Source organism: Lissotriton vulgaris, chromosome 7, assembly GCF_964263255.1.
Source record: "Lissotriton vulgaris chromosome 7, aLisVul1.2, whole genome shotgun sequence".
Lineage (NCBI taxonomy): Eukaryota > Metazoa > Chordata > Amphibia > Caudata > Salamandridae > Lissotriton > Lissotriton vulgaris.
The window spans coordinates 1319113661-1319690376 of NC_141695.1; the positions used below are offsets into that span (position 1 = coordinate 1319113661).

The 576716-nt window shown below is 45.4% G+C and overlaps 2 protein-coding genes across 2 annotated transcripts; both read right to left on the reverse strand.

Moving 5' to 3' along the window:
• Window positions 1-172523: 172523 nt before the first annotated feature.
• On the reverse strand, window positions 172524-437909 carry LOC147703591 (uncharacterized). The gene is made up of 5 exons (XM_086931935.1): window positions 437805-437909; window positions 432786-432948; window positions 326490-326770; window positions 228116-228285; window positions 172524-173952 (listed from the first exon to the last, which is right to left on the reverse strand). The coding sequence occupies exons 1-5, from the start codon at window positions 437848-437850 to the stop codon at window positions 172549-172551; spliced, it is 2064 nt and encodes a 687-aa protein (XP_086788061.1). The 5' UTR covers window positions 437851-437909; the 3' UTR covers window positions 172524-172548.
• An 11526-nt stretch (window positions 437910-449435) lies between these two features.
• Window positions 449436-467513, reverse strand: LOC147703592 (uncharacterized). Its single transcript, XM_086929520.1, has 2 exons — window positions 467166-467513; window positions 449436-450188 (listed from the first exon to the last, which is right to left on the reverse strand). Exons 1-2 carry the CDS (start codon window positions 467511-467513, stop codon window positions 449436-449438), a joined length of 1101 nt encoding a protein of 366 aa, XP_086785646.1.
• Between the last annotated feature and the right edge of the window lie 109203 nt (window positions 467514-576716).

Sequence of the window (576716 nt, forward strand, 5' to 3'; positions counted from 1 at the left end):
TTCAGTTGTTACCCAATGTACCCCCCTCACATCCCTGTTCCGTACATATATCCTGTTGTTCCCGTGAATCCCTACCTCGAGCTCCCCGTATCCCGTATCTTAGTCTTCCTCCCCCTCTTCATCTGATGTCAAGGTGTTATCTTCCTCTAGTAGTTCACACATGTCCCCCCTGAACACGTTCCATGGGGTCCATATCTTGTTCCATTGGCGCGGGCATGCTCTATTTATGTATACCGTCCTCTCTACAATCATGATCCTGTCCATATTTTCGCACCACTGTGTTAGCGTTGGAATGTCTATCGCTCCCCACCTCTGTACTATGTCTCGTTTGGCTAATACCATACCTATCGTGGACCATAGCTGTCTGTGTCTGGAAAGGTCATTGGGCCCCCATATATTAAGCAGACATTTCCGTGGTTCCGGAACTAGGGAGACCTCCAAAACTTGCGAGATGGTATGCATGACTTGTCTCCAGAATTCCTGAATGCGAGGACAATCCCAAATAGTGTGCAAAAAATTTCCCTCATCCCCACACCCACGAAGACAGTATGGATGTTGTGCCCTCTGTATTGTGTGGAGCATCCTCCTCGTATAGTATACCCTATGTAAGATTTTGAGCTGTATGAGTCGGAACTTTGCTGATATGCCCACCTCCTTAGGAGAAGCCAATGCTGCATTCCATTCAAATTCGTCCATTTCTCCTAGTTCCTCAACCCATTTAGCTCTCAGTTTTATTGTCGGGTCCTTTAAATTATTTAACAGTTTACGATAAGTGAGGGATGTTGCTTTTTCCTGCATGTAGTCTGTAAGGAGACGATCCTCGAGCGGTGACAATTCTGGGACTTTCGTACCGTGTGGGATGGCTGCTAGCAAAGCGTGTCGCACCTGTATGTAACGATACAATTCAGTGGGCCCCAGCTCGTATTGCTGCCTCAACTGGTCAAAGGGGATCACAGTGTCTTTGTCCCACAGATCTCCTACTGTGGATAGCCCAATATTATCCCATGTTGTAAACCCCTTACTGCTTCTCAGATTTCCCAGGGCCCGCGTGTCCCACAAAGGGGTAAGTTTGGTAATTTTTTCCCTTCCAGCCCAATTTTGTCTGTGCTGTATGCCATAGCGCTGTGGTAAGTCTTGTGGGCCCCACGAGCTTGCGTACTTTCCTTTGGTCATATAGGGGTGCCAGTATATTATGAGTACCTAATTGCTCCTTGTCAGCCTTGTATGCTGGGTCTTCTTGAGGTGCATGCAGCCACTGGTTTATGGGTTTTAGTTGCGCAGCCATGTAGTAGAGGTGCAGGTTCGGTAAGGCAATACCGCCGTCGTACCATCCCCTATGCAACTTGACCTGGGCTATTCGTGCCGGTCGATTGTTCCACATGAGGCCTGCCATCAGGGCCGATATTTTTCCAAAATATCTTTTGTCTACTGGGTATGGTGTATTTTCCAGTATATACAGAAACCGTGGCAATGACATCATCTTATACAACGCCGCTCTACCTAACAATGTTAGTGGCAACGTCGCCCAGAATTTGACATCATGCTTCAGTCGATCCAACGGGGTTGCCAAGTTCTTTTGAAAGAATTCGGCTGGATCCTTTGTTATATACACCCCTAGGTATTTAAAGGATGATCCTGCCACCCTCAGAGGGCAGTTTTCGCACAGTGCGGGGGTCAGTCCATGCAGTACATATAGTTCCGACTTATTCCAGTTCAGGGTGTATCCAGATATTTTCCCCCACTCGTCGCACAGTGTCAACAGTGCCAGTTACTTCGTTAGGGTTCCGTCAGGTACAACAGCATGTCATCCGCATAAAGCGACAGGCGGTCTTCCCACCCTTCCGACCAAACGATCCCTTTTAGTAGTGGAGTGGAGCGTATTTGGTTTGCTAATGGCTCTAGTGCAAGCGCAAAGAGCAAAGGCTACAGGGGACAACCCTGACGGGTACCCCTTCCCAACTGGAATGGTTGCGAAATATGACCATTTGCCACTACTCGTGCTACTGATTTAGCGTATAGTAGTCGGACCCAGGCCACAAATTTGGGGCCAATCCCCATATGGACCAGGACTTCGAATAAATATTGCCACTCCACCATATCGAACGCCATCTTTGCGTTGAGTGCCAGTATGACCGCCTTGTCCGATAGGGTATCCGCTCTGGCAAGCACACTGTGCACCCTACGCAAATTGAGGGCTGTATTCCTATGCGGCATAAAGCCGGACTGATCTGGGTGTATGATTTGCGGGAGATGGGCCATCAGTCTGGTGGCTAGGATTTTTGCCAGGATTTTTACTTCGGCATTGAGTAGGGAAATTGGGCGATACGATGTGCACAATTCTGGGTCCCTACCGGGTTTGGGGATCGCAACGATTGTCGCCGTCCGTTGGTCACATGGAAGTTCGGCCTTTTCCAAACTGTCTGTATACATATTCAACAAATGCCCACTGAGCCTTTCAGATGCTGCCTGGTACCATTCTATAGGGATACCGTTGGGACCCCACGCCTTTCCTGGCTTTATAGCGTGTATTGCTCGTTGAATCTCCTCCTCTGTAATGTCTGCCTCCAGTTCCGTCACCGCTTCCGGCATCAGTGTCTTATGGGGGGTGTTTTCTAACATTATGCGTGCCCTGTCTGCTGATACTTCAGTTTCTGGCGTGTATACTTCCTCAAAATATTCTGCTAATGCCCCTACAATTTCTTCGGGACTCGTGTGTACCCTGTCTTGTTTATCTCTAATGCGCTGTATACCTCTGGTACTTCCTCCCCTCTTGTCAAACAATGCCAGAATTTTACCTGCCTTGTCCCCTATGTCATAAATCCTGTGTGTTGTCTCTGTTATCTGGGACACTGTCTGTTGCTTTACATGTTCCCTAAACTGCTGTTGTTTAAGGAGTAGTGCATGGGATGTGTCTGTCGTGGGGTTTGCCTCATGCGCTGTGTGCAGCGTGCAGTGCTATCTCCAACTCAGACAATTCTTGCTGTCGCTCTCTCTTATGTCCCGCTATGGATGCTATAGCCTGCCCCCTTAGTACCGCCTTGTACGCCTCCCACAGAATAGCGGGTGACTGTACTGATGCGGTGTTTTCCGTGAAGTAGTGTGATGTTGCTATCTTGAGTGCCTTACGCACTTTGGGGACTCGGAGATAAGAAGCGTGTATTGGGTAGATCCTCCTACGTGACTTCTCCTGTGTGGATAACGTGAGTGTGACGGGGGAGTGATCTGATATGCCCCTCGGATGTATCTCGACAGTGTCTACATGTTGTACACCATCACCCAGCGCAAAAAAATAATCGATACGCGACAAACTGTTATGGACTGTGGAGTGGTAAGTGTACTGTCGCGCTGCAGGGTGGGTATAGCGCCATATATCTATGAGTCCCATTGCGGTTAAAAATCTCTGAATACGTGAAGTGCCCCCCACTTGGGGCATCGCCGGGAATTGATCCACTAGTGAATCTACTGCAGCGTTAAAGTCCCCTCCAATCAGTATGTCTCCCTTGGGCAAATTTAGCAGGAATTCACCCAGTGCTGGTAGCATGACCGCATGAGGTGCTGGGGGGACATATACTGATACCACGTTCATTAGCCTCCCCTCCCACTGCCCTTGGAGTGCTGCAAAACATCCATGTGTGTCTGTCTTGGTGCTCAATGTGATGAATGGCGCTGATTTTTTCACCAGTATGCCTGTGCCCATAGAACCCGCGGTAAACTCTGAGTGTACCGCCATTTTATAGCCTTTCCTATCGAGAGCTTTATTTGCCCCCCCCCCCCCCCGTGAGATGCGTTTCTTGGAGGAGCACCAAGGCCGGTCCCTGCCTTCTCACTGCATTAAACACTAACTCTCTCTTTATCTTATCTCCCAACCCTCGCACATTCCAGGACATGATTCGGAGAGGCACTACTTGTGATCTTCGCAGCCCCTCCACAGGTGCCTTTCCTTGGGCGTCGTGCATTGTTTATCCTACAACTCTGACAGTGCAGATCGGATCTCGATATCGGGGTGTACCCGTCACTGATGTGGCGTAAACCTTAGTTGTGGAACTTCAGTAACTCCTAAACAAACCCCCCCCCCCCTGCCTCCTCTCTCCCTGCCTCCCTGCTTAACGGGCTATCGACCGCCCGCCTCCCCAACATAGCAGAGTGCTTCACCCATCCCTTCAACAGATTACTTGCATGCTGGGGTGGAGTGTCCTCCAGAGCAGGCGACAACCCTGCCCTCCTCCGAGCTTCCCAGGCCAGTGTCCAAGCACGTCCCTTTTCCAAAGTTTCTTAATGTGCATTTGTTGTGGCCGACACCGAGAAATCACGGTGATATGCCTCCTTCCGCTCCCTGGAATTCAGGCGCTGGTGACCCATTCAATCCCCCTCTTCCGGATGTTTGTGATCCCTCTTGCCCATTGTCTCTGTGTCTTTGTGCATTTTTACTTGGCCGGTGTTGACGCCCCGCCGGTCTCCAGCCCTCCAACCAGTCCTGTGCCGCCTCCGGCGTCTCGAAAAACCATACTTTGTCCTCGGCCACAACTCTGAGACGCGCCGGGAATAACATGGAATAGGGCACCTCCTTAGCTCGAAGCGCCCTTTTAGCGTCCAGAAAGGTCCTCCTCCGGCGCGCCACCTTGGCAGTGTAATCTGGGAAGAAGGCTACTGTTGAGTTCTGGATCTGAACAGCCGGGGATATTCTCGCTGCCTGCAAGATGGTATCTCGGTCTCGAAAATTAAAAAGTCTTGCCAGGATCGGTCTCGGGGGAGCCCCCGGTTTTGGTTTCCCACCGGGCACCCTGTGGGCCCTCTCCACGGAGAAAAAGTGCGAGGCCCTTCGGATTCAAGTGTGTCTTAATCAAGTCTTCCACGTAGAGATCCATCGCCGCTTTTCCTTCCGATTCCGGAACCCCCAATATTCGGACGTTGTTCCTCCTAGAGCGCCCTTCCTGGTCGTCCATCTTGTCTCTGAGGGCCTTGTTTTCGGCCGCCATCTTCTCCATTGCCCCTTGTAGCTCCGAGACGTCTTCCACCAAGGATTTTGTCACCACTTCCACCTGTTTCACTCTCTCGCTCATTTTTTGGAGGTCCGCTCTAATCAGGGTGACTTCTGTGGCCGTGGAGCCCAACTTCGTCTGTACCTGTGCTAGGGCCCGTATTGCGTCTTCCAGCGTCGCTTTCTTGGACCCGTCTCCTTCTTGTGTTTCTCCCCCGTAGAGTTCCGAGGTTCCGTCTGTGGAGGGTTGTTCCGGTCGTAGGCGAATTTGTCGAGTTTAGCTTGCGTTAGGCCGTGTTTAGGGCCTCTTCCCGCCATATTGTGCATGCCCGGATCTCCCCCGCCCTTACACCTTGTGTCCACCGTGTCTCTCGGAGTTCCTTGCGAGCTGCCTTGCCTCTTCTTCGACCGCAATCTCCGGGTCGTTTGAGTTTCGTTACTAGCCAGGGCGAGATATGGGACAGGTAGGCACTGTGGGCCGACTACCAGTTTGCGAAAGAGTGTCCTCCGCCAAAATTCCTTCCACAGCCCCCAATGTGTGTTGGGGGGGGAGGAGAGTCTCCAAGGCGCTGCGTGTTCGTGATAAGGCCTACTACAGTTCCGTTGATGGCCTCTTCTCACCCGACTGCGTTATCGGCTATTCTTGCGGGCCTCAGCGCGGCGCGTTTTACTTTTGGGTTAAAGGTGGAGTCTTTCCGATGGTCATAGTTCTGCGACCAATGTTGCTTAGGCCTCTTTCGTGAACAGCGTTCCCCTTGGTCTCCTCTTCAGGGTCCGTTTCCGGCTCCAGGGCCCGGCAACCTCTTCACTTCCGCTCGGATCGCTGCTGAGGGATAGGCCGCTGCTCGCCGTCTTCCACAGGCCGCACCACGCAGTATATTGTTTCGTCGGTTCCCGGTGTCCACCGGCCTTTAAATTTTCCCTGCTGGGTACTGCTCGGTCCTAGACCCGGTTCGCCCCTTCGGAGTGTTTCTTGCGACGGATTAACATGCCGGATTGCCGGGGGAAGTCGCCTCGCTCCCGGAGCTCCTGTGTTAAGCTGCTGCCATGATCGGCTGCTAGCCACGCCCCCTAGAAATTACTTCTGAGGTCTCCAACATTTAATACTATTTTACATTTACAAACGTATTTTACGTTTACAGAGTGCGTTATGTCCCAGGGTCCGGCCTAGTAGCAATATAAGTACACAGGTCACGCTTCCCGTGTACAGGGCAGGACTAACTGCTGTGACTCACTGGTGGCATACAAACACCAGCAGGGGTCACATTCACCCACTGAAGGTTCAGATAGTAAGGCAGTGCATTTCCCTTTGACTGGTTTAACATGCATTTATTTAAGGAATGTTTATCAGTACTAGGCATTCACCTGAAAGACATCACAATGTTGCAGTATATTATTTTTTACCACATGTTTGACCCATCCCCATACTCGATGATCCCGGCCGTGGGCTCAGGGCCACACTTCCCCTAATATGTATGCATTACATAGGCGCTGCTATAGCGTGGATAAATACGTGTACTGCAGCTTATAGGCACCATATGTACCTTTCCGCCAGAGCTTTTTTTGGAAAACAGATTGTGCACACCGGGTTATGTGTACTGGTAATTCATGAGTAACCTAGACATGCATATTTTAATAAATCATTCTCCACCCATAAAGTTCTGATATGTATTATTTATTTTTTGGATTTGATATTTGTTATTTGTTGTTTTTTTTCCTTCAACTTTCTATTTCTCTTTTTTTCACATATATATACACTTTTTGGTTATTTTTTTGGTACAAAAGACATTTTTACATACAAAACATTAAGATGATTTCACATAAAAATATATTTTTTAAAACAATATCATCACAGTTTGAGACTTAATTTATAGACGCAAAGTTAATTCCTTCAACGCGTTTCGGCCGTTCGCCTTCCTCAGGAAATCTGCCTTGTTCTTTGCTACATTGACAGTGGCTTATTTAATTGAACGTTGAGGTTTCTACTAGATGAGGTTCTCAACTTGTAGAAGACTAACTGGGAACCGGTTCTTTGTTTCTTAGGTGATGATTATCTTTAACGGTGCGTGGCTGTTTACCCGTCCTGTTTTCAAAGTGGAAAAATTGCTTCTATTATATAAATCCGCTCGCAAAGATGTAAAGGTTTTGACCTGCAGAGAATATCGGAGGTCTGTTACTTTTAGTTAGAATTGCCGAGTTCAGAAATTTTGTATCTTCATACTGCAAAGTTTAGTTTGCCACTTCGTTCCGTTTAACCGATCCTGAAGTCCGGATGGAAAAAATGCTTCTATTGTAATAAGCTGCTCGCAAAGTAGCAATGATGTTGACCTGCAGTGAATCTTTAGGGTCTTTTACTTTTAGTAGTATTGCCGGTTCAAAGGTTTAACATCTTGATACCGTCATCCCAAAGTTGCCGCCTCATTACGTTTAGCCATATATCTGGTATCTTTATGGCGAGCCCCTCCGTGTGCCACTGGTTCGGGTCTAGAGCACCTCATGTGCACCATATGGGTGATTCATAGATCCTCTGTGCACACATTTATAGGCACCATCTGTACAGCTTATAATAAATAATACACACAAGCACATGCCCGGGGGCACTACTGGGTGCGCTAAGCACACCTTGTAGACATCACTATGTACATTTAACAGCCCTTCCCAGATACAGGCTTGCTCTCTGTGAACATCCCCTGCTGACACTATGCAGGCACCTCACGCACGGGGCGTAGACCATAAGCACTCTCAAATGCCTGACACCTGGATCTCCTAGTGCCTAACAACGAATGTGTCCTTGTGAAATGTAACCGGTGCTCACGTAAAGCCTTCGGGGTGAGTTCCGCTATATTACACTGCAAAAACAAATTACTCTGCGGGAATATACTAAAATTAGTGTGTAAACCCCATGGCAGGATCTAGGCGCTGTAAAGTTGCCTCAAACACCCAGCTGCATCCTCATCTTCCCCCTTTCTCAGGTGGTTGAAAGGCGGAACCAGCCCCACCAGTACCACCGGGCGCTTCCAAGCGGACCTCAGCAACAGGCGGAACCGAGCGAGCTATCTCTCCAGCTCCACGTGTCCAGCGTGAACCTCTGTTTTTCAGCTGCGTGTGCTGGCCCCAAATCGAGTAATTATAATAACTACTTCGAAGCACATCGGGGGGGTCCAACCACACTAGAAAGGGCAATCAAGAGGCAGCGCCCACTCGCACAATAGGAGTCTACCTGTGCCCGGTGAATGGGGACAAGGGGGGGGGGGGGGGTTCCTGGTACACGGTACAAGAATCCCAGAGAGAGGGAAGCAGGCACACTGTGGAGGAGGGGGGCGGGGGGGATGGGGGGGGGAGAGCAGGTGCGACGGAAGGCCCAATAATAATATTTCAATTATTTTTATATTTGATTTGTTTTTTTCTGTCTCTTTGCAAGTACGTCTGTCTGTGTGTGTTTTTACATCTCCTGACTCCATGCGTGAGCATCTGTCTATCTCTCTGAATGTGTGTGGGTCTACCTGTATTTATCTACGTGTCTATCTCTGTGTATTTGCATCTATTTTCTGTCTGTCTGCGTGTATGCCCCTCTATCTCTCTGTCCGCGTGTATGTATGCCTGTCTGCCGGCGCATCTATTTGTCGCTCTGTCTCTCTGTTTGCCTGTGTGTTCCTCTGTCCACCTTTGCGTCTCTCTCTGTCCAGGGCACGCATCTGTCCGCCGGACTGCCGCTTCCACAGGGTGCTGGCTTTACTCCTTCCGTGTTTGTTAATGACAGATACATTTGAAACGTGAGGTGTGTTGTCCATTGGACTCGGTGTCCCCGTCCTCTGGAGCCAGGCGCGGTCTTTGCTGTAACTTTACATTTTAATCATTCTAAAGAGAGTAATGCACATTTAATCGCCAGGTTTCATGACCTGACAGGGTTTGGGGCCCCCATTCTAATGGCAGGGGGCATAAACCCAAGAAGGGGTGCCCTGCTGATGCCAGCTCGGGATGCATCGCTGCGGGTGGGGGCAGATGGGTCCGGTACCCCACCTGTGAATGTTTTGGCCCCCCTTCTGCCCCACCCTGGTGACAGCAGACCTGGCCATGTGTCCCTTTGCACACGCCACCTTTGGGTGACATCAAAAGTCTGCTCAGCAGCCGCATTGGGGAGCAGATTGACACAGTGTTCTCCCAAGGCCGCATCCCTACAGTCATACTTATCATCAATACCGAGCATGAAGGGATGCATTTAACTCATTCAGACACCAGATCTGGACGGCACTAAGGGAGATGTTCCCTGACCGCCCAGACACAGGAGGACTGATGTCGAAGAGTATGAAGCATGAGGAAACTTTGACTGAATTCTTAGACAAATGAGAGAACGATGGGGGCAGGAGACAGGAAATTCCTGGACAGACATGGTTCCCCAGGTTGCATTCTTCTACAACATCCTGAAGTGGGGACTACCCACTGAGATTCAGACCTAATTAGATAGGGTAGTAGGGCTGGATATCAAACCTTGGTGGGAAATGCAGGTCCACATACTGAACTATTACCAAAAGAGACAGGAGAAGGGCAGGGAGAAGCAACAGCAGGCCCAAAGAGACACAGCTAGACTGGTCCAACATAAGCTGAAGAAGACTGCCATTGAGGGGGCCGCATTAGCATTGAACATTCAAATGGCACCTGTCTCAAAGGGAGCTCTGCTTATGGACCCCAGAGGGTATCCACCCAGTCCCAGGGGCCGAGGTCAGGGAGGCTGGGTCCAAACTTGCCTTATAGAATTCCACTATTGTCAATGATTGGACCACATGGCTAACCGGTGCTGTCTAAAAATGTACCACCATCAGAATGAGATAGTATTGGGACAGACTCCACGGAGCATCCACCCTCACAAACAAGACCAGAACTGCGCACTTGCATCACACACTCAGCTTTAAGGAAATCCGACTACAGCCACCCCACCGGGTGGCTGGCAGAGCACAGGGCAATCGCTGCCACAGTCAGGGAGTTCAGTTCCGCAGGGACCAGCCTCACAGGCACGGAAAGGTGGGGTGACTGTCTGGAGTAGCAGGTACTGAGCACAATAACAAGATACAAACACACCAAAAGTCCAATACCATCCCCCAAACTGACCCAGCCCCTTCATACCCCTCCCAGTCACATTTCATTACCTGCCACCACTGCCAGCCTTTGGGACAGCCATGCTTAGTCAACCAGGAGTCCACACTAGAATTTGCCATCTCAGTACCCACAGGGGGCCAAGGGCTCCCGTTGCTGTTTATCCCCCTTGGTGAGGTTGGCTGGCCACGCCCCCGGGGGAGAACAGTCTGACATGGGAGCAGGGCGGGCCCCTTAGCTGGTGCATAAATACAGCACCCAGGACCGCTCACTCAAGTCCAAGTTTTGGGGGGCTATGTATGTCTCAATCGCCTCAGGGTTTACCACCAAATGGAGGCCCTCCTTTAGTTCCAAAAGAGGCAAATGCTCTAGCATTGGCATCGGGAGCCGGGTTCCTCAACACTCAGAGGGCAACGATGGCCACTATGGCAGCAATATCCTTAAAACTCCTAAGAAATTCAGTTCACATGACCCCAGTCCATAAGAAAATCTATAGAATTCATTAATGTCACCCCTATCAGACCGAGCACATAAAGTCCCTGTCGGGGCGTTCGCCCTGGTCCCTAGGTGGATGAAGATAGGAACGAGTCGTTGGGTAGGGTTTGCAGGCTTTATTAGCTCTTTTCTGTTTTACGTGTTTGGTTTGGTGCATGAACAATGCAACAAACCCCTGATAAGCATGAAAAGTCCAGTTATACAGTCACTGGTTGGGATCTTAATGAAAATAAAATAAGGCAACAAAAATAGTCCTTTGTTGAACGGAGGGTCTTGTGTCTTTAGGGCTTCAAAAGTAATTCGAAATGTTCTTGGCTCGGGTCCCTTCTTCCTCTTTGGCACAGCCTCGCGGGTTTGAAGACTTGAACCGCCTCCAGAACAAAGGGGGGGGGTTGAAGAAAGAAAGAAAACAAGCGTCAGGGTCTCTGCATTACTATTTACATTAGGGGGTAGGGGATTGTGCCCATCACACCGTAGTCCCTATCAGTGCGGTGCCTAAGTGAGGGAATCTGGTGTCAAGCAGCGCAATGAGGTGCTCAGGTGGCCCGTCCACCACCCATTGAAGGAATACCCAGTCTCCCCCGTCACTCGCCTGTTACCACGGTCCTCCGTGACCATGGTGTGGTGAGATCCTGCCTCTTCTGGTTCCCTCAGGGGGCCGGTCTCGTTCGCGGTATCTGGGGACTTTTCGGCGTCTTCCTCGGGATCGTTCTCCCTCGCGATGTCCTCGTTGCTCTCTATGCCCGAACAGGTATCCTCCTCTCCGGCAACCTCCGCCGTCCCTGCCTATCCGGCGTTTTGAGTTCCCGGCCCGGATGTGTCACCACCGGGTTGTTCTCGGACATCTAGGACTGCAACCCTACTTCCGGTGTGGTCCAGTCCGGCGGCGATCTTGGGCTGGGTCGCGGCTCTGGATCCATCACAGTCCCCATGAGATCACAGACTCTGGCTGAAAAAAACACTGAAAACATACACAGCCCCAGCCATTTCCCTGCAGGTTCATATGGGGGTCCACACACGACCTTCCAACCACCTCCAGTATCCTTTGGTAAAATTAGCAACGCCCTGAAACTCAGGTAACTGCCCACTGGGACACCCACAAGACAGCCTAAAAATAGCCCAAAGATTCTCGATCTCTCCAGAAGAAGGGCATAACCCAGTAACTCAGCCCATTTAGAGAAAAAACCTCATTCCATGCCACGTGGAGAGAACCAAGGGACGCAAACTTGTTAATGGAAACATTATCATAAAATCTAAACACCCACTTCCCCTCACAATTGCAAGCACCACATGCAGGTCAAAGGGACACCCCTGCCCCGATCAAAGTGACACACCTTTAAATGTGAGACTATAGCGGCAGTATGCACATGTTCAGTTTTCAGAATACATGTAGAACGAGTGCTTGGTACCGTCTAATAACGAATGCATGTATTTTTAAATAATTGTAAGCGTCTATACTCGAACAGGTATTACATAGTTATACCAATGTCTAAGATAATCGTGATGACACAGTAACATTGATTAGCGCCTTGGACGTCATGGCAATGTAACAATAGAATTGCGCTTTTAATATCAGGGCACTGTAAAGGAATGATCTCATGACGCCTAAATACAATTTTGGGATTTATACATCACAATATTCCGCATAGAATTTTGAGAATGAGTAAGTTGACGCTTAATATGAATGTGACTCTGAGTTTAGTATTGCACAACTCGTTTTTAATTATATGTTTTTTAATAATATGCTTCTTAATTCTCAACTGTGTCTCTATGTCATTGTACATTGCTGAAGTGTCTTTTCCCACTTATTCGCTACAAATGTCGTTGCACTATCGCCCTTTTCTTTTATTACAGGTAGAATGTGACCTACTACCACAAAACGAATCAGGTTACAAATTTACCTTTTCCCTTTTTTTCACTTAATCACTTTATGGTCCTGAGGAAAGCCGACTGACCAACAGGCAGATAAGGCTGAAACATGTCGACCACTTTTAACCTCACAAGATTAGTGCGCTAGGATTCCTAAATAATTCCATAGCGACACGCCTTAACCTTTTACCCGAATCCAGAAATATTAAAGTTAAACCTCTGGCTGTCCGGGTATTTTAGAACACCTTTATAGCACTATTTCACTTATTCACCTTCACTACTGTTTTAACCAATGGTACAACCTCCTGGCGGAGGGTGCAAACAAAAACTGACCCAAGGATTACGCACGGACACGTGTTACAAGAAGCGGGGACACATCATATACCGCTACACGACTCTGAAAAAACACGTGTATGAGGGTCTTTTATTTGGGAGACACCTACTGATCCACCTGCAGACCTTGGTTATGCAGGTCCAGTGATCCTTTCCACATTGATTTATAACACCTTTAAATGGAGCAGCCCATAGGAAAAGAGTACTGCCCCCACCGAAGCTAGGAGAGGGTGTTACTCAAAAAACAAAGAGCATTTAAATAGTTTAACATTCACTACTCCCATAAAATTCCTGCACCTTTTAAAAAGTTTAAAACTCACCATCCTCCTAAAACCTTAGCACTTCCTTTTCAATACCCCATGAGGAAAAATTTGCTCACATTGAGTACACTGGGAAAAATGTAAAATGCAGGTATTTTTTAGACAACTACCTAATGATGTTTTTTTTTCCAAACTAACTTACAAACCGCAGCTTATCCTACAGGTCTGCGATGAAGCTGAAAGTACACCAACACGCCGTGGCCCGCCATTCATTCGACCAAGTCTTTCAAAAGGAACTTCTTTCACAAGGTCAATCGCTCAAGTAATACAGGATACATTGACCTTTGCAACAACCACTTTAAAGACATTGTTTGCACTGCACCAACACAAGACAACTTTGGGCGCCCAAAGGGCAAACACTTCACTCGAAGATGACCCTACAGCCTACAAATGCTTTTATAAGTTATGTATTTTTGTATTTCTGTACAGGTTCTATTGAGCTGGGGTGCTGTCAAGCCCCAACATAGCTAGACATGTGCCTAATCTCGTAAATTCTTCTTCTGCATTCTAGCAACACATGCGCAGAGACCTCTCTCACCACACATGCACTTAACAGCACACCCCCATACAACGCCTGATATCAATACATGGCTGACATGGGCAAGCAAACTATAAACAGGCCATATTATATATGTTTACTGATACCCCATGCCTTAGGCACAGACAGGCCTTACCTATCCCATGACATGGCCCCTGAAAGAGCAAAATGCCTTGTCCATCTGTACCTATGTAGGATCAGGGCGAAGATCCACCACGCTAGAGTAAAACCCCGTAGGGCACTAGTGAACATCACCTGGTATGAGATCAACCCCACTGCACTGCATCTTTTCACCAAACCTAGCGACATCCAATCCAAGGTAGACAGGATGCGCAGAAGAAGCACCTTATAAGAGGACACTGTTTGGCCACGGAACTTCGTAGAAAAGAGGTTCCTGTAAGTAACAAGATTACCCCACCAGTGCACAAATGCATCCGCTCCCACTTCCGTCTGTGGTCTCTAGGTGGCCCTTAACATCTGTGGGGCCACCTTCTTTAATGACAAGTGGACCCGGGACATGGGATACCTGTTCAGGGCCACTCATTTCAATCTTGCAAGGGAAATGAGTCCCATGAGAGGGGGTCCAACACATGCATAAACACTCCATGCCAGAAAATCTGGAATACCGAGATAAATGGGTACACATGGTTGTATGGAAACTTACACTGTACTCTTTATGTTTCAGAGACAAAGGAACCATGCTGTTGTGAAATAATGATAACTGCGGCGTGATACTGGTGCACTGGACCTGCAATGGAGCATCTACACGTTGATGAATTTCTCCTGACAATGTGGCGATCTTGCCTACACCCAGCTCGTCCCTGGATGGCAGGGCCACTGCACGTACGTAACCATACACACCCCAATCCTGGTCATCCCTGGAGATGAGATGTCTGAGTTGTCTCAACATTTGTTTCAGACGAAAACAACTCTGTTACTTCAGGCTCCAAATAGAAGAACTGCTGATTCTTTTGGCGGGTCTAAGTACAAGGACATTCAAGAAGAATTTAGATTGTTCACACAGACTCAACTAAATGCCGGAGGGTCAATACTCTTCTTCATCTTGCAAACAAAGGTAAATGCCCGCTGGTTGCAAATAACCAGGGAGTTTCTGAAGATGATTAATGATACTGAGCTCAGCCCAAACGCTATCATGGAAGAACTGAGAGTCATCCACCTTATGGTAATTGTAGGAAGGTGGCTACCTGACTATGGTTACCCCAGATTTTTTGCCTTGTGTTTAGCTGGTTTTCGACTTAGTTGGCCTGGTTCCCTGCTAATCAGGGCCCCAGGCTATCTGCTCTCTCTGTAAAATGGATTCCATGTACCCTAGGTGCATAACCAGATTGGCTTGGATCACCTTATCAGCCCCTGTACAGAGCACTATAGGTGCCCAGGGCATAGGTGCATCCAAGGCCTACCAGGGGCTGCAGCATATCTTTTGCCACCCCTGGCTGGCTATCTAAAATTGACACAACTGGCTGATCACTCAGCTGGGGCAAGGTGGTGTAATCACCCCTTGCTTAGATATAGTATGCCTATATCTAAACCTATCTGGACACATATAAACCTGTGAGCCACTCCTATGGCAGGCCTTAACAATCCTGAAGGCAGAGTGCGTGGTTTAATGTGAGATGGTGCTCTAGCATGAGCTGAGCCTGTCTGCAGCTGTCGGGACCAATTCCCTTAGCTGTTCCGGGATAATGCCAAACCATATACTATTAAGTGCATTATAATCCTCGCGGTTATATGTCAACTTTGGTTTGGCTTCATCAAAACATGTCGTGTAAGGTGTCATACGAATTGGAATACTACCCCCTCGCCAGTCCTGGTGACGGGGGTAGCACTCCACCCCTCTAGAGGGGACGACATGTTACTTTTGCTAAAACGCGGTTGATTTTTAAAAGAGCCTCAGATCCACAAAATGGATGCTTCTGCCACAGACACATGTCTGACCTCCTGCTGCTGACCGAAACTCAGCAGAGGAGGCCTGGACAAAGGATTTCCTGTCACAGGGAGGTGTCACACCACCCCAGACAGGAGATAGTGGATTGTAGCAAGGAGGTTTGAAAGAAACCAGACAGTGCCTGGGGAGCACAAGGCTTCCCCTTGCATAATCCGGTCAAACCGGTTCTGGGGCAGCCCAGCCCCAGCTCCAGTGAGACCTGGACAAAGGAAAGGGGGTGTAACCACCCCCCTTCCTGGTCCCACCCATAGGGGAGGGACCTAGCAGGAGATCCACCCCTCAGATTGGAATAAGAGTGGGAGCAGTGCCAATGCAACTCAGATCATCCTGAAGAAACATAAGAAACGAATTCTGGACCCTTCGACATTCTACTCGACATAGAAGACTGAAGAATCTCCCTTGTGGTCAAGGAGTGACCACCCTGTGCAAACAGGCACCATCCAGCCCTCGACCCTTGCTTTGTTGCAGTTCCCGCCGGAACTCGAGCGACAGAGATCGACGAGATTAAGCTTGCCTGCCTTCTCCCAGCCCGATCCACAGTCCCTGCAGAGCTGAGACCAGTGGAGGCGACCGGAAGCGTGGGGCACGCCATCTTGAAAAGGCCACGAGACGCTGACCGTGCAGCCCACGAGTGATCCTCGAAGCTGTGCACCGGGGTTTGAGAAGCCCCCACCCCGAGCTACACTTGCACCAAAGCTACCCCCTCCACACTTGACGAGTGCTGCGTGGGGCCCTTCTGCTTGTGGCGGCTCGATGCGTTGGCCCGGTCACTTGCCAGCTGGCTTGTGGCCCCTGTGCCGACAAAACTTTGAATACGACTTGCTTTTCTGATTGCTCCAGATCTGCACCAGCTCCTGTGAAAAGGAGCCCCCACTCTGACCCTCCTGGTTTGAGTGATAAGCAATCTCCCGGTTCCGCGTGGATTGCTTTTACCAAGTGCTGTTTGCTGCAATCTTGAAGCTGACGGTGCTGACGGCGAGAGCCTACGTGGCACAGATCGTGACCTGCTCCTGGACGTCGCAGATGCCCCAGAGCCCACGTGACAGCGGAGAGAAGCCTATCAACAACCATCTGATTGTGCCCGACATTGCTTGGTTCCGTCCTGGTTCCACCCTGGTCACTGCTGAGTGACCCTGACTCTGTCCCCTCTGCTTTCAGGTACTTTTCTACTTCGATCCACCCTTGGATCGCACCGGACACTTCTGCTTCACATCGCCTGCAGCTGCAACAGCTTCAAGCACCAAGAGCCTGCGTGTCAAAACCCGATGCCACTTCGACCCTGTGCACCCACGGCCTGGGGGTGAGGTAACATTGCAACGCCGGTGTTCCTACACTGGTACACACCTCTAGGGTCTGTGTCTAAAGTTTTGTTCCTCTAGGTTCAGCGGAAGTATCTTTTAACTCACTTTGTGTAACTTTTACGCACCATAGACATTGCATTGGTGCAAGCCGCACTTTCCGTGCTGCACCCGAGTTCCGTGGGCTACTCCCGACTTCAGCATTGCTAGTCCTGACTGCTCCCAGCGAATCTCTAGGCCCTAGGCCTAACCACTGTTCGATTGGTATCTCTTATACCACTTTTTTAGTATATGGTTTAAGTGGCCACCGGCCCTTATCCAAAATTGTGCAACTTTGTATGTTATACTGTGCTTTTGATTTAACGCTTGTGCCCCTTTCCTCATAAAGAGTACTGGGGATTAATTTAGTAATAAACACATATATTGTTATAATATATACTTGTGTGGTGTCCTTTCATTTGATTACAGGATTGTATGTGGTAAAACAGCTCGCTTAACACGACCTCTTAAGTTAAGCCTTCAAGGCTGCTTAGTCCATGCTACCACTAGGATAGCTTGTCTAACAAGGTTGACTTACAACCAGACATCTTTGGGGTTTGTTTGGACTGATACCAAGTGGTTCCAGAATTGGAAACACTACATATCAGGCCAACTTCTCACATTGGTGCGCAGCGGTGCGGATTTGAGCTTGCTGTTTGTTTTACCATTGCAATCTTTATATCAAATTGAAAGATCACATCAAGTACCTTAGGTACATATAAATCAAAAGCTTAGCATATTAAGTTCTACTGAACTTAGTAGTTGTAGATTAAAGGGATTAGCACACCCTGACTACAACTCACTAGCAAGGTACAGTAGGAAAACACTTAGTGTAGGTAAGTGCACCACTTACACCTCACTAGCAGCCATGTCTGACACAAGAAGAGCTTCAGGCTCTGCCCCTGTGATAGTTGACCCTACCAAGGCAACTTCCAGATATGACAACCTTAGCCACAAAGACTTGTGTGCCTTGTGCACTGCAAGAGGGCTAAAAAGGGGCAGAAGCCCTACCATTCCTTCCCTGATAGCCATCCTGGAAAAGGATGACTTAGATACGGTGAGTCAGGCTCCCTTAGAGTTAGGAGAAGGACAGAACTCCCCTGAGAATGAGGATCTTCCAGAAGATGAGGAGGAGGAAGAGGAAGAGGAAGGCTCAGATGTAGAAGAGCCTGAAGATCAGGATCAGAGGGTGACCCAGGTACAGGTTGGCAGGCTTAACCAGGCCAATCTAGACCTACATGGGGGTGGAGAGGGCCAGCACCTCCCCAGATCCCATAACCTAATTCTCCCAGGCAACAGGAGGGTGAGATCTCCATCAGGGGACTCTCATGTTTCTAGTGTCTCAAGAGAATCTCAAAGGGGAATGACTTCCCCCCAGAGGAAAGAGCATAGGGCCAGGATGAGGGCTGTCCAACTCCAGATAGAGAGGGAAGAGGTAGCCTTGGCTCAAGCTAAACTTGCTTTAGCAAGAGAAAGAAAATTGTGTGGCTTAGATGCCACTGGTGGAAGCAATATTCCTAAAGAGAAAACCAGGTCCTATGATAGTAGAAACCTGACAAAGATTGTGCCCCCCTAAAAGGAAGGGGATGACATCCACAAATGGATGACTGCTCTTGAGAGAGCCTGCATGGTACAGCAGGTTCCTGAGGAACAGTGGGCAGCAATCTTATGGTACTCCTTTTCAGAGAAAGGGAGAGATAGGCTCCTCACTGTCAGACATGAGGATGCCAACAATTACAAAGTCCTGAAGAGTGTTCTGATAGATGGGTTTGGCTTAACCACTGAACAGTACAGGTTAAAGTTCAGAGACACCCAGAAGACACAGACTCAGGACTGGACTGATTTTGTTGATTGTGCAACTAAGGCTCTGGAGGGTTGGCTAAATGGCAGCAAAGTACATGACTTCACAGGATTGTATAATTTGATTATGAGGGAGCAGATCCTAAGTAATTGTCAGAACCAGCTCTTACACCAGCACCTGGTGGACTCAGATTTGACCTCTCCCCAAGAATTGGGAAAGAGGGCAGATAAGTGGGTCAGAACCAGGATTAGGCCTAAGAATCAGGACAATAACCAGAAGAAGGAGTCTACCAAGCCTCAAGATAAGGGTGGGGATAAAAGTAAAGAAAAGTCTTCCCCAGGGCCCCAAAATTCCAAGGAAATGGGTGGGCCCCGCGACACTTCTTCAACAGAGAAAACGCCTTACTGTCATGCCTGTAAACAGGTTGGGCATTACAAAACAGACAGCTGTTGTCCCAAGAATGGCAATAAAGAAAACATACCTCCAAAGCCAGCTCCAACACCTCCTGTTACTGTCAGCAGTAATCCCCCAGGAAGTGGGAGCACACCCAGGAATCTGGGTGGGTTTACTTTTGGAACCCAGGAGGACCCTGGCCTATCCAGGTCACCATCCCCAAATGATCTTGTTTATGAGACTGGCATGGGGTTTGCCAACTTCTCTGTTTGCCCAAATACCTTGAGCAAATATAGACAAGAACCCATCATCAATGGTTTGAAAGTTGAAGCCTTTAGAGACACAGGGGCTAGCATCACCATGGTGGCTGACTGTATAGTCCCCTCTAAGCAACTTTTACCAGGTGCCACATACCAGGTAACAAACATTGATGGTATCCAAACAAATCATCCCATGGCAGTAGTAAGTCTCAGCTGGGAAGGTGTCACTGGCCCAAATAGAGTGGCAGTGTCACCAAACTTGCCTGTAGACTGCCTACTGGGTAATGATTTAGAAATCTCAGCCTGGGCTGAGGTTGAACAGGAAATCCATTCTAGAATGGTAAACTCTAATGGAAAGGTTAGTGGGGCTGTACTGGCTATAGCCCCAACCCAAGATGTCCTTCCTGAAAAGGTTGGTAGGGCTGAGCAACTCTCTGCCCCATCTTTAACAGAAGCTCTTCCAAAGCAGAATAGCAAAGCTGTTATGATAACAGCAGAAACCCAAACTGAGTCTCCTCCTGAAAAGGTTGGTGGGGCTGTGATGGCCACAGCCCAAACTCAAACAGATATGTGTGTTGTGAAGCCTGAAATGATGGATCACTCCACCCAAACTGAGAGCATGGAGGAGGAAGAGAAATCTCCCCCTCACCAGACAGTAGGACAGGATCAGCCTCCTCAGGGAACTGATCTTACCCCTGATGAAGGAACTGCCCCAGAGGTTGTTAGGCCTGGCCTGACAGAGCCTCTGATGGCAGTGGACCCTTCTCAGGTGGGATCCAGTCTGGAGCAGGTAACCTGCCCCTTCTACCTTGCCTTAGTCAGCCCAGGGCTGCAGAGGGCAAGAAGGACAGTGAGACCCAGAGGGCCCCCTGTCAAATAAAGCACCCCCATCCACAGATTAGGGGCACCAAAACTAGTAGGCCTAGTAAGGTGAACACTTTAAAAACTCCTGAGGGAGCCCCCTTAAAAACAGTTAGGGACCTCCCACAGATGGATTCTGTTGGGCACAGCCAAACCTGGGACCCAAAGGGCCCAAACCTGAACTGTCCCTCCAGCAAGCCAAACAGAGGGACCCAGCCTCCAGCTTTAGGTAGCCAGAGGTTGACCCTGAGAGCTCAGTGCAACTCATTTGAAGAAAGAAAGGCACACATGGTGGAAGATAATTGGAGGAAGTTGAGCCCAAAATTAGTGGAGCCTCACTTCAATACTCCACATCCAAACCAGCCTTTAACTTTGCATAAACACACCCAAGGTAGTGATTCCCTATGGTGGAGACCCTCTAATACCCCTAGGGTGAGGGACTGCTTAGTGGACCATGAGACAGAGGGTACCCATGCTAGTGCAGGTACTTCCTTATATGGCCACTCAGGCAATATAGGCTTACCTGGCCAAGGATAGCCTTATCTCCTTTCGTTTGGGGGGAGGGGGGGGGGGGTTATGTAGGAAGGTGGCTACCTGACTATGGTTACCCCAGATTTTTTGCCTTGTGTTTAGCTGGTTTTCGACTTAGTTGGCCTGGTTCCCTGCTAATCAGGGCCCCAGGCTATCTGCTCTCTCTGTAAAATGGATTCCATGTACCCTAGGTGCATAACCAGATTGGCTTGGATCACCTTATCAGCCCCTGTACAGAGCACTATAGGTGCCCAGGGCATAGGTGCATCCAAGGCCTACCAGGGGCTGCAGCATATCTTTTGCCACCCCTGGCTGGCTATCTAAAATTGACACAACTGGCTGATCACTCAGCTGGGGCAAGGTGGTGTAATCACCCCTTGCTTAGATATAGTATGCCTATATCTAAACCTATCTGTCGAAGCGCCAGGACGCCTACGGGTAGCAGTGCGCTATATAAATGCCTACACATTTACACACATCTGGACACATATAAACCTGTGAGCCACTCCTATGGCAGGCCTTAACAATCCTGAAGGCAGAGTGCGTGGTTTAATGTGAGATGGTGCTCTAGCATGAGCTGAGCCTGTCTGCAGCTGTCGGGACCAATTCCCTTAGCTGTTCCGGGATAATGCCAAACCATATACTATTAAGTGCATTATAATCCTCGCGGTTATATGTCAACTTTGGTTTGGCTTTATCAAAACATGTCGTGTAAGGTGTCATACGAATTGGAATACTACCCCCTCGCCAGTCCTGGTGACGGGGGTAGCACTCCACCCCTCTAGAGGGGACGACATGTTACTTTTGCTAAAACGCGGTTGATTTTTAAAAGAGCCTCAGATCCACAAAATGGATGCTTCTGCCACAGACACATGTCTGACCTCCTGCTGCTGACCGAAACTCAGCAGAGGAGGCCTGGACAAAGGATTTCCTGTCACAGGGAGGTGTCACACCACCCAAGACAGGAGATAGTGGATTGTAGCAAGGAGGTTTGAAAGAAACCAGACAGTGCCTGGGGAGCACAAGGCTTCCCCTTGCATAATCCGGTCAAACCGGTTCTGGGGCAGCCCAGCCCCAGCTCCAGTGAGACCTGGACAAAGGAAAGGGGGTGTAACCACCCCCCTTCCTGGTCCCACCCATAGGGGAGGGACCTAGCAGGAGATCCACCCCTCAGATTGGAATAAGAGTGGGAGCAGTGCCAATGCAACTCAGATCATCCTGAAGAAACATAAGAAACGAATTCTGGACCCTTCGACATTCTACTCGACATAGAAGACTGAAGAATCTCCCTTGTGGTCAAGGAGTGACCACCCTGTGCAAACAGGCACCATCCAGCCCTCGACCCTTGCTTTGTTGCAGTTCCCGCCAGAACTCGAGCGACAGAGATCGACGAGATTAAGCTTGCCTGCCTTCTCCCAGCCCGATCCACAGTCCCTGCAGAGCTGAGACCAGTGGAGGCGACCGGAAGCGTGGGGCACGCCATCTTGAAAAGGCCACGAGACGCTGACCGTGCAGCCCACGAGTGATCCTCGAAGCTGTGCACCGGGGTTTAAGAAGCCCCCACCCTGAGCTACACTTGCACCAAAGCTACCCCCTCCACACTCGATGAGTGCTGCGTGGGGCCCTTCTGCTTGTGGCGGCTCGATGCGTTGGCCCGGTCACTTGCCAGCTGGCTTGTGGCCCCTGTGCCGACGAAACTTTGAATACGACTTGCTTTTCTGGTTGCTCCAGATCTGCACAAGCTCCTGTGAAAAGGAGCCCCCACTCTGACCCTCCTGGTTCGAGTGATAAGCAATCTCCCGGTTCCGCGTGGATTGCTTTTGCCAAGTGCTGTTTGCTGCAATCTTGAAGCCGACGGTGCTGACGGCGAGAGCCTATGTGGGACAGATCGTGACCTGCTCTTGGACGTCGCAGATGCCCCAGAGCCCACGTGACAGCGGAGAGAAGCCTATCGACAACCACCTGATTGCGCCCGACATTGCCTGGTTCCGTCCTGGTTCCACCCTGGTCACTGCTGAGTGACCCAGACTCTGTCCCCTCTGCTTTCAGGTACTTTTCTACTTCGATCCACCCTTGGATCGCACCGGACACTTCTGCTTCACATCGCCTGCAGCTGCAACAGCTTCAAGCACCAAGAGCCTGCGTGTCAAAACCCGACGCCACTTCGACCCTGTGCACCCACGGCCTGGGGGTGAGGTAACATTGCAACGCCGGTGTTCCTACACTGGTACACACCTCTAGGGTCTGTGTCTAAAGTTTTGTTCCTCTAGGTTCAGCGGAAGTATCTTTTAACTCACTTTGTGTAACTTTTACGCACCATAGACATTGCATTGGTGCAAGCCGCACTTTCCGTGCTGCACCCGAGTTCCGTGGGCTACTCCTGACTTCAGCATTGCTAGTCCTGACTGCTCCCAGCGAATCTCTAGGCCCTAGGCCTAACCACTGTTCGATTGGTATCTCTTATACCACTTTTTTAGTATATGGTTTAAGTGGCCACCGGCCCTTATCCAAAATTGTGCAACTTTGTATGTTATACTGTGCTTTTGATTTAACGCTTGTGCCCCTTTCCTTATAAAGAGTACTGGGGATTAATTTAGTAATAAACACATATATTTTTATAATATATACTTGTGTGGTGTCCTTTCATTTGATTACAGGATTGTATGTGGTAAAACAGCTCACTTAACACGACCTCTTAAGTTAAGCCTTCAAGGCTGCTTAGTCCATGCTACCACTAGGATAGCTTGTCTAACAAGGTTGACTTACAACCAGACATCTTTGGGGTTTGTTTGGACTGATACCAAGTGGTTCCAGAATTGGAAACACTACATATCAGGCCAACTTCTCACAGTAATGCAACAACGGTATGTGTTGGACTTGATGACCGCAATGGAGGGAGGGGTGTGTACCATGATTGGTGCTTCCTGTTGTACTTTTAGTACCGGAAATTACATGGACGATGGAACATTAGCTCATGCAATCCAAGAACTGCATTGTTTGCAAGCTGACATGAAGTAGGAGGAAGGTGCCCCGGAGCAGGAGTGGTTGCATTGGTTCTTTTCATGGATCCCCTATGGGTATCCAAACTATTCTGGTAAGTGATGCCAGTTCTCATTATTGCACTTCAGTTATGTTGTTTTCAACAACATATTTTCCGGAGTTCCAATGTACTTGTGTTATTGCTGTTGGATTTACTAAAGGTGACCTCCCCATCAACCACGAGTCAGAGATACGTTGTCAGGAAGGTCCTGCAACCCACACCCACGACTAAGTGAATAACAAGTCACAGGTGGGGTATTTTTTAACCGAAAGATAAACCATGGAAAACCCTGATCATTCCCACAGATAGATAGTTGCACCACAAACAGGTCTGGTCCCAATAAAACACGTTTGACCAAAGGCTCCCGTTCCTGAAAACACCACAAAGCTAGATACCACATGTTAGACCTGGCACCTTGGAGTGGGTCTCCCTTCCACTCTTTTCTGATTGCCTCAGGTGTTTTGCTGGTAATAGATGCTTTGGGCACTGTGCCACTGCTGTCCAGTGCCACAGTGCAAGTGCTCCCTATGATAAATTGATTCACAGATTAGTGATTACACGATTGACTGGTTTGGGGTACTTGTCAGACCCTCGCAGAGTGCACCGAGTGTGCCCGGGGCTTGTAATCCAAACGCTGCTGGTGGGCTTGCAGCACCGGTTGTGCCACCCACGGGAGCGGCCTCTTAAAAATGTGTCTCAGGTCTGCCATCGCAGAGTCTATGTGCGGTCTGTGACTGCCATATCGATGGTGTTGGACTTGGCCCTTCTGGCAGGTTCACCCCTGAACTTTTTGCATTTGAACTCTGAAATAATTATAATGATTTCTGGTCTTGGCGCACTTTAGCACTGTGGCGCAGTGTAAAGTGCTTGCGCTCTGAGTGCGTGTGTGAGATTTGCCTGCCCTCCTATAGGAATGCATGGGGAATGTGTGTGTCCCTGGTAGTTCCTGAGGCGTGGGGAGTGCAGGTGCGAGTTTGGTATGTGCGGACTCGTGTGATTAAATGCTGCGTAATGATGTATGCGGCACAATTGTGTCTAGGGTGGAAGTGCCACTTCTAGAAGTTGGCATGGTTGTGTAATTTGTGTCTGGCGTGTGATTGGCTGGAGCTGGCTGGTGAGCCTGGCTCCAGGAGTCAGGATGGGTCTGCCCCGGTGGTGAGTGTTGAGATTAGCATGCTGATGTGAGGGGGGAGTGCACCTGGGACCTGAAGAGGGCTGGGCTTTCCCCACACAATGCTGGCTCCGCCCCCTGTGGTGCGTCTAATGACCCTAGCATGGCCAGTGAATAGTGAGAGGGGCTGAGCCCATCAAGAGTGCTCCCAAACCAGCTGTGCCTGGTTTTGCCCCCACCCTGCACCTTTAGACAAAGGGATTTTTGTGTATAAAAAGAGGCAGTGACCATTCCCGAGGGAATCCCCCTCGTAGGGATTCCCTCCTCCTTTTTGTGCTGGATCACGGGTGCCACCCCGATTATTTTAAAATGCCCCCGAGTGCGCAGGAGCCTACCCTGCGACTTTGACCGCCTTCATTGTTAACCGAGGGTGCCCATCCCTCATTTTCCGATTTTAAAAATCACCGCCGTGGGCCTTTTAGGCCAACACCGGAAGTCAGGCACCTTTGGCCAGGACGGGTGCGGGGCCTGCAATCCGGCAGGAAGTCCCGCCCGCCGCCGCCAGCCAGAGGAGGAAACAGCTGACCTCTCGTGGCCCAGGGCTCCGGTGAATTATGGAGAGCCCCGGGGCCGCCACCAAGGAAAAATGGAGCTGATGCTGACTGGGGAGGCCGGGAGCCCACCCCGCCTCCCTGGGTGGCCAAAGAAAGAGCCCAGAGCCTTGCAGGCTCCATTCCTAAGTCCAGGCCCGAGATGGGGGGCCGTGTGAAGCAGCATAGCTGGCAAGGCGGGGCGCCCATGGCCAGGGAGAGCCCCGCACGCACCGCCGCACCGGGCAAAGGAGGAGACGCCGCAGGAGAGGAGACGCCGCCTCCCAACCAGCAGGTGAGTGCAGGCGTCCACGTGGGTCGTTCCTTGCCGTTCCCTCTGCTTAGAGCCCACAAGGCTCAAGGGCACCATTGTTCTTTAAAGGCCTGTGGGGGCCCGGGCATTTTTGTATCACGAGTCCCCAGAGGGGGGACTCCAACGTTCCGGGGCATTCTGCAGCGAGAGGCTCCTACACCCTACATTGCGGGGGCAGTTTCCAGGGTAGAGCGGCCCTGGTTGGCAGCGGGCCGCTCCCCCAGCGGGCAGCATTTCCAATTAGAGCCCCGAGGCTCCTGGGGGCATTAAGGCATTTGTCTTGAGCCTCAAAGGCTCTATAGTCACAGGGGCATTTCTGATTTAAAGCCCAGAAGGCTCCACCGGGCATTTTGGTTCTCGAGTCAGATGGCTCCAACCTATGGCGCAGTCTTTGTCAAGGGGGCTAGTAAGAGCCCTGTCGCAGTTCTTGATTCCCAGCTGCCCAGCAATTAGTGGGCAGCTGCACCGTTTAGGTTTTTCTTTCTAGGGGACTATGTCTTTGGACTTAGGAGTGAGTTGCACTCCTTCATCCCTACCTTGGCCTTCCACAGCTGCGCAGCCCTTAGTGCCAGCTGCAGCGTTTAGGCCCTGTTCTGTCCCTGTCCTCAGCTGCCCAGCAAGTAGTGGGCAGCTGCTACGTTTAGGTTCTGGTGCAGAGGCGCAACCTGGACTTTGTTGTGAGTTATGTGCTTCTTATGGTGCTAGGAAATGTACTGTGTGTTGTATGTTTTGCGCACCCTGTGTTCTGGTACCTCTGAATGTATTTTTATGCATCATGTACAAAGTTGCTTTCCTTACACCGCTGAATGTGTTTTTATGCATCATGTGTTTTCTTCCCCTACACCTCTGAATGTTGTGATGCATCATGTGTAATGTTCTCATGCTTATACCCCTAAATGTATAGTGATACTTAGGTGGTTGTTCTTACTAGTACAGGTGTTGCTAGTGAGGTCCTGGTTCCCTGCATGATATCTTCCTAAGGTGGTTAGGGTTGCTTAGGTGGTACTTACCTCTTACCAGTGATTACTGGTTGTGTGCTCTATTTTCTATTTTGTGCTAAAGTGATTATTATTCTATGTTCTAACAAGTATTATAAATCTACAAGTGCATATTCCTGACAGTGGTCCATGTGGCCCTGTCCTGTACATATATCCCCTGTAAATTCTGCCTGTGCCTGTTGGCACATTGCAAAGTGTGTGTTTTTATCTAATGTGTTTGGTGTAATACAAAGGCTGTTTTTATACATAACCTTGCGTAGAGTTTCCTTTGTGGTGGGCCTTGGGTGTTGTTGCTGGGGGTGCGTGCGCAAACACTTAACTTACATAGCCTCCGAGTTTAGCCTTACTGCTCGTGTCAAGGGAGTGAACAGGGGTTATCTTGGCGTGTAACTCCCTTGCCCTGGCTTAGAGTGGTTGTCTCTGACTGACTTTGGTGCAAGCCTTGGCCAGCCAGAGATCCCATTTCCAACAGATGTGGTGAGTGCCACCACTCAGCAAGAAAACAAACAGAGTAGTGGAGGGTCCTAGGGGAGTTAGTTTATAGACCGAGAAAGTACCTTGTCCCCCAAGTACCTCTCGTGTTTTTTGAGTGCCACCACTCGCCAGTCCCCGAACCTTCCCTTTTCTGCATATTAATCACCCTTGTGGTAGGCCCACGGGCACGAGGAAATTGTATGTAAAAGGTAGGACATGTCTTGATGTGCGTGGGATGTCCTGGTAGTGAATTACAGCCTCTCCGTTCTTCACTGTTGCAAGGCTACATGTTCCTCATAGACCAGAATGGGCAGTTTGATTATTACATCTTATAATCTTAACTGACTCAAGGAGCGTTGTAGAAAGTCGAGTTTAGTACGCCTGAACTCAGAATGATGAAATGCATCTTTTAGTGAAGTTGATTTTAGCGTTCTGTGTTTGAAAATACCACTTTTAGAAAGTAGGTATTTTCTTGTCTAACCATCCAAGCCTGCCTCTGCTAGGTTGGTTATTCCATGCCTGGAGTTTGAGTGACACGAGCTGGGGGAATTCCCGGAGACAGGGTGAGTCAGCCCAGGGCTGAATAGGAAGATCGACCTGTAGATGGGTGGGAGAAGTTGCACCTGGGACCTGAATAGGGCCGGATCACCCTTCCACAGTGCTGGCTCCACCTCCATTGGGAAAGAAGAAGAAACCTCTGCTGAGGAGAGGAACCAGAGAGACTGAGGCGAGACTATCCCTGATCTGCGTGTGTCCTTTTATCAACTTGTGATGGATCTCCAAGGGCTTGAGAGAGAGCTTGCCCCATGACCGAAGTCTCAGGACCAGTAGACTTCACCACCCCTGTGAACCGCTTCTTGAAACGCTGTTTCAGTCGCTGTAGGGTAAGGGAGCTGTGACCTGCCCCGACGTCCGGCTCTGTGTCCTGATGGCACTGCCCAGAAGCACCGTCCGCATCTCGCAATGCAACCCTGGTCTCACCGACCGCGACGACCTGCGGGCACCGCACTGCGCAACTCCTCACTTCACTGAAATGAACTGGTCTGACCAACGTCAACTCCCGCCAACCGACACCGCCGCTGCAACGCAACTTGCCAGCACCGCATTGAGCAACATCTCACCCTGCAACGCACGGCCTTGGTCTCAATGACGCCATCCTGACTACATCACCGAGCCGCTACCTGCACCGCATCGAGGGACAACGCGCCTTTCAACACTTCCGATTCTGCAACGTAACCACGACGGTTGCCACAACCGGCTTGCATGTCCGTCCTTGCCCCAAAGATACTGTGACCAAGTCTGACATCCCCATACCTGGAAAAGGCTACCGACTCGTAAAGAACTCCTGATGCAAAGATTCCTGAAAGAACTCTATTTTTGATAACAGTATTGTTATGATCTTGTGGTAAATCCTATATTAAAGATACCTATTTTTAATAATCGACCTGTGTGGGGTCCGTCTGTAGTGTTGTCACTTGAGTACTGTATATGCTCACAAATGCTTTACACACTGCCTCTGAGATAAGCCTGTCTTCCCGTGCCAAGCTACCAAGGGGGTGAGCAGGGGTTATTTTAGGAGTGTACCCCCTTACCCTGACTAGACACAAGGGTCCCTATTTGGACAAAGGTATCTACCTCTGCCAACTTGAGACCCCCAAATCTAATATTGGTGGTCAGCGGTGAGGATTCTGCATTTGTGACGCATATACAGTGATTGGTGAACACTACTAGTGAGTGCACACCAAAATGCGACCACATACTATTGGTGAATTGATTTCACCAGGGATCTCTATTTTTGCGAAGAAATACCAGGTTCAACCACCGTGAAGAAAGCAGCGTCCATAGAACTATTGACTGCGACTGGGAAGAAGAGAATCTGGAAAGCTACACCCTCAAGCAACTCAAAAACTTCTGCAAAAAGTTCAAGATTTCCATGATCAGGATCACCAGAAAGGAAGACCTCCAAAAGGGCTGAGGGCCTGGCATGCAGCAAGGAAAGCCCCTGAGATCGAGGACGGAGACGAGAATGCAGATCAGCGATTTGAAGGACCACTGGGTCCAGAGGAGAGGAGAGAATTCTTCCCCACAGGTAGTAGTGTTTCTGCCCGAGGCCTGTCACCAGAAGAGTTGGCCGACAGGAAAGAAAATAGGATGCACGAAATGGAGCTTGTCAAGCTCAAGCTAGTTGGACAACTGGAGTTAGAGAGTAGGAAATTGGTGCTGGAAGAGAAACTAATGCAATTGGAGCAAGAGAAAACTTTGAGGGAGCTGGAGTTAAAAGCCAGGAGCTTAGAAATCACTCCCTCTGGTGGCAGCACACCGTGTACGCCCGTGGAGGGAAGGGTGTATATTCCGAAGGATGTGGTGAGTTAATTCTACAAAAAATATGATACTGGGCAGTGGTTCAAGGCCTGTGAGGTAGCCATGTCTTCTCACAGGGTCCCTGAGAAGGATTGGGGAGCGGGGTTGTGGGGACGGTTCCTTAGTGAGGGACGGGATACCCTGTTAGACCTGCCTTCTGACGTCCATACCTTGTATAGCCACATGAAGGAGGCCTTAATGTCTAGGTATGGGTTGACTCCTGAAATGTATTGATAGAGGTTCAGGGGCAGCAAGAAGATAGAGAACAGTACCTGGGTCGAGTATGTCACCTTTTTCTGCAGAGCATTGGATGGTTGGGTAAAGGGTAGCAAAGTGAATGATTTTGAGGGGCTCCTTGATTTAATGGAATGGGAGCACTTGTCGAGTAATTGTTTTCCGGAGCTACGCCAGCACCTGATCGATAGCAAGCTGACTAACCCTAGGAAGCATGCTGAGGAAGTGGATCGCTGGGTGAGCACCCGGGCCCACAAGGGTCACGTGGGAGACTCAGCCAAGAGTGGGCGGGGTCTCTAGCAGAAGAGTGGGGGGACAAGGGTAAACAGAGGGAGTTCCAGCGAGTGCCCCAAAGTAGTCCCCAAGTGAACCAAGGGAAAGGTTCCCAACCTCCTCCCAAGAACAAGCACAGGGTCCCAACAGCTAGACCTGTTCCACAGGGACCCCTGAAGTGCTACACATGTGGTGAAGTGGGACATAGGTCGCATGATCCCTGGTGTTCACAGTTTGGAAAGGCAGCACCCACTGGTGCAACCCCCAGCAGATGGCTAGTGTAGCCCTGGGTGAGGAGATGGGTGCCCAAGGTGGCAGGGGTCCTGCAGAGATGTCCCTTGTCTCGCTAGGAGACTGTGAGGTGGTCCCCAAAAGCCAGCTGTCAGATAACACTAAGAAATATCAGCAGTGGGTGACCATATATTGCCATAGGGTGGAGGCTCTTAGAGATACAGGAGCCAGTGTGACAGCTGTCAAGTGTCACCTGGTATCTCAAGAGCAGATTGTCCCAAATGCATTCTACCCAGTTGTTGCCGCTGACAACACAGAGAGCCATTGCAAGGTGGCTCAGGTTCCCTTTGAGTGGGGGGAGGGTCTCTGGTACTCTTCAGGTAGCTGTGAGACCTGCCATGCCTGTTGACTGTTATTTAGGGAACGATCTGGAGAGATCACCGTGAGTGAAGGTGTAGCGGAGTGCACGATTAGAAATATTGGTTCTGCCGGGCTGGGTGTGTGTGACCATGCGGTCCATGGCAGCGAGTAAGGCCGCTCAAAAGGACCTGAAGCCTGAGAAGGAGGCCCAGGTACCTGCCGGAGAGAGGAGCGGCCGGGGGCGTGGAAAGCCAGCCCCCGAAGTTCCCACGGTCCAGGAGGAGGTAGATCCTGAGGGAGATGCCCTGGAGCCTACAGGGGAACGGGGAACCGAACTGGGGGACCTGCTTGTGCTGACCCATTGGCAGCAGGAAAGAGGACCCTCCAGGGAGGAGTTCTGTGAGGAACAGAACACATGCCCTTCTCTCATGGGTTTGCGGCAGCAGGCTGCAAACCAGGCAGCAGGTGATCAGTCTGGATCACATTGAATCTACTGGGTGAATGATCTCCTGTATAGTGAGCCTAAGGTTGCTGAGCCTGGGTCAGCCTGTGTGCTGGTGGTACCCCAGCGCTTCAGAGCCTTCCTACTGGGGCTGGCTCATGATGTACCATTAGCCGGACATTTGGGACAGGACAAGACTTTTGAGAGGCTTGTCATCCACTTTTATTGGTCCCAAATGTGCAGGAGTTCAGATGCTTACTGCAGAACATGTCAGACTTGCCCGGCAAGTGGAAAGAGTGGGAGGAAGCAAAAGGCTCCTCTCCAGCCATTCCCTGTGTTCAGCACCCCCTTTGAACGGGTGGTTATTGACATTGTGGGGCCACTGGACCTCAAGACAGCCATGGGCAACAGGTTCATTCTGGTCTTGGTGGACCATGCCACCCCATACCCAGAAGCCGTATTTCTGAGGACAGTGATGGCCCCTGTGGTGGGATGAGCACTGATGGGAATTTTCTCCTGAGTGGGATTCCCTCGAGAGGTAGTGTCTGCACCAACTTCATCTCCAAATATATGAAGTCCCTGAGGCAGGAGTGTGGGGTAACCTATAAGTTTACCACTCCTTACCACCCCCAAGGAAACACGTTGGTTGAGAGATTCATCCGAACCCTAAAAGGCATGATAATGTGTCTCGAGGAACCTATGAGGTGTAAGTGGGACATCCTCTTACCATGCCTGCTGTTTGCATACCGTGACGTGCCACAGAAATCTCTCGGGTTCAGTCCCTTTGAGCTTCTCTATGGTGACCCCATGAGAGGACCTCTGAGTCTGGTCAAGGAAGGCTGGGAGCAATCTCCCCGGAAACCTCCCCAGGATGTATATAGCTACATGCTGGCTTTCAGGAACCAGAATCAGACAACTCAATGAGGTGAATCTGGAAGCCAGCCAGGAGGAGATGAAGCGGTGGTATGACCAGAATGCCACTCTGATAGAGTTTCAGCCTGGTCCGAAGGTCTGGGTCATGGCCCCCGTGGAGCCCTGCGCGCTCCAGGATAAGTGGACCGGACCATTTGAGGTGGTGGAGCGCAAGAGTCCTGTAACCTATTTGGTGGACTTGCAGTCTTCCAGGGACCCCTTGAGGGTCCTCCCTTGAACCGCCTGAAGCCCCTGTCGGAGAGTGGGCATGCTCTTAGTGACGGATGCTGGAATGGAGGAGGAGACCGAGCTTCTTCCGGACCTCCTGTCCGCGACAGAGCACAATAGGTCAATGGATGGTGTCAGCCTCTCTTCCACCCCGACCCCTGACCAACAGGGTGACTGTCACCAGCTGCTGGGACAGTTCTCTGACTTGTTCTCCCTGATTCTCGGTGTCACAGATTGGTGCGTCCATGACGTGGACCCAGGATACAGCCCACATGTGAAGCACAAAACTTACAGGGTAACTGACAGGGTGAGAGGTTGCATTAAGGAGGAGGTCTCCAAAATGCTTGCGTTAGGGGTGATTGAGTCCTTCAACAGTCCTTGGGCAAGCCCAGTGGTCTTGGTCCTTAAGGCTGCCGCACCGGGTGCCATACCAGAACTCCGGTTCTGTGTGGACTACCAAGGGCTCAATTCAGTCACGAGGACCAACGGGCACTCCATCCCCAGAGCTGACGAGCTCATTGATCAGTTAGGGGCTGCACGGTACCTCAGCACGTTTGACCTAACGTCTGGGTACTGGCAGATCGCCTTAACTGATGGGGCAAGGGAGAGGTCCGCATTCTCCACACCAGATGGGCACTACCAGTTCCGGGTTATACCCTGCCACCTTTCAGAGGTTGGTCAACCAGGTGTTGGCTGGACTGGAAGAGTTCAGTGCAGTCCACCAGGATGACATCGCTGTGTTCAGCGCCAGTTGCGCTGCGGAGGGCAGGCCTCATGATCAAGGCGAGTAAGTGCCAGATCTGACAGGGTTCGGTGGTGTACTTGGGACACCAGGTGGGGAGCGGCCAGGTGGCACCCCTACAGCCCAAGATTGAAACCATCCTGGCTTGGGAGCCGCCCAAAACACAAACTGAGTTGTGAGCCTTCCTAGGTCTCATGGTGTATTACAGGAGGTTTGTCAAGGGGTATGGCAACCTCATTGCCCCCTTGACAGCGCTGACTTCCCGGAAGCAGCCCAAGAGAGTGATTTGGACTGACACCTGTCAGAAAGATTTTGAGGACCTGAAAACTGCTATGCCCGTGCTTCTGGCACACAACTTCTCCAGAGAGTTCGTAGTGCAAATAGACGTTTCAGAACATGGGTTGGCGGCTGTTCTGTCACAGATGAATGAGGAGGGCCTAGATCAACCCGTAGCCTTCATCAGCGGGAGGTTACTGCCACGGGAACAGAGGTGGAGTGCGATTGAGCGGGAGGCATTTGCTGTGGTCTGGGGGCTGAAGAAGCTGAGACCATACCTATTTGGGACTCACTTCCAGGTTCAGACGGACCACAGACCCCTCAGATGGTTGATGCAGATGAGGGGTGAGAATCCAAAGCTGTTGAGGTGGTCCATTTCCCTACAGTCAATGGATTTCACGGTGGAACATCGCCCTGGTACAGAACTCACCAACGCTGATGGTCTGTCCAGATTTTGCTGCCTTAGTGATGAGAACTCCCAGTAGGTAGGGTAGTTCCCCCGCATTTCAGCTGGAGGGGACACGCGTTAGACCTGGCACCTTGGCATGGGTCTCCCTTTCACTCTTTTCTGATTGCCTCAGGTGTTTTTGCTGGTTATAGGTGCTTTGGGCACTGTGCCACTGCTGTCCAGTGCCACAGTGAAAGTGCTCCCTATGATAAATTGATGTACGGATTAGTGATTCCACAATCGACTGGTTTGGGGTATTTGTCAGACCCTCATAGAGAGCATCGAGTGTGCCCGGGGCTTGTATTCCAAATGCTGCTGGTGGGCTTGCAGCACCGGTTGTGCCACCCACGGAAGCGGCCTTGTAAAAATGTGTCTCAGGTCTGCCATCGCAGAGCCTGTGTGCGGTCTGTGACTGCCATATCGACGTGGCGAGTGCCACCACTCACCTGGCCCCGAACCTTCCCTTTTCTGCATATTAGTCACCCCTATGGTAGGCCCAAAGGCAGGGTGCATGTACGTAAAAGGTAGGACATGTCTTGATGTGTGTGGCATGTCCTAGTAGTGAATTACAGCCTCTCCATTCTTCACTGTTGCAAGGCTACTTGTTCCTCATAGGCCGGAATGGGCAGTTTGATTATTACATCTTATAATCCTAACGGACTCAAGGAGCATGGTAGAAAGTCGAGTTTAGTACGCCTGAACTCAGAATGATAAAATGCATCTTTTAGTGAAGTTGATTTTAACATTCTGTGTTTGAAAATACAAATTTTAGAAAGTAGGTATTTTCTTGTCTAACCATCCAAACCTGCCTCTGCTAGGTTGTGTACTCCATGTCTGGAGTTTGAGTGACACGGGCTGGGGGTATTCTCGGAGACAGGGTGAGTCAGCCCTGGGCTGAATAGAAAGATCGACGTGTAGATGGGTGGGAGGAATTGCACCTGGGACCTGAATAGGGCCGGATGACCCTTCCACAGTGCTGGCTCCACCTCCTGTGGTGCCTCTGATGTCCTTGGCCTACACTTTGAAATGGAAGCCCGCCTGTTGTCAACAAAGTGCTCCAGAACTGGCCAGAACTGGTTTGGACTAGGCATAGGTCCCTCTGCCATCAGAGAACAATGAAAATGTGTGTGTAAAAGGGGGACGCAAACCCCAAAACTTCATATCATGATCGGATTCCATTGGGAAAGAAGAAGAAATCTCTGCCAAGGAGAGGAACCAGAGAGACTGAGGAGAGACTATCCCTGATCGAGAGGGATTGCCCTGCAGTGGTTGCCTGACTGCCAAGAAGACGAGAACTGCGTGTGCCCTTTTATCAACTTGTGACAGATCTCCAAGGGCTTGAGAGAGAGCTTGCCCCCTGACTGAAGTCTCAGGACCAGCAGACTTCACCACCCCTGTGAACCGCTTCTGGAAACGCTGATGCAGTCGCTGCAGGGGAAGGGAACTGTAACCTACTCCGACGACCGGCTCTGTGTCCTGACGGCACTGTCCAGAAGCACCGTCCGCATCTCGCAACGCAACCCTGGGCTCACCAACCATGACATCCAACGCTGCTGCCGCTGCTTGCACCATGACCTGCGGGCACCGCGCTGCGCAACGCCTCGCTTCACTGAAACGAACTGGCATGACCAATGTCAACTCCCGCCAACCGGCCCTGCCGCTGCAACGCAACTTGCCAGCACCGCATCAAGCACCATCCCACCCTGCAATGCACGGCCTTGGGCCCAACGACGCCGTACTGACAACATCACTGAGCCGCTGCGTGCACCGCATCGAGGGACAAGGCACCCTGCAACGCTTCCACTTCTGCAACGCCACCGCGACGGTTGCCACAACCGGCTTGCAGTTCTGTGCTTGCCCCAAAGGTACTTTGACCGAGTCTGACATCACCATAGCCGGAAGAGGCTGCCGACTCATAAAGAGCTCTTGATGCAAAGATTCCTGAAAGAACTCTATATTTAAAAAAAATATTTTCATTTGCATTTTCAACCAAACAACCAACGTGTTACGGATGGTCACTCTGGCACCGGAGTACCCTCCCCCTCCCCCACCCGCCTCCCATAGCATCTTTTCCATGACATATACCCACCGAAGAATCAGCTCTGCAGCCGGTGATACATTTGGGAGTCTACTCCCCTCTCCATCCATCCTCCCCCGGGTTCTACTACACATGTCCCTGAGCACTCCATACCTGACCGTAGTAAGGTTTGAAGAGGCCTACATTTCGCTATTCGGGGACCAAACCCCTATCCAGACCATGATACTTCCTCCATTTCCCCCATACCTTAACAAACCTCCGGGGACACCCTCTCGCTTTATATGTGATCCTTTCTGCCGCCATGTAAAGGTCCATTCCCCGTCTCCATTCTTCCAGCTGTGGGGGAAGCGCTGCCCCCAATGCACGAGCCACATCCCTTTTCGCCACCACTAGTGCCAATAATGCAAAAATAAGTTGAGGGCGACTCAAGTCAACGTCGTGGGATATTCCCAACAATACGAATTTAGGGTCTAGGGTAAGTGTATTCTCAAGCCCCTCACTCAACTATCCCAATATTTGTGTCCAGTATGTGCGGGTGACGGGGCAATCCCAGATGGTATGGTAGAAGTCCCCCTACGGAAGGCCACATCGCAGACCGTTGGGGTCACTTGCCCGGCCTATTCGGTGAAGACGAGCCATTTCGAAGTATACCCTTTGCAATATTTTGTATTGAATGAGACGGAGGTGTGATGTGATCGCTATTTCCCTATGATGCATCAGGGTAGCCTCCCAGTCCACTGTGTCCATCGCTCCCATGGTGTGCTCCCATGTTTCTCCTAATTTTTCTAGTTTGTCTGGCATATTATTATTCAGGGTTCTATAAGTCAGAGATACCGTCTTGTTGGGTATCCGTTCTTGTAGTAAGCGACCCTCCATTGGAGCACATTCCGGCAGGGGGCCAGAGAGCACGGTCTCCGCCCTCTACGCATGTCGTAGTTGGGCGTTCTTGAAAATTTGGGTGGGGTTTAGCCTGAACTCCCGCGCCAGATGCCAGAAGGCTTTAAGTTCCCCCTTTGCCACCACATCCCCCAGGGTGGAGATTCCAATGTCGTCCCAGCCCCTAAGGCCCTTAAGTTTGTGGAGTTCCTTCAAAGAGGTACAATTCCATATCGGTGTCTGTTTTGTCGGTTTTTGTGCCCATCCTATCGTCTTAGTCGCCCTGTCCCACATCTCAATGGTTATTTGCGTGGCCAGCAGTAGGCGTCTCCTAACCGAGCCCCCATATAGATAAAACAGGCAGGATTGACGTGCCATGGTGTCCCTTTCCAATCTGTAGGTGGGGTGATCCGCCGGGGCATGGAGCCAGTCATTCACTGACGCTAGATGTTCCACCCAAAAGTAGGCCTCAATGTCCGGTAGGGATATCCCCCCCATTGTACTGGTTTTGCTGCAGTTTACTTAATGCAATCCTCAGTTGTTTCCCTAGCTATAGCAGTGAACGTAGTTCTGCTGCTACCGTCTGAAACGTCTATCGAGGGAGAGGGAAGTATTCATTTTGGAGGGCGTATAGGAAGCGAGGGAGCGTTATCATTTTAAACATGGCGACTCGGCCCAGTATCGTAAGGGGGAGCGTTTTCCAGTGTAGAGCATCCAGTGTAAAATTCGTTATGACTCACTGAATGTTTTTTTGGTAGGAGAGATTTCTGTCTGTGGTTATATATATATATACACCCAGGTACGTGAACCCTGTCTGCGTAACCAGGAGACCCCCTGGGAGAGGGGGCCGTATTACTTCAGATCGTGGGCTATACAGAACCGACTTATGCCAATTAATCGTATACCCGAGAAGGTGCCATATCTGCCCAGGAGCCTGAGTAGTGTGGGGATCGTGCTTTCCGGTTAAGTAACATGCAATAGAATTTCGTCCTCGTATAGCGAAATCTTTTCTTCCTCCAGATCCGTCTGCGTGATTTGGACCCCCTGTATCCCCTTTGCCTGTCTGATCTTGCAGGCCGCTATGTCAATGGTGGGGGCAAAAAGTAGGGGGGACACAGGACACCACTGTCTGGTTTCCCTCCTGATGGGGAAGTCCTCAGACAGTAGCCCATTCACTTTCACTTGAACGGGTGGGTCCACATAGAGGAGTTCCACCAGTGTCTGAATTTGGGATCAATGCCTAATTTGACCAGGACCGCCTCTAAAAAGGTCCAGTGGACAGGGTCAGACGCTTTTTCCGCGTCTAAGAAATAAACATATGTGGGTCCTTCCGGTCCCGCACCGCCTTAACCCAGTTGTGGGTCCGCCGCAGGTTCTGTCGGGTCGCCTGATCCGGCAAGAAACCGGTTTGATCTTGGTGCACCAGGCCCGAAATTACTTGGCGTAATCAGAGGGCCAGTATCGTTGCCAGGAGTTTAACCTCTATATTGAAGAGAGAGATTGGGCAATAGGACGCACACTCCTAAGAATTGAGAGAGTTGGCACTTGTGAGCGGTCTGTTATCTTCATCAATACATGCAGTATTTCCAGGACCTTAACGCTACAGGACCCTTCATCATCATCTGTATGGTGAGTCAAGAAGCAAAAGAGGAATTGTTGCTGATGGCAGTTTTCATTCTTGCACTACTGTTATGTGGTTTCCCACAAGTGGGGGTTTCCTGTTGCAAAAATGCAGTCCTCAAATAAGGTAGGATGCACATGGCTAGGGAAAACGTAACAGACATAAACACTTTCGAATAATATAAGTGTCATGACATATGAGGAGAATAAAGTTGTTGAAGATTCAACTAGAGGGGTAAGTGTTGGAATAGGTAAATACAATGTCAATTAATACCATGATATGTGCAGGCCCGACAATGTCAATGCCCATTAATGTAATGTCAATGTAGTACATAGTCTATGCCTGCACAACAGTGACAATACCTGCATAAGTAACGGTAATGTATGCCATAACCCATGCACGAATGACAATGTTGTTACCCATAATAGCAATCTCGATGTATGCCATGATCTAGGAATGCATTACTATGTCAATATCAGTAAAGACAATATCAATGTAATCTATGACAACTGTACACACAATGTTGAGGATGTCGATAAAAATTATACCAGTGACTGCCATAATATCTTCCAGAGTTCCAATGAACTTGTGTCATTGCTGTCGGATTTATCCAAGGTGACTTACCCATCAACCTGAGTCAAAGATATGTGGTCAGGAAGGTCCTGCGACCCACACTCACGACTATCGAATAACAATTCACAGGTGGGATCTTTTTTAACCTAAAGACAAACTTGCGTCCCTGGAAAACCCTGAATGATCCACAGATAGATGGTTGTACCACAAACAGGTCTGGCCCTAATAAAACATGTTTGACCAAAGGTTCACGTTCCCCAAATATACCACTGTTAGAAATGGGGTAGCGTGATGCAGAGCGGGTGGGCCAAACTCCAGAGGAAATGTGTAAAACATCCACGCAGTACACACAGGCGACACACAAGGCACACTCCAAAAAGAGATGCTACACAAGGTTGTGTAAGAATAACTTTTATATTGTGTAAAACACAAGATAATAATCACAGTAATCTCTACACTGCCCCAACTGGCACCACGGCAATATTTACAGAGGGATTATATACATGGCACGGCCAATCGGGCTGCTGCCAGAACCATTGCGAAGGGCAAAGAATAAAGGTGAGTCCATCAGCTTCAATCCTGCAATAAAAACATCAGGGCGTGACATTAGGCATTAGGCCGGAACACCTGCAATGGAAACATCATGGCATCACCATAAGCGTAAACACAGTAACCTCTGAGAGCTCGGGTGTAATCTAAAGCATCCTATTAGGCCTCTCAATATGCATGAACAACATGAATAACCCCTGAGGCAGGAAAGCTTTAAGGGGAAAACATTAGGCCTCCACATGTGGGCATAAACATTGTAGGCATCAAGCATTAGGCATAAACCGAAACGTCATCACATTAGAAGGAGGCATGTAAATACATTAACATGAGGCATCTCAATAGCATCAACCACTAGGCTGGGAAACATCATTGCATGACAGTAGTATTCGGCACAGGAACCTGTGGGCATAATCTCCTTGAACATACACATTAGCACCTTAGCATTGGTATAAACCATAAGCCTTGATGCAACATGAGGCAGAACTCCAACGATGTAGGCCTGTGGGGGAGAACATCATCAATATAACTGTAACAACATTAGCCCCAAAGTATTGCCATAAGCATCAACCTGTGGCTGTAAGAGCATTAGGCCTAAACCTGGGCCAAAAGTATATTATCCACAATAAACCTGTCAGTGTAGGGGCATTACTTTCGGCAGGAATGCAACCTCATTCCGGTGAGGCATGACGCTAGGCCTAAATCATTAGCCATGTAGGCATAAATGGAAGCCTCAACATAAGAACTGGGCGTATCTCATTAGGCAATAAGGCAATAGGCATGAACTCACCAATGCGCATGCTAGGGAAGGCAACAACACATTTGCAGTAAATCACATTAGCAGAAGGCACATTGGGCATAATCATAGTGTGTGCTCTCACTGGGCCTTGACATATGCATGTCAGTAGGCTAAATGGCCGGAACCCCGCTAGGAACCCAATCTAGGGCATAAAACACATTTGGCAAGTGTCAAACTAAGTACCCCCACTTAAAGGCGTGTCCTGTGCCAACTCATCAGCCCAAGAACACCCATGTCGCAACTGCCCGCTGTCCGGTGTGGCGGTTGTGCAAGGCACAGCCAGTACAGTATGGGTGACGTGGGAGCCCCTCTTCTGGGACTCCACCAAATCCGCAATGCCCCCCAAAACGATAGCATCAGCACTCTGCGGGCTGGATCCCCACTCCAGGACTCCTACGGGCAAAGGGTGCCCCCTCCGCTGCAGCTGCCCGCCGTCACGGGGCAGCTGGGAAGGCAGGGACTAGTACCAGCACTCCCTCCCCGTCGGGGGCCTCAGGTACCGACCCTGTACCTCGGCCAGCCCCTGACGGTCTCAAATCCCCAGCCCCCACTCACCGGGGGTTTCCTCGGCCACCTCCCGTCTCCCGCAAGAGGTCTCAGGCTCTCTCCTGGGGTACAGTAGCCCCAAGCCTCTGCTTACTTCCCCCGGGCCCCCCTCCTGGGACCCGGGACCTCGAGGGTGAGCCAGAGAGGCTACGGACGGTGTCTGGGCTGCCGGATCTTCTGCCCATCAGGGCCCGCCTCCCTGTTGCGGGGCGGGACTTTTGCAAGGTGCTCCAGCCACCGCCAATGCCAGCGTGGCTCCCCTGACCTCAGTGGGGAAGCCCGCGCGGCACTCCGGGACTCCCGGGCCGTCAGCGGTGATGCTTTACACGGCAATGAGGGGTAGGCTCCCTCTGATGTGGAAACACTGCGCGAGGTGGGCACTTGCTCCCTGGTGAAGGCAAACGCGGGGTGGGCACCCACGACAGAGTGCACATACGCGGGGTAGGCTCCCGTCAGTTTTAAATAGGCACAAAAGAGCGGCAATACATGGGGGGGGAACCCGTTTACTTCAAAGGCATGCAAAGCGCCACCACAACGCGGGGTGGGCACCTGCGTTTAGAATAACAGCACAGAGGGGGCAGTCACGCGGGGTAGGCTCCCGCTCTGATACCACTGCCCTCAATGCGGGGAGCAGAAATATAGCGCTTTCACAGCCCAGCGCTGCAGCCACCAGGTCCCCTCTTCTCCTGGGCAATACCCCTAAAGCACTCTCCTTGTGCAGGGGTGCAGGCAGGAGACAGTCACTTAAAGTATAGCGCCCACCAGATACAGCGCTCACGCTCCTTACCTCCTTCTTTTTTGGGGGGGTAAGATATAGCGCTCACGAGGCCCAAGGTCCCACCAAAGACTTCGGGGACAACAGGTCGCGCTCCTCACTTCCTTCTGGGCGCCGTCAAAGGTGCTCCTCTTCTTCTGGGCAATGAGTATGGAGCGCCACCCCCACCAAGCGCTAGATAGCAGACAGGGAAGCGCAGACCAGGCCAGTTTAGCGCTCTTCTTCTTCCGGGGCTGGTCAGCAGGCAGAGCACAGTTGTAGTGCTCACGAGGCGCTAGGGCAGGGGAGCAGGCAGGCAGTGCTAGGCCAGGTCCGCGGTCAGTGGGTTCTCATCAGTACAGGACAGCAGCTCCTCAGAACCATCATTCCCTGTAACGTGGCACTCCTCCTGGTACAGCCGCCAGGACTCCAGCAGTGGGCTCTCACTGGCCCTGTGGACAGTGGAGGGGTACAGATGGGCTCAGGGGCCAGCACACAGGCCCATGTGGCGGTGCCTCCTGGCAGCAGGTCCCCTCACGTTCATGTCCATGCTCTGACTGAGCACATGGTGGCACAGCCCCCCTATTTATATGCCCCTCAACCCCTCCTACCAGACAGTGCCAGAAGCTTCTAGAAGCGTCTGGGGAAACTGGTTCTAACTGGTCTAGGGGGAGGAGTAGCGCACCCTGGGTGCCAGGTTTCCCTAAAAAAACCTGGGGCTACTGGGAAACGTTTGACCCCCTCCCCTTCTTTGTGAAGCGCTACTGGGAAACAACAACTAGACTGGTGACCCACCTCAGTCAGGTGGCACAACACACAGCCATGGCATCCATTTTAAAAGTAGTATTTTACCAAGGTGCATTCTTACAAGGGGGGGGGGATTACAGGTGCGTACACCATTGCATCACATTTAACATTTGTATTTCACATTCCTCAAATAACATGTTGATTTCCAAAGAAACAGCAAAAAAATTCTGCGAAGAAAGGGCCAAGTCCAACACCCACAAAGATAGATACCACATGTAGATAAAAGCACTTAGCCAATCATGACATAACATGCACACCACTCATAGTGGTCCACACTAGCTCTCCTCGAGGTCAAGAGCCATCTGTGTCCTTATCTGATGCCTGAGAGTGGCAATTTATGACTGAGCTACTTCTTAGGAATGCAGAAATTACTTTATCATACCTCACTGAAGGACTGGGTTATTTAAGACCCAGCGGTGCCAGGGGACAACACCTGAAACCTTCGTGGGTAACCTGCTCCGGCGTACGAATGACAGAGACACGGGACACTTCCTTCGGCGTCAAAGATTCAAGGTTTATTTACTGCAGGGAAACACAGAAGTCACAGGAAGTACAACGAGTGTAGTTCGGGGAGACTGCTTCAAATTGGTTCTGTAGATCGCTCCTTTTATACATAATTCTCCCATAGGTTTACATGGTACACAAAGGTTTACGACTTGGTTCCCACAATTATCCCCAAGAGTGGTCGCTTTGGTCACTTTGATACATCCAAGGTCCGGAACATAAGTGCGGAAACATTTGGCGATTCCCAACTGTAAAAACCCATCTTCCCACCATTAGTACATTCCATTTAGCAGTAAAACAGATCGAAGAAGGAACAAGAACAGGTGTAGAGGAAGATGGAGACAGTGGGGAGATCGGGGAGGGTGTAAAAGGGGTGGTATCGGGAAACACGAGCTACAGGCATCAAAGGGACGTGCCTAATGAGATGCACGGCTGAGACAATAAACCGGCACGGCGAGATGAGCCTCGAGCGAGGCCATCTGCCTTACAGTATCATCCCCCTCGTCATAAAGACACTTTCAAAGGACATGTGTCTTCCGCAGATATCTTGAGAGTCCCAGGGTCGCGAAGCGGACAACGTCCGTTCGCTGGCTACTTGAGGGCAAGAAACAAAATGGATGCCGTATCTAAGATGGAACCCGTGGGTACAGATGAAAAACCCACGTAACAAACGAACGGCTTAAGTTAGCACAGCGAAACTGCGCACACTTACTAAACTCGTCATTTGCGGTTCATAGATACCAGACTCGACCATATTCGTGCGAGTCGAAAACACCACTTACAATTGTCACGGAACCTCAGACGCTCCTTTTGCCCTCATGTAGGCAAGCACTAGTCGGAATCATACTCGATATTCATCAGACCATCGAGATGTTGCTGTAACATAGCTCTGTCCAACCGAGCCCCCTTGGTAACAGATGGCTGTCTTATACACGTTGTAGCACAGAGGCCACATAAGGCAGGACCACACTGCACACAAAGGCAGCACGTGAACAGGAACGCCACAACGACTCCGATGATCATCAGAATCTTCCAACCCCAAGTCGACATCAGGCCCCAAAACCACCCAAGTAGCGTCCAATCCCCTACATCCACGTGTATGGATTCAGAGATTTTATGCAACTTTGAGATGGCTTGATAGACAGTCGGAGCGTTATCTGGAATGAAAATACAGCAGCTCGAATGGATCACCTTACATACCCCACCTCGATCTGCTAAGATCACGTCTAAAACCATACGGTTTTGTAACGTCATAAGTCTATCCGCCTGAAGTTCTGTGGTGATATTACCAAGGGCACTGGCAGTAATGTTAGCTGTCGATTCTACCACTCGAGTCAACTGTCTCAGGTTCCTACTATTAACCATAGGTCCCCAAAACGGGAGGAAACCCTTGAAAAAGTCTCCTGCCTCTTGACCGGCAGTCTCCTCTTCGCTAAATACGCCTCTCACAACTCTAGTCTTGTGATAGTCTGCGTCTACAGTGAACGTCGGAGGCAACAAATTTGCGATAAAACATGAGCTCACAAAGTCGGAGGGCAACCATGCATACGCACGATCATGACAGACAAAGTATGTACCCTTGGCAGCCAGAAACACAGGGGACGAGACCATCAGCAGAATGTAATTTTCGGTGCAAGCACTCTCTCCAAGTCGGGCTTTCGATCTTCGGCCACGACCCATTAAACAAAAATTACCAATGTGGGGTATGACCCATATCGGAGGCGAGGTTTTAAGCTGTTTATCACTCGTGAGCGCACTGTACTCAACCTTACTCAGGACCCTATAGGCTTGTACCTCTTCCTCTGGGATGAGCGACGGCTCATAGATATCTTTATCTAAGTCTTCTATCGCTATGGACAAAGGCTTATAATACGAGCCAAGGCCAAAGTAGGGAGAACGTGGCTCTCGACTGGGGTGAGAATCTAGTGCGCTTCGAAACATTGTTTGGAATGCTCGAGCTGAACCCTGGGAACTATACGGTAAGACCAGATATGGAATTCCCTTATCTGTGGTATGTGGCATCAACCCACACACCCAACAATTAGTAGTGTTAACCACTAACTGGTGCTGGTGAAGGAGCTGAATAAAGGAATTATTGCGGAATTCTGCACGTCTAGCCTGCTCGTGTTCAGGTAAGATATGGAAAGAATGAGGAGATGCAGTGGAGGTAAGTTTAGGGTCAGAGGTAGGAGTAGGTATGGCAGAAGGTAAGAAGTAAGACATCGTGTAATACACCCCACCCGCCAATAGTGCAGAAACAGTCAAAAGCAATACGAATATTTGAAACATAAAACATTTGGTACGACTAAGTTGTTGTAACTTGAACCTTTGCGCCTGAGCTTCTTCCAAGTCCATCAGCTTCGAAAACGCCATCCCCTATGACCGTCCGCAACGTTTCTTGACGCACTTCGTTCTGTGTAGCAGTAGTCAATCCCCAGGAGTTCCCAGGAACCGACGGTCTTTAACCTAGCGTCAAGACCTGCTAACCAGAAGGAAGTACACGCGCGGCCCTACGGCCTTTATTCACAATGTATATGCAAAATGTCTCTCAGCTGTGGAAGCAAAAATATGTGTGGAACAAAACTCAATATATATACAAAAATAATTACAATGATACGGGGGTTCAGACTGATCGTGGAGAACGGGATAATGCACTTGTCAAAGGGCAGAACGGAATATTTTATGTGTCCTTAGTGCTGGAACGCAAAAAGTATCGAGTTTTCCCAGGACGTGTATGTTCATCAAACAAAGGATCCGATGAGGGAACAGAGTCCTGTTGATCAGTCGAATGTTCTGGTCTCGAATCTTTTGATGACAAATGTTCAACAGTGTCTTTCTGCTGCACTGAGGATTCTCCGACAGGTTGTGCGTCGCTAAAAGGTACAAACGCCGGCAATCCTTCGGATTCAGATGAAGCAATGCCCCTCCTCACCCACGAGTCTGCCGGTAAAGGAATAGGAACTTTCTTCGTATGGGTGGCATGCACCCAATTTTTCCGGCCCTCTAGACGAACAGCAGTCCTCGTGGCAAGGAGGACCTGGTAGGGTCCAGTAAACCGGGGTTCCAAGTTCTTCTTGCGGGCAAAATTTCTGGTTACCACCCAGTCTCCGGGCTGGAGCTGGTGGCCTGGACTCTCCGTCTGCGTCGGCAATGCTTCGTAAACCTGTTGGTGAATTAACCTCAGTTTAGCAGTCAGATCATGAAGATAGTCAATCAACATTGGGTATTCAAGACTGGAGAACACACCCGGTCTAGGGACCCCCTATACATTCGCAGGACGACCGAACACTATTTCATAGGGACTAAGCCCTACTCGGGAGTGTACGGTTGCCCTAGTTGACAATAAAGCTAAGGGTAAAGCATCAGGCCACGAAAGACCAGTCATAGCCTGAATCTTCGCTAGCTTCAGTTTAAGGGTGCCATTATACCCTTCAACCAAACCAGCTGACTGGGGATGATTGGCGCTATGGAATTTTTGATTAATTCCAAGGCCCTTACACACACTCTTCATCACACTCCCCACAAACTCACTTCCGTTATCAGACCATACAATCCGAGGCATTCCATACCGAGGAAAGTATTCCTTCAGTAGGATTTTCGCAGTCGACAGGGCAGTATTGTCTTTAAGAGGGTAGGCTTCGATCCATCGGGAGAACGCGCAAACCACAACTAAAACGTATTTCAGGTTATTGCATCGCTCCATATGGATGAAGTCTAATTGGATCACCTCAAAAGGACATGAAGGGGGAGCAAAACTACCAGGAGGAGTTGGGGTTTCCTTACCAGGATTGTACAACATACATACCATACAATTCTTAACCAATCGTTCAGCACATTTCGTGATACCATCATTCTTCCACACAGGGGACAACAGCTTACAGATACCTTTCACACTAATATGTGCTAACCCATGTGCCATTGTCACAACAGCCAGCACATACGCATCCGGCAACATCCATCTCTTATGTTCCGACAAATCAACCCAACAACCATTCGCATCCAACTTTCCCGTACTTTCTTTCCACTTCGTCTTTTCAGTCTCGGTGGCCTCATTCTGAATTGCTTTCACACTCTCGATAGTGTCCTCACACATACTCGATTCTGTAGGCCACCTAACCGAACTCGCCACATACATTCGAGTGCTAAGGTTCCGGGCAGTCTCCTTAGCAATCTCATCCGCAAAGGCATTACCACGACCAACATCATCCGTCACCTTACGATGCGCACTACATTTAACAATCGCTACCTGCTTAGGCAACGTAAGTGCATCCAAAAGATCATTCACAAGCTGTCCATGCTGAATCTTCGTACCATGCGATGTCATAAAACCTCTCTCTCTCCACAACCGTCCAAAGCTATGGGCGACACCAAACGCATATTGGCTGTCAGTAAACACATTCACACGTTTCCCTTTCGCCAACACACATGCTCTAGTTAGAGCGATCAGCTCTGCAGCCTGGGCAGAGTTCTGATTCAATCTCGCAGTTTCCACAACAGTATTCAAAGTCACAACAGCATACGCAGTAGTCACATCACCATTCGGCAATTTAAAAGATGAACCATCCACATACAACGTTCCATCTGGATCTTCCAAAGGAGTGTTTTTAAGGTCCACTCGACCTTTTGTTTCCTCTTCGGTCCTCAAATAGCAATCATGAGCTGCTATTTCATCTGACTCTGTGCTAATTGGTAACAAAGTCGCCGGGTTCAGAACATTGCAACGTTTTATCTGAATATGACTTGCCAACAGCGTCAACTCGTACCCAGACAACCTCGCACTCGTCAAGTGCTGAGTTTTCGTACGATTCAAAAGAGTATCGACCGCATGCGGAACCATCACCGTAAGCATATTATCCATGACCAATCCTGCTGATTGTCGGATGGACACCGCAGCTGCCGCTGTTGCTCTCAAACAACTCGGCAATGCTCTAGCTACCGGGTCCAAGGTCGAGGAAAAATATGCACATGGACGTTGCTTACCACCAAAAGGTTGCGTCAAGACACTCAAAGCACAACCTTCCATCTCGTGAACATATAGTGTAAACGGCTTGCTATAGTCAGGAGTACCTAACACAGGAGCCGAACACAATGAGTCACGCAATTCAGAAAAACTTTTCTGACATTCTTCCGTCCATGGTAAAGGAGTTGAAACATCCTTGCACGTAAGAGCCACCAATGGTTTCGCTAGCAATGAAAAATTTGGAATCCATTGTCTGCAATACGACGTGATACCTAGAAAGGCACGCACATCTCGTTGGGTTGTTGGCACAGTCATTCGCGCAATCGCTGCAATTCTCTCCGGGGTCAACCGTCTTCCCTCCTTTGACAATAAGTGACCTAGATAGGTTACTTCTTGACAACAATATTGGAGTTTAGAAGGTGACACCTTGTGATGTAAGTCACAGAGATGTTGCAGCAACGACACCGTAGCGATTTTGCAAATGTCCTGAGTATCTGCAGCCACCAATAAGTCATCGACGTATTGGATTAAGGCCGCACCAGCCGGCAACGTGAACGCATCCAGTTGACCCTTCAAGGCTTGACTGTAAATCGATGTACTTTCACAGTAGCCCTGAGGTGCGCGTTTAAACCGGAAACTGCGTCCACCAAGAGAGAAACCGAAAAGGTCTCTGCTTTCTTCTGCGATTGGAATGCTGAAGAACGCATTCTTCAAATCGATCACCGAGAACCAAGATGCAGAAGCTGGAATCAGAGTCAGTAGCGCCGTGATGTCAGGCACAACGGGGAACTGAGGAATCACAATTTTATTTACCTCCCGTAAATCGATAACAAAACGATAAACAGGTGGTTTCGAAGGATCAGTACGTTTTAGAATAGGCAGTACAGGGCTGTTGCACACGTTTCCCCGTGTTTCTTCAATAACGTCTTTCTCGATCAAATCATAGATGATCGCTAACAGTGCTCGTTCACCATCAAGAGAGATACGATACTGGGGAATACGTGGCAACCGTACATTAGATTTCAGCTGAACAACATAAGGGGAGATGTCAAGCAGGCCCACGTCATTGGGACCTGTTGCCCACAAAGATGCAGGAAGAGAACTCAATTCCGGTGGAAGCTTATCGAGAGACAAGTACATAGGAGAGACAACCCTCTCTCCTAACGTAAGCTTTACACCCGCAGGAGAACAATACAAAGTTGCATACAAACGTTTTAGCAAATCCAGGCCCAAAAGATTTTCACCACAACCAGTAGTTAAAATCAGCGGAGCTTGAAGCTCACGAGGCCCAATCGTAAGGGGCAAAGGGCGTGAAACTGGATTGCTAACAGGGGCGCCAGAGAATCCAACGGAAACATTTGTTAAGCCAGACAAAGGTGCGCCAGGGAGTTTCGAATGCATGATGGAACTTTTCGCTGCACCAGTGTCCAACAGAAAAGGCTCAACGACGCCCGATGTAGCAACTGCGACGTAAGGCCCTCTCTGATCAACCGGAACTGATACCACTCCCTCTCCTTGTCTATGGCTGTCCTAGTAATTACTGTCGTCATTTTCCTGATCGACGTAATAATCATCTACATTGTACTGCGCAGATCGTCCTTGCGATGATCCACGTTGATCGAAACAGTTATTAGAATTTGATGAGTTATCTGAACGGTCATTTTGAGCACCACGACCCCTACCGCGTGTTGTCTGCTGAGAACCACCACGACCTTCTCTAGATGAGTTACCACTATTACGATCGTTTAGAACAGGACAATTGAATTTTAAATGACCCTCCTGTCTACAATAAGCACATTGATTGTACCCTAACGAAGATCTTTGGGAAGAGGAGTCATTTCGAGGTTGTGACCTATTTGATTGCGACTGCGGTCTATTTTGCTGCGAAGCATTCTGATTCAAACGCGGAGGATACGCTTGCTGTAACAACACTTTAGTTTTAAGTTCTTTCGTCTTTTTATCAGCGCGGTCGTTCTCCTCTTTTTCTCTGTTCTCATAATACTGCGCCGTAGCCAATATTTGAGCCGAGGTAGAAACGGCCCACGCACTTTCAGAGTTTTTCAATTTATTGCTCAAGTCGGGCAATAAGTTAGAGACAAATTTGTCCACGAACAACCGTTGACCACCCTCAGTGCCCATATCCTGACCACTATGATCGATGAATGCCTCCTCAAATCTCGTAAAGAAATCAGAGACACTCTCGTCCTTTTTCTGTCTACAAGCTGACAATTTGTCCCAGTTCACCCTCATAGCTGGCATAAGAGTTTTCATTAGCGTAATTATTCTCTGAGGGAGAGCAGCAATCAACTGTTCGGGTTTAGCACCACCAGTTTGCAACCCATCCGCCGCTACAATGGCAGCCCAATCACCACCTAATTCGTTTGGATGATTCTCCTGACGAATCTTAGCCCACACCGGTTGAGGTACGACATTGCCGAACAACATGTCGATATCGTCAAGATTCATTATCGTAGCATCTACGAGCTGCGATAATTCTTTATAGTACCCTGCAGGATTTTTGCGAGGGTCAGGCAAAGATTGCTTCACCTGTAACACTTCGGAGCGTTTCCATGGGAGATGTATCCACACTCTCTGGAAGTGTGCCAATACCGGAGGTTGAGCCTGTGGATTAGCCGGCATCCACACTGGTGGAACTTCACGCATAGGAAACTGACCGGACGCATCTAACTGCCTCTCAACATCCTCAACAAACAAAGCTTGAGGTATAGGAGCTGGACGGAAAGATAACAACCGCTCAACAGCACGTCGAACATTAGTATCCACTATCAGTCCGTTCGAAAACTGAAGCTGTAGATCGGACAAAGCGGTCAACACATCATCAGGTGCATCGGCTGATATCTGATCACGCAGTACCTTGCACATTTCTTCGAACACGTATCTTTGTGTCGGTACATTGAATTGGCAGAACGTATCAAGTACAACACTTGGAGGATTTCTAAGAGGGTGCGTCATCCAACCCATCGCTATATTATATAGCGAAGCACGTTCCCTGTTACCGGGAAGCTGACTACGTCTTTGAGGACCGTCCGAACCAGCGGACCCAAGAACAGGACCAAGAGAATGGAAAAAACTAGCCGCAACCGAAGGAGTACGACTTCGAATAGACGGAGAAGTATAGCACAAAGGACTAACAAGAGAAGGAGTAGAGACAGAAGAAGCAACAGGAGTAAGTAAAGCAGGAGCAGTAGCGGGAGCAGGAGTATGTGGAAGCAGAGGAGCAGTAGGAAAAGCAATTGGCAAAGGAGCGGGAACAGTCGGAAGAACGGGTGCAGGTTGAGGAACAGGTTGAGGAACAGGTACAGGGGGGACCACAGGAGCTGCGGTACCCTGCACGTACGGAGGTGGTGACTTCATAAGATAAGACATTAAAGGATCCTCAACTGATTCGTCCTTCTTATCCGACTCCGTAGGCAAAGCAGGATAGCACTTATCTATGGAAATACACTGTAGCCTATCAAGCACTTCCTTTTCCTTAACCTCCTTATCACGCTGAAACTGCTCTGCTTTCTTTACAATGGTAGCAACACCATCTCTCTGATTACGTTTAGTCTGTCTGATCTCTTTCTGTCGGGCTTCTTTACGCCACAACCGAAAGGCATCAAACATGGCCGGCCTTGACTTTTTCTCAAACACTTTAGCCTCAAGATTATCTAAGATCGTTGTCTCAAAACTACCATGAGGTGGCCAACTAAGGGCACCATCTTTTTTGGTATAACAGATCCAGTAATCATTAAAAGTAATCGGGCCTAGCCCGTGTTTGCTGTACAGCTCATAAGTTGGAGTTCCAACCGGAGGTATCGGACACGAGTCCTCCAGTCGGGAATCCGTACCACAACGCCTGAAACAACTAAACAAAGTACTGCGACCAGGCATCTTGCACACTAGCCGAGTTTCACAAACGTCAAGGGTTACGGGATTTACCAAGTCCCTGCAAAGAGCAAAAACCCTCGGTTTTTGGCGACTGCAGACGTCAAATATCACAACAAAGTACCAAGAACCACAAATGCAATGGAACCATGCAACAACTAAGCAACCACAACCAAGAACTCTGGGAGCGACCCACAAATACTTAACTCAAAGATCGATGGCGTCACCAGGAAGGCCCGTCAGTCGTCTCGCTATACCAAGGTCTACGCCAGGCTCCAAAACAGGTCTACAGTCAGGGCAGCAGTCCGTCGTAGCCGTCAGGAGGCGGGAATCTTCGCGGGAAAAGTCTTCGGGCCACTTGTTTCGACAACAGGATCGATGAAGCGGAGTGCACCTTCCCTCGGAGATTTCACACGAAGTTCCTCACGATCGTCGGGCTTGGACCGGTACCACTGATGCAGCCCCACGTTGGGCGCCAACTGAAGGACTGGGTTATTTAAGACCCAGCGGTGCCAGGGGACAACACCTGAAACCTTCGTGGGTAACCTGCTCCGGCGTACGAATGACAGAGACACGGGACACTTCCTTCGGCGTCAAAGATTCAAGGTTTATTTACTGCAGGGAAACACAGACGTCACAGGAAGTACAACAAGTGTAGTTCGGGGAGACTGCTTCAAATTGGTTCTGTAGATCGCTCCTTTTATACATAATTCTCCCATAGGTTTACATGGTACACAAAGGTTTACAACTTGGTTCCCACAATTATCCCCAAGAGGGGTCGCTTTGGTCACTTTGATACATCCAAGGTCCGGAACATAAGTGCGGAAACATTTGGCGATTCCCAACTGTAAAAACCCATCTTCCCACCATTAGTACATTCCATTTAGCAGTAAAACAGATCGAAGAAGGAACAAGAACAGGTGTAGAGGAAGATGGAGACAGTGGGGAGATCGGGAAGGGTGTAAAAGGGGTGGTATCGGGAAACACGAGCTACAGGCATCAAAGGGACGTGCCTAATGAGATGCACGGCTGAGACAATAAACCGGCACGGCGAGATGAGCCTCGAGCGAGGCCATCTGCCTTACAGTATCATCCCCCTCGTCATAAAGACACTTTCAAAGGACATGTGTCTTCCGCAGATATCTTGAGAGTCCCAGGGTCGCGAAGCGGACAACGTCCGTTCGCTGGCTACTTGAGGGCAAGAAACAAAATGGATGCCGTATCTAAGATGGAACCCTTGGGTACAGATGAAAAACCCACGTAACAAACGAACGGCTTAAGTTAGCACAGCGAAACTGCGCACACTTACTAAACTCGTCATTTGCGGTTCATAGATACCAGACTCGACCATATTCGTGCGAGTCGAAAACACCACTTACAATTGTCACGGAACCTCATCACGGAATGTATATATTAGCAGCCAAAACTTTGTACACCGAGACTTTCCTTTGATACATTCTGTCAAAACTCTCCCAGTCAGTGTGTTTAATTAAACCAACTTGTTCCTGTTTTGCCAAATGCCTCTTGTCTTTTCATTTCTTCAAGGTGAATTCATATCCAAGCAACACCCAAAGTTATGGGATGTGGCTAGAAAAGAGACTAGTGAGGAGGCCAAGGGACCATTATAAGGGAAATAAATGGTTAAGTGTCTTAATAAATATGTACAAACTTTCACTAGTCTGGAAAAAGCTTGTTTCTCAATGCAGAGAGGTTTTACAGGGAAGGCTGTGAGGAGAGGGCAACCTTTCAGCCAAGCAAATTATAAGTTCCATATGTCAGGATTGTTGTCAAGGAAGCAGGAAGTGAAGTTGAGAGAGTTGGCACATGTGAGTGGTCTGTTATCCTCATCAATCCATGCAATATTTCTAGGATCTTTATGCTACAGGACCCTTCAGCATCTAAAAACTATATGGTTAGTAAAATGTTTGTGGTACAGGGACAAGATACCCTTGAGTCAAGAAGCAAAAGAGGAATAGTTGCTGATGTCAGTTTTCATTATTGCACTTCTGTTATGTGGTTATCCAACAAGTGGGGGTTTCGTGCTATAAAAGCGCACCCTCAAATTAGGTAAGAAGCACATGGCTAGGGAAAAAATATGAGACACACACACTTTCGTATAATATAACTGTCATGACATATGAGAAGAATAGAGTAGTTGAAGAATTAACTAGAGGGGGAAGTGTATGGAATGGGTAAATACAATGTCAATTAATACCATGATATGTCCCGTAAGCATGGGCGGAAAATCCGTTTCGCTCGCGGATTTTGCGGATTTTCGGTAAATTCGCAATCCTCGAGATTCGCGAATCTCCCGCAAAATCCGCAAATCCGCGAGCAGCGGATTTTATGGCTTGCTCGCACTGTTCGCGTGAGTTCGCGGCTTCCCAGTACAACTTCGCGCCCCGCGAATAAGCGCAAAATTGCAGAAATATGATCTTAGCAAAACTGAAACTACTTACCAGGTTCAAAAGTTCAGGCTCATCATTAGTAGCCATTTCCTGTAGTGCTTCCTGAGGGGCCCCTCCAGAGTTCAGTTGCCAGTTGCAACTATTATGTGACCCTGCTCTGAACCTCAGAATAGTTACACATATGCCACAAAGGTCCTGAATTACAGCTAAGGGAGACAAGCAGGAGCCAGGCTGGAAGTTCAAATCCATTAATCAGCCCCTAATTCATTATTGTCAGTTGGGGCAGGGCAGGTGTTGTAACTAATTTTGCAACAATGAAAGCACTTAGCAAGTGCAAAAGATCACTAATCCGGAAGCACTAAGGAAGCAGGTGCCAGCTAAAAAAATATTCTGTGACACATTAATCAGCCCCAAATTAATTCAGGTCACTTGAGGCAGGGAAGGTGTGCTTGCTTTGCCACAATAATGTACACTGACTGGACAACCAGAGGGTGCTGTGATGAAACAGAGGGTGGCATGGGTGGGCCAGAGGGTGGCATGAGTAGTCAGAGAGTGGCAGTGGTGACAGAGAGTGGCAGTGATGAAGAAGAGTGTCCCAAACAGGCTGGACACGTAGAAACAACAAGTTCGCGAAACTTGCGACCCGACAGGTAAGTTCGCGTGTTGCGAAATTGTACAAAACCCTCGCGAACTGGCAGAAACCCGCGCGAACACAAAAAAAAAATCCGCAAATTCGCGAGAATTCGCGGATTTTGCGGATTGCGAGTTCGCAAATCCGCAAAATTCGCGAACGCGAGATTCGCAAAATTCGCCCATGCTTAATGTCCAGGCCCGACAATGTCAATGCCCCTAAATGTAATGTCAATGTACGCCATGATCTATGCCTGCACAACAGTGACAATAACGTCAGTAGCAATGTTAATGTATGCCATAATCCATGCACAAATGACAATGTTGATACCAGTAAGAGCAACGTCTATTTACGCCATGATCTAGGAATGCATAACTATGTCAATATCAGTAAAGACAATATTGATGTTATCTATGACAACTGTACACACAATTTTGAGAATGTCGATAAAAATGATACCGGTGACTGCCATAATATCTTCTGGAGTTCCAATGAACTTGTGTCATTGCTGTCGGATTTACCCAAGGTGACATCCTCATCAACCCTGAGTCAGAGATACATAGTCAGGAAAGCCCAGCAACCCACAACCATGACTATCGAATAACAGGTCACAGGTGGGGTCTTTTTTAACCCAAAGACAAAAGCGTGCCCATGGAAACCCCGATGGATCCCACAGGTAGATAGTTGCACCACACACAGGTCCCAAGCAATTGGCCCCAATAAAACACGTTTGATCAAAGGCTCGCGTTCCGCAAATATACCACAAAGCTAGATACCACATGCAGATGGAAGCATGCAGCCAAGCAGGACATGACATGCACACCACTCGTAGTGACAATGCACTCCTCATGCCGGACATCTGGACGCATACACACTGGTACACACTAGCTCTCCTCAAGGTCAAGAGCCATCTGTGTCCTTATCTGATGCCCGAGATGGGCAATTTATGACTGAGATACTTCTTAGGAATGCAGAAATTACTTTTATCGTTCTTCATGCGATGTATATAATACCAGCCAAACTTTTTACACCAAGACTTTTCTCAGACGCATTCTCTCGAGACTTTCCCAGCCCCTATGTTTAATTAAACCAACTTGTTCCTGTTTTGCCAAACCCCTCTTGTCTTTTCGTTTCTTTAAGGTGTATTCATATCCAAGCAACACCAAAAATGAGGGGATATGGCTAGATAAGAGTCTACTGAGGATGCCAAGGGACTATTATGTGGGGAAGAAATGGTTAAGTCCCTTAGTAAATATGCACAGATTTTCATTACTTTTCAAAAAGCTAGTTTCTCAATGTACAGAGGTTTTACAGGAAATTGTTTTTATGGGAAGGCTGTGAGGAAAGGGCAACCTTTCAGCCAAGCAAATTGTAAATTTCATATGTCAGGACTATTGTCAAGGAAGCAGGAAGTGAAGTTGGGAGAGTTGGCACATGTGAGCGGTCTGTTATCTTCATCAATACATGCAGTATTTCTAGGACCATTACGCTACAGGACCCTTCAGCATCTAAAAACGGTATGGTTAGCAAAATGTTTGTGATACAGGGACGAGATACCCCTGAGTCAAGAAGCAAAAGAGGAATTGTTGCTGATGGTAGTTTTCATCCTTGCACTACTGTAATGTGGTTTCCTGCTGCAAAAATGCAGTCCTCAAAGTAGGTAGGATGCACATGGCTAGGGAAAACGTAACAGACACAAATACTTTTGAAAAATGTAAGTGTCATGACGTATGTGGAGAATAGAGTTGTTCAATCAATCAATCAATCAATACATTTGTAGAACGCGCTACTCACCCGTAGGGGTCTCAAGGCACTGGGGGAGGGGGGGGGGTTGCCGCTACTGCTCGAAGAGCCAGGTCTTGAGGTATTTCCTGAATGTGAGGTGGTCCTGGGTAAGTCGTAGGTGGGCGGGGAGGGAGTTCTGCGTCTTGGCCGCCAGGTAGGAGATTGATTTTCCTCCGGTGGTGGTTCTGTAGATCTGTGGGACGGTGGCGAGGGTGAGGCTGGCGGAGCGGATTTTGCATGTTGGAGTGTAGAACGTGAGGCGGTTGTTGAGGTATTCAGGACCTATGTCGTGGAGCGCTGTGTGTGTGTGAGTGAGGAGCCTGAACATGATCCTTTTGTTGACTGGGAGCCAGTGCAGGTCTCTAAGGTGGGCTGATATGTGGCGGGGGATGTTGAGGATGAGTCGTGCGGATGCGTTCTGAATGCGTTGGAGTCTTTTCTGAAGTTTGACTGTGGTTCCTGCGTATAGGGCGTTTCCATAGTCTAGTCGGCTGGTGACGAGGGCCTGGGTGACCATCTTTCTGGTTCCGGTAGGGATCCACCGGAAGAACTTGCGGAGCATGCGCAGGGTGTTGAAGCATGAGGATGAGATGGCGTTGACGGATGTACGACGTTACAACGCGTACTTTTATAACGCGTGCCATTACTACGCAACTTTTACAACACAAGTCGTTACAACGACTTGCGTTGGGGGTTGCTGGATAGTAAATATTTAAATTTACTATTCCAACTCCAGTCCCCATGGATAGTAGGGAAGGAGTTGGATAGTAAATTAAACTATTTACTATCCTGGAGCGCCCCCCAGGACTTCCATTTCGGAGTCAAATCCTTCGTGGGGAAGTGTTCCAACCTTAGCATCGTCAGATAATATTTTTTGTGATGTGCAGAGTGTTCTGACAGATATTGTTGTGGTTTCAGTGTCTGATAAGATTGAATCACTGTCCATGCGTGCCTTTTTTTTTTGCAAAGGCGATTTCGGTCATTAACAAAGAAGTTTGTTTGGTTGCAATGTTCACAACGTTTTTGAACACAGAGGAGGAAGTAACTGTGTGCCAGGCGTCTTCAAGGTGTAGATCTGCGAGTGATTCTTTTAATGCAGTGATGATGGAGTTATTTTGCCTTGCTTGCTGTTCAATTTCTGCAAAGCAAGAGTGGGCTAAGGTGTTTACCTCTGCTTGCCTCATCCACCAGTAATATTGGCCATTGCTCCTTGTCTGGCTGGTTTCAGTTTTTTGAGCCCATATTCCAGTCGAATCTAAGACTGGGAGATATGCCTGGGAATAGAGAACACACTCTTAAAGAAACTTGACTGGGCTTGATTTAAGGCGGCTGCATCTTTAGTGTTCATGAATTCTGACCCGTATCATATTGTTGGAATACATTTTGCTGCAATTACCTTTAGCAGGTGACCAGTTTAACAGCCTTTTAACTTCCTCTCTAAAGTTTTGAAGGCATAGAGGAGTTGTTTAGCTTTCGTTTCTCCTTGGTCCAGCTGGAGGTTGAAGTTGAGATTATAGTCAAGTTGGAACACTAGATATTTGTACGAGTTCACCTGTGACATTGGTATGCTATCTAGCTTCCAGATGAATTTGCCTTTTAAGCATAGCACCTTGGTTTTCTTGAGATTTATTGTTAATTGTGCTGTAGTTGTATATGCTCCTAGTTGGGTCATTGATCGCTGCAACCCTATCGGTGTTTGTGATAGAAGAACAATGTCGTTGGCGTATTGGAGGCTGGTGATTGGTGTGTTACCCAGTTTTGGTGGGTCAGTTTGAGCTTGTTGGAGATCTTTCTCAAGGTCGGCAGTGTAGATGTTAAATAGGCAGGGGGCCAACACGCACCCCTGTTTTAATCAGTTTTTAGTTGGAATCTTGCTTGTTATACTACGCCCGTCTCCTATCCTTACTTGTACCCACATGTCTGAGTAGAGGTTGATTATCACCTCCAGAGGTTTGGTTGGTGCCCCCCCAATTTAGCATTTTGGCCCATAGACTTGCTCGTTGTACTTTATCGAAGGCTGCTTTGAGATCAATGAAGCATGCATACAAAGTGCGTGATTTTGCATATGCTTGTTTAGCTAGGAGTTTAACCGCGGAAATGTTGGTAAGGGTACCCATTCCAGCTCGAAATCCGGTTTGCGTATTTGGCATCAGATTTTTATGGCTCAGCCAATCTTCTAGGTCTACCAGCAAATTCAAAGCATAAATCTTGGCCTCAACGTCAATTAGTGCTATCATTCTGTAATTAGCCGGGTCAGCACGTGAACCTGATTTGTATATGAGGTTTAAGATGCTTCCTCGCCAGGAGTCCGGGATTGTGCTTGATGCTACCACATGTGTGAAGAGCAGAGTGAGGATGCCAGACCAAAATGAGGGGTCATGCCGAAATAATGCATTTGGGAGACCGTTAGGCCCTGGAGCTCCCTCAGGCCTTAGGTTTCTTATGATGTTGAGGACCTGCTCTTGTGAAATCTCCAGGGATGAGTTCTGATAGTTCTAACTTTGCTGTATCGTGGGCTATGCCTGCATTTGAGACTCCATAGTTTGCGATGTCAATTGGTGGAATAGCATTGTATATAAGTTCAATGGATGTACGTTGTTACAACGCATGCTTTTACCACGCATGCCTTTACAACGCAGGTTTTTCAACGCAAGTCGTTACAACGACTTGCGTTTGAGATGGAAATTTGAGATGTAAGGGAGAATATCCTGATCTGTAAGTGTGTAATGAATGGTTGATCCTGTTTTTTGCGTGACCCTGGTGTATGCTGGAAGACATCCCGGCAAGACTCGTCTGTTAAGTACGCACATTGACTGTTCTTCCAGCAGGGATGCGCATCTGTTACCATGTGTGTCACTTGGTTTGCTGGGTCGAGTATGACCTAATAATTTCTCTTTGCTGCCATGTAATAGATTCATGTTGAAATCTCCTGACAGTATGATGTTGGCGTGTGGGTGAGCAAGTTTAAGGGTGGCTAATGTATATTTATTAATAATTAAATGGAGGTTCAGGCATTGATCTGAAGTCGATCTTTCCACCCTGAAGCCATATTAGACGTCACTAAAAATATAATTTTTTTCTACCCAATACACAACCTATTTAAAATCACCACCCCCAAGACCTTGACCACAGTGTGCAGTAAGGAAATTGGCAGATAACATTGTGGGTTCTATTTACTCCCCTTCTTAAATATGGGGATGATCAGAGCGGTAGAACAAGAGGAAAGCGACCCCTCCTGTGCAGCCACATTCAAGATTTGCGTTAGTAAAGGGGCCAAATCTTTGAATTAAGTTTAAACAGGTCTGGCGGTATCCTGTCCGGGGTCAGGGTTTGATTGCTTGACAGGGCAAGAATGCCATGTCAGATTTCCTCTAACGTAAAGACCAATCGGTTACCAATTTTAGCAGGAGCAACAGCGGTTTTATCACTGACACCAACCCCCTGATTATAGATAACCTGAAAATGATCCACTCACTGTTGCTCCGGGATGTGATGAACCAGAGCCCTCTCCAAAACAAGGCCTATTTACAACTCTCCAGAAAAGGGATCTGTCCTCCTTTTCACAAGCTTGACCAAGCTCCTACCAGGCTGGCTCATGTAAATTATGTTTACACACCTTTTGAGCCAGTTGACAGTTTCTAATTAGATGCCTGTCCCTTGGGGACTGCAATCCCTATCAAACCATTTAGGGTTTTGTGACACCTGGGTGCTGGTGGCTGAGACTGTCATGAGTTTACAAATCCCCAGAGCTATGCCTTTAAAAGCTTCCAATACCTCCCACTCACAACACAACTTCGGATGGGTGACGGTACAACGCGTACCGTCACAACGCGTGCTGTTACAACGCGTCCCTTACAACGCAAGTCGTTACCACGACTTGCGTTGGGGGCGCGAATATCGAATAGTATAATTTACTATTCTAACACCAGTCCCCGTGGACACTAGGGAAGGTGTTGGAATAGTAAATTTACTATTTTTAATCTTCTAGCGCCCTCCAGCGCAAGTCGTGGTAACGACTTGCGTTGTTACGGACGCGTCGTAACAGCACCGCGTTGAAACATCCGCGTTGTAACGGATGTTTCCCCACAACTTCAGATAAATATTAAAACCAAGCAGGCAGGAAGCTAAGAGAGAAGTTTATAGATGCTGAGGGTCCACCTGGGGCCATTTCAGCCTTCTCCTCTGGTCAACAGAGGATAAGCTCATGAGGGCACACCTTGGCTGTGGTTTTCAGACCAATGCGATTTCCAGGGTTAGGGATAAAGTGTTGTGGTTACTAAAATGGCTGAAAATTATGTTAAAATGAGAGATGAGCATGTACAATGGTGCTGAAAAAAATATAAAACCAATAAGCGATCCACTGCCTCTCCCTTTATTAGACGGTCAAATTGCAGCATTCGGGGAATTCACCAGATTCTCCATGCTGTGAGAATCCAATAGCTCATTTAGCTCCCGCCCATCCCATGAACAAAACGTAATCCTTCATTCAGCCAACAGCAGCCAGTAGAGGCACCATCATCTAGGGCAAGATTACACAAATGACAATTCAAATCACCGGCAAGGACGATTTGTGCTTGGCCATTACCCATATCTGATGTGGAGCTCAATGTGTGATCCAGATGGGAGACTCCAGAGGGCTCAGAGAGTCCTAGGAGATGTAAAAGAACTTTTTCCTAAAAAGGACTATATGAAATACAACAAAACTAAAGAAGAGTTATCAGCTTTTGAATCTATTAGGACCAAAACAGCTATAGTCAGCAAACTAGCAGACATGTGGGGTGTTATTGTCATACAGGATGTTGATGATTATAAAAGGGAGATTCGATCCTAACTAGAGATACAGCAGGACTATACCAAACTAAAAAATAATTCCACAGAAGGTATTAGAGATCTGATCAAAATGATCACTGATAAGGGATTAGAAGAGTTTTACTTGAGCAAGAATTAATGTACTGATTTAAATGAGACATTTCCCCCTATCCCTACGAACCCCACACCCTACCTAAAATACACAAAAGCAAATATAAACCTCCAGAACGTCCAATAGTTTCAAGATGTGGTTCTTTGCTCAAGCCATTTGCAAGTACATTGATACATTAATAAAACTGTTTGTTGACCAAACAAGAGCATGCATCATAGACACTGTGGACGAAATTAGTGACTGATTAGCCAACAGACATTTCCCACGAACCGATACTAGTCAGCAAGGACATACCCTTGCGGTATCTCCCTCAAAAAGAGCCTTTGGAAGTAATAAGATCCATACTTAAAATTGAGAGAGACCTGTACAGGTTCCGACTTACTTTATTATAGCCCTACATGAGATTTCTATGCTAAAAAGTCTTCCTTTTCCAAAATGTATATTAATTTCAATCTAAGGGAGTTGTGATGGGTGCTGGATTCACCCTAGATATGGCAAATCTCTTTATTAACAATTATGAGCATACATACATTATCATTTGCCATGAGTCCAATCCGTATCCGCAAAATATCATGTTATGGGTGGGGTAAATAGACAATGCCCTTGTGATCTTCTTTGGAACGCACATTCCCTACAGACATTCCTGAGTTTGTTAAAAAATAGGTAGACTGACACAGGATTCAGTATGTCCAATAGTAGGGATTAAATACATTTTTGGACAATACTACTCTATGCATGAACGAGAACTTATATGCAACCTTGTACTGCAAGGCTTTGAAAAGAAATATTCTTTGCATGTATTTTAGTCACCACCCTGAAAGCTGAATGATAACCTACCTGATGCACTATTCTTTAGAGTAAGGAGAAATTGTGCCCTGAGTGCCAACTACTTTAGACAATGTAAGTTAAAAAAAAATATGGGGCAGAGGATATCCCAAGGAACTATTGAAGCTAGCTAAGTTTTGGTGGGGAGAAAAAGAAAGATATTGAAGAACAAGTGTTCTGTGAAGGCCTATGGGGGGATAGATATCCCTCAGGACAAGAACCCTCACTCACCGTTAGGTGACATGCTTCGTCTTTTGGGTTCCCTCCTCACACCGTAGTGTGGACTATGACTCTCCTGGGGGAGGAGCTGAGTTTCCCCGTATGCCGGTGTCGCAGAGTCTGGTGGCGAGTGTGCGGTGGGATACTGTGTCAAAGGCAGCGGAAATGTTGAGTAGGATCAAGGCCGTGGTGTGGCCTTGGTTGAGGAGGGTGTGGATATCATCTGTGGCGGCAAGTAGGGTGATAATTTTCAACAAGCTGTGGGTTCCACCAGGGGTGGATACTTGCACCTTTTTTGTTCACCTTGGACGTGAACCAGTTAGAGTCTGCGCTTTTATCAGTTTCACCTGACTGCCCCAAGATTGGGGACAGATTTCTTCCAGTCGGATCCAAACTATGGAGAATAACTTTTAGAGCAAGTTGGTCCACGTCCCGCAGTCTACCCTGGCATTTTCTGTGCATGCGGAGTTCAGGCTTGATTATATCTCAGACCTGATCTCCACAAGCCCGCTCCTGTGCTGGATTAAGATCTGGAGAAGGGCGGAGCTGAAGCTAAGCCGGTTGATCCTTGAGGACTGTCTATCTCTGGAACGGGTAACTAGGACACCCTGGTTTGTTCATGTTAAGGCAGCCTTTTCTTCTATAGGTAGCCACAATATTTTCATGAATCCTATTTCTCTCTATGCCCATGAGTTGGGGAGCATCAAAAGTAACCCGAGGCATAGTGGGCATAGCGGAGCTACGCGGAGGTCCACGGAGTTGCAAACAAATTTTGTACTTCTAGACTGCGGGTTCCCTGGGCTGCTCTCCTTTTCTTCCTCGCCGTTCCGGTAATGCTTGAAAAAACTGCGGATGCGCGTGCGCCCACTCATTTTCTCCCAAGAAATGCGCGTGCGTGCGCATGGGCATGTTTACGGTTATTAATGTTAACTTACTTCTTCATAGGGGAGTGGAGGTGGGGGCTGGCCAACTCCGCTCCGGAGTGTGCAGAGATTTGCCTTCTCCGCAGAACACGGAGAAGACAAATCTCCGCACACTCCGCAGGGGGAGTGGAGGTCTCCGCCGGGGGTTAGTCAAAAGACTGTTTTTAGAATGCTGCCGTTTGAAGAGAGAAGGTTAAGAACTTCAGACGCCATCACTTAAGGGGCCACATGCTTTCAAAAATTGTACAGGGGATGGAGCCGTACCTGGGCTCGGTTTCCACACAGCATGACACGTTTTTATTACGGGTTGGGTTCAGGTTTAATCAATTGCACCATTTCTTGGCTTCCCCTTGTGAGTGGGCTCGGCCCGAGGCAAGGCTACCCTGTGGCTGTGACAATGTTTCTCCTCAGGATAAGCTCTATTTTATAATGTTTTACACTTACTTCAGCTGGCCGAGGAAGCATTTTTTTTAATCCTTTTGCTGTAATTACTGCATTTTAACCAAGTCAGGCCAGCCCTGTTGTACCTTCAGATGCTCCCTACCGAACATGTGACTTTTATTGATTTATCTTTTTTTACAAGCTGTCGGGGTGTCCAGGAAAACGAAATCTGATTAATGGTTTTAATGTTCTCTATTTCGATGAACAATATTATTGTTTGTTTTTATTGTTCATGAAATTGATGTTATTGTGTTTGTCCTGTATTCTTTTATGGTGAATATACTTACTGAATAAAGATTCATATTATTATTGATTCCGTTGAATTCCGCAGAATTACATTAAAATTCAGCAAAATTCCATTGGAATTCAGCGATGAGGCAGAGTGGGCCTTTGGCACTATTTTATCAGTGCAAAATGCACCCTCCCATCCAAAAATGGAAGTGAAGATGCATTTTGCCCTAAGAAAATAGCAAGCCAAACACCACTACGTACTCTGCATTGATTACTGCGGAGTATGTAAGGGCGCAGGTGCCAAATGGTATGCAGTGGTTTCTAAAGTTTAGAAACCATTGCATATCAATCTGCAGTGCATACACCTGGGTACCCTTACATTCACTTCAGTGTATGTAAGGGTACCGAGGAGTATGCACTGCTGTGAGTGATTTTTAAACTAGTGGTGTCTCCCTATGTTTAAATCACACGCAGATTAACGTTTAATCGCGGTGGTTTTTAAACAAAGAGGGACTGCTCCCTCTTCCCGCCCTTTTTAAAAATCACTACAGTGCATTCCCCCCAGTGCCCTTACATATTCTGTAGAAATTGCTGCAGGGTATGTAAGGGTGCTAAGATGTATGCACATGATTTCTAAACAGAACCGCAAGAGAGAGCATTCCTTATGTTTAAAAAACACTGCAGATTAAACTCTGTGTATCTTGTGCAAATAGTCTAAAATCATGTACTGTCTTTTCTAATTTAATTAGGATCTTCTTTGCATTAATCAAGGCTTCATCATCCAGTATATCTTTCTTAAGATCTGATATCTCCTTAGTCGATTTCTGTATGTATTCCAATGCAGTTTCAACCCCAAGTGCCATCCAGTGCCTGAAGCAGTTCTTTGCTACAGAACTACAAATCTGTTCCAGTGATCCCTCAACAGTGGTCATAAGCACTGAATAGCCGTTGTGCAGAGATCCTAAGCACATATATGTCTGTCTAACCTTTTACAAAAGTACACTAGATATGTTTGCAGCCGAAGAACAACATAAAAATGGCCACATTGAATTTCATTTTTATAAAAAAAGCCAATTACATAAATATCAGTCACTGATGATAAACGTGATCATAGAAAATCTTTCACAAACCTTTTAGAAAACATTTTTTTAATTATATTTCTCAGCAACAAAAAAAGGATATAAAACGATACATAGATCAACCAAACCCCCAGGTTGCTGTGGCATACAGATACACAGGCAAAGTCAAGCGACAGTGTCAGCCTCACGTCAGACTTGAATCCTTAAACACTCAGTTAAAAAAAGTCATTGACCCATCCGGGGTCCCACACAGATCACAGACAGTGTCAGGCCTCACATCCCCTAGAGCTCCCACCTTCTTACTCTCAGTCAGCCTCAGACCATCAGACTCAAATCTTTGCAAACTTCTAGGGGCAAACCTGCTCCCAATAAATTGGCTCCTATACCTGCATACACCACTCCATATTGGATTCCCAGTCTCTCAGAGTCGGAAGCTGTGCCCAGCTCCCATATCTCATCACATTCCGCCAGCCATTACTAGTGCAACATTGCAGAAAGACAGTGTGTAACTATCTAGGGTCACCTCCCCCCAGAAACACCGGCAGATCAACCGAGTAGTAAGCTCAAGGACCTCTACCAGCACCACTGAGAGTCTATGCTGCACAAACCTTATTTAAGAGGAAAAGGAATGTGTGACATGTTAGCCAATAGGCTGTAATGTAAAGCATAAGAGAGAACAACTGGAACTGTGCCTGTAAGAACCTCTCAATAAGCCCTGCATCCCATCATGTTTAACAGTTGACAGTTAGGTCAGTCACTCTTTCTGGCTCCTGGAGGATCCTGGGGCACTGATCTCTGTTTGCTTAGCCAAAATCAATTGGACATCCTTCCAAAACTTTATATTTTGAGTCTCACTCAACATTTTTTGACATAGAATAATTTAAAACCTTTTTCTGACAGGGTAAAATTTGTTTTTCTAGTAAAAAATGCCTTCACTTTTTGTTTAATATCTTTCATGTGGAAAAAGCAAGACAGAGACAGGTCTGTATACTTTGTCAACAAAGAGAGGAGTACCACCATAGAGAATCAAGAAAATTCCTAATGGGGTGTGTTACTGACAAAAGGAAAGAATGTATCCTTTTGGTTAAAACCCCTCACTCACCAGCCTAGTGGTGACATGCTTCATCATCGGGGTCCACCCTGGCGGCCTAGTGTCACCAGGGTGTGCTACAACACCTGAAATACAGTGGAGCAGGTTGTGAGTGTAAGTGCAGAAAAAGTGTGTTAAAAATTCTCCTGGTTTACTTAGTGGGGAGATAAATTTTATTTACAAGCAACTGGACAATATTTAAAAAGTGGCGCGATACTATGAGGGTAGTTACGGCCAAAAGTATCTCTGTATGTGTACTGGTCTACATGTTTCAACCTTAGATGGAATATACCAGGTTTTCGTCAGGACCAAAAACAAGGAAATGGACGGTCTGTGCCTCCTAAAAGGCGCACCCAATCCTAATTCCTCGTGACCAAGTTAGCAAAACTCGCTAATGGTGAAAAGCTCTAACCTCAGTGGGCGAGCATGTGAAGTAAAAATCAAAAAGACTCCTATTCTGGTGTCTGTTGCATCAGAGCGCAGGGAGTGGTATCACCACTTGTGAAACGTATTAGTTTGTTCGTGATGGAAGAGGCCGGTTACCTACATCTCTCCTCCGCTGCCCCGCTAGCGGAGGAGAGATGTAGGTAACCGGCCTCTTCCATCATGACCAAACTAATACGTTTCACAAGTGGTGATACCACTCCCTGCCCTCCGATGCAACAGACACCAGAATAGGAGTCTTTTTGATTTTTACTTCACATGCTCGCCCACTGAGGTTAGAGCTTTTCACCGTTAGCGAGTTTTGCTAACTTGGTCACGAGGAATTAGGATTGGGTGCGCCTTTTAGGGGGCACAGACCGTCCATTTCCTTGTTTTTGGTCCTGACGAAAACCTGGTATATTCCATCTAAGGTTGAAACATGTAGACCAGTACACATACAGAGATACTTTTGGCCGTAACTACCCTCATAGTATCTCACCACTTTTTATATTGTCCAGTTGCATGTAAATAAAATTTATCTCCCCACTAAGTTAAACCAGGACAATTTTTAACACACGTTTTCTGCACTTACACTCACAACCTGCTCCACTGTATTTCAGGTGTTGTAGCACACCCTGGTGACGCTAGGCCGCCAGGGTGGACACCGATGATGAAGCATGTCACCACTAGGCTGGTGAGTGAGGATTTTTTAACAAAAAGATACATTCTTTCCTTTTGTCAGTCACACACCCCATTAGGAATTTTCTTGATTCTCTATGATGGTACTCCTCTCTTTGTTTATTTAGTCCTTACTCAGGAGAACAGGAGTACTCTCCGTTCACTTAAGGTGAACACGATCCCTTGCTCTCCCTTTTGTTAGTCTCTGTATACTTTGTCATCATGGTGATCACCTTCCTGACTCCTGCAGTCACTGCCAGACCTTCTCAAGAAGAGCTCTGAAGTAGAGACAGAAGATTAGGTTACATGGATTACACCACAGAAGACAATGCTAGATCCTCCAGAGCTAATGGCAAATGTCTGCCTTCTGCCAGAGCTTCTTCTTGCAGCTCCAAGGGGTAGATCCAAGGAGAGAAGACATCGGAGGCAGAGCTATCGCTCTCAACAACATCGAGAAGTGTGACATTAAAGAATACAACATCAAAAAACTGAAAGTTAGCCTAGATGTTCACTGTGATCAGGTACAACATCGAGTGACCACTCGACATACAAATAGCACTTGAGTGCAAAAGAACCCCAGCGGTCATCATTTAAACGTCCGTAGACATTGAAGTCAACACCTTTGACGTCAAAGCCATCAACGTTGAAACCACCACCATCGACGTCGAAAACTCCACTGTTCACAACACCATCTAAACCTATTTCGATTAGAACAAGATTTCTATCACCATCTATCCATCTTTCACCAAGTTGGCAACAAGACCTTGGGAAAAAGCAAGTACCAGTCTCTCAAATCTCAGAATATTTCCAGGCATACTTGCCTTCTTGCTATACTCCTGAAGTGGTATTGTCTGGTGCCCCATCACCATGAGTAGTGACACTGCCAAGATTCACATCAGGTTTGGTAGCATACCATAGGCTTTCACCTAGAATATTGACTTCACAATCTCTTTTTATTTTCACAAGACCACAGCAATTTACAAGCCCAGGTACTCTGAATTCAACACATAGATCTGAGAAATGACTAGACATTTTACAAGATATAAATCAACTCTGGATCTCAGAGAAGGTCTAGAGGAAGAACCCCATCATCACACTATAGCTAAAGAAGAAACAGTGCAAGACCTAGCAGGAAGTCACGATCTCAACATAGAACACAAACTCCATCTTGGCCAATCACTTTGGGATCATCTATTGGAGATTACTGTCCAACTCTGAGAAACACACCTCCAGGAAGGGAGACTCCAGTTGATAATCGCACCACATTTAACAATATGTTGGTAAAAGGAGCAGTGAAATAAACCTTTGCAATGCCTCCTCCTAGTATTTCAACCTCTTCCATTTTTGAGACACTACATCAGAGGACATGGCCAATACCTCTCCTTCCACTAGCTTCTGGCCTTCTTGAGACTGCAATGCAGTTATAACTATTACCAGCAGCATAGAAATCTACTACATCAAGGCTGTTGAAGAAATATAAACCACCTGATCAAGACCTTCTGTTCCTTAGATCAGACTTTACGCCTGATTCAGTAAGCATAGCAACATCAAGAAATCACCCACAGCAGCACCTTCTTCTTCAATATCACCAGATCAAGAAAGTAAGTAGATAGATTTTCTAGGAAGGAAAATGTGTGGAATATCAGTTTCCACACTGAAAGAGGGTAGTACTAATGTTCTTTGGAGGAGATATTATGGATCCCTCCATAGATTTACTGACAAACTTCTTATAGAGGACATACAAGACTTTCAAGAAGTCCTCAATGAGCTCACGCTGGTCTCATGTCAAATAACCACTCAGCAGCTGATATATCAGATCTGGCTATTTATGGCTACTGCATTGGTAATTTTGCTAGAAGAAACTCATGGCTAAGGCTAACAGGTCTTAAACCTAAAACACACTAAAGAATCCTGAACTTACTATTTTCAGGGAATACACAGTTTTGATCACAAGCAAATTCTCAAATGTTGTGCATGGAAACCGAGTTAGACGCATTGAAAGCTGAGGGCTTAGAAACTAAGAACGAATATAGGAAGAGATACAGGCTTTGTGACAGACGGTGATGCATACAGATGTTTCGCACCCCCGATTAGTCTCATCACCAGCAAAAACAAAGGCAGTCTACCACCAATGAAAGATCAATAGAGAGAGAGAGATAGAGAGAGGAGGACAACATCAGCAACCTTCAAAGTCAGGGAAGCCTCATACAAAACAATTATTCTTTTCTTCCTCTTGCTCCATTTGTCACTCTGGTGAGGGGAAGCATTGTAGCTCACTTTACAGAGTAGCTTCTTATAACTGCGGAGAAATGGGTCTTGAATTTTGTTCAGAAGAGATATTTTATTTGTTTCTTTTCCCCTCCTCCATCTGTCAATAGAATCTTTTGCAAAAAGGAAGTCAACATCTTACTGCAGAAAAATGCAATGGAGGAGATTCATTTTAATAACAAGCATTGGCATAGCCAATAGGTCTCGCCTTTGGGACGAGTATTTAGTTATGCAGCACAATATCCTTACGGTAACAACATTAACTGTTGCATGGCTAAACACTTATAAGATCCCAAATGCGAGACCTATTGGCAATGCCAATGCTTGATATTAATTCCTACCAGCTGGTATCTCTGTAGTAACCACATTTAACTCGTAAAGACCTTTGCAAATACCAATGCACTTTATTTTAATTTTCTTCCCTACCGGTTAAATTAGTGAAACCCCCGGACACCTCCCAGCTGAATGTTTGCTAGGAAAAGAGCAGCCCAGGCCAGCGAAGATTGCTTCTGTTTTTTGCTCTCAATATCAGTTGGAATTTGTGATTCCTCAAGTTAACGGGAAACCTTCCAAGCAGAACAGAGAGATTTCTGGATATGATCGAAAAGATAAACCCCAGCTGAAAAACATTAAATTGCTCATTGCTGAGTCCTTTAACCTATTTTTAGCAATCAAAAATCTCATATTCCTTCAAGACATGTAAATAACTCAGTATTAGAGACTGAGTTTTATTTTTTTCCATTGCCTAGTACTGTTAGTAATTTCAATAATGCGCCTGCAATGCAAAAAGCATCTACGTTGAATGCAATATTGTTCACAAATGTTAGACCTGATGTTGGCGCTGTTGGTACGTGAATTAACTCAGAGTGAAAGAAAAATGCTGCAGTTCTGCAGCACGTTCTATTACCCCGTACAGGCAGAGTTATCAGCAATATCTAAATGTAATAAGACGTTTTTACAAAAGAACACTGTGGTACACAAAAGTGGTACTTTTGATGCGTTTACATGTCTTTTAACTATTGTGAATAACAGACGGGGGTAAAACTATTGGAGGTAATATGAAGAAATATGTTTAACAAACTTGCTTTTGAAATAATTCACGCTGTCCATGATAGAGAAGTGATTTCCGGAAGCAAAAGTCATCGCGATCGCAGTGAAAGCAAAAGTCATTGCGATGACGCGCTCCGTGCTCAGCACGCGAGGTATGTGCGCACAGCAGCGTGGATTGTAGAAGCGGAGCGAGGCGCGCGCGCTTGTGCGCGTAACCGAAAGCTGGTGGCCGGCAACAGCCTTTGGAAGCATTTCCAAAAGCCACTGACTAAATGTCTCGCAGAGCAGCGCATGACTCAGCGAAACCTAAAAAAAGATTGATAATGTATTCCCGGTGTTTGCTGGCTTGAAGTAAAAGGACCAAATTAAAAGAGTTCAGACCTATTCTCGGCCTCTGAATGCCGAACAAGTACATACGAAAAAAAAAATTAAAAATACTTGGATTACACCAGATCTACCCTCAACTACATGTAGGAGGCTGGACGTGTGTAACCGATGTCTACTTCCACATTCCAATAATACCAAAGCATCAAAAGTTCCCCAGATTTATAGTAGGCTCTAGACATTTTCCATCAAAGTTCTACCTTATGGACTTAAGTCATCTCCTTGAATATTTGCCAAAAGAAGAGGTTCCTAAACTGTGTACTGTGGCACCCAGGCAGGTGCGCCATCAAAACTTGCCAGGGGAGATGTGTAATCCCGTTGAAAAGACCAAGTAATGGAATAAAATTATAGTTAAATATGTGACAACCAAAATGCTCAGGAAAACGAAGAACAATATAATACAGTTTGTATTCAGTCTGTATACCTGGAAAGACCCAAATTATTTACTTCACAATAAAGATGTTGGATGAACAGTTTGTTGCTGTTAGTGCACAGTGCTAATTTACCCCAAATCTTTAAATTTTGTGGTGTTTTTTCAAAGGACAGTGCCTTGCCTAAGCTACATAAAGTCTTATAAAAACCTCTAGTGGTGCAATGTCCTTTAGGCAGTGCGCGGTAAATTAAAAGATATCCCGACGGCCTACACTAATGTAAACAAAGTAGTGGCCGAGTTTGGTCCTAAACATTTTGTCTGAAAATGCATGTTTTTTCCCAAAACAATTGTCATCAGCCCCGCAGTATTCCCAGTCTCATTTGCTAAGACAATTCTTTTTAGGTTAAACCTAAAGTACCTTGTTCTCAGAAAAAGGCACACAATTATGGCTTTACATGCGAAGATCAGAAACCTTTCACAGATTTCTGATTTAATGTCTCATTTCTTTGAGGCCAATAGGGGATCAGTTGGGTTTACGCCTTATGGGGATATCAGAATACAGTATTTCTGAGAACCCTGTAAACAGTAATATGGTGGGCAATATTACTGCATGCACTATTACCTTGGAATCGCAGCCACTCATAATGGGCCCATTTGTGTAACCTTAAGTTGCGAACAATAGCTATACGGTCTATAAGAATGTCATAATGTCAACATTTCCATTGATGACGAGACCGAAAGAATCTAATGAAAGGGACCTTATTGCATCAGGATCTTCCAGTACAAACACTGGTAACAGAGGTTGTTTAAAGACCCAAAGATTATGGCTGGGTAAAGAGAAAACTCACCAGATCAACCTGCTAGATCCAGAGCAGTTCATCTGGCTTTGAAATCCTTTCTTCTTTTAATCAAAACAACTTCTCTGCCTGCCCAGGTACAACAATGTAGTATCTGAACAAGCAATGCGTGGGACAAGCTAGACCTCTGTCCCTCGAGTCACAAGCTGTATGGAAATGGCTCATTGCAAGGAACTTTAGAATCCCAGCTGTCCATCTCACAGGGGTTCAAAACATAGATGCAGACACCCTCAGTTAAACTTTTCAAGAAAATCATGACTAAATTCTGAATGACAAAGTCATGAAAAAAAGCGTCCAAGAATGGGGCTATCCTCCAATAGACTGGCTTGCTTATATAAAAATGAAAAAATGACAAGATTACATCAACAGATTCTACCAGCTAGGGTCAAAACTGAGTGCCCTTTTGAAGTATTGTCAAAAACATTTCTTTATACAATTGCTCCAAACCCTTCATACGGACAGATCTGATGGAGTTTTACCAGTACAAGATCAGAATGATAATGATAGCACTGGAATGGCCTCATCAGTGGTGGTTCACAGATCTCATTCACTTCTCCGGGAAACCCCACAAGACACTACCGTTCAGACAGGATGTCCTGTACACGTTTGGGGACCAGATCCTGCCCCCCATCCTTCCAACAATGTAGTTGGAGGCCTGGCTCCTGAATTTCTGCAATATGGCCATTAAAAAAAATTCCACGAGATTGCATTGACATTTTACAAGATGCCAAATGTACTTAAACTAGAAAATCATACGCTTTTGAGTGGAAGAGATTTTGCATAAAACATTTAGCTCATTACAAAATCCGCATTCCATCCACATGCCAAGAAGATGTAGTAATCCCTAACATTCCTAATTTAGCTAGATCTGGTTTACAATTGTTTTCTATTAACACCTTGCATCTTTAACTATCCATAGGATATCTCCTTCACAAACCTCTTACATTAAAATGTATATGGTTCAGGATTTGTTCCATGGTATTAAGTGAGTATTCCCTTCCGTTGGGGTTCTTTCTCCTCCTTGGGAACTTAACACTGTACTATCTAAATTCATGGGAACCCCCCTTTGACCCATTGACATAGTTGCCTAAAAACGTCTTACCAGGAAGATGGCCTTTTTAATTGCTATTACCTCTACCAGCAGAGTAAGTGAAATTCAAGCATTATGTAACGCTGAAGCATACACAGTATTGTGTAGAAAAACACTGGTAATGACAACACCCCCCAGTTTTCTTCCTAAAGTTGTATCAAATTTTCATGGTAACCAAACCATCGCCTTGCCTATATTCTTTCCTAATCCAACAGAAATGGTTCTTCAATCTGCAGACTTATAATGGGTTCTGAAATTCTATCTAGACAAAGCTAAAGATTTAAGACAATCAGATCGTCTTTCATAAATTATCCTCCAGTAAAAACAGGTTAACCTTCATCAAAGCACTCTATTTCTAGAAGGATTCCTGTGTTCTACTTTCATACCAGCTAGCTTAGAAGCCCCTACTTGGTAGATCTAAAGCACAATCCACAGAGGAAAAAAGCTACTACTGTAGCCCTTAGAAATATTCCGATTTCAGAAATCTGTTCAAAGAAATGTAATTTATGCAGAACTATTGTACAGAATTTGATTAGATGTAAATTATGTTGATTACCTCTGATGTTGTACTCTGGTTTGCATTGCTAAAATAATGTTGACATTTTCTGATTGAACTGCGTTTTGTCTATGTGTTGCCTAGCTGAAAGAGTGGGTGCAGAAACTAAAAGGATGAGCCACATATCTTGAGAAATGGCTTCTTTTGGCAAGGCGTGCAGAACCTTTGTGAAGGTTCCAAATTTATAAAAAGAAACTGCAGGAACAAATATTATGATAATGTGAAGTATTACATAGAAAACATCACTTTTAATGGGAGAATTTTCTATCAAAAAGAGGTTTGTAAAATGTTTTTTCTGCAGGAAGCTTTGTGAGGGTGACAATTTTAACAGGTTTATGAAATGAGAAATTTGCCACTTGATGCAGGGGACAAAGGTATGACACTATGTAGATACACGTTTCACTGTCTTCTCTTTTTTTCTGATATTTCAGAGGGACATCGGTGGCCCACTCGTCTGCCAATATAGCAACACCTGGGTGCTGGCTGGAGTTGTGAGTTACAGAGATGGGTGCGGACAGCGCAATCGCCCCGGCGTATACACTCTTGTTCCAGCATACACAGAATGGATCAAGCACATGGTGCCTAATATTGGCAACAACATAGTGAACCCTCAAATCCCAGTTGTCTCGACTACACAGCAAACCTTTCCCACTGGTGCAGCTGGGAAATCTTCCTTTTCACTCCTCTGCATCGTTGGGATAGTGATCCTTATGTTCCTCAATCCAATTAATGGAGGTTAAAAAAAGTCCAAATATACACCAAGCAGAAGGAATGAACCTCCTTGTGTATTCACACCTTCTTTTCTCCAAGCATACCCAAATGTAGTCAATAATTCGAAGATCTAGTCGAAGAATAAACACAACATCACTAGAATAAAGGGTTCAAGGATAGCTATTTCTTTTTTCTCAAGAGATTCTTTTTTTGTACACTCTTTGAATTGTGGCTAATAAAATTGAATCAACATTACTATTATTTTGATAAATATATTCAAGTGCCAGCCCTTAATCTGGCACTTTTCACAAACATCATATCAATACCATTTATTTTCATCTTCAAGCTTTCTGTGAATAGGTATGATTTAGTCCCTAAAATTCAGGAGTGCACCACACTCAGAGAAATAACTTTGCTAATTAGTCACCACTAATCCTTCCTAAGAGTTTACTCACTCACTTAAAATCCTGACGGAGATAAGAGGTAGAGGTTTTCTGAACTGTCATCAATGACGCTTTACATGAGAGGGCTGTCTTAGCAGGGAAGTAATCCATTGAATAGATTCTATGTATATCCTGAGCAGAGCTGAAACTGATATCGCATGTGAGATTTTCATCCTAGTGGTCTCAGGGTCAGACATAAAATGAGGACAAAGGTGCCATGGCCTCAAGGCATGTTACTGCTTTCATTTAAGCGTACATATATCAGAGGTGCACCCTAGCATAACTAATCCATCCCAGTGCTACTTACCATATTATGCCCAAAAAATTACTGCATGCAGAAAAACAAAGATTAACTTTAGGGGTCCCCCATTTCCACAGTGTCTGCTTGTCAAGCATCATTTTAAGCCTATGCACCCTTTCTCCACAGAAAATACACGATTCCAGATTTAGGGCCATATGTATCAAAGAGTTTTACCCATTCTGTGTCTATGGGAAAATGTTTTCATACATATGGCCCTTAGTCTTGCAACACTTACCTGAAACATACATCCCACCATACTTCTGCTACTTTCACTAGGCATTTGAAGATGGTCAATCTTTACTCTCCATCATTTCTGTCACCTTGTTTATTGTGTAGTCAAAAACAAGCATAAGCATTTAATTAACTTTTGCATGTACTGTAAACCATGATTATATTTCATATTTCCACCTTGTAAGTGCTCTTTTTATTTACCACTTTGTTAAAATGCATAATGACTATCTCTACCTGATCAGTGTGAAATAAAACGTCTAAATGAATTAGCAGTCATGATGGTCAAAGTGTTTTCTCTGTTTGTGAATCCATCCAACAAGATGGCTCTCATCCTATAACAATACCTATTGTGATACATGTGTGCTTGGTAATAACAAAGAGAAGTAGTGATAATAGTCTCCTACTTTCTGAGATGGATGTATGACGTTACAACGCATGCTTTTACCACGCATGCCTTTACAACGCGGTTTTTACAACGCATGCCTTTACAACGCATAGTGATTTGGGGCACTGGATAGTGAATTGTTTAATTTACTATTCCAACTCCAGTCCCCGTGGATAGTAGGGATGGTGTTGGATAGTAAATTAAACCTATTCCCTATCCTAGAGCGCCCCCCAGCACAATGCGTTGTAATGGTTTGCGTTGTAAAAGTTGCATCGTAAAGGCACTGCGTGGTAAAAGTTGCGTTGTAAAGGATGTTTCCCTTCTGAGATACAATGACAACCTTCCTGAAAGCGTCTGACTCAGCGTGATAAAGTCAAGTCCATTTTTTTCCACAGAATAAAACTTTCTGAATCTGTGACTTGGTAACCTCCCTAAATGAACTAATTCAAATGTTTGCTATTAAGACATTAGTATCGTTTATAGCTGACATCGTAGTATCCTAAATCACAAAGCCAAAGGTTGAGGGGTCGTTTATAGCTGACATCATAGCATCCTAAATCACAAAGCCAAAGGTTGAGGGGTTTGTAAATGTCACCAGAACCCAGAGATGGCAATATAAGACCATGTTATACACAGTGCCCATTACGTTTTTTTTTTAAATAGACGTTTATTTTGGACAGTTAGTTTGCAAAAGTAGTTATTAGTAGAAAGTAGTGGTTAATAAAACAATGGGCAATGGTGCAAGTCAGTGGATTTAGGTAAGTCTGTGGCTGAACCGTTTACTGCATAATCACAGATTTACTGCAATTGCCACTTTATTGGAAAATGTGCTGATTTCACCAACATTTTTGTTTCTATTTCAAATACAAATAATACCGCCAAAGAATGTGCTTGTTAATTTGCATTATTTGCAGCATGAATATGATACAGACTTCTAGCCGGCGATTTCTTACCTTTGAATATCGCCATGGCATCGAACTGGATCCGGAAGACTTTTGAGCCTAGCCCTGAGAGTCGGTATGTGGTGTCATTTGGCTCCGTGTCAGGGTCCTCCTCTCTGGAAGTGACATGGGCTATAGATATATATCATCACCTTGACCTCAGGGGCGTAACACAGGCCCCCCCAACCCCTGTGGTGGGGGGGAGGGCATGCTCCAGGGGGCCCCCTTGGCACTGCACTCTGGCCAGAGAGCTCCTGATAGAGCCCGGAGGGGGCCTCTCTAAGTACCGTGCAGGGAGGTCTCCACAATCTCCGTTACGCCAGTGCTTGACCTGATGATGTCAGTTCTTTCCTTTCCATGCCAGATAGTGGAAATCGGAATTGAGCAACAAAGCAGTTATTTTTTGACTGGCCTTTTTTGACTTTTTGTCGTCCTTTTTCAGAGATTTCATCTTATGGTATGAAGATGTTACCCAAGAAATCGTCTGGTTTCAAACCAGGACCTGTCACTGGTAAATATTGGTGACAGACCTCCAGTTGGTGTGTTTGTGGGGTCTGGAGCTGGAACACAACTCTAAGGAGTGTGAGGACTGTTGCCCCATCCACCCGCAGCACTGAGGAAGCGATCCATAGAGCTCCTCGCTGCCCGACATTAGTCAACTCTGCGACGCTCGAGATCCCATTTGTGTGGGAGGTCCCTGGACCATTTTTTGAGCTGCTCCTGACGTTTCTCGTTGCAGTCAACCTCATTGGAGAACTTGGGTAGGTCCCACAAGCACAAGAAGTTGAAGTCCAAAGACTGACTTTCCACCGCCTCTCAAAGTCATCTGACAAGACAAGGAAACGTCAACACTCCAGGACCCATGAGTCGATGTTTCCGGGAACCTGGGTATGCTCCGCTTTTCCCCTATTTTCCCAGGACTGGAGCAACCCCTACCCAACTAAAGAGATTTTATGGGGCCATGTGTTTCAGTTTTGGGCAGCCCGGCACCTCTGGAGTGCATTGGGGCCCCATGTGTGTAGGAGGGACTCCCACTTGAACCACACTGAAGGGTTAGCCCATGGCACCAGTCGGGCCCCAAGGATCCCTTGCTGGATCCAGTGCAGAGCTGCTGGCAAGACTGAAACCTTCCTTGGTGCCCAGTCCAGTGACAGCACATCCCTAGGCAGCGCTATCCCCATTGTCATACCCAAAACAGAGCCTGTTGGGCATCGACTGACACAGCATCCAGCACCGACGAGGACCTCTACCCTGGAGCGGAGCCAGTGCCTTCCATCTGATAGGTCCTTCAAGCTGCAGATGTCTTAACTATGAATATATCCAGGTGTCAGACTGATCTGGAAGATTTTCAAGCAGTACCCCTGAATGCTGGTAAGTGGTGTCATTTGGCTACGAGTCATCTGCACTGGAAGTGAGGTGTGTGGTACCTATATACGTGCACCTCAGCGCACTGACGTCAGTTCTTTCCTTTTTTCACCAGATAGTGCTGACCGGATTAAGCTAACCCTCAGACATTTTTTCACTGCCCTTTTTTGACAATTTGTCAACCTTTTTTCAGAGATTTAATCTCCTGGTTGGAGGATGTTACCCAAGAAATCAGCTGTTTCGAAACCATGTGGGGCCTGTCACAGGCAAATGTTGGTGCCAGTCCCCCAGTTGGTGCGTTTGTGGTGCCTGGAGCCTGGAGCCGAGACATGAATCTAAGACATGTGAGGACTGCAGAGAAATACACCCGAATGTGCTGAGGGAGGGCTCCCTCAAGTTCCTCGCTACCTTTTTATCAGTCGACTCTGCGACCATCAAGGTTCCCTTCACCTGGGAGGTCCCAAGACCGTTTGTGGAGACCCTGCCAATGTTCTTAGTCGCTCAAAATCAATCATCAGAAAGCCAGGTAAATTCCACAAGCACAGGAAGTGGGATACTTCCAAACACTCTTTGACATCCTCACATCTGTCGAAGTCATCCGACAAGACAAGGGAGCATCAGCACTCCAGGACCTGCAACACTGGCATAACAAACGTTGAGGTCCCCCCTTCATGAAGGGCCCCCACTCCGTATTTAATATGGAGCTCTCAGGCCTGAGTACAGTGCTGAGGGGGCCTCCTGCAGCTTGGGGGCCCCCACACCACGGGGGCTGCGGGGGCCAGTGTTACGCCCCTAACTGTCGAGTCGACCGCCTGAACCTGGGTTTGCACTTTCCCAATTTTCCCAAAGGCGGAGCGACACTCTCCCAGCTGAAGTAATTTTATGAGTCTATGTACCTAGATTTTGGGTGGCCTGACCCCTTTGGAATGCCTTTGGTCCCCTTGGGTATGGGAAGCCTTCCCACTGGAACCACACCAATGGGTTTAACCTTTGCCCCAGTCAGGCCCCAAGGAGAAGACCGTCAACGCCAAACTACCAAAATTCATCTAAGAGAATGCCATCCTTGACCCCTCCCAATCTGGTTTTCGAAGCAACCACAGCACCAAGACTGCCCTACTTGCAGCCACAGATGACAATCACACCCTCCTCAACCAAAGCCACACCGATGCCTTGATCCTACTTGACCTTTCCGCTACCTTCAACACAGTCTCCCACTGCACACTCACCACCAGCCTGTGCAACACCGGCATACGGGGAACCGCCCTCGAATGGCTCTGCTCCTTCCTCACAGACAGGATCCAAAGAAGCAGACTGCCACCCTTCCTCTCCGAACCCACAGAGATTAACTGCGGAGTGCCTCAGGGATCATCACTCAGCCCTAGGCTCTTCAACATCTACATGGCCCCCCTCACCCCCATCGTCATACAGCACGGACTCAACACAGTCTCATATGCCGAGTTGCAGACGACACCCAACTCCTCCTCTTCCTCACCAAGGACCTCTTCACCACCAGGCTTAGCTTCCGGGAAGGAATAAAGGTCGTCCCAACCTGGATGAGCAACAGCTGCCTGAAGCTCAACTTAGAGAAGACAGAGGTCTTCGTCCTTAGACCCGCCCCCACCGCCTGGGACACTACCTGGTGGCCCAAAGCACTTGGCAGCCCACCCACCCACACCAACCATGCCCGGAACCTCAGCATCGTACTCGACTCCTCCCTATCATGACCTGACAAGTCAACGCCATCGCCTCCACCTGCTTCAACACCCTCTGCATCCTTCGCAAGACTTTCAAATGGATCCCCCAAAATAAAAAAAAACAGTCACCCACACACTCATAAACAGTGAACTAGACTAAAGAAACGCCCTCTATGCCAGAATCAACAAGTTGCTGCTCCGCTAACTTCAGGCCATTCAGAGCACTGCAGACAGACTCGTCCTTGGCGTCCCTCAATAGGAACACATCACCCAACATCTGCAAGACCTTCAATGGCCCCCCATCGAGAAGAGAGTAACCTTCAAGCAACTCATCCACACCTGCAAATACCTCCACAACACCGGACTCTAATAAACCTTCGATCCACCAACCTTGCCCTTGCCGAAACCCCGCTCATCCTCGTTGTCAGAACGAGTGGAAGGGCTTTCTTCTACATCGTGGCCAAGACCTGGTGCGAGCTCCCGATCAACATCAGACGCGCCCCTTCTCTGAACAACTTAAGGAAGACTCTCAAGACTTTTCGCTTTGACTGAATGGGCTACTCATCCCTCCCCCAGCGCTTTGAGACCCTCACGGTTGAGTAGCGCTCTTACAATTCCCTTATTGATTGACTGATTAAGGATCCCTCAGTAGATCTAGAACAGATCCTCCAGCAAGACCATCCTCAGCGCCCACCCCAGTGCTGATGTGCCCTGCGCCGCTGACACCCTTAGGTGGTGATAGCCTCATCGTCATACCCAAATCTGACACAGGGCCTAATGGGTATAGTCCAATGCCGAGTCTGACACCGACAGAAGACCGCCTCCTCCGAGCAGACCAGTGCTTTATTTCATGGATAGGCCTGGAGAGTGAGAAAATTGGGAGAAGTCGATTAACCCTTATGGAGAAGACCCAGTTGAGGAGGACAGCTGGTATGAGTAACTTGATGAGGTCAGTGGGTGTATTCCTCACCTGACACTGACCAGGTTTTGCCTCCTACAGTAGCTATGGAGAAGGGTGCCTCTCTTGCTATAGTGGTGCACAGAGCAGCTGAGGTCCTAGACCTCAACCATGGCAAGCAGGATTCCCTGCCTTTTTGTGGCTGAGGGCGTGGGTCCAGACCTTGTGGGATTGGCGGCCAGTGGTTAGGGCAGTCCAATACCCCAAGCAGTGTCTACCTTCAAACCGCCTTAGTCCGCCCTCAGACCATCACGAGCCCCCAGTGGGAGGCAGAATACTCCACCTTCCCCACTGGCAGTAACATCAGGCCATTGGGTACTGTTGATAGTCCAAAGGGGCTACTTCCTGCCCTTTGTGACACACCCTCCACCCAACCCACTCACTTACAATCTTCTGAAAGAGGATCACCTCTCTTTGCTCCATCAAGAAGTGCAGGCTCTGTTGGCTAAGGGAGCCATTGAGAGAGTGCCGGCATCAAAAGTCTGTTGTGGTTGTCATTCCTGCCACTTTCTTGTGCCAAAGAAGAATAGAGGGCTTCGTCCCATCTTAGATCTGCACCTTCTTAACCTCTTCCTGAAAAAGGAGAGTTCAAAAATGCTCACTCTTGCCCCCAAGTTTCATCTGTGCTGCGATTGTAGCTTTGCACTTACAGGATACTTACCCACATCCCCATCCTGCCAGCTCACAGACGCTATCTGCAGTTTGTTGTGACTTCACTTTGTTATGTTATGTTATAACAATTTATATAGCGCACTAATACCCTTAGCAGTTTAGGCGCTTATGGTCCTCATACTGTGATAGGGAAACTAATTATTAAAAAGCCAGGTTTTAAGGTGTTTCTAAATTCAAACAGGGATGAGATCTTCCTGAGAAAAAGCAGAATAGAGTTCCCTGTCATGACAGTACTATGTCTGAAACTCCTTCCCCCCCAGTTCAAGCCCTTGGATATACTCAAAAAAAGAAGTTGTAGAAAGTTCAGTCCTGTCCTTTCACTGCCCAAGACAGAAGCAGCCACTGCAGGGCAACGCAGCAAAGCACTCAACAAGGTGGTAGTTCCTCCTCACAGCTTCTCCTGCTCTTCTTAGCAGTTTCTTGGTCCAAAAGAGTTCTAAAGTGTAGGGGTCTGGGCCACACTTTTCTACAGCCCAAAATCTTTTGTACTCTCAGGCAGAAAGTGTCTCTGCTTATCCCGAACAAGTTTGGTCCTCGCTGCCCAGCTTCTCAGCAGGAGGCAGAGACAGCATTGTCCAAGGCAAACACAACCTCATCCTCTACTGTGTACACATCTTATGTGCAGCTCTGTTTGTCTCACTGCAACTGTGTACAGTTTATCTAGTAAGCACTAACACAGGCACTCTGGCACAAGAGTGCAAGGGTGTCTGGTTGCAGGGGGGCTTGTTAATGTGTAGGAAGGTTACCCTACGTGCACAGGAGCAATCCTGGGACAGCCCTACTCACACTTTCATCTGTGCTGCATAATGCAGCACACATGTAAACAGGTTGGGTGGCTGAACAGTGACTTGTACATGATGCGCTGTCCCTCTCTCCACCACTACTTCACAATAGGTGACGCATTGCAGCTAGAAAGGGAGAAACATCCTTTCCTCAAATTTGTCACTCATGCATGTCTTGGATCCACTAACATAACTCCATAGTAAAGCCAAATATGCAGCCCTTTACAACGCAAGGTATTACAATGCATTCACCATTGTAACAGCACCCTGTAGTCATGATGCTTATATTGTTGTTATGGGTAATCCTTTCTCACAGATAGTGATAGAGCGCGCAGTTACCCCGGGTCACCCGTGTTACCAATTCTTTACACGCACTGGGCCCTGGCGTGAATACTTCATTAATAATTTGAGTGAAACCAGGAGAGGACTATTTGATTTCTCCTCCTGCACGCTGCTATGAGCAATTAAGGTTTGGTTTACCTCTGCTTACCATGTACCTGACTTACCACAGGTACAATTCTTACACCGGACCTGGAGCTATAAGGGAAAATTGTAGACAGGCCTAACATCAAATACTCTTTATAATCAGTACAATACTTTCCACAATTCTGTAAAATGACCACAGACACCCGAGGATGTTTAAAACTTTATATAAGTTTTAGAGAGAATATGACAAGGCAATAAGTGATAGACAGAATAATGCGTCTAACATCAAAATCAAAACCAAAAAATATAGCTATAGATAAGTGTTAAGACCATTCGAATATACGGGAAGACTAGGGGTAGGAATTTTAGAACAAACTAGTCACTGCAACTTTATACTAGGAACAATAGGACGTGGATGGGACCTAGAACATGTACTTAGTCTATGTGCACTAGGCTATTCTTGCTAAAATCACTGCAACCAACTAAAGGTAAGGGAAAAACTGGAACATACTAATAAATTATGACACTGGGCAAATTCTCTAAAGGTGGGGAGAGAAGTGGAACAATTCTAATAAACAATTGCATATAACTTGTTCTCAAGGTGATAGAGCAATATCACAGGCTAGAGTGCTTTATTAAGAAAAGAATGAGAGGAGAGAGAGAGAGAGAGAGAGACGCAAACCCACAGGTTGATATTTACCTAGGTCTGAGAGTAGACTAACCCTGGCCACGGGTCAGTTGGAAGGACGGGGACAAGGACCCTCAGGACGGAATGCCAGAATGCGAGCAGGTACAGCTCACGGACAGTAAGGACAGGATACCCCTCAGGTTTTTGGGATCAGGACTGGGCTCACCAAGGTACGACCAACACCCACAGCTTCAGAAGCAACGCCAGCGTTACCCTTCTCCGCAAGTAATCCGCCAGTAACCCCGATTGGATTTTCGAATTTCCCAGCAAAGTGCTTCGCCAGCACTTAGGATTATTTCCACCCCTTAGGAGTTTGTGGAAAGTATGGACAGAGTGCTCCGCAGCACTTCAGATTGAGCACCTATAGAGTTCGTAGGGTCAGTGACAGGTCTGCTACTCGGACAAGTCGGACAATTTTCCTAAGCTAAACTAGGGCAGTTATACTGTTTTGGGGTCCCTCAGACCACCCCCTAATGTTGCAAGTGACAGTTTCCCACATTGTGATTGGTCAGGAGAGGTGGTGCGGTCATTACCACCTCCTAGAATTCACTGTTCCCATCATAATTATTCAATTTTGCACACCCGCCCCCCGGGTTCACGTTCCCAGGCATAGGAATACAGAAGACAATGCAAGAGTACAGCATATAGCAACAGTGTATGACAATTCAAGGTGCAATCTTGCATCTTCGGGATGGGTTCCCAGGCGCATCGGGCTTCAGGAGCCAGCTGGCTAGTTTTAGCTTCTGCGCAGTTAGGACTTTCCCCGGTCACCTGACAGGGTTCAGAGGAGCCTCATCATGGCGTCGCTCAAGTATGCCCCAGCCCAAAAAGACGCGGTACATGAAAAGTAAGCGAGAACAAATTAAAATCACATATAACATGATCACACTGTATACCATGATAAAATTCTAACCAACCCTTACTTTATAATGACTAAAGCATTATGTTTTAGTGCAAAAAGACAGATAGGCTAAAGCAGCAGTAGCAAGCGGAGAGCGTGGTGAGAGACAAGCGGCCATGTTTGCAACAGTGCGCATGAGCACAGAATCCCTCCAGAATGCGAGTGCGTCACATCACATGGGTATGACCGACGCATGCGCAGACTGAATTTCGGCGAAGCAGCCATTTCTAGTGCAAGCTTCGTTTAGTACGAGAAAAGACAAACAAGCAAGCATCCTGGGGACACCCGCGTGTTGGAAAAACACCTTATAAATGACGAATAATGATGTTAATATTATTATGCAGTTTAGACAAGGGTTTTGCATACGAGCAAGGCGCTCTACATGCGAATCCCAGCTCCATCAATCCCCTCTTTGATGATATTTACTATCATCACCACATAAAAGGAAACAGATGCCAACTTTTCTCATTCATCCACATCGTTCATTTCAATTTCAATAAACTTATTGTTTAGTTTTCTTTCAGCTTCCCTATGAGAGTGGTGATTTTTCGCCTTTTTGTAAATCGCACTCTTTAGCTCTTCTAATTCTAATTCATCAATGTTTCTTTTCACCCCCCTCTGGTTTACTGTATATTTCTTTTTGCACCTTTGGCATTTGCAGCAGATAAAAATGATCAATACAATTACACCTATTACAACTATTGGCATCAGTATTTTCCACAAAAGATTTCTACCTAGGTTAGTAATCCAACTACCTATAGAGGAGAGACCTCCAGTCAGTCTCGTCCAGGCACTGTCAACCTCCAATGGTTTGAGTTCTTTTTCCAAATTAGTTATGTTTTTCACATATTGTTTCAGTTCGATACTTTTATCAGGAATGTAAGTGCAACAATGTTGCGCTTTCAGCATTCTACAGACTCCGCCCTCTTTTGCTAATAGGGTGTCAAGGGCAAGACGGTTTTGCAAAACCATTGATCTGATCGCAACCATTTCAGTATTGACCATCAGGAATCCAGCAGCAGTGTCCGTTGATAACCGGTCCACTACTGTAGACAATTTGCAGATTCTATGAGTGTTCAGAACTACCCCCATTCCAGGTATCAGTGCACTAAAAATATCACCTATAATTTCACCTACACTTTCACGTTTACTACGCACTAAGCCATTAGTCTCTTCATCGCTTCCAGCTGCATTATTCACATGGTATATTTTCGGGAAAACAATGCCAAAGTAGCAGCTTCCATACCAGTGATCCGGCAATTTGAAATAAGCCTTGTTCCCACATATATAATATATTCCGGGAAACACAGGTTCTGACCCATTTTTGAAACCCCAACCTCCAATTACCTTGTAATTATGTTCACACTCGCTGGAACCGATGAATACATTGTTATAGTACTCTGTCTTTTCCCTATGGATACAAAGTTTCCCCTTTCGTTCAAAATCCAGCAACAAGGCAGGACTGGCTTCGCTTTGCGAGGTGTTATCCAGGTGCTCAGCCCACCTAGGTACTCTATCCTTTTCGTCATTTGCCTTCTTCTGAAACTTTTCTCTCCTTCTGTCTGCCATTTTTATAAACATCTTTTCCTGCTCTTGCAGAGAGCAGGTCAGATTATCTTCTCTTGCTTTATCTAAATCTATGTTACCTATAGTCAGAAAATATTCTCCCATATAACGGGCCACGTCACTTGTAGTATGTACACGGTTCAAGTGTCCTCTAACAGGAAGTTCGGAAAATACTACGTCATCATTTGAATAATAGTACTGCAAAGTGCTTCTATAAAACAAGCTAGCTAGTATACTACAGGAGATTCCATAGGTCAAAGGTAGATGGTGGTATGTCACACCTTCAGCCACTGAAGTTGGTAGCTTCATGCAGACATAACAGTCCTCTATTTCCATAGCTTCTACGTAATGCACTAACAAGTTAGCAAAAACATTTAGATGCGTCCTGTTTCTCATTTTGTGAAAATGTAGTCCATCCTCATCTGGTGCTTCTAAATTAGGTTGTGTGTGTGTCAGTCCTACTCTTTTGTCGCGTCTTTCTAGGCTTCGTGGTGTTTCTGCAGTCTGTACAACCCCTACGTCTACTGCTTCGGGTTCAGTAGGGGACAAGTTAGGATTTTTACTTATCATAAAAGGTAGAAAAACTGTTAGTCCTATCCACATTATTATTAACATGGCTACACTACACAAGCATATTTTACAACAGGTTTTAAGACACCCACACCTGGATCTCCCAGAGACACTCGAATCAGACATTTTTAGCTTACAGGTGGCTTTTGCTACCCCTCTTTGTTTCTTTGCACCAAAGGCTCACTTCGGGGCTCTCTCAAGGAGGGTCTTCGTCCGAACTCCGATCAGCAATGGACTCGTCGTCACTGTTGCCACTGTGATGTGGTTCGTCTATTTCTTCCAACACAAAGTAAGTCCATTCAGGGCTCCGATACAGTCGGTTCTGTTTCTTTATTCTGTCGCTCTTTCTTAGCGATTTGCCTTGGGCTGCATTTCTTTCACTTTGAGCCCTTTTTCTGTCTTTCTGATTTTCTTCGACTGTTTTTAATCTGAGCCTCAATCTCTTGACGTATCTGGGTGCACTTCTGCCTCCGTGCCTCCCAGTTGTCGAGGAAACTTGGCCTTCTTCGTGCACTCTTTTTACTTTTTGATGTGGCACCTCTGTTTCCCTGCCTGTCTGACTAGTTCCAGGTCTTTCATCTATTTCTTCTGCCTGGTCGCTAATCTGTCCCTGCTCAGATTCAAATCGCACCTTCTTTTTATTTCTGGTTACTGTTATTTCCGTTGTCTGAGCACTTTGATCTAGTTCTATCTGTTCCTGTTCATGCCCTTCGATCTCTTCGCTTTCTTCTGCATGAACGTCAGCTCTAATTTCTAACTGTCCCTCTCCAATTTCAGGAGTTTCAGGAGGAGTTTCGATGTCTTGATCTGACCCTACTTGGCCTACGTCCTGATCAGGTGTATTGTGACTTTCGTTGACCTGACCTTCTTCTTCTATTTCTAACTCACCTGGACTATCCCACTCACTGTCTAAATAGGAATATTTCCTGGTTCGTATTGGATCATGAACCGGGTCGTCGGCGGGGTACCATCCAACGTCTCGACTTGTGCTCGGCAGTTCGATGTCAGCTAGCTCCGGACTCTCTTCTTCGGAAGCCTCTTCAGCTGCGCTGCCTTCAGCTCCAGTCGCGTTTTCTCCAGATACCCGCTTTGTGTGGCTGGCGTGGATCCACTTCGGTACACCAGCGCACTTTACAGCAGTAGTAGTGACGAGGATCACTTGTCGTGGCTTTCCCCACCTTGGCTTCAGGCAACTGCTCCGGGTGTGTTTCTTTAACGCCACCCAATCTCCTGGTTGCAGTTTATGCGCTGGAGTCTTTGGCCATTCGTCTTCTGTCTCTCCAATCTGCTGAGAGAGAGAACGCACTTGGTCACCCAACTGCTTGCAGTACTCTAATACCATATCATCAGAAATGCTTAGCAGTTTGTGTCCGGGCACCCATGCCTGTCGCATCACTCTTCCCATCAACACTTCATGGGGACTCAGGCCAGTTTTTCTGTTCGGGATACTTCTCAAACTCATCAGCACAAGGGGTAAAGCCTCTATCCAGTTCATCTTTGTGGAATCACACATTTTTCCCAATCTGGACTTCAGGGTGCCATTTATTTGTTCCACTACCCCAGAAGCCTCTGGGTGGTAGGCACAGTGCAATCTTTGCTTCATTTTGAATGCTTTACAGAGTTCCAATAGGACATCGTTGGCAAAATGCCCACCTTGGTCCGTTTCGATTGTCTCTGGGATTCCGTACCTAGGTATCAACTCCCTGAGCAATAACTTGGCTGTGGTGAGAGCATCATTTTTCTTAGCTGGATATGCTTCCACCCACCTGGAGAATAGACAAACTATGACTAAGATATATCTATATCCTTTGCATTTGGGCATGGTTATGAAGTCTGCCTGCATTCTAACGAAGGGACCTACTGCCTTTCCAATAGTACTCTGCTCCACTACAGTCCTCTTTCCTGCATTGAATTGCTGACACACTAGGCACCTCTGGCAAAGCCTTTCCGCCTGGTTCCTGAACTTTGAATTACAGAACACTTTATCAAACACCCGACACATCGCGTCTCTTCCCATATGTGTTGGCTCATGTATCATTCTGATCATGGGGTCGACCAAGCTATCAGGCAGTACAGGCACCCCAGTCGAGTTTATCACCACACCATCATCCCTCAGTTTGCATCCATTTTCTGCCCACCTTCCTTTTTCTTTCCTGTCTGTTGCCTGTTGTAACTCTTTTAATTCCTCCCACGTTGACACATTCTCAAACAACATAAGTTGGCAGCTGGTTCCATCCCACAGCGCAATTTGTAGGGACATATGGTGTTGGGCACAAAACTGTGCAATTTGGTCAGCATACCTATTACCGGCAGTCACATCATCATTTCCAGATTTGTGAGCCGCACACTTGACCACAGCCAATTCTTTGGGTAATTGGATAGCTTCCAGTAAGTCATGCACCACCTTCCCATTTCGGATAGGTGTGCCTGAGGAAGTCATGAATTCTCTTTGCAGCCACAACTGGCCGAAGTCATGAACGACCCCGAAACAATACTGGCTGTCGGTGTAAACAGTTATTCTCTTGTTCTTACCCCTCTTACAGGCTCTGGTTAACGCGATGAGCTCCGCCACTTGTGCAGATTTCACCTCGCGCATGTAAGATGCTTCGATAGTTCCTGTCAGTGTAACCACAGCATAGGCAGCACTCAGACTCCCACTCTCATGTCTCAAACACGAGCCATCCACGAACATTGTTTTATCCCCATCAAGTAGTGCTATTTCACGGATGTCTGGACGGGGTTTTGTACTAAATTCAGTTAGATCGATGCAATTATGTTCCCCTTCCTCCTCAGCTTCTACATTCAGAGGGATAGGTAACAGCGTCGCAGGGTTTAGGACATTGCACCGGGAAATAGTTACATTTTCAGCACCAATCAAGATTCTCTCATACTTAGTCAGCCGACTAGGTGTGAGGTACTGAGTTTTAGTTCTAGTCAGAAGGATGACAACAGAATGAGGAACATATACAGTGACGTGATGTCCCATGACAATGTTCTCACTCTGTTCCAGACTGACGCAAGTAGCAGCAACGGCTTTCAAGCATCCAGGTAATCCAGCAGCCACCGGATCTAGGGTGGCCGAAAAATAGGCTACTGGTCTTCTAACTAATCCGTGCTCCTGGGTCAGGACTGAAACAGCACAATTCTCTCTTGTGTCACAGAACAGTTCAAAGGGCTTAGTGTAATCAGGCATACCCAATGCAGGAGCGGTACATAGACAGTTTCTCAAAGTTACCCAAGCATTCATGCTTTCACTGTCCCAATGGATGGGGTCTTCTACTCCTTTCTTTGTCATATTTATCAGGGGTCTGGCTAGAGCCGCAAATCCTACAATCCATTGTCGGCAGTAACCCACAACTCCCAGGAACATTCTCACTTCTTTCTGAGTTCTGGGCAGTTCCATTGCTTTAATTATTTTGATTCTTTCGGTAGTAACTTTCCTGATTCCTTTTTCTATCTGGTGCCCCAGATACTTCACTGAGTTTTTACAGAATTGCAACTTGTCAGGTGACACTTTATGTCCTCCTTTTCCTAAGTGAATCAGCAAGGCAATGGTGTCAGTGACACAGTCAGTCTGGGTTTTAGATGCCACTAACAGGTCATCTATGTACTGTACCAAAACAGACTCTCTTGGCAGCACTAGGGATTCAAGGCACTTTTTCAGTATCTGGTTGAAAATCGATGGACTTTCGGTGTACCCCTGAGGGACACGATTCCAGACATAGATATGGCTGTCAAATTCAAAACTGAAAAGGAATTTGCTTTCTGGATGTAATGGGATGGAAAAGAATGCGTGGCACAGGTCAATGACAGTGAACCATTCTGCATTCCAGGGAATCTGATACAGAATCACTGCAGGGTTGGGCACAACAGGACAGCAAGGCACAACAATTTGGTTTACCTTGCGTAAATCTTGCACCACCCGGTACTTTCCACTAGGCTTTTTGATCCCAATGATTGGCGAATTACAGGGACTGCTCATCACTTCCTCTATTATTTCTGCTTCGAGCAGCCGGGTAATCTCAGTCGCTACTCCAGCTTTTACTTCTGCACTCATTTTGTACTGTCTGGTTTTGGGGTATACAGCATTTGTTTTTATTGCTATTTTAACTGGGTCCACATTTGCCATTAAACCTACATCTTTTCCTGTGAAATCCCACACTTCTGGAACTACTCTTAACTGGAGTTCTTCAGGTAGATCCTCAACTGTTAAAGGTTTGATATCAGAATCTTGTCTGACTAACATCAGTTTGTACAACCCATCTTCATCGGGTGTCTGAATTTCGACGCCTTTTGGTGTGCAATAGATGGTACAATGCATCTTGCACAACAAATCACGTCCTAGCAGGTTCACAGGACTGGAATCACAGACCACAAATCTGTGCATTTCTTTGAAATTTCCTATAGAAACTTCCATTGGTTCAGTTACTGGAGTACTTATTATTTGATTTGAGACGCCCACTACTTGGATCGCTTCTCCCGAGAGGGGTAGGTTAGGAACATCCACTGTTCTTACAGTAGATCTGGTAGCACCAGTGTCCAACAGAAAGGTGACGTCTTTTCCCTCAACCTTTCCTTCAATGTATGGTCCAGTCTGGTCTACCGGTAAGGAGGCGCCAAGCACGCACTCCTCATCCCCCCCTCTCAGGCCTCATCAATCTTGATCTTCACAGAGGAAGGTATCATTTAGCAAGTATTGTGGAATGATTGCGTTTCTTTCACTCTCAACTTCCCATACTTCCGCCCTCTCATTCTGCTGGCCCTGATTCTTAAAATTCTGTCTAGGAGCGCGAGGTACTGGAGGTAATTTTACCTGTTGCTGGTTCTTTCTCGTCCCCTCTTTCGGTACCTGTGGATTTAAACCATTTACAGGGGCATTACCGGCCTGTAGGTGTGGACACTCGTCTCGCCAATGCCCTATCTGGCCGCACCCATGGCACGGAAACTTTTTCATGGCTTCTTCACGACTCATTTTAGGTCTGGGCTTTCCTCCTCCCCCTGTAGTGGCTTTCTGAATATCATTATCAGAAGTCAATTTACTTAACTGTTTTTCTTGCTGTTCAGCTAATTTCACCTGTGCCCACATGACTTTCTCCTTGAGGGCCTTCTTTTTATTTTCGATTTCATCTTCGCAGTATTTTGCATATTTCAGGACATCATCTATGGGCTTTCCCTGCAAACTGATTTTGTTATCTCGAATCCATTGTGAGATTTCAGGTCTCAATCCTAGCACAAATCTGTAACTGAAATGGGTCATGTCTTTCATGTCTACATTTTCGATACCACTGTAAGTTTTGAATACCTGTAGTAACCTTTCATAAAATGAGTGCACCGTTTCATCACGTTCCTGGGTGGTTCTATCTATTCGGGTCCAATCTGTCTCCTTTGCTGGCACCTTTTTCTTAAGGTACTGAATGACCTGGTCATATTTCCTCATTACATCAGGTGAAGGGGCTCCCGTTTTCTCATCTCTGGGATATTCATCATTAGGCCAATCAATTTCTATTTTACATTCAGTCCATAGGTCTACAGGGACAACGATGTCGAAAAACCCATCCAGGTCTTTCAAGAGGCATTTCTGAACTTTTATGAAGTGTTCTACCTGCCTGTACCAGTCAACTGGCTTCTCACGTAATTTCGGGAAGTCGTTTGTAAATGACACAATGTCTTGTCTGGACCAAGGGACATGGACATATTTCCCTCCCGGGACCTCTCTCATGGGGCACAAATTTTCTGTTGGTGTTACTTCCTTTAATACGAATTCTGAAGTCAGTGACCCAGCCCTGCTGCTTTCCTTTTTCTTTGCCCACCTGGTTCTCCATTTCCCCACCTCGCCCCACTTCTGCAGGAGTTTCAACAATTCCTTTACTTGGATCTGTTTTCCCATCACATTCAGGCTTTCTAAATCCTTGTCTGAAAAATCCACTCTGTAGGGTTTCTGAAGAATTTTGGAGCGACTAACATCAATTCCCATTTCTGTTGCTGTATCCATTAACTTTTCATGGAGCAACCTAGCACTCCGGGTAAGACTTTTACTAATAAATAGTAACTCTTCTTCATTATATGAGCTTAGGCGCTCAACTCCTACGTTCCCAGCCATCATTTCTTCTATTTCTATTCTTAATTTATATATCTCCAATGCTTTAGGTTGGGGAGTGGTCTCCTTCTCTAGCTCCTTTGTCCATCTGTCCAAATCTTCTGGGGAAACTAAGGTGGCACTCCTAGCCCCAGTTGCACTTTCAATCAACACCTCTTTTGTTCTAGGCTGACTTCTTGCCCCTGCTATACTAGTCCTAGATTCTCTAATGGGCAGATCCATCAGAACCACAGATTCACACTCACTTTCCTGATCCTCATCTATGAAGATTTCCTTTCTCGGGGTCGGGATGCTAGGAGTAGGCAGTATTGGGGTGATAACAGGAGGATGGGGACTAGTCAGGTCATTTCTATACAGTGGGATAGCTGGACCAATAGTTACTGGAATAGTCAGGGAATCAGGATGGGGATGCATTTGAGCAATGGTTCGAACTAAATCCTCTCGCTGTTTAGTCAGGGCTTCTTTCTCTTTTTCCTGCAACCCCCTTTCTGCAGAATTGCCATGCAATACCTGAGGTACTAAGGACGGATAAATACTTGGGGCAGTCGGGGCAATCAATCGAGGTGGACTTTCTCCAAATGGCTGATAATTCGGGACTGTGGATTTAGGTCTGCAAAACCCATCCCTTTCACTGGTTTTACTGCCTGTACCTGTTCCATCTGTGTCACTGTCCCTCCTACATCTGGGATAATTTGTAAAGGGATTTTGAGAATGCACAGGTTCTAATTCTGCAACATAGGGAGGTGGATTTTTCATTAACAAATCTTCCAGGTGTTCATCTTCTATGTCCCCCATAGGCGCTAGGTGATGGGTTTTTTCTTTACATTTTCCTCTCTTTTCTTCAGATACCCCCATCATAGGGAACAGCCCTTCAGTCAACATAGATTGCCTCCACTGTTTCATTTTCTGCTCTTTGGTCTGCGTTTGAAGCCTCGGATACCATTTACTTACTCCCTTATCCATCCGGGGTTTATCTCGCTCTGCAGCCTCAATCTCCCATTCCTCCAGAGCTTCGTACTGGGTCAACCTAGGTCTAGGGTGTAATTCATTCATGCGGGTCCTTAAGTTAAACAGGATCCGACCATTAAACGTACCTTCAACAGGGAATGCTAGGACTCCGTCCTCGGCAGTATACTTTGCCCAATTTTCTAACCATACACAAGTGTGATACCCTTTATCAAACAACATGAAAGAAGCAGGGGTATTTGGCGGGGGAATGAGTACGCCCTCCCTCGTTCTAATGGGCTTGTCAGTTTTGAAAAAATTCTTTATTTTATCAGAGAATGACAGTTTCCTCTTTACTCCATACATCATGTGCGGTCTACCTCGTATAAGCTGATCCTTATGAAATCCTAGGTACTTTGGATTCGGTATGAAATCTGGATACCACATGCAACTCTCCAGACTCGCTTCTAACTCGGCTTGATTAATTTTGTTTACTTTTGTGCTTCCAATGCTAGCGCGACTTATTTTCCGCACTACCCAATCAGGTCAGAGGATACAAATACAGTTAACCAATGGGTGCGCGGCCTTTTCGCAAGACAGAGTCTCACGCTTCGGCACTCACCCCTCCTTTACAAATTCAGCTCCACTACCCACCCGCTGTTTTGACCAATACCAGCGCGGCACGGAGTGACGTCAGAGCAGCTCTCCGACTGACTCCCTCCTTTACAAGGTAACGGAAACTTTTTACTCTCTCTAAAGTGCGAGTGCACGTTTTAGTCAATAACACACAACGTTTGCCACTATGTCTGAGTGTTCTAAAGAGAGAAAAGACTTTTCTTTCGCTACTAGTAAACCACTTCTGTCTACTTTTCATTCACTCTGGATAGACTTCTTTGCCTGTCCCTTCACACTAGTAACATAGAACCCGTTATTCTTCTGACTCATCCCCCTAGTCGGAGATATGTACTGAGCCAGGATTTCACCAGCGAACTATCTTACTTACCAGACAAGCCTCGGAGACCCTACTACTCCTTCCGTATGCGACCCTTACTAGGTGATATCGCAATGAAAGTTTTATAAAGGACTCGTAGCTATCATTCACTCTAGAAACAAAAAGGTCCTAATTAGTGCTTCCAGTTATCCTTAACCCTGCACTAATTTCTCAAACCTAGTGACTTCAACAGCTAACCGGATTCTGCTCACCGTTAGCTAAAATACTTCCCCGGGGATTCGGACTACACTGAACATTCACAAACACTTTTGCGTTAATATAACATTGATAGCAGCAATGCAAAAATCATATACATTTACATATAAATCCTTAAAATATTTCAAAATTTTGAATCAATACAGTAGAAAATCAGCAGTACATTTTATTCACGGTTTGTTTATGAACTATCCTGTCTACCTAATCTAACTAGTCCAAACCATCCTCTGGCTGCCAGAAAATTACTGATAGAGTGCGCAGTTACCCCGGGTCACCCGTGTTACCAATTCTTTACACGCACTGGGCCCTGGCGTGAATACTTCATTAATAATTTGAGTGAAACCAGGAGAGGACTATTTGATTTCTCCTCCTGCACGCTGCTATGAGCAATTAAGGTTTGGTTTACCTCTGCTTACCATGTACCTGACTTACCACAGGTACAATTCTTACACCGGACCTGGAGCTATAAGGGAAAATTGTAGACAGGCCTAACATCAAATACTCTTTATAATCAGTACAATACTTTCCACAATTCTGTAAAATGACCACAGACACCTGAGGATGTTTAAAACTTTATATAAGTTTTAGAGAGAATATGACAAGGCAATAAGTGATAGACAGAATAATGCGTCTAACATCAAAATCAAAACCAAAAAATATAGCTATAGATAAGTGTTAAGACCATTCGAATATACGGGAAGACTAGGGGTAGGAATTTTAGAACAAACTAGTCACTGCAACTTTATACTAGGAACAATAGGACGTGGATGGGACCTAGAACATGTACTTAGTCTATGTGCACTAGGCTATTCTTGCTAAAATCACTGCAACCAACTAAAGGTAAGGGAAAAACTGGAACATACTAATAAATTATGACACTGGGCAAATTCTCTAAAGGTGGGGAGAGAAGTGGAACAATTCTAATAAACAATTGCATATAACTTGTTCTCAAGGTGATAGAGCAATATCACAGGCTAGAGTGCTTTATTAAGAAAAGAATGAGAGGAGAGAGAGAGAGAGAGAGAGAGAGAGACGCAAACCCACAGGTTGATATTTACCTAGGTCTGAGAGTAGACTAACCCTGGCCACGGGTCAGTTGGAAGGACGGGGACAAGGACCCTCAGGACGGAATGCCAGAATGCGAGCAGGTACAGCTCACGGACAGTAAGGACAGGATACCCCTCAGGTTTTTGGGATCAGGACTGGGCTCACCAAGGTACGACCAACACCCACAGCTTCAGAAGCAACGCCAGCGTTACCCTTCTCCGCAAGTAATCCGCCAGTAACCCCGATTGGATTCTCGAATTTTTCAGCAAAGTGCTTCGCCAGCACTTAGGATTATTTCCACCCCTTAGGAGTTTGTGGAAAGTATGGACAGAGTGCTCCGCAGCACTTCAGATTGAGCACCTATAGAGTTCGTAGGGTCAGTGACAGGTCTGCTACTCGGACAAGTCGGACAATTTTCCTAAGCTAAACTAGGGCAGTTATACTGTTTTGGGGTCCCTCAGACCACCCCCTAATGTTGCAAGTGACAGTTTCCCACATTGTGATTGGTCAGGAGAGGTGGTGCGGTCATTACCACCTCCTAGAATTCACTGTTCCCATCATAATTATTCAATTTTGCACACCCGCCCCCCGGGTTCACGTTCCCAGGCATAGGAATACAGAAGACAATGCAAGAGTACAGCATATAGCAACAGTGTATGACAATTCAAGGTGCAATCTTGCATCTTCGGGATGGGTTCCCAGGCGCATCGGGCTTCAGGAGCCAGCTGGCTAGTTTTAGCTTCTGCGCAGTTAGGACTTTCCCCGGTCACCTGACAGGGTTCAGAGGAGCCTCATCATGGCGTCGCTCAAGTATGCCCCAGCCCAAAAAGACGCGGTACATGAAAAGTAAGCGAGAACAAATTAAAATCACATATAACATGATCACACTGTATACCATGATAAAATTCTAACCAACCCTTACTTTATAATGACTAAAGCATTATGTTTTAGTGCAAAAAGACAGATAGGCTAAAGCAGCAGTAGCAAGCGGAGAGCGTGGTGAGAGACAAGCGGCCATGTTTGCAACAGTGCGCATGAGCACAGAATCCCTCCAGAATGCGAGTGCGTCACATCACATGGGTATGACCGACGCATGCGCAGACTGAATTTCGGCGAAGCAGCCATTTCTAGTGCAAGCTTCGTTTAGTACGAGAAAAGACAAACAAGCAAGCATCCTGGGGACACCCGCGTGTTGGGAAAACACCTTATAAATGACGAATAATGATGTTAATATTATTATGCAGTTTAGACAAGGGTTTTGCATACGAGCAAGGCGCTCTACATGCGAATCCCAGCTCCATCAATAGCATCCTTAAGGCCTGCATTTTAATAAATATGGCACAGCTATAAATGCTGAGCTAAAGCCTTTGGGGTAAATGCATGCAGGGTAATATCAACAATTGTGACAGAGGAGCTCTTACACCTGATCCAGAGTTGGTCTGGGAATGACCCCAAGGAGACTGCTTGACAACACCATTGCAGTGGCCAAACATTCCAATGAAATTCATAGGGCCATCTTTGCTCGGTGTTTGTGAGACTTGCCATTGATATGCTTGGCTCATAGTTATGCACTGCCACGTCTGTGAAGCTGGCATGCAGCATACCTGCGAAATTGCAGTGCAGACCTGTATCTGAGCACGCACGGTCTGAAAACCACCACCTCCTTGTGCATGATAGGGCACACTATCCCATTCATCTCAGTCAAGGATATACTTCATTCCATGTCTGATGATACTCATCTGCAACACCACTTACGTGTCTCCTCTCCTATCAATGTGCTCTTTAATCCACATGCATATCCTGTGGTGACAAAATCCATAGATCTTATTTCCATGTGTATCCCTGGCCGGGGATGTGCAAAGGTACAACTGGGAGACAAATGCAGTGCTCCACTTTCACTAACAGATTTGTACACACTTCTGACTTCCACTATACATCATCACACTGTAGTCATGGTACATGTGATACACACCCATATTGCATACTACAACGTAGATCATTTGAGACAGACATTCATCACACCGCACTGTGCCAATATATTTATTTATAAAGTTTTATATAGCGCAAACAAGATTCCAAAGGATATCAGAGCGCTTTACAAAAAGGATGGAAGGAGGGTAACACATACAATATCGACATTAAGTAGGAATAAAAGCAAGAATATTCACATAAATGCAAGATGCATGGGTCAAATGAGAGTAATACAATAAGCAGGTACATAGCGGACTAAACGGGGAGCACACTATGAGATAAAGAAGAGCAGCATCCAATGATATATGAAGTCCAAACTCACCTGTGGCGCGTGGGTCCTTAAATCTGTCAATATCTCCCGTGTGATGGTAAGTCGTGCAGCTGTGAGACAACAAAAGTAATTCGAGTTAGTATCAGACGTTACGTTACACGTGTCATATTCATCATACAAATCTTCACCATAACTGAAAATGCTACGTAACTGTAGTGTTGCGTTTCATGTTGGCTACATGATTGGGTTTACTTTGCCTGCCATTCACACAATACCTGTGAATGCTGAATTGGGCTAACAAGACAATAATGCAAGCAAACATGCACATACTAGTTGTGTGACACATTTTCAAGACCCCATTTCTACACGCAACAGGATGTAGTACATGCTTTGTGTACAAATGCATCGCTGCAGATCGCACACAGCAGTTTCACAGATGTTGATGGTGTAAGTCACTCTGGAGCTCTATTTCATATGAGCATTTGTTCAAATCTCATAGATTGTTACACAGAGTACAGGGGCAACATAGCTAACATAACACAATTTATGAGGGCAGCATTTTTACACTTCATTTTGGCCATCACACAGGTCACAGAAACAATGCTTTGGATTGTTCATGTACAGTCACCCTTCCTGTACACAAACAATATTGATACTGCAACCATTTTTGCACAGGTGTGCCAGCTTTGGCACAACGCTGCTAAGTGTTGCTCCAGGGCAGTGGGTAACACAAACTTGCAACCTATGATTGTCAATGTGATATCGCCTTGAGTCTCTGATGTGCCAACATTATGCGTGAAAGCATTGCGTCTCCCATCTCATGCTGCAACATTTTTGCACTTGGACACCAGTGTGTCCCACACGGCATATTTGGTTTTTCGTCACAGTATTCATGCTTAAATACAAATTTAGAACTTACCACCCTCTAGGCCACCCATGAGTCCCACGTAGTCCAGGAGGTCACCCTTTCCGGGCCAGGCTATCCTGCCAGCGGTGCTTCCACTGGCGCACAGTGCGGTCAACTCCAAATATGGACAGCATCTGCTCAAGCACATGCTCCCACCTCTGCTTGCGCACACTAACTGGGTATCCGGTGAGGATACGGCCTCCCCTCTCCACCATCAAGGGCAGGAAAAACGTTATCAGCCATAGGAAGCCTCCCAAAGCCCTCTCGGACATCCTGCCCTCCCTGCTCACACCCACCATTTTCCTACACACACCTATCCCCACTGCCAAAAGAAGAAGAAACCCTAGAAAATATCCCAAACATCTACAAATGAATTAAACTACCCCAAGACAAACACCCGACAAGATTGAGCACAGGAGACAATAAAACACCTAAAAACAATGATACCACACTTCACAGAGACACTCTCAACAGGACACAGCAACACTCTCAAACTCTCAAATCTGCAGCACACACCACCAAACACCTACAGCGCTCTCCACAATCACCAGCAATGTGCTCAAAAGAGAATGTGAAAGTGCACAGCACTCCTCCAGGAAACAGGAAGAAAGCAGACATCACTTCCTGCGTGTATGTAGCCCGTTTTTTGACTTAGCAATGAAAATCTGCACGCAAAGAGTCTTTGGGGAAACATTTCGTATAGTTCAATGTATCTAGTGATGTATTTTCCATCCTTCCACGCTAAGTGCAATTTATTACATAGATTAACAGTTTTACCTGAAATTTCATTTCTTAGCACACAGAACACCATGAGAAGCTTGCATTGAACCCAAATGACATCCTTAATTCTATATTTGACCCCAAATGACACCGTTAATTCCATATTTGACCCCAAATGACACCCTAAATTTCAATTTTTACCCCAAATGACTTCCTCAATTTTATAATTTACCCCAAATTACAGCCTTAATTTCATAATTTACCCCAAATGACACCCTCAATTTCATAATTTACCCTAAATAATACCCTCAATTTCACAATTTATCCCAAATGATACCTTCAATTTTATAATTGACCCCAAATGACACCTTCAATTTCATAATTTACCCCAAATGACACCCTCAATTTAATAATTCACCCCAAATGACACCCTAACTTTTATAATTCACCCCAAATGACCCCTTCAATTTCAGAATTCACCCAAAATGACACCCTAAGTTTAATAATTTACCCCAAATGACACCCTGATATTCATAATTGACCACTATAGACATCCTATATGTGATTAGAATCCCCATATGACATGCTGAACAATGGATTTCCAAAACACATTTGACACCCTAACATGTCTAGTTTGGAACTAATGTCACACTGAACAGCATCTTTGTTCAGAGGTGACAGATCCACCATATTTTTCTAATTGACATATTGTGACCACTTAATGTTACACTTACACGTGTCAGAGTGAGGTACTCATGCAGATGATAAACATGTACACAGGGTATGTGTGTAGTGTTTATTTTTTACATATACCGTGTTTGGGGTCATTTGGAACAGATATATGATTGGTAAGGACAGTCACGATGTGATGTGCTCATGTGAAGAAATTGGCTAGGATTCTGCGTATTCATGCTTTCCCTGCTGCAGGAGCTGTGGGGTGAGCTCCACCAGCCTCATCGTCCTCATCATCCATAGCATCGCCCGGTGCATCTTGCACTTGGATCCATGGAGCATTGGCGCATACCCTTATATTGTGCAATACACAACATGCTATGATCATCTTGAACACTATTTCTGGGCTGTATAAGAGTCTCCCACCTGTGATGTCATGGCACCGGAAACATGACTTTAGTATGCCAAATGTGCGCTCCACAATGCCCCTGGTGCGTCCATGGGCAGAATTATACTTCCTATGGGCCTTGTTGTTGGTGGCTCACAGGGGTGTCATCATCCATGGGCTGAGCGCATATCCATGGTCACCTGTAACATGTGATGGCAGAGATGTGTCCATTAGTAGTTATGCATGCTGTGCGGGCACTGTTCATAGTTTTGTGTTGTGTGATTGGTGCTACTCTGTGATTAATGTTTGCCATGTGTAGTTTCAGGCCAATTGACCAGCATCAATGCAATTTACATTGCCTCACAGATGCTCGTACCTCCCCAAGCATATTCACTTGTGTGCACTGCGCTGTTGCATTACTAGCACTCCAACAGTGCACAAATGTGAGGCCTGTCTGCACATGTCCACAAGCCTGACACCTACACAAGCTGGGTCCCTTGTTCTCATTACGTCTGATGCTGCCACCCATCCACACTACTCTCAGTCAAAGCCAGGAGAATGTTTAGGTGCCAATGGGCCACACCAGACACGGTTCACATTCTGTTCAGCTGCTGCCGCTGCTGCTAGACATTCCCCAACGCACAACACCTGCAGTTTCCGATCCAGAACTGCCACAAGGCAACAGTCAGTGGCACACTCAGCTGCAGGGCACACAGAGGGCGAGAACACCTTGCATTCACCATCAACGTCATCACACACCAAGTCATCTACTCCATAGGCTACGTACTTAGCTATGAGCAGAGACTCTACCTCACATACCACAAGTACTCGAAATCTGGCAGACGCTTGATAACATCGAACTGAAATAAATCTTCTCGACACTGATCCACAAGGCAGGGTACAACTTTAACCACATCTTCATATGTGGAAACTGCGTCCACTTCAACAACACCACTCAAAGCCATGGTGTGAGCAGCACAGCGTACAGTTCCTCGTCATGAAATCCCATAACACACACACCCACAGCAGGGGCCATACAGACCTACAGGAGCAGAGTCAATGGGGATCTGGTACATTCCACCATAAACAGCAACACCCACACCGCTGCAGGCAATATCAACAGTGCATGCAAGATTTTTAAACCACGTATCTCCAACTGCACATACACACTTGCCCCAATATGCAACTCCAACATGCAGCGTGCTATGAATGCCACCTCATTCACATACAACATCAAAGATGACAGATGCACCTGCAGATGCCTAGAGTTGGACTTGAGCTACATGAAGGGAAACATTGGACATCACCATTTACAAAGACACCTAGCTCATACTCTCCCTCAACAAGCCATCCCCACACACCAGACTGGGGTTACAGGGAGAATTGCAGCAAGTTGCAACATGGATGACTCCTTCTCCATGTACATATAGGTCTACGCATTGGCCAGCAGCTGCTTCGACAGGCTCTGCATCCTACATGCTGCTTTCACATGGTTCCCACCCCACGTCAGGTAGGACAGTCAACAACGCTGTCATTGCCATCAGGCTGGACAACAGAAACGCACTATATGCCCACTTGGACATGTCTGTGCTTTGCACAATCAAGACTGTCCAGCACACCACTGCCACACTCTGCCTTGTGCACATTCTTTCTTTGTAGGTCTAGTGCCTACATTGCACATACTTGGTTGCCCCCTCTCACCACATTTGCTAATGTGTGGCAGAGGGCCTATGCCTTTGGTGATGGTTTGTCTACATGGCTGACCCCAGTTACCTTAGTTACTTGTGTTATCGTGTCTGGTAGGTGAGCATGTAGATCGGCATGTTGTATATGAGTTTGTAACATGTGCATGTTCACAGTTGTGTGTTCTATGATTGTGGAGTTGAGGTGTGTGTTGTGTTTAGTTAGTACTCACCAACAAGCAGTGCATTTCCATATGTGCCATCCTCAAAGGGCTGATTGATGATGGACTGGCGGAAAATGTAATAATCATGCACACTGCCGGGGAACTTGGCTACGACATTGATGAACAGGCCCTGGTGATCCACTATGGCCTGCACATTGATGCAATGTGTGTGCTTTCTGTTGCAGTATATGTGTGCAGTGTCGGCAGGAGGTACAAGTAGGACATGTGTGCAGTCAATTGCCCTCAACACATGCGGGAAGCCAGCTATGGTGTAGAACCCTTGCTTAGACTCCAGCTGTTTCTGCTCAGTATTGAGGAAGTGAAGGTGCTGGGGCATCAGGCTGCTGATGCCATCCAGAATTGTTGTGAGGAACTTTGATAGGGCTGGCTGTGAGACTCCTCCGACTCTAGCAGTTGATAGTTGGAAGGTACCAGAGGCCAATAGGTGCAGCACAGCCAGCAGCTTTTTTTGCGGAGGGATGTTTGTTATCCGCTGTGTTGGTGCTATCAGCCTGTGGGCGAGCTGTGTCAGGATGCAGAGGATGGCTGTCCTTTTGAGTCTTTAGTGGGCAATGACATCCTCTGGCATTAGGTCTGTGAGGGTGATGCGTCGGCGATGGACACGCTGTCATAATCTGTGCAGCCTCAGCAGTGGTCCTGGGGGAGGTGGCAGTGGCTGTGGTTCTTGTGGCATTCTTGGTGCTCCAAGGTGCATGATTAGTACCTCCATGGCATCAGTGGTTGTTCATATGAGGCTCTGGGCTAGTCTCCCTTACATTCAGCTATTTCTCACCATTTTTAAGACCTTCTTTTTTCTGGTCTTAAGTTCCTGCAGCTAACGGCCCTTAGCGGCTGTTTTTTTATCGCATTGCTGGTACCGGCCATCGTGGTGAATAGGGTGATGTGGTGTTGGCGTACGTTTTTGCACGGGAACGCCGACATATCATATCATTAGCGATAAGTATTGCTAACATGATAGGCAATATTGTAAGCGTTTGCTAACGGCGGAAAGCTGTTAGCGACAGTTTGAGAATAGGGCAATAAAAATATCGCTGCTTTGTCCCAAAATCTTTGGATAGCGTTTTTTAAGAAATGCTTACTTTGCCCAGGAGACTAAGGGGGATATTCTCAATGAAGTGGCGGTGAGCGGCATTAGGCTCCTTGGCTTAACTCCTCTCACTGCCACTTCATAAATGCGGGGCTGCACCCTATTCTCAAGAATGTGGTGCGGCCTGGCATTTACCCCTGCAATGGCCTAAACTTTCATGATTTAGCGCCAACGCAGGCACCCTTCCACCAGATTGCAAGGGTGTCTGTGTGTCGGGGAGTGTTGTTCATGTCCAGAAAGGTGTCCCTTCCTGCACATGAACATTCCTGAAATACCATTTTGCTTTTTTTATGTGTGCTGCACAAGGAAGCACACATGGAAAAACCAAAAACGAGGAGAAATGAAGCATTTCTCCTCATTTCCCCAACTTAAGACCAGGATTTTTTTGGTCTTAAGTTCGGCGCTGCTACCTATTATCGCCGCCATTGATAATAGGTGGCAGTGTCGATCACAATGGGTGTTGCGGTGGAACACCCACCGCAACACCCACTGCACGCCCCTTTCAAGCTAAATTTTGTGTGCAAGGGGCCTTATTCTTAAGGCAGCGTTAAGCCACTTAAAGACACGTTAAGTGGGTTAACGCTGCCTTGAAAATAAGGCGCTGATCCTATTGCCATGGGAACGTCAGAAAAAGTGACGTTCCTGTGGCGATAGGGGCTTGAGAATATGCACCTAATTATAAAGATATTCCAACTTACAATTTAATTTTTCCAGGACAAACCTAAGACTTCTAGTAAACGTAAAATTCAAATTAGAATTTACAAAATACTCTTGTTTTAACAAATTTCTAAGTGTACTTTCCGAAGCATGACACAAACAAAAGGCCCAAGGTTTAATGCTAGCCACGACAAATGCGAAAGAACTAATTAATGCTGATTCTAGATGAAAAGTCTGGACTAGAATTGCTTGGCTAGCAGATGTGATTTTACATAGGGCCTTTCCTTCATACAGATGTAGAGGTGTCCATAGCTCAATGTTCTATTGAGTAAGTGCGTGTGGGAGAAAACTTAACTTTACAAAATTCCAATAAAAAATTAAAGTGTCTCCCGTCAGAGGCTATCTATAATTTATTTAAAACACTAATGGGTGCTAGAGCCCCACTATCTAAGCAAGAAAGATCGAGTTTGCAATCCATATTTTGGGAAAACACCCTTCCAAGGTAAGTGTATGCTTTTAGTGTTACAACATTGTTTCCTCTACTCTTCCAAAAATAGGGAGGACATGATTTTCTTCCCTTAAAAACTAGAACTTTCGTTTTAGATATATTAGTATTTAAAGAATTCTGTCTAGCATAGCATTCCAAGGCGCTCAAATTTAGTTGCAAACCAATTGGGGTTAAATAGAAAAAAGCACGTTGTCAGCATACATCAGAACATGAAGATCATAGGTAGCAGAGTGTGGGGGAGGGGGAGGTTTCTAATATCCAAAAATTGGTCTGGTAGTTCGTGTTAGAAGATAGAGAAGAGGAGCCAGAAGATATCTCTGTTTTAATGAACTCCCAGAACAGATTTTAGGGATGAGCCGTTGGTTCCCCTCTATCAGCACTCTACACCATGTCGAGGAGTGGAGTGCTATTATCACTCTCAGCAGGTTTGGTTGAACTGGCAGCTCCAGCAGTTTTTTCCTGACATTAAGCCTCTCTACTTTATCGAAGACCATGGAGTAGTCTAGAAATCCAGTAAACAGAATTTGCGACTTTCCAAATATGTACTTATCGATTAAAGTTTTTATGGTCGCAATATTATATGTAACAGAATGTTTGGGATGAAATCCTGCTTCTTCCCGTGGTATAATCCCTTTGGCAAAAACGCAATCCTGCAGTTGTTCTATGATGTAACCCAGAAAGACCTTTCTTGTTGCATCAGGTAGATGGAATGCCAGAAACCGGTCCTCGGAAGCTTGTTTCCGGTCCAGGGAAGGCATGGCTTGGCAGTTCGGCCTGGACTGTTCCCATGAGGCACAGGATCAGACTGATTTGCATATGGCCTTGTCTGAACTGGGGTGGTGTGGAGTGCAAAAAAACCGATGGATTTAGGCCCAGATCTCCGTACTGGGGTGAATATATGACATTGTTCTGCATTATGTCCATCAACTGTGGTTTTTGCATCAGGTAGAGCAATCTCATGGAAGTGTAGAGGTAATGTACAATGAAATTAAAAAACAGGAATACTTATGCACAGATGGTTTTGAATGTCGCATGTATTAAGGTGCACCAGTTACATTTTCTGAAATGATCTTAATTATACACCTCAATGTTTGTATGAAATGAGGGTAAGGCAAGATGGATAATGTTTTAGGTGTGGGGTTGATGGGGCCCATGGTGTACATATCTTTGCCGCCTGTGCAAGGATACGTGGGTACTGGAATTACTTTTTACAGAAACTGGACAGGATATTGCAAACTAATGTTGTCTGGGATTACAAAACGATCCTACTTGGGCATTCACCGTGAATTCCATGTTTTTTGCTATCTCGCTGGCTAGGCTAGTCTTGGCATAACCCTGGTTGGTAAGCGAGGCGCCGTACCCACGGATTTGGTGGCATGTATTTGTAAATGCATGTGCTCTAGAAATCTCCGTCATAGAAAGTGATTGTCGGCATTCCAGACTGATGGGTATCTGGGATTCGATTAGAGTTTGAATGTTAGAGGTTTTATCTGGCCTTGGCCTATCACTGGATTGAATTGTATCATTTATTTCTTTTTTTGATTGAAATCAATATGCACAGTATGACACAAGTTGCAAATAGTATTTTTAGTATTATCATACAAATAATATTATGTGGTGAGATTTTCCACTTTTAGTTGGAAGTTGCATACTTTGAGGTTCTCACAATCAAATTGCAAAAAACCCTGTACATTTTGCCCAGATACCTGCAGATAACCAAGAGAAAAGCACAATGTTCATCTAAGTGGGACCTGAATTCTTTGTGACACAGAAACTAGCCATCCTTCACTAGAAACAGGTGCCTAGCTACATTATCCTTGGAAAGTACTCAGGGGCATATTTATCACAGTCTTGCATCACCCTGTGCCATGCAAGGGGGGGCAAATGTGGCACAAATCCAAAATAGGATTTCTCAAGTAACGGCAGGCCACAGTGCATGGCCCTGCATGGCTTGAAAAATCAGGAGTAACGCAAGGCAGCGCAAATCGCTGCCTTGCGTTACTCTGCCCCAGGGAAGAGTTCCATGAGTGGAGCAAGGGTGTACCCACACATTTGCCTAAGGATTTTAGTGCATTCCCAGAACCACCATTAGTAGTAGACCTGTGAATGTGCTAAACTGCTATGCCTTCCCAGGGGAGGCATATTGAGGGGAAATATCTTTATTTCTCCTCGTTTTTTCTTTACTCTCTGTGTGTCACACATAGAAAGAGGAGAATGTGCCTCAGGATTGTTGTTGTGCAGTAAAGTGACCATTTCTGCACAAAAACAATTATACTTATAATGCAGACACACTTGCTCCATGGTGCGAGGGTGCATGCGCTGGTGCTAGGCAGCCAAAAGTGCACTAGTGGAAGAAATGGACAGGAATGTGCCATATGATGTTAAATATGGTGCATTCCTCCCCTTTCACGCAGCACAGTGCAGAAACAAGGTCATTGCAGGGCCACCGTCAACACCCCCTGCAGAGCAGTCCCAGCCACTCTTCATTGATGACGAGGAGGACAGCACCAGCATCGACACCCAAACCATCCTAGACATCATTGACCTCATCCGCCAATCACCTCCAGGATCAGGGCAGCCCAGCTACATCGATGAGACCCCACCCACCACCCAAACCATTCAGTAGGAGGCTCCCACTGCCCCGGCACTCTCCCAAGACCCCCAGGAACGACACATGGCCTTCCAACTCCTTGTGCTGGAGGGCCAGAGGGAGACGGCTGAACAGGTGCAGGTGGGCTTAGACCTCATGGCTACCAAACTGGACACCATCCTTGGGTGTCCATGGTCTCCAACGAGCCCTGACTGACATCGCTGGAGTCATGACGCGGAGGGAAGAACACCTGCCTGCTCAGAGTGGCTCCAGCGATGCCAGCCGTGAGCTGGCACACATGCGAAAGCTCATGGAGGCCATGGTGCGGATGGAGGCAGAAAGGATGGCTGCCACCGCTGCACATCATTAAAATGTAGTTGGGATCTATCATGCCCTGCAGGTCCACATCATGGCATTGCCGCCACAAGGCGTGGTGCTGATGAATGCTGCTGCCCCCACACATCCACATCCCCGCCCCCTGGTGTGCCAGTGCCCCCCAGTGGGGCGGGTTATCCACTCAGGCCCCTGATGTGTCAGTGGCACACACTGCTGCCGACAATCCCCCTCCGACCCCTGATGTGTCAGTGACACACAGTGCCGCAGCCGATACTGCAACACCAACAGGTGGGACAGGGCACACACCCGGGGACGAGGACGTAGATGGGACTGTCGTCAGAAGGAGCAGGCACTAGCATTAATTTCCGCAACCTGGCCTGTTTCTGCTTGGTCCCACACATGGCCTCATGACCTTCCACTGACTCCTATACACTCAGATGCACTCATCTTGGACAGCGACAAGGACTGCCACATCCTGTTCGACGACCAATGACATGGCAGACAGACTGCAGACTGTCCCTTTCTCTACTGCAATACATGTCATCTCCGGATGGACTCAGGCTGGCCCTCCACGGGCCCATATCTTGTAGTGTGCTCGGCATTGTTTCGTACTGCTCCAGCTGCATTACTGTACTGGATGTGCAATAAACATCCAGTGACGCACTGCTGTGTCATGTCTTTCATCAGTCATGTATGCATGTGTAGATGAATGTAGGGACAGTGATTTCCCTTGCATCAATGATGCTCATCCTGTGGTTTGCCAGTCAGAGGGTGCTACATTGCATTATGTGTACCGGGTCCCGTGGACACTAAAACAGGGACACACGCATCACACACTTCCTAGTCCGGACATGGACTGAAGCACGCCCAGGGCCCATGGGTCAATGTTGCAAACCCAGTGCTGCTCTGGCGTATTGCAGGCCAGACCACTCTGCTTAAACTCCGAGGGGGGCCCTCATTACTCCCCGTCGCAGGCGAACTCGCTGGTGGTGTGCAGGTCACTGATCTAGTTGTCAGCATGTCACAGCCACTCCCTGAGGGCAGGTTTGCATGCACATCACACCCATCCGGCACAGGCATCACAGGCCATGTGACTCCGCCAACATAAGGGACCGACAACGTCACATTCCCCTCTGCCGGTGGTGACTGGCTGACGGATGCCACTGTTCTTAATCATAACGGGCACAAGAGATAATGCTCACAAGGTTAGGGGCAACCCAGACCTGCCCACAGCATGGGCGGAACATCACGTGGTGCTGACTGGGGTTGCACAGGGTTAGTCGCACCCAGCGCATTGCAGCCGGCATAGGCATCTTGCCATGAGACGGTGACTTTGGGTGCACTGAGTCAGTGGCACCTTAAGCTGCTGAGCAGGTGGGCAGCCTGCGATGATGCTCGTCCCGGCGGGCCGGTCAACTCAGGTTTCGTGTGCCCTGCTGGACCGCAGTGTAGGCCAGATCTAGCAGCCGGCGCGGGCCTACCGCCACGTATCGTCGCTTCCGGGTTCACAGAGTTAGTGGCACCCTTGGGGCTGAGCGGGTGTGCAGCCTGTGATGGTGCCGGGTGCACGGGTATGTCCCATACCATGGTGTAATCGGGACCCAGCACCACATGTGAGACCAGGTGGCTTGTGGAGCGTGGCTGCATGGTGTGAAGGGTGCCATGCTGGTGGGCCCTGAGCTTATGGCTTGCAGCGGCACGTGCTGGGACATCCTATCTACACGCTGGTGGTGGAAGGTGAGCAGTAAGGCCTGGGTGGGCATGGGCGGGCATGCTCCGATGGGCTCTCCTTGACTCTCGCTCTCTGTCCTTTGATGTGCGCAGGACACACCTTCTCATCATGTTTTTTGTCTTGCAGGCTGTGACCTACCGAGTGTCCCGAGGAGAGCCGCCATGTGTCTTCATTTACCTTCAGTGTTCATTTTAATAAAGTTGTATTTGTTGCTTCAAAGTGAATGTGTGGTGCTCATTTCTGTGACGCCACATGTATTTCACTTGTTATGTTTGTGAGACATCAAGCAGATTATTTTGTACATGTTTTGGTGTAGCTGATAAGCCATGACTTTGTTCGGGGGGTGCCAGGGAGGGGTGGTCCAGGGGTGGTGTTGGTGGGTGTTGTGGCCCTCTTGGGTGTCCGGGCCGTATGATGAGTGCCTCCATGGCATCTGTTGCCCTTCTGATGTGGCCCTGGGCTGAGCTCCCTTTTGTGGTGCTGGCTGCTGTCCGACTTTACACCAGGTCAGAGCAGGTGTAGATTTCCTGGTGTTAACGCACCTTATTGCCGGTTTGGCTGGTCATTGAGAATGTTGAGGTATGGTGTTTTCGCAGCTTTTGGCACAGGAACGCCTACTCTGGATCTCATTTGCGATAGTTGCGGGGGTTCTCTGTGGTGATGTTTTTTGCGGCTGCTATCGCAGGTAAACTGGTGCTGTGGGCTGTTAGCACCAGCTTGTGAATAGGGAGGTACATTTATCACAACTTTGATTGTGATAAAGTGCTGTTAATTCGGTGATAGCTCCTGGTGAATATGCAGGGCGGACTGTCAACAGAAACCGGCCCTGGCAAACTGCTCAGCTGACCCCCCTGGTGTGAGGGGGAGTGCAGCCGAGCAGTTTGCGAGGGCCGATTTTGCTACCGGGGGCCGATATTGCTGACCCTGGTAACAAAAACGGCCCCCTAGGGGCCCAAAACCGACCCCCACCCTAGTAGCCTACCGGGGAAACGCCCGGTGCCTGCAATGTCCAGTCAATGTCCCGTGAATATGCCCCCAAATCAGGCCCAATGTCTTTGTGAATTTCTGTATCATGGCAAATTGCTATATTAATGAAAATACCTGTGCCATTACAAAATGTAATTGTGAATCACTATGTCGTAGACAGTTGCTGTCATTACAAATCACTGAAGTATTGCTAATTGCTGTGTCACTTTCAATTACAAAATCACTATAATTGCCACAGTTATTATTACTTTCTGTGTTATTGGAAATTGTTTTCCCACCGCAAATGACTGCGACTTTGTGAACACATTTGCCATTGTGCCATTTCTTCTTTAATGTATGGGAAAAGATGTAATGTATATTTTGTGTAATATACTGTGACTGCATTGTCTAATTCATTACTAGTCACCTCCACCACTGATCAATGTAACCATGTCGCCTTCTATGATGTTTCGTTCTTTTCCCTGACTAGCAGCCACCAATCAGTAATAGAGGGAGGGTTTGGGGAAATGCATAACCGGGCTATTGCCAACCTAGCAGAGACCAACCGTATGGAAGATAGTCGATTGGGTCTATGATTCATTTTCCTAAAACCCATTATAATTTCCATAACCTTGATAGGCGGCTCTAACCTTAACCTCTAAAAGAATACTCAGCCCACCTTTTGCCAGAATGGCTCCAATTCCGGGCATGTTGCAAACATATGCATTATGCTAGCTGCATACATACCACATTTCGGACATTTCGTTTGGCGCTACCCAAACTGTTGGAAGCCCATTTAGTAATTTTTTCTGGCCTATAATACTGCAGGCATGTAGTGCGAAATTGCTGCAGTTGCAGGTTAGAAGAATAGACTGACTTATCTACAATATTTAATGCTTGCGCAATAGTACTAGGCGTAACCGTTGTCCCCTTGACCTTACTCCAGTGTTCCGCCAGTCTTTCATAATCCCCTTGCCTATAGCTACATAAACATTTATACATGTTACTAATAGAAGATTTTATCTTCCCATTATGCAGGCAATCACAGATTTCAGAACGGGAAATACTCATTAAATTTAAATTCTGCACAAGATAATCCTGAATCTGAAAGTATTTAAACAGTATGTTATCAGGTAATTTATACAGTAACTGCAGATTCTCAAAGGAAGAGAATCTATTATGATCATAAAGATCACCAAGGCACGTACTCCTGTAACTAGCACAACATTTACTAACTACATCTTGGAACATGTCTGGAAAGCTCGGATTGCCCCAAAGGGGAAGTTTATCATGGTAGAATAGTACTTTGCATCTAAAAGATATTGCATGCCAAATATATATGGTATCTCGTATAGTCTTAAACTTCAACTCTCTTGTAGTAATTTGGGTCATTAATTCTATGTAGATACATGCTGCTCTCTTCGCTCAGCATAAACTGATGATAAAAAATAGTATGTACCGGGTTGAGGAGGCAACGAAAGCGCCCAGGAAAAGCTGACCAGAAATACATTTTAAAATCAGGAAAGTCCAGTCCTCCCTGCTTGAAAGGAAATTTTAGCAAGTCTATTGCGTGGCGAGCTTTACTATAGCCCCAAATAAAACTACTTAGCAGGCCCACTAACCTCTTAAAAAATAAGTTGGGAACCTGCAATGGGATAGAACAGAACAAATACATTAATTTGGGTAAAATCTTTATTTTTATCATGTTAGATCACCCTATAATACCTATAGGCAACTTATGCCAATTTTTCAAAGATTTACCTGTCTCTTTCATTAGAAATTAAAAATTAAGGGAAAATATCCTATTAATCTGTGCAGAAAGCTTGACCCCCAGATAAGTGACTACAGAACAGCCCCCAAGATTGGTGCTACTGTTTTGAAGTTAAGAAGTATTTGAGCTTTTTTTAATGTTTAACTTATACCTGGATATTGAACCAAGCTTAGCTGCTTTATCCTCAATGGCTTTTACCACCCTGATAGGTTCAGTTGTAAAAACTGTAATATCATCAGCGTAAGCGATAGCCTTAAGTGAATTTACCCCAGAAACTAAACACGAAATTTGGGGGTTACATTGCAGAGCACAAATAAATGGCTCAATATACAGAGCAAAAAGTAGGGGTGAAAGAGGACAGCCCTGCCGGGTACCACACAGAATCGAAAAGGCTACTGACTGTAAACCTAGATATACAAGTTTAGCTTGGGGTATATCATCTAAAGCTTGTATCCATTGTTTTAATTGTCCCTTAATACCAAATTTTAAGAGTATGGCCCGGTGACATTCCACCCCACCCTGTCGTATCCCTTTTTGGCATCCAGAAAGATCATTCCAAGAGGGGTCGACCACTTGTTTGTCATATCAATGGCCCCAACCGCCATATTAACATGGGCAGTAGTATCCTTACTTTGGATATAACCCCATGCTGGTGAAGGGATGCAAGACTGGGCATAACTGGCGCAGGATGGTTTGCTAATATTTGAGCAAAGATTTTTGCGTCCGCATTAATAGGTGATTTTGGCAGATACGAGCCACACTGGTCAGAGGATTTGCCCTTTTTCAGAAAAGAAACAATCTGCGTCACGTTCCATGACTCGGGTACCTTACCATTTAAGCCAATAAACAGTATTACCAAACTAAATAGCATTATCAGAACATCTTTTAAGAGCTTATAAAATTAGAAATAGAATCTTCTCGAAGCCGCCTTTCCAGATGGCAGAGCAGAAATTGACAGTTCTATTTCCTCCCCTGAGATGTCTTTTTCCAATAACTCAGATGTCTCTGTCCCCCCACTTGATAAAGATCTACTCAATATATCTGTGTATGTTTTCATCATTTGGTTCAATTGTGGGGGTATATAGCTCTTGATAATATTTAGAACATTTTTCCAAAATCTTCTGTGGATGTAAATAGAGTATGCCATTTGCCCTTTTAATGGCTTTTATATGAGTTTTAGCCCTATCTACTGCAATCCTAAAAGCCTATACCTGACCTAGTTGTTAGCCATGTTCATATTGCGTAAGACGGTATTTGTTAAATCTTACCGCAATTTTCTCCCTGAATGTCTTTTTTATAGCTGACCTAAGATCTATTAAGATAAACAGCAGTTTTTCTTGATCATTAGTACCCCACAAGACTGCCTCTACGTGTTGTTCTTCCACATTACGTATAGCTTGAATAGCCGCCTTACTTGCCATTCTACGTTCTTTATTCTGTTGCCATACATATTGCTGTGTTATGCCCCTTATAACGCCTTACATGTATCTGAAACCATAATCGGTGAAGCTGACCCAATATTTTCTTTAAAAAATAATTCAAGCTGCTTCCTGATACTAGCCAAATACTCTGCATCTGACAATAAATATCTAGGGAAGGAAAAAGGTCTGAGCATCTTACACTCAGCTTTAGCCCTGAACGAGAGTAGTATAGGGTTATGATCAGAAGTAACTCTCGGGCATATTTCCATATCTGCCAACCACAATCTTTGATCTGACACCCATGCCATATCAATTCGGGAATAAAGTCTATGTGGGGCAGAGTAATACATATACCCTGGTATGGTTGGGTACAGATTTCTCCACATATCTCCAATAGACTGAAGCCGACTCAGTTCCCGTATTGCTACCCGAGTCTTCGGCATCCTATGGGTAGCTCCCTGTCTTGTTGTATCTGTACTGTAATCCAAAACACAGTTAAAATCACCCATTACACCTGCCCCCCCTCCCAATTCCATATTCAGAGTATCCACAACAGTGGGGTCATCAATATTGGGACCATACAGTGAGGAAAAAACATATTTATTTCCGCTTATCTCCATCTGTGCGATTGCCCATCTACCTCTCTGATCGGCCAATGTTTAGCATATCATACATGAAAACCGTTTATGTTTTAATATAGCAACCTCGCGTGGAGGAACCCTATAGTGTACACACCACAATTTCAAACCCCAGTTGTTTTAACCCGTTCCGTGCTGCTGTCGGCCATTGGCTGTCGCGAGCACTCCCTCCCTAGTACTGCGAACGTCCAACGGCTGACGCAGCCCCGCCCACTCATTAGAACGCCCGCACTGCAGAGGAATAACTGGCGTTAAAAGGCCACAATCTTTATATGATAGATGCGTTTCTGTTAGCATAACCACCTGGGGATTATACTTTTTTGCTCTTCACAAACAAGTTGCCACTTAATTCTACTATTTAAACCTGCAACATTCCAAGCAAGACATTTAATCCACTCCATTACAAAGAATATTCCCTCCCGTATTTCTAATACCGGACTTAATTGAACCTGTTCCGTTTTTATTTACTCTGTTCCCAGAGCTGCTTCTTAGTTCCCTGGTGTTGACCTTTTCTTTCTCCTAAAACCCCCACCCCCACCCCTTTTGCCATAGGTGAACTCTTCACCCTCCCTCATCGTGGAGAAGGAATCTTCCCCTTCTAACAGCTGCCGCTGAATTGGCAGCTACTTAAAGCCAGTGCACCCACGGTGGCTCACACCCCCTACAGTTAAACCTTTATCAAATAAAAAAAGCCAATATGAAGAAATGAGAGAGAAAAGAAGAGAGAGAAAAGGCGAGAAAAGGCAAAAAAAAGGGACATAAATGGAGGCAAAAAAAGCAACATAAGAAGTGTAGGAAGGGGGAGGCTCTAGTTGGCGCAGTGAAACACTAGCGACAAGCAGGGACTCTCTCTTCCTCGTCAGGGCTGAGGGGTACCTTCCAGACAACCTCTGCTTACCCTCTAGGTAGTGTGGCTTAAGCAGTCGTAGGCTAATCTTTGGGGCATATAGGGTTAAACACTTGCAATATTACACCGTCACAACCAACCCACCACACAATGAGACCAAACTGTATTCTGTAAAAATATATTTCTTTATATAAATTTCAAGCAGGCTTAGGAATACAGTTATCAGGCTTTCAAATAGCGGTTTCAAGTTACTTAGTTCAAGTTGCCACAGTTCTTTCTAGCAATAAGAGTTCTTTCGGGCCTTCTGGCCAGTTCGACAAAGTTCTTGTAGAGCGGGCGGCTTCCAGGGGAGCTGTCCCACGTCGCGTTGCCTTCCCGGGGTCGCTGTTCGTTGCGGCTCTCAGCCGAGCAGGTCACGGGTCATCCGGGGCAGCGGTGTTCTGTGGCGGCAGGGTCCTTTCCTCGTCGTCCGCTCCAACCCTGGAGGCGGCGGTTGTGGTGGTGGCGGCCAGTGGCAGTACGGTCCCCAAGTGCAGGACGTACCCAGCCAAGGGCCGGTTGCAGCTGTGCTCTCACAGCTGAGCTGTCGGGCAGGATACCGACCAGAGGGGGGTTCTCACAGGGCGACTGCCCGTCTTTGCAGGTGGGCTGACGGCTCGAAGCACAGTCAGCTTGGGAGCTTGGACCGGACGGGTCCTCCTTTGCTTTGCTCTCGGTTCCCGGTGCAGGTGCGGTCACGGTGCTCAGGCCAGCGGCGGCTGGACCTCACTTTGCTCTCGCTGTTGCCTTGGGTCCCGGTCACGGTGTTCGGGAGGATGTCGATACCTTAGATTACGGGGAGCGTGGCAGGCTTGCCCGGCGCTCCCAGACCCCTCTGTCAGTACTGCAGCGATAAGCAGCACACACAGTCGCTTCCTTCAGGGTGTAGCGCCCACTGGTCCTGGGGCGCTGGTCAGGGGGCAAGTTCAGCAGCAAGCCCTTGGAGATCGTTTCAACAGAGTTTGGCACAAAGTCTTGTCAAGTAAAAGTCTTCTCGCAGTCTTTCCTTTTTCCTCTCCTTCGGCAGCAAGGCACCAGACACAGGCAAGAGACAGCACTCTTCCTTGTCCTTCACGGTCCTTCTCGTCGGGAAGAGTTCCTTCTGTAGCCCAAACCGGATCTAATTTTCAAGGAGCAGGGCTCCTTCTTTTATACGGTATTTCTTTTGTTCTCCCAGGCCAGGGGGGCCTTTGCATAGCCACTTTCAGTCCTTGAGTACCCTTGTGGGTGTACTCCGGCTTCTGCTTTCAGTGTGAGGGGCAGGCGCATCAGACGCCCCACAGGAGGTGGAGCCAGCATTGTGCGGACAGGGGCCGCCAGAGTACCTTGTTGATGGGGCTTCGCCCTTCCTGGGCCAGGTGTCGGCTGAGTCATCAGTCGCTCCCCAGGAGGGTGGAGCCAGCATTGTGGTGGCAGAGCACAGCAAGATCCAGAGTCAAGAGCCACTCCTACCTCCCACTAAGGTGTAATCTGCGCATTCACCACCTGTCATCCCCCAGCCCTGTCACTCACACATCCCAGACAGTCAGATACACATACCAGCAGAGGCGGGCTGAAATGGTTAGGCAAGCAAACGCTAACTTTCTAAAAGTAGCGTTTGCAAACACAGGATACTAAAATAAACTTGACTACAAGAAATATTTTATCATCCTGAGTTCAGGCATACTAAACACGACGCACTACCATGCTCCTTGAGCCTGCTGGGATTATAGGGTGTAATAATTCCAGCAGCTCAGTCTGGCCTAATGGAAGCAGGTAGCCTTCAGTAGTGAGATACGATTTTGGTTGTAAGTCACTACTAGGACATGCCACACACATCAGGGCCTGTCCTACCTTACACCTACAACGCACCCTGCCCGCAGGCCTACCATAGGGGTGACTAATATGTAGTCAAGGGAAGGTTCAGGGGCTGGCAAGTGGGTGCACTTGCCCAGCTAGCGTGACAGTACGAGACCGCACGCGGGTTCTGCGGTCGCAGTCCCCAGACACATCTTTACGGCTGCTTCGGTGGGTGGCGCAACCAGCGCTGCAGGCCCACCAGCAGTATTGGCATCTACAAGCCCCGGCACTCCTAGTGCACTTTACTAGGGACTAACAGTAAATCCAATGAACCAATCATGGATACCAATCGCATGTACAATTTACAGTAGGGAGCACTTGCACTGCGGCACGGGTCAGCCGTGGCGCAGTGCCCTGAGTATCGGAAAACCAGCAAAACATCGGAGGCACATCAGCAAAAAAGTGGAAGGGAAACTCACGCCAAGGTGCCAGGTCTAACACGTGTCCCCTCCAGCTGAAATGTGGGGGGAACTACCCTTCCCCAGGGAGTTCCACATCACTAAGGCGGAAAAATCTGGACAGACCGTCAGCGTTGGCGTGATCGGTGCCAGGGCGGTGTTCCACCGTAAAGTCCATACTCTGTAGAGAAATGGACCACCTCAACAGTTTCGGGTTCTCACCCCTCATTTGCATCAACCATCTGAGGGGCCTGTGGTCCGTCTGAACTCGGAAGTGAGACCCAAACAAGTAGGGTCTTAGCTTCTTCAGCGCCCAGACCACAGCAAATGCTTCACACTCTATTGCACTCCACCTACTTTCCCGTGGAAGTAACCTCCTACTTATGAAGGCTACGGGTTGGTCAAAGCCCTCCTCAGTCATCTGTGAAAGAACAGCCCCTACACCATGCTCTGAAGCGTCTGTTTGCACTATGAATTCCTTGGAGAAATCAGGAGCCAGGAGCACGGGCGCCGTGCACATGGCAGTCTTCAGGGTGTCACAAGCCTTCTGACAGGTGTCAGTCCAAATCACATTCCTGGGCTGCTTCTTCGAAGTCAGCTCTGTCAAGGGGGTCACAATCGTGCCATAGCCCTTGACAAACCTCCTGTAATACCCAGTGAGCCCCAGGAAGGCTCTCACTGCAGTCTGGGTCTTGGGGGGTTCCCAAGCCAGGATGGTCTCGATTTTGGGTTGCAAGGGTGCTACCTTGCCACTCCCCACTTGGTGTCCCAAGTACACCACGGAACCCTGCCCAATCTGGCACTTGCTTGCCTTGATTGTGAGGCCTGCTCTGCGCAGGGCCATCAACACTTCCCAGAGGTGTCGCAGGTGTTCTGGCCAGGTGCCACTGAACACCGCGATGTCATCCAGGTAGGCGGCACTGAACTCATCCAGTCCAGCCAACACCTGGTTGACCAATCTCTGAAAGGTGGCAGGGGCATTCTTCATTCCAAATGGCATAACCCGGAACTGGAAATGCCCATCTGGTGTAGAGAATGCCGACCTCTCCTTTGCCCCATCGGTCAAGGCGATCTGCCAGTACCCAGACGTCAAATCAAACGTACTGAGGAACCGGGCAGCCCCTAGCCGATCAATGAGCTCATCAGCTCTGGGGATGGGGTGCGCGTCAGTCTTCGTGACTGAATTGAGTCCTCTGTAGTCCACACAGAACCGGAGTTCGGGTGTGGCTCCCGGCGCAGCAGCCTTTGGGACCAAGACCACGGGGCTGGACCAAGGACTGCTGGAAGACTCAACCACCCCCAGGGCAAGCATCTTGGAGACCTCCTCCTTGATGCAGGCCCGGACCCTGTCAGTCACTCTGTAAGCCTTATGCTTCACAGGTAAGCTGTCTCCAGTGTCCACATCATGGACGCACCAATCTGTGACACTCGGAACCAGGGAGAACAGATCTGGAAACTGCCCCAGCAACTGGCGGCAGTCTTCCTGTTGTTCGGGGGTCAGGGTGGGTGAGAGGTTAACTCCATCCACTGACCCGTCTTTCTCACAGGCCACTAAGAGGTCAGGAAGAGGCTCCGACTCCTCCTCCATTCCATCATCAGTTGCCAACAACATGCCCACTTCGGACCTTCGCAAGTGGGGCTTGAGGCGGTTGACATGTAGGACCCTCAAAGGGTTCCTGGGCGTCTTCATGTCCACCAAGTATGTCACTGGGCTCTTGCGCTCCACAACCTCAAATGGACCTGTCCACTTATCCTGAAGGGCACAGGGCTCCACTGGGGCCAGGACATACACCTCTTGTCCAGGCTGAAGCTCGACCAGAGTGGCATTCTGGTCGTACCACCGCTTCATCTCCTCCTGACTCGCTTCCAGATTTGCCTCGGCAAGTTGTCTGAAGCGTCTGGTCTGGTTTCTGAAGGCCAGCATGTAGCTATATACATTATGGGGAGGTTTCCTGGGAGATTGCTCCCAGCCTTCCTTTACCAAACTCAGTGGTCCTCTCACGGGGTGACCGTACAGCAGTTCAAAGGGGCTGAACCCTAGGGACTTCTGTGGCACCTCGCGATATGCAAAGAGCAGGCATGGTAAGAGGACGTCCCACTTACGCCTCATCGGACCTTCTAGGCCCATGATCATGCCTTTCAGGGTTCGGTTGAATCTCTCAACCAACCCGTTACCTTGGGGATGGTAAGGTGTGGTGAACTTGTACGTTACGCCACACTCTTGCCAAAGGGACTTCATATACTTGGATATGAAGTTGGTCCCCCTGTCGCTCACCACCTCTAGAGGGAATCCTACTCGTGAGAAAATTCCCATCAGTGCACGTCCCACCACGGGGGCCGTCACTGTCCTCAGAGGGATGGCTTCAGGGTACCGGGTGGCGTGATCCACCAAGACCAGGATGAACCTGTTGCCCATGGCTGTCTTGGGGTCCAGAGGCCCAACGATGTCAATACCCACTCGCTGGAATGGCGTACCGACCACAGGGAAGGGTTGGAGGGGAGCCTTGTTCTTCCCTCCGGTCTTCCCACTTGCCTGGCAAGTCGGACAGGTTCTACAATGAGCATCTGAGCTCTTGTGCATTTGGGGCCAGTAAAAGTGGGTGACAAGCTTGTCATAGGTCTTGTCCATCCCCAAATGTCCTGCTAAAGGCACATCGTGAGCCAGCCCCAGTAGGAAGGCTCTGAACTTCTGGGGTACCACCAGCACACGGGCTGACCCAGGTTCAGCAGCCTTAGGCTCTGAATACAGGAGGTCGTTCTCCCAGTACACGTAATGTGTTTTGGCCTGAACACCATTGGCCTGGTCTGCAGCCTGCTGCCGCATACCCACGAGAGAAGGGCATTCTTTCTGCTCCTTGCAGAATTCCTCCCTGGAGGGTCCTCCTTCTTGCTCCCAATGGGTCAGCTCAGGCAGGTCCCCCAGTTCGGCGATCTGTTCCCCTGTAGGCTCCAGGGCATCCCCCTCAAGGTCTGCTTCCTCCTGGACCGTGGGAACTTCAGGGACCGGTTTCCCGCGCCCCCTGTGCCTTCTCCCTAAGGCCGATTCCTGGGCCTCTCCTTCAGGCCCCAGGACCTCTTGATCACCCCTACTGGCTGCCATCGACCGGGTGGTCACGCACGCCCAGTCAGGCAGACCCACCATCCGCAGGTGAGTCGTTTTCTCCACCTTTTCCCAAGGGGAGTGCTCCAAGTCATTCCCTAGCAAACAGTCAACAGGCATGGTTTTTCTTACACAGACCTGCAGAGTACCAGAGACCCCCCCCCCCACTCGAAGGGAACTTGAGCCATCGGACACTGACTCTCCGAATTATCAGCGTTGATAACCCTACAGTAGGCATGGGGTACAACCTGCTCTTGAGACACCAGGTGCTGCCTCACTGCAGTCACACTGGCTCCTGTGTCTCGAAGAGCCTCAGCTTCCTTGCCATTGATGATCACCACCTGCCCATATTTCTTAGTGTTAGAGGGCAGGTAGTTTGTAGGGATCATCTCGCTGTCTCCTAGCAAGACTAGGGTCATGTGAACGGGATCTCCACCCCCCGGGACCATCACTTCTTCTCCTAAGTGAACACTAGTCACTTGACGGGGCGGAGCACCAGTGGGTGCGGGTTTTCCAAACAGGCGACACTTGGGGTCACTGGATATGTGCCCAGGCTCGCCACATTTGTAACAATTGAAGGGCCCCTTTAGAACAGGCTTACCTGTCGGGGCCCCATTCTGCTTTGGCGGTGGGGGAGGCTGAGAACCTTGCTGCTGGTTCCCCTGGGAACTACTTTGGGGGCCTTTTTGGAACCCTTTCTGTTTTCCCCCCTTGTCCCCCCCACTCTTCTGTTGGGGACCCTGCCCACTCTTGGCGGAGTCTCCCACTGGACCCTTGTGGACCCTGGTGCTGAGCCAGCGGTCCGCCTCCTCAGCAAGCTTCCTCGGGTTGGACAGCTTGCTATCGATCAGGTGTTGGCGTAACTCAGGAAAACAGTGATCAGACAAGTGCTCCCATGCAATTAAATCAAAGAGACCTTGAAAATCATTCACTTTGCTACCCTTCACCCAACCATCCAGTGCTCTGCAAAAATAAGTCACATACTCCACATACGTATTCCCAGGCCGCTTAGTACATCCCCTAAACTTCTGTCTATACATTTCAGGGGTAAGCCCGTACCTGTTCATTAAAGCTTCTTTCATGTGGGAATAGGATCTCTGATTTTCTACGGGCAAATCTAGCAAGGTATCTCGCCCTTCGCTAAGGAACCTTCCCCACAACCTCGCTCCCCAATCCTTGTCAGGGACCCGGTGGGAGGACATGGCTACCTCGTATGCCCTAAACCACTGTCCTATGTCATCCCCCTTAAAGAACTCTTTAACTACGTCCTTAGGGATGTGCACTCTTGACTCTACCTGCACTGGCGATGTGCTGCCACCAGAGGGAGGATGATCCAAGCCTCTCTCCTTCAGACTTATCTCCCTCATTTTTACTTCGTAATCCATTTGGTGCTTTCGCTCTTCCAGCGCCATTCTTTTTGTTTCAAGCTCCAGTTGGATTTTCAATTCTGCCAGCTTTCTTTCGTGATTCCTTGTTTCTTTCCTGTCCGCCAGCTCCTCTGGCGACAGGCCTTTATCCAAGCTGTGCACGCTGTCTTGCCTTTCGAGATCCACCAGATCCCCAAGTGCATTCTGCTCCTCCGTTGCATCTTGCTCCGCGAGGGCGTCTTGATCCTCCGGGGCCGTTCTGGACTCTACCCAGGCTTTCAGGGCCTTGTAGAGCTGTGGCTTGTTCTTGCAACCGGTGTGTGGAACCTTGAGTTTCTTGCAAAAAAACTTCAGTTCCGTTCTGGAGTATTTATCCAGCGTTGTGGCGTCCCACTCCACCTCCAGCATCTCAGAGGTCGTGGACTCCGCTCCATCCAGGCTCTTCGTGCCCGGCATGGTTTCCACACTCGGAATCTTCTTTCGGCAAGATTTCAAAAGCAAAGTCTGTGGCTAAGTAACTGGACTGTAATCACTGTGCAATGGTCAGAAGTTAAGGTATAGATACCGCAAGTGTAAATTCGAAAATCCTCACCGCTGCATCCAATGTAGGAAGGGGGAGGCTCTAGTTGGCGCAGTGAAACACTAGCGACAAGCAGGGACTCTCTCTTCCTCGTCAGGGCTGAGGGGTACCTTCCAGACAACCTCTGCTTACCCTCTAGGTAGTGTGGCTTAAGCAGTCGTAGGCTAATCTTTGGGGCATATAGGGTTAAACACTTGCAATATTACACCGTCACAACCAACCCACCACACAATGAGACCAAACTGTATTCTGTAAAAATATATTTCTTTATATAAATTTCAAGCAGGCTTAGGAATACAGTTATCAGGCTTTCAAATAGCGGTTTCAAGTTACTTAGTTCAAGTTGCCACAGTTCTTTCTAGCAATAAGAGTTCTTTCGGGCCTTCTGGCCAGTTCGACAAAGTTCTTGTAGAGCGGGCGGCTTCCAGGGGAGCTGTCCCACGTCGCGTTGCCTTCCCGGGGTCGCTGTTCGTTGCGGCTCTCAGCCGAGCAGGTCACGGGTCATCCGGGGCAGCGGTGTTCTGTGGCGGCAGGGTCCTTTCCTCGTCGTCCGCTCCGACCCTGGAGGCGGCGGCTGTTGTGGTGGCGGCCAGTGGCAGTACGGTCCCCAAGTGCAGGACGTACCCAGCCAAGGGCCGGTTGCAGCTGTGCGCTCACAGCTGAGCTGTCGGGCAGGATACCGACCAGAGGGGGGTTCTCACAGGGCGACTGCCCGTCTTTGCAGGTGGGCTGACGGCTCGAAGCACAGTCAGCTCGGGAGCTTGGACCGGACGGGTCCTCCTTTGCTTTGCTCTCGGTTCCCGGTGCAGGTGCGGTCACGGTGCTCAGGCCAGCGGCGGCTGGACCTCACTTTGCTCTCGCTGTTGCCTTGGGTCCCGGTCACGGTGTTCGGGAGGATGTCGATACCTTAGATTACGGGGAGCGTGGCAGGCTTGCCCGGCGCTCCCAGACCCCTCTGTCAGTACTGCAGCGATAAGCAGCACACACAGTCGCTTCCTTCAGGGTGTAGCGCCCACTGGTCCTGGGGCGCTGGTCAGGGGGCAAGTTCAGCAGCAAGCCCTTGGAGATCGTTTCAACAGAGTTTGGCACAAAGTCTTGTCAAGTAAAAGTCTTCTCGCAGTCTTTCCTTTTTCCTCTCCTTCGGCAGCAAGGCACCAGACACAGGCAAGAGACAGCACTCTTCCTTGTCCTTCACGGTCCTTCTCGTCGGGCAGAGTTCCTTCTGTAGCCCAAACCGGATCTAATTTTCAAGGAGCAGGGCTCCTTCTTTTATACGGTATTTCTTTTGTTCTCCCAGGCCAGGGGGGCCTTTGCATAGCCACTTTCAGTCCTTGAGTACCCTTGTGGGTGTACTCCGGCTTCTGCTTTCAGTGTGAGGGGCAGGCGCATCAGACGCCCCACAGGAGGTGGAGCCAGCATTGTGCGGACAGGGGCCGCCAGAGTACCTTGTTGATGGGGCTTCGCCCTTCCTGGGCCAGGTGTCGGCTGAGTCATCAGTCGCTCCCCAGGAGGGTGGAGCCAGCATTGTGGTGGCAGAGCACAGCAAGATCCAGAGTCAAGAGCCACTCCTACCTCCCACTAAGGTGTAATCTGCGCATTCACCACCTGTCATCCCCCAGCCCTGTCACTCACACATCCCAGACAGTCAGATACACATACCAGCAGAGGCGGGCTGAAATGGTTAGGCAAGCAAACGCTAACTTTCTAAAAGTAGCGTTTGCAAACACAGGATACTAAAATAAACTTGACTACAAGAAATATTTTATCATCCTGAGTTCAGGCATACTAAACACGACGCACTACCATGCTCCTTGAGCCTGCTGGGATTATAGGGTGTAATAATTCCAGCAGCTCAGTCTGGCCTAATGGAAGCAGGTAGCCTTCAGTAGTGAGATACGATTTTGGTTGTAAGTCACTACTAGGACATGCCACACACATCAGGGCCTGTCCTACCTTACACCTACAACGCACCCTGCCCGCAGGCCTACCATAGGGGTGACTAATATGTAGTCAAGGGAAGGTTCAGGGGCTGGCAAGTGGGTGCACTTGCCCAGCTAGCGTGACAGTACGAGACCGCACGCGGGTTCTGCGGTCGCAGTCCCCAGACACATCTTTACGGCTGCTTCGGTGGGTGGCGCAACCAGCGCTGCAGGCCCACCAGCAGTATTGGCATCTACAAGCCCCGGCACTCCTAGTGCACTTTACTAGGGACTAACAGTAAATCCAATGAACCAATCATGGATACCAATCGCATGTACAATTTACAGTAGGGAGCACTTGCACTGCGGCACGGGTCAGCCGTGGCGCAGTGCCCTGAGTATCGGAAAACCAGCAAAACATCGGAGGCACATCAGCAAAAAAGTGGAAGGGAAACTCACACCAAGGTGCCAGGTCTAACAAGAAGCGTAAAACAAAGCATAGATGAGAGGGAAGAAAACCTGAAAGGGAAAAATAGACCTAAAAAAAAGGGACCTAGAAAAAGACAAAAGGAGAGATATATTCCACTACATTTCCTAAAATATATGCCAGGTGAACACAACTCTCCCCTCCCCTCTGTCCTACTCTAAGCAAGAACCTCAGACTTTATCAATACATCTTTTGGCACTCAACGGATAGCTTCTTTCGCTTCTTGTTCTGTTGAGAAAATAAAATATTGCCCAGCCTTCAAGCGTGCTGGCTCCTGAATAAATACTTGTGCCCAGTGCCTTTCAGCAGATCAATCAGCTTCTGTAATTTCCGACGCCTGTCCATTGTCACTTTACAGAGATCTGATCGCACAAAAAAAAGAAAAAGAAATCGACTGTCACCTGGGAGCTAGGGCGGGCCTTCTAGGATACGGCCTGCCGTAACATAAAACTACCAAAGTAAATCAGAAATGGCCTGGGGTAGCAAGAGCGCTGTTTGTGCTGTATTAATAGTAGTCTATGAGCCCTTTGCACTTGGCAATCCCAATCCCAGTCTCCTAGGTACGGAAAAGCCTTCTGTAAAAGCTGTAAAATAAAAGCTCCATAATCTGGCACCTCTTGCCCCTCGGGACTCCAAACAACTTTAAATTATGCTGCAGCTGGCTGTTCTCCAGATCCTCTAATTTGAGTTGCATAGCAGTTATATGGTCATTGTGCTGCTGAAGCGAACTAGCCATTTTAGTAGTAACCTCCTTGGTATTAACCACCCTCTGCTGCATTCTATGACATCGTTTGCCAGTAACCCAACCTTAAGTGTCACTTCCTGCAAGGACAGCTGGATAATATGGTTATCCACCCTAACTTGAGCATAGTGCTCCTGTGACTCTTCTCACTGAGTTTTCAAAATTTGAAGAATCAAAGCAAGTGTTGGAAGATCATCCTGTGACTTTTCAGATTGAGATTCTTCAGTGGCTAGTTGCAACCCTAGAGGACAGCCATATTATTAGCCAGAGGGTATTGCTGAAAGTGTTACTGAACCTGGCTCCGAACAAGCCGCTCCAGTCGCTACAGCCCTCATATTACCACAACCATCATCTGTTGGACTAACACCCAGTAGCCTTGATATCATTGTTTTAACCCCTCCTTTTTCATGAACTCAGCATCACACGGGACTATCGGCTGAAGCATCTTTAGGCCGTGATGGTGGAGCAATACATTGCTGCTGTTCAAGCCCGTTATGGCCTTAATTTGCGCCTTTCGTTATTCTAGATTTTGTATTTTTCTTCATCGCAGACAAATAAGGTACAGGGGAAACCCACTTTTTCCTCATTTTTCACGGCTTTCTCCTGCTTTCACCCCCATTTTTTTTCTTAAAATTTTTTTTTTATTAAGTAAGCTTTGTGACAGAAAAGCAAAACATTATTAACATATGTTGATAACTGTCTACATTTATCATGATACATGATACAGAGGTCAATAAAACAAATACTTTAAGAAGTTACATCCCTGTCCACAGTCCTGCACATTTCTAACTCCACCGTGGGCGACACACAGATATCTCCCCTGTATACATTCCATTTTGTCAATTTTTTGTCTCATTTCTTCGGGCACCCCCTGGTTATGAACACCTGTTTCTCTGCAATCATACGTCTATCTAATTCTGTAAGCCAAACTGATATGGAGGGCAGTGTCACTCCACGCCATCCCCTTGCCAGTTCTCTTTTGACCAACGCGCATCCCAACGTCACCAGCTGCTGTTCAATTTCTGTCAGGTCAATATCTGCCCATATATTAAGCAAGCCTAGTCGGGCCGTCAAGTCCACCGACTTCCCTAACACAGACTGCATATGATTCGTGGCTCTCTCCCAAATACGTTGCGCCATCAGGCACTCCCACAGTGCATGATAAAAGGTAGCCTGCTGTTTGCAACCTTTTAAACAGAGGTCATCTTGTCTCGCTCCTATTTCCGTGAGTATGATACTCGTCATATATGACCGGTGTAGAACCCTTAGTTGTATCAGTCTAAACCGAAGCGTGATGGCCACCTCTCTGGGTGACATGAGGGCCAGCCGCCAATCTTCCTCCTCAATTGGTCTCAGGTCTCTCTCCCACTGCTGCTTGAGCTTGCCATAATTGTCTGGTAAATTATTACTAAGTTTTTTGTTGTTAGAGATATTGCTTTAGAGTGCAGTGGCCTCATCTAGCAAGCGGTCCTCTATTGGAGACGAGTCTAGTAAGTCCTCGCAGCTTGGGAAAGCCACATGTACAGCATGTCGTATTTGCAGGTATCGAAATATCTCCCCTGGAGCCATCTGGTAGATCCTTTGAAGATCTTCAAATTCAAGTATGGCACCCTTTTTAAGTAAGTCTTTCACTGCAGAGATTCCTATCATATGCCATCTATCAAACCCTAGTTGGTAGCATAGCATACCTAGTTTTTGCGTGTACCATAATGGTGTGGCCTTAGTAAGAACGTTGGTCCATCCCAACTGCGAGTTTGCCAGACACCAAATTTGTACCGTGTGCCATGTTGGGCCAATATACCTCTGTCTCTTAGTGCGAGAGTAAAGGGCCCCAAGATAGACGGAGCGATCCATCTGGTATCTATCTAGGGCATAAGCTGGGTCAGTCGGTGGGACATACATCCAATAATTCACGGCCACCAGCTGGGAGGCCCAGTAGTACAGCCTGAGGTCTGGCAACGCTATCCCCCCATTGTACCATCCTTTCGTTTCTGAAATGTCACTCTAGGGGCCCCACCATCCCACAACAACGTTCGTACCTCCCCCTCAACCGCTATAAAGTACCCATCCGGGATTCGGTGCGGGCAGCTCTGGAGAACATATAAAAATCACGGGAGCGCCAACATTTAAAAAGGGCTGCACGGCCAACCAGACATAGGGGCAGCGACCTCCAGTGTTTAACGTCTGCTCGCAGTCTGGCCAACGGGGCTGCTAAATTGTGACTGTAAAAGAGAGCCTGGTCTGAGGTAATAAAGATTCTTAGATATTTAAAGCCTTCTACAGCAACTACCAACAGGTAGTCGTTGGAGAGCCGGGGGGCCTGTACTCGCAGTACAAATAGTAGACTTACCCCAATTGATTGCATATCCCGAGTATTTCCCAAAGTTAGTAAAAATATTAAGAACGGTATGTATGGACTTGTACGGGGTGGCAAGATATAATAATATGTCATCGGCATACAGGGATATTCTATCCTCATATTCCAATGTCCATCGCATCGCCCGCACCATTACATCTCGGCGGATCCAGGCCTCCAGGGGTTCCATTATAAAGGAAAACCGCAACGGGACAGTGAACACCCCTGTCTGTTGCCTCAGCTGAGCGTGAACGTCCTGGACGTGTAGTTGGTGACCTTCACCTTCCCCTTTATTTCCATGTATAACAATTTCACCCACCCAATAAATTTAGGGCCCAGTCCAACCCTCACTAGTACCTCAAACAAATACGGCCATTCAATGGAATCAAATGCCATGGAGGCATTTAAGGACAATATAACTGCATCCTCCCTCAAAAATTCCCTCCGCGGCATCACATTATGTAGTCGACGTATATTAAGGGTCGTATTTCTTCCCGGCATAAACCCGGAGTGATCTGGGTGTACCAGGGAGGAAATCACGGTCCCAAGGCGCGTGGCGAGGACCTTTGCCAAGATCTTCACCTCCACATTTATCAGCGAGATGGGCCTGTATGAGCCACATTCGTCTACAGGTTTCCCGGTCTTGTGGATCACCACAATGCTAGCTATATGCTGGTCAGCTGGCAGGTGTCCCCTCTCGTAGCTTTCCTCGTACATCGCCTGTACGTGCGGGACAACCTGAGAGGCCATGACCTTTAGGAACTCAATGGGGGTTCCATTTGGTCCCATCGTTTTCCCTGACTTGATTTGACCAATGGCTTTCTGGATTTCTTCATTTGTCAAGTCTGCATCCAGCGTGGCTCTATCAGGCTCCGAGAGAGCTGGCACATTACTATCTGCCAGAAGCTGTCGCAAGTCCTCTGCTGTATATGAGGTGGAGGGAGAATATACTCTCTCGGGGTGATCTGCAAATGCCTCCGCAATATCTTTGGGATGCCGAAGGATCTCCTCACTAGGTACCGTTAGTCTCTGCACCCACCACGTACCCTGCTTTCTTTTTTACATCCATGCCAGGGTTTTCCCCGCCCTATCTCCCAGTTCGTACATCCGATGTTGGGTGGCACTATTCGTAGCCATCATGAGTTCGAGTGTTTTGAGTCTGTATTCATCCTTTTTCATGGTCAATCTATGATATGTAGTGCTTGAGGGATTTTGTGCGTGCTCTGCCTCTAGTCTCCGAAGCTCCTCTTCCAGCTGAACCAATATTTGGTGTCTCTTTGCTATATATCTCGCTTTCAATGACAATGGATGCCCCTTCAAAACCACCTTATAGGCCTCCCATATATTTGGTGCCGAATCCACTGATCCCAGATTTTCCTGCAAGTAATTCCCAGTTTGCACACATAATACTTCTTTAATGTTGGGTATTTTTAACAGCCATGGGTTAACCCCTTCCTTGCTGCCGTCGGCTATTGGCCAACGGCAGCACTACCTCCCCAGTGCTGCCGTCGGCCAATGGACGTCGCGGCTGCGCCCGTTTTGCGGAAGTGCCGCACTGCAGGGAAATCGCAGCCGCAAGAAAGGGGTTAATAACTATAGTGGAACGTGCCTGACGCTCCCATGAGGGAAATCAATCCCAACAGGGGAGTGGTCCGAGATACTTCTAGGTAATGTCTGAGGGTGCCTTAAGCTGCCTATTGAGACTGTGTATGTTAGTAAGTTGTCAATACAAGAGAGACTGTTGTACACACTAGATAAATATGTGTAGTTGGAATCCTTTGCTTGCAACTCCAGCCCCACATCTAAAAGTCCCAGTACCGTGGTGAATTCCGCCATAAGGTAATTTGATCTAGCCCCATGTCTCCGTGGGTACCTGTCTGTCGTATCGTTCATGGTCATATTGTAATCCCCACCCATCAACAAGGTACCATCGAGGAGTCCGGTTTATACTGTACCAAGATCTATCAATGCCACCATACCCAGTGCCGATGGGGCAGGTAGACAGATACAACATTAAGAGCTCTTCCGTTCCATTGGGCTTTAGCCACCGCAAATCGCCCCCCGGGTCCGCCCGAGTCTTGTATACAACAAGGGGTGTGCCTTTCCTAACCAGGATATCCGTACCCCTAGAACCTGTGACGTAATCAGCACGTACCAGAAGCTTATATCCCCACCGATTAAGGGTCTTACATTTATTACCCACTAGGTGTGTTTCCAGTAGCAGAACAAAGTCGGGAATGCCTTTTTAGATATTGTTGGACAATACCCCTCTTTATTTTGTCACCCATTCCATTGATGTTCCAAGACAGGACAGAGAACACTGATTCCCTTTCAACCCCATTCCATAACTTGATAGTATCTACAGCTAAGTAGGTCAACAGGAAGGGTGACAGATCATGACGCATCACGTGAATGAGAACAGCTATTCCACACCTACATCCGTCACTTCCAAAGTCAACATGAGAACCATCACATAGCAAAACATTACATTTATAGATCAACTTGTCACTGAAACCCCCCCCTTCCTCCCAGTCCCCGCCTCCCTGCCTCCCTGCCCGTGGATTTAAAACTACCCACTCCCAAACATGGCAGATTGCCTCTTCCCCTCCCCAACATGCTGAAAATTCACAGGCTCACTCAGTTCCTCACCTCGAATACACATCACAACTTATGAGTCTCGCCATCCACAACACACAAACACGTAAGTCGTGGGTGGATCACCCCAGGTAAATCTGCAATACTTTACCAAATCACCAGCGTCCACCGTCAGTGACCTACATGAGGTCATATCTGGAGCTCAGTCCTTTCCCAACCATACTCGCTCTTCCAGCGGCGTTTCAAAGCCGGCAAATGTTCTCAGTGGGCGTCCTATTCTTGCTCCACTGCCGGCCCTTCTCTTTCTGCCGACCCATTGTCATGCGTTTCCGTTCGGTCACTTCTCTGCTGGCCAGATCTTCCATCACAATTCCTTTTCTGGCTGCCAGCTTTGCTCCACCCTTCCATCCAGTCCCACCCTTCGTCCAGGGACTCAAAGAATGACGTTTTGCCATCTGATTCTACTTTTAGCCTCGCTGGAAATAACATCGCATACTTCAATTCCCGGTCACGATGTTCCTTCTTTACAGCCTGAAAGCTGCGTTGGTCCTGAACCTTGACTGTGAAATCCGTAAAGAAGGCGACTTCGTTGTTGTCCACTTTCAGAGGGGGACCAGATCTCGCCGTCTGTAGAATAATGTCTTGGTCTCGATAGTTAAATACTTGGGCTATTAGTGGCCTCGGGGGGCCCCGGGTTTGGGCCTACCACCGGGCACCCTGTGTGCCCTTTCAATCGAGAAATAGCTAGGCAGTGTCTTAGGATTCAGGTGGTTGGTGATTAGGTCCTCCACATAGAGGTCCGCAGTAGGTCCCTCTGTTCTTTCTGGAACTCCCAAAATGCGTATATTGTTACGTCGGGCGCGGCCTTCATAATCATCTAGCTATTGTGCCATTCGATCCTTTTTCTTTTGCAGTTCGACCACTTGCGTTTGGAGCTCCGACGTGTCCGTTTGCAAAGCAGTAGCATCTATTTTGAGTTCATTTACCCTTTTGTCTATCTTCCTGAAGTCTGCCCTGATGAGAGAGACCTCCACGTAACCGAATCCATTGAGGTGCGCATTCCATTAATCGCCGTCATTACATCATGCAGTGTCGACTCCGGTCAGATTTGCATAAGGTTGACGTCTGTCTAGAGCCACATAGTGGTTGAAAAATGATAGGTTGAAATGCTACTCTGTGCGATTGCCAGGAGTTAGATTATTTGCAGGCATTCCTTCCATCACCCGTTGTGTGTTTGTTAGGAGTGTGACCACATGAAACCTCCTGTTTTCCCATTTGGCCAATAATTTCAAGATCCCCGGGGCGCTAAAGAGTCCGACTCTAAGATGGCTGTTCTGTAGCGGGGCTCTGACAGCGGGACCAATCATTTTGCATTTATCCGTTTTCCCAGTCGACATCACAGCTTCACACTGCTACGAACCTGACCGGAGATACTACTGCCTCGATGGATGTGCATCTCGCTGCTGACAGGATTATGGGGAAGTTCCTTTTGGCGCTGTTGTAGAGCAACGGAGCTGCAGACTACCAGAGGGCGGGTGCGGTGACGCAGCTAACGGAGCGCAAAGCAAGAAGTGGCCACCCGAAGCGGGCCTGAGACGCGAGACCTTCCGGGGAGAGACATGGACCCTCTGCGCTCTGCCAGCGGCTGCAGAGATAGATCGGCAGACACCTGCGTCCCAGAACACCTTCAGACACAAGCGCCTGGGGCTCGCTGAAGCGACTGGAACCCTCGCTTAAAAGGCCAACCGGCCGGCCCTGTGCAGACCGCACAGCAGACACGGCACAAGAGGTATTGTCAGCCTAGATCAGGCCGATAATGGGAGCCAGTCTAGGGAGAATCCTTGGGTACACACTCACAAGGAAATTTGTTCAATTTCCGTGTTTCAACCGTCTATGTGTTACACAGACGTATTTCCACCCCCACAGCCCAGTTGGTCACAGAGGAGATAAATGGTCAAATTCCACACTAAAATTGAACGTTCACAATCTTTTTAATAAAAAAACATACAAAAGTTTATACACACATAAGCAAACTAAAATTTCAAAGCAAAGTGTTTGAATCTATATGTTAAAAACAGGTATCCAAAAACAGTTCAGTGTAAACAATAAACAAGCATAAATTCATGTATCACAGTTCATATGTCAAAAAAAATGTTAAAAAACAGATATAACAGACAGAAGTACTATATAATCATGAAAACCCCCCTCTGCACTGTGGCCTTTAGATTTCTCTGCCAATGGTCTTTAATTTGTTAGCACGTGGTATAGTCAATAGTACCCTTGGTAAACTAGTATCTACTGCTTCCCAGACCCTACTTGGATTCTGCACAAAGAAAAAAGAATGCGTCGACGCGTTTCGGTGCTGTGGACACTCGACATAGTAGCACCTTCTTCAGGACTGCCGTTTCTTTGGGGTCACCGGCTTCAGGGATTATTATTTACCACCCTCCCCTATGGGTATTGATTTGATCCCCTGGGAGTTCTCTGGGCTACTGCACTGCTTCGTGCCTTCTCAAATGGGATGAAAGATCCTTCCTCTTTGTTGAAAAAGGGAACTTTTCACTTCTTTGTAGGTTTTATGGGTAATTTTCCAATCCTCTCCTTTGACTGTATATGTCACTTAAAAAATTGATAAAATTGTTTATGGACGGGCATCTATCCGCATTGTTTCATTGGGCAGCTTGATTTGTTCTTGTTAGCTCCACGTTAGTGCTTCTGCCTTGTCTTTCTCCTTTCCTCCGATAACATGAGCCTACTATGGTGGGATTTGGAGCCGATCTCCGAGGGCCTACCATAAAGGTATGTGACACCTTGTGGGGTACTACTCTAGCAGTGGTTTTGCCCCGAGGCAGACTGCTGGCTGCGAATGAGAGACTTGCACACCGCCTAGCAGACTGTGCTTGAAAGTAAAACTGTGGTGAATGAAGGCCCTCATAACAGCGCTGGAAACAGCAGGTAGGAGTGCCTCAGAGTGACCCCTGCTGCATCAAGACCTTATATCTACACCACCAAGTGCATACATTGACCCCACAGAGTAACTGGCTTCAGTATAGCAGTGCTTTAGTGACCACGGACAGGGAGATGCCCTGCTACTTAGGGAGGAGCTGCAGTGAGACTGTACAGTGGTCTCCCTGCCAGTTGACAGACTCAGGTCATTAGGCAGCCGCGCCTCTGAATACATACACTGGGGCAGATTTACAAGCCCCTTGCGCCACTTTTGCGTCACTTTTAACATGGGAAAAGTGACACAAAAGTGGCGCAAGTGGCTTGTAAATCTGCCCCACTGAGTCCAGTGTCGGCTCACTAGCATATCCACCAACATATCACCGCACTGAGTGGGGCAGCGGAGTTCTGAACAACTGAGAGCCACATAACTTGCGTAATTTGGACTAGTGCTATCAGGAACATTGTCCCCGAGTGCAGGAGACATCCAAACTGCCATCGGGTTAAAAATATACGCACCTGCGGAGACCGGCACCAGCGCGACTAGCACAAAACCCTGTGGTGGCGCACAGTGTAACCGAAGAATGGGGAAAACAGAAACCAAACAACAGAAGCTGGTTTTCAAACAGCAGAAACCCACTCAAGGGTCCTTTGCTAAGGAGGACAGCCAGCTACAGGTGGACTCAGCGGGTGCATCACCTCCCGAATCAGATATCTGTGAAATGTTCAGGGATCTCAAGCAATCCCTCACTGTTATTTTTTCCAAAATCGACTCCCTGTCAGACAGATTTGATCGTCTAAAGGAGAAGGTCACAAAACATGGGGAGTGGCTTGAACAGGTGGAACAGCGCCCCTCTGCACTTGAAGACGAATGGACGGACACTCAGGAAAAGCTCCTTAGCATGGAGAAAGTGCTTGAGATGACCAGGACCAAAAACGAAGATTCGGAGGCCAGGTCACGCCGAAACCTTTGAATCATAGTAGTGCCGGAGTCCAAAGCCATGAGACGGGCCTGAAGATTATGTGGAGGAAATGCTGGGGGCCTTTTTTGGAGAATCACTGCTACATTTGTGTATTGTTGAGCAAGCCTATAGATCCTAGGCTGTTTACAGATAGCAACTATTTAAAGTGCCATCCCTTCCCCGGAATTTCCTACCTTTTCCCTGACTGTCAAACCCGCTGCAACAGGTGGCATTGTACACATACAGGCGAACAACCAAGATGGGCAACATGACTACAGTTAAGTGTTTTACTTGGAATGTCTGAGACCTGAATGATGCAGGAAAGACAAAACTGATAGCCGCGCAGCTGGATCGCCATAGAGTACACATATGCTTCCTGCAGGAACTTCGACTCACTGAGACTACACGTGGGCAGCTGCGAGCAAGGTGGGTGGGTAAAAAACGCATGGCATGTTATTCAAACTATACGAGAGGAGTTGCAGTACTTATCAGAAAGGTTCTGCACTGGCGCACACACACAGCGGTCTGCGACAAGATGGACACATACATCATGATAGCTGGCATGCTAGGCAGACACCCAATCAGACTCATCTCTCTACATGGCCCTAACACAGACAATCCTGGCTTCTTTGAGGAAGGCTGGAGAGTGTGCATTCTATTGGCCCAGGCGCTATAATCTGGGGAGGGTACTACAATGAAGTACTTGATGCCCAAAAAGATAGATCAGGAGACTTTAGTCGCCCTCATCCCGGAGTTGCAGCACAATTGCAAGCCATAATTTCAGTGAGTAACCTGATAGACATATTGCGTCACAGGCATCCAGAAGAGAGGGGAGTAACATGTGTGTCATCAGCTGGGCCCTCCTGGTTGCGGAAAGACCACTGGCTGGTCTTCCAAGATGCGGCAATGTGCGCTGCAGAGGTGCAACATTTGCCTAGAGCCCTCTCAGATCACTCCCCGGTGATGCCCGGTTACTTACCGGTAATACACATTACTCCGAGTCCTGGTCTCCCCGTCCCATTCCTGATAAGTGAGCAGCTAGTCTGCTCCACAGAAACCCCTACCTAGCTGAGCTGTTTGCACTTCCCCCTAGGATTACGTCACCATCACGTGACTATAAAGGGGGAAGTGCATCCATTAATCATCCTGAAAATACCAAAGAAAACCAGAACGAAAAAACAAACAATTACCCAAAGAAAAACCCAAACCAGGGAGGGAGGGAAGGGCTCAGGAATGGGACGGGGAGACCAGGACTCGGAGTAATGTGTATTACCGGTAAGTAACCGGGCATTACCTCCTCGTCCTGTCTCCCCGTCCCATTCCTGATAAGTGAGCCCATACCCAAGCACACAGTGATTGTGAGAAAAAAACAGACCAGAAAGTATGAGAAAAAACAGGTCCATTTTAATCAATAGCAAACAGTACAGACTTCAAATCATGTACAGAAGACAGGACACAAGTCCCAAAAGCAGCAGAGGCCGCCAACCCCAACTGAGGACGGATACGTGCAACAAAAGCACGGGGAGAAGCCCATGTGGCAGCATTGCAAAAGCCCCTCAACGAGGCCCCTTAGAACATGGCCCAGGAGGAAGAAACACTCCGAGTCGACCGACCCTGAACCGAAGAAGGCAGGGGTCAGTGGGCAGAACCGCAAGCAGCAACCACAGCGCCCCTGACCCAACGAGACAAGGCGGACAGAGAAGGGCGAAGCCCCAGACCCGACAGGCCATAGGTGACGAACAGGGAATCCACCTTGCGAAAACCAGCCGTACGCTCTAAGTAGATGCTGAGAGCCCTCAGCACATCTAATGAATGGAGGAGCACCTCCTCAGGAGAAGAAGGAACCGGACAAAACACCGGGAGAACAATATCCTCCTGACAGTGAAAGGAAGAAACCACTGTAGGAAGATAGAACTGACTCGGACGAAGAATGACCTTGTCAGCGCAGAATCGTAAGAAGGGGGGAGAAGCCATCAGAGCACCAATCTCACCAACCCACCGCCCAGAAGTAATGGCAACCAGGAAAATAACCTTCGCAGAAAGGAATTTCAGGGCCACAGAGTCCAATGGTCCGAAAGGAGGACCTGTCAAAGCCCGCAGAACCAAGGGAAGATCCCAAGGAGGCACAGGTGAACGGGACACAGGACGCTGAAGCAAGAAACTCCGCAGAAGGCGAGCCACCAACGGGGAGACAGGGGAAACCGAGGAACCCCGAAAGGCAAGAATGGCAGCCCACTGCGGCCGTAGGGAAGACACCGCAAGCCCCAGGACGAAACCATCTCTTAAGAAGTCCAGTATCACAACGGCCACACAGGAGGCAGAAGAGAGACCCTTCCCCAGACACCAAGTGGAAAAACACTTCCAGTGGCGGGCATAAGATTTCATGGTGGAAGGACGCCTGGAAAACAGAAGACATTGGGCAGCCTCCATCGAGCAACCCAAAACCAGTAGATTCAACCTCTCAAGTGCCAAACCCCCAGCCGGAGGCGTCGCAGGGAGGCAAGAGTGAGAAGAGGAGCCCGCAGGGGGGAGGGAGACAGGGGAAACCTCCAATGAGGGCAAACAGAAAAGGCCAGGAGATTGGGGTACTAAGACCGCCGGGACCACTCCGGAACCACCAGGAGAACCTCCGCCCGATCCCAACGAATTTTCCTGAGGACCCTCGGGATCAAGGCAAACGGAGGGAAGGCAAACAGCAGACCCCTCGACCAAGGAAACGAGAAAGCAACGGAAGCCCACGCCAACAGAGAGGAAACCATGCCGCAAAACCTAGGAAGAAGGGCGGACACCTCCGAGGCAAACAGAACCAGCCAAGGAAGGCGGAACCGGAGGACAACATGTTGAACAGAACCGGGGACAGACAAAGGGACACCGAGGAGGGGAACACCCCGCACAAAGAATCCGCAGGCCCTTTCTCCTTCCCCGGAAGACAGATCACCGCCAGAGACAAGAGATGCGACTCAGCCCAAAAGCCGATTACCCGGGACAGGAGAAACGGAGCACGACACATCCCCCCCCCCAGGTGATGCACTTAAGAACGAACCACCTGAATGTCCGTCTGCACAGAGACCGGGACCACCGACCCTGAGCCCAGGAGGCACCCAGAACGGCACCCCACTCCAAAGCACTGGCATCCGTGGACAACACGACCACAGACTGAGGAGGAAGAAGACTGAACCCCTGGGAAAGAGAGAGAGAGAACAACCCCCACAGGAGAACCACCCGAATCCCTGGAGCGACAGGGATCAGAGACTCGCAGTCCAAGGAGGCAGGATCCCAGTGCGACAGAACATGATGCAACAGGGGGTACAGACGCAGCCCGGCCCAAGGAGGGAGATGCAGAGCGGACGCCAACTCCCCCTGACACCGCAACCAGAGAAGGGCAGACACCCGGGTCAGGGAAAGAAGCCGGGTAAGGAGATGAAACAAAGTCAACCGGCGCCCCCGGGAGAGGAACACCATGCCCAGGTCCATCCGGAAGAGAGTCCCCAGGAACATCAGGGACAGAGAGGGCACCAGGGAGGACCACTGGTGGCCGACAAGGAACCCAGCAGAAGACACACCCGGCCAACAACTGATAGTGCCAGAGGGGCCAGGTGCAAGGTGAAAACCCTGGGCGCTGAAGACAGGCCGAAAGGCAGCACACCGAACTGAAAGCGAAGGGTCCCCACAGCAAAACGCAGAAAACGCTGGTCATCCAGATGGACAGGAACGTGCAGACACGCATCCAACAGAAACAGGGATGGCAGGAAGCCACCCGGAAGGACCAGAGGCAGGACGGACTGGAGGGACACCATCCAGACTGGACTACGGAAGACGAAGCGAACGACCCGCTTCAGATCCAGAACAGGAAGAAGAACCGAAGAGTACCTCCTGGAAACCAGAAAGAGGATTGAGTAGCAACCCAAGCCCCACTCCCGCGGAGGAACCCACACAACAGCCCCCAGCACCAACAGGAGTTGCACACCTGCCAACAAACAACTCTACGCAGAGGATGAAGGGGCAGGGGAGTACAAAACCCGGAGTAGAAGGAGAGAAAACACTCTATCCGGCAGTCCTCCGAAACAGTCTGAACCGCCCAGGCATCCGGAACCGACAATCACCGGGCGCGGAAGGACTGGAGGCGACCACCAACCGGCAAAGGCAGACAGTCACCGAGAAGAGTAGGAAGCGGGGGTGGGAACACCGGCAGCGGAGCGGGGCATGGCACTTCCAGGGCCCCTCCCCGGCCACGATCCCTGCCACGATAAGGCAGAGAAGCGCCACGAGCAGGAGGTCCAAAACGCGACAGTAACCAAACCCACGACCCCGAGAAGGAGGGCAGACCGGAGCCAAGAGCCTGCGGTACCCAGCAGACAGCTCGATCATACCCTCCAGCTGAGGACCAAACACCCTGGAGCCCACAAAGGGAAACAAAAGGAGGACCGACTCCTGGGAAGAATCCCCCTACCAGGAATGCATCCAAACATGACGACTGGCAACAACGGAAGCGCCAGAAGCAGTCCGATAGGGAACGCACCCGCAACTCCATCAAAGACAAAAGAGGCGTGGTATCCTCGCCGTTGTCTCAGAAAAACTGACAGGGACAGGAAATCCATAAGGAGCGACCGTATAGGAAGAATACGTATTCGCCCGGATAGAAACTATAGAAGCAGCACAGGAACGCCACGTTGCCCCCTCAACACGCTTATCCACAGCGTCCGCAGGAAGGGCGTACATAGAAACGACCAAACCCTGAGAGGAAAAGCCAGCCATCAAATCCACAACCTGCACAGACTGAGGGAACTCAGTAGCAAAACCCCCAAGAAGGTAACGCCGGGACAGGAAATGAGGAAAAGAAGACATGACCACCTCCTTCCATACACGAGACAGCACATAGCGTACCGCCTCGTGCAAAGGAAAAAAGTCAGGAGCAGGCACAACACACTGCGCAAAAAAGACAGTCTCTGCCGGAGGAGAAAAAGTCCAAATAGGACTGCACATGGGTGAACAGTCCAGCGAGCTCAGCACCCTGAACAAACCACGTACACCCCCCTCATCAACAGGACCAATGACAACCCCAGCAGCAGCCTGCGGAATCAAAGAGACACGAGGCACCCTGGGAGGAGGTCCAGCCGCGTCCCAAGCCAGGAAAGCAGCAGCCACAGCCACAACAAAAAGGATGCGCAGGGCAACAAGAGGGGTAGCAGAGGAAGAAGCCCCTGAATCCATGACAGCAACCAGTTCAGACTCCAACACCAAAAGCAGGCAGAAGCAAGGACTACAATGCAGCCAGGAAGGACCCCATTTAAAGGACAAAAAGTCCTGAGGACCTGGACTCACACGAGTGCAGGAAAAAGGAGGCCAGAATAATAAAAACCCAGCCAAACGCCAAACACGCCCCCCCCCCCCCCAAAGCACAGGAAATCCAGTGCACCTCAACCTCCACTAGCAGAAACCCCCGCCCGCTAAAGCAGGGCCCATCGGGGACTGCCAACACCAAGGAAACAGCCGCTGAAGCAGGCCCAGCAAACAAGGTGAGCGAGGACAGGCAGAAATGGCCGCTAACGTGAGCCGCGCATGAAAAGCACAGACCGCCGGCAATGAAAACCAGGCAGCACCGGGGGGGGGGGGGAGGAAAAGCATAAAAGACACAAAGGGCGGCCGCTAAAGCAGGCCACCGAAATACAACAGAAAAGCCAAAAGAAACTTACCCATAAGAAGGCAAACCTCCAGCACAGCCAGGTAACAGGCAACTGCGTTCGCAGAAAAAAAAGAACAGGATGATTAATGGATGCACTTCCCCCTTTATAGTCACGTGATGGTGACGTCATCCTAGGGGGAAGTGCAAACAGCTCAGCTAGGTAGGGGTTTCTGTGAAGCAGACTAGCTGCTCACTTATCAGGAATGGGACGGGGAGACAGGACGAGGAGGTAATGCTCTTGCTGGAGCTCCCAGACTACCCTACCAGAGCTTTCAACTGGAGACTGCACCTAGACACGCTATGAGACCAGGTGTTCCGTGAAACCATCAGACAGGCCATATCCGAATAGTTCCTTTTCAACGAAGACATGGTTGACTCCCCATCAAAACCTCTGGAAGGCCTTTAAAAGTGTTGTACGGGGTGAATTTATCAGTAAATATGCAGGAGTTTTTCGGTCACTCAGGAGGATCTAAAATGATTAGAAGGGAAAATACAGGCCCTGGAGCAGGAGTTTTTTCCCAGCAAAGATAACAACTTGCTACGCACAAGCAGAGATAAATTAGATGAGTTCCAAGAGACAGCTTAAGGGAAACACACTTTCTAAGCAAGGAAGCCAGAGCCCGGTGGTACAGAGAGGGAGAGCGCGGAGGAAGGATGCTGGGTGGCTCCTTTTGGAGCCTTGGGCCATTGATTATGTACCTGAGTTAAGCACCGCTGATGGCAATCTGTCTGTGGGCCAATCAGCTGTTCATGTTGAAATGCTTTCCCGACACACTGCAGTTCCTATGGCTAGAGGAGGGACATTGGGCCTATCTTGACCAACCTTTTACAGAAGAGGAGGTGATTAAGACCACCCGTGCTCTCCCAGGCGACAAGACCCCTGGCCTTGATGGCCTATCAACTGCCTTTTATAAGGAATATGCTACTTTACTCACCCCACATCTAATAAGCATGAACGAGGAATCGGTGGAGCAGGGGGCCCTTCCTCCATCGCTACAGGAGCTACTCATCATCACAATTTTAAAAGCTTGTTGTGGCACGCCTCCTACCTTTGCTGCCCATGGTATTGCATCTGGACCAATGTGGCTTTGTTCATGGCAGAACCACTGCTTATAATCTCTGCACGCTCTTCGCCACATTGTAGGAGGTGGACCCGCAGCTGCAGGCTGCTCCAATCTTTCTCGATGCCACTAAGCCATTCAATTCACTCGAATGGCCATATTTATTTGCACTACTCAGACGCATAGGACTCAGCCCCAAGTTCATCAGGTTAATTGTGCTTCTATACTTTCTCCTCACGGGGCGAATTAGGGTCAATGGCATAATAAAGCCCCAGTTCCCAGTCTTTTGCGGCACTAGACAAGGGTGCCTCAAGTTGCCCCTGCTATTTGCCATTGCCATGGAGCCCCTGGCGGCCCGGGTGTGACAGCATCATGTGCATAGAGGTCTGGCAAACTCACCTCGGGTAATTCTGGTCTCCCTGTATGCGGACGACATCACGCTATATGTTAAACACCCAGTGGAATTACGAATGCAATTTAAAATTCTGTCTGTTGACCATAGGGCCCTCTATGGCTCAGGTCCACCCTATTTGCAGAAGAGTATTGTTTTTTTCAACCCTCTGAGACAGTTCCGGTCCTCTTCTCAACTTCTGGTACGGACCCCTAGGTTTAAACGTCAAAGGCTCGGGGGTGTTCCTTTGTGCAAAAAGCCTCCCTAGCCTGGAATGCTTTGCCCTTAGTGCTATGCAGCATCCAAGATCCTGCAACTTTTATAAAAAAGCTTAAGACCTTCCTCTTTTAGCATTTCTGGTTTCTGTCTGCTTCCTCCGAACACGCGCCGGGACACTCTTGAGTATCCGCACGTGGTATACATTTATTTAACATAACATAACCTTGACTTCTTGGCTAGAGAGTTTCTTGGATTTGGTTGGCTCTTGGGGATACTAATTAACTGGGCAAAATCAATGATTTTCCCATTGACAGAGTCCACCACTTAGGTTCACTCAGAGTTTCCCCTGCAATGGACACGTGAACCAGTGAAATATTGGGCATATGGATTCGTCGTGACCCTGAGGAGCTATGGCGCTCCAGCTATGGGCAGCTAATGGACAGGCTGGAGCAGCGCATAGCCTGCTGGATTACATTCCCTTTGTCCCTGAATGGTCAGCAGGCCATTGCGAAAATGGTAGTCTTGCCCAAGCTCCTCTACCTCTTAAAGAATATCCCACTTCCCCTCACCCACAGCTTTTTTAAATTTAAAGAAGAATTTTATTAAGCAATAAAAAAGTAAAACAGAATAGGCAAAATATATTACAATGCAAAATGCTGCTAAAACAATAAATTCTATATAAATAATGAGAGGAAAAAGGGAAGAGAAAAGGGAAGAAAGGAAAGAGAAAACAAAAAGAGGTGAAACAAGCAGTCAAATGTAATAATAACAGTTACATGTATAAAGTCTCTTAAAACACTTGCAAAAATGTATATAAGCATAAAAATATATAATACAATAGATGAACGAAATATCCACAGCTTTAGGAAGCGACTATGCTCAAACATGATAACCCTTGCATCGGCAGGTAAACAGCCCAGAATCGCCTGGGAGATTCTCACCTTACCCTTTGAGCAGGGCGGCCTAGGCGCGCCAGAGTTTGACCTGTACTACTGGTGTGCCCAAGAGCAATTTGTTTACCAATGGATACATCCCACACAATGTATGGCGCACACCGCACCCAAGCTCAATCATGTGGCTCCGCTCCTGCTCCCAATGACACTTTACCTACCACAACCCCGTCCTCCAACCTCAATCGATACGGTGGAAAACACACTTAGGGCCTGGCACTGAATGAGTCGGAGAGCGCAATAGGAAGTAATGTATGTCCCATTGGTCCCCCTGCCCAGACACCAGGCATTGCAGCTCTTGACAGATGCGGGCCCCTGTTTTAGTTTATGATCCATGAAGCTCAATAAATTGAGGGAGGTGTTCCCGGAGGGCACCTTTATCGCACCTCATCAGGTAAGGGAGTGGGAAGGCCTAACTACGCTAGAGCAACTGCGTGCCGTGTTGCAGGCCTTTCTCCCCTATTTTTCAGTTGCGCCCCCCACATTCCAGACACTGGCGTGCTTCCTGAAGAATTCCTCTCCGCGCAAGATTATTACACGCTTATACTCTGATATGCAACCCACCGCTCCAGTGCACACACCCCACGCTCAGTGGGACTGGGAAGCCGCATCGGGCATCTCAATCAAGTAGGACAATGCAAGGCGCCACCCCCCTTCGGGGAGTGGCGTCGTTAGTGGCAAGCAAAAGGGCCGACCCGGCAGAGGTTCACTTCCGGGTCAGCCGACCCGGAAGTGGAACTAGGTGTAGGCCAATAGAACCGGGGCTTATTGACGCCCCGGAAGTAATACTTGGGCGCGAGGCTTAAAAGCCTGCGTCCATCTTAGGACTCCCTCTTTTGTCTACTGGCCACCCGAGGAGTCGGACGTCCGTGAGGAAGACATCGCATCGCGGGGACCATCGCGCGGAAAGAAGCAAGCGAGGGTCAATCCGACTTGAGGGCAGGTTGGTAGGCCGTGCAGTGTGTGGCGTTGTTAGGCGACGTAGCACGCAAGTTTATCGTCAAAGTGTGCAAGGTGTTTTTTAAAATTTGAATTTGGGCGGAGGCGCGCGTTGATAAGCGTGCGAGGAGGTTAATTTTTAATTGCGCGAGTGGGCAGAGGCGCGCGCCGAATGTTGACGAAAGGAACGGTTTTTTCAAGGGAGATGTGTAGCGCGCGCACGCGAATGCGGCTGAGGGGGCGTGCGACGCGGTGTGTAGGATCCCCGTAGCGCGCGTTTTAGTCACAGCGCGGTGCATGCTCCAAAGTCCCTGGTTACAAATGTCTGACTCGCCAGCGGTACCGGCAAGAGGTGGGTCTCGGCGAAACTGAATCGCAACTCAATGAACAGAGGACAGTAAGTCTGGAGGCTCTGCTAGCAGGCATATTTAAAATGCGTTGACCGCTTCTGCTCAGTTCTGGAGAGCGGGGATATAATCGAGTGCCTTGCTAACTGTAGGGACAAACTTAGTCACGTGCCCTGATGGCGCTGAGCACAAACTGATTGAATTATTAGCAAATAATCTCTTTGAACCAGCGTAGTAGTTAATTATTGAAGACTAAGTCTCCTTCCAGTTCTAAAAAATGTAATGCACGATATTTACAACCCCCCCTTCTCCAATAATAATTAGTGTCAAAACAGGCTGAACAGGATGCATATTAAGTAGTCCTGCATCAATTTCATCTAATTGTGTGCCCCTCAATCATAAGTTGGGGGCATTGAAGGAAGGCCGGAAAGAGTCTATAAGATGGGTTACACGTAGCAGGGGGTATGGTGAAAGGGCAATAAATGAACAGTCGGGGTCTGGGTCAACATACCCAGGGGACAAGCGCAGGCGCAGGTGGCATAACTTTAGCTATTTAGGAGCAAGCTCAAACCACGTTGGCTTACGCCTGAGAGAACAGGGCCCGGGGAAAGGAGAACGCGGTTTTATGGATGCTTGTAATGTTGCTAAGAAATTAATGCTTGTTCTCTTTAAGTGCAGGATGCCGCCTAAAAGGTCACGGAAGGGTAAAGAGCCTTCTACAAAAAATGATGAATACCTCGGTTTTACGGAGTTGCTGGAGTATACGAGAGAGAAAGGCATGGATTGGGTGCTAAAGAACATGCGAGAAGGGGCTAGAGCTGACGCGAACCCTCAAGAAGAAAGAGGGAGAGGCAAGAGAGCGAAGCGCACGCCGGAGAGGTTTAAAGAGACAACAAAAGGCAAGCGGCCCAGGGCGACTCAGCCCCAACCAGCATCACCAGGTGAGGAGGAGGTGCTAGAGACAATAGATTTGAATTCACCCGCAGAGAAGGACAAGGATGGCATAGAAGGACAGAATATTTCTGCTAAGCCTACACAAATAGGAGGGGTCCCCGTCACTCATGTGGGGGCGCCCTGTTCACAGGGTATGTTACCGCCAGTAGTGGCGCAACCAGGTAGCGGAGTGTCGCAAGTGTGGGTGCAACCCGGGGGGGTCGCACAGCTGCCAGGGATGCAATTATACGGTTCCCATGGGCAAGCAATTGGTAATGGCCCCATAAGCTCGATGATCCCCACCATGACATACCCAACGGGGGCGGGGCCGGTAATGTTGAATGCTTACTCAAACATAGGGTGTCCACCACAAGCATCAATAGATAACATTGCTGCTGATCTTTCTGTGCCCCATATTAGTCAGACCCAGGGGGGGGCAGGGGGGCAACCGACGGCTCATCCACTGTTGGCATTCAGCCCTTTAATGTTTGGCTCATCCTCAATGACCCTATCGCCATCCACGGGGATCACCTGGCACGTGCCTGCAGAGGTAAAGGAAAAAATACTTAGAGGCGAATATATTGACGTGTTTGACCTTATTAATGCAGGAGTGGCGGCAGGGAAGTCAAAAGGTGGGAAAGAGGGCGAATACAGTCAAAGGAAGTCATGGACAGAGTGGTCCATGAAAAACTGGATCAGAGGTTTTGCCATTTATGCCGCAGTTATGCTGGAAAAATATCCTGTTTTAGGTCCTCAAATGATGAGTTATATATCCCTGATTCATGGTGCCGCAGCTGAGTTTCCAGGACTGGGGTGGTTAAAGTATGATAAAATGTTCAGGCAAATGAAAGCAGTCCACCCAGGTATATCATGGGATCAAAGAGAGATCAATTTATGGCACACAGTTTTTTACTCCTCACCCTCAACGTCTAAGACTAGTGCCCCTGCTCAGAGTCAGTCCTTTCGGAGTGACAAGGGAGTCGGTGATAAAAAACAGGCCTGCTGGCAGTTTAACAGAAACGAGTGTACTAGGGGGGCCTCGTGCAGGTTCAAACACTGCTGTTCATACTGCGGTGGCACGTCCCATCCTGAAATCAGATGTTTCAAGAAAAATGGAAATCCTAAAGAACAGCCCACCCATACCACCCCAAAAGGAAAGCCACCCAAAGCATCCGACAAAGCTCCCAACTCCCATTAAACGTCATGTTTTGACACACCTCCTTAGTAAGTATGACAAACTAGAGGAGGCCCAATTCCTGCTTCATGGCTTTACATTTGGTTTTCGGATCCCATCTTCAGCATCCCCTACTAAAGTCCCGCCTCGCAATCAAAGCTCTGTGCTCCAGAACATGGAGGTGGCACGAAACAAGATCATGAAAGAAGTCTCCCTGGGGCGGGTCGCTGGACCCTTTAAGAATCCTCCGAACCCTGAACTGGTCTGTTCACCTTTAGGTTTAGTCCCAAAGAAAGAGGTGGGTAAATTCCGCCTTATACACAATCTATCAAGCCCTCCAGGGTTATCGGTCAATGATAAATTAGACCCGGAACTGTGCACAGTGCGCTATACATCGTTCGATACAGCCATTGAAAAATTGCAGGGACTGGGTGAGGGTGCCCTAATGGCCAAGGCGGATATCGAGTCAGCATTTAGGTTAGTCCCCGTTCACCCAGATGATACTAGGCTGTTGGGTTTACTTTCGATGACAACTACTTCATTGACTTGTGCATGCCCATGGGATGTTCTATCGCCTGTGCGGTTTTCGAGACCTTTGCAAGGTTCCTGGAATGGGCGGTGGAACAATTCCTGACTTCAGACAAATCCTATGCAGTAGTACACTATCTGGATGATTTTTTATTTATGGGCCCTAAGGGTTCCCAGTCCTGCAGGAAGGCCCTGCTGGGCTTCCAACAAGTAGCTGGAGCTCTGGGGGTACCATTGGCGGCTGAGAAAACAGAAGGCCCAACAACATGTCTGACATTTTTGGGAATTGAAATTGACACCAGAGCAGGTGTGTGCAGGTTGCCAAAGTCAAAAGTGGATGCCTTCAAGGCGGCAATTGATAGCTGTTTGGGAGCAAAGAAAGTAACGTTACACCAGTTGCAGGTCCTCTTAGGCCAACTGAACTTTGCCTTGCAGGTCATACCAATGGGGAGGGCCTTTTCCAGGAGTATAGCAAGGGCAATGTCTGGCCTGCGGGCTAAACACCACAGAGTTAGGTTATCATCTGATGTGAGAGAAGACTTGCGGATTTGGAAGGGTTTCTTGCAGGATTTCAATGGCACGGTGTTGTGGCGGTCCGCCAGCACTTCAAATGCTGATCTTGAACTGTTCACTGATGCTGCGGGAAGTATTGGTTTTGGAGCGATTTTGGGATCCAAGTGGTGCATGCGGCACTGGCCTGACGACTGGGTAGAACGAGGTCTGACCCGTAACATTTCTTTTCTAGAGTTGTTCCCCATAGTAGTGGCATTGCACTTGTGGGGGGATATGCTCTCGAACAGGCACATTGTATTTTGGTCAGACAGCATGTCAGTAGTGATGGTGATCAATAACCAGAGCGCAACCTGCACATGGGTGCTTCGTCTCTTAAAGAATTTGATTCTGAATGTCTGAGACACAATGTCCATTTCACTGCTAGGCATGTTCCCGGTGTTGAGAATAAAGCGGCTGATGCATTGTCTCGTTTTAAGTTAACAGAGTTCCGGGCACTTTGGCCGCAAGCAGAGTCGACAATGTCAGCTTTCCCAGCGGAGCTATGGAAGCTTGGTGCCCCACTGCCTCCGAGTTGATAGCAGCATCCGTGGCCCCCAAGACTAAGAGTATGTATCAAAAGTCTTGGGAATGTTATATGTCATACTTAAAGGGAGCGGGACTAGGGGAAGTTTTATGCCGCAGAGTGTGTTAGGATTCATAGTACAACAGAAGGAGAAAGGGAATTCGGTTGCATGTATGAAGAGACAATTATCAGCGCTGGCATTTTATGCAGGGTTGCAGGGAGTCACTGACCCAACGAAGGACCAGAGAGTAAGAAGGGCGGTGAAGGGTTGGGAGCGCTTGGCGCCTGGGGCGAAAGATTCTAGAAGGCCTATAGATGTAGGGAAATTGGTAAAAGTCTTGGACACATTGCCATTGGTTTGCTTTTCATCATATGAGACCCAATTATTTAGGGTGGCCTACGTGTTAGCCTTTTGCGGCGCTCTTCGAATCTCAGAATTACTCCCGGCATCGAAAACAGATAGGGAGGGCGGCCTAAGGTGCTCAGACGTAATAGAGTCAGTAGATGTCCTGAGACTCAGGGTGCGAAGGTCGAAAACGGACCCTCTAGGCAGAGGGTCTTGGATACAATTGGGTAGAGTGGAGGGTGAGTCTTTCTGTCCAGTTAGCCTGATGAGAGAGTTCATGCAAGCCAGGCCCCAAGGGGCCGACGATAGAGTACTGATTCACATGAATGGTCTGCCCCTCACTAGGTTCCAGTTTACAAGGGTGGTTAAGATGACTTTAGCAAAGATTGGGGTTGACCCGTCCGATTTTACATCCCATTCCTTTCGCATCGGGGCAGCAACAACAGCTGCGGGCCTGGGGTTACCCGAGCAGGCGATTAAGAGGTTGGGTCGTTGGAAATCTGCTTGTTATGAGCGTTATGTGCGACCGCAATTACTTTAACAGCTGTATCATTACTTTTCCGCCCCCTCTGCTTTAGATCGTTCTCACCGTGTCTCTTAATGTTTGCTGTAGGTACCTCCCCTAAGAGAGTCCAAATATGTTGGTGCGGCCATTCCTTCATTCGCAGGGCTGGAGTGATCTTCAAGGAGACGCTCGAAAAAAGGGTGCACATGGTGCAAGGATATGATCATCATTGGGTGGGGATAGGCGGGCAGCTCCTAGCCGACGTCCCTAAGGATTTAAAGGCGGCTTTGGCCAGGGGCATGCCTTATCCGGATGTATTCGTGTTGCATTGTGGTGGCAACGATATGATCCCGGCGGGAAGGAGAGGAGTGAAAGAGTTCTTGTTTTCGACTTTAGCAGCGGTCAAAAATATCTTGCCCGAGGCTACGCTACTGTGGTCTGAAGTCATCCCGAGGTTGGTATGGTCGCGGGCCGCACCCATGAAAGCAGTGAATAGATCGATAAAGAGGTTAAATCAGGCGGTGGCGGAGATCTTGCGGAAATCCAGTATCAGAACTATCTGTCACAAGTTGATACAAACGTCCAGGCCGGAATTGTATGCGGAGGATGGAGTGCACCTTTCAGAGGCGGGCACCGAGATATTTATAGAAACAATCTTAGGAGCTATCTCCGAAGCTCTCGAGCGCGGGGGGGGGAGGTCGAGTCCGCCAGTAAGCGCCTCGCCCTGTGGCGGGGTTTCCAGACAAGAATAACACGGGAACTTCTTGTCCAGTGACAGTTTTTACCTCTGAACAGGTTTTTAGAAATCATCATGGACTCCGGGGCTGGCGGGAGAGTTGAGGCTGACCTGCTGGTGGCCTTGGCTTCTCAAGCCCTACCCTGGAAGCCGCTGGTTGCCCAAGTGGGGGCATATAATTCACCTGCGGCTCTGTTGACCGGAAGGGGGTTAACGTAAAGAGAGCAGGCTATCTGGGTTGTGGCCTGCTGGCGCAGCCCTGAAGTTAAACCAAATTCTCATTGGAGAATGGGAGGTAAAAGAGTATATATGTAGATAAGTGTGAATTTTAATGCTGTGATGTGAAAAGTAATTTGGACTTTAAATAAAGAAATGCGGTCAATGAAGTAATTGACCTGTGAAGTTATTTTTAATAAACATACGCACTGCAGAAAATCAAGCAAGACTCCTGAGTTTAATTGTTAAGGGGCCTCTTGTTGTTGCATGCATTGGGGCGGGAGGTGAGTGCACTTGGTTTGCCATCTATGCAAGGCACCACCCCCCTTCGGGGAGTGGCGTCGTTAGTGGCAAGCAAAAGGGCCGACCCGGCAGAGGTTCACTTCCGGGTCAGCCGACCCGGAAGTGGAACTAGGTGTAGGCCAATAGAACCGGGGCTTATTGACGCCCCGGAAGTAATACTTGGGCGCGAGGCTTAAAAGCCTGCGTCCATCTTAGGACTCCCTCTTTTGTCTACTGGCCACCCGAGGAGTCGGACGTCCGTGAGGAAGACACCCACCCACCCAACCCTAAAATTAGGTCTTTTGGCAGGTCAATAGCGGGGTTTCCGGACAAGAATAACACGGGAACTTCTTGTCCAGTGACAGTTTTTACCTCTGAACAGGTTTTTAGAAATCATCATGGACTCCGGGGCTGGCGGGAGAGTTGAGGCTGACCTGCTGGTGGCCTTGGCTTCTCCAGCCCTACCCTGGAAGCCGCTGGTTGCCCAAGTGGGGGCATATAATTCACCTGCGGCTCTGTTGACCGGAAGGGGGTTAACGTAAAGAGAGCAGGCTATCTGGGTTGTGGCCTGCTGGCGCAGCCCTGAAGTTAAACCAAATGCTCATTGGAGAATGGGCGGTAAAAGAGTATATATGTAGATAAGTGTGAATTTTAATGCTGTGATGTGAAAAGTAATTTGGACTTTAAATAACGAAATGCGGTCAATGAAGTAATTGACCTGTGAAGTTATTTTTAATAAACATACGCACTGCAGAAAATCAAGCAAGACTCCTGAGTTTAATTGTTAAGGGGCCTCTTGTTGATGCATGCATTGGGGCGGGAGGTGAGTGCACTTGGTTTGCCATCTATGGATATTTTGCTGGAAGGCAAGCTCGAGCACTCTCCCCAAAATACAGACTGCGCCTCATGCACTTTAAATTCCTCCACCGACTTTATAGGATGCCAGCCTGGCTTAACAAAATCGTACTGATCACTGAGGCACGCTGCCCGAGATGTAGCTCCCTCGACGCGACTTTCCTTCATCCTGCGTGGGGGTGCCCCCAAATACAACACTGCTGGGCGACTATTTTTGATGCTATTGAAGACATCATAGGAATACCATGGAGAGATCCCCCCAGCCCGCGCTGCTTGGCTAAGTTAGGGACATGCCCCGGGACAGCAGAAAGCTGACAGCCATGCTTCTACTACTCGTTATGAGACGTATTGCAATGAGTTGTGGCAGAACACGAGTACCACAAATGCTCAGAGAAAGGCTCCGAGACACACCGTTCTGTCAAGAGCAATTGTCGGCATACTGGGCCCTAATGCCCGCGCAATCTCAACCAAAAGATATATGGGGCCCGCTGTAAATATATATTCGATCGCACAAAGAGAGCGAGGGGCTCTTGCTGCTTTAGGCCCCGGGCGAGCATTAGTAACAAGAAATACCCCAGGCGCATACACTGATGCGGCCGATATTAATCCCCTTGAGGGGATGAGCCTAACAGGTGTAGCCCTTTCCTAGTCTTCCGTGCACCCTTCCTCCCCCCTGCTAGTTTGTGACAATGGCACCTTTTTTTCGTTCCGGAACCACAAAATGAATCCTTGAATCTGTCACTACTTTCTGTAAAGGAGTGCATTGATTATGCGGACAGATAGCGACAGGAACAAGGCCACATGAACAGATGAACGAAACATACGGATTTGTCTCTGGCCCTGAGAGAAGTAGGCCTGTTGCCATTGTACTGGAAGTCCATTCTAGCACTTTGTATAACTGAAAAGTTTCAATCAATCAATCAATCATTTCCATTTATAGAGCGCGGTACTCACCCGTGAGGGTCTCATGGCGCTAGGAGGGGGGGGGGGGGCGGGGGGGCGCTGCTACTGCTCGAAGAGCCAGGTCTTGAGGTGCTTCCTGAAGCTGAGATGGTCCTGGGTCAGTTTAAATAAAGAGAATTAAAAAAATATATATTTCAAGATCCTCAAAATGTGTTCTTTCAATGGAGAACACATATAACATCTGTTTTCCTTGCAGTGTTGAGTTGCAGCAATAACCTAGCCTCATTGTTTCATATGTGGTCTGACTGTAAGTAAAGACTCTGGAGAGAAAAGTTGTCATATATAATGGTTATCAGTGGCCTTGCTGTCCTCTTGCCGATTTGCTTATTAAACAAATGTTACACTTTGTTATTATCCTAAATTCTCTCATATTCAAAGGAAGAAGATGACATCTTCGAAAGTGGCCTAGGAGACCGGGGGCCTCATTTATGAGAAGTGACGCATCACTGCATGAAAGCAGTGATGCGTCAATTCTCAGTGCGACCTACTTGCTACATGATTGATGCGTCATATTTACAGTATGATGCATCATGTCGCAAGGAGTTACAGATACATCAGTATTTCTGACGTATCTGTATGGCGCAAAAGTGACGCATTGCTGGAGTGTGTCACAAAAGTGATGCAACTCCAGCAATGTGTCCTTTCACATGGGGCCTGCCCTATGTGAAAGGGTCTGCGTCAGTCGTACGCCTGCTGTGAGGCTGGCGTAAGACATTGACGCATTTGCACCCTAGAAGTGGCGCAGTGAAATCTGGTAGATTTCACTGCGTCACTTCTACGAGGCTTACATACCTGGGAACCCCCACCCTGCATACATTATACCTGACGCAGGTATAAAGTAGCGCAGGGGTTTACAAAGTGACGCATTTGCTTAGATGCGTCATTTTGTAAATAGGGCACAATAGGCGGGATGTTTTATGCCGCCGATGCGTCACAAAAAGCGACGCAACAAAAGCGCAAAACTATCGCAATGCCTCATAAATAAGGCTCCGTATGTATGAGACATAAGGCCTTTTTAATCTCTAACCCCGGTGGTCCGGACCCTAGCATGAGGGCGAGCAATAGAGAAATGCATGTGCCTACGAAGGAAACTATTGACTTTCCTCCTGCTGCGCGTACATTTGTTTACGTCCTTGCAGGTTTTCCTAGCTTGTGGAGAGGTGACGAATAACCGTGCGACTACCTTTGAAATAAAGTTTTAAACTGACTATGCAAGCACAGGGGTTTTGAGATGTCTGACTGTGTCAGTGATCTAATGGTGAGAAGAGGATAGGACGCTCAAATACAGTCATCCAGGGCAACTACAATATTAGAAACTTATGGTGCTAATTATCCTAGGAATATATTGTCATATCCCAGTAGTTGTGCTCACTCAGCCAGTCAGACTGTTACTGTGCTTCTAGGTTATTTTTATAAACCATGTGACCATTTTGCTCCCCCTGAAAATTGTCAGCCACATGTACCACAGCACACACCTTCATTTGCCCCTAACTCGCACTTTAGCTCTAATTTCCTGGTTGCAACCTCAAACATTTACAGGGCTTTGACAGATCAAAGTGCTATGAATTGACTTTGATCTGACCTCAGTCCATCCAAGGATGCGGCCCACCCGATGCCTAACCTTCTCCCCCAGTATGCAGTTTCTAATTATATTCATAGTTCCTCTTTTTCATTAATAAACTGGAATGTCGCAGGATTGGGACCCAAACTACAGAAGGAAGGTTAGCTATGCTTCAGTAGTAAAGATGATATTAGCCTTTTTCTGGAAACTTGGGCCACAGGGTCTGGGGGCCTGAGAAGACTTAGGGGTATATTCACAAGAACGTACGATAACTACCGCAAGAGTAGCGTAACGCAACTTTCAATATCGCAGCCATCGCGTGAAAATAACCCTGCGTCAACTTGGACTTCACAACAAGATGGTACCATGCGATAGTCACCAGATAACGCGTCAAATGTCAGCGTTAAAATCAACGCCACGCCGCAAAAATGCGAAACACGAATGCCAAAAAACATGAGATGAGGCCAATCGCGGTACAGAAATCAGCAAACACCAGCCATAGGCCTACAAATTCTATGCGTCTGGCAGGAAAATGCACCATAAAAGAAAGGAAAAAAAGACAAAAAACAATTCCAACTGCGTAGCAACATGGATGCTCCCGGACCGAGTGCTGAGGACAAGCCGAACTCCACAAGCCCCACGGAGGTCCTGCCAGGAACCCAGTGTTTGGGGGAGGGCAAGGACAAGAGGAAGAGGAAGACGGGATTCAGTACGCAGGAAGACCGGATCATCGTCACGGAGGTGACAGAACACCATCAACAACTGTTCGGCACCTCCACTGTGGCACTGGCAACCCAAACCGAAATATGGCAGGCCATCGTTAGCAACGTCAATGCAGTCGGAGGGTCGAGGAGGTCACTGGAGGAGGTCAAGAGGCACTGGCATGAAGTGCACAGCCAAACCAAGGAGAAGCTTACCGCCAACAGGAAGGCAGCAAGGGCGAGTGGAGGTGGGAGTCCTGCGACACAGGAGGAGCCAGATGAGCTGGGCGAAATGGTGGCCACAGTCAGCAGTGTGGAAACGGTGGCAGGACTTTGGGGCCTGGACACAGCATGATACGACTTGACCCTACAGCAACAGGGTGAGTAACGACCAGGGACAGGGGACGGGGGGAGATGGGCACAATGGCACACATGCACAATTATGTGTAGCACACTACACACCCACAATGATCATGGGACATATCCCTGATAGCCCTGGCACACTGCAGCACACATAGAAACCCCAAGTAGGTCCCTGTCCACAATGTGCACAGAGGGACCCCCTCCATATCACCAATATCACAACCGACCCATGCACATGTGCTGAATCCAGCAAAGCAGCGGCTCTCTGAGCCACACTGACTATGCAAGTAACACTGCATGCCCGATAGCATGGCAACAGTGGAAAAAAAAATTACAAAGCCCACAAATCGACATGGAGGTGGCCTAGTGCGGATCACATCCGTAAAGGAGCAGGTCACACTCTGACATGTCCACGTGCACCCACAACCCATGCCGTACAATACGCGCAGCACACGAACAATGCACCAGGCCACAAAATCTGTCTGAGAGCACATATGACCCAAGTCCGAAGCAAATCAGACCCCGAAAAGCACACAATTCAATTGCACTCTACCTCAAAGGGAGAAGGCTACACCAAAGCAGAGTTGCAGGGGCAACTCCCCCACAATGCAGCACACACACATAGCAATCACAGAACGTCAGCAATGACGGCAATGTGGTACATAGTGCAACACCAACACCACAGGACAGGGCTCACAACATGTTCAGTACGTGCGTAGTAACTGTCCACTCAAATCTGGCATTGCCTGACACTGTGTGAAGATAATGCACAGGTACTACCACACATCCATCATGGAGACAAAAAACACACTGACTGTCATCAAATAACCAGCTCCACCAAAAAAGTCACATTGCACATTGGCCTGCAGTCCGAATGTAAACATCTGCAATCTACAACATACATGTGAAACTCTGTTAACCTGCATCTTCCCTTTACATTGCAGAGGGACAAACAACACCTCCCGCAGAGCACACCACACTTCTCATCATTGATGATGAAGAGGACAACCTGCACATATGTCAAGACACCCTCCAACGGATGATGGACAGCCTTGCTACCCCAACCCCAGGAGCTGGGTAGGCCAGCTGCCCGGAGGTGAGCCCACCACCTGCACAGACCACAGAGCAGGAAACACACACCACCACAGCTGTCTCCCCAGACCCCCCGGACTAATACATGGAGTACATACAACATGTGTGGTCTTCCCAGGTGGAGTTGGCTGAACAGCTGCGGGTGGGTTTCCAGCTCATGACAGCCATACTTGATGCCATACGTGGGTATCCGAGTCCCATCAGGGACCATGTATAGTCTCTATTGGACACCCCGTGTACGCACCATGCTCTGCCACAGACCTCGGTCGACCTCGCTGGTGCCATGAATGGAATCCAAGAACTGTCTGGTCAGACAGCCACCAGCCATGAAAGCACAGAGTTGGCACAGATGCGGAGGTCAATGGAGACCATGAAGCAGATGCAGGCTGGAAGTATGTCTGCCACGGCTGGACACCAACGAGTAGTAGCTGGGAACTTCAATGCCCTGCAGTACTTCATCTTGCCATTGCTGCCGCTGAGCCGTTCCCAGATGACTGGAGCGGGAACATCGTCACACACAGCTCCGACCCCTGATGTGTCTGTGGCACACAGTGATGCTATACCCCATTACCTTCACAGTCTAATGTGCCAGTGGCACACAGTGATGCAGCCATCACCCCGCCATACAGACCGGACACAGAACCCATATCAGGGGAGTAAGAAGGGGATGGGAACTACTGTGTGAGGAAGGAGGCAGTAGCATCCATCACCGCTGTAGACCTGTCCCTTCCTGGTTATGACCTATGCATCATGCCCTGGGAAACACCTCCTACTGACCCCCGGAACACTCTGCAACATTCACCCGGACCCCAACACGGACTGCCATTTTTTCACTGCTGGCCAATTACACAGCAATCCCGCTGCGAACTGCACTCTCCCTCTTCTTGATCACTGTTCAATCCCCAAAGGACTCTGGTTGGCCCACCACTGGGCTTCCATGTGGTGTGGGCTTCGATGGCCTTGCACAGATTCAGCTCCCTCAATCACCTGAATGTGAATAAAATATTCTAAAGCACACAGATGTGTCATCACTATGTTCACTCATGTATGGAAGTATGGCTGGATGTAGGGAAAATGATTGCACATGAAGGTACACCCTGGTAACTGACATCTATAGGCATGTGTATCCCTGAGACACATGGCCAATTGGATGACTGTGAAGGTGAGTACTAGCTGTGTCCCCATTGCACATAAACAACAATCTCGCAATCCCCCAACGTAGGCACACGTCCATGTGTTGAATAGGGCTGTGTGTAGGAGTGACCAAAATGGAAGCAGGCCAGGAGTGGTGTCCTACACATGTGACAACAGAACTTCACGTTGCATACCTACTTACACACATCTGTGTGGACACATTCTGTTGTAATATATGACATTGCTCCACATGGTCAGAGGTTGGACACCATACTCACATTGCTGAAGTCACGTAAGTGCACAGGTCATCCAGCACCTATCCAAATACAATGTCTGGCTCACAGAGGTGGAGTTTTCCAAAGGGACACACCCCCATTGCACATGCATCAATTAGTTTCTCCCTGATGCTCATTGTGGCACACGAGTGGACAATCTAAACAACACACCTCACAGTTAGACGGATGTATGTCGTTACAACGCATTTTTTACACCGCAACATCCATTACAACGCATTCCATTACAACGCATGCCATTACAACGAAATCTTTAAAAGTACCTTTACAACGCATTCCACTACAACACATACTACATTTACAACGCATACCATTACAACGCATACCATTACATTGCATGTATGGTAAATATTGGATAGTGTAGGGGTAAAAATTACTATTCTAACTCCAGGGGGTGGAACAGTAGGGTAAGTGTTGGATAGTGTAGGGGTTAAAATTACTATTCTAACTCCAGGGGGTGCAACAGTAGGGTAAGTATTGGATAGTGTAGGGGTACAAATTACTATTCTAACTCCAGGGGGTGCAACAGTAGGGTAAGTGTTGGATAGTGTAGGTATGCGTTGTAATGGTATGCATTGTAATGACTGCGTTGTAAAGGTATGCTTTGTAGTGGTATGCATTGTAGTGACATGCGTTGTAATGGCATGCGTTGTAATGGATGTTGCGGTGTAAAAGCTTTGTTGCAAAAGTAGTGCGTTGTAAAAGTTGCGTTGTAAGTATTGTTTCCCCAGTTAGACATCAGTGGAGTGGAATAGACTTTATTGGCATGTGCGTGTTAGTACGGACGAGGCAATGGCCACAACAGGCTTAAGACAATTATACACAGCATAGGTACAAGTCGAGGTTCAGAAAATGTTGGGACTAAAATGGACTACATTCAGCACGGATGGCAACGCTAAAAGCCCACCTTGCATTGCTGGGTGAGTTGTGTTGTTTGGCGTCTGCCCATTGTCCCGTGTGAGGGGGCACAACTCACTGCCCATGGGATCTGCATAGTGCTCTGCCTCCAGAGTGCGCCGATTGTCTGCTCTGCTGACAGTGATCAGATGTAAGGGTCCGACAGGTTCACATATCATGCTACATTGCCATGTGTGTGCTCTCCACCAGCAGTGGGTCCAAATCGGCAACGTTGCCAAACGAAGCTGTGTTGCTCCGACCATGGACCTGCATCACCTTGCACAGGTGTGTTGTGAGAAGTTGGCCTGATATATGATGTCTCCAATTATGGGGGCACCTTGTATCAGTCCAAACAATCCCTTATGGTGTCTGGTTGTAAGTCAACCTTATAGACAAGCTATCCTAAGGGTAGCATGGACTAAGCAGCCTCAAAGGCTTAACTCAAGAGATCGTGTTAAGCAAGCTGTTTTACCAATCACAATCCTGTAATATCAAATGAAAGGACACCACACAAGTTATATATTATAAAAATATATGTATTTATTACTAGAATAATACTCTGTACTCTTTATGAGTGCAGAGGCACAAGCGTTTAAACAAAAGCACAGTTAAACATACAAAAGTTGCACAATTATGGATGAGGGCGGGTGGCCACTCAAACCATATACTAAAAAAGTGGTATAAGTATCACTAATCGAACAGTGGTTAGGACTAGGGCATAGGGAATCGCTGGGACCAATCGGACTAGCAATGCTGAAGTCGGGAAAAGCCCGCGGGAATCGGGTGCAGTGCTCAAAGCACACACATGCACCAATGCAAAGTCAATGGTGCGTAAAAGTTATCAAGTTCCTGTTTTAAGAGTCTTCCGACTGACCTAGAAGGACAAAACTTTAGACATATACACTAGAGGTGTGTACCAGTACAGGAGCACCGGCGTTGCTGAGTTACCTCACCCACAGGAAGCGGGTGCACGGGTGCAAAGTAGTGTCGGGTTTCGTTACGCAGGTCGATGGTGCCTGAAGATGAAGATGCTGCAGGCGTCGAGAAGAGAAGTGTCCGGTGTGATCCAAGGGTGTATCGAAGATGTAGATGACCTGAAAGCAGAGGGGACAGAGTCTGGGTCACTTAGCAGAGACCAGGGTGGAACCAGGAAGGAACCAGGCAATGTCGGGCGCAATCAGGTCGATGCCGAGAAGCTTGTCTCCGCTGCCACGTGGACTCTGGGGCACCGAGGATGTCCAGGAGTGGATCACGAGCTGTCCCACAAAGGCTCTCGCTGTCGGCGGTGTCGGCTTCCGGATTGAAGCAAACAAACCTTGGCAAGCGCAACCCACACAGGATTCGAAGATCGCTTCTTACTCGGACCAGAAAGGTCCGAGCGGGTGCTCCTTTTCAGGGGAGCGAGGGCCAGTCCAGAGCAACCGGACTGGCAGGTCAAATTCAAAGGTTCGTCGGTACTGGGGCCGCTAGCCAACGGGCAAGCGACCGGACCAATGCATTGAGCCAAAAGATGCAGAAGGGCTCCACGCAGCACTCGGTGAGTGTAGAGGGGTGAGCTTCGGTGAAAGAGTGGCTCAGGGCTGGGGCTTCTCAAACCCCAATGCACAACTTTGAGGGAACCTTGGAAGCTGCACGGTCAGCGCCTCGTGGTCTTTCCAAGATGGCCGCCCCACGCTTCAGGTTGCCTCCACGGGTCTCAGCTCTGCAGGGACTGTGGATCGGGCTGTTAAAAGGCAGGAACGCTGGGTCTTGTTGAACTCTGTTGCTCGAGTTCCAGCGGGAACTGCAACAAAGCAAACAATGAGGTGCTGGATGGTGCCTGTTTGCAGAGGGTGGTCACTCCTTGACCACAAGGGAGATTCTTCAGTCTTCTACGTCGAGTAGGATGTCGAAGGGTCCAGAGTTTCATTTCATAAGTTTCAGTCAGGATAATCTGATGTGCGTTGGCACTGCTCCCACTCTTATACCATTCTAGTGGGCTGGATTACCTGCTAGGTCCCTCTTATGGGTGGGACCCAGGAAGGGGTGGTTACACCCCTTTCCCTTTGTCCAGGGTCATGCTGGGACTGGGAATGGTGTGCCCCAGAACCGGTTTGACCGGATTATGCAAGGGGAAGCCTTGTGCTCCCCAGGCAGTGTCTGGTTTCTTTCAAACCTCCCTGCTACAATCCACTATCTTCTGTCTGGGGTGGTGTGACACCTCCCTGTGACAGGAAACCCTTTGTCCAGGCCTCCCCTGCCAAGTTTCGGTCAGCAGTAGGAGGTCAGACTTGTGTCTGTGGCAGAAGCGTCCATTTTGTGATGCTGAGGCTCTTTTAAAATCAACCGCGTTTTAGTAAAGTAACATGTCTTCTCCCTCTAGAGGGGTGGAATGCTATCCCCGTCACCAGGAGTGGCGAGGGGATAGTATTCCAAATCGTATGACACCTTACACAACATGTTTTGATAAAGCCAAACCAAAGTTATCATATAACCGCGATGGATTATAATGCACTTAATAGTATATGGTATGGCATTATCCCGGAACAGCTAAGGGAATTGGTCCCAACAGCTGCAGACAGGCTCAGCTCATGCTAGAGCACCATCTCACATAAAACCACGCACTCTGCCTCCAGGATTGTTAAGGCATGCCATAGGAGTGACTTATAGGTATATATGTGTCCAGATATAGGTTTAGATATAGGTATACTATATCTAAGCAAGGGGTGATTACACCACCTTGTCCCAGCTGAGTGATCAGCCAGTTGTGTCGATTTAAGTACCAGCCAGGGGTGGCAAAGGATATGCTGCAGCCCCTGGTAGGCCTTGTAGGCACCAGGGGCGGTGGGTGACATTTCAAAGTGGTGAGGCGCCAAGTGATTTGCATACAGCACCGTAGCGCGCGAGCGCAGCTAGCGCGCCCGAACCCCAAAAGGGGGTTTTGAGGGGTTACCCCCCCAAGAAAATTTTGAAAAAAAAGAAGAAAAATCGTGCATTTTCAAGCAAATTTGAGAAAGCAGGAAGGTTAATAAAGCAATTGTGAAAATGCAGTTATTACATTAATAGATGGCATAACATAGGTAGCTGCTTATTCAGTATAACCACAGCTTCATGCATTCCGTCCTATTACGCTCAGGTGCTGAATTCAGACTATAAGACTTTCATGAAAATCTCAGCTCTAAGAGTAGAAAAAGTTGCACAGCAGTTGGAAACCAGCCTTCACAAAGCATTAGGAAAATGAGAGGCAATTACTTGAAAGCAAACTGAAAGCAATGCATCCAGCAAAACAGTGCATGCAGTCAACCATATAAAAGTAAACTAAAGCAAGTGTGAACCTGTGATCCTTCACTTTGAAAGCAGGGTGCTAGTCAACAGGCCAGTCACATACATTTAAACTGAAGAAGAGTACACTTCAGCATGCAGGCACCAACATAAAAGCACTAAGCAAGTCAAACAGTTTAATGAAAGAAAAATGAAAGCAATACATCCAGCAAACTAGACAGTGACTCAAAAAGTAAAACTGAAGCAAGTGCACACTGAAAGGAATGCGCAGTCATAAGTCAGACATTCACATAAAAGCAACTTACCAAGAAACCCAATCAATTACATGGGAAAAACTTGAGCCAATGCACCCAGAAAACCAGACCAGCACACCAAAGCATCCCACCCCTGATTGGATGGCAGCTGTGCTCTAAGGGTCACCCCTCAGTTTTTTGGCAGGGTTTAGCACCCCCAGTTTTATGCCCTCTGCGTCTGAAGGGGAGACAGGCAAAAGGGGTCATAATTGTACATCTGGCACAGCCACTTTGTAATCGAGGTCACCCACCCAGCTCAAGACTGAGTTACAGGCTGATCTTAAATCTTTAAACAACCACAAGGGTCTCCAGCTAGTTGGTTCTTGAGCCAGAAGAGTCCTCAGCTCACTGGGAGTCTTTACATCATGCCTGAGATGACATGACAATGTCCCTTAATCCGGAGCAACTGTGGGAACTGGTCTGGGTCTGGATCTGACTTGGTACGGGCAGGATACAAAAAGTAACGGGTAGGTGTTAACCCACTTCAAGTGAAGGAGCTGTAAGGAACCTAAGCGCACTGGTGTTGATACCACTAACAGGGCAGCTCTGGCTTTCTCAGGGTGGGTGTCAGCTGTGTGATGAAACCAGCAAGTGAAACAGTTACCTCAAACAAACTAAAACCAATGCACTCATCAAGACAAGGAGTTACATGAAATCAAATAGAAAACCACCATCAAGCCAGGTAGTCACCTAAAGTCATATTGAAGTGACTGCACACTATGGGAAGTGCACTTCACCAGCCAGCCTATTACACTAAAGGAAAATAAAAGCAATGCTCCCAGTAAACAAGACAACATAAATGGAAAATGTTTCCCCGCAGGACCAACAGTCACAGAAAGTAAAGAAACAGAACGAAGTCAGAGGCACTCCAGGAATCCAGGTAGTCACACAAAATCATAACTGATTGAGCAAACTGTCTACTGAAAACTATTGCAAATAATACAATTATATCAGAACAAACTAGTCACAGGGAAACAAATACATGCACCCATCAAGCCGTGCATCACAAGTCAGCAAACAGAATCGAATTAAACCAGCAATACTGCGTGTCACTCAAAAGCAAGTATAAAGTGCACTTCAGCAAGCAGGTCAGCCACATTAACAGGAAACTTTCGAAGATACACCCCAAAAAGTCATAGAATCAGTTGCAAAAAAAACCAAATGCACTCCAGCAACATAGGAAGCCGAATGATGAACACCACTGTACATAACAGCACTGTACATAACGCGCACATTACAAAGAGAATAGCAATCATAGGTGTGTAAAAAGGGTGTATAGGACATGTTATATAAGACAAACGACACCAAGAGGTGAATTCACATGTCATCCATATTGATAGGCAGTATAGTTAAAGAGTACTTGGTCTGGAGAAGCACAAACTCTGAATTTAAAATGTAACACAATGGATTGATGCTCTCTTTAATAACAAGAACTGATTTGTACCCAAGTGAACCCTTTTCCCAATATTGGAATAATGACAGTCTGGGGGAAAATCCATACACACTAATCTAAACCTTGAAGTCTGCACTCAGTTCTTTGATGATGACAGTTAATAGTTCACTGTAAACTACAACTAACAAAAGGAAGTCTCTGACAAAAGCAGTAACCCACTGACCTGTTTACATTACATTCACTGTTATATGCATGGTACATGTTCTTCGCAGCAAGCATATTAACCCTCTGCTCTGCACTACCTTATCATGAATTAAAACTTTGATGAGTCAAAACGTCTATTAGACAAAACTCCGATCTCGCCTGGAAGAACATTAATCACCGGAGTTTTTTTTTACATTTTAATTGCTGTCTGGACATTGCTAGACATTGCTAGAGCGCGGCAGCAGGTGCATTTAAGCACAATGTAAACAAGCAAACACCAAACAGGCGCCCCCGTTCTAAATCAGCACCCGGTGCGGTGGTACCGGTCTCACCACCCTAGAGCCGGCCCTGTGCATTATATAACGCAACATTATAGGGCCCCTTCTCTATCATCACCATCAATGTGATGAGGAGACCCTGAACCCAACAGCTCACAGCTTGAATAATTTAGCATATTCAGATCAATCGCCATTTCCCTGAGTGTCTAAGGGGAGCTGCATGTGTGTGGGGGGGGGGTCTAGCTGGTCTGCGAGCATCCCCGCCCAAGCCTGCAAGCCATCAGCGAGTTTATTGTCTATTCAGCATTCACCAATACAGCTTTCTCAGCCACTGCCTATTCAATCATGTCTCCAACCCACTTACACATATCTGAGGGTTAGGGAACATCCAACGAATAGCCACTCTGCCACCCCAGCAACAGGAACCTCCAACTAAGTCCCTTCTTCTTGCGCGTCGATACCTGCCTCAACAGGAATTGTCTAGTGTCTCCAGGGACTCCCCACTCTGTGGCTTCATTTAACCTATCACCTATGGACTGCCACTATGCCACCCGCTCGGGGCAATGCTATAGCATAAGCATAAAGTCTGCTCCGTCAACTAAATTACTGAGGGCAGGTAGTCGGTGCACACCTCTCCCTACTGGGCATGAGGCCCAGTGGTGTAACGAAACGTAAGGTCCTCCTTTGCAATGTAAATGGATGGTCCCCCCTCCGGAATCAACCAGGAGCTCTCAGGCCAGGATACTGTGCTGAATGTGGCCCCTGGAGCTTGGGTCCCAACACCGTGGGGGCTGCGGGGGCCTAAGTTACATCACTGATGAGGCCACATGTTGATGGGCTTGTTGGGGGTCCTCAGCAGCTGCCAATTACTAGCGTTGGCTATATGTGATAGGACTATTCGAAGTTGGCATAGAGCTAAACGTGTACTGTGTACAAGTTGACGTGTACAGCTAAGCGACAGTCCTATAATGCTTAACACTGAAAAAAGATTGGTTGAAGATCATTCTTCTGACATGGGTTCAATTAACATTTGGATACATACATAACATGTTTTCAATTAGGAATGGGAAGCGCTATGTAAATTCCAATTTAAAACAAGTCGAACCTTAAAATGCATCCTTTGCAACGAAAATGTGAACTGTGCAATGGATAAAAACCTGCAAGTGTACTCGAGCTTAAACGGGTGCAGTGAGGGGGAACTCACGGTATTTCATGCTTTACATCTATTGGAGTCCCAGGCATGTTCTATTGGGGCAGAGCTTGGGAAGCCTTCATAAATCAAGCAATATAATATGCAGGCTCTTTGCTTTATATTAATTGATAAATTCAAAACTGATTGCGCAAAAAGACCCATTTACTTCTATGACATCTTCTTTCCAAAGGCGTTTTTGCAAACGAAAGAATACTGAATATACAACTCTTGCAAATAGGTTGTTTCCTCAAAACTCAATTGCATGCATATTTTTAATGACCTTTATAACTCTCATTTCCCTAAGGGCAGCAATATAAACTTTAAACTTCTTAAATGGCACTTAATTCAAATGATTTTCCTGTTTACCCTTTTAAAAGTGACAGGTTGTTCAATAGAATATATAATTGTTGGAAAATTAGAGATCACAAATGAGGCACCACAGCTGCTTGCACGTAGTTAATTTTTCTGAATTTACTAATCACTTGACATAAATACAGTGCACAAAATGCTGAACGTGTTGAGAGGATGTTCTTTCCAGGCAAAACTAATTTATGCTAGCTCTAGCCTTGGTGTCAAGTAGTTACAACGTGCTTCTTAAAAGTCACTTCTGTTTTCTTTTATGAGTGGAATGCATCCTTTGCCTCAGATTACTTGTTAAGAGAACTAACACGGCTGAGCATGGCGCCCATGACAAGCAGCGAGAGAGTGCTAACACGCATTGAAATCCACCAAGAAGCGCAGATGTAACCAACAACTAAATTAAAGAACATCTGTGAATTTCTAGAGTGGCCGGGTTATTTATACATTTCTGATATTACGGTCATTTAAAAAATGTTTTGGGTCCTGATTTTTGTTGTTGTTTTATACTTAAATGAATAAGAGATACATCAAAATATTCCTTACCTCAGACCTGCCAGTGCCAACCTATAAACAAATATCACTGCCTTGTGCCCAGAGATACGAAAGAGGCACTCTCCTGGAATCTTCCCTAGTGTGTGCCACCCCCACACGCGGCATCCAATGATGGATGCTGCGTGGTGGACTAGGGGGGCACATTTGCTGCTCGCCCTGTCGCACTTTGAAAACCCGGGCTGTGGCAGGCGAACAAGTACCCCTGGGTCCCGCTGGGGAACTTACAGTGCGCATGCTTGAGATAGTTGCCAACTATCCCAAGCATGCGCACAGTGCACTGTAAGTTCCCCAGCGGGACTGCGCACTGCGGTCTGCTGCAGCCTGAGTGCCACTCAAGCTTCAGGCCACCCCCCGCTGCACAATTCCCGGCGGTGGGCTGAGGCTGATTGTTGTAATGTTATAGATAGGATTGCGGCCGGCGGCCGCGATGCGGGTCCATTGTGGCTGGTGGGGCTACGCCCCTACGCCCCAATGGACGCACCACGGCTGGTTGGCTCCTATGCCCTAAGCACCTATAGTGCATGGTACAGGGGCTGACAAGGTGTCCAGTTCCAATTGGGTTATGTACCTATAGTACATGTATGTGAATTTAGAGAGAGAACAGCAGGCTGTGGGTCGGATTAGCAGGCCCACAGCCACATTAAGTCAAAAACCAGTGAAGCAAAAAGCAAAAATTTGGGGTGACCATAGGATAGCAGACCCTACTCTCCTACATGTGTGTACACATGCGTTGTTCCACGCACATGCATCCAGAGCCCGGACTTAGGCAGATGTGTCCTCTGTTGTGGTGGATATGTGAGCAATCCCCATGATGCAACAAGTTGTTGGGACATGTACTGCGGGTGACAATTGGATGTGGCTGCAGGAACGTAGTTACTTGTCCATGAATGCCTGTGCAGCTTCATGTGCAATGTGTTCCAATAATACATCATTGTTGTGTTCAAGGAACACCAGGGTGAGCCAAATCCATTAAGTGGTTCAGGCAGGTGTGGTCATGCCCACGCTATTTCACCAATCTGCAACACAGCCCAATAGGGGAGCGATTCGATGTGGTCACTGCACACAAGGAACTGTGCAATCTCCAATGCACAACTACCAATTCATGTGCAGTTTGTCATCCCATGCACGGCTGTCTCGGTTACACTCCTGTTCATGACCCAACAGGAGGCGCAGACATAGTCCAATTCATCAACAATTGTGTTGGATAGGCAGACATCCATGGTAAACTCAAATGTGCATGTTCGGCAGTGGAACCAGGGCTTGACGCAGGTGGCATAGGCAATGCGGAACCTGAGCCTGTAACTGATCCACAGCACTGCCAGTGGCACTGCGCCCAGTAAATGCAGCATACATGCATGGTACTGTTCCACTTGACGGGGGTTGTGCATGTGCCCGTTATGGTCGGCCATTGCGTTGGTGCATCTCGTGAACCGGCACTCTTCTGAACTGTGGCAATTGTGTGGAGGATATGCCACAGCTCTGCGCAATGATTCAAATGTGTGTGCAACATTGGGGAGAATGGGTTGCTGTTTCCGGGAGTGCCAAGGGCATCCCATGCGAAGGTACCACAGGCAGGGGCTTCTGTGTGTGGGGTGTGGATGATTTGGATAGTTCATTTGCGAAATGTGTGTTGTGGGAGTCGACCACATCTGCCATGGCATCTCTCTCAGGATGTTCCAGGCGCATTCTAGACCAAGGTCAGAGGTGCAGGTGTCCTCCAGCCTTCTGCATTAGAACAATGGAGCTTTCATTCCTGATGTTTGTCTGACAACTGCTTGTGGACCAAGGTGCTCGAGAGGCCTTGTGCTGCTTGTGCAATCTCACTCCGTCTCTCTCCCTTGCTTTCTAACTCTGGTTCCTTTGTTGGGTGCATGACACACATTCTCTTGGATTTAGTCTTCCAGGCTGTGTGCTACGGATTGTCCAGTGAGGACCCGCTGGGACTCACCGAATGGTTGTTTTGGCTGTCTTTTGTTTGTATGGTATTTTGTGTTGGAGATTGCATTGCTGTACGACTGATTCTTCATTTTCTGGCCACGCATGTATGTTGATTTTCCTGTGTGCGACCGGCAAAATGTTTGTTTTGGGTTTCGTGCTGTTGGTGTGCAGTTTCTGAGTCTGGAGTTGGGGATGGGACCGGGGGGGAGGTGTTGCGGGCCTGGGTGTGGTGTCGGTGGGTGTTGTTGCACTCTTGGGTGTCCGTCCTGCATATTCGGTTGCTCGTGGGCATCTGTTGCTCTTCATGGGTGGCTCTGGGCTGGGCTCCCTTTTGTGGTGCAGGCTCCCGTCCGACTTTACACCAGGTCAGAGCAGGTGTAAATTTCTTGGTGCTAACGAGCCTTATCGCCTGTTTTGAGTTCTTATTGCCGATCTGGCTGGTCATTGGAATGTTGAGGTGTGATGTTGTCGCGGCTTTTGGCACAGGAACACCCACTCTGCATCTCATTAGCGATAGTTGTGGGGGTCCTCTGTGGCGATGTTTTTTGCAGCTGCTATCGCGGGTAAACTGATGCTGTGGGCTGTTACCAACAGCTTGTGAATGGGGAGGTACATTTATCACGGCTTTGGCTGCGATAAAGGTCTGTTAATCTGGCGTAAGCGCCACAAAGAAAAAGTGGTGGGGCGGGGAGTGGACTCAGGGAGGGGGGGCACGGGGGAAGTTTAATAAGAAAAATAGTATGGAAAACTTACATGCAGCTGCCAGCCGCCTCCTGCGTCATGCTTCCGTCTTCCTGGTCCCAGCAGATACTGGGACTAAGTCACAGACTCCTTGATACTATGAGAGCAGCACGGGGATTGGCCTGAGGGTGCTGAAAAGATCAGGGAGTCTGTGGGGTTCTCCAGCACAACTGTTCAATGCAGCCAGGTTGGAGAAACGTAAGTGCACATGTGCGTTTGGCTGGCCTGAGTCGGTCGGCCAAACAAACATGTGCACTTGGAAGTGCACATAGCACTCCTCCTCCTCTCCCCTCCCAATGCCCCGTATGCCCCTCCCTGCTGTATGCTGGCTCAGCCAGCAATTGAAAAACAAAACAATGAAATGATATCATTTTGTTTTGGTGGTGCTGGCTGTAAGCCAGTGGGGCGACGCTCCTCCGACATTGCAGAGGAGGTGCCCTGTCTGCTTCTTGGTTGCAGGTATTCGAGCTCAAGCTAGGTGAGCCACGGCTGGCCTTTCTATCTGGACCAAAACGTCCCTATGTTTAGAGCTGAAGGACAGCCCAGTGCCACATCATGCTTTTCAATGTATGTCTATCAAGGGAATTGGACATTTACATTTCTATTTGATAAAAGTTTCAAGTTTATTTTATTTGATTTAGTTCTCGGCTGAGAACAACAAATATTTAATACATAACATTTTACTTTAAAATTTGGAAATAAGATGATAAAAATTGTCATTCTAATACAAAGTTAAAAAAGAATTTATAAATGTAAATAAAGTGTAACATACAAATTCCTTTGGCGGTACCTTACAAAGCGAAATCATGTTCTGAACAGAATTAATGTTACATTTTGTGCAAATTGGTTGTATAAACCTTTTTCTTGCTTCTACAACTGACACATTAGGGCTAGCAAATAACATGTGATCCAGATTTGCTCCCCGCTGTTACATAAGTTGCAGTAACTACTAGTTTTTTCTTTTGGGAGCCACATGTCGGTAAAAGATATTTCAGGAAGTATCCCGAGCCTTAGTAATATAATCGATCGCCTGACACCGTGCTTTAAGTTAAAATAGATATACTGCTTTATTTTCTTATAAGCAATTGCGGAGGAGCTGCTCTTTCTGCTTCTTGGTTGCAGGTATTTGACTTCAAGCTGGGTGAGCGACGGCTGGCTTTTCTATCTGGACCAAAACTTCCCTGTGTTTAGAGCTGAAGGAAAGCCCAGTGCCACATCACGCTTTTCAATGTATGTAATTGTATGCATTTATTTGATTTTGCAATGAACTTGAAAAACGACAGTTATTCCCCTGTTATCAACTATGTTATTTGTAGTGATTTTAATGCTAAGTACCAATCAAATTCTCTAGAGGAAATATTTAATGTTTTAACTACTCGAGTTACGAGACAAGAACGGATAGGAGCAGAGATAGGGAGGACTCTCGCCATGTATGATCTGTTGAATTTGCTGTACTATTTGGATAATGGCTATGGTGACCCACCTTTGTTACACTGGAGGGAAATGTAAATACAATATACTGCATTTTTGTCACCAGAGATATTTTGTTTTTTGCACTTAGGTTGGGGTGGTATTTGGGAATCCTCAGAGAGCGGCCACAACGCCGTATTTGCGTTTTTCTACCTAGCCTTCTTGAAAATCATCGTCCCATCAATTGCCCAGGGACAACTATTGGTTATGTTTAAGGGCTTAGGTTTGCATTGGCGTTTGCACAATCCCAGGGAGTTTCAAGGCAAAATGCTTCAGCTGCATTTGAGTGTCTTTCTATGCTGTCGCTCAGAATTACTCTACGGCCCCTACATCTTACGACACTCCGAGGGGCTTAGTAGCCTTATCAGAACGTCCCTTCTTAAGCCACTGTGGGGTAATCTTGAAGCAAATGGGCTGTTTGACTTTGCTTGTTCACTTGTTGCGGTGGCGGCTGCTGCCAATCAAACCCGATAGGGAAGCAGGGGGATGGGGAAGGGAACGAAGAGGAGAGGTTGGTAATTAAATATATATTTTTGTATTTGCTTACCTGCTGCTTCACTTCGCTCCTGCGGCCGGCCCCCTTGTTGATCCTGGAAGTGGATGGACCTAGAGGCACAGGCTCCCCACCCAATCCAGACACTGCTCTCAATGCATGCGAGCAGCGTCTGGATTGGCCTGAATGACCTCTTTTGTCACTCAGACCGTACCTGGGACCCTGTGGGGTTTCTCCAACCCTGCTTAAGTGTGCATGTCTGGTTTGCCGTCCTTAGATGGCCGGCCCTATTGACATGTGCACTTATATGTGCACAGTACTCCTCCCTGCCTTGCCCGGCCCTGCCCCTCCTGGATGTAAGCAGCTGAGAAAGAGATAAATAAAACAATAATAACAATGTGTTAATATTGATTTATTTATCATCTGCTGGCAGTGGGCAAACCGTGGAGCTACCCCTGGTTAGTAGGCGGGTTTACTTGCGAACGGGATTCTAGCCCCAGCTTTTAGATTTTGAGCTTTTAGAGACATAGGTCGGCCGGGGCTGTTTCTTTCCCCAAATGGGCCAGTAAGATACCTCTTCATCAATAAAAGGTTGGTATTGGAGGAGAGCTCAGAATGTGATAAAATTACTGTGTACAATTATGTAATCTTAAAAGGAACCTCAGTATGGAGCCCTACCTTACTTGGAAAATGGTTAGATGGGAAAGGTCACTTGTGACCAGTTCTCGGAACAGACCTTGCGCCATTTCACTATTTTATTTCATTTACACTAGGCATATAATGTTGCCATTTCTTTAAAAGTGTGGTTTCGAACAACCTCGGATCGCTGAGATATTTTCGCAAATGTTGAGTACAGAGGAGTCTGCTTTTGGATGGGTACGTTCATGAAGCTCGCTGTTTACTGTAGGAAAAGTATGAGTAACTGGTTCCTCCAATGGGTGAACCTTTACTTTGTTACATGGACTACCTAATTCTCAGTCCCTTCCACTAACAATAGAATACATTGCATTTATTATCTCAGTGTTTGGTTGTTTTTATCTTTGCTTTATGTTCATACTTCTGAAGTTTTTATGTGACAAGTATATATACTATTTTTTACTATGGTATACTGTATTCTGCTTTCATGTACTTATGGTATACAAATAAAGAGGGTCATTAGGATGGCGGGCGGACTTTGCCCGCCCGCCTTCCTCGTGGTAATGGGGACCGCCCGCCATAAGAGCGGGGGTCCCGTGGGGGGTATTAGGATGTGCCCGCCACAATGGCGGGCACATCATGTATTTTTAGCATTTGCATTTACAAAGCGGCAGGCACCGTGCAGTGCCTGCCGCCATGTAAATGCAAATGTACCCCCCCTGTTCACCCCCCTACTCTCCTTCACTATGGGGGCCCGCACGGGGCCCCCACAGTGAAGTCCGCCTGCCTTTCCGTGGCGGCATTGCCGCCACAGAAAAGAATCTGCAGACGCCCATCCAAATATGGCTGGCGGTGTCAGATAGACACCGCCACCATATGAACCCTTTTGCGCCCCGGCCGCAAGGCGACCGGGCGGAAAGGTGGCGGGCGGTGTTTGCCTCCGCTGCGGTCCCCCCCCGCCATTGTAATGTGGCGGGGGGAAAAGGGTGGCGGGTGGGCATTTATGTCGGGCGGATCGCCACCGCCACCATGGCGGTGGCGATCCGCCCGATATCGTAATGGGTCCCAAAGTCTTTGAGCTGAACTAATCATCGAAATCAATAAAATGTCTAATTTTCTACAGGAAGTAGATCAAATCTTTCAGCAATCATCAAAAAAAATACAACTTTAAAAAATATGTAAGCATCTTCTCACCTTTACGGCCATGGTGTCCTACAGTAAGTATATAATGTGCGTTTTTGCCTCTAAAGTAACATCATTGTAACAGTGCATATGATGAGCTTGAATGTTCGTAACATTTTCAACAATTAGAATTCTCAAAGATGGCTTTAATGTAAAGTTACTTAACATTAGCCATTTTGTCCTCATAGTGATCCCTTGTTTAGTGACCCGCACCTCACTATACAGACATCAAAAGTGTCAATAAAGTTTAAGGTATACACATTGAAGTAATAGTATAGCTATTACCTTCTTCCGCCATATATGTCTGAACTCCTACATAAAGTATGGGAAAAACTGTACCACATTGTACGTTGATGTTAAATCTCTTTTTTGTGACTTACTAACATGCAAAATCTCTATGTTAATGATTAATATGACATTGTGAGTTGCTCCTTTACCGAATATCATTATGTTGCTACTAATGTCTCTTTCTTTGTAAACAGCTGTCACTGTGCGTAATTATATTTTTGTGAATTGCTACATAATTGTAACTTTTTATGTCCTTTTAATTTTCCGTGTAATTATGAATCAATATCATCATGAATCACTCTTTTATTTGAATACATGTTATAAATCACAAAAGCTAGCATATCATCACAATTCACTTATTTAAAAGTAGAATTGCGTTCGTGCCCATAAAAAGCTGCATTACAGAGCTAAACGAGTAACTCATCCTCTTTTGTCCATACGTCGGTATTCTGCAATGACTGTAAGATCTGGGACCAAAACTGGTGCACTGTGGCCTTAATTATCTTTACCAGGTCAGTTGTTGTCATAGACAGATTTGTGGTAGAATTCATATTTCTTGTTAAATTAGATGCTGGTATAAGGACCAATGTGGAAGTGGTTACAGGTGTAAAGCTAACAACACCGGTAGAGTTTAGCTCCTTTGTATTGGCTACACTGGGGGTGGATGTAGTGCTGACGTTAAAGGTAGAAGTGCTTACTGTGGCAGTGAAATGGGCAGGAGACACCTGTCCAGTAGAGTTTACGTTGGCATTTGCAGAAAAGACAGGTATTGGGTTTGAGTTAGAGAATGATGTGGTTGATGTAGTGTTCTGCAAGGCGTTTGTGTTGAAATTTGCTTTGGAGATCGCCAGTGAATTTGTTGTGATGGGGGTGCTGAGCACAGAAAAGCTGTGTGTGCTTGTGAAGTTGTTAGTTGCTGTAGTCTTATTGGAAATGGGCACAGATATTTTGTTTTCTGTTGTAGAAATGTTAAGCCCCGATGTGTGGGTTAAGTAAGCGTCGGTTGTGGCGGACACCTTCAGCATTAAAGGTGAAGTAGAGTTTGAGGTACTGTTAAGAATGCTAGACACAGTGAGATTGGGTAATATAAATCTGGTAGTGGAAGCAAGGGGTATGCTGGGTGTAAACAAAGTATTTAAGCTGAGAGGTTTGGTTGAAGAGTTTGTGTTCAGTGGTGTTGTAAAATTGGAGACAACAATTGAAGGTACAATGGATGTATTTTGAGTGACCCACTTAGATGTGGCTGTTATTGTGGTGTTGGGAACAGAGGGTGTGTTTGACCTAAAGGTTGAGTTCACAGTTGGCAGCCAGCCCGCTGTGGTTGAACTTGTGCCTACGGTGACTTTGCCAGAGACTGGCACATTGGTTGTGTTAGTTTCTTTGGAAATTGTAGAGCTGCTGTTTACTTTTGAGGTAGGTGAGTTGCTTGGCTGAGGTACTGTGTTAACAACGGAAACTGCTGCTCGTGGAAGGGAGGAAATGTCCAGCATTCTGGAGTATGACACAGTTGTAGACACATTCAAAGCTTTTGAAGCTATAGTTACTGCGGAAGTGGGTATGGGTGTTTGGACCCCACTAGTTGGAGCAGTAGAGCTGGGTGCTGCTGGGGCAAGCGCTGCAGTAGAAACTGTTTTTGCTGCACTACAGTCCAGAACTGATGCAACCTCTTTGATCCAGTTGACGTAGGAAGTAACTCGCGTGTAGACACCTGGAGCTAATGGCGAAGCGCAGACTTTAGGACCCCAGCTCACCACTCCAGCCAGAAGCCACGTGCCGTTTACACTGCAGACCAAAGGACCTCCAGAGTCTCCCTGGAAAAGAAATGACAATTGCTGAAGTTCTAGTGCTACTCAAGTGACAGTGAATAAATAAATATGATACGCAAAGTAATTTTACGGTCTCAAAAGTAACATTTGACCCTTTATGACTGGAAAATGGATTTTTTAAATGTAGAAACCCCAACTGTGATTCAATGAAATGTTAGCGAAACGCAATTTGTGTTTTCGAATAAATACAGAATCAGTGTATGGAAGGGACGTGTAAAGGGCATTCTTTCCAAATACAGATTTCTCAAAATTGGTGCCAACCATTTGCAAATGGAAAGGGGTCCACAAGGAACCACTTACCCTGTGTGAATGTCGTCAAAAGCATATTTACGACCAAGCAGTAACCCCTCGCACCACTGCATGCTCCCAGGGCCGGACTGGCCGTAGAGGGCACCAGGCGTTTCCCTGGTGGGCCGCCAGATTGGGGGCCGGTTTTGGGCCCCTGGGATGCCGTTTTTGTTGCAGGGCCCTTTTTGCAGTATAGCTGCAATATCGCCCCCTGTAACAAAATAAACTGGCCCAGGCAAACAGCTCGGCCACTCCTCCAAGTCCCAGAGGGTCCGGTCTAGCACTTTGTCTGGGCCACTTTTGATTTCCAGGCCGGCCCTGCATGCTCCTAATAGTTTATCATAAAAGCATTCATTTTTGTTTTTTAAATGTATCCCATTTTCCTATGCATTTAAAAAAAATTGCTTTATTTAAAAGCAATCACAAATGTGGTCTGCTGTCCCCAGCAGGCCACCATGACTGTGACTCCAACCAATCGTAAAGGCCCACAGTTTGCGACCTACCTTATTCATATTAATGAGGTTGGTGGAATTACGACCCACTACGAAGCATTTATTTCTAAACCAACCTCTTAATACATAGATTGGTTACAAAATACCGAAGGATTCAACGGAAGTCAGTGTGCAAATTACACCCACTTCTAGCTCATTCATTTTAGTAGATTCCTAATAAGAAATCACAAAATATTATTCCATACAAGTTATGATTTCTTATTAACAATCTTTGTGCATCAGGCCCTATTCGCCTTAATTTGTGAATGAAAGAGGCATGATGTACCAAGAAAACAAGTCAATCCTTGTTTGTATGCAGTTTAAATGTGCTCTCATTGCATAGAAGTAAAAAAGGAAAATTCTAACACACTAACAAGCACAGTGTGGTGACTCAAGAACTGTGCTTGCTTTGAACACCGAGATTCATTCTAAAAACGTAATTTGCTTCCCTTGGATTTCTGTCTTTCTACTGATCATCTAAATTTCATACTAATATTGAATCATGGCTATTTCCAATCTAATCTATTTTTTCTATTTTTTTCCTACAGCACAAAAACGCCCTCTTTAGAGCACAGCACGCTCTGCAAATATTTTCATTTTACTCGTGTTTTGCGGGGTTGGGCTTTTTAGCATGTTTTTTCTGTGATGTTCTATTGCATCCATATATTGCTGTCTGGTCATGTTTTGTGATTGTGGGTTTATGAAAGTGTTGTGTCATTGTTGGAATTTCTTTTGTATTTATTATCAGTGTGTACACTTGTCTGGGTTTTGGTGTATTGTTGTTTTGCTATGTATATTTCTGTTGTGCAGTTTAAAAAAATATTTGTATTATTATTTGAAAGAACAACAAAATAGTCTGCAGGTATATCTCACATAACATCCATTCATTACAATAAGTAACAGTTGTAACTGGTTAGGATACAGAGTTTACGCCATTGCACTTCTTCTTCATGGCCCCCATGTCACTTTCTTCCCCCGCATTAGGTATGTCTCAAGTCCCTTAAGTGTTCGTGGGTTCTGAAATATTAAACTCTCCGCCGTCATGTCGTCATTGTGTGGATTGTATTGCGTCTGTTTCCTCGTCCTCCATCACACAATTGTAATAGCTCAGCCATGGCTGCCAGATTTTCCGGAACTTTCTCCGGCACCCCCTTGCTTTATGTCCCCTTCGCTGCTCATGACGAGCTCAGCTCGTCATGCAGTACACTGGTCGTGTGCTCATGACGAGCTCAGCTCGTCATGAACAATGGGAAAAATGTAAAATCTGCACATGAGGAAAATCTCCCTAGCAGCCAAGGTGATATACAGTTTTTCTAGCACCCATATACATATCCATACCGTCCCGCCACTTTTAAAGGTGGTGAGTTCTGCTCTCCCCCAGTATCTAGCTATGCCTTGCTTTGCCACTACGAGTCCTAGGTTACTTAGCAAAAGCTTATATCAAGGGATGTCAACGTCTGTATGGATGCCTAGAAGAACATACGTGTGGTCTATTGGGATTTGTGTTTCTTGTATGTAATTCACTTCTTGTATTATCCTTGTCCAGTATCTATGTATTGGTTGGCATGCCTATAAAGTGTGTGTGAAGGTTCCATGCTCTGTTTTACAACGCAGGCACTCTGGCGTCTCTGCTCTTCCCATCGGGTGGAGTCTTGCCCTATCTTAATACACCCTGTGTAATATTTTAAATTTTACCCGTCGCAGCCTAAGCTTGATCGCCACTTTTCTACAGCCGCGGTGCGTCCATTGGGGCGTAGGGGCGTAGCCCTACCAGCCACCAAGGACCCGCATCGCGGCCGCCGGCCGCAATCCTAGTATCTGACTTTTAAATACAGCCGCCGGCGGGAATTGCGCAGAGGGGGTGGCCTGCTGCAGCTTGAGTGACAGTCCACACTCAGGCTGCAGCAGACCGTAGTGCGCAGTGACAGTCCCGCTGGGGAACTTACAGTGCGCTTGCTTGGGAAAGTTGGCAACTTTGGCAAGCATGCGCACTGTAAGTTCCCCAGTGGGACCCAGGGGTGCTTGTTTGGTGCCACAGCCCGGGTTTCCAAAGGGCGACAGGGCGAGCAGCAAATGTGCCCCCCTAGCCAATCCTGGTGCTGCATGCAGCGCCAGGATTGGCTGGTCCACCGGCAGCATCCATCATTGGATGCCGCGCGTGGTGGGGGTGGGACATCCTGTCAAGGAAGAGCTCTGCCTCTGTCGCGGTCGGTGTCTCTTTCGTATACTCCAGAGACGCATGGTATATAAACAGGTAAGTTGCCAACTTCACCACCTCCTCCTGCTTCAGCGTATAGTAAATGACAGGGGTTAATATATTTCCTATTTTTAACCTGCCAGGATGACCAAATGTGTGTCGGAATTGTCTGTTACCTTCTTAGACTCTGGCCGATGATTAACACTTCCATTTCCTGTCGCCGTATCCTTCAAACCTGGACAGATGAGTGCCATAAAATAGTATGCCCCCCCACTACCACCCCCGGCCAGCACTACATGCAAAGATCACAGAAGGCGCTGAGTGCTCAACGGATTTATCCGCATTTTCGTTGGACTTTTGCTAACAATAACTCACCCATCAGCACGTAAAAGGTTCTGCATTACTCGGCTGCGAAGATAAAAATGATTTTGGATAAAAATAAAATAGCTACCTGGAGTGTTTTTTGCTTCATAATATATATGATTCAGAAAAGGGGGTGGTGATGAACAGAGTGTCTGAATTGAGCAGACCACTCTTACCCAGTCGAAAGATCAGGGCTTGATCCATCACCGTTATTTATCTCACTGCACCATCCCAGCTCAGAACCTGGCTATATGCAAATCAGTCTGTCACTGGCCCAGTGCATCATGGGAACAGGGCAGACTAAACTACCAAGCCAATTCTTCACCAGAAAGGAGACAAGCTACCGGGGACCGGTTTCTGGCATTTCAGCCGTCTTCGGCCCGGCTTGCTTGAATCTTGATGGTGCAGTGAGAAAGGGACTCATGTCTGAGTATACCCTGCCACACCTATAGTGGCCAAAAACGATTCAGAAAAGGGGGTGGTGATGAACAGAGTGTCTGAATTGAGCAGACCACTCTTACCCAGTCCAAAGATCAGGGCTTGATCCATCACCGCTATTTATCTCACTGCACCATCCCAGCTCAGAACCTGGCTATATGCAAATCAGTCTGTGCCTGGCCCAGTGCATCATGGGAACAGGGCAGACTAAACTACCAAGCCAATTCTTCATCAGAAAGGAGACAAGCTACCGGGGACCGGTTTCTGGAATTTCAGCCGTCTTCGGCCCGGCTTGCTTGAATCCTGATGGTGCAGTGAGAAAGGGACTCATGTCTGAGTATACCCTGCCACACCTATAGTGGCCAAAAACTATTCAGAAAAGGAGGTGGTGATGAACAGAGTGTCTGAATTGAGCAGACCACTCTTCCCCAGTCCAAAGATCAGGGCTTGATCCATCACCGTTATTTATCTCACTGCACCATCCCAGCTCAGAACCTGGCTATATGCAAATCAGTCTGTCCCTGGCCCAGTGCATCATGGGAACAGGGCAGACTAAACTACCAAGCCAATTCTTCACCAGAAAGGAGACAAGCTACCGGGGACCGGTTTCTGGCATTTCAGCCGTCTTCGGCCCGGCTTGCTTGATGCTGATGGTGCAGTGAGAAAGGGACTCATGTCTGAGTATACCCTGCCACACCTATAGTGGCCAAAAACGATTCAGAAAAGGGGGTGGTGTTGAACAGAGTGTCTGAATTGAGCAAATCACTCTTACCCAGTCCAAAGATCAGGGCTTGATCCATCACCGTTATTTATAAGCATGGGCGAATTTTGCGAATCTCGCGTTCGCGAATTTTTTTTTGTGTTCGCGCGGGTTTCTGCCAGGTCGCGAGGGTTTTTGTACAATTTCGCAAACGCGAACTTACCTGTCGGGTCGCAAGTTTTGCAAACTTGTTGTTTCTACGTGTCCAGCCTGTTTGGGACACTCTTCTTCATCACTGCCACCCTCTGTCACCACTGCCACTCTCTGTTTCATCACAGCACCCTCTGGTTGTCCAGTGTACATTATTGTGGCAAAGCAAAGCACACCTTCCCTGCCTCAAGTGACCTCAATTAATTTGGGGCTGATTAATGTGTCACAGAATATTTTTTTAGCTGGCACCTGCTTCCTTAGTGCTTCCTGATTAGTGGTCTTTTGCACTTGCTAAGTGCTTTCATTGTTGCAAAATTAGTTACAACACCTGCCCTGCCCCAACTGACAATAATGAATTAGGGGCTGATTAATGTGTCACTGGATTTGAACTTCCAGCCTGGCTCCTGCTTGTCTCCCTTAGCTGTAATTCAGGACCTTTGTGGCATATGTGTAACTATTCTGAGGGTCAGAGCAGGGTCACATAATAGTTGCAAGTAGGCAACTGAACTCTGGAGGGGCCCCTCAGGAAGCACTACAGGAAATGGCTACTAATGATGAGCTTGAACTTTTGAACCTGGTAAGTAGTTTCAGTTTTGCTAAGATCGTATTTCTGCAATTTAGCGATTATTCGCGGGGCGCGAAGTTGAACTGGGAAGCCGCGAACTCATGCGAACAGTGCGAGCAAGCCATAAAATCTGCTGCTCGCGGATTTGCGGATTTTGCGGGAAATTCGCGAATCTCGGGGATTGCGAATTTACCGAAAATCCGCAAAATCCGCGAGCGGAACGGATTTTCCGCCCATACTTAGTTATTTATCTCATTGCACCATCCCAGCTCAGAACCTGGCTATATGCAAATCAGTCTGTCCCTGGCCCAGTGCATCATGGGAACAGGGCAGACTAAACTACCAAGCCAATTTTTCACCAGAAAGGAGACAAGCTACCGGGGACCGGTTTCTGGCATTTCAGCCGTCTTCGGCCCGGCTTGCTTGAATCCTGTTCCCATGATGCACTGGGCCAGGGACAGACTAATTTGCATATAGCCAGGTTCTGAGCTGGGATGGTGCAGTGAGCTAAAAAACGGTGATGGATCAAGCCCTGATCTGTTGAATGGGTATGAGTGTTCTGTTTAATTCAGATACTCTGTCCATCACCGCCCCCTTTTCTGAATCGTTTTGTCCACCATAAGCGTGGAAGGGTATACTCAGATGTGAGTCCCTTGCTCATTGCACCATCAGGATTCAAGCAAGCCGGGCCGAAGACGGCTGGAATGCCAGAAACCGGTCCCCGGAAGCTTGTTTCCTTCCCAGTATAAGAATTGGTAGTTTGGTCTGCCCTGTTCCCATGATGCACTGGGCCAGGCACAGACTAATTTGCATATAGCCAGGTTCTGAGCTGGGATGGTGCAGTGAGCTAAAAAACGGTGATGGATCAAGCCCTGATCTGTTGACTGGGTATGAGTGTTCTGTTTAATTCAGATACTCTGTCCATCACCACCCCCTTTTCTGAATCATAATATATATGATCCATGTTGTGTCCCGATATTTATCTAGAAGCAAAGACATGTCAACAGCATTGAGCATTTAGTGTTTGTAAATTCGAATTCAACAGTTTCGAATAACGTTGCTGGTTCTGTCGCTCACATTGCTGTTGTGGTTTGAACTGCCAGCTCTCTTTTGCACAAAGTGTGGCAGCGCGGGGTTTGTGGCATCATCATGGTTTTCAACCGGGTTGTTTTGCTGTGACCTGTGGTGGTAAATGCCATGCCTGGTGCACTGCACTGGCCCAAGGCTGCTCCCTGGGGATGAACCAGAGGCTCTTCCCAGAACTCAGGTCTCTTCGTATAGTCTTTTTTTCTTATCCTCTCCTTCAATATCTGGGGTAAAAACCCACTTGGTAAGATTCTTATTTCACTGCAGTTAAGTTCCATGAGGTTGCGTTTACTGGTTAGGTAGGGGTGCAGAGGAACTTTACATTTTGCTAAAATTAACTGGAGAACGTGACAAAAAGATGCAGAGTGAATAAATAAGCTAAGGATGTTTGCTCCACTGTTTCGAACTGCCAACTTGTATGGTATTTAGTGGTTTCATTTAATTACCAAATCAACGGTGCTTCAATATTGATTTGAATTCAGATGTTACTGCAATTGACTACTTTGTATGATAAAAAAACTATATATAAAGTGTAGTCTTTAGCGCGTCACCAGCATTTGCACCGTCACAGCCTGCACTTGGGCTTTAATGTGCCACCCGCCCTTACACCGTCTCAATCTTTAGGCAGACAGCCCTTCCCCCATCACAACCTTCACGCAGACTTTAACGCGCCACCAGTCCTGCAGCGTGACCTTCACAACCTTCACGCAGTCTTTACCTCGCCACGGCCCTTCCACCATCACAACCTGTACGCAGTCTGAGTCTTTAACGCGCCATCGTGACATTCCCACAGTCTTGAACGCGCCAGGAATCCTTGCACCATCACAACCTGCTCTGACAACTTTTGCTCCTTTTGGCCCTTTATATTCACCCTTTCCTTGAGTGGCGGCACTTCTACACTCAGATAAGTGCGCAGCCGAAGTGCAATGTTGCCTTTTCTTTTCAAAAATCATTTAAAATGCCTTTTTTGCTGTTGTAAATATACATTGTCGAGATGCTGGAAATGTTTAGTGCTGAGCTGCACCTAAAATAAACAGCCCTGAGCTGCACATGTCACTGTTTAGACTGCGCATATCTGGGCAGGGCCACGGAAACTTGCAGGCGCAGCCATGTTCTGAAAGTTGGACGGGAAGGTGCTGCCACGGACAGCCCCGGATTGACGCATCGTCTTGTCTGGGTATTTGTAGCACTCAATCAAGGGCCAAAGGGCTATCAGGGCAGCTCCGGCTGCGCTTCGAAGCCCGACATTCTGTTGTGAGCAGCGCCAGAAGCTGCTTAGCCCTTCTCGGAACGCGCGGTTTTTGCAGATTTGTATCTGCAAACTTGACCCGTAGGTATTGGAACGCATCACACGAGCCCTAGTTACATTGCACAAGGACTGTCTTCCCTCGGAAAAGGATGCGCTGAAAGTGTTCACGTTTAATGCACACTTCAGTGAATGCGTAGCACTGTAGCAGGAAAGATCCACAAGGGCTCACAGAAACACAAGCCACAAAGACACCTTGACCCCAAGCTCTCCTCCCAGCCCCTGGTATGCTCTGTCCCCTGGAGATACAAGCAGGGCTCGAGTCGGGGTACCACGCGGGTGGACGGCGTCCCCCCACTTATTTTACTGCGTGGACGCCGTTCCCCCTGCCAAACAGCTGGACTTCACTCTTTGGCCTCTCAGTGACCAGATTGGATCTCTCCCAGAGAGGCCAAGCGCTTTAAAAGTGATTTCAGAGTAAGCTAACGCAACAGAGAACAGGTAGTGGAATCTGACCCTGTGACCCTAGGGCTGAGAGGTAGCATGAGCCACCGAGCGTGGAACAATCGCATCTAAGGGATGATCGAGGGGAGGCAATGAGCCCGCTGGTGCAAGACACCTTTCGTGACATCACTTCCGGTCGTGGCGTCACGAAAGGTGACAGCATCCTCCAACTTCTATTTTTAGGACTTGTGCCCTGGATACACGTCTGCTCCCGCGGGGGCTCCTGGAGACACAAGCTACTGTGACCCCAGAGCTCTCCTCCAGTCCCTGACATGCTGAGCCACCCCGGAGATACCTTTCCCTCAGAGAGAGACACGCGGAAGGTGTTCGCACTTAATGCACACCCCTTGTGTCAGGCCGCCCTCTGACCTCACTCCCACGGTCACACAAGCCACACAGGCACCACAGGAGGTTTCCTCCCTGCCCCTCACACGCTCAGCGGCCTCACGGAAGGATGCACCGAAGCCCTTTGTGTTCAATGTTAATTATAAGTTCCGTCATACGGCGGGTGGTGATGCTAACGAGGAAGACGGAGCAGTCGTGTCATGGTCAACGAACCACAATCACAGCGTTGTCTGATTACACACAAGGCCTGCAACTGCTGTCTGTCTAACTCCTTATCCTGCTCGTTGTTGCTCCGGTGAGTCAGGCACCTCTCTGCCAGCATGCTCCGGAACCTGTGTCTCTGTTCAACACCCACGCGCGCATGCGCACACAAGCCACGTGTGCTCTCTGGTGTGTCAGGCACCTCTCTGCCAGAGTGCTCCGGTACCTTACACCCACCTGTGTCTCTGTATAACACCCACGCGCGCATGCGCACACACCCCACCGTGTGTCAGGCACCTCTCTGCCAGCGTGTACCGGTACTTCGTGAAAGGCAGAGGCGCGGTGCGTCCATTGGGGTGTGATCTCTCGCTCGTGTGATTTTCTCCTGCCCCCCTTAGTATTTCATTCGCCCATATGTAAATCCTCCCCCCTCCACTTTCTTGCCCATACAACTGTCTCCATGTTGCTTCTGCCCCGCCCTAGGCTCCATGCGGCTTTACACCTGTTATGCTTCATTCTCCAACTGCACCCTTGCTGTTGCTTCTCCCCATGTGAGTTCTCTGTGTTATTACTGCTTAAAAAATGCTTTTGTGCTACACTTTTTTATTTACTAATCCAACTTGAGTAGTAAATAAAAAGAAAAAACAGCAAAGCAATTGTGAGACCGACTGGCTTTGTCAATGCGTGTCCTTCTTGCAGTTGTTTCTGGATGTGAAGGCGGGGGGTGTATAGTGCTTTCCTCACCCTCAAGTTCTCGCGCAAGCAGCTACTCAGTTTGTGGTGCATGGGGGGGGGGGGGCCTGAGAGGCGTGAGTTTGGTGCTGTGCGTGAAGTTAGGAGGTGCCTCACGCCCTAGTGGTTTGAACCAGTAGTTCTGCTGGAGTTTGAGAGAGGGCCTGGTTGTGTTACACCAGGACATCTTGTGTCCAGCGAGAGAGCCACCCTGTGTCAGGAACAGCCAGGGCTCAGTGGTGACGCAGTGGTAGACGGTGCACAGGGCATGGGTGCCATAGAGTGCTGGAGTGCAGAGAGTCCATCATAGCTCAGTGAAAGTGGGAAACGTCTCAGAGTGGGCGTTTTGTTTTGTTCTGCTTTAGAATATGCTGTAGAACCTTGCATCGTCATTCTGTGGTTATACTGAATAAGCAGCTACCTATGTTATGCCATCTATTAATGTAATAACTGCACTTTCACAATTGCTGTATTAACCTTCCTGCTTTCTCAAATTTGCTTGAAAATGCACGATTTTTCTTCTTTTTTTTCAAACTTTTCTTGAGGGGGGTAACCCCCACAAACCATCCTATTGGGGTTCGGGCTCGCTCCCTGCGCTCGCTCGCTACGGTGCTGTATGCCAATCACTTTGCGCCTCACCACTTTGAAATGTCACCCACCGCCCCTGCTTTTCTAGGGTGCATTAGGGCTGTCTCCCAGTCTATGTCTTCCAGTGTACCTACTAGGTCTTCGCATTTACTTCTAAGTGTTAATAAGTTATCAGGCATGTTATTTACCGGGGTTTTATAGGTCCAGGAGACTGCTTTCTCTAGTACCTCTTCCTGTAGCAGCTGGCCTTCTAGTGGGGCATATTCAGGAATGTCTGCGATGTCGGGTTTTTGCGTTGTGTGTTTCTAGTTCGGGTAGTCATTTACCCTCCCATAGTGGTGTGGACCTAGGCGATCTGTTTTTCCCTTTCATCTGACGTTCAGCTTCTCTCTATCGCTCAATCACCCTCTGTGTTGCTGGCAGCAGGCTCGTCACTCCATGGCCCCCATATATGTAGTGTAGGTTGGAGTGTTTTTGGGTCTCGCTGGTGTTAGCAGCGCATAGCGCTGCTCCAGCGAAAGACCTATTGTCGTGGGGTTCCTGGGAATGGCTGAGAGGGGCTGGTTACACGCATTTCCTCGGCGATTTTACCTCGAGGACGCGCTTCTGCTGGCGGGCTGACTCTCCTGGGCGTTCGAGCTCACACACGCGCTCACACACACACACGCGCTTACACACACACTCGCTCACATACACACACACGTGCAGGCACACATACATGCACACACACATGCGCACCTACCCCCACCCCCACCCCCCCACTCACCTGGCTCTTTTGTCGCGACTCCCCTGGTATCTCCGCCGCATCACCTGGCCTGGATTGCATAATTCAAACGGCACCCAACAGCCGTGCGCCGAGACTGAGTGTAAGCATACGCCACGTCCCCAGCGCACCCCTTGCCTGTAGCAGCTCTGCTGACTGCAGCGGGCTCCCCGCCTCCGGTACCCGGATGTATTACATTCTTCTCCTTGGAACGCATCTAATTTTTCAGCTCGCTTTGATGTTCTAATTCTCACTCCCCCCCCCCTGCTTCATGTGTTCCCGCCAGCCTCTTCACTCAGCGCTTCCTCGCCCTACTGTTGCAGCCCACTCTGGTGCATCTCTGTCGTCTAAGACGTCTGTTGGAAAGTAAGGCATAAAAGCACTAATAACAAAGTTTGCCCCCACAATCGCAAAAAGAGGAACAGTTCTTCCTAGATAAAGTGAGGCATACAGTGCAGCAAACTGCAGTAAAATGTTGTTATACTTCAGAGGTAATGACAATGTCCAGATACGCTTCTTATGGGCGCTACTTCCTGTGCCATTATCTCTCAGATGCCATGTTCCCGTAGGCTAGTATGCCCTTTCTTTCATCGGTAAGATTGGCCCTTCTCCCGCCCTTTTGTCTGCATTCGAGAGATAACGAGGATGGCGTCATTCAAAGATCTGCCCGTGGCGGTAGCGCAAGGCCAGTTCTGCTGTTATTTGGCTCAGACAGGGGACACACCAGTAACCTGAAACGAGTTTCCATTCCCTTGCAGGGACCTTTTTTAAATAAAAAAAATGCTGCATTGTCATTTGGGGGTGTTTGGTAGAAATCCTTAAATTATGCACATCTCTCGCCCATACTCAATTGGAAAGGGCTCGCATAAATAGAGGTAAAAGCCGCCCATCTGAAGTCTTATTCAACCGCAGCCAGTGTGTTAGGTGACTGTAAAAGTTTGTAGGCTAACCTTTTCCTGTCATTCATGGTGTATCCCAGATCTTATCCACGTCAGTTTACTTGTGCTCGGAATTTGTCATTTGTTTTATCAATACGGACTCTAAACCTGTCAGTACTGTATTGTAAAATGCATCTGTACCTCATGTTTGTGCATCCCCCTCACTCGATTGCCCTCACTCTATATCTCCATCGCCCTCGCTCTATCTCTCCATCGCCCTCGCTCTATCTATCTCGCCCTCACTCTATGTCTATCTTTCTTTCGCCCTCACTCTCTCTATCGCCCTCACTCTATCTATCGCCCTCACTCTATCTATCTATCGCCCTCGCTCTATCTATCGCCCTCACTCAATCTATCTATCGCCCTCGCTCTATCGCCCTCACCCTATCTCTCCATCGCCCTCACCCTCTCTATCACCCTCACCCTATCTCTCTATCGCCCTCACCCTCTCTATCACCCTCACCCTATCTCTCTATCGCCCTCACCCTATCTGTCTATCGCCCTCATTCTATCTATCGCCCTCGCTCTATCGCCCTCGCTGAATATACGGCAGTGCAATTCCCCCATTCTATTGGCTGCAGTGCACTGTTTGTAGCGCTACTCTGGGATGACCTCCATCCCATAGTAATGTACGCAGTTCGTTGTTTATCGCCTAAAAATGTAGTCCAGTATTTTCCAATGTGTATTGGGAGGATATACCATTACTTAGCGTGACGATCTTAAACATGGCGGCTCTTCCAAGTAATGTCAAAGGATGGCGTCCCCACCTCACTACATCTTCCCGGAATTCCGCTTCGACTTGCTGAATGTTATGGGTGAGGCAGTCTGTCATGCTTGTGGAGATGAAAACTCCTAGATATTTAAAGCCATCTTCCCCTACGGGAAGACGCACCGGTACAGAATGCATTTCGATGTGAGGTATATATTTGACTTCCCCCATGTAATCTTGTATCCTGCCTGTTTACCATGTTCTTCAACTAGGTTGAATGTGATTGGTAGTGACGTGTCAGGGCTGGATATATACAGTAGGATGTCATCTGCATAAAGCGAGATTTGTTCATCCATCAACTGTCCCTTGGATCCTGGAACCCTTTTCTATCTGGATGTGTTCTGATTAAGCAGGCTAGCAGTTCCAGCAAAAGTGCAAAGAGCAAGGGGGGACAGTGGGCAACCTTGCCTGGTTCCTCACCACATAGGAAAATCGGCTGATTTAACTCCATTGACCCTGACTCTGGGATTTGCATATAGTATATCAGCCCATGCCCGGGAGTTGCACTCAAAGCCTAATTTTGCAAGCACTTGTCTCATAAAAGGCAAATGAACCGTATTGAATGCCTTTTCGGCATTGAGTGACAGAAGTATTTGGGGACCTCTCTCTCTCTTTTGCCGTGTCCAGAAAGTTTGCTAGTCTACGAAGGGTAAGGTGTGTGGCCCGTTTGGGCATAAAGCTCGACTGGTCTCTATGCACCAGCAATGTGATGACCTTCAATAACTGTGTGGTGAGTATGGAGGCTAGCACCTTGGTTTCAATATTTAAGATCGAGATTAGGCGGTAGGAGCCATAGTTTTCGGGGGCTTGCCCGGTTTTGGTATGCCCACCACTATGGCCTGACAGAGATCGGAAGTCAACGCCCCTTGGTCTTTTACTAATAAAAACTGATTTAGTAGGCAGAGAGCTACTGTACTATTGTTTTGTTTAAAACATTCCCCTGGTAACCCATTGGGGCCTGGAGTTTTCCTAATTTTTGTTTAGCAATGGCAGCTTGAACTTCTTCTTGGGTGAGTTCTGTCTCCAGGGCCTCCGCATCCTTAAGATGCAGGGTGAGCATGTCTGTTACTCCAAGATAGTCATCTATGCTATTCTCATCCATCAGCTAGGCCTCATAGAGATTAATATAATAACATGCAAATGCTACTGCTATTGCGGTTGCCGTTGTATGTCGTGCGCCCACCTCCACTATCTGGTTTACCCAATTTGCTTCCCTTTCCTTCCAGCTTAACCAAGCTAGAAGTGTCCCTACTCTATCCCCCAGCACATATAGTCTGTGCTGCATGGCCTGAATCTGAGTTTGAACTTTTCTGGCTCAAAGAGCGCAGCATTCCCTACTTGTGACCTATATCTGTCTGTGCATCGTTGCCTCATTGTCCAGGGTTATATTGCTTTCTAATTCTAACAGTTTACCTTCTAGGTTTTCTACTTGTAACCTTTCCTTCCTTCAATTTCGTGCTATTGTATCCTGCAGTCTACTTCTGAGGACCGCTTTGTAGGCTTCCCACACGGTGGCCTCCGAGGATACGGAGCCTTCGTTGTCTTAGGAAAATAATTCAGTCTCAGTGGTGATTGCGTCTGTTACAAAATTTCATCTAGCAGCTCCCACGCATTCAGCCACCAGTCCAATCATTGTCTACGCTCCTTTCCCCCCACTTTTAACTTCAATGGTGAGTGATATGAGATACCTCTTGCTAGGTATTCTGCTTCACCTATAGCCTGAATCTCCCCTGCTAGAGCAAAAATGTAGTCAATCCTGGAAAAAGTCTTGTGTGCCCCTGAGAAATAAGAGTAACTACAATCTAATGGGTGATGTCGGCGCCAGAGGTCTGTCATTCTCAGTGATCTCACGAACTCCGCAAGTGGGGTCGGAGTATGGGTGCTGGTCATTGCATGGGATCTATCTAGGCTTGCGTTCACAATGTTATTAAAGTCTCCCCCTATAAAATGAGTTGAGGAGTCTGAGTGTAATAGTATCTTGGCGACTGTGTTCAGCGCCTGCGGCTGCAGTTGTGGCGGGGCATAGACACTGACAAGAGTAATCTCCTGACGTCCCTATGTACCCTGGATCTCTGCTTAAGTTTTGTTAGAGTCCACCCAAGTCTTAGCTATATTGAACAGCTGGGTTTTTCTAATGAGGATGGCCACTCAACGAGCCCCAGGAATAAATCCAGAGTGCGCCAGCGTGATGTAGGCTCCCCCTATAAACTCATATTGGCACCTCGGAGATGGGTTTCCTGTAGGAGGACCACATTAGGCTTGGTCCTCTTAATGTATCTATTAACTAGTCCCCTCTTAATCTTACTGCCTAATCCGTTGACTTTCCATGTCAATACGGTATATGGTGTGTCATGCATTACGTATGTGATTTATATGATTAACGTGAGCAGTAGTACCTTCCCTGCCAGCCCTCCTCCCCCTGTTCCTGGCTCTGCATCCTGAGACACCCTGCTGCTACTGGAAATGGAAACCCATTTAATCTAGAAACTCCAAACTTCCCCTCGCCCTTCTCTGAACCTCCCCTCCCCACTTCCTCCGGCACCCTATGCCTAACCCTTCAACTGTCAACATGACAACTAAGCTTATGTGTCCTCTGGGAAGTCTGTTGATCTCAACCTTCACCACCCCTGCCCCTAAGAAATAAACAAAACAGTAAAGGATATTGTACTTTCCCAAGAGAGTGGTTCGCACAGTCTCTCTTAGGCACAAGCAAGTCTAGGAGGGGGCCTCATTGCATGTGTTGTGTTGACAATCTGCTCTTTTCTCTCCTCCATATTTCAGTTCTCTTTGCCGCTTTTTTCTTGTTGCAGTTGGTATTCGTTATCAATTGCCATCACCGTAGCTCCCGGCTCCTCTGCATTATTAATAGCCTCAAGAAGCAGATTCTTCATCAGAGTGATCCGTATGAGTACTGTCTCCTTGGTTCGAGTCTCTGCTAGTGGCCTGAGCCCATCCCACCTCCTCCTCTGAACGCAATCTTCCCCTTCGATATGGGGTCCCGGGATGCATGATCTCTATTGGCTTCTTATTTCTCCCAGTGAGTCACCTCTTCATTCCTATTCTCTGCAGTCTAGGCTCACATCCTGACAACGAGCCTCCAGACCATGCCGCGTTGCCACTTGTCTCAGGTCCTGGCCTAGGAAATTCTTCTATCCATGCCTAGGCATCTTCTGGTGTTTGGAAAAACTGGGTTGAGCCTTGAAAGATAACCTTGAGCTTGGCCGGGAAAAGAAGCATGTATTGAATTTGCATAGCTCTGAGTTTAACTTTTACTGAATCAAAGGTTCTCCGCATCTTCTGTATCTCCCTGGAATAGTCAGGGAAAATCATGATTTTGGTGTTGGCCAGTTTGAGTTCTCCCATTCTCTGAAATTGTCTTAGTATTATGTCTTGATCCTATTAATTCAAGAATTTTGCAATTATGGCACGTGGAGGAGCCCCTGGCATTTGGCATTCTGTGTGCCCGCTCAATGAGAAAGCTGGTGGAGAACTTTGCCCCGGGAGAGCTTCTCGCAGCCATGTCATCAGAAAAGCAATTGGGTCAGTGTGCTCCTGTCCTTCTGGTATCCCATTAAAACAGAGATTATTCCTACTAGCTCTGTTTTCCGCATCGTCAACCTTCCAAATCACCTCTCTCATATTGCCTTGGAACTCCTTGATGTCTACTTGGGAATTATGCGCCGTGTCCTCCACTTCCGATATACGAGTTTCTGCCTGAGTTACGCGATTGCACACATCCTGTCGGAAAAGAGATACCTCTGATCATATCTCAGCCATTTTACCATCAATGGCCTCTCGGGAGGCATGGATTGCCTGAAGGATAGCCGCATTGTCCGGTGCGCATGCACTCTCCCCTTCCGATTCTGTCTGTGCTGGAAGCACCTTTGTGTACTTGTCCATCTTCCCTTGTTTTTGTATCTTAGGTTCTTTGTCTCTAGCCATTGTCGAGTATGGCAGCTGCAAGCTGTTGTTGGTGCTTCCAGAAGCTATGGGTTCATGCAGTTAATCTGTGGTCTTGTTTTGGGGAGGCTGTAGTCTTGAGCGGTGATCAAGGGGGAGGGCTGCTCCTTCTCTCTTCATAAGCGAAATTCAATGGAAGGTTGTTAGCTGGTATCTGCTTTCCATGGAGGCAGCACAGCTCTTATCTTGTTAAACACTCTCTGGTGGCTATTTAGCTGTTTGGTGATGCCTTCTGTCTGCCTTGTATATATTACTTCTTTGTCATTACGCACCCCTCTCAAACCCCATTGTGTAGTCCGTATCTGGTGCATTTCTCAGCGCCGCAGTCAGCCCGGAGTTGCCTTAGCTGGGTTCCTACTCTTCTATGCATCAAATGATTCAGTTCCAGACCCCCACTCGGGACCAACTTGCGCTTTCAGCCTGCTTCCTATGTGATCCACCAGTGTCCCCTCTCCTACCGTCATCTAGTGTGCTATATTCCCTTGTCTTCTATTAGCACAGGGAGAGGGCGGCCTGTTAGGTGTACTTGCCTCCACCCTGTCCACTGCAGGGAATCTCCAAGCGATCTGCCAGGGAGCCAGAACAGATAAACCCAGCATGCCCACCATTTTCATCACTTCTCGTGGCTTCTTTACCAGCCGTCTACTTCCACAGGGGTCTGTCACTTCCTATTTGCCACTGGGCAGTCTCTCTCAATTGCGCTGGGATTAGTCACTCTGTTTCGCCCCCACAATTATAAGGAAGTGTTTATTTTGTGGTTCTGCATTCAGCACGGCCACTCGGTGATCCGAGGCATTTCTCCCATGTGGAATGCTCGAGGTGGCCTCTTGGTGCTCTCCCCGCTCTTAGGGGAGGTTCACCCAGGCCAGCCCCTTCATCTGTGGTGGTTTTACTCTACTTCCTCCAATGGGGGCCCTGTGTTCAGCTCACGTCAGGCTGGGGCCAGTTCTCGGCACTTCCTTCTTACTTTGGAGGTGGGAGGATGGAACCGCTCCCACTCACTGCGATCAGCGCCTTTCCTCCACGCCTTTTACTCTTATCATGTCCGCATATGTATCATTGTTGTGGGCCTTCCAAGTCCTCCCCATAGTTCCGTCAGCTCCCCGACATCTACCAACAATGGGTCTCCGCTGATCACAGACCATGGTCAGCCTCCTGTCTGCGGCACACGGGCAACTCTCCAGCAATCACTGGGCGGCTGTCCCGATTCGGGACTATGCCACTAACGGGTCTCGTCAGCCCTCTTGACTGCCGCGGCCCATCTCCATTTCAGTCTCGTTTCTCCCCTCTCTGCGCCAACTCTGCTATGAAAACGGCCTCCGCTGCGGGTCTGGAGTATTAGGTGCTCTTGACATAGAGAATAATTCGTTGACAGTGGCTAGAGAGCAGGATTACCATCAGGACTGGTGTCGTGCGATTGGAGCTCCGGCAAATGTGGCTAGTCAATTATGCTGCTGGCTACAACCCCCCTAGTTGTACAGTTATTGAAATGTTGTGCTGTTATATGTTGATTTGCTGTGCTGTTTGTGTGTTGCATAGTAATATTTTGTGCTATTTTGTGCTGCATTGAATCTTATGTAGTATATTATTTCTTGCTGTGTCGTTATGATGTTATGATGTCTTATTTTCTATCATAATTGCATAGTGCTGTGCTTTTTAACGTGGATGGCTGGGCTGTTGCATTTTTGTGTCGCATTAGTGTAATAGGATGGATTGCAGTATTAAGGTTTTATGTTGTGTTGTAGTGGTATTTTATGTGTTTTGATTTTTAGTTGAATTGTTTTTGTGTATTTTTGGTTTGCAATTTTATGCTATTTTGTGTTGCTTTTTCGTGTAGTTCATTGTGCTCTACATTGTGTTTTCTATTTACCACAAGACTCTGATGTATGTTGTTTGTGTGTTGTTATATAGTTGTATACTGTAATATTTGTGTTATTGCTTTGTTTTTTCTTCGCGGAATTCCATGGAGTTACATAAAAACATTGTGTGGAGTTCCTCAAGAGGCAGAATATCGGAACGTCAATTTGTTTTGTGCTGATTTTTAACGCTGGGAGTGAGGTTGTGAAAATTACGAATTCGTTCGTGCTCAGCCTCCATTTGAGATCGCTGCCATTTTGTGTTGCCTTCACTCAGGCAGCTCGGCGAACGCAATGTTTTTTTTCATTTCTGCTTCACGTGTCAGGTAGCCTCTTCGCCTATGTTTACTAACGAGTGTCAGGGTCTGGCCGAGTACACTAATTCCTGTCTGAGCTGATTAATCCCCGTCCGGACTATATGTCATTTCACACCATTGTTTCCTTTAAGTTATCTTATCTGTTGTCCTTCGCTACACGTCTCATGCATTCTCCTGTTTCTCGACTGTCCTACGACACACAGCTGTGCTTTCTCTGCTAGCAAACTGTGTTTTCTCTACTAGTAAATTGAACTGTGTGGATTCACTTGTGATTTGCTTAAGGGGTCGAGTGACAAACATACTTGGGAACTTGAGTTGTTTTGGACTTAAAGTAGTGTCTGCAACATTTGCCTATAGCTCATGCTTGTGTGCGATTGCATTTTTGCATTGTGTTGTATGATTTATAAACCTGTGCACCACGGAGTTAAGTGGCAGTCTCTTTTGAACCTCGTTGTATTGACGAATTCTAAGACCACTGTACTAGCTGCAGCTAATAAATACCATCTTCTACGCCAGACGAAGAGTCCATGTCTCTGTTTTGACAAGGCAGGTGAATCCCGGGGATTTAGGTGTACCCTGCGCCACCGGGCCTTAAGGCTGCGGTTCTCCAGGAGCTTGACCAGTGCTGTAGAATTAACGCAAATGACACCATGTAGCGCACCAGGGGGCGCTGCTTCTTTTTGCCACTTGATATTTTCCACTCGAACCGCAGCATTCTAAACACAAATTGCAGCGACCTGCTGTGACCACTGCAAAGAGAAATCTCGTTACAACTCGTCCCCGTGCCCAATTTTTCTCGCACTCTCTAACTTAACGGTGTTGAGCCACACTCGAGAAAAACTCTTTGGCAGTTTGTGGAGTTTTTCCAGAACTCTGCGCTCCAGGAGGAGCACGGAGAGAGTAAAACTCTGCGAACACCACCTCTGGTGAAGCCGAGTTTACCGCCCACCCCTGAAGTTTACTCTCAAAAATTGCACAATCCATTTGAGGTACAGTGAAAAACAAACATTTACCTCTGCAAAAGATGGGAACATAACATACTACTGCTCCAGCTTTTCTGGGCACCTAACACCTTCAAATCATGGCATAGATCATGGGCCTCATTTAGACATTATTGGGTGTCATGCCAGCCCTCTAGCAATAGCCAACTACTGTGATAGCCCTGTACTCTGCACTCCTGGTGGTGACCTTCAGTTATGCTTTCAGATCCTCACCTGTCAGGCAGAAAACGCTGTTTCATCAATGCTTCCAGTGGGGCATGGATGTACTGAAAGAATAGTCTGTTGGGTGTGCACCATGATTTTATACCCATTCAGCATTCTTTATTATTTTCCACAGACTAAAACAAAAACACACACAGCCCTGACATGTAGGAAATTTTCTAAGGCAGGGTCATTGTGATTTATCTCTGCTTCTTGCATTTGTTACGCTCTTATGAAGGAACCAGGCAGGGAAAATGAGTTCCTGGTTCCCTGCCTTAGATAGGGCAGGGGATTGTCACTGTGGTGGGGGGCTGTCAGGTCATTGATTTTCTCAAAAAGATCGAGGCTTCCATAAAAAAACAGCTTGTTTTGTGAGTATTGCTTAGTAAATATTTGTGCTTTTGAAAGAAAATGGGCACATGGCCCTCTACCATGGGTGTCTCAGAAAATACGTACTAAGCATCACACCCTTTAAATTCAGATAGCGAGGCGTTCAATAGGTAGATATCACCTATTACAAGCGTTTCCGTTGCACTGTGGAATGCGATGCGGATTTGGGTGAATCCACACATCCTTATTTGGACCTTCTGATATTTAACTGGTGAAAATACATAGGGGTTGGAAAACTCGGGCCTTCTCATAATGGCGAAACCTGTGTTAACAGGATTGTTAACAGGGTCGCAATTTAATGAACCACTCCTAATCGAGGCCATAGAAGGAGACGCAGAAGGCATTAATTGTATCCCCTGTTCACTTGGAGTATAGCCAAACCTCATTTCCACTATGTATGGGACCAAATGTGGAAACGTTAATTTGAAATTTACTGCAGAACAAGTAGCAAATGCTGCTGCTTTGTTCGCGTGAATAAGAGTTCCCCTTTTCGCATGATGCCCACCAAGTACACAACTAATAGTTTACAGGCTTTGTTTGTTTTTGTTCCAAACAAAGATCACTGAAGATACTGTTTAGTTACCATAAAAGTAAAAAAACTCTTTGTTCTGGATTGAAACATCAGGTTCCTCCTGCTATCAGCAGCTGTTGTTAGATTGGACTTTCAGCAGGATCTTAGATAGTATAGTTTGGGGATGATCTAAAAAATCGGATTAATGTAAATTGGCCAATTTTGGGTGAAAAGTAAATCCTCCATGGCGGGATTAGCACTAACAGATTGTTAGCATTAGTCGTACAAATATCCTACAGATGGATAGCTTACTGTATTGTACAAAAAATGATGCATTTTATATTACCGCTCCCTTGAAATCTAGCCATTTGCGTTTGAAACTGTTCAGTGTTTTTTGTACATTACCTATCTAATTTTCACAAGGTGCAACGATGATATCCCCTGGATCCAACTGTGACCCCTCACCAATAGAGTGTAAGTGGCTTTATCATCTGGCATTACTCATATGCCTTCTGAAATATGCCGATGGCTGCCAAATATCTGCCAGGTATAGTACCACTCAGGCGCGTAGGTGCGGGATCCCTGGCTCGTCAGCCGAGAGCCGGCAACCCCAGAACACGGCCTATCCCTGCTGATGAGGGGTGATACCCCGAAACACGTGTCCAGGGATGGTGAAGACAGCGAGGATAGCAGAAGATCGAAAGATGATGCATCGCGAACACGTTACTACATTGACCAGACTCCTTAAGGGGTGACACCGCCGGTGTGTGAGTAGTGTGCGACCCCACCCCCATTTGTAACTTTAAAGCTCCCTTGAGCATCGGGCTGACGAGCCTGGGATCCCGCACCTACGCGCCGGAGTGGTACTATACCTGGCAGATATTGGCAGCCATCGGCAACCCCAGAACACGGCTTATCCCTGCTGACGAGGGGTGATACCCCGAAACACGTGTCCAGGGATGGCGAAGACAGGGAGGATAGCAGAAGATCGAAAGATGATGCATCGTGAACACGTTACTACATTGACCAGAGTCCTTAGGGGTGACACCGCCGGTGTGTGAGTAGTGTGCGACCCCACCCCCATTTGTAACTTTAAAGCTCCCTTGAGCAGCGGGCTGACGAGCCTGGGATCCCGCACCTACGCGCCGGAGTGGTACTATACCTGGCAGATATTGGCAGCCATTGGCAACCCCAGAACACGGCCTATCCCTGCTGACGAGGGGTGATACCCCGAAACACGTGTCCAGGGATGGCGAAGACAGCGAGGATAGCAGAAGATCGAAAGATGATGCATCGCGAACACGTTACTACATTGACCAGAGTCCTTAGGGGCAACACCGCCGGTGTGTGAGTAGTGTGCGACCCCACCCCCATTTGTAGCCTACAGATGTGGCATAGCCTACCTTTGCTGTGGGTCAGTGGCAAGGCACTGTGACTAGCCTTAGCAGCGAAGCAAGGGCTCTTTGTAGCCCAAAAAACAATATCCTTGCGGGGGGGAAAGGCACAAAAGAAAAAGGCCCCAAAACTATCAGGGCAGGTAAAGGAGGTAAAGGTCGGGCGGTGGAGTAAAAACGCAAGTGATTGACGCATTGGGTCAGCTTAAGGAAGCAGCAGTGAGCACTGCAAAGGCCGGCCCTGATGCAAGCCCTTTGTGGAAATGAGTGTCCTCAAAAGGTGAGGTTAAGGCTATCATCTCTAGGTTATCTAATCCTGGCAATATGGTGACTGCTTCAACTGACGATGAACGACCAGCAACTGCAATCAATTTATGGGATGTATCCACTATATATGAGGGCACAGAGGGTCCTGATGTCCAGGGCGGATTGCTGGGTGGATTTAACAGTGGATGTCAAGGTCTCCCTTTGATGTCATCAGCTACACCGTTAGTACAAGTAGAGGAGATTATGCCTGTCACCCTTATATTATCTCCGGTCTTTCCTCCAGGTGCAGTAGATACATCGTTGCCTGCATTAGAAAAAGGAAGTACTAATAATGCTCAGCAAGCTGCTGGCAATGGTGAGGAAACTTCACTCTTCAGAATTATGCCGGCGATAGCTATACAGAGAGCTGAAGCCCAAGACTATTATCAGCAGGCCAAGGCACACAGTAAAGAGATCAAGCAAGCTTTGTCAGATGTAACATCTAAGGTCACTCAGCTTTCTTCTGAGGTTACTGATCTTCAACAATGAGTTGCAGCAGTAAAGGAGGTCAATACCTACACTGTGAACCTGGTAAAAATGCAAGATTCTCAAATTTATGCTCATGCAAGCCAAGATTGAAGACCTCAAAAATCGGCAGCGGCGCCAGAACCTAATGGATTTTTGGTATTCCGGAAGGAAGGGAAGGGTCGGATCCGCTGGCCTTCATCGTCACTCTTTTTCAGAAAGCCTTTCCCGACCTAACAGATTGGGATATGGATACTCAGGTCCAGCATGCGCACAGACTGTCTTTGTTTCTCCCGCAAGGTAATCAAGCCAGATCTAACATTGCACGGCCTATTTTTGTGTTTCTGGGCAATTTTTTGCCACACCAAGCAATTTATTCAAAGGCACGTCCATCGGCTCCTGTCAAGCTGGATACTATGTCCATATTTGTGTGCTCTGACCTGTGTAAACCGACAATGGACAAGCGATGGCAGCTGTGTCAACTAATGGACCCTTTGAAAGCTGTGTGCTCACAGGTTTTTTTGCAAGAGATGGCCCATCTAAAGATTAATAAGGACAGTCGAACACATTTTTTTTCAACTAGCAGGAGGTCAAGCAAGCCCTATCCAAGTGGCAGTCCACCACAAAAGAACAATCTGATGTGTAAAGGAGGCACTTTCCGTGAAAATAGACAATAGTATAACCTGTGACTGCTTCGGATATATGTCTTACGAAGTATTGTTACAACTTATTGTTTTGTTTTTGTCACTACTATATGTATACTTGGGGTGGAACGGTCGGGGTGTGGTAGGTTCTCGGGGCCCGGGGGGGCAGAGGAGGGGGCGTCTTCTGTATGCTGTCAATTTGGGACAGCAAGGAAGGGGTCGATTCCTTTTGGTAGGCACTTGGGGGAAGGGTTGGGGAGGGTCAGAGAATGGTAGCCATCCAACTTTGGTCGATCTTTTGGAACAGCAGGTGGGGAGGATGTCAGGGAGGGTGGGGTATAAATAGCCAAAGTTTAGTAAAAGTAGCACAGATAGAGCACAGGGGTAAGGGGTACATAATGAAGGGGAAGGTTACCAGATCGATTTTACAAGTATTGTTAAATGCCGTATTTTAAGTTCATGTGTTGGAATGTATCTGGGCTCAATCAGGCCGGAAAGCGCTGGTTTGTAATGGAGGAACTCAGCGTATTTAAACCTCAAATACTAGGGCTTTCTGGAACACTCTTGGCTTTTAAGGATAGAGCCCATTTAAAACAGCTTGGGTATGACATACTTGTGTGCACTTCACAATTGGTTTCAATTCGAGGGGTGGCTATATTGAAGTCCAAGTAATGCAGAGTTACTGTGCTTCGAACCATGACCGATTTTAAAGGGAGATGGGCAATTGCCCAACTCCTGATCTATGTGCATAAGGTTACGGTATCCATGGTATATAGCCCTAATACTGATTGCCCTGACTTTAATTGTATTTTAGATTAAAAAAAATGACATCACAAACACTTTAACACATGATAGAATGGGTCAGACCAGGGCAGCTATATTTGAATTATATCACATACAGCAATTGAGGGATGTTTGGAGGAGAGTATTTCCAATAGTACCAGGATATACTTTTTTTTCAAATCCGCATAAACAGTATTCTAGAATATATATGATTTTTAGAAATAATACTATGTTAGAAAATGCATCTATAGAGGTATGTTCAGTTCAGTAAATCTTTATTTCGAAGAATAAAAATTCCTCATAAAAACACATTACATAAGATTTCATTAAATTTCATTACATTTCATTCCTGAACTTTCCATGTTAAAAACAGCAATAAAGAAGAGAGGATATGATTCACGGGGAAGGTATAATTTTACACCACTAATTCATTTCTTGTATTCCTCAATCTTACTGCTACGTTTAAAAAGCTTAAAATGGCACATAGGGTGTGGGAATCAGAGGCTTTCTGTAAAAACAACAATGCAGTTTTTGCTTGGAGGAATTTCTCTTTCTTTAAAATGTCTACCAAAAACAAACGTCTAGGGTTACTATAAAATGGACATAAAAGTACAAAATGAAGGGTGTCCTGCGGAGACCTATTGTCGCAGCCGCAGGCACCCTTCTGCTCAATTGTTACGGTAAAACCAGCAGGGTAAGCTAAAATGTTTGGTAACCAATTGAGCCTAAAACGACACATTAAAAACCGATCATTTTGGCTATACATAAGAAACAGATATGATTCCATTCCCCCTCCATTTCTTACAAGGTCATAGGCTGCTAGTGATTTCTTTGCCAGGCCGCAACTTCTTCTGTCAGCAACAAATTTTTCCAAAAGCGATTTTTTTACCTTCGGTTTACAACTATTTACAATTGAGGAAGGATCATTAAAAAGCTGGCCCTGGTCAATGTTTGTTAAAGAGTCTTTCACATATTTCAACCAAGGGATTTGTAGGGCCTTGTCTCTTTGTAAGCAGTCTGTAATGATTTCCCTGGTCAGGGCTGCCTCCGGGTTAGTCCAAATTCTCATCCATGCCATGATTGGCCTTAGTTTAACAATGTCAGAGATATTGGAGGCCTGGGGAGGCCGGGCGTTTTCACACTTAGCAGCTAAGATGTGGAATTCACTCCCGCCGAATATGCGGGAAATCAGCAATCTGATGGTCTTTAGGAAGACATTAAAAACTTACCTGTTCGCCAAAATGTGTTAACCTTGCTATCTGCTCACCACACTATTCAGTTCAAGCGCTGCGAGGCCTTAGGGTATGTGCGCGCTATATAAATATAATTTTTCATTTCATTTCATTTCATATGGCATCCCCAGTTCATCGTGGGCAATTTCAGCAGGGATGGTTTGCGGGATTTTTAAGATTCTTCTAAAGAACTTATCTTCATGCTGTTGAAGTTGCTTACAGTCCCTGAAGCCCCATATCTCAACACCATACAAGGCCTTAGCTGCACTGATTGAGCCATATAATGCCATTATCTGTTCTGAACACCAACATCCCAATCTACGGGCAAAGCTCGAGATAGCCCCATTTGAGGACACAAGCTTGGTGCAATGGGCCTCAAGCAGGTGATTAAACTGCATGTCCCCGTCCATTAGCAGCCCTAAATAGGGGAAGGTCTTTACTTTGCACAGGGTATGTGACCCAATTCTGAACACGCTCTTGTTAGTGGGTTTTTTACCGGCCACCATGACAAAGGATTTTGTTAGGTTGACAGACAGGTCCAAGTCCCCCATGAACTTAACGAATCCGTCCACCAGGAGTTGCAAAGCCTTTGGGGTCCTGGACAGCAGGACCGCGTCATCCACGTACAATAGTACTGGGATGTGACGCAGTCCTACTTTGGGAGAGTCAGCTTCTAGGGCGATAAGGGCACTCTCTATGGCATTAATGTAAAGGGAGAAAAGAAAAGGGGCTAATATGCACCCTTGTCTTACTCCCCCTTAACATAAAAATTGATCAGTTCGCCCCCCCTCTGGGCTGAAACGGACCTTGGCCGTGGTGTTCCAGTGCAGCTCTTTCAGGATATTGATCAGCCCCTCTTCTATCCCTAGGCTATGCATCAGGGACCGTAGTTTAGACCTATTGACATTGTCAAAGGCCGTGGCTAGGTCCATGAATGCCATGTAGACCGTGCCCCTGCCTGCTTTCGTATACTTGGCTGTCAAAAGATACAAATTTAGACACTGGTCACTAGTCGATCTGCCCTCCCTTAACCCATATTGTATTTTGGCCAAGATATGATGTTCCGCCGTCCACTCCATAAGCCTGTTCAAAATCCCTCGCCCCAAAAGTTTAGCAGAGACATCAATGAGCGAGATCAGCCTATAGCATTTAGGGTCATCCCTGGACCCTTTTTTGAATATGGGTACAATCAGTGCCGTGGACCAAGAGCGTGGTAGGCCAGATTTGATGGCTACATTTAGGACCCTTGTTAGAATTGGTGCCCATAAATCTATATTACTTCTATATAGATCCGGTGGGGTACCATCCGGACCGGGGGCGTTGTTTGGGGTCAACCCACTAATTGCATTTGTTATCTCCCCTAGCGAGAAGGTTATTTTATCACTCCGCGTACCCTGCCATTCGCCCTCCTGAATTGCTAGGTGTGACTTATTGTATAACCCTTGGAAGTGGTTGACCCATTGCTCTGGGAGGATGTTACTACTAATCGCCGGGGCAGAATTCTCGTTAAAACAGGGCCGATTTACAATTCTCCAGAAATCTGCAAAATCCCTGTTTTCTCCCACCTCTCTCAGATCTGCCCACACTTCTGCTTGAAGCAGCTTCTTCCGCTCTTTTACTTTGGTTCTGTAGTTTAATCTACAAGTGGCCACGTCTGTCTTATTCCTTGGTTTAACTTTAAGACAGGCTTTTAGATCCCTTAATGCTTTGGAGCAGCTCTTATCGAACAAGCGTGGGTTCTTCTGCTCTTTTCTCAGGCCTTTGACTTCCAGCATTTTATCCACCTTGCTTGTAAGGGTTATGAAGGATTCCATTAATTCTGGACCTTCCTTTAGGGGGTCCAGACAGTCCTCTATCTCTTTATTTCCCTTTTGGACAAGAGATTTATAAAACTCTTGAGAGTCTACCCTTGCCCACTTAAGTCGCCTTCCATGATCTGTTAGTTGGAGGCTAATTTGCCCCCCCCCTTTGGATTTGCCCACCCCACAGGTATGTCTCATTTCCAAAACGAGAGGGTTATGGTTACTAAAGGGGCTCCATTTAGTTTTGGCCATCGCAATTCTGTTTTTAGCAAAGGAGGATATTAGTATATAGTCTATTAGGGAGAACTCCCTGTGCCTTTGAAGGTTGGTACGTATGTCCCCTCTGCCTCTGGGGTTATTAGGTCCATCGTATGTACTAATGAATGGGCTTCTATCATTGCATTTAATTGTGTGCCCTCCTGGTTATGTTCCCAATGGGGCCCCTCATTAAAGGGGCAAGCGTCCCAATATAGATGGTCCTGAAGCAGAACTGGGCAGAGGTGACAATTAAAATCGCCCAGTAGTATTGTCATTGGTACCCACCCCCCCACCTTCTTTAGCTCAGCCTCATGTGTAAGTTTCTCGTCTAGTTCACTTACTGCGCCATTTTTTCCATTTATGGGTCCAGGATTATAAAAATTGAAAAACTGCACCCTCGACTCTCTACTCTGGAATGTAGCGGATTGCAGGGTATGTGATGTCCAGGATGGTACATTCCATTTACCTTCTAGAGTTAGATCGACATAGAGCGCCAACCCTCCTCTCGCTCTACCCGCCCTACCTTTTTGTGCGGGCACAAAAAAGCACTTGTAGCCCTCTATTTGGTATGAGGCTGCACTGACTGCCCTTGTCTCCTGAAATGCCAGGATATGGAATCCCTGGATCTCATTACTCCATTCAGGGTTATCAAATTTACCTGCTAAACCCGCTACATTCCATGTCAAAATATTCACTTTTCGTGTCTGTGCTTCCCTGCTGTTTGCATCCCCTGTGACAGGATTTAGATCAATTAGCGTTTCGTTGCCAGCCCTCCCTATTTCTGTTGTTTTATTGTTTGGGTTTTCTGCCATGTTTTGGGTGGCTTCATTTTCCTCCACCCCCTCCCCTCTATCCAACATTACAATCTTTTCTCCCTTAACCTTCTCTGCTTCCCTCAGTCATTCAATTTCATCCATGGATTGTAAGGGGCTGTATCTATTTGTCCATTGGGGGCCTCCCTGGTATGCTATTGTTTGCATGCCATACTCCATGGGCCTAGGACGTATCCCTCTGTAAATGTATTCCTTCCCATGAAGTGAAAGTTTGGTTGGCGTGTCACCAATTTCCTCGGGTAAAAATATGCCAAAGGCATGGTCCTTATAGTACTAGTGGTGTTTCTGTTGTCGTTAGTTAATATATACTCCACAAGATTCGGGTCCCTGAAGTTGGCGATGATGCAATTCCCCTCTATTTCTTTCTTTCTAGTTCCCACCCACTGTGCGCTCCTTAAATTTAAACCCCCCCCCCCCTCTTCCTCCCTGTAGGGGTCTATGAATGTTTAGCCAGGTTGAAATCTTTTGTTTTAATTCTGTGAAAGTTTCTCTCTGCCCCCGTCCTAGCCCTGGGACCCCCGTGAAAATAACGACAAAAGGGCTTGCTTCCGGGGGTAGGTTTACACATTGGAGTGGGCCTTGGGCTCTAGCATTTTGCTCGATAAAATGATGTTGATTTTTTTGCCTGATATGAGGTGCCGGTGTTATCTGGCTGCATTGGCCCTCCCACGCCCTGTCTTTGAATGTTATTTCTGTCCGAGTTTCCATGTGTATTAGTACTCCCACCCCGGTCTGCTATTGCCCCATCAGTCGCAGCATGCACCTGAGAAATGGTGCATTGATCATAGCGGTATGTCCTAAAATTATGTTGGATACAAAGAAAGTATTATCCCGGTGCACTCAATGTTTCTAGAATTTTCAACAAAGTTGGTTTAATTCCTAAGACGGTGCTCTGGTCGTCACACGTAGTCTGGAAGTGCCTTAAAATGTCAATGAATGTTGAGGGTAGAACACACTATCCTCGAGGCTGAGCACTCCTTTAACAAAGAAAACAAGTTTCTACTCCAAGTTCATAAGTTTTATTTGTTTAATTCAAATTTTAGCAGTTGATGCGTTGTGAATGTTTAAACGGAAGCTTCTGACAAGCATAATTCCATTCTTATGAAGTCATTACATGATTTTCAAATATTTCGATCCACCCAATGCATTTCGGGTCCATACCAACATGACCCTTCGTCAGGGGTCTGAAAATTAAGCGCAAACAGGACCAAATTAGTGACTCTCTCATTATAGAAACAACACAATATATTGCACTTTGTCACAACACAATGCAAAAGAGAATTCCAAGTGGTGACTCAGTTAAGAATAAAACGACGATAACTCACATGCTTTACCAAAATTAACCATCTAATGCGTTAAACTATTACCAACGGATCTCAAAAGTACATTTTTAACGCTTAAACCAAAAACATTTTCACTTACGAGTAACAGGATGCGGCTGCGTCTTCGCAGTTTAGATTCAAATTCCGCGTCTGTAAACGGAAGTTCTAATAGCCAGATTTTGATCACATGCTCGGGACCGCGGCCAATGGCAGCGCGGATCAGCCGGTCATGTGAAAAAAGATTCTTAGCTTACCGAACAGTCAGCATGGAGTGATTCAGGTTTTGAATCTCAAACTTTATGTGTATCACGTACAAATGGCAATATATTGTGCTAACCGATAACCTGCGTTAATGCTATAACAGACAAACGATTCAAACAACAAGATACTGAATAAATGTACGGGGATCAGACAATGTCGAAAGTCAAAGCTCAAGCTTGATGAGTTCATAAAAAACATGCATGTTCAATCCGATCATTTAGCCCTGCGGGCTGGGTTGAGTTCAGTTTTTTATCCAATAGAATTCTGCCCTTAGTCTCTGTTTCACAGGATCCATGTCTGGGCGTTGCTGGATAGTCTTGATCACCATGAATTTCAATTGAGAAATTTGATGCCCCATGTCTTTCCAATGGCTTGCCAAAGTCGATTTCATGTTACTTAATCTAATATTGCTCTTATGCTCCGTGATGCGGACCTTGATCTTATGCAAACATCTTCATGCAAAAATTCGAGAAAGACTTCATTCTGAGCAATCAAACCTGGACAGATGGCTTGATCATGTTCAAGCGTTTCATCGACGATATCTTTTTAATTTGGCGTGGATCCAAAGAACTACTTGAGTCCAACATCATCAAACTCAATACCCACAATGAAAGGATCAAGTTCACTCACAACATCTCAAATGAAACCATAGCATTTTTGGACGTTCAAATTACTTTAAAGAACAACGTCATCAGCACTACAGTCTTTCACAAATCCACGGACAGAAATGCCAGTCTTTTATTTTAAAGCTTCCATCCCGAAGCTTTAAAGAAACATTTGCCTACCTCGCAATATATCAGATTGAAAAGAATCAATTCCGATGAACAGGATGCAAAGATCTCAATACAAAAACAAACAGAAAAGTACAAGTTGAAAGGTTACCCTGCAGACGTCTTGGAAAAAGCTTTAACCAAAGTTGAGAAAATGAAGAGAAATGATCTATTGGCTACTAAGACAAAACAACAACAACAAAAAACCATTTGTGTTTTAAAATATTCTTCGGATTCTCACAAAATCAAAAATATCATAAACAAACATTGGCATTTGATCCAGACTGAACCGGATCTTAATAACTTGTTCGACAACAAAATCACATTTGCCTTTCAAAGGTCCAAAAACCTTAGTGAACTGTTGAATACTCCGACCAAGCCCAAAATAGCTTGGAAAGGCATGTCCAAATGTCTTAATTGCATCCATTGCAATAATGTGATAATTGGAAAGACAATTATGCACCCCACGAAAGGATTTCCAATCGATTTACATCATTCCAGTACATGTGACACTGCTAACTGCATTTATCTAATCAAATGCCCATGTGGTAAAATCTATATTGGTCAAACTGAGCGTAAGATCAAGGTCCGCATCACGGAGCATAAGAGCAATATTAGATTAAGTAACATGAAATCGACTTTGGAAAGCCATTGGAAAGACATGGGGCATCAAATTTCTCAATTGAAATTCATGGTGATCGAGACTATCCAGCAACGCCCAGACATGGATCCTGTGAAACAGAGACTAAGGGCAGAATTCTATTGGATAAAAAAACTGAACTCAACCCAGCCCGCAGGGCTAAATGATCGGATTGAACATGCATGTTTTTTATGAACTCATCAAGCTTGAGCATTGACTTTCGGCATTGTCTGATCCCCGTACATTTATTCAGTATCTTGTTGTTTGAATCGTTTGTCTGTTATAGCATTAACGCAGGTTATCGGTTAGCACAATATATTGTCATTTGTACGTGATACACATAAAGTTTGAGATTCAAAACCTGAATCACTCCATGCTGACTGTTCGGTAAGCTGAGAATCTTTTTTCACATGACCGGCTGATCCGCGCTGCCATTGGCCGCGGTCCCGAGCATGTGATCAAAATCTGGCTATTAGAACTTCCGTTTACAGACGCGGAATTTGAATCTAAACTGCGAAGACGCAGCCGCGTCCTGTTACTCGTAAGTGAAAATGTTTTTGGTTTAAGCGTTAAAAATGTACTTTTGAGATCCGTTGGTAATAGTTTAACGCATTCAATAGTTAATTTTGGTAAAGCATGTGAGTTATCGCCGTTTTATTCTTAACTGAGCCACCACTTGGAATTCTCTTTTGCATTGTGTTGTGACAAAATGCAATATATTGTGTTGTTTCTATAATGAGAGAGTGACTAATTTGGTCCTGTTTGCGCTTAATTTTCATACCCCTGACGAAGGGTCATGTTGGTATGGACCTGAAATGCATTGGGTGGATCGAAATATTTGAAAATCATGTAATGACTTCATAAGAATGGAATTATGCTTGTCAGAAACTTCCGTTTAAACATTCACAACGCATCAACTGCTAAAATTTGAATTAAACAAATAAAACTTATGAACTTGGAGTAGAAACTTGTTTTCTTTGTTAAAGGAGTGCTCAGCCTCGAGGATAGTGTGTTCTACCCTCAACATTCACTAAAATTATGTTGGACCATAACCCAGTTACGCTAACAGCGCAGCTCCAGCCAGGGGGTAACGAGCTAGTAAGGGAGTTATCTTTTCCTAGACATCTTCTTAACAACCCTTATTATGTGAAATATATGCAAGGAATATTGAGGGACTAAATAGAGAATAATCAGGGCACAGATTCTAGTGCAATAGTCTGGGACTGTTTGAAGGCTAATGGGAGAGGGGCTACATTGCAATATGTTATAACACAGAATCAGCAAAATGTATGCTTGGTGGAGCAGGAACACAGGCTGTATTAAGAATTGGAGCAGCAACACGCTAGCGCCATTGCTTCGAAGGATACTGGTGAGCAGATGATTTATATGCAGGTTATTGAATTAAGAGGTAAGCTTAGGAGAAGGCTAAGGGACAGAGTACCTAACAACTATCATATGTTTAAAACTAAATAATATGAATATAGGGAAAGGGTTGGCTATTTGTTGGCTAATCAGGTAGCCGACCAGAGGGCTAAATCACATATTAAAGTAATCAAAGGGGCAGATGGTCTAGTCTATACTAGATCCACAGATATAGTGGAACAATTTTATAAAAAAGATATACGATGAGACCACACAATAAAAATCCAACATATGCGTATTTGTAAAATTTCACCTTGTGGGTTATTAGGCCAGCATGCCCTTGTAGGATCTTGCAGTATTAATGAGCAATTCTCGAAGATCCAATGCAGTCCTAATGCAATGCTATGCAGTTCGCAATGCAATAATCAGGCACTTCTTAATGTAAAAATAATGAGGTACGTTCAGAAAAATAATGAGGTACGTTTAGAAACAATCAGGCAGTTCGTAATGCCAAAATAATGCACTTCGTAATGCAACATTCAGGCAGTTTGTTATTCAAAAATAATGCAATGCGTAATACAACAATCTGGCAGTTCATAAATCAAAAATAATGCAATGCATAATGAAACAAACAGGCAGTTCATAATGAAAAAATAATGCAATGCGTAATGCAACAATCAAGCAGTTTGTAATGCAAAAATAGTGCAATGTGTAATGCAACAATCAGGCAGTTCGTAATGCCAACAATAATGTACTCCGCCACTGATCACAATGCTCTGGACTGTCTCTATGCCATTCCTACTGACTCGCGGTCAGCTACTGGCAAAATATGCCCCCAACATGCGTATAGTGCAGCTCCACACTCCGGCCCAGGTACAAACTTGATCGTAGGCTCATGCTGCAAAGATGGGAAAGGCCAAGAGGGTTTTTCTCATAGCCCGCACCCCGCCCCAGGCGTGATGCACGCACGCACGCTGAGCGTTACCTGGGGGGTACGATCTCACTTTCCTCTCCTCTCCTCGCGGCTTGGTCCTCCGATGTGACTTCGTTGATCTTGGTCAGTGGAATATGGACCACCAACGTGATGGTTTGAGGTCTCTCCTTGGCAAAGGCACGCTCGGGCCGGCGGCGATAAATCCTCACAGCTCCCTTGGGGATGCCGGTCTGGGCCGATGGCAATGATGATCGCAGCACTTCTGGTCATGCTGTCGATCCACTCAGAGAACACGACTGCTCCGGGACACACCATCACGGAGCAGTTTCTCATGAAGGTCTCAGGCTGCAACAGAGCACACGCACACAGGGCCGCTGAGACTCACTTGACCTCCGGGTGCACATGGTCACAGGACAATCCTCACGAAGGTCTCGGAGTGCACAAAGCGCATGCACACAGCGTCGCTGAGACTCACTTGTAATCCGGGTGCACACGATCACATGGCAATCCTCACAAAGGTCCCAGGCTGCACAAAGCACACGCACACAGCGTCGCTGAGACTCACTTGGACTCCGGGTGCCCACGATCACAGGACAATCCTCACGAAGATATCAGGCTGTACGAAGCACACATGCACAGCGTCGCTGAGACTCACTTGGACTCCTGGTGCACACGATCATAGGGCAATCTTCACAAAGGTCTGAGGCTGCACAGAGCACACACACACAGCGTCGGTGAGACTCACTTGGAAACTTTTAGGTTCCTGAGTTTCCACAACAGGGAGCCAGCTCTTCTCGGGCCCTTGGGGACAAGTTACTTCAGGACACAGCACACAACAAAGTCCTTTCAAGCACGGGGACACAGCACACAGCAAAGTCCCTTAGCCTCTCCTTGGTTAAAACTGCAGGACAGCCCCAGAACACACAGCAAGGGTCAGTCCTTTCCTTCAGTCTCCTCAGCTGTTTCTTCCTTGGCGGAAGTTCCTCTTGACCACAAAGTAATTTCAATCCTTTTCAGTATTGATCAGTTCTATTCCAACGCTCAAGGGTTTCAGCTCTGATAGTTATACCCCAAATGTCTTTGAAGTCTTTGTGTTCAGGGGGCACTGACCCCCGTCCAAACCAGTTTTGGGTGCCTCTCTGCCAGTGACACCTTCTTCCTTTGATAGTGGGGGTACCCAAGACATTCCCCAGAGCCTATCACATCTAAATCCAGACAGTCAATCCACAATCAGGTAGAGACACACAGAAATGTTAGAACAAAAAATCAGCCACTTCTGAAAGAGGGGTTTCTAAACACACAATGCAAAAACCACCTTCACGAAAAGATGTGTTATTAAATTGTGAGTTCAGGCACACTAAACTTCACCTTTCCATCTTAAGCCTATGGGAGGATAGGCTGGAAACTTATTACACAGCCTTTCCCATTCTGTCCTATGATCAAGATGGCCTTGCAAAAGTGAAAAACGAAATGGAGAGAATTTTAATGTCAGGACATGGCACATGCCTTAGTACATGTCCTACCTTTCACATACACTGCACCCTGCCCAGGGGGGGTATTTTGGACCTACCATAGGGGTGTCTGATGTGCATAAAAAGGGAAAGGTAAGACCAGGCAAGTGGGTGCACTTATCAGGACAACATGGAAGTATAACAAACTGCGCGCAGACCCTGCAGTGGCAGTCCTGAGTTCTCTCTTTAGGGCTACTTGTGTGGGTGACACAATTAGTGCTGCAGGCCCACTAGCAGCATTTGCATTACTAGCCCTGCACCGTGTATTATTTTGTGCACTTTATAAGTAATTGAGAGAAAGGTTTTTGCTTACCTAACTGAGAAAGCAACATCTGTGTAGTTACAAGGAAGGTTTTAGATATTTTTATTCACTGGCATCAAGTTCCATCTGTATAGTGGTTCTGAATTTCCTTATGGGTAAAATTGCAATTGAGTGCCAAGCACTGCAATTATCAAGTTAAGTTAAGTGAAATGTTTTAACACGTTCTGAATAAGGTACTTATGAGGCCTGGTTCTCTATAAATACTTCTATGCGCATACCTACCCCTCACAAATATGGTGTTTTAAACTGAGCGGCTGAATAGTTGGGAGATATGCGCTAGTCCAATGATATTGATTTAAGGTTTTATAGTTTTGCAAACTTTTTAAAATATTTGTATTGCTTTATGTATACTATCTCATTATTTATTCCAGTGAATTATTTGAGCCACCCTTATCTGGAAATGACACAGATAACACAGGTCACATGGCGGACCCTTAGAAGTCCACCAATAAGGGTTCTCGCCTTGAGGTTTTTGTCTCCCTGGTTTTGACTGTAGTTATAGGGCAGCATTTTTATAAATTGATGTACTATGTTGGAAATCAATTAATATATGTACACTGGCATGCAATATGATTGGATTGATTATGCTTTGATTATGCTTTTATGTATTTAAAAAATGTATTACCACTATTCACTTTTATGGTTAATTGAACCGAAATGAGTAATATATTGATTGATCGATCAAGTGCTCAATTTATGGTTGCCAAAAGCTAGGGTGTGCGGGTGACTGCTGGGCAGATTGTAACCAATGAGGAAAAAGTTCCTGGGGACAAGCCTACCCACTTTTTCAGCAGTTCCTGTTGGCCCTGCTGCAAATTATCCTACAATGCTCCTCACTCTCAAAATCCAAGATGAGGAAACCCTTCTCTACTTGTCCAGGGTAATGAAAAGTAATCTCCACTTCGGTTGCTCAAAGCCAGTTAAGGGATTAGCTTTCTTCCCACTGGGTTTGGTGTCAGGTTGACAATGGGTACACAGGCTGGATTTTTCCAGGTTGGAGTAACCTAATATTTACTCGTGACAGGGCATATCCCTTTGAAGGTAATGAAGTTCCAGGGTCCACCATAAGTGGTCTGCCTGCAAGGAGAAGATGCACCTCCCCACTCCCAGGCCAACAATTTGTACACCTTATTCAGGCCAGGAACAGATTTGGCAGTGTTTAGAGAGCTAATGAAAAGTAGCATCCAGCAGAATCAGGCAGGCTAAAGGTAACTTTTTAAAAGATGCAATGCCAACATATTTAATAAAAATCATAATATGCCAATAGATTGGATTGCCACTTAATATAAAAATAGGAATTTTAATGAAGCTGGTACTGGTCAAAAGTTATACATTAAAGTATATGATCTATACTTTGACTCTTAGTATGTGCCTGTTACAGACTGATCGTTTTGTGTGTAGTCACTTTCTAATGTCACACATGTACCATTCTTAAATATTATGCAGCAAACCTTGAAGCTATGCTAAGGGGTAATTTTTCTAAAATATTTAAAATAAAGGGATCCTACTGGTCACAATCAGCAGGGTTCAAGCTGCTTTTATCAGGTTACACAGAGTAGGTCTGAGCCATGTTTTCACCGCCACCGTAGTGGATGGCACATTCGGGGCTTCAGTCCATAGGCGGCAGTTACTTTTCATGCCTGGATTGTATTTCTGCACCATTTAATGTGACCTTATAGGAAAGGTAATTGTGCCAATCAGGTTTAAACCAATTTTGACTTATTTTAAAGGGGAGCATAGACGCGTTTCCCTTGGTTAGCACGGGTAAAGTGTGCAGAGTTCTAAAGTCAGCAAAATAAGGTTCAGGAAAAGGCAAGAAATCTGGGCTGCCACAAAGAAAAGGCATGTTTCCTATACTATGATTCCCTCTTCATTTCACCCAACTGTTTTCCATCATTAGAGCCCCTCACATAAAAGACCCTCCATCTTCATCGACTGTGATCTTTGTCATGACACAGGGCGACAAAGCATGTTATAGAGTGGGACATGGCACTCAAGTGCCATAGTGCCTAAAGAAAATTAAAAGACAAATGGCAACAGAAAATTGCAAATGTAAATATGTATGGAAAACGGCATAAAGAAGTTAAGGAAACCCAAATACCCCAATTCTTTAGCACCACACAGCTCACAAAAGACAGAAGCCACTTGAAACTAAGACAGAGCAGCCATTTCTGCTTACCCTCATCTGTCTTGAGCAAACCACGAAAAATAGGACTGAAGTATAACTTAAGTTACCTTTGCCTATCCTTTCTGCTGTCATGTAGGGGCAGCCCTTCTGATAGCCAGATATGGCTCTTTGGCTCATAATTACCTCACCTAATCTTGTGAAAAATACACATTTGGTTATTTGCAGAAATCTAGATTTTCTCCAGTATACCATGGGTTCCTACTTCTGCCATCCTCCAGAGCTTAACCACATGCACAAGCTTCTCTTTTTTTTTACTTTAAATGTGTTTTTTGAGTTTGGAAGATGAGATGAAAAAGCATTACAGCCGCAATGGACAACATTACATTCTGAACAATAGAATAGCACAAAATATATGCCAGATGTACTCAACAAACAATATAATTGATGGCACTAACATGCCCAGGCTATTATGAGAAGATTAAACACAAGTACATTAATTGAAAACGAATGAACAAAACTAACATGCTCATGAGTTGAGGACAATGAATGTGTGAGAAGGTGGGGGGGAAATAAGAAAGGTGGTGCGTGCAGAAGTCGCAGCAACAAATGGCAAATGGGTAACCCCGAGGGCTGCTGTATCTAAACAAGATACAACTGTGCATCCTGTCATATACATGTATATGAGAAATCAAATGAAATTCACTAGAGTGCGGGTTCAAGGAGGACGCATGTCGTTTTTGGCCTCAAGCTTGAGGAGGAAGGTCGCCCAGCACTCACCCCTGGTTTGAGATAACCCACTCATGCAAAGCCAGTGGAAGACCTGTGTTACAGCCCGTGTGCATGTTAAAAGGTTTGAAGCCTGCATTGGATGTCAGGCAGAGTAGGCGCCTTCCACACCATGGCTAACCAACATGTAACACTTTCGGCGCTCTTGACGAGCTGAGCCTGTCATAACCGCCACGGAACGCTAACGCGGGGATAATTCCCCTCCTGTGCGGGGCGGTCCATTGAGTGGGTGGAGTCGTGATGAGCTCAGCTCGTCATGAGCACAGCTACGCTGTGCAGCGTGACGAGCTGAGCTCGTCACGAGCACCGTGGCGCCGTGCGCGGCCCCCCTCCGCCTGCACCACGGGGGAAGTAGCCCAGTGGGAAAAGGGTTAAACAGTACAAATGCCAGGTCAACAAACGAATGTAAGTGTTTATCGCCCTTTGCACAGGGCATAGGCCTGGCAGGCAAGAGGAGGGCATGGGAGTAAATGTGTGCTCTGTCAACTCAGACACCACTTCAGTCACCCTATGCCAGGTCAACTGCAATATCGGGCAATCTTACACCACATGGTAAAGCCTTGCATCCCGGAGCATACAGAGAAGCAAGCAGGGGAGAGTTTTGGGAAAATGTGTTTGATATGCTGGGGGCTAGGTAGGCCTGGCAGACAAAATTAAATTGAGTAAATCAGAACCGAGGATTACGGGATACTTTCTTCGTCAGCTGTACAGCCTGAGACCATGCCTTGTCCGTTAGGGGTTGTGGTAACACTGCTTCCCATCTAGCATGTGAGCTACACACATGGTCTGACGGGAACGCTTGAAGAACTGTGTAAAGAGTTGTAATAGCATGTCGATTTCTGACTCCAGATAGCAGCGCATGCAATACCGCAGATGTAGGAGGCTCTCCTTCTGCCCAGGCCATACCTTATGCAGTGCAGGTTGTATGGCATAGAAGGTGAGAAACTGCCTGGCACACAGACCATAAGTAACAGTGATCTCTGGAAGGGGCTTGGAGTTGCCCTCAAGATATAGTTCCCCTAAGTGCTCAATACCAGTATTCATCCAAAGAGTCCTATCACCATCTTGAATCACACCCCTCAAAGTTGGCAGCTCCTATATGGGGATCTCCACTGAGTACAGGAGGTGGGGACCCTTGTGGTGTACGGACTGGCGCCAACAAGTACGAGCCACAGACATCTGGGCGGTTTCACATCGAGGGCGAACCGAAGAATCAGGCAACCACATGTAAATGCTGACCCCGTCTAGCACCACGCAGATCAGAGGCAATTCGGGACAATAGGCAGACATGGCTAACAAAGTCTGGGTAGTCAGTGCCAAAAAGGTGGTGTAATACTCGACGAGCAGCAGGTCTTATTTCGGACAATCTTAGCCAAACCTGTGTGAACCTCCTTCAGTTGCAAGGGTTTTATCAAGTTTTGAGTGCTGCAAATTGGTTAAGCGGGAGTGCTCTGGCATTCTTCATTAACCAGCCATGCCAAAAGCCGATCAGAGCATTCACCCTGAGCGTGTTGCAAGGCCATCCTCTGCTCATAATCATGTCTACTTAACCGCATCATTGCTACAGCACATTCCCGTGCTGTGCTGCAATTTTAAAAATCCCTTGTTATGTGACACGGTCAACTCGTCATAAGCACAGCGCAGGTAACACCCATGACGAGTTGACCTTGTCACAAGCATCAAAGGGGTTAAAGACCTCTCCCCCTCAGTGCGCTGTGCACGCATACAATGGAGAACATCAGGTGTTACCACCCAATTAGCTACCTGAATTTTCAGTGACCTTAGGTCCCTCTCAAGAGCGGTGAGGTCATCGACCAAAAGTTTGCACATGCCCCAACTGGTTGCCATACTGTTGTCCCGGACCACCACTTTATCAGCATCCCATTCCATGGCACGAGATGAGGCAGAGGCAACATTCTCTGCAAAATACAGAGGGACGCATTGGGTCAGTCCCTTGAGGAATGGGTGATCAGTAAGAGCCTCAACTGATAACCGCCATATGAGTATTGTGGGGCGCTGTATACCCCAAAATAAAGTGATCAGCATAGGGCAATGATCTGATAAAGAGCGTGATAGGTATTCCCATAAAGTGAGTAATGAGGCAAGAGAAGCAGTACACAAAAAGAGGTTGATTCTGGCATGAACATCCTGCACCAGGGAGCAATAAGAGTATTTGCAGTGGTGCGAACGACCTAAGTGCAATACATCATGTAAGCACATGCACCTACACCACTGGTCAAAATAATATGCCGTATGAGAACTAACCTCCGCGTAGAGGGGGGAGTGGAATGACCCAAGTGAACGTTAGCTACACAGTCAAAGTCACCTCCCCAGAGCATGGGAAGCAATGGGTCCTGAAAGAGAGCTGGAGTATGCCCGACCAAAAAACTTGTGTGATTGGCATTGGGGGCATAGAGCACTACCAATGTAAGGGGAGGCCCATCCAAGTTACCCATCCGTCTCCACCTTCTGAGTACCCAAGACAAAGGGGACACCCGGGTGATCCAAATAAGCATGCCCCTCACATAAGCCAACATTGATGTACCAAATACCTGTCCCCTCCATTTAGCCCAGACTTTGAAAAGTTGGGGCAGAGTGAGATGGGTCTCCTGTAGTAGAGCGGTATGAGTGTGCCGGTGCCCGAGGTAGGCGTGTACATGGTAACGTGTGTCAGGAGTAGCCATGCCATGCACATTCCTCGTAAAGATGTGGTATTGGGGGACATAACAGTCAGATAAATAGACAGATAGGATGCTCAGAAACACCAAACAGTTCAAAATGATTGCCAGGACATTTCACTCCTCCCAGCAAAGTCTGACCCCACCCATACAACCACCTCCCAAATCCACACAAACACCCATCCCCTGAGAGTGAAAAAAACATTTGTCAGATTAGGAGCAGACTCAGAGCTAAAGTAACAATAATCATCTAGTATGACTGTACACCCCCCAAGGTAGAAACCAAGGGGCTGCCCAGATCTGCTCAATTCTGATAAAAAAATCATAGTTAAGGAAACAATAACATTAGTCTGCATGGGAGTCACGGAGGGTTGTGGCATAGTGGCCAAAGGAGCAGATCCTAGTTCACAGGTCCTTGCAAATACATAACAGGAGCAGACAGCAGGAGACAGCGTTCATGGTGGCACCACAGACCATCAGTGAGCCAGGAAGGTGAGAAAGCAGATTGAATGGGCAAATCATATGTGATCAGCCGATATTGGAGTGACCATGGGGGCAATCAAGCTGAAGGCAGAGGTGTTATCTGAGGCACAGATATCGGAGCCTAGGCCCTCAGGAGATTTATCCTAGAGAGCTGCAAATGGATTCTCATGGTGATGGAGCGCAGCCACCTGCACAGCACATACCTGTTCCGCTACCATTTGATCCTGATCTGCTCGCGCCCGAGTCAGTCTGTGCTGTCAACACTTAGATTTCAAAACAGATTGCCAATACTGTGCAATGATTTGATTTTTGCCAAGGGGATGAACTATCTGTCGCTAATCCCAAAGACCACTCTTTCTGTCAAGATATTTTTCAACAATAGATGCCTTTATTTTAATTTTTCATTTATGTTTTTCTTTTATTTTTTAAGTAGAAACGTTTTTTGGGTTGTGGTACATCACCACATATATAATTTAACTTGAATCAATTACATTTATCATATACAATCAAGGAGGATGAAAAGGAACTAATGGGCTGAGGATCTGAAGAAACAAAAGAAGGAAAGAAAGGCAAGAATGCCAGGGATTGTACATTTAACACATAACACTAACAGATGACAAATTCACGACAGACAACAAAAATATATTGAAATTAGAAGGGAAAGAGGGAACTTTTCCTCTATCAAAAGATGAATTTTTTATTCATTAGACGCCCTATCAGAGACCTGTTTTAAGTTAAGCAGGTGGGCCTACTCCACTAAATGGTAAAATGCACAGATCTAGATTTAATTCAAAACAATAGACCATCCAACATTATTACATTCAAAACATATTTGAAATTCGATTGGTCTATGTAGATAAATAAATCAGAACAAAGGTCGACGCATTTCGAATCCCTGAGGTTTGAGGGATTCTCTTCAGGACCAAAAAACAATATCTGTAAGACATAAATTAAATAACGTACTGTCAGTTATTCGTGTGAGCAACTCTCAACTTACATCCAGCTCAGCATGTACTCAGTGCATACCTGGATTGTCTCGTGGTGTGTACACTTCTGGAGAGCTGAAGAATCAAAAAAAGAGAAAAAACACTTGTCTACCAGTGTTGGATACAAAGGAGGCTTCAAAAAAGAGTGTTTCGTAGAAGTGTCACTTACTTGTGTAGTCGATCGAGTTCTGTCCTACTTAAATCGTTTTAAATATCCGTGATTCGGTTCTCTGTATAGAGATGTTTTTTTCACTCTGGAAGAAATGTTATATGTGGTGATGTACCACAACCCAAAAAACGTTTCTACTTAAAAAATAAAAGAAAAACATAAATAAAAAATTAAAATAAACGCATCTATTGTTGAAAAATATCTTGACAGAAAGAGTGGTCTTTCGGATGAGCGACAGATAGTTCATCCCCTTGGCAAAAATCAAATCATTGCACAGTATTGGCAATCTGTTTTGTTTATTACGTTACTGGCACAGCCTTACTGTGCTTTAGCAAAAACCCTATTTTGCTATCTGAACACTTAGATTTCAACATCACCCATATCTTATCACCATATTCCCCATTCACAGTGCGAGCAAGACACTTGGCATGGAGCCAGGTCCAAACATCTTCCAGTATAGAGAAGACATGTAAAGTATCACCATCAATGACCTTAAGCTTAGTAGAATCCAGCAAGGCGTACCATAGTTGCTGGTCTCTTAAGGGTTGCTTAATGTTCATGTAGGCACCTCTTTTGCATTTGACCTCAAGAGTGTAGTCAGGATAGGCCACAATGGTCATGTTTGAAAGCACCAAGGACCCTTACTGCGGAATAGTTGGAGGATGAGATCTCCATCTCAGAAGTTAGGAAAATGTGCTATTGGGTATGTGGGGGACCCCAGTTGGGGATGGGCACCCTGGGACCTGATGTGTCCCGTCCACAGAAAACAGCAAAGGGATCTTGCCCTTCAGTACAGTGCCTGTTAGACCTGACATCATTGGCGTGAGTCTCCCTTCCATTTTTGACGGATTGCCTCCTCTGTTTTGACATGTTTTTGCTGGTTATATGTTTTGGGCACTGTGCCACAGTGCAAGTGCTCCATATGTTAAATTGATGTACTAATTAGTGATTCCATAATTGGGTTATTTGATTTACTTGTAAGACCCTAGTACAGTGCACCATGTGTGCCCAGGGCTTGTAAATCAAATGCTGCTGGTGGGCTTGCAGCACTGGTTGCGCCACCCACAGAAGCAGCTTGTAAAGTGTGTCTCAGGCTTGCCATTGCAAGGTCTGTGTGCAATCTGTGACTGCCATGCCAACTTGGCCAGTGCACCCACTTGTCAGTCCCTAAACCTCCCCTTTTCTTCATATTAGACACCCCTATGGTAGGCCCAAGGGCAGGGTGCATTGTAAGTATAAATTGGGACAGGACATGCCCTCATGTGTATAGCATGTCCTAATAGTGAATTACAGCCATTTTCGTTTTTCACTATTGAAGGCTACCTGTTATCCATAGGCCAAAATGGGCAGTTAGATTATTACATTCTCATAATCCTAACTGACTCAGGGAACATGGTAGAAACTCGAATTTAGTATGCCTTAACTCAGAATAATAAAATACATCTTTTAGTAAAGTTGGCTTTAATATTCTGTGTTTGAAAATACCACTTTTAGAAAGTAGGTATTTTCTTGCCTAACGTGTCCAGGCCTGCCTCTGCTAGGTTGTGTATCCTTGTGTGGGTTTGTGAGTGACAGGGCTGGGGGATTCCAGGAGACAGGAAGGGGCAGCCGAGTGGTGAATAAAGAGATCTGCATCTAGATGGGAGGGAGGAGTTGCACCTGAGAGCTGAATAGGGCTGGGCCTTCCCTCTACAATGCTGGCTCCACCTCCTGTGGCTTGTCTGATGTCTCTGCCCTGCACTGTGAAAGGAGAGAAGGAATCTTGGCAACAAAGTGCTCCAGAGCTGTATCTTCCCTCCCCTGTGCTTGCTCCACCTCCTGTGGGGCGGCTGATGTCTCTGCCCTGCACAGTGAAGGACTCTCTGCCTTCAGAGAACAAAGGATTTTGGGGTATAAATATTGGGACCCTGAACCAAAGAAATTAGATCACTTCTGGAACAAGAAACTTTTCTGCCAAGGAGAAGAACCAAGGAAGCTGCAGGAGTTTGGACTACCCCTCTGCCAGTGTGCTGTTTGCTGGGTTGGCCTGCAGTGGTTGCTTCATTGCCAAGGGAAAGGAGAAGGAACTTTTTAAGGACTTTCATCATCTACAGTACAAAGTAAAATTGTCTACAAGGGATTTGTTTAACCCCTATCATTCATATTATTTGTTGAAACCTTAATCAATGAGATTGACATACAAGAACTATCTCACAGGAGTCCACAGAACAACTTTTAAAGATATCTGAAAGCAAAAGTAACACACGGAAGAACCTAGTTATATGAAAAATATATATTCTGTATTTATTTACTGAATTCAAAGTTGATTAAAGGGGATACATAAAATCTTGGATATAATGCAGCAATGTAATGAAAGAATGTATAAATTAATTTAACAAAACAATTCATAACATAACAACCACTCCTATTAGTCAAGTGAGAGCAACTAGAGAGCATAAATTATTATTGCTCTTCCAGACTTGGATGTCTTAGGAGATGGTGTGCAGGTCGCCGTTTCGGTCTTTGTAGCTGTAGTCTCTAAGACCATCATCAGGAAAATTGTTTTTAGCAAAAAGAAGTGCCCCAGGGTTTTTTGGGAAAGAGTGAATCTCCCGGATTGAATAGGAGGACTTGTCTTAAAATCTCTTTTTAGCTTTTATGCTAATTTCAACCAATAAGATCTCGATATCCAAACAGCAGTTTCTGGATAGATTCCAAAAGATTGAAGAACGAGTTCTCAATTTGGTTTGTTCAAAAAGCAGCCAAACCACTCAGCAAGTACCGGTCCATAAACTGGAGTTGCTTTTCCTCTTGTTTGCCACAGTGAGGTGGATTCTTGGTTGCGAGATGTTGCTCATGCTGCGCTGTTCTTCTTGGTCTGCTCCTCTGGTCTGGTCAGCACAGAATGTCGCCAAAATGTTGTAAATAGGTTGTAGTAAGCAGCAGGACACTTCTTTATAGTTTTAAGTTAGGTTTAAGTTTATTAGCCCCTTCGATGCTCATGACGAGCTCAGCTCGTCATGAGGCACAGTGCTCCTGTGCTCATGACGAGCTGAGCTCGTCATGACCACACCCGTTTTCATTATGGCTCAGCACAGGAGAGGGATACCATCAGCAGGGATGTGGTTAAGTTACAGCAGAGCAACACAACTCACCAGACCATCAACTGTCAAGTGTGGAACATTCAAGTGCCACATAGAATGTAGACAGGCATTCTGGGAGGCTAGTAGGTAGGAACATAGAGGAGAGTGTGAATTACGGCAGGTGGCCATGTTGGGAGAAGAACCAGAATACTACAGTGTCCTGCAGGGGACCGAGAACTTGGGCATGGGGGAAATTCCAAGGTATATAACACAATGTCCAGAACACTGCTCTGAATGCGGTGATTAGGACGCAGAGAAGTCCAGCAGAATTCCAGGGCACCAATTGTTGCCACCCACCCTGTGTCAAACACTGCAAGCCTCCACGTGCGGCGACCCCCTGCATCAACAAAAAGCGGGAGTGCCCGGCATACACCATTGTCAAGAGCCCACTATAACAGGCAGGTCCAGTAGGGTGATCAAGGACTCATGTGGATACTGGGCCATACATGGTCAGGCAGGGGGGGTGGGAGCCCACTCAAAGTCACAATAATGTCACAGTTGTCCCCAGAGGCATCGACGGACACCGCCATGCCCCAAAAGTCACCAGGACCAAGAAGAGGCGACCAGGGGAGTGAGAAACCTGGGAGGCCCAGTCAAGGTCGCTACGTTCAGCCGGACAACTCCCTCAGCAGACATAGAAGCACAGTGGTGTGATGCTGTGAAGAGCGCAGCTTAAATCAGAAAAACTCTCGCTTGTGTGTGCTAGGCTGCCAGCATGTGGTTATTAGGGTAATGACAGGCTCAGCAGATGTGGTTGATAAGTAATGGGCCTGGCACAGAGCTCTTAATAAGAATCCGATGCGGCCGCTATTTTGGCCATATCCCCACATGCTTCTACTTAAACGCTCCGCCCTAAAAATATGCCCCTTGGGAGGTCAAGTTTTTTCAAACCATGCTCTCTAAAGTATGAACTTCCTGGCAGGATTATGAACACCCACTCGACTAAGAAAAACCTGCCCCAGCAAGGGCTGGACTTTGGTATTTGTGCAGGGATTGGTCATTGAAGACTGAATTATGTAAAATGGCACATTTTCTTTGTCTATGCCAGATGCACTCTCAATTGGGTGTGGCAGGAACAGACAGGGGCAGTGGAACATAATACACAAAAAGTTCGCTCTCCCAGGAACCAGTATTAAAATATAGACTGATGGTTTGAAGCCTCAGGTCCTCCTTTCAATGTAGAGGAACTGGCAGCATATAGAGGTGGGGGCATGGCAACACTGAACCAAAGGAAGGATCACCAGGTCTTTTTAAGCTTTTTTGTGCAGATTATTTAAGTGAAAACTCGACCTGAAGGTATTGGGGAGCTTTACATGACCACCAGTTACATTACCTAAGGTCACATTCTTTTTCTTTTTAGACACTGGGAGGTTAAGTGATTTGTCTAGAATCACAGGATGTTGAGTCAAAGCGAGAGTCGACTCTGGTTACCTAGCTTCACGGTTGGCAGCTCTGTTTGTAACGCCACATCCTCGCCCCATTTTTTGGGGTTCCACTCTACTGTTACAAGTTGTTTTTAAATAATAACATAAAACACTTCACCTTCTCCTTCTTATGTCAGTTTATGCACAGCACTACTAGGTGTTGCCAAATACTTTGTATTCTCTTTTCGCAGCCATCTTGTTTTCCTTAATTTAAGCTGCAGTTTGGATCCAAAAGGCTCACAAAAGCCCACAGCCCCACAAAAGCTTCTGACATTCCTGCTTCAGGTATACCCCTGCAGGATGTGGGTTGTGTGTGACTGCACATGCTAGCAAGGGATGCCTGAGTGGTCCTTGAGACCCCTGTGCCCAGCTTTCAAGGGTCATCGCAAGGGCACCGTGACTGTGTGCCACTTATTATGTGAATGCAATGTTCCACCTGCCGGCTTGTCTTCCCTGAGCCACTGTTTGTAATCTATCGAGGGCACAGGAGCAAAGGCTGTCCTTTGTTTGCATTCTCAAGATCAATGGGCCATATTATCAAGAAAGGGCAATACATTATCGCCCCTTTTATCGACAGGAAACTGCAGCTAAATCCGCGATAATGGGCTTGATAATATGCCCTTGTGAATTCCCATAGAAGCCCAGGTTAACATCAGAACCTGGGCTTCTATGGGAATTCACAAGGTCATTTTATCAAGCCCATTATCGCTGCTTTAGCGGCAGTTTCCTGCCGATAAAAGCAGCGATAATGTATCGCCCTTTCCTGATAATATGGCCCATTATTTTTCTTTTTCTACTGATTTTTTCCACCAAGTAAAAGATATGAGCATGGGAGCGACCTGTGCTCCGAGCCTAGCTTGTTTATATGTTGTCTCATTTGAGGACAAGCATATTTTTAATGTATCTACCCCGTTCAATGAAAACGTATCAACCTGGTCCCAATACATAGATGATGTTTTGTCTTGTGGAAAGGGACTAGAGAATCCTTATTAGATTTTATAACATGACTAAAATCAGGGGATGAGAATCTGAAATTTACCTCATCTATTAACAAGAATAGTTGAGACTTTTTTGACATCAAAATAAAAAATATATCAAACCAACAGATCGTAACACAATGCTACAATATGATAACAACCATTCTGCATGCCAAAAGGACAACATCCCTTTGGGTCAGTTCCTTAAAGTGAGATGTAATTTCACGAATAGGAGAGACTTTGAAGTGCATGCTGAAAAGCTGATCAAAAAATGCTCAGAGAGGGGTTACCCCAAGAAATTAGTGAAGAGTGCTTATAAAGGAGCACACTACCACAACAGGGATTCCCTGTTCGAACCTAAAGATAAGAACTTAGATATGAATAAATTGCCAATAACATTTGTTACGAATGTCGGTAATATTAGTAACAAAATTAAAAATGTAAATAATAGGAATTGGCATCTGTTGAATGATGAAAATACTGTCAAATTAGCCATACCAATTTTTTCCTTTAGAAGGAATTGCCCCATCAAAAATTTCTTAGTACACACATATAGCAGTGAAGTAGAATGTAAACAATCGACTGACTAATAGATTCATCAAAGTCCTCTTTTGCGAGTCTGTATTAGCGAATATTAAGGAATCGCTATTTCAGACTCGCAAAACGTGATGCATGTAGAAATCGCAATATTTTTTGCGATTTCTACTGCTTCATTATTTGCGATTCGCAAATTGCTAATCGCAAATAAGGATGCAATTTCCCATTCATTCCTATGGGCCTAAAGGCCCATAGGAATGAATGGGGAGTTAATCCTTATTTGCGATTAGCAATTAGCGAATCGCAAATAAGGATGCGATTTCAAGGGTGCCAGGGTGTCCAAAGGACACCCTGTAGCACCCCTGAAATGGAAATGTACACTGATGTTGCGCACACACATGTCCAAAGGACATGTGTGTGTGTAACATGCAACTTAGATAAATGCACTAAAGTGCATTTTTCTAAGTTTTCGCTATTTACCACGTAGTTAGACTTCACGGTAAATAGCGGCCCCGGATTGCAATTTCGCAATTTTAAAATGGTTCATGCATTGCATATAAGGAATCGCAAATTGCGACTCCTTAAATGCAATCGCAATTTGAGAACTTGCAATTATTTGTGAATTCTTAAATTGCGAGAGCATGAACCATTGATGAATCCCAAATGCAATTTTTGCGGGCGCAAACGGCCGATTTTTGCGATTCGCACCGTTTGCGCTCGCAAAAATGTTTGATGAATCTACCTGTATATCCAATGGCCCCCTTCCCGAAGGTAATGTTCCATGCAGTTCATGTACCAGTTGCGGTAATATAATTAAAGGGTGTGTGATCACACACAGTCAGGGCTGGACTGGCCATAGCAGGCACCAGGCAATCCCCCGGTGCGCTGCACGGGTGGGGGCCAGTTTTGGGCCCCTGGGGGCCGTTTTTGTTACCGGGCCGTTTTTGCAGCATAGCTGCAAAATCGGCCCTGTACCAAAATCGGCCGAAAACTGGCCCCGGCAAAGAGCTCGGCGGCACCTCCAACACCCCAGCGACCAAGCACTTTGCCAGGGCCGGTTGTGTTTCCCAGTCCGGCCCGGCACACAGTGGGTTCCCACATACTGAGAAAAACTGAGTCAACTGTCATACAAAAAATGTAGTCTACCTCATAGTGTGTCCTTGCAATGAAGGATATATTGGTGAAACATGTATGTCGAATGAATTTGTAGAATGCAATTATCTGAAACCATCTGTATTGCACAGCAGCTTAAACAGATGAACTGCCATAGTTACTTAAGTTTCATTAGGAAATAATATTTAAAAATAATGTACTTTCTTTATTGGTATTTTTAACATATACAGCACACAACACTTAACATGTACAGTACACATGAATCTTTGCCTAAGCAGGTGAAGCTAAGCCCATAAAATATAGAATTGAGCATTAATCAAGCTTTCTAGTAAGCTCACCTATTTTTCAATAAAATGTATAATGGCTATATGGGAGTTTCGCGGTTTTCTGCATATTGACGCATAAAGCACTGTATTGTATTTTTCCTTAAAACCCTGTGATCTATAGATAACGTATGTCCAAAATCTTGGAAATTCACTATGTTGCTCATGTTGCTGGGATTTTTTAATTGTCACCCGGCTTCAATGCAGGATACCTATTTAAGGTGTGATTTGCAAGTCTTTCTAAGATAAGTGTTTATCGCACTTACGTCATATAATAACTCTTGATCGTTTGGGTCTTTGTTATAATTTATTAGTACGGGTGAAACCCAAAAATGACAAAAATAATAGAATGTCAGATGGTTCTAAGTAAAGTTGTAATCATTAAACGCTTTTTTTTATCATCTAGAAATTAATTTTAAAGTACAAGCGCGAACCCGAATCTCAGCGGGATCGCAGGGCGATTTTCTTCATATTATAAAAAAGGTAAAATCGCACACTAATAATTACGCATGAATTAAAATGGCTTTTCATCCACTCCAAACATATATATTTGCTTATTTTGGCTCAATCAGAGTATCGACAATGTTGAAAAACGCAGAGCTAGTGAAACAAAGCTAATATCTAAGGTGCAGCGCAGCCGACTAGGTTTATCCAATCTAGTTTTAAACGGAAAGCTCTAACCTAGTAAGAGACTTAGCGTTCGAACAAATATACCTTTAGGAAAATTAGATTTACTATGTTTCTCCTAATTAGTGCTTAGGCCCTCATCCTTAAAGGCCGTGCATTTGAACTGCAGGTGGCTCTATCAAAACTATTGTAGGCTGCTGCACTAATATAAAGGTACGTGCCAGCCCCCACATAATCATTATTCCTTAATCAATCCTTGGTTCTTTTTGGTTCCACTATCTTCATTACTTCGTTTCGGATGATTCTTTCCTTCCGATAAAAAGACATCTATTTAAAGCTTGAGACAACTTGAATTCAGGGTCTCCTATAATATTAATAGGTGGGTCTACGTAATATCTTCCCCCCTCCTTTTAATTATGGATCATGTGTTAATTTTTATATTTCATGTATATTTTATATTTCATCGTACTCACATTTACTATGAGTGACTTACGTCAGACTACCAAATTTGTATTAGGATATTAGCCTGTATCAGGTGGTCTCTCTTCACATGTACAGTTAAAATGATATGGTGCAATAAATGCCTTATAGGTTAGATGTGCTGCTAGAGTAATGAGAAATAAATGTGTGTTTCAATAAATATTCTTTGCCATTTAGATTTTCATGAAAACTTTGTCCTGAAGAAGGTGAAGGAATTACTGTTCACCGAAACGCTGCGTCGACCCCTTATAAGTTTTCTTTCTTTTTGATATTTGTAATAAAATGTTTACTGCATGTGTACTGTAACTTCTCCACAAGAAGATGTTTTTAATCTATTGCGATATGAAATGTTCTTCCTCATATCTATTATATGTGTTTTTATAAAATAATGTAAAATAAATATTCATTTACTTGTTGGAATTTTCTCACAGATGTTTGGTTTTAATAACCCACAGCAGACTATTAAGTTTTTTTATGACATTATATTTTTATGATTCTTTTATTATATAAATTGTTGTATGCTTAAATTAGATACACCACATGATCCATACCAAGGCATGCTCTTAGATACAGATAATTTTGCCTTGAACACAGTTCTTTGGAAAGGGATATTATGTGATTTCTAACTTAATTTGAATGGGGCCATGCTTAAATGCACATATAGGACCTCCACCTTGGGATCATGCAGCTGCATAATGTATGCAAGGGCACAAGCATTGCATGGCCTTGTACCAAAATAGAGTACTAAGGGGGGAACATGGTGCAAATGCCTATTGTCTGGGGCACACTTTCTGCAATGTGGCCCCTTGAATGTCTCAAAAGCAGACGTTCCCCGTGTGTAAAAGCAATACAGAGTTAAATTCCAATTAAGGCCCAGATCTACGCAGGGCTTGTGTCGCCTTTGAGTCATGCAAGGCGACGCATGTTGATGCAAGCCCTTAAGTGAAATGTATCATGCCACAATGCCCCTGCCTGGCATAGTAAATATAGAGTAACGCAATGTAGCACAAGTTGATGCCTTATGTTACTCTTTCCTGGAAAGGCGTTGCATGGGTGGAGTGTGGGTGTGCCTACGCATCCACCCATGAGTCAAAATGCTACACCTTCCCAGCTAATGCATAAAGAGGAGAAATATGTTTATTTCTCCTCGGTTTTTTCCTCTTTCTGTATGTGCTGCATTTTGCAGAACTCATAGAAGGAGGAAAAAGTCTTGGAGGGTTGTTTTTGTGCAGGAAGGTGTCCCTTTTTTGCACAACAACGATCCTGCCTGCAACGAAGGCACCCTTACAACATGGTGCAAGGCTGCATGGTGCAAGGGAGCCTGCATTGGCGCTAGTCTGCACTCCCTATGCCAGCACAGGGAGAGTGCAGGAATGTGCTGTATCTTAGTAGATATGGCACATTTCTGCCCTTTCCCAATTGTGCAACGCAGCACAGCAAGGTGTCTTGCTGCGTTGCATGACTTGCTCGTAAATCTGGCCCTATGGTTTCACCTGTAGCGCCCAAAATACTCTTCATGATTCTGAGTGCTGCTGGGAGACTATATTGAAAGTAATGTATGAGGAACAAAATGGGGTATGAATGGTTGGGTATAATAAACGGAGCAGACTTTTTCAGAAATAAATAGAGACGGCGAAGAAGAGAAGCATGCAGCAGGATGAATTTAAAAGGAGGGAAAAGATTAAGGAATTAAACGAAGAACCAGGAGGGAAGAACATGTTCAGAGCTTAGGAACAGGGAGACAGTAGGAAACAGAGAGAAAAAGAGCTGGATGGAGAGTTGTGAATTAGTCGCAGTTCCAATGAGAGTAGTTCACCCAACACTGGTTTTCCTTTGCATTGAGGTATATATTTTTTGCATCTTAGTTATACACACAAAGTTACAAGCACCATGTGGCACAGACAACTGCAGTGGACGAACTTTTATCACCTCACATGGGTCTGCTTAAAATCTATAGTGGAAGGGGAATGGCAGGACGGAATGGAGGAGAGTGATGTTGAGAGAGAAACAGAGAAAGAAAAGGGGGGATTTGAGAGTGAGGCTGAGAGAAAGAGGGCTAGACACACACAGGACAGGCGAGGAATCAAACGAGACAGACAAAGAGAAATAGAGGAAAAATGAGAGAGAAGAGAGACAAGTAATGTGACAAAGGGGAGGGATGTATCAGAGAAAAGGAAGAACTAAGAGGGAGCCAGAGTTAAATGATCAAGTATGGGGAGGAGGGAGGACAGAAATGGAGGACGGGAGTGGACACGGTGACAGCAGTTTGCACTCGTCCCATGTTAGATGCGACTAGCTGATCGAGTCCTGTTGGCGTTTGTAGTTTTGCATGTCAAGTTATAAACATAGGACTATAAATACCAGAATGCAAAGGAACAAAGGAAAAGCAAATGGGCGAGTTACAGACAGTGAGGGTGAATTTTGAAATCTCAGAGGGAAGGAGCAGCGAGGTGGGAGAGAGGGAAGGAGGAATAAAGGAAAAGAAGATGGACCGGGAAGAAGCAGACAGCAAAAAGAAAGCAAAGGGAAGGAAGGCAGAAAATGGCACATAAAGCCACTTCCTGTGTTGTCACTTTCTGCTGTGTTTTACATTGAGCCAGTTTCTGCCACCTCATGTGAATCAAAGGTCCTGATCTATGGCTATGTTCCTCCCAACAAGAAATGTAAAGGGTGTCCCCTGAAACTCTGTACCTATGCGACTGCTGCAAATAAATGGATGTGTAAGTGGTGGGTTTGGGTATTCACTTAAATGTATAATGGATACTACTGCACTGAAACACAACAGGCACACTTTCAAGAGTGCTAACAATACTCACACTGCAAAAACTCTTCTGTCCTGCTGTGTAGCCAGCGCACAGCATGTCATTTTGGATCAGCGTCAAGCCCTGGCTCTGGTTTAGGTACTGCAGAAACATGGAGTTGCAATATGTTGAGTCTATAAGGGGGACTTGCACCTCCTGCAGGGTCTGCGGCGGGGGCAGGCTTGCTGCGGGTAGAAGAAACAATGAATGAACAAAAGGGCATTAGTATTTTTATACAACCCTTCCTGCAGCCCAGTAGAAACTGTCAATACTTGGAGGCCATCTTGTAAAGCCCAGTCCAAGGTGTTCGACTTCTGACCTTTGTTTTGCAATGTTTCCATACTTAAATGCAACCAATGCCTACCTTAAATTCCAATTAAACACCTTAGTTATCAGGGAGATAATAGGCATGGGTGGAGAGTTAAGGTGCTCATCAAATGTAGAAGTGCTACAGTCACCCAATAGGTTTGCGGACTTCTTGCATAAAATGTGCAAACTGAAAAACTGTCATGTGGTCTACCTACTGGCTCTGTAGTCTGGGTCACAAAGAGGTACCGCGGCAGGGTACCACCTATGTTATCACATGCGGACAATTAATTGCCGCTTTTCAATATCAGATTTATATTTACATCCATTTTTTTTCGACGATACTCCTCTACCCTACATGGATTTCTGCATATAATTAACACACTATCCAGCTTATACACAACTAAACGTTGACCTGATCAAAAACTATTCACGTACGGTGGAGGGGGTTGGTGGTGGTATTCACGTGACAGAAAGATGGTTTTGAACAAAATACAACATAAGACTGTTTTCAAAGTTCAAAGTAAAACTGACATATTCTCTACAGTCACATTTGGCCAGTTTTCCAAATACTCCTCTTTCATTAACATATTCATCATCAATTATTTTTAATATTAACCGTCCATGCATGAATATTTATACTGCATATATTAATCCGACACTGAGGCAATTATAATATTTTAACTTCTTTAGTACTCAAACTGAAATTAATTTATTCTAAACGAAAGACATATACTCAAAACTCAAGGGCCTAATTGTAAGAAAATTAATTAGGCTCTTCCACTTTATTTTCAAGGGTTTCTCTAAGGTCGAGAGCTTTTTCCCCCTGAAGGGCTTTTGTTTTATGGGACTTAATACATGGTGGACGGCGCGCCTTCCTAGGGGGTTCCTGACGCTACGGTGGAGTTCCACGCCTCCACGTAGCACCTGAGCACTCTGCCCTGGCTCCTCCCCCCACGAGGATGATGGCGGCAGGTAGCTGGCGTTTTAGCCGCTCCTGCTTTACGTCTCGGCAAATTATCAGTGACCATTCCGGTCTTCTGCAAATAATTCGCGCTTCCCGGAAAAAAAAGCCTCTCGGCGCCCTGGACGGGGGACGGAAGACGTTTTTGGAGGTCCCGCAGGCATTCTTTCAGTAGAGGTCAGCGAGACAGTGGCAAGAGCTTGCCCCCTGAGAATCTTTTTTTCTGGTTTATATGCCTTCCCCTAAACTCTGCAGACTCAGCAGTGGCGGATTGCTTGTAGCTGCGATGATTCTCTGGCCGACGGACCAGCAGGCCAGCGATTTTGATGCTTTGAGACGCCCGCATCTTTTCCAAACCGGGTCTTGCTTCTATGTCGGTGGTGGCAGGTGAGCTTCGTTCCTTCTTGTTTAGAAGGGGAAGGCGCACGGAGTTAAAAACGCGCAGAAGGGGAAGGGGAAGAAACACTTTTACTGAATTGCCACACATTGAAATACACTGAGATACACTGTAAACGCAGAAGGGAAAGGAACTTTCGTTGCACCGCTAAAAACTGAGCTGGTTTTTTGTACCTTTTTTTGCATTTCTGGCGGTTTGAACTTCGACATCCAGAATCCTTGGCTCCTCTCTCTCCTCCTTCTTCTTCTTTTTTTTTTTTTTTTTTTACTGCAGTAAGATTTAATATTATTCCATTTGATATGGGCAAACTTTTTTTTTTTTTTTACTGCAGTAAGATTGAATATTATTCCATTGGATATGGGCAAACTTTTGAATGCTCGTGCTAAAGCAAAGGCCTGCCGACAGCAGGCTAAAGAGGCAGCAGAAGCCGCTAAATTAACGGGTAAGGACGGTGGTAAGATGGAAGGTTCTATACACTCCTCTGAGTGCTCAGATGACTTGGAGTGGTTTCTCATAGAACAACCTGCCCCAATTATTCCGGGTGAGAATGTGGGACCAGCGGAGACCAGAAACACGAATATCACAAATCTTGGTTTGGAGGCTGCTCTGACGGGGCAGTTTACTCAAAACGGATTAAAGGAAGTAAAGAGAGTCAACATGCCGGATGTGCCTAAAGTCTAAAGCAATTTCCTTTGTTTGAGAAGAAGCCAAGTATGATTTTTGCTGGCAGCTCAGTCCAATCTGCTGCTCTACTTGCCGTGCCTCCTGTGCTTTTAGGGCAAAATCCGGCACAAATTCCATCTGAAGTAACAGCTTCTAAGGTATCCTCGGGGAATCTAGGCCCCATGTCAACTGTTTCCACCACTACCTTACTACAAATTAATGAAAGCTTGGCATTGGTAGGCCAAAGGGGCGCTGAATTGGCAGTGTCTCAAGTCGATTTGAGATCTACTGATTCAGTGGCTCTAGTCAGCCCCATTCTTGATATGGACACCAAGACTGTTGGTGAATTGCAGATGTCAGTCAAAGATATGCTAAACTTAATTTTGGACGAGGTGAGGGAAATGAAAAGGTTCCAAAAAGCTGAACTTGCTTTAATTCATCAGCGATTGGATAAAATCGAAGATTTAGTTTCCACTTTCCCTGCTCGGTTGCAAGAGGCTGAGGGCGAAATTTCTAATCTGGAAGATCAAATGACTGAGGTCAAGAAAGATGCTAAAATTATTTCCAAGACTACAAGGGCTTTGGATTTAAAACTGGATGATTTGGAAAACTATATTAGAAGATCGAATCTTCGAATAGTGGGGGTTCTAGAAGGAATAGAGGGGTCCAATATGGTGCACTGGGTCACCTCTTTCTTACAGCAGAAAGTGATCCCAGAATTTAAGGGGGACTTAACAATCACTAGAGCTCATCGCGTTCCAGCCGTTTCCCAATTCTACACTTCCCCGCACAATTCTATTGAACTTTTCAGATGTTCGGATAAAGGAATCAATCCTTTCCAAGGCTATCCAGCAGAGACAATTCGCAGTAAATGCAACTACCAAATGTCGAATTTTCTCAGATATGTCCGCTGTTGCGGCCCGTAGGAGGAAGGAGTTCGTTTAAAATTTTACATCTGTTTAAAGCCAAGGGAGCCCAAGCCATGATTGCTCAGCAATCTAAATTGAAAGTTTTGATTAAGGGCAAATTTTATATTTTGTCAGATGTCGATGAAGCGCAGGAATTGCTTAAGGAGATTTCTTAAGGAGATTTCTTCTGGCTAGAAGGGCAATTGTTTTCTTTTCTGCTTTTTTCTTTGTAATTCTTTGTAATGCTTCAGTTGCCCTTTTCTCAAGATTGTGGGGGCGGAGGGAGGTCAGGTCAGGTGTTCAGGGGTGAAGGGGTGTAATAACACGACACCCCAATGTTGAGGGATAGGGGTTTGAGGCTAGCGTGGAGTAGGAGTAGGAGAAGGGCCACAACAGCTGGGGGGGGTTGGATGGCTGGGGGGAGCACTGGTGGAGTGAGGGGAATCGAGGGAAAAAAACAAAAAATGAAGTCCTTTGTGCTACTGCTCATTTACTCTTCAATTTCTTACCATTTTTGCTTTTCATGATGATTGTAATCGATAAAAGGGGCAGTCAGATAGAGAATGTGCAATGTTCCTTGAGATATTCTTCTTTCAGGTTTTCGATTTTAGTATTTTATTAGAATGGGTATGAAAATTATTTCTTTGAATGTTAATGGCTTAAAATTTAAGAAAAAAATGCGTGCCATAGAGTTATGGGTGAAGACTGAAAATCCCGCTGTCATTATGTTACAAGAGACTCCTATTCCAGCTACAAAAATTGAGCAGTTTTTTATGTTTAATTCATGGTCGTCCTATCGAGGCTTCTCTTCGTTCTCTGAGTGCAAGCATGGGGTTGCGCTCTTTCGAAATAAGAATTTACATGCTGAGATTATACAGACAGAACACGGTGGTTCAGGCCGTTGGTGCTGGGCCAAATGCAAAATTAACAATCGACAAAGACCCATTACTTTTGTCAGTTTTTATGCCCCAGTTCAGGATAAATCTGAGATTCATGAGGATCTATTTCAATCCTTATTGATGGTGGGAGGAGATATTGTTATCGGCGGCAATTTCAATATTGCGATGAATATAAAGTTGGATTCAACTTCCCATATGAAAAAACAGCTTAAATCACTTGGATCCATTATTAACAATATGACGACATTGGATCTTTGCGATCCTTGGCGAACACAAAACCCATCAAAAAAAGAATTTACCTGTTGGTCCGGTAGATTCAAGTCTTCCTCCAGTATCTATTTTTTTCTTGTTTCTCAACTACTTAATTTTTGTTATCAGAAGATTTTGCATAACGGGTTCTCTGATCATGCAATGCTAGTCATTGAACTGGCATTGGCGGACAATATAAGAACCCCTAAGCGATGGTTGTTCAATAAAAAGTATTTGTACGATACAGCATGGGTGACATCACTTAAATTAGAAATTTCAGACTTTGTTGCTCGCAATATTGGAACAGCTCCCCCTAGTTTTGTTTAGGATTCCTTGAAGGCTTTTGTCCGGAGTATAATTATCGGTAAAGATGCAGCAGAATGGCCTGCTTCTAGGAATATAAAGAATTCACTTCAACAAAAAAATACATGTCTTGACTGAACTTGGGCAGCAGAATCCCGCTAGTAGTGTGCAGGAACAATTAAACGAAGCCAAGAGGGAACTTAGTAAACATTTTTTCACTCAAAGCGAAGAGATTTTTCTTAGGCAATTGCAAAAAATGTATGAGGAAAGTCATTTTACCGGTAAATTCTTGGCCTGGCAGGCTAAAGAACAAGCTGCAGCAAATCTGATTCATTCCCTAAAATGCCCCACCACTCATATAGAGACATCTGAGTCGGCTGAGATAGGGAAGATAATGCTTTCTCACTACAATCAGATCTATATTAGACATCTTAATATAGATCAGCAAAAGCTACTTGATTTTTTGAGTAAACACGCACTGCCTACTCTTTCCCCAATAGATCAATTTACAATGGTTAAACCATTCACTAGGGAGGAAATAGAGCTTGTGGTGAAAGACCTTCCAATAGGCAAGGCTTGTAGGCCTGATGGGTTCCCCGCTGAGTTTTTCAAGGTATTTTTTAGTTCTTTTTCTGATCTTTTTTTGCAACTTTTAAATTCTATGTTGAATGGCGGTTCAATTCCAGACTCGTTCCGGGAAGGAACTGTGGTGAGTTTTTTGAAAAGGGGTAAAGAAGCTAAAGATCCGAATTCATACAGACCCATCACATTAATAAATACGGACTATAAAATCACGACAAAATTATTATCCATACGTTTCGATTCCATTTCTGCAGACCTGATTCATCCGGATCAAAATGGCTTTATAGCCGGTCGACAATTGATAACCAATACACATTTTTTGACTGAGGCTTTAGATTATTTTGATACACGAGAGGTACCTGCATTAATTTTGTTAATATATGCGGAAAAGTCTTTTACACAATTTTGGGATTCCTCAGAAAATCACAAACCTGATACAGAAGCTTTACACAGGTGCTCAAGCCAACGTTATTATTAATGCAGCTTCGGTGGGATCAGTGTTAGTTAAGCGAGGTACCAGGCAGGGCTGCCCACTGTCACCCATCCTTTTCGCATTCTTTATTGAACCATTAGCAACCGCAATCGGAAACTGTGTAAATATTTCTCCCCCCGTTACCACCATGGCCAAGATTAAATTATATGCTGACGATATTATGTTGTTAATCAAACCTGATATGCAATCTCAAACACATGCTTTGAAGATTTTTGAAGAATTTGAGGCTCTCAGGGGGTACCGCATTAATAAAAAGACGGAAATTCTGGTTTGTGGGGGTATATACCCAGTAATTCATTCTGATCTACGCAGCTGCATTAATAACAGACCCAAAAGATAGCTAGGGTTTTTTTTTCTCCGTTCGTTAAAGATCTGTATATACTAAATTTGAACCGCTTCTTCAGAAGGTTCGCTCAATGCTTGCACGATGGAATCCATTGCAATTATCCATTCTTGGCCGTGTTGCGCTAATAAAAATGTCTGTTCTTACCTTATTTAATTTTTTGTTTTCCACTATTTCCTGTTTTTTACCCGGGTCTTTATTTCTAAAGCAGAATCTTTGTTTTCAGCATTTATTTGGGCCAAAAAGACACCCCGGATCGCACTAGGCACTCTCTATGAGGATAAGGAGAAAGGTGGCCTTGCTCTACCAAATCTTAAGGATTATTATAATGCATATTTTGCACAATATTTGGCAAGATTTAAAAATCCAATTCATGGTCGGACGATATTTATAAATTTCTTTTTTGATTTAATCTGTCTTGAAATTAAGATACCCTCCCCGCTTCAGGTACTTAAATCACCCAAATTTGTTCGCTATAAGATACTAAACAGTTTTTTTAAGAGACGCTCTGCGATGCTTAAAAGATACTACCTTCCCATTTTTAATTTAACAACCCCCCTGAAAAGTGTATTTTCACTCATAGGGATTGAAATACGCCCCGAAATTCTGGACAACTGGCAATGAGCAGGGTTTAATATGTTAAGGGACTATGTCAGGAATGAATCTTGGATAACCCTGACAGAGATGGCATCTCTAATCCATGGGAATTTTTTATTGATTGGTTCATATAAATTGATTTTATAGAATTCTGGGTCAAATGGACACTACACGAATTAGCTTACCTACTCAATTGACTAACAACCTTTTTGCAAACCCACGGGAGAGGAAACCCGGGGAGTGGAAAAGCTGTTTAATCTTGAGTAGGGAGGGGGATTTAAGCCTAAAAGCCATCAGTAAATGGCAGAGACAAGAAAATCATGTGCTATCCCCAATTACCTGGAAGACCATTAACAAATTGAATTTTACTGTATTAAGGGGAGCCAATTGGCGCAGAATGCTATATTTCAGCAAATGGCTTTTGTATCGCACACCGGCTGTTATCGCAAAAATGTATATTAATCATCCATCTAATTGCTTTAGGTGTATTTATTATGCTCCGGCTAATTGGTCCCACATAATGGCCTTTTGCTTAAAAATAACGGCATTCTGTGATGGGATTTTCTTGTTTTTTCAAAATCACTATAATATTATGATTTTTTTCGAATGTAAAGTAAATTTTGTATGGTTTCGATCCAGACCGTATGCTTTCTGAACAACTGGCAACACTGGTTTATATTGCAATGGTGGTTGCAAGATCGCTGCTATTGCAGAATTGGGGTTCACAGCATTGCCCCATGGTGCAGGAATGGCTCCATAAAATGGAAAGGGTTAGAAAAAGCGAACAAATTTATGCTCAGAGAATTGGAGGGATAAGAGAATTTGAAAAAATATGGGGAGTCCCCAGTCGGCCCAGATGCCGGCTTAGAAGTACCGATGGAGAGAGTGGTGCTTCACTCTACTCCTGAGCCACTGCCAGGTGGGGTGAGGTCTTCACTTCCTACAAGTTCGTGAAATACATGACCTGTAAGAAAAGACAAGACTCAACACCTAGAATCTTCAGGTGATCTCTGTGCTTGTCTCCATACCTGTTTTCTTATTCTTACTTTTCACTGTATATCTTACTTTGTTTTGCAGTAGCAATAGTTGTTGTTGGGTCCTGAAGAAAGCAAGGATGAATACGTCCCTCATTGCTGAAACATGTCGACCTGGTACCATATCTAGACAGCTAATTTTCAAACTGTCTTGACAATTTTTTAATATTGGTAGAGCAAGTATCACCAGAATAAAATCGTTCAGTACTCCCTCGTCCAATTTTAAATGCACTTTTTCATTGTTTTCATTTTCTCCTTTTGCACTGCACTTTTTTGGTCACCTCACTTTTTACAACTCACCCTTGTAGGGAAGTGGTAAGACCATACTGCCTCCTTTCTCAGCTGAGAGGACCACTTACCATCTTGGTTACCTTTTTCCTGAGAACAGTACATCTGGGTGTATGGTCTCAAAGGAATCCCAAATGATGAAGGGCGGTTCCGAGTGGTGCCTGATGAGTATCTTTGACCATCTGCTAAGCTGTCTTAGTTTACCACTATTTTTTAGTCAGTTAGGAAGTTTTTGTGCCATGTGGTGATTTGCACCATTAACTTACACTACCTACAGACCCTCTGGTACTCTTGTGTTGTTGTGTACTGTGGGACTGCCTACTCTGAAAGACAAACAGAGTAGGGGCTATTGGTGTAAGGACATCAGACTACCTACCATGTTTCGAGCGGAAAGTCTGGTGTATTTCTTTCTGTGTGTCACTGTCCGGAAAAACCTGTCAGTACTGGACAAAAACAAAATGGAAACTGGCTCATGCAGTTTGGGAGAAAACTATCTGGTTGTGGGGGCCATTAGTTAGTTTAAAAAAAAAAATAAAACTCCTGCTTTGGAGGTTGTTTTTGAAAAAGAAAAAGGTTTGGTGCACGACTGCCCATAAGAGAGCGATCAGACACAAATTGGCACTGCCATCAGAGGATCTGCTTTGACAGTGGTTACTCTGAAGGCACAGAGATCACTGCTTCAGTAAATTCATCTGGAATTTCCCCAAGGGGAAATACTGATATTACAGGATTTGATTTTTTTTCAGGGAACAAACCCTCTTTATACTTCAAGTTAAAGGTCTCGAAATAAGGAATAACTGCAGAAATCGGTGCTTGTGCAACAATTTTTAAATAGTTTACCCTAACTCTGTGTCATTTCCCTGGACAAATCCCTCCAGGCTGACTCTGGTAATATGTGTACAGAGAAAATGCCCAAATAGTGAATTTTTCAACTGGACTTTATTTCCTGATTGGTCCCCACACCCTTGCTGTCCTTTATAATGAAGCCCGGACTAATGAGGCAGGATCAACTTTACTCACATTGTCATTTTATTCCATACCCTTCTATATCAACCACAAGTCTGCTGTAATGTATCCTCCTTGTTGTGTACAGTCTGTGCCTGACTAATTAGTGCTCTGGACAAAAGTAATTGACTTAATAAACCACTTTTAGCCGGTGGAGCGTGAAACTCAGCGTAACTTTGAGAGGCAATTTTGTTATAATTGAAAATAAACTGTTTGTCCTGAAGCTCGTGCGGCCTAACGTTAAGAAAATCACTTCCTAATTGGATAATTAACAGCGGGTGAAGCCGAGTGTGAAAACAATAACCCTATTAATTAGAGGCTTTACAACCTGCGTAACGAGCGTTAATATGTGAGTACACTTTTGAACTGTTATCAAGACCAAGTGTCGCACTGTTTACTTCACCTTTTCAATTCATGATTTTGGCGCGTTTACCTCGTCGGTGCAATCAAACGTGAAGCGAGTTTCGTTTGAAAATCAAACGCACTCAAGCGTAAAGGGAGTCGTCCTTGACAGCGCTTTCAGCTTTAGCGCATGTGGTTGACTTTGAAGACATTCCGATTGTCAATTGAAAAACAAGCAGCACATGTATTGAACGCACGCATGCAACTGGATCTTAACGTCGAAGTGTCATTGCGACGTCAGTTCTTTCAGCGTCAAGCCATTGTTTGTTTATTCATGGTTCCTGGCAACAGTAATTGGCTGAGCAACGCCGAAGCGTCAGCACTACGTGAGCGTTTAAGAATTGTCTACTGGTTCCCTCACAACTGTGAATTATATGCGTTTCAAGCCTCGTTTTCATCCAGATTCCACAGCGTTTTATCGACAGCTCAATTATCAAGTTCCAGCTGTGTGAAACTATTTATACAACGCATTTATATTATTCAAACATTTTGAGTTTTTTCTGCCTTCTCAACTTTCAGCGCTTTGGATTAATTGGAACAATATACCATTTTTGAAAAGTTCTACGTGCATTTCAGGATGCACACACCTTACTTTTGTGTACATTTTTATTTAAACAGATTTATGATTACTTTATATAATTTTTAGCATGTACTTTTCACAGTATTCTTGATTACATACTATTACTACATAATACTTTACATTGCATATACTGTTATTAAGTGCATTAACTATTTCCCCAACAGGAACTGTATACATTCATTCTCTAGATTTATATTATTTTATCAATTTTATTGTGATTATTAGTAATGCAACAGTCTATTCTACCATCTCCTCCTTTCCTCTCCGCTCCTGGTAACTCTCCCTTAGAATGGGAATTATGGCATCGAGGGTTTTGAGGCTAATCTAGAAGCCATTGAAGCAGATGTTTTTACTCAAAAGAAAAGGTTTGCATTATTACTTCACTCCTTGGGTACAGAAGGGAGAAAAATGTTAAAACATCTTCGTCCTTCTGTCGTCATGGGTGAGGGTGATGCTATTGATGAATATGCATCATCCTTAAAAGTATAGGATATTAGATTTTTTAAAAACGTAACATTAATATGGAGAGACATCAATTTTACATGAGAATACAGTTACCTGGGGAATCTATTGAAATGTTTGTAAGTGATCTACAGATTTTAGCTGCTACATGCAATTATAAAACCTTTTATGATGAAATAAGAGATCAAATAGTTGAAAAAACTAATAGTAAAAAGATACAAGAAAAGTTGTTAATTACTCAAGATCTGACTTTGGATAAAGCTTTGGAATTTGCGAAAAATATAGAATCAACTGCTATGTATATGGATCAAATGGCTTTAGATACTAGGACACATACCTTAGCTATTGATAAAGCTGTAGTCAAGAAGGAAGTTAAGTACGATAAACAACGTAAAGTATTGAATGTTATAGGTGCGGTAGCAGAAATCGAGGGAATGCTCCTTTTTGTCCTGCCATGGACACATTTTGTGCTAAATGCAAGAAGAAATGCCATGTTTCTAAAGTTTGCAAATCAAAACCCGCTTATCCAAATGTCAGTTCGTCCACTAAGGAAGTTCTGGCTATTGAAGCCAATTCTGAGCTCAATCCCAGTTCTGACCGTGAGAGGAGATGCATCGCCCAGGTGGTGACGCCGTGCTGGTTGGAGGCTGACAGGAGGACCACAAGCCCCAGGACGCTGTTGGGCCCTCTGGACCACTCGCCCCTCCCCTATGTTAACCGGAAGGACTTAAATTATCTGGCCTACCCCGCAACGCGGGACGCGCCGGGCGGACGCCGGGCTAAGCACGGGCAAAGGGCGGGCCGTCTGTGGCTGTCAGGGGCCAGAGGATGCCGGGTCGGGCCACCCCCCAAAGTTTCACTAATGGGTAAGAGAAAACAACTGTGTAATGGGGGACAAGGGGGTCAAAAAGCTAAAGTAGCGCGAAAATCGGACTCTATTATTTCTTATTTAACCTCAGTAGTGGGCGTTATTACTAAAGAAATTGCAAATGCAGAGAAGGAACTGGGTCTGAGCTCCTCGGTAACCTCTGCAGATGGGATGGGACTAAATGATATGATTATGATAGGGGCACACCCAGAGACTCAGCCAATACGAAATGATACTTTGTCCGACAACGAGGAAGAAGTCACTATTGTGGAGGTATCTAGAGAGAACACTTTGGCCTCTCAGCCCCACCCAGAAGAGTTACCTAGCTCAAGTGTGCAACAGACTATGGACAAATGAAGTACTAAGAAATGCACGAGAAAGTCAAAACATGTCACTAATTCCAATAGTGACAATGAACACGCTATTCTTAGTAAACTGAGCGACAAGATAGAGGAAATGTTTAACCTGCGCTTAGAGCCTGTTTTAGTTGGAATCGCAAAAGACATTGTGGACACGCTTAATACATGCATCTCAGGATTATTAAAGAGATGTGATGTAATTGATTCTTTTGTAAAAGAATATTGTGTGCAACACGACTCACTGATGCATGCTCAGCAATCACACATATTTGGTATAGGGTATAAGGAAAGTTTTCTACCAATCTCCGGCCAACCAATATCCAGGCTGACACGACTACGATGCCAGCTAACATAGAGCCGAGTTTGATACCCAAGTCACACGTTTTGGGAAACCCACCCTTACTACTGGCACCTGCAGCTGCTAAGTGCATAGGGCAAAAGACCTTAGAAAATCATCAAAATGTTAATAACGCACTATTAAAACCCTGTGAGTTTAATTTGCACCTCCCCCCCCCGAAGCAGTCCCCTTGGTGGCTGTATTTACAGGAGTAGCCCGCTAGAAACTAATAGCAGAGAGTCCACCCAGGAGCTCCTAAGAAAATCTAGGAACTGGTGTGGGCAGTATTCTAGCGGTGTGACAGATATTTCTTTTTGTATTAGCATGGTCAGAAGGGTAGGCTGGGTTGGTTATCGCCCCAAGACCCTGGCAGGGGATTGTATTGTTGTAAACTTTAATTAACATGACGTAGCTGGCAAACTGTTCTGGGATGGATCGGACATAGTAAATACCGGCATCAGGCCTTTGCCTTTGGGTTATTTCTACCCACTACCTAGTACCCAGAGAAATGTCCGTTCCACCCTTTCACCGCCCCCACCATGCAGAAGAAATCTTACCACACAGACTGGGGATACCCCCGCCCTCCCCCAAAATAATACCCACCCCAGAATCCCCATGCGACCCAGAAAGCACACACGGGAACCAAAAGTTCCCAGGGTATGGGTTTAACTCTAATTGTTTTTCCCCTTTTTTGTCAATTGGAGGAGAACGATTAACTAGAAACTACAAACTGTATACCAGTACTAAATGTAATTGAACGGTACCAAGTTACCCCATGTAAAATCCTGAGTTGGAACACCGCGGGATTAAGTAAAAATAGCAGGAATGATAACTGGGTGGGATCTTTAAAGTTGCATGATATAATAGCACTTCAAGAAACCTGGGGTACATCAAATAGTTTCTCTTTAGATGGATATAGCCACTTTTGTATCCCTGCGAAACCTGGCCTGGCCGGTAGAGCTAAGGGGAGGTCTGGTACTCCTCCTTATCCTTAAGCTGAACGGTACTTTAAAGCAGCTAGAGTCAAGTTCTCATAATTGTTTAATAGTAGAGTTGTCAGGGACAAAAACATATAAAGTGCTATTTATCAATTTTTATAATTCAAGCGAGAGCGATTTAACAAATCAGTATTTAGTTTGCTTAGAAGATTTTTTTTTTTCAGGATATAGATCCAAACAAAGTACTTTTGATGTCATCCTTATGGGTGATTTTAACATCCACCTGTGTGGCCTAGATTGTAATATTGAAGCACATGAAGGACCCCGTATTCGGTATGTACACACTTTGAACACACAAAACAAGGGGAGGCCCTGGAGAATCTTTTGGCCCACATGAATCTTTTTGAATCTGGGTGTGTCGAAGGGGGTCCTAGGGTACCTACGTTTAAAGCAAAAGACTCGGGTACAGTCATAGATGATATTTTTTTGTCATCTTTTGTTTTATCTAGGGTTTTATTATACAAGGTGGGAGCTTCTGTTTTTAGTGACCATAACCCTGTGATCTTAGAGGTGGCCCCAGGGGGTGTTCTGGGATTTAAAGAAACACAGGCTATGGGAGTTAGTTACCTGACAACAAGAGACCAGGGCACAAGACTCAAATGGTCAAAGGTGATCGCGGAATCCTTACTGTTGGAAGTTTTATCCAAGTTTCAAACGGAGGTAGCCACTTGCTTGGACTATTCCTTACCGAGAATGCAGATAGTTGGTGCATTTGACGCCATTTGTCACCAAATAAACACAGACCTTTCGGTCACAAATAAACCTAGCAGGTATCAAGGCAAGAGATGGTTCGACAGTAGTTGTTCCAAGGCACACTTGGCTTTGCCTAAAGCCTCGAAAGAATGTCCTAGAAACAGAGAACAAATAGCAAGTCTAAGAAAAATATATTAACAGGGTATCCAAGAATGTAAACAACAGATTAAAGAGGAAGCCTGGAGTAAACGTCTAACAGATGAGGTTTTGTGGGATAGTGAAAAATTGTGGTCGACTATCAACCAGCCTTTTTTCTCTGATGCAGAGAATTCCCCCATGGAATGTAATATTTCTAATGATCGGTGGTTAGCTCAGTTTGGGAAAATTTATGGGCACAACCCCCCTCAACGGTTATATCTTTACCACAATCAGCTGCCCCAGTAGTTTTTGAGGCTCCTGATGTGGAAAGAGCAATCATAGTGACGCTAAAAAACAAGGCACCGGGCCCAGATGGGGTCTCGGCGGACCTATATAAGAGTGCCCCCAAATTTTGGGCCAAGATCCTGACTAATGTTTTTAATGCTTCAGGATCAAACAGTTTTCCTGCATCGTGGGTGAAATCTATTATTATCCCAGTCTTTAAAAAGGGGCAAAGAGGGGATCCCTCTTGTTACAGGCCTATTTCCTTGATAGACTCTGCTGTTAAAATTTTGGGAAGAGTCATTTTGCATAAATTGATGGATTGGTTGGAAGGCAGAGGGGTCCTGTCTAATCCCCAGTATGGTATTAGACCAAAGATAAGCACCCTTGATCAGTGCCTAAATCTTCACCTTTTAATAAGGAAATATACCAAAGCCAAAGAGGGGTCCTTTCATATGGGTTTTATGGACCTCTCGACAGCTTTTGACCTGGTGAACAGGTCAAAGCTGTGGCAACTTTTATTGGATTTGGGCATTGACCCTCCCCTAGTTAACTTTTTAGCCGACCTCCATTGTGGTCTTTTAGCATCAGTCAGGGTCTCTCAGGAGGGGGGGTGTACTAGCCATTTTAGGTCAGAGAAGGGGGTGGGGCAGGGGTACATTATGGCCCCTCTTCTCTTCACGTTATATATCAACGCACTTGAGCCAGCTTTAGGAGAGGCATCTCTGGACGTACCGCGTGTAGGGGAAACTATTATTCCGGTTCTCCTATATGCGGACAATGCCGTCCTTTTAGCTCGCTCTGGTGTTTGATTGAACAAACTACTGGATGCCTTTGGTAATTTTATGGAGTCCCCGGACTTGAAAATAAATACACAAAAATCTCAGGTCATGATTGTAGGGGAATACAGTAGAAAGAAAAAAACAAACTTTTTTGTTGCGGAGAAGAGGTCAAGAGGGTGCCCATTTTTACATACCTAGGGGTCCTCTTTGATAAAAGAGGGACTTGGGGCCCTCAACAGAAGCATAAAAGTAATGTGGTAGCTAGATCCACCTCAGCCCTAGATCCACCTCAGCCCTTATGGGATTTGCAAAGCGATTGGTGGCCAGACCTATGGAGGCAATCTTAAAATTGTATAAAGCCAAATGTTTAGCAATAGCTACTTATGGTTCTGCTATTTGGGGATATACACCCCAAGATAGTATTCAAATGGTTGAAAACAAATTCATAAGATCTTTACTATCAGTGCCACAGTCCACCCCTACTTTTTCTATTCACACAGAGCTAGGGTTGGGGTATGTTACAGACTTATTGTAGTTTGCCCCGTTGATCTGTTGGCTTAAGACCTAGCTTAACCAGGAAATCTCACTGAACCACTTGATTTTGAAAAGATTGCTTAGCCCTGGATAGAGCCAGTAGAATTCCATGGTTGGCTTATATTAAATCAACATTTATTATATTGCGGCATCCTGGGCTTTATTTTTCCCCCGATTGTATAAAGAGAGAAGATGTTGGCTGGACAAAAATCGCTTTTTGAAACTTGTTTACATTAAAGAGGGAGGGGCTAGAAATAAGAATATCTATTTTAAGAACGAACTACGCACTAGTAACCTCCCCCGGGCCTGAGCCCTACCTTAATTTAGTAACAAGACCTTTTCATCGGTACCTTTTTAATTAGATTTTGTTTTAATTTAATTCATTTTACACTGGGTTTCTTCCCACCTGGGGCACCCCAGAAAACTCTAATCCCTGTAAGTGTGATAATTTTTCAGCACAAGACAGTTTACATTTTATCATGTTTTGTGAGCACTTTTCAGAGATTAGTAAAAAATATTTGTTGCCTATTCTGAGGGAGGCAGGATTTACACAGGTTAGGCCTGCCCTTCTTTATTTGCAACTGTTAACTAGCCCCAGTGTTATATTTCACGTTGCAAGCTTTTTAGTAGCTTGAGTGCGGATCAATAAGAAGAGTTTGTGCCCCGAATATCCCTGCCTGAATATAATTGAATTAGAGGGTCATTTTAAGACTTATTATATGAATTAATTGTCTATTTGAAACCTTGTCCTAGACGAATTGCTGTGTTTAAAAAAAAAAAAAAAAAAATTATAATGTGTAATGGTTGTTGTTTATTCGAATTGATGTACCTGTCTTTTTATGATTTTTAATTAATCGAATAAAAGTGTTTTGACTGACTGTGAGGATGGTAATGAAATTATGATGTTGTCTCATGCTCAAGAAATGTGTTACTGAGTCTCAAAACATGTCATATACTTCCACTTTCGAGGATGGTGTTTCGAAGATTTTGAAATTACAATCTTCAAACATCAAGCGTCCTCATTGTCATGGTAATCAAATTTCTATGATGGCTGATTCAGGTTCCTTTTTCACGCTAATTGGTCCTGAAGAGTGTTACAAATTAAAATCATCAGGTATTTCCTTAAGGAAGTCATTTTTCAAACCTTTAGCATATGGTGGCAAACCAGTTCAGGTTTTGGGTGAATTTGATTGTACCTTAACTTTCAAAGAGCGTTCAACTCCAGCTACGGTGTATGTTGCTGATGATGAATCTTCACTGTTGGGTTGGTTGGAACAGAAACATTTGGGTATAATTTTAGATCCCAACTGTGAAGAACAGGTTCTTCTTAGAGATCATTTTATACCAGTGTGCACCATAAACTCTCAGTTTTTCCAACTGTTTTCTGTGAAACTCTGGGCAAGATAAAAGGTTTTTCCCATCAAATCATTCTTAAGCATGATGCCTAACCGGTGGGTCACAAATCCAGAAGGGTTCCATTGGCCATGAGAGGAGAATTATCTCCAGAACTAGATTGTCTCTGCAAACAAGGTACAATTGAACCTATTGAAAGCTCAGAATGGCTTTCTCCAGTTGTTTTAGCTAGAAAACTAAATGGCACACTTAGGATGTGTATTTATTTGAGAGATCTGAACGACAGAATATGGGTAGATAGACATCCCCTTCCGAACATCACAGAAATGTTAAGTTCTCTCGAAGGTGCAAAGGTATTCATTACCCTAGATATGTCATCAGCATATCACCAAATTTCTCTTAAAAAGACAGTTGTCATATTACTTCCTTTGTTACGCCTTCTGGTGCTTATCGCTTTAAAAGAATGCCCTTTGGGCTAGCATCAGCATCAGCTGTATTCCAGAGAGTAATGGAGTCTATGTTTGCTAGTGCACCTAATGTAAAGTGTTTTCTCGACGATATTCTAATTTACGGTAAGTACACAGAATCTCATGATAAGACTCTGGCTACGGTATTGTCCATTCTAGCAGATCGTGGTGCAACTTTAAAAGCTGAGAAGTGCAAATTTGCAGTTGAGGAAGTAAATTACTTTGGTTACAAATTATCAGCAAAGGGAGTAGAACCCAAAGAAGATTTGGTTTCTGCCATAAAGTGTTTCCTACTCCTCAGAATAAAAATCAACTTCGAGAATTTTTTGGTATGTTAGAGTTTTATGCCAGATTTATACCTAACTGTAGCAGCAAAACACATGGGTTGAGATTACTCATGGAGAAAAATCAACACTTTGAATGGTTAACTGATCTTGAGAATGAATTCCAGTCTATAAAATTGGAGTTGAGTAATGCCATTCCTTTACAGCATTTTAACACACATGATCATTCTATTGTGGTCACTGATGCCAGCCAATACGGTCTAGGTGCTGTATTGCTCCAAAAAAGAAGATGGAAAAGAAATAGTTGTAGCCTTCGCCTCACACACTTTGAGGGGTGCTGAGTCAACGTATTCAGTCATTGGAGGGAGAAGCCTTAGCTTGCTGGTGGGGTGTTAACCATTTCAGACAGTACCTATGGGGTTCTAAATTTACGATTCGAATGGACCACTAGTCTCTTGTTAACTTGTTTTCGGCCAAAGGTGCGGGGAACTCTACTCCACGTATTGCTAAGTGGCATTATAGGTTAATGGAATTTAATTTTCAGTTAGAGTACATTCCTGGTGTAAAGAATATTTTTGCTGATTGTCTGTCTAGACTCCCTATAGCCACAGAACAATCTAGTGAGTTAGAAGAGGTGGAATTTTGCATTGTAGCTTCCTTAGTGGATTCAGATTTTACGTGTATCTCAGAGGAAGAGTGGATTTCTGCTGTCCACCAAGATGTGGTGTTTCAAGAAATCATTGCTATGCTGAATAAAGGTTGGTCATCCAAATGAGAGGAGACTATGCTTTTAAACATGTTTTTCCTGAATTGAATTTTGAGTGTGGTATGCTCAGGAGACTAGACTTATTAGTTGTTCCGGTATCTCTTCAGAGTAAAGTTTTGGAGATTGCTCACGAAGGCCACATTGGTATGAGAGCAATGAAAAGGAGACTTAGAGAAATATTTTGGTGGCCCAGCATAAATCGTTTGGTAGAGCATTTTGTGAGAGACTGTATTTCATGTGCCACTAGTGATAAAACCCAAGTGACTGTTCCCAGTCCTGTGGAAGCTATTCCCGTTCCTGACAAACCGTGGGTCAAACTAGCTTTAGATATCATAGGTCCCATGTTTGTTTTGGATGAAAAAGGTAGGTATGGTTAAGTTTTAATAGATTACGGGTCAAAGTGCCAGAGGCAAAATTTGTAAGGGCTGCTACTACTGATGAAGTCCTGATTTTTCTCCAGTCGTTATTTTTAAGGGAAGGTGCTCCTATTGAACTCATAACAGAGAATGGGGTACAATTTGTCTCCAAAGAATTTCAAGAATTTTTGTCTCATTGGGGTGTTGACCATATCACTACTTCTTTATATCACCCTCGCAATAATGGCCTTGTTGAACGTTGTAATAGAATTATAAAGGATAATATTTAATTGTCTATGGTAAATGGTTTGAACTGGAAGAAAGAAATTTCCAATTTACTCTGGGCCTTGCGCACTACTCCAAATACGGTAACTAAAGTTTCTCCTTTTACTTTATTAAAAGGGAGGTCAGCCTCTTCCAAGTTAGTCAGACCTTGGATGTGTGTTTTGAGTGTTCCTAAAATTAATTCTGATTCAGTAAAGGCTAATTGTCTCATAGCTCAGGGTAAGTACATTACTAAGGAACCAATTAAGGGAAGGAAACAAGTTATTTCCAAAGAAGGGGATTGGGTTAGAGTGAGGCTTTCTGGCTACATCACCAAGGGTCATTCCAAGTTCTCATGACTCAAACAAATTGTTTCTGTAAGGGGCAGGTCTGTGATGTCAAAGGATGGAAAATGGTGGAACAAGGAAAGGTCGGCTAAATAAAAAATGTGCATGTTAACTCTGGCAATGAACCTCAAAATGTGCTGGTTTCTGCACAATTTGGACCTGGTACTACACAAGATAAACTTGGTATCAGAGTTCCTGCAAGAGTACGAAAACCTCCTATCAAGTAAAAAGATTATGTATAGTTTTTGGAATGTTTTTTTATATTTGATTTTGATGCAATTTGTTATTTATTAATTTGTTTCAAATGTTAAGGGGGAAGATGTGCTGGGTATTTTTGGAAGTAGAAAAACACAGTAGAAAGAGTTGTCTTTTTGAAGTTTATTCACAAGAAACGTCTTCAAGATGTGCACATAAGAATAGCTGTAATCCAAGTGCCAGTTCAACATTCTGGCTCAGATCGTGAATGTATTAACATTCTTATCGTTAAAGACATGCCACCAGAGATAATGTAACACATCTTCCTTTCTAAAAATTAATTTAAAAAAAACAAAAAAAAATAAAAATAAAAAATATATAACTCAAACAAGAGCATAACATATAATCATAAAATTGATAGTTACAACATATAATCATTGAGCTTGACAGGCTTTACAATAATCCTTCCAGATAATCTCCTTGAACAAGGGGAAGATGTCTCTGTTGACACAGGAGGAATAGTATGAGAATTAGATGACACAACATTAGGATTGGGTTTGGGCGTAGAAATATCGCTGTTTCTGTTTAACCATAACTTTCGTTCCAAGTCATTGCATAAAACAATGTTACACAAATTCCATTTGCGACCATCGTCTAACACTACACAATTTCCCATAACTTCCATCACCTTCTTTGGATGAGACCACTTAGAAGAACCATCCTTTGACAAACCAAAACGAGAAGATCTCACAAGATCACCAATATGAAAGGGTCTTTCCAATTTCTTGATTCTATTGTTGTCTATCCACATATTTCTGTTGGTAAACATGCATTCTATCATTTAGACTCTCTTTATGAATAGGACTTTTAGAAGTTTTGAGCATCCATGCAGGGGTTACTCTATTACCTGCAGAACGCCCCTTAAGAAGATGGAAAGGTGATACCAAAGTTGCAGAATGTGGAGTATTGCGATAACTCCAAATCATATCTTTAACGGCAACTTTACAATCAGCACCTTCAATTATGTCCAATTGTATGCATTCCTTCAGCACACGGTTGAATCTCTCAACCATACCGTTCTCTCTAGGACAATAAACTGCAGTAGTAATGTGTTTCACACCACACAAGCGTAGATATCCTTGAAATTCACTAGCTACAAATTGTGGACCATTGTCTGTAGTGATGGTTTCAGGAAAACCCTCCCTATGGAACAATTTGTCACAAAAATTAACAATATTAGAAGCTTTGATCTCCTTCACAAACGCTACTTCAGGCCATTTACTGTAATAATCCATTAAGACGATGGCGAATTTCCCAGCTATGTTACCAATGCTAAACGGACCGCAAATATCCATAGCTAATCTTTGCCATGGTTTGTCTGGAAACACAACAGGACTAATGTTAGACTCTTGGGAAACATGAGATTTATCACTACAAGTGCATGCTGAACAATTCCTCACATGCCTTTCTACATCTTTATCCATACCAGGCCACCAAAAATCACACCTGCACCTTCTTTTCATGCCGGACATTCCTGAATGCCCCACATGAACAAGGTCTAACAATCTATCACGTAAACTAGATGGTACCACAAGTTTATCTGCTCTTCTGACTATACCCGTTTCTATGTCATAAGATAGTTCTGGCCACACAGTTTTATATTCAGATAGTTCACAATCACTCCATGAGAAATTATTGCATGGTGAGGTTAACCGTACAATTACTTCCTTCAAAATAAGGTCATCTTGAACTGCCTTTTTCCACTCTACCTCATCAATAGCACCATCACAAACTTCTTGAACAGTGGCTATTGACCATTCCTCATCTTGGTCAAATACAGAATCCTCTCCACAGATAGGAAGACGGGATAAGCAATACGCATTAACATTTTTAATGCCTGGTACATATTTCATTAAGAAATCATACTCTTGTAGTTTATAAATCCACTTTGCAATTCTAGGAGTAGCTTTCCCAGCTCCTTTGGTTGAGAATATGTCTACAAGGGGTTTGTGGTCAGTTCTTAATTCAAAATTTGTGCCCCACACATAATTCCTAAAATAATTTACACCCCAGAAACAAGCCAAGGCTTCCTTCTCAATAACAGAATACGATGGTTCAGCACCCTTTAAAGTACGGGAAGCAAAAGCTACAACCCATTCCGATTTGTCCTTACCTTGCATCAAAACTGCTCCTAAACCATATGCACTTGCATCAACAACAATGATGGACTTCTTGTTGGGATCAAAAGGTTTAAGTGCAACAGCATCTATTATCTCTTTTTTCACATCCTGAAAGACTGACTGGCATTCAGAACTCCACACAAATTTAACACCTTTTTTCATTAATGACCTTAAACAAAAAACTTTGGAAGCAAAGTTCGGTACAAATTTAGAATAAAACTCAGCAAGCCCTAAAAAAGAGCGAAGTTGGTCTTTGTCTGACGGAGATGGAGCATTTTTTATAGCATCTAATAAATTTTTCTTCGGCTTAACACCTTGTGCTGATAGGGTGTGCCCCAAATACTCAATTTCATTAGTAGCAAATTTACATTTTTCAGCAGCAACCGTTAAACCAGCATTCTGAAGTTTGTGTAACACACCATTCAAGATTTCGTTGTGCATATTTTTGTTCTCCCCCCACACCAATACATCATCTTGAAAAACTAACATGTTAGGTATACCTTCAAGAACTCTAGTCATAACTCTCTGAAAGACAGCTGATGCAGAGGACAACCCAAAAGGCATTCTTAGAAATTGAAAGGCTCCCTCAGGAGTAATGAAGGACGTTAAATGGCGAGACTCAGGATGTAATTTTATCTGATGATAAGCATTTGACAAATCAATTGACGAAAAATATTTAGCATTTCTGACAGAGGCTACCATCTCGTTGATATTGGGTAAGGGATAGCGATCTACCCAAATATTCTTGTTTAAATCTCTTAAATCAACACACATGCACAATTTTCCGTTGGGTTTTCGTGCCAAAACGACTGGACTAAGCCAATCTGATGCTTCGATAGGTTCAATAATGTTTTGTTGGCATAAACGATCAAGTTCTACCTTAAGCTGAGACCTTAACACTAAGGGAACATTTCGTACCTTGTGGACAATAGGTGTACAGTCTGGTTTGAGAATAATACGATGTTCAAATTTCTTAAGACATCCTAATTTTGTACTAAATAAATCAGGAAATTTCTTGTGCCATTCTGAGCTTGCATCATCTTCAGTTAGTAAAACTACATCAGAATGTTTTTTGTGCCAATTAGGAGATAATACAATTTTATCCGGATGATTGGGATCAAGAGTCATACCTAGATTCCACAATTCTTTCCATCCTAATAAGGCTCTTCCTTTTTCTACAACATAGACAGTACCTGAAGTGTTCCTGTCTTTAAAAATAATTTCAGATTCAAAACATCCAATAACAGGTAGTTTGATACCTAAATAACCTACAGGAGTTCTTTGAGAACAAGTGAGACTAGGTTTGCCACAAGCCTCCCACATGTTTTTTTCAATAATGGTATATAATGAACAGGAATCAGCCCACAGGATTAACATGTGACCATTGATCATGACTTCACATTTGGGGGGTTGAATTTCATCATCAACTTGGTTAACTTCATTCCAAATAGGCATGACTTCAATGTCAGTATCACTATCAGAATAATTATATTGATCAATAAAGTTCACAGAATTTTTCCAAGAACTAGGATTGTCGGATCTACACATTTTCGCAAAATGACCAGTCTTGTTGCATTTGAAACATGTAACATTTGATTCAGGACACCAAGAATTTTCTGAAGTATGTCTCGCGTTACCACATCTGAAACACAATTGCTTGTTAAAACTTTGTGACTTGCTAGAAGATGGTTTATTGTACGACATAGGTTTATTGTACGACATAGTGTTTTTATTACTATTGGAAAATGCTTGAGGTCTAACTCTGAAATCACGTTTCATGTTATGTCTATTGTCGAAAGATTTGGATTTGTTATTCGCTACAGCGCACACATCATTAGATTCTTTGCTAACAGTCAACTTAGAATCTTTGCTATGTGCACAGCTTAACTCTTTAACATATCTAGAATTATTCTCAACTCTACTAGCAATTGAAATAGTTTTATGAAGAGATGGATCTTTTTGAAATCTAATAATTTCTCTTGGATTTTGGTATTGTTGGTTCTATTAATGAATTGATCTCTTATAATTTCTTCATGTAAATCCTTAAATTTACAAGTGACTGCTAGTCTTCTTAAAACAGTAACATATTGTTCCACAGTTTCACCAGGTAACTTTGCCCTTGAAAAGAATTTGTCTTTCTACTACAATACTTGTTTTCTTGCCAACATTTTCTTCTAAAGCCTTCAGAGAATCTAGATATTCATCAGAAGAAAATGCTTCAATTTTTGAAGAGTCAAATACAACTTCTTCATCGCTAAGGTCTTCATCGCCAACATCACATACCTTAGAAATAACTTTGTTAGACTGTATGGGTAAGGTTTTTAACACTTTCCTACCTTCCACATCAAGACTGTGTTTAAGTAGAGCTAATTTGCGTGAAGCTAAAAATACTTCTCCACCAATGGTTTCTAAATATGTTTCAAAAGACTCACGCCAATCCTCCCAGTTCATAGGAGGAATGCCAGGGTCCTGTAAAAATGTTGGTGGAGCTAAGATAGTATTGGTTTCCATAGTGACAAAAACGATGTACAATACAAAATAAAATAGTGTTAACTATATGTTAATATGTAATATTAAGGGAAAGACAGAGAAAAAAAAATAAACTAACAAAATAAAAGTAGTCACCGTAGTCTCTTTCTTCTTGTTGAACGTTGATTGTAGATAAAATAAAGTTAAAACAGAGTTTTAAAAGATTTGTGGTATATAAATAGTTAATTTAAAGTGAAGATCGAAGAGTTGCTAAGCAACGCGCCCCAGAATGCATTGCGCGTCCCAGAATGCATTGCGCGTCATCGGTGTATTTCCTGAAGCTTCCTGGATTTTGCCATTGGGACGGAGCATAGCGCATCCACGAGAAAGGTAAATTACTCAAAAGATGCACATGACAGATCGCGTGCCCGACTTTATAAAATGCAAATAGGATTTAGTTTTCTTCTCCTCGTAACGTTAAAGCGGTGATTATCTGGAAATCACAGTGCGCTCGTTTAAACAGCACGCAGCTTTCACACGCCGCTTTCACACGCCGCCGTACCTTTCATAACGTTGTACTGAAAGCAATGTCCAACGTCTTCTTTAGATCAGCAATGTCCGTCTTCTTTGGATCGTACGCGGCTCTTTTCACAGCATTTCTTTTTCCCAAACGAAATACACAACGAAAGAAGCGCATTAGAAAGAGTCTATTGATAGGAGATTAATTTACTCACAGAATCAAAGTAGATAATCTTTTTTTATTTTATTTATTTATTTTTTTGTTTTTTGGCGAAGACAAAAAAAAAAATACTACAGGGTCAATAACTGGTGGGTTGTTTCTTCCCTCGTCGCCACTTTTGGAAATAGAAAAACACAGTGGAAAGAGTTGTCTTTTTGAAGTTTATTCACAAGAAACGTCTTCAAGATGTGCACATAAGAATAGCTGTAATCCAAGTGCCAGTTCAACATTCTGGCTCAGATCATGAATGTATTAACATTCTAATCTTTAAAGACATACCACCAGAGATAATGTAACAGGTATCATGTTCCCTTAATTACTATGTATTTATCCTTGTGTAGCACATGCCACCATGATCTATGTTCCATCCTGGAATGGTGGCATGTGGAATGGTTAGAGGCAGTTGTAGCTTGCTGTCGCTCTGGCCGGTCGTTATGTTGGATACTTCTTCTTCTTCAATAAAGAAACGTAATTCAATTCAATCAATCAGAGTACTTGTAGAGCGCGCTACTTACCTGTGAGGGTCTCAAGGCACTGAGGGGAGGGGGGTGCTGCTACTTCTTGAAGAGCCAGGCCTTGCGGAGTCTTCTGAAGGTGAGTAGGTCTTAGGTCTGCCGTATGTGGGTAGGGAGGGTATTCCAGGTCTTGGTGGCGAGGTAGGAGAAGGATATGCCGCCGGCGGTCGTTCGTTGGATGCAGGGGACAGCGGCGAGGGGGTGTAGAAGAATTGGATTGTGCATCATCCTTTCAGTATACCCTATTGTTATGTAACAATTAATTGTATTATAGTCAGGTCCGCTACCCTTGATACAAGTCAAACTTGTGTTTTTAAAAATTACTTTCAGAGCCACATTAGCGGTAGTAGAAAGACAGAAGTCTGTGGTAAGATGTAGATTTTAGATTTCAAAGGTCAAGTAGTTCAACCATGGAGTCTTATTTTGAGTAAAGATGACTTGAATTGCTGACTTAAGAGTGTCTGGTTCTGCATTCATAATTTGATGGTAATATTTAATAAAAGATTACTCACATTCCAGGTCCTGTCTTGATAAACCAGTTTTTAGTCAAATCTGTGTTTGTGTTATGTTAGACAAAAGATATGCGCTGGATTTTATCTAGGAACTGAGAAGGTTTGGGAGGAAAGGCCAGATGTCCATAGGAAACTGTTCGAATAAGCTCAGCTATAGTGACTCTTAAGTATTGATTCAGCTGTTGGACTGTATTTCTGTGAGTTAAGCTTGCAGAGGGTAAACTTTAAATTATCGGATTTTTTGGTTATATTATTTCTGTAAATACTTGATGTACCAGTGACTGAGAGCCAAACACCCAGGTAATTATATGCTACAGTATATTATATCTTAAGTTGGCCCAGATACCAATACTGGCTTTGTTTGTTCTTCAATTTGCTAAATACCATCACCTTGGTTTTATCTACTTTCACTTGCAATTTGTCATCCAAGTTATACTTGTGCAGTTTATCCAGGGTTCGTTGCATTTCAATTTTAGTTTGGTCAAGAATGACCTCGTCCTTGGATCTACCCCTTCAGCTTGGGTCACCGCCCTTGGCAACCCCCCCACCCTCATGGACCATGCCCGGAACCTCTGGATCATACTTGACTCCTCCCTTACCATGAACTGCTAGATCAACCCGTCGCCTCCACCTGCTTCAACACCCTCCGCATTCTTCGCAAGACCTTAAAGTGGATCCCCCAAAACCCAAAAAGTCTATCGCCCACACACTCCTTACTAGCAGACTGTACTACGGAAACGCCCTCTATGCTGGAATCAACAAATCCCTGCAACTTAAACTCCAGAACACCGCAGCCACGATTGTCCTGAGCGTCCCATTACATGAGCACATCACCCAACACCTACGAGACCTCCACTGGCTCCCTGTTGAGAAGAGAGTAACCTTCAAGCTACTCACCCATGCCTACAAGTCTCTCCACAACACCGGACCCAAATACCTCAATGAAAGAGTCTCCTTCCACATACCCAAAAGAAATCTCCGCCCGCCGACCTCATCCTAGCCGAAACCGACACATCCGCAGAACCAGATCACGTGGCAGACCCTTCTCCTACATCGCTGCAAAGGTCTGGAATGAGCTCCTGGTCCCATTTCCAAACCTCTTACATTGACTATAGGTCCTTTCACTGTGGATAGGGCGATTTTGTTGCCGTCTAATTTCAGAGAAAATCTGATGGGCCTAGATTTATTTTAGAAGTTGCATGCGAACATTTATTGTTCCTCGGAAGGTGTTTATATGACAATGGGTCCGAATGTGGTCAGCACTAAGCAGCGTCTGTCCAAAGATGCAGCCCTCTCTGCTGAATTTAAGGACGGCAACAGGTGACACAGAGATAGGACTATTGCAGATACCTCTGGTTTCCATTAAAATTAAAGATAATGTCATTTTGCTTCGTATTCCTCAGTAAAAGATAACGTAGGCAGGAGAGCTTTTTTTGCATATTATACAAAAATTGATTAAGTCAGGGGTTGTCTGAGAGACAACTGCTAGTGTGTGTAATAGCCCTATCCTTCCCATTCTTAAGAGGGCACCTTCGGGTTCCTCTGCTGATCATCCAGACATTTATTGTTTTGTCATTGACTTGCCCGAAATTATTAAAATACTGGTTCCTCAGTTCTCGGCGGTCCCTGACATTACTGCCCTTCTCACGATTATGCCTTCCTCTGCTAAATTATTTTCTGTCATTGATCTGAAAAATGGGTTCTTCAGTATTCCGATCCATCCAGACAGCAGACACTTGTTCGGTTTTGCACTAGCTGGCAGAAGCTGTAGATTCTGTTGAGCTTCTCAGGGCTATACGGAGAGCCCGAGTATATATAGCCAAACCTTCAAAACCCAATTGGACTCCCTCACACTTCCCTCAGGGAATGTATTGCTTCAATATGTAGATGACCTTCTCATTGCTTCTGACACTGAAAAGGGTTGCAAAGACTGTACGGTTAAATTGTTGCTGCATTTGGCACATCCCTGTCATAAAGTGTCCCTTTCCAAACTTCAATATTGTCGACAGGAGGTCACCTATTTAGGTCTCCTACGGTCAAAGGAGGGTAGGAGTTTGACCCCTGAGAGCATCAGTGCCATTGTTAAAATGCCTATTCCTAAACCTGACAGGGAGGTGCACGCTTATTTTGGCATTACTATTTATTGTCTCACATGTAACCCTAACTACTAGTTACTAACAAAGCCTTTGCTGGCATTAACCACTAAAGATATGCATAAACCCTTGCCTTGGACGCCTGAATGTCAGCAGTCTTTTGAGCTATAAAAAGTGACGCTTTGCTCTGCACCTGTGCTTGGTACGCCTGACTACACAAAGCCGTTCGTGCTGTACATACACAAGATGGCTGGTTGTGCGCTCTGTTTTAACACAGGTCTTTGGAGTTAAGCAACGGCCGTGAGCTTATTTTTCTGCTCTTGACCCTGTCGAAAGAGCCCTCCCAAGCTACTTAAGAGCAGTGGCCATCTCGATAAGGCAATCGGCTGGGTTCGTACTTGATACTGACCTCACACTGCGGATTACCCTCTTGGCCACGGCGTTTGTGAGGCAGCGGATCTCACCTTCTTTCCCGCATTTTCTTCAGCAACTCGCGGTACCCGCTGCGCGGGTCCCGTGTCGCGTGGGAGGCACCTTGGAAGACCCTTCATTCCACGAGGGGTTTTTGGACAAAGGTTACTTGCAGGGCTGCGAGCAGGCGGAGGCGCAGGACTACCTGTCCCAGGAGCGCCCGCCCGCCCTCATTCAATCCACCTGGGCAGCTCTCCCTGCAGGCTCCTCCCCCCTACACTCTTACTCTATAAACAAAGCAACCCAGCCCTGCTGCGCGGGAGGGCGCCGGGAGAAGCCCGGGACAAGGGTGGGACCGTCTAAGGCAGTCATAGGCCGGATTAGGCTGGGCTGGGCTGGGCCTACCCTCTTTAGCTTGTTTTCTTGAACTTTGGTGTATTTGCCTGTTAATTTTCTCTTTAGTTCTGCAGCCATCACGGTTAGTTATGCCTTCCCCAGCTAGGGAGGGCACTCCTATGAAGTTGGGAGGGGTAAAAAATAGGACCCTAGATAACTATTTCCCCCGGGCTGTGGGAGAAGGGGACAAGGAAAGCACCTTGATCAAGCTCAGGGCGGAGCGCAGACGCTCTATAGAAAATTTGAAAAATAGGCCTCTCGGAGATAATTCAATATCACTTAGTGAGGAGTCAACTTCACTAGATGATGTTCCCCTTCTGCTGAGGGATGGTACTAACAACCCGACTGACCCAACCACTAACTTAACCCCCGCTAATAGCCCAAGTAGTGCGACTATTTATTTAATTTCCCAGCCACCACCGGCCACTAAAGCCAGGAAAGCCAAACCCAAGCTAACCTCTGTGTAAGGGGTATATGGGCCCCCACCGAATAAACGCAGGAGGAAGTCGAGGGGTGGCCAAGTAAAAATTAAAACAAAAATTCCTTACTCTGATTTCGGAAAGACAACAAAACCCCCTCCACCCGCGGAGAGGCTAGTGGAAGAGGCACATTCAACACCTCCTGAAAGGGTCACCACTGTTACCGACTTGGCAGAAGCCACGGTAAACAATGCTACCAATGTCCCTCTTTCTGTTGTCCCGCTAGGAAATCTTGAATTTTTGCTCAGGTCCCTATTATTGCCGATTAGCGAGAGTATCAAAAAGGTTGAGATCAGACTCACCATCCTGGAGGCTACACTAAATAGCATGAAATCCTCGGCTGGCCTCCAGGGCAGATCTCCTGAGACTATTCTCTCTCCCATGGCCCCCCAGAAGCCCTCTAATAGGCCAGTCAGTTTAGCCCCCCCTCCGGGTCACCACTGTTGCTCCCCCTCCACAACCTCTCATGGTTAACTCAGTCCCAGCCCATCCACTAAATCCTAACAGGCCACCTTCACCTGCAGCTCTAGATCCCTCTATACCAACTACTGGTAGTACTGCTCTCCCACCTCCAACAAAGCCTCCTCCTAGGCCCCGTAGGCCCAATCTCCCCCCAGAGGCAAACGATCTTATGGTAGTCATGGCCGGCGTTCCCCCACTTGAAGCGGGCGTAGCTGAGAACTTTTGCTCATTGAAAAGTAAGGTAATCAAGTGGTTGAACATGAACAGACCCCTCCCGGTACACCTCAATAACGAAATCATTATGGTGAGAAGGGTGCCTTGGGTGGGCAAAACAGACAAATCTATAATAGGGGATTGCATCCTGGTGAGTTTTCGGGACGCTGGGACTGTTATTCATATATGTTGAGGGAAGAACAGATCACTGGAATCAACAATTCAGACCCTCTATGTGTCATTCTTTTTTCCCCCTATCCCAATGCACCCCAATCAAGCCTATGACAACTGGAAGAGGGTCGCCCGGAGGGGCAGACACCAGGATTATAACGCTCGGCCAGTCTCATCGCCCGGAGTTATCCTTCCACAGCTTTAATCGATTTAGTTGCCTGAACGGACTTGAGAGGGTCGATTGACACACGGGCAGATATACCAATACAATGGGAACTGTATCTCCAGGAGCTGTAAAAACAGGGGACTCCACACTGGAATCGGAGCAGCAAAGCCCCCTGGTACAACAAACTTCACCTAGCAGGGCTAGGAGGATTGAGGCAGACGTGCCCATGATTACAGCTATTGAACTTACAGGGGGAGGAAACGGGCTGGAAATGGGCCGGGTGGAGACTGTGGAACAAACTGAGCTTAATGAGGGAATAGAGCAGGTTAACGAGGCACTAAGAATCATCTCCTGGAACATAGCAGGTTTGGCAGCCAAATTTACCAACAAAGAGTGGCGCAATTATATTAGTAATTTTCATGTAATTAGCCTCCAGGAGACATGGGCCCTCGATAATAGTAACTTCCATATGCAGGGGTATAAATGTTTTTTTGTTCTGGCGCAAAAAACGAGATCGGGGAGAGCCATGGGAGGATTATCCATATATGTAGATCTAAACCTTCCGGGCAGCTGGTCCACTACAGATTGGAAATCCCATGCCATACAAGCAGTACGGTTTACCGGGAAGGGGCTAAGACTTACTGTTTTCAATATTTACAACAGTGGGGCAGGGGGAGACCATACCTCATTTGTGGGAGAGTTGGATGACAGATTGGGTCAGGAAATTATAGCCCAGAAAAAGGGGCAGGCACCTGCTCTGCTGGTCATGGGATACTTTAACTGTCACCTATGCTCGGCACTGGTCCCAATAGATGCAGAATGGTCCCACTGCCCTGTAGAGAATGGGCCGCATTTCTCCCACACGCTGGATGGGTTAGCTTTTTGGTAAGCTCCGGCTTAATTACGATCTAGAGCACACTATCAATATGATGGGTGTGCAGAGGGATGGCAGCCTCCCACCTACATTCAAGGGCAGAGGATGTTCATCTATCATTGACTATATATTAGTATCTAGATTTTTAATAAATAGAGTCATCACTCAGTGTAGGGATAGAATGGAGTAGCTTTAGTGATCACAATCCCCTTGTATTGGGGTTGTTGTATCGGGCGGGCTCAAAAAGTAGAGACCAAGGTATAAATACTGAGAAGGTAACAGACCAGGGTAGGAGACTAAGGTGGTCCAAAATAGATGGGGAAACTTTTTATAAATCCCTGATGGACTCTGGTAAACCCGCCATTGATGACTGCTTAGATATGGATGTTCAAGGTCCGAGGTTGCTTGAAGCATTTGGCCAGATCGCTGACCTTATAGACGGTCTATTAAAAACTAGCGCACCCACAAGGAACCACTGTAATCCACGTTGGTTCGATAGACTGTTCAAAGGCTTTGAGGGAGCTCAAAAGCAGCCTTAAAAACAAACCAAGGGACACCCTACAAATCATGGTGTGTAGGAATAAATATAAGAGGGAGATCAAGAGGAGGAAATTAGCTCTACAGGGAGAAGCGTGGGCAGACCTAAGAGAAGCGGGGGGAAAAGTGGACATGTCTGGGTTCTGGAGAATTATTAACCAACCCACTTTCCAGGAAAATAACACCCCGGAGATAGGATCCAATATCCTACCAGAACAGTGGGTCTCTCACTACAAGGGGCTGTACAACTACGAGCCAGGAACCACTGAAGAGCATCCTGAGATCTCACATCAGGGCTCTACAGTAGTGTTCACCATTAAGGAGATTACGGCTGGAATAGAGGGTTTGACAAAAAACAAAGCACCTGGCCCTGACGGAATCCCTCCTGATTTGTTCCTGAGCTGTGTAGAACTCTGGGCCCCCATAATGACCAGGGTCATAAATACCGCCATCATTTGTGGCCTGCCGCCGTCCTGGTCTAAGGCCATAATTGTACCCATTTTTAAGAAGGGCAATAGGGATGACCCCAAGTGTTATCGCCTGATTTCTTTTATCGATGTATCTGCCAAACTTTTGGGAAGGGCGATCCTTAATAGACTGTCCGAGTGGACCGAAGAAAATAACATCTTCTCGGACACTCAATATGGATTCAGGACGGGTAGGTCCACCAGTGATCAATGCCTGAACCTCTATATGCTGACAGCCAAATACACCATGGCCAGCAATGAAGCCATCTATATGGGGTTCATGGATTTGGCAGCGGCATTCGATCATGTTAATAGGGAGAAACTTTGGGTCATGATGTCTCTTATGGGGATAGAGGTTGGCCTAATTAATATCTTAAGGGAACTTCACAGCGATACCTCTGCTAAGGTCCGTTTCAACAGGGAGGGGGGACTGACCGATTCATTTTCTTGCAAGAGTGGGGTACGGCAAGGCTGTATTCTTGCCCCATTTTTATTCTCCCTTTATATAAACAATTTGGAGCAGTTTTTGTTAAATTTAAAGACAGATTGCCCAAGGGTGGGGACGCGTCATATCCCCGTTCTGCTTTATGCAGAAGACACGGTCTTGCTCGCACGCACGCCTAGGAGCTTACAGATTCTGATCGATGGATTTGTTAAATTTATGGGCTCCCTAGACCTTTTTGTCAATTTGGGCAAATCATATGTGCTGCTGGCTGGTAACAAACCTTGCACCAAATTTACATACACGATAGGAAACCACAAAATAGAAGAGGTTAAAACATTTCCCTATCTAGGTGTAATTTTTGACGGGGCTTTACAATTTAACTCCCTGGTCGAGGAGCGCTGTAGCAAAATGATCGCTACCAATGGGGCAATAGCAAGTTATGGTAGGAGGGTAGGCAGATGGAGCCCTGAACAGGTGATGAACCTGTATAGCTCCATATGCTGCTCCAAAGTGATTTATGGGGCAGAGGTATGGGGCTTTGTTAATACTGCAAAAATACAGCGGGAGGAAAATAAATACCCAAGATCCATCCTGAGGGTACCCCCAAGCACTGCTGGTTTTATAGCACACAGGGAACTAGGGAGGCCTTACCTAGAAGATCTGGTAAAACTTAGGCCAATAGTGGCCTGGTTAAATATTTGGGTCAACCCTGACGCGTCTCTGAGCAGAGAAATTTTAAATGATTGCTTAGAAAGGGATAAATGTATGAGAATACCATGGGTCAATTATGTAAAGAGTACCTTAGAGGCCCTTGGCTACAGGAACCTTTTCACCAATCCTGTAGTAATTGTATCCCAGCACAAGATGTTAGTAAAAAAAGCTTTTTTTGAGCAAAAACCACAACAGAGAGCTGAGGCTGAAGGACTCAAAAAGACAGTGAGGGCTCACAACTTGGTCAAGGGCGTCGAGGGAATGGAGCCATATTTGTACCTCATGCACAATGCTCAGGACAGATTTCTGATGTGTCGCTTTCGATTAAATTTACTTCCATACTTATTGGCAACACCAGCAGGGTTTTCAACAACAATTGAGCAGAAGGGATCCTGCGGCTGCGACAATAGGTCTCCGCAGGATTCCCTTCACTTTGTACTACTCTGCCCTTTTTTTACTATGCCTAGGCGCAGATTTCTAGTGAAAATTTTAAAACAAGCCAATTTGGAACATGCTAAAGAGGCCCTAATCCACCTACAGAAAGCATCTGACCCTCTGACATTGTGCTGCATAATGAATTTTATTAAAGTGGCGGTTCGTTTAAGGGTAACCAGAGGAGAGGAATGATGTCTAAAAATTGTTATTAATCTTTTTTAAAGTGTCATAATACCCTTTACCTTTTTGTAACATGTAAACATTAATTACCATAATCGGGATCCTGAAAACGATTTAATGAATTTTTTAATTATGTATATATGCATGTGCTTTTATGGTGATTTTTAATCATCGAATAAAGAATCCTTGATTGATACTGACCTCACAGTCATGGTGCCCATGCTCTGGATAACCTTTTGAATAAGACCAAGACGCAGCACCTCATCAGTGCACGCGTCTGATTGGTTATGAGTTGACTCTCTTTGCACCACATGTCACGATTAAAAGATGTGCCATTCTAAACCCAGCCATGTTCCTACCCTTCCCATCTGAGAGTGAGGAAATTGACATACATGATTGTATCTTTTGAACAGAGGAAGAGATGAAAGGACTGGAAGCCCTGAGTGATGTTCCCTTATCTGACCTCCAAGGGGAACTATTTGTTGATGGCTCTTGTTTTAAGTTACCAGATGACACTACAACTACTGCATACGCAATCACAAAACCTTACACTGTAGTCCGCTTGGGACGTTTTTTGCTGACCTTGATTCGGTGCTGGTGGGTCTAGCACTGAGTGCAGAACACTGCTTAGTGGCAGGGGACTTTAACATCCGGATGGATGATCCGTCGGACCCCGCCGCTATTAAGCTTTTGGAGGCTATGACTCCGCTGGGTCTCACCCCGCATTTGCCGGGCCCGACCCATGACAAGGGGCACACTCTAGACCAGGTCTTCTCGACCTCTCCTTTAGTGGTGAAAGAGATTCTCCCGGTCTTGTGGTCGGATCACTGGCTGGCCAAATTTGTAATCAGCGGCAACGTCAGGGCGCCTAACCCTGTCTCACAGCAGCGGGGACGAGCCTCTAGAGCATTTTGCAGGGTGACCCCTGAGATGCTGTCTCAGGCTGCTGCGACTCACCCTTGCCCTCTGTCGGGCGAGCTAGAGAGAGACCTGGAGTCCCTGCAAGAATGGCTGACGGAGAGGCTGAATGACCTGGCCCCAGTCCTGCCCCCCCGCCCGACATCTAAGCGGGTTTCGGCCCCTTGGTTTACCTCTGCTCTGTGGGCTACGCAGCAGCAGTGCAAGGTAGCCGAAAGGGCCTGGCGGGCACATTATGACAGCAAGGACAGGTCTGCCTACAAGGCTGTGGTTAAAGCTTACCACCGAGACATCCGCCTCGAAAAGAAAGCCTATCTTGCGGGGAGAATCGAAGCTGCTTCGAACTCCAGTAAGGAGATCTTTTCCATCGTTCGAGAATTCATCTCCCCTCGGACTACTGCGTCGGAAGAGGGGCCCGTAGAATCTTGGGCGGCGGATCTTGCGGGTTTCTTTACGGGCAAGATCAAACTCATCCAGGACTCCTTTCTATCGAGTGGGCCGGTTACATTGCCGATGCCCGAGGCGGGCACGCCTCCCCCAGTTGCGCAGGGCGCCATATTGGCTGAGTTTCCATCTCTGCCAGCCTCAGCTTCTCTAGCGCTTATGGGCAATTTAAAATCTGGGTCTCCGCTTGACCCCTGCCCTGCTAAGCTCCTGGGTAAACTGGCGGAGGTGGTTAATCCGCTGGCGCACCCTCTTCTCAACCTCTCGTTGAGTCTGGGAGAAGTGCCGCCAGTGTGGAAGCAGGCAATGGTCATCCCGTTGCTTAAAAAGCCGGGACTGGACCCGAAAGCCCCAGCCAATTACAGGCCAATTTCGTTGCTGCCGGCTCTTGTAAAAATTCTGGAGAAGCACGTTCAGTCGGTGCTCTCCAATTTTCTGGAGTCCCATGAGATCTTACATGACTCCCAGTCGGGCTTCCGTTCAAATCGCAGCACCGAGACCGCGCTCCTTGAGGTTTCTGAAACCATTAAAGGGGTGTTGGATACCGGGGGCAAAGTCATGCTGGTGTTGTTGGACTTGTCGGCGGCTCTCGACACCGTCCCCCATGAGGGCCTGCTCGCAAGACTCTTTGAGATTGGTCTGCGGGGGACGGTGCTCAAATGGTTTTCTTCCTTTTTGGCCGGCCGCCGGCAAACGATCTGGACATCATCTGACACCGCCGTAATGCCGCCTCTGGGAGTCGGGGTCCCTCAGGGCTCTATATTGAGCCCGACCCTTTTCAACATCTTTATGACCCCATTGGTGGCAGTGGCGGAGTCATTTGGTGCCCGGATCGTGTCGTATGCCGACGACACCCAGCTCCTCTTCTCTTGCGAGAGAGGGGCTGACTTTGACGGGGAGAGTATCCAGAATTGCCTTGGGGCTGTGTTCGCATGGTTCCAACTGAACAGCCTCAAGTGCAATTCCGACAAATCGGAGGTACTCTTCTTCGGGTGCGATATGGAGCCTAGCTGGCAGGCCTGGTGGCCCATCGACATGTTCCCTCCGTCCGGCTCTTCTCCCATGGCTAAAAACTTGGGGGTCAAGATGGACAAGGGGCTGACGATGAAAGCCCAGATCTTGGGGGTTACCGGCACTTGCTTTGGCCTGTTAAAAATGCTGCGGAGGTTTTTGCCTCTCTTGTCCGAGGAGCACAGGAGGCTGACTGTGCAGGCTTTGATAGGCTCCAGGTTGGATTATGCCAACATTCTTTACCTGGGCCTGCCAGAGTATCTGCTACAAAGGCTTCAAGTTGCACAGAACGCGGCGGCCAGGGCCATCTTTGGCCTAAGTAGACGCGCCAGCGCCGCTGGGTTGTTGGTGACGTTACACTGGCTACCCATTCGCAAACGGATCGCCTTTAAGGCTCTGACCTTGGCCTACAAAGCGCTCCATGCTGTGGGAGCTAAACATATCCAAAAGAGACTGACCTTTTACCATCCGACTCGCTCGTTGAGGTCAGAATCTCTACTTCTGGCGGCTGTTCCGCGCGTGAAGAGGGCTCGTCTCGGGGGCCGCTCTTTCAGTCTGTTGGCCCCACAGATGTGGAATGCATTACCGCTCCCTTTGCGGGGGGCGTCTACTCTCCTTGATTTTAGAAGAGGTCTCAAAACCTGGCTGTTTTCCCAATAGGTCTGCCAGTAGTTTCGCTTTCTTTTGTTTTTCTCTGTAATCTCTTTTAGCTGTGTTGTGTTATTCCGAAATCTGTTCTCCTTACCTAAAAGCGCCGGGACACTCTTTTTGAGTAACCGTTGCGCTATACAAAAGAATAAATAACATAACATAACAGTTGAGGCGTCATGAGTACCCTATCAGTCAGCCCAAGCTGCAGAGCTTGTTGCCCTTATTCGAACCTGTTTGTTGAGTGAGGGATTGGCTGTCACTTACTTACACTGACAGTCAGTATGCCTTTGGAGTCGCCCATAATTCTGGGCGGCTCTGGGCATAGATGTGGTTTCTCACTTCCCATGGGATAAAAACCCAGCATGGCCCTCTTATACATAGGCTTTTGTAGGCTTTGACACTCCCCAAGAAATTAGCAATCATAAGGTGCAGCGCTCACAAGACAATCACTGACAATGTGGGTAAGGGGAATGCCTTTGCAGACCAGGCAGCTAAGGAGACAGTCCGAACGAAGATGAAAAAGATGTTTGTAGCAGGTCCCGCTAGGTGGGTGCCCAAGGTCACCATATTTGCAGATACGCTGGAAAGTGTCAAGGAGATACAAAGTGAGGCAATGATTGAGGAGTTATCAGTATGGCAGGAAAGTACAGCACATTTGCATGAGGAGAGGTGTTGGACTGATAAGTCAGGGAAGCAGAGATGGATGCTGCCAGATGCATATGTTCTTCCTGTAGTTACTATGGCTCACTGGCCAGCTCATGTAGTGCTAAATGTATTTGTAAGCTGTTAGATCCTGTATGGTAAAATTATAACATTCCAAAGACTGCAGCCACTTTGGTCAAATATTGCATAGTGCGTATGATGCACAATCCTGGAAAAGGTACTCCTACGCCACCTGGTAACTTTGCACCTCCCACTTTCCCTTGTGAGCAGTGGCGGTTTGTGGACTTGTAAAATAGTGGGGCGTAAACTGCCACACCAAACTATAAAAAGTGTGCAAGATATAACCTCGTCATGTTATAACTCATTGAAGACTGCTGACAGCCTCCAATGATTAACCAGAGGACCACAGCACTAAAATAAACACTGCCATCACATGCGACACAACACCATAATGTGGGCACTCCTGAGAATACTAGTCCGAGGACATTACGAGTAAAACGTGCAAAACAAGGTTTGGCAAGCACAGGAAAACAGCATTAAACTTGGAAACCCAAAAAATAAGCACAAAGAGAGATACATGAATGCAGCACACACAAACAAGAGAATAAGAGTCGGTGGAACAAAACACTGCCATATACTAGTACATTTGTAGTATCATGTTACAGTATAAACAATGCATCAATGAGCATATGAGCACAATACGTTTGTTCTCCAAATCCCCCGACTAATCATTACACTGCAGCACTTTTAAATCCAGGGATTACTGCTGGCACACCACACTGTAGTGACCCAATCCCAGATCTTCTATTGCAACAGAGATCAGGCAGGCTGAAGCAGGGCTATGCACCGCCTCGGCACTTGTGTGAAACAAACCCAGTCCCCGTGTATGCTGAGCACGCAAGTACACGAGTCATGACGCCTAGTGAAAACATGGCCCGTAGTAGTGCTGCAAGCTCCCCAGCATCCACTATTTTGAGGAGTAGGAGCAATACATAATTGTATTGTAACTACCCTCGAACTTTTCAAACATTTCACTCTGCACTTTTCTACATATAGTAGTGCTGTGAGGCAGTCATAAAGCAAAGGATGGACGGCGCCATAATCATTGCAAGTGGATTCTGGTGAGGAATGTGGTTATTCTCGGTCTGACAGCCCTTCTGGAAATTATGGCTCTCGTGGTGGGATAAAAGCAAGAACCGAATAACTAACTACACGGTATAAAAAAACTACCAGTATGCACACAGCAAGCAAAAGCAATGGCACAGCAGTTCGCTGGCTGATGATGACGAAGCTTTCAGGCAATATGTTTTTACAGGCTTGGAGCTCTTTCAACATCGAAGCAGAGTTTTAATGGCACAACACTGACAACAGAGATTTCATTTTAAAGTATTATGAAAACTACTTACCTTACCTTCGGGCTTCCCGCCTTCAAGTTAGCTCCGACCCCCGCCGCTGTCCTGTTCTTGAATTCGTCATCATGACTCATCAGACTCGTCATGCAGGAAGCCAGGCAGCCTCCCTCCCCTCCGGCTCCACCACAGCACAGCGCTGTGATAGGTTCGGCCGGCTGCCCCAACACCACGTAATTTCTCTGTATGCTGCAGCATACAGAGAACAGGGAGAGTGGGAGGGGTTACCCGAGGGCAGGGGGGAGCGGCTTTCCCCGCTGTTATGAATACAGTTAATACTGTCTGTTTGGACAGCCTCTCAGGCTGCCAAACAGACAGTATTAACAACAGTGGGGAAAACCACTCCCCCCTGCCCTTGAGTAACCCCTCCCAGTGAAAAAAGCTGGAACTTCTGCTTTCTCGTGTGCAAGAAGGCAGAAACAAATGGTAGATCTATACTATTTGTTTATGCCTTCTCTCACGGTGAGAAAGCAGTGGGGCGGCGCCCAACGCCCATATGGAGGATCCGCCTCTGCTTGTGAGGTCCTTCAGATAGAATATATAGAAATGGTACGAATTAACAATTTGAAATACGTGTTAATGGTTATTTGTGCTTTCAGTAAATGGGTTGAGGCTTACCCCATCAAGGAAAATACAGCCATAGCAACTGCAAAAGTACTCCTGAATGAGTTCTTGTCTCGCTTCGGCTTGCCCCGTTTGATTTGGAGTGATAACGGAAGTTACTTCAACGCAAGAGTCATTCAGTTGGTTTGTGAGGGACTGCATATCAGACAAAAATGTCATGCTGCGAATCACCCCCAGTCAGCAGGTTTGGTTGAGAAGTACAATGGTACTCTCAAACTGAAATTGGCAAAGATTCAGGAGAGCATAGAGTTGCAGTGGGCAGATGCTTTACCATTAGCCCTTTTGTTCACAAGAACAACAGCACATTCTAGGACAGGACTGTTACCCTACGAGGTTGTGCTCAGGCACCTGGCATATGTGTGGGACATCCTGCGTCCTCGTCAGTTTTCAGAAATTGAATATCCTCTGTTGGTGAGTTATCTGTATGAGTTAACTAAAAGTCTGTGTTCTATTCACCAACAGATCCAGGATTCTCCACCGCCAGTACCTGAGGGGCCAGGACATGACATTCAACCTGGTGATTATATATTGATCCAGAATTTCTAGAGAAAGAAGAATTTGGAGCTATTGTGGTAAGGGGCTAGCCCAGGTGCTCCTTGCCAGCCGCACGGCAGTCATAGTCACCGGCCGAAAGAACTGGATTAATTGTCAGCATTGCCACGGAGTGCCTCTTTCCTTGCCCTATGATCAGTGGGTCATGGATGGATTAGGGGACTCGGAGTGGAGCAAGCCCCATGATTTGTCCCCTTTTTGGATGCCAAGTTCACGTGGACTCAAACTGAGGCTGAGCACGATGAGATACTAAATGCAGCAGTGCTCCCGGAGATTAAGGCAATTCTACTGGCCCCTCAGTGTCTGACCCCCTTTTTACTGATCCCTCTGTACCTGGAGTAGCTAGGTGCAAATTGCGGCCTGACGGAGGAACAGTACACCAAAGGAGAAGTTAGATTAGTAGGGATGGGCTGCAGAAGTCAGGGTGTAACTTGCCTATGGTACCAACAGTAGTTTAGGGAGAGGTGAAATTGGATGCAGTGTTTGATTTGTGCACAACCTTATCTTTATGGCGAAAATACTGATTTTATTTGAATTACGGGTGCTTCTGAGGTAACTCCTCGTGTCCAGGGCGTCTCATAAAGTTAATTAAACATGTGGTTCCAGCTAACAGTTGGTTCCATCCCTTAGCGCACACCTTCTTTCGCTTGGGTATGCTTCCCAAGAACTCCACAAAAAATGTTATTCCAATTTGATTCACTAAAGTTTTATTTCATCGATTTTTTTTTTTTTTTTTTTTTTAATATTTATTTATTATTATTTATTTTTTAAGTTAAGGTTTTTATGTTCATTTCACATAATTTTAACCATTCAAATACATCTGCGTTAATTCCTCCTAAGCATTTCGGGCATAGTGCCCTTCTTCAGGGAACATTACTGAGAAAGAAGACAAATAAAGTTCTTTTATACTCTCAAAAATGACTCGTAAACGTTATATTCATTTATACATTCTCGTCTATAGCATTATTAACGAGTAATGACCAGCACATTCAGTATGTCAACAAGATTCAGCCCGTGTCCCGGTTAGTGGTGTGTATAGCATAATTAAAGTCACCAAAAGAACAAGAAAATGAAATGCTAAAACTCAAAAACTTACATGCCAGACTCCTAGGTTATATGAGTATGTTGATAGTGGCAAAACTGTAAACAAAGAATAACAAGCGCATCAAACGTTTGTCAAAGCGTGATACTTACACAATTGAAAATGTATATCCAACCAAGCTCTTCTATGATCAAGATGAAAACGTACTCATGAGATGTTCGTGTCTCTTCTATCCTTTCGCTCTCTGAATGCGTGCTGTTTCAGTTCATCTTGATCATAGAAGAGCTTGGTTGGATATACATTTTCAATTGTGTCAACTTTATTTGTCTTCTTTCTCAGTAATGTTCCCTGAAGAAGGGCACTATGCTCGAAATGCATAGGAGAAATTAACGCCAGATGTATTTGAATGGTTACAATTATGTGAAATGAACATAAAAACCTTTAAAAAAAATCGATGAAATAAAACTTTATTGAATCAAATTGGAATAACATTTTTTGTGGAGTTCTTGGGAAGCATACCCAAGCACAAGAAGGTGTGCGCTAAGGGATGGAACCAACTGTTAGCTGGAACCACATGTTTAATTAACTTTGAGACGCCCTGGACACGAGGCGTTACCTCAGTAGCACCAGTAATTCAAATAAAATCAGTATTTTCGCCGTAAAGATAAGGTTGTGCACAAATCAAACACTGCATTTGATATAACCTATCGGTCCAAGGATAGTGTTGCACGCCACTTGAAACTAGCATTATAAAGGATTCAACATGCAATACGAGGAAATAACCAGGAGAACAGAAGCCAAAGCTGATACTTTTGCATTTGGGGAAGAGGAGGCATCAAAAATATACTCTTTAATACAAGAAGAACTAACAAAATCAACAACAACCCGTACTAAGGAACAAAACATTAAACAATTGCTATACCTAACTAAAAGGCAAGTGAATCAGAAACTTCACGCGTCTACACTGATCAAATACCATGAAGCTCAACGAATTCCCAGGGGACTACGAATTGCCTTAAAACCATCATTATGTAAGAACTCAAAAACATTTCAAGATAAATGGTACTCTATCTTGAACAGATAATAGAAGAGTTATCAAACATTTTAGGTGAACTAAACAAAGAAACTGAGGACATTACAGAAGAACTATCAACTATGTTATCAGAGGAGGAATTAACCAAAACACTTGAGGAACTTAAAGAACAAATACAAAAACATACTCAAGAGATTAATGAAAAAAAAATTAGGAAGTTCAAGCGTGACACGCTTGACTACAAGTTAAGAGAGGTGTACACATGGGCTGACATGTATGCCCAACGACGAAGGAACCGGCCCTACACTAGTCATACTGATACATCATCATCAGGAAGTGATCAATTAAGCAGACCACAAATGAGCAAAACTCAAATGCAGCGCAAAACTCCAGCCAGTGATCATCCATCAACTTCCACAGAAATAATTACAACCAATGTGCCTTTTTTAGAAGTAGGAGATCAACCAACAGGAGACCCAGGAGGGGACAAAGAAAAAGAAGGACCCAGCACAAGGAGTGTTACGGGGAAATTGAGAAAGAAAACCCAACTAAGCTAGTCCTCAATATTTCTGATTATGAGTTATCCGACAAAGAACTGGCCTTATACTGCCGTGTGCATGGTCTGACCACTCCCTTATTTCTTTTACCCTCAAAGCCCCTATTTTCCCCAATAGGCCTCTGGAGGCGAACTTCTTGGCCCGGAACTGGAATAGAGCTGACATTAGCCAATTTGTTGACTTACTCAGCACCTCCATTCCCCCCAAATCTGACTCAATAGACACTCAAGCTTCTGACCTAACCTGCTGGCTCGAATCGGCCAGCGACACAGTTGACTCCCTAAAACGGGTCAAAGTTAGGCACCCTCATGACGCCCATAAATGGTTTACCGAGGACCTTAAAGTCCTGAAACTTGAACTTAGACAAGCGGAGCACCGTTGGCGTAGAAATTACGTCCCTGAAGCTAGGCTAGAGTATTCAATTTTACTCAAAGGGTACAAGTCCTCCATTGTGTCAGCTAAATCTCTATACTGTTCCAACAAAATTTTGGAATCAGCTAATAGAGCTAAAGATATTTTCTCGATCGTGGAGGAACTATCCCACCCTGACAGGGTCTCCATTAAACCTCTCCCCTCACAGGGGCTTTGCGATTCTCTCAATCACATCTTTGTCGAAAAGATTGGGAAAATCAAAAACAGCATCTCGGTATCGCCTTTATCTGACTCGCCCGGGTACCTCGCTGACCCTTTAAACCCCCTTTCTCTCACTCAGATCCCCCTCATTTTGGAGGTGGACTTTCCCGCTCTTCTAAGCAAAGTCACCTCAGGGTCTCCCACTGATTGCTGCCCTCCCAAAATCTTACGCGAGGACTTCACTGCTTGTCCAGCCCCCCCCCCCTTAGCACTTCTGAATAACTCACTCTCCCTTGGCCTAGTCCCTAGCTCCTTTAAGACAGCCGAGGTAGTGCCTATTTTAAAGAAACCTACAGCTGACCCCACGATCATGAGCAATTTTCGCCCTATCTCCCTCCTTCCCTATCTTAGCAAGGTGCTCGAATCTCACGTCACTAACATCTTGAGCTCTTTTGTGGAGCAATCTCATTTCCTCGACTCAACAGGCTGGGTTCAGACCCGCTCACTCCACAGAGATGGTCATACTCTCTGTCATGGAAGAACTGTGTAGGGGGGACGACTCTAACATCAGTCAGGCCCTAGTGCTCCTGGACTTGTCGGCCGCCTTTGACACGGTCGACCATGCCGTCCTAGTCGACCGTGCCGGACAGGCTGGCATCAGGGGCACTGCCCTGGGTCCGCTCGTTTCTTACCGGCCGCCAACAGGCGGTCCGGCTATCTCAGTTCTCCGCTGACAGGGTAGGGTTGACCTGTGGCGTGCCGCAGGGCTCCTCTTTATCCCCGCTCCTTTTTAATTTATACCTTACCCCCTTGATCCGGTCTCTCCGAGATAGGAATGTCACTGCGTTCAATTACGCAGACGACATCCAGCTGGTCTTCAACATCGACCCCTCGGACCAGTCGGTTTTAGATTTTCAAACCACCCTCTGTCACATTAGCAACTGGATGGGGGCAAATCACTTTAAGCTTAACCCCGACAAGACCGAATTGGTTCTTGTCGGGGGGCCTTCCAACCCTTGGAACTCCAATTTCTGGCCTACCAGTTTGGGTCCTCCCCCTCTTCCAGCTGACTCAGCCAAAAGTTTGGGGGTTATCATCAGTAAAGATCTCTCGATGAAGCCCCAGATAAACGCCACTGTCTCCTCCTGCTTTTTACAATTGCGGAAAATTCGGAAAATCGCGCGCTTTCTCACCACCGAGGCGCTCACGTTAGCCCTCTTGGCGTTAGTCGTCTCCAGGATTGGCTACGCCAACTCCTTGTACGTAGGCATCCCAGATTATCAACTCAAGTGTTTGCAGCTTGTCCAGAACCAGGCAGCACGCCTCATCTTCCATCAACTGAGGCATCATCACGCCCGCCCCCTACTAAGATCTCTGCACTGGCTCCCTGTTTCTGAACGCTGCAAATTTAAGCTGGGCTGCCTCGTCTTTAAATCTCTGGCGGGCCTAGGTCCCACCTTTATCTCCTCCCTCATTCATCCCTATATCCCCTCCCGCAATCTTCGCTCGGCTCACTAAGACCCATTGTTTCCACAAAAGGAAGTCTACACGTACCCATAGGTCAATTCTTAGATAAATACATGCAACCAACAGTAAAGGAGATGTATACGTATATCAAAGACACCACAGACTTTTTAAACAAACTGCAAACTATCACAGTGAATCCGGAAGAACATCTTATGCTCTGTACAGCTGATGTGAAATCGTTATATACATCTATACCTCATGCAGCAGGCATTGAAGCTACGGAACAAGCTATACTTGGAACACAATTGAGTAGACCTATGAAAACGTTCTTGATGGAACTCTTGATTTTTACTCTTTACCACAGCTATGTCAAGTACAAACTAGACTGGTACCAACAGCTCGTGGGAACTTCTATGTGCAATTCGGCAGCACCCATATACGCCAATATCTTTATGAAGGCATATGAGGAAGAGAACATTCTAAGTAAACCAATTTGGCAATCTAACACCAAAATGATAGTAAGATTTATCGACAATATTTTCATTATTTGGTGCAACACCAAAGAGAAACTAGAAGAAGCACTAAAGGAGCTTAATAAAGTTGATGAACGAATACAACTAACATGGGAGATCTCTGATCGAAACATCACATTTCTAGATGTAGAAATCACACAGACAGAAAAGGGTCTAGAAACTGATATCTACAGAAAAAACACTGATAAAAACAATACACTGCATTATAATAGCTTCCATCAGTTGGCCCTTAAACAACATCTTCCTACATCACAGATGATGAGAGTTAAGAGGATCACTTCTAACCCTGAAAAGACCACAGTAAGAATAGAAGAAATGGCAAAAAAGTTTACTGAAAGAGGATATCCACAAACTATCATCAATAAGGCAAAGGAAAGAGTGAATCCTATTCCCAGAACTGATCTGTTAACCAAAGCTAAGAAACCTGAAGAAAAGAAAATGATACTAGTATCGAAATTTTCAACTTCAAGTACACAATTCAAAAAGATTTAAAAAAAACATTGGCCAATCATAGAAATAGAACTGGATTTTAAAACCTCTTTCATGAAGCCACCACTGTTTGCCTACACGAGAGGAAAAAAACTGGGCGAAATACTAAAAACTACAACGGATGAACCTAGTACCTACAAGGGAACTTGTCCCTGCATGCACTGTGGAAATTGCAACAGTATCATCAGGGGTACTGTGATTACTCGCCCTATGAGAGGCCAAGACATAAAACTGAAAGTGAAGGCCACATGTGAGGTTCCGTGACGATTTGAACCCGTGTTTTCAACATTGTCGTAAACTCATAATTTTGGTATCAGTGAACCGCAAATGATCCATTTAGCATATCCTGGTGTTTGCGCTACGCTACGAGCAAGAGCACTCCTGTTATAATCACATTTCTGATTCACCCATGGCATCCATCTTAGATTACGGCAGCCATTTTGTATTCTTGCCCTCACATAGTCAATGGACACGCAGCGACCTCTTTCACTTAAGGACACGTAAGCTTTAGCCGGCGATTCTCCTTGCTAGTGACACGTGCACCTTAGGACAGAAAACGCTGTGGCCGCATGACTCGGCAGAAGCTACCTCCCCAGCCTGAGGCCAGTCCTGCTATACTGGTTCTCGTGTTCGTTGGCCTGATCATGATTAGGCGGCCGAAGCTGGTAGCCTTGCCCATTTACGACCCACAAACATCTCTTATCCTGCTTTTCTATCTTCTGCACCTGGCTCTGCTCCTTTCCTTCTGGGCCTTTATTAGGGGGAGGTAACGAAATATACGATGAGGCGGTCCGGCTCTTGAATGAAAAGTTGACATGGGATTATGATGGAACAGTGGGAACCCCTCGTTCGTAATGTTTTGACATCAGATATTGTGGACGATTCTTGTGTAACGCCAAATATTTATTGTTTAGGACATTAAGGTTTAGAAATGTACTAGCATGTAAAGAATTTGCCCCAAGCTGAAAATTTAGTATTTAAGGAGCAACCCACTTTGTACAAATCGAACAGGCTCCTAGATTCTGCCCGTGTGTAGTATCTGTGACTTCTGTGTCCCTGCAGTAATAAACCTTTGGTCTTTGACGCCACCATTGAGAAGCCCGTGTTTCTGTTTATTCGTGCACCAAGACAGGTAGAACTCAGGGGTCTTCGGGTGTTGTCCCTGACACCTCTGGACGGTACCAAAAAAGTCCAGAACTCCAATTGGCGCCCAATGTGGGGCGCCGTCATTCGGTACCGGTCCAAAAGCCTGAAGAGTTCGAGAAGCTTCGTGTGAAGATTCCAGAGGGATGCGCCCCACTTCATCGATCCCGGTATATCGCAAAAGTGGCCCGACGTTCTCTTCCACGAGGGTTCCCGTTCCGACGGCTGCAGTGGTCCGCTGCCTTGACTGTCGCCCTGTCTTGGACCCGAGGTGCAGACCTTAGTACGGCGAGACGAGACGGGGTTCTCCTTGGTGACGTCTTCAGTACCTCAGTTAAGTATTAAGTGGTTGCTAGTTGTTTGGTTACTTCGTAAGGGTTGCTCCTGTTTGGATAATCCTTTTAGTTCTTGGTTTGGTTTCGTAAGATTATCACTGGTTGTTCTAGTTACGATAATCTTTTGGTTTAGTTTGGGTATCGATACATTTGTTCGCTTTGGTAGGCCTAAGCTCTTAGTTCGAGCGCGCATCTTTGTTTGCGTTTGTTCTGTGTTCCGGTTTATAAAATGGTAAGTCGGAAAAATTGTATGTTGTCGTGTTTTGGTTGCAACAGGGATTCCCGGTTAGAGGACTCATGTCTGGTTCCTCCGATCGGAACTCCTCTTTATGATTTGTACTGTAAGTTAGGTGTGGGTCCTATATCTTATAATGAGGTTTGGGTCCGATATACACAGAAAGATGGTGTCCTTAGTTGGCCACTGCATGGTAGTTTTGAACCCGAAATTCTTGATAATTTAGAAATGAAATTGTTTAAGAAGAAAGCCCGGCCGGCAATGTTGGATTCTTTCCGTTATTGGCGAAAAGAATCCAAACAGAGAGAAACTAAAAAGTTAAAGAAAGAACAGAAAGAGCAAGAATTGACTTTAGAGCAGTCTGCTAAGCAGCTGCAACTCAATGAATCTGAGAAAGCGATGGAGGTGGCCAATAGAGAGCGTAATTTAGCGATAGACAAGTGCTATCCTGCCTTGCCATCGAGTACAGTTAAGATAGTAGAGGACCCCGAAAAGGATCCTCTGTTGTCTTACTTGTTGAGGTCTCCCCCACCGTATGCACAGGGTGCTATGGCTCCACCTTTACCGAATGTTCAATTACCGGTTGCTGGACAGCCTGGTATACCTGCTCCTGCTCCCCTGAATCAAGCTCCTGTACTTCCTGTGGTCAATATTAATGTTCCTCCGGCACCCCCTCTTCCAGGGTTGCCAGCTCCTCTGCCTATACCGCTTATACCTGTTGTTTCACAAGCTACTTTTCCTGCTACCCCTACTGTTGCTGTTTCTTCTGTTCCGACTACTACTCTTCTCCAAACTTCTGCAAGCTATATGACTCCGCTTTCTGTTCGACGGAGAATCACTGATTCTGTCACTAATATTCTATCTCCCTTTTATAAAACTCTAATTAGGAGTCCTGTTTCTGACTCCGTTCAGAGATTTCCTAGTAGTGAAGAACGTGGAATATTAGACTCCACTGCTCTTAGATGGGTTTCGAAAGTTGGAAGACATAATGTGCGAGATGTATTAGACACATTCATGCAATGGAAGGAACCGACACAGCGCTATGTGTTTGATGTCATGTGTTTTCTTTTGCGTGAAGAATGGGAAGAGAGCGAATCTGAACAGGTACCGGATGAATTAATCCAAGTACAACAGAAATTTGCTGCAGGTATGATAGTTGGTCAGGAGATAAAAGAAGCAATGGAATTAATTTTAGATTTTAGATTTTAGATTTGATCCTTCCCTCCGTTCACCAAGAGAATTAGAAGAAATGCAGTACGAAACAAGGTCGTCAATATCCTATGAGGGAGGTTCCTCCAATTTAACGTGAAGCTGTGCAACCTGATGCGCACCGTGGTATTGCAGCCGCTCCGGCCCAATTCCAGAGAGTGTGGATACACATTCCGTGGAAGCGAGCTGAAGTGTTAGCAGTGAAACAGGTCTTGCCAGATCCACATAAAAATCCAGCCGGATACTACAAGGAGTTAGCACAAACAGTTGAAGCTTGCGTAATGAATTTAGCGGACATTGACATGTTATTTGGCAATGTAGTACCACAACCAATTTGGGCTAAAATTCGTAAAGAAAATCATCCAGTTGCCCTAGGTGGTGATTGGGCAGCTATAATAGCAGCAGATGGTCAACAAATAGGTGGTTCCAAACCCGAACCTCTAATTGCTAATTTGCCCGGTAGAATAATCGATTTGATGAAAACTCTGATGCCAGCATTGCGCGTTAATTGGGACAAGTTGTCCGCATGCATGCAGAAAAAGGACGAAAGTGTCTCCGACTTTTTCACAAGGTTAGAAGAAACTTTCGTAGATCACAGTGATCAGGATATGAGCACGGAAGGAGGACAGAGACTATTTGTTGATAAATTTGTGCACAATCTGTTACCAGAGCTCAGTAATAAATTAAAAGATTCTGAAAGTGCGTGGGCTGTTTCTACGACTGCGCAAATACTTGCAACTGCCCAGTACTATGAAAATAGGGATAAAGAAGAGAAGGAAAAGTCAGATAAGAAAACAAAAGATTTAAAAACTAAAGTTCTTTTGCAGCAGGCATATCCGCCCCGCACGAATCAGACTAACACACAGCAAGGGCCATATCAGAGGACAGACTATGGTTCTCAGAGACCGCAATACCAATGGAATCAGTGTGCTTACTGCAAGAAAGAAGGTCATTATAAAAATGAGTGTCCAGTATTAGCGCAAAATAATGCTGCAGCAGCTCAGAGAGGTCGTGGTGGTTCTATGCAAAATTCTAGAGGTCGAGGACGAGGTGCTATGCCTCCACAAACGAATGATCGCCCTTCTAATTATTTTGATCAGCGAAATGGACAGTCTGCCCAACCGACTAGATCTCAACAGTATCACGTTGAAGACTACTGTGAAGTTAGTGAGGAATTTCAGCAAAATGAGTACTAGGACAGCCATGGACAAAGAGAGGGAGTAGTATCAGTTCCAGTAGATCAGAGTGGGCCTTATGTCGCAGTAGCAACATCAGGTGTAGTCGAACCGTTTCTGTTGGATACTGGTGCAGCAAAAAGTTCTATCATACATGCGAAACTCCCTGGCGCACCTTTGTCTGGCTTAACAAATGTTTCTGTAGGTTTTTCAGGCGCCCCTGTTCACAACCCCGTATCTGGTCCTTTGTCTATTTCTGTTGGACCCCGTCAATTGAAAGCACCCTTGATTTTGACGACTGGTTGTAATGAAAATCTGCTTGGTTTAGACTTGTTAAAACGCCTGTACGCAACTCTGTACTGTTCTCCGGCAGGAGTACAACTTACATTGGGCAAGAGAATCATCTCTCCGATGTACTTGTCAATGGATGCGCTCCCACCAGAGCTGCGTTCTCTCCCTGATACTCTTTGGGCGACTGGTCCTAATGATGTAGGACTTTTAGAAATTCCTCCATATGTAGTCACTCTGAAAGCAAATGTAAAATTTCCACGAATCCCACAATACAAGATCTCTAGTGAAGGTGAACGTGCGCTCTTATTGATCGTGCAAGATTTGATTAAGAAAGACGTAGTAGAAGAAACTAGAGGAAATGTCTGTAACAGTCCTGTACTGCCAATTTTAAAGCGCACTGATCCTTCAAAGCCTCCAGTCTATAGATTTGTAATCGATCTTAGAGAGGTTAACAAAATTGTGATCCCACAGTTTCCTGTGGTTCCAGACATTACTGCATTGTTAACGTTGATTCCTGTTTCAGCCACATGGTTTTCAGTTATCGACTTGAAGAATGCCTTTTTCAGCATTCCAATAGCCGAGGAAAGCAGAGATATTTTCGGCTTCTCTTTAGGAGGCCGAAGCTTCAGGTTTAAACGTGCTCCACAAGGGTATTGTGAAAGTCCATCCATCTACAGCCAGGTATTAAAAAGTCAGTTAGATTCCTTTGTACTTCCTCCTGGTTCTGCTTTAGTGCAATATGTCGATGATCTTCTAGTGGCTGCCGATGACAAGGAAACTTGCAAAGCAGCTACAATTTCCCTATTGCATCATTTGTCTAATTTAAATCACAAGGTGTCACCTTCCAAAATGCAATACTGTTGTCAAGAAGTGACCTACCTAGGTCATCTCTTGTCAAAGGAGGGAAGAAGGTTGACCCCAGAGAGAATAAAAGCAATTAACGCAGATGAATGTTCCTAGCACACAGAGAGAAGTGCGTGCCTTTTTAGGAATTACCTCATACTGTAGGCAATGGATCCCAAATTTTTCTCTTTTGGCAAAACCATTGGTGGCCTTGACTGGGAAAGGTGTTCAGAGTCCGGTGCCATGGTCTGCCGAATGTCAGCAAAGTTTTTCTGAGTTACGAAATGCACTGTGTTCAGCTCCTGTGTTGGGTACACCCGACTACAGCAAGCCATTCACACTCTATGTCCACGAGAGAGAAGGTTGCGCGTTGAGTGTTCTGACGCAACGATTTGGTGAGAAACAATGCCCTTGTGCGTATTTTTCATCAACGTTAGATCCGGTAGCCAGAGCGTTGCCTAGTTGCTTGAGAGCTACAGCAGCAGCTGCAGCGTCCATTCGACAATCTGCTGGTTTGGTTATGAACAACATGCTAGTGGTCATGGTTCCTCATGCTGTGGACACACTCATGAACCGAACCAAGACACAGCACCTTACCAGTGCTAGATTATCAGGCTATGAGCTGACACTGCTAGCGAGTCATATTCAGATCAAAAGATACAATGTATTGAATCCAGCAACATTGTTGCCGACTAGTCAGGAGTCGAGTGATTCGGAACCACATGACTGTTGTTTCAGAACCGAGGAAGAGACAAAAGGACGGATTGATCTTAAAGACACTCCGTTACCAAATCCAGATGGCACGTTGTATGTTGATGGGTCTTGTTTTAAATTGGAGAATGGTGATGTGACAGCTGCTTATGCAGTAACGACTTTGAGTACGATTGTGGAGACTGCAAGAGTGAGTCAGAATTCTGCCCAAGCTGCAGAATTGATCGCATTGACTAGAGCGTGTGTTTTAGCTAAGGGAAAGAGAGTGAATGTGTTCACAGATAGTCAGTACGCGTTCGGCGTGGCCCATAGTTTTGGCCGTTTGTGGAAAGAGAGAGGTTTCATTACGTCCCATGGGACTAAGATTCAACATGGTCAGCTAGTTAATGACTTGTTGGAATCTCTAACCTTGCCGACTGAAGTTGCGATTGTGAAATGCAGTGCTCATCGAGCAATCACGGATGATGTTGGTCGTGGAAATGCCTTTGCTGATGAGACCGTTAAACAGACAGCTAGGAATACGATGAGTAGAATGTATGTTGCAATGTCTGCAAGATGGATTACTGACTCGGGAATGTGTGAGGATACAGTGGAAAGTGTGAAAGCAATTCAAGATGAAGCGACTGAGGAGGAAAAGCTTGCATGGAAAGAGAATACGGGTAAATTGGACTCGAGTGGGTGTTGGATCGATTTGTCGGAACAACAGCGTTGGATGTTGCCTGATGCGTATGTGCTTGCGGTAGTAACAATGGCGCATGGAGCAGCGCACATCAATTCTAAAGGGATTTGTAAGATGTTGGCTCCAGTCTGGAAGAATGATGGAATTAGTAAGTGTGCAGAAAGAGTGGTGAGAAATTGTATGATATGCTTGATGCATAATCCTGGCAAGGGAATCCCCACACCCGCTGGTCACTTCGCTCCTCCTTCTTGCCCCTTTGAAGTGATCCAGTTAGACTTCATCCACATGGATCGTTGCAATAATCTAAAGTACGTCCTAGTGGTAGTCTGTGCTTTTTCAAGGTGGATCGAAGCATATCCACTAAAGGACAATACTGCTTTGTCTACTGCCAAAATCCTTCTCAAAGAATATTTCCCCAGGTTCGGCATGCCACGGATTGTATGGTCAGATAATGGAAGTGAATTTGTAGGGAAAGTTATGCAGAGTGTGTGTGCAGGCTTAGGGATAAAGCAAAAGTGCCACAGTGCGAATCACCCCCAGTCTGCTGGTTTAGTTGAGGGCTACAATGGCACCCTCAAACTGAAACTTGCCAAGATACAGGCCTCTACGGGCTTGTCCTGGCCAGATGCACTACCATTAGCTCTGTTATCCACAAGAGCGACTGTACATTCTCGAGTAGGGCTTAGCCCTTACGAGATTGTGTTTGGTCGACCTGCTAACGTTTGGGGGGTACCTAGACCGAAGGAATTTAAGCAGCTGGAATATCCAATGTTAATTGATTACCTTTTCGACTTGACTGCTAAATTGAGTCTTGTTCACCAACAGGTTTTCGATGCATTGCCAAAGCCACCGGAGAGTCCAGGTCATCAGCTGAAACCCGGTAATCAAGTCGTTATAAGGAACTTTGGACGGACCAGAAATCTCCAACCGAAGTTCGTCGGACCATTCCAGGTCCTGTTGGCGACGAGGACTGCTATACGTGTGGCTGGCAGAAAGAACTGGATCCATGAGACGCACGCAAAGCAAGTACCCCTTCCACTTCCTTATGACAATTGGGTGAAAAAAGGAATCTGTGCTTTTGAAACTGAACCAGTTCCTAAATACATTCCTTTCAGCGATGCAGAACTAATTACTGATTCACCGAACTCTGACCCCCCTTCTGAAACTGCTCCTTTAATTCCTGAACACTTGTCCCCTGCATCAAACGAACATTTGTCATCTGCGAACTCGAACATTGCCACCCCTGCTGAAAATAGACTGTTTCCGGATCAAACAGTTCCAGGAAAATTGAGATACAACTTACGTTCTCACTCAAAGGACTAATAAAGCAGGAAACTGCCTATTTTTCATATCTCAATTTGATACATTGCCTCCAGCCAGGAAGTTTGCTAATATTTTGTATTTTTTTATGCATGTTATGTTGTTTTAATTGCCTTGCCGTCTGGGTAGCCGTAGGGTCGTGGCTGTGTGCCTAGTTGAATCTGCGGGGGCCAGACACAAGGTCGGCCTTTCTGTTAGTTCTGGGAACTCCTAGGGCTGATAGAGGCATTTTCAACTACGTACACATCATCAGTGGTCGCGAGCGGTTGTAGAAGATGGAGCTTCCTGGGCTGCACCGAGAGAATGTAATTTATGTTCGCAGAAATAGACTTTACAAGATTCTTCATAACAAATGTTTTCTGATGCAATGTGCAATTACGTTTTTGATGGTTTTGGTAACGTTGGTGGGTGGAATCGTCTTTGGTGTACATTTAATTTTTACAGCGGTAACAACCACAGTACCTCCCCTTGATCTTGTTTCTTCTACTGTTGCTCCTTATCATTCTTTTCACTCGTTGCATGAGCAAGCTCGACGCTCAGAATTCATAAATAACACTAGGGAAGAGTGAGTGCGTTGAGACTTACGTGTATCCGTCTTAACTCTTCCCCTGCCTTTCTTACTGCTAGGGGTACCTACTTCATCTGTCAGGACAGAGCATATACATGGCTGCCTGCTGACTTTTCAGGTTCATGCTATCTTGCTCGACTGTTGCCTCCAACATACACTGCCTCTCCAGATTATCACAAGACCAGAGTAGCAAGAGGTGTTTTCAGCAAAGAAGATACCGCTGGTCAGGAAGCCGGAGACTTCTTCAAAGGTTTCCTTCCGTTCTGGGGGCCTATGGCCAATAGTAGAAATCTACGTCAGCTAACACGGGTAGTTGAATCTACTATTACAGAAACTGCTGGTACCCTTAGTAATTTAACAGCTGAGCTTCAGGCGGATCGCCTCATGACGTTACAGAATCGTATGGTTCTTGACGTAATACTTGCATATCGAGGTGGGGTATGCAGAATGATCCAATCGAGCTGCTGTGTTTTTATACCCAATAATGCTCCTACAGTATACGAAGCGATCTCTAAGCTACACAAGATTTCTGACTCTATTCACGTAGACAAGGGAAACTGGTCCTTAATGGAGTGGCTTTGGACTCTGCTATCAGCGTGGGGATGGAAGGTTCTGATGGTCGTTGGTATTGTCTTAGTATTCCTGTTCTCGTGCTGCCTTATTATCCAATGTGGTCCCGCTTTGAGTAGTCTCTGTGCTGCAACCTGTTTCAGAAAGCCACCTGTGTTTGGAGACAAAGTACGAGAAAAGATGATGATGCAACAACATATCACTGACCTGATGAACATCGAGAGACTCTGACATAGACTGAGTAATTGCCTATGTAAGGGCAAAAGGAGGGTCTGAGGTTCCGTGACGATTTGAACCCGTGTTTTCAACATTGTCGTAAACTCATAATTTTGGTATCAGTGAACCGCAAATGATCCATTTAGCATATCCTGGTGTTTGCGCTACGCTACGAGCAAGAGCACTCCTGTTATAATCACATTTCTGATTCACCCATGGCATCCATCTTAGATTACGGCAGCCATTTTGTATTCTTGCCCTCACATAGTCAATGGACACGCAGCGACCTCTTTCACTTAAGGACACGTAAGCTTTAGCCGGCGATTCACCTTGCTAGTGACACGTGCACCTTAGGACAGAAAACGCTGTGGCCGCATGACTCAGCAGAAGCTACCTCCCCAGCCTGAGGCCAGTCCTGCTATACTGGTTCTCGTGTTCGTTGGCCTGATCATGATTAGGCGGCCGAAGCTGGTAGCCTTGCCCATTTACGACCCACAAACATCTCTTATCCTGCTTTTCTATCTTCTGCACCTGGCTCTGCTCCTTTCCTTCTGGGCCTTTATTAGGGGGAGGTAACGAAATTTACGATGAGGCGGTCTGGCTCTTGAATGAAAAGTTGACATGGGATTATGATGGAACAGTGGGAACCCCTCGTTCGTAATGTTTTGACATCAGATATTGTGGACGATTCTTGTGTAACGCCAAATAATTATTGTTTAGGACATGAAGGTTTAGAAATGTACTAGCATGTAAAGAATTTGCCCCAAGCTGAAAATTTAGTATTTAAGGAGCAACCCACTTTGTACAAATCGAACAGGCTCCTAGATTCTGCCCGTGTGTAGTATCTGTGACTTCTGTGTCCCTGCAGTAATAAACCTTTGGTCTTTGACGCCACCATCGAGAAGCCCGTGTTTCTGTTTATTCGTGCACCAAGACAGGTAGAACTCAGGGGTCTTCGGGTGTTGTCCCTGACACCTCTGGACGGTACCATAAAAGTCCAGAACTCCACATGTGATTCTACTCTTGTCATATATTTATTGAAATGCCCATGTGGGAAAGTCTATATTGGTAAAACAGAAAGGAAAATTAAAACACGTTTGAATGAACACAAATCCAATATACGAACCCAGAATTAAAAATCCATGGTAGCAGTACATTTCGCAGAAGCTCACCATAATGTCTCCCAATTGAAATTCATCATTTTGGAAACTGCGACTCGAAGGACTGGATATGAATAAACATTTGTTGAGAAGAGAAAACTTTTGGATATCCAAAATGAACTCGATGAAGCCCCATGGGTTAAATGATCGGATTGAATTATCTTGTTATTTATGAATGAACTTATGAAATATGCATTGTAGTATAGCAATATCTAATGTTCGTGTCCCTTGAATCAATGAATATATTCTTTCAGCCCAATTTAGATCATTGAACAATGATTGCAGATATTTTATTCCAGTTACATTAATTAAGTTTCCCAGATTCATTTAGTTTTCACTGGTTGACTGATATTATGTAGTATAGCTTGTGGTTACCGTTTATTTTCAGTGACATGCAATAATCTTCCGTTCAATATTAAGGAGAGTCCGTCATTTATTTTTATTATTAGGAAGTCTAATGTGGACGCCCAATCAGGGCGCCTCACATTACGATGTATACATGAACAGACGAGCTTGTAGCTAGCGAGGTGAACTGAAACAGCACGCATTCAGAGAGCGAAAGGATAGAAGAGATACGAACGTCTCATGAGTAAGTTTTCATCTTGATCATAGAAGAGCTTGGTTGGATATACATTTTCAATTGTGTCAGTATCACGCTTTGACAAACGTTTGATGCGCTCGTTATTCTTTGTTTACAGTTTTGCCACTATCAACATACTCGTATAACCTAGGAGTCTGGCATGTAAGTTTTTGAGTTTTAGCATTTCATTTTCTTGTTCTTTTGGCGACTTTAATTATGCTATACACACCACTAACCGGGATACGGGCTGAATCTTGTTGACATACTGAAAGTGTTGCTCATTACTCATTAATAATGCTATAGACGAGAATGTATAAATGATTATAACGTTTACGAGTCATTTTTGAGAGTATAAAAGAACTTTTCTTTCTCAGTATTGTTCCCTGAAGAAGGGCACTATGCCCGAAATGCATAGGAGGAATTAACGCTGGATGTATATGAATGGTTAAAATTATGTGAAATGAACATAAAAACCTTTAAAAAAAAATCAATGAAATAAAACTTTATTGAATCAAATTGGAATAACATTTTTTGTGGAGTTCTTGGGAAGCATACCCAAGCACAAGAAGGTGTGCGCTAAGAGGAGAAATTGGTGCATTCTTCGGACACTGGATAGGAATGTGCCCCCATGGAGCCGGGTATGGTATCCTAGATGACGTGTGATTTTTCCAAGAGCTAGGATCGAACAGCTCCACCGCCGGTGCTCAAACGCACCAACGTTGATGAATAATCTGAGTCTACCAGTGAGGCTCTAGCAGACACTGGGGCTCTTGCCTTTGTCATTAGTTTTGTTGCATTCCTTATTGTTTCCTTGGTTCAACAATGTACCCGTTTGGCTGGACCATTACTGAAGAGGAACAGCCATTTGTGCCTCTGAGCCCAGAGAAGGGTTGGTCCACAAAAAGTAAAATAGTTTTTGCAGTAATAATTGCAATTGCATTACTATTTGTGTTGGATATGTCTTGGCTTTTGGAGGAAAGGTGTCCTGTACACTCTTGAATTGGGACTGCAGCTGTTCCCCTAAACACATGTTTGTTACTTTGGCCCCTCATAAAGGAGGTCCCGTGCTCACTACGCCACTGGAGTCAACCTATCCTGGCTGAAGACAGCTGATAGCCAGAAACCGGTCCTAGGATGCTTGATTCCAGTCCAGGGAAGACATCGCTTGGCAGTTCGGTCTGGACAGTTCCCATGAGGCACAGGGTCAAGACTGATATGCATATGGCCATGTCTGAACTGGGGTGGCTTGGTGAGCAAAATAACAATGGATTAAACCCAGATCTGTGTCTGGGGGTGAATGTTTTGCCATTGTGCAACATTCCGTCCATCATCTTGTGTGTTTTGCCCCTCATAAAGGAGAACATCGAAAAAGTTATGCAGACAATGTAGTTTTACAATCGTTGCATCAGGTCACTGATACATCCAATTCTACTAATTGTTGGATTTGTGGATTACTCCCCTCAGTTACACATAACCGTGATATTCTATTATCAATGTCATAATCCTATCTCAGAAGTTGTGAAGGGTTGTTTGAACTGTTTACTATGGTGCATTATCACTTTTAATTCTCTGCTATAAATATGACATATGCTGACTCTCGCACTGTGATAAAATACATGTTTCAATCAAGGGTTTACTTCCACTGGTTTAGGAGAACAAGGAACCCCTGTTACATTGTCTCCAGCAGCTTGTATGAATGTATATGAGAAGGTAAAGAACAAAACATGGCTTCAAAATGAAATGTTTGGTTTCCAAGGGTTCAATGCCACTGAATATTTCTGATATTTCCAAATCTGCAATATTACTAAGGACAAAGCAATGCCAGTAGTCAACACAACAGCTGGTTTCTGTGTTCAGGGAATTGGGAAGGTGAAAGTGGGAGAGAGTAATTGCAATTACACATCTACGCTCAGTACAATTAGTAGCCTGCCTTTGCTCCCACCATATAATGTCTATTTTATTTGTAGATCCCTAGGTTATCTTTGGCTTCCTAGGGGATGGTCAGGTATATGTTACCTCTCTTTTCTTCTTTCCCCAGTGTATATGGCACCGTTCAATTACCAAAAGGACCACTGATTGCAGGGTAGGAGTGCATACCTGCCCTGAGTTAGAAGGGTTATTAACACAGAAGATATAGATCAGACAGATAACACTTTGCAACAGTTCACCAATGTCATGAAGGGTATTGTACCCTTTTGGGGCCCCATGCCCAATAGTCTTAATATTCCTCGGCTCACAAGAGTTGTAGAAGGGGTTATTAATTCAACAGCAGGGATACTGATGAATATCACACCTGAACTCCAGGCTACGAGACTTGTTGCCTTACAAAACCGGATGATGTTAGAGGTCATCCTTGCTGACCATGGAGGGGACTGTCACATCATTGGCAGTAGCTGTTGTGTATACATCCCAAACCACGCCCCAATATATATGCTGCCATCCAGAAGTTGCATAGGCCCTCATCCGATATACACCAAGAGAATGGTACTTGGACTCTATCTGGATGGTTCTGGGGTCTATTCACGTCCCGGGGTAGGAAGATTCGTATCTTCCTGTTCGCAATTGGTGGTATTATTTTCACCTGTTGCCTTTGCATACATTGTCTCCCTGCTTGCTGTGCTTATTGTGTAAAGACTCTGACGCCCAAACCAAAGATTCCAGTACTTGACACTAAGACGACGGTCATGATGATGCAGTATATACAAGATCTAATGTCCATAGATGAAGGCATTTTTGAATATTCATAATGCATGTATCAGCTGATAGTAGTAGCCCTTGCATTCTGTAAGAAGTTATTTGCTCTTAGACAGTAGCAAAATGAGTTAACAAATGTTAAAAGGAAGGTCTGTTGGAATAGAAATGTTTTAGCTGAATTCTTTAAGCATTGCATGTCTTAAGTTGGCATTCACTGCACCATTTTGTATTCAGCTGCCATTTTGAGCCATGATCGAAAGTGACTTCTGTCTCACTCAGTTCGCCTCTGCAGAAAGCAGCTGCAATATTTTATTTTCTATTTCTCCAAGGCTGAGCTTCGCTGTACTAATGAGTAGACTGTTTTGTCATCACATACCTTTCTCACTTCTCACATCCTTAGAGGGGCGGGTACAGGCAGAGTAACCTTGATGCTGAGATAGTATGTACCCGGTCCCAGAATTGCAGCTCATCCTTCTGTATCTCCTGGGTTCACCAGTTACCAACTGGAAATTTTCAGTCTGGGCATGTCTTTAGTGGTTCTGAAGATGTACATTATTTGTTACCTTATTAGCAGAGGTCAGTCCCTCTGCAGCAATCTAAGGAGGCTGGTCAGACCAGACTCCACTTTAGCGAACCTTTAATAAATACCTTTGGTTTGTATTCTCTTCTGCCTGACCGACTCTTCATTTGTTACGAGTGACCCTGGTGACCCTATTTGGGTCACTTCCTTCACACCTGTAATGCCCACGTTTGGCACCTCCAATAAAAATCTTAAACACGTGCACCCTCTGTAAGTTTAATTGATTTTAGATCAAGCGGTCCCACTGCTGGTCACGGCATTGAGTTATTGGAGAAGTTAACCAAATATTTGCAGCACTCTGAGGTGGGTGTCCGGTTCAAATTTGGTTTGCAGAGTGGTTCAGTTAAGCACTGGGTTTAATCTATTTTCAGCTCAGCCACAAACATCTGCAATACTGAATTTTTTTCCAATTCAGCTTCTTTTAGAAAATACTTTGGGGTGTTGTTTACGGACTCACAATATGGATTGAAAATTGCATAAGGTTTGATTACAGTTGGTTATGTTTCATAATCCGTTCACGGATGCTGATAAGCATTTTTTAAATTGCAGTTACCCCTGTCGCAGAGTTTGTGGCCCGAAATGCATTGGGTGAATACTTTTTGGTTAGCCCAAGATGAAATGTGAATCTAACGTGCTGTTGGAAAAAAGCCTGGTTGGCTATTCTTTGAGTTCACGTTGCCTCTGTGTGAACTTTAAACTATAGAAGATTACTGGAATAAAACATGGATAAAAGGATTACTTTTATGAACATTGGATTGTTTCTTGTTACTGTTGTCTACATGACTGTATGACTTGAAACTGGTGTGTGACGATGAACTGGGTACTTTTGGAATTTAACATTTGTGCTACCAGGACAAAGCACGTGCCGAGCTTGCGTGCAAAAAATCTCACCATGAGCATCTTTGTAAACTGTTTGATTATGCGTAATGGGAGGTGTGCAGTCTAACCTTGTTTCTGACATTTTCTTCTCACGTTAACCTAATTGCCAGGCACAAACCTTCCTTTTTATTATTACATGTAAGTCACCCGTAAGGTAGGCCCTCCGTAGCCCATGGGCAGGATGCTGTGTATTTAAAAAGTAGGACATGTCCTTTTAAGTTTTAGATGTCCTGCTTGTGAAATACTCCTAAATGGGCTTTTCCCTACTGATGGGCTTACCTCTCCCATGGGTTAATATTGGGATGGCCCTAAACACCTTTTAAGTGTAATTTCCAATTGGCAGTAGTTAGAAAATTGTGTTGGGAACCTATGTAGCAACCGAGGGGTTTTGAATGTCTATAAACGTATACCCTCTGTTGCTTGAAATGTTCTCTCTTCTTTTTTTCCCCGTTGGATGGTAACCCCAGCTTGTTTGTTTGAAAATTGTCTTTGTGGGTTACCGTCTGTTGTTTTTTGACTGGAAACAATTCTAATTTGTGTGTTACTTGTTATTTTGCTTTATTGTTTACATTTTTTTTGTTATATGCCATGTCAGCTGAGTAAATTGAAAAGTGTATTCATTATCTGTCTAGTGAGTCGTAGAAGTGAAATGAAAAAAAGACAAAAATAAGTGAGTATCTAAAAGAAATAGACCATCTTATTGGTGAGTCTGGTCCTAAGTCTTCTAAAATTGGTGGCAGCCTTACAAATGGTCTGTGAGATGTTTTGATTATATTTGTACTTTTAGAAAGTTGGCATTTTCTTACTTTAACCAGTCTGTGCCTCTGCATGTCTCTGAATACACGTCTGGGTAGGGTGACAGCTGCGCTTTTTGCACTAGAAAGTCACATAAAGGGAGAAGAGTTGTGACATTCGCTTCCTGATGACCCAACACTCGGCTGATGGGCCTTCCTGAGGTAGAATGGAAGGGAGGAGCTGACAATTGCACCAGATTAGGGCTGTGCCTGTCCGCACACAAAAGACTGAACACCCCGCTGTAGTGTGCCTGTTAACCAGAGCAGGAAAGGCAGGGACTCTGTAATCTTCAAAGGCCTCTTTGATGTCCCCCCACTTCAAAGGCACATTTGGATAGAAGCACTGGACCCCTGACACACCACCAAGTCAGAACGCTACTGATGCCAAGGACATTCTGCCTAGAAGAAGAGCAGTTGTCCTGTAGAAGTGACTGCCACTTTGCTACCTGCATTGCTGTGTTGTCCTGCTGACTGCTGATTGCTGTGCTACAGGAGAGACTGCCACTATTTAAATGTTTCTGCTGTGTTGGCATGATGCCTGCTGCTGCTTGCCTGGGAGTGAGAGGGACTGGACCTGCTGTCTACATCCTTGCGCCCGAGATTCTCAAAGGGCTTGCTGGCTTTCCTCTTGTTTTCTGAAGTCTCATAGATACTAAATAGTTTTTGCAACTCTGCTGGTAATGCTGGACTCTGCCATCCTTGCCAATGGTCCCCCTTCCAGTTCTGGGTCTCAGAAGTGGGTTCTGCAGGTGTTTTTCTGCAAAAATCGGCACATCGACACAACATCGCTCCCCAACACTGACGCAGTGCCGAATCGGTGAAGACGCGGGTCCCAACTGCAAGGCTCAACAACGACACAACACCATTCCTTCGACAGATCTGCAAAGCCAAATCATCAATGCCATCTGTGAGGCTCATCTCCAATGCCGTAACCCAACTGCGGGGAAAATTCTGATGCATTGTGTGGTCGACGACGACTTTTTGTGCCATACCAGGTACTTTTTCAACAGGCCCTACTTGGGTTCCCCAGTCGACCCACCACAGCTTGCTATTCTGCTTTTCCTTCAGGGCCCTCTCATTCTCATCATCTTGGGCTGTGACTACTGTGTCCTCAGTAGATGGCCACTGCCATTTAACTTCTCCTTGACTTAGATGGATCAAGGGTGTCTCTTGGTCCTCAACATCATTCTCTCTTGCACAACTCTTCTGCCATGTTACTGGATCTCAAGAAGCGCCAGGAATGCCGGGCAGTCAATGTTCTCATGTGGTGTACCTTTTATAGCCACAGCTGACAATAAACCACTCAAGGCATTTTTTAAAGTTATGGGGTTGGATTGTAAGTGGGGAGCTGCAAATGGGTGTCTCATTTGCATTTGCATCCTTTCAAAATGGAGCACTATCTAGTTGTCAGAGACATGACTGCGTATTGCTTATGCTTTCTGTGTAAGTCAAGGTTGAACATGCTGAGGAAGAGGGATTCTTGCTGTATGATACCATTTAAAGAAAGGTTTAATTAGGACAACAGATGCAAATAAGCATTTACCACATACATGGCATATGTAAGATTAGGTTGTACAGGTGCAACGTTATTTGTTATTTGCAGCTCTTATTATAGGGGGCAATGTGTCCTCCCACTGCTACTGTACTGAACTCCCCTTAGTCACCCCTGGCAGGGATCCTCTGTTCCCTGCCGTTGGCATCCCCTCCAGGTCAGTACAGCTGCTACCCACACACAGCTTAAGCTCCACATTCACCGCTCAGGTGCTATCCAGCTGTCTCTTCACAGATGTGTCAAGTAGAGGTGCAATGGGGCCCATATAAATGGCCTGCTAACGGGTGGCGTTAGCAACCAAAACTCTGTAATTTGTTCCTGACAGTGTGCTACATCTGTTATCCAGTCATCAACTTTGGATACAGCTGCCCTGCCCCAGTGTGGTGCTATCCAGCACATCGCCATCAGGAGCAGCATTGCAGTGAGCCTTCGCACCCCAGACTGTATGCACACCACGTAACCTAGCAGAGCCACCAAGGGGGTGGTGAGGGTTGCAGTGCCAGTGAAGTCTTTGGTTTTACCGTAGGCATTTTCCCTGTAGTCCCTGAATTGAGGGCATCTCCACACCAAGTGGAAGAAGTCTGCATCACGCTCCCCACATATAACACATTTCATAACACTGGTGAGCCTCATTTTAAACAATTTGGAGGGGCATGCAGTATAATGTACTTAAGCATTTAACATGAATTAGTCTTTGGGAAGGGGGCCTTTAGTATTACGATTAGCACAAGGAGCCTAGTAGGCTCCTTTGGAAAGGCTGGGTGTGCATTCTGCCACCTGCCACGCAGTCGGTAATATCGAAAGATATCTGGGGGCATGCATTCTGTGGTGTCGTCAGTGTCTATATTTAGGAAGGTCACATTCAGTTAAAAGTCACCTATAGTTGTCAGTCCTAGATGGCATGTCTGCTATTTGCGTTGTCCTTGAGCAAGGGGGTCAAGGTCAGATTTTATGCTCGTGGCAATGCAGGTGAGTATAGGAATGATAGGTGTAACCTTCTGCAGAGTCCTGCCCAGATTATGCAGCCCACCATATATGTGCCACCTCTCGGGCACATCGGGACATGAATATTGCTGTTTTCAGTGCGCAGGAAGCAATGCTATCCCGCTTAATAGCGACATGTTGGACAAAGGGGGCTGGGTGTAGCCACTGGTGTGAAAAGTATGCTTGTGCACAGTTGTAGTAGAGGTCTATATCAGGAGCGTAGATGCCCCTCTGCTCGAATGAAAGGGTCAGCACCCCCATGTCATTTGTGGCTGCCTGTTGCCCAAGGTCAAGATGATTAATGAGGATCTCAAACAATCAAGAAAGACTTGTGTAAGTGACAATGAGAGATTATCAGAGAGATGTAGTAGTTTGGGGAGCAGGGCCACCTTGGCGATTGCTATTTTCCTGGCCATGGAAAACAGAAGGCCGGCCAATTGAAGTACCCCCTCTTCCACCTAAGTGACATCCCGGCCAAAGTTTTCCTACCACAGTTCCCCAGAAACACCCACGCATTTCACTGCGGAGTTAGCCCATTTCAAGTGGAAATAGTTTAAATGGCTGAGTTATTGGTGTTAAAGAAAAGATTACCAATTTAGTCCAGTTAATGGTGACCCTGGTGAGTCCCCCAAATCAGATACATGAATGCAGTATGAGCAGTAGATTCGTATCCGACTCCCTCACATACACTGTCACAACATTTTCGTACATGGATACTATGAGTCACTGCAAAGTGAAGTAGAACTTGTGTACTGCGTGGTGCTGGTAGAGACGGGACACCAGGGGCTCGATAGCAATTGCAAATTGGGAACATCGGGTAGCCCCTGCTTATTGGGTATGCAGGCGAGACAACATCATTTACCTTGAGATGGGCAAATCAGATTAGTTTATAGTAATTCGATCCATCAGAAGAACCCGCCACTGACGCATAGTTGTTTTAGCAGTCAGAACAGATAGGGCCATTCCAGTGAGTCAAAGGCCTTAGCGGCGTCTAGGACAACAGCAAAGGCTCGTTGATCAGGTGACAGAGGATGCATCACAGCAAACAAGACCTGCAGGTTGGGTGCAGTAGATCTGCCTGGCGCAAAGGCTGATTGGTATGGGAGAACAATGCTGAGGAGCAAAGGCAGCAGTCTGTGATGAGACATGCTGTAAAAAAGTAAGAGGCTTCTTCTATAAAAAATGTGCTTTATTAGAAGTATAATGGAAGGAAGCACAGCACATCTAATAAGTAACAGGTACAGGGAGATAATACCGTTGGAAAAGAATCTGGAACCAAGGATGTAAGATGCAGGCACGCATCATACATTCCAGGTTCCAGCACAATGAGGTAAGGCAGAGTATATCAACAAGCAGTGGAAAAGCAAGGATGCAACACATCTTACCCCAATAAAAGAAAAATCAACACAGATGTCTCCTGGGAGTTTTCTTGGGTCTAACATCAGATTTAACCCTAGAAGCAACAGACAAATCTTTAAGAACAGGGGTCTGGAGAGGTACATTAACCTGCACATGAGCAGGAACATTGACAAGTGCAGGAGAAGGTGTGTTGGTCTGTGCACGTGATGGTGATGGAGAAGAATCAGAAGTAGCAGGGCATCTAGCAACCCTACGAACATTCCAAACCCTCCCATCTTGCGTGGCAACACAGTTTTTAGGTTTAAAGTATTTTATTAAGGCATAAAAAAGAAAAAACACGGGGAGGGGATCAGGAAGTCAGGTAAACATACAGTACAAGTAGCAAAACGTTGCAGCGAGTCAGAAGAAAAAGAGGGAGGCAGGATGCCCCAGAGGGTAACAAGGCAAAGACATAAGGCGATAAGGCACTGTGAACGACCCCCCTGTAGGCCCCCACTCCCTAGGCAAGGCCAAGCCAGAATAGGACTCCGCTACACAGTAAAAGAGAAGGATACCGTTCCACCAGCCCCTTGACCCCAGAAAAGAAGGAGAAAGAAAAGCAAAGAAGGAGAGGAAAGAAAACAACACCCCAACATCCCCGTCCGAAAGTCAGCATTAGAAGCATATAACTCCACTTCCCACCCCCGACCCCCGGCCCCCAATCCGCACATTCACTCCGCCGCTGGCGCCGGCGGCGTCAGCCTAAGGAGGCGCAAGTACCGTGGACACGTAAGCTCGCGAAATTCCGTGGACAGCAGTGCCAAAAATGGATGCCAGAGCTCCTCAAACTGGTCAACATTCCCAGCCACCGTTAGCGACATCTTCTCCATGCCCAGTACCTGCCAGAGCCTATGCAACCAACCAGTGAGAGAGGGGGCAGTGGGGGTGCGCCAAAGTACAAGTATGTTCTGAACGGCGGAGCCTAGCGCAATCGCAATCTGCCTGCCCCTGCGGGATTTCAGCGGGTACATCAGGTCATTGGGGAGGCCAAGCAAGACATACGCGGGGAAGCGCGGAAGCTCGATCTCGAAATGCCTATCCACCTCATCTAAGACTTCCTTCCAGTAGGCCGACAGCACCGGGCACTCCCATAGAATGTGCGTGAGAGTTCCCTCCTGTCCGCAGCCGCGCCAGCAACCCTTATCGCCTATTTTGCGCATCTCGTAGAGCCGCTCCGGGGTGTAGTACCAATAGGTGGATACTTTAGTGAAGGTTTCCGTCAGCCCAGTGTGGTACGCAGAGTGCCTCGCCCGATATGCAATCTTGTCCCACTCCTTGTGGCTCAGGGTCCTGCCCAGTTCCCTGTGCCAGCGCTCCCTCCCTGGGTTATGGTAATGAAACGGCGGGGGTTGGAAAAACTTATACAAATCAGTGATGAGTTTGGCGTCCGAGGCCCGGGTTACCAACCATCGCTCATAGGGCGTAATCGAACGGGCGGCGACGTCACGCACTGGGGGTTGAAGAGCCCAGTGGCGGACTTGCATGTAACGCAGTCTGTCCCCTTCCGTCAGGCCAAACTCCTGTCGGAGCTGCTGGAAGGGGAGCTCGCCCTCCGGTCCGTAGATCTGGAAAAGCGCTCTGCATCCCGCACTCACCCAATGGGAAAAGGCCCCCGGCTCCAGACCCGGAGTGAAGTCCGGGTTGCCAGCAATGGGAGTGAACGGCGATGGAAAAGTGGTGAGCTCCCGAAGCTCACACACCGCGTCCCACACTCTTAGCGGGACCCGGGTGATAAAGGAGGCGTAGAGATTAGGCGGGCGATGAATGCGCCGCAGGAACGGGACCTCCCGGAGGGTACGGCCTGCAACTGCCTGGTCTTGAAAGAGCCAGTGTTTGTCCGATTCCCACCGGCTCCACTCCACCAGGTACCGGAGCTGCGCCGCCTGAAAGTACTTCCGGAGGTCCGGGACTCCGAGACCTCCCGCCTCCGGGGCAAGCATGGAGAGGACCCGCTTCATCCGAGGCTTACGTCCCTGCCACACAAAGCGGGAGATGTCTGCCTGCGTCTGCCGTATCCAACCCACGGGGGGCTGAAGAGGTAGAGCGCGAAAAAGATACAGGATCTGGGGCAGTATCGTCATCTTCACCGCTGCGATACGGCCCAGCCACGAGAGTAGGCCCTTGTTCCATCGGCCGAGTTCCTCTTTGATCTTTTTGCCCAGAGAGGAATAGTTAGCTGCGACCATGGCAGGCAGGGAGGGAGCAAGCAAAATGCCCAGGTAAGGCACCGTGGAGGAGGACCACTGCAAAGGGAAGAGACTTTGAAGGTCCCGCCTGGCGTCGGCAGAGAGCGACACATCCAGTGCAGCCGACTTAGCCATGTTCATTTTAAAGCCCGCGACGCGGGCAAAAGCGTTCAGTTCCTGGACGCAGGCAGGGAGTGACCTCCTAGGGTCATCTAGGGTCAGCAAGACATCGTCCGCGTATAAGCTGACAGTATGTGTGTATTGCCCCATCTTCACCCCAATAGCGTCCGGGTTGTCGCGAATCCTCTGCGCAAACGGCTCCATATAAAGGGCAAAGAGGAGCGGTGAGAGGGGGCAACCCTGTCTCGTGCCGCGCTCAATGGCGAAGCTGCTGGAGCTGTGTCCATTAACACGCACGAACGCCGACGGTCTCCTATAGCAGTTAAAGACCATAGTGCGGAACTTCTCGCCGATCCCCAGTTTCCCGAGAACCAGCTCGAGGTAGGGCCAATGAACCCTATCAAAGGCCTTCTCCGCGTCGACCGATAGCAGCATCCGCTCCCCCGGGACGCGTGAGGCCTTTTCCAGCACGTGCGTCACCCTCTTCGTGTTGTCGACCGTCTGCCTACCGGGTACAAAACCGGCCTGATCCGCCTCCATCAAACCTGGTAAGTGTAGACCCAGCCTGGCCGCCAAGATTCCGGTGTAAAGCTTGAGGTCCACATTCAGGAGCGAAATGGGCCGGTAAGAGCAGCACAAGGTCCGGTCCTTCCCCGGCTTAGGGATAACCGACACAGTCGCCGAGAGGAGGTCCGGTGGGATGGCACCCGGTTCGGAGAAGGAATTGAACAAGCGAGCCAGGAGAGGAGCGACAGTGGGACAGAAGGTCTTGTAGAACAAGGCCGTGTAGCCATCCGGGCCCGGGGCTTTACCATGCTTCAGCCGTGCGATCGCGGAGATGACCTCCTCCACGTGAATGTCCCTCTCTAGGTGGTCCGCCTGGGAGGGGTCCAAGGCCGGGAGGGTCACGGATTCCCAATAGGCCTCAGCCTCTCCCGGTGGGGAAGGTTCTGAAGCGTACAGTGCCTCGTAAAAGGAACGAAAGGTATCTGCCACCTCCGCGTCACCGGAAACCGGGATCCCATCCACTCCCACCAGCTCCTTCACCACATTGCGTTGCTGCGCAGCCCTGAGCCTATGGGCCAGGAGCTTACCGCACCTGTCTCCGCCGGTGTAAAAGGCATGTTTCAGGCGCAGCGCTGCGTACTCCGCCCGATCAAGATCCAACGCAGAGAGGAGTTTCCGTGCCGCCTTCAGTTGCTTCCAAACACGAGGAGCCCCCGTTCGGCGGTGGACCTGCTCAAGCTCCCTAACCTGCGCCGTCAGTTCCTCCCTCTTGCGCTGGCGTTCCTTGTTTTCCGCCGAGGAAATGGAGATAAACTCTCCCCTAACGACTGTTTTCAAAGCCGCCCACTGCGTAGCCAGGGACGTGTCAGAGTTGCTATTGTGGGTCAGGTAGTCCTGGATGACTTCCTCCACTCGCTTCACTACCGATTTCTTATGGAGAAGCGTGTCTCGAAGCCGCCACATCCCTCTGGAGGGGGGGGCCGCCGGCCAAGCAAAGACCCCGGAAACCGGCGCATGATCGGACAGGGACAAGACCCCAATGTCCGCCGCCGTGGCGGCCGAGCGGAGCGGGCCGCTCACCAAAAGATAATCCAACCACGAATAAGTGCGGTGTGCGTGGGAAAAATATGAGTAGTCCCTATCGGTGGGATGCATGGTGCGCCAGAGGTCATGCAGGTCCATCTCCGCAATCTGGTCCTGTACCGCCTTAGAAAGCTCCCCTGTCTGCAGAAAGCGCTGGGCAGACCTATCCAGAGTGGAGTCGAAGACCATATTCAGGTCTCCCCCCAAGATAATATGGCGATCGGGCGAGGCAGTAACGTCCACCAACACCGCCTCCAGGAAACGATCCTGGTGGTCGTTGGGGCTGTAAACCGAACCAACCGTAAAGGCAACACCTCCTAAGCGCATGCGATACACCAAAAGCCTCCCCTTCTGCTCAGCATGTTTATACAACACCTCCCCCCTAAAGGAGCTGGCTAGAAGAATGGCCACCCCAGCGGTCTTAGTCGCAGCAGAGGAAAAGAGTTGCGTGGGGAACTTGGCAGAGCGCAACCTATGGCAATCCCTGGGAAGTAAATGGGTCTCCTGCAGGAGGCAGATATCCGCCTGCGACCCCTCCAGCAGGGAGAGGATCGCCCTACGCTTCACGGGGTTATTCAGACCCTTAACATTAAGGGTCACTACTTTCAGGGGCGGCATCGCCTCCAGGGAAACAACGCGCTATGCAGCAGGCGGGGGATCAGCGGAGGGGGCGCGCGGGGCAGGGGCGCAGGGAAGGCCAGTAGTGGCATCGTACACGTTCGGACAGTTTCGGACGGGACCCCCCCACAACAAACCAACAGTGAAACCCCCCCAAAACCCACTTATGGCAATCAGCCAAAACAAAAGTCTCAGTCTAGCCCAAAGGGGCGCGTCTGCAGAAAACAGTCAAGTGGACGTCCAGCCACACACCACCCCCCTCGCCCCCCCAGCCCCAGCCCAGCATCGTTGAAGCTAAGAGCCTCTCCCCCCGGAGAAAAGTTAGGCCGTTAAGGCCACTCCAGTAGATTCAGGCAAGTTCCTGGCCGCAGTCCTCAGGGCCTCCGCCATTTCGGCTCTGATGGTGGGCGAGTCTGGACGACTCGCTGGCGCTGACGATGGGCGCCTTCTCGACCTCCGTCGGCCCCGCCGCTCGGGACGCCGCCATGCGGGTGTAGCCCCTTCCTCCTCCGTGGCAGTAAGGCCCAGCACTCCGCAGACATCTTGTAAGGAGCGCAGCTGGTGCAGCACCCCATTCCATCGAAAGATAAGACGGAAGGGGTGACCCCAGGAATAGGCTGTCTCGTGCTCTCGCAGAAAGTCCGTAGCGATGCGGAAAGACCTGCGCTTCTGCAGTGTGATGGCGGACAGGTCCTGATAGAGCGCCACAGGTCTTTCTCGGAAGGTCAGTGGTTGCTTCCTGCGGGCCTCCGACATGATGCGCTCCTTTAGGGGGAAATCCGGCAAGAAAGCCAGGATATCGTTGGCGGCCCACCCTGTGTGCTCTGTCAATGCGGATTGGGAAATCTGCTCCCTCCTCCAAGATGTCGCGGAACAGGTCCTGCAGATAAGCCACTAGGTCCGTACCTTCATCCGCGGATGGAACACCCCGCACCCGGATGTTGTTCCGCCTGGACCTGTTCTCGAGGTCCTCCGAGTGGGCCTGGAGCTCGACACATTGCTCCCGGAGGCGGAGGACGTCCTGCTGGAGATGAGTTATCTCCTCATCGCGACGTTGAGCTGCCGTCTCCACAGTATCGACCCGCTCGCCCAGGCCCTCGACCTCCCTGCGCACCTCCCGGACCTCTCCAGCCACTTCGGTCTTAAGAGTTTGAAATTCCTCCTTGAGGGAGCTGAATAAGTCCTCCATGAAGGACCGCGTGACCGGCGGCTCGCCCACAGTTGCGTCCGTTGATGCCCGGGAGGCCCCCGGGGACGGCTGCGTCCTGTCGCGTAGTTGCTGGGTCCTGCCGAGCATTTCCGGCAAAGTGCGATCTCCTCGTGCCGCGCCACGTCTTCCAGTCATCTTGGCGCCCGGCAAAGCCCAGGGTCAATTGCTGTAGGCAAGCGCCGCCGCTCGCGGGCACCAGATGTGAGGCCCTCGCCGAGGACAAGGGTAGTGCGTCACAGGCGACAAAATGGCGGTCTGAGCCTGGGCAAGACGGCCCCCGGGCCAGTAGAGCAGGCAGCAACGTCCGAAGTGTAGGCCTCCCGCCTCGTGCTCCCAGGGAGGGCAGCAGATGAGTTGGTGCCAGGACGAGCCAAGGCTCCCGTGCGAGAAGGGCGCGGGTCGGGGTCACTGGGCTCAGCCACACAAAGACAAGATGGCGGGAGGGTGGGACCCAAGAAAGCAGCCCGGGCCAGCAAGTCCGTGGGCGACTCTCAAATGGTAACGAGTCCTGAAAGTATAAAACCGATGCCTCCTTCCACCTCCAGTTGATTTGCCCGGCTCGGGCACTGCTCGAACTCCGCCATCCAGCGCCTCCAGGCACGGAGTTCGCAAGTCGTCACCCTTCGAGACCCCGGGAGGGGGGAGACCGCCGGTGCAGGGCCAAGGTCCGTCGCCCAGCAATGGTGCCCGCCACCAGGGCACCGGCCAGGAAGCCACCTCACTCCGCGGAGTCCGTCTAGTCCGCTCCCTCGGGATCTCCGGCTTTCCGCTTTTCAGCACTCGGGCCAGCCGAGGCGCGCGGACAGCGCCGCACTACGCTCCGCCTCCAGGCTCTTCTCCTAGGGGCGACCCGGGCTCTACTCCTCGGAGCGATCTCCGAATAAACTTTTCGGGAACTTCTCCCGGGGCCACAGAAGTCAAAGTGGCACCAAAATGTGCCCCTCGAGCTCCGGCACAGTCCTCTCACCCGCAGTGCAGCCGCGGGGGGAGAGAAGCGCAGAAATCAGGGCTCAGGCCGAGCTGGGCCGGAGGAGCTACGGGAGGAAGCGCCCGCTCACCCCGCCATCTTGGCCACGCCCCCCCAACACAGTTTTTAAACACCTTGACCACTTTAATAGGAGGAAAGAATTTGGAGGAGCCTTTAATTAAGAAACCAGGTTTCTTTACCCTCACCCACTCACCAACAACAAAATCATGAAGCTTAGCATTCATTCTGGAATCATATGCAAGTTTCATACACTGCTGTTTGTCTTCAACACGCTTGGCAACACTTTCTACATCAACTTTAGAATCATTCCTATTAAGTTTTTTAACCCACCAGGGGCAGATGGCAGAAGAAGGTTCTCTACCCTTTAAGAGTTTGAAAGGGCTCACACCTGTGACCGAATGAGGCGTGATACGGTAGACCCAAAGTCTTTTCCTGACCATCTCCAACCAGGAATCGTCGGAAGAACCAATCCCAGAGATACAATCTTTGAGGACACGATTAAAACGTTCCACTAGACCATTTTCTCTAGGCTCGTACAAAGATACAGTATGATGTTTAATACCACAGCAGTCAAGGAACTGTTTAACTTCGGAGGAAACAAGCTGTGTACCGTTATCAGTGACAAAAGTTTCAGGAAAACCTTCTCTGGCAAAAGTCTCTTTCAAGAAAAACAAAATAACCTGAGAGGAAATACTATTTACAAATTTAACTTCAGGCCATTTAGAATGGTAATCAACCATCACAAGCGCAAAACGGGCATTAGAAGGTAACTGTTTAAAAGGGCCTGAGATGTCAAAAGCCACTTTTTGCCATGGAAATTTGGGTCAAGCCACGGGTTTGAGGGGAGCGGAAGACAAATGGAGCATTTTGTCACTACTAATGCACTGAGAACATTCCCTTACCATCCTATCAATCATTTTGTCAACGCCAGGCCACCAAAAGTTTTCCCTGACCAGGCGCTTCATGGATGACATGCCAATGTGGCCTTGGTGAGCTAACAACAAAACCTTCTCTTGTAAAGAAGTAGGGGGAATTAACTTGCCAGATTTAAACAGAAACCCCCCAAATTCTTCAATCTCTGAAGAGACCTGGGAAAAGAAAGCTACGTCAGAAGGAATGGATCTATTATTAGGCCAACCATCCTTCACAAAGCCAAACATTTGTTGAGAAATGGAATCCTTTGCCAATTCACTAAACCACTCCTCCTCAGACAACGTTAAAAACTCACTCGAAACACAATCCTCAATGGAAGCAATGACATCAACATCCTGGTCAATGGTGGAAACCTTATCAATAGTGCACGGTAGTCTGGATAAAAAATCTGCCGTTACATTACTTTTTCCAGGAACATACATGATTTCGAAATCATATTCCTGGAGGCGTGAGGACAAGCGAGCAATTCTGGCAGTCGAGTTCCAGCCACCACCAGGGGAGAGAATACCTACCAATGGTTTGTGGTCCGTTCTCAAAACAAACCTGTTCCCCCAGACATAGTTTCTAAAGTGTTCAACAGCCCAAATGCATGCAAGTAGCTCCTTTTCAATAACGGAGTATCTCCTTTCAGTGGGAGATAAAGTTCTGGACGCAAAGGCTACACACCACTCATCCTTACCTGCAGTTTGACTCAACACAGCACCAATGCCATACAGACTGGCATCAGCAGTAATGACACATTTCTTACTAATGCAGAAAGATTTGAGTGTAGGGGCATTTAATAATCTCACTCTTAATTTGCTTGAAGGCAACATCTTGTCTGTCAGACCAGACACATTTGGCTGAGCTTCTAGTCAACTCCCTTAAAGGTTCCATCTTGTTGGCAAAATTTTGAATGAATTTACTGTAATATTCGCACAACCCCGCAAAAGAGAGTAACTTCTCTTTACTGTCAGGGGCCGGTGCATTCATAATTGCGTCAACAAGATTCTTCTTTGGCACCACTCCATCACCAGAGAGAGTATGATCCAAATATTCTACAGATTTGCAGAAAAATTTACACTTGCTGGCTTTAATGGTCAAGCCAAATTGCTCTAACTTAGAACAGACATCTTTAAGGTGAGTATGATGTTCACTATTGTTTTTTGAAAAAACCAGAATATCGTCCTGGAAACATTTGACGAATGACAGGTCTTTGAAAATATGGTACATAGCTCTCTGAAACACTGAAGCAGCCGAAGCTAGACCAAATGGCATTCTCTTAAACTGAAATAACCCATGAGGGGTAATGAAAGCAGTAAATTGTTTGGAGTCTTCAGTGAGTTCGATCTGGTGATAGGCAGATCTCAGGTCCAATGTAGAAAACACACTAGCCCCATCCAACATGCAAAGCATTTCGTTAATATTAGGGAGTGGATGACAGTCAGTGACTAAATTCTTGTTAAGTGCCCTTAAATCAATGCATAGCCTAATACTTGTATCAGGTTTAATGGCTAAAACAATGGGGGAAACCCATTCGGACGATTCCACTTCCTCAATTATACCATCTTTTACCATGGTGTCAAGCATATCCCTGAGTTCGTCCCTAATACTAATAGGCACTCCCCTTAACTTCTGTTTGACAGGGACAGAGTTAGGTTTGACTTTAATCCTATGGCTAAACCCATTCAATTTGCCTAACTTGTCAGAAAACACTTTAGGAAAAGCACGAGAAATCTCAGTGAACCCAGATGATTCAGTGGAATCTCCGTCGGATATAGCTAAAACTAACACAGGATCTTTAAGTCTAGGATTTAAAGAAACACCAAGTCTCGCTTGGTCCCTCCACCCCAAGACATTCACACCCTTCCATGCAATGTAGAGTTTCACATTAGCAGAACTATTTTTGATAGTAAGCTCAACTTCCTTAAAGCCAATAATATTGATCTTGGAGCCGTCAAAATTATAGCCACGTATGTCAGGCTTAGATAAGGAATTAATGTCAATCAAATCACCAAAAGACTTAATACAATACTCATGCGTGATTATAGTCCAAGGAGAACAGGAGTCCACCATGAGCTCTAGCACTTTGCCTAAAATGGTAACAGGACTTTTAGGACAGGAAAGGGTATCTGCCAGAGATAAATCAAATGACTCCTGTATAGTAATTACAATACCAAATTCCTTAATATCTGGATCATTGCATGCATCATCATTGACATATGATATTTTACCAGAAGAACGTTTAGATGAAGGAATAGAAGATCTTCTAGTGTCCTGAAAGGACCTTGTGGAGGTTTTGCACATATTTGAAAAATGACCAGAGCGTCCACACTTATTACATTGTCTAGAGATAGCTGGACATTGAGGAAAGGAAGCAATGTGGTCAGGGTTTCCACATCTAAAACAATAGAATTGTCTAGCTTTTCCATCATTCCTGTTGGAAGGCACAACAGCTCTTTGTTCTTGGGGTTTTACAACACTAACTTCGCTAGAAGAAGTGGAACTAGTTGAGGAGGAGGAAGCAGTAGATGCTTTATCTAAAGTTTTTATCCATTTATCGGACTGTTCAAGAGCTTTAGCAGTACTAATCGCTATTTCCAAACTGGGATCACCCAAAATCCACAACTGCTCTTGAACTTTCTTATTTTTTACATGCACAATGATCTGATCCCTGATCATTTCGTCTGTCATAAGACCAAAATTACAATGTAACGACAATGCACGTAAGGCTGTAAGGAAATCATCAAAGCATTCTTTTTCATCCTGAACTCTGGTATAAAACTTAAACCTATTAAGAGCGACACTAGTTACAGGTTTGAACCTCCCTTCAATTCTAGCAACAGCTTCATCATATACACTACTGTCACCTCCAGATCTTACAGGTGGTAAAGTTCTAAAAACTAATTGCCCTTCTGAGCCCAGACAGTGTAGAAATATGTTCTTCTTCCTCTCCGCCGACATACGTTCTCCATCCATGGCCTTGAGGTATGTGAAAAATTCCTCTTTCCATCTTGTCCATGGAATGGGTGGATCACCCTTAGACTGTAAAAACTTAGATGGTGGATCAAATTGCATGATGAAAGTGGAATGAAGCGCAAAGTCAGAATAACTGTCTGAGAATAATGTAAGTAAAAAAAAAAAATATCCAGCAGATGGCAGTCTAACCAAAGAGAACAAAGTTCCACAGAAGGTTTCCACAGCAAGAAACCAGCAAGGTAGAAGCAATTTTGAACCAAGTAAAGATAAATAAGTCACTGAAATGGTGGAATAATGAAATAAAAAAAAACGAGTAGTGTCCAAAATGAAATAAGCTAAATAAATAAATAACAAAACTCCACACGCAATGAAATGGAGCGTGTAACAGTACCATAGATGTTTGTAAAATTGTACCTTTGTCTTTTCTCAGCGCGAAACAGTAAAATTGTACCTTTGTCTTTTCTCAGCGCGAAACAGTAAATTGTATGAGACAGGTGAAAGCGAAGGGATCCTTCGCGTTGCGCGTTAATCCGGTGAAAAGCAAATGGAGATTCGCGCACTCGGTGAGAGTGTTGCTATAGCAACAAACACGGCAGGCCTGCGTGGTGCGCAATAGTCAAGGAACCAGTGCGCAGTGACGCGCGCTGAAGCTGAGAATTCTCGGCAGCCAATAAGGAATTACAAGCCTTCAGATACGCTGATAGGTCCAAGCGTAAAGGTATGCTGACGTGAGGATTCTTCACAGCCAATCAGGAATCACCAGCCCTCGAAGACGTTGATAGGTCTGTAGAGGTTTGCTGACGTAACGCCACAGCCGTTTTGGTACAGAAAACGAAGGAAAAACGAAGAAATTGCTAAATACCTCAATACTTAGCGCAGTTTCGCCGGATTAGAAGAAAAATGCAAAATGGATGTTCCGCTTCATTTCAGTAGTAGGAGAAATGACTTCTGAGGTTGAAAACGCGGATCCTTGTGATTTCTGCTCCTGTGCTCCAACAAAATGTGGCAGAAAACAGAGGAGAGTCCCTCGTCGCCAGTGTAAAAAAGTAAGAGGCTTCTTCTATAAAAAATGTGCTTTATTAGAAGTATAATGGAAGGAAGCACAGCACATCTAATAAGTAACAGGTACAGGGAGATAATACCGTTGGAAAAGAATCTGGAACCAAGGATGTAAGATGCAGGCACGCATCATACATTCCAGGTTCCAGCACAATGAGGTAAGGCAGAGTATATCAACAAGCAGTGGAAAAGCAAGGATGCAACACATGCTAAGGTTTTATTGTCCAGATTGATCATTGGTAGGGCTCCCAGTTTTCCGTTTAAACGGATTTTTACATATAAATACAGACGGAAAACAAGTTTTCCTTTATCTGTATTTATACATAAAAACGGGAAAATACTAGTACATTTTGCAGCGCTTCTCTGGGTCAAGAATGCAGTGCTTTTCCAGGGGCTCCGCTCTGCTCTCCCACTATCTGATTGCCGTGAAAAACATGTGACCAATAAAATACATTTATTTAACCCCGTCCCCTCGGCTCCCTACAGCCATCGAGGTCATGTTATTGTATTGTGGGTGATGTATCAGTGTGAAGACTGTATTCCGACCCGATACTGGGTCAGAGCATGACCTCGGGCGTCAGAGAGTGGTCCATTAAGTAGCGAGCGTGGAATGCATTTGGCCAAAGAACAGCCCCTCCTCCCCTTCCTTCCTCACCTTTTGCAATGACTCACTTCGCAGTTCACTCATCTCCCACAGGCAGGAGGGAGGCCTTCTCTTGAGCACCGGTGAATAGTGAGAAAAGGGAGAAGCATCCAGACACCAACAAGGACAGGATAACACCCTGTACTTCGCATGATCTGCCTTCTCCCAGAACTGCGGCGCCCCTTTTCCCTCCTGTGAACCCCGCCAACATCCGTGGCAACACCTTCCCACACTCCAACCCTTAACCCCTGAGAGAGCGCAATTTGAATAGAAAATATATAGTAGTCATATCTAGACGTATATGTTATAAACGTAGGAATGAAACGCACATCGTAATGTAAAGTTGGCGGCCATAGCATAAAGGCCAATGAATGTGATAACATGGTATAGGAAATGTAAATGTATTCATATATTAAAATGCAATAGATTTAGAAGACCCGTATACATGAAGGGTAAACGTATAGAAATGTGTAGAAATGCATAGGAAATATCGAGCGTGCACAGTAGAATTCGTGTACGTGTGCAACTTTAAATGTGTAACTTTACATTGGGAGAAAATAACGTGGAAAGGCGTAAACGTGGAGAAACGTGGATAAATGTATAAGAGAACTTACATAAAGATGTAACCAAGGAAAATGCATAGGTTATATTCTATACAGTCGTATTCTATGTATTTCATGTATTTGATGTAGAATGTTTAAGTATAACTAGGGCTAAAATACGAATATATAAATGTATGCCAAGGGTTATACTGTGTAGAGGGCTTTTGTAGAAATGCTGGAAGAGTTTAGGTCATTTGTGTTTGTAACCTAACTGGTCAAGAGTTCGAAGGAGCATAGTCACATGAATGTAATTTAGTGGTCTTGTGAAGGTCGTAAATAGCTTGATGTGGACATGAGAGCCGAGAAGTCTAGCACTTGTTAGATTTAAGGTGACAATGCCGGACGGAGCTTATTGCTCGAACGTGAGGAGAGACACTTTGAATGTGGACCATGTTTTGACAAGACCATTCACAGGACCTAGCAGGGTCAAGTTAAGAGACATAAAGTTAAGGCCTTGTCTAAGTTTCATATGTTACATGATCTGGAAGAGTTAATAAATGTCGACGATGAAATGATGAAGATGACATCCAAAGGAGAAGGGTCAACCTAACGGACGACGCGAGGAGTGGACCAATGGAAGGAGCAGGAAGTTGACATCATCGGGGAAAGTCCGTGGTGGGCGTCAAGGGGCGTTCCACCCACACCGTGATTGTGTATTTTAGGGACAGCACCCCGGGGAGGAAGTAGCAATTGGCAAGCAGGAGAGGGCAATCAGAGAAGGGCGAATTGCTCAGAGCAAAGGCAAGGGTAGATGCCTTGAGCAGATGCGCTGAGATATCAGAGCGCAAGGGAGCAGTAGGCCGAGGACCCTTAGAGAGCGGATGGGTAGGCAGATAGGGTACTGCTTCTGAAACTTAAAGATTTCCTTTAGAGGCTAAGAGAGTTTGAACTTCTTTGGGAGTCAAACTGCTGACACCTTTTTAGGGAAGAAACTTGCGAAGTAGGATTGTCACATAGCATAGAGTAGGGACAGTTTTAACTTGATTATTGTTTTATCTTACTGCAGATGACGCAGAAGGAACCACTTCACATCGACGCTTAAGCAGCTGATGTTGTAATTGATTTTGTAATTATTGTATTCTTTTGAGATTTTATCCTGAGTGGATTGTATCGTATTCAAATTAATCTTTATATAAACTCTTGAAACTTTATCAGTTGTAAGTGGTTCTTCAGAGTGGCGTCAGTTAATGGGGTTTGTCTAACCAATGCGGGGGTGGTCCTTTCCTCAATGACAGATAGCAACGATCCAAAACAGCTGAATGGGATTCTTTATTAAATTTATCATAATCATAAATTGATATCACAATCCCGTTCCCCGCAGTTGGTAGCAGAGGATGGTTATCTTCTTGAGGAAGACGACCTAGGCCAGGTTAGTTTACCCCAAGGTCCCTAGTCATCGTCGACCAGAAGAAGAATTGCAGCCGAAGACGGTGCTGATGGTGCGTCGAGAGAAAAGCAGCAGAGTCGGTCGAAAGTGAGTATAAGGGTCATGCGTTGTAAGATTGCGGTGTTTTATGTTGTTCCTGTGTTGTAATGTCAAGCGGAGTTGAATGTCTGTAGTGTGATTGAGGGAAGGTTGTGAGCGCGCGCAACCGGATGAAATCTTATGTCCAGAGGACTTAAGTGGTTCGGGTGTATCGAACACCCAGAGTAATTTGACTACCATTGAAAGGGGGTCATGAGGTACCATTGATTTCCCGACAGACCGATGATAGGGGGAGCGTATGTGTGAGTGAATGAGTAGCGGACGCTGGTCGTACGTTTACTGTGTGTAAGTAACCTATCAGTTAAGGCAAGTGTCCGACCGTAAGAGGAAAGACGCTGTGCCAGTTGAGGTAGCAATTACAGTTAGACTGTGGCCGTACAGTCAGAGAAAAGTGATCGCTTGGACGGAAGTAGTCATTTTTCAATGTATGAATGAAAACGCATGTGAAATCGTGAGACAAGTTGAGAACGGAGGAGAATTGCTGCAAGAGGGAACGAGTGACGTCAGCATAGAACCGCGCTGAGATTGGTTAGTTTGTCAGACGTCAGTGTAGAACCGTGCTGGGATAGGCTGATTAGCGAGAGTCGCACAGGGATTGGTGGTTGTTATCTAGACGCAAATAAGTAAGAAATATCGTACGTTAACAAAATGAAGTGTTTTAAGGGTTTAGGGAAAATCTTTAAAAAGAAAAGGAGAAATTTATATGCCGGAGAAGAAGCTCCACCAGAAGGCACACCAGCATATCACATGGCAGTAAATGTAGGCTTACACTCAATACTGTGGATTTCCGAGTGGCATAGGCTAACAGAAGGGCAAAAAGAACTAGCGTTTCCAAGATTTGGAACGTTTAAATTAGAAGTGTTGAACCAACTGAAGGCGACAATGCTTTCAATGAGACCTCTACCGAGGCCAACACAATTTGAAGCTCTTGGTGTGTGGTTTAGAACAGCACACGAAAGGGGCGTAAAGAGGCGACAAGAAAGAGTGAGAAGATCGGTAAAGGCAGTGCAGGATGCTAAATGGGACGATGAAGCTAAGAAATGGAGGGTACAAAAGATAGAAGCGGACAAACTGTTCACCATGATAGAGGCTACGGGAGAAAGGAAACCTCTAGAACAGGAAGATGAGGAAAGTGAGTCGGAGGAGGATCTAATAGACAGGTTGTTAACAGATAAACCACCTCCATATAGCGGTGAACTTGCGAGTCCCATATTACCGCAAGTAGACGGAACTAGGTGGGGAGAGTATAAGTCGATCCCGGTATCAGAGTGGGACGCTACTAAGACCGTAGAAATACCCCAAGCTAGTCCTGAACAGAGAGTAGTGGGAAGATTTGTGGTCCAGAAGGTGCCGGAGACGCAATGCGCTAGGTCATACCAAATGCCGGACGCTTTGCAGGTCCCGGTCACCATAGGCCCTATTGTGTCAATCTACAACCCGGAAGGGGTCCAGCAGGAGGAACAGGCACGATGGGACAATGAAAGAGCAGAAGAGGAGAATAGGAATGCCACAATGAATTCCCACAGGCAGATACGAGCACCAATAAGTCGGAGTACCCCATTTGATTCCGCAGCAGGTCCCAGGGTAGAACAGGGAGGTCGAAGAGGACCAATGGACTTAAGGGGACCAAAACCGAAAACACATAAGGAATTAAGGGAATACCTGAGAGAATGGGATGCGGCCGAAGAGGCTCGGAATAAAAGTTTAGAAACGGGATCCGAGTGGAGAGAGCAGGATAACAGGATTCTCTCTCATTGTGGAGCTGGCGAAAGCAGCCCCGAGTGGGAGGGAGGAAGCCAAGAGAGCAGAAGAGATACTTATCCTACTGAGAACAGCAATAGGCTAATGTGCGAAGACAGAAGAGCAGGGTGTGGCGAAGTGCCTCGTGTCACCTTCAGTGAAGGGGAACATAGGACACAGGAGTACCGGAATACCTTCAGGTGCACACACCATGCCCCAGGTGAGAATGCGAGACATTGGAGTCACGGAAATATGGAGAGTCGCGAAGCGTCTCGACATACATCCGGGGACAGTGGAAGGAGTCATGAGAATTCAGGGAGTCGCGAAACATCTCGCCATGCATCCGGTGATCACGAAAGAGATCACGGGAACACGGAAGACCGGCGTGGGCCTTTCGTTTTGTTAAGCGACACCAGACAACAAGCAAGTTATAATGGGTTAGAACCGAACGGTGGATCCTATCTCACATCTGGAGAAACCGAGCTTAGAAATCGGAATGTAGGGTTGGGGGACGGAGCCTTATTTCACCACACCCCACGGGACGATGGAAAGGCTTGGGATCTAGAAGGGTGGGAACGAAGAGATGGAAGGAAGACTCCTCATAACTCACCTGTGCTCAGGCGTAGGGCACATAGTGGAGGTGAGAGGGATATGAGAGAAGAACATAGAACCGAAATGTTGAAAGCTGAAATAAAAGCAAAACGGCTTGATGTGATGAGTTTGAAGGCAGATCTGGATGAATTGATTGACGGAACAGTGTCATTAGAGAGATTAAACTCGTATACACCAGATGAGATACTGTTTCTATCCAAAGATATTACTCGAAGAGCGAGGTCAGTTCATGAGAACTTATCTAATTTAGCAAACAGGTACATGGTAGACCTGTCACGAACTAAGGCTTTACAGAGTAACCACAGGCTAACTTGCACAGATCAGGATTTGGATGACCGCAGAACGATCGCGCTGAAAGTACACATAAGGGAATTGATCGTAAGTATCAGAATATGGAGAGATCTAGATAGATGGGAGGAAAGATGGTCCAGAAAGGGCTCCGTTAGACGGAGTGTACTTGAGGGTTCCCAGGACACAGGCTTGATGCGAATGGAAGCCTTCCCTTTGCGAGAAATCGCGAACGGAAGTTACGTTCATGTGCCTTGGACTAGGGGGGATTTGGCGGCATTCACCAATTCCTTCCCAAAGCTTAGAGATAATCCTGTCGAGTGGTATAAGCAGGTAGAAAGATTCGTGAAGATTTCAAAGGTACTGTGGGTCGATTTGAACACACTGTTCGATATCGTAGTACCCGGAGACCTATGGACGGCGTGCAAGCTTAGTGTTGAATGGCCCACTCGTGAGCCATCAAGAGATACCCGGACGAATGGTCCATCTGATAGAGTCATGGAAAAGTACGAGAGAGTAATAACATGGCTAAAAGAGAAAGTGCCGGTACAAGACATAGACTGGGTAAAGATAGATCGGACTACCCAAGAGCCGAAAGAGACAGTGCATGAGTTTTACGAGAGATTGCTGAAAGCATTCAAGCAATACAGCGGGTTAGATGTAATGGATCCCAAGGACATAGGACAGTTTGTTTCAAAGTTTGTCCTCGGATTAAGACCAGAAATATGCCTAATGATCCAACAGCATCTGATCTGTTGGCAGAACAAACCTTTAGACGAGATTCTGAGGTATGCAAGGTATTGTAGTGACGAGATAGACTCTAAAGCAAAGAAGCTTAAAGAAAAGTTAATGCTAGTGCAAATGCAAGCTGCTGGAAAGGATAAACCGCGGCAGCAGGGAACAGGAACGCAGGCAAAGAAACAGAATAATCAGAGCAGAGACGAGGAAGAAAGATCGAGACCGAGAATGGATATCGCGACACTGAAAAAGACGACAAGATGCCATCAGTGTAATGAGGTGGGACACTGGCGACGCGAGTGTCCTTACAATGTTGAGTCAGGGGAATTAGAGCAGGAGGAGGAAGAGGTCCAGAACAACGTGGTTAAGGGAGCCGTAGTCCCGAAGGGCAGGCTTGTCAAAGGGGGGACTCAGACTCCTCGAGCCCCGTTTCCTCAACCACCTCGCATCACGAACGGAGGAAAAACCTACAGACAGATGCCATTGTTTGTAGGAGGAGAGGAATGTTACTACGTTGATCCTCTTACAGGGCAGCGGGCGAGTAGGGACGAAGACTGTACTCTAGGAGCCGCCTTGGAAGTAGATCAGAGAGGACCATACGTAGAGGCTGAAATAGCGGGATGTCCTACAACCTTTTTGGTGGATACAGGGGCCACTCGATCTACGTTGAGATCTGCGGTAGTCCCGGGTCTGCCAATGTCAGGAGAAACGGTACAGGTGGTAGGAGTTGCGAACAAAAGGATGACAAATCCCTTGACCGAACCAGTGTCGGTAAGGATAGGGAATTACAGTGACGAACATCAGTTCGTGATCTGCGATTCTAGTCCGGTGTGCTTATTAGGGAGAGATTTGCTGTGCAAACTGAATTGCACGATACATTGCACACCTGAGGGAGTAGAAGTGCAGACCAATGATGAGGACGCTGATTTCAAGGTTGTAAATTCAAGGGAATGTGTGGAACTTTATCCTACCTTAACAGTGGAGGAGCTTCCGCAAGACTTGAGAGAGAAAGTCTCAGCTGAGGTATGGGATTTTACTGGGGAAGAAATAGGATTGATCAAAGGAGTGGAACCGGTAAAAATCTTGGTAAGACCCCATGCTGAGTATCCAAGAACACCACAGTATAAGCTAACGCCAGAGACGATTGCAGGGATTAAGCCTGTGATCGAATCCATGATTAAGCAAGGGATACTGAAGGAGATCGTGGGCAGTCCATGTAACTCCCCGATCATGGGTTTGCAGAAACCTAGTGGAAAATACAGAATAGTGCAGGATCTTCGAAAGATTAATAACATTGTTGTCTCATGTTGTCCAGTGGTACCGAATCCATCAGTGATATTGTTTCAGATACCGTTCCAAGCTGAATGGTTCACAGTGATAGATTTGTGTCAGGCTTTCTTTTCGATACCGTTAGACGAAGAGAGCCAATATCTTTTCGCTTTCAAGCTGGAAGATCGCGTCTTAACATGGTGTCGTATCCCTCAGGGGTATACAGAAAGCCCATCGATCTTTAACCAGTTATTGAAACGAAATCTCGAGAGTCTAGTACTGCCCAAGAATTCAGTTTTGGTCCAGTACATAGACGACCTCCTTGTTGCGTCAGAAACTGAGGAAGCTTGCAAAGAAGACACCATCACCTTGTTAAATCACTTGGCTGAGAACGGACACAAGGTGTCTCCAAGTAAGTTGCAATATTGTAAGACTGAGGTGCAATACTTGGGCCATAGGATTGAAAAGGGAAAGCGGAAGGTGTCTCCAGACAGAATAGAGGCGATTATGAAAATGAACGCGCCTACAACACAAAGAGAAGTCAGGATGTTTCTAGGCATGGTCGGTTATTGTCGACAGTGGATAGCAAACTTTTCGCTGAAGGCAAAACCGTTATTACAACTGACGCACAAAGGAGTAAGTGATCCGGTACCATGGGACAAAGATTGTTTGATGGCGTTTTTGCAGCTGAGGGAGGACTTATGTCGCGCCCCGGCTTTAGGAATGCCAGATTATAAAAAACCTTTTTTGCTTTACTGCTGCGAGAGAGAGGGATGCGCTTTAGCGGTATTAGCACAGGTCCATGGAGATGCGCGCAGGCCAGTGGCGTACTTTTCGGCTACATTAGATCCAGTAGCCGCAGCGTTGCCCGGATGTCTCAAATCCGTAGCTGCAACGGGTGTCAGCATTGAAAGATCTGAAAGCGTAGTTATGGGTCATCCGTTAGAAGTGTATGTACCACATTCTGTAGAACTGTTAATGACAAGGACGAAGACTCAGCATCTGACGAACAGCAGGCTCACACGCTACGAGCAGGTCATACTGGCTGCCGAGAATGTGACCCTAAAGAGATGCTCTGTCTTGAACCCTGCAACCTTGATGCCACTTCCGAATGAAGTGGACGACGACAATTGTACAGAACATGACTGCCTCGATGTGACTGAACTATGTACCAAACCGAGACCTGATATCGTAGATGAGCCATTGACAGACCCAGACGAAATTTTCTTCGTTGATGGTTCATGCGTAAGAAACGATGTCGGTCAGCTGAGAGCAGCTTATGCAGTATGCACGATTACCAGAGTTATAGAAGCCGCTTGCCTGGAAGGAGTACACTCCGCACAGGTAGCTGAAATTGTGGCTTTGACTCGTGCTTGCTTAGCAAGCGATAGACTTCGAGTCACTATATACACCGATAGTCAGTATGGTTTCGGCGTAGTTCATGATTACGGGCAGTTGTGGTCTCAAAGAGGTTACATGACCTCCTCGGGTTCTCCTATTAGGAATGGAGAATTCGTGAAACTACTGTTAGAGGCTTTGCAAAAACCAATGGCCATAGCTGTGGTCAAATGTGCTCATACCAAAAACACGGATTTTGTATCACTAGGAAATAAATATGCAGATGAGGTAGCGCGTTATTGCGCAGAGCAGGGATATTCTCACACGGATACAAAAGTGGGGGGAATCCAGGAAATGACTGAATTGACCATGCTGTTAGACACTGTAGATACGTGGGATGAATTGAGAGCAGTACAGGAAAATGCACCAGATGATGAGAAAAAGGGCTGGGAAACAGCTGGGTGCAGAAAAAGTGAAATGAATTTCTGGGTGTCTGCCGACGGAAGGGCAGTATTACCAAATGAGTTTGTTAGTCCAATGGCAAGGAAATTGCATGGATCAGCACACATAGGAAGAGATGCTATGGTGAGAGTATTCAGACAAACGTGGTTTAACCCTAAATTTAGAGTAGCGGCAGAAGCAGTGTGTCAGCGATGTACAATCTGTCAGCAACTAAATGTGGGTAAGAGAACACCAGTCACCTTGAGTCACATAGGAAGGTCTGGGGGGCCTTTCAATAGGATGCAGATTGACTTCATAGAAATGCCTCCATGCAACAGACTCAGATACGTGCTAGTGATTGTTTGTATATTTTCTAGATGGGTTGAGGCTTACCCTACACGTAGGTGCGATACACTTACAGTAGCAAAATTGTTACTTAGAGAGTTGATACCGAGGTTTGGGGTGCCATCCTCTTTGGAATCGGACAGAGGAACTCATTTCAATAGCGAAGTGGTGAAGATGTTGTGTTCAGCTTTAAATATCGATCAGAAGTTACACTGCAGCTATCGACCGGAAGCTTCAGGGATCGTAGAGCAAATTAACAGTACTATCAAGTCCAGACTGGCTAAAGTTTGTTCATCGACATCCCTGAGTTGGCCAGACGCACTTCCAGTAGTTCTTATGAGTATACGTAGCACACCTGATAGAAGAACAGGTCTCTCTCCACATGAAGTGCTAATGGGGAGAGCTATGAGATTGCCATCGGTTCCGACTGCAGCGCTAGTGAACATCACAGACGATTTGATCTTGGACTACTGCAAGGGACTATCTGATGCCGTTAATTCTGTGTCCCTCCAGGTCCAGGCTGCAGAGGTTCCATCAGTACAAGACTTGTGCCATGACCTGAGTCCAGGAGACTGGGTCCTGGTGAAGAAGCATGTCAGGAAGAACTGCTTAGACGTGCGTTGGCGAGGGCCATTTCAAGTCATACTTGTAACGAATACTGCAGTGAAGTGTGGAGGTCTGCCAAACTGGATACATGCCTCACACACCCGAAAAGTGCCAACACCTCCAGAAGACACAGCTCCTTTCTCGGATGAGAATCCGGCGGGAAGCGGAGAAGCCATAGAGGGGGAAAGCCAAGCTGTGGAGGTGATCGAAGAAGCTGAAACTGTGTTGGAACAGGGCAACGAAGGTCAGGACACGAGTGGGTCCGAAGTTGCCTCAGGAGAAGAAAGTAATTGGGAATCCGACACAGATATCGAGCAAACTGAAAGTGACCAAGAGACAGTTCCTGGAACAAGGAGCGGAAAGACAAAGAGTGAAGAAGCCAGTTGGCCGGAGAGAAGGAAAAGGCCAAGTTCGGAAAGGAAGAAGGAAAGAACTCTTGCCCCGATCGCTGAAGAATCGGATCAGGAGGAAGAAACAACAGACTCAGGAACTGAGAGTCCACGAAGATCGAGAAGGGTACGCGTGCCCTGCAGAAGGTACGCCACCCCAGAGTGGACTTATCTAGCAGATGTATTGGGGACAGAAATCTGGGAGAGTGAAGAGTGTGAAAGTAACCACTCTCGAACCAGTCGTGACAGTGGAGATATGGATGTTGGAGCCTGGGCTTGAGACTGAGGGGTTACTGACTTTCACACTTCCCCGACCCCCACGTTTGAGTAAAATTCAAGATTTAGTGTTAAAAAGACTACAATTTCCAACAGTTGGTCAGCAAATGACCGAAGAAGAAGAAAAGGTTATTCGTTTTGAACTGTTAATTATTGTTGTGAAAGCTGCAGGTCCGACAATAATTGTTGATGCATAAAAGACTTTTGTACTTATGTTATAAAGAAGAAGATAACCTAGCGCCGAGTGGAAAGAAGAATAAAATTAGGGATTACATTTAGAGGACGGAGAAGGGCTAGGGTTGTCCGCTGCTAAGAAAAGAAAAAGACATTGTTGTAAAAGATACCTGTTGATCAAAAGCACTTTAAAAGACTGTGAAAGCAAACAAGCAACCAAAGACTGGAAAGAGAACTTTCGCTAGAGAACGAGGTACGCTGTTTTGATAACATGGAGAGCGGCAACCCAAACCGAAAAGCTAGATTTATAGTGGGTACACTTATAGCAATAGCGATATTTCTCATAATCATGGTAGTAACGATATCTTACATGACAGGACATGAGAATGATAAAAGAATAACAAATGTAAAAATTGTAACGACTTTGAAACCTGCTCTTGTGGGAAAGAAGGAGGAGAGCACTGTTACACGTGAAAAGGCGTCACTTGCAGATGAAGCTCATAGATTACACATAGACGAGTCACAGGGAAACTTTAGGTCAAATGCATATGCCAAATTATTGTATGAATATATCGATGCCATGGAGGCCAAAGATTGCTACGTTTGTATGCAATTGCCGGCTTCTGTAGACGAAGGCATTAGGTATCACCATCTCCCATTGACTTATGGGATCACATGTAGTTTACTGCTTAGTATTTTTTATGGTAGAGAAGGGTTTGAGTACTACTTTTCAAATTATGATTCGGTACTGCCTGAAGTTCCGAATTATAAGCAAATGAATAAGTGGGACTACTACAAAAAGGAAGATAGACTGGCTAAATTCTTTCTTCCTTGGGATACATTAGATACATCATATGCACGTAGAAATAATCTGACTTGCAAAGTATCGGAAGTAGAGAAAAGGTTTATAGCACAAGTAGATGATCGATGCAGACGGCAGAAAATTCTAAAAATGTCAGGACAATGGAAAATAGACTGGACAGAAGAAGAGAAGGCACATAAAAAGAAAGGTAGTAATGGTCCAATAGCATTGGATAGAACGCAGAAAGGAAAGTTATGTTTAACTCGAAGCAAAACGTATTACGAGAGCGAATTTGTAGGTGAAGTTAGTTGCGAGCACTCTTTTAGACTGGAGTACTACACAAAGGATTTTATGAAAGGGATGCAAGCTATTCCGAATGTATATTTTGTATGTGGGAGAAATGCCTATGTAAAACTTCCAGACAATTGGTATGGTTCGTGTTACTTGGCAATTGTCTTCCCCAAAATATATCATGCAAAGGATTTGGCGATAATAGAAGGAAAGGCTTCGTGGAGAATGAAAAGGGAAGTAGGAGATGCAGAAGTAGTAGGAGATGTATTTGGAGCGATGTTTCCATTGTTAGGTTTGATTCTTAACGATGTTAAGATTAGAAGGTTAGCGACAGTCGTGGATAGATTGTCTGCCAGCACTGCAAGATCTTTAATGTTAGAAGAGGGTGAAATGCAGTCGATTAGAGCAATGGTTTTACAAAACAGACTTGCTTTAGATGTAATATTAGCAAAAGAAGGCGGAGTTTGTAAAGCTTTGAAAGTTCAGGAATGTTGTACTTATATTCCTGATAATTCAAAACCACTTGAGAAAGTCATACAGAACATTACACAGATTCATCAAGAAATTGAAGATTTATCAAAAGTAAATGTTTGGGAAAAAGTAGGAAATGGAGTGGGAAAGGTTGGAAGTTGGTTTGCTAATCTAGGCAAAAGTATAGTTTGGTACATTTTAAAGCCTGTATTAATAGTATTAATTTGTATAATTACACTATTAGGATTAGTAAAATTGTATAAATGGTATAGGTCGAACCAGTTACAAAGATCGATGAGAGACCAAGAAAGGAGACTAGCTGTTCTACAAGATCAACAGTATAAAAGTCTGAGAACACTTGAGTCGATAAAAAGAGGAACTGATGTAACTAGTTCGGTATAAATGATGTATTCAAATTGCTTTTAGTGATGACTCCTAAAAGTCATCAAAGGGGGGAACTGAGAGAGCGCAATTTGAATAGAAAATATATAGTAGTCATATCTAGACGTATATGTTATAAACGTAGGAATGAAACGCACATCGTAATGTAAAGTTGGCGGCCATAGCATAAAGGCCAATGAATGTGATAACATGGTATAGGAAATGTAAATGTATTCATATATTAAAATGCAATAGATTTAGAAGACCCGTATACATGAAGGGTAAACGTATAGAAATGTGTAGAAATGCATAGGAAATATCGAGCGTGCACAGTAGAATTCGTGTACGTGTGCAACTTTAAATGTGTAACTTTACATTGGGAGAAAATAACGTGGAAAGGCGTAAACGTGGAGAAACGTGGATAAATGTATAAGAGAACTTACATAAAGATGTAACCAAGGAAAATGCATAGGTTATATTCTATACAGTCGTATTCTATGTATTTCATGTATTTGATGTAGAATGTTTAAGTATAACTAGGGCTAAAATACGAATATATAAATGTATGCCAAGGGTTATACTGTGTAGAGGGCTTTTGTAGAAATGCTGGAAGAGTTTAGGTCATTTGTGTTTGTAACCTAACTGGTCAAGAGTTCGAAGGAGCATAGTCACATGAATGTAATTTAGTGGTCTTGTGAAGGTCGTAAATAGCTTGATGTGGACATGAGAGCCGAGAAGTCTAGCACTTGTTAGATTTAAGGTGACAATGCCGGACGGAGCTTATTGCTCGAACGTGAGGAGAGACACTTTGAATGTGGACCATGTTTTGACAAGACCATTCACAGGACCTAGCAGGGTCAAGTTAAGAGACATAAAGTTAAGGCCTTGTCTAAGTTTCATATGTTACATGATCTGGAAGAGTTAATAAATGTCGACGATGAAATGATGAAGATGACATCCAAAGGAGAAGGGTCAACCTAACGGACGACGCGAGGAGTGGACCAATGGAAGGAGCAGGAAGTTGACATCATCGGGGAAAGTCCGTGGTGGGCGTCAAGGGGCGTTCCACCCACACCGTGATTGTGTATTTTAGGGACAGCACCCCGGGGAGGAAGTAGCAATTGGCAAGCAGGAGAGGGCAATCAGAGAAGGGCGAATTGCTCAGAGCAAAGGCAAGGGTAGATGCCTTGAGCAGATGCGCTGAGATATCAGAGCGCAAGGGAGCAGTAGGCCGAGGACCCTTAGAGAGCGGATGGGTAGGCAGATAGGGTACTGCTTCTGAAACTTAAAGATTTCCTTTAGAGGCTAAGAGAGTTTGAACTTCTTTGGGAGTCAAACTGCTGACACCTTTTTAGGGAAGAAACTTGCGAAGTAGGATTGTCACATAGCATAGAGTAGGGACAGTTTTAACTTGATTATTGTTTTATCTTACTGCAGATGACGCAGAAGGAACCACTTCACATCGACGCTTAAGCAGCTGATGTTGTAATTGATTTTGTAATTATTGTATTCTTTTGAGATTTTATCCTGAGTGGATTGTATCGTATTCAAATTAATCTTTATATAAACTCTTGAAACTTTATCAGTTGTAAGTGGTTCTTCAGAGTGGCGTCAGTTAATGGGGTTTGTCTAACCAATGCGGGGGTGGTCCTTTCCTCAATGACAGATAGCAACGATCCAAAACAGCTGAATGGGATTCTTTATTAAATTTATCATAATCATAAATTGATATCACAATCCCGTTCCCCGCACCCCTAGCGCCAGGGTTGAAAGGGGGAAACTAAGAATGTCAGCAGGTTTTTTTTTTAAATCGCGCTGTTTGTGAATTCTCACAGGAGAAAGCACACAAACGAAAATGAAGGGGAGAGACCTAGCTTTGCACTCAAAGTCGGACTCCACCTAGGGCTGTCACCTTTCCAAGAGAAACATACCAGTCATTTATTGTTGCTTTAAGAGCCTGCAAAGGACGAGACGTGATACTAAATATGACTCTAAATAAAAACGTATGTATCCAATTGTAACAATCACTTGCCTGCTTTTTTTTACTTACTTATTATTAGTCATGGTTCATTAACACAGCAGTAGAACACATTTAAAATTAAAATAATTTCTATTTCCTGAAGTGTGTACAGATAAATGATAAAAAAATACCGGCTTTTAGTAATTTTACATGTTTCTTTACAGGGCAGGACATCAAAATACTGATGGTGCTGGAAAAAAACTGTCAGGTGTGAGCCCGGGCTGAGACAGCTTCAGGGGCTTCACAGGTCTTTGAAAGACCATTTATGTGCTAATGATGCTTTGTTGTTCTAATTCACCCCTCCAGTAATAGAAAGAAGCAGCCCAGAGGTGCCAGGAGGCTGACGGTCTGACCCCAGACCTGCGTAATTGCAGCATATGCAGCCATTTCAAAACAAATGTAGGTGCCCTCGGGGAAGGGGGTGGGGAGCTGGAGTGACTGGTGTATGCAGTTTTGGGGCGGTAAAAGCAGGAATCGAACGCCAGCACCCCGTGGGGCGTCAAAGCCTATTCAATTAAACACAGTCTGACACTGAGGGGCCACTTGCACCCTCTATTATCTGAAGAGCACGTTTGTTGTGCAGGTAGCAGTAGCCCTACAGGTGAGGGTGGAAAGGTCACTGGTGCCAGAGCAAGCAGGGAGCGGTCTCTACTGTGCCATTGGAGGTTGCATAACTGAGGAGGAGGGCAGCAGCTCGCCACAGGCCATGGGCCGTCAGTGACTGTGTCTGAGTAAAAGTATTTACATAACACCTGCCTGTACCTCGGTCTGTGCCCTCCCCACTGTGGGTACGAACAGTAGCCTCACTCGACTATTACAGGTTTTAAAATACAAACAATAAATACATAACTAAGTAAAGCAAGACAGAGTAGTCGCAAAGTGTCCAGATTGGGTTTATTTACACTAAAACACATTAGCGCTACCTTACAGAGTTTGCCAGTGAAGCGCTACTTTTCTTTTCATGTTGTTAGCTTTTCAAGCAAAAACGCTCATTGATTTCTGAATAATGAGTGTAAAAGCGTTAAGTTGTATTCCCTATGAGTGTTTGCTTTTTTCCAGTATGTTGTTACTTTTTTTCAGGCAGCATATTACTGCAGTCTAGTGCATAATTTGAACTGAACTGAATTGCTTCAAGCGGGCACAATTGGGTTGCAGCTGAAGGCAATGTTAGTTTCCCTCAGTAGGGCAGTATGGTATTCAGTGGGGTAGAGGATGTGGCACTCTGCAGATGACAGAAACTGCAAGGCTCTGAGACAAATGGCTTGTGATTGTACTTTGAAGCATATTTGGGACGTTCTGCAAATGGCAAAGTTTTCAGTTTAATGTATAGTGTTGACCAATAACAACCGAGCGGGCGCATGTGTGCATTGTCAATTTAAATAAAGGTGGAAAAATACTAGCTGTAGCGTTGTCTTTAGCTTGTGGCAAAAATAAATGTGGATAAATACAGAAAAAATGTCCAAAAAATAAATATGGATAAATACAGACGGAAATGGCAAAAAAATAAATACCATAAAACCGGGAGCCCTAATCATTGGCAATCAGGGCTGGCTCTAGCATTGGGCGTGCCCAGTGCGACTATGTTTGTTGGCGCCCCCCAATTACCTCCTTCTCCAGGATTTCACTCACTACCACCCTTTAACAGTGACCCTCACAGCTCCATAACCACTCTCTTTCACATGCATTTCTTTTGGTTTATAGAGCTACTTCTACAAGTAGAGGGTGCCAGAGCACTTTACATCACACACAAGTTCCACAGAGACAATGAATCTCACATGTGTAAATCAGTGTATAGGAAAGGTTGCATTGAAATGAGGACTACAAGGTGTAGGGGTCATATGCCATAAATACTGATAGGCAATATACTTTGAGTGCTTGATCTGGAGAAGCACAAATTCAGAATTTAAATGTTACCACCATAGTTGAGGGTTGGCTTTACTAATAAGAATCGATTTCTACCCAAATGAACCCTTTCTGCAACATTAGGATAATAAAAGACTGGGGGGAAATCATAAGGCTCTAACCTATACTTTGCAGTTTGTATGCAGCTCTCTGATGACAGTTTATAGTTCACAGTTCTATATTAGGATTGTACATTGTAAGTATGAAAATGATCTCTCGACAAAAGCAGAACTATTTACAATATAGTCACTTCTGTGATCTGCATGATACACATGCTTTGATGAAGGCATATTAACCCTCTTGGCTAATTTATGATGAGTCAAAACTACCACTAGACAAAACTCGATCTCTCTCCAGCAGGTATCTCAATCACCATTATTGTATTGACATTTTTATTGTTGCCTGAAAACTGCTGGAAGTAAGAAACACTGCAGCAGGTGATTTTAAATCAACAATATATTTGGCAGCACAGCGTCACCTGAAGTCAGCTCCTGGTGAAGCGGCACCGATCACACCACCCTAGAGCTTGCCCTGGGTCCAGTCAGTGCGGATTGAAACAGCAAGGCTAGAGTTTTGCCAGCTCTGTGTCCCTCAACATAGCACCTGGCAGTAGCCTCCTTCTGAAAGTAGTGTGTTTTCTCTGCAGCATCATCCTGATAGTCAGATAGCTCACTATAGAATCGTGCAAGTGTCTGTGTATACCCATTGGCTATCAAATGGGTGTCCTGCTTCCCCCAGCTCTAAGGCGAATCAGTCGTTCCATCAGGCCTCTCAGCACCCAGGTGTCTGTGTCAGTTATCTGTACTGTGGAGTGGATTAGGCAAATTAATTGGATCCAGGTCATCTGGAAGTTGTGGGTGTTGTATTGCCTTGTATCACTTTAAATGCTCGTGGTGTTAGAACCACGTAATGTTAGTGCATGTATGATTCGAGATTTGTGCAGTTACTGAGCAGCCAGAAGACTTGTTGGATCTTTCCCCAGGCGCTCACCTGTTAATTTTCTTATCCAATAAATCCTATTAATTGATCAATTACTGCGCAATTCCTACTCTACAGTGGGGTTTGTGGAGAATGATTGGCCAGGCAGACATGAGCATGTTGGTTCCTTTTGGATTCTGAAGGGTACATTGAAAGTTGTCAAGAACTTATTTGATAGATTGACAAACCTGTCATACTAATGGGTGTAAAGATGAGTGTTATTATTGTTCATGGAGGACGTAGCACAGCACCAAAACAAAACCAAGATGGCTCAGTGAATCTGTGCATGGATAACATGGTGGGAAGAGTGCTTAGTGGTTGTACAGAATTAAGTCAGAGTGTAAAGGCACCTGAAGGTATTGCACTTTCTATGACACCAATGAATTGTTCGTGCATTGAAAAAGGGCTTATCTTGCCCTTTTGTGCGTCTGTCTTTATGGGGGGTAGGAGCTTGTCGGGGACAATTTCCAATGTCATCTGGAGGTCCACGTCTCTTCTGTATGTAGACTGATTACGTCAATGGAAGCAGTGCTGTTCAGAGAAGTGTTTGTGTCTAAAGGTTTGTGACAGCGGCATGCTGCTCATCTGAGAGAAAATATGTGCCTACACGAAGAAAAAGGATATGGTACCTCACATCCTGTCTCTGTACAACACGGAGACAATGGGATAATAGAATGGCTTGATAATTTATTGTGTGAAGATGGGTGCAGTGATTGGGCGTGATTGGGCACAGTGTGTGTGATGGTCACCTTGAATTTTCGATTGAGTGCCTTGAGACCTTGCGGTGAACTGTGCTTTATATAAGAATCTATGACTATGACTATTGATACACATGCAACTATCACTTAGGTCATTTTACAATTCTACAACGTTGTACACAAAGACGTTTTAAGGTAAGGGCAAAATGGGCTCAGGCCCAGAGCCCCACTCTTTCAGCTCTGTTCTGCAGACTTTTTTGCCCTGATGACCTTGGACAGTTCTTAAACAGAAATACTGTTTCCTTTTAATTTATTTTTAATGTGGGTGATGGGTGAGTCTATTAGAGAGATTTTGCAGAGAAATGTTGTGTTTGTTTCATGCAACATCCATAAAAAAGTTTCTTTTAGTTCAAAACAGGACCTCACATATTAGAAATTGGGGGGGGGGGTGTCACAGAGATTATTTGCAGCTGTATTACAATATTTAAAACACACATCACTATCCCTGAACATTAAATGTAAACTCATTTAGAATTTGGACAAGTGTACCTGTGCACTGTCAGTGACTTGGACTAAAAGGTCATGAAAGTGATGATACTGGATCATAAATTCAAAGCTGTTTCGAACAGAGACTCCCAAAATATGTTTGCCCAGCGCTCCCAAAATCCTTAAGATGTCCCTGATTGTACATCCAGTACACGTGCAAGTAAGGGTTTTTGAATGGTAGGTAGAATTACAGGCTAATGAGGTAGCTTCAGAGACATGCTGAATGTAGAGCTACTGTTATCTATGAGCAGAAGATGGCTGCTGCAGAAAGTTAGTGGGTGCATGTCGGGCTTCCTGAAGACAAGAGTAGTGGTTTCTCATTTTGCTCCAAAGCAGGGTTGAATGCAAATGCCCCTGCTTTTGGGTGGGTTGTGAAAGATAGACAGAGGATGATCCCATTACAACAATAATAGGGAAAAGTGTTGAGCTGGGTGAATCTGTGGACCAATGTATCCACAGCAGATCTTTGGACCTTATAGGGTGGTGGAGTTTAGGTGGAGTGCTGTGAAGCTGCTTCATGGGCAGTTTAGTGTCTCAGCAGATCACTAAGGGCCAAATGCACAACCGTTTTTCGCAGTCACAAACGGGAATTCGGCCCGTTTGCGCCTGCAAAATTGGTCTGCCCTGTGCACAAACCATATTTTGCGAGTCACTAACCTATTAGCGACCCGCAAAATATGGTTTGCAACTCACTATTAATAACGAGTCTAAAACCAATGTATGATTGTTTTGCAATCGCATTTGCGGTCGCAAAATAATCGCAATTTACCCAGGGGACCCCTTCCTCCTTGTGAATGGGTACGAAAATATTTTTTAAGAGCAGGCATTTGTCCCAGGGACCACTGCCTGCTATTAAAAAATGAAACTGAAAAGTTTCATTTTTCTTTTTTAAATGCATCCCGTTTTCCTTTAAGGAAAATGGGCTGCGTTAAAAAAAAAAACTGCTTTATTGAAAAAGCAGTCACAGACATGGTGGTCTGCTGACCCCAGCAGACCACTATCCCTGTGAGCACTAGCCATTTCCAATGGGGTCGCAAATTTTGCTTGCTTCATGAATATTGATGAGGCATGCAATTTGCGACCCTATTGGGTATTGCAAACACTGTCTAAGACACTGTTGTATATGCACTTTAGCGAGTTGCAAATTGTGAGTCGCAATTCAGCGCAATTAGGGACGCAGTTCTTCTGGTTCCCAGTGTGTGTGATCGTGGCAAATAGGGGTATGGCACCAGCATTGTGCAGACCACAATGGATTTAATAGAAGGACAATATGTTTTGTAAACAATGTTTGAGACACAATATTTCTGTCAGAAAATATTTTCGCTAATGATTTTCTGACTCAAAGAGTAGGGTGATTAAGAAGATATTGGGGACTGGTGGCTCATGTATCGTCTTCGGGGATTTGTGTTTCTTCTGTCATCAGCCAATAGCACTAAAATGCCCCTCACAGTGAGCATGAGACCCTCCAATATGAAAGGTGAGTTATGGGAGTCAGCAATCGGGTCATTGAGGAGCCCATATGTCTTTTTTGATTATTTATCATTTTTTGTATTTATATGTGATGTGGTGATGGCCAGTGTGAGATTGTGATTTATGATTGTGTGAGTTTGGGTTTGTCTGTGTGAGCTACTATACAGATGTTTCTAGGATGAACTGTGTGTCATATAGGGTATAATATCCATTCCAGTCTGTTATGGATCTTTTGTGAGAGGTGGCAATTGGAAGATTCTTTGCCTGTAGAAGGACACTTTATATTATCTTGTCATCGGGTGTGGGGGAGTTTATGTAACATACAACCTAAAGAGACCTCTCTGGCAGTGTCTTGTGCTAGGTATCCTGCACCCTGAAATGCTTACCTAGGTACTGAACATTCCCCCATCCAGTCACCCAGCAGTTAATCCCTGGTAGAAACTGTGCGGTGGCAGCAGGCAGGCATACGGGGCGGATGAAGCTGGAGTAGGCCACACTTGTCTGCAGCTCCAGCAGGGCGATGTCTCCACTTGATGTCACAGAGGTTGAGTCATACTTGCTGTTGACTATCACCTGCTTTACCCCTGTGATGATTGTATTTATGTTGGAGGCATTGGACAGTTGGTACACTCCAAGTCTGACGACATACAGCGAGGAATTTATCGGCCTGTAACAAATGAGAGTGAAAGTAACATCAGAATCTGCACTGTCACTCATTTTGACACACGTAGGGTGTTAGGGGGACATGTGTGCCTATCATCATGATGTTCAGAGCACCTGTGATGGAGCTGGTTGCTTTTCTGATTTTCCATTCTAAATCTTTCATCAGAAATGTGTCCCTCCAGACCGGAATTAACCTGTCCAATCTTATTCTCCTGGTTAGCATGGCTAAAATAAATTGCTTTTCTAATTTCAGTATGACTGATGGATCCCAGGTGAGTGAATAACTTTTATTACACGAGCAAAGTTTTACATAGATACAGATTTTTGCCCGACCCCGTCGCTCACGACATTTCCCGCTTTTCTTAAGTCAACTTGTTTGGCTACGTTTTCCACGCACACTAGCAATATTTCCTCACTAGTATTAGTTGGATCAGATGTGGCAATTTGTTTAGATTTAACTTAAAAACTGTTTTACTCATGACTTAAAAATTCACTGGATGTTACCAATCTTTATTTTTTCCTTGAGGCAATCTAAACACTCAGATTTAGGGGCATATTTAACAAAATGTCACGCACCACAGCTTAGCAAGAAACTTTGCTGCGCTGCGTGACAGCAAGAAGGTAGAAAATGAGCCATATTTAACATTATGTGGTGAATTCCTATCCTCTCTTATGCTGGCGCACTATGTACTGCCTAGCACCAATGCAAGCACCCTTGCTCTATGTGTACGGGTGCCTGCATTGCAGGCAGGATTTTTCCTGTGCAGGAAGGGTCACACATAGAAAGAGGACAAAAAGAGGAGTGTCACGATGCTCTGGTGCTCCAACTCTTTGCGGGGGCAGTGGTGATGAATGTCCCAATCACCCCTCCACCGGTACCCTCGCTTCAAGAGCAAGACCACCAGCAGAAGAGAAAGGGGAATTGGACAGAGAAGAGAATACCTTAACTCCGACTGACACCTGTATCTTCGAGAGACTGCTATTACTTCCTGCCGTCTACTCTGGAGGTGCCTAATACACAGAAGAGGGAGAGAAAGAGAATATACCACAAACCTTCCTTCACTACGCAGTCTTTTCTTAAAAGGTAAACAAAACTTGTCCTACCAGTTCTAGCCAAGGTATTTGCCCCTCTTCTATTATGTTGATAAATATCTGGCTGAGCTTCTTGCTGTGAAGAAATACACACACATTAGACTCTCTACCTCGAAGAAGCCCTTCTACTCTCTCTCTTTCTGGCTGGACTAATACCTGTGAAGCCTTCTGCCAGACGTGGTCTTGGGGGTTCTGTTAGAAGGTTGGAATTCTTTAAAGCAGTTTTAGGAGTTATTCCTTTAGCCTTTTCCGAAGCGCGCAAAAAGGAAATAGGAAGGAAGAATGGGGAGGGAAAAAAGAGGGAAAGCGCAAGGGGAATGTCCAGGGACAATCCGTATGAAGTTCAAATTAAGTTTCTTGTACACGAAGGCTTTAGTTAAATGAGCGTTAACACCTTCCTTGTCGAATTCTGCAACCTCTTCTCCTGAGTAGAAGGTTCTACTCCTCCTCGTAGTCAAGTCTTACTGGATTCAGGAATTTCTCTGGAACCTGCTATGACGTGCTCGCTGATCTACTTCTTACCCCTTCCGAATGTAGGGCTGACTGACACAGAACCACTGAGAATTTCTGTCAAAACGCTGTTGCCTCTCTGAACTGTGAGAGCGCACTGCGGGAAATTTACTGTTCACAAATAGTCTCTGAGATATTCTGCTTCTATCTCTAAACTCTCTACCATTCCTCACTTCGACTTCTCCCGTCAGGAATTTCTGACGTGGAGCTGCGGCAAGGAACAGCTACTCGAACGGCATCTTAATTGAAGTGCGCAGTGTGAAGCGCGCGACTTCCCTATACCCACTAGAGGGCGCACCCCCCAGGTTGCTCTTAACGGGACATTGCGCGGCCATCTTAGAGAGGTGAACTATTTACAATCTTAAGCAGTTTTCTGTTTAATATTCCCGATTCCCCCTAGAATTTCTAAACTTCCCAGAGGAGCAAGGGAACCAAACATTGGCCCGTGTAAAACGGGGCATAGCAGGGAAACTAACCAGTGGTCTTGAGGAACTTACAGTGGCTACCCGGTGAATCCTGACAGTACCCCCTCTCAAGGACCGAGTCATCGGTCCTGGTTTGTGTGGAAATCTGGAATGAAAGCGTTTTAGCAGTTGAGGGGCATGGATATTATTAACAGGTTCCCAAGACCTTTCTTTTGGGCCAAACCCCTTCCAATCCACTAAGTATTTCAATTTTCCTTTCTGGTACTTGGAATCTAAAATATCCTTGACCTCATACTCAGTATGACCTTGAATGTTAAGTGGGTCAGGGGGTTTATTTAGACGCATGGGTGATTGGATCTTTTTCAATAAGGACACATGGAAAACTGGATGCACACCTATCTTGGCCGGTAGTTTCAATCGCACTGTAACTGGTCCTAACACCTTGTCTACAGTATATGGACCCACAAATCTCGGTTGGAACTTCCTGTTACCCTTCAAATGTAGATTCTTAGTGGACAACCACACCTGATCTCCTTCCTGGTACTGTGGGGACTTTTGTCTATGTGTATCTGCAAACCTCTTGTAGGAAGATTTAGCTTTTTCCAGATTTTGCTCTGCCGATTTATGCACAGAACTCAGATCTGTGATGGCTCTCTTTGCTGCTGGAACACCTAACTCTTCCTGTGTGACTAAGAAGTTTGGATGCCGGCCAAAGTTTAAATAAAATGGAGAGTAACCAGTAGATGCACTCTTCGCATTATTGCAAGCAAACTCAGCCATCCACAATTTTTCCGACCACTCCCCACCTTGATCTAACAGAAACAGCCGCAGGTACTGTTCTAATTCCTGATTTATCCTTTCTGTCTGCCCGTCTGATTCGGGGTGGTAACTAGTGGACTATCTACTCTCAATCCCCAACCCTTTTAGAAAAGTCCGCCAGAAGTGAGAAATAAATTGGGTCCACGATCTGAAACCACAATCTTGGGGACACCATGAATCTTTACAATATTCTCACTGAAAACTCGAGCCAAATCTACCGCGGTTGGAGTGCCTGACATTGGGATGAAATGACTCATTTTGGTGAAGGTATCTACGATCACCAAAATTGTATCAAAGCCTTTACTTAACGGCAGATCTACTATGAGATCCAAGGAAATAGTATGCCATGGATAAGTTGGAGTGGGCAGAGGCTGCAATAAACCCTGTGGAGCCTGTCTACTAGGTTTACTTCGAGCACAAGACTCACAAGACTGAACATATCTCTTGATCTGATCGGACATCCCAGGCCACCAAAAATAACGCTGCACCATCTCTTGGGTCTTAGCAATTCCTTTGTGACCAGCCAGCGGATGATCATGGCAGCTCAGTAATGCCTTTTCCTGAAGACTGATTGTAGGAAGATATAAATAGGGTAGCTGATTCCGTCTTTCTTCTCCTTGTTGGACCCACTGCTGAATTTCCTCTGTAGTTAAACTCTTTCGAACCTCTTCCTGGAAATTATCTAAAGAAAGTGCACACACTATCTTTGCTTCAGGAATGATTGGTTTAGCTTCTACAGTATGTTCGGATTCTTCAGTATGCAATCGGGACAGTGCGTCCGCTTTCCCATTCTTAGGACCTGGTCGATAGGTAATTACGAAATCAAAATCGGCAAAATAAAGAGACCAACGCAGCTGTCGTGGTGTTAAGGTTTTGGCGGTTTTTAGGAACTGTAAGTTTTTGTGATCTGAAAAGACTGTAACAGTATGCCGAGCTCCTAGCAAGTAATGTCTACAATCCTTGAAGGCATCTTTTACTGCTAATAACTCTTTCTCTGTGATGGTGTAGTTCTCTTCAGCAGAATTCAACTTCCTTGAACGATAAGCCACCGGATGAAGTTGTCCAGTTGCTGGGTGGGGCTGTGAAAGAACTCCCCCAATAGCCTGATCTGAAGCATCAGCTTCCATGTAAAAAGGTTCAGCAGGATCTGCATGCAAGAGAATGGGGGCTGATACAAATTTTTTCTTCAGAACCAAAAAAGCTGTATTAGTCTCGGTAGTCCATTAGAATTTTACTCCTTTCTTCAGAAGACCAGTGATGGGAGTGATCAACTGAGAAAATCCCTGAATAAATCGTCGATAAAAATTGGCAAAGGCCAGAAATCTTTGAATTTCTTTAACATTCTTGGGTGCCGGCCAGTCCTCCACTGCTTTCACCTTTCCAGGATCCATAGTAACTCCCTGAGGAGAGATAACAAATCCCCAAAACTCCACCTTGGAAGCATGAAATACACACTTCTCCAGTTTTACAAAGAGATGATTAGCTTGCAATCGCTCCAAGACCATCCGCACATGCCGAGTGTGTTCCTGAGTGTTTTGAGAGTAAATTAAAACATCATCCAAATAGATGATCGAAATCTTATCAATCAAACCACTCATGATGTCATTGATGAAATGTTGGAACACCGCAGGAGCATTACAAAGACCGAATGGCATGACACAGTATTCAAAAAGACCGAACTTGGTTCGAAAAGCGGTCTTCCATTCATGCCCTTCCTTCGGACCAGGTGATAAGCTCCTCGCAAATCAAGTTTGGTGAAAATTTGAGCTTCTTTTATTTGATCCAGCAAGACAGAAATCAACGGTAACGGGTATCTATTTTTAATGGTGATCTGATTTAGTGCTCGATAATCTATAAAAGTTCTCAAACTTCCTTCTTGCTTCTTCGGAATAAAGAACAGCGGTGAAGAGACTGGAGACTGGGAAGGTCTAATAAAGCCGTTTGCAAGATATCGATCCAGGTATTCCTTTAGATGCTCGTTTTTGGCTTCCGTAAGGGCATAAATCCGGCTACAAGGGAGAACTGCTCCGGGTTCCAAATCAATAGTGCAATCATAAGCACAGTGTGGTGGCAATAAATCTGCTTCCTGCTCACTGAATACTGTCTCTAAATCCCGATACTCTGGAGGAATTTCTTCAGTAGTTACAGCTTCAATGGATTGGCCTCCAAAAGACAACAGCATAGATTGTGTGGGTTCTTTCTCCAGGGTCTTAGGACCATAACAGTGAGAAACAAAATTTCGAATGCAGACTGACTGTTCGATTTTCCCAGTCTATGGTCGGATTATGAAGGGCTAACCAAGGCAATCCGACAATCAGTTGGAATTGTGGAGCGTCGATTAAATTAAATTGTAACACCTCACGATGACCATCCACTTGAGTTATTTCCAATTCCTCGGTATGGCTGGTAATGGGACCGGAAGTCAGATTGGTACCATCTACAGCACGTACGGGCTCCGGACGGTCTTTCTCAATTGCTCTAATCCCCATCTGTCTAGCATATCGTATATCACAAAAATTTCCAGTGACACCAGAGTCCAGCATGATGGCCACTCCTAATATTTGATGTTCACGAAATTGCATAGTCACATGGAGAATCACATGAGGTGTCATAGTTGGGAGAGTATTCAAAATTCGGTGAGGTTCAGGAGTCGTCTTGTCTTCCTTCACCACCACAGCGACTACGCCTACTGATGGTTCACCTCGTTTCCCTTAAACGGAGTCTTTGGCCGCTTGTTGCACTCCTTGACAAAATGGCCTGAAGCACCACAATATAAGCACAACTTCTTTAACCTCCTTTGTTCCTTTTCTTCTTTGCTCAATGGACCACCAACTGATCCTATCTGCATTGGCTACGATTCTGAGTTTCCTCCTGATCCTTTCTCAATCTTTGCTCTGTCAAACCGAGGGAAATTCATCTTCCAATCTCTCTTCTTTTCACCCTTACGTTCAGAATTGCGAAAATCCAATTCTAGCACCAAATCCACCAAAGCGGATAATTCTGTGGGTCTATTGGGGATTTGAGCCAACGTATCCTTGATTTCGTCCCTTAAGCCACGATAGAATAGGGCTGCTCTCTTTTCCTCCGGCCAGCTGGTCTCCAGGATCAATTTGTTAAACTGCGTAAGGTAATCTTTAGACCCCCGACGCAGCTCCAACAATTCATTATCGGTGGCCTGAGAAATCCTCCTCTGATCAAAAATTCTGAGAAATTCAGCCTTAAATTTGGTAAAGTCACAAAGCAAAGGATCATCCTCACTAACCAAGGGCATGGCCCAATTGGCGGCATCCCCACTCAAATATGATAAAATAAACGCTACTCTAGATTGAGCATCTGGGAAAAGGGTGGGGCGGCACATGAAGTGGAGGGAGCACTGGGTCAAGAAATATTGGGCCTTTTGAGGATCCCCGGAAAACCTTTCTGCGGCAGCCAGAGGAATCAAAGGTGATACGTAATGGATTACCTGAGCAACGGACTTAGGGTCAGTAGTTACTCCACTAGGACCAGGGACTGCGGAACTCTGTACTGGATTTCCCATTTCTAACCCATCCACCTTTTGTGCTAATAGTCTTGTCTCCTGACGGAAGGCCACTAACTCTAATTTTAAACTCTGATTTTCCTCCCGAACTGCTCCCAAGTCCCTTTGGATCCCTACTAATATCGCGCCTAATTCCTTCAAATCCATTCCTTCAGCCATACTGCCCAGGCGAAGAAAAATATGTGGGCACTTCAATCTGTCACGATGCTCTGGTGCTCCAACTCTTCGCGGGGGCAGTGGTGACGAATGTCCCAATCACCCCTCTACCGGTACCCTCGCTTCAAGAGCAAGACCACCAGCAGAAAGGAAAGGGGAATTGGACAGAGAAGAGAATACCTTAACTCCGACTGACACCTGTATCTTCGAGAGACTTCTATTACTTCCTGCTGTCTATTCTGGAGGTGCCTAATACACAGAAGAGGGAGAGAAAGAGAATATACCACATACCTTCCTTCACTACGCAGTCTTTTCTTAAAAGGTAAACAAAACTTGTCCTACCAGTTCTAGCCAAGGTATTTGCCCCTCTTCTATTATGTTAATAAATATCTGGCTGAGCTTCTTGCTGTGAAGAAATACACACACATTAGACTCTCTACCTCGAAGAAGCCCTTCTACTCTCTCTCTCTCTGGCTGGACTAATACCTGTGAAGCCTTCTGCCAGACGTGGTCTTGGGGGTTCTGTTAGAAGGTTGGAATTCTTTAAAGCAGTTTTAGGAGTTATTCCTTTAGCCTTTTCCGAAGCGCGCAAAAAGGAAATAGGAAGGAAGAATTGGGAGGGAAAAAAGAGGGAACGCGCAAGGGGAATGTCCAGGGACAATCCGTATGAAGTTCAAATTAAGTTTCTTGTACACGAAGGCTTTAGTTAAATGAGCGTTAACACCTTACTTGTCGCATTCTGCAACCTCTTCTCCTGAGTAGAAGGTTCTACTCCTTGTAGTCAAGTCTTACTGGAATCAGGAATTTCTCTGGAACGTGCTATGACGTGCTCGCTGATCTACTTCTTGCCCCTTCCGAATGTAGGGCTGACTGAACACAGAACCACTGAGAATTTCTGTCAAAACGCTGTTGCCTCTCTGAACTGTGAGAGCGCACTGCGGGAAATTTACTGTTCGCAAATAGTCTCTGAGATATTCTGCTTCTATCTCTAAACTCTCTACCATTCCTCACTCCGACTTCTCCCGTCATGAATTTCTGACGCGGAGCTGCGGCAAGGAACAGCTGCTCGAACGGAATCTTAATTGAAGTGCGCAGTGTGAAGCGCGTGACTTCCCTATACCCACTAGAGGGTGCACCCCCCAGGTTGCTCTTAACGGGACATTGCGCGGCCATCTTAGGGAGGTGAACTATTTACAATCTTAAGCAGTTTTCTGTTTAATATTCCCGATTCCCCCTAGAATTTCTAAACTTCCCAGAGGAGCAAGGGAACCAAACATTGGCCCGTGTAAAACGGGGCATAGCAGGGAAACTAACCAGTGGTCTTGAGGAACTTACAGTGGCTATCCGGTGAATCCTGACAAGGAGAAATAAAGATATTTCTCCTCATTAAGCATCCCCTGAGTAGTCATAGCTTTTTTACACATTCCCAGGTCGACTAGTAATGGTAAATCTGGGAATGGGCCAAAAACCATGGGTGAATATGTGGAAAGACCCACGCTCCATCCATGGAGGCAGAGTTACTCAAGGCAGTGACTTGCACTTCCTTTCGTTACTTCAGATTTACCAAGCACCACAAGCCATGAAAGGTAGCCATGTTTGGCTTGGTAAATCTCATCTAGGTTTTGTGTTGCTTCAGCGTTACCTTGTGTGGAGAAAGGGTGACACAAAATGTTGCTCTCAATTTGAAAACCAACATAAAAAAACACTTTTCAAACTAGGCATGGTAGTCGTAGTGTGCATGAGAATTATCAGAACTGTGTGACAAATTCGCACACTGTTCACAGGGAAATATCCCATATTCAGGACATACTTCCTTGACCAAACTAGGGCAACATCTGCAGCATAACCACAGACAACTCTGCAGCATTGAAGGTCAACCCATACCTTTCTCAAAGGCAGTCCATGTAGGGGTTCCAGCAAGTACTTCCAATAAATTGGTGTATTATTTTTTCTTTTTAAAGTTTTTTTTAATTAACTTTAACAGTTGCACAGATACAGTTTCAACAGCTTTATTCGACAATTTACAGTCATAAAAGCATTTACAAAAATACAGAAAAACTGTATATATAAAACAGCTGTTGATGAAGAAGCATACATTGGGCAAGTATAAAAAGAACTACTAATTTTCCTTATTTGTACATTTCATAGATAAAAAAAATAAAATATACAACCCCAAACCAAACCCCCTTTAAGTGCTCTTAATTATATGTCTAGGTGGTAGAGTAAGTTCACTTCACATAAGTCAATGAAATCTCCTTAGAGAATTTCCTAAAACAGTTAAAATATGTACAAAACACACCACATTCTTATATATAAGAGACAACTCACTATACCTTCTTGCGTTTAGTTCATTTTGGGACATAGCCAGTGGTGCTCGCTATCAAGCCCCAGACTACTCAAAAGTAAACTGGTAAACTGGATAGTTTGGATCACATCAGTTTTTAATCACACTCTGTGATATTAGGCGAGACCTCAGTACCCATGTCCAGAATTTTGCCATGGCCATTGCGATAGGCAATGAGGTGTCAGTCCGCAGGATGCGTTCAGCTTCAGCTTCCCGTCTAGTGCCCAGGAGCTTACAAATTGGAAGCAGCAAGACCCGACGCGGGGCAGCATAAGCTGCGCAAACAAAAAGGAGGTGGGATAGTGATTTGTTACAGGAAATAGACAACAGGAATTCAAATTAGTCCAATCATGGACAACACAGGGAACAAAGACCTTTATTAGGTCAGCAACAGCAAAGACAGAACCAAAGCCACAGAGGCAGAGGTTGGGGGAATTTCCAACGACCAGTGCAACAATACAAACCCCCATACACGAAGACGAGCAGTCAGAAGCAAGGGGAGTAAATAAACAGGAAAAAGCACCTATCATTAATCTATCTCAAAGAGTTTTAAATAAAGCAGAGGAGAAAGTTTTAAATTTAGGTTTAGGTTTTGCCCCTACCTCTAGATCAAACTCATATGATATCCAAAAGGACATTAAATGTCTCTTTAGGAAAGTAAGATTGAACTACTTTTTCTTAAATAAAGACCCTAGTTAAAAAAACAATATTTCTGGTCTAAAACCTCAATCTGTATGGACTCCAGCCCGCAATATAGTACATAAAAATGTGGAAGTATTTGAAAGTGCAGCTGAGAAAGATATAGAGGATCTTTTAAGTATAGAATTCAAATCATATAAAAATAACTTGTCTAAAGAGTGTAGGGATGCCCTTTTGAATTTAGAAAAATGTGATCGTTTGTCGATAAAACCAGGGTATAAGGGAGGCAGCATTGTCCTACTGGATACTGAGGACTATAGGAACAAGAGGCTATCTCTACTTCAAGTGGGGGAGCATTATAGGAAGTCTTCGAGAGAGGAGTGGAAAAATCTACAAATGAATGTCAAAAGACTTTTAGACCTAGAAAAGGAAGACAAACTGATTTGTACCGAAGAGTATGAATTTTTTTACAACTGTCATCCGGTACTACCAGCTATCTACAGACTACCTAAGGTCCACAAAAATCTAAATAATCCGCCAATGAGACCTATTGCGTTGAGCCTAAACTCCCTTACAGAACCTCTGAACATAAATGTGGATATATTTCTGAGACCCCTGGTGGCATTACAAAAATCTTACATCAAAGATACCACTGCAATGATAAAAAAAGATTGAAGGGCTTGATTTTGACGAAAGTAATCAATGGTTAGTAAGCTTAGATATATAAGCATTGTATACGAATATCCCACAGACAGCCACAGTTAATACAGTAAGGGATATACTCAAGGATGAGAATGGTGATTTGTCTGAACACTCACATTTCATCGTTGAGTTGACTGAACTGATACTCAGAAATAATATTTTTATTTTTGAGGATGACCTATATTGTCAGATCAAGGGCACCAGCATGGGGGCGACCTGTGCTCCCAGTCTGGCCTGCCTCTATGTTGGTGCTTTTGAAGATAAACATATCTATAATGAAGCAGCCCCTCTTTATGAAAACGTGACCCATTGGTCGCGATTCATAGATGATATCTTTTTTGTGTGGTCAGGAAGTAGAGAAGAACTAACAACATTTATAGAGTGGCTAAATTGTGGAGATCAGAATTTAAAATTCACTTCCAATATAAGCCAAGAATACTGTGACTTCTTAGATATAAAAATCCAAACAGAAAATAACAAATTGAATGTGGACTTATTTGTTAAACCCACAGACAGAAATACGATGCTCCATTACCAGAGTGAGCATCCATGATGCCAAAAGGATAATATCCCATTCGGGCAGTTCCTGCGGCTTTGCAGGAACTGCTCGGATAGAAGGGATTTTGAAAAACATGCAGAGACACTAAAAAGCAAATTGGCCAGCAGAGGTTACCCAACTAGGATAATAAAACAAGCATATAAAAGAGCCAAATATTATAATCGCAATGCACTCTTTGACGATGCGAATAACCATAACAAACGAGTACAGTATAAAATAACATTTGTGACAAATTTCACAACAGTGAGCAATAAAGTAAAGAATATCATTAATAGAAACTGGCACCTCTTACAAGACAAAAACATAGGCCTAATTGAAAAACCCCTCTTTTCCTATACAAGGAATAGAACTATTAGGAACAGACTAGTGAAAACATATAAAGAAAAACAGGATGCCACCAAGTGCGGGTAGATACAATGAAAAAAGTAATTGGAAATTACCCATGCAGTGGATGCATTAATTGCAAGACTGTAATAATGGGGGAACAAATAATCATAAATGATTTCGAACATTAATTCAAAGAGATGTTTAACTGCAGAACCAGTAATGTCATTTATGTCATAAGATGTCCGTGCGGACTATGTTACGTTGGAGAAACCGGGTGAGAAATCCGGTTTTGTCTAAACGAACATAGATCATCAATCAAAAATAATAAACAAAATGCCCCACTGACAGACCACTGGACACAAAACAAACATGGAATAGAGGACTTAAGCTGGTGCGTAGTAGAACGAATTGAGATGTCCAAAAGAGGTGGAAATACTGATAAGAAACGCAAGATTAGAGAACAGTTTTATATGTGCAAGTTTAAAACATACTCACGAGATCTGAATAACCGTGAGGAGTGGGAGAAAATATATAGATAAATAAGGGACCCCTTGAGGGAATGACACTGTACATAATAAGTTATCGATATAGAAAATAGAGATTGATATGGAAGGTATGCGGTACCTATTATGATGTTCAAAATAGATCATAAAAAAAAGGAAAAACCATCTCTACATAGAGAATAGTCATTAATAATAAGCATGGATGGTAGTGGACTAATCATAACATCTGTTTCTGCTACAATATGTAATATGTAAAATACTGTTGAGACTATTGCTCTCCATGATAGCTAAAGGGAGGGTGTAATGCATTGAGAAATATTAAACTATGAACAAATGCGTTGTTTAAATAACTCGAGCAGAATGCTGCAGTACGAGTTATTATACCTGTAGGGGACGTCGTCATATTTAAAACAAGGCAGGATGGATTATATTGCCCACTATGATGTGCACTTTAAGATGGCAATCGGGCTCGTCCGTAGCCCCTATTCCGGAAAATAGGGTAGCGAGATCAAGATAGGACTAGGAATTGACATAAATGTATACGAAGACCAATGGAAGATGGCGGCGAAATATACCGCAAGTCCCGATCAAGGAAGTAACCTCCTCATTTGTGACCCGGAAGTAATTCGTAACCGGCCTGGCTTTGGGTTTAAAAGGGCGGAAATGAAAGGATTCCGGATTTTACTCCTGAGAATCCTACGCGTGAGATGAGATGAAAACGCGAGGTAAGCGTTGCATGGAACCGGGCGTATTGTAAGAAATTAAGGGGATAAGGGAAGGACTTTGCAGTATCGGGTTAAACTTTGACGAAGGAGAGGGTGCCTAGATTAACGGGGTCAATAAAAGAGGCAGCCGTACCTGAAAAATAGATTGATAAAATAAACAGGGGCAGGGGGGTAATAACGATGTCGCATAAAATGCGAACGCAACGAGAGGAGCCCCCGAAGCAGAGTTGTCAGTGTGCACTAGGGTTGTAGAGGCCACAGATATATATGCATTAGGGAACCAGGGGATCATTTAACTAACAGTTAAAGCATACAGATAGTGCTGCCTATATAAACAAACAGATGGGATTATGGGGCAAATGCTGGCAGCTAGTACAATCTAATAAACGCGGAGTGAGTAATCAACAACAATGCGCGTTGAGACTGATCTTAAGAACTATACAAGACCGCATATATAAGGCGATAAGTTGAGAATTAAGCATCCAAGAGCCTCTATTATTTAGTTGATTGTGCGGGTGAATAGATGAAACTATAGAATGAAATCCCGTTATTTGAAAATTAATATTATTGTACCAGATAGTAAGATACAACCTTTCTACCCACAGGAACCTGTAAATGGGACTATTGAATAAACCCCAACACAGAGTAACAGGAGCTATCAAAATAGAGCACAGAATTTAAGAAGTATTGCCTATATTGATGATAAACTGGTAAGTGAGGATATCCAATAATGATAAGGACGGAGGAGAGTGCTAAGCTCCTTAAATAATCCGATATGCTTTAGCTTAGGGTATTGATTGCATTTTAACTCTCTTTGACCCAGGCATCACAGATCAATGTGAGGAGTGGAGAGTGACTCATCACCTCTTTGTTATACACTGTAACAGAAAGACAGGAAAATTAGGATTGGAGACATCTCTCCCGTATTATAGTGAGTATCCACCAGGACTACTTTACCTAATGAATGACTGACAGGGACTTGAAGAGTAATTTAGGTCCTCTCTCTCACACTAGGTATTTTAACGTAATAGTTGATATCAACAGCTCATGTCACCAAAGTGAGAAGTGAGAAGTTGAGCGCTTAAACACTTGTATGAAGGTGCGTTTGTAATAATCTTTGCGGAACCTATTGAAGAAGGGGTAGATGGCAGAATGAATTCCCTATTATTCTATAGCTAAAGAGAGAAAATGATAGCTCGTTGGTTAATAAGACCGGAAATAGGGATGAATGGGAGAATGGTATCATTGTTAAAAGTGGGCTTGAAGAGTAATCTAGGTCCTCTCCCCCACACCAGGTATTTTATCGTAACAGCTGATATCAACAGCTCATGTCACCAAAGTGAGAAGTGAGAAGAGGAGCGCTTCAACACTTGAATTAAGGTGCGTTTGTAATAATCTCTGCGGAACCTAATGAAGAAGGGGTAGATGGCAGAATAATTTTTTTTTAATACCGTAAGGCTAAAGAGAGGAAATGAAAGATCATTGGTTAATAAGACCGGAAAGAGAGATGAATGTGAGAATGGTATCATTGTTAAAAGTATGATCCACAAAATTGATGCACAGGTATGGATATGTAGGCCTCCAAGAAAGATCTAGCTCTGGATATGATGTCAAGTGAGTGTCATTCTTCTAGACCTATACAATTTAGAGTGTTCAGACTGCAGAAGAAATGTTATGTAATACATAATGCCAAGAGTGATTAGTGACTATGTTTTATGTTTTAATTCACTTCAGCAGATTGTTTTTTAAATTGTCCTGAGGAAGGTGGTACTCACAGCAAGATCCACCGAAACGCGTCGACACACTTTTATGCATTTCTGACTTGTGAAGTTTTATTATAATATGCTCTCTTTTTTCATGCAGTCAAATACAATATGTATATTTGTTGAATACAGTATGTTTACTTAATGTATGCACTGCATTTAATTTGATTAAATTTATGCAACTGTTTTAAATGAATTGACTAAAATATTCTGAACCATCTGTGATTCTTTGTTTTTATAAATATAAAAATAAAATAATGAGACTTTTCTTTTGGCTACGTAATTATCTTCGGTAGACTGTAAGTACTTTTTTGTGGTTTCACTTTTAAGAAGGATCTTGATCAGTTCAATGTATGATTTGAGTGTCAGAATAAATTCCACAGGTCCAGAGTAATAGATAGACCTGAGTAAGGAAGGTGCAATTCTGTTGAGTTAAGGTGAAACAACCAAGGGAACTCCCCCTCTTTTTGTATTACACTTTTAACCCTGTTCCCTTGTGGTTGAGTAAGGGTGACTCTCTCTCTGTTTCTATTATTCGTTACAGGACCTACATCCCGGACATGTAGATACTGCATCAGTGGTCCATTTTACAGTAAATAATCTCACTGGTAGTGAGCCCACCCTAAACTGAAAATACAATTTACGGTCCAATGGTTTTGTGATTAGATCCCAGTAAGTTTCCAGCTTCGAAGTGGCTTTATGTTCCAAGAATCAGCTTGTGAGGGTGAGTGACTCACTATACCTGATGTTATTATCCCGGAAACATTCCCAATACTTGGCCTTCAACGCCTCCTTGGTTGGAAAGTTTGAATTTTCAGGATCCACCCACATCGAGGCCATACCAATATTTGATAAAAGGTCTCTGACCACCCATAGCCATTTAATATGATGGGAAACTTCAGCCCTTATTATTTCTAAGAAACCTTTTGCATAGCCTGCGAGGTCTGGTGTAGTCCAGAGTCTCCTCCAATAGAGGAAAGGGCGAAGTTTGGCTATTGCTGCAATTGTTTCTTTCCCTAAGTCAATTAATAATGGGCTAGTAGGAGTGCTCTATGGCAGGCTAGTAATTTGTCTTAGAAATCTGTTTTACGAAGTGGTAAGGGTTACAAGATTTTCGCATCACCAAAGTTCCCAGCCATATAAGGCTGAACTAAAGGCTTTCAAGTTATACATTTCCAGAACTGGGCTAATGGGCTAAGTGTACGAAAGGTTATATTATAGGTGCAGGATCCTTGATATCTGCCTGTGTTTAAGGGAAGCTAATTCCACCTGATGATCCCACTTCATGTTATCTTGGAAGTTCACCCCTAAATAGGTGAACTCCTTCACCAAATCTAGTGGCCTATCATTCATACAAAAGCCCCCTTTGAAGGCCCTGTGTGCGTTAAATGCCATTAGCTTTGTCTTTGACACATTGATCTCCAAGCCCCACTTGAAACAAAAGCCCTTAACAGATTTGAGGGCTCTCTGAAACCCGCTAGGGGTCTTGGACAGGATCAATGTGTCATCGACAAACATCAATATAGGCACTTTGTCACCAGCTAATGTGGGTGCATCCGACGGCGTTGCACTCATTTAATCAACTATCCCATTAATATATAGTGAGAATAGCGTAGGAGCCATAACACAGCCTTGTCTCACTCCTCTTTCAACTGGGAATAATTCGGTATCTTCGCCCTGCCGACCCCATCTGATTTGCGCACTGTTATCCTCATGTAATCTAACTATCAAAGTCAAGAGCTCAGGTGGGAGCCCCAACTCTTGTAAGGTTAGCCATAACTTTGTGTGGGGGACAAGGTCAAATGCCGCCTTAAGATCTACAAAGGCGACATAAAGGCTTCCCTTTCCTAATGTCACAATCTTCCAGTGTATCAAAAGAAATTGAAACCCCTGGTTGATGGTGCTAAGAAACGCGCAAAACCCAGCTTACAGAAGGGACAAAATCTCAAACTCCTGACTCCATTCCTGCACTCTATTAAGCACCAGCCTCCCAATTATTTTCTGGAGACAATTGATTAGGCTGAGGGGCCTATAGTTCCCTGTACTTGATTTGTCCCCCTTCTTATAAACAGGGATGTTCTCCGATTTTTTCCAGGAATCGGGTATGGGGGCTTCTTTGGCAATGGCATTCGACAACAACAGAATGTACTTGCACCATCTGTCTTTATCGTATAAAAAGATGTCCCCTGGTATGCCATCTAGTCCTGGTGCATTTCCGGCCAATATGGATTTGAGAGCAAGCTCTACCTCGGCCTTAGTAAATGTTTCATTCGGATATAGTGTACTTGTAATTCCCCTCTCTCCTTTTGGTAGGGCTGAGGCATATTGGGGTTTGAAATAATTTACCCAGTCAGATTGAGAGATGTGAATTTGGGGACGCTCAGCCTGGCCCCCATTGGACCATTTGTAAACATTCCAAAATTGTTTGGAGTTTTTCATGGCACAGGCGTCCCTTAATTCCTGCCATCTTTTATCATCCCAATATTTCTTAGCTTTTGACTGGGTGCCCCTATAGAATGACCTCGCTTCGCAGACGTTTATGGGGTCACCCCCTTTGATGGCTTCCCCTAGGGTCTGGCGTGTCTCCCGAAAATCTGCGTTATACCATTGCCCCTCCTTCAATAAGGTGCCCTTGGATTCTTCCGTTGCTTAAAAAAAAGTTGAGTAGGAGTTTAAAAAAAGTATTATGTATGCCTATTGGATTTGCTAGATCTCTTTTTTCCTCTACACTGGCCTCTAGTTCATTTGTAGCATAATCCATGCTCTGCAGGACATTATCTAGTAAGGCAGGCAACTCTATTAAATTTACCCACTTGAGCCGCCTTAGGTCATTAGTTACAACAACCACGCCTAGGTGATGCTCATCGCTTGGTTGAGAACCTGTCCTTTGGCAGTTCAGATCCAAAGTTCCACACAGTGGGTTATGGTCGCTTTCAAGCCAGTCTATTACCGTCATGTCCACCACCAGATGCCATAGACCCAGGCTCACCAGAACATAATCTATTCTGCTAGCGTAATAGCTATTATTAAAGGTATTAGCTCCGTGTCTATCTGATTTAGTACTCCCATTTAAATCTCTTAAACCGTGTTCCATACAGATATTATTTAATTGAATGACCAAATCTGTCCATCTCTTTATAGGATTTAACTCTAGCGATGGAACGCCCCATTTACTATCTTCTGCTTCTGTCCAGGAGCCATTTTCCGTATTAAGGTATTAATGTATTCGGGACACCTGATTGCATGTCCAAGAGGTCCTCGAGAGCCGCTAAAGCTCTCGACCTTTTCCCTCTTGTTACCCTGACATAGATGGTATATATGTCTATTTTTAATTGGTCTCGCGTGGACAATCTAATGGCCTGTATGTCTTCGCTCTGGGTTGGTAGAACCTGAAAATCAGCCTCAAGCTCTTGCCGTACCCAAATAGTCAATCCTCCCGAGGGCTTCCCTTTGCCCCCTTATTTGCAGCTACAGAATAATTCAAATATCCAACACAAAACTGGGGTGATTCGGCCCAAGTCTCTTGAAAGAGGCATATATCGTATGCCTACATGAATACATGCCACTCCTGAGAGCCCATCTTCGTGCTAAGGCCTGCAATATTTCAGCATAACATTCTACTTAAAGATGATGGAAGGTCTAGGGTCTGGGGCGTTGTGCCTTTTTGTGCTGGTAAAATAACCGTTCGCAGTACACCTTCTGCTTGGGAAGATGGAACCTGAACCTTCTTGGGGAACGGTGCCCGTTTAATAGGTACATCCTTAGTAGATGTAATCCTAGGCCCTATAAGTGCCCTAAATGTATCTTTTGGCCCTAGTGAATCGTTATTCTCAAGTGTAGAACATCCCTGCAATCTGGGGGGTCTGAGGGTGGGATGATATCGTAACTAGGGGGAGAACGTCTTAATTGGATTTTTTAATTCTGCTGGGGGCTAGTACGGAACTCCAACGTGAAGAGGTTCTCAACAAGAACTATGCTTTTCATTGTGAGTTCGATACAGTTGTAAGAGTGTCATGGGGAAGCAATCATATGAGCAACTATAATGTCATCCCTAATCACCGAACAGCAACCTCTAACATGCCTAATCCAGTGGATAGCTTTATTAGTTAGAGAGTCCCTATTCTCATTGCCACCATTGGTATCACATTTTGGGACATTTGCTATGTAGATTTTAAAAGGATTAGGTGAATTAAGTTTACACTCTCTATCAGGCCCCATACCAGGACCTTGGTTCGGTAAACCCCCATAAGGGTAGGTTTTGCAACTGAGGGGCGGATGATTCATCATGCCCGTTAATGGACTATATGAAGTGATGCTATTGTTAACTGCGGTGGGAGGTGAACGCCTTGCCATTGAGGAGATTGCCATGCTAGAGCCCTTCATGGCTGGGGCTTATTTTTGGATTAGGTTTGCCCCTTTTACTACTTTATTGCCAGCTGAACCCTTGATAAATGGGAGGCCCACCAAGTCTTTAGAAATAGGACTGGAAAAAAGTTCTGGATCACTGGTGCAATGTCAGCCACCCTTTCCCCGTGGCACTACCTCAGATACTAAAGATTTAACCATATGTAGTATCTCCGCTAATGTACCCTTCATAGCCCGCACCTCAGCTCTCAGTGTAATGACTTCTTGGGACATAGTTTGCCATTCTAAAAGTGAGCCTGGGACATTAACTTGCTCATGTGGAGCTGGAATTGATTTAGTTTGTTCTAGCCTTAGGCAATCCTCTTCATCCCTGTTCTGCCTTTGCAGGTCTCCAAGTGGTTGAAATCTATTTGTGCAGATAACTATTGGGTCTATGTGGACTACATGATCAACACCGGCAGAAAGCTCACCACGCTCAATTACAGTAGGTATGGTGACACTAAGCTCCTGAACCCCATTATTTGTGTTGGATATTTGTTTCTTCCCTGGTTTACAAAACCTGTCCGGAATAGTAGGCTTCACAGGCTTCGCCGATAAGTTCCCTTTTTGGTTAGAATTATTGCTGCTATTAGCGTGTTTCAGGGGAGTTGATTCTAAAATGACCTCACATTCACTGATAAGGGTGTCTATTCGGTCCATGACACTATTGTTTTCAGCAGTTATCCGTTGTTTTTTTGCCTTCTTCCTAGTGTCACGTCTAACCCCCCCCCCTCACTCCCCTCCCCACTCTCTTCCCAAATCTTCAGTTTCCCCATTTAACTTGGGTACAAATGTTCTAATAGTGACTAAGCAGGGATAACTGAGAGGTCCTGTCAGACCCACTTATTCTAGGCTCCAGAAGCTTTAGTAATACACTACAAATGCTAGTAATAGACTACTTAAGTGGTAAAAGGCAGAAGAGTGTATTGTGCTGAGTATAAGTGCAGAGAGTTCACAAGTCCCAGGGAAGACAGGATTAAAAGGGCCGAGGTGCAATCAACCAGCAGGACAGTACCTTAAGCTTCATGATCCAACTTAGGTCCACACCAGGGCGCGGAGCGAAAGGGGGGGGGCCCATCCCTGCCACTTCCTGTTAGTGATGGGCAAGGATCGGCCCGGGCTTCGCCCGGATGCCGCCAGCGCGAGTTCTGCTCTGCGTGGGCTGTGGCGCTGAAATACTGCCTCCCACCTCCTAGCGCGATGTATGACGTCATAGGCAGGCGCCAAGCAAAGGATGATGGGACTTCTAGTCCCCGACTCTGTGCGCCGTTCCCCTCTAGGCTATGGAGACTGGGAAACTGGCTTGGTGGCCGTTGCCCTCACGGCTGGAAAACAGAGGTGTTGAGCTGTTAGATGCCCCCTGCAGAATGTCACCAAATGAATTCAGTTTAAGCGCGTGTCCCGCGCTGCCTGGGCTGTGGGCGCTGAAATACTGCCTCCTGGCACGATGTATGGCGTCAGAGGCAGGCGCCAAGCAAAGGATGATCGGACTAATAGTCCCCAACTCTGTGCGGCGTTCCCCTCACGGCTATGGAGACCGGGAAACTGGCTTGGTGGCCGTTGCCCTCACGGCTGGAAAACAGAGGCATTGAGCTGTTAGATGCCCCCTGCAGAGTGTCACCAAATGGATTCAGTTTAAGCTCGTGTCCCGCGCTGCGTAGGCTGCGGGCGCTAAAATACTGCCTCCCGCCTCCTGGCACGATGTACGGCGTCAGAGGCAGGCGCCAAGCAAAGGATGAGGCGACTTGTAGTCCCCGACTCTGTCGCCGTTCCCCTCACAGCTGTGGAGACCGGGAAACTGGCTTGGTGGCCGTTGCCCTCACGGCTGGAAAACAGAGGCTTTGAGCTGTTAGATGCCCCCTGCAGAGTGTCATCAAATGAATTCAGTTTAAGCGCACGTCCCGCTCTGTGTGGGCTGTTGGCGCTGAAATACTGCCTCCTGCCTTCTGGCGCGATGTACGGCATCAGAGGCAGGCGCCAAGCAAAGGATGATGGGACTTGTAGTCCCCGACTCTGTGCGCCGTTCCCATCACGGCTATGGAGACTGGGAAACTGGCTTGGTGGCCGTTGCCCTCACGGCTGGAAAACAGAGGCGTTGAGCTGTTAGATGCCCCCTGCAGAGTGTCACCAAATAAATTAAATTTAAGCGCATGTCCCGCGCTGCGTAGGCTGTGGGCACTAAAATACTGCCTCCTGCCTCCTAGCGCGATGTACGGCGTCAGAGGAAGGCACCAAGCAAAGGATGATGGGACGTGTAGTCCCGACACTGTCGCCGTTCCCCTCACAGCTATGGAGACCAGGAAACTGGCTTGGTGGCCGTTGCCGTCATGGCTGGAAAACAGAGGCTTTGAGCAGTTAGATGCCCCCTGCAGAGTGTCACCAAATGAATTCAGTTTAAGCGTGCGTCCCGCGCGGCTTGGGCTGTAAGCGCTGAAATACTGCCTCCCGCATCCTGGCGCGATGTACGGCATCAGAGGCAGGCGCCAAGCAAAGGATGATGGGACTTGTAGTCCCTGACTCTGTGCGCCGTTCCCCTCACGGCTATGGAGACCTGGAAACTGGCTTGGTGGCCGTTGCCCTCACGGGTGGAAAACAGAGGCGTTGAACTGTTAGATCCCCCCTGCAGAGTGTCACCAAATGAATTCAGTTTAAGCGCACGTCCCCAAGCACCACAAGCCATGAAAGGTGGCCATGTTTGGCTTGGTAAATCTCATCTAGGTTTTGTGTTGCCTTAGCGTTACCTTGTGTGGAGAAAGGGTGACACAAAATGTTGATAAATACGGCCCTCAATTTGAAAACAAACATTAAAAAAACACTTTTCAAACTAGGCACGTTAGTCATAGTGTGCATGAGAATGATCAGAATTGTGTGACAAATTTGCACACTCTTCACAGGGGAATGTGCCATATTCAGGACCTACTTCCTTGACTAAACTAGGGCAACACCTGCAGCATAACACCACACCACAGACAACTCTGCAGCATTGAAAGTCAACCCATACCTTTCTCAAAGGCAGTCCATGGTAGGGGTTCCACCAACTACTTCCAATAAATCGGTGCATTATTTTTTCTTTTTAAAGTTTTTTTTAATTAACTTTAACAGTTGCACAAATGCAGTTATTGACATATGGGTATCAACTATACATTACTGTACTAATCATGTTTAATTTATTACAATAATATTAACCAGATTCCTGGTCAAACATGTCTGTCTTTCTGTTGTTCCCGAATCTTCATCTCCACAGTGGGAGAAGTACATATCTCCCCCCCAGAAATGTTCCATTTGGCCCATTTTATATCCCACTTTTTGGGACATCCTCTAGATTTAAATACTTCCTTTTTGGGTATCATACATTTATCCATTTCTTTTGCCATTCTCCCCGTGGTTGGTACATCCATTGCCCCCCACTGCATTGCGATAGCACGTTTTACCATTGTATAGCCAAGGGCCCATTGCTGTTCTACAGCTGTGAGATCCATCACTTCCCACATATTCAGGAGCCCCAATTTCGGTGTCAGAGGTATATTTTTCCCTAAGGGGTGGTGCATATGCTTTTTGGACCCCTTCCATAAAGACTTGATAAGTGAGCATTCTCATAGCGTGTAGTAAACAGTGACCTCTTCAGAGCAGCATCGCAAACAAAGTGCGTATTCTCCATGCCCAATCTTGATAGGTATGGCCCAGTGAAATATGACCTATGGAGTATATTCAATTGGATAAGTCCAAATGTAAGAGGAATGGTCGCTTCCCACTGAGACATAAGTGCAGATTTCTAATCTTCATCATCAATTGGACCTAGATCCCCTTGCCATTGCTCATGGAGGTACTTAAGTGGGTCCAGGAAATTATTGTTTAGCTTACGATACGTCAATGAGATCGCTTTACTCTGCAGGGGTTCAGAAAGTAGACAAACACCGAGAGGATACAATTCTGGTATATCCTCATTCTCAGCAAGTGCTGCGTTTAGAGCATGGCGGATTTGTAAGTAGCGAAAGACCTCTCCGGGGGCCGTATCATATTCCTTTACCAATTGAGCAAATGCAACTATTTCCCCATTTTTCTAGAGGTATCCAATAGAGGTGATACTGTCCCATCTATCAAATCCTGGTTGGTGACATAATGTCCCCAGTTTCTGGGTCAACCACAGAGGGATGGCCTGAGTTAGAACCCCTAGCCAGGACAGGTTTCTGTTAGCATGCCACCAAACATCTATGGTTTGAGCAAAGCGGCCAAAATACCGGCCTCTCCTTATCCTACAGTACAGGGCCCCTAGACATCCTTCTCTCCCCATTTGATATTTGTCTAAGAGATAAGCCGGATCAGTCAGAAGGCGATATATCCAATGGTTTACCACCACGAGATGAGATGCACAGTAGTAGAGGCGTATATCCGGGAGAGCAATACCTCCATCATACCAGCTTCTAGTAGGTTTGTGCAGAGCTATGCAGGGCTCCCACCCATCCCTTAACTGTATCTTATCTCGCTCTACACATTGTTGAAGTATGACTCCGGGATTTTATATGGGCAGTTCTGGAGTATATATAAAAATCGGTGGAGCGCAAGCATTTTAAATAGGGCTGCTCGGCCTAGCAGGGAGAGGGGCCGTGCCCTCCAGTGTTTGACATCTCTCCGCAGCCTACTCAATGGCAGTACTGAATTGTTAGTATGGAAGACGCCAGGGTCTGGAGTAAAATAGATTTCCAGGTATCGAAACCCTTTCTCCGTCACCTCCAATTCATAACCTGGTGGGAGTCATGGGGTGGACCCATGCAGGTGATAGAGCACCGATTTAGACCAATTGATCGAATACCCCAAGTTTTTCCCAAAGTTCACGAAGATATTAAGGATGTGACCGCACGGGGAAGTAAGATAGAGCAGGATATCATCTGCTTAGAGGGATACTCTATCTTTCTGTCCCTCAGCCCATTTTAACTCTGTTATTAGGGCATCCCTTCGAACCCAATTCGCCAAGGGCTCCAGTATCAATGGGAAAATCAATGGGGACAGTGGGCATCCCTTCCTGGTGCCCCTTTTCTGTGGAAAAATTTGGGATGTGCGATTGTTAACCCTGATTTTACCTTTGAGATCAGTATATGGGAGCATGATCCATCCCATGAATTTCGGCTCAAACTCGAAGCACTGCAGCACCTCAATGAGGCAAGGCCACGCGGTTGAATAGAATGTCATTCTTGCGTCCAGAGAAAGTATGATTGCGTCCTCTTTTACAACATGTTTGTGGCCAAGCACATTTTGTAACCTTCGGACTGGCATAAAGCCGGATTGATCTGCGTGCACCAGAGCAGTAAGCAGAGGGGCCAGCCGGGACACCAGCAGTTTCGCAAGGATTTTAGCCTCCGAGTTGATCAGAGATATCGGGCGATATACGACCTGCAGAGTTTCTTTCGTTTTCCTGGTTTGCAAATTACCACCATGGATGCAAGCCTCTGGTCATCCGGGAGAAACCCCTTTTCATAGCTCTCATTATACATGTCTCTCAAATAGCGAGTTATTATTGAGATAGTAGATTTGAGGAGATCAACAGGGATCCCATTAAGGCCCATTGTCTTCCTGGATTGTATATTATGATTGCTTTTTGGATCTTCTCATTGGTGATATCATCCTCCAGCAACTCCCTCTCACTGGAGGACAGAGTAGGCAAGTTCATATCCTCCAAGAGTCGCTGAGAGTCTTTTGCAACAGTGTTAACTGATGTGGTATAGATCTGTTCAAAATGGTCAGCAAAGGCCCCCGCAATTTCTCATAGATCTGAAAGAGTCTGTGTATCATTGATATTCAGGTGAGGGACCCGACGCTCCTCTACCACCCTCCTTTCCAACCATGCAAGCATCATTCCAGCTCTATCCCCCAACTCATAGAGACTATAATGCGTGGACAACTGCGAAGCTCAGGCATTTCCCCAAACCATTGCTTTATATTCCAGCTGTTCATCCTGCAGTTTATGCCCCAAAGCTTCATCTGGGGAACGTGCGTGTTCCGCTTCAATAGTGTGGAGCTCAGTCTCTTTCTGCTCTAGCTGCGCCCATTGTTTTTTGTTGTACCCCACCTTAAGTGACAAGGCCACCCCCTTCACCACCATCTTATATGCTTCCCATATTGTCTGTGCTGATTCAACTGAGCCAACATTCTCCCGGAAGTAATGTTCAGATTGCTCCTGTATACTTTCTTTAATATCTGGATTCTGGAGTAGCCAAGGGTTAATTGAGAAGGCGTTTCTTTGACAATGATTATTGAATGTGATTTTGGCCGAGACTGGTGAGTGATACGAGATCCCACGTGGAAGACAGCACGGCTCCTGGAACACAGCTATACTAACTGCATGTGTTAAAAGGTAGTCTATATGGGAAAAGCTTTTATGGGTGCAAGAGTAATACGTAAAGCCTGTCGTGTCAGGATAATAATGGCGCCATATATCAGTGATACCCAAGGCAGTGAGAAACTCTGCTATACGTGTGTCAGGCCGCAATAGGGGGCGTGGTGGTTGGCGGTCTTGCTGATCATTTACCGTCATATTGAAATCTCCCTCTAGCATCAGCGTGCCGAATGGGAGATCAATCAAGACCCTTCCCAGGTCCGTTAGCGTTTCTTTACCTAGAGCTGGTGGGGCATAAATGGAGACAATATTGATAGCCCTCCACTCCCAAATTGCCTCCACCACTGCAATCCTACCCTGGGGGTATGCCCATGTATGTTGCTGAGTCAATGCAAGAGTTTTCTTGAATAAAACGCCCGTGCCCCTGGACCCAGAGGTGTATCCCCAATGGACCCCAAGCTTGTAGCCTCATCTGGACAAGGCCTTACACCTGTTGCCCACCAGGTACGTTTCTTGTAGGAGGATTATGACTGGGTCCTGCCTTTCAAGGTACTGCAGTACGATCCCATGTGTAATTTTGTCACTCAACCCATTGACATGCCACATAAGGATTGTTAGTGACTTTTTAATTTGATGAGCAACCAACACATCGGACCTTGGAAAAAATCTTGATCAGGGGCCACATCTGAATGATCAATGATCTCAACACCAACTCTGGGCATATCGAGCATACCCGCGAGTGGGGAACATAGGCCCCCTCTGTCTTGATTTGATAGGTGGATAGCTATACTGACTGTGCATGGTGAGTAGGGACATACATGGCCTATGTGGATGAATAGATCTGTGCACAACATGCTAAACAAAACCTTCCCCTCCCTTTCACCCAATCCCCCCACCCTGCCCCCCTGACAGTGGATTTCAAACTACCCACTCCCCAAAAAGGCAGAGTGCCTGCCCCCCCCCCCCCCCCCCACTGTGATAAGGTGCCCGGACAGCAGCCTTTTTCCCCCGCTCCAGTCCAAAAACCTCAACAGGGTATTAAAGTGAAAATGTAAATGTGGACTCCAGCCCCCCTAGGCCTATTTGGTCATCTTGAAGTTTTCTGGTAGTTCTCAGCCTCCACATGGATCAAACCTCAGTCCGATCTGGGATCCCAAAGGGAAGCCCTAACCTAGTCCAGCAACACTCTCCCCAATGTACTTATAGGCAAGACCCCCTCTCCCCACTTATCTGTACAGTTGGTCTTCTTCCTCCATTACAATCTGCTCAGAGTTCACTCAGCTGCCGCGATTAATGTCTGCTCCTCCTTCGGGTGGACAGCTGCCCCCCCCCCACCCCCACCCCCTTGGGATGGGTCAAATTTGGATCCACGCGATCCGGTGGGTCTCCATCCCTCCAGCAAGTCCCACACTTAGGGGCCTATTACGATGGAGGATTTTCTGCATCCTCCTGGCCGGCGGAAGCCACCGCCACCCGGAGGATGAGGAAAATCCTCTGCGGACCCACCAAAGACCCACCGCCACATTAGGATGGCAGGTGGGTCCTGGTTTCCGTCCGCAGCTTTTCCGCCGCGGTTGGCTTACAACCGCGGCGGAAAAGCTCTAATATGGTGACGGTGTCTCTCAGACACCGTCAGCCAGATTAGGATGGGCTGTGAAACATGCTTTTCCGCTGCGGCTTTTCCGCCGTGGAAAAGCATGTGTAACTTAACTGCGCGGGCCCGTTGCGGGCCCCCTAGGTGAAGGGGTGGTGGGGGGGTGCACATGGGGGGTACCTATGGTACCCCCCTGCATTTGTATGCAGAAAGTGGCAGGCACCGCGCGGTGCCTGCCACTTTCTACATACAAATGCAATGCGTGCATTTTTAACATTGCTGCGGGTGCAGCTTGAAGCTGCACCCGCAGCAATGTTAAAAATGGAGGATGTGACCGCCAGGGTGGCGGTCACATCCTAATTGCACAGGAGGGAACTCCGCAGCCCATCCGGAGGTTCCCTCCTGCTCTATGGTGGCGGACGGACTCAGGTCCGTCCGCCATCATAATCGGCCCCGTACTCTGGTGAGAGGAAGAACCAGGTCTTGCATCAGCTTCAATGTGTAGCTTGGCTGGGCAGAGCATGGAATACTTCATGTTTTTGTTTCTGAGTGCCCTCTTGACCTCCAGGAAGCTGCACCATTGGGTCTGGACTTTCGTTGTAAAGTCTGGGAAGAAGTAAATCTCACTATTCTCCAGTGTGATGGTTGGTGTATTACGTGCTGTTTGGAGTACTGCATCCCGGTCCCGGATGTTAAAGACCCTGGCAATTATCGGTCGGGGGAGCCCCAGGCTTAGTACACCCCCAGTGACTCTTATTGAAAAATAGTGTGAGAGGCGTGTTGGTTGAACTCATCAACGAAGAGATCCGTGGCTGGCCCCTCTGCTCATTTCGGAACCCCTACAATACGTACATTGTTGCGGCGTGCTCTGCCTTCGTAATCGTCCAGCTGCGTTTCTATTTTAGCCTGGTTGTCCATTAGTAGTTGTACCTGTCACTTGAGTTGGGAGGTGTCTGTAGAGATTGTTTTGGTGACTTCAGAAACCTTATTAAAGTATTTAAAGGAAACAAGGACAACTACCACTAACTGAATTATAATCTATTGAAAAGAAAGCTCAATAAAATTGCCCAATGTCATTCTTGAAGTTCCAGGTTTCAGAATCTGAAACAATTAATACAAGTATAGTTGACTGTGTACACAAATTGATCCACAGACTGTAGCTAATCTTCAAAATAAACAAAACAATGGACACATGACAAACTGATATTAATGAGGGCCCAACATTCGAAACCCACAAAGCTGAAATGAATCAACTTGCAGATGAGTCCTTATTAATGCCAGTTAGTAATCAGTAACTAGATTTGCAAGCGTCTCCCCCCAAAAGATTGTAAAACAGCGTTCGAACAAGATCACTATGAGCAGTCTTTAAAACAATAAATTCTTCAAGAACCGCTCAACATAAAGACCAGCTTTCCACCAGGACATCGCTATTTAATATATTAAACACTACAATAAAAGCACTCAATTTTCAAAAGGACACATTATAAGTGCAAGGTGGCTTACTGCATACTCTTGCTACTTATGTGGCGGGGATCAACAAACAATTTGAGCATCTAAATGATTTGATTCATTTGGCTAAAACTGAAAATGGGCTCCCCACCCTTGACTTGTGTATGCTCAGCATTAATTAACACATTAGGTTATTTGCTAAATGTATTTGATGCCCTAGAGGAGGAGGTCAAAATATTGAGAAATCATCCTAAATGACTTAAACACCAAATCACATAGCCCTACTCTGAAACCCACATATGATTTCTCAACGCAAGCCTTAATCTCTTGCAACAAAGCAACCTCATCAAATTGTTAATACTTTGCTGATACATTCACCAGAGGATGATTTAGCAACTCAGCTTCCAAAATCTTCACAAGGGAATCCTCTAGATTTAGATCACAAAGAGCTGTCTAATGAAGTCACACTGTCTGCGCTCAGCTACCCCCATTGGGTGTCCCGCCACTTGCGGATACAGTGGAAGGTGAGGGCAAGTTAGAGTTGTCGAGACCTAGTTTGCTAAGGGTGGCTGAAGAGCCAAGTCTTCAAAGCCTTCCGGAAGATGAGTTCCGATTTGGCTTTTCTGATGGAGTTCCATAAAGTTGCGTTTTTTAAGGAAAAGGACCGTCCTCCAATTCTGGACTTAGAAAAATGGGGGATGACAAGGCACTCACGATGATTAGATCTTAGGGTCCTAGACTGATGGTATTTGCAAACTCTCGTCTTTACGTAGTGCGGGCCAATATTATTAAGTGCTCTGTATGCAAGATTTAGTACCTTAAATTCAGTTCTACTCTTAACGGGCAGCCAGTGGAGACTACGCAAATGAGGGGATAAGTGATGTCTTAGTGATGTCTTAGTGGGATGCTCCTAATAAGCCCCATATACAGACTGTTTGCATGATCAAGCTGTGATGTAATCACCGCATGGACTAATTTTTTCCTATGTTCCATTGGTAGGAAGTAAAGGAATCTCTGAAGGACCTTCATTTTCCAAAAGCAGGACGAGGAAACATGGCCTATCTGGGTCTTACATGACAAGGAGGTATCAAGTTTGAACCCCAGATTCCTAGCAGATGAGACTGGGAGGGGAGGGGGGTTCAGTTCTGCGGGCCACCAAAGATCTGAAAGTGGGGGTGAGGGCTGGTTGAAGTATAGCACCTCTGTTTTTTCTGTGTTCAGCTTTAGGCAGTTAGCTGTCATCCATGCTGAGATGCCTATGAGACACTGCCTAAAGTTTGAAAATACTGCCTCAGAGTGATCTTGGAAGGAAAACACAAGATGTGTGTCATCAGCATATGAGATAACAAAGGGGCAAGGGGGCGAGGTAGACATTAAAAAGGGTCAGCTAAGGGCCGAACCCTGAGACACTCCACCGATCAAAGGGCGAGAGTTGGAAGTGTAGGGGTACAGCCGGATTCTCTGGGAGCGGCCTTGTACGAAGGAGCTGAACCAAGCTAAAGTAGTCCCCGTCACTCCAGACTGTTGGAGCCTGTCTAGGAGGATCTTATGAGAGACTGTGTCCAATGCCGCCGACAGGTCTAATAGCAGCAGCATTGCACAGTTCCCCTTATCCATTGTCTCCCGGACAGTTTCTGCTACAAGTAGTGCTGTCTCTGTGCTGTATCCTGTTCTGAGTGTCTTATTGGATTCAAGGAATGTGGATAATTGCTTTTGCACTTCTTTTTTGAGAATCTTAGCAGGTGCTGGCAGAAGGGAGATAGGTCTAAAATGTTTCAGTATTGTAGGGTCTGCATTCTCCTTTTTGAGGATTGGTTGAACAATAACGATTTGCCAACTCGAGGGATAAATGCCATTTTCTAACGAGGTGTTCCAGAGCTGGTTTAAGGCAGGGTTGAGCAGTGGTGCTAATATTTTAAAAAACCTAGCCGGGCAAGGATCAAGTGGGGACCCGGATTTAGTTTTTTTCCAACTGCTTGAGGCATGTAGCCAAATCTAAAGGGCTAAATTCAGACCATGTTTTTGTCGGGAGGGGGCAAGGCAGTGGCATGTTAGATGGTTACGTCTCAGGAAAAGCTGCATAGATGTCTTGGATCTTCTCCTGGAAGAAGACCGAGAGATCCTCACAGATTGTGGCAGAGGGGACAATAGTACTTTTCATTGCCTCTGGTTTAGGAAACCCTGAACAATTTTAAACATTTTCTTAGTGGAATTGTCAGCTGATTTATTTTGATTGGCGATATGATCCTTAATAATGTTGCAATTTAATTTGTGAAACTGTTTTATTGCCTTTTTATATGTATTTTTTGCTTCAGGGTCGTAGGCTAAGCGCCTGACCCGCTCAAGTTTCTTACAGTGGCTTTTTTCTGCTCGAAGTTCTGGTCTAAACCAGGGGGCAGAAGGTGTGTTCCAGGCCTGTTTCATTGTTTTCATCCTCCTGTGTTCCCACAACATAACAAAGCAAACTTAGCAATGTAGTCCATGGTAAAAATTGACAAAGAGGTAAACAACATGAAAAAAAATGTTAAAGCTTGGGAATTGCAGTAGATTGATAATCCATAACTTTCTATCCAGCAATTTTCTTATGATTCCCCCAAATTCAAACAAGATCCCCCCTACAAAACAACATTGACAAGGTCAAATCAACGGTTCCATTAATTGAAATAAAGGTTCTAAAAGGTACACTGGGTCCAATGGATCATAATGTACAGAAAATTTCAATCTCTGCTTACGTTTGGAATCAGGGCGACAATGCATGATAGGGTAAACATCCGACTAAGTTGATAATGACTGGTTCTGGATACCTACTATATTAACGCAAAATAAAAAAAATAAAAAAATTCCAATGAATATCTACAATTTAACTATGTGTTCTTGGAATGGTTGTTCGTGGCCTTTCATGCATTGCAGAAGACAAGGAAGTAACTAACTTTTGGAAATCATTTTACATTCTTGTTTTTCAAGAAACATGGTGCAAAACATCTTTTCCATAATCGGATATATTGAATATCATATACAAACACTGAAGCAATATGAAAAAGGCTGAGGAAAGGGTGGGTGTATATATTGCAGCCAATCTGGATTTGTGAATTTCACAGTTGGTAATACCAGTACCATGGTTAATGGGCATAATAATACATGATTGGTAAGGAAGCCAGCCTCTCCTATTGTTAAATGTACATATTAACCCACACAGAAAGAAGAATAAAATAACTTTGAAAAAAATTCTAAAAATTATGGAAGAGCCTAAAGTATCACACACTGACTTCTAGCTGCAGATTTCCTACCTTAGAAATATCCCCAGGTGTCTGACTGGATCCAGGAATTTTTCATGAGCAGTACCCCTACTTGGTGGCATCGGCGCATCATCAGTGCCAGAAGTGTTGTTTGCAGTCCTGTATAGGCACCGCCCCAGTGCATTGACGTCAGTTCTTTTCTTTGCGCGCCAGCCAGCACAGACCCGGAGACGAGCTACCCCAATAATTTTTTAACTGAACCTTTTTTGACCATTTTGGCAAACATTCTTGAAACAATGCCTCCGGGTATGGCAGGGATGTCTAGGAGGAAGGGTGGATTTAAGCCCTGCGGTGCCTGATGTTGGTGACTGACTCACACCTCATCTGTCTTTGGTGTCTTGCGCGGAACCACGATGCCAAGGCCTGCATCGATTGTCATGAACCCCCAAGGAATTGAGGGAGCAATCCTCAAGTTCCTCGCTGCTCGATGTGCAATGCCCGATGGTCATGATCCCAGTCGAGAGGAAAGTCCCAGGATCGGTCGTGGAACCATCGATATTCATCGCAGTCAAAGTAGTTCCACTCCATGAAGTCCCACAAGAAGATGTCGAAGAATTCTTCGACTTTGTCTCATCTATTGAAGTCATCTGATGAGATGAGGGCTCATCGGCACTCAAGGCCTGTTTCTGTGGTTGAACCTACACCTGGGCTGTCACTGTGCCTCCCTGAGTTTCCGGAAGCTGAAGCACTCCCGCCTAACTCCACAAATTTTATGAGGCAAATGTACCTCATATTTCAGTGGCCCGCCCCTGTTGGAGTGCATTTGGGCGATCAGGTACGGAAGGGGCCTCTACTAGTCTTATGCCAGCGGATTTGCCAGTAGCAGCAGTCGGGCCCGGTGAATCTACAGATGAATTCGGACTGGCACCGGTGGAGACACCTTGACCTTCCCCGGCCCCACAGCAGACATTCCCAGCACTGCCAACACCCTCTTGTGATGCCACCTCCATTCTCATCCCTGACTCCAACACGGAGCTGGATGGGCGTTGTCTGACGTCAATAATTTTGGCACTGACCGGAGCCAATCACTCCAGGCCAGAGCCCGAGCCCTATTCTTATGTGCTGGAACTAGAGAGAAGATTGCGAAGGGCTATTGGACTATTAGGAATACCAGTCCCTATACCCCAAAGAGGACACTTGGGACCCCATTAGGATGGCTGGCCGATCGCCCACGCTGGGCCGGCGGTAGCCGCCACTGGCCGGCAGGGGCGATCCATCCTTGCTGCAAAGACTCCCTGCCATATTACCATGGCTGGGGGGTCTGCGGCGAAAGGAAAGACCATGCGCCGCTTTTCCGCCCGGTCGACAATTCGACCGGGCAGAAAAGGGATCAATATGGTGGCGGTGTCTGTTAGACACCGCCAGCCATATTCAGATGAAGGTAGTGACATGCCTTTCCGTGGCGGCATTGTCTGTCACATTGTGCATTAAAATGCACAACATGCATTTTTAGCATTGCGGAAAGCACCGCCTGCTGCAATGTTAAAAATGCGTTATGCGCCCGCCAGTGTGGCGGGAGCATCCTAATGGGATTTGTGGGACCGCCGCTAGTATTGTGGGCGTTCCCATTTCCCACTGGTATGGCGGGCAGACAAAGTCTGCCTGCCATACTAATGTGCCCCCTGGTGTGAGGAATTGGCAGAAAGCAGTGGACTGGACACCCCCAATATACTGGCTTGGTTTCTCCTCCTACTGTTGCTAGGAGGAAGCCTCCTTTGCTATGGTGGTGAGGAGGGCGGTTGAAGTCCTAGAACTTAACTTACCCTCAGTGACAGTCAAGACGACGAATGTCTTGGTGGAGGCAGCCGCGACCATTGCAGGTAAGCGCTGTGGGGCCAGCTGTGGGAAAATGATTCATTTATTTATTTTTCCCTTGTGGTCGTCTCTCAAAATGCCCCCTCACCTGGCCCCATTGCCCCACCGCTCTTAACTGCATCGGATTGACAGAGGTGCCTTAACAGGTAATCAACCCCTGCGAAAATCTTCTCCCATTTCATGAAGCCCTCATGGATGCCCTGGTTGGGGCCTGATGCAAGGTCTACACCGTATCGTGTGAAAGGGAAATTACCAGCCACCATCGCCCCCACTCCAAGGGGTCTCAATTACCCCACCCAACATTCCATAGAGAGTATGGTGGTCCAAGACTCTACCTCACAAACACAAGGAGATACTGGCTGGAGCGCTGAAACTTTTCAGACACTCACCCCCAGTCACAGATCTGGATTGAATCCATCATCGTACACCCTGGCACATTCCCTACCACCCCACTGGACAGGGAATCCATTAGGCTGACCCCCTTGGGCAAGAAAATGTTTTCTTCCACCAGCCTGGCACTGCGGTCTGTGAACACAGTGTGCCTTTTGGGTCATTACTCCCATTCACTCTGGGATTCGGTTGCGCAGGTGCTACCTGTGGTCCTAGAGGAGGCCTGGGCCATACTCCCCCAAGCTATGGCTGATGGGGTGATGCAGATAAGTTCACAATCAGATGTGGGCTGGACATGCCCGACATGCTAGGCCGAGCGGTCAGTGGCCTTACAGCACCACACCTGACTGAGGACAACTGGTTTTTCGGTGGATGTCCAAGTTTTGCATGTGAACCAGCCCTTTGATGGTTGCCATCTCTTCGGAGACAAAGTGTGCTTAAAGGATAGCAGAGTTACAACCATGTCCTTGGGCATTTCCATGGGCCCTTGACAACCCCTGTCCACCTTCCACTCCTTTCATCTGCACAGAGAGAGTTTCCAACCCTACCTGCCCGGCCACCACTGCCACAATCTTCCTAGCCCCTGTGTGGCTGAGACTGTGATACCCACAGATCCAGGGAATTGAGCAGCCAGGGGTCAGGGCAGGCCACCACCCCCCTGGCAGCCAAAGCCTCCAAACCTCTTTAGGCTGTCCTCCGACCATCATGGGCAACCAGTGGGAGGTAGGATACGCTATCACCTGCACGACTGGAGGTCGATAATATCGGACTGCTGGGTTCTCCAGAATTGTCAGAAGGGGCCACTCCCTCCTCTTCGCGATCACCCCTCCACCCATGTCACCCACTTGTGACAGACTGACGGAGGACTATCTTTCCTTACTTCGCCAGGAAGTAGCGGCTCCCTTGGCCAACATCAGGTGTCATTCGTGCTTGTATTCCAACTATTTTCTGGTTCTCTTGAAGAAATCAGGTCTTCATTCTATACTAGACCTGCGCTTAAAAAGGAAAAATTTTAAATGCTCACACACGCTCACGTTCTGTCTGCTGTCCACCCGGAAGACTGGAGAGTAGCATTGAACTTGCAGGACACATATTTTAACATTCCTGTCCTGCCTGCTAACAGACTTTACTTGTTGTTCTCGGTGGGCCATGAGCACTTTCAGTTTTCACTGTACCCTTTTGGCATTACCAGTGCCCTTTAAGTGTTCCCTAGGGTGATGGCGGTGGTTGCAGCTCATCTGAAGAGATCAGGGATGCCAGTGTTCCCCTAGCTCAATGACTGGTTTCTGAAGGTGGGCAGTCCCCAGGCAGTCGTGTCCCACCTCTTGACTACAGCAGACTTCCTGCACTTGCTGAGGTTCACTATCAACATGCCGAAGTCAAACCTGACTCCCTCTCAGATGCTCTCTTTCATCTGAGTGGTTCTACACATACTGCAGTTTCAGGCTTATTCTCTCTAATGAAGAGTCCAGGATATTCAGGCTATGATAGTGATGTTTTAGCCTCTATCCTGGGTTTCGGTGAGACTGACTGTGAGGCTCCTGGGCCTCATGGCCTCCTGCATCCTGCTTGCGACACATGCCCGGTGGCTTCTGCAGCTTCTGCAGTGAGACCTAAAGTTCCAGTGGGCGCAACACCAGGGGAATCTCTCTGACATTGTCCCGATCTCGGAGGGTATTGTTAAATATCTGCAGTATTGGTTAACAAACTGCATATGGGCCAGCGCCAGATCCCTTTCCCTTCCCAAAACCACTGCAATGTGGTACTGCAACAAGCAGAGTGGAGTGTGGTGGTTGGGCCCTTTGCCAAGAGGTTCTGTGCCTCACGACATGGCTAGAACATTAGGATATTTCCCTGGTGGTTCAACACCTGGTAAGCTCTCTGAATGCCAGGCATATAAACTTAGCTGCAGATGTCTAGTCAATCATGAATGGCGTCTCCATCCAGAAGTGGTACAAGCTATCTTTCAACAGTGGAGCTAACCTTGGCTAGATCAGTTTGCCACTGCAGAGAGCGCATAATGTCAGCTGTTTTGAGCACTGGAGTTTTCAAAGTGGCTCTCACCTGGAGACTCTTTTCGTCTCAAGTTGAGCTCAGGCCTCCTGTATCCCTTTCAGCCCATACCACTCCTGCACAGAGTTCTCAAGAATACCAGGAATGACCGGGCCCAAGTCATACTTGTGGTTCCAGTCTAGGCTCAGTGAGTTTGATATCCTGAGCTGTTGAGCATGGCCATCGGTCCTCTAATCAGGCTGCTCCTTCAAGAGGATCTTCTGTCACAGCAACACAGGGAGGATTTTCAACTCAAACCTATCAATGCTGCACCTTCATGTGTGGCATTGAGTGGCCACCTTCTGTCTAAAGTCTGTAATGTTATTTTGGCAGCAAGGTGTCACTCCACCAAGATGGTATACGCCTGCCATTGGAGCCATTCAGAAAACAGGTTGATCCCCATTCTCCTTCCCTCTGTCAGATGCTTCTGTTTATATTTTCTCTTGTCCAGCAGGTCTCCTCCTTGGGCACCTTGAAAGGCTATCCTTCTGCAATTTCAGCATTCCTGCAGTTGGCAGATCAGTCTATATACATAGGTTTTTGAAAGGCCTCCAACACGTGTTCCCTCCTTCACCATTTATCATGCCCCAGAGGGACCTAAATTTAGTATTCGCTTTTCTCATATTCCTCCTTTCGAGCCGATACACCACTGTCCTATCTAGCTACTTACCATCATAACAGCATTTCTGGTAGCCATAACATCTTTCAGGGGTTTAGTGAACTCCTCATTTAAGCCTCCATACTTCAACATCTTTCCGGACATGTTGGTCCTTCACACTTGGGCCTTCCTTCTGAAGGTTGGTTCCTTCCTTTCATGTAGACCAATCCATCACCCTGCCTACCTTTTTTGCTCCACCTCATGCCCCTAAGGAAGTGGAGCAACTCCACCGACTGGACCCAAAAAAGAGCGTTGTCGTTCTACCTTGCCACAGAAAACAGCAATGGTTGGAGGACCAACTCTTCCTGAGCTGAGTCGGAGGAATAGACCACATTACAATGCACACGTTATCAACGCATGTCATTACAACAACCGTGTTGCTACATTGCATACCATTACCACGCAAGCTGTTACAACGACTTGGCGTAGGGGGTGCTGGAGTTTGGAATAGTATAATTTACTATTCCAACTCCAGTCTGCACAACAGTAGGAAATGTGTTGGAATTTAAATCCAACACCTTCTGCCCCTTACAGCAAGTCGTTGTAACAACTTGTATTGTAATGGTATGCAATGTAACAACGCAGTCATTGTAATGGAATGCGTTGTATCACATTCATTGTAAGCGATGTTTACCATGTTGGATCCAGGAGAAAGGGAAGACTCTGCATTAAAATCTGCTGTGCATTGGTCAAGAAGCAACCCCCAGAAGGTTTGTGTGCTCATTCCACCAAAGCAAGGGCTGTGACCACTGCTTTATCACGCAGGGACCAGCCCAGGCAGCAATGTGGGCTTCTCTGAACACATTCACAATGCACTACTACTTGGACAATCAGGTGTGTCCGGACGGGTGCTTTGCTCATTCCATCATACAGGACTTTTTGGTGTGAAATTCTTTTGCAGACCCACCTCTGATGTGGAATTGCTTGGGTATCTATTCTAAGGTAGGGGATCTGCGGCTAGAAGTCTCTATCAGATTCAGTAACACCTTATCTGGTAGAGACTCTACACACAGTTTCCTTACTGACTCACCCATCCTTCCCGCTCTGGAAATGGGTTTCTAGGGACATTGGTGTTCCCCGATCAGGACCATAGTTTTACACACCGGTTGTCAGTGCTCTTCGTGGCACCCTGCTCCTGCCATCGAAATTTACTAAAATAAACTGTCATCAGTGTGCTTGTGTGGCACCTATATAGGTACCGTGATTGTCACTTACAACGCGGATGACACCATGGGGAGTCAAACAAAGCAACCTAATGGTGCTCAGGGTTACTGCTCATGAAAAATGTCTAGATTTAGTCTGACTCAAGGGGACAATTCTAAGGTAGGGAATGTGCGGCTAGAGAGAGTTACACCAGATAAGGCATTATTGACTGTAAGCAATTTGTTCTCCAATTTAAACTTGTTGAATGATATAGAAGGACATGATATTAATATCCAGAATTATTTATGGAACGTTGCCATCCAAATAAAGACAATCTAGAAGAAAAGTAAAACGGGAGAACAGTTGGTCACTGGCCTACACTGAGAAGGTTTAAGGGCACTGAGTGAGCACTTCGGTAAAGACCAGCCATAAGTACCAACCTGTGTTTCAAGGACCACAAAATCCATTTTAGATTACACGTGCATGTTTTAACTTTTTTTCTAATGTTATTCAATTTTAGGTTGAATTGAGGATGGAGAGTGATCACTTTGCCAAAATATTTGTTCTTCCTTTTAATAAACCTGTTTTATAGGGACAGCAATTATATTGACTCGCCCAGACATATACAACTAGAAACGTCTTAAATGGGCAGGCAATATTAAAGAACTAATGTGCCATTTTTTTTTAACAGAGAACCTGCAGCACTGGGACAGTATAGAAGATTTTCCTACACTGCCAGAAACTTGCAACCTCCTCTTGAAAAAAAACAAATGTACAGTGGATATGGCAGCTAAATTTGGAACAACTATCTGCCAAAAGTGAAGGAAACATGAGCAAGCTAAGCCATGCAATATTTGGTTTCCTAAAAATCTAAGAAAATTGGATTTCTGAGGTGAAATTATAGAAAGGATGTATGGAAGGCGAAATCAGCAAAAGCAAGTGAAATGTGGACCGATGTATTTATCATCTGTGAAACTGAGCATGAAAAAATATTTTTGAATTTTGTCAACACCTAATTCTCCAGGAATAATAGAAATAAAAATACGAATAGTAGTAAATTGACTTGGAAATCACATATTGAAAAAACGTTTGAGATTATTTCAGATAATCAAAATGCATCACAATGCATATAATCGATGCACTTCTTGGAATGCTCATAAGTGTAAAATAATTACTACGAAAAAGATACAGTTCATTATAAAACAATCAAAATCTGATGGTTCCCCAGGCCCAATTGATATCCCAACTAGACTATTCAAATCAGATTAGGAATACTGGTCTAAAATCTTATCATGTTTATATATTTACTGCCTGACTAAAAGCAAGATTTCAGACACATGGAGAGGGTCCATACTTCACCAATACACAACAATGGTCCTTCAGATGATCCAAAAATTATAGTGTAATTTCGTCAATGTATGTAGAAGCTAAATACTTTGCCAGTCTATTGCTATCAGACTTGGAAGCATGGGCTCAAAGTAAGTAAGTGCCCTTACTTTTATTACGACAAATGTAACCGGGCGAGGGAAACACACTTTCTCAGAAGATACCTACACACTTAGTAAAGAGAACACTCATCCATGAGACTAGCACATCTGCCATTACAAAGCGTGCAGTATACTGACAACATAATCCTGCTGAGGCAAACTCAGAAAGGCCTACAAAGATCAATATCTGCATATGGTAGATATATTACTAGAAACTGTATGTACATAAACATAAAGACAACAAAGATATCACTTTGAGCTCTCATAAAAGAAAACGTGAATTCTAGTTCCACAAATGAATTAAAACCGAATGTGTAGAGTCATACATTGACCTCGGAGTCATCTTTGATAAAAAAAGTTAGAAAAAACATCTTCAATCCTGATGAGCTAAAGCTAACTCATTGGCATATGATTTTAAAATTATAAACACGGAAATGTGAAGACCTTCATTTAAGACTCTTTTGAAGATTGTAAAAGAAAAACTATTGCCTACAATTACATATGGTACAGAGATCTTGCATGGGAAAGAAGCCACTACACTAGACGTTATGCAAGTAAATGTATATAGATCCCAGTTCAAGTTGTGTAAAAACAAATATCAGGCACAAGTTCACTTAGAATTCAGGTTGATACGAAAAAAAATTGCTCAATAAGGGGAGTTCATCAAGCTCAGTAGGAAACTAAAGGGCGCCTCAAATTTTCACCAAGTAATATAATCTGGCAAGCAATCCCCAAAGCTAACCATCATTATAAATCTTTATTTGGTTATAAATACAACCCTAAAAGAGCATATTTAACATAATGCATACATTTTAAAAGGGTAAGGCAATACACACTCAATGTCAGTAAAAGCCAGATAAATTATTACAAGCATTTGCAATGCAATCGGTTTCGCCTTTCGGACCATGTATATATTTAGCTATGCAGCACATTAGCTTGGGTGCTGACACATCTACTGTTCTTTAACATGAAGGGAAATTAAGCACCAAACTGTGTAACATGTCAGGTATGGGAACACATGGCGAGAAATATTGTCTTTCAGTGGGAAATTTTATATTCCAAAGCTGTTTTTTTATTTTTTTTATTATTTATTTATTGGTATTTGCAAAGACATACAATGTCAGATAATCTATGAGATATTTCCAATAGTCTTTTGGTCTCGATCCTGTAGGCAGTTTTTCTTCATATGTGTGCAAGGTGTACTTACAATATACCAGATCTTGTACCCAATGCTTAATCCTCGGCACCGCCTTGCTACCCCAATTTAAAGAAATTCTACACTTGGCCATTAATACTGCGATGGTGCAAAACTAACGTTTCGCAGCATGTACTTCTGGCACCAAACCCAAAAGGCATGTACGAACATCACAGGTAATTACAGTAACCACCATCTTACCCAGCATCTGTGTGATCTGCTCCCAATAGTTTGCCACCACTATACAATGCCACGCAAGTTGCACAAAACCCGCATTGTCAGCATTACATCTAAAGTCCATGCGTAACCCATACCGGCAAAGCCGCACTGGTGTGTGGTATGTTTGGTGTAAGTATTTAAAATGTAATATACGCAGGTTCCCATTGGGTGTCAGTAAACCTGTCAGTGCAAAAGTTGCAGCCCACTCCTCCTCCGATAAAGGGACATCTAGACAGTCATTCCACTTTTCCCGTGCTCTGTACGTGGTGTCTCCTATGTCTTCCTGTAAAGCTACATACAGTCTGGAGACCAGGTGAGCAGGCGTGGGTGCAGTGAGTAATAATTGCAATGATGCTATTTGTTGTGGTTCTTCAGGAAATGTGGGGTAGTTTCTTTATCGCCTCCTTTAACCTGTAATACGTGAATCTGAACATGAGCGTTTGATTGCTAATGAAGGAAAGGGCATCCAAAACTTTAAACACACCATTGTGGTAAAGATCCCCCATGTGATGAATGCCCACCTATCTGAGTAGCCCCATACCCACCGTCTCCTGTGTGAATGATATAGCGGGATGGTGATGTAGCGGAAGGGCTTGAGCATTGAGCGGAGTTTTATGCGCCTTGCCGGCCATAGTGCGCCAGGCTGCATTTGTACTGTCTATGGTAATGATGTCTCGGTTGTGTAGTGGGGGCCTCTGATGTGTGAGAATCGCTGTTAGTGGAATCGGCAGCACATCGCCCTCTTCAATAGCAACATGCATGAGGAATGGAACTGTATGATACCAAAAGTGTGCAAATTGTGCTTGTGCACATAAATAGTACAATAAAAAATCTGGGACCTTATATCCACCTCGTGAATAAGGTAATGTCAGTATATGCATCTGTATTCGGGCCTACTTACCTGCCCATATCAGGCGGAGCACCACAGTGTTTATCCTGCGGAACACTTCCGTAGGTGGCGTAATGGGAACATTAGTGAATAAATAAAGGAGCTTAGGCAGGATGACCATTTTCACGATTGTCAATCTATCAGCCAGAGACAGCGGTAAATGGATCCATCTCTCAATTTTTCCCTCCAGTGTGCTAATCGCTCTGCCATAATTGGTACGAATAACTACTTCTGGTTCCCTATGGAACCAGACTCCTAAGTACTTTACTGGCTCCGATGCCATTCTAATGGGTAATCAGTCGAATGGGGGCAAGTGGTGTCCGTCAGTGGGATTATTAGAGATTTAAACCAGTTGATTTTTAAACCCGACTGTTGTCCAGATTTGATATACTCCCTCAATAATGGGTTAAGATTCTGCTCTTGGTCCCTAACATAGAGCATCATGTCATCTGCATACAGGGATATATGCAAAGGGCGTTGGGGGAACTGGAGCACTGAATAGTGATGCCCTTGCCTGATCTTGCAGGCCAATGGCTCCAGTGCAATTGCAAATAACAGAGGAGACAGAAGGCATCCATGCTGTGTACCGGTGCTATAGGTATTGTGTAAGATATGTATTTGTTTATCTTATTTTTTTTTATATATTTTTTATTTTCACCATTGCACAGTTAGCACCTTACGACGCACATTCTCCAATAGTACAATTAATTTCTTACAGCACATTACATATCAAATCATTTTCATCATAAACAAAATTCATCAAAGCATCTTAATAAGTTCAGTAAGATGATATCATTTCAAATTTCTACAACACATGCCGCAAATTCATCCAAGACTCTCCTAACTTAATCAGTCAATCCTAGGCCCTCTCTCCATCTTATAATAGGATCCCATATCCTTAACCCCAAGCTCCTCCCTTTTCTACCTTTCCGGGCATATATATTTTTTTCCAGATTGTAATTTGACAAAAGGTTGGACAGCCAGACTTGCATTGCTGGGGTTTTTTTATCAAGCCAGGCCCTGGCTATGCATAGCCTATAAACTGCCATCGCGACAAAAATAAACTCCCTCTGATTAATATTACTATCTGTGGCTATCCCTAACAATATTTCTGCTGGTTTTAAGGTAATCTGGATATCCAGGGAGGCATCAAGAAACTTCTCTATCTCTTTTATCACTGTTTGCAATTGCGGACATGCAGCAAATACATGTATTAGATCTGCATCAGGGGAACTACATCTTGGGCATGTGATACCTATGCTACCCCCCCATTTTGCTATCTTTGCTGGGGTGAAGTACAGTGAGTAGAGGGTTTTATACTGCTGCGACTGCAGCGGCGCTGAGCAGAGCAGAGTGCGACCTAAATCCAGTGACTCTTTAAACCAACTAACCTCGCCTTCCAGCTTGTCTGCCCACTTATCACTATACTTATCCATATCATCTGGTTTTTTTGCTATCAGGCTTGCGTAAAAGCTCCGAATAGAGCATTCCCTCCCAACCTTATTTTCTCCAGTATTTCTGCCTTACCGAACCCCACACGCCCACCCTGCTTATTTCCAAGAAAACTTCTTAACTGCAGAAATTTAAAAAAATCCCTCCTGTCTAATCCAAATCTGCTCATTAAATCTGTAAATTGGAACACCCCCTCCGTACTCCTCACATCCCCAATCTGCACGATCCCCTTCTCCGTCCAGCCCGCCATTGTAATATCCCCAAATATCTGCATTGGAAAGGAGACATTTTTAAACAGCCTGGTATATCAATTGTATCGGCCCAGGCCAATTTTCTTCATCACAGCATTCCAAATCTTAATTGCGGCTTGGACTGTCTTGAATCTGGTTCTTTTATAATATGCAAAATCAATACTTTTAAGCAAAGAGTTCTCAACCTCCGGTCCCAACACTACAGAGTATATCCTAGATGAATCATTTGTTGTTCTGACGTCCAAACCGCCCCCTCCTATCAGCCCCCGCATATATTGCAGTGCAGATGCCCAGTAATATAATCTGAAATCAGGCGGCCCCCAACCTCCTCTTTCTCTAGGCAGCGACATAAAACGATATGCCCTACGAGTCTTGCCATGAGCCCAAATAAATCTATTCAAAATGCTTTCCAGATCTTTAAACCATTTCGCCTAAAAAAATAACGGTATTGTCCTATAGAAATACAAAAATTTTGGCAATATTAAAATTTTTATGACATTGGTGCAGCCCACTAATGACAAATGCAAATTGTTCATTCGATCCAGATCCGTCTTGACCTTTAGCATCAGGGGCGCAAGGTTATTCTGTACCAGTGAGTTTAAATCAGCTGTGATTGCAACCCCCAAATATACCGCTGAGTCCACAACTCTTTGATCATTAAAAACAATATGGCGGTTACATACTAATTGAGTTTTGGAACTATTTAGACTGTACCCCGATATTTGCCCAAATCTTTGTGCTTCGGACTCAATTTCCCCTATGGCCATGCTGGGATTAGGTGTCAAAATGGCCACGTCGTCGGCATAGGCCAGCGTCTTTACCTCACACCCATTCAGCCTTATTGGCGGAATACTTGCATTGTCCTCCATTTTCCTTATCAATGGGTCCAGATAAAGAGTGAAGAGCAATGGGGAAGATGGGCAGCCCTGTCTAGTCCCTTTCCCAATCCTAACTGCTGCCAATTGTCCTCTATTAACTCTGATCCTTCCTGACGGATTCTTATACAGAGTCTGCATCGCGGTTATAAAACTGTTCCCCATTCCATTCCACTTTAATGTTTGCCACAGGTATTCCCAGGAGACTCTATCGAACGCCTTTTCGGCATCCAAAAAGAGCGCCGCGATAGGGTCCCCCAGGACACCCGCTGCATCAAAGGTTGTGATCACCTGCCTGATATGTTGCATGGTACTTTTGCCTGGAATAAACCCATGCTGAGTGTGGCTTACTAATCCCTCTATCACCTCTGCCAGCCGTCTTGCCAATATCTTGGAGTACACCTTAGTATCTGCGTTCATCAGTTTAATAGGTCTATATGACCCTGGGAGTGTCGAATTTTTACCTTTTTTTAAGATGACAATGATATCCGCTTCCCCCATGAATCAGGTATCTTGTCCCCCTTCAGTGCCTTCAACATGACATTAAACATATCAACTCCCATAACTTGGTGAAACACTTTGTAAAACTCCACCGGGAGTTGGTCTGGGCCGGCTGCTTCACCTGATGGTAACATGCTTAATGCCGTAAGAAATTCCTCCCGGCTAAAGGGGGAATCCAACCTAGCCTTTTCTTCCATAGATATACCCGGAGGGGTAATATCCCTAAGATAGCTTTCAACCTCGCTTATAATTCCTACCATGCCCCTGGTATATAGCTCTTCATAAAACTGCCTGAACACTTCCCTTACTTTAGTTGTTTCGGTGACCATAATTCAGTTCCCATCCATAATCTCCACAATGTCTGATGCTGCTAGCCTCTGTCTAGTACGCACTGCTAATAAGTGGCCCACCTTCTCACTTAGCTCGTAAGCAGCTTCCCTCTTAGTTAAAGAATTCTCTGCTGCTTTTTTTGAAATACTTTCTGCAGCTTCCACTCTAAGAGCCACTATTTTAAGCAGATGTTCTTCTATTGGTGCCTTGTCTTGCAAATCCTGTGCGAGTTCCTCCTCAACCCTTATCAACTTTTGATAAACTTCCTTAATTTTAAGTCGTGTCCTTTTCTGGGCTGAAAACACATAGCTCATTGTCTCACCCCTTACCCCGGCCTTAAAGGCATCCCATACCACTCCAGAGGGAGCCGTACCTTTATTGATTTCCCAATAAGCCCTAATCCATTCTGTCATATAATCCCTGTATCCTTCATCCTTCAAAAGGGCTTTATCGAATGTCCACTGTGTATCTTTTCGCTGTGCCTGGCCCATTCTAATAGTTAAAATCAATGGGCTATGATCCGAACCAATTCGAGGCTGTTTTTCTATTTGTGCCTCTGCCAGCAAGGGGGTTGATATCAGAAAGTAATCCAGCCTAGTAAGTATCTTATGGGGGGCCGAGTAGAATGTACTACCATCTATTCCTGGGTTCAACTTAACCCATGGATCCACTAAGGAGTTATTTGTCACCATATCTGTCAGTGCCCTATGGGTTCTCTCTTTTCTCCCCGCATATACCCTCCCCGTCTGTACAAATGAGCTACTGGGATCATGAACATTAAAGTCCCCACAGCATATAATTGGCTCGGGCCACAGTGCCAACTCAATGTCTAGAAATTAGAATATCTCGGGATCATCTTCTGTGGAACCATACACGGAAACTATGGTACATTTTTCCCCCTTAAATCTTATTTCCAATATTACCCACCTTCCCCATTGATCCTCTTTTTTCTTTATCACCTCTACGTCAGTGGATCTCCCTAATACTGCCACCCCCCTATGCTTCGTACCTTGCTTAGTGTTTGCCAATACGGCGAACCCTGGGTGCTGTAAAAGATAGCCCTTAGAGGCTTCAACGTGTGTTTCCTGGAGGCAAACCAAATCCAACTGAAGTGTCCTAAGTAATGCCGCAACCCTAAGTCTTTTACCAGAATGGTTCAGACCGCAGATGTTAATAGTAGCAATCCTGCAACTCATTAAAATACATCGTAAGTTTTGTCCAACCCTGCATACCTTACCCGGGCGAACGCTTTGCTTTGATAATATATCTGATAGTTATCGTGTATCCACCACCTTATGTCTACTGCGTACTGTAAAATGTGAACTCCCTGCGCGCTGGACTGTGCTTTCCTGTGCTGCTTCTTACACCCTACCTCTCCTTTTTTTATGTTTTTAGCCCTCTTTTTACCCCCTAATCCCACCCTGCCCCCCTCAGTCTCCCACCCTCCTCCCCCCTTTACTGGCAAATAGGTCAATGAGACCTATGTGTAGCCGCAATAGCTTGTGGGGATCGCTCCTCTCCCCCCCCTCTACCCATCACCCAGTGTATCGAATATCCCTCCTCTGTGTCTTTATCTTAATCATTTCACTATTTTGTGTATGTTGCCCCCTCTGTAAAAGTCTAGACAGCGACATACCAAATTATAGAACCTTCCTCTACCAGTGCATATTCCCCACTTCATCTCATTCTGGATCCTTGGAGTTTAACAGCTCTATGTTTCTCAGCCCCCTTTCTGTGATTTAATCTCCTCCAAGAACTGTTGGGCCTTAATCTCGGACAGTAAAATGTTTGTTCTGCCCCTTGTAACTACCTTTAGCTTTGCAGGGAACAGGAGAAACGCCTCGGAGCCTAAGGCCTGGAACAGTTTAATGAGCTGCCTAAGTCTCCACCTTCTTTCAACCGTTACGTGGCAAAAATCGGGCCTGGCAAAGAAGGTGGTTCCCTCAAAGGATCTTTTCCTGTTGGGTCTAGCCTTATCCATTATTTCCTCTCTGAGTAGGTAATTACCGACATATATCAGGATGGCTCTAGGCAGCGCATGTTGTCCTGCCTGCCCCTCACCCCCTCGGCCTTTTCTGATGGTGAAGGGGAATCTGTGAGCTCGTTGTATCTCCCTTTCCCACTCCCACTGTGATTCAGGGAAGGCTCCTCTTAGCAAATTAACCATAAAGTGCATAATGTCCTCCCCCTCTGCTCCTTCCGCCATGCCCAAAATGCGAATGTTATTCCGCCGCTGGCGGTTTTAGAAATCCTCCAACTTCCATTGTAAATTGTTTGTCAATTTTTCCTGCTCCAGCTTGAAGTCCTGCCATGCCCCAACATCATCTTCTAGCTTCCCAGTCCGCTCCTCCACCTCAATCACTCTCTCCGCGATACCTTCATAGAGTTTATTAACCTTCCTGAGGGTGTTATGGATCTTTTTTGTGGCTTGCCTAGCCCTTCGACTTTCTGACCTTGCTTCCCCTTGCATCTGCTTAAGTGTAGTACAAATCATGTCGAAGGGGGCCAGATACTGCGCCGGAATAGGGGTATTACCAGAGGCCTGGGAGTTACTCTCCTCTAAGTAGGTCTGCGACGTTGCAGAATAGTCCCAGTCTAGCTTCTTCCCCCCTACTGTGGGTGATTCCGTGCCTCCACCATGCCTCCTCCCCTTCACCCGTCTCTTTTTCTGCGTGCTTTCTTTCATTGATATGCTTGATCCTGAGCTTGTCTCTCCGTCTAGCTCCCCCTCCTCTGAGGTGTCCTCGCTTGTCTGAGTAGTATCGGTGTCCTCATTCACTGAGTAAAAGCATTCTCCTTCCAGTGAGCCTCCCTCTCTTTTCTAAAGTCCCAAAGTCCTACTATCAGCAACTAGTGGTGCACTTTTCCCTGCTAGGTTAAGATTACTGCCCCCATTATTTATTTCTTTTTTCTTTTTGTTGCCCATTTCAGACTCCAGTTGTATTAGCGCCTCCATCATATCTGAGCTTCCAGCTGACCCGGGTCTATAGGCCCCCCTGATCGTGTCTGGTTCTAAGTCCTTTCTAGACCCCTTGGCCTCCTTCAGCCCGCTGTTGCTAGGGCATGTAGCCTGCGTCACCTGAGGTGCTGTGATTACTGCATTACCTCCATCTCCGGTGCCGCTGCAGCTACTGACGGGTGCTGCGGCCAAATCTCGGGGTTGCCTAGCAACCGCTGACTCCGCACCGGGAGCGTCTGCCGTTGCGTCCTCGAGGACGTTTCTGTGTGCGATCTGCTCCGTGTCCGGCTGGGAGCTCGATCTGGATGTAAATGCCTCTAGCAAGGTAGGCTGCCTTAGTGCCGCTTCTTTTCCTTTACTTGAGCCTTGCCTTGCATCTGTTAGTGTCTTCCGTGGGGTGGTCCGGGTCCTGCCCAGGCGGAGGCCGATCGATCCTCTCCGCTGCTGCTGCGTCCGGTTTCAGACGAGTCTCCGCTTTCTTCCCCTTTTGAGCCGGGGGTATAACTTTTTGTATAGCGCCAGGCCCACGCTGTGTAGCGATCGTGGTGCCCGGGGGACGAGGAATGATTCTGCTTTCGAGATCTAGGAGATGGTATGCCTGCGGGGATGTGTGTAGGAGGAGTAGAGCGAACTACAGTGACCAGCATTCCAAGGGGCAAGCAGGAAGAACCACGAGACCAATAGCATATTAGCACCTCCCATCCTGAAGGACGCTGCTTGTCAATGTGATTCTCGAGTCAATCGGAGTGGCGGATGGTGTTCCCCGCCGGATCTCAGCTAGAAGACAGAAGTTTCCAAGAGAAAACCCGTGATTTCCCCAGCGCTTGGCTGATGACAACGCATAGCGGCTAAGTACTCATGTAAACGAAAGCGGGCTCGCTTTCGTCTCTTTCCATCTTCCTTCGTGATCCTTTCTAGTCAGTTAGTTTAGGGTGATTCAGAGACATTTCGTTTGTTTTGTAATTCAATTATCAGGGAGCGTTCTGTGTGAAGACGCGCTGCGCTGATATTCCGTTTTTTGTACTCCCCAGGAGAAGGATTCTGGGAGTTGTATTCCTAGTTGTTTTTTGCTTTTGATTCAACGGACAACATTGCCATAGAGACTGGGCCATAATTCCTGTGAGGGTTCTTGTCTTCATTTCGTGGCAAACCTTGAAGGGCGGTTTGTGCTTCTAACTACCGCCTTTATTTTCTTGTGACTACTGCCTGGTGCAGTCCTGAACTCTTGGCAGAACTATTATTGGTCGAGCAGGATTGCTGTGGGGCTTTTCTTTCACGGCCTGGGTTGTGTATGATTCCGGTGAGTGTGGTACCTAAGAATTGTTTAGTCTACGACCCGAGACACATGAAATCCCGTATTAATGGTGTTCATTACTCTTCCCTATTAGATGGGCCCTTCCTTGCTGTCTTCCGCGTCTTGGTGACCAGACTCTTGGGGGATCCAAACGAATCATCGCTACCCATTTATTATTTTATCCACTTCCCCTTTCCCGGCTATGTACGAGTGCACACAGTGAGTTTTGCTTCCACTGTGGGTTTCGTGGTTGGCTGGGGGAGGAGAGCTTAGCATCCGAAGTCGTTTCTGCCGGACACCCTGCACAAAGGTTAGTGGCGTGTGTGAGCCTGCGCTGCTGCCAGTCCATGACAGATTGACAAGCCTAAGTTTACACACCGGCCCGAACGATGAATGTTGAGGCAGTCTTGACTTCCCTGGTGGAAGGCATGGCCTCTTTACAACAGGAAGTAGCTACTTCTAGAGCAGAAAACCAGACCCTGTATAAAGAAGTTGGTACCTTAAGAAGGGAAGTCGCAGGACTAGCCCAGAAAGGAACAGGAGGTAGCCCTTATATTAAACCCGCTACCTTACCCCCCCCTGGTGCAAAAAAGTCTGTGGAAGCGGAAGGGGGTGGATTCTCTGTTCCCCCTCAATTAGCTACCTCTAGTGCTTCATCCGCTGAAGCTGCTCATACTGTACATGTAGTACAGACCGTAGGCGTTCCTTTAGCTGCCCCTGAACGCTTTTATGGAGACCCCCGCAAATTTGAAACATTCTTGAATCAGTGCAGGTTACATTTTTTATGTAAACCCGGGGTTTTCCAAGATGATTCGGCGAAGACAGCTTTTATGATGTCTTATATGGGGGGTAATGCTGCCAGTTGGAATATCCCATTGCTAGAGAAGAATGACCCAGTGTTGCACGATTTTTCAGCTTTTTGTGTTGAGTTGCGCAAACTTTTTGATCGTAAATCCCATATGCTGACCCTGGATAGAGAACTACTCACTATACGTCAAGGTTCTCAGGACTTGTTGTCTTATATCACCTCATTCAATAGGCTGGTGGTAGAGACCGATTGGCCTTCTGCAAAACGTATTTCATTGTTTTATCAAGGCCTTCGTGGAGAATTAAAGGACGTCCTTGCACAAGTGGTACAGTTGCCCGATACCTGCGAAGAGTTCATCGACTTAACAGTCCAATTGGATCACAGACTCCTAGAGAGGAGAGGGGATAGATCAAGAGGAGACACTCGGCCTTTCTACCCTCGCTTTCGGGGTCCTATGGAAGAACGTGCTAAACCCTCCGAAGGCCCTGAACCCATGCAAATCGGTGGAATCCGGGGTCCACTGACACAAGAAGAGAAAGAGAAAAGACGTCGATTGAAGCAATGCCTTTATTGTGGAAAAGGAGGCCACTTCATTAAGGACTGCAGAGCCAGAAATACAGTCCCAGCCAGAAACCCCGTTACCAGGGTGCAAGCCCTTGTAGAGTCCGATCAACCGACGGAAAACTGAAGAACCCAAACCAGGAAGAGGTCTCTGTCTTGGGTTGTTTGCCGCAAATGATCTCCCCCAGTCTTGCAAATACCTTGCATCCTGCAGTGGCACATATGAATCTTCAAATCATCCTTTGGGTCACCCCTCAGAAATCATTGAATATTGACGCCTTAGTCGATTCAGGAGCCACCGGGAACTACATTGATCAGGAATTCGCTCTGAAGATCGGTATTGCTTGTGAGAAAAAGGAAAAACCGGAGTTGGTGAAAGCCGTGGACGGTACGGTCTTATCATCGGGTCCAGTGGCCTATCACACCTGTCCCATGCTCATGCAAACCGGAAAAGATCATCAGGAATATATCCAGTTTGATCTCATTGATGCACCCCAATTCCGGCTCATCTTGGGAATGCCCTGGTTAACTCTCCACGATCCTAAGATCTGTTGGGCAGCACGCACTATCACCTTGTCATCCGCATATTGTCAGGAGCATTGTACTCAGGTTGCTGCAGTTCCCTGCATTCCAGAACTCTCGTCTTCTCTCTGTCTGGCGGCTTCATGCTCTACAGAGCAATACTGTTGTGCCACCATACTCCCCTCGGAGTATCAGTCGTTCTCCCCTGTGTTTGACAAACAACTAGGAATACAACTCCCAGAATCCTTCTCCTGGGGAGTACAAAAAACGGAATATCAGCGCAGCGCGTCTTCACACAGAATGCTCCCTGATAATTGAATTACAAAACAAACGAAATGTCTCTGAATCGCCCTAAACTAACTGACTAGAAAGGATCACGAAGGAAGATGGAAAGAGACGAAAGCGAGCCCGCTTTCGTTTACATGAGTACTTAGCCGCTATGCGTTGTCATCAGCCAAGCGCTGGGGAAATCACGGGTTTTCTCTTGGAAACTTCTGTCTTCTAGCTGAGATCCGGCGGAGAACACCATCCGCCACTCCGATTGACTCGAGAATCACATTGACAAGCAGCGTCCTTCAGGATGGGAGGTGCTAATATGCTATTGGTCTCGTGGTTCTTCCTGCTTGCCCCTTGGAATGCTGGTCACTGTAGTTCGCTCTACTCCTCCTACACACATCCCCGCAGGCATACCATCTCCTAGATCTCGAAAGCAGAATCATTCCTCGTCCCCCAGGCACCACGATCGCTACACGCTGTTGCAGTCCCGGGGCTACATCGTTGCTGCTTTTTTTTACATTTGCTGGCACACTTCTGCCACTCATTCCTTGCTGGTGTGTTGGTGTATCCTGTAGCGCTTTTGTCTTCTCCTTGTCCTTGTCCGCTTTATATGAGCATGCCGGCATCCTCGTCAGCTGCACTCGAACCTCGGCCTTCCACCCAGTTAGTTTTAGCAAAAACCAGCTGATTTTAACTTTAGTTGCTGGGTATGTCGGGCGTACCCTGGTTAGTCTCGCCTGCAACCAGGTAGCCAGATCCATAAGGGGGGTATTTCGTCCTTATTCCGCAGTCATCTGGGTATCGCGGGGAGAGAGGTCTGGAGCGACTTCTCACCACAACCTCACGGCGGCCATCTTGCCCAAATCAGGCATGTATTTGTTTATCTTAATGCGCGCCACTGGGGCTGTGTACAACACTTGAACCCATTGTTAAAAAATCGGGGGAAACCCCATACTACGCAAAACTGTTATAAAGATATGGTCATTCTATCGAATCAAAGGCCTTAGCCGCGTCCAGCAGTACTGCAGCAGCCTTGGTGCTAGGGATTAGATAATGAGAAAGAGCAAAGAGTGTTCAGGTGTTGTGCCCCATTGACCGCGATGGAATAAAGCCCGACTGATTGGGCAAGATCAAATTGGGCATCAGAGGCTGCAGCCGAGTAGCAAGCAACTTGGACAGGATCTTTGTGTCCACGTTCATTAAGGACAGGGGTCTGTAGGATCACAGTACTCTAGATCCTTATTGGGCTTCAAAAGGGCTATCAACATGGCCTCCCTCAATTTCTGCGGTAACAACAAGTTATCATCGGCATCACCGTACATTTCAACTAGGGGTTTGGCTAACTGGTCAGCGAAGGATTTATAAAATTCACAGGTTAACCCGTCAGGGCCCGGAGCTTTCCCATTGGGAAGAAATGTAATCATCTCAGTGACCTCTTCCACTGTGATTGGCAGCGACAGATATTCACATTGTGCATCTGATAGCCAAGCTATCGACCCGCCCGCTAGATAGCGCGTAATTTCCTCTGGAGAAGCAGTAGGCTGCGAAGCACATAACTCCCGATAAGCAGACATAAACTCTTTTAGGATACCCTTGGCATCTCGGTGTAGGAGTCCCTCCCCATCTCTAATCACCTCTATCACCGTTGTTGAGCGTCCAGCACAGATTTTGTCTGCCAGCGCTCGTCCGGGCCTACCGCCTTTACCATAAGATCTTGCTATCTTACGTTTTGTAATATACTTAAGTTTGTTGTCCGCATACGTTTGGTATTCCGATAGGACTGACCTAATCTCGCCTAAGATTTTTGCTTCTTGTGTGCGCTCATACTCACGTTCCAGAGCACAAAGCCTATCTTCGCGGTGGGCTAGCTGACGTCGAATATCCTTTAAAATGCCTGCTGTGGTGCTTATGCAAGCCCCCCTAATCATAGCTTTAAAAGCTTCCCATAAAAGACTTGGATCGTCAGTAGTAGGTGTGTTTAGCTCAAAATAGTCAGTAATAGCATTACTAATAGTGTCAGTGTCAGTGTAGACTGGGTCGAGTAGTGATTTTGCATTAAATCTCCAACTGTATGGGGGTGGTATATAATGTGGCAGCAGTAGTGTAAGCAATACCGAATAATGATGTAGCGATTGTGGTGCCCGGGGGTCGAGGGATGGTTCTACTATCCAAATCCCGAAGATGGTATGCGTGTGGAGATGTGTGTAGAAGAGTGAACTACATTGACCAGCATTCCCAGGGGCAAGCAGGAAGAGTCATGAGACCTAAGGCATATTAGCACCTCCCATCCTCACAGACGGTGCTTGTCAATTTTGATCCTAGAGAAGTCGGAGTGGCGGATGGTGTTCCCCGCCGGATTCCAGCGAGAAGCGAGAAGATTCCCGGAGTGAGAAGCAGTGGTTCACCCAGCGTTTGACACCCACGGCGCTCTTCGGATAAGTACTTAAGACACGAAAGCGGGCTCGCTTTCGTTTTCTGCTTTATGGATTTGATCGTCCCTAGCTAGATAGATTAGGGCAGTTCTGGGACATATCGTTGTTCGATAGCCTCTTATCAGGAAGCGCTCTGCCTGAAGACGCGCTGCGCTACTATTCCGTGTATGTTCTCCCCAGAGAGGAATTCTGGGAGACGTAGTTCAGAATTGTTTTGTTTTGTTTCAACGGACAATCCCTGCCACAAGAGACAGTGTCTTGATTCCAGTGATGTTCCTTGTTGGTTCCTTGTATTCCGTTTATGACTGAACTCTGAAAGCGGTGTGTGCCTTTTGAACAACCGCTACCTTCAATATCCTTTAGGCTACTGCCGGCCACAGTCCTGCACTCTTGACAGAACGAGTTATTTGATTTTGCAGGCTTGCTGTGGAGCTTTTCTTTACTGCTTGGGTCTTGTATGATTCCGGTGAGTGAGGTGCCAAAGAGTTGATTAATATACTGCCCGAGACACATGAAGTGTAGTATTGATGATATTCATTACTCTTCCCTAATTAGGTGGGTCCTCTCCTGCTGTTCTACGCATCTTGGTAACCAGACTCCCGGGGGATCCCAAGGAATCATCGCTACCCATTTATTATTTTATCCACTTCCCCTTTCCCGGCTAGGTACGTGTGCGCACAGTGTGTTTTGCTTCCACTGTGGGTTCCGTGGCTGGCGGGGGGAGGAGAGCTTAGCATCAGAAGTCGTTTCTGCCGGACACCCTGAGCAAAGGTTAGTGGCGTGTGTGAGCCTGCGCTACTGCCAATCCATGACAGATTGACAAGCCCAAGTTGACACACCGGCCCGAACGATGAATGTTGAGGCAGTCTTGGCCTCCCTGGTGGAAGGCATGGCCTCCTTACAACAGGAAGTAGCCACTTCTAGAGTTGAAAATCAGACCTTGTATAAAGAAGTGGGTACCTTAAGAAGGGAAGTCGCAGGACTCATCCAGAAAGGAACAGGAGGGAGTCCTTATATTAAACCAGCTACATTACCTCCCCCTGGCGCTAAAAAACCTATGGAAACGGAAGGGGGTGGGTTCTCTGTTCCCCCTCAAATAGCCACCTCTAGTGCCCCCTCGGCTGAAGCCGCTCATACCGTTCATGTGGTGCAGACCATAGGCGTTCCTTTAGCTTCCCCTGAACGCTTTTACGGAGACCCCCGTAAGTTTGAAACCTTCCTGAATCAATGTAGGTTACATTTTTTATGTAAGCCCGGGGTGTTTCAGGACGATTCTGCAAAGACAGCCTTTATGATGTCTTACATGGGGGGTAATAGTGCTAGTTGGAATATCCCATTGCTGGAGAAAAACGACCCAGTGCTGCACGATTTTTCTGCCTTTTGTGTTGAGTTGCGAAAGCTTTTTGATCGCAAATCCCATATGTTGACCCTGGATAGGGAACTACTCACTATACGTCAAGGTTCCCAGGACTTGTTGTCTTATATCACCTCATTCAACAGGTTGGTGGTAGAGACCGATTGGCCCCCTGCAAAGCGCATTTCATTATTTTATCAAGGACTTCGCGGGGAATTAAAGGACGTTCTTGTACAAGTGGTGCAGTTACCCGATACCTGTGAAGAATTTATTGATTTGACAGTCCAGTTGGACCACAGGCTCCTAGAGAGAAGAGGGGATCGATCAAGAGGAGACAATCGCCCATTCTACCCTCGCTTTAGGGGACCTATCGAAGACCGTGCCAAATCCTCTGAAGGCCCTGAACCAATGCAAATCGGGGGTATCCGTGGACCTCTGACACAGGAAGAAAAGGAGAAAAGACGTCGTCTGAAGCAATGCCTCTATTGCGGGAAAGGAGGTCACTTCATTAAGGATTGTAGAGCCAGGAATACCGTCCCAACCAGAAATCCCGTTCCAAGGGTGCAAGCCCTGGTACAGTCCGATCAACCGACGGTAAACTGAAGAACCCAAACCAGGAAGAGGTCTCTGTCTTGGGTTGTTTGCCGCAAATGATCTCCCCCTGTCTTGCAAATACGTTACATCCTGCAGTGGCGCATATGAACCTTCAAATCATCCTATGGGTCACCCCTCAGAATTCATTGAATATAGACGCCTTAGTAGATTCCGGAGCCACCGGAAACTACATTGATCAGGAATTCGCCATGAAGATCGGGATTGCCTGTGAGAAAAAAGAAAAACCGGAGTTGGTAAAAGCAGTGGATGGAACGGTGTTATCATCGGGTCCAGTGGCCTACCATACTTGTCCTATGCTCATGCAAACTGGCCACAATCATCAGGAATACATCCAGTTTGATCTCATTGATGCACCCCAATTCCGGCTCATCTTGGGAATGCCCTGGTTAACCCTCCATGATCCGAAGGTCTGTTGGGCAGCACGCACTATCACCTTGTCATCTGATTATTGTCAGGAACATTGTACTCAGGTTTCTTCTGTTACTAGCATTTCTGAATTCTCATCGTCTCATTGTCTGGCGGCTGCATGTTCTCCTGAGCGATACTGTTGTGCCACCATCCTCCCTTTGGAGTATCAGTCGTTCTCCCCTGTGTTTGACAAACTACAGGCTACCCATTTGCCGCCACACAGGGTATACGATTGTAGAATCGACCTCATCCCAGGAGCAGATATTCCATGTAGTAGGGTCTATGCCATGACCGAGAAGGAGACAGATTATCTGAAAACGTACATTGAAGAGAACCTAGCATCGGGATTCATCAGGCACTCAACATCTCCTGCCTCATCCCCTATGTTTTTCATTCCTAAGAAGGACTGCGCAGAACTAAGGCCCTGTATCGACTATCGAGCCATTAACAGTGTGACCATCAAAAACCGGTACCCTCTCCCTTTGATACCAGTGCTCATGGACCAACTCAAAGGAGCCAAATACTTCACTAAACTCGATCTTCGTGGAGCATATCATCTGGTGCGTGTCAAAAAAGGGGATGAGTGGAAGACGGCGTTTCGAACAAAGCTGGGCTTGTTCGAATACAGGGTAATGCCCTTTGGGCTGTGCAACGCCCCCGCAGCATTTCAGTTTTTTATGGATGAGGTTCTGCGGGGATGCCTGGAAACCTACTGCATTGTGTACATCGATGACATCCTGGTGTATTCCTCCACTCTTTCGGAACATGTTAGTCATGTGAGGTCCGTGCTAGCGCGATTACAACTAAACTCTCTATACGCCAAGTTGGAGAAATGCTTGTTCCACGTGCAGGAAGTGTCCTTCCTTGGGTACATCATCAACGAGAAGGGCTTCCAAATGGACTCGAGTAAAGTGGAGGCAATACTCAATTGGACTACACCGAAAACCGTGAAAGCTGTACAAAGCTTTCTCGGTTTTGCAAACTACTATCGTAGGTTCATCAAAGACTTCTCCAAAATCATACATCCAATTTCTTGTTTGTTAAGAAAAAATATGCCTTTTGTGTGGAGTAAGGATGCTGATACGTCTTTTCAATACCTGAAGAAGCAGTTTACTCAAGCTCCTATTCTTCGTCACCCTGACTCGCAACTACCGTTTATACTGGAGACCGACGCTTCACAATATGCTGTGGGTGGAGTGCTTTCCCAAAGACACCCTAGTACAGGCCAAGTCCATCCTGTTGCCTTCTTCTCAAAGAAGCTCACGCCCTGTGAGGTGAACTATGCCATAACAGACAAAGAACTTTTAGCTATAAAAAGGGCATGTGAAGAATGGCGTCATTACCTACTAGGCGCGGTACATACAGTTGAGATCTATACTGATCACCGGAATTTGTTATTCCTAAAGACAGCTAAGGCCCTCACTCCCAGACAGTTACGGTGGTCTCTGTTTTTCTCTGACTATGACTTCATTATCAAATACAAACCCGGACCCCAAAATGGGAAGGCAGATGCTCTGTCACGTTTGGAGGATGGAGAACTGAGAAAGACTGAAGAAATAGAAACACCTTTGATCCTTCAAGAAGCAACTGCAAGCGTGGGATCTGTCGCTCTCCTGTCTTCAAACAACTTTCTTGAGGACGTGAAAATAGCCCTTGCAGATATGAACCTACCTGAATGGATACAAGAGGATCCGGAGCATTGCACGGTAAAGGATGATCTTGCCTACCAGGATACTGCGCTGTTTATTCCCACCGAAGCCCTACGGCAACGAGTATTGGTCTGGTCTCATGATTCGGTTCTGGGGGGACATATGGGAATGTACAAAACCATTGCTATCGTGGAACGTTCCTTCTGGTGGCCCCAACTAAGAGAGGAAGTCCGGTCTTATGTGCGGAATTGCGCCATATGTACGCAAGGGAAAGCTGTGCATGCGCGACCAGTGGGACTGCTGAGACCCTTGCCCATACCTCCCCAACCATGGCACACTCTCTCCATGGATTTTATCGTCGAGATGCCCCCGTGTAATGGAATGACAGTGATATTGGTTGTAGTCGATCACTTGACGAAGATGGGCCATTTCATACCTCTGGAGGATGTACCCACGTCTGTGGAATTAGCAAAAGTGTTTCTTCAACATATAGTCAGGGCCCACGGTCTTCCTTGTGTATTGATCACCGACAGGGGTTCTCAGTTCACTTCTCGGTTCTGGAAAGCGTTATGTACCACCTTGAACATCGATGCCCGTCTATCCTCCAGGTACCACCCTCAGACGGATGGAAAGACGGAGCGCCTGAACCAGACCCTGGAGCAATATCTTCGTTGTTTTTCTCTGAGGAATGATATGGACTGGACTATGTTACTTTGGATGGCCGAATTCGCATACAACAATGCTGTGCACTCAACACTGGGTTGTTCGCCTTTTTTTTGTCTCCATGGGTATCATCCAAACATCCTTCCCTTTGAGTGGCCTGTCCATTCCCCTGTTCCTAGCATCCACGAACACCACGCCCATCTAAGAGCGGTGTTGTTGGACGCACGAAACAGCCTGGCCGATGCCCAGTCCGCGCAGAAACGCTTCGCTGACAGGAAAAGGAGGGTTGAACCGACATATGGGGTGGGAGACAAAGTGTGGCTCTCCACCAAGAACCTCCACATTAAAGGGAATACCAAATTGACACCCAAATACGTGGGCCCCTACAGTATAGTTGAAGTGATCAACCCTGTTGCTGTGAAACTCCTGCTCCCGGAGGGTTGGAAAATACATCCAGTGTTCCATGTCTCCCTCCTGGTTCCTTGCCCTCCCGGTATGAGACTCCCGGTAGCTCCTCTTCCTATTGATGTGGATGGACAGGAGGAATTTGAGGTGCAGTCCATTCTAGATTCCCGTATGGTGAGGGGCAGAATCCAGTATTTGGTGGAGTGGAAAGGTTATGGCCCGGAAGATCGATCCTGGGAACCTCTGGGGAATCTGCACTGTCCGGAGCTTCTTGACCGGTTCTGTCATGGACTGGCAGCAGCGCAGGCTCACACACGCCACTAACCTTTGTGCAGGGTGTCCGGCAGAAACGACTTCGGATGCTAAGCTCTCCTCCCCCAGCCAACCACGAAACCCACAGTGGAAGCAAAACTCACTGTGTGCACTCGTACATAGCCGGGAAAGGGGAAGTGGATAAAATAATAAATGGGTAGCGATGATTCGTTTGGATCCCCCAAGAGTCTGGTCACCAAGACGCGGAAGACAGCAAGGAAGGGCCCATCTAATAGGGAAGAGTAATGAACACCATTAATACGGGATTTCATGTGTCTCGGGTCGTAGACTAAACAATTCTTAGGTACCACACTCACCGGAATCATACACAACCCAGGCCGTGAAAGAAAAGCCCCACAGCAATCCTGCTCGACCAATAATAGTTCTGCCAAGAGTTCAGGACTGCAACAGGCAGTAGTCACAAGAAAATAAAGGCGGTAGTTAGAAGCACAAACCGCCCTTCAAGGTTTGCCACGAAATGAAGACAAGAACCCTCACAGGAATTATGGCCCAGTCTCTATGGCAATGTTGTCCGTTGAATCAAAAGCAAAAAACAACTAGGAATACAACTCCCAGAATCCTTCTCCTGGGGAGTACAAAAAACGGAATATCAGCGCAGCGCGTCTTCACACAGAACGCTCCCTGATAATTGAATTACAAAACAAACGAAATGTCTCTGAATCGCCCTAAACTAACTGACTAGAAAGGATCACGAAGGAAGATGGAAAGAGACGAAAGCGAGCCCGCTTTCGTTTACATGAGTACTTAGCCGCTATGCGTTGTCATCAGCCAAGCGCTGGGGAAATCACGGGTTTTCTCTTGGAAACTTCTGTCTTCTAGCTGAGATCCGGCGGGGAACACCATCCGCCACTCCGATTGACTCGAGAATCACATTGACAAGCAGCGTCCTTCAGGATGGGAGGTGCTAATATGCTATTGGTCTCGTGGTTCTTCCTGCTTGCCCCTTGGAATGCTGGTCACTGTAGTTCGCTCTACTCCTCCTACACACATCCCCGCAGGCATACCATCTCCTAGATCTCGAAAGCAGAATCATTCCTCGTCCCCCGGGCACCACGATCGCTACAGGTTCCATGCCCTGCATCCGGGCAAGCCGGGTCGACCGCCGAGTCGGCAGTCCTCGAGAGGGGGTTCTGTAGCGATTGTGGTGCCCGGGGGTCGAGGGATGGTTCTACTATCCAAATCCCGAAGATGGTATGCGTGTGGAGATGTGTGTAGAAGAGTGAACTACATTGACCAGCATTCCCAGGGGCAAGCAGGAAGAGTCATGAGACCTAAGGCATATTAGCACCTCCCATCCTCACAGACGGTGCTTGTCAATTTTGATCCTAGAGAAGTCGGAGTGGCGGATGGTGTTCCCCGCCGGATTCCAGCGAGAAGCGAGAAGATTCCCGGAGCGAGAAGCAGTGGTTCACCCAGCGTTTGACACCCACGGCGCTCTTCGGATAAGTACTTAAGACACGAAAGCGGGCTCGCTTTCGTTTTCTGCTTTATGGATTTGATCGTCCCTAGCTAGATAGATTAGGGCAGTTCTGGGACATATCGTTGTTCGATAACCTCTTATCAGGAAGCGCTCTGCCTGAAGACGCGCTGCGCTACTATTCCGTGTATGTTCTCCCCAGAGAGGAATTCTGGGAGACGTAGTTCAGAATTGTTTTGTTTTGTTTCAACGGACAATCCCTGCCACAAGAGACAGTGTCTTGATTCCAGTGATGTTCCTTGTTGGTTCCTTGTATTCCGTTTATGACTGAACTCTGAAAGCGGTGTGTGCCTTTTGAACAACCGCTACCTTCAATATCCTTTAGGCTACTGCCGGCCACAGTCCTGCACTCTTGACAGAACGAGTTATTTGATTTTGCAGGCTTGCTGTGGAGCTTTTCTTTACTGCTTGGGTCTTGTATGATTCCGGTGAGTGAGGTGCCAAAGAGTTGATTAATATACTGCCCGAGACACATGAAGTGTAGTATTGATGATATTCATTACTCTTCCCTAATTAGGTGGGTCCTCTCCTGCTGTTCTACGCATCTTGGTAACCAGACTCCCGGGGGATCCCAAGGAATCATCGCTACCCATTTATTATTTTATCCACTTCCCCTTTCCCGGCTAGGTACGTGTGCGCACAGTGTGTTTTGCTTCCACTGTGGGTTCCGTGGCTGGCGGGGGGAGGAGAGCTTAGCATCAGAAGTCGTTTCTGCCGGACACCCTGAGCAAAGGTTAGTGGCGTGTGTGAGCCTGCGCTACTGCCAATCCATGACAAATGATCGGACAATGCCTTAGGAAGATGAGACACAGACCTCGTCCAGTGTGATATTTCAACAGCTCCAAACCAATAATCTGTCCGTAACCAACTGTTATGGACAACTGACATATGTGTAGCCTCCACATCTCTGGGGTGCCTGGTTCTCCAGAGGTCCACAATCCGCATGTCTGCCATTATATTGTGTAACTTGTTCAGCGCGTGTTTATGAGGCTCCGTCAACAGTCTAGATCTATCCAGAGCATCAATCAATGCAATATTAAAATCCCCACCCCAAATTAATGGAATGTCAGGTAGATCAAGAATCTTTAGCCATGGTAAAAAGCAGGGTCATCAATATTGGGACCGTACGTATTAATTAAAGCAAGTTTGTGAACTCTCAAAATTCCAGTTACTATGACTTACCGGCCCTCTGTATCTGGAACCGCGTTTTCTACTTGGAAATTCAAACCCTTTTTGAACAGAATGAGTACCCCCCTGGAGTATGAAGAATAAGCAGAGCCATGCACCGATTCTGCCCACCAGTGATCAATTCGAGGATTTGCATTAGGGGCGATGTGTGTCTCCTGCAAGAAAGTTATATCAACCTGTAATCTATCAAAGTGCGCTATGATTTGTCGTATCTTATTTGGGTTCCTGAGACCCCTTACATTCCAGGTCAGTAGATTCAAATGTCTAGGTAATGAATTCTCAGCAGATATATCTAGTTTAAGGTACCTATGATAGTCTGGTGCACCTTTTGTCATACATATGCGACATGTTGACTATGGAACATAATATTGATGCATAGTGTGATGTTCTCCTGGACTACAGCAGTACATCTTAAGTGCATTGATCCATAAAAAACAATTCCCAACTTCTATCCCCCTCCCACCACCCACTTCAGCGTCCCAATTATGCCAAAGACATGTCCCCACATTCACAAAAACCATAAGTAAACCCCAGTCGGGGAATTCCCGTGTGGGGGGTCCACCGAAAGCACATACCTGCATCCAACATAGTGGATGTGGACAGGCGTACAATAAGTATGCAGACTAAAAAGAATTCAGAACAACCCTTAAAATAGAAAGGACATATTGAGAATAGCAGATAGTAGTTGCGGTATGGTTCTGCACATGTCCACTCGAACCATCTAGTGGTAGTACATTCAAACAGTGTTTAAAACAATAGCAATGAACCCCAGCAGACAATATGGTATGTTGTATAAGTTCAAGCTTGTGTTGAGTATACCCTCCCCAAGGTAGGCATGTCAAGGAAGAGGTAGCTATAAAAACACAGGCCCTCTGAAAAAAGGAACAATCTGCAAACCCAGCAGCTCACATATACACATTTTATCATGACAGCACATTAGCACGGTCACAAAGCAATGTACAAAGTTCCCGGGGTCGAATAGTGGACAACTAGAGTATGTCGAGTGAAGCGTGAAAAGAGAGGTAGAGAAAAGCCAAAGAAAGGGGAATACCCTTGTTGGAACTAAAACCCTCACACACCTAGCAAGCTAGATGTCATGCTTCATCATATGGGTTCTGCTCCTCGTCATACTGGCGCTGCAATGTCTGACGGGCACCCGTAAAGGGGCTCTTTATCGGAGGTCTTTTGTCCCGGCCAAATGATGCATGCGGGTGTGTGGGAAGAAAAAGGGTGTAGTCGTGAAAAAAATGGTGAAGGTTAAAAAAGGTAAGTCAATCCACAATGGAATTTATTGGCGTGGCTGACTCCCTTAGTTAAAATAGTGGGAGGGGAGATATAAGCTATGGGTAGTATTTAAGCTGTATACCTACAACCCTCTGGACAGGTCAAGATGTTTCTCGCCTGGGTGGCGATTCGTCAGGTGAGACGTACTACACAGTGAAAAAACTTTAGTGTTCATACAACCTTATCCCTTGAGGTCGTATGAGGGCAGGCAAAGAAGTCCTAGAGGAAATACATAACAGAGAAGGCAGTGTGGCAGTTCTGTATATGTTGAAAGGTCACACACAACAAAATCGACAACATACTCGTGAGTGAAAAAGGAATAGTGACTGCACAATTAATGGTAAGTGCCTTTCCTAGTGGAAAGTTTAATTTGAGATAAAGTGTAAAATTGTTAAAAAGAGGCTAAATGAGAGGCAAAGAAGTGGAGGCACACAATAACCAATCTTACCCTAAAGGAGATCCTAAGGTGCCCCGAAGTCTGCTCCAGTGGGACCTGCACGTAAAGGTCAGGAACCTGGGAGGAGATGGAGTGAAGAGCAATGAATAATGCTCAATAATGGTTGCCCGACGTGGGTCAGCCTCACAGAGTGGAAATTGCCGACGGGGTGAGTGGAAATCAGATAGACCTAATGTGAGTCGACGTAACCATAGGGAAACGCGTGAACCAAAGGCAACACGTAAGCTAACGTGAGCACCCAAACACTGAATCAACACAGGCTGTAACCGTGTACCCGAGCGGGGATCGCTTGGGGAGCGGATTCCAGAACTGGTCAAAACTGTATTCAGGGCACAACAGAAGCACACGTAGAGTAGCGCCCACAATAGTAACAATCGCGTCCCAGGGACGGCGTCGATCACACGGAGATGTGGGATTACCCTCTGTCCCATCGGCAAGACCTCACCCAGCATGAACTGAGGCCAGCTGGGTTACCGAGGCGGTGAACCGTTATAGGGAATCAAAGCAAACTTACCCGGATAGCGTGCGGTCAGCGCCGCTAACACCTACCCCCACCGTCTGGTCAGGACAGAGCCGTTGGTAATGAAGCCAGCGTCCATGTCGAGTATAAGTAGCTCCTGTCTCGCCGAGTCCGCGTGGGGGCGGAGCATCGTCGGAAACCTGCGCATGCGTCCGAGTGGAAAGCTTCAGAGCACTACAGCGGAGCGGTCAGTTTAGACATACGTCAAAACAAGGCAGCCATCTTAGGGGTGGACAAGTAAGCCGGTGTACATCACAGGGGGAAGTAAGGCTATGGTATCTGCTTGGTCAGAGTAACTATGCCAGTGCCGACCAAGGTACTGAGTCATTGAGGCCACACATGTCAAGTTGGAGGCAGTGTACCCCTCTCTGTTCGATTCTGAACAATGCCCGTTTTGAGATGAGGGGATGGGACTCTAAGACAAGCCAGCGTATGTTATCTGCCTGATGGCCCTGCTGGGTGTAATGTTCGTACAACCTGGTATGTGTCTTGAGGCACCTAATATTACTTTTGTGCTCCATGATGCGTAGTTTCACTTGTCTCATGGTCATCCCGAGATAGTGTTTGTTACAGGGGCATGTAATGAGATATATGCATCTGGTACTGTTGCAGTTGGTATGTTTGCGTAGTTGCCATTTAAAGGTCTCAGTGAGCATAATCTCCTTGGTAGGTCGAGTTTGGGGACACACCGCGCAGCCCCCACAAGGGAAATGCCCAGTCACTGGAGGGAGGCCCCACAGAGTGCTTTGATTGCTGATATTTTGTTTCTTGGGCCGTGTGTGTATCAGCGAGTCCTTAAGGTTGGCCGCTCGTTTGAACGCAAACCGGGGTGGTGGGATATTGAGACCACTAGAGTTTATGATGTGCCAATTTCTATTGATGATCCTTTTGATATTGCCAGAATTTTTGGTGAAGCAGGTGACACAGGTGATCAAGTCATCGGACTCCTTGGGATTAGGTTCAAGTAGTACCTCTCTGGGGTTGTTAAGAGCTCGTTTACGGGAATTGTATATAAGACGAGCCGGGTACCCTCTGTCCTGCAGTTTGTGTTGTAGGATCTTTGCTTCATGATTGAAATCGGATCTCTCTGTGCAATTTCTGCGAACCCGGAGGAATTGTCCGAATGGTAGGTTGTCCCTCAGAGCTCTCGGATGGTGGCTCTCATAGAGGAGGAGACTGTTCCTATCGGTACTTTTGCGGTATAGGGTAGTCTTCAACCCGTCCTGGTTGAGATTGATCTTCAGGTCAAGGAAGGAAATGGTGGATTCTGATATGGTGCCTGTGAATTTAAGGAAGGGATTCTGTAGGTTGATCAATGTACAGAAGGACTCACAGGTGATGCGGTCTCCTCTCCATAATACGAGAATGTCGTCTATATACCTTCGCCACAAAGTCAGATTGTCTCTGAAGGGGTTGTTAGTGGAGCTGATAACATTCTCCTCGAAGGTAGACATGTAGATACATGCCAAGCTCGGCGCAAAAGTGGAACCCATCGAAGCGCCACTAACTTGATGGTAAAGCTGGGTACCCTACTGGAAAAAGTTTTCAGTTAGGGCTATGGTGGCGCATGCTAGTATGAAAGAAATAGGTGTGGGTGAGCACTATTCTTCCTGTAGTAGAGTAGTCTCAACAGCTTCCAGGGTGGCTTTTTGGGGGTTGTTGGTGTATAAAGCTTCAACGTCTAATGTGAGGAGGAGATCAACACCCTCTCTCCCCTCGATGTTGTCGATAAGACGGAGCATATCCCTGGTGTCTTGGGGAAACGACGATATCTTCTTCACCACCGGTTGTAAAAAGGAATCGCAGAACTTAGACAGTGGCTCAAGGAGAGAGCCAATCCCTGAGACGATTGGTCTTCCCGGGACCGGATTTTGTCCTTTATGGATCTTCGGGAGGGTGTAGAAATAAGGGATCACTGGATAGGTGGTTATCAAGAACTCTGCTTCATTTTTGGTGATCCAACCGTTCGTCTCCCGTTCCATGACAAGGCTAGTGATGGAAGTGACAAGTTTCTTGGTGGGGTCTGTGTTGAGAGGTCTGTAGTGAGGGGTGTTCGCCAGCTGGCGTTTGCATTCCGTGTCGTAATCACCACTCTTTTGAATCACAGTTGCCCCACCCTTGTCAGCCTGTTTTATGACGATGAAGGTATCATTAGATAGATCCTGAATCGCTTGTCTTTCAGCTTTGCTCAAATTGTTGAAATTGTTAGTGACAGGTATGGTTTCGAGACCTTTGACGATAGCCTTTTCAAAGGCTAAGACTTCAGGGGGGACCATGCTGTCGGTGGGAGTGAAAGTGGATGGTTTACGCAGACCTGTATCGGTACTTTCAGCGATGGGTTTGTCCCCGAAGAAAGCTCGTAAGCGTATCTTCCTGAAAAGTTGTTTCAATTCACACATCTCCGTGAAACTGTCGGGAATAGGCGTTGGTACAAATCCTAAGCCCTTCTCAAGGATCTTGGTTTCGCTTGGGGTGAGTGATCTTTCAGATAGATTAACAATAAAACTCTCCTTCCTCTGGTCGTGCTCCTCGTCTCCATTGAGGGGGTTGTGGTTTGCTCGTCTTGGCAATTCACACCTTTCTGCGTTCCTCTTTTGTTGCGCCCTCTTCCTCTGCCCCAACCTCTGTCTAAAAAAGGAGGGTTCATGGGATAGAATTGCGGTGGGGCCTGTGGGTAGAATGGATATTGCCATGTTGGCAACATCTATGGTGGACCATGGAATTGCGGTCCATTGTGGTAGCCTTGGTTCCAGTTTCCCCGTCGTTGATTGCGATTATTCTTGGTGGGGTAACTTCCACTCGAGTCACTGCTAGAAGAGCCCCTGCGACTCCCAGTGTTCGAGTTCTCATCGGAAGAGTAGGTCGATCTTTTGTTGGTATATCCGTTTTTGAGGTATGGATACACCTTTTCTTTGTCAAATCTTTCCACTTCCTTTTGAAGTTTGGTCATCTTTTGCTTTAGCAGGAACTCTTGGCTATCAGCAATTTCTTGATTTATCTCTGCTAGCTTTGTTTGAAAGGGAGTTTTGGTAAGGGTCGCTCTGATAGCTACCTCCATAGCTGTAATTTTGACCAGTAAGGCATCTGCTAGTCTCTTAGCTGTTTTAACTATTAGGAAGAGGAGATCTTTTGTACATTTCCATGAAACATGGCACCAATCTATTTTGAATTGCCCATCCTCTAAAAAGAGTCTGGGCATGATGTTGACTATGAGCCCCTGTGGAGCAATGTTTGCTCGCAAGTTTTCGGTCATCATGGACCCGTGGACGGTAATCCTAAGCCATTCTTTTTTCAAGGCGGTTAGGCTTGCCAAGTCGTCATTATTGGTTGTGTTAGATGCAGAAGCTCCCCCCAACCCAAAGAGCGGGGGGGCTAGTCTCAGGGCCTCGCGATAGCGTCTTCATCAAAGCTCACACCCGGAATGTCCTCCATGATAGGTGGGAACGCCCGGGAGTGTTGTGTGAGCTAAAGATGTGGGAGAAAGTGAGGGGTCCACCTATGCTTGGTATTAGCACAAGGGGATCTAGTGGGCCTAACAGTAATGGGTGTACTGTAGGTAACCTAACGAAAGTCCCGCGGGGAGAATCCCGCGCAAAGTATTATGACAACAAAGGAACCGTAAAAGGACAATTTTTAACGGGGTCCAGTGTACGTGTCCGAGAGAATGGTCACAAAGCAATGTACAAAGTTCCCGGGGCGGAATAGTGGAAAACTAGCGTATGTCGAGTGAAGCGTGAAAAGAGAGGTAGAGAAAAGCCAAATAAAGGGAAATACCCTTGTTGGAACTAAAACCCTCATACACCTAGCAAGCTAGATGTCATGCTTCATCATATGGGTTCTGCTCCTCGTCAGACTGGCGCTGCAATGTCTGACGGGCACCCGTAAAGGGGCTCTTTATCGGAGGTCTTTTGTCCCGGCCATATAATGCATGCAGGTGTGTGGGAAGAAAAAGGGTGTAGTCGTGAAAAAAGTGGTGAAGGTTAAAAAAGGTAAGTCAATCCACAATCGAATTTATTGTCGTGGCTGACTCCCTTAGTTAAAATAGTGGGAGGGGAGATATAAGCTATGGGTAGTATTTAAGCTGTATACCTACAACCCTCTGGACAGGTCAACATGTTTCTCGCCTGAGTGGCGATTCGTCAGGACCGTAGTGAGACGTACTACACAGTGAAAAAACTTTAGTGTTCATACAACCTTATCCCTTGAGGTCGTATGAGGGCAGGCAAAGAAGTCCTGCTGAATTAGGGTGACCTAGAGGAAATACATAACAGAGAAGGCAGTGTGGCAGTTCTGTATATGTTGAAAGGTCACACACAACAAAATCGACAACATACTCGTGAGTGAAAAAGGAATAGTGACTGCACAATTAATGGTAAGTGCCTTTCCTAGTGGAAAGTTTAATTTGACATAAAGTGTAAAATTGTTAAAAAGACGCTAAATGAGAGGTAAAGAAGTGGAGGCACACAATAACCGATCTTACCCTAAAGGAGATCCTAAGGTGCCCCGCAGTCTGCTCCAGTGGGACCTGCACGTAAAGGTCAGAACCTGGGAGGAGATGGAGTGAAGAGCAATGAATAATGCTTAATAATGGTTGCCCGACGTGGGTCAGCACTCACAGAGTGGAAATTGCCGACGGGGTGAGTGGAAATCGGATAGACCTAATGTGAGTTGACGTAACCATAGGGAAACACGTGAACCAAAGGCAACACGTAAGCTAACGTGAGCACCCAAACACTGAATCAACACAGGCTGTAACCGTGTGCCCGAGCGGGGATCGGATTCCAGAATTGGTCAAAACTGTATTCAGGGCACAACAGAAGCACACATAGAGTAGCACCCACAATGGTAACAATCACGTCCCAGGGATGGTGTCGATCACACGGAGATGTGGGATTACCCTCTGTCCCATTGGCAAGACCTCACCCGGCATGAACTGAGGCCGGCGGGTTACCGGGCGGTGAACCGTTGTAGGGAATCAAAGCAAACTTACCCGGATAGCGTGCGGTCAGCGCCGCTAACACCTACCCCCACCGTCTGGTCAGGACAGAGCCGCTGGTAATGAGACCAGCGTCCATGTGGAGTATAAGTAGCTCCTGTCTCGCCGAGTCCGCGTGGGGGCGGAGCATCGTCGGAAACCTGCGTATGCGTCAGAGTGGAAAGCTTCAGAGCACTACAGCGGAGCGGTCAGTTTAGACTTACGTCCAAACAAGGCGGCCATCTTAGGGGTGGACAAGTAAGCCGGTGTACATCACAGGGGGAAGTAAGGCTATGGTATCTGCTTGGTCAGAGTTACTATGCCAGTGCCAACCAAGGTACTGAGCCGTTGAGGCCACACGTGTCAAGTTGGAGGCGGTGTACCCATCTCTGTTCGATTCTGAACAATGCCCATTGTGAGATGAGGGCATGGGACTCTAAGACAAGCCAGCGTATGTTATCTGCCTGATGGCCCTGCTGGGTGTAATGTTCGTACAACCTGGTATGTGTCTTGAGACACCTGATATTACTTTTGTGCTCCATGATGCGTAGTTTCCCTTGTCTCATGGTCATCCCGAGATAGTGTTTGTTACAGGGGCATGTAATGAGATATATTCATCTGGTACTGTTGCAGTTGGTATGTTTGCGTAGTGCCATTTAAAGGTCTCAGTGAGCATAATCTCTTTGGTAGGTCGAGTTTGGGGACACACCGCGCAGCCCCCGCAAGGGAAATGCCCAGTCACTGGAGGGAGGCCCCACAGAGTGCTTTGATTGCTGATATTTTGTTTCTTGGGCCGTGTGTGTATCAGCGAGTCCTTAAGGTTGGCCGTTCGTTTGAACGCAAACCGGGGTGGTGGGATATTGAGACCACTAGAGTTTATGATGTGCCAATTTCTATTGATGATCCTTTTGATATTGCCAGAATTTTTCGTGAAGAAGGTGACACAGGTGATCAAGTCATCGGACTCCTTGGGATTAGGTTCAAGTAGTACCTCTCTGGGGTTGTTAAGAGCTCGTTTACGGGAATTGTATATAAGACGAGCCGGGTACCCTCTCTCCTGCAGTTTGTGTTGTAGGATCTTCGCTTCATAATTGAAATCGGATCTCTCTGTGCAATTTCTGCGAACCCGGAGGAATTGTCCGAATGGTAGGTTGTCCCTCAGAGCTCTCGGATGGTGGCTCTCATAGAGGAGGAGACTGTTCCTATCGGTAATTTTGCGGTATAGGGTAGTCTTCAACCCGTCCTGGTTGAGATTGATATTCAGGTCAAGGAAGGGAATGGTGGATTCTGATATGGTGCCTGTGAATTTAAGGAAGGGATTCTGTAGGTTGATCCATGTACAGAAGGGCTCACAGGTGATGCAGTCTCCTCTCCATAATATGAGAATGTCGTCTATATACCTTCGTCGCAAAGTCAGATTGTCTCTGAAGGGGTTGTTAGTGGAGCTGATAACATTCTCCTCGAAGGTAGACATGTAGATACATGCCAAGCTCGGCGCAAAAGTGGAACCCATCGAAGCGCCACTAACTTGATGGTAAAGCTAGGTACCGTACTGGAAAAAGTTTATAGTTAGGGCTATGGTGGCGCATGCTAGTATGAAAGAAATAGGTGTGGGTGAGCACCATTCTTCCTGTAGTAGAGTAGTCTCAACAGCTTCCAGGGTGGCTTGTTGGGGGATGTTGGTGTATAAAGCTTCAACGTCTAATGTGAGGAGGAGATCAACACCCTCTCTCCCCTCGATGTTGTCTATAAGACGGAGCACATCCCTGGTGTCTTGGAGAAAAGACGGTATCTTCCTCACCACCGGTTGTAAAAAGGAATCGCAGAACTTAGACAGTGGCTCAAGGAGAGAGCCAATCCCTGAGACGATTGGTCTTCCCGGGACAGGATTTTTTCCTTTATGGATCTTCGGGAGGGTGTAGAAATAAGGGATCACTGAATCGGTGGTTATCAAGAACTCTGCTTCATTTTTGGTGATCCAACCGTTCGTCTCCCCTTCCATGACAAGGCTAGTGATGGAAGGGACAAGTCTCTTGGTGGGGTCTGTGTTGAGAGGTCTGTAGTGAGTGGTGTTCGCCAGCTGGCGTTTGCATTCCGTGTCGTAATCACCACTTTTTTGAATCACAGTTGCCCCACCCTTGTCAGCCTGTTTGATGACGATGGAAGGTATCATTAGATAGATCCTGAATCGCTTGTCTTTCAGCTTTTTTCAAATTGTTGAAATTGTTAGTGACAGGTATGGTTTCGAGACCTTTGAGGACAGCCTTTTCAAAGGCTAAGACTTCAGGGGGGACCATGCTGTCGGTGGGAGTGAAAGTGGATGGTTTACGTAGACCTGTATCGGTACTTTCAGCGATGGGTTTGTCCCCGAAGAAAGCTCGTAAGCGTATCTTCCTGAAAAGTTGTTTCAATTCACACATCTCCGTGAAATTGTTGGGAATAGGCGTTGGTACAAATCCTAAGCCCTTCTCAAGGATCTTGGTTTCGATTGGGGTGAGTGATCTTTCAGATAGATTAACGATCAAACTCTCCTTCCTCTGGTCGTGCTCCTCGTCTCCATTGAGGGGGTTGTGGTTTGCTCGTCTTGCCAATTCACGCCTTTCTGCGTTCCTCTTTTGTTGCGCCCTCTTCCTCTGCCCCAACCTCTGTCTAAAAAAGGAGGGTTCATGGGATAGAATTGCGGTGGGGCCTGTGGGTAGAATGGATATTGCCATGGTGGCAACATCTGTGTTGTACCATGGAATTGCGGTCCATTGTGGTAGCCTTGGTTCCAGTTTCCCCGTCGTTGATTGCGATTATTCTTGGTGGGGTAACTTCCACTCGAGTCACTGCTAGAAGAGCCCCTGCGACTCCCAGTGCCCGAGTTCTCATCGGAACAGTAGGTCGATCTTTTGTTGGTATATCCGTTTTTGAGGTATGGATACACCTTTTCTTTGTCAAATCTTTCCACTTCCTTTTGAAGTTTGGTCATCTTTCGCTTTAGCAGGAACTCTTGGCTATCAGCAATTTCTTGATTTATCTCCGCTAGCTTTGTTTGAAAGGGAGTTTTGGTAAGGGTCCCTCTGATAGCTACCTCCATAGCTGTAATTTTGACCAGTAAAGCATCTGCTAGTCTCTTAGCTGTTTTAACTATTAGGAAGAGGAGATCTTTTGTACATTTCCATGAAACATGGCACCAATCTATTTTGAATTGCCCATCCTCTAAAAAGAGTCTGGGCATGATGTTGACTGAGATCCTGTGGAGCGATGTTTGCTCGTAAGTATTCGGTCATCATGGACCGGTGTACGGTAATCCTAAGCCATTCTTTTTTCAAGGCGGTTAGGCTTGCCCAGTCATCATTATTGGTTGTGTTAGATGCAGAAGCTCCCCTGACCCAAAGAGCGGGGGGGGGCTAGTCTCAGGGCCTCGGCGATAGCGTCTTCATCAAAGCTCAGACCCGGAACGTCCTCCATGATAGGTGGGAACGGCCGGGAGTGTTGTGTGAGCTAAAGATGTGGGAGAAAGTGAGGGGTCCACCTATGCTTGGTATTAGCACAAGAGGATCTAGTGAGCCTAACAGTAAAGGGTGTACTGTAGGTAACCTAACCAAGGTCCCGCGGGGAGAATCCTGCGCAAAGTATTATGACAACAAAGGAACCGTAAAAGGACAATTTTTAACAAGGTCCAGTGTACGTGTCCGAGAGAATGGTCACAAAGCAATGTACAAAGTTCCCGGGGTGGACTAGTGGAAAACTAGAGTATGTCGAGTGAAGCGTGAAAAGAGAGGTAGAGAAAAGCCAAAGAAAGGGTAATACCCTTGTTGGAACTAAAACCCTCACACACCTAGCAAGCTAGATGTCATGCTTCATCATATGGGTTCTGCTCCTCGTCAGACTGGCGCTGCAATGTCTGACGGGCACCCGTAAAGGGGCTCTTTATCGGAGGTCTTTTGTCCCGGCCATATGATGCATGCGGGTGTGTGGGAAGAAAAAGGGTGTAGTCGTGAAAAAAGTGGTGAAGGTTAAAAAAGGTAAGTCAATCCACAATGGAATTTATTGGCGTGGCTGAATGTTTACTTGATTGTTTTGATAAATGTGCCTTTGAAGACATACTGATAAGTAAATGAAATTTGAATAAAATAAAATAAAAATCTTTTCTAAACAAATTTATGGATCACTCAGTACAGACAGGCTGGGTGCCTCCTAAAATCACTACAAAGCAAACCTGACTGGCTAGTTTGTTCTGTTTCGTAAGATAGTTGAGGTCCAAGCCGGTCAGAGACAGGACCCAAACCTTTTTTGTTGCCCTTATTTATTATTTCGGCATCCTTTCCCATTAATGCTTCACTGCCATACGTGATAGTTGGTAGCAATCTTGCCCCTATGATCTTCAAAAGTGGCCCATATGTAAGGTTGCTGAGTGACTTCTGTATGATTCTAAAAGCTGCAGTTAGTGCGTTTGCCTTCCGTTGTATATCCCTTTTTTGTAGCTGGTAATTACCCTTCTCATCAAATAGCACATCCAAGTATTTGTATACATCAACTTGTTCCAGATGGATCTTCTCCATGTACCATTTGCTTTTATGGCTTATCTTGTAATTCTTGATAACTACCATGATCTTGGTTTTTGTTTCATTTATCACCATTCCATTTTCCTTTGCGTACATTAATGTTCGATTAGACGTTGTAATCCAACTTTAGTGTGACTTAAAAGGATGGCATCATCCGCATACAACAGATTAGTAATGTGCCTATCGTCTAATTTCGGAGGGTGAGCGTTTAATTCATCCAGGATCCCAGTTAGATCAGCCAGGAACAAGTTAAAGAGGAGTGGGGCTAATACACAACCTTGTTTTAAGCCTTCGTTTGCAGGGATTTCCTTTGATAACGTTTGACCATCCCCCATCCTCATCCTAACCCATGTTTTACTGTACAAGAGACAAATTAGTTTCAATAGAACCACTGGAATATTTTATTCTTTGAGTTTTTTCCATAGTAAGTTTCTTTGAACACAGTCGAACGCAGATTTAAAATCTACAAAACATAGATACAGGGGTTCGTTTAGCTCTGATTGACTTGTCCATAAGAACAGCTAATGCCAAGATATTTGTAGTTGTCCCCAAGCCTTTGATAAAGCCAGTTTGGTTCAAAGGCAAAATCTTGTTTTCTAATGCCCATTCATTAAGGTTGGTAAGCAAAATTCTGGCGAACAACTTGGCGTCAGTGTCTTGTAGTGTAATCAGCCTATAGTTTTCTGCGAGTGCCCAGTTTCCTTTTTTGAAAATTGGCGTGATTAAAGACCTTCGCCAAGACTCGGGTATAACTCCTTTTTCTATAACTTCAACAAATAGCTTTTCTAAATATACTGCCCATAATTCTGGATTTTCTTTATAGAGTGCAAATGGTATACCATTCGGTCCTGGTGCACCATCCTTTTGTTTTTTGATTAATTTTATTAGTTGATCTTTTTTTATTAGAATAGGTATTTCCGTATCACTGTCACAATTAAGTATTTCTGTATCACTATCATAACTGACTATGGATTGCATTTCAATTTTCCTCGTTCCTGTACTATTCTGGTTTAGATGTTTTCTCAAAAATGTGACCCATTCCTGCTCGGTTAGTGAAGATGAGACCACCAGTTTATTTGGTCTAACTAGTCCATCGACAAATTTCCAGAATTCTCTTACAATTTTTTGTTTGCTTGCATGGAATATTTTTGCCCATATTACTTGTGTTGCTTGATTTTTTTCCTTTCATATTAGTTTCTTCAAATTTTTGTTTAGTGATTTCAGTTTACCCGACGTTTCATCATTTGCGACAGATTTCCTAATTTGCCTTATGATCTTATTTCTTTCTCTTTTTAATTTTGTTATTGTATGTGTCAAGTTTATATACGTTTTCATTTACTTACGATCCTCTTTACGATGTTTTTTATTCCATTTGTTTGAGGTTGAGGTTGGGGCTTAACCAACTTCTTGGTAAAGTTTTCCCATTGTTCTGTTGCTGTTTCCAATGTACTATCATTAAAGCAAGTCTCTATAAGCAGACACCACAAGAGACAGTTCAGCACTGCGAACAGGAGTTTGTGGGAGTGTCTTCTTTAAACATGTTGTGCAGCAAGCACGTGGTCCCGTGGGATTCAGTCTACACACCTGCATAATGTGTTCGGCAATGACACACTTGTGTTATCTGTAATAATTTTACCAATAGCATGCTGCCAAAAAATGTCTAGTAGCTTACCAGTTCATGACGACAAGGAAATAAATGTTCTACCCTTATGAGCAGTTGTCAGTCCGAGTCCTGATTCTGCTCAGCACGTTTCTGGTCCCGTCGTCTCTGATGCAATTTCTTTAGAAAGTCTTGTGCGGCTTTCAGAGTGACAAGGATCGTGGAGTGGCCATCATGAGTCACCCTCAACCGAGCTGGGTAGAGCATAGCATATTCCACACGCATCTCTCGCAGTTTCTTTTTAGCCGGATTGAACTCCTTGTGCGCTACTTGGACAGACATAGTGAAGTCCGGGTAAAATTCAGTGCGTTAACCTGATAATGAATTTGCTGCTTCTCACGGGCCATCCTCAGGATTGCATTGCGGTCCTATAATTAAGAAGGTGGGCAATGATTGGTCGTGGAGGCGCGCCCGGTTTTGGCCTTGGGGCCAGGGATCTGTGGGCGCACTCCACCAACAACACCGAGGAAAGATGTTCCGTACCAAATGTGCTGCGGATAAGTTCCTCCACGTAGGTTTCCATCTTCCCTGTGTTTGTGGATTCTGGAACATCTGCGATCCTGACATTATTCCGGCGTGACCTCGCCTCCAAATTCTCAGTTTTTCCATTGCCGCGCACTTCTTGGCGGTAGTGTGTGACTCATCTTCCACTGCAGATATTCGGGTCTCTGCTTCAATAAGTCTTTGCCCATGCTTATCTAGTTTCGCCGCCATGTTATCAACTCTTTGAGTAATAGTGTCCAATATGCCGTTGATATCCTGCAGGCTCTGTTGAATAGCCTTGAGCAACGTCTCCATGCCATTTGGCGCTACTACTTCGCCATCAGGTTCGGTATCCGATTGCGCGGTGGCTCCCTTGGTGTGTTTTTTGGTTTCAAACATGAGCTTAGCTTGCTGTTTATCTGGTTTTCCCATCGTGCCCCCTTAGAGGTGCCACCAGCACCTAGAAAGAGATTAGGAGCGTCCAATGCACCGAAATGTATGATGACGTAGGGCAATAACAAGATGGATCACACCTCTCACGATCCCAGACGCACAGCCATCTCCGATCCAATAGACAATCCGCCTCACAGGCGCCACTACAGCCCTCAGGTCACGGTCGTGTAGGTGTCTGGTGAAGAAAGATTCAGGCAAATCAAGGCAGTATGACTTAGACACCCAGCCCCCTTTCAAACAGCCTCTATATTAACAGCCACATTTATGCGGAGCACCACATACTATAATAACGGGCCCGGCACCCAAGGCACAAGGCACGCGCAACTGTCAGTGGGATAATCTGATCCGCGCCACTTCAGACATGCCGGTCATGACCCTCACGTTGTACAGCCGTCACACCATGCTGGGTATCTGCAGCTTCCCCTGCAGGTGTTTAGCACTGTTATGAACTTGCAATTATCTCAGGCCCCCAAGCGCAGTCATATCGCCAGTGCCCATGTAGGCAGATTCAGGACCACATCTCCACCCCAGCACCGCGAGCAGCCAGTCAGGCGGGACCCCCGCCAAGCGCACCGTGGCAAGACCAGCTATGTGGGCAGACTCTGAGTGACCGCCACCCTTGTCACTGGTATCCGTGATTGATGGTTGATCCGCCACTAGGCCCCCAATGTTGTTGTAGCTGCCATTTTGACAGAGGGATCCACGATCCTGCCGCCTGCAATTAGGACATTGCCACTCTCGCCATCCTCCAATTTATTGTGTTCCCCTCCTAGCGCCACTGGCCTCCTCAATCATGCACTGGAGTCTCCACAGGTATAGTTATATATTGCACCATGGCTTCGAGCACGGGTGCGACACTGCCACACTATTCTCCCAACACCAGTATGCAACATTACGGGTGCCTCCCTTCCGCACCACAGCGCCTGCACATCGTCCGCGGGGTCCAGTGCCCTCTGCTACTCACGGTTACTGCATGCTCCTGCGATCTTCATGGATACGGGCATCTGATAGCCGCTCCAAAACACCGCAGTCTCACCGCCCTCTAGGGAGCCACTATTTTGTGCAGGTCCAGCTGTCCGCGTCCTCGGAGCAGCCCACCGACCCAGATCTTTCCCTGGCCATCAGAAATGCCACTCTCCCCCAATCTACGATGGGCTCCGGCGCTGGATTGCACAATCAGTTGGTCCTAGGTTAGCGCGCCAACAGCAGAGCGCAACGAACCTCCGTGGCTCGGGCCGCCGCCATGTTACGCCATCCCGAGGCCAGGGCGTCGGGCGACCACTCGCAATTCCTCTGGCACGGGGATCTCTTCCAGGCTCCAACACCTCTCAGTTTATGGGCAAAACGTTCCAATGTTCATGGCTGCTAGTTTCACTTGGATCCTCGACTGAAAGTCTGAGTTGTCACAGATAATTGTTCCTGTCCTGAAAAGCTGTCTCAAGAGGCAGCATTCCACTGTGCGCCCCCTAGCGCCCCCCCCCCCGTCCAAGCAGTTTTAAATATAAATCAGGGCCTTTGGTCATCATATCACTGAAAATACAAGATTTGAAACAAATATTATTGTGTATGGGTGCTTGTGGAAGACAATTTCTATGGACTGGAATCTAGAGAATGCTAAAGTGATTCTGGTATTTTACTGACCTCTGCTGGTCGTTTTCCATCAAGAAAGTTAACTATGTCTGTCCAAGTAGCGCAGTTGCCAGAAAAATAATAAAAGAAAGTCCCTCAGTAGAAAGCAATTGTGGTATTTTACTGACCTCTACTGGTCGTTTTCTATCAAGACAGTTCAATAGAGGCAGTTGAACAAGCAGAAAGCAATTCTGGTATTTTGCTGACCTCTACCGGTCGTTTTTTATCAAGACAGTTAAATAGAGGCAGTTGAACTGAAAAAATGTCCCTAAGCGGAAGCAGACAAGTCCTAGGGCTGATCTCCAGAGCCCACAGAGTACATACTAAAGTCTATACAAGGGGTCTTAAATGCTCGACCTAAAAACGGCTAATAAAAAGCCCCTTAGGATAAAAGAGGGGAGACAATCTAGGTAATAGACTGATTTTAAAATCCCTCAATCGCCTCAACAAAATCAATCAGGTCTAGACTGCCTCAACCGCAATGCAGGTCTTAAAAAACAGGAAACAGCAACTATAACATTTTCATTGGAGAAGAGCTGCAAAAACATTAGAGCCAGATGAGCTTGCTTAAAATTCAATGGTTTCAGTAAAGGGATGATAAACAATTTTATAGGGCTGTTTAAGTATTAAAAAAGCATCACAAAATGTAAGATGTCTTGCTGAGACATATTGTTGCAGCCACAGGGCTCCAAGTTGCCGGGTCGGCTTCAACCACTGGGGGAAGCCAGAAAAAGATGCAGCAGGTTAAACCTGAATCTGACTAGAACAAACCTGTCCCTCTCATTGGTAACAATGGATAAGTAGGGCTCCATAGCCTGAACTGATTTAGGGGCATGTGCCCCCGCAGCATAGATTTCACCAGCTCTATCTGTTCTCTTTGTAATGTCATGCACTCTAAGAACTGATCCCTCACCCTTTTCAGCTCCAGGAGTCGCAGGGCTTCGAGGCTGGCAAAAAAAAATATCCACCCTACCCAGCTAATAGAAGCAAAGCTGCCTTGACATACGCAATCCAAGGAATTTTATGCACATGTTCAAGGGATAGACTGTCAGCAAGGATCTGCCTAGGCAACTGAGCCCCCTCACCTGTCCAGATCTTAAGCCAGCATAGCAATGGCCTGAGAGCAAATATGTCTCCTATACATTTATTCCGAGCTTGTCATGGACAGAGACATCTGGTGTGCTTTTGGGGACCTGTAACATGCTTCTTAAAAACATATATTCAGTCCCCTGAATGTTATAAACCTTAGCATATCCCCAAGCCACACAGCCATATAAAGCTTTGGAGACACATTTGACCTGGTAAATAATAATGAATCAACTGGGGACCTAGAGCCCAACCTCTTTGTGAAACTACCCACTGTGCCTGAGGCCTTAACAAGCTCACACTTCCTCCCCTCAGTCAGGGACGTCGAATTATTGCACCCGGAGGTATGAGAAAACCGGGACTTTGGCAAAAATAGCTAGTGGACTGCGGCCTGACTACCATGATGTAAGGTTTTGTGAAATCAACTTTAAGGTCCAAGCTGGCCATAAAGGCAACAAACGTATTCTATAATGACTGCAGTCCCACGGCAGTTCTTGCCATGAGAACTGTGTCATCCGCATACCATAGAAGCGGTATAGTTCCCACCTCAGGACAATCTGCCTGCACTAATAGAAGGGCTTGTTCCAGACCATTAATATATATGATGAACAAGAAAGGGGCAAGAATACACCCCTGGTGGACTCCCCTACAAGTTCTAAAGGATTGGGTTCAATCAGTGGGCTGGGAGTACTGCACCGAGGCCAAGGTGTAGGCATTTAAATTTGATCAAAGAAAGACAATGTCCCGATCGAACCCCATCGCAAGAAACAAACCCCACAATTTCCTGCGTTTCACTTTGTCAAAGGCACTTGACGTCCATGAATGCCAGGTGAAGTGATACAGATCAGGCAAAAGTATACCTATTTATAGTTAGACATATATTCAGACATTGGTTCAAAGTCGATCTGCATGGCCCTTAAGCCTTATTGTACCTTGGAAAGATTATCGTTCTCATCTGCCCACAACAGCAGCCTGTTTAAAAGTACGCTCCCCAGGACATTAACCGCTGAATCAATCAATGATATTGGCCGATAAAACTGGGGATTGTTCTTGTCCCACTTTTTATAAACCGGGATTAATACTGCAGTAGACCATGAATGTGATGCCCCTCCCTCACTGCAGCATTGAGACTAAGGTCAGAGCTGGACCCAAGATCTCCATGTTGTCCAAAAACAGATCTGGGGGATCCCATCAGGTCCTGAGCCTTACTACGAGATAATGCCTGAATGCCCTGGGGTACTTCATCAAGGGTCAAAAGCACATTGGATCTACCCCTCACTAGTCAACCCTGGTCCTCCTCGTCTCAACTGAGCCCAAAATATATACCCCTTAAAATGTTCCATCCATATGGAATAACCTTTTTAGCCATGGAAAGTCTCTAATTACATAATCTATGAGATTCTACACTGATACCATCTGAATTCAAGCGAGTTGTAAATAAGTCAGTTAACTTGATCTAAAATCTACAGGATAAAGAGGAATTTACAAAAACAGATTGCAAGTATGGACGGTGATAAATATATATAATCAGAATCCACAAAAATGATATTTGGGCGTTCATTTTTCTGAATATCTCAAACCGATATTTCTAAGCAAAAGAATGGGTGTATCCCGGACTAAAGATTAAACTCTAAAATGGGAACAGACACGGCCAAATAAAACCTGTAGATTTGTGACTGACAAAATGAATCCATTTTGTATATTCTATGCACCTGTCCCAACTTATTAGATGCACAGAAATAACTGCTACGGCCATGATTTTCAGCTTTGAAGGTCCCCCCACATAGACAAGAATTATTCCAGTGCCTGAACAGTGAAAATACTCCACTAAATTTGATTGTTCATTTATAAAATTCATATGCTTAGTGTTAGATCTGGCACCATTGGCGTGGGTCTCCCTTCCATTTTTGCTGCTGCCTCATGTATTTTTGCTGGTGTTAGATGCTTTGGGCACTGTGCCACTGCTGTCCAGTGCCACAGTGCAAGTGCTCCCAACTGTAAATTAATGTATTGATCAGTGATTCCATGATTGGCTTGTTTGGTTTACTTGTCAAACCCTAGTATAGTGGACTGAGTGTGCTCAGGGCTTGTAAATCCAAATACTGCTGGTGAGCTTGCAGCACTTGCTGTGAAACCCACAGAAGCAGCCTTGTAAAATAAGTCTGAGGTCTGCCATTGCAGAGCCTCCGTGCAGTCTGGCACTGTCATGCTGACTGGGCAAGTACACCCACTTGCAAAGCACACAATGTGATGGACAGAATGTTACACATTGGCAAAACATTCACCCCTAGTCACAGATCTGGGTTTAATCCATTGTTATTTTGCTCACCACGCCACTCCAGTCCAGACATGGCCATATGCAAATCAATCTTGACCCTGTGCCTCATGGGAAAAGTCCAGACTGAACGGCCAAGCCATGTCTTCCCTGGACCGGAACCAAGCATCCTGGGACTGGTTTCTGGCTATCAGCCGTCTTCAGCCAGGATAGCTTGACTTCAGTGGTGCAGTGAGCATGGGACCTGCTTCTGAGCATACCCTTCCCACATAGGGTGAACAGCAAAGCACACAAGGTGATGGACAGAATGTTGCACATTGGCAAAAGATTCACCCCCAGTCAGAGATCTGGGTTTAATCCATCGTTATTTTGCTGACCACGCCACCCCAGTTCAGACATGGCCATATGCATATGAACTGCCAAGCCATGTCTTCCCTGGACCAGAATCAAGCATCCTAGGACCGGTTTCTGGCTATCAGCCAGGGTAGCTTGACTCTAGTGGCGCAGTGAGCACGGGACCCACCCACTTGCCAGTCCCTAAACCTTCCCTTTTCTTCATATCAGACACCCCTATGGTAGGCCCATGGGAAGGGTGCATTGTAAGTTTAAGGTAGGACAAGCCCTGATGTGTGGCATGTCCTAATAGTGAATTACAGCCATTTTCGTGTTTCACTATTGCAAGGCTACCTGTTCTCCATAGGCCAGAATGGGCAGTTAGATTATTCCAATCCTATAATCCTAACTGACTCAGGTACATGGTAGAAATTCGAGTTTAGTATGCCTGAACTCAGGATGATAAAAATACATCTCTTAGTGAAGTTGGTTTTAACAATCTGTGTTTTAAAATACCACTTTTGAAAAGTAGGTGTTTTCTTATCTAACTATCCAAAGCCTGCCTCTGCTAAGTTGTGTATTCATTTTCTTGAGTTTGAGTGACAGGACTGGAGGATTCCAAGAGACAGAATGAGTCAGCCCAGTGTTGAATAGAGAGATCTGCATCTAGATGGGTGGGGGGAGTTGCACCTGGGACCTGAATAGGGCTGTGCCTGCCTTCCACAATGCTGGCTCCACCTCCTGGGGTGCGGCTGATGACTCTGCCCTGCACTGTGAAAGAAGAGAAGGAATGATGTCAACAAAGTGCTCCAGGGCTGTGCTTTCCCTCCACAATGCTGGCTCCACCTCCTGTGGGGCGTCTGATGTTTCTGCCCTGCACTGTTAAAGGAAAGAAGGAGTCCTTTAAGCAAAGTGCTTCAGAATTGGTTTGGACTGGGCAAAGGCCCCTCTCAGAGAACAAAGGATTTTGGGGTATAAGTATTGGGACCCTGATCCCAAGAAATGAGATCACTTTTGGACAAACAAGAAGACACCTCTGCTGAGGAGAGCAACCTGAAAAAACTGAGGAGAGACTATTCGTAAGCTGAAGTGCTGCTTAGGGGATTGGCCTGCAGTGGTTGCCTGACTGCCAAAGAGAGGAGAAAGAACTTAGTGTGCTTTACTTTCAACTTGTGAATGATCTCCAAGGGCTTGGAAAAAAGCTTGTCTCCTGCTGAAGTCTCTGTGACAACAGACTTCACCCCCCAGCTCCACAGGGTTCTTTGGAAGTGCCTGTTGCTGTTTTCGGCCTTCTGAGGGACTGTGTGTCGCAAGAAGCTGGAAGCGCGACTCAACGAGGAAGAAGTATGTCACCGTTGCTGCTGCTGCTGTCGCATCGTGAATGTCGGCGCTGTAGCTGTCGTATTGCACCGCACCGAGAGAAGTGTCTTGCAACGATGAAGAAGCGTGTCGCCGTCGCTGTTGCTGCTGTCACATCTTGAATGTGGGCGCTGCAGCTGTCGTATTTCACCGCATCGAGGAAAGCGCCTCGCATCCCCCGGAGAAGAGCGCCGCCGTCGGAGCTGCTGCCATCTAATCTTGGATGACGCCGCTGTAGTTGTCGCATAGTGCGGAAGCTTCTCGCAAACATCGGAGAAGAGTGTCGGAGCTGAAGCTGTTGCCGTCGCATCGCGGAACAAGGTTGTCGCCGCTGCAGATGACGCATCGAATCGAGACTTCTAGCATCATCGGAGAAGCGTGCCGCATTTGGAAGATCTTCACGTCTTTATTTCTTTACACCAAAACTTTGCCGCATTTCCATCGCTGCAACATTGCTTGTTGTGGAAGTAAATCGCATCGTAAGGTACATTGACGCAAAGTATTGCATCTTAAGAACTGAACTGAACTAAGCTAAAACTACCATCTTAAGTATAGTATTGTGGATTTTTGTCGTTTGTGGTCTTGTGTTAAGTCTATATAAACAATACTTATTTTAATATACAACTGTGTGGTGTCCATCTGTAGTGTTGTGACTGGGTTACTGTATGTGGTCACAAATGCTTTACACACTGAATCTGAAATAAGCCTGTCTGCTCGTGCCAAGCTAGTGCTACCAAGGGGGTGAGCAGGGGTTATTTTGGGAGTGTATCCCCTTTATCTTGACTAGAGGCAAGGGTCCCTATTTGTCACAAGTACCTACCTGTGCCAACTAGAGACCCCCCAAATCTAACACTTCGCAACAGCCAACTGGTTTTAACCCCTTCAGCGCGGCGCGAATTTTCGCGCTGTGCTGAGGGTTCTAAGGTTCTAACGGGCTCATGACGGAACGGTTCCGTCATCAGCACAGCTCACCCGTAGCTGATGACGGAACCGTTCTGTCATCAGCATGGAAGGGGTTAAAGGACTACTTTCTACTAAACTTAAGACTTTTTGATAAATATCTTTTCACATCTTTGACTCAGCTCATGTTTTATTGCAAAACCTATTAACACTACTGAAAGGATAAAATATGTACAAAGTTTTAGCCACTGTCTTAATATTATCAATTTTATAATGTATGTCTTGTTGAATTATAGGAGTGCAAAAATGAATGGAATTTGTAATTACTTTAATTACTTGAACAGTAAAGTTTGTGTTTGTACTCAAGTACTAGCATTGCCAAAGCCAAGAGGTCTGGTGTTAAGGTGCTAACGGATGCAAAGACAGGCAAACACACATGAATAGACGTCGTTGCTAAAGTTTGTTATGTATTACGTGTTGAGTTATGGATGTTGGATAGCAGAGGGGCAAATCTGTAGGTTAAAAATTGGTTCACACCAGTAGCAATGAATAATAAATTAAAAGAAATGTATGCACAATTACTGCAGAACTGTGGGACGTGTGTTATTTCTATTGTTCTGGACAACCCGTGCTGAAGAAATTATACATATGGAAAGCCCGGTGCAGCAATAGACTGATTCATGGCAGTCTCTGACTGTGCCACCAGCATGTGGGTGCCAGATGGCACATTGTAATGTCAAATTTGGCAAGAAGTTTCTTTGCCACTGATGCCTAGAAAATCTTAGCACCTCCCCTCCCCTTCCTGAACAGATGAGGACACTTTTAAACTACACGTAACGGAACTCACATTGCTTTGAAAACCATTCCCGTGAAATAATAAATCGACTTTTATGTTCCAAAATGAGTCTAAAATAAATTGTAGACTTTAAAATCCTAAACGGTGGAACTGTGGAGCCATCTTAGAAAGTCTTAACCTGGCCAAAGCCTTGATTATGAGTAGCCTGTTGAAGTGTGTGATATTTCTTTAATACTATCAAATGTTTCACCAGGTGGGTCGAAATTCACCTACTACGAAATTTTCCAGAATTGGGGGAACTAACATCCAGATTTTGGTACTTACCGCACCAAAATCTGCATGTCCTTGAAATTAATAGCATTTTTACCCTGTTAAATTCTGTCAGATTTGACATGCCAAATTTTAATCAGGACTGTGAACTTTATCGCAGCCAGTAATTACCAGGGGCCATATTACAGAACGTGTCCCAGGGGGGCAATGAGCATTTGCGCTCAGTTTGCGCACCCCCCGGAGGAGGCTGATATTACAGAAGGGCTCGCAGACACAGTACTTGTGTGCTCCTTCTGTAATAATGAAAGCGCTAGCACACATGTAGCACCAACGCTTTATCAAGAGGGCATTCCCTTATTTACACAGGAGTGTGGTAAATGTATTGTATTGGCATTTATATAGCGCACTACTTACCCGTAGGGTCCCAATGCGCTTCGACCGCTGCGAAACCCTTCCTGGCTTCCCTGAGAGATGGTCCCTTAATGGGTATCTCCAGGGTGAGACCAGGCATCCCCGGCGGTCTGGTGGGGCCGTTAGTGAAGATGAGGCAAGCTGATGCCCAGAGTTGCCGAGTGTGATCGCTGATCAGAGTGGGCACCGAGGCGAGAGAATTATCGAGTCCGCTGACCCTGGTCCAGAAACCTGCCGCGCCAGGAATCGAACCCTGATCCCTTTGCCTCTCTGCCCGCACCGTATTATAGATGCGGATGCATAGGCAAAGAAGCTGTCAGGAGGCGCACTGATAGTGAGCCACCTAAAATGTGGCGCACTCTCAGTGCGCCCCATGATGGCTGGCCTCTGGAGGGAGGAAAGAGGGGCCCATGGACCCAACAGACATCCCCTTGCAAGCGGTGAAGTCAGTCACTTGCCACCAGCACAAAGAAACACAAAGCAGCTTTTAAACAGCTGCTCTGAATTTCTCTTGAATGCACTGCCCTGATATGATGTGGCAAACTTTTCCTGTTTGCTCCTGGGGCTCCTGCTTAAAGGTGCGTCATGGCATACACAGGAAAAATGCGTCTAATCTATAATAGGGCCACAGGTGTGATAAAGTATGCATCACGTGTAATTTGTATCCCTATTCAAGCAGGCTTTTGTGCAGGGACCGGAACTCTCCTATCCACTCATATTGAGCGCCTAATTATCCTGTTTTTCTTTTAATTTTTTTTGTTGGGGAAAACAGATTTTATTGATTGCATAGTAAACACATTATGTAATGCTCTGACATCCAGAGACAATCACCAGAATCAAGTTATCAATCACAAAATGTATGCAGTTTCTGTCAAGGACAATCATACAAGTGAGAGGTACCACCCCCCCCCCCCCCGTCCACCCACAACCCCCTCCCCCCGCGCGCGCCGCCCTGCTCCGCCTGTATTATGTTTGCTAAGTATAGCGCCTGCCAAATGCGCCAGCGTGTCTATATCACAGTCTTGGCTCTTGAGCTGTCAAGGGGACTGGAGAGCATTGTCCTCAGGTGGCGGATCCAACTTCAAGCCCCGATAGTCTGCCCACCTCTTCCATATCCTGTAGTGCTTTCGAGGGCAGCCTCTAGCTAACTAAAGCCGCTCCAGCCCCATACAAAAGTCCATCCCATTTTTCCAAGCTATGAGCGACGGGGCCTGGGGCGCCTTCCAAGATCGTGCAATGTCTCTCTTAGCCAGCGTTAGCCCCAGTAACAGTAAGTGGCGCTTATACCTATTGCACCCTACCCCAGCCATAACATGAAGGAGTGCCAACTTGGGATCCCTCTGAAGCACCCAGGCCAGGACCTCATTTAGGCACTGGAACACCCCATTCCAGAACTTCCCCAAGACCCTGCAGTCCCACACAGAATGCAGCAGCGTGCCCTCCTCCGACCCACACCGAAGGCAATCTGGGGATGCAATCAAGCATGCCCTCCACAGGCGCTGTCTGGTGTAGTATGTACGATGAAGGTATCTAAATTGGATTAGTCGTAGGCACGTGGAAATGGCTGCTCCCCTGGGTCCCTCTAGTGCCTCCACCCAGTCCCCCTCATCAAGCTCCCCAACATCCCGCTGCCATGCGATCTTAAGTCGTAGCAGGTCTGTGGAGCAGTGCCGCACCAAGGTTTGGTAGATGCAGGACAATTTCTTATCGGGCAACTCCCCCATGAAGACTTAGCCTCAATGGGGCTGAACTCCGGCAGATCCTCCACCCCCACAAGGTATGGCGCAAGAGCATGTCGGAATTGGAGATATTTATAAAATTGGGTACGTGGCATTTCAAATTCTTCCCGCAGAGTTTCAAAGGATTTGAGTACACACCCCGACATCATGTCTCCTAGGGTAGAGATACCAATCGCATCCCAGCCCCGGAAGCCAACCAGGGCAGCCAGCTAAGGCAGCCTACCATTTCGCCACAGTGGGGTTTCTTGAGTTAGGACATTCCACCATCCCATCCTTCGCAGAGCCTGTCGCCATATCTGAAAGACCACCTGCATACTGGACGGGAGGGACCTTCTGAGGGGTGCAGAATATAACAGAGTGTGTATAGACGCAGTGCCCATCAAGGCCCGTTTCACAGCATATGCGGGAACCCTCCTGTCTGCATACCACCATTCATTCAAAACTAAGAGGTGCGACGCCTGGTAATATGACCAGACATCTGACGTGGCCAAGCCCCCAGTGTATGTTGACCGAAAGCAAGTTCGCAAGGCAACACGCACGGCACCCCCCTCCCACAGGAAACCACTCAATGCCGTGTTAAGGTGCCGAAACCAGCCTAGTGGGACCAACACCAGATGATTTTGCAATTGGTATATCAGGCGTGGGAGCGCCACCATCTTAAAGATGGCAGATCTGCCATGAATGGAGAGCGGCATTCTAGCCCACACCTTCAAATCTTCCAGAGTGCGCTCCCAGACCGGGGCAATGTTTTGCTCCCGGGCCACGGTCGCGTCCTCAGTGAGAAACACTCCCAGATACTTCACGCCATCCGTGGCCATCTGGAGCCCCTCTGCCCATTCCCCAACTGGCTGCGGACCTCCCAGGATCCAGAGAGTAGACTTCCCAGGATTCATGTAGCGGCCCGATGTTTCGCCAAAGATTTGTAGGATTCGCATAAGGTGAGGCCCCGATCGGTCCAAGTCTGTGAGGAAAAACAGCATGTCATCCGTGTAAAGGGCTATTCCATCGGTTACGTCGGTCGACCATCAAAATCCCTTCAGCTGAGCGTCGAGTCGCACCCACGCTGCGAGGGGTTCCATTGCGAGTGCAAAGAGATATGGGGAGAGGGGGCAGCCCTGTCTCGTCCCCCACTGAATGCGAAAGGAGCGGGATATCCCCCCTCCCACTCGCACTGCAGCCGTGAGGTCTGTGTATAATAGCCGAACGTATGCCAGAAAGCGAGAACCCAGATTCAGGCGCCCCAGTAGGGCAAATAAGTACGTCCAGCTCAGGGAGTCAAACGCCCTGTCCATATCCACCACCAACAGCGCCGCCCGTTCTCCTCACCCCCGCCAGGCCGAAATCGCAACCTGGGCCCGTCTGATATTATGTCGAGTGGCACGTTGTGGCATAAAGCCGGCCTGGTCTGGGTGACCAGGTCAGTGATATGGGGCTTAAGTCTATTGGCGAGGGCTTTTGCCAGTATCTTGGCCTCGGTGTTAAGCAAGGAGATTGGATGGTAAGACTCATGTCTCTCCGGAGGCCGCCCCGGCTTCAGGAACACAACTACCTCCGCATGTCTCCAATCCGGGGGCAGCGTGTCACTCTCGCACCCCTCTTCAATGACTGGACGGAGATGAGGAGTCAACTGCATTGCAAATTGGCGAAAACATTCGCTAGGGAACCCATTAGGACCCGGCGCCTTACCCGGGTTCAATTCGCCCAGTGCCGTGGCCAACTCGTCGTCCGTCAAAGGCCGGTCCAAATCAACCCAAACCTCATCAGTGAGGGCCCTCGGAGGGAGGTCATCTATAAACCGCTGCACTACCTCTGCCTCCAAGCACTCCCGGGGCGCGTACAAAGTCTCATAGTACGAAGCAAAGCTACCAGCTATCACATCTTCCTTTACATTTTAATGGACTTTTTTTCGAAACATATATAAAATAAAATGTGGACATTAAAATACCAAACTGACTAAGTGATGTGCCGAACACAAAAGAGCATTCTGCAGAAGTGCAAAGGCCTTACTATTGCAGCCAAGTAAGTGCTCTGGAAAAGTTGTTGCAGAGAATGTAATGCATGACAACATGTTAGTGGTGAAGTAAATGCAAAACACCCTGGTGCCTATTTTTAGCCAGTTTTAGCTGTCTTACTGTTTCAAAACACCACCTGTTACTGAATGATCCTGTGTGTGGTTTTTTCACTGGAAGGTCCATACGCCGCACGCCACAGCCGCAACCAGGTCTCCTGCGATTTCTGCCCGAAGCCGAGAGCCTGGAGCAGAGAGCCGAGCACAGCCCGCACAGCCTGCCGAGCCCTGCCTCAGCCCACTGCCCGCCATACACCGAGCTCCTGCACTCGCAGCACCCGTGGAAAACGTGGAAAACAGGCAGCGGGGAGAGCGGGTGAGTGAGTGAGGGAGCAAGTGGGTAAAGTCGAGGAGGCTCGAGGAGGTCCGGCGAGGCCAAGGGGGGAGCTCAGCCTCCGGGACTGAACTAGGACCTGGCATCGGATTGGGTGAAGTCAGGCTCAATCCTCCATGCCAGCTCAGGGTCGGTGTTGGCAAACATAACACTAGAAGTGGGGGCTGGAGCAACACAAGTTGCCTGACACTGAACACCAGGAAATTGGCACAGAGTGAAAACGAAGATAAGACAACTCAAAATACTCCGGAAACAATAAGCATCAATAATCTGCAGATTTAACTAACTAATACGGACACTATCTCAAGTAGTCAGAATCAAAACAAAAGGGAGCAATCTCAACCAGAAAATGTTTATAGCTCATTCAAACATCTGATAAGAAAAAGGGAAAAAAGCCTAAAATCTCAAGTCAAACAAACCGACATCGACATGAGGGTATACCTCGCCAGTACTCAGTACTACTCGCCCACTGGAGGCCACCTTGGCCACAGCAAACGATTACAAACAAAGATGTAAGTCAGTATCAACCTATAGTTATGGGCAATGATGGAATACATTTTCCCACGTAGGGAAATAAGAACCAAATGCACGAAACAACTTACATGTCCTCTTGAATTCACCTTCAACCAATTCAGAGCACATATCAGGGGATAAAGCCACAGAAAGGAGCTTAAGTCAAGTCCCGCAGGACAACTTTACTACAAATATCAAAAAATTGGAGTTCATTCCCCACTACACCTCAAGGGGACCCCACGACATTCTCAACCGAAGCGTTTTGCTCAAAGTATTTAATGACCCTTCCCTCCCTGAGCCATATCAATACAAGCAACATAGAAAGTATAGAGTTCAAACAAAACTCTTATCCCCTAGGTCAAGAAATCACCACAGTCACATTCTTTGATTACTCCCTCATAGGGCAGACCTGGCAGCAGAAGGACTCATTTACAAAATGGGGCATTAGTTAAAAAAGGTCACTCCTCCCCGATATCCTAGCCCGCTGCAACCGCCACACCATCCAGAAGACCTACTAAAGGGAGCCAAAGGCCCGGAGCATCTTAGTTCAGCAAAGGGCAAAGACTACACAGCAAGGAAAATCTCCATCACCATTGCTCATCCAGAGGCGATCAAGCCTCTGAGTTCTCAACAGTCAAAACAGTCGGTACTACCCTCGAAGCATTATCAAGACTCTCTTCAACAGCCCGTAAATCAAATCGAGAAATCAAAATCTGCTCATGGAATGTGCATGGCCTCAGCACAAAATTAGAAGAACATCCTTCTCTTCAAAGAAACATGGCAGAGAAATCCATCACCGATTGTAGGCTACCAGGAATTTTTAAATCCGGCTAAACAATAAACAAAACACGGGAGAGCAAAAGGTGGCCTTTCTACTTTAATTTCTACAGACATTCTATGGCAGGCCTCAGCAATAGACCTCGAATCATCCTGGATGCTATGCACTAACCTTGAGTTTCCTTCTACTAACAGCTTGTTAATATTGAATGTCTATATTCATCCTGCCTTCAAACAAAAGAAGTCAAGAATTGAGAAATTAATGGCAACACTAGCAACACTCAAACTCGCATACCCGGATGCGATGTTGGGAGATTTTAACATCAATCTATTTCACAACACCAAATAAAGCACAACAGGCAACTCATCAGCCCCAAACCGAACCGATACACATGGCAAGAGATGTATGGCCCTTTTAGAGGAACTGTGTATGTGCAAGCTTAACGTACACGGCCAGACTGATCGCCTGCAGCATTTACAAGGGTAACTCAGAAAACAAGACCTACCATCGATTATACATTCACTGATAAGGAACTCATCCCCCACATTTCGAATTTTCAAATAATTGATAAGGCGGAAAGCGATCACTAACCACAAATCTTCACGCTGCACAGAAATAGGAGCAATTCCAGTCAAAATCAACACGATGTCACAATCAACCCAAAGCTACAACTTTAAACGGTTAATATAGAAATGTGATCACATTGATGATATCATGGGCACATGTATAAGCCTCTTGAAGTGTGTCATATTAGAACCATCATGCATAAGGGCCTGGGAATCCTTCATTTACGAACTGCACAACAAATTCCCGAACTCGGCCAATGGCCGCAAAGTCGAAAGACAAACAGGGGCAGCTTGGTTTACCAACACTCTGAGGAAACAAAAGCAATGTTTGAATAAATATTTAAGACAACTAAGAAACCGGAGTCCAGAAACCTCCCAGGAAATTCTGTCACTAAAATATATCCAGAACAAAAAAATATTTAAAACGGGACGTCAGGGTGGTCAAGAAAATGTACAACAGACAAACCTGGGCGAAACTCCTCCACGCCAGAAAACAAAGAGGCCCAAAACTCTTCAGGGAAACCATCAACCAGTTAATAAATGGCAGGCACCGACATCACAACTCGGACATAATGGAGGACACCTGGAGAATCCACATTGAACTTCTATATAATGAAACTTCATCCCCAGGCACTCTAACGCAAGGAATACTAAAAAGGAAGGGTGATTCCAGTGCAAGCCCAGTCAATGACACCCTAAGTCCAGATTCATTCGACTTTTCTCCACAGATTTCACAAGAATAAGTCCTAAAAACTATAAAAAATGTAAGAACGGACGGAGCACCAGGGCCAAATGACCTCCCAAACGCCCTCTTTTGTTACGATCCTCCATTCTGGTCCGGCATCCTGACCCCTCTTTTTACTCCTGCCCTGGTGTCCGGTACGCTTCCCGACTCTTGGCGAGGCAGTATCCTAAATCCAATTTACAAGTCGGGCGCAAGCTCTGACCCCACTAATTACAGGCTAATAGCACTAATCGGCGTGGAGGCAAAAATGTACGCTTCAAACCTGTTGGTAGACCTAGAGGACTGGGTCCACAGCACAAATCTTATCCCCACTACACAAACGGGATTCCGAGCAGGGATGGGCACCCTCACAAACATCTTTGCAGTCACGCTCTTAGCCAATTAAGCCATATCTAACTCCAACACCTAATACACATGCTTTATTGACCTGAAAGCGGCCTTTGATAAGATATCAAGAGCCAAACTATGGGCTAAGATGCAAAGTTGGGGGGCACCACCCAAACTTTTGGCGGCTATCACCAACATGTACACAGATAAGTGGGTCCAAATAAGGAAAGGAGATGGGCTCAGCATAACTAGGAAAATTGCAACATTTAATGGGCTAAAACAGGGCTACGTATTGGCTCCCCCCTTATTTAACATTTACACCGTAGACCTAGACAAGCACCTCCACCTTGTTCAAGGTGACTCCCCAAAATTGGGCAAAATCCCAACTCCAAGTCTTCAATACGCGGATGATATTGTCCTATTAGCACAAACTCCAATAGGTCTGCAGCTACTAATTTCCAAACTAGGAGCCTACATCACCTCCGTTCAACTCACAATCAACCACACAAAAACAAAGGTGATGTCCTTCTCCAAACATCCCTCAATAATTAAAAAAAGCAAATTCACGTGGAATTAGATGAGAAACCATTAACCAGCGTGGTTTTGTGTAAATACTTATGTTTCCAACTGGATTGCCATCTTAACGTCAAACAGCATCTGGACCAATGCCGTACAAAAGCAAAACAACTGCTCTTCGCATTCAAAAGCTTACAGCAAAACCTTTCAGGTTGCTCAGCAGGGCACCTGCTTAAAGTAATCGCAGTTAAATTTCTACCTTCCATCTCAATCAGGTTCAGAAATATTGAATACCCATGATGCTACAGCACTAAATACAGCACAATCCACCCTCTTCAAGCGCCTGTTTTTAATTCCTCGTCAAATTCCGCCAGCCCAAATCCGACTGGAATATGGGCTAAAAACTCAGAAACCAGCCAGACAAGGAACACTAATCAAATACTACTGGAGGATGAGAGCATCTAAAGGGAACATCTTAGCCCTTCATTGTTGGCTGGAGATCGAAGTCCAAACAAGGCTAAAAAACTCCATTACAACAGTGCTAAAACAATCACTCCTGGCACTACAACTAGAGGAGGCATGGCTAACCATAACAATGTTTCCAGGTTTTAGAATTGCTGTGAACAACGTGATCAAACGAACATCTTTATTAACCGATAAAACAGCCATCTAAAAAAAAAACACGCTTGGGCAGTGATATAATCGTACCATACCCTAAAACCCCAACACTACCTGTTTGAACATTTTTCATTTCATAAAAAGCACTATTTGACACTGTTGAGGCTGGGGGTATACCCCACGAAGGACTTGACCCCAAAATGGAAACAAACATGGTCAACTAAATAAAGTCGGCTATGCGGACAGGGAGATGAGTCATTATTGCACCTCCTATGTATCTGCCCCGCATTATTAGAAACCAGAAAAATAGTCCTGCGGGAGGAACTAAGAAAAGCACAAATAAGGACATGCAGCGCGGCAGTTATATAATGTCTCAGCGGGACATCCATCCAACTGTCCTGCAGTGCCATAAACTTATGGGAATTGGCGGCAAAAGAATTGGCCAATATAGCGAATTAACTCAAGCAGCCTTAACACAATTTGTTTACAGTTCTTCAATGCACAGATTATAACTTTTTAATTTACCAGCTGCTAATCGCCCCAGATGCTTACTAATTGAAACACTTTATTGTGTTAAAGACTTTTGGTAAAACGTGGAAAAATAACGTTTAAAATCCTTAAATTATTTGTTGCCCGTTGGCATGATGTAGCCTCATCTTTCTTTTCATTTCCCTATAACATTTGTTTTCTTCCTTTAGATACCAGTTTTAAAATGTTGATCCACGGTCTTATGAATCATGGTGGTATGCCCACCCTTTTATGATTTTTAATGAAATCAAATAAAAGTATTTTGATCTGATCTGATCTGTCTCATGCAATCAAAACAAGCACTGGCAAAGTCAATAGGAGTGGCCCTGGCAAACTGATTAGATGTTTTTTATTGCAAGCATATGCTGCAAAAACAAAATGAAGAAAAACAATCAAAAATTCTACAGTCTAAGCTTAGCAGCCATATCTTTGCCATAAAAAGTAGTTCTAAAAAATAACAACAGGAGAGAAGTACATTTTAAGTTTTAATGCACTTTGCAGGAAAATATGTATTATATAGTTTGAATCAAAAGGTGCTAGAGGCTTTCATTTACTGTAACCAGAAAACAAAGTGTAAACAAAGAAAGCTGGCTATAAAATATAACAAGTATTTCTAATGCAACTGGTCTCGCCTTTGGGACCTTATATGTATTTAGCTCTGCAGCACATTGGCCTGGGTGCTGAAACATCTACTGTTCTTTAACTTGGAGGGAAAGTAAGCACCAAGCTGTGTGACATGCCAGGTATGGGAACACACGGGGAGAAATATTGCCTTTCAGCGGGAAATGCTAGAGTCCAAAGCTCCGTTGGGGCGTGGCTAAGCAAGCCACTATGGCGGACGCGGTCTGGTGAGGCTTCGCAGACGGGCGGCCCAGAAGATGATACCAACTCGTCGGCCAAGGAGGTAAATCGCCCTCCCTGGCACCAGAATCGTGGCAGGGCCAGAGGGTGCCTACAGACATGAGAAGTTAGTGGCGCCTGACAGATAAAGGCTGAAATACCAATCCCCGGGCCCGGACACAACATGGCGGTCGCCTACTCCTAACCAGGACTGACCTGCAGCGGCGCTCCAGTCTGGCGATGTCCTGAGGTGGGCGATCCTAGCGGACCCTTCACACCAGGGCAGGGTGAGGTGGCGACCTCTCCTCCCCCGACACCAACCAGCGAGGACCCGCTTTCCCGATACGGACAACCGGGAGCAGCCAGGGATCGACGGCAGCACCCCCGCAGTGACGGCATCACCGCAGGATTGAAAACCTGCGGCGGCATCGGTAATCGTCCCTTGAACCCCACAGGGGATAGACTTTGGGGCTGGTGGCGCGGAGGCCCCCCTTCCTGCAACCGTGACTGTTTCTTCACGCCGAGGGTGCCTGCATTCAAGATGGCGCCCGCGAGGTGAAGCTGCTCCTGTTTACCGACCGGACCTCCGCGGTACACCGGAGGGTGAGTAACACAAGCTCTAGCCCTCCGCTGTCCATAAGTCCCCCCCCCCTTGCCAGTCACACCGTTCAGGGGGCCAGACTACGGACCACCCTTGCCTGACCCCAAAATGGCAGCTGCGGGGACAGCTCAGGCGAAGTGAACGCCTCAACACCGGACCCCCACAACACTCCTGGACTCTTCGAGTGGGCGCTCAGTCTATCCCTGCCCAGAAGCTCATCACGGGGCTGCCGGAGTGTTGCAGTGGCCCCCCCCGGGATTGACAGGACGGGCACTGCAGCAGTCATTGCGGGGCCCCCATGTGTGAGGGAGGACGACAACCTAGAGGGGGAGCTACTGCAACATAAGGACCCTCACTGTACGCACACCTGGCGGTGCGAGGGAACGGGCCCGCTGGGGTGCCGGTGACCTACGTGCGCACTACGCCCCTACACCAAAAGGTCCATGAGTAAGACTACCGACTCCCAAAGGTGCGCAGCCTCGACCTTGCCCCCACTGCTGACATTGCAAAGAGTGAGGGAGATAACTTCAGAAGGCAGAATGAGGAAACCTAGGGCCACGCAGCAGACATGGGTCCCAGAAACGGCGCCGGAGAACCAGCCTCGCACCAACACACTGACTAAACCATTCACAACCCAGCCAGACCCGACCATCTCTGATAAGCTGGACGAGTCCTGGCTGCCATTGAACTCTCCAGAGCCTCTATGGAGGAGCGCCTGGGCACCCTCACCATGGACATCAACCTTATCCGTGACGACCACCGGAAGCAAGCCGACAAGGTGAGGGAGGGAGAGCGCACCCTCGCTGATTTACAGCCCGCCGTGAGTAAGCAACAGCAAACACTTAGATCAGTCCTGGGTCGCCTGGCAACCGTAGAGGAACGTATGGATGATTTAGAAGGGCGCTCTCGATGCTGTAACATACGCGTACTGGGCCTTCCGGGGGGCATCGACGGGACCCACCCAATCGAGTTTGTGGAGGCATGGGTCAAATCCTTCACCCCAACTACGGACCGCACAGCTTTCTTCTCCATAGAGCGAGCCCACCGGGTGCCAGCCGGCAAACCACCTGGTAACGCACCTCGCACGCTCCTTGCAAAATTCCTACATTTCCAGGATCGCGATGAGATGGCGTGGGTCCCTTGCGAGTGGAAAATCAGCACGTCATGATCTTCCCTGACTACGCCAAAGAGGTGCAGAAGCTGCAAACATCCTTCCTAGGGGTGAAGCACTGCTTGCGAGCGAATAACATACAGTATTCTTTGTTATTCCCAGCCCGCCTGAAAGTCATTCATGCCGGTACTACACACTTCTTCTCCACTGCCGCAGATGCGTGTGAATGGGCGGACCACCACTGCACACGAGACCCCACTATGGATGCACCACGAGGGCGCACTCAAAGAGCACCACGCAATAGGATGTGCGCCCCACCACCGACGCAAACGCAAGGACGACAGGGCTGGAGGGAATCCATGGGGCGCCTGGTGATGGACTCCCCGGACTTAGAGCAAATTATACAGGAATGTCGCAAAGCCCTCCAGGCTGTTACTGACTTAGGGGCGCCACCCTCTGAGGAGGACATTGAGGAAGCCTCTCTTTGGGAGGTGAAGGAGACAGCAACGAGGCCCATTCTGCGGCTGACTCCATTACCTTGCCTCCGGTCACTCCACAAATTGTGGACACCCTACATTGAGAGAAACGAATGTGGCAGACCGGAAGCATTCCGCTTCAATGGGCATATGGGGGCCGGTGCCCCCAGGAAGAGGAAGTCGCCCGCATCATGTGGCACAAAATATACGGCACACTACAATCCTACAAGACGAACATTGATCCTTCAAACGCCCCGGCCGGACCCAACCACGCAGATGCGTGCCACCACCCCCACACATTGACTTTTTGCTATTTTGTTCCATGAGCGTTGGTTTGGACGTATCGGGCCTACCGATATGCCCCAGGTATTGGGTCAGTTCCCCCCCTGTTACATGCTTTACTCACCCTGTTTTTCTTTACCCTACACCACGCGGGGGACGCGAGTATTAGGGCCACCAGCACATTTGGGTGGGAGTTGGATGGGCCTTCTACGGGGACTGGGAGGCTCGGTCGCTATTCACACCCACAACTCCAACACTCGGGGTTGCGCTACAGGGCGCAGGTAGTACTTATCAGACTCCTTAATCCAGTGCGCAGATGTTAGTATTCTAACCCTAAAAACACAGGGTCTCCATACACCGCGCAATAGATACGCAAGCCACGCCTACATCAAACGCCAACACACACAAATTGCGTTCCTGCAGGAGACACATCTCACAGGGGTGACTACAATTGTAAGCTCGATGTTACACTCGACAGATCACATCCACCACCACCACGCTCCCCCGCCCTCGCGCGATCAGAGCGCTTCCGCCGTTGGGTCAGTCACTGGGCATTAGTGGGCTCATGGAGAGCTCATCGACCCCAGGCGAGACTTTACTCGTTTCATTCCATTCCCCACAACTTGCAGATCAGTTTAGATAGGTTTATATGCTCCCCGTCACTGATTCCTAAAGTCCAATACACAGATTATCTAGGTCGGGTAATCTCAGACCACGATGCACACATATTGCGCGTCCAATGGCGACCTCTTCATCCCCCGGTACCCACATGGCACCTCCCGCGTTACTGTCTGACAGACCAGGTATTCCGGCACGAACACGCACAAAGCATACAAGACTATTTCACACACAATGCGGGGTCCGCCACCTCTAGACTGGTGGAATGGGACGAGTTTAAAATAGTGGCTCGGGGGCATGCATCAAACAAATAGTGGGGGTGCGCCGCACGCTGGAACAACCACTCGCTGACACTGAATGCAAGCTAGCAACACTCACAAAACAAGAGGATGCAAATGCCGCAACGGTAGCCCAGGTAGCAGAGGCCAAAACGCAATACTCTACCGCCCTGGCTGACTTGCACAAATATAATTTTAGGGCCTATGCCGCTCGGATGCACAAGGAGCGGGATAAAACGGGCACACTAGCAAAGCAGGACACGGACACCAAGCCCATCACCGAGATTGTGACTCCCTCTGGTGTAGTGCGCTCCCAGATAGGCATTTTACACGCTTTCCAGCAACATTACACCACGATTTATTGCACCCTGACACATCTCCGAAAGGAGGCGCTGAACCACTTATTGGACCCCCTTCCGATCCCACATGGACCAGCTCCAGTACGGCACCTGGACCAGCTCCAGTACGGCCGCTCCACCACGCTCCTCCTGTGCTTCAGCTGCGACGATCCCTGGTATCGCTGTAACGCACTGAAAACTAAACTGCTGCTGCATTTGTATTTTGGCGCCTCTGCTGATTACCTGGCTCTCTCAGCGCTTTTGGAATCATTATTGCCGCATTTGTAAAGCGTTTTTGGTCAGATTGTGCTATATTTGTAAAAGCGCTTTTGGTCAGATTGTGCTATATTTGTAAAGCGCTTTTGGTCAGACTGTGCTGTATTTACATAGCGCTTTAGGACAGATTGTGCTTACTCGCTGTATTTCTGCTATTCTTACCCCTGTCTGCCTACCACTCGGACCCTCCATCTTGTTGTTGTTGACCTCCCCAGGCCCGCCCCTCAGCCACACTACCGCCTCCCTGCTGCCCCTCCCACCCACGTTCATCGAGCCTTCCTCTCCCCCAGCCTGATTGTGACCACCTGGACCAGCTCCAGTACGGCCGCTCCACCACGCTCCTCCTGTGCTTCAGCTGCGACGATCCCTGGTATCGCTGTAACGCACTGAAAACTAAACTGCTGCTGCATTTGTATTTTGGCGCCTCTGCTGATTACCTGGCTCTCTCAGCGCTTTTGGAATCATTATTGCCGCATTTGTAAAGCGCTTTTGGTCAGATTGTGCTATATTTGTAAAAGCGCTTTTGGTCAGATTGTGCTATATTTGTAAAGCGCTTTTGGTCAGACTGTGCTGTATTTACATAGCGCTTTAGGACAGATTGTGCTTACTCGCTGTATTTCTGCTATTCTTACCCCTGTCTGCCTACCACTCGGACCCTCCATTTTGTTGTTGTTGACCTCCCCAGGCCCGCCCCTCAGCCACACTACCGCCTCCCTGCTGCCCCTCCCACGCTCCGCCCCCTCCACTATCCATTAATGTCAGATGGTCCCACGCGCAGCGTCCACGCGCTACGGACACGCCGAAGGTGCGCCAAAGGTAAGCCCGTCTACACCCGTCCGCGCCTGGCCCGCGCCCAGCGCCAGCCCCCCTGCCCCTCGCGCTGCCCAGCCCCCCCGCGTTACCTACGATGCCGCCACCCTCCTAGCCCTTAACCCCGGTCGCGCCCCCAACTGCGTCCAAGCCGCTCCTGGACGCACCCATGGACCGTTCTCCTGCTTCTCCTGCAATTTTCGCGGCACCGACAACATCTCCGCTACGACCACACCACAGATTCCCGACCCCACCCACCTACAATGCATCCTTCTCAACACCCGCTCGGTCCACAGGCACGCCATTGACCTTTGGAACCTACTTGACACCATCTCTCCTGACGTCGCCTTCCTAACGGAAACATGGATGAACGCTTCCTCCGCCCCTGACATCGCCATCGCTATCCCTGATGACTATAAGATCACACGCAAGGACCGCTCCGACCATACAGGAGGAGGAATCGCTATCGTCCATAAGAAATCCATCCGCATCTCTACCAGCTCCGACGCCAACCTCGCTAACTCCGAACACCTTCACTTCCAGATCCACATCAACCCAAAGACAACTCTCAGAGGCACCCTCATCTACAGACCACCAGGACCCCGCACAAAATTCAGTGAAGACATCACGGACTTCATCACCCCACACGCGCTCCCCTCCAAAGACTACATCCTTCTGGGAGACCTCAACTTCCACCTTGAAAAGATCAACGACCACAACACCGCCACCCTCTTAGACAACCTCGCCAACCTCGGACTTAAACAACTGGTCACTTCCCCCACCCACATCGCAGGTCACACACTCGACCCCATCTTCACCTCCAGCAACCATGTCTCCTTCAGCCACACTACGGATCTCCTCTGGACTGACCACAGCTGCGTTCACTTCACCTACAACAAGCCGAAACCCATCAACCACCTTCAACCAACTCTACAAAGAAACTGGAACAAAATCACCACGGATCAGATCTCCACATCGCTCCTTCGAACCTCCCCAGCCCTCTCCTCTAACGCCAACGAAGCCGCCTCCAACCTCACCCTTTGGTTATCCAACACCGCCGACACCTTAGCACCACTGAAAAAACGTCAACACAAACTTGGCAACAAGAAGGCCTCATGGTTCAACGATGATCTCAAGAAGTCCAAGAAACTGTGCCGCTCCCTTGAAAAGGCCTGGAAAAAAGACCCATCCACCAGCAACAAGGACGCCTTCAAAAGCGCCACCCGTACTCACCACCAACTGATCCGAAAAGCCAAGAAAACAGCATTCAAGGATCGACTTGACAACAACGCCCACAACAGCAAGGAACTTTTCAACATCGTCAAGGAATTTTCCAACCCCTCGGCCAACTCCAACGACATCACCCCCTCTCAAACCCTCTGCGACTCCCTAGCCTCTTTTTTCCACAACAAGATTGCTGACATCCACAACAGCTTTGACAACCAACCCGGAAGCCAACCCACCCTACCATCTGCTGACCATCTTCCTCCAGTAAACACCCTTAACGCCTGGAACCCAATCTCCACGGAGGACACCATCCGCCTGATGAATTCCATCCACTCTGGATCCCCCACAGACCCATGCCCCCACCACATCTTCAACAAAGCAGACTCCGTCATAGCTCCGCACCTCCGAGACGTCATCAACTGCTCCTTCAACTCCGCTACCTTCCCAGAAGACTGGAAACACGCTGAACTCACCGCCCTTCTGAAAAAACCAACAGCAGACCCCACCGAACTCAAAAACTACCGCCCCATCTCGCTTCTTCCATTTCCGGCCAAAGTCATCGAGAAAGCCGTCAACAACCAGCTCGCCGCCTTCCTCGAAGCCAACAAATCACTCGACCCCTCACAATCTGGCTTCCGAGCCAAACACAGCACTGAGACCGCCCTCATCGCAGTAACAGACGACATTCGAACTCTACTGGACAATGGAGACACAGTCGCCCTCATCCTCCTCGACCTCTCTGCAGCCTTCGACACAGTCTGCCACAGCACCCTTTTACAACGCCTCAGAAACATCGGAATCCAAGGAAAAGCACTGGAATGGATCACCTCGTTCCTCACCGGAAGAACACAGAGAGTCCGCCTCCCACCATTCAAGTCCGAGGCCTCTGAAATCATCTGCGGCGTACCTCAAGGATCCTCACTCAGTCCCACCCTCTTCAACGTATACATGAGCCCCCTCGCGGCCATCGCCCGCCAACACAACCTCAACATCATCTCTTACGCGGACGACACCCAACTGATCCTTTCTCTCACCAAGGACCCCAGCACCGCCAAAACTAACCTACACGAAGGAATGAAAGAAGTCGCCGAATGGATGAAACAAAGCCGTCTGAAACTGAACTCAGACAAAACAGAAGTCCTCATCTTAGGTACATCCCCCTCTGCATGGGACGACTCCTGGTGGCCGGAACCCCTCGGAAAAGCACCCATCCCGACAGACCACGCACAGAACCTTGGCGTCATCCTGGATTCTTCACTCTCAATGAACAGACAAGTCAGTGCCGTATCCTCTTCCTGCTTTAACATCCTTCGCATGCTCAGAAAAACATTTCGCTGGATCCCCTCCGAAACAAGGAAAACAGTCACCCACGCTCTAGTCACGAGCCGACTGGACTACGGAAACACCCTTTACGCAGGCACCACCGCTAAACTCCAGAAGAAACTACAACGAATCCAAAACGCCTCAGCCAGGCTCATATTAGACATCCCACGCAACGAACACATCTCTGGTCACCTTAAAGACCTCCACTGGCTACCCGTCAATAAGAGGATCACTTTCCGACTGCTTACCCACGCACACAAATCACTCTACGACATCGGACCAGATTGCCTCAACTCTCGACTGTCCTTCTACACCCCCTCCCGCCAACTTCGCTCTTCCAGCCAAGCCTTCGCCACTGTACCTCGCATCAACAAGACCACCATGGGAGGCAGATCCTTTTCTTACCTGGCTGCCAAAACATGGAACTCACTCCCCGCTTACCTTCGCCTCACCCAGAATCACCTAGCGTTCAGAAAGCAGCTTAAAACGTGGATATTTGACAAATAATCCTCCTCCCCTTCCTAAGCGCCTTGAAACCCTCTGGGTATGTAGTGCGCTATACAAATTTTATGACTTGACTTGACTTGACTATCATGGATGCAGACAAGACCGCACTGGATACCAAAATATCGGCAGGTGACATCTCCTGCGCGATCCGCACACTGACCCGGAACAAGGCACCGGGACTAGATGGTCTGCCCATTGAGTATTACAGTACCTTCTCTACCCTTTTAGTCCCTCAGCTGACAGAAACCTTTGCAGATGCACTTGAGAGGAGAGAACTCCCGGGCTCTCATCACGAGTCTGTCATAGTAATGTTTCTTAAACCGCACCGAGACCCGCAACAATTGTCCTCCTACCGCCTCATCACCCTCCTCTCCGCTGACTGCAAAATCTTGGGGAGAATCCTGGCAGCTCGGTGCGAGCAAATTTTGCGCCCCTTGATCCATCCGGGCGGCCTGTATAATCTTAGATCTTGAAAAGGCCTTTGATACTTTAACGTGGCCTTACCTCTTTGCTTTCCTGTGAAGGGCAGGAATAGGTCCAACTCTTCTGCAATATACGCAGCTCCTTTACACCAACCTTATGTCTCGTGTCAGACTGGGTCGCTACAGCTCGTCTCCATTCCGGGTTGAGAGGGGCACTAGACAGGGCTGCCCCCTGTCACCCCTGATCTTTGCCCTGGCAGTGGAGCCCCTGGCGATACGTAGAAGGCGGCAAGGGGCCGCATGGGGTATACCCATAGCGGACACGGTCCACTGCGTTTTCCTGTATGCGGACGACCTCCTTCTGTACATTCGAGATATTACTGCGGATCTGACGCCCATATGGACAGCCTTGACGGAGTTCGCGGAGGCGTCAGGCCTCCAGGTGAACTGGGATAAATCCACGATTTACCTATTGCACCAGTCCCTTGGGCCGTTGGAGATACGAGTCGGAGCGCAGAGCCTGCCTTGGACCACGGGCGCCCCTCGATATCTCGGTATCAGCCTGTACCACTCCCCCGCTGACATCTACGAGGGCAATCATCGTAGAGTTTTGGCTGGCATTAGATCGTCGGTGGGCTTTTAGAGAGGCCTCCCGTTGGTCCCGATCGGTCGAGAAGCTATAGCCAAGATGATCATTGTACCCTGCCTATTACACTACTTTACGAATTTGCCCGTTTTTCCGCCTGGGGCCTTCTTTCGGGAACTAGATGCGCTCCTTCGTGCACTCAGTTGGGGGGCTCGCCGCCACCGGATAGCTCTCGCCAAACTGCAGCTACCCACCACGCAAGGAGGTCTGGGCGCCCCAGCCTTCGAGTAATATTTCCTGGTGGCACAGCTCCAGTGACTGTCGTACTGGACGGCGGGTAGGCATACCGGGGAAACCTAGACAGCACAGGGCCCAATCCCTACTCCCGAACTTCGCTGTCTGTTACTTCCAGGTACCAATCCTCGTTGGACTTATCCACTGCAAGTGTCGGTAGCTCACCGGTGTATGCAAAGGATACACCGCATAGCGGCGGGGATCCTGTGTTCCTCCCCCCGGCTGCCACTGGTCGGCTAGCCGCAGCGAGAAACTTATTTCCCACACACCATGCTCCGCGCATGGACAGAAAGCGAGATAACTGAGGCGGAAGGGTTATTCGCAGAGGGGCAACTTCGCCCCTACGAGCAACTCATGGTGGACTATGACCTCCTCCCGGGACAGTTTTTAACGCACCGTCAGCTCATAGATAACTTTCGCCCACACTGTGACCTAACAGTCTGCGAGCCGGCAACACACCCGGTCGTCCACACCATTCTGTACATGGGCATTGGCCGGCACTTGGTTAGTTGGCTGTATAAGTCTATATGAGAACTTGCAAACAGGTCATTACATAATCTGCGAACCACCTGGGAGGACGAAATCGTACGACAGTTACATGACGGGGAATGGGTCAAGGCTTTGGAATTTCCCAAAAAATTGTCCAGAAATGCGCGGTTCAAAAACATCCAATTCTACATCTTGCACCGAGCGTATCAGACACCGGCGCGCCTACAGCGTTTTTTCCAGACACACAGTTCCTCTGCCCCAGATGTCATTCGAAGGATGCGAAATTCCAACACATGTTCTGGAGCTGCCCCATCCTGAGTCAATACTGGTCTACCATCCGTCACACAGTCCTAACACTCACAGGCCTCACAGAACTACACACGTGGGAAGCGGTCGCTCTTGGAATATTCCGAAGGCCGAAAACACACAAGGTACAGGTCCGCTTTGCGGCTCTATCCCTACTCCTGGCCAAACGAAACATCGCCATGCAGTGGCGAGCAGCATCGGGACCTCAGTTAGAAGCATGGGTAGGAGCGGTGCAGAAATGGGCGAAAGCGGAGGAGGAAATCCTGAGGGAGGAGGAAGCAAAGTGAGAGCGAAAACATCCCATATCACTGGAGTGGGCCATGCTGTCCCACCCGTTTGCAGAGGCGCACATGCACACGACTCCTAACCCTTCTCAAAGTGATCCTGCAGTCCCGACGGCGCAAACATCACACTAGAGTACACTTGCTGCAACCCCCGGGCTCCCAAGCCACCTGAAGTAGTATGGGCACACCATTGCATGCTGTTCTTCCAGCTATGCCTGATGACGTTCTTTATCGGATGGCCTCTATTCACAATGCGACACCCCACTGACAGATTGTAGCTGATGCGACCTGACCATCCTCCACGATTCTCAGTCCCTGACCATGTCCCCCCCCCCAGCACGAATTCCCCAGTTTCATCTCCCCCAGTTCCCCCTTTGGACTCGCATTACCACAACGGCGGGAGGACAAACGCCCCCAATGTTCCTGCTGTATGTACGCAGCAGGCCTGCAAGTGTAATACCCGTACCTCTATTGTGTACTTATGTGTATCATAAGGTAATGTGAGCATATTTGAATTTTTTTTATAAAAAATATTTTTTAAAAAAAGAGTCCAAAGCTCTGTTGTTAATATAAAATCAGGGCCTTCGGTGGTCATATCACTGAAAATACACGATTTGAAAAAAAATGTATTGCCTATGGGTGCTCGTGGAAGACCATTTCTAAGGACTGGAATCTAGAGAATGCTAAAGTGATCTTAGTATTTTACCTTCCTCTGCTGGTCGTTTCCTATCAAGAAAGTTGAATAGAGGCAGTTGCCAGAAAAATTTAAAAAATAAAGTCCCTAAGCAGAAAGCAATTCTGGTATTTTACTGACTTTTACTGCGCGTTTTCTATCAAAACAGTGAAATAGAGGCAGTTGAGCAAGAAAATATAAATTCTGGTATTTTACTGACCTCTACTGGTTGTTTTCTATCACAACAGTTAAATAGAGGCTGTTGAACAGAAAAAAGTCCCTAAGCGGAAGCAGACAAGTCCTAGGGCTGATCTATAGAGCCCACAAAGTACATACACATAGAAGTAAGTACTAAAGTATACACAAGAGGTCTCAAATCTCGACCTAAAAAGGAAAAGCAAATGAAATTAAAAAACATATTGCCACAGTAAAGTACTGATCCATTAACCATGAAGTGCACTTCTTTTTAGGCAGATGCTGAAAACTGTAACATGCACGTGCCAGAACTCACATCAACATGAAATCATTGCTTTCACTAGGATTGATAAAATATTGCAAGACAGAAAGGGTCTCGAAGTAAGTGGCACAACATTTTGAAGTCATGTATTGCTGTTACTCCATCTTGAAAGTGGAAGTCTAGAGCATCTAGCGACAGTTCTGCCACAAAAGCAGCACTTAAGGTTGTCGACTTTGCAGAAAAGTGATTCTTGATGAATAAATCAACTTACTTTGGGAAGCAGTGCGCTGCTGACACCACCCAGCGATCTGAAATCAGGGTCCCTCCGTAGTTATGGTATCCTGGCGACCCAATGCTGGCCTGCCAGGGCCAGCTTTGGGCTTGGGCGTCCTGTCCCCCCACGATGCGATTGGAGACTGATTGAGGTACGCAGGCTGCAAAGAAGGAGGTAGACTCTTGTTACTCGAATTACCACAGAAACATATACATAGACAGCCTGCCTTCATGTCCCACACAGATGATGTCATCAAGTTTTCACTTCTATTTACCAATTCAAAGTGTGGTGAAAAATGGTCGTAGGGGGTGAATTACAGCTCCATTGCCCAAATGACACCAGGTTTTCTATTGACTAGAGTTCTAAAATGGATCACCATATCCATACTTTTTTTTTAACTTTCATTTTTATTGAAAATCTGCTCAGTTCACCGAGGCTCAATATCTCCATACTTAAGCATTTTTACGGCTTAAGAGGCACATCATTTGGGTAGATCAGCTAAATATGTAAAGAGTGCACTATTTATAAGATTGATGAACGTAGGCCTCTATTAGGCAATAATAAGTCCGTAACACAGGTTAAATCCACAGTCAAACTGGATCATAGTCAGAGGCCCTTCAAAATTAATATCTGGAGATTTGCACTGGGATCCGTGTGCTAGAGAAACGGTTAAACCGTTCCCACTGATATAGCCCTTAATATAGAACATGATAAAGTTATTGGATATTGGATTTTCGGAGATGGTGTTATAAGCAGTGGCAGTAGGCACAGGTAAGAGCGGTGAGGCAAGGCAGGGTGGGGAAAGTCGACAGACGATGAGATAGGGAAAATTTAATGAAATAGTAATAAAACTACTTACCTTGCGCTCACCGGATTGGTGTCAGTACAACGCGATGTTTTACAACGCGTTCCGTTACAACGCGGTTTTTACATCGCAAATACCATTACAATGCATGCCATTACAACGCATGGCATTACATTGCAGATGGTATTACAACGCATACCATTACATCGTAAGTATTGGTAAGTATATCTTTTTTTTAAAAAATGTAATAAAGTTAATTAAATTAAATTAAAATAATAAAAATAATATAACATTTTTAAAACAGTAATTAATTTAATTATAGTAATTTAAAATAATATAATTAATGATATAAAAAAAATTTATAAATAGAAAATAATATAATGTAATTAATTACAATAAATATAATTATAATTTAATTAAGTTATAAATAATACATAATATAATTATAATTAATAAAATTAAAAGTTTTTAATTAATTAAACATTTTTAAATAATATAATTTAATAATAATCGTTTATTAATACAATTAAATTAATAATATATTAATTTAATATATTTAAAATAGTATAATTAATGATATATAAAACATTTATAAATAGAAAATAATATAATGCAATTAATTACAATAAATATAATTATAATTTAATTAAGTTATAAATAATACATAATATAATTATATTTAATAAAATTAAAAGAATTTAATTAATTAAACATTTTTAAATAATATAATTTAATTGTAATCGTTTTTTAATACAATTAAATTAATAATTGTAAATATTGTTATTAATTTAATAAAATTAAATAAAATTAATTTAATTAATTTAATTTATATAAAGTCGTAATACCCCTGTACCCCAAAACCCATACACTGCCCTAAAACCTAAAAACACCCCTGTACCCCAAAACCCAAACACTGCCCTAAAACCTAAAAACACCCCTGTACCCCAAAACCCAAACCCTGCCCTAAAACCTAAAAACACCCCTGTACCCCAAAACCCAAACCCTGCCCTAAAACCTAAAACACCCCTGTACCCCAAAACACAAACCCTACCCTAAAACCTAAAAACACCCCTGTACCCCAAAACCCAAACCCTGCCCTAAAACCTAAAAACACCCCTGTACCCCAAAACCCAAACCCTGCCCTAAAACCTAAAAACACCCCTGTACCCCAAAACCCAAACACTACCCTAAAACCTAAAAACACCCCTGTACCCCAAAACCCAAACCCTACCCTAAAACCTAAAAACACCCCTGTACCCCAAAACCCAAACCCTACCCTAAAACCTAAAAACACCCCTGTACCCCAAAACCCAAACCCTACCCTAAAACCTAAAAACACCCCTGTACCCCAAAACCCAAACACTGCCCTAAAACCTAAAAACACCCCTGTACCCCAAAACCCAAACCCTGCCCTAAAACCTAAAAACACCCCTGTACCCCAAAACCCAAACCCTGCCCTAAAACCTAAAAACACCCCTGTACCCCAAAACCCAAACCCTGCCCTAAAACCTAAAAACACCCCTGTACCCCAAAACCCAAACCCTGCCCTAAAACCTAAAAACACCCCTGTACCCCAAAACCCAAACCCTACCCTAAAACCTAAAAACACCCCTGTACCCCAAAACCCAAACCCTGCCCTAAAACCTAAAAACACCCCTGTACCCCAAAACCCAAACCCTACCCTAAAACCTAAAAACACCCCTGTACCCCAAAACCCAAACCCTGCCCTAAAACCTAAAAACACCCCTGTACCCCAAAACCCAAACACTGCCCTAAAACCTAAAAATACCCAAACACCCCAAAACATATACATCAGTACCCCAAAACATATACTCCTATACTCATACTTATTTTAAAAAATACTTAAATTAATATATTTAATTTATAATATTTAAAAACGAAATAAATATTTTTTTATAATTAATAATAATTAAATCAATAATAACATATTAAATAAAATAAAAAAAAAATTAAATACTTACCAATACTTACGATGTAATGGTATGCGTTGTAATACCATCTGCTATGTAATGCCATGCGTTGTAATGGCATGCATTGTAATGGTATTTACGATGTAATAGCTGCGTTGTAACAGCATTACGTTGTAAAAGTTCCGTTGTAACGGTAACACACCGCGCTCACCATATCACTGAATCGGCGATGCGGTGAGCACAAGGTAAGTGGTTTTATTAATTTTTTTAAATTTCATTTTACCCATCCCATCATCTGTCGACTCCCCCCCTCACCGCTCTCATCTGACCACTGGTTTAAAGTGTATATGATAGACTTAACGAATGCTGTAACTGTAGTTTTTTATTGATTAGGATTCTTTTTTGCGGAAATAAACATGAAATACAGTAAAAAGCAGTATATTGAAGAATGACTAAATTCATATCACCAGTCCTTCAGACATGATGTGCATTTAGGGAAGGCACACTGAATATGTGCATCCGTTTTACTATATTTTAAGACACTTGTGACAGTAGTGAAGCAAGGATGCCATGGGCCCTGATGTAAGGAAGGAAAATGGTCACTTTTTGGAGTAGTAAAATATAGCAATGTTCAGAGTTGAATGAGCCCCTCAGGACTCCTGGCCCCAGTGCTCTTGCACCTGTTGCACCAATGGTAGCTACATTGCTGACTTGTGATAGCTCATGAGTCTCCCCCTTGAGACAGGCCATCTTTGCATGCATTGAATGTATATACTTTTGTTGGCAACTTCAACTAACATTGAGAAAGACAATAGGTCCGGCTTTTTTGTTCAGGGAAGTGTGTTTGGTAATAGTTGAACATCTTTCTGTGTTTCTCCTACCATGTTCTTGAAAGAAAATTTCTTAATGAAGCAGCATGTTGGGCTAAAACTATATCGATCAAACTGCATTAACAGAGTTAAGCTATATCCTCAAAGGAGAGAAGTAGGAATAGGAGTCAGAAAAAGAAGCTATGAAGTTTTCAAAGAGATCAAAGATGTGCAAAACACTTACTAATGACATACAGACAGTGTTGTGTTTTCAAAGCATTTCTAAGATTGCCTATGTGTGCAAATCTCTTTACTGTGTAAACGTAAAAACATATATCCAACTTATTATTATGAAATTAAGTAAAAGTGAAATGATACACTAGGATGACTACTAAATAGTACTATGCTTTACTTGTGTGTGGGGGGGGGGGCTAAGGCATCACTACATTAATATATTTCTAAATAAAAGGAACAGCAATTAAAATGTTGTTGTGTTTCATGTACATTTCAAATCTCCAGTGTAAGAAAAATATTACTTGATGGTCACACTACAAAAACCTAGCAGGAACAAAAAGAAACAATGTAACCATCCTCATTAAGTCCAGACTTCGATATTCAACACACCCAAGCAACGATGAATCATTTAAAGCACATGAAAGGGTATAGCTGAGGTAGCTGATGCTAAATCCGCTCTCTTTACTTTGTATTTTACATTCTGAAGAATTTTTAAAATGAGGTTATTGTGATAACTAAGGATGTTCATCCAGACTTAGAAATCAGAGCTCTTGGTTGAAACATATCTTGTCCCTATGGAAGAGCGGGGAGTTGGCCGAAACATGTCGGAGTCACTTTTTGATCATGTTGCGCTTTGGCACTATGCACTTTATAAATCAATAAATGGATTGATTATATTTTTCAAAGGAGGGTGAAGTTGATATTGTCATGCACCGAGTCTTTCAGATTAAGAGTGTTTGATCTAAAGTGTGCATGTTAGGTTTTCCGCTGTATCTGTTGTTTTTATTTAGCGGTTTGTATCAGAAATGTGTGTTCCAGGAAATTGATAATAAAAGACACTGCTTTTGCACTGAACACGTCTTAACCCCTAGTCAGGGAGCTCCCCTTAGAACATTTCAGCTCACCATCACCCCCTTCCTTGTTCCTTGGGGTGCTAACGTCCATTCCAAAAACCCATAAACTCACAGCAGGAGGTCCCCCTACCCACTAATCCTCAAACAAACTAAAGGCCCTGCCTCAATTGCAGAAGTAACAAGACCACTGAATGGCTTATCTTCTGTCTGGCACACTTTGATACGCGCCCTTCTCGGTTGGACCAGTATGTAATGGGGCACAGGCAGTAGGAGGGACCTGTTTGTGAAGTAGCACAGACAGTAGATATTTTTAGTATTATGGTATTGTAAGCAATGACTGATGATTATTTATAGAACTAATATAGCCTTATTAAAACACTCACCATGGGGCAGGAGAAGCAGGACACCAAGAAAGTGGAGATGCGCCATCTCTCAGTCTTGTTGGACTTTGTATCCCTCGTCTTGTGGAACAACTATGAGATGTAAATACCCTATAAGGTAAAAGAGGATGAGAAAAAGCATAACATTGAGAACCTACAATTCAGAGTCATCTGTAATGGATGATCCAAGATCAAAGTTATGGCGCTGTATCCTTAACTGATGCGTTCGCGTGTAGTACAGCTGCGCTCCTGTTTTTAGGCAACTGCGCAATCTAAAGTGCGTAACCCGTAATCAGAATTTTCTGAGTTCGTGCATGAACTTCAAACAGTACAGCTCTGAAAAAAACAAGCTGTGGTTGCCTCTGTTTCCAAGCTGTGGCCTCTGCTGCCCATGAACTGACTCTGAGAAATTCTAAGTATAATTGAAGCACTTTGTTTGAATTTTCCAATACATCCCTGAGTAAAGATCAAGGGCCATATGTATCAAGGCCAAATGGGTTTGCAAGAATTTGGGTGCAAAATAAGGAATCGCAAAATTTGCCATTCCTTATTTTGCGATTGCATTTAAAGAATCGCAAATATTAGGATTCCTTAAATGCAATGTATGAAGCAAAAAAGAAATCCAAAATGCCCTTAAGGAATCGCAAATTACCACCAACTTGTAGTTGGTGGTAATTTGCGATTTCTTTTACAAATGCACTTTATGGCATTTGTAAAGGTGCCATGTGACGCTCATACATGCCCTTAGGGCATGTATGTGCGCCATATGCGCACACATGTCATTTTCAGGGGTGCAGCAGGGTGTTCTTGAGAGACCCCTGCACCCTTGAAATTATTCTCAATTTGCGATTCGCAAATTGCGAATCGCAAATTGAGAATCATTTCACATTCATTCCTATGGGCCTCCTGGCCCATAGAAATGAATGGGAAATTATTCCTTAATTGCGATTTGCATTTTGCTAACCGCAATTAAGGAATTTTAAGGAATCGCTAAAAAAATGTGGATTTCTACATACATACCATTTTGCGATTTCTAAATAGCGCTTCCTTAAAAATCGCTATTTAGGAATCGCAAAAGGGAATGTTGATACATCTGGCCCCAAATACTTCACTTTGGAGTTAAATATATGAGGTAGTAAATAGTGTGCTGCTCAGCTATGAACTGGTTCAAAATGGTATGCCTTGCCAACAGAGGCGCGACGAGGAGAATATCTTTATTTATTAATGGCACTTCTTTGTATGCACAAAGAGAAATATGCCTCTAAGGATTGTACCTTCCTTCACAAAAACAATCCTGCCTGCACCACAGACACCCTTGCACCATGATACACAGGTGCCTGCGTTGGCGCTGGAAAGCACAGTGCTTTAGCGCGAGGAGAGAGCAGGAATGTGCCTTAATGGATACAGCTCATTCCTGCTTTCTCCCTCTCACTCAGCGCAGCAAATTGTCTTGCTGCGTCCCACGACTGTTTGGTAAATCTGGGCCCACGTGTTTCTGTGGAGAAAAACACTGTTAATAGAATTGAAAATTACTTTTTACAGAGAGTGGAGAAATGCCACTGACAATGTAGACCGTTTTCAGACATCAAGCGTTTTATGGCCCTCAAAACAAAGTTTTTGAGTACTTCTGCCACAGTCATACGCCATGAAAAACTAGGACAGGTACACAAATTGACCAGTTGGAGGCGCCACTCATTGAAAAGTTTGAGGAGATTTTTACTTTGGCCTTTATTTCACTTTTAGCTATTTTCGAGAAAACCACTCCTATCAAGGAATGCTTTCGCTGGTGCGGGGATTCAAAAATAATTATGCTTTTTTCATTTTCTATTTCTTTTCTACGCGCTAGGTCATGGCCTTATTAGGGTTGATAGATGCCATGCATCTCTAGAAAGATCAATGTTCTCCATTACACCTTGCAACAGAAGGACTTCCCTGCGGGCATTTTGTAATTGAGGAAGCAGCCCCGCCTCTTCCTTCCCACCTCACATTATTCCTTCCTTGTTTGACTCCTTACAAAAGAGTCTTTACAAACATGGTCTATTCCATGTCAATGAGTGACATTTAACAAATAAAAGCAAAGATTACTTTAATAAGGGCTCTTCCCGTCCATCCTTGTGAGGCCTCACCCTGGAGAGCAGGGGTCTCCAAACCGGTCCTGGAGGGCCGGATCCATGCCAGATTTTTTGGATATCCCCATTAAGATACATGTAGTTATTTTAAAAATCTGGCATGGATCAGGCCCTCCAGGAGCGGTTTGGAGACCCCTGCTGGAGAGAATGAGTGAGTAGATTGAAAAGACTAGCAGAGGGATTAATGTGCCTGATGAAAGACAAATTTGTTATGGAGTGAGTCCTTAACATACAGGGAAAAACAGGGAATTGTTTATATCGTTAGAGGGTGACTTAAATAAAAGTGACAGAGAGATTAGACTACAAAAATGTGTGTTGTGAGCCCACTCCAACAAGCTACCATTAACAAGCACCTGACTTTAATGTCCTTTACTGTCTTTCTGGTTTCCCTTGCACTGTGTGATTAAGGTACTGGCTGGGAGAGTGATTGTGTCCCCTATGTTCATTGCTGGACATAGACACTGTTGACTTATTTGCATTAAGTTGCAATGCACACCAAGGGGGCTAATTACTCTTTTTGTGATGCTGTAGAGGTGTTGGCCTCTCAATCATATCTATTAGGCAACACAAAGCCACACTGCTTGGCTTTGCCTGGCCTCATAGGCATGAAGTAAGGCAAATCGCTGCGTTGTCTTACTCTGCATCAAGGAGGCTTTCCCTGGCCATTAATGTGGGTGTTCCCACGCAGCACCCATGGATTTTGACGCTGCCTCCTCAGAATTACAAAATCACATCAACCTGGGGCAGTGCCAAAACCTTATGCCTTGCCAGAGCAGGCGTAACGAGGTGAAATGAATGTTTTTTCCTTTCCACCTGTGCTGTATTCTGCAGTACACACAGAACGAGGAAAGCGTCTCCATGAATTTTTTTGTGTGCAGGAAGGTCTCCCTTGCAGCACAGAAAAAATCCTGCCAACAAAGTAGACACCCTTGCCCCATGGTGCAAGGGTGCTTGCATTGGCGTTTGACACAAAATTGTGCGACGGCGCTGACTGAAAGGGTGGGGATGCGCTGTATATCATAAATACAGCACATTCTTGCCCTTTCCTTTTGACACTGGGCAGGCCAGCAAAGTGACTTGATGCACTGCACTGCCCGCGCCAAAAAGTAGGAAACGAGGCCCTGAATTTGCTTGGGGAGGCAGGAATGTTTTAGATAAAGGCACACAAGTACATCACATTAGGTTACAAGCATTTCTTCGATTTGTATGGTTCACTAGTGATTTACAAGTCTGTGCACCCATTGGGTTCTTGGATTCTTGTTGGGCAGAGTGAAGCTAATCTGTGGACTCTGTGTTTGGAACTATGTGTTGGTGGTTCATATTGGGTAGCTAGAATCTAGCTAGGACAGAACCTATATTTCTTGGTCGCATTTCATACTGGCTAATAGACTTCTTTAGTGATCTCTCCAGTAAATTTAATGTATGGATGTGCATGTTAGCATGTTATAGGAGTTTGAGATTGCTGTACAGTCTGTCAGGGTGGCAGAGGACATTGCCAGTCATTTCTATACCTTGAAATTAACTGCTGACACAGCGGTTGCCTTCAAGGTACAAAAGGTGTGGTGGACACGACCATGTCATTGACGGAGCGTGTTTCGGAAATACTAAAAGCTAATGGCCCCCAAATCATGGGAGGTTTCTCCCAGGGTGTAGGGCTCATTATTGTTTTTTTCTGTCCATCACCACCAGACTTTATAAGGCAGTGATAGACAGGAAAAAAAATCACACTACCTGCTCTAAATAGAGTGGATGATGTGACTGTTTTACTCAGATGGCCCAACTGAGCTTTCTGCCAACAGGGCCAATGAGGGCTCTGCCAACAGAAAGATTATGGTCTGTCCATCTCTAAGTGAGACTCACACTAGCTTGTGTCACCTTACATGCATCATAAGCCAGCTGTCAGCTTTGCTGCCATGAAGTGAGCGTGTCAAATTGATATATTTATGTTAACGTGTTAGAAATGGTTGATATATATGTCGGTGAGAGGTTACTGATGTGCTATTGAGTTAGAAAAACGTAGGCAACTACTTAGCTCGACCTCTTGATCTGGAAGTGGAGTGATGCAATTGAACAATGCATGACTTAGAATATCATTAACATCATACCGTAAAATAATTTAGCATAACATAGCATTGCTCAACATGACATGACCTGGTACGAAATGACAAGGTCTAATTATCAATAATACATAAAAGTAAAATATATGATAATTTAGCACAGTATTTTCTAACATACCTTATGTCGTACATGATAAAAAGGCATATATATGTATATATATATATATATATATATATATATATATATATATATATCTAGACCAGCCTCTTCCCTTGTATTTATAACAAAACAGAAATATTGGTTGCACTCCAGAAACTCAGAGTATCTATTTTTAATATTGCAGACCGAGAATAAGACCTGGGGGTCGAAACACGTCGTGCTTTATTAGAAGATCTGCAATATTAAAATCAAGATACGCTGAGCTCCTGGAGTACAGTGCATATTTGTATCTTGTTCTTTAGATAGAATTTTTAACCTATCATACTAAATATTAACACAACAGAGTACACCGATAATAATGCAACATTTGACACCATACAACACAAAGCAGACCACAGTACTTTGCACTACAACACACTATACTTTAGCTTCCCACAAAATTTCACTTCACATGGTAACACACTAAAAGAGCACAATACCCCACAACATGCCATATCATCCCACACCACAACATAATAAAAGCCACCCCTCCACATCACGTGAAACCGTAAAACACACCAGAAAACCATAGTATAACACAACATGATCGCCAATATGCCCCTTTCTAGAGACACCTACCTAACAGCCAGTAGATGAAGTGCAGTGTGGCTTGTACCCTCAGCACAGCAGATACAATCTACCCGTACTTCTTTCACAGAGATGAACAAAAAATATCACACCCAAATATACCACTCCCCATCTGAGACGGCGTCATTTATCTTCTCAGCAGCACACAGGATGCGTTTCCAGAAAGTACAAAAAACAAATACTGCTTGAAGACCTTCAAATAATGCCATAAAGAAACCACCGACGAGAGGCAGCAGGAGAGACACTTTGTCATAGTGTCAATTACAGACATCCATACAGGAACAATAACTGTAGACGTGGCTGTGTGAGGAAGGCGCGGAATTTTAACCTCCCTGTGGGACTCGGTCCATTTTACATATATTTGTGACATTATTGAAGAATAAGACAGGCACATCCAGATGAACCGCAGCCGCCTCCTAGCTCCGGGAAAATTAAAAATAAACACACTGTGAATTAGTAAGGCACATCATTCTCGCGGGAGTTACTTGAATAGCTTTGTTTTGTAAATGGCGCTACAGTGGCTATCTTCCTTACTCAAGTTTCTAAGATGTACTGAAAAAGTGTGTATGTGTTTGTGGTGGGTATAAGGGGGGGAGTGAAACGGGGGGTGGAGGGAGGGGCGCTGCTACAGACTTTCCTTTGGCCTCTACAGAGCAGATTTACGAGTTCTGGTTTATCTCTGCAAATCAGCAGGAATGCGCCAGACGAGATGCGACACGCAAAACCTCCTGTGCGCCACCACTGATGCGCCGCTTTTACAATGAGGCGCGCCGTGGCGCACGGATAGGGAGATGCGTGTCGCATCCCCTGGCTTAAAGGCGGCTGATTGCTGGAGTCGCGTCGCAAGCGCGACGCGTCTCCAGCAAGGCTCGGGGGTGCCCTATGCCTAACATGCTGCGTCACTCCTTACGCCTGCTTCAAGCAAGCGCAGGATTGTGAGGCAGCATGGCCGTAAAAGTGACTCAGTGAAATCATGTAGATTTCACTGCGTCACTTTTATGAGGCGTACCTGAGAGGGAGCGCCTACCCTGCCCCAGAACGCCTGCATGAAATCTGATGCAGGTTTCATGTGGCGCAGGGCTTTACAACATGACACATCTCTCCCTAGATAAGTCACTTTGTAAATACGGCGCAACATGGCACATGGTTTACGCCACCACTGCGTCACAGAAGTGACTCAACGGCGGCGTAAATGTGTCGCAAGGGGCTTGTAAATCTGCCCCTACAATTTTTGGGCTAGGAACTAATCACGTGATAGTCGCACTCGCCTGGAATATGTATTCTGTTCTCACTCACACATGACAGTGGCATGGCAGCAGTTTGATTTTAGAATTAAAATGCTGTACATCATACCTTAAAATGGACATGCTCTTCAGTTGGTAGCAGGGCACGATTTTTGCATCAGAGTTGCAGGGCCTCATTTGCATTCAACTATTCAACTCAATTCGCACCAGGGCTGGCCTTAGGCAAGCTGTGCACCTGCACAGGGCCACCAAACCCCAGGGGCCACCACACCAATATATATCCTTAATATATTTATCCTCTGAGGATGGGTACATATTTGTGTGGCGGCCCCTGGCAGGGATTTGGCGCCTCCGGCTCAGTTCCACTTCTAAACACCCTGTATCCCCCCCCCCCTCTTTACTGGCCTCCGCGCTCTGCCCCACCCGGACCCCCTCTTCCGGGGCCCCCTACCTATGCTCTCTGCCCAGGGCCACCATGACCCTAGAGCCGCCCCTGGTGGCACCCCTTTCTAAAGCCACGTCTAGTACACTGCTGAATGACGGGAGGTGGTGATAGTAAGAGGTGGTTTGGCATCACTAGGCTCCCCTCCCGCCATTTTGTGATGTTCCTAATGCATGGGTAAAAGAAGGATTCTTTCTCGATCAGTCGCCTGAGAGACCTCCTTTTCACTACTTGGTTGGAAAGAAGACTGGCCTACATGGATGACATTATACAGTAAACTTGAGTCTGCCTGAGGGCTTCATTCTAGAGAAGTTCTATGAAAATCCGTACAATAATGACAATGATGCTGAATTATGAGTAGGGTCCCCTTTTTATGTATTCATACACATTTATTGTTTTGCCAGCCTTTTTGTATTGATCCATTTTTATTTTGCGATTTGAGAATAAATGGAATACAATTTTTTGAATTTCTACATTTATTTAATTCTTCTGCCTGTCACATTTTAGCAAATTCAGCATGCAAATATAGCAAAACACTGCTCCCACTGGTGAATATTAGCAATATACTACAAATATATTTTAATATATGCCTGTATTTAAGGACATATTACCCTGTTTTTCTTATCTCCTTGCTGTTTATCTGCTCAGCTGTTGTCCTGGATTTCATGACAGAAAACATGGAGAGTCACTCACAACAAGTACACTATTCAGCATTTTTTCCTCTTTTAAAAATAAATATAAACAGGAAATACATTGTTTTAGGTGGGCAACAGTCGGAACACCACGGACAAAACCACACATGTTCCGACTATGCATGCTTGACCATGCTTGCCTTAACCATGCATACGGATAGTTAAGATAGTGCACGGTCGAGCTGCTGGAAGACGGAAGCAGAAAGATGCTGCGGTGAGTTAAGTGGGGCTAGGGGGTTAGTTTTTAGGGCTGGGAGGGGTAGTTGTTAGGGCTGAGAGGGGGTTGGGGTAGGATTTAGGGCAGTGGAATGGGTTGGGGTAGTTTAAGGGACAGGGCAGGGGGGTGGAGTAGTGTAACTTACAAGGCAAGGTTTTATGTTTTTGGGCAATAGGAGAGGAATGGGTAGTTGAGGTTGTTTTTAGGGCTGTTGGGGGTAGGGGTAGGTTTTAGGGCAGTGGAAGGGGTTGGGGGTAGTTCAAGGGTCAGTGCAGGGGTGGGCGGTCTGGTTGAGGTAGTGTACGTAAAGGGGCATGGTTTTAGGCCATAGGGCAGTGGGAAGGGAATGAGTAGATGGGGTAGTTTTTAGGGCGGCGGGGTCCTGGTAGGTTTTAGGACAGGGTAAGGGGGTAGTTTAAGGGACAGCACGGGGGGATCGGGTAGTGTACATAAAGGGATAGGGTTTAGGCTTCAGAGCAGTGGGAGGGGAATGAATAGATGGGGTAGTTTTTAGGGCTGGGATTTGGGGTAAGTTTTAGGGCAGTGGAAAGCGTTGGGGTTGTTTAAAGGACAGTGCAAGGGGGTGGAGTGGGGGGCAGGGTAGCGGCGACCTTAGCCTTACATACCCCTGTACCCTTCATTCCTATACCACAGAATTTCGTGGTAACAGCATTCGTGGTAAAGGAATGCGTGGTTAAGACGCATTCATGGTGTGGGCTGCGAGGTAGAGGCACTTTTGAATTAACCATGCGTGCTTCTATCATACAACCATTTTCTGTGTGTATTTATCATGCTTAATATTGAGCCAAATGTGACGTTCATGCCAAGGATTTTTCGCAACGCAGACAGTAGAAACAATTTTGGTGTGCCATACCTCTGAAGAATAAAGCATAACACATTAGTTATGTCACTGAGTTCCTGTAACTTTAGTTGGAAGAAGACACATTGTGGGTAGTTTATTTTTACTGAGTAATATTTCTGACAGAAATATTGTATATAGTAAGAACAACAGAACCAGAATCTCAACACATCGCACCAGTTTGAGGTCATAGTCACAGTTTTATTTAAAACACTTTTGTTGGTACACATGGCACTTCACCACACATGTGCATGCTATATAAGGGCAAGAATGAGCTTTTATGCCCCCCCCCCCCCAAATAAACTTGAATTCTGTCAATACCCTCCTGGCCCGAATCCCTAGGACTCGCCGCACCAGAGTTGGGGCAAGGTCCTTATCTTTTCAAGGGCCTTCAGCATGGACCAAAGGTCCACTAGAGTTATGATCGCTTGATGCAACTTCATTGTTTCGGAAAACATGGAGGGCGGAAGGGAGGGGATGTGGAAATACACGGAAAGCATTCGGTGGGTGGGGCTGAGGGCAACAAATGGGCACGAGGGTTGTTGGGAAACAGGAATGGCAAAGGAGGGTGGGCAGGGGAGAAGCAAGAATGACAATTGAGGGAGGGAGAGACAGAAGAACACAGAGGTGGGAAAAGAACACAATGGAAACATCTGGAAAACACATGTACTCTCATAGGGCGCGTAAACCCAAAAAATAAAGACAAATGGCACCTGAAAAATAGGCAGTGGAAGAAAATAAGCAATGTGTGCATGCTCCAGAGGGGAAGAAACACAAGAAGAGGGAGGAAAGCCTATGGAAGCTGACTAAATCAAATCAAAAGTCATCTTTATTCAATTTTCATACATAAAAACCATAAAAGCATACAGTACAGATGTAAAGTGCAATGCATATATTAAGTGCACAATCAGATAACACATAAGAACAATTAAAATCAATTAAGTAATTAAAAAAGAAAAAAGCCAGAGATAACGCTACAATGCTAAACGACCCATGATTTTTTAATATGTATTACTGACCATAAAAACGTAGGCAGCCTGCAAGGATTAGCAGCTTAGCAGCAGCAGACAATTGTTTTAAAAACAAAAGTGTGGGTGGGATTGTTTAAAATTAGGTTTGCGAAAACTTGGCAAGATAAAATGTCTCGGGTATATCGGAAAAGGTACAAAAAAAAGGTAATGTGTAAGGTATCCTGCTAAGAGACATTGTCGAAGGGGCAGATAATCAAGGCATCTGAGAAGTCATTAATAGCAGGAAAACTAAGAAGGCGATGAAATATGTCCAATCTAAAGTGAGTTAGAACCAACCTGTGCTGGCATTTCTGAACAAAAGTGATGTAAGTTTGTAAACCGATGGTAGAAAGTAGCATCTGGTTTTTATTAACACTAGCGAGATGGGGAGGTCGACGAATCACAGGAAAGGGCCCAAAGAAAAAAAGCTAGCCAAGCCATGGGGGAAGGAGAAAGAGAGGAGCAAGCTAAGCCAATGGGTCAGTCGGCCTATGAAAGAGTGGATCACAGATCAAAGGTGGAAAGGTGGGATTTTTAATCTCTACAGTCAGAATAGCATTTCCAAAATCCTGCCACAGGTCGACTAGACCTTTTTATCTGTCATAGAGTGTAGAAGGCAATCTTTTTCAACATCATAATATCAATTCAAACTATCGCCATTACTTTCCCCAAAGAACCACTGACAAAAAGTCAAGTTTAAAGATTTATTATAAAGCCAAAAGCAGTTGTGTATATAAACACCTCAGTAAAAGGTTCAGAAGGTAAACGGGCACTAATACAAACATGATCCTACGGAAAAGTCTCAATCGACTAAGAAACAACACAAGTATAATTTCTAAAACCACTAAGCTAGCAAGAATTGCTATAATTTGGGTTTTAGTAGGCATCGAAGAAAGGAAGAAATACATCCAGGTTAATCTGTCCCTACACTATACTAAGTGACATCCCTACTTAGCAAAGTTCCCTCCTAACAAAGGTGTCAGCCGTGGTGGCTTCCAAAGAAGCTCACTCACTTCGTTCGGACTTAGCCTAAGAACCCATCTCGCATAGGAAAGCTCTCTGCATACCCAGCATCTTTCTTCGCCCTCATGCGCATCTGCTCTGATCTCCTACCGGGGTGCTGTCCCTAATACAAACCCCACAATATCATCTTCATCCTTGTTCGTTGAAAAACGTCCTTGGGTCCCAGAGTCTTCTCCTCGTGAAGTTGCTTCCCTAAATTCCGCAGCCACTCCTCCATGTCTAGGACTACCATCCTAACGCTCATACACAATGGGCCCTTCTCTACTATCTTTAGTTAACCTTGCACCTGCAAAGGAACGCACATAAATCAATTCACAGTTCCATGCTACTTGCAATTAATTTTCTAAAGCAACCTTCTAGGAAAGACATTTCCATGATTTAATGTTAAAAGAAACATTCTTAGTTCGGCCTACACAATCCTCTCTCCCCACCTGGGCCTCTGCACGTTTCAGGATATCACATTTTTAACGTTGGCAAACATTCTCGTTCATTAGGCCTACATCATTATAGCAAAAAGAATACTTTTCTAACTTGAACACTTCTATGTCGTTATATGAATACAATAAAGAATTTCTAAACATGCATTTAAATACCTCAATGACTTTTCGAGCATCCTTTAACTAAATTAATGTTTCACTGCATACAACATTTCTAAGTTAACATGGCAATAGTATTTTCAAAACACTTTACGTTACAGCTATGTAAATCCTGGCACATGGGTTCATAGATCTGTGTCACGTTTAAACATGATTATAATCCTCTATATATGCGGGTGCTGATTACTCATGAATATAGTGCACCCCTACAATTTCTGACACAAATTTGCGCTCTCTCAGTCCCCCCTTTGATGACCTGTGTCATCATCACCAACCCAACATTCCTTAAGGTAGGGACCGAGCTACACAGGACCTGTCGCAATGTTGCCTCACCTAAGCATCTCCAATGCCCTTAGACTACGATATTGATTATCTTGCAAGTTCTCCATTCTCTGTTCCTGTGCTCTCATCGATCTTGCCAGTCTACTGGACCTATACCATTTGTATAGTCTCAATAAACCCCATAATCCGATCACACATGCCACTATGATGATAAGGGGTTTCAGTACATATCCATGGAAACTCCTACCTAGGCTTGCAAACCAGTTTCCAACACTTCCAAATCCTTTGCCAACCTTCTACCATGCATTCTCTTGCGTCAAATCCTCAATTTCATAATGAATTGCAGTAATTTTACGTATATATTTCTTCAGATCCTTGGAATTATCTGGAATATACGTGCAACATTCCTGAACCTTTAAAAGTTTACAGACCCCGCCCTCTTTTGCTAAGAGGACTTCTAAGGCAAGACGGTTCTGCGAAACCATCGCCCTTATCGACAACATCTCACCCTCAATCAACACCAACGATTTTGCTGTACTCATTGACAATTCATCCACCACCGTTGCCAACCGCCGTATCTTTACGTCATTCAAGATCACGCCCAACATCGGTATTGCAGCTCCAAACACATCTCCCACTATTGCACCAGCACTCTCTCCTCGCTTCACCCTCGTCAATTGTCCACCTTCTACCAGACCAAAGTCCTCGGTGTGGTATATCTTAGGAAAAATAATCGCCAGGTAACATGTCCCATACCACTTATCCGGCAATCTCACGTACGCATTTTTCCCACAGACAATATATACCGTAGGGATCACTTGCATCACACTCTTTAGGAAATCCTTGGTGTAATATTCTAATGTGAAAGTGTGTTCACAGGTTGTCTGGCCCACGTACACGTTTTCATAATACGTCTTTGGCCTGTGAAGACACAATTTCCCTTTCTGTACTTCATCCAATGCTATTGGACCATAGCTTCCCCTTGTCTTATGCAACTTCTCCTCATCTGTCCAATCCACTTTACCTTGGCCTGACGCCTGCAACTGCTTCTGTTTTTGATACCTATCTTCCACCTGTTCTATGAACTTCTTCCCTTCCTCTGCCAATGAACAAGTCAAATTGTGTCGATGAGCATATGAGGTGTCTATTCCTTTCGTTGGAATGAAAAAGTATCTAAGTCTATCCTCCGACTTATAATAGTCCCACTTGTTCAAATGCTTATAGTTTGGGACCTCCGGTAGCACAGCATCATACTTCAAAAAGAAATATTCAAAATGATTCCGCCCATAAAATATGCTAAGCAGCAAACTACATGAAATTCCATACGTCAATGGCAGGTGATGGTATCTAATACCCTCGTCTACTGAAGCTGGCAACTGCATACACACGTAACAATCTTTCGCATCCATCGCATCAATGTACTCATACAACAACTTGGCATACGCATTCTTTCCAAAGTTCCCTTTGGACAAATCTGCATGTAATCTACGGCTTTCTTCTGCTAGCAAAGCTTTCTCGGCTCCTATGTTTACCTCTTTCTGGCTGGGAATGGTAGGTGTAGGTGTTCCCTCGACCCCCGCTTCCTGCCCTTGTGGTGCTAAATAGGAAACTAAAACTACTAAGAATATAAAGAAAATCACTAGCCCTATAAGTGTGCCTATAATACATTTTGCCCTACGAGTCGGGTTCCCAGCCTCCATGGTCTCAGACAGTGTGATTCGTTTCTAGCAGCAACACAAAGTCTCTTCCTTGGCTTTATGAATTTCTCGAACCACACCTAGAAGCAGAGATCCCCTTTCAAATCTTCATTTCCATTTGCATTCAGGCGACCCTGACCCTTCTCCGTCCTCTAAGGGATGTCCCTAAATTTCTTCTTCTTCCACTCGGCTCTAAGTAATTTCAACAGCTATTTACAAAGTCTTTACTGATCAACTATGAGATTTTCTCCAACCGCACAAAGTACGTAATCCAAGAGTTCCATGTGAAGGACTACAGATTCATAAGCAGGTATCTCAGGGCCAAATGTAGGAAAAACCAGTCTATTCAGGATTAAGTCATTTATCTTGCTTAGGAAAGGGGGATTGGGAATCGTGATTGTCAGTATACCTTCAATTTCCAGTCCAGGTACCAACAGAATCACTTCCAGCTTAACATTGGGAGTCGTATCGGTCACAAGCACCGACCTCACCCTCCCGGATCTCAGTACACCTGGCATTTGTCAAAGGGTAGGTCCACTCCGGAGTGGCGTATCTTCGACAAGGTACTCTCACCCTCCTTGATCTCCTCGGACCTTTTTCCTCTGACTCTTTGTTTTCCCCTTCCAGGTCTGATTCTTCAGATACAGGTGCGAGATCTCTCTCAGAGGTCAGCCTCACGTTCAGCCTTTTTCGCCTTTCAGGCCAACTCGCCTCTGTGTTGTTCACTCCTTTGCTTCTCGTCGGCACAACCTGCTCATCACTGCCTTCAGCTCTTTCAGGGTCGAGATCACCTTCACAGCAGCTTCCCTCTTCTGAGGCGGATTCTGTGTCACTGCCGTCGTGATCTCCCTCAGCTCGGTCAGATGAGTTACCAGCCTCTTCAGACGCCCCCACAGCTTGACTTGTCCCCTCTAGTGGATCTTCCTCCACAGCTGGATTTCCTTCAATGAGAGGAGCTGTTTCTTCCAGGGGCGCTGGGACTCTTCGGGTGTGAGAAGCATGGATCCAGTTCGGCAATCCCCCACACTTTACAGCAGTGTTCGTCACCAGGATAACTTGGAACGGCCCTCGCCAGTGCACATCCAAGCAGCTCTTCCTCACGTTCTTCCGCACCAGGACCCAGTCACCGGGACATAGGTCGTGACAAAGGTCTCTAGAAGCCGGGATTTCAGCAGTCTGCACCTGAAGAGACACAGAATGGATGACGTCAGAAAGTCCTTTGCAGTAGTCAAGAATTAGATCATCTGTGATATTTAGTAGGGCTGCTGAAGGAACGGACGGCAATCTCATAGCTCTTCCCATCAACACCTCATGAGGTGAGAGTCCTGTCCTCCTGTCGGGTGTACTACGCATGCTCATTAACACCAATGGTAAAGCATCTGGCCATTTCAGGAACGTAGATGAACACACTTTCGCCATTCGAGCTTTGAGGGTTCCATTTATTTGCTCCACTATGCCAGAAGCCTCTGGTCGATAGCTACAATGCAGTCTCTGGTCAATGTTCAGTGCGGAGCACAGCATTTTCACAACTTCACTGTTAAAATGTGTCCCTCTCTCCGATTCCAAAGAGGTCGGGAACCCGAATCTAGGTACTAACTCCCTCAACAATAATTTTGCTACTGTGAGTGTATCGCACCTACGAGTTGGGTATGCCTCAACCCATCTGGAAAACACACATACAATCACCAAGACATACCTAAGGCTATTACACTTTGGCATTTCAATGAAATCCAGTTGCATTCTGTTGAAAGGCCCTCCCGACCTCCCGACCTCCCAACGTGACTTAACGTGACTGGTGTCCTTTTCCCAACATTCATTTGTTGACACGTAACACATCTCTGACACACCGCTTCCGCAGCCGTTCTAAACTTGGGATTGTACCAGGTCTGCCTAAACACTCGTATCATTGCATCCCTTCCCAAATGCACGGGACCATGTGTCTGTCGAGCCATCGGGCTCATTAGTTCATTTGGCAACACAGCTCTCCCATCTGCTGAGATCCACAAGTCCAGATCCCCTTTAGTACACCCAGAACACCCACACTCTTTTCTCAAAATCTGACGCTTGCTCCTGCATCTTCCTTAGTTCATCCCAAGTATCTGCCACTTCAAGTATCATGTTTAGCTCGGTCCCTTTATGCATGCCCTCAATAACTTGATTAGTAAATGAGTAAGCTTGTTCTGCACAGTAGCGTGCAACTTCGTCCGCATAACGGTTCCCCAGGGACACAAAATCAGCACCTTTGCTGTGTGCTGTACACTTCACCACAGCGATTTCTGCTGGACCCTGCAGAGCTTCCAGCAGTAACCTGACAAATTCTCCATTCCTGATAGGGGAACCTGATGATGTCATGTAACCCCTTTTAGACCACAACTGACCGAAGTCATGAACCACACCAAATCCATATCGGCCATCGGTGTATATGGTGACTCGAATTTTGTTGGCTGCCGAACAGGCACGCGTCAGTGCAACTATCTCAGCCACCTGAGTGGAGTGTACTCCTTCTAAGCAGGCAGCTTCGATTATCCCATGAATCGTACAAACAGCAAAAGCCGCTCTTAACTGTCCAGCACTGTCTCTTATACATGAGCCATCTACAAAGAGAATTTCATCAGGGTCTTCCAATGGCTCATCAACAATGTCTGGTCTAGGTTTGGTGCACAATTCAGTCACTTCAAGGCAGTCATTGTCTTCACAATCATCATCTAAAACATTTGGCAATGGCATCAACGTGGCAGGGTTCAAAACCGAGCACCTCTTTAGGGTCACATTCTCCGCAGCAAGTATAACCTGCTCGTAGCGTGTGAGCCTATTGTTGGTCAAGTGCTGCGTTTTAGTCCTGGTCATTAACAGTTCTACTGAATGTGGAACATGTACCACCAATGGATGCCCCATCACTATGCTCTCACATCTCTCAATGCTGACACCTGTTGCAGCAACGGATTTGAGACATCCGGGCAACGCTGCGGCTACTGGATCTAAGGTAGCCGAGAAATAAGCAACTGGTCTACGGACACCTCCATGATCTTGGGTTAAAACTGCTAACGCGCAACCCTCTCGCTCGCAGCTAAACAATGAAAACAATTTGGTGTAATCAGGCATTCCCAGAGCCGGAGCACGACATAAGTCTTCTCTCAACTCAAGGAAAGCCATCATGTAGTCTGTGTCCCATGGTACCGGATCACTCACGTCCTTGAGCGTCAGTTTCTGCAAGGGCTTCGCCTTCAGGGAGAAATTAGCAATCCACTGGCGACAGTAACCAACCATCCCCAAGAACATTCTGACCTCTCTCTGCGTTGAGGGCACCATCATTTTCATTATTGCCTCTATTCTGTCAGGAGACACCTTCCTTATTCCCTTCTCTATTCTGTGTCCCAAATACTGTACTTCTGGGAGACAGTATTGTAGCTTGCTGGGAGATACCTTGTGACCATTTTCTGCCAGATGGTTCAACAAAGCGATGGTGTCTATTCTACAGGCATCTTCTGTCTCTGACGCAACAAGGAGGTCGTCTATGTACTGTACAAGAACCGAGTTCTGGGGCTGTACTAGACTTTCAAGATTCCTTTTCAATAACTGATTAAAAATCGATGGGCTCTCTGTATACCCCTGAGGGATACGACACTAAGTTAGCACACGGTTCTCCAGCTTAAAAGCGAAAAGAAATTGGCTCTCCTCATGTAGTGGTATTGAGAAGAAAGCTTCGCACAAGTCCATCACTGTGAACCACTCAGCCTGTGCTGGAATCTGAAACAATATCACTGATGGATTTGGTACCACTGCACAACATGGAACAACTATGTCGTTTACCTTTCGTAAGTCCTGCACAATCCTGAACTTCCCGCTAGGCTTCTGCAAGCCCATGATCGGAGAGTTACATGGACTGCCCATTACTTCCTTCAGAATTCCCTGTCTAATCATAGATTCAATCACAGGCTTTATTCCCGCAATTGTTTCTGGAGTCAATTTGTACTGGGGTGTTCTTGGAAATTCTGCATTAGGTCTCACTTGAATCTTAACTGGCTCCACACCCTTGATCAATCCAATCTCCTCTCCTGTAAAGTCCCAAACTTCCTGTCTGACTGTCTCTCTCAAATCCCAGGGGAGTTCCTCCACCGTTAGTGCGGGATACAGTTCTATGCACACACGTGTGTTTGCAACCTTAAAGGCAGCATCATCATCATTTGTTTCTAGCTCCACTCCCTTAGGTGTACAGTAGATGGTGCAATTGAGTTTACACAACAGATCCCTTCCCAGCAAACACACAGGACTAGAGTTGCACACCACAAACTGGTGATTGTCCCTAAAATGTCCTATTTTTACTGGGACTGGCTCAGTCAGTGGGTTTGTCATTCTTCTATTTGCAACCCCTACAACCTGGATAGTTTGTCCGGAAAGTGGCAAGTTAGGAACCACCGCAGAACGTACAGTAGAACGAGTAGCGCCCGTGTCTACTAGAAAGGTAGTGGGGTGTCCAGCTACATCAGCTTCTACAAAGGGTCCTCTCTGATCTATCTCCAGCACTGCTCCTAAGGTACAATCTTCCCCTTCACTCAAGCACCGCCCTGTTACTGGGTCGAAGTGATAGTACTCGTCTCCGTCGACCAGGAGAGGCATCTGCTGGTAGACCTTGTTCCCTGCTCCGATCTTTGGTGGCTGGGGAACGGGAGCTCTAGGAGCTGAAGTCCCCCCTTTTGCCGCCTTGAGCTTAACTACTGTTGATCTCGGAACTTGAGGAGCCTGACTCTCCTCTTCCTCTTCCTGTACCTGATTTTCTGGGTTATGGGGACACTCGCGCCTCCAGTGCCCGATCTCATGACATTGATGACACCTAGTTGTCTTCTTTAGAGTCGCCAAGTCTACCCTCGGCCTTGGACCATCCTCGCTGTCCCTTTTCTGACCGCCCGATCTTCTCCCTAATGTACCATTTCCTGACTGACCCTGTCCTGGTTGCATCTGTACTAGCATCAGCTTATCTTTGAGCTTCTTAGTCTTAGAGTCTATCTCGTCACTGCAGTACCTTGCATACCTCAGGATCTCGTCTAGAGGTTTGTTCTGCCAACAAATCAAATGTTGTTGTATCATTAAGCAGATCTCGGGTCTGAGTCCCAAAACAAACTTGGACACAAACTGTCCCATGTCCTTCGGATCCATCACATCCAAGCCACTGCACTACTTGAATATCTGCAACAATCTCTCATAGTACTCATGAACTGTTTCCTTCGGTTCTTGTCTAGTTCGGTCTATTTTCACCCAATCTATGTCTTGTGGTGGCACCTTTGTTTTTAACCACGTGATCACCTGCTCGTATTTTATCATCACCCTCGGGGAAGGTCCATTCGTGAGTGCGTCTCGTTCTGGCTCCTCTGTGGGCCATTCAACACTGATCTTACATGCTACCCACAGATCTCCCGGAACCACAATGTCAAACAATGTGTTCAAATCAACCCATAGTACCTTCGAAATTTTGACAAACCTCTCTACCTGCTTGTACCATTCTACTGGGCTCTCTCTCAGCTTGGGGAATGTATTCGTGAAAGCAGCCAAATCTCCCCTACTCCAGGGTACGTGCACATATCCTCCATGGGCTACTTCTCTCAAGGGGTATGCTTCTGCATGCATTAGCCCTGCTCCTAGAGGGGTCTCTATAGTGCTCCGCCTAACACTCTTCTTTTTTGACCACCTTTCCTCCCATTTGTCCAGTTGCATTCATGTTCGGATTCCCACTATTAGTTCTCTATTTTGGGTTTTTAATCCGATCGCCCTCTTCTCGTCTAGTTCTTGATCTGACTACTGCAGCCTATGGCCACCCTGCAAAGCCCTTGTCCTGGTCAGATCCACTGAGTATTTGTTCGCTAGTTCCGTTAGCTTCTCGTGAGCTGTCCTAGCTCTGCGAGTAACATCTTTCGCCACAAACAACAGTTCATCTGGTTCGTAATGTTCTATTCTTTCCAGGGGTATTTTACCTTCCACTATCTCCTCCACCTCCGATTTAAGTCTCAGCACATCTATTCTCCTTGCCTTTATTGCTGCCCTTAATGTGCCTTGACTAGAGGTTTCACTCGAGTCTCTCCCCTTACATTCCTGACTCACTTGTCTGTCTTCTTCGGGTGTGTTATGGGGAACACTTCCTTGCTCCCATCTTTCACGGTCCCAGTCTTGTCTTCTATCTGTAGATGCAGGGGGGGGGCGCTTCCCTATGTTCCTCCCCCCTACGATCCCATTCCTGTCTGCATCCATTAGACGTACAGTGAGACATCCCCCTGTTCTCCTGACTTTCAGTGCCATTACCATCCCTAGACCTGTCGCTCTGGGTATCCGCGATCGTCTCCCAAGTTTGCAGATCTGACCTTAGTTCTATGATCGGTCTTGGCCGTGGCCCTCTCAAATCCATCGGTCCTCTTAGACCCCCCTGTTCTCTGGATGAGTCTGCCGATGCTGCCAAAGGGGTGCTCCTTTCTACCGGTCTGGACCAGTGGTTCCACTCGTCCGCCACATTACTTCTATCTTCGCTGACATTCCTTTCTCTATCTATTTGTGGCAGGCTCTCGTTTTGTGTCTGTTCTGGGTTGTACACTGACACTATGGGACCTATTGTGACAGGTACCGTAAGAGCATCTGGTAGCCTCTGAGCGCTGGTCCCCTCTTCACAGTGTACCTGCTGTGCTGTGAATCTTCCCACTACTCTCGCTTCTGGGGTCCGTTGAGGTACCCCCTCACCTTCCATCGAGCCTGACCTGTCCGCCACTGGGCCTAAGTCGCTCTCTCTTAGGATTCCACCGTCTACTACAGATGTCTCCCTTCTCGTTGGTGGTGGTGACCTCCCTTCTACTTCTGGATTATATGGAGGTGGTCTCTCCGACAACAGTCTCCCTATCAGACTGTCTTCTGTTTCACTATCATCATCCTCTGTATTCTTTCTCTGCGTTTCCCCTGTATTGACCAACAATGGGTACAGTCTGTCTCCCTCTATGGTCTGCACTCTCCACCTCTTGGCCAGTGCATCCCACCTCGCGTCCTGTACCGCTCTAACTGACCTCTTCACTCTTTCCTGTCTTCTATCCCTGTTTTTTTCGTGGGCTGCCCTGATCCATGCATTTAACGCTTCCAACTGTGTTGGTCTAGGCAAGGGTCGCAAAGAAGACATAGTCGCTTTTAACTGGTACAGCACTTCTAATCTGAATGTTCCGTACCTAGGAAAGGTCAATTCCTCACTCCCGTCAGTCATCTTACACCAGTTCTCAAGCTTCAGTATGATATGTAACCCAACATTCGTGGCCATGTAATGGGCTGGCGTATCCTCGGGTGGAGCCTCTTCCCCACCCGAGGTTCTAGCCTCTTTTCTCCCGAAAAACAACTTCGCAATCCTTTTAAACATTTCATGATGAAACCCACAACGTTTCCTTGTTTACTATGCTCGTTTACTTCACAATGACAATCCACAAATCCCAGCGCGGCTTCACTCTAACCGTCCTATCCCAGCGCGGCCCTTCCCTGACGTCACTCGCTTCCCGCTAACCGCCCAATCTCAGCGCGGCTCCACACTAGCCGTCCTATCCCAGCGCGGCTCTTTCTGACGTCACTCGCCTCCGTTTGCAGCAGTTCCCCTCCTTCCTCCGCTCGTCTCTGGGTCATGCAAGCGCCCCAATCATACACTTGAAATGATTACCTCCGACCAAGCAACCACTTCTTTTGACTGTACGGCCACAGTCTAACTGTAATTGTCACCGACTTTGCAAATGTCCGTCCGTTCAACGACCTTCTCTGATAGGTTACATACACACGGCAACTTCCAACCAGCGTCCGTTACCCGCGCATTCACACATTCGTTCCCCCTATCTCGGTCCTGCGGGCGATCAATGGTACCTCATGACCCCCTATCAATGGTCGACAATGGTCGACAATTACTGTAGGTGTTCGATACACCCGAACCACTTAAACTCTCCTTGAGCTTAAGATTTTCACCGGTTGCGCGCGCTCACAACCTGATATCCTTTCACACTACAGGCATTCAACTCCGCTAGACAATACAATTCAACAACACAATGCACACTGCAATCTAACACGCATGACCCTTTTCATACTCACTCTTTTCCGACCTGCTGCTTTCTGCCGCACCGTCACTCTCCGTCATTTTCCGTGGAACGCCATCCTCCGTCCGCTGCCCATTGACGCACATCTCCAGATCTCTATGGGCCTTGGGGAAATCTTAGCCTACTCTAGATTACCCTCACTCCAGAAGATAAACCATCCTACTCTGCTACCAACTGGAAAGGTGAGATTTTTAATCTCTACAGTCAGAATAGCATTTCCAAAATCCCGCCACAGGTCTACTAGACCTTTTTATCTGTCATAGAGTCTAGAAGGCAATCTTTTTCAACATCATAATATCAATTCAAACTATCGCCATTACTTTCCCCAACGAACCACTGACAAAAAGTCAAGTTTAAAGATTTATTATAAAGCCAAAAGCAGTTGTGTATATAAACACCTCAGTAAAAGGTTCAGAAGGTAAACGGGCACTAATACAAACATGATCCTACGGAAAAGTCTCAATCGACTAAGAAACAACACAAGTATAATTTCTAAAACCACTAAGCTAGCAAGAATTGCTATAATTTGGGTTTTAGTAGGCATCGAAGAAAGGAAGAAATACATCCAGGTTAATCTGTCCCTACACTATACTAAGTGACATCCCTACTTAGCAAAGTTCCCTCCTAACAAAGGTGTCAGCCGTGGTGGCTTCCAAAGAAGCTCACTCACTTTGTTCGGACTTAGCCTAAGAACCCATCTCGCATAGGAAAGCTCTCTGCCTACCCAGCATCTTTCTTCGCCCTCATGCGCATCTGCTCTGATCTCCTACCGGGGTGCTGTCCCTAATACAAACCCCACAATATGGGCGACACGCCCTGAGGTACGCCCCTCTCAAAGGTATTACCTTTCAAACAAAATTCATTACGACATCTTCATCCTTGTTCGTTGAAAAACGTCCTTGGGTCCCAGAGTCTTCTCCTCTTGAAGTTGCTTCCCTAAATTCCGCAGCCACTCCTCCATGTCTGGGACTACCATCCTAACGCTCATACGCAATGGGCCCTTCTCTACTATCTTTAGTTAACCTTGCACCTGCAAAGGAACACACATAAATCGATTCACAGTTCCATGCTACTTGCAATTAATTTTCTAAAGCAACCTTCTAGGAAAGACATTTCCATGATTTAATGTTAAAAGAAACATTCTTAGTTCGGCCTACACAATCCTCTCTCCCCACCTGGGCCTATGCACGTTTCAGGATATCACATTTTTAACGTTGGCAAACATTCTCGTTCATTAGGACTACATCATTATAGCAAAAAGAATACTTTTCTAACTTGAACACTTCTATGTCGTTATATGAATACAATAAAGAATTTCTAAACATGCATTTAAATACCTCAATGACTATTCGAGCATCCTTTAACTAAATTAATGTTTCACTGCATACAACATTTCTAAGTTAACATGGCAATAGTATTTTCAAAACACTTTACGTTACAGCTATGTAAATCCTGGCACATGGGTTCATAGATCTGTGTCACGTTTAAACATGATTATAATCCTCTATATATGCGGGTGCTGATTACTCATGAATATAGTGCACCCCTACAATTTCTGACACAAATTTGCGCTCTCTCAAAGGCAAGGAGTTAGTCCCACTGTGCGTTGGCTGTCAGTCAGTATCGTTCAACTCCGTCAAAGAACAACAATGATCGTAGGTAAAGAGCCGGGGATAGAGCTCTAAGACCAGGCAGGTACAACCTTAGTGACTGACCCATGTCCCTCTCTAGAATTTAAGGGGCGATAGAAATAGCCCAATTGGAGAGTTGGGAGGGTGCAGATGGTAACCTGGGAGTAGTACGACACAAAATCAACTCTTCTAAAGAAGGAGATTTAATAATAATTTAGTTACCCTACCGATCTAACCGACCCTTTTTACCATTTTTAGGTTCTTAAATAGGGCCAGTTTTATTCCCCACCTACTGAATGGCTTTATTCTTTACGCTGGCCCAGGACTCAGAATCTGGTTATGGGAATGTCAGAACTTTCCCTAGGAGAACAACATATGCTGCAGCTTCAGGGGGAAGATCAAGAGTTAGTGACTGGCCTCCTCTTATATGGTACATTAATGAAAGTATTGGTTACTAAATTGCACGTTTGAGGAACAGGATGGCAAAGGTAAGTAGTAACTGGAGCAGAAGTGAGAGTAGTTGCCAGGGTCAGGTACTGAAAAGGCCAGCTGGCTGTTACTCTGCGAAGTTTGGGTATGGGTGTGGGGGGGGGGCAACAGTGTGAGGGTGCCGCTCGCAGTCGTGTGCGGAGCATTTTGAGACCCGGGACTTGTGGTTTGCCTTGTTGAAGCCAGACTCTACAAACTTGTACATCGTGGGTAACAGCGGGAGCCGGCGTGCTCCATCCCAGGTTTTGCTGAGCCAGAGCAAAGCTCGAGGAAGACCCCAGCGGGAGCGGGACTGCGAGGCACACAGGTGATTGCGCCGGACCAGCGCGCACACCTGCTGCCTCTTCCCGCCCACTCCTCCCTGAAGGTGCATAAAACGACTCGCGGCCCCCGCTTCGCGGGAGCCGCTCGCAGTCGTGTGCGGAGCATTTTGAGACCCGGGACTTGTGGTTTGCCTTGTTGAAGCCAGACTCTACAAACTTGTACATCGTGGGTAACAGCGGGAGCCGGCGTGCTCCATCCCAGGTTTTGCTGAGCCAGAGCAAAGCTCGAGGAAAACCCCAGCGGGAGCGGGACTGCGAGGCACACAGGTGATTGCGCCGGACCAGCGTGCACACCTGCTGCCTCTTCCCGCCCACTCCTCCCTGAAGGTGCATAAAACGACTCGCAGCCCCCGCTTCGCGGGTGCCGCTCGCAGTCGTGTGCGGAGCATTTTGACACCCGGGACTTGTGGTTTGCCTTGTTGAAGCCAGACTCTACAAACTTGTACATCGTGGGTAACAGCGGGAGCCGGCGTGCTCCATCCCAGGTTTTGCTGAGCCAGAGCAAAGCTCGAGGAAGACCCCAGCGGGAGCGGGACTGCGAATCACATAGGTGATTGCGCCGGACCAGTGCGCACAACTGCTGCCTCTTCCCGCCCACTCCTCCTCCTCCCATTTATCCCCGCCCTTCAGCGCGAACGCGGGACGCGCGCGGGCGAAGACCGGGCAAAGAGCGGGCCGTTGTGTGGCCGTTAGGTGGCTGGAGAGGCTGGGCTGGGCCCTGTCTCTTTCATTCCCATTGTGTTCTCCCCTAGACCCGAGTTCCCTACGCGTTAAACAGTCTTGACTCTTTTCCGGTGCGTAGCACCCGTTGCTGACTCTATCATTCTGTGCTATCTAGTAGTGTATTACCATTGCTTGGTTAGGCCGCTTTTTCTCCTTTTCTCTTTTCTATCACCCCTAGGACTAAAGCTCTTTAAGTACCTTCTGGTTCCGATTAGACACTCCTGCTTAAGCCCCACAGTTGCGTAATCCCCCCCCAATATGGACACTGCTTCACCTGGGATTGCGGGGGGAAACCTCTACAAGGGTACATTAGATAATTACTTCAAGAAATCTATCTCAGAAATTGAAAAGGAAGAAGCCCAAGCGGAGAGAAGGGTGGAGCGCCGTCGTTCCATCGAGGGTTATAAGGCTAGACTCCCATTGACCTTATCCCCGCATATCTCCACATCCAGCTCTGGGGTGGCCCCTATTACTGAGGACCCTTTCGCAACACAGGGAATTCCAGAACTTTTAAGGGACACTTCTCCCATACCACTCTCACCTAGGGCCCTAGCTAGCCCCCTCACATTCGCTCCCTCTCCATCCTGCAATTCTGACGTAGGCCAGGAAGCTACATCAGCTACCCTCCATACTGGCAAAATCATCGCCAAAAATCAACCGAGGAAGATAGAGGTCCCGAAAATTCATGGTCCACCGCCCAATAAGAGAAGGAGGAAGGGGGGTTCCATCCAAAAGGGCAAAATTAGCCACTCTGAATTCGGCAAGGGGAAAGGGGGTAGTGTAGCTTCTGCCCCTAAATCAACAGTGGATACCAGACCTGCAATCACTCTAGTGACCACTCAAGAAACATCACCACTTACAATTGCCACTACCCCCCAAGTGCTAACATCGAGGACACTCAGCCGATCGCACCCACCCTGGAGCTTCTTGAGCAATTGCTCAGGACCCTCACTTCTCCTATTGTAGACAGATTATTGGCTATTGAACAACGGTTGGGGAATTTGGAACAGGCGATTCTTAACAAGCCGGACAAGCAGAAGGCCCTTCCCACTTCTACTCCAGCATTGGCTGCGGTTGGTTTACCTAATTCCCTAAAACCCACCTCAGCCAAGGCGGCCCATACACCATCCACTACCACCACAGCGGCCTTATTCTCTAAGTCCAATGCTCCTGCTAAAATAGCGAACCATAATCCCCAAGGGATTACAACCTCCACCATTCCTTCCCGACTTGCCACGCAAACGGATGGTGCCATCCCGAAGGGAGGAAACAGTACGGCTGCAAGACCATCGCGGCCGGCTGGAGAGAGGGAATCCCTAAGTAGAGTGGTAAAACGTAGAACTCCTCAGGTCGAACTTCCTCCAGAAGCACTACCTTATGTAGTGGTGCTTACGGGTGTTCCCACCCTTGACCCTGACAAGCGAGAAGGTCCACAGCAGCTCAAAAATAAAACCATGTACTGGCTGTCTAAGAACAGGCCACTCCCAGGTAATGTTAATGGGGACATTGTGCATGTGCGTCGACTCCCCTGGCTGGGGGGGCGGGAGAAAGATATTGAGGGTGACTTGATTGTGATCAACTTCAGGGATCCAGAAGCTGTTAGGCACATTTTGAGCTGGATGCCAGGGAATCTAGGCAAATCAATAATGCTGTGTGACCTTACTTACTTCTATCCCAGAGCCCTAGTAGCTCCCCTGTCATGCCCCTGGCCTCCCTTGGCCCTGACAGGAACCTTAGGTCCAAAACAAAATAATCATTACTTCCCAACGCAGCCTGGCCCCATGGTCCCAAAGAATGCATATGGGTGGGAATCCATCCCGCAAAGGGGCTATGGTACTAACCATAGGAGGTCGGACTATCCTCTTGAAATAGGGGGGATGGATCATTTGCTTCCTTTCACACCTCTGGAAGTCAGCAATAGATTCGAAGTTTTTTCTGGTCTGGATTCCTGTGATTGACGCCTGGGCATCTCCCCTAGTCATCTTGCCCCAGAGAGGGGTCAAGCGCACAAGATGTTAAATCACATTCATCTGGTGCAAACTCCCCTCTCCAGATCCCAAGTGACTCCCATGGCACGACCCAAATCCTCTCAGTCATATCTAACCACAGTCCATCTGCTCCTCCAGGGATCCCTATCTCGCTTGTAAACAGTGTTAGTGATAATACAGGGGAGCAGGGACCCACATTGCATTCTCCTCCTGGAGCCCTGATGGTCTTGTCATGGAATGTTGCAGGCATTGCCAATAAGATATACACTGATGACTGGGACTCCCTAATAACAAATAGCGACATCTGTCTCTTTCAAGAGACATGGGCGAGGGAACCCGTGCCCAAAATTGGCTACGCAACATTTGAAATCCAGGCTACCTGGAATGGCAAGGGAAGGCCCTCGGGTGGTCTGGCAGTGTGGATAGCGTGTCACATTGGTTGCACAGCGGAAACCCTAGCAACGTCCTCTCATGACATCCAGTGTGTTGTACTAAATTGGCCGGGCGCCCCCAAACTGGCATTCATAAATGTTTATTCCCGCCCAGTTGGTCCAACGGCGGAGTCCACCACACTGGAAGATCTTGTGTCCTTTCTGGGTCAGTTGCCGACTGACTACAAGGTGGTAATGGGTGGAGATTTTAACTTAGTCAAAAAAGATCTGAAAAATTCAGATCCAGAGAACCTGGCTAACTTCTGGAACACGACACCTTAAGGTCTGTTTCAGAAACAGGAAAGGGAATGAAAACTTTTTCTTTATAGTCCCCTCACTCACCGGAGTTTCCTCACGGTGACATGCTTCATCATTGGGGCTTCTCAACCCAGCTGCGGGTTGAGGCGTGCTGCGACTATCGCGATTGCGAAGGAGCACTTTTATCTGAAGACTATGTGTCATGTAGTGTGAGAGAAAGGGGAAAAAATTGGAGTGGAGTGAAAGAATTAAAAATATCCTACTAGTGGGTTAAACTACCTTTATTCCGGCCCCTAGTGGATATATTAAAAATGGGGTGATTTACTAGGGAAACTGGCTCTATTATGGAACACAGTGTCTAGTAAACGTGTCGTCAACTAGTTTCGAACTGTACCCCACAGCTCTTCTTCAGGACTACAACAGGGTCCAGCCCTGTGAGTGCCACTCCAAAACAAAAACAAAAAGTGAAAGGTATGCCTATATTAATATTAGAATATACATACTCTTATCTTTGCAATTCTTTTGTAAATCTGTGGAGAAAAAATACTTCCAATGTTAATTGTACAATATCCTTTTATCACATGATGTTATCATATCAGGAATAGCATTTTCCATTAAATTGGTATCTCAATGAACTCCTTAGTGATAGTGTATGTACACCTTCACCCATTCCACACACTCATTTTTCAAAACCGAGTGATCCCCATATATGAAGGAGCACCCTGCGTGCATTATCTGTGGCTATGTTTAAAAAAAACAACCAACACACTTGTGGCATGGTCTGTGGGTCCAAACACATAACAAAACAGACAGAACAAACATATAGAGGAAGAATTCATACTTTTTAAAAGGTTGCACTGAACCTCATGGTCAATCGCGGGAAGGACATTTATCCCCGTAATCACCTAGTGGTAGAATAATTAGAGACTGTTATGGCTTCCAAAATGTTTCAATAACGAAGCCTCACGCGCTTCGAAAAACGCGTTCCGAATGTCACTTTTCTATTCCGATAGCTAGGGAGATCTTACTTGTTACAAGGTGTCATCTCGGCGGTAAACCTACTCGGCTCCCCTTAGAGACCGGCGATCGCTTTCTCACGCCGGGAGAAGTGAGTGTTATACTTCCCGGTGTTCGTCTTGTTTCCTGGTGAGAAACTAGACCGCGTATGTGATTCGAAGAAGGCCACTCGTATTGGAATCAGACGGCAGCCATCTTTGAATTTTCGGGCTAAATATCCGATCATTATAAATATTAGGAGATTGATCTTGTATACACATAGGGGTTATAAAGCTGTTTTGCCTAAGTAGGTACACTTACTGATATTTTGACATAATTTGGGTGGCAAAAACGGATAGTGTCGTTATTGCCAGCTAGTCTAAGTAACCATTGACTTATATTGAAGCATCACTAACCTCAGTGTATTAGATGGATATATATATGGTAATTTTAGACTCATGTGCTTATGTTATGCAATAAGAGCTACTCATTTCTAGGGATAAGGTAATTCTAGTTTTTAGGGGTTATTTTGATTACCAACCAAGTTGATATTGTACTGACAGATTATTTATAAATCAGTATAGGGGGTTCTGAGATCAGGTTGAAGAAAGGCTGACAGAGACCTATCACAAAATATTCTATTACAAAGGGATAAATCATTATAAATAAAAGAAACTTACGGAATGATCGAAAGCTCTTTGTTTTTAGCACATGAAGGTCTTAATCTCTCTTCCATGGGTATTTTTACAGGATGGATACTACTCATAGTGAACATAGTTTTTAGGTTTATACCCTTATCTTGCCAGTAGGCCCCATGGGATGCTATCATTTAGGCCTTGGGTATCTGTTTTCAGCTTGTACACCCAGCGTTGTTCTTTGTTCAGAAGGCGCTGTTCGAAGTTGTCCTGTCCGTACAGTCTTTCAAGAATAACCCATTGCATATCGTTGGGCGTATGGTTACATTCAATGAAGTGGGATATCATTTTTGTTGTAATTCTCTTCCGTCTGATATTACTTCTGTGTTCAACTATCCTAGTACTTGCCTTTCTTGTTGTCATTCCTATGTAATGCAGTTGACAGTTGCAGGTAATCATATATACTACTCCAGAAGTATTACAATTAGTAAAGTCCTTCAGTTCCCAAGTCATATTGTTATTGAATGTTATTCTTTTTGTGGCTTTTGTCAGATGACAGACACTACAGTCGCCACAAGGGTAATGTCCTGTGGGTACTGTACTGATAGTTCTTTGTTTAGGGTTTTTGTTTGCTTCTTGTGGACGGGTGTGGACTAGGTGGTCTTTCAGATTTTTACTTCTTTTATGGCTGAACATTGGTTTTGGTATGTCCAGACTCCCACAGTTCAGAGTGCGCCAGTGTTTCCTGACAATATTTGTTACCTTGTTAGAGGCAATGTTGTAAGTAGTAATGCAAATAGGTCTCTTTTCACAGTTCTCTTTAGTGATCTTTGGCTCCAATAATGCTTCCCCATTGTTATTAGCAGCTCGTTTCTTTGCTTTTTTCACCAAATGTGCTGGATAATGTCTATCCAGTAGTTTTTTCGTCAGGTCACTCGCTTGTTGGTTGAAATCCTCTTTAGAACTACAATTTCGTCTCAGTCTCAAAAACTGGCCAAAGGGTAAGTTCTCTTTTAAATGTCTCGGATGAAAACTATCGAACACTAACAGGCAATTTCTTGCAGTTGGTTTGAAGTGCGTCGTAGTACTGAGAGACAATCCATTGACCATGATGTTTAAATCCAGAAACACTAATTCTGACCTACTCATGGTGTGAGTGAATTTGAGAAAGGGGTCTTGCTGGTATAGCCAAACCAAGAATGCTTGTGCCTCTATCTCCGTACCTTCCCAAATGAGAAGGACATCATCGATATACCTTTTCCAAAGGCTCACATGATGTTTGTGAGGGTTTGAGGCGTTGAGAATTTTCCATTTTTCCAAGTGGTGAACGTATAATCCTGCTACGCTCGGCGCAAAGGTACTTCCCATGCTCGTACCATGGGACTGTCGGAATAGGGTGTCTTCGAAACGAAAAAAGTTTTCCGTTAAGGCCAGGCGGCAACATTCTAAAACGACATGGCGTGGTGTCTGATACTCCCAATCTGCTTCAAATAAAACATCTTCCAGTATCTGTAAGGTGTTGGCATGGGGTAAGCTAGTATAAAGACTTTCCACGTCTAAACCAATCAGAATATTCTTTGTCGGGTCAAATGGTAAGTCTCTCAAAACTGTAAGGACCGATTTTGTGTCCTGTAGATAGGTCTCAGTGGCTTGAATCAGTGGTCTTAAGAAAGCATCGGCATACTTGGATAGGGGTTCTAATATTGATCCTATGCCCGATACTATCGGTCTGCCAGGTGGATGTGTTATGGATTTATGGATTTTTGGTGTCGTGTAAAAGTAAGGGGTTATTGGGTTCTTGGTTTCCAAAAAATCCGCTTCTTTTTTCGTTAGCCAGTTGTTGGCGGTAGCTTCTTCTGTTAGATAGGCTATCTCCCTTCTGAGACGATTGGTAGGGTCTTCAGTAATTTTTACATAGTTCCTTTGGTCCGCTAGTAGATCAAGACAGACTTGTCGATAGGTGGATGTATTCTGCAGCACTATCGCTCCGCCCTTATCAGCAGGCTTTATTGTAATTTCCTTTTGGAAAACTTTTTTCGTTTCGAAGACACCCTATTCCGACAGTCCCATGGTACGAGCATGGGAAGTACCTTTGCGCCGAGCGTAGCAGGATTATACGTTCACCACTTGGAAAAATGGAAAATTCTCAACGGCTCAAACCCTCACAAACATCATGTGAGCCTTTGGAAAAGGTATATCAATGATGTCCTTCTCATTTGGGAAGGTACGGAGATAGAGGCACAAGCATTCTTGGTTTGGCTAAACCAGCAAGACCCCTTTCTCAAATTCACTCACACCATGAGTAGGTCAGAATTAGTGTTTCTGGATTTAAACATCATGGTCAATGGATTGTCTCTCAGTACTACGACGCAATTCAAACCATCTGCAAGAAATTGCCTGTTAGTGTTCGATAGTTTTCATCCGAGACATTTAAAAGAGAACTTACCCTTTGGCCAGTTTTTGAGACTGAGACGAAATTGTAGTTCTAAAGAGGATTTCAACCAACAAGCGAGTGACCTGACGAAAAAACTACTGGATAGACATTATCCAGCACATTTGGTGAAAAAAGCAAAGAAACGAGCTGCTAATAACAATAGGGAAGCACTATTGGAGCCAAAGATCACTAAAGAGAACTGTGAAAAGAGACCTATTTGCATTACTACTTACAACATTGCCTCTAACAAGGTAACAAATATTGTCAGGAAACACTGGCGCACTCTGAACTGTGGGAGTCTGGACATACCAAAACCAATGTTCAGCCATAAAAGAAGTAAAAATCTGAAAGACCACCTAGTCCACACCCGTCCACAAGAAGCAAACAAAAACCCTAAACAAAGAACTATCAGTACAGTACCCACAGGACATTACCCTTGTGGCGACTGTAGTGTCTGTCATCTGACAAAAGCCACAAAAAGAATAACATTCAATAACAATATGACTTGGGAACTGAAGGACTTTACTAATTGTAATACTTCTGGAGTAGTATATATGATTACCTGCAACTGTCAACTGCATTACATAGGAATGACAACAAGAAAGGCAAGTACTAGGATAGTTGAACACAGAAGTAATATCAGACGGAAGAGAATTACAACAAAAATGATATCCCACTTCATTGAATGTAACCATACGCCCAACGATATGCAATGGGTTATTCTTGAAAGACTGTACGGACAGGACAACTTCGAACAGCGCCTTCTGAACAAAGAACAACGCTGGGTGTACAAGCTGAAAACAGATACCCAAGGCCTAAATGATAGCATCCCATGGGGCCTACTGGCAAGATAAGGGTATAAACCTAAAAACTATGTTCACTATGAGTAGTATCCATCCTGTAAAAATACCCATGGAAGAGAGATTAAGACCTTCATGTGCTAAAAACAAAGAGCTTTCGATCATTCCGTAAGTTTCTTTTATTTATAATGATTTATCCCTTTGTAATAGAATATTTTGTGATAGGTCTCTGTCAGCCTTTCTTCAACCTGATCTCAGAACCCCCTATACTGATTTATAAATAATCTGTCAGTACAATATCAACTTGGTTGGTAATCAAAATAACCCCTAAAAACTAGAATTACCTTATTCCTAGAAATGAGTAGCTCTTATTGCATAACATAAGCACATGAGTCTAAAATTACCATATATATATCCATCTAATACACTGAGGTTAGTGATGCTTCAATATAAGTCAATGGTTACTTAGACTAGCTGGCAATAACGACACTATCCGTTTTTGCCACCCAAATTATGTCAAAATATCAGTAAGTGTACCTACTTAGGCAAAACAGCTTTATAACCCCTATGTGTATACAAGACCAATCTCCTAATATTTATAATGATCGGATATTTAGCCCGAAAATTCAAAGATGGCCGCCATCTGATTCCAATACGAGTGGCCTTCTTCGAATCACATACGCGGTCTAGTTTCTCACCAGGAAACAAGACGAACACCGGGAAGTATAACACTCACTTCTCCCGGCGTGAGAAAGCGATCGCCGGTCTCGAAGGGGAGCCGAGTAGGTTTACCGCCGAGATGACACCTTGTAACAAGTAAGATCTCCCTAGCTATCGGAATAGAAAAGTGACATTCGGAACGCGTTTTTCGAAGCGCGTGAGGCTTCGTTATTGAAACATTTTGGAAGCCATAACAGTCTCTAAGTATTCTACCACTAGGTGATTACGGGGATAAATGTCCTTCCCGCGATTGACCATGAGGTTCAGTGCAACCTTTTAAAAAGTATGAATTCTTCCTCTATATGTTTGTTCTGTCTGTTTTGTTATGTGTTTGGACCCACAGACCATGCCACAAGTGTGTTGGTTGTTTTTTTTAAACATAGCCACAGATAATGCACGCAGGGTGCTCCTTCATATATGGGGATCACTCGGTTTTGAAAAATGAGTGTGTGGAATGGGTGAAGGTGTACATACACTATCACTAAGGAGTTCATTGAGACACCAATTTAATGGAAAATGCTATTCCTGATATGATAACATCATGTGATAAAAGGATATTGTACAATTTACATTGGAAGTATTTTTTCTCCACAGATTTACAAAAGAATTGCAAAGATAAGAGTATGTATATTCTAATATTAATATAGGCATACCTTTCACTTTTTGTTTTTGTTTTGGAGTGGCACTCACAGGGCTGGACCCTGTTGCAGTCCTGAAGAAGAGCTGTGGGGTACAGCTCGAAACTAGTTGACGACACGTTTACTAGACACTGTGTTCCATAATAGAGCCAGTTTCCCTAGTAAATCACCCCATTTTTAATATATCCACTAGGGGCCGGAATAAAGGTAGTTCAACCCACTAGTAGGATATTTTTAATTCTTTCACTCCACTCCAATTTTTTCCCCTTTCTCTCACACTACATGACACATAGTCTTCAGATAAAAGTGCTCCTTCGCAATCGCGATAGTCGCAGCACGCCTCAACCCGCAGCTGGGTTGAGAAGCCCCAATGATGAAGCATGTCACCGTGAGGAAACTCCGGTGAGTGAGGGGACTATAAAGAAAAAGTTTTCTTTCCCTTTCCTGTTTCTGAAACAGACCTTAAGGTGTCGTGTTCCAGAAGTTAGCCAGGTTCTCTGGATCTGAATTTTTCAGATCTTTTTTGACTAAGTATTGCTGTGGAGGGCGAACCTGGTTGATCTCTCCCTCTACCTCCCCCTGTTTAGTATTTTTGGAGATTTTAACTGCCACTTCGAGCCCTTAGAGGGCTTGAGGGAAAGGGCCCTTACGGCAGAAGATGATTTCTGGGGCATTCCTGTGTGTCAATCGCCCCATCCCAGATCCTGGTCCCCACTTGCGGTCCAAATTATGTCACTGACCCTTAACTTTGCGTTAAGAGCTTGCAATGGTCGTACACCTTCAGACACCCCTTCAAAATGTACATTTAACAGGAAAAATCATGAGTCGCGACTAGACTACATCTTTGTAGATACCAGTCTCTGGTCAAAGGTAGTGGATTTTAAAATAATCCCCCGCACAGACAGTGACCACAATGCTCTTCTACTTTCCCTGGCCCATCTCCCAGCACATCCCGGATCACTACCACCTGAGGATAGAGATGATCGGGGTAATCTGGTACTATCCTCCAATAGGCGCAGGGTGAGATGGCAGAAATTTTCTAAGTCAGAAGAAAATATTGGGAAAATCTACGATCTAGTGCTGCCTAAATTCGAGGCCCTGGGCGAACTAGTTAGTCAACCCAGCTCCCAGGACTTTCATGAAACTCTTGCCCTTATCCATGAAGTCCTAGTGGGAGTTCTAGGTGAGGTTCTTTACCCTGAGGTGCCAAAGCCCAAGCAAAAGACCAGAACCTCCTCCTGGTACAACTCCGAGTGCAGAAGGGCCAAATCTGACCTTATCACCGCAGTCAAGGATGGTGTCGCCCGGACCATGGTGGCCGACCTGCGGCGCCAGTATAAGGCCACAATGGCCCGTGCGAGGTCAGACTGGGACTGGGACAGATGGCAGGATCTCTCAGCAGCCCTAACAACTAATGACTCAAGAAGATTCTGGTCACTAGTCACCACTGGCTCAGGGGAACCTAAAGCTGCAGTTGAACCTAATATTGCAGCATACATATGGGAAGACTACTTTTGCAAACTTTATGCAGATACTCTAGAGAACACTGATGGCGTTGTAGCAGCACTCCTATCCCTTCCCGGGGACACCTTGGACTTCACGCTAGGGGAAGTGGTTAGTGCAATAGACGGTCTTGCGATGGGTAAGGCCCCGGGTCTTGATAAACTACCAGGTGACCTTTTCAGGTCCCATCCAGAGATCTGGGCGCCCTACCTGCATATTCTTTTCAATTCAATTGCACGTGGAATGGCGATCCCCTGTACTTGGTTGGGGGCAGAGATAGTCCCAATCTTCAAGAAGGGCTGCTCTCTGCTCCCATCCAACTACAGGCCGATTAGCCTCATAGATGTCCCCCAAAAGCTTTATTCCCGACTTCTATTGGACCAACTCCTGGACTGGATGGAGGAAAATGAAATCTTAAGTCCCCTCCAGGCTGGCTTCAGGAAAAATACGTCCACCATGGACCAAATCTTCCGCCTCGTCCTCCTTTTTTGGAAATCGGTGAGCATTGAGGGAGGGAGACTGTACATGGTGTTCGTAGACCTGAAGTCAGCATTCGACTTGGTACCACGGAAAAAACTCTGGGAGGTCCTGAAGGAGATGGGAGTGCCCACTAACCTTCTACAGGCCATAATAAGACTCCATCATGGCAACTTTGCCCAGGTACGATGTGGGCGGGGTGGACTTTTGTCAAAAAGGTTTCCTGTTTCTAGGGGGGTTAGGCAGGGATGCGTCCTCGCCCCTACTCTTTTTTGTCTTTACGTGAATAGTGTCATTACACACTTAGTGAACGTTAGGGACAATGACGCTCCGGTTTTGGCTGGCAGGAGGGTGCCGGCAATTATGTTTGCTGACGACACCCTCCTGCTCTCCAAATCCCCTATGGGAATTCAGCGAATCCTAGACGGATTTGGTCTTTTCTGCAGGCAGTATGGCCTTGAGATCAACACAGGGAAGACCAAATTCATGATTTTTAACCCCACGCCCACAACCAGACCTAACCCATCCCTAAACTCCACGGTTCTGGAGAGGGTTAAAACATTTCACTACCTGGGCGTAACCCTACACGAGAACTTATCCTGGGGACCACAGATCTCAATTTCGCGAATAAGGCTTTCTCAACTCTCTGGGGCTATCTTAAGGGTTACGAACACATCAACCTACAAACCTATAGCTCCTGCAGTTGAGATGTACAAAACACAAGCGAAATCAGCTGCACTTTATGGAAGTGAACTATGGGGACATCAAGCTGCAAATGAGTTGGTGCGAGTTGAAAACAACTTTCTGAGGCGTCTTTTGGCCCTCCCAACTGCAACTCCTCTGTTTCCCTTACGCCTAGATTTGGGTTTGCCGTCCATTAGGGAGGATCTAGATTCCAAACCTTTAAGATTCTGGCACAGACTTTGGACAACAAATGAGCTCAGACACTATAGGCAAGATCTTGTGAATGTTATGAAACTAAATCACAGTGACAAGATCCCTTGGCTATCCTTTGTCAAGCAAGAACTGTTCCGGCTCGGTTTCAACGAGCTGTGGGAGGACCCGGAAACAGGCTGTATTAGGGTCTCCCGGAAAAGACTTGTGGAAGCCTACAAGGAACAAAATCTTGCCTCCCATGTGATTGCACCCTGCACCGGCACTCTAACTCATCGTTTTATTGAATCCAAAAATTCTTACAAGTTTGAAACCTTTATGGATTTTATTTACCCGATTATGGCAAGGAAGCTATTTATACAGTGGCGGTTCGGCACCCTACCTATCAAATCCTTTACTAGTAAATGGCCCAATGGAGGGGACAAAATATGCCCTGGCTGTAATTCCTGCGATGAGGAGGATATTCATGTTCTGTTTTTTTGCCCTTACTACAAGTCACCTAGGAAATATTGGCTTGTGCCCCTATGTAGGAATATGGCAATAAGGAACTGTGTAACATCTTACAGAATACTGAAAACTGATTCCTCCCCCCACATTGTTTTCGCAGTTGCAAAATATCTCTTGGCCATGTGGCGCATTAGGTCCAAGTTGATTAAGGCATAACCACCACAGGATGTATGCCACACCACTGTGTCATTGTAATTTCTAACTCCTGTTGACAACGTCTTTTATCATATTTTTGTCTATTCCCTTCCCTTTGATATCAAATGTTGTTGCCTGTTTCTTTTATGTACTTTATATACCCGTTTTTAAATGTTATGAAATGCTGCTACTTGCTCCCTGTATGCACTTTACATGTCTGAATTTTAAATGTATGTATGTCTTTTATGCTTCTTTTATGGCCTAAATGGCCGAAATAAAGAATTTTTGGATTGGATTGGATTGGTATAAGGAACAGTATAAGGAACCCTGTTTATACTCTGGGTAGGTGGTAACATCGACTTAACATTAGTCTTCAAGATTTCAAATCAGCTAGCCAAGGTGTTCCCATGCTCCAGGAAAGGAACAAACAAAAGACGAGGAATGAAAGCCTACGGAAGTTACATCATAACATTTGATCCAATACTGTCTCAACAGAAATGGCATGTCAGGATATGAGGCAGGCTCTAACAATGCCTGGCATCTGGGGAGCTTTAATTTTTGAAACACACTGCAATGTGATCATAAGCATGTGGGCGCCCACATTTCACCAATCAACCATTAGGGAGGGTTATCTCTTCCCTGGTAAGGTCCATGGGAGGATTAAGAAAACTGCTTTATGACTCACTGTAGAGCAACATTTCAAAATACAACAGTGAAAAAGCCATAGGATATACAGGCCGTCCTGGAACTGCACAGCAGTCTAGAAAAATGTTTCCTACAGCAACAAATTGTATATATATTGGCGTTTAATATGATTATGTGATCCAAACAAAACATTTCTGCGCTCCACACAAATTTGTGCCTTAATAAAAGCATTTATTTCTACAAAAGATGCCCTTGGAATTCATGTGTCACGAGAAAGAAAAATTGTAAATACTCTGTCAGAACATAATTCCATTTGTCTTTTTCTCCACAGCAATTGGCTCATTCGTGCACCAAAAGTACCTATAGATGTGATGCAATATCATCCCTCCATATATAAAGGCATTTGTCCAAAACTCTTAAGCGCTGCTATTTATATACAGTTCTGCTGTAAATTATGCTCTATGCACTGGCTCCATACATGTTTCAATGCAGCTATTCATGCAGATGTTACTGTGCAATAACTAGCAGCTCTTTGTTTTGTTGTGATTCTGGGGAGCTCCCTGTGTTGATAAATAAATGAAAGTTTTGAGCGTCTCACAAAACCAAAAATAAATAAAATATGGCGGTGCTTGGACCCTAAAGTCCACGTCTCGGGTGGTTGTCCATCAGTGGACCTTTGAAAGCTAGAGCGCTATTGCTCAATGGCACAAGTGTGCTGCTTTAACAAGGAGCAGTGATAACTTCCTGGTTTAGCCAGATCATTTCTCTTTGTCCTGATTAACTAAGTGTCAGGTGCACAAAAGTTACAATGGCATACCTGGAAATAAGCACGGCACATCTGCACTTAGGATGGCTTAAACTGCATAGAAATGAGCTTTCGAGATACACACAAAATAAGTGATGCATGTATTCAATTGGTCATGATTGGTGAACGCTACACCTGAAGAGGTATTGAGAGTCAGAAATAACTGTGCAAGCAGATAACAGTAAACAATATTCAAAGTACAGTCGTGCAAAGGCCCCCAAAACAGCAAAGGGGCGTGCAGCTCTAGCAGCAGGGCGAATTCAGTCACCGCCCTCCAGGAGAAGTGCCAACATGGCTTCACTGCTTATCAAGTTGCCTCTGGAGAGCGGCAGTAAGACGGGGAATAAACACCTAAAGGGAGCCTGAGAGCCAGAAATAATGGGAACTCTGCAGCTAGGAGGATGAAAGCAGAGCTTAAAGTGTAATAGCCAAAAAAGCAGCCCACATATAATGTCAATGATTACAACGAATGCATGATGGATCCTAGAGGGAGGGTGAGTGGTGAACAGTGGGAATCTAAGACTTGGCTTTTGAGAACACCAGAAGGTAGTGGAGATTGTGATGAGTGTGAGGAACAGCAGGACACCGAGAAGGATGCGTGTCGTGAAACCCAGTGAAGCGCCAGAAATGATGAGGGTGGCAAGTGTAGCATGAGAGGATCCAAGGTGAGAAATGCTCCTGAGAGAGGGAGTAAAAAAAAGACTCAGGATATGAGGTCATCCTGTGCAGAGGGTATAAAATTGAACTCTCCCCAACCATCTGCATAAACGCACATAGCCCCCACTGACGATTATGCGTAGATCCTATTCAGCTAATCTAGCTCAAAGAAACTGGAGTGAAATCATTGACTGGTTTTCTTGAGAGCGCAAGACTAACCCCAATAACCAAAACAAACAACAGGATTAAACAGTAACCTTGGCTTCCGGAGCAGCATGCTTCCTGGCCTAAAGCGCTTCAATCAACCACGGCCATTGCAGTAAGAGCTGTAGGGCGGTGGGGCTGGGTTGGTGGGGGGTGGGGGGATTCGACAGGCTACCGCGAGGGAACATTTATTAAAAGATTCATTTTCCCTCGTCACCTGTTGAAATCCTCGCATGGCCCCACCTTTCTTACCGGCATGGGTCACGCTGGCTTCAATGCCACTTCAGGGATGGTAAATGCTATATAAATGTAGGCACAGTTCAATCCAATAAGGCTGGTAATGTAGTATGCCTTTGAAGATTCAGTACAGTTCAATAATTAAGTCACATAATTAGGAGTGCTCTAAAGCCATCAAAAGGCCTGAAGGACAATGAATGGCAGCAGATATTTGGAGTATGGTAAACTGAGCTGCTTGAAATGACTGACTCTATCCTACCCCATCTCGTCTTTATGATGTGCTAGCCTGCTATTTGACATTTGACTGGCACTGCCCTAGCCCAAACCCTTCTTTCTCCAAAACACTAGTCTGTTTAATCCAAGCCACCTGATATACCTCCGTGAAAATTGTTGTCCAGAAATTTTCATTTTTGATTTGTGTTTATGGATCAATAGAGATGTATTTTAGCATGGGTAGACATTGCTGATCCGGCCTAATTTTTCTGGATGAATGTTTAAATACAATGGCTGATATGATGGAGTGATGATGTAATACTTCAGGAACCATGCGACCCATATACTTCATTTTGGTGTCAAAACATAGATTTTGTGGGTTAAGTACATGAAAGAGTCACACTAAAGGGGGCCCCTGGACTGATACCTAGACAGGGGTACAGGGGAATGAGACTACAACAGAACAAAACCAACTGCCTGTAAGCTATTTATGTAATGTGGTGAAAAATCTCAACTATAGGGAAAAGATATATTTGTCACCTCATCCATTAGGGGCTAAGGCTGGTGTGCAGTTAAGGGCACATGTATATAACAAAGTAAGTATCGACTTTCATATCATCAAGGTTGTATATCCTTAATTTATTGTACATGTCCATGATACATAATCATGTCAGTATGCATAAATTAATCATAAATAGTCAATAACATTCATACACAGAGGAAAAAATATATAAAATGACACATACCCTTACTGACTGAAAACATACTTCTTAGATGTTATACAAAATAAGCTCCACACTATCATTAATTCAATCAGCATATTTTCATGCATTCGCATACACACTCAAACACATGAACAAGACAAAAACATGACTAGTTAACTCATCAAATACAAAACACTCACAAAAATGATGAATGTCAAAAATACAACCACAAAGGTGTTGATACCAGCCATTTCTTCTAAAAAAAAGTAGCAGTTTTTTACAAGAACATGTTACAGCATCCAGTGTTGTTCAGATGCGCCGACCTGCACTTCGGTGAGAGACCCAAGGAAAGGGTCACACCTTCTTCAAGGCTCTTCGAGAATGGAAGTAAGGGGCAGCTAAAGAACGTGGTATCTGCAAATAATACAATGCGTCCAAAGTACAGTAACTAACAATAATGAAACCAAATTCTAATATGCAAACTAGAGCTCCAATAGGTTTTTTCATACAGTGGATGATGCACGACTCCACTTCCCTTTCTTCCATACATAAATATTTTGTGAGCACTGTGCATTCACCTATTGGAGTGATTTGCAAACTTTGGCTAGGCAGTTGGGTTATAAGTTTGCAGTTTTGTTTGTTTATGCCTACAGCTGACATATTTTGTTCCAGCAGCTACTTTAATGGTAGTGTTTAATAAGCACCATGGCAGTATCATGTGTGTTGGTTCTTTCAGACAAAGAAAAGTTGATTTGAAAATCAGAATGATCAGAGCAGCAGTTGTAAATCCTTTCCTGGTAAAGTGACTTGAAAGTGGTGTGCAGTCAGAATCACAAGATTTTACAGCTTGTGCTGCTTACAAGCTCCTGCTCGTAATATATCTTTATAACTTATTGATACATCAATCCTATTAATTGAAGTGATTAGCTCTCTACTTTTCCACTTGTCATAGATTGTGTGGGCAGCCATCATGTGTAGCGGAGTTTTCTTTTTGCCGTGATGTAATTCATAAAACATGATTTGGAAAAGGCAGTGAATTTGTACTGCATAAGCCTGTCAGTTCCTGGGATTGTCTTCCCCTTCTTCGCTCCCATCAAATCCATCATCAATGTTGTCAGCTTATGTTCAGAACTCAAGAACTTTAGTTTGTAACAGTTTTGCTTTGCTGACATTAAACAATGATGTTAAAAAATATAAAACAACATCAGGCATTCTTGTTGACTCCCATGATTTGCAGAGCTCTGGGGCATCACAAAATTTGTCATCAAGTCTAAAATCTAAATCTTTCAGGACGTTTCTTAAAATAGTTCCTGCTGATTTTACTGCATCCTGTGATCTTATTTTGAGAGCAGGAACCTCAGGAGTCAAATCAGCTGAGAACACCTTAAGTGGCTCATTATTTTTTTTAGACTGACAACAACAAATTGCCTCATTATACATTTTCACCAGAAAAATCTTAATTTTTTTATTACGCATCAATACAGTGTCATCAATGTTGATCAATATTTTTCTGATCTCACTGAGTGTGAACCCGTAGCCAACACTCAAGAGTGTCTTTAAAACGTAATTTGCTTTTTTAAAGATTGCAAATATGGGGGCATGACTACGGCGCCAACTAAGATGGCCCCCTAGAGTGGGTTCTCGCCCGCATTAGGACGAACTTTCTTCACTTTGCCCGCTTCCCGGATATTTCATCGGCGCTGGACGCCTACATCATTCACTTGAATGTGAGGAGATTCTATCTGGACCTTTCCTGAACTCTGAACGCCTGTCTGTGCTAATTTGCGGCTGCGACCCGTACTCCTCATATCGGAGCGGGCCGCCGCTATTTCCAGCATTCTACGCCTCAGCTGTTCATGCCGCCTTCCGCTGCCGTTCAGTACCCGAATGCTGCTGATGATTATTTCTCATGCCCTTGAAGCCTTCTCTTGTCCAATTGCGGCAGCGGTCTGTTGTTCTGTATAACGGAGCGGTCCGCCATCATTTTGGCCTTTGAACTTCTCCTGCACCATCAACTAATGCTCTTGCTTGTGCCCCTGTACCCCAGACGCTGTGCCTCCTGTCAGGTCTTCTCATGTTTCATCGCATTGGTTCCATAGAGTGCTCCTGCTTTAACCATGTGCTATTCATTTATACCTGGCAAGTTGTAATGCTCATTTTATTAACCTGCGTCTTTAGAAATGTCTCCTCACAGGATCTCTTCGCCACTAATTAGACGCTTCATGAATTTCTCCCACGTCATTCACTAACGCTGCTGCTTGAGTCCTATACTCAACTTTCAACGCATTGGTTCCACAGAGAGAGGCTTCTTCAACAATGCTCTGTTTCATATATACCTGGCAAGTTGTAATGTTCACTTCATACACCTGTGTCTCAGGAGTGTTTTCCTCACAGGTTTTCTTTGCCACTAATTGACACCTCATGCTCTACCTGTCTCAAGCACTGGAATTGCCCTTTTTCTTCACTAATAATTTTTCAGGCAGCCTTATTTTTCATGCAGTGTCTGATGTTTCCTATATCTATACCTCAATCAATCAATCAATCAATAATAAGCTTTATTCGATTTTTAAATTAAAAATCATGAAAGCATCAACAATACAGAAAAACCATAGACATTTCATTTCATAGACACAATAAAAAGCCATCATTCAACAATTATTGTGCAAAATTCAGTTACCATTAAAAAACTTAAGAGTTTGTCCTATGTAATGTGAGGGGAGCTCGGGTAAAAATCATATAGATCCCAAATGCGAATTGTGCCTTGTCTTTCACTTTCATTGGGGGTACAAACTCGTAAAAAGGGTGCAACATTGTTATTTTTAAATTTAATAAGTACCAAATCCCCAGCAAAGCATTTGGGCAGCGTCCCTAACCATCCCACCCTCCTGACACTCAAGATACCCCCGTCTAGCCCCGGCGGCAACGGTCTATTCTTATTTAGCCAATAGGTGGCCTTATTTAACAAATCCTGCTGGGATTCGTGTGTTCCCTGGGTGAGGGCAGGGACCCCAGAAAGGACAGAGACATACGGGGCGGCCTCAGGGGGCAGGTTGATATGTGGCATTCTTGCCAATGCGGATCTAGCCACTGTGTGGGTTTTTGGTGCAGGTTTGACAGATACTTTGGGGCCTATTTGAATAGGTGTGCGTAATGGCTGTATTTGGATGGCCCCATTGCCAGATTTATACGTTTCGGGGGCGGTAGTAGGGTTAGGACAGACGCATGTGGCCATAATGGTAGCTGGAAGCGGGAGCTTTCTTAATACTGACTCAATATTGGTCAGCCTTTCCCCTAAATCATTCATTTTAGTGACCAAGGGAGAGATAGTAGCAACCAGCAATTGCTCAATTTTGGCCAATAAAGTCGTGTTGGGAGACAAAAGAGGGTCCTCTGGTATATCCGCGGCCGGGTCCTCGATAAATGCTATTGGATTAGCAAGTGATGGTATACTTGTATTGTTCCCAAAGTTAGTTTCGATGTCATGCTTCCATCTATTGTAGGAACCCAGGGGCGCGGCGTTTACTTGGCTATGAGGTTTGTCAGCGAGGCCATTAGCATTAAGACAAAAAGAATCCACAGTTGGGGAGGTTATAAGATCAGGGGCGTACTTAGTACCGCAAAGGGCGTTGAGATCCTCCCATATGGACATCGTGTTTGTAATAGTCTAAAGGAATGCCAGACAAAACAACGAATAATATTTAGGCACGATACCTCCCTCTGTGATGGAACCAAGCGGGGTGGCCCGTCCCGGCCTCCACAGGCCTCGGAGGGCCACAGAGGGCCCGCCCTTTGCCCGGGCTTAGCCCCGCGCTGCGTCCCGCGGGACATAAACAAGGAGTGTTTTATTAGGCAGGTAGGCGGGGCCGGCAGGGGAAGAGTACCAGCTGTTGATGGTCAAGGGAATGCTGGTACTCGCAGTCCCCGGCCGCCGCACACGCCGAATCCCCGGACACAGCAAACAGGGGCAGACAGCAACAAACAGTCCCCAGGTGGACAGACAGCTCCTCCGGTCTCCGGTCTCCCAAAGGGTCAGAGTCCCGACCCACCTCGAGCCGCGAGTCGCACCCGCGAAGCGGGGGCGGCAAGAGGTACTAGCAGGCAGGAGGCGGGGCCGGCAGGGGAAGAGTACCAGCTGTTGATGGTCAAGGGAATGCTGGTACTCGCAGTCCCCGGCCGCCGCACACGCCGAATCCCCGGACACAGCAAACAGGGGCAGACAGCAACAAACAGTCCCCAGGTGGACAGACAGCTCCTCCGGTCTCCGGTCTCCCAAAGGGTCACAGTCCCGACCCACCTCGAGCCGCGAATATATACCTCTATAAATATTCACCAACTTGTTTTGTAATAGTCATTTTCTATATTTGATGCGCATTGAATTTTTCCTGGCTCTATGTCCCCTTTTTACCAGAAGTTTTTTCTAATGTTTCCATGTTTCTAATGTGCTCATCCTGTGCCACCCTTCACAGGTCCTTCTAACTGCGGAGGCTTGTGTATATGGCTGAATTGCTTGTTTTATTTTCTATCAGATTGCCTATTCTATACAGTTCCAGGCAATCTTGTGCATACTTCACTCATATGGTCAAGTTGCGCACATCGAAATTCATTTTTGTTCCTTCGGCGAGTGTGCTTCCAACACGGACCCAACAATGGCTGGATCTGCACCTCATTGCTCTTCTGTTGCGCAGGCCACTTCTAATAAGTCCTCACCTCCTACATCTTCTTCTAAACGTTTAAAACATGATCCTCCCTCCCCTGTTAAGCCCTCATCTCCTATCTCAATGGAGTTGATTATGGAATAAATACGTGCATTGCGTCCATTTATTGAGGAGACTAATAAAGACATGCAACGTTTGAAAGAAAAATGGTCAGTCATGGATACCTGGATCACTTCAGTTGAACAGCAAGTTTCTGAGATTCAATCCAACTCACAACGTATTTCTTCTTTAAGAAAAATCGGTTCTCTCCCTTCAACAGCATACGGAGGATTTGGAAAATAGGAATAGAAGGAACAATCTTCGTATTTATGGCCTGCCAGAATCCCTTGAAGGGGATGATCCAGTGGCTTTCTTCACCTCCTTCCTTCCAAAGCTCTTGGACATGCCATCTTCCACCTCCATCAGTATTCAAAGAGCTCCCAGACTTGGTCCTCTTCAGCTGCCTCTACAAAACCACGTAGATTCATCATCCTCTTTTTGAAATTTACTGATCTGCTTTCAGTTCTCTCTGCAGCTAGAACCAAACGTCAAGTCTCCTGGTTGGGCCAGCGTGTATTCCTTTCTCAAGATGTTTCAAATGCTACTCCCTCAAGAAGGAAAGAATTCCTATCTCTTCGCCCCTCTTTACGTTCCCTTGGAGCACGGTATGGTCTGTTCCATCCATGTATCTTCAAGGTAACTCATCAAAATCGGACATGGACTTTTCAGGAGCCTGGTGTACCTAAAAATTTCATTCTTCTGCAGACCAATGGTGGCATGGATACCTCCTCTCCCTCTAGTGGCTGAACAATTTCTTGATGCTACTTGATTGTTCTCATGTTTTCTCTTCTTTGTTGTTTTATTGATGTTTCCTATAACTCTTCTTTTGGAGTTATGTGTTCGAGCTCTGTTTTTCAATCAGTTCTATAGTCGTTTTTGTTTTATGACTTAGATGTATTGGTTTGTTATAAATCTCATAATGTATTCTTAATGTTCCAAGTTTGGATCTCACAATTTCTCTTCCCTTTCACAGATTCGTATTCTCTGTTCCCTCCTCCCTGTGACCTTTTTCCTGTGGTTCTATGATGTCCCAGTGCGGTTGGGCCCCTGCTCTTCGACTTGGTCCATCTTGTTAAGTGTCACCATTTCCCCACTTCCCTTTTGTATCTCCCTTTCAGGTATGTTTTTTGCAGTCACCCCTTTGGATATGTACTGTCTCTTCTGTCTTTTTCTTCCCTGCTTCTTTCCTAATTTTCTACCTTTCTTCCTCCCTCATTTCTCCTCTATACCTTTTGGTCTCCGTTGTTCTTTCTTGTCTCTTTCTCTTTTTTCATCCCTCGGGTTTTTAATGTCTGCTTGTCTTTTTGCACTTTTTAAAGTTTTACATTTATTATGCTTATACATTTAGAGTTGTGTCCTGGAATGTGAAAGGTTTTATTAACCCCATTAAACTACTCTAGCTTCAAAAAAGAACTCAAACTACATCTCCTCAATAAATACTGGGGACCATATTCCATATCTGTTCTCTTCCACTGGCCACTTCTGTCCGAACTAGAGGCATCCGCCCTCCCTTCTTTTCAGCCTTACTTCGCCCTTCCTCCTTGTCACTTCCACCTCCCTGTTTACCACCTTCACTCCTCCTTGTACCCCCCCTTCCTTGTCCACCCTCAGCCCTCATTTCTGCCCTTCCTGCTCTCTTCCTTACTAACCCAATGGACCACCAACCGCCCTATCCTCCTCTGCAATTTTCCGGCTCTCTTTTCAATTTATGCCTTGTTATTTTTGATTATCACATCTCCCACATTTTGGTATGCTTATTTCCCATATTTATCATTTTGAAATATGTCAGGCGGAGACTTATATGTTGTTTATATACATTGATGCTATGTATGACCCATATCTTACTGACCTTCTTGTCTCAAAATGTAAAGCGCTCTGATACCCCTGGGTCCAGCCAGCGCTAAATAAAACCTCTAAAATAAATAAAATAAATAAATAAATAAACGACAGAGAGTTCTATCTCATTTATCCTCTTACAACCCTGATATTGCTCTCTTACAAGAAACCCATCTTTCTGAACTTGAATCTCTGAAATTGAAAAAAAATTGGGTCGGTTCTGTTTTATTTTCTCCTTCTGTCAACAAAAAGAATGGTGTTGCTATTTTAATTCATAAAAAATTGAAATGTAATGTTCTGTTGGAGGAAAGTGATGCTGATGGTCGATGGATTTTAGCTAAGTTACTTATTAATTCAATTCCTATCACTGTTTTTAATATTTATGGTCCTACTCAACCCTGATTGTTCCTTTTGGCCCTTAATTACTAGGCAAATGTATTCAACACAAAGATGATTTTTTCCTTTTAGGAGGTGACTGCAATCAGATTATGGACCCATTTGTAGATCGCAAATCCTCTGTCTGTTTTATCCCTCACAGATCTCATAAACAGTTTTTGGATACTATCTCACAGGCACATCTTTCTGACTCTTGGAGACTTACACACCCAGACACTCCAGACTTTTCCTTTTTCTCACCTCCTCATGCCTCTTTTTCTCGCTTAGACTATTTCTTTTTTCCCCATCCTTATCCTAAAACTTATTGTCTTCCTCTATTGAACCTATTGTTATTTCAGATCATGCCCCTATTCTTACGGATTTTGACTTAATTCCTCCTCATCCTAAATCTTCTCGTTGGCGTTTTAACTGTACACTTCTTACTGATCCTAACTATTCTTCGTCTTTCCGTTCCTTCACTGACAGATTTTTTCAGTTCAATTCTGATCCTCATACCCCTCCTCACGTCCCTTGGGACTCTTTTAAAGCTACTGCTGTGGCTTTATTATCGACTTTGTTTCTAAGAAAAAGAAACAATTCATTCAGAAACGTAAGGCTGCTCTAGATCATATAAAGCGATTGGAATATCAATTCTATACTTCTTCTAACAAACACATGTCACCTGAACTTCTCCGAACCAAGATTGCTTTTAATAAACTCACCACGGACAATGCATCGTCTTTTCTTCTTCGCAGCAGTGCTGTTTATTATGGTGGTCATAATAAATCCGGCAAAATCTTGGCTAACTATCTCAAATCTCGTAAAGAACGTACATCTATTGATTCCATTTATATTCCTGACAACGTTCTTCTTCATATTGACAAAGACATTCTCAATCAATTCCAGTCGTTTTATCGAAGTTTGTATACTCCAGAAGCTCCACCTACACCCTCTCTTCTTCAATCTTATTTTGACAAACTGCCCAAACCTTCTGCTTCTTACCTCAATTTCCCAGACCTTGAACTTGATCTTTCATTACATGAACTGTCCACGGTTTTCGGGTTGAATTTTACTTACATTTTTCTGATCTTTTGTTACCTAAACTTCTCCTTCTTTTTCAATCATTTTGTTCTTCTGGCGAAGCGGATGGTACCTTTCAGGATGCCACTATTTGTCTTATCCCTAAAGAAGGTCGTGATCCAAAGTTTTGTAATAATTATCGCCCCATTTCTTTAGTCAATGTCGACTATAAACTCTTTGCTAAGTTGCTTGCACTACGTTTGGATCCTTTTATGCTTTACCTTATTGGAAAAGAGCAATGCGGTTTCGTTAAGGGTCGTCTCACTTCTGACAATTCTCGGCTCTTTTTGAATGTCTTAAATAAGGCTTCTTCTCTTTCCATTCCTTTGGCAGCTATTTCTGTAGATGCTGAAAAAGCTTTCGATAGGGTTGATTGGTCTTTTTTATTTGCTTCTCTAAAATGGCATGGTTTTGGTCCTAAATTCATTTCCCTTGTATATTTGTTATATTCTATGCCCAAGGCTTCCGTTCTTGTTAATGGTCAGCTTTCTTCTTCTTTTACCCTTCAACGTGGAGTTTGTCAGGGTTTTCCTCTTTCCCCACTTCTTTTTGTCTTGGCCCTTGAACCTTTTCTATCTTCCATCCATAATAATTCTTCCATTTCTGGTTTTCCATATGGGGATAACCAACTAAAGCTCTCTTCATACGCGGATGACATCCTTTTATTTGTTTCAAATCCAGATTCATCTATCCCTGCTTTATTGGCTGAATTTGAAGCGTTTTCTCTTGTCTCTGGATATAAAATGAACTCTGACAAAACAGAAATTCTTCCTATAAAAAAATGTTGTCTCCCTCATCTTGTTTCTTCTACTGGTTTTAGCTGGAATAGTACCAAAATAAAATATCTTGGTGTTTGGTCCTCCAATTCTATTCCCTCATCTATTAAATTAAATATGTCTGCTGTTATTTCTCGGATGGAGCAATTGTTTTCCTCCTGTAATCCCCTCTTTCTTTCTAGGTGGGGTCTTCTTGATTCTATTAAAATGATGATTGCCCCTATTCTGATTTATCTGCTCTCTATGCTACCTGTCTATATCCCAGCACTGAAGCTGTTTTATAAAATAAAGAATGTGTTTTCATTGAAGGTGGAAAAGAATACACTGCACAGAACTTCGCAATTCTCTTTTTTTAGTGAGTACATTTTTGAAAAGTCCTAAATTAATTCAAGAGAATAAGTAGAAATTTATGAATAAAAATGGAGAAAAAAACAGCCTTTCACCATTTAGGTTCTAAACGGTTGGATATCTCTAAGTTTTATATCGTGGTATATGCTCTTCATAAGGGCATTCCCCTAATTAGGAAAAGATTTGTAACCTAAATAACAGTTTACAAATATACAATCTTTTAGCTACTTACATCAATGTGATTTTCTGTGTTACTTCGTGGTAGCACATTCCTTAGAACAGTGCTTAATAGATAATATATACCCTTGCTTGATTTACAGCTAACGATAGACAGATCTTCCTCATCATTGGAAGAAGAATGAATAAAGGTATTTAAAGAAGCCAAAGTTTGTAATAGCCAATCTTTGGAAATCGCATATGTGAGTATACCTGTTTTTTATCAAATTGTCACAGACACATTTAGAATTAAAGAGGCTATATCCGTTTGTAATCCTTTTCTGTGCGATTAGCCCAGATTCTCCCTCTTTACTTATTACTATAAGGTTACCTCCAATGCCCACAATGTCCCGCTACTTTGTCTTTATCCCCCTCCGCTCCATCGTTGTTCCCTTTATCAGTTACCATATACTATTCCTTGACTATCCACCATTGGTTTTCATTTGGGAGCCTTTCACTTTGGTTTAAGTATCCTTACGCTTAGTTACACAACAACTGCTCAAATATATAAATATATTAGCTTTGTATCTTGTTTGGCAATTATTATATTGCCATAGCAAGTTGGGGAAGGTGTTTCATTTAGGAACCTTTTTGTTACTAGCTTGATAATTTTTACTCTATTTTCTAACAAATGCTTTGAAAGAGTTATGTTATAATCAGAAGAAATGTCATTTTGATATGATGCTTTAGATAATAATATTGATTATGTTTTTATTCTCTAATTTAATGTATACTTTACAGACAGAAATTGTGGCTCCTGAAGAAGGCGTCCTTGTAACGCCGAAACGCGCGTCGGAAAGCATTGATTGCCACTCTATGGTCTTTTTTTATATATTATTAATTTTTGTTAATATTGCATAATTTGTTTGTTTATGTTATTTGCTGGATTTTATGTAATATCATTATTGATGTATGTTTGTTTTTAATATGAATATTGATTAAATGAATAAGTGTTTCTTTTTATAATTAAGTATTTCTGTAGTTCCTTTTTGCATTGTTTCCTTCCCTTCTGCTTGTTATTGTGCTATGATATACACACAGTTTATTTCCCTGACTTAAGGAATCATCAATTCCGAACAGGGGGTCCTTGTTGTTTACATTATATATCCCTGCCCTTTACATCAAGCGTATTGATTTGTCCCTATCAAAATTTGCTTGGAAACACAGTAAGGCTAGAATTTCTTTGTTAGCTCTTCCCAAAGGTAAATCAAAGGGTGGTGTCAACTTTCCTGATTTCCGTTTATACCACAAATCCTTTTCCTTACGTCAGGCTTCACAATGGCTTTCATCAGAGCATTCTCCTCTTTCTCCCCTTTGGCTTCACTTTGAACAATCTTTATTATCGCCCTTTTCTTTTCAGGACATCTCTCGTTTTACTGCCAAATCCCCTTATACTACTCTTCCTTTATTAAAACACACTTCTTCTCTTCTCAAACCTTTGCTTTCTCCACCGTCTGTTTCTCGTGAGTCTTTCTTACACTCACCCATTTGGTATCATTCACTTATCTTGTTAAATAATAGACCTATTGGTTGGACTTCTTGGAGATCAAAAGGCATCATTTGGGTTAATCATCTCTTCGATGGTTTTTCACCTTGCTCTTTCCCCCAATTTCAATCACGGTTCCACTGCCCTCGCTCTTTTTTTACAGAAATATAATACTCTTATGGGAATAATTCTTGATCCTTATTATTCACTTCCTTCTCTAACTCCACTTTCCCCTCCTTCTCATCTTCTTTTGATACTTGCTACTCTTCCTAAAGCGTCCCTTATTTACCGTTTCTTCTCCGCTCCTAACCCTGAACGTGCCAAAATTAAATTGGAAATTTCTTGGGAAAGGGATTTGGACTGTACATGGCCTGTTGCTCTCTGGGATAAACTACGGTCTAAAATTTTTTAAACTTCTCGTTCTGCATCTCTCACTCAATTTGTATTTTTCTTATGCCATAGACTTTACCTTTCTCCTCTTTCTCTTTCTCGCTTTACTTCCTCCTCTAATTCTGACTGTTGGACATGTGGTGTACCTAATGCCGATCTTCTTCATCTCTTCTTTTTCTGTTCTACTGTCGCTGCATTCTGGAAGCAGGTCTGGACTTACATTTCTCGCATTTTCACACTCTCAGTTCCATATTCCATTGCCCTTGTGTTTTTGGGGAGTCTTTCAGACTCTTTAAATCTCCCTTCACACTCACTTGGTCTTTTTGACCTCATGCTTGCACTCGCATTTCAGCATATTGCCTCTAACTGGAAATCCCTTAACAGTGTCTCTATACACTGTTGGTGGAATTCTCTATGTCATTTCCATGGAGAAGCGTGGCTCAGTGGTTAGAGGCGGCAGACCCAGAAGCTGAGATCGGCCGTGGACCAGGGTTCAATTCCCAGCCTCGGCGGGTCTCGGGCTCAAAAATTCCACGGAGTTGACGATTCTCGCTCTGGTGCCTACTCGACTCGCGGGGTCACACTCTGCGACTCTGGGCAATAGCTTGCTTAATCTCCACTACGGCCCCTCGCGGTGGGATGCCTGGCTTTCACCTTGTGGATACCCGGCCGGGGTACGTCACAGGGGAATACCAGGACGGGTTCCCTAAGCAAGCGCCTTGAGGCCCCTGGGTTAAAGTGCGCTATATAAATCGAAACACATTTACATTTACACTTGATTTTGCATTTGCTCTTCCTGTAAACCTTCTCGCAATGTTGATCTTTACTGGTTGCCCCTTACCTCATACTTAGACCACTCAGCTCAACAGAAATACTCCTTTCTCTCCGCAGAGAACTGTAAACCTCCTTGTTTTATTTAATATCGTTCACAGTTTTTCCTATAATGTAATGTTTTTCAAATATTGTGTATTTTTTCTTATTCCTGGTGCAATTTCTTTTCCTGCTGTTAGTTTTTTATGAGCATTATTCTATTATAACATTGTTCTTCATCCCCTCCCTTCCTTCCCCTTTTCTTTCCCTTTAAAACCTATAAAATGCTTTGGTTTCTTAGTGCTGACATTAGTATGTTCTTGGATTTCAGACATGTTTTGCTCTGTATTTTATTTTTATTTTTATGCCAATGTCATATTGTGGTTTCATTTCATCTCCTTCAATAAAGCTTTCAAACATAAAAAAAAGATTGCAAATATAACTGAAAGGCGGTGGTTACATTGCTGCTGGGAGCTCATTGTACATTCATATTTTTGAATGTATGCACTCATGCAGTTCGGATGGGCATACAAATCTGATGGATATACATTCACCTCGCTGTTTAGATTAGCTACTCAGCTAAAAACGTATCTTGGAAGAAACTAGCTGCAAATAAAGAATTTCTGCCCTTTCAAACTCACATACTCTGTACAGGGGGGCAGATTTACAAGCCCCTTGCACTGCTTTTACGCCACAGTTGCATCACTTTTGTGACGCAGCAGCGGCGCAAAAGATGCACCATGGTGCGGGGTATTTACAGCGTGACGCATCTCCCAGATGCGTCATGTTGTAAAGCCCTGCGCCAGAAGAGGCATACCATCGCAGGGGGAGGCATTCCAACACTGGAACGCCTCCCAAAAGTGGCTGAGTGAAATCTACAAGATTTCACTCAGTCACTTTTGGGCCCATGCTGCGTCAAAACCCTGCGCCTGCTTGAAGCAGGCGTAAGGATTGACGCAGGATTGTGCACTTAGGGCCCCCCTGATCATGGCTGGAGCTGCGTCGTGCTTGCGACGCAACTCCAGCAATGCAACGCTTTTACGGCACAGATGCGTGACGCATCTGTGCCGTTTTTGCCCCATGGTGCGCCGCATTGTAAATGCGGCACATCAAGGGTGGCGGAGCCGCAGCGCACAATTACTGGAGCATCCCTTCCAATATGCAGGGATGCGCCAGTAATTGTAAATCTGCCCCTTAGTTCTTTTGTCAATCCCTTTGGTCCGGTTATATGATTATACCACGCTAACCAGTACCACGCATGGCATTACCACGCGAATTTTACTTCGCAAGTGGCTTTAGCACGCAGCATTTTTGTACACAGGATTATTCTACGGAAAAAACCATCTTCGAAACATCTTACGTCCCTAGTACATAATGATAGTGATTGGCTAAAAAATGTGTGCATATTATTATTTGCGTTAGTAGGCTATATCCAGGGAAATGAGGCATGGAGAGGGGTCAGTCTACATAAGGAAAGGAGAGAAACACTACATACTTTTAAGTCAGGGTAATTTTTATGATCATAGATTTTTTTTCTTACCCGACACTTGCACCCTTTCATCAGCAGCCCTTACTTCCATCATCCACAGAAACAAGCGTCAAAACACGTCTAAGAAAATAAAAAAAGGACTGCTATAATGACGGACACGCTACGCTACGACATTGTGGAGGCTCTTTCATTGATGACAGGGGCACTGAAGTCCGTTTTAATGTAAGTTTTCTTTTTTTATTTCCGCTCGTTTTTTTTGGGGGGGGGGAGACCCCCCCGGCCCCCCCAGCCCCCTCTTCTTTATTTGACCTTTAACTCAGAATTCCTTTACTACGTATTTCGTAGTAAAGGAATGCGTGGTAAAGGTTATAGTGGTAACCACGCATGCGTTGTAAAGCATGCGTGGTTACTGCATTCGTGGAAACGGCTTCGTTGTAGTGGCTGTTTCCCCTTTGGTCCTTGTTCTGGCTAAACCACAGTTAACACATCAAAGATGCTCTGTTTTCTGGTCAGTTGTTGGGGATGGACGAGGGGTAGCCATTGATGTTCTAAATGGATGGGCACTGGGTTTGTTTGTCATCACTTTCTCAGAAGACTCAGATTCTTTTAGTGATTCACTGTTTTCTTTAAAATGTTGATACATTTTCTCAGGCTTTTTTCCATTGTATTTGACTTGTTGCACTCGTTGTTACAATGATAAAACATTTGATCCTCTTCAGCCATCAGTTTCAATCTTTTGTGAACTTTGTCTTGTCGTATTTCTGCAGCATCTCAAACTCTCTTCCAGGGACATTTTAAGGATTTTGGGGGCCCTGGGCCAAACGTATTTTTAGGGCCCCTGTTCAAGACAGCTTTGAATTTATGATCCAATTTTAGCACTTTCATGCCCTTTTTGGCCAGGTCACTGGCAGAGCACAGGCACACTAGTCCAAATTCTAAATGTGTTTACATCTAATATTCAGGTGATAGTGACCTGTTTCCAATATTGTAACACAGCAGCAGATCAGAATATTACTGTATATAATCTCTGTGATACCCTCCCATTCCTCGTATGTGAGGTCCCATTTTGATCTAAAATAAAAAAAAATGTATGGATGCTACATAAAACATAAACATAATAATTGTCTGCAAAATGCTGTAAAAGAATGCCATACATCACTCGCATTAAAAATAAATTAAAGGAAAAGTTATTTAAAACATTCTGCTTAAAGATTATTCAAGGTCATCGGGGCAAGACTCTCTGCAGAACAGAGCTGGGCCTATCAGGGGGTCCTGAGAAAGGCTGGGGCCAGAGCCCACGTTACCCATGCCTTAAAACACCTCTGCTCTCTTCCGTTAAGCCGCAGTTGATGTTGGCTTTTCTTTCGGATTAGTTTGGCATATGACACATTTTCCTTTGTTGAAGGAGTCCTCAGATTTTGTAGTTATCAACAATCTTTCCAGAGGTAAAGATCCTCTGCTCCCACCTGCTTCACTCATGTGTACAAATTTGAATCAATGGAAAACCTGTTAGAAAACCAATATTAAAATTAATTACAAATATGATGTCTGAAACACATTATAGAGCCACCATTTTGGAAAATGGTGGAAGAGGACTACTTGATACCCAAAACCTATTTTTTTTACACCAAAATGAAGTATGTAGGTCTCATGGGTCTGAAATATTACATCATCACAGCAACATATCCGCCATTTTTAAAAATGTCACCCAGAAAAATGTGTCCCAGATTTGCAATGTCTACCCAAGCTAAATTACTTCTCCAAAGATCCAAAAACACAAATAAAAATGAAAAACTCTGAACAACAATTTTTTTACGGAGGTATAGCAAGGGGCCAGGACTAGATCTATTCACATGTGAGTGACTCTTCCAAAAGAGCCTACCTGAAATATGATTCCCCCTGCCCCAGCCTTAGGTGTTTTTCCATGCACTGTCCTGACTTGTAACTAACTCTCTCACAGACTACTGCATAGGCACCAAGTCAAAAATAAAACTGAGGCTTTCTCCGGCCAACGACGCCGGATATGACGTACTCTGCTCCACCTCATTGGTGTTTCAGAGTCAACAACAATATATGCCACAGGTTTTCTTAGATCTCTATAGTACATCTATTAACCCAGTGAACTATTTTACTGGTTATAGCTTTAAATGTCCTTTTATATTAATGCTGGAGCCCTGGGACAGTCTTACCACTTACCCTGAAATTAACCTTTCTAGATGCCTGAGAGGTAAAGCGGAGTAAACATCAATTCAACAAATTAAAATTACAGTGCAGCCCATTTGGCCACATATTAAGGACCAGGAATCAGTCAATAGGGTTAAATAAGGTGTATTACAAGTTAAGAGGAAAACTGATCTGTATAAATCTCAAGAGCATTTTGTAAAGATTTAACATCACCACAGGATATCCGAAGTGTCAAAAGAAATTAAGTCTGTACAGCTTAAGACTCTGTACAAGAAACTCAGTTGCAGCAATACAAATGATAAGGAATAGGACCCGGTGATCAGTGTACAGGTTTTGGTCCTCCTTTCAAGACATGAATATATTTAAAGCACCTAAACTAATCCTCACTAAAGTTGGAATGTTAAGGAAACCTTAATAAGAGAAAACAGAAAGGTGCCAGAAATGTGGAGACTTCAGTAGAAGCTCTTCAAATTGGAAAATTGCATAGCATGAAGCCACATAATGAGAATATCACAGATAGATGTCTACCCCTTAGATTCTCTAGGGAATCTTTTCTAAAGACTAATGTGTGGACACCAGTTAAAACCATATGATCAACTCCAATAATTTCCCACCTTTGAATAGAAGGAATTGGCATCCTCACTCTATCCTCCTCGTCCCACAGTTCAAACATCAGGATGTCCTTGAATATCTCCCGTCTCCAGATAGGACATGAATTGTGATTATTGCCTCTCATCCTTGACAAAAGTTCTCCTCCTAAGCCTCACTATCTCTATTACACAGTATGGCTTTCACTGGCAATGAGATCGTGTAAACGCACCTTGCAATCTAAGCAAACTTTCCCGCTGAAGGTTAATCACTGAAAACCAAACACTTAGGGCATTGGTTAGGCTATCTTGATAAAGCAGTCAATGTTCCCTTTGGATACATGACTATATGTGCACATACAATTGCAAAAGAATGCAAGACGTTAATGAATACATTAATATATGAAAAGTGTACTTTAGGTAAATGTGATATAACTCAAGATACATAGATGTAAGTGTGAACTACAATCCTTAGCATGTAAGTGAAACATTAGTATACATATACATGTGAATGTCTAAGTTCTACAATGAATACACTTCACTGATTTATTTAGTGCTACACTTCATGTTAATAAGATTAAGACACAGAGTAAATATATTGTGCTTCGGTGATGGATAGGGGTGAAGCTTAGATTGTGCATCTCCAGTCCCCCCGTTAATGACAAATTTTGCCATCACAATCAAAGTATATTCTTATATGATGGACTAGTTCAAACCTTATAGTTTTCTTTATTTTTCATCTAGACTCCTCCAAACATTCCATTTCATTACAGTATCTTCTCTGCCTCTCCTTTAACTCTACATACATCTCTTCCTTTTTACTCGGTGTCTTGCTTCCATACATTTATATCCCTTAAAGATCACTACTAGGAATATCATACAAGGGGCAATTATCACAAGGGGCTTCAAGATAGCACCCAAAATTAATTTTCTAAGGTCTCCAAACCATTTTCCCACTTCAGCAAATCCAGTTTCAATAGTCTTCCAAGCAACTGTTGCTTCCAACTCTCTCAAATCTCCCTTCTGACCAAAAACTATTCTCAATATACTATTGTAGATCTTTGCTCGTGTCAGGAATGTAGGTACAGCATTGCTGGACCTTTTACATCCACCAGACCCCGTCCTCTTTTGCGAACAGGATGTCCAGTGCAAGGCGATTTTGCAAAACCATGGATTAATTAGTTACCATTTCAGTATCTATAACTGATAAAGCTCCTGCTGTACTACTAGCCAACTTATCCACTTTGGTAGAAAACGTTCTAATCTTGAGTTCATTCAGAACCACACTTATAGATAGAATCATTGCACCAAAAATATCTCCCACAATTTCAATAGCACTAGCTCCTCGCTTAGGCCTGGACTTTTGTTCCCAAACGGGATCATCAAAATGTTTACATTCATCTTAGGCAAAGCCACCTCTAAATAGCATACATCATACTATTTCTTGGCCAATTTTAAATATGCATGTTCCCCACAAACAAAATAAACTGCAGGAGTGGTGTGGCTCACTGGTTAGAGGCGGCAGACCCGGAAGCAGAGGACGGCCTGGGACTAGGGTTCAATTCCCAACGCGGCAGGGTCGTGGACCAGGGTCAGCGGACTCGATAATTCTTGCCTCGGTGCCTACTCTAACCAGGGATCACACTCGGCAACTCTGGGCATTAACTTGCCTAATCTCCACAACGGCCCCCCACAGACGCCGGGGATGCCTGGTTTCACTCTGGAGATACCCAGTAGGGTCCATCTCACAGGGAAAGCCAGGACGGGTTCCCCAGCGGTCTACAGCGCGGAGATACCCCATGTGGGGTGATTCATGCCCTTTACAAGACATCATATACATTACATTACATTACATCGTTACCTGCTAAAAACAATTCCCAATATCCTCTAATGTATGATCACACTCACTTTTGCCTACAAATTAAGTGCCATAGTCAGAGCTGTTCATAATCAAACACAATTTCCTTTTAGGTTTCCAGTTTATTTATTTATTTTATTTAGAAACATTTATATGGCGCGAACATGACCACCGAGGGTATCAGAGCGCTTTACAGTTCATACATCAAGAAGGATAATAGCAGTCAAAACATAACAAACAGTTATGAAAATTCACAGTCTTGTAGAGCCAGGCATCCTCGGGAGCCCTGGCAGCTAGGACACAAATCTGCTATGGTGGCCTCAATCTCCATAGGAGCAGCCTTATTAAGGCAGAAGTGTCTTCATCAAAAACCCTTTGACTTCCTTTTTGAATTGGACAGTGGAAGGATGCAGCCTGACTTCGGGTGGTAGGGAGTTACAACTCCTCAGGGAAATACCTGAGAAGGCTCGATTGTAGGTTTTTCTTTTCTTGAATTTTTGTGGTTTGAGCAGTAGCGTGCTGGTGCTTCTGGAGGCTCTTGATCCACCTGAGAGCTCCAGTTTATGAGCAAGGTAGAATGGGGTATTGAAATGAATGGCTTTATATGACATGCAGGCAATGTGTAACTGTATCTGAGCTTCATGCAAGCCAGTTCAGGGATAGCAGATCTGGCGATATATGGTTGTATCTTATAGCGCATGTTAAGAGCCTTGCAGCAGCGTTGAGAGCAGCCCTAAGAGGAGTCGTCTTTGCTCTAGGAAGGCCGCAAAGGGTTGTGCTGCCATAGTCCAGCCTTGAGATCTCTAATGCTTGCACCGCAATGTGTGGAGATTGCAATGTTTGCAGATTGGGACGTAACAAGACTGATAAATTCAGTTTTAATACTGGCAATAAGTACAATATTACTCACATGATCAATTGCAAAACTAAGTACGTCATTACATTTTGGGCTGTCCATGTTATATGATTTATGTGGGCATCACCAAAAGACCACTTAAAACAAGAATCCAGGAACATCTACAGGTTTAATGTAATAGTGACCTTAGATACCCTCTCTCATACCACATACAAGAAAACCACACTAGTGGTGATGAGTTTTGGTTCATGGGGATTGACCATATTTCGATCAATCCGAGAGGAGGGGATAGGGATCTATCCCTGAGGAAGAATGAAGCGGGTTGGATCTGTAAACTTCGTAGTGTGGAACTGGGTCAAAACAGCGTCGAGGAATTACACCACTTCCTATAAAAATCCGTTTCCCCCTTTAACTGTGATGTGCCAAACAATATCTGGCCTTGTTTAATGATTAGTACGGCTCTCACATGGATACATTAGTTTGCTTTTGTATATAGTCAGGATATCCTTGTCAACTGTTGATGGACATGTGTGATCAGTATACACACATAAATATAGATTTAAATGTGATATGCCAAGCAATATGTGGCCTCGTTTAATGCTTAGTAGGGCTCACATATGGATGAACTAGTTTGCTACTGTATATACTCAGGATATCTTTGTCAACTGTTGATAGACATGTGTGATCAGTATACACACATAAGTATACATTTAAATGTAATGCTTTTGGGTTTGCACTGATAGATACATACTGTCAGGCTGAGTTATGTTACTTTGTGTGTATATATGTTTTTACATTTAGAAGATGATAATCTTTTTAACTTTTGCCTCTCTGCTCTTTTATCAATTTTTCTCTGTTTCCGCTTTGCTGTTAGTCGCACCAAGGATTGGTGTGCTTTGGAGTTATCCTTATCTTTAATGTCTATATTTATTAATTATGTAAGGACCGTTGTCGTTTTTCATATTGCCTTTTGTGTTTTCTTTTTTAATATCTTATATATATGAGCTTTGTCTACACACATAGAGTTCTGGTTGTCTGCATAACTAGGTGTGGTGATCGACACTTTCAAACATATATATCTATATATATGCACTATCTCCCGACAGCCTGTAGGGCGCACAACTATGTCATGCCACTTTCTTTGGACTTGTGCTCCTTAGTAGTTATATATCAAGGCTTGCTGTTCACCGAGTTTGCTTGGATACAGCTTATCTTTATCACCTTATTCGGAATTATTATATCAGAAAACAAATGGCAGGTTGAATTACCCTTGCATTCTAGCAAGACACCTTGCTAAGATGGCGGCCAGCTAGTTTGGATTTTGAATATTACGTTATCTCTGGCATGCAATACACATACCGAAGTATATTTACGTTTTACGATTCTTCTTTTTTTTGGGTCAAATGATTTCTTATCGATGGATTCATAGGGCCTACCTCACTTGTTTTAGTGATATACATGCCCTAAACATAACAACGTGACAGTAGGGTGATTTACTATGTATACAAGCTTTACTTTTCTCCCGGGTGTCGAAACATCCTCCAATTATCAGTCATGATTTATATTTAAATTTTGGGTATGGAGTTGAAGTTTTCAAGAGGGTCTACATTTCTACATGGTCGACATACAGACGTGTCTATACCTGGCGAACACCATTATAAGAAGGCAGCCATACATGCTGTACTTTTGTGCGCTATACGTGACCCCCGCGCCTTTCACATCAACATTTCACAGCTGTTCTAATTTATTGGATTACCGCGGGATCTTTATACCAGGAGCGGTACTGCTTTGACAATACACCCTGATGCTGCCTGACGGAAGACGCCTCGATCGTTACAGCCGACTCATCAAGTTACAGGGGCGGCTGGTGACATTTGAAAGTGGTGGGGCGTAAACTAATTTGCATATTGCACCTCAGCGAGCGAGCCCGAACCACCTTGCATCCATCCATACATCATTCATGCATCCACCCATCCATCCACCCACCCACCCATCCTGCATCCATACATCATTCATTCATGCATCACCCATCCATCCACCCATCCATCCACCCATCCATCATCCATCCTGCATCCATTCATGCATCCACCCATCCATCCATCCAACCATCCATCCATCCATCCTGCATCCATCATTCATTCATGCATCCACCCATCCATCCACCCACCCATCCATCCTGCATCCATCATTCATTCATGCATCCACCCATCCACCCACCCATCCATCCTGCATCCATCATTCATTCACCCATCCATCCTGCATCCATCCTGCATCCATCATTCATTCATGCATCCACCCATCCATCCACCCATCCATCCTGCATCCATCCTGCATCCATCATTCATGAATGCATCCACCCACCCATCCATCCTGCATCCATCATCCATCATTCATTCATGCATCCACCCACCCATCCATCCTGCATCCATCCTACATCCATCATTCATTCATGCATCCACCCATCCATCCATCCATCCACACATACATCCACCAATTCTGCATCCATCCTGCATCCATCATTCATTCATGCATCCACCCACCCATCCATCCACCCATCCATCCTGCATCCATCATTCATTCATGCATCCACCCATCCATCCATCCACCCACCCATCCATCCATCCATCCACCCATCCATCCATCCACTCATCCATCCTGCATCCATCATTCATTCATGCACCCATCCATCCACCCATCCATCCATCCACCCATCTATCCATCCACCCATCCATCCTGCATCCATCATTCATTCATGCACCCATCCTGCATCCATCATTCATTCATGCATCCACCCACCCATCCATCCTGCATCCATCCTGCATCCATCATTCATTCTTCATCCACCCACCCATCCATCCTGCATCCATCATTCATTCATGCATCCACCCATCCATCCACCCACCCATCCATACATCCACCCATCCATCCTGCATCCATCATTCATTCATGCACCCATCCATCCATCCATCCACCCATCCATCCTGCATCCATCATTCATTCATGCATCCACCCATCCATCCATCCATCCATCCTCCCATCCATCCTGCATCCATCATTCATTCATGCATCCACCCACCCATCCATCCTGCATCCATCCTGCATCCATCATTCATTCATGCATGAGGGCAAACCGATATGTAGTGGGTATTAAATTGCTTAATAAACGACAATATTGGAATTAGAATTAGTAGAGGGGATCTTATGTTATCATTACACCTGTCAAATGACTGCATTGTTACTTCATTCCGTGTGTTTAAGAGTTTAGTGAAAAACGTTTTCTGCACAGGAAAATGTATGTTTATTTCGGTTTTCATACTTTTACAGACTGTCTTCCTCTGTTCTAAGTGAAATCTTTTTGTCATCTGCCTGGGGCTTCTTATCTCTGTGTTCTGGGAAGTGCGAGCGGGTTTTCAACACAGTAATATAAGGCCACCATTGTTATACGGGGCAGTCGCGGCCGGTGGAACGACTCCAGTCACGGCCGGCATGAATCAGGGGGCTGGGGGGAAAGGGGGTAACCGCGCGGAGAGGGGTGGGTTACATTTTAATGCAATGAATTAAACTTACCAGGCATGAGGCATTTTCTTCGGTCCCACGTCTCCTTTGCAACGCTCAACAGGAAATACTAACGGCGCCAAATCAGGAGACCGAATGCGACGGGGGTGGGGAGTGGGGGTGTGGGAGGGGGGGGACCCTTGTTTCCTCGTATCCTGGCATTTGATAGGGCATGGGGCAACTTTGCGCAAACGCATCACCGCCCGGGCAGGAACCTATCTACAGACGCATGCACTATACTGGGCATGCACAGCATCCTAATGGTGTGTGAATGTGAGTGAGGGGCAACGCTCCTCACTCACATGCGCAGTTAGACCATCTTCTGGAAGCCTGCTCTCACCTGCGTGCGCAGGTGAGAGCAGGAGACATGCGCACTTTAACCCCTGAAGCGCCGGCCGGCCGGAAATGTAAACAGACGAATTGTGAAAGCTGTCAATTCGTCTGCTTACATTCCTGTTGCCCAAACTGCAGTGAGCAGTTTCTTTTGTGGGGCGCTGCCCCGGCGCCCCTATGGACCAGCCGCCCCTGTCAAGTTATGAGTTAAGATGCTGACATGCTGTCCTTACTTGCCCCCTAATTTTGGTTAAGAACAACTTTTTGCTCCCTGGTAGGGATCTTTGGGTTTATATCATTTTTGTTCCGCATAACTTTTAACTTTTAGCCTACATAGGGCCTTTATGGCCTTATCTTCTTGATAAACATCCTTGTTCCATATTAGCCAGGCGCCGTTGTGAGATTTTCTTTGCATTTATTTTTGCCCCTAACCGGTTGCTGTATTTACTCCTTGACATGATCTATTATGTCTCCTCTTGACCTAGGGTGGCTTACGGCATTTCACCACTAATACTTGGCCCATCTCATCTTGGTTGGACCGAGGTTCCCTTTGACTTAATTTTCTCGTATGTCTGTACTTATAAAAATAAAAGGTTATGCATGCTTGTTTAAGTAGGAATCCAGGCCCATTTTTTTTTTATCCTTGTCCCGACGTAGACAATCATTTTAATAACTTAGGGGGATACTGAATTTTACCTCATTTTGTTCCAGATAGCCAATGGATGTGTACTACAATATCCTCTACCATACAGATGTTTTGGATATAATGGACCTCACACCCTTCCGTTCTACTTATGGAAAGGGTTGCTTGTTAGCTTGACCGATTAAATGAGTACCCATGTGGTTATTCCTTTTTGGCTGTTATATTGACCATTTTATTATTGGACAGGGGGTCACTCAATCAAGTCTCTTTCCGTTTTAGAGATATGTTAGACGGGAATACACAATTTCCCCTGCTGCTCTAAGCTCTGGATCAGATTTACGGCTTTTATTGTGTGCAAATCAACTATGTTGGGTATGATATACGTATAATATCATGTTAAAGCATAATAGGGTACACCCTTTGAACTTTATTAAAACATTGTTTATTTTTTGCACTGGCGTCTGTTTCGGTTGGGGTCTTAGCACTTTTTCTTTCGACATGAAGCACAAGTAATGTAGGGCTTCACCCATTTCTATTTTTCCTTTCTTTTTTCTCTTTCTTTCTGTTTCTTCTCCCCTCTACCCTTTCTTTGTGTTCATATACACAAAGGTTTGCTCTCTTTAAATTTTATAGACAGTATGTGGCAATCTGCCTGCATTGTGTAATTCAGTTACTAGAATTTATATGTTTTCTCTTTACTTTTATCTGTTTTCTATGGTTACTTTTTTGTTATATATAGTTTTGTCTTAATTGCTATTCGTGATGGTATTAATTTTGTATAAGTAAGTGACATTTTCTATGTTCCAGTCAATGTCCTTTTGTTTAATTATTATTAGGTATGTTTTCGCAATTGATAAATCAACAGCCCTAAAGAAGTCCGTGTTTATGGAGAAAATGCATCAGCTGTTTTTTTATCCTGTATAAATAAAAGAAGAACTTTGAAGAATATATCTCCTGACAAGGATCCAATTTTTTCCTTGTTTGCGCTTTGGTGGTGCACCTTTGCTTTTGTTTAAATTGCTTTCACTGCAACCTTTAGGTCATGAGGATGGAGAAAAGGTTTAATTTTCCTTAAGATGCTGAGTTGGAAGTTTGCTGCTTTGGTGAGGGTTCTGATGCGCTTCTGCATGTTCAGACTTTTGTCTAGCATTATTCCTAGGGAGGTTGCGGAATCAACAAGGGGAGGCATACAGTTCAGGGCAGTAATCTGATTTGTCAATTAATCAATCAATCAATCAATCAATCAACCATTTGTTGAGCACGCTACATACCCATGAGGGTCTCAAGGCACGGGGGAGGGGGCCTCTACTGATCGAACAGCCAGGTCTCCTGAAGGTCAGCAGGTCTTGGGTCTGTCCTAGGCTCAGTGGGATGGTGTTCCAGGTCTTGGCGGCGAGGTGGGAGAAGGATCTCCCACTAGTGGTTGTTCTTCGGATGCGCGGGACGGTAGCGAGTGCAATGTCAGCGGAGCAGAGCTGGCGGTTAGGGGTGTAGAAGGAAAGTCGTCTGTTGAGGTAGGCTGGGCCGGTCTTGTGGAGTGCCTTGTGTGCATGGATGAGGAGCTTGAAGGATATCCTCTTGTTGACGGGCAGCCAGTGCAGGTTTCTCAGGTGGGGGTGATGTGGCTATGGCGTGGAACATCAAGGATCAGTCGTGCAGAGGCGTTTTGGATGCGTTGCAGTCGTTTGATGAGCTTATTCGGGGCTCCTGCGTAGAGGGTGTTTCCATAGTCGAGTCTGCTGCTGACGAGCGCCTGGGTGACTGTTATTTTTGAATCTGTCGGGATCCACCTGTAGATCTTGCAGAGCATGCAGAGAGTGTTGAAGCAGTAGGAGGAGACAGCGTTGACTTGCTTGGTCATGGAGACCTTTGAATCGAGGATAATCCCAAGGTTGCTTGCGGGGTCGGAGGGTGTCCATTGTTCAATGACCAGAGATTGCTTGTGTGGTGGGATAAGGAGGAATTCCATTTTGAGAGTGTTTAGCTTCATGTAGTTAAGTCTCAGCCACCTTTGTGTTTCCAGTAGGACTGAGATTAAGGCCCTGATGTCCTCAGGGAAGGAGATCTTCAGGTATAGTTAAGTATCATAGCGTACATGTGATAGTGAATGCTGGGTGATTTCAGGATTTCTGTCAGAGGCTCCATGAACAGGTTGAAGAGCGTGGCTGAGAGCGCAGAACCCTGTGGAACCCCCAGCATGACTGGAGAAGGATGAGAAAGGGACTGGTTCACCTTGAAGCTTTGGGTTCTGTTGTGAATGAATGAGGAGAACCAGTTTAGTACAGGGCCAGACACCCCCATCCTATGTTCCAGGAGGTCAATTAGGTTATTGTGTTTGACAGTGTCAAATGCTGACAAAAGTTCAAGAAGGTTCAATAGGCAAGATTAATTTTGATCCAGCATTCTTAGCGCACCATCTACAATGTGAGTGAGCCCAGATTCTGTACTATGACCAGGACAGAAACCAGATTGAAATTGGTCCAGGAGTTGGAAATGATCTATGTGGTTACACAGTTGGGCGAGCACCAATTTCTCCAGAAGCTTTGCCAACGTGAAGATGTTAGAGATTGGGCGGAAGTTAAATAAGTCGGTGGGATCAGCAAATGTTTTTTTTAGAATAGCGGTACCTTGCCCCAATTTTAGGCATTCTTGAATAGCACCTTGCCAAAGTGAAGCACTGATGATCTTAGTTTAAAGTGGGAGTAAGGAGGTTCCAATTTCAGAGAAGAGGTTCGATGGCAGGGGGTCAATGTAGTTATTAGAAGATTTCAGCGTAACTAGCGTTTTGCGCATAGTGCTTTCATACAAGGTTTTGAAAAGGCTCCAGGATGCGTGGTTTTTGGGGGGGCAAGGCTGCGCAGGGACGGTGGCATCCAACCATGGAGGAAGGAGGGTGTGCCGCGGACTGATAAACAGGTGCTCGAGGGGTGAGCCTAGTTCAGCTTAGTTCTTAGTAGTCTTATCCGTGAAGAAATCAGTTAATTCTTTGCAGTTCGGCTATGTCCCACTACCCAATGCAGAGAGATTAGGATGACTGTTAGCTTGAGACTTGATGAGTTCGAACAGTTTTTTGGGACTTGTTTTGCTTGCTCTAGTTGATTTCTCAAGAAGATGGCTTTCGAGCATCTGATGTGTTTGTTGTAGATGCTTTTTAGGAATCTCAGATGGTAGAGATGTTCAAGGGAGGGATAGGATCTTCACAGTCTTTCCCGAAGTCATTAATTCCTTCTTTCGGTATTATGACTATTATTGAACCATGGTTTGGACACTTTAGAGGACAGTCTTTTTAGCTGTAGCGGTGTCACCGAGTCTCAAACATTTGTCATGGAGCAATTATAATGGGCCTTAAGGTCATGGACATCAGACATGTTCAAAGGAGGTGGCACAATGTTTTCGCAGCGAGCCGTCAGATCGTGAAGTGTGGCTCAGGGGTTAGAGGCGGCAGACCCGGAAGCTGAGATCGGTCCTGGACCAGGGTTCAATTCCCCGCCTCGGCGGGTCTTGGGCTCAAAAATTCCACGGACTTGATCATTCTCGTTCCGGTGCCTACTCGACTCACGGGTTCACACTCTGCGACTCTGGGCAATAGCTTGCTTAATCTCCACTACGGCCCCTCGCGGCGGGATGCCTGGCTTTCACCTTGTGGATTCCCTGCAGGGGTTATCTCACAGGAAATACCAGGACGGGTTCCCAAGGCAAGCGCCTTGATGCCTTCGGGTGATACGTGCGCTATATAAATCGCAATACATTTACATTTACATTTACATCGTGCAAGTTGATGTTTCGTAGACATCTTTTAAAGTGTTTGGCATTCTTAGGCTAGACTCTACTAGCTCTTACTGAATCCAGGATGAGGAAGGTGATGGAATAGAGGTCTGTCTAATCACATTGGAGGATCGTCTCCAGAAGGATGGTATTGGGCTTACCAGTGACAAGATCTAAGGTAGCTCCTTTAATATGCATGGGGCTGTCACAGATTTGGATTAGGTTGAGCTCTAGCAGGAAGGATTTAAGGTTATTGCCTGCCCATCATTCACATCATTCCAGTGAAGGTTCCAGTCTAATATTAATGCAACTTGAGTTCTTGCCATTTGGTGTTCAAGATCCTCGTTAGCCCACCTGTGCTCTCTTTGAATCTTCTTGTTGTATTCAGATTTGGATTTCATCTCTCTGCTCCTTCTTCTACCAAATTATAACATTTCTTTTCAACATCCGTTCACATGCAAGTCAAATTTTGCCTGTGAGCATAAGCAGCGTCTAGTGTTTTAGTGGGTCTAAAGATGTCTCCGTTGTTTCTCCCTCTTTGGGCTCAAAATGACGGTTGTAGCACTTAAGTATGGATATCTCTGAAAGGACAAAATTAAAATGCAAAAAAAGTCAAAGATATGTGATGGTATGTAAAACCTTCTGCAGACGATGCAGGCAATTTTGTAGAAATGTAGCAATCTCTTGCTTTCGTGGTCTCTATATATTCATAAAGCAACCTCTCATAAGCATTTTAGGAAAGATCCCCTCTTGCTGAATCTACATGCAACTCCCTAATATCAGATGAGTACAAACTACTGTCATCAAGATGAGATGATTTGGGGTTAGCTTTGGCCTCTACTGAGCTAGATGTTGGTGAATTTAGCCCTACAAGCAAAACAATTAGTGCTACAACTACAATTATTAATGTGCCTGTTATTTTGTACCTACATCTACTGGTATTAGAAATGGTTTCCATTACTTCTCTAAAATCTGACGGTTGGGTGGAACATAGTAGCAGCAGAGTTTTCTCTGTCAATTTTCACCTGTGCAAATTGCAAAACCAAAGTTCAAAGGCAAATGATATGCAGTCAAATTATATACAAAGGTCTTCAAGAGCCTTCCTTAGCCACACTCTGTGTTCTTCTAAGAGACAACCTTATGCTCCTGCTGCTGCCTCAGGCCATGGTACACTTATTTCTTCTCCTATAAAGTCTATATAACTGTCTCTACTGAACGCACAGTTCAAATCTACTGGTGATGACATCCAGAATGAAATGCTTCAGTCTGTTTGGTGGTAAAGTAAATTCATATGCAATTCAAACAGAATATTCAGTTTAAGGAGGTTAAATTTGATATGCACTGTTATCCCAAACATCCCAGAACTCTCTCTCTCTCCCCCCTGTCATTTGCAGCAAAGTATCTCCATTCAGGGGATGAGTACCTTCGCTAAGGCACTCTAGCTCGTTTTGATCTCCCTAGTGCAAGTCATTCACCTTCTCTGTCACTTAATTCAAAATCCTCAGTATTCTCCAGAATGGTCTTGCCACTTTTATTTGTGCGATTGGGTCTTCCTCTCTCTTTCCTCCTCCACCTCTGTTGTCCAGCTGCCACTTGTTGTTCGACAGCACTAGGCCCTTCATCAGGGTATGAATCGGGCTCAGTCACCACCACAGGATGAGACTCTCCTGCTTCAGCTCCAACTGTTGACTCATCGAGTCCCCACCTCAGGCCAAACAAGTGCTATTTCAGAATGTTGCTGTCCCCTACAGCTTAACTAACTTGTTCCCGAGGTCTATCGACCACCAGTGGCACATGTGGGAGAGGTGCTGTTACATCGTCAAGGGAACACAGAACTCTGCGATGGACAACATTTACCCAATTGAATGGACCTATGCACTTCACAGCAGTTGTAGTGACCAACATCACCTACTAAGGGCCCTGTCAGCGGGTCTCCAGACAACTCTTCCTCACATGTTTCTTCACCAAACCTCAGTCACTTGGATGAAGGTCATGGCAAAGCTCCTGGTGAGGCGAGCCTGTGGCTACTTCAACCTGGTGAGACACAGAATGCACCACAGCAGCTAGTCCTTTGAAATGATCGAGAATCGTGTCATTTTGAATTTTCAAAAGTGCATTTGCAGGTACAGCCAACAGTCTCATTGCTATGCTCATGATAATTTCATGGGAGGACAATCGTGTCCTCTGATCGGGAATGCTGCAAAGACTTAACTGCTCAAGAGGCGAAGCATCAGGCCACTTCAAAGATGTGGAACCACACATGTTTGATAGTCTGGATTTCAGCATTGCCATTGATCTGTTCCACCAGACCTAAAGCCTCACGTTGATAGATACAATGCAGTCTCTGTTCCACTAGAAAAGCTGCATACAACATTCTCAAGATTTCATTATTGAAGTGTGTTCCCCAGCATGACTCCAGAGAAGTCAGATATCCAAACCTAGGTGTTAAATTCCTCAACAACATTTTATCTGCTGTAAGACTGTCACATCTTCTGCTCAGGTAAGCCCCAAACCATCATAAAAAAACACATGATACCCAGGATATATCTCAATGAAATCCAGCTGCATCCTGTTGAATGGATCACCTGATCTCCCTTTGTGGCTCAGTGTTACTGCTGTTCTCTTCCCTACAGTCATTTGTTGACACACAACACATCTGTGACACAATATTTCAGCCATCAATCTGAATTTATGGTTAAACCACGTTTGCCTGAACAATCTAACCATGGCACCTCTTCCTACATGAGCAGGATAATGATAATGCCTAGCCATTGATGGCAAAAGACGGGAAACAGCGTTTTGATCGCATGCAATAGATCGCATGCCATTATAACACAGTCATTACAACCCCATGTTGTAACATTGTGAACCATTACATTGCAAGTTATTACAATGACTTGCGATAAGAGGTACAAGGTGTTGGATTTACAATCCAACACCTTCCCTGCAGTTGTACAAACTGGAGTAGGAATAGTGAATAATACTATTCCTAAGTCCAGCACGCCCCTACAGTAAGTTGATGAAACAACTTGAGATGTAATGCTTCGCAATGTAACAACGCAGTCTTTGTAACAAACTCATTGTAATGGCATGCATAGTAAAGAGTCATATTCGCAAGAGACTATTTGGTAGCACAGGTCTTCCATCTCCTGAAACGCAAATGTCATCATCTCTTGCCATAACCTGCTCTGACCCTACTTTGCAGTTCTGCCTCTGACACCTCTTCCTGGAGCCTCTTGACCACCTCCCATGTATCAACAGTTGTTAACAAAAGGTTGTAATTAGTACCATCTGTTCCATCATTCGTGACTTCACCATTGAATGTACAAGCATTATGAACACAGTTACCAGCCAGCTATGTCCATGCCCTTCATCTGGCTCGTTCCTTCCATGCCAGCTACCCAGACAAAATCACGCCCTGTAAGTCATTCCTTGCAGGGGGAAACTGTAACAATCCCCTCCTGTGACCTCTGTGTCATGACCCCTTCCTGACCCCCATGCACTGTGGTCTAGCATGCAGGACTCATGTTGCTTTATTCCTATGGTAATTGACTGCATGCTATGATATCATTACTGATCTTTCCCCAGCATTCTCATGACCAGGATTCTCCACAGTCAGTCCTGATCCATGCACGATTTTTAGGATAACTGCATTTACATAAATTTGGATATGCAAAAAATATGGCATGGATCCGCCCCTCCATGACTGTCTTTGGAGAATCCTGCTGATGACCTATGAAACCCTAACCCCCTCATACCTAAAGGTTTCCCAGCCCCCTCATGATCAATGTTCCCCCAACACCATCATGATCAATGTTCCCCCAACACCATCATGATTGATGTTTAGACAGCCTGCCTGAACGAAGAAGAGCTACAGTCTCCTTCAAGTGCATCTGAACCTGCAGTGGTTCCCGGGGCACCAGCTCCCTTGGGGTCTATCTTCTCCCTCCCTCCTGCACAGCTACTCAGGACCCACGGCGACTCCCTGTATCAAGGCCTGGAGACCTTTTTTGAACTTCAAACAAGCAGAAGAACTAGGCTTATTTCTTGATATCTGGCTTATGTGCACTAAACCTCCTAGAGTAGTAAACAGGACCGCGTATCCCCCATCTTCAAACACTCTAGACTTTTACTCCATATCCTCTCTGTGAATTACTCCAGCGCTTCTTGCGTGTTTATGCTCCAGACCCTTCCTACAAACTTGATGCTAGAACTGTCAATGCACAAGGATTAAAATACTTTAACACTGCAATTCTCTGATGAACAGTAGTGCCAAGAGAAAGCACTTCAGAGTCTTTGATATTTACATCTACTTTGTACCCCACCTTGTGTTACGAATGTATCCTTCGGAGTGCAAGTAACTTCAACCTTTGCTGTCCTTGTATCCTTAGGAGTCCAAGTACCTTCAACTAGGCCTGAGTGGTGAACTCCGCTCCATTTGTGGAGTTTGCAGAGTTGTCTGCACTCCGCGGAGCACGTGGAGTTCTGCGTTAAGTTGGCAATGTTAAGTTGGAGAGCAAGGAAAATCTTACTCCAGACTACCTCTTGGTGAGATTTCTCAATACGGGCGGTCGCAGATGGCTGTGACTGCTCGCATTGAGAAACCTTCCGTTTGCATTGAGGAAGCTGCCCCTTGAGTAGAATATCTTCTCGAGTGACAGAAAGAAGCTGCGCCCTCTTGCGCGGCGCATGGTGCATTTTGTGCTGATTTTCCATTGCGGGACAAAACTCCTGGCGCTAAAAATAAGCGTGAATGGCACAACCTCATTCACTCTGACGCTTGTGGAACTCCGTGTAGCACGGCAGAGTTTTTTGGTCACTAAACCGAACTCCACGAACTCCGCCCAAGCCTAACTTCAATCTATGTCATGAGTTTACCCCTGGGACTGCCAATAACTCCAATATGTATTTCAAGTTCATTCCTAGGAATGCCACACTCCAATCTATGATTTTAGTTATTCTGCTCTCATGCTGAGCTGCTGATAAAACCTGTAAGTTTATGTCACTGAAGTTAATGCATGTTTATTGTATGTAGAAACCTGTTGGTGTACTGATGGTAATTGTTTCCTCTTGTTGTTTCCAGTGCATTGCATCATTGCAGGGCAAGATGTTCTGGTTCAGTGCACATCTACCTCCCGGTTCACTGAGAGAATATCGACCCCCAAAATATCCCCATACACAAATATTGAGTTTTAAATATTAATGTCAAAAAAATCGACATCCTATATTTATAATGGTAAGTACAAAAATTTGGAAAAAGAAATATAGATGTAAAAAATATAGTTGTACAAAATATCGATGTTAATATATGTATAAGGTTAACTTTAAAAAATAATTAGATTTAATATACATTTTAACAAATAAATATAATTTAAAAAATGTAAACATATGCATATAAAATGTAATATATATATTCTTAGATTTACTTTAAAACAATTAACAATGTATTAATTGTAATTTATGTTATAATTGTTTATATAGAAATTTACAAAGAAATATACATACAGCACTAACATAAAATCTAATAAAAAACATTATAATATAAATTAATTCATTAAACTATTTAAAGGTTTTTCAACTTGAATTTTCTACTTCAGTGAGTGCAACAGTAGAGAAAGTGTTTGATAGCAAAGGAATAAAAATGAATTTTCCCACCCCAAAGAGTGTAACAGTAGGAAAAGTGTTGGAAAGTGGAGGGGTAGAAAATATTTTTCCCACTCCAGTTAGTGCAAGACTAGGGAAAGTGGTGGATAGCGGAGAAGTAAAAAATACTATTCCCACTCCAGTTAGTGCAACAATAGGGAAAGTTTTAGATAGCGGAGGGGCAAAAATTAATATTCCCACTCCAGTCAGTTCAAAATTAAAAACAAACAAAATATCACCAAAACAAAATATTAAAAAATAAATAAAATAAAAACTATATAAAAATATTTAAACAATCTAAAAAATAGAAACATATTATAATGTTTTAGATATGACAAATACCTAGAAATATTATATTAAATGTATTTAAAATAATTTACAAATAACTATTTTTAATTAGAAATTGTTTAAAAACAAAAACATTAATTATTACATAATTTAATCTTGTTTATTTCCAACCCTATAACACTTTACAATTCACAACAATCATCTACATTTAAAAGAATACCACCATATTTAACATAATTAAATCAATATTATTAATTAAAAACTAATTAAACAGATCAAAATGTATTTACTCCCCAAACTTTACCCCTATAAAACTAAAACTCACACACACACAACACAAACAATGACCCTAATAAATTATAAATTGATGAATTAATATTAGTGATCAACTAATTATTAATTATTTAAACATAAATTACTTTCCACTGTCTACCCCTTTAAATCCCACAACCCACTCCTAAAAATCATTACACAATTTCCATAATTAATTTTAAAATAAAAAATTATTATTAATTAAAAACTACTTAATAATCAAGTAATAATAAATTAATTCCCAGCCTTTGCAATTATAAACACCACAACTCACATCTAAAATTAATTACATAAGTGGCATATTTAAATTGTAATTAATTAATTAGCATTTATTAACAAATGATCATTGATTAATAAAAAATACATTACTTCCCACCCTTTACCCCATAAACCCCACACCGGGCTCCTAAATAAATGACACAATTAACATAATTAATTACCAATTAATTAATTAATAATAATTAACAACCAATTCATAATTAATTAATAATACATTACTTCCTACAATTAGCGCTATAAAATCTTAATTAAATCAATATTAATAAATTTAACAAAATCATTAAATTGACGCGATATTCTTGCTGTCGCTATTTCTGTACCATGATATTTCCAACTCGATATTTGTGTAACTCGATATTTCCAACTCAATATTCTATCTGCATACCAAACCTCCCAAACGTAGAATGTCTCAGATGTGAAAAAGTCACTGAGCAGATCCAGTACCGCAAGTCTCTCTTTTCTTATTGCATTGCAACCCCCCTTCCCATCAGGGGATAGTGTGGGATCTAAGATTCTGGGTCCTTGGTCTGCTTTGTCCTAGTGAGGGATAGGGGGTCAAGCATCGGCTCCAGTGTTATCTCCTCGGTTTGGACCAGGTGAGCGAATGACATTAGACACTATTGCATCTCTAGATGTGTTATGATTAGCATCTGGATGTGGCTCCCAAACCAGGTTTGACAGTAGCTGGAATGACCCTATCAGACAAACCCTGCCAGATTCATCATCAAATCTGCAATCGCACCACAAGGGGAACTTACTTTGATTGGGATCAGAGGTACAAATCCTCCCATATTCAGGCATGTAGGAGTATTAGCCGGAACATCCCTCCAGTAGGAACAGTGAAATTATGTGTTGTGTTTCCTGTTGAACCAGGCTTAAAGGAACTATGGGATCAATAGTAACTGGGACAGTAAGATAATCCGGAGTGTGTAGTGCTGAAGTTTTAACAGGTGGGAAAATCCCTGAATTTCCTCCCATGAAGTTCAGATTCACATTCACTGCGGTGGCTTCCATCAAATTTGAACTTATACTAACTGCAAGCTTCCCACTAACACCAGTGCACATCGTCCCTCTACCCTGGAGGTGGGCTTCCTGAAAATACATTGAGAAAACTATTGTTAGACTCATTATCAGTGAACTCACTCATATCATCTGGTTTCTTTGGCTTTCCTTCTTCCCAATTCCTTCTCTTCACTTCTCTTTCCCATTTTCAAATTCTTCACTGGTTAATGCAGAGTATAGTTATACTACCTCTAGCATATCAGTTCTCCACTTCTTCTGTTCTGCATCCCACTGCGCATCAGCATTAGTACATACAATTTTTCGGGCTCCTCACTGATACTTCTTCTTTTTCCTAGCAATAAGCCGCAAAGTCCCAAGCATTGAGCCCTTCAAAATGTGTTGGTCAAGGAGGCCGTTTCATCTCATACAATTTCCTCCTCAAATTTTGGATGATTGTTAAATTAAATGTAACATAGCATGAAAACACCAGTGCACCTTCCTTCTCAGTGATCGTATGCCATTGGTTAAGCCAAATAGATGTGTGAAGCACTACATTTAACATCCTATAATGACATGGAGTACCTTTGAGTGGTACCTCTTCTCCTTCTCTAACAGGTATTTTTTCACATCTCCTCTACACAAATCTTGTAAGATTTTAAAGCATTTTATTTTTCAACAATGACATCAAATATCACAACTAGAATCTTTTATTTGGTCCAGGAAATAATTATTGACCCACAGCTTTTATTCGGCATCAATAACCAATACCAGTGCGACACCCTATGACGTAGACAACCAATAACAGTGCAGCTCCACACCAATCAATCAATCTCAGCACGGCACACTGTGACCTCAATCTCACTCCACGCAGCAGTTCACGAACTCTCTCTTCTCAGCATTAGTCAGACAAAATAAAAACAGAAAAGGTATCTTAACTAACACTGCTCCACTAGAAAATTGACAGTATTCAGTCACACAAGAAACAATACATCTAATTCACTCTTTAATAAAACCTCGGCCTGCGGATTTTCACCCAGAAGAGTGTAACTTTACCTCTGGGCAAAAGGATCCACTATACCAATCACACCTTACTCTCACACAAAAATAGATGTCCCTATCTCAAATATGCATCCAAAAAGTCTCACAACAAGCAACACAAAAGTCAGTTGAGAACTTCAATATAGTGCCCACTACACATTTTAATATCATCCTGGGAACTTAGGCCAAGTCAGATCCAATAACAACTTAAACGTCTTCATGTTAAACATCACATACATGCAATATTCAAAACGTCTCTGCATAACATCACACAATCTCTACAAAACACCACAAGCTAAGTATGAGCCATTAGAACATGCAACCCCATTAATACCCCCTCCTCCGCTGTTTCAACTCTCTTGCGAGCCGCTGGAACTCATTCTATTCGCCAAACTGAAACATATGCTCTAGGGGCTGGAAATGGGTCTGAACTAATCTAAAATAACCTATTCTCACTCCCTCTACTTCAGAAATTTACCATCCTCGCTCTGCTACCATCTGTTGCAGCACTGGGCAAATTTTGCCCCTTACCCTGCGATTAACTTTTCTTGATGCCTGAGAGGTAAGGAGGAGTAAACATCAATTCAACAAATTCAAACTACAGTGCAGCTCATATGGACACACATGAAGGACCAGGAATCGGTCAGTAAGGTTAAATAAGGTTTATTACAAATTAAGAGCAAAACTAATGTATATAAATCTAAAGAACTTATTTTAAAGATACAAAATCGCCACAAGATATCTAAGGTGTCAAATTTAATTCTCTGTAAAGAATAAGACATACAAGAAACTCAATTGCAGCAATACGAAGGATAAGGAATAGGACACTGTGATCACTGTACATGTTTTGGTCTTCCTTTCTAGACATGAATATATTTAAAGTGCCTAAACTAATCCTGAATAAAGTTGGAATGTTAAGGAAACCCTAATTAATCAAAGAAAACTGGAAGATGTCAGAATTTCCAGATACTTCAGTTGAAGTTCTCCAAACCAGGAAAATTGCATAGCATGAAGCCACACAATGACACAATGACAATGGTATGTACCTCTCAGAGTCTCTAGGGAATCTGTTCCAAAGACTCAAGTTGGAACACCAGTCAAATCCACAGAACATTCTCCGCGTGATCAACTTCAGTAATTTTCCTCCTTTAAATAGTAGGAATTGGCATCCTCAATCTATTCTCCTCATTCCACAGTTCAAACATCAGGACGTCCTTGAATGTCTCCTGTCTCCAAATAGGACATGATTATGTATCCTACCTTATGGTTTGGCAGCCACTCTTGTCCTTGCCAGAAGTTCTTCTACCAAGCCTTACAATTTCTAATACACAATTTGCCTTTCATTGGCTATGAGATCATGTGTATGCACCTGCAAAAGAAAGAACATTGTAATCTAAGTAAACTTTCCCATTAAAGGTATCACTGAAAACCAAACGCTTAGGGCCTTGGTTAGGTTAAAAACTGTCAATGTGCACTTTAGATATATGACCATGGGCTTTTTTAGATGTTGGTGGTCCTGGTACTGCCGTCCCTTTCTGGCGGTCTGACCGCCCTCATACCAGGCTGTCCGACCATTGGATTACAATGCAGGTGGTGAGACTGCCTCTGGACCGCCTCCTCTCCAAAAACTGAGATCTCGCGGAGGTGTGGACAGCGTGGTTGAATGGCAGCAATGCCGGCTTTAGCAAAGCTGTGACCATTATGAACTGCCTTTCTGCCGTCCTTTTCATGGCGGGGACCTGCCATGAAAAGGTTGGCTGAAAGGCAGGTTTTGGGGGTGAAAACAGGTCTCCAGGGTGAGTGTGCCCTGGAGACATGTTCTCTGTGACACCTAAGTGTGCCCCAATGCCATCTGCACCGTTGCATGCATTATTGCTCCTGCAGACCGTGCTGCTGGGAAATAGTGCACAGGACTGCTTAGATGCATTGTAGCATGGTTGGCATTGGCTGCAGCTGTTAACAAGAGCCGCAGAAATCCGCTTCCATGACTGCACCACAGGGACACCACCAGCCCTGCGGTTATTTCTCAATGCGGTGGGCGGGATGCTGCCTGCTTGTCAGCATTTTCCCAACTGCCGCGGGCTGGAGGTGTGCCCGCAAACAACCACATCAAGCCCAAAGTGTGCACATCCAATTACAAAAAAAGGCAAGATGATAATGTATACATTATTACATATTAAGTGTACTTTAGATAAATGCCATATAGCTCAAAATATACAGATGTAATTGTGTATGAGAACTACAACTACAATCCTTAGCATGTAAATGGAACATTAGTATGCATACTCATTTGAATGTCTAAGTTCTACAATGAATACACTTCAATCATTTATTTAGTGCTTCACTTCAAATTAATAGGATTAAGACACCTAGTAAATAGATCATTCCAATGCACGTAAATATTGTGCTTCTGTGACGCATAGGGGTGGAGCTTAGATTGTGCATCTCCAGTAATGAGGCTAGATGGAACTGGCTCACTTTTGTCTCAAATGAGTTGTGCAAACTTTCCTTTCTTCATACACTGGGAAATGTTTCTTTAAAAAAAAAACTTGGTTGGAAACTTTGTGTAGTAGGCAGTTAAAAAAAAATTGAAATAATTCGCCAGAGTATGTTTTGTTAGATAAAAAAACAACAAACCCACATTTTTCAGAAGAATTTCCACTCCAGAAAAATGTTTTGCAGGCGAGATCTGCACAAGCATTTTATGCGAGAAGCTGCACCCTCAAGTTGTGCAAAGTTGCCAATCGGTGCTCCTGCAACCTTACAAAGTTGCATAGTTGTCAACTTTGCACAATTTCACCAGTGAAATTTTAATTATGGTCACCGATTTTCAAGAAAGGGGATAGAGGAGAGCCTAACTGCTACTCTCTAATCTCACTAATAGACTCCAGTGCAAAGATCCTTGGAAGAGAATTGTTGTTCTTCCTGGAAGCCTGGGATGACGAAAATACCATTATCACAGAAGTTCATTTCGGCTTCCAGCCAGGGATGGGTGCCTGAATCTGTATCTTTTGACTGGAAGGTCTGTTCTTGCAAAATTAGAGGTAAATCGAAGTAAATTATGTATTATAACGGGAGAAATGGGGGTAGAAAAGGAATTGCTTATATTGCTAAACCCCCTTCGGTTTCAGTCTGATTTGCTATGACAGGAGAATTAACCTAACGTATTAAAACATACAGAGGGGTACGACATAGCTATATTATGACACCTTTTCTTTTCCTTCAGTATATAAATAATGTTCAGATAACAATGGGTAAAGATTTGACCAGGATGGGAAATCGCCCAATCCCAATTTTAATGTATGCCTATGATCCTATGATGCAGACCTCATTTCAAATGGCCTCCAAAAAATATTGGATTCATTTTTATCCTTTATAGAGGACCTGGATTTAAGGGTCAATTTTCCCAAATCTTTTGTTATGACACGTGGCCCTTCAAAGACAAAACTTAAACATCATAAGTAGAGGGGATGTTATACTAGGTAGAACCTGGACCTTTAACTATCTGGAAATTGTATTTAACTCAACACTTACATGGGACTCTTTGTTAACCTTGGGAAACTAACAATTACTCATAACTAATGAGGCTGTGTTTTCGTCCACACATAAATTACGTCAGAAGCCAGTCAAGTAGTTAGTTCACACTTAACTGATTATGAGCATTCTAATTGGGTCATATGGGGCAGGCATTAGGTGCTACAGTAATGCAAGTTTTTTACAACCAAATTAACATTGTTTTATCTGCAGGTTACTATGTGCCCCGAGAAGCAATGCATCACATATTTGTCATGAAAAAGTTGGTTTAACCTACTTAGAAGATACTATTGGCCTTGCCTCTTTGAGTTTATGAATTAACTATCAGGCTAAACGGTAAGCAGGTCTTGTGAGGGAATTTATTAAGGACTGTTTGTTGCTTGAAAATGTATACCCCATGCCTTGGCTTGCATATGTTAGGAAAATATTTTATCAATTAGAAGTTCTGTTTAATAACGATGAGGATATATATATGATGTGTAAAGTAAACATTCGGCAGTGCTATCAACAATATTTTATGGAGCAAAGAAGGGCCTGTGCAGCAACTATGTCTAGTATTATCAGGTTTTCTGTTATTTGTACGTCCTCAGGGAAGGAACCTTACATGTTTATATGACGAATCCTATAGATCAGTTTTATTTGACTCATTTGAATCTAAGAACAGTGCACGTTATTGTCGATTTTCCCGTGTAAGGCACTTTCTTTCAAACAATATAATGTTATTAACATGAGACAAAGTTCATGCCACATCATGCCCTTCTTCACATTATACTTAGTCCCACTCCTCAGGTTTTTGAGACCAATCCTCCGACAGGCGCATATTAGAACTTACAAGTTAGCCATGATTTTCTTACAGAGATTGGAAACACCCAATGTTTGCTAACTTTTTATTAGAAGTGCAATTACTGGAGGAAGCAGACCGAATACAATTTACTTCCTGTACAATGATCAGTTTAGTATAGTATATTTTAGCTATTGATGAGGCTCATTTTTGTACTGAATATTATTATCTTTTAAACAGCCTGTTGCAGTTGTCATATTTTTCTTCTTTTTTAAAGACTTCTGTATTTATTGATTTTATGATGAATCTGGTGGTTGATGTTATACTTTTTTTCAACTGTTGAACTTTGTTCTGTTATGGTTAATTTTAGCCAAACGTAGGGGCTCATTACGATGGCGTAACGATCACCACCGCCGAACCAACAGTGGCGACCATTACGCCATCGTAATATGAAATATCCCCCGCCATATTATGATGCCGGTGGGTATCGCTGCGGACGGAAAGTCTGTCCACCGCTTTTCCACCAGCAGGCAATCGTTACAATTGCATGCCGGGCAGAGCAGGGGCTCAAATATGGTGCCAGCCTTATTGGGATGTAGATTTGTGAAGGCCTTTTGATGCCGCCATGGAAAGGCTGATAGAGTTTGGCCTTGGGGGCCCATTGCGGGTCTCCGGGGAGGGGTGGGGGGGGGGTGCATTTGGTGTCGCTGCACAACATGGCAGGCACCATGTGGTGCCTGCCATGTGGTGCAGTGACATGGCAGGCATGCGATTTTAACATAAAAAATATTTAAGGATGGGTGCACAGCCTTTTGTTTAAGTTCTTCTAGTTTGGGTTCTCCGTGGGTGGCGTCTATACCCCTAAAGACGCTAATGTGAAACAGTAGACTTGTGATACCAGTGGGTCACTGGGACCATCCCCTAGGGAACTCCTTTTATTCCTCTTAACAACAGAGGATTCCACACAATAGGTTCGTTTTGATTAATTTGTTCACATTTATTTCACAATGTTCATTGAGTATTCTTTCATAGCATATTCAATAGTTCATGATTACTCTGTAATGTACATTTATAGCTCATTTTGTTCATGAGGCATCATTATATTTGTAATTGTCCAATGCATTTCGGGCTATAGTATGAGCCCTTCATCAGGGAAAAACGCTGTGGAAATAAATGATTACGTGTAACCATTTTTGTAATTAACCATGATTCATACATTCACAGAACATAAACTTGATTAACATTTAACAAAAGTGCGTTACTGCAAACTGATCTTTGTTGTGGTAAATAAGAGTGGGAAGAAACTTACATGCCTGTGTCGGTTTGGTAAATCGAACATTTGGTATTGTGATGTGCTGTAAGGAAAACGAAAGTGCAGGTTCAATTAGTCGGTGTTGTGCCGTTTGAGATATGGAGAGAGAACGCGAGCGTTCATTCTCACAGACTAACCTGATACTTAGCGGAGTGTATGTCGAAAGCGTCTCTGAAGACAAACAATGCTCGTGTCGTTCCGCGTCTTCTGTTGCAACAATGTTGCCGTTCGGATTGTAAAATCAAAAAACGGGCCCGGTCACGTGTCCAGTAGTCATTGAAAAAAGACTACGGGAATATTAATGAAAAGTTCGGCGTGGCGTTGAATGTGTGTCTAATATATTGTAAAATATCTATGAAAAAGCAGTGCAGGAACGGGGTATAAAAACGGAAAATATGGGGTGATAAAAACGAGCTAAAAAAAATTGTAAAGGGAGAAGGTGAGGGTGGAGCTATTTAGCTCCCTGTCAAGAATCATGGGTGGGGAAAACCTGGTGTGGTACGCTCTACATTGTCGAGCTACTGAGAATGGGTCAAACACTGTGTTGAATGTATCATGGTCATACCTAGGAGTACCCACACTCGAGGCACATAGGGCAAAAATACAATTCAAAACATATTTCACAAATAACAGGAAAATTCGCTCTTTTCATTGAGTCCGAAAGGGCTATGGGTGCACAATTTATACATCCAAAAGTTCTCTTTTTGAAGAAGAAATTTAGTATTGTCTCTTCCTTCTGTTTTTTGGATCGTTTCTAGGATCAAAAATTTTAATTGGGCAATGCTATGTTTGGATTCTAGAAAGTGCATTGCTACAGTTGATTTGATATTCTTTAGACGTATATTGGATTTATGCTCTGTGAGTCTTGTTTTGATCCTTCTTTCAGTCTTTCCAATATATAGCTTGCCGCATGGGCACTTGAGAGCATATATGACGTTAGATGTATCACACGTGGCATTGACCCTTAGTTTGATTTCATGGCCTCTCATAGGGTGATTGATTTTATTACCCTTGATGATGTTGTTGCAGTGTCCGCAATTATAACAGGGTTTAGTTCCCTGGTACATTTCAGGTGGAGGTGTCCGGTGTTGGATAATTTCACCTATATTTCTTGATCTAGTGAATGCAAATAAAGGTGGATCTTTGAAACAGTTGTTGAAGTCTGGCTCTAAGGCAAGCATTTGCCAGTGCTTAAGAATGGTCTTCTTGAATTTTTGACTGGTGGTTGAAAATTTGGATATGGCCACTATCCTGGTTTGCTCTTTTGTTTGACTTGGTTGTAAAAGAACCCTTCTATCTTTTTGTTCGAGTTTTTGTTTGGATTCTTGTAAAATGGTTTGTGGATATCCTCTTTGTATGAATTTGTTTTCCGTTTCCTTTATTCTTCTTTGTAACATGTTGGGGTCTGATGTGATTCTCTTTATTCTTGCCATTTGGGAAAAAGGTAAAAATCTCTTCAAATTCTGTTCATGAAAACTGCTATAGTGTAGCATGTTGTTGCGGTCTGTATTTTTGATGTGGAGGTCAGTTTCAAGGCCTTTGTCGGTGCGATTAACTCTGACGTCAAGGAATGTAATAGTAGTCTCAGACATTTCCCAGGTTAGCTGGATTCTTTCATCCACTTGGTTGAATTGGGTGAGCATTTCTTGTAGCTCTTCTTTGGTACTGGACCAGATTAAGAAAATGTCGTCTATATATCGAATGAATGTTTTCAAATTGTTTTGCCATTGTGATTTGGAAAGAATATGGCTCTCTTCATAAAACTTCATAAACAGGTTCGCATAGACCGGCGCAGCCGAATTGCCCATGGCTGTTCCAACCAGCTGTAGATACCAGTTGTCTTTGTACTTGAAATAACTCTGGTAGAGGGAAAAAAACATAAGTTCCATCAAAAATGTTTGGAAGTTCACGTCTAACTCAGTGTTTGTAAGTGCTTTCTCAATAGCTTCAATACCCAAAGAGTGCGGTATACTGGTGTACAGTGACTTGACATCTGCTGTGCATAGAATAATTGTTTCTTCCGGATTCAGTTTGATGGTTTCTAGTTTCAATATGAACTCTGTGGTGTCCTTTATGTATGTGGTCATGTTTTTAACTATTGGTTGTAAATATCTGTCAAGTAGTTGACCTATATAGATATTTACAACCAATAGTTAAAAACATGACCACATACATAAAGGACACCACAGAGTTCATATTGAAACTAGAAACCATCAAACTGAATCCGGAAGAAACAATTATTCTATGCACAGCAGATGTCAAGTCACTGTACACCAGTATACCGCACTCTTTGGGTATTGAAGCTATTGAGAAAGCACTTACAAACACTGAGTTAGACGTGAACTTCCAAACATTTTTGATGGAACTTATGTTTTTTTCCCTCTACCAGAGTTATTTCAAGTACAAAGACAACTGGTATCTACAGCTGGTTGGAACAGCCATGGGCAATTCGGCTGCGCCGGTCTATGCGAACCTGTTTATGAAGTTTTATGAAGAGAGCCATATTCTTTCCAAATCACAATGGCAAAACAATTTGAAAACATTCATTCGATATATAGACGACATTTTCTTAATCTGGTCCAGTACCAAAGAAGAGCTACAAGAAATGCTCACCCAATTCAACCAAGTGGATGAAAGAATCCAGCTAACCTGGGAAATGTCTGAGACTACTATTACATTCCTTGACGTCAGAGTTAATCGCACCGACAAAGGCCTTGAAACTGACCTCCACATCAAAAATACAGACCGCAACAACATGCTACACTATAGCAGTTTTCATAAACAGAATTTGAAGAGATTTTTACCTTTTTCCCAAATGGCAAGAATAAAGAGAATCACATCAGACCCCAACATGTTACAAAGAAGAATAAAGGAAACGGAAAACAAATTCATACAAAGAGGATATCCACAAACCATTTTACAAGAATCCAAACAAAAACTCGAACAAAAAGATAGAAGGGTTCTTTTACAACCAAGTCAAACAAAAGAGCAAACCAGGATAGTGGCCATATCCAAATTTTCAACCACCAGTCAAAAATTCAAGAAGACCATTCTTAAGCACTGGCAAATGCTTGCCTTAGAGCCAGACTTCAACAACTGTTTCAAAGATCCACCTTTATTTGCATTCACTAGATCAAGAAATATAGGTGAAATTATCCAACACCGGACACCTCCACCTGAAATGTACCAGGGAACTAAACCCTGTTATAATTGCGGACACTGCAACAACATCATCAAGGGTAATAAAATCAATCACCCTATGAGAGGCCATGAAATCAAACTAAGGGTCAATGCCACGTGTGATACATCTAACGTCATATATGCTCTCAAGTGCCCATGCGGCAAGCTATATATTGGAAAGACTGAAAGAAGGATCAAAACAAGACTCACAGAGCATAAATCCAATATACGTCTAAAGAATATCAAATCAACTGTAGCAATGCACTTTCTAGAATCCAAACATAGCATTGCCCAATTAAAATTTTTGATCCTAGAAACGATCCAAAAAACAGAAGGAAGAGACAATACTAAATTTCTTCTTCAAAAAGAGAACTTTTGGATGTATAAATTGTGCACCCATAGCCCTTTCGGACTCAATGAAAAGAGCGAATTTTCCTGTTATTTGTGAAATATGTTTTGAATTGTATTTTTGCCCTATGTGCCTCGAGTGTGGGTACTCCTAGGTATGACCATGATACATTCAACACAGTGTTTGACCCATTCTCAGTAGCTCGACAATGTAGAGCGTACCACACCAGGTTTTCCCCACCCATGATTCTTGACAGGGAGCTAAATAGCTCCACCCTCACCTTCTCCCTTTACAATTTTTTTTAGCTCGTTTTTATCACCCCATATTTTCCGTTTTTATACCCCGTTCCTGCACTGCTTTTTCATAGATATTTTACAATATATTAGACACACATTCAACGCCACGCCGAACTTTTCATTAATATTCCCGTAGTCTTTTTTCAATGACTACTGGACACGTGACCGGGCCCGTTTTTTGACTTTACAATCCGAACGGCAACATTGTTGCAACAGAAGACGCGGAACGACACGAGCATTGTTTGTCTTCAGAGACGCTTTCGACATACACTCCGCTAAGTATCAGGTTAGTCTGTGAGAATGAACGCTCGCGTTCTCTCTCCATATCTCAAACGGCACAACACCGACTAATTGAACCTGCACTTTCGTTTTCCTTACAGCACATCACAATACCAAATGTTCGATTTACCAAACCGACACAGGCATGTAAGTTTCTTCCCACTCTTATTTACCACAACAAAGATCAGTTTGCAGTAACGCACTTTTGTTAAATGTTAATCAAGTTTATGTTCTGTGAATGTATGAATCATGGTTAATTACAAAAATGGTTACACGTAATCATTTATTTCCACAGCGTTTTTCCCTGATGAAGGGCTCATACTATAGCCCGAAATGCATTGGACAATTACAAATATAATGATGCCTCATGAACAAAATGAGCTATAAATGTACATTACAGAGTAATCATGAACTATTGAATATGCTATGAAAGAATACTCAATGAACATTGTGAAATAAATGTGAACAAATTAATCAAAACGAACCTATTGTGTGGAATCCTCTGTTGTTAAGAGGAATAAAAGGAGTTCCCTAGGGGATGGTCCCAGTGACCCACAGGCATGCGATTTTGACATTGCGGCAGGTCCTGCTGTAAGCAGCACCTGCAGCAGTGTCTGTGGCGGTCGCCTCCTAATTTGCGGTGAGGAATGCTGCATGTCTGGCGGCCAGTCCTAACAACGGCGGGTGGACTCAGGTGCGCCCGCCATCCTAATAGGCTCCAAAATTCTCAAAATGTAAATAATGGGAATTGACACCAGGCTCAGTCTCTAGTAAATGGCGAAAAGCAGATATGGTCATCACAAAGTAAAATAATGCATTAGTAAAGTCAACAAACAGTCCGTCACAGAGACTGCTCAATATGAATAAGGGGGAAACTCTCAAAATACTCTAAGTATAATAAGACTGAGACTGATATGAAGTCTAAAGAATAGATAGGGAAGAAGCTCTGGCAAATATAGCACAAACAACTGTTCAAACAGAGAAATCACATTGTTGACATGGTGTGAAACAAATATTATATCACACTGTCAAATGGTAACACAGAAAACACATCACATGTAAAATGGCTTTTGCTCTAATACTAATGAATAAAATGTGCAAAGTATAACAACTAGAAGTGTGAATTTGAGGCCTAGTCATGTCATCATTAAAAACCTTGTCATATTAAATTCAGCTCCATTATATCATTTATGACATATCCATGTTTACTAAACACACATAAATTGTCAATTCTAAATTCACTTTGTCAAATCTAGTCCCTAAAAAGCCTCTCAAGATTGTTTTTGTACCAGAAGGTGCCCCTTCCTGCACAAAAACAATCCTGCATGCAACGCAGGCACTCTTGCTGTAGGGAACAAGGGTGACTGTGTTGGTGCTAGGCGCCCATTGTGCCCAACGCAGGAGAAAGGACAGGAATGTGCTGTATTGCCTAAAATATTACTTGCTGCCCTGCAACAATTTTTCAAATATGGCCCGTAATGCTCAAAGGTAGTGCATGAGCCAGTCTTTTTGAGCTGTGCTATATAGATCTCATGCCTGTATTAGACAGGTACTACGGGCATTCTGGAGGTCGGGCACTGTCAAGAGTGACACCTAGACTGTCTGAAATCCCAGTCTATTACTGGCATAAGCTGTAGACATCACAGCTCAAACAGGTGGCCTTTAAAGCAATGTTTTTTTCATACAGGTGTGGATTTTGAAATGCAGTGCTTTCTATTCATCTGGTAGTCACTTCCACATAACTAGAAACAGATACCTGGTGCCCGTGACTATCCCTCCCAGTCCGCCCATTCACTGCTCTCTAAAATTGTGAGACCCAAGTCCTCAGAGAGCTGCAAGGACAGGGACTGCATGTTCTGTCTGGATTGGGGCACTCCCTACGTGTTTACTTCCTTATGGCCATTGTCTTATTTACCTGTTTCTGCCAGGAAAAGGTGTGAGAAAAATAGGATCCAAAAAAGAAGAAAGGTCTCTTTATGTATTTTATTTTACTTGTCTAAGACAGAGTACATTTTCACCTTGTGTTATTCTATTGTTTAATCTTGTTTTAGTGTTGAATGGGGCAGCAGCGATTAATTCCACCACGTCCTAGGGCTAAGTCTGTTGCTAAGGCCCTCATTACGACTGGCCAGGGAATAGGTCAGGTTTTCCCCACCGTTAGAGTTACTGCTTTTGGAGGTACCTGTAACTCCAAGCGTGGGGAACCTAGGGCCCATTATGAGTTGGACCATGGGCTTCCACTAAGAAATCAGGTATCATTGGGGGAATTGGCAACACTGGATTTGATTCCATTGTTAGTTCCTCGTGTTAGACCGCATGTTAATCAAATACAAATTAAGGAGCGTATTCCAATGAGATTGGTAACTGCTGTAGTCATTTTGTGTGAATGTCTACATTTGTGTTTAAATGTAAGCCTTTGAGGAACAAAAACCATATTGTGTTGGTGAGCTCAATGTGTAAAGGGATACCTCTAAGCAGCAGGTTACCATTAGTATCAGCCAGGGAGCGCTTTATTACTTAAAACAACATTGGAAAGTCTGTAGTGTATGTGTGATTTTATAAGCTAATGGATGCTTCCTTTGTGATGGTTGTAACATAGCAAAATACAGGATGGACCGCCCTTCGACATCACTGGACTGGTCCAAAGGACCTATGGGGACAGGATGGGCATCTCTCAAGTAATCCAGTCCCTGTGCTTATTAAAGGTACTGAGCTGTAAACCAGACCAAAGTAATCCAACCAAGCACCCCGCGTTTGGTTGTAATAAAATACGCCTATCACACTTAGGACTACATTCACATGCCTTAGCTTGCTCCTTAAAAAAAAGGATTTCCAGTGTTATTTCACTGAGAAGTATTGTGTTGTACAAAGGTGCAACTCATGACCACAGACCTGCTCTCTTCTTTCTACCTCTTTTTCAACAGTTTCTCACACTGCTATGTGGTACTACGTAGTGGTGGCAGATTGTTCTTCCAACCACGACACACAAGAAGCTACCAAGTGGAAAAGTGGAAATACCCTTTTACTAATCCATCTTTCCACCTCAACGCAATCCACCTAATATTGCTGCTGATATTTCTCCTATTTGCCCTGTAAAATGGCTGAACAGTGAATCTCAACCCACCACCTCCCTGATGTTTGTTAGACCCAGTTGGTCTACTGGCTCCATTCCATTGTCACATTCCTCAGGTGGTGTGTGGTCCTACTCTCAATGCGTGGGCCAGAGGAGGTGGTTGATGTGGATGTAACTTTCAACATGGAGAATGGTAAGTAGTTTCTGCCCCCAAACCAGGACAGCCCCCACTACACTATGCCACGATTGGAGGCATAGCTTCCTATTTTTGCTGTTTGAAATTGGTTTAGTACATTTTGACATCTGCGTGTACCTTATTTTTGGATGTTTTACTTCTTTTTTAAAAACCTAATTTTAATTAGCAGTTGATTCATGACACGCAACAATCATATGGATCACATTCCCCTACGTTGGCTCCTCGCAGGGGGCTGGATCTCCTTTACAATGTCAGTTTCGGCGTGTTTTAAACCTCTGTGTTATCCACGTAGAAGCTTAAGTACTCCCATTCCTTTATTTCCTCCCAACGCATCACGTACATTTCCCACCCCTCCCCAGTTTGGCGAGGCACCCCCCCCCCTCCCCCGATACTGCATCCAATGACCCCATATTTTCTGGAATTTGCGTAGACCATCCCTGGCGCGATAAACTGTCTGTTCCACCTGCTGGCACCAGTCCAGGTCCTTCTTTCAATCTTTTATTGCTGGAGGCCTCCCTAGCCTAGCTAGGTTGTGGTTTGAGACTACTGCCGCCACCCCCAGCCAGGTATTAATGTGTCTAAGCCATTTTTCCTCTACTGACATTCCCAGCAATAGCCACTTAGCATCTAACAGTACTTGCTCACCTGTCACCTCACTCATTGTTACTACTATTCTGGACCAAAAATTTTGTACGACAGGGCAGGACAAACGTGTGTGAAAAAATGTGTCCAGCTCCTGGCACCCCCTAGGGCAGCGGGCAAAGTCCACCGACCCATTTTATACACTCTTGTCCTCGACAAGTAGGATCTATGTAGTATCCTTAGCTGCACTAGTCAGAACCTAGTCCTTATCGCTATCTCTCTTGGGCACTGAAGTGCTTCACTCCACTCTCCATCATCCACGTCTCCCAGGTCGGCCAACCACGCCTCTCTTAGCGGGCCAAGATTGTCAGATGTATTATTCATAATCTTTTTATATGTCAGAGATACCGCCTTAAAGGGCATCGGAACAACAGCAGCCTGTACTCTAGGGGAGTGTTTTCTGGAATCGTCTCCCCTTCAGGAAGATGGCTTTTTAGGGCATGTTGTAGCTGTCGATACTGCAACATTTCTGTCTGTGCCAGGTCAAATTCAGTCGTTAATGCCACCAAAATAACCAGAGCGCCTGACCTCTATACATCCCCCAGCTTCTCAATTCATATCATGTGCCACTTCATGTATGCTCTCAATTTCGCTTAGCACGTCACTGTCCCATATTCGGATACAGTTGTAAGTTTCCCTTCCATCCCAAGCATCTGTTGGTTGTCCTTCAAGCTTGTAGTACCGCCAACGTGTGAGAGGATTTTGGCCTTCCCTGCGATAGAGTACGATGGGTAATCTCTACTTCCCATGGCCAGGTGATCCACTCTGTTTGCCGGTTCCTGTCTACCCCCAAACACCCATTTGTTCACTACAACTAGTTGGGTGGCCCAGTAATAGGCTCTGAGGTTTGGGACCGCCAGTTCCCCATCATAGACTCCCCGCTGCAGTTTTGGCAGTGAGATTCATGCCGCCACCCATCCCATAGTAGGGACCTCAAAATACCATTAATTTGTCTCATATAAGTTTCAGGGATTTTCGAATGGGGCATTTTGGAAAATGTATAGGATTCGCAGGAGGGTCATCATTTTAAGGAGGACTGCTCCTTCTATCAGCGGGAGAGGGAGTGTGCGCCAATGTCCCACATCTGTCTGGAAGTGATCAATCTGGGAGACAATATTGCGTGCCAGGAATAGGTTTTCATCTCTAGTTATTTCAATTCCCAGGTATTTGAACCCATCTGTGGCTACTGGGGCTGCACACCTATTCAGTTAGGACAGGGGGCCCTGGCCGAGTGGGAAAATCTGGGATTTATCTCAATTGAATTGGTATCCTGCATAGCTCCCAAAAAGATTGAAAACATGAAGAATTCTCGGAATGGAGGTACTGGGCTTGTTGGACTTTTGACTTTGTTTTCTTATATCCCTCCTCTAAATGTTGCATATAGAATTTGCCCTTACATCATGTTGTTTATCTTGTTTTTCATGTTTCCCTCCAAGTATAGTTTGCTAGTTCCCTTCTTGTGACTCAGAAACTATTTTAGTTAAGTACTACCCTTCTCATGGACAGTTTTCACCAAACGCTTATTGCCTATCACTGGACCCACTATATTTCAATGGGTTTCTTTTTAAAAAAAATGTATTTTATAAATTTAACTTGAGCTTTCTTTCATTGTATGCACCCTGGAGCTTTGGAGCAGCAGGAGAGGGGCGGTTTGACCTCCTTTGTCTTCCAGGAGGTCTTTATTTTTATTTTTTTTAAATCTTTTTATTTAGAACTAAATGGCAGTATGAAGTTATACATTTATGCAATAAATGTTATACATTTTCGTTCTTATGTGGCAGTCACTTGTTGCAGTTGTTACTAAGAGATTACATGCACCGTGTGTCACCTATGTATATCCATACATGTATTGGTTCCATTCACCTTAATATATTTCTAAGTCATTAGTCACTATCGTCAGTTCACATATTTCGCCCCTGTAGGTATTCCAACCTCCCCACAGTTTTATACACTTTTTTGGACACCCTCTACGTACATACACTGTCTTTCCGCCACCATGGCGATATCCATTTCTTTGCACCATTCTGTGTATGTGGGAGTTGGCCGCTACGCCCCAGTGTTTGACTATGTTTAGTTTTGCCAGCATCATTCCTAATGTTGTCCATATTTGCGTCATGACAGTAAGATCTAACGCCTCCCAGATGTTTAACAGGCACTGTTTAGGTTCCGGGGGGAGGGAGTGCTCGCTGAATCTCATAATAGTATCCATGACAGATTTCCAATATCACATAATGGCGGGGCAGTCCCAGAGTGTGTGGAAGAAGGAACCAATCACCCCACATTGTCTCAGGCAGAGTTGGGTATCCGCTCTGCCCAACTTATATAGGGCGGTTCTTGTGTAATAAGTTCAATGGAGAATTTTAAGCTGCACGAGGCGCAGCTTGGATGTATCGCTACATCTCTGGGTGACGCCAATGCTTCTTGCTAATCAGTCTCATCTAGGTCGCCTACCTCCTCCCCCCATTTTTCCAGTAGCTTTTGCATGGGGTCAGTAAAGTTATTTATGATCTTTCGATATGTCAGTGAGATTGCTCTGGGGGCTAACATCACGTCCAAGGACTTTGACCTTACCTGCTGACAGGCGCTTTCTCACTCCTGGGGTCCATACGCTGTGGTCTCGCCGCGCCGCCTAGCTCCATCTCGCGGCCCGCGGCTGGAGACTACAGCTCCCAGGGAGCCTTGCGCCCACTTCCTGGCACTTCCTGCTGCCTGACTCTGCGCGCCCGGAGGTGCTACATAAACCGGACGCTCCCTCGGTGGAGCGGGGGGCTAACATCACGTCCAAGGACTTTGACCTTACCTGCTGACAGGCGCTTGCTCACTCCTGGGGTCCATACGCTGTGGTCTTGCTGCGCCGCCTAGCTCCATCTCGCGGCCCGCGGCTGGAGACTACAGCTCCCAGGGAGCCTTGCGCCCACTTCCTGGCACTTCCTGCTGCCTGACGCTGCGCGCCCGGAGGCGCTACATAAACCGGATGCTCCCTCGGTGGAGCGGGGGGCTAACATCACGTCCAAGGACTTTGACCTTACCTGCTGACAGGCGCTTGCTCACTCCTGGGGTCCATACGCTGTGGTCTCGCCGCGCCGCCTAGCTCCATCTCGCGGCCCGTGGCTGGAGACTACAGCTCCCAGGGAGCCTTGCGCCCACTTCCTGGCACTTCCTGCTGCCTGACGCTGCGCACCCGGAGGCGCTACATAAACCGGACGCTCCCTCCGTGTCGCGGGACGCGCGCGGGCATCTGTGGCCATCAGGGGCCAGCAGTGGTCGGGTCGGGCCACCCCCCTTGGCCCTGGAGATGGGGAAGCGCAAATTACATACCAAAGAAGGGGAAGGTAAGAAGGCTAAGGTGCCCCAAAAATTATTTCCTATCTAACTTCCGCTGTGGGGCACTAAATGATCAGATTGCTACTGTCGAGAAGGTGCTGGGTCTTGACTCTCGCATTGATACTATGCCCACTCAGAATGCTGTGACATCCCCAAGTGGGGTACCCCCCATCCCATTAGTACCAGACATTGTTGTGGTTAACCCGCCTCAAGGTGCCCAGGACCAACAAACTTGTATAAACACTTCCCTGAGAGCCAGCCCAAGGGAGTCTAGAACACACAAAGACACCACAAAAATGATTAGTAAAGGCACCAAAAGGAAGAAAAACGCTAATTTGACCAAAGGGAATGTGATCAACACTCGGAATCATGGGCTCCCAACAAATGTTCTGGAACTAATGGAGGAACTAATTGAATCCCACTACGAGCCTATTCTTGTGAACATTGGCAAGGATATTGTGGGCGCTTTGAATCATTGCGTTGCAAATATAGTCAAGAAATGTGAAAATATTGATACATTTTTAAAGGATGTTAGGTCACACCTCAGAGTTCTCACTGATGCTAAGGATATAGGAGTTAACCAAATCAGGACGTCTAGTCAAGTTATGGACACTGAGTCTTCTTTGGGGGAGGGTATGCAGACTACGTCGGGGAATTCTAGTCATCAGATTAAGAGGCCAGTTTCCACACCTGAGGCACAACAACATCTGTCACATGATGAGGGCATACACTCTAGTTCTCCACATAAAAGTGGATATGTTACTAATTACCGTACCCCTAAATTATCTACACTACATCTCCCCCCACAAGCTGCTCCACTGGTGGTAATTCTGACAGGAATCCCATCCCTTAAAACTGGAGCTGTAGAAACTGACAACGATCTCCTGATTAGAACCAAAAGGTGGTGCTCACAGTTTAGTAGTGGGAGTGTTGATATTGCTTCAAGTATCATTTCGGCCAGAAGGGTTGAGTGGGTGGGGAAACGTAAAAAGACCATCCCAGGAGACTGTGTAGTTGTTAACTTTGACAGAGCAAATATTGTGGACACTTTGCTCTGGGATGGCTCAGACCTAGATGGGCAGGGTATTAGGCCACTTCCCCTGGGCTATTTCTATCCGCCACCCAATTTTCCACAACCTGTAGCACGTTGGCCCATAATCCCTATGACTCATTGCCCTATTCTGAAAGTCAATAACACTATGCGTTACTCCTACCAATCTTACCAGGCATCACTGAGGGCAGTAAAAACAGTCCCGAGTGATTGGATTGATACAGGTCTTAATCCTGACCTAGTATTAACAAACAGATTTTCTGCCTTATCAAGCCTGGACATAAAATGATTGACAACTATTCACAGAAACAGACAACACGTCTAACATTACACCGGATAATCCATTGCTTCCCCACTCCACGTACAAAATATTTAGTTGGAACGTGGCGGGGCTTGGTAAAAAATTAAAAGGTGCCAGATAGGTACACTTTGTGGTACAACACAAGATTATTGCTCTACAAGAGATTTGGGACACAAGTGATCTTTTTTATCTAGATGGTTACTGTAGCTTTAATGTCAAGGCCACCACAGGACAGGGAGGTAGACCTAAAGGGGGTCTTTGTATTTTAACCTCACTTAAGCTTCCAGGCTCATTTAGAAATGTGGGGTTTCTGTCAGCAAACCTACAAGGATTAGAATGGAGTCGTCCCAAATACCCTAAAATTTTAATTTTGAATTTTTATAATGCGCCAGAGAAGGTCACACAAAATGTGCACCTAAATACACTGGCTTCTTATTTAGAACATTACAAGTCAACACAAACTGCTACATTCGATATAATCTTAATGGGAGATTTTAATATCCATCCCTGTGTTTGGAAATGTCTGGATAAACACAATATAGGCCCACCTGGCTCAATCTCCACACACTTCGAGCACGCGCCCCAAGGCGAGTTGTTAGAAGATCTTCTTGCAAACACCAATCTCTACGAAGTTGAGGGAAGTGGAGGGGAGGCAAGGGCCCCAACCTTTGTTGGTAGAGAAGCAGAAACTGTAATCGGTTACATTTTCGTTTCCCCTGGTGTGGTACAGGTTTGTTCTTCCATAGAGGTCACAATTTCGACCTTCAGTGACCATAATCCTCTAATCATGACCATACATAGGGGGGAGGATACAGACAACCAGAAGGCAAACAAGGACTGTATTCCTGATAAACTCATTCCTAAAGATCAGGGGAGGAGGCTCAATTGGGCTAAGGTGGTACCAGACACTTTTATTAAGGATCTAGAGCACAAAGTTAAGGAGGACATGGCAATATGCCTAGACAACCTGGCAGATGGGAAAAAGGTTTTAAATTCTTTCACCACTATTTGCACACAAGTGAGACTTGATCTAAAATGTAACAAGAAGAGGGATTGCACAGATCAGCCAAGGTGGTTTGATGAGTCGTGTTCAAAAGCCCACAAAGAACTATTGTTTGCTTTAAAACAAAAACCGAGAAACAAGGAAAAGGTGGCCGTACTTAGAAAAAATTATAAATTTGCTATGGCTAACCATAAGAAATGTATAAAGGAGGAGGCTTGGGACAATCTCATGTCAACGGATGTGTTGAAGGACAGTTCTAAATTTTGGGCTGTAATAAACCACCCTTACTTTTCTGGTATAAATAACTTGGTGATGGACTCTGTGATTCCCGATGAGACATGGGTCGCCCACTTTAGTAAAATATATAACAGTGCTGAAGAGAACACTTTAATGATGGACCCCTTAGATATTGGTGTAGAACCCCTTTTGCGATTCGAGGAAATGGAGGTAAAAAAGGGCATTGTAGAGATGACCAGCAAAGGTGCTCTTGTTTATAGACCACCCTTTCCATGTCCCAGCTTCTCCACATCTCTTTTAGAGATTTTAAGCCCTTATATACGGGCCAATGAAGATTTTCTTCTCCTCAGAGATTTTAATATTCATACTGACCAACCTGACTCCATCGGGACCACCAACGGTCTGTTTACCGATATGACAACCATTGGTCTCACACAAAGGAATCAGGATCCTACTCATGAAGGTGGACACTGTATTGATTTGATATACACTAATTTCGATAATATATTGTGTCATAAACCCACCAAAGTCAACTGGTCAGATCACTTTTTATTACACTTCACTATTTTTAAAGTTAACAATGGTCCCCAGAAGAAATCTCTACCCTCCACTATACGTAGACAGTGGCAGAAACTCACGCTAGAGGCGCTAGAAAAGGTGTGGGAAAAACCTGAGTTTAGAGATACTGAGGATGTAGAACATAAGCTAACTATGCTTCAGCACTCTCTAACTGTGGCCATTGATAAAATTGCCCCCCTGAAAACTTTTAGACAACTACCTGTGGCCAAACAAGAAAAATGGTATACTGAGGCTCTCAGAAAAGAGAAACAGGAGTGCAGGAGGATAGAAAAGAGATGGCGGCGATCACACACGGAGGAGAACAACAAGGCACATCGAGCAGCTCAAACCAATTATTACAAACACATTAAAGCTGCCCGTAAAAATAACATTGCCCAACAGCTCATTGAAGCCGGAAATTCTCCTGAAGAACTGTATAAGATTTTGGAAACATTCGTAAAACCTATGGCGTGTATAAGTCCAGATGATTTCTCACAAAGCCTATGTGATGAAGTATCATTATACTTTGAAAACAAAATAGAGACCATCCATGAAAAATTTTTAGTATCCCAATTAAATAGCGATACTTTGAATGTTTCCTCCCCCAGCAGAAATACCAACCTTACATTAACCACATTTCCTCCTATTAATACTGATGAGCTCCACACCATAATGACCCAAATAAAATCTGGATCGCCGGATGATCTCATCCCTGTTAAAATCTTAACCTCCCTCCCTACCCTGTTAGCTCCCTACATTCAGGATGTAATCAATCAGTCTCTTAAAGAGGGAAAAGTACCAACTGAATGGAAAACTGCAGTGGTGAACCCTATTCACAAGAATGCGGCTCTCCCGTGGACGGAACTTTCCAACCTCCGTCCCATCTCCCTTCTGCCGTATTACAGCAAGATGGTCGAGAAACATGTAAATGCACACCTGTCGAATTACATCGAGGCAGCGGGCGGCCTAGACCACTCGCAATCTGGTTTTAGGCCCAACCATAGCACCGAATCAGCCCTCCTGTCAGTGACAGATAACATCAGAATGTCACTGGACAGGGGGAGCTCAGTGATCCTGGTGCTATTGGATTTGTCCGCTGCCTTCGACACTGTGTCACACAATATTCTTCTCGACCGTCTGAAGGGAGCGGGAGTAAGGGGGACCGCTCTTGCATGGCTTGAAAGCTTTCTTGAAGGCAGACAACAAGGTGTTAAATTAGGCTCCCATAAATCTGTCTGCAGGAAGCTTACCAAAGGTGTGCCACAGGGCTCATGTTTGAGCCCCACGTTATTTAACGTATATGTGGCCCCTCTGGCTGAGATTATTAGATCTTATGGGTTCTCACCAATTTCCTACGCTGACGATACCCAGCTGTTGTTTCCCTTTCAAACCATCACACCTGCAGTCATGCAATCTTTTCAAAACGGCATGAGAGCGGTGGCTGGTTGGATGGCCCAGAACTTCCTCCAGTGCAATGTGACCAAAACGGAGGTCATGTTGTTTGGAGGGGCCACCCTGCTATGGTCGCCGGATTGGTGGCCATCTGAGCTAGGACCTGTCCCATCACCCAAACAGACCATCAAAAATTTGGGGGTACGCCTGGACCAAAATCTGATTATGAAAGATCATGTCAGCCAGGTCGCGGGAACGTGTTTCCGCACAATTGGTCTCCTACGGCGTATCTTCCCTTTCCTACCGAACATCCATAGGAAAACGCTGGTTCAGGCCCTAATCCTTGGACGGGTAGACTACTGCAATAGTCTACTTAGTTCCGCCAACCAAGAACAACTACACAGACTGCAGGTGGTGCAGAACACCGCGGCAAGACTCATCCTGAATGTTCCTCCCCGTACCCCTTCTCGTCCCCTCCTCTGCCACCTTCACTGGCTCCCAGTGCAACAGAGGGTGAGTTTTAAACTCTGCTGCATAATGCATAAGTGCATATATGGGTCTGGTCCCAAATATCTAAAAGATATTTTTTTCCTCTACTCTCCCGGACGTGCTCTGCGATCCAGCAACACTATGCTGCTACGCATACCGAAAGTTACCAGAGCAAGGCAGGGTGGCCGAGCACCCTCCCTAAAAGGCCCCTTGCTGTGGAATTCTCTACCACCGCAGCTGAGACAAATCTCCAATCTTTTTTCCTTTAGGAAGAAACTAAAAACTTTCCTATTCGCATCTGGTTAACCTGACCTTTTTCTCTGTCATCCCCTTAATACGATTTATCCCTCTTATTCAGGAGCCACGCGCGGAGATAACCCTTCGGGGCTGATTCAGGCGCGTTATAAGAATACAAATAAACAAATAAATAAATGATGAAAAATAAGGCCCCGGGCCCCGACGGCGTGCCCGCAGACCTTTATAGGACCCCCCTGGAGCTTTGGACTAAGATACTCATGAATATTTTCAACTCCACAATAATTTCGGGGTTTCCCCCTTCTTGGGCAACATCATCTATAATACCCGTCTTCAAAAAAGGTTTAAGATCTGACCCTGCCTGTTACAGGCCTATCTCGCTGATTGACTCTGCCGTCAAAATCTTGGGCAGGGTCATTCTGCAGAGATTAGGCAAACATCTGGAAGAGAGGAAGGTCCTCTCCGAATTACAATATGGGTTCAGGGCCAAAAGGAGTACTCTTGATCAATGCCTTAACCTCCATATGTTAATTAGCAAATACACCTTGGCTAAGGAGGGTCTGCTATATATGGCCTTTATGGACTTTACATCGGCCTTTGATCTAGTCAATCGTGGTAAACTTTGGGCAATTTTAATTAACATAGGGATTGATCCCCCATTGGTACATTATCTAGCGACTCTGCATCAAGATCTGCAGGCCACTATTAGAACTAATAGCGAGGGCAGAACTACGAGTTCTTTTAAATCAAAACGAGGGGTTAGGCAGGGGTGCATTTTGGCACCCCTCCTATTCACTCTATATATAAACTCCCTCAAAATAGCTCTGAAAGGGTCCACTCCTGACGTCTCACGTGTGGGGGAGTACTTGGTGCCGGTACTCCTCTACGCGGACGACACACTACTGCTCGCCTGTACTGGGGTAGGGCTGCAGAAACTTTTGGACGATTTTGGTGTATTTATGTCCTCCCTGGACCTGCAGGTAAATAACAAAAAAATCACACGTTATGGTAGCAGGGAAGCGTTCCAAAAATGTAAAGTTTGGTAAGTTTCTTTGCAACGGTGAAGAAATTTCCAGAGTCCCGGTCTTCACTTACCTGGGCGTCCTTTTCGACGAAAGGGGTACCTGGAGACCACAATTAATTGCTAAAGGCCTAGCTGTCACCAGAACTAATTCTGCTCTATTGAGCTTTGCTAAACGCTTGGGTTCACGTCCAATAGAAGCATTGTTGGCAGTTTATAAATCAAAAAGCCTATCAATAGCCAGGTATGGTGCCTCCATATGGGGCTATCTACCACAAGATAAAGTCCAGGTGGCAGAAAATAAGTTTCTAAGATCTCTTTTAGTGGTCCCCCAATCAACGCCAGTATTATAAGTCCACACCGACGTAGGTCTTGGCTACATCAGTGATCAACTACAGTTGGCACCTTTGACCTGCTGGGCAAAGACCTGGTTGAATCCTAACATCAGTCTAAATCATTCTATTCTTAAAGACTGTATGGCGTTGGATAAAGTCAATAAAATTCCTTGGCTGGCCTACATTAAAAACACCTTTCTTAAATTGGGGAGGCCAGAACTATATCTTGCCCCGAGTACCATTAAGAAGGACCATGTACTGTGGATCAAGAATAATTTCTTAGAACATGTGATGATGGAACGGGAGGAACTAGAGGTCGAAAAACCGGGGGTTAGGGCTAACTACATACTTCAGACCACCCCTAAAGTGGAACCCTACTTGACCATTGTGACTCGTCCTTACCATCGTAATCTCCTGGTGAGATTCAGACTTAACATCATCCAGTATTCCTTGGGTAATTACCCAGTATGGGGAAAATCCGATACATCTATCCCCTGTAGCTGTGATAATTTCTCTGAACAGACACTGATGCACTTTATTATGTTCTGCGGCCATTATGATGAATGTAGGAGATTGTTTCTAATACCTATTCTGAGAGAAGCAGGGTTCACACATGTTCGTCCCGCTCTCCGCTATTTACAACTCCTGAGTAGCATCAGAGTAATATTTGGGGTTGCAAGTTTTTTGGTTGCTGCTATGCGTGTCAAGTCTAGAAAACTGAAATTAAATAGTCCTTGAAATTTGTTAATAATTACCACTTCTTAGTCTAACTATGGAATGCTCTATTTTTAATGTAAATACATGAATTGTTTTGATAAGAAATGTTTTTTTAATACATGAATTGCTGATTTTATATGTGATGTAACTGGTTTTATGATTTTAACTAATCGAATAAAGCTTGTGTTGACTTGACTTGACTGCTCTGGTGTGTAAATGATCTGTTAGCAATTGTCCTCTAATGGTGAGGCCTCGGTTGGAGTAATGTTAGGAGGAATGGCTGCTTCTAGGGCGTGTCTGATCTGGTGATAACAAAATTGTCCTGGGGGCGCCATCTCATATTTCTCCTGGAGCTGTGTGAAGGGGATCATCTTTCCTCGTGCCCAGAGATCTCCCACCCTGGAAATTCCAATATCGTCCCAACGCTTGAAGCCTTTGCCTGTCCCAACCGGACCAATTTATCTGTAACCCAGAGGGGCATTGCTAGTGTGATCTTATTATGCCATCCCAGCTTTTTGCGCGCTAATTGCCATATCTGGAGTGTGTGTTGTGTTGGGCCTATCAGGGCCCGGGTCTTGTTGTAAAGTGTTCGGAATAGTCCCTCCTTGCCCAGCTCAATTCTATCAAGACTGTAAACCTGGTCTGTATGGGAAACATGGAGCCATTGATTGATTACGAGTAGTTCGGGAGCAGAATAGTACGTCTGTATACTGGGAAGTGCAATGCCACCATCATACCATGTCGGGAACAGCTTTGTCATAGCTATTTGGGCTGGTTTGTTAATTCAGAGGAGTTTAGTGACTTTTCCTTCTATGGCTCGGTAGTATGACGGGGGGACAAGGAAGGGTGTGTTTTGTAATGCGTGTAGAAATCTTGAGAGCGCCATCATCTTGAAAAGAACTGCCCTCCCCAGAAGTGTCCCTTTGCAGTCGTTGCAAGGGAGCTTGGAGATTCAGAGTCATGAATACCTCCTGATCATGTGTGATAGGGATTCCCAAGTATTTGAAAGTATCCTGCGCTATTGTTACTTCACAACCCGTTTTTTGTTTTGGTGTAGGCCCTTGTAGTACATATAGGACCGACTTAGCCCAATTGATCGTATATCTGCAGTAAGAGCTGCATATATCTAAGTGACATGAAAGGGAACGTCTGGGAGAGGCCATATACACGAGGACATCGTCTGCAGATAGGGACATTCGATCCTCGCAGCTTTCCACCCAGCAGAGTCCACAAATGACTGGGTCTTGTCTTATCCAGGCCACCAAGGGCTCTAGTATAAGGGCAAAGAGGAGTGGTGATAGTGGGCAGCCCTGTCTTGTGCTGCAGTGCAGTGGGAACTCTCTAGAGATATACCAATTGGTTACCACATGCGCTATGGGAGTGGTATACAGCAGTCTAACCCAGGAACAGAATTTCAATCCAAACCCCATCTTAGTGAGGACGGCATCCAGGGATAGAACAATCACGTCCTCTTGTATAGTATGCTTATGTCCCATTACGCCATCAAGGCGCCTCAAATTTAAAGATGTATTTCTAGCCGGCATAAACCCTGATTGGTCTGGGTATATTAATGTAGTTAGATGTGGTGTCAGTCTGGTGGTCAGGGTTTTGGCCAGTATTTTGGCCTCAGCGTTGATCAGGGATATTGGCCTGTAGGAAGTACATTCCTGGGTCGGTTCCCCTGGTTTGTGAATGGCCACTATCGTTGCCGTCCACTGGTCCTGTGGGAGTTCTCCCTAATCCAAGCTGGCCTCGTACATCACCGCTAGATGGGGTGAAAGTGCTGTTATATTTTGATTGTACCATTCTATTGGGATTCCATTGGGACCTAATGCCTTTCCATACTGGAGTTTTCCAATCGCTATCGCTATTTCTTCTACAGAGAGGTCTGCCTCCAGTGATTGGGATTCTTCTTCTGCGAGCTTGGGGAGTTGGATATCACATAGAAAATCCTCCGCCTCTTTTTCTGTTATTGTGAGCGTGGAGGTGTAGACCTACTCATAGTGCTGTGCTAGGGTGTCTACTATGTCCTGGGGATTTGATGTAACACCGCCTGTGGGGATCTTGAGCTCCGACATCCACCTGTCTGCCCTCTCTCATTTGTCGAGCAAAGGCCAAGAGCTTGCCGGTTTTATCGCCGACTTCATATATGGTATGTTGAGTGGCAGAGAGTTGTGCTTTTATTTCCTCCCATAAATAATCTTTGTACTCTTACTTTTTTAGGAGTAGCCATGGGCATTTGCTTCTGAGCGGTCCTGTTCCTGAGCCCTCTCTAGGTCATCCACCTCTTGCTCAAGAGTCGCCACAGTCTGGACTTTTTCGTTTTTAGGATTTGCTATAAGGGAGATCACCTGGCCACGGTCACCATTTTATATGCCCCCCACAGGACGAGCGGGAGGAGACTGAGGACTCGTTCTCTTGAAAATAGTGTGTGATGGTATCAGTCAGCCCTTTTGAAATTGCCAATTTTTTAAGATAACCAGGATAAATGGGGAATATGCTACGATTTGTCACAGGATGCCATGTGTAAAGGACACTGACCGGGGAGTAATCTGAGACACCCCACAGCAGGTGTATAACGTCCAGGAAGTTCCCTATCTTGCCCGCCGGTGCCAGTATGCGAACGATTCTTGATAAGCTATTATGTGTACCTGAGAAGTATGTATATTGTTGATTCCATGGGAAGCGGAGCCGCCAGGTGTCTATCAAACCCATTGTGTCCAGAAAATCTGCAATGTTAGTGCTTGACTGATGTTGTTGTCTAGTGGGTGTACGGTCTACGGTATCATCTAGTGTGGTGTTAAAATCGCCCCCTATGATTAGGTTACACTGTGGGAGCCGGAGTAGGAATATGCTAAACACTGGTAATGCCAACAAGTGAAGTGCGGGGGGATATAAACCGAAACTATATTAACTACCCGGCCCTCCCATTGACACGATAGCACCGCGAACCAGCCTTGATCGTCTATGTAGGTAGTTTTTATGATAATCGGGTGCTGTTTTTTAATGAGGATCCCAACTCCCCTGAGTGTACCGCCAGTCTAAAGCCTCATCTGTCGAGCGCTTTACATGTTGTTCCTGATAGGTGGGTCTCTTGTATGAGAGCTATTGCCGGCGCTTTTTGCTTTAAGTACTGCAGGACCAGTCCCCGCTTGAGCTTATCTCGGAGCCCGTTGACATTCCAGGATATGATGGGTAGGTGTAGTGGGCGTGGTGTCACTAGATCTGTTGGGTCAGGTGACATCATTATGGATCGTATTAGTGACGTGTGTTACACGGTCTGGGTGCTTTTGTGGTACTGCCTGAGTAGTATGTGCGAGTATATCAAGTGCCATATAACATTGAAAAACAAATAAATCCTTCGGAACCAAACTTCCCCAAAAAATCCCCATTTCCACCCCCCTCCCTGCCTCCCTGCAAGACGGTTCATGAACTACCCGCCTCCCCAACTTTGCAGAGTGCCTATTTCCCATTACCCAACACCTTCGTAGGAGGGAAGAGAGCTGCTTTGAGGTCCCCCCGGGGCCACCTATGCTAATATACCACTTCAGAGTCATGAGAAGAGTCATTCCTGATAAGCTTTAACACCACTAGTCAGTATCAAATAGTGACCAGGAGACTGTGTCCAGTCCACCCCAGATGTAGCAGTGCCGCAGTGGGTGTCCGTTCGCGTCGCAGAGTAAGCCATCATGTCTGAAGCGGATGTCGGGAGCAGCAGTGTAAGTTCAAAGTTCAATGGAAATGGCACTGTTGTGAAGAAGGTCACTCTTCACGTCGCGTGGACCATAAGAAGACCATGCTGTTTAATTATCGTTTGTTTATTTTGTGATTCAGATCTCATTGTTCTGGCTCGTGGTCTCAGCTAACTTTTCTTCCTATTCTGCGGAGGCCGGCCCGTCGTGTTGCGGCCGGTGTATCTTCCAGGTTTACCCTGGTGCGAGACCTGATGCCATCCCTCCAGCCAGTTCTGAGCTTCCTCCAGGGTTGAGAAGAACCACGTCTTTCCATCCCCCTCTACTCTCAAGAGCATTGAGTATTTAAATTGACGTTTCCTGAGTTCTTGTTTGACGGCTATGAAACTGTGCCGTTGTTCGGTCACCGCAGCCGTGTAGAAGGAGATCGAACTTTGCTGATATCGCAGGGGGTGCTTTCCCCATCTGCAGAATCAGGTTTCTGTCGCAGAAGTAAAAAATATGTGCGGGTATGGGCCAAGGGAGCGCACCTGGTTTGGGTCGTCCCCCGGGAACACAGTGGGCCCGCTCTAAGGAGAAGTAGTTTGAGAGGCCTTTGGGTTGCAGATGCGTCGTAATCAGTTCTTCCACAAAGAGTTCCACTGCGGGGCCTCCTTCTCTTTCAGGCACTGGATTTATTTTCCATTTCCAGGTGTTTCATTTGTTGATTCAGGAAGGTGGTGTCCATACTCAGTGCGCTCATCGACGTTTCTACATCTGAGACGCACAAACTAAGGTTTCTGAAATCTGCGCGGATTAAGGTGAGATCCGTTGCGATTATATCAATGCAGGATTCTATAGAGATATGTACTTTATTGAGCATAGCCATAATGTCCTGAAGTGTTACCTCTTTCCCTGTCGCGGGTCCCCTCCCCCCCTCTTCGGTAGGTGTGTTTTCTTGCGGGTCTGGAGTGGTCTTTGAGTATACATATTTGTCGAGCGTATTCTGCTGAGTCACTCGCTGGCCGCGGCCTTCCATTGCGCCGTGGGCCATGGTGCCTGAGTTCAGTGCTCAGGCGCTAGCCGGTAGTAGTCACCGGCGCCTGCCAGTGCAATCCTGCATACAGCCTGTTGGGTTTCCTACCAGCCAGGGGCTGTGTAGTCAGCACAGTTTGTGGTGTGGCCTTCCCCCACCTCAGCGTCATGGGCAGCAGGTTCCAGGGACTACAGCGGTCCAGCCAGGACAGGTCTATAGGTTCCACAGAGCGGTCGTGCTGTGTGTGTGTGCTGTCTGGGCATCAGGCTCTGCTGGGTATGACTCTACGTTGCCACAATAGTCAGGGTATGCCAGTCCTGGCGCTGCATAAGCGGGCCTCATGCGCATTTCTTACTCCTCGTTACGTGCCCTACGCCCATCTCTGGGCTGTATGATCTTACTGCTGCTTTCGCCGCAGTACTGGCACCGTCAGTAGTTGCTACTCTTCTCTGGCATCACCCGGCGTCATTTACTTCTGCACTCTGGTGCAAGCGCGGGCCCTCCCAAAGTTGGTGGATTTTCTCCATGGAGCTCTCGTCTGGCTGCTCCCGTGGGCTACGGGCTGGCACTTTACTGGCAGAGCCCCTTACGATGTTCCAGAGAGTCCACTGTGGGCCGCAGCGAGCACCGTCTACCTGCGCCCCAGTGCAGCCGATCGTTATCCCCAGCCACTGGGTGCCAGTACTAATTGAGGCCCGGTCGCAGCAAGGTTCTTAGGCGGTACCTCCTCCAGTCAATTGATCACTGCTGGAGCGCCAAGTTGCGGTGTTGCGGGTAGTGTGACTTGAGCCTCAGGGATTACGACTCTTGCCCCTGGTGTTTTTCTGTAGTTTGGTGTACAGATGGCTGTTCGGATAGCTGGTGGTGCCGCTGGAGGAACGGAGCACCGTTAGGCGGCAGCCATCTACATCGGCTGCCGGCCATGCCCCGTCGAGGTCTTTATTTTTTAATGAGAACCTTCTTCCCTCATTGGGCTGAATTTTCTAATAGCCTTATAGCCTACAGATTTAGGCTTCGGCCTATACCTCTAGTGTGTCCCTTAAATGTCCTGTAAAGCTGCGATGGGCAAGGATGTGGCTGCAGTAAGGTAAGTTTCATTAAAGTTTAATTTTAGTCTTTTACATATAATTTAATAAGGCCGGCGGGAGGCGGGCGGGCGGCTAACTTCCGTTCCGCCCCCTAATGTGCTGAGATTTGCCGCAAATTTCTGCTTTCTTTTTTGAGCAAGGGGGGAAGGGCAAATCTCCGCACATTCCATGGGCGGAGCGGAGATGTCCGCCCACCCCTAGTTAAGACCCAGCCATGAGCAAATCCGTCTTGACCCTGTTCCTTGTGGGAACAGTCCAGCCCGAACTGCGAAACCAGGTCCTACCTGGAACGGAAACAAGCATCCTGGGACCGGTTTCAGAGCATCACCCTTCATCAGCCAGGCTAGCTTGAAACCAGTGGTGTAGAGAGCAGGGAACCCACGTCTGGGCATACCCTTCCCACCTATATGCAAAAGAAACAATTGATGAACGGAATGCTGGACAATGCAAACACTCACCACCGGTCTCATGGATCTGCTTTTAATGTATCATTCTTTTGCTCACCACACTACCCTAGTTTGGACCCAGCCATATGCAAATCAGTCTTGACCCTTTTCTTGTGTGAATAGTCCAGCCCGAACTGCCAAGCCAGGTCATCCCTGGGCAGGAAAGAAGCATCCTGGGACCGGTTTCAGAGAATCACCCTTCATCAGCTTGGCTAGCTTGATTCTAGTTGTGTAGTGAGTACAGGACCCACGTCTGGGGATGCCCTTATCACTTAGGTAGACATATGCAAAAGAAACAATTGATGGAAAGAATGCTGGACAATGCAAACATTCACCGACAGTCACAATGATCTGGGTTTAAACCATCATTCTTTTGCTCACCACACCACCCCAATGTGGACCCAGCCATATGCAAATCAGTCTTGACCCTGTTCCTTGTGGGAACAGTCCAGTCTGAACTGCCAAGTCAGGTCCTCCCTGTACAGAAAGCAAGCATCCTAGGACAGGTTCCAGGGCAACACCCTTCATCAGCCAGGCTAGCTTTTGGGTTTGGTAGGATTCCCTAGATGGGCACCAAACCCAGTACCAAAAGCTCAAGTGACCCCCATTGCAAAACCAGGTCATTTTCAGATTCAAAGGGAGCATCTGCGTTTTTGGCCCAGTGCTAGGCGGCCATTTTGGGAAACCTACCAAACACACACATTTCATTATATAAATGCACAATTACATGATTTCTCTAAATATGTGCAAAATAATAATCAATCCTGTAAAGGATACCACAATTTCATTCTACAGATTTTCATATGAAAATATATAACCTTCATTTTAATATGGACAAAGTTTAACCAAACATTGAATATGTACGGGTGCAGTTCGTACATGAATATAATGCACCATTTACAAATTTAAGAGCGCTGAGCGCTCTATCAGATCCCCCTCTGATGACAAGTGTCATCATACACAAAACTTTCCCCTGCTATTTTCTCCTTGCAGAAAAGACCGACCTAAACAGATGTTGTAGCCTGTCTTCCCTGCCTGAACTTTTCCAGATTATTAAGGTTCTGATAGTGACTGTCCTGCAGTCTTTCCAGGTGCCTTTCCTGTCTTTTAAGGGAACTCTCAGTCTGTCTTGCTTTGTGCCACTTAAAAGCTCTAAAGGCACCTAACAATACAATACTACAGATCACAACTATTATGATACGTTTTTGAATATAACCAATAATTCATTGTCCCAAGCTCCCAAACCAACTTCCAACCTTTCCAAATCCTTGGCCAATTTATCCCAGATGCCATCCATTGCCAAATCATGTATGCCGTGATGTATCTCAGCGATGTCACTTATATATTTCTTTCAATCCTTGATACTGTCAAGAATATAAGTACAAAACTGTTGAACTCTCAATAATTTACAGACTCCACCTTCCTTTGCCAATAAAACATCTAGCTCAAGATGGTTCTGAAGCACCATGGCCCTTATACAAACGATCTTCCCATCAACAATCAAGAAAGCTTGAGCTGTATTCACTGACAACTTGTCCACTATTGTTGGCAACCTTCAAATCTTTACATCATTCACAGCCACTCCAAAACTTGGTATCATTGCATCAAACACATCACCAAAAAATTCTCCTCCACTTGTACCACGTTTTTCTCTATGCTTCCCTTCCAATGGCCACAAATCTTCCACATGGAATATTTTAGGAAATACCACAGCCAAATGAAATGCTCTGTACCAATTTGGAGGCAGTCAAACATATGCATTTCTTCCACATACAAAATACACATTGGGTACTATGGTCAATTTATCCAATAGTGCCTTCTTTATCGATTCTTTAATCAGGAAAATGTGCTCACATTCACTCTCTCCTATGAATATTTTATCATAATATGTCTGTGGTTGTCTAATACAAAGTTTCCCTTTTTGCTGCAAATCTAAAGCTATGGGGCGAGAACTGCTTTTCGCCTTATGATCTAACTCTTCTTCGGTCCATGGGATCACCTCATGCTTGGGGTCGGGCCTAAATAATGCTTGTCTGTGTCTATCTAATATATCCTCGAATTTCTTTTCTATGTCAGATATTATACATGTCAAATTGCATCTAAGGGCATATGCTGTGTCCAAAGTTATTGTGGCACAAAATACTTGGCCATCCTGTCTTCTTTTTTATAATAATCATACTTGTTCAAATATTTTAGTACAGGTACTCCAGGGAGCACTACATCATAATTAGAGAAATAGTACTCAAAAGGGACTTTACCATAAAACATACTCAGCACAACGCTACATGTGATGCCATAAGTCAAAGGTAAGTGATGATATCTAATACCCTCCTCCACTGGTGCTGGCAACTGTATACAGACATAGCAATCTTTTGCCTCCATCGTATCCACATACTCAGACAACAACCTTGCGTATACATTCAAAGTAAAGTCACCCTTCGAAAGATCTACATGCAATAGCCCACTAGTTTCTCTTATCATCACCTCATTGGATTCTGAAGCACCCTCCCTTATATTTGGTGTAGGAGGTGTAGGTGTCCCTCCTTTCCCTTCTTTCACAACATTGAACTCAACTATGGAAGTGATGATCACTACGGTAATGGCTACAATTACCCCCACCATGAGTGTGCCTATCATGCATTTCTGCCTACGGTTCGAATTTCCAGACTCCATATTAAATCAGTTCTCCAACTCGGTGCAGGAATGAAATAACAAAGTCTCGTCCTTTCTTCTTAAGGGTTTTTTTCACACACAAAGTTCTTATTAGAGTCCTTTTGGATGTCTAGAATTCCTCTGTATTCAGTTTTACAATGATACCCTAAAGTTCAGAAATACATAAGTGTCTTTCATCTCAATTTGTCAATGTATATATTTTCCCAAAATAATTGCTATATACCCGGTACATAATAAAAAAAGAATTGCAAGATGCTGCTCTGTTATTGGCTCTGGGTTCATCGGGTTCTTGGTAAACCTACAAGTTCTATATATCCCTACAACCTGAAACATTCAGCGGATGTAACAGTATATTGGTTTCAAACATCTATCATAATTAGAAGAAGTTACAGGTGAAAACGTTGGCACAAATGACTGTTTTTTTCAACTCATTTTCAATTTTTCCTATTTTCAACTGTTAGTTTCCATAAAGAGATCTTGAAGAATCTACAAAAATGACCCCTTGCTGAATTTAGAATTGTGTCTACTTATCTAAAATGTATAGCTTTCCAGGATCAATTATTGCTTTCATACCCATTTCTACCATTAACTGAAAGAAGGTTGAAAGCACAGAAAATAGCAAAAACAGGCTATGGCACAGTAAAATGCCCAAACTGTGTCAAATGTTGGTTTTCTGACAAAAGTCTGTCAGTCCCTGAAATGGTAATTCGGTCCAAAAAACCCTTTGTTGGTACCATTTGCAGGGAAAAAAACCATACGCTTTTATTTGCATTACTTTGTTTCCATTTTTCCCAAGAAATAAATACATTTTGCTGTATTTTAGCTAATTTCTGGGGAATCCAAAAAACCCTGGGTACCTTTAGAATCCCCATAATGTTGGAAGAAAAGGACGCAAATTTGGCGTGGATAGCTTATGCAGTCAAAAAGTTACAGGGGCCTAAGCTTAAACTACCCCAAATAGTGAAAAAAAAGCTTACCACAGGGGGGAAAAGGGCCTAGCAGCGAAAGGGTCAAAGCTTGTTTTAAATACATTTGGCAGGGAGTCAATCAACACTTCCATTACCTGGATGGTGCTATCCTCCATTGCTGTTGCATTATTTTGTGATTGTTGACTTCAGATAATTAAGCTTTCTATAATAAAGGAATTTTCCCCCTTATAATGTTAATTATCTTCAATAATGTCCTTTTTATCCCTTTCGCAGCGGGGGTAATTCCCCCGTTGTGCTGGGGGGAGGGGGGCGCGCACAGCGCCCCTCTGCTCGTGACGAGCTGAGCTCGTCACGCAGCACGGTGGCTGTGTGCTCATGACGAGCTGAGCTCGTCACGGCCACACCCGTTTCTGTAGAACGCTCGCACAGCGGGGGAATTAGCCCCGTGTGCGAGCGTTGCGGCCGTTATGACGAGCTCAGCTCGTCATGAGCACACGGCCACCGTGCCTCATTACGAGCTGAGCTTGTCATGAGCACCCATGTGGTTAAATACTGGGTTTATATTTTTATCAATCAAATTACAGTTTGAATTAATTAATCAAATAAATGAAGAGATTTCAAAATACTTGTTTTTTGGAGTTTGTATATAGCATAGGCAACACATGTATTGATGTGTGAAGTTTTTTACAGGAGTTTTAGGTACACTATAGAAGGCATGTTTTTGTGTTGACATACTGTCTTTTGTTCCAGGGGGAATCTTTATGATACAATTGCCCTAACCAGCCTTCACCTTTGTGACCATGACCACCCTCCAGACCTGCCTTCCTTTGCTTGCTGTGGCTGAAAACACCAAAACTTATAGTTGGAGTGAAGCATATGACTTTGATTTAACCTCATGGGAAGGTCATTGGGTGAGTTGGATGGTAACCTCCTCCATCAACCAATGTTGACTGTCTCCCACTTTCTGAATCAATAGCTTGGGCTTTAGAGCCATGAAGGATGTTTTGCCATCCCAGGAGGCCTCTGTGCTCATTAGAGACCTATTATGTTAAATGTCTTAAGGAGTTGAGTTGTGCTGTGTATATCATGCTTTTCTAAGTAGTTTGTGGGGCTTGCAGTGCGCTACCATTTGTGTTACACAAAATAAACATATCTACATACAAAGAGGTTTCAATTTTCTCAGAATGAGACTCACCTGCCAAAGACAAATAGGAAGATATGGTTCAAAGTAAATAAGAATGATCCTTTTGATGCCATTTACAATCGATTTTAATTAGAGAGTGTAGTTTCTTGTCTCTGAATGTGAGTCATGTCTTTGTTCGATAAGTATATCTCTAGGAGGATGTGTTCCCGGTCTCTGGGGATGGGACCATCCCCAGTGTGTACGATAAGACTGTAAATGTAGAAACATTGTACCATACTGCTGCGTCCTGTTTCTTCATCACAGTCCTTTCACAATAAGGGTGAACCCCGCCTTCGAGGCTGGCTAGCTAGTTGTCCAATACATATAACTGAATATTTGCGTTAATCTTTAAATGATAATCCGATTTTAGGGTTTCTTACTGATGGGCAACATCTCCTTTAGTATACACATAAGAGGGTTTGAGAAAACAAAAAACACAAAACACAAATGAATCAAAAGTGTGCAAGCAGTGGCACAGTCATGAGTGATGAAAACTGCCCTCACTCACACACAATGTGTGTGACATGCTTCATCATGGGGTCTGCTACAACGCCTGGGTGTAGCCACACTCCGGGTGGAGCATAGGGAGGGGGAACAAAAATATACAAAGACAACGTGTAACACAAGACTGAAAGTGATAACAATGTTTACAAACCGAAACCAACAGCTCAAGACTGAGTACAGTAATAGACAAACAATTGCAGTAGGTCACCAGAAAGGGGCACAACTGGTGAAGAAGCGTCCCGTCAGAACAGTTGTGTTCTTTGGGACTCCACCCTCCATGCGCCAGGTCAAGTGATTTGTTTCAATAAACTTGTTATGTCACTGTGTTGGCGGAATTCCCTCCACATAGCCTTTTACTGATGGGCAAAAGTTACCTATACCCCTGTTAACACCTAACTAAGGTAAGGGCAACATTATATTAGACTGGGACAGTAAGAGACCTAGGTGACCCAGTATTTAAGGGCAATAAGAGGTCGAAACATGTTGACTACAGCGGTAAGGGAGGGGCGCTAGGGGGTCCTAATACCCTACCCTAGCACTACCATCCATTCATTTTTAATCCTGACCTTGGAACCTACTAATAAAGTTTATATTTGGTATCCAGGAGCGAGTTTTAACCATTCCCTTCTGCAATTTTTTGGCTATTACTGTACTCAGTCTTGAGCTATTGGTTTCTGTTTGTGAACATTGTTGTCTCTTTCAGTCTTGTGTTACACGTTGTCTTTGTATATTTTTGTTCCCCCTCCCTATGCTCCGCCCGGAGTGTGGCTACACCCGGGCGTTGTAGCAGACACATTGCCCTCACTCACACACAATGTGTGTGACATGCAGTTTTCATCACTCATGAGTGTGCCACTGCTTGCACACTTTTGATTAATTTGTGTTTTTTGTTTTCTCCACCCCTCTTATGTGTATACTATAGGTATTTAGGAGGTTCGGGGTGGTTGAACTACATGTAGCCCCTCTCCCCTTTTGTGTGTGAAAACAACATCACCTCTACCCATACATCCTTGCAACAATGCAGGAAGACCTGTTTTTACCTGTCTTGCTTCCAAGACTGCCGGTGGTGATGGGGACTAAATCCATATCCTAACTTTATTCAAAGGTGTTCGGCTGATGGTTATTGCCTACTAAGAAATGTGGAGGGAAAAAAACTATTTACAAATTATACTTTTTCCCTCCCATCAAGCTAAATAACTGCGGACTCCGAATTCTGATTTTAGTTGAATTATTACAAAGCCAAAAACAACAGAATATAGATACACCTGAAAATCAAGTTGTAAAGATACATGAAATCTAGTACAGAGCCTGATCTACGAATATAGTTAATACAGCAGAGAACAATAAATTCCAAAATCAGAACACAGCTGAGTATAGCCGCTGCGTCCATATCCCTTTTAATTTGTATTTCCGAATTACATACTAATCTGTCCCTACTCTCTTCTAAAGTAGCGTAAAGTCACAGAGCTCGTTCTATGATGCTCTCCTACCTCAGTCAAAAGCAGAAGTCCTGCAAATCTGTCCCTCTGCCAAATACTAAACAACAACGTTACACCCCTAACGGGTCACATTGTACATTATTCAGTGGACACTTTCTTTGATTAACTTTCCACAAAGTCCAATTAATTTCACAGCTTTGTCTGCAAACCATGGTTCCCAAGTTTTACCAGGCATGGAAGGTGCCCTCCATTCCCTCTGTCCGAGCTCTTCAAAGGCATTCCTTTCCTCCCATGTATCTTCTTAAATCTAAAATAAAGAGGTAAAATTCCTGCACCTGCAGTAGGGGTGAAAAGAAAACGTTCTACACATATAAATTTTAATTAGCTCCTGACCTAAGAGTAAACGAGGAGAAATGAAACCTTTAGGAAAACGAAAGTTAGGCCTACATTTCTGGCTGACCTAAGAACGTTCTTTAATATGCACTCGTTATACATGCCTTTATATATGTTTTATAGCAGTAAATACATTTGGTTTACCTACTAATCATTATATACGTGCACAATTACATTATTTCTCTAAATATGTGCGAAGTACTAATCAATCCTGTAAAGGATACCACAATTTAATTCTACAGATTTTCATATGAAATATATAACCTTCATTTTAATATGCACAAAGTTTAACCAAACATTGAATGTTTATGGGTGCAGTTCGTACAAGAATATAATGCACCACTTACAAATTTAAGAGCGTCGAGCGCTCTATCAGTGGCCTCTATTTTAACTTGTCTGCCAAGGTCAGTTACTTCTAGGCCTCTCTAAAGTACAGGAATGCCATGTTTGATATGTTCCTGGCCTCACTACAATGATCATTGTATTCTGCTCTGCTTCCTTCTGTCAGCCTTGTTTCCTTTTCCAGGCCACCTGGCGGGGTCCTTTGGTGCTTGGGAAAGCAGATGTTATGGAGATGTCAGATTGAAAGGTTGTAGACCCACTAAATGCTCCTGCCGTCCCTGAATATCTATCTTGGGCAAGTAGAGAAGGACTTGCTGCTGGTGATAGGCATCAAGAGATTGCGTGACTAGTGGGTTTGGAGAGGCCATGGCCATGTTGGGGATGAAACAAATTGAGGAGACCTCCAATCATGAGAAGCCCAACACCTTAGACCATATTTGGACCACGTCTTCCGCCACGATACCAACAATGTGTATTCCTTGCAGCTAGACAGATCATTATCTGATCAGCTTTAAGATCCAAGTGAGCAGCCGACCAGACTACCTACCTTCTGTGTGGAGAGCGGTACGGAACTGGCGTAAGATAGAGGACGAAAGCTTACGGGTAGCATTAAATGAGACAACCTACTGAAGGAAGCAGTCTGGTGACCCAGATCTGGAGTATGGTAAACTCACTCTCCGCTTGAGGATAGCCATTGACAGGGTGGCCCCTGCCCGGTGGGAAAAGATAACCGACAGAATTAAGGGTGTCCCATGGTATATGGAAAAACTAAGAAGGAACAAACAGGCCCTTAGGCTATGTGAAGGGCATTGGCGGAAAGCATATGAGCCAAAGGTCCAAGAGAATTACAAAGCAAAACTTGACCTTTATAAAGCATTGATTACTACCACTAAATCCACCTACTATGAACTGAAGATTAAGGCGGTCACTGATGTTCAGAAGGAGACTTTTAATGTACTTAGAGAGCTGAGCCAAAAGAAAGAACAAAGGTTGATAGCAAACCAGGATGATTGTGATAAGATACACGACTTTTTCCTGGCCAAGGTTCAAGACTTGGTTAGGGAAATAAGTAATACCCTTATTAGTCCTTGTCCTTCCCTGTGTTGGCTCCACCAGACCTTCAGGGTAACTCACTTTCAGTCTTTCCTGCACTTGACTTAAATAGTCTAGTCCATACCATGGCTAAAGTAAAGTCTGGGTCACCAGATGATTCTTGCCCTCCTAGAGTGTTTAAAATGAGCATTCCGGTAGTGGGCCCAGAAATTCCGTCCTTGCTAAATTTATCATGAGCAACTGGGAAGGTCCCACAAACATTGAAGGAAGCCATAATGATCCCACTACTAAAGAAAGTTGGGGCGGACAGTAAGAATTTGAAACATTTTCTACCTATCTCCAGATTCCCTTTTTTGACTAAAGTACTGGAACAACATGTGCTTAGAGTAGTCTTCTCTTTTCTGGAAGATCACCAGCTGCTACATGTTCAGCAAACTGGATTTAGAGCTCATAACAGCACTAAGTTGGTTATGCTTTCAGTGTTGGATGAGCTAAGGCTCATGACCGACATGATAATCTCCTCTGCACTGATCCTTTGCGACCACTCAGCCGCATTGGACACGGTGAACCACATAAAGTTGGTGGCCCGGGTCCGGCAGCTGGGAGTTACTGGGACAGTCCTCCAATTGATTGTTTCCTTTCTGGAGGATTGGTCCTAAAGGGTCCAATTAGGGGAGTATACATCTAGGCATGGAGACTTGACATGTGGGGTGCCGCAGGGCTCTGCGTTGTCCCCATGCTTTTCAATATCTACCTTCAACCATTGCTGGAAACTTTGGCCAAACTGGATTGTCAGGTGTTCAACTATGCCGATGACACTCAAATAATCATGCGTATTGACAATTCCACCCAGGCACAGCTTAAGGTACAGAGTATCCTCCGGTTTACGATAAATTGAATGACCTCCAACTCACTTAAGGTAAACCCTGAAAATACAGAAGTTCTGGAACTGCCCCTTACCACTGGACCTAATTTATGGTCTAGTCTCGTTTAGCCACAGGAGCTTGGTACTACTCCGACACCAGTGCCAGCTGTGAAAAGCTTGGGTATCAGCTTAGACACCAAAATAACCATGAACAGCCAGGTATCTGCAATAGTGGAGAGTTGCGTAGGTCTGATAAGACAACTCCCGAAACGTGCACCTCTGCTATCGTTTTCCACCATGCGCACTGTTGTGTCGGCATTAATTCTGTCACCCCTGGATTATGGTAATGCAGTTTACATAGGGCTTCCAGAGAAACATTTGAGGAAACTTCAGGTGGTCTTAAAGATGCGGCAAGTTTGATTTGCAAAGTACCTAGAAGAACAAGCGCCACACCCTTGCTACAACAACTACATTGGCTCCCTATCAAGTAGAGGGATAGGTTCAAAGGCATGTGCATTGCACATAAAGCCCAGTTTGGAGCAGCGCCTTGTTACATTAAAGACCATTTGAAATCTTATGTGCCTGGTCGTTGTATCCATTCATCTGAGACACACCAGCTGGCCTGTCCGCGCTTTAATAAAACCATGTTGGGAGGGCGTGCCTTCTCAGTTGTTATCCCCCAGCTCTGGAACAAGCTACCGGAGAGTCTACCTGGGGAAGCTAGGCTACTCCCTTTTAGAGTCATTCGGATAAGTCTCCTTTACTCTCTGTCTGACCAGTAATTAATTAAGGAATTCTAGGGTTTAGGGTCAATAGCTCTTAGAGAACATTGTTGATTTAGCTCTTTATAAATGTAATTAACAATAACAATAACAATCTGGGGGAAAATGGAAAAGGAAGGGAGAAAAGAAACACTGTAGTAGAGGCTGCTCCCTGATGCATAATGAATTCAGTTGACGGGTGGCACAATGCTACCTCCATGATGTGGGGATAGGTCCAACTGAACAAATTAGAAAACAGGTGAATATGTGTAATCAGTGGGCTAGAAACGTAACATTTGAATAGTTTTTATAAAGCTTACCGGTTGCAGCGGTTGTTGGAGTTTTGACCCTTTGGCTCACCTGAAATCCAACTGAGAGTCCTAGGACATTACTACCAACCAACCAGACAGACTAACAGAACAAGAAGGAGGCAAATCACACCAACACAAGGAGGTAAGTGGAGACTAATGAGGAAACCAAAGGAATCAAAAGGGAAAAAAATCAAGAAACATGAGGGTTGTATACAAATGTGTGGGCATGCTAAAGGACCTTGCTCCAGGTTGCCATGTAAAAAGCATGATCCCTGAATGGTCTAGAATGGGGATTTGCCACCATTAACCTGGCTCTTTATCCCAGGAATTGAGTGAGTTTCTACAACTTATGTTTAAGGCATTGGAAATGGATATGGATTGTACCTAAACTACTCGAGTATATTTTATAAGATATTTATTTGCTGTTCTTTCTACTTTTATTGCACTTAATTGATTGCTTTTTCTGGTCTTCTAGGTGTCCATTGACCATTCGTTCATCTTTTTTAGCCCCCAGGTGATCCAGGCTGCCTGTATTTGTCTTGAATCCTGACCGGGGAACACCTCTAGATCAGTGCTATACTTCCTTTATGACGGCTTGCATTTACCAAAAAATGCCCCTAGGTTAGTTAGTCGGTGGGCCTCAGGTTGTTCCTTGGTGGCAGTCTTGCAGGAGAGCGGGGCTTCCACACCAAATATCAGATGTCTAAATGGCCTACATTAGAAACCAATTGCTTGTATTATTATGTGCATTGAAGGGTGTAGGAAGCTGGGTTTCTGTTGCAGTAACCCCCCTATTTGTTCCAGACTACTGATGCACTTTGACGTAATGTGCCCTGGGTCCCTGTCAATCAGGTTCACAGGGCCTGTGTTCTTTCCCAAAACGGTACCTTGTACCCCCAATTGGCACCTCTCTGGCCACATGTCAGACCCTTGTAAAAGGTACCATAGATACCAAGGGCACTGTGGCCAGAGATGGTCTCTAAGGCCTGCAGCACTTACTGTGCCACCCTTAGAGGCCCTGCACCTTTAGACACATGCACTGCCTTTGCAACCTACGTGTTTTGGTGCAGAACAAAGTAAAGAGTCAACATGAGACACATCTCTATGTGCCATACCTTCAACCCACTGCCCTGGCATAGGTCAGCCATCCCTGTAGGTGAGTGTACTATACCAGTGGTGAGGGTACAGGTGCATGAGCCCTGTACTCCTACAGTGTCTATACCAATTCTTAGACACTGTAAGTGCAGTAATGCCATTAAGAGTATATGGTGCTGGGAGTTTGTCATTACAAACTCCCCAGCACCATAATGGCTTTACTGAAAATTGGGATGTTTGGTATCAACCTTCGCAGCACATTAAACCCACACTGATGCCAGAGATGCCCCCTGAAAAACAACCAGCCTCTGGTGGATTCCCTGACTGGTACACACCAGCCTGCCACCACAAGACATGTTTCTGGACCACTGAGGCGGGAGCCTTCGCTCCCTAAGCCCAGAACCAAAGCCTTTCCTGGGCGGAAGTGGTCACACCTCCCCAGGCCAGGAAGAGCCATCTGTGGCAGGGGAGCTTCACATGCCTTTCCACCTTTGTAACGCTATCACCAGCCTCTCCTGCTATCAGGAGCAGGTCCCCTTCCTGTCTCCCCTCCCTTTCGGTGGGAAGACAGGTGGGAATAATTACCCATTCCAGAAGGTGGGGGAGGCGAGGGGAAACCCACTCTTCAGTGCCCGCCATCTTGCAGATGGCTGGCATTCTCCAATCAGGATTAGGGATTATGCGGGATTGACCAAGGGTGTAGTTACCCTAGATTCAGTAGCTCATTGGCTACTTACCTTGAGAACTCTAAAACACCCCCTAAATACAGTATTTAGGGGGCAACCCTGAACCAAGAAGAAAGATAACAGCAACCTATGAAGGAGAAAGATGAAAGAAGACACTCAGCAGAGGAGACTGCAGAGAAGAACTTTCTTGGCCCTAGCCCTACCGGCTCATCTGCAGTTTCCAGAGATCCTGTGCAAAAAGTTGCCTTGTCCTTGCAGTTAGAGACCTCCAGAACCCCTGGGAGGACTGACTGCTTTTAACAATGTCTGGATCTCCTTTGAACAGCAGCTCTGTTCAGAAGCAAGACTCAGAGCTTGCTGAGGACAAACAAACCTGATGCCTGGAACCACCACTACACCTGTCACCTAAGGCCTTAGTCCGAGTGGCCCACCAGTCCCAGTGAGGTCCCCCCGCGCTCCAGAATCCGAGTCCACCATGGGTTGACCCCTCCAGGACTCCCCGACATCGCCTGCAGCTTGACGGAGACACCCCCAACCGTGAGTGGCCCGGTAAGGTGAAATCCGAACTGAAAATTCACCCCTTCATCCAGTAGCCCTGCCCCCATGGAGAAAAGAACCCAACATCCTACATCCCTGAGTCCTCAAACTTACCTGCCCAGCTGTTGGTTCCTCCCTGAAGGCTTTCTGGACTGAGCTTGCAGATAAAAAACACAAAACCAAGAATCCCCATTGAAAACAACAGGGCAACCGATGCCAAAACAGCACCCTGCACCCAGCGGCCCCAGAGTCAAAGCGGGTGAACCTTGGGGCATATGTACAAAGAATTAACGCCACCTTAGTGGCACTTTTCCTATGGGTTTTCAGCGATATTTACATTGCCATATGTACAAGCTGTCGCTAACCTCTATTAGCTGCAGTTTTTCGGCAAAAAAACGCCAATGGAAAATATCGCCAATTCTGTTAGCGATAATGACATGCAAGGGTGGCGTTCCTGTGAAAAAACGGCTGCTAACCCCACTTTGCGATATGTACAAGGGAATCCTTGAAGGTGGGAGGACCCAAAAAACTGCCTGTACCTGTAACTGCAGTTAGAGGCAGATTTTTAAGACCAGAAAATAGCTGATCTTAAAAATGGAGATAAAACCTGGGGCCTCATTTCAGCAGGTTTTGGTGCTGGACAGGGCTGCAAACAATGCTGCTGCGCTGCCCTGTGACAAAACCACAGTACAGGAATTAGCACATCAATACGATAGGACGCATTCCTTGGCCTCAGTCATGAAAAGTGTTGCAGCGATGCGACAAGACAGCATTGCAACACTTTTCACTATGCCCTTCTTGCGACACTATGGATGTGATGCATTCACTAAACAGTGCTCCATGATGCTCTACTGAAGTGGCTTCAGGGGTTACCCAGCTCCCTCTCTGTCGCGGAATGGCGGGTGCATCTGATTTGTTCACCTCTGACTACCAACTTGGAGGTTTACGGACTAGCAATGCAGCAACTGGGCTGTTCAATCAGAGTGGCTTCCTGCATCCCTGTAAGCTGCTGTGCTGCTACTGTGCTTCCTCTGCTAGATATTTCTTGCCATTTTCTGCATTGTACTCTGAAGAGGCATTTAAAGGCTTCTGTGACTCCTTTACGGTTCTATATTTATTCAGAGGGGGTTTCCTAAGGATTTGTGGTTTTCCACTTTTATTGGCAGTCATTAAGGCATTTATGGATCCTGGAAGTTCTTTGTCTTCTTTGGAAGAACTGGCTGGACTATTTAGCTGAAGTTTTCCACAGGGGTGTCTCGATGTTTTTTCGCATTCACATTTTGTGATACAGCTCAAAATCTCTGGGGCTTCAAGGGAAGTCTTTTGAGGCATCACAAAATTTGGTAATGCACAGCAGACCATCCTGGTAGTCTTTCTGGTGTTTCTGGTGTTTCTATTGATTCTTCACTTTTTGTTAGCAGCATGTATTCAATAATAGGGCAATACGATTTTGAAGGATTAGGTTCCTGTTCAGGCCGTAATGATTGTGACAAGTGATACCTCAACTTGGAGTGATAAAGTTAAGTAGTAATTCATTGGGTTACTTCTAAGCATGCTCAATGTCCACTATGCACATTGCAGTGAATTGCCCGGATCCCAGAAATATTCTTTACCACATTTTTTACTGTATGTTTTCCAAAGACAAACATTTCTGCCCAGAGAAAAATCTGTTTCCGTACTCCCCCATGAAATATGCAGTGGCCCCTTTTCCTTTTTCACCCTGAAAATCAATTATCCCTGCCCGACAGACGAGTAATTTTACAGGGATGCAAAGGACCAGCACCGGGCCATTTGTAAATACCCATTAATGTTTTGTTTATTTTTTTACTAATTATAAAAAAGACAAGGAATATCCCTTTAAAATGCACTTTAATGAACAATTCACAAAACTGGTGGATTTCCTCAGGAATAAATCTGAGACGTGGATGTCCAGTGACACTCATTTTGTGGACCGGGAAGTTTGCAGCATCAGATTTTTGTGATTTGAACATTTCAATACAAAGAACAAGTTTGCCGAAAAGTGCTACACGTCAGATCCTACAAAACAATCAGAAGAATGTAGTGGTTACCGGTCTTTTTATTTAAACAAGGCATATTTTTGTGCAATTGTGTATGTTACAGAATCCCTTTTGGAAATAATCATGTTTTTAATAAGATGAACAATTAACAACAGTTTGGTCGCTACATAGCACGTAACTGGCACCTAGCTCGTGGTGATCTGAATGATTATATATCAGCAAAAGGTCACATAGGTAGACTCAGCTTTTTATACTTTTGATATTTTTAAACCACAAGATGGTGGCATAATATATTTTAAAGACTTTTTTTTTGATGGAGTGCAGCAATGCTTTTTAATGAATGAATCTCCTTCTTCCTGTTTATTACTTCACTGACTGAAATGGATACCAGGGACGGCCTCTGTGCTTACCATCTCTGCCCATTCATTGCAGGCGAAATTGTGAGGCCCGGTCTCCGGAGAGTTGTTAGGCAGGGACCTTGCGTTGGTAATGCGAGGCCTCCCTTTCACGAGGCTCCAAAGGATGCTGGGAGTGTCCCAGTACTAGGCTTTGATGTGTACCTCTTGCAGTTCTTTAGGGGGACAACTTCCTTCTCCAGGCTGGATGGAAGGTCATGCGACGAGTGCGAAGGGGCTATCGCCGGAAAGTGGGCTTTTCAACATCTCTTTGTTGATTAGTGGCTCGAACTCTAAATAGGAAAGTGAGTTTACTGTTTTTGTAATATATATACTGCAGGGCAACTAACCGTATTCTTGGTACAGTTGACTTGAAGCTTCCGATGGCGTGCATTGGTAAGTCGGGAGGAGGGGGGCTTTGACTATGTGACTCACCCAGTGATGTTTCGGATTCACCCAAGATTATCTGTCTCAAAGCCTCTCACTGAACTTTGTCGTTTTTTTTTCGAGAACTCAAAAATATACATGAATGATAATCAGTTTACATGCGCATCACTACTGATTTTATGATTGAACTTTAACTTGCCCTTTTAGTTGGTAGTGAGGGATCCATGTACCTAGTCTTATGGAATATTTTCTTTTAACATTTGCATGATCATTTGTCATTTTAATAGAAGCATGGTACTTTCTTCATAATTTCTCATGGACTGGCATGAAGTGAAGTAGAGTATTGTTTCATAGAGTGCTGTGGCATAGAGTGTTGTGGTATACAGTGTTGTGGCATAAAGTGTTGTGGCATCGAGTGGATTGGCATAAAGTGATGCAGTGCCAGTGGCGATGCATGGGGGCATGAGTTTTGGGGACGGCTGGCTATCCCCGCTCTTACCTGCAGCCGCATCGTGGGCGGCAAGAACAGGAATCGCCAGCACCGCAACCCTTTGCCAGCAAACTCAGGGGCTGCCACAGGTGCCAAATGGTCTAGCTATGCCACTGTGCAATGTTTTGAAGTAGAGTGCAATGGTGTAAAATGCAGTGGCATGGATGCATTGGCATAAAGTAGGGTAGAGCAGAGTAGAGTGGTTCAGAGTGCAATTTCATAGAGAGCAGTGACATAGAGTGAAGTAGCGTAGAGTAGTGTAGAGTAGAGTAGAGTGCCAAATAAGTCATGGCGTGCAGCACAAAGGGATAGAGTGCAGTCGTGCAGAGTAGATTGGGATGGCATGGAGGGGAGTGGCACAAAGTGGTGCAGCATAGAGTAGAGTGGCATAGAGTGCCACAGCATACAGTAGCGCTCAGTGTTGTAGAGTGCAGTGGTGTAAAGTAGAGTGGTGTCGAGTAGAGTAGCGTTCCGTAGAATGCAGTGGTGTACTGTGCAGTGGCATAGAGTGCAGGGTAGAGTGGAGTGGCATAGAGTGCAGTTGTGGAAAGTAGAGTGCAGTTGCATTCAGTGCAGTGGTGTAGATTGGAGTGCTGTAGAGTATAGTGGTGCAGAGTAGATACAAATGCTGTAGAGTGCAATGGTGTAGAGTGGTGCAGAGTACAGTGCAGTGGCATAGAGTGCAGAGTTGTACAGTACAGTGGTGTAGAGTAGAGTGCTGGACAATAGAGTGGTGCAGAATAGAGAGGCGCAAAGTGCAGTGGCACTTTCATAGATATATTTTTTTCACATTTCATTCGTTCCGTTGTACTTTCATGGCAATTTTCAGAGAGATCTGTGGTACTCAGTAAACTTTATAAAATATATAAAAATCAATAATTGGGAGAGGAGTTGGCCAAATGTCTATAGCGGTCGACCTCGAATCTGGGGAACCGAGTTCGAGTCTCTGGAATGATGCCGAACATCCTGTGATTCTTGGCAAATAACTTAATCTCCCCGTGCCTAACAAAAATGAATGTGTACTCATGTAACGCAACTGGTGCTTGTGTAAAGCACTCTGATAACCGATACCTTTTGGTCAAGTTTGCGCTATATAAAACTCTGCAAAAAAACCCGACCTTTTTCTTATTCTACAGAGTTTTCTAAAGTGCCTCATGTCTTCCTATACATTACAAAAAGATTAATAATGTAGATTTACCATTGAAACAAAGAAAAAAGTTAAAGTGTGGTCTAAACAATATGGCTACCTTTTTATTTTGCAAGGGCTCAGTTTAACTAATAATATTGTGTTGTGTCATTGCCATGTAGCACATTTTACCATGAAGGTACCATGGTATACCACAGCCCAGTATATCACTAAGTTTTTGTCCCATAAAGCTTAATTGCTACTGACCAAATTCAGATTAAATTGCAAAAAAAGCTGTTCCAATCCATAATCTACATTCCTGCCAAATCTCATGTAAATCAGTTCAGCCATTTGTTGGTACGTCAGAGTAAAATTCTATAGAAAATGCATTGGTGGTAAAACATGTTTTGGGACGCCACTCTTTATTTTGCACTCTTTAACTAATATATATATATATATTACCTACTAGCGGTCGCCAGTAGGTAGTTATAGTTAGGATTTTTTTCAATGTTAAATCTCAAAATTCTATTTGGAATAACTTTGGTGCCGGTTGACGAATCTGCCTGAAAATTTCCTCAAAATGGCCTCGCGGCGCTCTGGTCATTCCCTGAAAGTTTGGGGGGGATACGTAAAGCGGGGGCCGAGATAAAAGGGGGGTCCCAAAACGCTTTTTCCCCATGTTAATTTCCATAGGGCGGTCGATTTCACTTTTAGCCCGAACGGCTGAATGGATTTCCACCAAATTTGGCAAAATTGTAGGGACTAGTAGCCCGATGTGCCTTTGCTATGTCTCAAGATATGTGCTCCAGTGGATTTTGAGTAATTTAAGTTCAAAAAAATATATATATCTATGACAGCGCTCCGGTACGCGCACCGGGGAGCGCACCGGGTGCGCCACGCGGCTTGCGCGCAGAAACTTATTGGCTGTTGGGTGTCTGTAAACATTCTAAACAGTCCGGAGTGGCCGCCATCTTGTGTCTCGGTAGGATCGAGACATGAGAGGTGGCCAAAACAAAGGGGTAAAAGACCATAAGGGGGCAGAGTAGACACCCCCTGTCCCCCTAGGTTTGATGTGGGGGCTATTAAAGGGCCCCGCGGGGTCTAGTTTTTTTTTTTTTTTTTTTTTAGATTTTCGCAGGGGGAGCGCCCGGTACGCGCACTGGGGTGCGCACCGGATAGCGTACTATGGGAAAAATAATCACCTTAAAAATTTTTTATGTTCATCAATATATTTTTATTTTTTTATTTTATTTAAGTACCTACATGTAGGTACCAATGCAGAGACTTAAATTTAATGTACACCATCTCCTCTGTAGATATCTTGCGTGTTGTTACAGAAGTTATTGTGGTATATGGAATCCATAACATAGTCTGTCAGGAAAGCAGAAACAGATCTTTTAAGCACTCCCTGAGAATTTCTAGGGGATCATGGGTAGTCTATCCTGATCCCTTATGATGAAAAAGAGGTGTAAAATATACATAGGAGATAATATAGTGGGAGAAAGGTAGTAACTATGAGTAAACTTAGTATGTAACAGAAAAAAGTTGCACAGTATACTATAAGTCTCATTTTATAATGTAATTATTTTGGTAATACTTCATGAAAATATAGTCAAAATATAGCTCAATAACAGAATGTCCCAGAGAACAACTAGTGCGCTAACAGTCTTACTTATAAACTGAGATTTATAGTTAGGAATTAGCATTTAAAAAACCTTTGAAATTCACGGAAAAACCATAAGTTTAACACCAGTTATAGTTAGGAATTAGCATTTAAAAAACCTATGAAATTCACTGAAAAACCCATAGGTTTCACACCAGTTATAGTTAGGAATTAGCATTTAAAAAACCTATTAAATTCACTGAAAAAAACAGAGGTTTCACACCAGTTATAGTTACCTGGAAATTTTACTGACATAAAACCATTGAAATTCCCACGTTATAGTTAGTCGGACTCACTATAACTTGCGCATGCAATGCACTGCTGATGACATCACATATTACATCACTCATGACATGGTCAGTGACATCACTCATGACATCACTGATGACACCATCCAGTGAATGTATGTCTTTCAGAAAAATAAATATATTTTATATATGTATATGTAAAGGTTGATGGAAGAATAAATGTTTAAATTATTGTCTTAATTAATTAAGTAAAATTTCCAGCTAACTATAACTGGTGTGAAACCTCTGTTTTTTTCAGTGAATATATATATATATATATATATATATATATATATATATATATATATATGAAAAACAGCACTCCTCGCAGTTTAAGAAAGGAGAAGAGGCCACACGAGAGGGAACTGTGCAGGAGCCGTTTATTGAAAGACAGCGCAGCAAAATGCATTTCGGCAGTAAGCCTTCTTCGGTTGCTGTTGCTGACACGTGATGACCCCACCTGCATCTTCAAAATGTCCAGTACCACCCTCATTGGAAGGTAAGTAAGCTCCCGCCCCCAAGTCACATGTTGATTCGACCATGGTGGCACAAAATGAAACTTCAGCTCCCAGAAGACAGTGCTACTGGCGAGTATTCCAGGGGACGGCAGGCAGAGTAGAAGGTAAAGATGCAGAAATGGGGTGAGGTATGCACGTAGATAAAAAGTCCTGCGCACTCCTACACATCACTCTCAGTTCAAGCCTCAAGCGCAGTGCAGCCAAAAGTTAAACCAAAATGTCGAGCCGAACAGACAATGCAGCCGGCTCCTCGTTAAGTAACAAGCTGCCAGCTGGCAGAAGGCTGAGGCAAACACCACACTCGAAGCGGGCAGAAACTGGTCCGGGAAACGGGAAACAAAGATGCTTTGGAAGCAGGTGCCAGTTGATTTCTGCCGCTTTGTAGAACCGGAGCCTCCAGCGCACCTCTGGCATGTGCGCGAATTGAATGAAAAACAGCACTCCTCGCAGTTTAAGAAAGGAGAAGAGGCCACACGAGGGAACTGTGCAGGAGCCGTTTATTGAAAGACAGCGCAGCAAAATGCATTTCGGCAGTAAGCCTTCTTCGGTTGCTGTTGCTGACACGTGATGACCCCACCTGCATCTTCAAAATGTCCAGTACCACCCTCATTGGAAGGTAAGTAAGCTCCCGCCCCCAAGTCACATGTTGATTCGACCATGGTGGCACAAAATGAAACTTCAACTCCCAGAAGACAGTGCTACTGGCGAGTATTCCAGGGGACGGCAGGCAGAGTAGAAGGTACTCTTACAATCTATCACTTACACATATACTGACTTAAATAAATCAATACTCACATATACTAGATTAAAATATATCTTGTTACTGATAAACACACTAATGAGACAGGCATTCAATTACTAACACACACATATACACACTCATCCACTCATACAGTCCTGCACATATGCAGTTTTCAAAAAACATACAAACAGTGAGTCAGTCATTGATACATCTATGTACTAAGTAACACCCCCACCAAACTATACAGACACTCATACGGATACTAAAAAAAAAAAAAAAAAACCCATATAGACACTCATGTAGCTACTCACCAACCCATGCAGTCACTTATACACAAAGTGAAACACTGATACAAACATTTAAATATTTTAATATTACTCTCTAATATATGTATTTACTAAGATACACTTAATAAGCCAGTTAACCAATCAATTTAAAAAAAAAAATACATTAATTAAGACAATAATTTAAACATTTATTCTTCCATCAACCTTTACATATACATATATAAAATATATTTATTTTTCAGAAAGACATACATTCACTGGATGGTGTCATCAGTGATGTCATGAGTGATGTCACTGACCATGTCATGAGTGATGTAATATGTGATGTCATCAGCAGTGCATTGCATGCGCAAGTTATAGTGAGTCCGACTAACTATAACGTGGGAATTTCAATGGTTTTATGGCAGTAAAATTTCCAGCTAACTATAACTGGTGTGAAACCTCTGGTTTTTTCAGTGAATATATATATATATATATATATATATATATATATATATATATATATATATATATATATATATATATATATATATATATATATATATATATATATATATATATATATATATATATATATATATATATATATATATATATATATATAGTTATGATTAGGACCAAAGTTTCCATTTTTTGTGCAAATAACTGTGGCTCTGATTGATGAATCTTCACAAAATTTTTAAAAATGTCTCCTTTTTAGTTCAGACTGTGTTGAAAGTTTCGGGGTGATCCATCAAGCGGGGGCGGAGAAAAAAGTGGTGGTCTCAAAATGCGCTTTCTTTGTGTTCTGTCTAAGGAGATTTGTAATTTTTTTAACACAGCTCCAAGCTGAACCACTGACTGGAACATCAAATTTGGCAAAAAGCTAGATGTTGGTTCAGAAAGCGCCCGTTTTGTGGTTTGGGGGTAAATGTGTTCAGTATTTTAGAAGATATTTAAGTTTAAAAAATATAGATATCCGGGAACCCAACATTCTAATGAGACCCTACTGAAATTTAATTGGCTGCCAACACTTCAACCAAGAAGTGTTGGCAGCCATCTTGGAACTCGGCATGAAGCCGAGTCCTACAAAAAAGGAAAAAGAAATAGAGACAGGGTAGGAATACCCTGACCAACCCCCAGATATGGTGAGGTTCCCACAGTGACTCCCGCGGTAGAATAAAAGCATTTTTTAAAACATTTTACCGCAATAGCAGGTGAATCTGCAAACCAGAGGCAAAATATTTTTTACATAATGCATTTCTTTTAAAAAAAGCCTCCAGGTGGGCCAAATCTTGGGGGCATGGTACAAATATAGGGGGGGGGCAAATGGGATCCACCTCCTAGGGGTTAAATAAACCCCATGGACCACCACCTCCCCAGGGTTTTTCATTTGTATTATGGGGGTCAAAACAGCACCCCCATTACCCCCATTCACCAGGGACCACAACCTCCCCGGGGCTTATTTCTTTAATAAATGGGTGGCTTCTTGGACCCCCTCTCAGCCTGGGGACTGCCACCTACCTGGCGCTTTTCAATAAAAAAATGCGGGGGCCATGCGGAAACCCACACAACCCCTTCGGCCACCACCTCTAGGGACTTTAATTGTCCTTAGTGGAGGGGCACGTACAGACGCTCCAAGCACTGGGGACTGCCACCTTCCTGGAGCTTTACATACATTGAATGTGGGGACTGCGTGGCCCCCCAACAGCCACCACCTCCTCAAGGTTTATTTCTTTAATAAATGGGCTGCCTCTTGCACTCCCTCCCAACCCCGTGGACCATCACCTTCTGCTGCTTTTTAATAAAAAAATGCGGGTGGCTGAGCAGACCACTACCCGCTGGGGCAACTTCAATAAAGGAGGGGGCACATGGCCCCCCACCTGGAGCCATAGATGGCCCTAAGGACCACCACCCCCGGGGTCAGCTCCTGCAATGTCCTGGGCTGCCCACCCTTGGGACATTGCTGTTTTCTATGGCTTGTGGAGGCACCAGGGAGCTGGCAGGGACTACGGGGGCCTTCAGGCTCCCCCTGCAGTCGCTGATGTTTCAAAAGTGGGTGCCTTGCGTGGGACCAGGGCACCTACTCTATAGGCCAGGTCCCGGGGGATGGAGAAATCGGTCCAAGCCCCAGCACACCCCTCCTTTTAAAAAATAAAATAAGGGGCAAGCCAAGCAGATGGGGCCCCAGGCCTGAAAATTGAAAGCCGAATACCCCTCTGTTACTTCCAGTAAGTCCCAGACAGCAGGATTGCTAAGTGGCCTTTGGAGGCCATGTCCCCTTTCTCCACCACTCTACAAACATGGTTCCTGCAGAATACTGGCTCGGGGATGAAGTACACTTTACTCCTGAGGACCTTGGGGGCCAAGAAGCCCTCCTGGTACCTCCTGCAAGTCCTACACAGCGTAATTCCTAAGAGCTGGTTCGAGGCCCTGTCCCCTTTCTCCACCACTCATCAAATGTGAGTACTACTAAAAAAGCCACTGAAATTCCTTGAAAAAAACCAAAGGTTACAGGGACGTTATAGTCAGGAATTAGCATTTAGAAAATCTTAGAAATTCACTAAAAAACAATGGTTACAGGAATGTTATTGTTAGGAAATGGAATTAAAAAAACTTAAAAATTCACTGAAAAAACAAAGGTTACAGGGTCATCATAGTTTGGCTCCTGTTTTACTTGTACAAAACCAGTGAAATTCAGCCATTATAGTTAGTGAACTAACTATAACTCGGGCCCGCAATGCACTGCTTATGACCTCACATATTACATCACTCATGACATGGCTACTGACATCACTGATGACATCTCAAATGACATCACTGATGGCATCACACACAGAATCTCCAACACACCTACTCACACCCCTATATACCCGTTCATACACCTACTCCAACATCCACACTACCATTATCAAGCCCATTCACACACACCATGCCAGTACTTACACAGCCACTCACTGATTCATAGATTAACACACTCGTCTACTCCCTCATCCATATAGCCACTCATACCCCCACTCACTCACTAATACAGCCACTGATATATCTACTGTTATGGCCTCTTACTCACTGAGTTAGTCAGAGCTACTCCCACACCTACTCACCCATACAGTTAATCAAACAGCCACTTACTCACCCCTTCAGTTACACACATACCCACTTACTTACTCATACAGAATACTAACACATACTTACTCAGCTATACAGTCACTGAAACAAGCAAACTCTCACCCATCCAGCCACTCTCCAATTCACTCACTTACCCACACAGTCATTTATATACCCTATCACTCTCCTATAAGACCTTTCACATACCCATCTATTTACCCATATACCACTGGCACAGCTACTCACTCACTCACCTAGCCATACTCGCACACTCACCCATACAAACCATCAAACACACACTCCCTAACCCATACAGCCACTCGCACACCCAAACAGTTACTTAGACAAACAATCACCCACACAGCTGCTCATGAATCCACTATCACACCTGTACAGCGACTTGGACACCAACTGACAGATTGATACAGACATTCACACAACCAGTTATTTACCCATGCATTCACTGAGATATCTAATCACTCACTTATGCAGTCAGTCACGTGCCCACTGAAGGATCCATACAGGCACTCATACACTCACTGATTCACCAATATATATTGGTATAAATATTTAACACTCATAAACTTAAAAGAAAATACTTACAGTCATTGGATGATGTCAACAGTGATGTGATCAGTGATGTTACGAGTGATATTACTGACCATGTCATGAGCGATGTAATATGTGAGGTCATAAGCAATGCATTGTGGGAGCACAAATTATAGTTAGCTCCCTGAATATATCTGCTGAATTACTATAAAGTCCCTGTAACTTTTGTTTTTTTCAGTGTATATATATATATATATATATATATATATATATATATATATATATATATATTCACTGAAAAAACCATAGGTTATAGACCATATATAGTTAGGAATTAGCATTTACAAAACCTTGAAAATTCACTGAAAAAACCATAGGTTATAGACCATATATAGTTAGGAATTAGCATTTACAAAACCTTATTTTACTCACACAAAACCATTGAAATTCGCATATATAGTTAGTTGCACTAACTATATATCGCGCACCCGCAATCCACTGCTGATCATGTCACATATTACATCATTCATGACATGGTCAGTGACATCACTGATGACATCACTGATGACATCTCAAATGACATCACTGATGACATCACTGATGACATCTCAAATGACATCACTGATGACATCACTGATGACATCTCATTTGACATTACTGATCACATCACTGATGACATCATTCATGTGATAATACGATGAACCTCTTCAGACTCTAATATAACCTTAGATACACTCAGTGTAAACAGACACTCACAGACTGTCACTCATCCATGGAGTTACTCACACACCTAGTCAGTCATGCAAATAATCAATCACACCTCCATTTCCTCAACTATACAGTTATACACACCTTACTTATTCAAACATATACTAACACATATTTACTCTCTTATACAATCCCTGATACAAGTTCACAATGATCCATACATCCACTCACACATTCACTGGCTCTTATGCACAGTTATTTATATATGTCAACTCTCACATGTACTGTGTTTTACATATGTACTTACTTTGACATGTAGCACTGAGATATCCATTCACTCACCAGTAGACTCATGCACACAGTCAACCGCCCATACAGCTGTTTCCACATGCACTTTTGAACCCATACATCTAGTGAATCAACTGCTCACACATCTATGCACAGAGTCATACACCTCCCAGCCACCCACACACACGCTCAGTCTCCCATACAAATACTTGGGCAACCAATCAATAACCCATATAGTTACTCATATAGCTACTGATCAACACATGCAGCAGTTTACAGAACAACAGACATAATGATGCACAAATTAAGACAGTTTAGTCACTAACCCATGCACTCAGTGAGACACATTTAATCACTCATAAAGTCAGTCATGCACCTACTAAATCCTTCATCCAGACACTTATACATCCACTCATTCTTCAATATGTAAGACATATTTTAACTTTACAGAAACATACAGTCACTGGATGTTGTCATCAGTGATGTCATCAGTGATGTCATTTGAGATGTCATCAGTGATGTCATCAGTGATGTCACTGACCATGTCATGAATGATGTAATATGTGACATGATCAGCAGTGGATTGCGGGTGCGCGATATATAGTTAGTGCAACTAACTATATATGCGAATTTCAATGGTTTTGTGTGAGTAAAATAAGGTTTTGTAAATGCTAATTCCTAACTATATATGGTCTATAACCTATAGTTTTTTCAGTGAATTTTCAAGGTTTTGAAAATGCTAATTCCTAACTATATATGATCTATAACCTATGGTTTATTCAGTGAATTTCTATGGTTTTTTAATAGCAAATATCAAAAGCGGTAAAATGTATTCTTCTTTTAAAGGAAAAATATATTTTATATGTATTTAATATAATTTTTTATGTATATAAATTTTTTGAGGGAACGAATTGATCAACTATCATGCTGAAGAAGAGTGTGGGGAAAAAAAACCAAAGAGGAGGACTAAGAGGAAAGAACAATCAGTTCAAAAATACAATTGCTTTAAAGCATGAAGTGCTTTTCCACACATTTACATTTAAATAACCCATATTAGAACATGCAAAATATCTACAGAGGAGACGGTGTACATTGAATTTTAGACTCTTCATTGGTACCTACATGTTGGTACTTACATCACCCACACAACACAACAGCTCTATTCAGAGCTACCCTACCTCAAAGCACTCTAAAATATTATTTTACTATTTCCCTTGATCGGGCGCTAACCGTGCGAAAATTTGAAAAAAAAACGGGTTTTTTTTTTACATATATGGGCCTCCTCAGCCACCCTCAGAAAACCTAGGGGGTCAGGATATGTCTTCCGTGCCCCCTTATACCCATTCCCAACATTGTTTATCCTCCATCTTGTGACTAAATTTGTCCGAAACACAAGATGGCGGACTCCCGTTACGCTATCGGCGAGCTACCCGGATCGCGTACCGGGTAGCGCTTCCACCGCGAAAAATCAGAAAAAAAAATATTTTATTTTTTTTGCCCCGCGGGGCCCTTTAATAGCCCCCACATCAATCCTAGGGGGTCAGGAGGGGTCTACCTTGCCCCTTTCATTCATTTCCCGCTTCGTTTATTTCCACCTCTTGTCTCTCGATCCTACCGAGAGACAAGATGGCGGCCGCTCCGGACTGTTTAGAATGTTGAGAGTCACCGGAGAGCCAATCCGCTTCTCCTCGCGAAGTTCCGTTACGCGTCTGGTACGCGAACCGGGGCGCTAACCGGGACGCTGTCATAGATATATATATTTTTTTAACGTTAATTTCTCAAAATCCACTGGAGCACATATCTTGAGACCTAGCAAAGGCACATCGGGCAAACAGTCTCTACAATTTTGCCAAGTTTCATAGAAATCCATTCAGCCGTTAGAGCTAAAAGTGAGTCCAACCGCCCTATGGAAAACTCAATGTTAAAAACACGTTTTGGGACCCCCCTTTTTTCTCGGCCCCCGCTTGACGAACCCCCCCCAAACTTCCAGGGGACGCTCAGAAACACAATGTGCCATTTTCCTGAAAATTTCAGCCAATTCCGTTCATCAACGCCAAAGTTATTCAACATAGAATTTTCAGAAATCCCTATTCAAAAAAATCCTAACTATATATACCTACTGGCGACCGCCAGTAGGTAATATATATATATATATATATATATATATATATATATATATATATATATATATTCCAAAGGTAATCCGGCAGCAAGGCAGGCTTCGCTCTACTTGAAAACACGGACACGGACCCAAATTCGGTGCAAAGTGATTTAATCGGTGTTAGTTTTCCCAGCCATCATGACGCGTTTCGCGCTACACAGAGCGCTTGATCACATGACACAGGTAAATTTACGGCATTGGTTTATAAACTGATGACATTGCAAGTCTTGGCCTACAAAATGCATAGACATGAAGAAAATCCTCGTTTGTGAACTACAATGACCTGTTCTTTTCAATACAATGTGTTTATGTATGAATAATGCATTCAATATGCAGTCAGCCAAATGAAATAAATTAAATCCTGTGCATCAGTAAAAAAACATACAATGCCTAAGTATTGTGAAGGTGAGAAACAATATTAGACGTGATTTAAAATTAATGAATTCATTATTATTGAGTCTTGGTGCAGCATGACTCCTGATGTTCGTAATGAATATATATCATTCAATTATAGCAGCAAAACATTTTCTTTACATCCCTGGGTGTATTCACGGGTGGAACAGTATGGAGCCCCATACGTTTGGAATGTTCCTTTAATTACAATCCCCAAGGGATGGAGATAAAGTGCAAGAAAACAATATCATATGACCTCCCGGAAAGCCACTCATAAGGGGGTTTAGGGTGATATCGGTAAAGTACCATGATTGTACAGTCCAGCTACAGTTAATGTGCAAAGTAACGCATGTTTAAATATGGATTCTGAAATTCATATCAATAAATAAATGAATAAATTTCCATTTGTAAAATACCGACCATCATCAGCAATAAATAGATAAATATACATAGACAAATCAATTCATAATTACACCTATAATTAAAACCTTAAAATGGTATATGCAGGCTAAAATTGATTTATAAATTGTACATATCTACAAAACCATCACAGTGAATATTGTTGCTAAAAGATGGTATGGCATTACAAAACTTAAGAATTCATCATAATAAATATATATCTAAAATCCATAAAACATGCTAATTCATAATGCAATTAAAATTGGACCACATCCTAAAATATCGTGTATGTCCCCAGTAGACCCACTATAAGCATGTGTAAAGATCTTCAGTAATGTTAAGGCCTGACGGGTGTTTGGTGTTCAGTGCAAGTATATAGTGAGTCTCGAGGCGGCGAAGTTTATCCTCTCTGTTGCCGCCTCGTCTACTTGCCGGTACGCAGTCTATTACATAGTACCTAAGTTTGTTACTCTTGGAGTCGTGCTTGGCTTTAAAATGTCTCGCGACAGGGTAGGTATTATCTTGATTGTCAATTGCTCTGAGATGTTGGAGAATTCTTTTGTGTGCGGGATGTTTAGTGCTCCCAACATAGAGCAGCTCACATGGACAAATCAAGACATAGACGGCGTATTCAGTTTTGCATGTTAACACCTTATCTATTTTATGTTCCCTCCTGTCAAATGGCGAGCGGTAGCAAGATTTGTTGACTGCTTGTTGGCAAGCCTTGCATACCTTACAATTAAAAAAGCCTGTGTGTGTTTGATACCAGGCTGTTGACTCCAAGATCTCTGGGCTGGTTTTCACCAGTTCGTCCCTCATAGACTGCCCCCTACTATAAGTGATGGATGGTCTTTTTGGAAGATCGCTTCCTATCACCGGGTCACTGAGGACTAATGGCCAATTCTTGCTGATGATGGACTGTATTTGTTTGAATTGTGCGCTATACTGCACTATTATCCTGAATTCAGGTGGCTTAGTGACTGTAGCATTAGCTTCCAGTGGCAACTCAGGATGTCTTAACAGCAGTTCGGATCTATCTTTTAATTCAGTTTTTTGGATAGCTGCATCTATAATTTTACTTGAGTAACCCCTCTGTAGGAATCTGTTTTTACTCTCTTTTTGTGCGTCTCTCAGGTCACTCTCCCTGCTATGTATCCTTTTAAGCCTGAGCATTTCCCCGTACGGAATGCTGTTCACTAGATGTTTAATATGTGAACTTTTGGCATGCAGGGTAGAGTTCCCTGCGGTGGATTTACGGTGTAGTCTCGTCTCTAGATTGCCTTGTTCAACAAACACTTCTGTGTCTAAGAATGTGATAGATGTTTTACTTATAGTGGCAGTAAACTGGAGGTTCAGATTGTTTCTATTGATGTTAGTTATGAATAATTCTGCTGATGTTACATCCCCCCTCCAGATAACAAACAGGTCATCGATGAAGCGTAACCAAGTTACCACCCTGTTTTGCATTGTCTCTGCGTGTTCTACCATGAGGACCAGCTCCTCCCAATAGCCCATGTGCAAGCACGCGTAGCTAGGAGAGAAGCTGGCCCCCATGGCAACACCCTGTAGCTGCCTATACATCATATTGTTGAACATAAAAACATTGCTGTTTAGACAAAACTTTGCCATATCCACCAACATATTGTTATGCTCTGTCATGTTGGGTTGTGCTCTTTGCAGGTAGAAGTTTATGGCATTGAGGCCGTCTGAGTGTATGATACTCGTGTATAGTGAACACACGTCCAGTGCGATTAGTAAATAGTCCTGGTTCCATGCAATGTTCTTTATTTTATTCAAAAAATCGCTAGTATCACTTATATATGACGGCAGTCTTTTTACCTCCCCCTGCAGGAAGAAATCCACATATTGTGACAAATGTTCAGAGCAGCTGTTCCTAGCTGAAATAATGGGACGCCCAGGAGGATTTAGCGGGTCCTTATGCAGTTTAGGCAAAAAGTACATTGTTGGTACAATGGGATGATCGTTTTTAAGGAACTTGTGTTCAGATTTGGTAATCAGGCCCTTGGTTTTCCATTTGGACAATTTTTTATAACAGTCCATATATACCGCCTTTAGTTCCAATCCTGTAAATCTGGTGTAGCAGGTTCTATCATTAAGCTGCAAGAGAGCTTCTTTCAGATACATTTCTCTGTGCATCAACACAATGTTTCCTCCTTTGTCAGAGGCACGAATTATAAGATTACGATTCTTTTGCAGCTTAACCATTAGAGCTCTGTACTCTGCCTTCTGTTTGTCATACTTATGTTTGCCTCTGTGAATTTTGATATTCAGATCCTTCAGCTGATTGGTTACTTGGTCATGGAACAAGTCTGTAGAGTCTTTGATCATGACTGGATTAAAGGTTGACTTGGCTTTGAACTTTGTGGGAGGTTTCATGAGCCCTAGCAAGTTGACGTTGAGCCCGGAGGTTCCCGATGTCGATTGTGATTGTGCCAGACCGCATTCGTTCTGTGAATTTGATTGCCACATTTCATCAAGTTCCTCCATTAGATCAACTGTTTGCGAATGAGCTGTATTTCCAACAGTGGTATCACTAGATGATGTGGTTTGTGTGTCCTCATGTTTGTTCAAGATAAAATATTTTTTCAACTTTAATTTCCTTGTGCTTTTGAAGACATCCAGTCTGGTATTCACATAGTTAAAATCTCTCTTTGGGCAAAACGAAAGGCCAAGGCTTAGTATTTCTTTTTCCTTTTGACTCAACTCTATATTGGCCAGATTTACCACAGTCTTATCCAAATCAATGGGAATTATTTGTTCTTGCCCCATCCTCCTCTCTTCTTGCGAGTTCCCCCTGCGTTTGCTGGCCTTCCTCCGCTCTCTGCGCTTCCAGTTCCTTGAGCGGTGTAATTCTGTTGTCTTGTCCGAGGCCGCAACGTTTGCCTTCTGTCCTCGCAAAAAATCTCCAGCTCTTCATCCAGTGTATTTTTTGGGCCTGCTGCTCTTGCGCTCTCAGCCCTTTCTTGATCACTGTCCGGTTCAGAGCTGTTCTCGGAGTTAGTTGAAACAGTTTCCTCATTTACCGGTCTGACTGTAGTTGGTTTCACTATGGGCTGCTTTTTGGCTTGTCTAGATTTTCTTATCGCTTCATATTTTCTAGAAAAGGTAAATATTTGCCCAGTTTCAAAATCGGTTTTGTCTCTGAAAAATTTGTATGTTTTCCTATTTTTAATCACTTCCTCTTCTTTCTTTAACCTCGTACACATTTCTTTTCTGAGTTTGTTGGCCTCCTCTCCCTCTTTTAATGCATCTATTTCCTCATTGATTTTGTTTATTTCTTCAAGCAGTTCTGCTCTATCCAATTCGGCATGTTTTATGAGTATGTGCATTAATTTCTTAGAGGACTCTAAATTGCAGTCAGCCCATTCGCGCATTAGAGTGGGGTTTGGCTTCTCATAGCTGGGCGCCAGGAGGATGCGGAGCCCACGGGGGACTCTATCCACATCTAAATACATTTTTAACGACCTGGCCTCCCACCATTTACTCTGTTCTGCACGACTTTTTTTCTCTAGTAGTTTAAACTTGTCCTTCAATGTAATGTTGGATTCATTTGTTTTGCCAATTGCACTGGTCTCCTTAGTGGGTATATATATATATATATATTGAAAGATCCTGTCAGAATGGCTGCCGCGTCAACCTTCCCTCGATGCCAGCAAACAGGACACGGACCCGGTATTTGTGCTTCAAATCTTTATTCGCCCAAAAGTCAGAGACGCGTTTATATATTCACTGAAAAAAACATAGGTTTCAGGGACGTTATAGTTAGAAATGAGCATTTAAAGAACCTTAGAAATTCACTGAAAAAAACACAGGTTTCAGGGACATCATAGTTGGACATTTCACTCATACAAAAACCAGAGATATTTGGCCGTTATAGTTAGTTCAACTAACTATAACTCACGCCCCCACAATGCACTGCTGATGACGTCACATATTACATCATTCATGACATGGTCAGTGACATCACTGATGACATCACAA

Excerpts from the sequence above, each read along its gene's own strand:
- LOC147703591 (XM_086931935.1), bottom strand. The coding sequence starts at position 437,850 with ATGGCGCATCTCCACTTTCTTGGTGTCCTGCTTCTCCTGCCCCATG. Across the intron at positions 326,771-432,785 it reads GCAGCGCACTGCTTCCCAAA|GCCGATAAATTCCTCGCTGT; the intron begins GTAAGTTGATTT and ends CATTTGTTACAG. Across the intron at positions 228,286-326,489 it reads GGGGAATGTTCAGTACCTAG|CAAGCCTGCCCCCGCCGCAG; the intron begins GTAAGCATTTCA and ends TTCTACCCGCAG.
- LOC147703592 (XM_086929520.1), bottom strand. The coding sequence starts at position 467,513 with ATGGTCAATGGATTGTCTCTCAGTACTACGACGCACTTCAAACCAACT. Across the intron at positions 450,189-467,165 it reads ACAACATTGCCTCTAACAAG|AAGCAGTTGCAGGCGTCAGG; the intron begins GTAACAAATATT and ends TATCAAAAACAG.